The sequence below is a fragment of the Macaca nemestrina genome, chromosome 8 (assembly GCF_043159975.1).
Source record: "Macaca nemestrina isolate mMacNem1 chromosome 8, mMacNem.hap1, whole genome shotgun sequence".
In the NCBI taxonomy this organism is placed as follows: Eukaryota; Metazoa; Chordata; class Mammalia; order Primates; family Cercopithecidae; genus Macaca; species Macaca nemestrina.
Window position 1 is genome coordinate 27,232,563 of NC_092132.1, and position 576,625 is coordinate 27,809,187.

A 576,625-nucleotide genomic window follows, 5' to 3' on the forward strand; every position below is an offset into this window, starting at 1 on the left:
GATGAATATTTGTTCAAGGACTATGTGAATGAATTGCCAAGAGCCCCCTCCTAGGATTGAGTCTCAGTTTCCTCATTTGTGACAACTGATAAGGAGAGTACCTGTGTCTTAGGAACCTTGCAAGGATCAAAGAGATAACACCGGTAGAGCACCTGGCGCAGGATTTGACACATACATGGGTGAATTTCCCTTTTTTGCTCCTGGTTAGCTTCCTGCTTGGCTATCTTGGGAGGCCTGGTGGGGCCTCCTACTTCTACTTGTTTTCCTTCCACTTGTTTGCTTCCTTCTCAGCGGAGTTCCATCTTCCTCTTTCCCAAGCTCTTCCCCTCCTGGACCCACTTGATCTACACAGGGCATCCTTGACTATTTCAGCTGGAAAGATATCACCACATCGTAGCCTGCATTTTTTTTTGGATGAAACTCTTACGTCCTAGCATTCAGAAACGATGTTACAGGTTTCCTCAGGTTCCTAGAAGAGAAGGAACTAGAAACTAGGCTCCTGTTTTCTGGCTGGGAATCTCTAGATTCATCATTACTATTCCACAATGCCTGAACTTTTCTTGACCTCATTGTCTTTTCCCACCTTCTATATCCTATCAGTATAAACCCATCAGAGTTTCCTGTTCTTTCTAGAAGCTGGAAATGCTTACTGCTAGAGGTTCCATCAGACATTACCAAAACCTTACAATGTGCCCACATCAAATACAAATTTTGTATGTATTTATGAAGATTGGATTGCCTTGCCAGTTGACGTAGGGTTACATTTTAGGGAATTTAAACATTTACTAATTCCAATACTTCAACTTGTTTTCATATTTTAGAGCCAATAAATTATTTTTTTCTATAGCAAATAGAATTGTAGACCATTGATAAACATATGTTCCTGCAGTGCTTTCTACATTAAAAAGAAAAATAGTCTCCTTTGCTTTGCTTCCATTGGCTATTTTTCCATTTTCCGTTTTCCTGTTGGTTTATAACAGTCAATGACCATTTCAGAGTCTGCAAAGAATCTGGAAACTAATGTGTGTTTGATGGGCGATATTCCACATATTTAATGCTGTCGACTTGCAAACATGATCTCATCATGTACTTGTGTCCACATTTGTCCAGGAGTGTGATGATGAAATCTTGCCCCTGCCATGTGCATTGAGGATTGCAAAATTTTTTTCCTATATTATGATTTTGTTTTCATTTGATTCTTACAGTAACTCAAATGAGCTAAGCATGCTATATTACAGTTACTCTTGACTTAACCAATGAGAAACCAAAGCTTAGGGAAGTGAATTGACTTGTTCAAGGTTACATTTTCAGGGTCCTTTTGTGCCACACTGTTTTCAGGTCTTTAGACAGCCCTGGGGAAAAAGTACACCTGGAAAAGGAAATTAAGCAAGGCTCGGATGCTTGGGCTCCTTTAGCTTCGTGTGTGTGTGTGTGTGTGTGTAATGATAGAACTCTAGCCTTGAATATTCTCTTATTTGTCCTACAGACAATAAGATCAGATTAATTAATTAGTTCCACAAGTGTTTATTTAGTGACGGACACTGTTGTTATTATTGAGGATATAACACCGAACAAAAAGACCAAGTCCTTGCTCCATGGAACCCACATTCTAGATGCAACAGATCAATAATAAATGAACAAGCCAATATATAGACAGTCAGGTGCTGATTAATGCTAAGAAGAAAAATAAAGGAGGGTGAGGGGATCGGGGAAAAGGAGGAGTGCTGCTGTTTTATTTAGGGTGGTTAGAGAAGGCCTTAATAGTAAGGTGGCGTCTGAGGAGAGACTTGAAGGAAGTGAGGGAGCGTGCTAGGTGGATTGGGATGCAGACTGGTGGAGACAAGTGTGTGCAGGGGCCCTGAGGCAGGGACATGTTTGCCATGCATGAGAAATAACAAGGTCACCAGCCTGGCTGGAGCACAGTGAGTAGATCAGGAGGGAGGGAGAGAGATATGGGCAGGAAACGGGGTGAGAGGATGTGGTGAGCGGAGGTGAGGGACGGTTAAGAAGAATCCTGCAGGACCTTGTAGGTAATTGAAAGGGCTTTATCTCTTAGTGGAGAGAGAGACAGGGATCCCTTGAGGGCTTTGACCAGAGGAGTTACATGGTTTGAAACACATCATTGTTAAAGGATTTACAATGGACCAAGTTGCCCTCTGTGAAGATACTCCTGGTTAGTAATATTTCCACTTCAAACCACAGACTGAGTCTTGCTTTGAGGACTACCAAGGGGCCTTTAAAAAAGATTTTTCCTCAGATGTATTGGGATATGATTGACAAATAAAAATTCTATATACATTTACGATGTTCAACATGATTTGATGTATGTATACATTGTGAAATGATTACTATTATCAAGCTAATTAACCCATTTGTCATGGCACATAGTTATGTGTGTGTGTCTGTGTGTGTGGTGAGAGTACTTCAGATCTACTGTCTTAGCAAATTCCAAGTATATAGTACAGCATTATTAACCACAGTCACCATGCCGTATGTTAGATCCCCAGAACTTACTCATCTTATAACTGAATGTTTATATTCTTTGACTAACATCTCCCGATTGTCCCAAACTCCCAGACCATGGCAACCACCATTACACTCTCTGCTTCTGTGAGTTCGACTTTTTTAGGTTCCACATATACATCAGATTCACACAGAAGTGCAGTACTTGTCTTTCGGTATCTTGCTTCTTCCACTCAGCATAAGGTTCATCCCTGTTGTCTCAGATGGTAGGATTTCCTGCTTCTTAGGCTGAATAATATCCCATTGCATATATGTACCACATTTTCTTTGTTCATTCATCAGTCAACAGACGTTTAGGTTGTTACCATGTACTGGTTGTCATGAATAACACTGTAGTGAACATGGGAGTGCAGATATCTCTTTAACATGTTGATTTCATTTCCTTTGGATATATACCCAGAAGCAAGATTGCTGGATGATATGGTAATTATACTTTTAATTTTTTGAGAATTTCCCTATCATTTTCTACAATGTCCATATGAATTTACAGTCCCACCAACACTGTGCAAGGGTTCTCTTTTCTTCATATTGTCCCAAACACTTGTTATCTTTTGCCTTTCTGACAATAGCCATTCTAATAGGTGTGAGGTAGTATCTCACGGTGGTTTTAATTTGTGTTCCCCTGATAATTAATGATGTTGAACACCTTTTCATATATCCATTGGCCATTTGAATGTCTTTTTTGAAAAATGTCTATTTAGGTCCTTTGCCCATTTTTAAATTTTTTTTTTTTTTGCTATTGAGTTGTGTGAGTTCTTTGTATATTTTGGATATTAACCTTATATCAGATGTTTGGTTTGCAAATATTTCCTTTCCTTCTGTTGGCTGCCTTTTCATTTGTTGCTTGTTTCCTTTACTGACTGCAGAAGATTGTTAGTTTGATGTATTCCACTTGTTTACTTTTGCTTTTGTTGCCTGTACTTATGAGCTCTTTCTTTTGAAGTTTGTACCAGTGCTATGGTGAAGCTGAATTTTAGTAAGTCATTCATTCATTTGAATCAGTGATTGAGCTCCACCTAAGTGCCAGGTACTGCCCTTGGCATTTGGGATAAAGGAGTGAGTGCTCCTCCTGTCAGGAGCTTCCTTACCGTGAAGAAACAGTTAACAAGCAAAGAAATAGAGGATATTTCAGCTAATAAGGGTTAGGAAAAAATAAAACAGAGGAGACAAAATGATGATGCCATTGCAGGGGCTACTTTTAAGATACCAGTTGGATTTTGAAAAGTAGAACTTAGGCTAATGTTGTTACACATGTAGAGCAATTTACAGTTTACAAATTGAGGCCAGGTGCGGCAGCTCACGCCTGTAATCCTAGCACTTTGGGAGGCTGAGGCAGACAGATCACTTGAGGTCAGGAGTTCGAGACCAGCCATGGCCAACATGGCAAAACCCCGTCTCTACTAAAAATACAAAAATTAGCCGTGCATGGTGGCGGTTGCCTGTAATCCCAGCAATTTGGGAGGCTGAGGCAGGAGAATCACTTGAACCCGGGAGGCGGAGGTTGTAGTAAGCTGAGACCACACTGCTGCACCTTCCAGCCTGGGTGACAGAACAAGACTCTGCTAAAAAAAAAAAATAAACAAAATAAAATAAAATAAAATAAAATAAAATAAATGCTGGCAAGAAAGATATTATTATCCTGACTTTTCAGATGAGAAACTGGAGGTCCACTGAAATTAAGCCACATGCCCAAGGCACTAGTAAATGGCAGATCTGGGGTCTGAATACAAGTTTTCTCTAATTGTCAGTACCAAAGTTTTTCTCACAGTATGCAATACTTTGGAATGTACAGGTAGAGATGGGTAACACTGGGGCCTGGGATAAGGAAATTAGCCATAATTAGGCAAGAAAGGCAGGAAGCACATGCCAAAACATAAACAGAACACAAAAAAGCAAGGAGGGTAACTAACTCCCCCTAAGGTCATGCAAAACAACTGGTAAGATATAGAGGGACCTGGCTAGGTGGCTCACGCTGTAATCCCAGCACTTTGGGAGGCCAAGGTGGGCAGATCACTTGAGGTCAGGAATTTGAGACCTGCCTGGCCAATATGGCAAAACCCCATCTCTACCAAAAGTACAAAAAATTAACCAGGGCTGGTGGTGCACGCCTGTAATCCCAGCTACTCCGGAGGCTGAGGGAGGTGAATCACTTGAACCTGGGAGGCGGAGGTTCTAGTGAGCCAAGATCCTGCCACTGCACTCCAGCCTGGGCGACAGGGTGAGACTCTGTTTAAAAAAAAAAAAAAAATATATATATATATATATATATACACACACACACACACACACACACACACATATATATATATGGAGAGAGAGAGAGAGAGAGCCTCCAGTCCCACAGCCCCACTTCACAGGGCTGAGATAATCTGCACCCTGATCAGAAGAGAAGGCCTCCTGCCTTGAACGGTTGTTCTTAGCAACTTGGGCTGGGGGGAGCTTTGGGTCACATGTGGTTTCAATCACTGCCTTTATCTGCATCATTATCACTGTATTTGGAAGATGACTGAATCCTCATTCCTATCCCAGGCCTCTCTACATTGTGCAGGGCGTACAAGTCAAATCTGGAAAAGCTGTCTCATCTTTGGCAGGTCAGAAATAGGGAGAGGCTTCAGGAATGTACAGTAATGTCCTACCCATGCCCCTTCCCCGCTTTATTAAAACAAATCTGAAACAACAGAAGTCTGAAACTTTCCACACTGTATCATTTCACACTGCCTTGTTATAACCCTGCCCTTCATCCACACCCCGCTGGGGTTTTTGCAGCCTGAGGGAAGCCGGGAAGTGCCTGCTCCTAGCTTTCAGTCACTCCCATAATAAACAATCACTAAACAGCCGGCTGCCCTAGGCAACTGTCCAGCTTGCCTGAGCCCTGAGACTTTAGCTAGGCCAGAGGGTGGGAGGTGTTCTTTGTAAAGCAGTGTTCGGGATTTGAGACCAGGGAGTTTGACTTTGACCAGAGATACTGTTTGCGAGCCTAGTACATCTTTTGTGGACCTGGAAGATCTTTAGTGGGACTGCTAGTCGGTTACCTGAGTTATCCAATGAAGTTCTTCCACTGGGGGTGGCAGGAGCTTGGGCCAAGGAGTGGGAGGTCAATGAAGGAAGGACCAACTGTTTGGCACTAATTGTAAATAAGGTCGTTTTCCTGATGCAAGTTTCCCTTCTATAGCTGGGACAGTTGGCAGTTCTACCAGTCTTATGTCCTTAAGAGATATCTTGAAAACCGCCGCCACCACCACCACCACCACCACCAAGAGAATAACATCACTTTGAGGGCTGGGGCAAGCTTAAATTAACTGGTTTCTCTGCAGCCATTAGAAAATTTCTTTTTTTTCTGTGAACAGATCTCTTGGAAGCCTTCTTCATAATAGACAGAGGAGGTTCAGGCAAGGCTACCTAAGTAGATAATGAGGATTTAGGATAGCTGTCTTATACTCTTAGCACAGAGGCAGGCATGAAGAATTGCAACAATTCCTCTTGATTGTAATAATTCCTCTTTATTGTTGGGGTTTAGGGTGTTTCCTTGGTTTTAAAAAAAGATGTGCTATGTAGGGGAGGAGTAACGGGATACTGTTTTAATACTTAGCAGAGAATTGAAATATTGGATCTTGGATTGTGGAAGGAGTGCTGGGAGAGGCAGCTTTCCGATCGGCTGTCGCTTTCTATGAAGTCTTCCTTTCCTCCATGCTTCCCTCTTTCAAAGCATCTTTCTCGAGGCGTTCCGGCAGGCAGCCCAGGAGACCGGATTCTCCACGGCGCCCGGGGCCGCGCGGCACGGGGCCCCTGCCTGTGCCTCCTTCCCCGGCCGCCGCGTTTCCGCAGGCGCCTCAGGTCCCCGGCACGGCGCAGGCCGAGATCCGGGCCTGGGTGCGCCGAGGGGCCTTGGGGCTCGCACCGGGCCGCCCCGCGCTCCACCTGCCCCGCAGCCCGCCGGCCGCACGCAACCTGGCAACCTCGGCTCTCCGCGCCCCCAGCGCCCCCAACGCCGCGCCGGCGCCTCGGCCCGCGGCCGGGGGTTATGAATGGGCGCAGCGGAAGCACCGCCCCCCCGGACGTGACGCTCGGCCAATGGCAGCGCGGGCTGCGTGGATGGATGAGGTCAGCGCTGTCGTGTCGGGAATGGAATGTGTAAGTGTAACATTCAGAACCGGGTAACATTCGGCGACCGAACGCGGCGGTCGGCAGCGGTCGCGCGGGGGCCTGCTAAGCGCCGCTCTGGGCCGGCACTGCCCGCGGGGAGGACGCGCCGCCGCCGCCACCCAGCGCCGCCGCCACCGCCGCCTCCAGCCGGGCCGCCGCGCGTCCCGGGGGCCGGCCCCGCGAGCGCAGGAGTAAACACCGCCGGAGTCTTGGAGCCGCTGCAGAAGGGAATAAAGAGAGATGCAGGGATTTGTGAGGTTACGGCGCCCCAGCTGCAAGATGCACTAGCCGGCTGAACCCGGGATCGGCTGACTTGTTGGAACCGGAGTGCTCTGCACGGAGAGTGGTGGATGAGTTGAAGTTGCCTTCCCGGGGCTCATTTTCCACGCTGCCGAGAGGAATCCGAGAGGCAAGGCAATCACTTCGTCTTGCCATTGATTGGGTATCGGGAGCTTTTTTTTTTTCTCCCCTCTCTCTTTCTTTTCCTCCGTCTTGTTGCATGCAAGAAAATTACAGTCCGCTGCTCGCCCGCCCTGGGTGCGAGATATTCAGCCCCACTCTCTCCCGTGCATTGTGCAACCCAAAGATGAAAGACCGAAGGGGAGAAAGTTAAAGAAATCGCCCACATGCGCTGGATCAGTCCACGGCTTGGGGAAAGGCATCCAGAGAAGGTGGGAGCGGAGAGTTTGAAGTCTTTACAGGCGGGAAGATGGCGGACTGGAGCTGAAAGTGTTGATTGGGAAACTTGGGTGATTCTTGTGTTTATTTACAATCCTCTTGACCCAGGCAGGACACATGCAGGCCAAAAAACGCTATTTCATCCTGCTCTCAGCTGGCTCTTGTCTCGCCCTTTTGTTTTATTTCGGAGGCTTGCAGTTTAGGGCATCGAGGAGCCACAGCCGGAGAGAAGAGCACAGCGGTCGGAATGGCTTGCACCACCCCAGTCCGGATCATTTCTGGTCCCGCTTCCCGGACGCTCTGCGCCCCTTCGTTCCTTGGGATCAATTGGAAAACGAGGATTCTAGCGTGCACATTTCCCCCCGGCAGAAGCGAGATGCCAACTCGAGCATCTACAAAGGCAAGAAGTGCCGCATGGAGTCCTGCTTCGATTTCACCCTTTGCAAGAAAAACGGCTTCAAAGTCTACGTATACCCGCAGCAAAAAGGGGAGAAAATCGCCGAAAGTTACCAAAACATTCTAGCGGCCATCGAGGGCTCCAGGTTCTACACCTCGGACCCCAGCCAGGCGTGCCTCTTTGTCCTGAGTCTGGATACTTTAGACAGAGACCAGTTGTCACCTCAGTATGTGCACAATTTGAGATCCAAAGTGCAGAGTCTCCACTTGTGGAACAATGGTAGGAATCATTTAATTTTTAATTTATATTCCGGCACTTGGCCTGACTACACCGAGGACGTGGGGTTTGACATCGGCCAGGCGATGCTGGCCAAAGCCAGCATCAGTACTGAAAACTTCCGACCCAACTTTGATGTTTCTATTCCCCTATTTTCTAAGGATCATCCCAGGACAGGAGGGGAGAGGGGGTTTTTGAAGTTCAACACCATCCCTCCTCTCAGGAAGTACATGCTGGTATTCAAGGGGAAGAGGTACCTGACAGGGATAGGGTCAGACACCAGGAATGCCTTATATCACGTCCATAACGGGGAGGACGTTGTGCTCCTCACCACCTGCAAGCATGGCAAAGACTGGCAAAAGCACAAGGATTCTCGCTGTGACAGAGACAACACCGAGTATGAGAAGTAAGTGTCTGGGCTGGCGTGTCTTTGGGAGTCAGCCTTGGGCCCTACCGGCCTTGGTCCAGGTGTGGAGTTGGGGGATGGGGTGGGGGCGGATGAGCCCTCAGTCCTCTTCCCCCTTTGAGCCTGGAACTGAGCAAATCCGGCTCAAGGTGTGCAGCTAGAGGCCGGGGACAGAGAGTTGGAGCTCCTCGGGCAAACCGAAAAGCCTGGAGCACCTTCCCGAGCCAAGTAGGTGACCGTATCTCCCTCTTGCTTAGGAAACCTGCAGGGCGGCGTGTCTCCTGTTAAGAGTCGTGGTTTGATCCAAGTTTAGTAACTGCACTTCAGGCATGGGTGCTGTGGTGTTTCTGAGAGTGTCTAGAGACCCGGAGAGGCTGTGAGCTACCCAAAGTCCAGAGACCTTCCACCAGAGTGCTGCTTTTGTTTGCTTTACTCATTAGCGGGGGTACCCACTTTCCCAGGAGTTTTCCCAACTTCACATTTTCTGTAACCCTGTAATTCATGTTAGCAGTAGAAGTGTTTAAATTTTATCGAACTTTGCGTGGCCCTTTCCTCTCTCCCCGATGGCATTGACTTTTACTAAGGGAGACTGTAAACTTGTTGGGCCTGTGGCTTTGCATGCATGCATTCATTCATTCATTCCTTCATTTCTGTACATGTCGTGTCTCTTTCCTAGGATAAACGGTTTTTTTTTTTTAAATCTGGGCCTCAGTCCCACTGTCTAAACTCCAGTTGCTAATTTAGATTTCGCGTTCCCTTTTGTCTTTATCTATTTGCATATAAATTGTAGACAGTTACTCTTTGAATGGGTGTGAGATGCCTCCCTACCCTCTGTAGTGAGGCAAGTTTTGTCCAGTTGCTAAGTAACTGAATTGGTTACTTTGTAGACCTTTTCAGTCTTCCTTTTTCCTTCCCAGTGACAGTAACTGACAGGGGATTTGGAGTCAAAGCTAGATTCCACAAATCTGCTTTACCCTGAGCTTGGTGAGCCAGTTTCCTAGTAGGTGGGGTTGCCGCCCAGACTCTCACTTGTATCTGGCTCTGAAAGAGTTAGTGAGTTCCTACAGTGCATTTCCACGTTACGCCAGTTAAAAACCAGAGCAGCCTTGTGCTACCCAGGGAAGGAAGGGGAACCTCTCAGCTGAGTACAAGAGGAACTGGCAGAGGTTGGCAGATTTTGCAATTGATTCATGAAATGCAGAATAGGGGAAATGCTTCGCAAACCTGATTGGAACAGGAAGGGGTATGGTGGGAAACTGGCCTTGAAATGAAAGGTTTGATTGTTGTCTGTGCATTTTTTCAGACACTAGGGCCTCTATAGGAGTGATTGGAAGGGAAATTAAAGTCCTCCAAGACTTGATCATAGAGAGTGAAGGAGAAAGTATCAAGCACTCAGATTCAGCTTTCCAACCCTCAATACCTTTTGCTTTTCAGGCATAAGAAAAGCCGGAGACTAAGATCAATTATGAATCCATATTTTCCTCTCATCCAGGGGCAGTTATGTGTGAATGTGCAATTGCAATGGATTACAGTTTTCTCATAAAAGACATTTAAACTATGGTTGGTAATGAACTGCTTTGTTTATACGACATTTACATTGACCTATTCCTGTGGGTGCTTGTAAGAAAAAAATGCTTATAGCCTTTCAGGAATTTCTTTGTCTGGTTTATGGTGGAGTAACTCGAGATGAAGTCTAACCTTTCAGTGTCTTCTAAAACAGTCTCACAGAATTCTGTGAAAGGATTCTGTTCTTCATCCTTCTAAAAGGGCTAAAGCTGAGATTTCAGCTTAGGAAATTTGAATTATATATATTGGAAAATACCCTTAATCCAAGTGAACAGTATCTTTCTTACTCTTTTATTCCCAAAATAAATATTACATTTCTACATTTTCTGCGGAATGGAAGCATTTTCCAGAGATCAGCAATGGAGGGAGGGGTTGGTTTCTTTAAAACTTTAATTTTTACTAAATTTAACTAATTTTTGACCTCTTTGTGATCAGGCCAAGAAATATGACACACACACTTTGGTTTATGTTTAAAGACCACAAGGGGTCAGGACCTCAGGATTGGGTGTGATCAGAAAAGTGGCATTTAGTAGAAAAGCAAGTTTGCTCTTTCTCCCAAGCGGGGATCTCTTTGGCAGGGACACTTCTGGATTTTCATTATGTTCCCCTTTTGCATACCTTCCAGCCCTAAACTTGCGTGATAGCCCAGGATGGTGCTGCGAAAGGTTTACATTCACTCGCCTGCTACACCTGGAGTTTTGACTCATTACTCTCAGTGGGTTAGCAGAATTATTTGTCTTTGAGAAATGGTGCTTACAAACTTTATTGCCTTTTATTCTTGATTTTGGAACACATGAAGATGAAGCAAGAACTCTTAAATTTGGAGATACGCTAGCGGAGCAAGCAACGTGTGTTGTGCTCTGGCGTGAGAGCAACTACTGTGTTACTTATATTGATGCTTTCTGGAAGATAGCCTTACATATGTGAGATGCAGAACTCCTCCAGTCAAGATAGGCCAATCTCTCTAGTGCTTTAGGCGGAGGTGATATTGAAGTTAGGTCTGTAGATGTGATCTGTGTAAGTCTGGCTGCTCATACTCACTCATGTTGTGACTTTTGATTAGTCACTTTGAGCATGAGTTTGGGTTCTGTAGACTGGGTTTTAGACTGCTTCAGGGGTGCTGTAAGCACTCATTTGGTAATGGCTTGTAAAAACAATCAATTTTCATCTAGCTTATTAGCAAGTGTCCATGGAAAAAAAAGCTTCCATTTAGTTTGCTCCCTCAAGCAATCACCTGTAAGTTTCCTTTGGAGTAAACTTTATGGGGTCTGATGACTAGATTGAAAATGTATGGTATTATGGTCAAGTTACAGTATATACAAATATAGAGTATGTACAAATGTATCAACCAAAAAAGGTTGCTTTTGGTGAAATAGAATATTATGTGTCGGTAAAGAATTTAGTGCTGAATGAGCAATGACTTCTGTCTCACCTGTGCCTTTGCGAAAATTAGACGTTGATTACAAAGGTATAGAAGAGCTAGCTACAAGGAATGAAAGAAAATACTTTTCTCTTGTAAAAGAGAGAAAATAAATTTCTTTTGTCATTTTTTGACCCAGATATCCAGGATTGTATTAAAATATCAATTTTTGTGATATCTGTAATTGTTTTTATCAGTTATATATTTTAACACATGTGGATAATGCCAGCTAAAGTAAGTCACTGCAGTAATTAGATGAGTTGTAATGATGCTTTAGAGAAATGCTTTGTATTTTATGTTCTTTCAGCTGCTTATGCCTCCTTATAGAATTATTGTATTTTTACATGAACTTCATAGTTCGTATCCTGACAAAGGGCATTATTGTGAAACTTTAGATTCAGCTGTTTGAAATAGAAGAAAGAGAGGGAAAGGAGAGGTGGCTTCTGTCTTTGACCCCCTCCAAGGAAAGCAAGGGTGAATATTTAAAGCTTCTCTGGGAACAGGCAAGATTGTGTGCAATTCTTTTTGATATTTTCCTTTTTCTGTGTTTGCTAACATTGTACCTCACCATCCTGGTATCTTTAAGTGTCTTGGAGGTAAGTGATAATTCAACTTCCAACATCCTGATTTTTACAGATGTAGAAACTGAGGGACAGAATGTTTCAGGGATTTACTTAAGGCAAGAAAACTGTTTAGTGACAAGGGTAGCACTAGAATGCAGGCCCCCTGAATTTTGCCTTGATCTGCAGTCTTTCATTTCTACTCTCAGGCACCCTTGAAAGTTCACCAGCCACGACGAGATCCTTATTAATGGTGTTTCTTATGGGATTTCTCTTAGAATTCTCCAGTAATCTGATGAAAACTTGGAGGACAACTTTTGCAAAAATAAATGATAAGCGAATAAATAAAAGCACGTACACAATTTGTCATATGGTTTCAGGGACTGACACACACCTCCCACTGAGGGCATCCTCAGACTTACAAACTCTTGCTCTGGGAGTTTACATTTTGCCTGTTTGTTTAGTTGGGTAGGTCTGTGGAGCTGTTTAGTCTAAGTAGGAGTTTTTTGAACCTTTCAATTTGGCCCTAAGGGGTTTAGGGAATAGACCGTGCATTGACTGAATAATAAGTTGAATTACATGCACTTACAGCAAAAAGAAAATATGTGCAAGGCAAGTAAAAATGCTAAATGCTTTTTTCTTTTCTTCCTCATTATCCCAAACTGTATTAACAGACACCTTGAGCAAGTTCATGATCCAGCAGTCAACCTTAGATGAATGTTTTCCTTCTCCAAAATGAAAGGTGGGAATTGCGATTCTCAGGTTTTAAATGTAAAACATTACCGCCTTTCTCCCCACAGTTGTACAATAGCACAAAAGCATTTCTAAAATAAACCCAATTGGCACAGTTAAAAAATAAGGTAGAGCCAGCCCTATGGAAAATTATGAAGTTGGCAAGTTTGTCTTCTGACACTGAGATTCTGGTTCTCTCCTCTCCTTCCTTTCTCACCTCTTTCTAAACCTGCTTTCTGGAGAGCACCTGAGAACCTCAATCACAAGGAATCCCTGAGTAAAGGTTGGGGTGTTATTTGCTACTTTTAGGGACATTTGTATTATTACCGGATTTGGCCTAGCAAATGCAGGTTTCCGTGGAGTCTGTGACCTAAGCTAGGGGCCTGCAGGATTTTACTCTACAAATAATGGCTTGCTACTAAGGTTTGGGCAGGTCCTGCCTATTGGAGGCCACCTTTGGTCCCCCAACTGTGATGGCAGCTTTGGATGGCAAAAGGGGAGATGCTACACCTGCAGGTGGTGTTAGTTCTTTCTGTTAGAAGGCTTGAGGATCTGCCTTCCCAGAACACAGTGATAGAAACACCTGCCAATAATGACCTTTAATATGCCAGTGTCACAGCAGAAGTTGTGCTTGGTAGGGCCTGGCTGCTTTGCTCACAACCGTCTTGAAGGTATCTTCTCAGGCTATGTTGCTGGTGTGTAAACGGAGGCAAACAGTGGTAAGGTGGCTCGCCTGAGGTTACACAGCCTGTAAGTGGCTGAACTGAGGCTAAAACCCAGGTTTTCTGGCCCAAGTTCTCTGTTCTTTTTACCGAGAAAAGAACATTCATTGCTACCTCACTGCATTGGCTTTGTAGCACTGCGTATTCAGAATGAACCAGGTGAGACAAAGTGGCCATTGGCTTCTGCAGGCTCCTGGGCATGTTTCATGTTCAAACACGAACACGGAAGCTTATGTTTCCATGAGGTTAATAACTACAGGTTGAGCTTCCCTAATCGAAAGGTCCAAAATGCTCCAAAATCTGAAACTTTTGACCACTGACATGAGCATTTTGGATTTCGTATTTTTGAAGTAGGGATGTCCAACTCTTAAGTATACAATGCAGATATCTCAAAAGTTTAAAAGAATCCAAGATTTGAAACACTTTTGGTCTCAAGCATTTCAAGCATTTTAGGCCAAGTCCTTCTCAGCCTAAATTGTGTATTTGAAACAAGGTATTTTCTGAACAAGGTGTTGGAGAAGTAGCTATTGCCATGTAATAATTACCTAGCGCTTCCTTCATGCTCTGGAAGAAAAAAATAGTGCATTTTTTTTTTCTCGGTCATGATGTGAATGTCGTATGCAGTGGCCACGTCATCAGAACAGGTGTGCCAACCCCCTGCATGGAACATGTACATGCTTCAGGTTGTGTGGAATTAACTTTCTTTAGATAAGAGATAACCAACATTCATTTCGGATAACATATATTCAACCTGTAATTGTTTTTATTTAAAAGCTCTTCCACCTTGACCAGGTTACTGTAATAAACAGGGATTCCCTCCACACTAGAAGATTTGCTAAGTACCTGTTATTTGAATTTACCCTTATTAGTTCATATAACCTTTCAACAACAGCATGAGTTAGGTTATAGCCCCATTTTACAGATTAGAATGTAGGCCCCTGAGAGAGTAAAGTAACAAGCTCAATGTCACATCTAGTGAGTAAATGACAGGGTTCCTACCAGGGTACTTAGATTCCAAAGTCCCTTCTCTTCTACAAAATGTTACCACCTTAAAGAATCAAACAGTTTCTACCTGTTACATATTAACTTTTAACAAGGGAAGCGTGAGTCAGGTGTTTGTATATGGATCTTTTTTCCATTGCTTTACTTTATGAACATGTTTCCCGAGGAAAAAGTTTGGCTCAGAGATGTCATAAAGATGGCCCCTAAATCTGACATTTAAGCACTGAACTCCTTGAACTCTTCTGTTCAAGGGGCATTGGAATTGTTTCTGTGTAGCTTCTGCTTGTAATTCTCTCCTAGGGTTCTTCTGAGAAAAGTGAGGAAGCTGATTAGCCATCTGTCTGCATGACCTTTCCCCTACTGCTAGCATCCTGCAGGGTGTCCCTCTGTGATTCTAAGTGAAAGTGAACCCTGGAGATGTCACTGCAGGTGGATGGGGATCAGAGTGACTGCTGCCCTAGGTAGATATTGTGATCCAGTAGAATAGAAATGAAAGGCCTATGGGAATATTCTGGTTCTGGAACATACCACACCCAGCACCTCCAGGACCTAAGGCTCTTTAAAAGAAAAACAGTGCTTAAAAAATGATAAACGTTATACACAGAGCACAGTGGCTCATACCGGTAATCCCAGCACTTTGGGAGGCCAAGGCGGGAGGATTGCTTGAGCCCAGGAGTTCTAGATCATACTAGCCTGGGTAACACAGTGAGATCTTATCTTTACTAAAGATCAACAAATGAGCTGGGCATGGTGGTGCACACTTGTAGTCCCAGCTGCTTGGGTGACTGAGGTGGGAGGATTGCTTGAGTCTGGGACATTGAGGCTGCGGTGACCGATGATGGCACCACTGCACTCCACCCTGGACAACAGACAAGACCTTGTCTGTCTTTCTTCCTTTCTTCCTTTCTTCCTTTCTTCCTTTCCTCCTTTCCCTCCCCTCCCCTCCCCTCCCCTCCCCTCCCCTCCCCTCCCCTCCCCTCCCCTCCCCTCCCCTCCCCTCCCCTCCCCTCCCCTTCCCTTCCCACTTTTCTTTTTTTTGAGACGGTTTCCCTCTTGTTGCCCAGGCTAGAGTGCAATGGCACGATCTCGGCTCACCACAACCTCTTCCTCCCGGCTTCAAGTGATTCTACTGCCTCAGCCTCCCGGGTAGCTAGGATTAGAGGCATGTCCCACCACACCCGGCTAATTTTGTATTTTTAGTAGAGATGGGGTTTCTCCATGTGGTCAGGCTGGTCTTGAACTCCCGACCTCAGGTGATCTGGCCACCTCGGCCTCCCAAAGTGCTGAGATTACAGGCATGAGCCACCGAGCCCGGCTGACCTTGTCTTTCAAAGAAAGAAAGAAAGAAAGAAAGAAAGAAAGAAAGAAAGAAAGAAAGAAAGAAAGAAAAAGTATGCATAGCCTTTGTGGAAGATTGGGAAAATACAGAAGATTGGAATACGTAATTAAATTTCTTTCCTAATTCTAAGTGTTAGCCACTGTTTGTAAACTTTGATGTAGTCAGTCTATTCTAGCACATATCTATATACCTATATGTTTATATAGCTCTGTCTCTGTATATCCAAGTACCCCGGATAGATAGGTTAATTATTATTTAATTAATGGTGAGTAAATAATGAATTCAACACATTTTTCTTAAGTGTCTTGTTTGTTCCAGACACATATGTGTTGGTGCTGGGGCTACTTCGGCAAACAAAACAAACTCCTACCCGTTCACCTTACCATTCTAGTCTGTCAGTTTTCTAAAGTCGTCAGACTTCAAATGTATTTTTGGATGTTGTTTTCTTCTTAACATTATCCAAGGACATTTTTCTGTTCTGCTAAATTGTTTTGAAAATAGGATTTTTAAGGTGTGATTTTTTTTTTTCTAACCCATGGTTGGACCAGAGTTTGTCTAACCATTTACATTTTCTTACATATATTTTACTTATTTATTATTATTTTGAGACAGAGTCTCACTCTGTCACCCAGGCTGGAGTGCAGTGGTTCGATATTGGCTTACCGCAACCTTCCCTTCCTGAGTTCAAGAGATTCTCTTGCCTCAGCCTCCAGAGTAGATGGGATTACAGGCACCTACCACCACGCCTGGCTAGCTCCTGACCTCAGATGGATTACAGGCGTGAGCTACAGCACCCAGCCTTCTTACATATTTAACTTTTTTTTTTTTTTTTCCTCATTAGAAAGAGTCTGTGATGAGTTTCACCTTGTTGAGTGTTTTCCTCTTGACTAGGGTCTGTCTCTCAAAACACAATACAGAACTTCCTGTCCTGTCCCCGCTAACTCCCCACTCCAATCCCATTCTGGGCTATAGCTGTTTTTAAGGTGAACACCCATTTAGTGAAGTAGCCATCATTAAATGACTGCCTAGATAAACATTTGTAGGTGTTAATTGGTCCTGCCAGGGGGCCTTTGAAGCTCCACTGCTCTCTTCCCTTTGAAGTTTTGTTTTTCTCCAGCCAGAATCCTCCCTGTTCTCTTACTGAGCAGACATCCCTAGACTTCTCTCCAAGCACTGTGCACATACCCTTGCCTGGGATTTCAGAATGTACAGGCCTTACCTAGGTAGCTGTTACTCTTCTAGCTAATTGTATTCAGTTTATCAAGGCATTTGTTTCCATTTTCTCTTTGGTTGCTGACTCCATGGACCATAGGAGGTAAATTTGGACAGGTTGCTTTGACCTCTGAGCATCTAAGTAAGGCCTGGGATTTTAAATGTAAAGGAGGCACTATTCTAAGTGATTTAAAAACAGACAGAAAAGGAGAAATTTGTGAGGATGCACAGCCTCTTTTTGTGTACCCTTTTGTCTTCTGTGAAGCCCTTTAGAAGGGAGAGCCTGCGGCCCTGCACCGAAACAGTAGCTGATCCCCAAAAATTCCTGGACTAGGTTTTTAACTTCTCAGCCTCAGTTTCCACATCTGGAAATGGAGATCATAATACTGGTCCCATAGGGTTGTTAAGATCAAATGAGGTGGAGTGTGTGAGACTGTACCTTGTAAAGGTTAATGTGCTCTATAGGGCGGTGGTATTATTAAACTCATCTTCCTGCTATTTTCTTTTTTTTTTTTTTTTTTTTGAGACGGAGTCTCGCTGTGTCTCCCAGGCTGGAGTGCAGTGGCGTGATCTCGGCTCACTGCAAGCTCCGCCTCCCAGGTTCACGCCATTCTCCCGCCTCAGCCTCCCAAGTAGCTGAGACTACAGGCGCCCGCCACCACGCCCGGCTAGTTTTTTGTATTTTTAGTAGAGACGGGGTTTCACCATGTTAGCCAGGATAGTCTCGATCTCCTGACCTCGTGATCCACCCGCCTCGGCCTCCCAAAGTGCTGGGATTACAGGCTTGAGCCACCGCGCCCGGCCCCTGCTATTTTCTAATCACCTACAGAGGTTCATTTAGTTTCGAAACTTAGCTCTTCTTAACTAAGCCACAGCAATAACTTATCTCTACTTTGATACTTAAGTCCTCAGGAAATTGTGGTAGGTGCCCTGGAAGTCCAGCCATTGTTTCTATAAAGACCTATAGGGGTCTTGAAGCTGGGGCTTGCATGTGTTGTGGGGTAGGGGTGGAAGCAGTTGAGGGGGATCCCTGGGGCAGTCAGACCCTTCCTTGACTCCATGGCCTTCAGGTTCCCTGGTTGACTGCTCTATTAATGCAAGTGATCTCTTTTGCAGTTGACTTTTTTTTTTTTTTTTTTTTTTTTAGACGGTGTCTTGCTCTGTTGCCAGGCTGGAGTGCAGTGGCACGATCTCAACTCACTGCAACCTCTGCCTCCCAGGTTCAAGCGATTCTCTTGCCTCAGCCTCCCGAGTAGCTGGGACTACAGGTGCATGCCACCATGCCCAGCTAATTTTTTGTATTTTGAATAGACGGGGTTTCACCATGTTAGCCAGGATGGTCTCGATCTCCTGACCTCGTGATCCACCAGCCTCAGCCTCCCAATGTGCTGGGATTACAGGCGTGAGCCTCTGCATCCGGCCTCCAGTTGACTTTTAAGCCTTCAACAGTTGAGGGTGACATTTGGAGGGACACCTTGTGTGAGTGGAGCTCAGCTACTGGGTAGTCTCCCTCGGCCGATTCAGCAGGCCCTTAGGTTGCAAAGAGCAGAAAATCACTTGCGCTACCTTAAGTTTTGGGATTTATTGTGAGGGGACATGGGGCAGAAACTGAACTGAAACTGCTCTAGTAAGTCCCCAGGACCCACCACAATACCTGGGCCAGGCTCCTTTGTTCCTGCTCTATGCCTTCAAGTCTTGCTTGGCTAGCACCTCTGGCCCTGTGTGTGTCTTTCAACCACTGGCCAGTCTTTCCTGAATTCTCTCATCCAGGGCCTGGAGGAGACCAGTCGGATTGACTTTACCAGTAAGCATTGCTCCTTCTGGGGAGAGCCATTCATATTAGCCTACATCTTGGGTATGGTGGTGACCCGGTCAGTGAAACGACTGCCCTGTCACATTGCCACTCTCGATTTAATTGGTGGTCATCCTTTGGCAAAAAAAAAAAAAAAAAAGTTGCTTCCTGGAACAGAGGACTGTGGTTAGGGGAAGTTGGCTGTGGCAGGCGCTGTTGAAACCATATCCTGTTGGCATGCACATATTTGACCCCAGTTGATGACGAGGATAACAGCAACAGCAACTTATATCTGAGGGCATCCTATGTGCAGGATAATGGGAAGTATCTTCTTTAATCTTTATGTCCACCTAGCAGGAAGATACCCCTTTTATCTCCATTTTACAGATGAAGAAACTGAAGCAGACAGTCTTTCATAGTGGTTTGCCTAAGAGCATCCATGTAGCAGATGAACTGAGGCCCTCTGACTTTTGAACCTGTGTCCTTAACCACAGCACCGTACTGCTTTTGAACAGCTGGAACTGATGTCATAAAGACCACACACTCACAAACAATAGTATGATTGATTTATAGAGGATCACTTGGGTCTCTCACCTAGAATTTATTTAATCTTACTTTAGAGAGACAATTCTAACCTGTTAGGTAATCTGGTTTCTCAACCTACAGTAGATTAGAAGCAGTACATTTAAAAATGAAAGAGGGGCCGGGCGCGGTGGCTTACGCCTGTAATCCCAGCACTTTGGGAGGCCGAGGCGGGCGGATCACAAGGTCAGGAGATCGAGACCACGGTGAAACCCCGTCTCTACTAAAAATACAAAAAATTAGCCGGGCGCGGTTGTGGGCGCCTGTAGTCCCAGCTACTCGGGAGGCTGAGGCAGGAGAATGGCGTGAACCCCGGAGGCGGAGCTTGCAGTGAGCCGAGATCGCGCCACTGCACTCCAGCCTGGGTGACAGAGCGAGACTCCGTCTCAAAAAAAAAAAAAAAAAAGAAAGAGGGATTCTTGCAGATAGTACTGGGAAGAAAGGACAGCTGGTAACCCAAATATAAGGAAGTGGGCCAAGAAATTATAAACTGTAATGCCCAGAAGAAGTAAAGAACCATGGCAATTTAAGAACAGCTGGCTCAATGCCCAAGAATGTGTTCTACACGCTCCTCAGGAATGAATGTGCTTCCAAGTCTAACACCTACTGCCCTGCCTGTCACCAAGCACAGCTTCTGTGGATATTTGTTGAACTATAGCATGGTACAGTATTGACTCTGATACATCATTTGTGTTCACTGTCCTTTGTTTAAGAATGTAGAAAAAGAAGCAATGTGTTTTATAACTTGTTTGAAAACCGTATGGTTAATAAAGTGTGTTGGTGGTCTTAAGAGTAAGATGTCCATTTGAAAACTTGTCTACCAACTTTAGCAATTTCCACCAGGGCTCCAGAGAGACAGGGTCTCCTTTGGATTAGCATTTGATTTTTGCTATTTGTTGCTAACTCTGATTTCTGGGTTTTCATAATGCATATCCTAGGTGTGTTAAACCTAGGTGAAATGATAAATTTTCTGATCCTGTGGTGTAGGCCTGTAGTGCGAGCTATTCTTGATGGACTAGTATCTAGAATGACTTGGGCTGTGGGCTCAGGTGAAGAGAGGAGCTAGCCTAGGGCTAGGGCTGGCCCTGCCTGCCTAAGGTGTGGCATATGAATGTTAGGGTTTGGAGAAGGGAGGGGCCCAGGAGGGGACAAGGGACATCTCATCTCTTGCCCTATGGTTGCCCTGGCAGGTATGTTGGGCATTTCACACTCCTAGTGGGGGCCCAGCTTGGAGGTGTAGCAGGCACACTTCCTGCACACATTTCAGCGTCCTGACGGATTGGTAGAAATCATCCACAGTGCCACTGATAGAAAATATGATCACCACCCTGCTTGAATGGGCCTTGGGGGTGTCTCGTAGTTAATTCACATGTTACTAAGGCGGGTAAGCTCTGCCTGCCTCCTCATCCCCAGCCCCAGGGCAGAGCCACACTCCTCTTCCTTCTCCCCGCTTTCCCCATACACCTTCTTTCCACTTTCTGGAATGCCAGCACCCAGCTGCATCTGACTTCTTTCAGAGTCACTTCCTTGATGCCTCAGACAAGGCCAAATTCTCCTGGTATGTGCTCATATAGAACTTTTAACACCCAGCTGTGGTTTTCCATTCAGTTGGCTGTTTGTTTTTCTCTCTCCAGTAGATTGCACAGAACCTGAGGGAAGGATTCATGTTGGTTTTTCATTAATTTACTCAACAGATACTTATTGAGTGCCTATGGTGTGCAGGCACTGGGGATTCAACAGTGAAGAAGGTGTACATACTTGCCCTCTAGATGCTCACAGCCTAGTGACTGGAGGCTGAGGCTCATGGCATACACTTTGGCATATATTAGAAGGTGCTGGGTGTTGTGAAGTAAAGCAACATATGGAAGGGGGTTAAGGCCATGGATCTCAACCTTAACTGTACAGTAGACTCTCCTGGGGAGCTTCTGAAGAAGCCAGACCTTAGTCCAGGCCAATTAGGGATGAAGTTCCAGGTTTGTATTTATTTTTATTTTTTGAGAAGGAGTCTTGCTCTGTTGCCCAGGCTGGAGTGCAGTGGCGTGATCTGGGCTCACTGCAACCCCCACCTCCCAGGTTCGAGCAATTCTCCTGCCTCAGCCTCCCGAGTATCTGGAATTACAGGCATGTACCACCATGCCCAGCTAATTTTTTATATTTTTAGTAGAGGTGAGGTTTTGTCATGTTGGCCAGGCTGATCTTGAACTCCTGACCTCAAGTGATCTGCCTGCCTTGGCCTCCCAAAATGCTGGGATTACAGGTGTGAGCCACTGCGCCCAGCTGGCCAAAGTTCCAGGTTTTTAAAAAGCTCACCAGGTAGTTTGGATGCAAAGTGAGAGTGGGGATGAGGAAGAGTTTTGCAGCTTTAAATATCGAGGGAAAGAAAGGCCTCCTTGGGAAAATGACGTTGAGCTCTCGTACCATTATACCTTCAGAGTCTCAGCACCATGCCTGACTGACTCACAGGAAGTGCTCAGTGTTTGTTGCATAAATGAAAAAAATTTACATTTATTTAACCGAAGGGAATGTTACTACTGTTGATGTGGTATATTCAAAGTATGGAGTCTCTAAATGTTACTCTTTTTGTTTTATAGCTCAGGCATTCCTGTTCGTACTCCAAGTTCATTGTGTTCATTTGCTGGTTCACCCAGAGTTTCTTGTCATGTTCAAATGGGAAGTTTCTTCCAATGAACCTTTTTTTCCCAAGGTATTTTCTTTTTCTTTTTTCTTTTTTTGAAACAGAGTCTTGCTCTGTCACCAGGCTGCAGTGGCATGATCTCGGCTCACTGTAACCTCCCACTCCCTGGTTCAAGTGATTCTCCTGCCTCAGCCTCCAGAGTAGCTGGGATTACAGGCACACACCACCACGTCCAGCTAATTTTTGTATTTTTAGTAGAGATGGGGTTTCACCATGTTGGCCAGAATGGTCTCGATCTCCTGACCTCGTGATCCGCCTGCCTCAGCCTCCCAAAGTGCTGGGATTATAGGCATGAGCCACTGCTGCTGGCCTCTTTTCTTTCTTTTTCTGCTTTTACTATTGTGTTTGATATGAGTATCACTGAAGCCAAATTAAAAAGAACCAAAGGGTTTTGCTGCATAATACAAATCCAAATTTATTGGTACAGGAAAAAACATTATGATCTTTTTATCATTTAACAGTCCGTAGATATTGAACCTTTTCCCCCCTTTAATTGTAGTTTTTCTCCCAAAGGATTGATAAAACTTTTGGCTTACACTTTTTGCTCAGGTTACATTCAAACTCTGCTAACTGATATTGAAGCATTGCCCCAGAGTATATAGTAACACAGGGCTTAATTGAGCTATCAGGCTGCTAATTAATTCATGTTGAGATTTATCATTTATTAAAAAGCAAAGTGGGGAAAAGCAAAGGGAAGGTGTACAATTGTTCCTTCCACTGGCCTCCGTTTTCTCCATTTAAAATCGTGGCTTGTTTAGTTTGTAGAATCCTATGGGATATTGCGTAGAAGTACTGAAGATGCATAGGTAAAAGAGCAGGTGTCCTGTATTGCAATGATTTGACTTCATAGTGGGCCTTAACAATTGATTCAGATTTGGTGACAACCATATGACACTTGATTAAGTAGAAATTATGTTTTATGTTTTTACAAAGATTAGGAAGGCCATTTTCCAGAATTATTCCTAGGTCTGTATATCTGAAGCAATCTGAAAATCCAATCAGAGGGTATGTAATACTGAGATGCTTTTGCTTTACTGACAGAGAGTACATTTTTCTTGAAAGCACCATTTCTTCTATGCTGCATGTGTCTTTAAAATTCACCCCTGCATTGAAAAAGCTACCTTTAAGCAACACTTTTTATGATAACTGTATTTTTAAGTATGCAAGTGCAGTGTTGCAAACCTGTAAATGCAGGGCAGTCAGTCTTCCATTGATTCAGAGTGGAAATGTATAATATTTTTTTGTGTTTAGATTATAGAGTTACACGTTTTTTAAAAAGAAGAGTATTTTATGATAAGATAAAATTTAAGTACCTCAATGCTTAGTACGGTTAAAAGGTGGAGTAGTATTTTCCTGCACTTATTTTAGACGGAGCTGTATCTAAGCAGTAACTCAAGTAGGGATAACAGAGGGCCAAAAGGATTAGATGTCAAAACAAATCTTAGGTTTCTATAAAAATAAGCTAAGAAACGAGCACCCTTGGATGAAAAATATGAAGTGAGAATGTAGGGAGTGTTGGTGAGGTTTGAGCCTCTTTGGGCCTTAGTTTTCCTCATCTGATTTTCCTGCACAGACACCTCCCATTGGGGCTGTTACATCTGTACATGCACATGTATATCTGCAGGTGTGTTGTATGTTTGCTCAGGGAGGAGAGCGTGGTGTTCAAACTGACTCCAAATATTTGGTATCAGATAGTTTTGTCTGGAGAGAAGAGCAGTAAGATTATGGAAGTGATCTTAAAATCTAGTTTAACTCTTATGTAGTGTAGACAAAAAGTAGAGATTCAGGGAGGTTGAGCAATTTGCCCAAGGTCATGCAGTTATGACCGAATCAGAGATGGGACACACATCTCTTGACTTCCAGCTGAGGATTGCTTCGAGGTTACACATAAGGGTTCTGGTTTGAATTCAGATGGTGACTCTGACACTAGCTACCAGACCTTGTTCAGCTTCTCTGTTTTTGTTCTTCATTTGTAGAATGGAGATAGCAATTTCAATCTCATAGGGTTGCTATTATAGGGACTAAATGAGTAATAATACATGTAATATGCTTAGAATAGTGCATGGAACGTAGTAAACACTCAATAAGAAACTATTGTTACTGTCATTATTAATCTGTCTGTTCCATTAAACCACATTTGATGCCTGTAACTTCAGGCTTACCATTTGTGTGTGTTTATCATGGTTTTAATTTCATTTCTTTCATTTGACCTATCTGTTTACAGCTCATTATAATTGTAGTGTGCAATATTGTACAATAACTTTCCAATCATATAGAAGCTCCTGGTGGCTTGGCAAGTGCCCAGAATTCCAACCACCTGTTGGAACTGTTGCCAAAATACAGTAGATTTTTATTTCCCAGAAGTTGTTCAACCAAGAGTGCAAATCATTAATATTACCTTGTGTCTTTAAAAAAATTCTTTCTCCTATTACGAAAGTATTATGTTTCCCACTAGTTCTGTGCAGCTGAGCAGTCAGAGAGGTCTTGTTCCTGCCTCTTGAAAAAACATTACAATGGGTAGCAAATGTGCTGGGGGTCGGTCGCCTGAGATGACTTTCAGAGATAAGCCTGTGCGAGATGGAGAAGGGAAAGCCATTTTTTTCTTTTCTAGCACTCCAGGTAGCCAGGCGAGTGATCCCACCGTGCAGGGGGCACTTCGCAAATCAGGAAGCGCGATAACAGCAAATGACTTTCTGCTTTCAACAATTTGCGGGGCTGCTAACGACTGATGGCTTTTTCTTGAGGATGGCATTATCAGCAGCAGCAGGACCGAGACCTCTGCACCATTTCTGCATGTTAAATTTAAGCAGTGTATGCCTATCCTTGAGGATAAACTTATAACAGGGACCAAGGTAAAAGTTAGGGAAGAAATTCTGGCCTGTGATTCGAAGATCTGGGAGCATTCAGACACATTGGAACTTATGTTTTCATTCTTTTTCTCAGGAGACAAACCTGCAATTATGAATACACACATCGTAAGAACTTTTCTGTGATACTGTGTTGGCCACCAAATCCAAATGTGATCTGAGTCCTATCCAGTTCCACGTTATAGCAGGCTTTGCTGTCGTTGGGTCATCTGTGTTCCTTGAAACTTCACCATATCCAAAAAAAAAGCATGTTAGAACAGGATTAAATTCTTCTTATACATTACAGAATTATACGGAGGGTTCTCTAACATCCACTGTTCAAAAAGAGACTCTGGCGAATGGTTCACTAAGTATAAGTACAGTGAGATGGAATGTCTCGTCCCAAATTTGATACTGCTTGGCTCAAGACAGGAAGCAGGGTATGTATTTTATGCACAATGATGATTATAGGCCTGTATTTGTATGTGGAACATTTATTCAAGTTTCAAATCTTTTTTTTTTTTTTTTTTGCTGGGAATTTTTTCGGAGCATGTGGTGTATATTGTTTTCTGCCAAGTATCAAGGGGCTGTTTTATAAAGGACTCCTTTTTTGCGGGGTAGGGGGAGTGGATCCTCTCCTTTCTTTTCCCAAAGTTTTCTTGTATCTTCTCCACAAAATAAACGTTTCTTTCTTCTAGTTCACTGACTTGGAGATTCAAGCAGCAGTGCGATAAAAATACGATAATGCATTTCCAATGAACTTGTTTCATTAGATGAGATGAATTAATTGGATTTTTGGGACATGTCTCTGAAAGTATAAGATACTCACTTTTGGAACTCCCAGGCGTGGTATGGCCTGGGAGCTTTCTCGGTTTGCTCCTATTCAGGACATGGTGTAAGAACTGTCATTTGAAGCCTGTCATTTTAGTCCCCCTTGGGGGTTTACAAATGGCCTAGTGATTTTTCAGATAGCAAAGAATAAATCAGCAGTGATTTGGCCTGCCCTTCAGCCTAGGGCATTACCTGGTTATCACCAGCCTCATCATCAGATGCTTGTATTACACATTCCTCTGTCCACACAAGCAGGTGAGATGGTAATCTAAGAGTTGATTTCCAACACGTGCGGAGGAACTTTCAAAAGTCCCCCCAACCCCAGTATTCTCTTGCCCTGTATAATTTTAGGGGTCCAGGCATTCAGGCTTGGATGATCCTCCTTATGTCTTTTAGGGCCTTGGAAAATCCTGGAATTTAGACAGGGCAGTAAGTGAGTGGCTGTAGCCCTTGAATCCCATTTGGGACCTTAACTTGTTCTACCTTGCATTATAATTATTTAGTTTTTATCTGTCTAGGTTTCTGTACTTTCAGGGGTAAAGCTGATTCATTCTCCTCTGTATCCCAGAGTCCACCTTCAAGGTGGTAGGTTGCTTGATAGGTGCTTAGTAAATGTCATATTTGATTAGCTTTTTGTAGCCTTGTCTTTAGTCTAGAAATTCTAGATCCCAAACAGAAGGTAAGATATGGTATATTCTGGACTTTTAGTTTTCTGTAGTATATCTCCTTTTCAAATATGGACCTAGGGTGCCAGACCAAAAAAATAATTGTGATCAAAGTATACAGCATTTCCTTTCATGGTGGAAAAATGTGCCTGATAAATGTTTTCTCTGCATTATTTGCCTCCAGATATACTTTAATCACAGTTATTTGGTTATTTCACACTTTATACTCGACTTGGGCTCAGATTAAGTCTTGTGTTAGTTATAACCTTGACTATCAATTAGGTTCATGAGAACAGGGACGGTATATATTTGTTTTTAATGTGTTTCCCAGCACTTAACACAGTGCTAAGTTTATAGTGGATCTCCAAGAAATACTTGTTGAATGAGTGTCTTTTGGTCATGGTAGACTTTTAGTGCAGAAAAACTTTTGGATCTGAATTGTTAGACTTAATTTTTTTGTAGTAACACAGAGAATGTTGAATAGAAAAAGTAAGTTTAGAAGAGAGAGAGATAATATATGTATGCATACACACACACACACACACACACACACATATATATATATATATATATAGAGAGAGAGAGAGAGAGAGAGAGTTAGACTTATTTATTTATTTTATTTTTGAGACGGAGTCTCACTCTGTCGCCCAGGCCGGAGTGCAGTGGTGGATCTCGGCTCACTGCAAGCTCCGCTTCCCAGGTTCATACCATTCTTCTGCCTCAGCCTCCCGAGTAGCTGGGACTACAGGCACCCGCCACCACGCCCGGCTAATTTTTTTTTTAGTAGAGATGAGGTTTCACCGTGTTAGCCAGGATGGTCTCTATCTCCTGACTTCGTGATCCACCCGCCTTGGCCTCCCAAAGTGTTGGGATTACAAGCCTGTGCCCGGCTGACTTATTTATTTTTTTGTAATAACACAGAGACTGTTGAATAGAAAAAGTAATTTTAGAAGATATGCTACATCTCTATATATTTTACCCTCCTTGAGGTTCGAAATAGTAGGAGTGAAATTAGAGATTTACCAAAATCGGATGCTGATTTGCACCTTTGAAATAATTCATGCCTTTGATTGTCACTTTAGCTACAAGTAGGTTCCTGGTCATAACTATAATATCCCTACAAGCCTGCTGTATGGAACTTGAGCTACATGGTATTGTCTAACATAGGCCTCAGTTCTTGGCCAGGTGCGGTTTATGTTCTTTGAAACTGTCTCCTTTTGGGGAGCAGGCTGAGAGATAGTGGACTCATTGAAGAGAATTGTAGCAGAACTCTCTAGCAACTTCCTAATAGAAGATGTCCCCCCATTGACTTCTTCGGCGTTTCAGCTGCCCCATTAAAGGAAGGGACAGACTGTGCCCTTGGGACCAGAGCCTCCTTCCTAACTGTCTTCAGATGAATGAGGCGCCAGCATGCCATGCTTAGCCAACCACCTGTGGTGCAAAACAGCTTTCTTGGACTGTGATGCCTTAGCATAAACCTGTGTATGCAGGGTTACAGGATTCACAAGGATATAATTCTGTGGTGTCATCTATCAGGCACGTGCATTTTTTTTTTTTTTTAAATGAGATAGAGTCTCGCTCTGTCACCCAGGCTGGAGTGCAGTGGTGCTATCTTGACCCACTACAACCTCTGTCTCCTAGGCTCAAGCAATTCTCCTGCATCAGCTTCCCGAGTAACTGGGATTACAGGCGCCTGCCACCATGCCCAGTTAATTTTTTGTAGTTTTAGTAGAGATGGGGTTTCACCATGTTGGCCAGGCTAGTCTTGAACTCCTGACCTCTGGTGTTCCGCCCGCCTCAGCCTCCCAAAGTGCTGGGATTACAGACATGAGCCACTGCACCTGGCCAGGGACATGCATGGTTTTCTACAGAGTGACTTCAGCTTCCATGGTTCATCCCAAGACCATTTTGCTTTTTTTTTTTTTTTTCCCCGAGACATGGTCTTGCTCTGTTGCCCAGGCTGGAGGATGGAGGCACTATCATGGCTTACTGCAGCCTCGACTTCCCAGGGTCAAGCAATCCTCCCACCTCAGCCTCTGGAGTACCACCAGGGCGTGTGCCACCATACCCTGCTAATTTTTTATTTTATTTTTTTAGAGATGGTATCTCCCTATGTTGCCTGGGCTGGTCTCAAACTCCTGGTCTTAAGTGATATTCCTGCCTTGGCCTCCCAAAGTGTTGGGGTTACAGGTATGAGCCACTAAGCCTGGGCTGCTTTGCTCTTTTTTACAGGTGTTTGGTTGACACTTCTCTGCAGAATAGCACCTGGCACCTCTCACCACCACTGAAAAGGATGGAATTTTATACACCTCTTTTTCCTAGGTTCTCTCTAGCAGTTACCAAGGGACCATCGGAGGTACTTATTGTGGCTGTTTACAAAAGGCCTTCCCTCCAGTCTGAGTCACCACACCCTACCCTCTGCTTCTTCCTTTTAGCTCCTCTTTTTTTCAGTAATCCTCCCTCTTTCCTCTGAATGCTTGTGCTCGCGCACACAGGCACACATACTCATGCATGTGCACACCACCCATGCTTCATGTCCTCTGGCTTTCCCGTATCCTATGTAAAACCTCCTAAGAGTTTTCATCTCAGAAGCTCAATTTTACCTTTCACTTTTCAGATAGAGAACATCCAAGGGTTTTAATAATCTGGCGAATGTTTTAAAAAAGGACACATTTTTAAAAATCTAGATTGTAGAAGTAATACTGTAGCATTGTTGAATTCAGACATTATAGAAAGTGAACATTCCCTATCATTTGTTTCCCATAACCACCTTGAATAGTTTAGTGGATATATTTTATTCTAAGCATATGCTGTTTATCTTCTTGAAAACAGGATCATTGCATACATATACTTTTTTGTAATTTCTCTTATTAGAAAATAAGATTAATCCTACATCAAACACTATTCCGTGTCAGTCCATATAGATCTCTCCCTCATTCTGTTTTTACAGCTATATGGGAGTCTACTGTGAAAACGCTCCTTTGATTAGTTTATAACTGAGTGTAAAATTTGGCATTTCACTCTTGATTATAGTATTTTTCTGTATATTCACCCCCAAATCTTTGAGAATGAGGAGTACCCTAATTTTTAAGCAAAATTTTGGGGGGCTTTTGGCTGAAAACTAATTTAAATGCTTATTTTCTCAGTTGCCTACCTCCATTTAAAAATCAGTTTTAAGGGTTATAAGAAAGTCTTATGATGTTAAGGCCTTTTTTTCAGTATAAAAATAACATACAATTTATTTTTTCCATTTAGTCAAAACACCAAATTACACTAGGCGAGTAATGATCAGTCTCATGTAAAAGAATAAATACACGTTCTCCTTGAATCAAGACTACCCTGAGATTCAGAAATGCCAATAGCGGAAGGTGGGGTGTGACCCCTTAAGTAAGCGTGACTAGTTAAAAGTGTATGGATATTCTTTGTGGAAAGTGGGCTGCCAGATATAATTTCAGGCTGTTTCATATTACTTCACACGGTGCTTTCAAACTGTTTATTTTCTCTCTTGGCACTAGTGAGTACAACTCATAACTGGCCAGATAATATCTATGTCTGGAACCAGGGCAGTGAGTGGGTTTTACCATGATTTGATCAAAAGTAAACAAGAAAACAAAAGCAGAGGGGAAAAAAAAAAGTAAGAGAAGGAATCACATTTTTCTCATTGTGGGACTAAAATGCGGCATGTTGAGTTTTCACTTTCTGATTAGAACTGACAGTTGAACAGATCTGATTTATTTTTGGGGGGTCAGGAAGAAACTGTCAAATTTTAGTTCGACTGTTCTTTTCTTTAGGGCTTCTTCTTCTCCTACTTTTTTTTTTTTTTTTTTTTTTTAAGCATTACTATATTAATCAGATAGCAGCCACCGTTTGACACGTCCTTCTGTGGTGTTTGCAGATTAAGTCTGAACCATGCCAGAAATCTCTGCATTTTTTGACGTAGCAGAAATGAACCTGGTTCATTCCATCTCAACAGCTTTAGCCAAATGGCTCAGAAGGGATCTACCCAATTTCATAAAGAAGGGTTAATGTGCAGTCTGGTTTAATACAGGTGCCCTTAAAATGCATTTTGTTTTGTTTTGTTTTCTCACCTCCAAGTTTAATATGTCCATGGACGTTGGCCTTAGTTTCCCCAAGACGAGTCCATGAATGACCTTGTTCAAGTATCCCTTGCTGATTTGCGTTCCCAAGTAATAAGCCTGGGAATGTTTTCAGTGCAGCAGCCGGGAGAAGAAGGGGGATTCAGCAGTTGCTGTTCAATGCATTTACTCTACCTGCTGGCTTCAAACAGTATTAACTTTATGTGCTCATTGTACATTGTGTTTAATTAAAAGCAGTTCTCTTCGCAGAGGCACTTGTAGGATTTTTTTTTTTTTTTTTTGCCCTGAAATGAATAAAACAAATAGGCATCTGGTATTTGTTTTGTATAACACAATCCCCATAAAATGAAGAGTAATAAAACATAATTATCTGTAAAGGCTTGTTTTATAAGCCTGAGAATGGGCTTGTTTTTACCAGGTTTTTATATTCTACTCACAGGAGAAAGAATCTCTTTGTACATTAATATGTAAAAACAATAAGAACAAATGCTTCCCAATTACATGCATGAATCAAACTTATCTTTTATTAAACAATTTTTTTCTGTTGTAGTCTACATGATAAAAGTTTGTCATTAAATTCTTTCTGTGTAAACACATTAGATTGGAGGAAAATGTTTTCCTTCAATATTCTGTTCAATTGGCATAACTTTATGATGTTTTTCTCCCCAGCATAAAGAAACAACTTTATGGTTGGTTATTGACTTTTTTAGGTCAGAGAGCACTCTGTGGATTCTAAAACCTCCTTTCAGAAAAGTACACATCAAAGTTCTACGTAGGTTTTTATAGGGTTTGTAGACCTCTGATCCTTGGTTCAAGATCCCTGACAATGTCTAATAACTATTTTGAAAACTGTACCTCCAATCTGAAGCTAAGGTTTTAGTTTTAGTTTTAGTATGTGAATATCTGATGAAACGATTCAATGGTTTTGTAGCATTGGGTTTAATTTCAGGGTTGGGCTCCTTTCTAGGAATGGAGGAATATTCTTATTTCAGGAAAAAAAGTTCAGAGTGTGGGAAGTATGAAAATTATTAATTCAAAGGTGTATTTGCTGTCAGATTGGGTGGCAGTGCCTACATCCCTAGGGGCTCCTGTTCCCAAGACTGTTTTCATTGTTTCTGTCCAGCGCTGGGCACGAGCCTTGAAGTGGCGAATTCATCCTCTGAAATTGTATGTCCATTGCTGCAAGGATAAAAGAAGCAGTAACAGAATCATGCAGCGCAGTATTTCATGGTGACAGTTTTATGTGGTTGTGTGATGTTGCAGAGTCTTGTAGGTGATATCTACCCTTTTCTTTTGAATCGAAACACAGGGTTTTACTGGAGAAGGGAAGTTTCAAAAACAACCTAGTCTAACACAAAATTAAGCTGCTAAATAGTTATCCCATTCTGTCTACTACAAAACTAATTGCTTACAGGAGGTAGAAGTACACATATCTAATATTTATATCTTGTGTGAGTAGTGGTTTCTAATTTTAGATTTCTAACCCCTTTTTACATTATCTTTTTGCATTGAAATTATACTGAAACATTCATATTATTATGAATGCAAGCTGAATTAAATAGACCAAGATTCTCAGTTTCTCCCTTCATGTTGTCATCTACTAGAGAATGAACAGCTTAAAATAAGTGCATCCGTTCCCCATCCAAAGGGAAGCTGAATATTCCAATTCGAGATCAGCAGTCACTTTGCGTGCTTACTGGAAATACCATTTTTGAACATACTTGGCAACTTAACGTGCCCAATTAAAAGCTCTTTTGAACAAGGAAGTCTGTGGATGTGCAATTAGTCCTTAGGATTCAGAGCATTTCCTTTATGTGTGGAAGGCCATAATACGAAATCGCAGGTCACAATAGGTTTACGCCAGGTGCTTAGAATAGAAGGCATTTTCAGGATGGATTATTTCTGTACTCTTGCTCCTAAAATGGTTTACCTAAAGACGCTCCCAAGTCCATAAAAATACTGGTAGTGTCAAGAAATTTTGGAGGTGGCCTTTCACAAATTTTAGGCAGCTGATAAATATAACTAGCCATGTAAGTGATAGGCAATACACAAGACTTGCTTGTATTGCTAGACTTTCTATTTTATCTGATTGACAGTCTTCCTCTTCCCGCCTTTTTATTCATTTATTTATTTTTAAAAGATGAGGATTGGGTACCAGAAAATTAGCCAATATTGTGTGCTTTTCCTTACTGAAAAATGAAGCCTCGCTGAGTAGAGCCAGATGAGCTGTGTATCTGAGATTATTTACAGTGTTTATGAGAGACCAAAAACAAGTAAGCACTTAATAGCTTTCCTTATTTACAAGTCAGATTCATCTAAGGGATATTTTTCTTTTATTTTTCTGGTGCTTGAAATGTTCCTTTAAAATAGATTATCAGAGGATACACAGTGACACAAAATTTGTTGCTTGTGAAAATGCAGAATGGATTAAGCTTTTCTTTTTCAAAGCTCTGCAATGAAACAGGTACATTTTTATTTCAGTAAAAACACTGTTGTTTTGCCTCCATCACACACACGGTTAACATAGGATAGATATGTATATGTGAACATGTGACTCTTGTTCCCAGTTATGTAATGGATGCATTCCATTAAAGTTTGCAGTAAAGTGAATGTTTATTAAGCGAATTGTTTTCCCCAGTGACTTCTACTGTAAAAACGGCATTGTCTTCCAGTAGGCTCTGAATATAGTGTGTTCCCATATTCTTTGGTAAGATGACCAACCAACCAACCAAAAAAACCCGGCCCCAATAACAAACAAACAAAACAACCTTTTAGGTACCATAAACCTATAGGAAACACTAACCTTGTGATGAAGCCGGCCAGATGCCACTCATTGTTGCCCCCCACCCCTAAGCTATGGTATATGGCTTTAATAACAAAATGGCAACACACAATAGTACCACAACCTGGAGGGCGTTACTCTTTCTTCTCCTCACCCTTCTTCCCATTTTTCCCATGGGAGAGAGGACAGACACCAAGGCTGTAGCAAACAGGTTATTTTAATAACCTCAGCATCCTTGTTTCCATACGATATACATTTGACATCCAAGTTGAATTTACTCATCTCTCTCTAAACATTTTTTCCTAACCCTTTGTCTATTTGTCACACCATCTTTGGATGAAGAATGCTACCTGATGATGTGTGATGCTTAACAATCGTACCTTGTTAGCCATAAAGGCTCATCCCATTTCCTTCCATAAACATCTATTGTAATACAATATGGATTGTGTAAGGCACTGGGCTTTAGGCCCCCAGCCCAAATATCTGTCATCTATTAAGTACTTACTGTGGACAAGGAAGGCACTATACTTAACACACACGATTTCATCTAATTTTTGCAAAAGCTCGTTGAGTATATTAGTTCAGTCTCCATTTTATTAATACATATGAGGAAAGTGAGACCGAGACTTACTCAATGGCTTGCCCAGAGTCGTGCAAAGCATAAGGGGCGGAGTTAGGATTTGAACCCAGCGTGAACTGGGCTCTGGAATCAAATGCTTCCCTAATGCCATGCTCTAGGTCTCAGCCTGGACTGTGCTCCGAGTCACTTAAGGACTTTTCAAAACACTGACATACGTGGACCCAGCATCTCGAGGAGCTGAGCTCTGGGCCTTTGGGTTTCGAAGGTTTTACAAGTGACCCTGATGCTCTGCCAGGCAGGCTTAATAACGACTGAATTATATGCCATGCCCAGCTTAGTTTCTTGCTTGGTGGTTGAATTGCTGCATGAAAATCTGATCCCCGCAGTCTTTGAGCCTGCAGCGCAGTGAGCGAGATGGATGCACACATAACCAAGCATGAGCAAGATGCATTATGACAAGGACTGTGGTAGTACAGACTTTGTGCGCTGTGATAATTCTCATGACAGGACTTGCATTGGATCCCAGGAGGTGGCATCTGGGACACAGTCACTTCAGCAAGTCCTATTTATTCTACCTTGGAAGAGTTCCTTGCATCTTTACTCTGTATACTCTGTGATGACCAGTCTTGGTCTAGGTTCTTATAAAAGTCCCAGTTGAGGATCTTGAGTCTCTCCCATTCAGTTTGACTGAGAGAGCTTGGTGATTAGATCAGTGGTTTGTATATTTCCTCATTTGTCTTCCAAACTAATCGATATGTTCCGGAGGATCCACTCCAGTAGGATTACTAGGTCAAAGATAAATCATTACCAGACTGGTTGATAGTGTCACCCAGGCTGGAGTGCAGTAGCATGATCTTGGCTTACTACAGCCTCTGCCTCCTGAGTTCAAGCAATTCTGCTGCCTCAACCTTCGGAGTAGCTGGGATTACAGGTGTCCACCACCACGCCTGGCTAATTTTTTATATTTTTGGTAGAGACGGGGTTTCACCATGTTGGCCAGGCTGGTCTTGAACTCCTGAACCCAAGTGATTACTCGCCTCTGCCTCCCAAAGTGCTAGGATTATAGGCGTGAGCCACTGTGCCCCGCCTCCCTCTTTTCTTATTGAGACCTATTGACCAATAGCTTGGTCAATAGTGCTTGATTCTCGAGTTTAGAAAACTTCTGGCCGGGCGCGGTGGCTCAAGCCTGTAATCCCAGCACTTTGGGAGGCCGAGACGGGCGGATCAGGAGGTCAGGAGATCCAGACCATCCTGGCTAACACGGTGAAACCCCGTCTCTACTAAAAAATACAAAAAACTAGCCGGGCGAGGTGGCGGGCGCCTGTAGTCCCAGCTACTCGGGAGGCTGAGGCAGGAGAATGGCGGGAACCCGGGAGGCGGAGCTTGCAGTGAGCTGAGATCCGGCCACAGCACTCCAGCCTGGGCGACAGAGCGAGACTCTGTCTCAAAAAAAAAAAAAAAAAAAAAAAGAAAACTTCTATTGAGCTTCTTACTGTGTCCTGGGGACTGTGCTGGGCAGTAAGAACACCAGAAAGGGTGTGGCATCTTAGGAGCCAATTAAACTAGATTAGGAAGAGAAGTGTTGAGGTGTCACCTAGGGCATAGGCAGAGAACCTGTCTGCCTAATGATACTGGGTTTAGTTCTTGAATTCTTTATATTCAGAATACGGATTAGGGCCAGGCTGGCCCTGACAGCCTGAATCATTAAACACTTATGGTGACTGGTGGGTGATTAACCACATAAGAAGAAGATATATTCATAACAGATATAATAGGAGCAATGGGGACTTGATGGAGAGTGTTAAATAGTACAGTGTTTTCCATAAATGTTCTTTAATTGTGGAGATTATTGTTCTGTAGATTATTCACTCAGGCATTGAATATGCATTTATTAAGTGCTTTTTGTGTCCTAGGCTTATTCTCAAGTTTAAATTTCAAATTTGGTTCTTAAATTCCTCAAGATCAGAGTTTAGCTAAAAGTATTATATCCTGAGATGGAATTTTATCAAATTATATGCTAAAAATGAGGAGAAATGTCTGTTTCTCCGTCTTGCAAGCCCCACCAGTTTAACTGTCTGTCAATTGGTCTTCTCAATCAACTATAAGAGCTGTAAGAATGTCTCGGGCCATGAGTACATACTTCAGAGTGTATCGTGGTGGCAGAGATTGAGCAACTGATTGGAAGAGATGTGTAATCACTAGTGCTGGCCTTACCGTTCTGAAATTTCAGGTTTCTTTCTCTCACCCCAAACTTAATTCTTTCTTCTCTGTTTTCAATTTCAGAAGAAGTTTAGAATGAGTGAGGGAAATTAAAATGAAGTCCAGAAGACCAGCAGAGATTTCACTGGGCCTGTGGATAGGAATGACTTGTGAGAAAACCATTTGAAACTTAATTAAAAGAAAATGTGTTCAGCTCACTATATAATTATAGTTAGCTTGACCTGGTGTTTGGGGTTACATTATCTGTAAGTTTGGAACTTATTTGTTGTATAGAAATTCATACCGCACGTTTACTTAAACTTTGCCCATCTGTTTCTTGTTAAAAGAAACTGGGCATCTGCTGAAATATCATTGTTTTAGGTTACTCAATCTTATTGTCACCTTATAATGGTTTTATTTTTGGGGAGGTTTATTCGTATTAGTATGATTGAGAAAGAACAGAAAGATCTTATTGGAAAATAAATTTAGAATTTTCCAAATAACAAAATCAAAAGATTTTCAGATGTAATCTTAAGATGTCTTTTCATGATGTCTAGTTTTAGAAACTTTTTTTCCTCTCAGATGTGAAGAACAATGCTTTTTAGGACAATAGTGAGACTTACATGAGAATTGCTCTTTTTGCATTGTGTTATGGTGCATGATGCGAAAGTTTAGAAATAAATATATACCTGGATACAACAGGCCTCAGTTAAGACATCAGCTATTTTTAATGCATTTTGCTATTTTTGGCCTGGCATAGTATCTTAGGATGAGAAAATCCATCCCCTTCCCTTAGTCTGAGGTCACATGTTGCCATCAGTTCTCTATAACGGACTTAATGATGTTACGGTTTTAAAATAAGGGGAAATTAACATTTCTTGTCCCCATGATTGTGGCCACAAGACTTCATCATTTTTATACTGTTAATTACACTCCTCTTTCACAAGAACTCCCCAACTCTTGTTTTTCCCAGCAGTTAAATGTCGTATTTTCATATACTTACCTTATACCTGGCTAAAACCTAGCAATTTTTTGTTTTGCTCTTGGTTTTTGTGACAATTTTAAGAGGAAGACAAGTAATGTACAGGCTGGGTTGAAAGAGGAGAAAATGGAGCAGTTGTAATTCCCCTGGGTAGGGCAAGAGACTGTTAATACATTAGTGGTAGGAGAGCTTCTGCAGAAAATACGACTGTACAATTAAATGGGGCTATTAAAAGCACGCCAACATCAATTCATTAAATGACAGTGGCAATTTCTTTGTAATCCCCTTTTCCCCTTCTCCTCCTCGGACTCAGTATATGCAGGGATGAAAGGCAGATGGGCAAAGATCAGAAAGACGACCGAGAAAGAGGTACAGTTATTTAGATATCTGCTTCCTCATCTTCTTTGAGGCAGCTTCTGTGATGAAAACACTTTATGAAAGGTAAGAAAGAACCCAAAATACCTGTTGTGTAGACATTGGGGATGAAAATGTGCATCCTAGCAGACGATCTGGTTCTGCATTCCAGAACACTGCTCGGACTTTAAAAGCAGATATCTATGTATAGTAAATCTACCTGGAGATAAAACAAAGAGAGAAATTGTTTGAAACCTTCTTATTGCAAAAGTATGCAGAATTGACATTCAGCAATGTTGTGTAAAAATACTGCAAAATGTTTCATTTTCTGGAAAACTGTGTATTTTAAAAATCAGTTGGAATCTGGTTACCTGCATGACCTAGTGAGAACTTAAAGGCTTGGGAAAATGGTTGAAGTTAGTGGTTATGAGTGTTTGATATCCTTTTGTATGTCATTTAGTTGTCTAAACCCCCATTTCCTCATTGGTAAGATGGTGATTCTGGTATCTGTCTTTTTAGTGTTGCTTTGTAAAATTAAATGAGACACTGAATGAAAAGCATTCTGCTCAGTGCCTGGCATAAGATAGTGCTCCCTAAATATTAACTAGTTTTATTATCTATTGAATTTTAGGACTCCACCCTCCCCCCAATCCCCCCAAAAGACTTAATGGTCTTATCTGCCTGCTGAAGAGTAGGGTTATGAGGAAGCTGAGACGTGGAGAGATGATGTGTTAATTAGTGAAGGAGCCAGAATTGGAACCACATTTTATGACTTCCCATGGCATTGAAGTGCCTCTCATAGTATGAGACTTCTGTATTTAGTAAAGGAGGGCCAACACTTGCTCCACCTATTATAATAGATGAGGTATGCTTTTTGTCTATATACTTAAAAATGTAGTTTTAAGTTCATTGCTCAGGTTCTTTTGGTGGCAAAAATCCTTACACTTTAAAAGGCATTATTATTGGCTGAGTTTTAAAAGAACTACCTTCAGAGAAAAATGCATTTCATTTTGATTATGCCCAAGGCCTGCAGAATACCATTTAAACTACAAGTGATATAAAAGGTTAAGTATTTGATTAAAAAACTAATCTCCTTTAAAAACTAATGTTTCAGTCTCCACCAGAACTTCTTCAGGGAACTTCAGTGTTTTGCTGATAACTGCATCCAATTTATGAGAGGTAAAAAAAAAAAAAAAAAAAAAAAAAAAAAAGAAGCCATTATTTACTTAATTCATCTATTAGTTTCCAAACTTGATATATTGAATCTAAAGAATTGTGAAATTAATAGATAAGAGAAGAAGTTTGAGTGGTTAAAAAATGGATAACATCTCCTATTTCAAGGAAACAGTATTTGATCAGATTTCAGGGTGGTACGAAGTTCTTGTTGATGATAAAAGGCAAGTCATATTTATCAGCTGAACAACTCAGAAAACACAGATGATTTGAATTCGTGGAGGCGTCCTCCATACCATTTTCTCCATTGCTTTGATGATTATCTGAGGTCTCTACTAAACAGATACTCATATTCGTCATATTCGTATTTCCAGTTCAAATCATAGTGTTGCTATTGCCACGACCCATTGCATCATCTGCCGCCAACCTCACCCTCACCTAATTTTTGACTCTCCTTTATCTCTTTCAAGGCTCAAATGTGCGTACTATAATCATATGTTTAGTGGTCTCTTCCCTGCTGCACTGTGAACTCTTTGGGAACAGGGACCACATTTGCCTTTTCAACCAGTGCCTAGCAGGGTGCCTGGAGGCGTTAGGGAATGCTTATTGAATAAGGGAATGAATCACACTGTATGCCAAAATCTGGCTTCCCTGAGTTTATATGCCTCTGGTAACCTTTTGTAAATGACACCTTTTCTATATGATTAGCCACTTCTATTCTTTCTTTCTATTGAAGTTATTTCTTATTTCCAAGTTGATCTTGTTGCAGCCATCCTCCTCCTGACTACATCCAATGTGGTTCATGTTTTTTCTTTTCTTTTTAATTTTGGGAGGGGTGTGAAGTACAAGATAGAACATAATGTGGGCTAAATCCGGGGCTATTCAACTTGACTAGGGTCTTTAGCCTTCCAGAATGTTGAGAAAGTAATTAGTGGGTGGGTGGGGGTGGGGGCAGTGTTAGAAGAAATGGCTGGGATTCTTTGTATCCGAAAGAATGTTTCTCCTTGGTGATGAGGTAGGTATTGTCACCGCTCTGAATAAATCCTTAGGCAAAGTACAAAAACACCAGCAGACTAAACAATGCCTGGCCACTCTGGGCTTAGGATCGCAATACCTTACGGGTAAGTTTAGAAATGAGTTTCCTGTTCAGGTTTTAGGCCTGTCATACTGTTGAGTGGCTGTCTAACCTTTGAACTTTCTGTGTTTTTGACATCAAAAGGAACTCTGAGCTTTACTAAAAAGGTTTTATTCAAGTAATTAACACTTTTCATGCACAGAGGGAAATTAGCCTCCAACTTGCGGACATAGTGAAAAATTAGTATCTTCCTATTTGCTCGGCTGGTTTGAACTATAGTTGATTATTTTTAAAGATAAGAAGATCAAATTTCCTTAATATTTCAGTATGTTGCTTTTTGTACCCTTAAAATTATTTTTTTCCTATGCAGAATTGACTTTGATTAAAAAATGTTTTTGATGACTATTTTCCTGATTCATCAGTATATCTAATTGTGTTCATCTTAGTCATGAAAAATCTTGTCTATAAGGGACATATTTTTAGTAACATTTTTATAGCATATAAGAACTTTTATGGCAAAAACAGGAATCATTAAGTGTGTGTGCTTTTATCATAACTTCTCTTTTAATGGAACTTAAAATCTTGTGTTTTTGCAGCACTTTTTTTGCACATGGTAGGTTCTTAATATTTGAATGGAATTCAGCGTGACTGTTCTTTGTGTTCTCAAAAGTCTGATCTTTGTAACAATTTGTCTTTCACTTGAGACTCTTTTTTTTCTTTGCATATGTACACAGATCACTCTTCATTTTTCTTAATCTTTTTTAACTAAACACATCTATAACTCATATTTCCCTATTTATGAATAGGAGCAATTTAAAATTTCCCAACATGGTGGTATGTGATATAACATAACTAAAGGCTACATGTTTACCCTTCTTTACCCTTCATTTGCCGAAAGATGATGTATGTATTTATGATGTAAATGTCTTTCAGAATGACCTTTGGGACTAAGCTTCCCCCTCCCCCCGCCCCCGCTCCCCCCAAAAAATGGTCATGACCTAGGAAGCCTTATTAGTGAAATTTAAAGACGAAAAGTGGTCCGGGCGTGGTGGCTCACGCCTATAATCCCAACACTTTGGGAGGCCAAGGCAGGTGTGTCACTTGAGGTCAGGAGTTCGAAACCAACCTGGGCAACATGGTGAAACCGCATCTCTACTAAAAATACAAAAATTGGCTGGGCATGGTGACCTGTTCCTGTAATCCCAGCTACTTGGGAGGCAGAGGTATGAGAATCGCTTGAACCTAGGAGGTGGAGGTTGCAGTGAGTGGAGATTGTGCCACTGCACACCAACCTGGGTGACAGAGCGAGACTTCATCTCAAAAATAAAATAAAAAAAAAAAAGAGAAGTCTGGTCAAATGCCCCTTGTTCTTCTTCAACAGATACATAGTGAGTTGTGTAAAAAAGGAGTTGGAAAAGGAATCTGTAGATTCAAAGTGACTGAAAGAATAGAAAAAAAATTTGTTTTAAAAAATGGCCAAGACTAAATCATAGTGTCTAGGGAGGTACACCTGAATAATAAAACTATAAGGAAATATAAAATATGATTACTACTAAGAATAGTCTGTTGCCAGTAGTATATAGAATGAGCACTCAAATTATAACAGAAGCATTTTGGTATTCATAAATGTTCTTTTTTAAAAAAAAAATCGAAATTATAATATAGGCTGTAAGTACTGATTTTAATTGTAGTGAATGTGAAAGTGTTGTTAATGAAAATATAAAGAATATTTGTTAAAGTGTGGACCTAGCCAGGAGTACTAGGTAGAAAAGGTAGCTCTTTAAAACATTTTTTATTTAATTGTGAGGTAAATTTATTGTCACTTTGTTTGATATTTATTACTACAGTCCCTAGGTTAATTCTGTTTTTATTGCTTTTCAGAATAATTAAGACCTAAATCTTCTGCTGAATTCTTTTTGGTTTCGTTATTTCTTTTGCCGTGTTCTTTCATTCCACAAATGTTATTGAGCACTTCCAGTGTACCAAGCTTTGTGCTTACTGCTTTGATGATAAATGCAATAAGGTAATGCAGCTTTTAAGGATCCTTCAGGATAGGATCTTGTAGCAGTAAGGACTTAGCATTTTTGCTATAGAAGTGTATGGAGAGCTATCTATGGTGCAATAACTGGGGAAATACAGTTTTTATTCTATTTGATTCCGTTGTGCATTGAGTCCTCCTTTGGTGGGAATTTGAGCAGGGTGGTCTCAGTTGAATCCTGGCTACATACGCCTCAGCAAGGAAGAAGGCTTTGGATTTGGATCTTAGGGGTCTATGGAAAGCCTGGTGGTGGTCCTGGAAGGCTTGAGAATACCTGGAGCTGGAAGCTCCTTGCTCATTGGTGACCTTTTTCATATACAGCAGAGCTCTTGACATTCCTAGCATACTGCCTTGAAAGGACTGTGTCTTGCCTCCTAGAAATTCTGGACTTGGTAGGAATCATTTGTTTATGTTATTTTAAAAAGAAAAAAAATCTGAAGTGTACTTTTTGGAAGAAAAATGAACTTATTTTTGGACTTTTCTGTGTGTTTTTTTCTTTAATTGAAAATTCTGTCTGGAGACCGATTTTCAACCCCCTTCCCTTCCCTCTAGTTTTAAATTGGAACATTGCTTTCCAAGCATTTCAAAAAAAACAACAAAAAAATGAAATATTTTATTATTACTCTATTTTTATTTTTATTTATTTATTTATTTTTTTGAGACGGAGTCTCGCTCTGTTGCCTGGGCTGGAGTGCAGTGGCCGGATCTCAGCTCACTGCAAGCTCCGCCTCCTGGGTTCATGCCATTCTCCGGCCTCAGCCTCCCGAGTAGCTGGGACTACAGGCACCCACCACCTCGCCCGGCTAGTTTTTTGCATTTTTTTTTTTTTTTAGTAGAGACGGGGTTTCACCGCGTTAGCCAGGATGGTCTCGATCTCCTGACCTCGTGATCCACCTGTCTCGGCCTCCCAAAGTGCTGGGATTACAGGCTTGAGCCACCGCGCCCGGCCTATTACTCTATTTTTATTTGCTCATTAATAATTCTTGATTTTCTGTCTATATGAAATCAATGAAAAATTACTGTATAATTTTCATCCAGTTGCACAGTCAATTCTATAACTGAAATACAAGATAAAAATTAAGTAACTGATTTACTTAAGAAAGAAAGGCATCTGGACCTCCTAAAAATTTCATCAAATATTCACTCAGCAGACCTTTCTTTATAATAGGAGCTCACTTACTCTTGTGAGCACTGACGGTGTGAGCACTTGTGGCAGGGATTGGGTTTCCTGAGGAATCCATAAGACACTTGCATTGCTTTGGGGCATGAAGGTGAATAATGCAGCCATTGGCCTTCAAGGACTTTGAGGAGGTGCTCTATGGGGAGAAGGACTGAAACAGACATATTCCTGAAAGGAATAATTACTGAGTGATAGTGGAAATATATACGAAGACTTTGGGAGTAACAGTGACGGAGGGGCCCATTGAAAACTTATTAACGTTTACAGCTGTTGTTAAAATTCATCCAAACCAGCCAATTACATTTACGTTCTCTAGAATGAAAGTACAAAATGATTACAGTGGATGTTCTAAACACCACAGTTGACACAATCCCCTTTTCCTACTGGAATGGGAATCTAATGGGGAAAGTGAAATTCTTTCTCAAAGGCTTATCGGGTTGATACCTTACGTGTACATGTAAAAACAGCTGACTTTGTGTTCTGTGGCCTTGGAGATCATATAACTCTTATAAAGCAACTTGTAAATTTTCTGGGAGGTTCTTTTGGAATATTGCTTTATGTTTTGTTTCAGGAATGTATTTCCCTCTCCCCTGAATTATCACAGTGGGGATATATAAGTCCACCCTCTACCCCTACCCAAAGCATAACCATGCATATGTTCATTTTCTCTTTATCATATGATATAGTTTGGATATTTGTCCCCCTTAAAACTCATGTTGAGATGTAATCCCCAGTGTTGAAGGTGGGGTCCAATGGGAGGTGTTTGGGTCATGTGGGCTGATCCGTCATGGCTTGGTGCTGCCTCATGACACAGTGGTTTCCCATGAGATCCCATTGTTTAAAACTGTGTGACACCTCTCCCCAACGCTCTCTTGCTCCTTCTCTTACCATGTGAGATGGCTATTCCCCCTTCTGCCATGACTGTAAGCTTCCTGAGGCCTCAGGAGAACCTGAGTAGATGCCACTGCCATGCTTCCTGTACAGTCTGCAGAACCGTGAGCCAATTAAACCTCTTTTCTTTATAAATTACCCAGTCTCCAGTATTTCTGTATAGCAACGCAAGAATGGCCTAACACACCATATATAAACTATAAAACAAAAACAAAAACCAAAACCCAGAACAATTACCCTCTGCAGTACAAATAACAACTCTTTCTTCCAAAGGAACTTCTTTCATTGTTTAAATAGTGAGAAACTTGTGTCGTTAGAAACACCGAGTAGGGTGCAGCGTCCCCTCATTACAAACATTTCTGTGCCTTAGAGGACACCCCTCCTGATATATATCCTTAGGAGGAACACATAGATCAGCCTCTCTTCCTTTTGTCCAGCTGCAGTATCGGGAATGGAAACACAACACGGTCAAGGTGCCTAAAACTAGAGCCCTGGGGTGAGGCTAGCCTTGATCTTCCCCGATACTGTCCTTTGTCAGACTCCAACACTGTGCGCAGCCTGGTCTCTCTGGGCCCAGGAATTTGGGCACTTGCTCAAAGATTCCTTTGCAGGTGCTCCTGGAAATCAGACCAGTGTTTAAGTAGGATTTAAAGCAGTAACATCTGTCAGATGTAACCATGGCACTATATCAGAAGCAAAAAAATTATAGGAGGAAAAATGCCTGTTAGGAACAGGGTTACTGAAAACCGGCTTTTTGACTAGTGTTTTATTGTAGTGATGGGAAATGAATGAGACTGGTATCTACACCTACTGGCACGGGTCTGAATAAAACCCACAGCCCGCTCTCCTCTCCCTGAGCTTCCAGCCTTCTGTGGTCCAGATTTTCATATTCCTTCCAATTTGCCCAGAGCAAGCTGTGACCCTCATCCATCTTGTTTTCTTTTTTTTCTTTTCGTTTTGCATTTAACAAAGTTGTAAAGGGATTTATATGCTTTCCATTAGCCTTAGCAAAGCTGCTGTCATGAATATTTAATGGCAAGAGCAGTTTGTTTTCTTTTACTCTTTCCCAGCCTTCCCTCCAGCCCCCAGCTCTCTCTTCTTTTGCCTGGAGAAATGTAAATATCTCGCCCCTCACCCCTTGGCCGGGTCCCAAAGCGCTGGGCTCGCTCAGTTCAATGTTCTGACCCGTCTGGTGGGGACTTTTTTTTTTTTTTTCCCCTCTCCTCTCTCTCTCTCGTAGCCCCCCACGAGGCAGCCAGGGTGGTGGCAGCGGTGCGCAGGGCCGGACACGCGTGGGGCTCTGCCTGACCCGGGCCCCCGCGCCGTCTGCCTGTACGGCAGCTCCGTGGCCCAGACAGACGGTCCTTTCCTTTGAACTTCGCGGGAGCACAATAGCTTCCCTGCAACTTAGCTGGAGCTCCCTCGGATGCATTCCTGGCACTTCACGGGTCGCTGGCCCCTTTCTCTTTGCAACAGGAAAAGGGGCGAATGTCTGGGACAGAAAATGACTTCTGAAGACACGAAAAGATTTACCGTGTCTGGAGCAACCTCTGAACTTTTGTGATGGTGATCTCAGAAAAATGCATATTTTCCTATTGGTTGCTTAGATCATCTCCTATCCTTCTTCCCTCCCCCCTCCCCGTCCCCGCAGTTGTTTATCTCATTTATCCATTTCTGTCATACCTCACTCTCACCCCCACCCCCACCCCCACCTCACCCCCATTCCGGTTTTGCCTTTTCCTTAATTCTTTGTCCGCTCTTGTGCTGCGGGAGTGGAGGGGTCCAAAAGGTGAGGCCGGGAGAGGGCCTGAATAGTTTGTGTTAACTGAGAAGGAAGGTTCCAGGAGAACCCTGCTCCCCTCTCTAATGAAGTCAAACCTGCTGGAGTGTGCCTGCCCCAAGGGACTGATGGAAGGATGAGAGAAGGAAATCCATATAAAATACTTAACACAGTATTTGACTTTAGTAATTGCTCAGTAAGTCATAGCTTTATGTTATTATTAATATGATACACAGTCATTCTTCTGAAATGAGTGGGCATGAATGCTTCCCTCTGTGCATAAGGAATTATTTGTGCTGGATCCTTTTTAAGAGCCCCTCCCCTCTCCTCCCCTCCTCTCTTCTCTCCTCTCCTCCCCTCTTCTCCCCTCTTCTCCTCTCTTCTCCTCTTTCCTTTCTCTGTAGCCCAGGCTGGAGTGCAGTGGCATGATCTCAGTTCACTGCAACCTCTGCTTTCCAGGGTCAAGCAATTCTTGTGCCTCAGAAACTCCTGAGTAGCTGGAATTACAGGCGCGTGTCACCATGCCCAACTAATTTTTGTATTTTTTGTAGAGATGGGGTTTTGCCATGTTGACCAGGCTGGTCTTGAACTCCTGGCCTCAAGTGATCCGCCCACCTTGGCCTCCCAAAGTGCTGGGATTACAGGCGTGAGCCACTGCACCCTGCCAGAGCTCATCTATTTCTGATGAATGCCTTCCACAGCATGCCTCAGTAATGGAGGTGTCATTTCATTTCTCTTTGAGTAACCTAAAATTGAATCAGTTAGCATATGTCACTAATGTACAGCATAGTTATAATCAACTAAAAATTTGTAAAGACTCCTAGATGGGCTACTAAGTGAATGTATTTTCCTCTATCCTCTGGTGGACTTCATTACAACGTTTACATATTTCGATACTGAAATTCTTAATAGATTTGGCTTCAAATTCCAGCCTGATGAGATAATTTTGGCATCTGCCCCTGAAGTCCAGTATCAAGTCATTCTTGCTCCACTTCAGGTTTCTCTGAAATTTGGTAATCATGCTCCTCATGTCTTAGATGGCTATGTTGGCAAGTGAGAACCCTTTATGTCTGTAGACCTACCTGCCTTGGCTTCCCATAACCCATTAGTAAGTCCCTTTGGGTAAGGGTTCCCACTAATAATGTTTTCCTCTCAATTTCTTTATCATGCCTTGAAACTGACTTGAGATATTTTGTTAAATGCCTTGCTAAAATCCCAACACACTTGTGAACAGATGTTGGTATGATGGAGGAACAGAAAAATGACATGGCCAAGATAAGATGTTGGTATGATTAAGTTGGATGAACAGAAAAAATGTACAACCAGATCCATCTCCAGAATCAACCAATTTCCACATTGCTTTCAATCTCATCCCATTATGTTTTCTGTAAGTAAAACTTCCACTGCAAATATTAATTGATGTTAAGTCAGAAGTACTGAGGGTCTGGTCACAGGGGCTTAGGGAGAAATGAGAGAAGCGAAAAGGGTCTCCCCCTTAGAGTAAGCTAGAGTCTTGCTGGGTCAGACAATTAGGCAACCTGCCTAAATAATGCAGTATATAATTAAATGCTAAATTATGTAGAGCAGATTATGTGCTATGGAATGGAGAAAATGGCTCTCACAACACTTCTAATGTCCTAAATCAGTTTCCGAATGTTTTCATACATCCATATGTACTTCAAGCATGCTCAGTATCATTGATCCTTTCCTGCTTTTTTGAAGCAATGGTGATAGTAAACATTTTCTAAGTCCCTACTGTAGGGCAGGGAACTGGTCTAAGAACTTTACAGATATCAACCAGTTTCATCCTCATCGTATACCTCTGAGATAGGTATTCCTTTCTCCATTTTGCAAATGAGGGAACCAAGGCGGGAAGTCTAATACCTGCCCAAAGTGGGTTCTGATAAATTCCCTCCTCTTTTTGATTTGGTGGCTCTGTGGTGAGGGTAGACTAGGAGAGGCAGTGTTGCATTCTGGGAGGTGAACCTGGATTTTCATCCTGGCTTCTTTTAACCTGCTTAGCTGTGTAATTAGGACCTTGGGCAAGGTGCATCATCTTATAGAACTTTTCCTTTGTAAAATGGGACAGGATGCTGTTTTAAGATTTAAGTGCTTCTTATGCAATAGGAGCTCAAAGGATGGGAGCTGTTGTTTGTTAAAAGTAATAATATCATTGTCATATTCTCTACCCAAAGAGACCTGTTGGAATTGGACAGAAAAGGAATGTTTCTGTCTTGATAAGTCTTAAAACCCCAGTACCAAGGGCAGCATTAGTTTTTTGTGAAATATTTGTAGAATGGGTGGATAGAAGGATGGGAGAGGAGAGGGGTCTGAAGAATTCCTGTAACAAGCTGAAGAGGTATCATCTTCCGATTGAGCTATTTTTAGCCTTACTCATCATTTGTAATCAAAACAATCCTTTTCGTAGCCTTACTCCTCCCCTACCCTTCCCCACCCTCCTATTTTTGCCATGGTAATGGTCATTGCCAACTTACTTTCTTTGGAATACACAAACAGAGCTGTCTCTTCCTGTCATGGAGATTTTAACAGTAAAAACTCACTGCATCATTACCTCTGCCTTGTATTCCAGACAATAGTAAAGGACGTTGTAACATCACTGTGTCAGCGCAAACAAAGAACTATGTAATTTTATCCCATATTAATACAGTGTCGCGCAGAAGGTACTATCATTAGATGGCAATCTATAAAAATGGCCCCTGAGACCAAGCACTGGCACAATTATTTATTCTTCAATTATTTATTCAGTCCTAAGGATGGAAATGCTGACAGACACTGCAAAATGCTCTACCTACCAATTTACAGAAATTGAGTGACGGAATCATTTGTGGACTGAAGTAGCTTTTTATTGACCCTATTTTTATTTATTTAAATTCTCACTTTCACAGCTTAACTATGTTTACTACAGCCACTTACATGATAGAAATGAGAGGCTGTTTTGTTCATAAAAGCTACTTCAAAACAAATAAATTAATATTTATTCTGAAAGGGTCAGATCACAAATGGAGGCTTTAAAACGGCCTCAGGAACATTCAAATCGCATCCTTAATATTTCATATGATTTTATATTTAGATTGGCTATTTTATGTAAAGTCTTTTTTCCCTTTTTAATGCTCATACCTCTTGAGATCCCTTTTCTAGCCAGGATAGAGGGAACAGTTACACATAGCTTCCATTTGCAGTAAGTAATTTCAACTTAATTTATGTCAGGGGAGATTTCCAGAAGGTTCCCGCTTCTGTCTGCTATTCTTGTGGTTCTAATATATTATTTGTACATGATAAAATACAATTCCCATTAATTCACACTAGTAGTCATAAAAGAATTTGTTTGGTCTTAACTCCTAAAGTTTAAAAGATTATTTACATTTGTATTAATACTGGAGTTCAAAAATTATGGCTTTCTTTAGAGATCAGTTCCAATTTTCCCTAAATCAGTTATTTTCAGTTTGGATTTTTCAAACACTTGGGTGGGATCCAATTTATCTCACCTTCTGATATTTTTAAAAGAGAAGTAATTTTAATTTACATTAACTTTAAAATATTTTTGTGCCACACACTAGTTATTTTGAGGAGATCAAAACAAACCATAGCAGATATAGGGAACTTTCAATATTTTGGGAGAGCGTTTTTTAAAATAACTGTATGTTTACTCTAAGTAGGTATGTGTATGCATGCATTCACTTACGATATGCACACACACACACACACACACACACACAGAGAAATTTATGATGTCCTTTAAGAATCTTGGGACTATCAGAAAAAAAGTAAAGTGGAGTAACAATTTTCAAAAATACATTTTTGTAGTAAAAATGCACCATTGGTGTTACATGACTGTATAAATCAAATTTGCTGAAGTTTATATACATTTTTATGTCTACATTAAACTTGAACATAATCAGATATATCTGCTGTTGACAACATGACTCTTAATATAAAAATGATCACCTTTTTTGCTTAAAGCCTCATTCTCAGAAGTAAAACGTGTATATGAGGATATTAACTAGTTCACAGGATTGTTGTAGAAAACCTTTTACATATGTGGATGCTGAAATTCTTATGGCCTGGATCAGTGGCCTGGATCATAGCTAATCTTTCTGAAAAGACCATTGTATTATTACATTATTACTACCGGTAGATTTTCACCCTGGGCCTTGCATAAATAATTTGGTTGTACTGTCCATGATGTCCAATAGTAGATTAAAAAAAAAAAAGAAAAACAAAAACCCAAGCCAATCCTACGACGTTGCTACAAGTATCTTTTAACCTGTGGTGTAAAGTTATTTCCAAAGATGAAGGCTGCCATTCAAATACCATTTCCTGGTGTTCTTTTGATTTCTGTAACACCTCTTTTTCTGTCTCCACTAATTCTAGATCTGTAGTCCTTCCAAACCTTCTACCTACCACTTACACTTTGCCAAAGTGTAATTTTTGTTCCCTTATCTGCTTCATAAGAGAATGTTTTTAGTTTCGTGATTTGTAAGTGGAAGGGAGTGCTTAGCACGAGTTGAGGTTACCAGCCCAGGGAGGAGGAAATGGAATCAGAAACAGAGAGGAACAGACGGGGTACTGAGCTGATGAGCACTGTGGGAGGGTGCTATTAGTGATTCACACTGCTAGAGTGAGACCACTCTTTGATTCTGTTTGTAGAAATTTTAAGCTCAAAGTGACAGGTTGTTGCCTCTCTTTATGTAAAGTGTTACAGATGGGAATTTAATCTTTGCTACAGGATACTGATCAAGACAAGTCATGGGTGATACTGATCAAGATAAGTCATGGGCACGTGCAAAGAGCTAAGCGGTTTACTTTATACACTAGTATGTTCCTTCTCAGTCTTTCTTGTTATTTCATATGACTTGCTTCCAGCTAGTCCAAACTGTGTTTGTGTAAATAAGAACTGCCATTTAATGAACACTTGCTATGAACCAGATACTGTGCTAGAAGGGGGTGTAGGTACTCCAGGGGAAAGGCCTCTCCAGCAGATTAGCTTGTTCACATGATAGTAGAGTCCCAAAAGGGCAATAGTGGAAGTTCGAAAGCTTCTTGGAGCTTAGGCTGGGACTGAAAAAATAACAACAGTAACACAACAGCAATGGTAATAGTAATAATGAAAACAGCTCTTCTAAAAAATTTGAGGAAAGTCTCTTGTCTATGGAATATAAAAAATATTTACCATTAAAGATTATTTTAAAATTTGTTTTGAGTGTTTGTTTCTATCAGGCATGTGCACTTGGAATGTGTTTTTTGTAATATATTTTGCCACCTAAAAATAGGAAATATATATCCAGGTTTAGGTGTTAGGCAAGTTTTTCACTTCTGGTTTCTGTTTATCTTGAATGTTACTGCGTCAGCCACACTATTTAACATGGGGATTAAAAAAAACTGCTGTGCATGCTCTCACTTAGAAGTGGGAGGTGAACAATTAGAACACATGGACACAGGGAGGGGAACAACACACACACACTGGGGTCTGTCGGCGGGGAGCGGGCTGGGGAGAACATTAGGGAAAAGAGCTAGTGCATGATGGGCTTAATACCTAGGTGATGGGTGGATAGGTGCAGCAAACCACCGTGGCACATTATTACCTATGTAACAAACCTGTCCAGGGTCCTGCACAAGTACCTTGACACCTAAAACAAACAAAAACTGGTGTGATCTCTCTGTAAGACAGGATTTTAAAAGCGTGTCTACATTTTTGAGTTTTCTTTCAAAGTGCCAAGAAGAGGCTGACCACATTGTTTGAAGAATGGTTAAGAACTTGAACTTCGGAGTTTGCCGGACTTGCATTCCAGGCTTAGCTCTGGCACTGTAAGCTCTGTGGCCACACAACTTCGCTGAACCAACCTGCTTAGCAGTAAAAATAAGAATAATAACATTTCCATTGAAAGGTGCTATAAAGATTAAATGAAAGTGTTTTTCTAAAGCTCTAGATATATAGTGGGGGCCCTTCTCAAGTAATCAGAAGGTTGTAGTTGCAGTTATTGTTACTGTTACTAATATTGCAAATGCTCTGAAAACATGCCACCATGGCTACGTCTTGTAGATGGTGACTTAAGCTCACCTTCCCCAGTGGGAAAATAAATGATTTATTTCCCTTTAATAGCTGTCACTCTGTTGATCCAGCCCTGCAAAGCTTACAGCATGGGGCTTATGAATCATGAATCAACACAAATGCCACCAAGCTAAAAGAGAGTTAGCAGAAGTAGCCTGTGTTAAGATTAGGTTTCTGATTTAATGTGCAGTTTCTAAAAACCAAGTAGCATGTAACTGGTCTTATCTTTGCTAAGATAAGATTGCTGGATAGTTACTTTAGTAATTGGGGGAGGATAATTCTTGCAACTTCCAATTAGTATTGACTTGACCACTGCTTTGATCTTGGATGAAACCCCTTCGTGTTGGTCTGATTTCCTCAGCTATGGTGTGTATAGTCTAGTTTAAAACTGGGCTCTGTTATGTACTCTGTCCATCCTGAAAGTTCATTGGACAAGAAACAGAACACTGGTTCTCTCAAGCAGTCAATCATCCGGTGAATACTATAGCACCTTCTTCCATCCAGCCCTTGTATTCCTTCCCCTCATTCTTCTTTGTTACTTCACACCACATTCTTCCTTCAGCTAGTCCAAGCTATGCCTGTATAAATAAGAACTGCAGTTTAGTGAACACTTGCTGTGAGCCAGACTTAGTGTTGGAGGTGGTATAGGTACTCCAGGAGGAAGATGTCTCCAGCCAGTTAGCTCAGGTGTGTTTGTACGGTGCCAGTGCCCCAAGACGACAATGTTAAAAAATGCCAGGCTTCTTGAGGTTTAGACTTGAGACTCTCCCAGTGTCATTTCTGCTACATTCTTTTGGTTAAAACAAGTTACCTGACTAAACCTAGAATCAATGAGAGAGGGGACTGTTCAACAGGGTGCATTTAGGGAGAGAATTGTGGCTATGTCACAAACAATCTACCAGAGACGTAGGGACGGCAGCTGTCTATTCCCCATTTGACTTTATCATTTATGAGCAGACATTTGTCGAACACATATTGGGTAGCAAAACATCTGTATTACTAGCTTTTAATTTTTAAAAAAACTTTTATTTCCAGAAAGCTTAGCTTTATCTACAAGTACAGTTGGCCCTTGAACAATGTGTAGATTAGGGGGTGCTGACCCTGTGTGAAGCTGAAAATCCACATATAATTTTTGACTCCCTGAAAACATAACAACGAATAGCCTGTTGTTCACTGGAAGCGTTGCTGATGACATAAACGGTCAACTAACACGTATCTGTTTGTTCTATATATTATATGCTGTAGTCTTACAATAAAGCAAGCTGGGCCTGGCACTGTGGTTCACATGTGTAATCTCAGCAATTTAAGAGGCCGAGGCGGGCAGATCACTTGAGGCCAGTTGTTCAAGACCAGCCTGGCCAACATGGTGAAACCCCATCTCTACTAAGAATACAAAAACTATTTTGGGTGTGGGTGGTGCGCACCTGTAATTCCAGTTACTCAGGAGGCTGAGGCAGGAGAATTGCTTGAACCGGAGGCTACTTGAGCCGAGATCAAGCCACTGCACTCCAGCTCTGGGCAACAGAGCGAGACTCTGTCAAATAAATAAACAAACAAATAAATAAAGCTAGAGAAAAGAAAATGTTATTAAGAAAATCATAAGGAAGAGAAAATATATTTACCATTCATTAAGTGCTAGTGGATCATCATGAAGGGCTTCTTCCTCATCGTCTTCATATTGAGTAGGGTTGAGGAGGAGGAAGATGAGGGATTAGTCTTGCTGTCTTGGGGGCGACAGACTTGGAAGTAAATCCTCGTGTAAGTGGAAATGAGCAGTTCAAACCTGTGTTGTTCAAGGGCCAACTATAGTTGATTAACTCATATCTCTAAAGTTAATTTTCAAACAGATGTGATAGCTGAATGAGAACTTTTAAGACAGTGCTGGATAGTCGGTCGCCTTATTGGAACTGGAGTGGCCTTTAGACTTTTGGTGTCCAGTTTCTTCTCACCTCCTCTTTCTCTTCAGTTGTGGCAACTGAAACCAAGAGAGACTTCAGTCCCATGTCCAAGGTCAGGCAGATACTTAGTGGGAGAGTGAGGACTCCAGCCCATTTATGCAGCTCCACTGTGTAGCTGGAAGATTTGGGACCAGTACATTATTTAAAAATGCCCACCCACTAAATGTTATATTCCTAGCTTTTCCCAATACACAAATATACTTGAACTTTTAAAAGCTCGTTTTTGGTTGTGCTTGGTTTGGAATATGAATGACTAAAACTACCTTTAGCAGTTTCCCAAAGTGTAAGTTCAAATGTACAGAGAATTTTTTTTCCTGAATGCCCAACACAGTATGCAGTTTTACAACACGTACCAGATTCTTAGATTCATTCGGTGAAGTAAGTCTCTGAATTAAAACCTTTAAATATTTCTGATTTGCAACCAGAGGAAGAAGAAGAAAATTGACAACTTTTTTTGATGCAACTTTGTGAAATCATGGTGTTCCTGGTTTTTCTGGTCTGGTTTTTGTTGTTGTTGTTTTGTTTTGTTTTGCCACAGTTTAGTTCCTCACCTGATCTTTCCTTGTATCCACTTCAGAGTCTCTGAAATATTATCTGTTTGTTGATTCCTGGGGAATTGGGAGCCTTTTCAAAGACTCCATCTAGAGACATATTTAAAAGTGTGAAAGAAGACATTTATGCGGCCAACAAACATGAAAAAAAGCTCATCATCACTGACCATTAGAGAAATGCACATCAAAACCACAATGAGATACCATCTCATGCCAGTTAGAATGGTGATCATTAAAAAGTCAGGAAAGGCCAGGGGCGGTGACTCATGCCTGTAATCCTAGCACTTTGGGAGGCTGAGGTGGGTGGATCACCTGAGGTCAGGAGTTCAAGACCAGCCTGGCCAACATAGTGAAACCCCATCTCTACTAAAAATACAAAAATTAGCTAGGTGTGGTGGCGGGCACCTGTAATCCCAGCTACTCGGGAGGCTGAGGCAGGAGAATCGCTTGAACCTGGGAGGCAGAGGTTGCAGTGAGCCGAGATCATGCCACTGGACTCCAGCCTGGGGACAGAGCGAGACTCCATCTCAAAAAAAAAAAAAAAAAAAAAGTCAGGAAACAACAGATGCTAAAGAGGATTTGGAGAAATACAAACACTTTTACACTATTGGGAGTGTAAATTAGTTCAACATTGTGGAAAACAATGTGGTGATTCTTCAAGGATCTGGAACCAGAAGTACCATTTTACTCAGTAATCCCATTACTGGGTATCATCCCAAAGGATTATAAATTATTCTACTATAAAGACACATGCACACGTATGCTTATTGCAGCACTGTTCACAATAGCAAAGACTTGGAACCAACCCAAATGCCCATCAATGATAGACTGGATAAAGAAAATATGGCACATATACACCATGGAATGCTATGCAGCTATAAAAAAGGATGAGTTCATGTCCTTTGCAGGGACGTGGATGAAGCTGGAAACCATCATTTTCATCAAACTAACACAGGAACAGAAAACCAAACACCGCAAGTTCTCACTCATAAGTGGGAGCTGAACATTGAGAACACATGGACAAAGGGAGGGGAACATCACACACCAGGGCCTGTCGAGGGGTGGGGGGCTAGGGGAGGGGTAGCATTAGGAGAAATACCTAATGTAGATGATGGGTTGATGAGCGCAGCAAACCACCATGGCATGTGTATACCTATGTAACAAACCTGCACATTCTGCACATGTATGTCAGAACTTAAAATATTAAAAAAAAAAAAAAAATAGAAAAAAGTGTGTAGCAGCTTGGAGCAGTGGCTCATGCCTGTAATCCCAGCACTTTGGGAGGCTGAGGTGGATGAATCACCTAAGGTCAGGAGTTTGAGACCAGCCTGGCCAACAGTGAAACCCCATCTCTACTAAAATACAAAAATTAGCTGGGTGTGCTGCCACATGTCTGTAATACCAGCTACTCGGGCGACTGAGGCAGGGGAATCGCTTGAACCTGGGAAATTGAATTTGCAGTGAGCTGAGATTGTACCATTGCACTCCAGCCTGGGCCACAGAGCGAGACTCTGTCTCAATAAGTAAGTAAGTAAGTAAATAAATGAATACATAAATAAATAAGTAGAGTGTAGATCTGGTCTTACTAAGTGTATGATGTTTGTCTTCATGAAATAATAATAATGTAAGATCTGAGAAGTTAATACTTAAAGTAAAACAGCAAAACAATCTGCTGAATTTGTCTGGGATCTCACAGGAGAGTCCAGTTGTAAAGCAAAGCAAGGACATGTAGCTAATATCGCAGCAGTGTTTGTAAGAGGATTTTTAGTTTGTCACGCTTAAACAGACCCCTCAGCAGTCTCACAGAGAACTAAAGCAATTCGTTTTCAACACTAACAAGAGCACAGCATCTGCATGCATGTAGCAGGCATGTTAGTGAATGTTGTGAAGTTGGCGGTCCCATCAATTGTGGTTCACCTCTGTCCAGACTGTGATTGTGTTACTTGCAGTTGGCACTTCAGCAAAACTTAGGAAAATGCCTCATTTGCTTTGTGGGCGGTGGAAAAATAAGTAGCTGCTTTCAGTGAACACTGAAAGCCTTGTTAAAGTGTATACCTTTCATACAGAAACTCCTGGATGAATGGCAGTGGAAAATACGGGTTTGTGATAACTTTGAATGATGTGTGATTGCCTTGATTAGCACTATAGTTACTAAGCAGATATGCACTTCTTTGTTTTAAAAGAGAACTTGAATTTTTTTTTACTGTAACTGCCAGTTGCTTAATTTCTACCACTTTGTCAATTTTTTAAAAAAATGAATTTCCACCTAATTTGTACTTGTCAGTGATGACAAGTTTTAAAAGTAACTCAAGTTAAAAAAAAAAAAAAATCTCCAGAAACCATCATCTGTCAAAAAGTTCACATTTAATGTTTTCTTTCAGGTAGAAATGAGACGTTTTCTCCTTCTGCTTTCCAGATTTATACACTTAATGTTCCAGAAAGCTGGGCATCCATATTATTTTGAGTTTAGGAATTTATAGTGACCTAGTCATAGTTATGAGGTGTCTGAGGGAAATGAAGGGAAGGATGAGTAACAAAGACACATTAAGCAGAATAAATTATATAGTCTTGGTTTTGGCAATAGTCTAGCATGCAGTTTCCTTGCTTTCTTCAGTCCACATATAGAACAACCCTGTCTAAAACGGTGATCCAATTAGGCCAATTTCCTGTTTAAAAGCTTTCTGGACCCTCCCTTTTCCTGCTGGCAAAACCCCAGGCTTTGAGACGTAGTTCTTTCTAAACTGACCCTAATTATTCTTCCCAGGTCATCTTTACTGCCACTACTGTTCCTTGTGAATATTTCACATCTCTGGGCTGTTAACATATGATTCCTTCTGCTTTGAATGGCCTGAAAATCCCCTCCTTTTCACAAGCTGGTGATATTTTTTTCAGTCATGTAGACTTAGACCAAATCCTCTTACTTTGTGGAGGCTTGGAATAGTGTCCATGTAAGACCGGACTGGTTAGTTTCTTCTCTGCTTCCTGAGTCCTTGAGTTTTCTTTGTGTATAGCATGAAGTGCACAGCATTGGGAAGTCTCTGTCTGCAAGCCCGTCGCCTTCACTAGGATACAACTTTTTCATCTTTGGACCTCTAGGCTAACCAGGGATTGAAACTTACTTGGCCTCTACCTAAACATTTCTTGAGCACGTCAATGAGCTCTCCATGTAGTTTAGCAGACATTCTGATGGTTGTTTCATGGAGTTTGTGTCAACGGGGAAGGACTGCTGAGAGGCAGAAACCATAATGACCAGGAAGCTGGAAGTCATGGAACACACGTCCGTATTTCTTCAGTTAATTTTTAGAAAGGAGTGAATGTCACCTGACAATTGGTGTCTCTTGTTTTTTTTTTTTTTTTTTTTTTTTTTTTTTTTATGAAACTCTACCATTGCAAGCCATTTTCTCTCTGTAAGTTACCTGTGGAATTTCTTTCCTTATCAAGATAGTAATACTTTGGAGTTTTGAATTTTTAAGAGATTCAGCCAAAGCATTTTGTCATTTTATCCAGTTGCTCCACTTCTTAATCTGTAAAATGGAGATGGTGTCTTTGCTATTAATTTTTCTTAAGGGAGACAGAATCCAAATAGTCTTTGATCTACAAATCTTTTGCAAAGATGAATAACTCTGTTTACTGAACATTTTACTAGAAGTCAGCCTGTTGCTCTTAAAATCTTGGAATGTTATTGATTGGCCAACTAAACATATTCATATTTTGCTTAGCATGCCCCCTTTCAGATGACTTGCTGCAGAATAATGAGGTGCAAGCTGAACAAAGTACTTTTCAAATTACCGCAGGACCTCACCAGTTTTACCACTTAGCTCCAGATGTGTGGAGGCCATCATGCGAGAATTTACCTTTTTATGTTTGGACATTTTTGTAAAAAGCTTGTGGTGTTGAATCAATGGGTTATGAAATGGTTTTAGGAATGTAACGAGCCATCCCATGATTCTACAGTGATAGACAATTTTATTAGCACATTTTCTATTGAATGTGTTTGCTGGTTGTACTTGAACCAAACCAAACACAGTCTCCAAATCGTAACACATATAACCCCCAGCTTGGAGACTCTTGATTTACAAATGTCTCTCTGTGACTGAAATGGCTGCCTAGGGAATCCCCTTCCCTATTTTGGTTGAATGTGTTTTTAATTTTGCATGAGCTGTCTTTGTTGATAATAATAAAATGATAACAGTAATTTCAGCCTTTATTGAATGGGTGTGCCAGCCACCGAGCCAAGTGTTTTGTGTGCAGTGTTTAGTTCACTTCACTATGGTGCCCTAATAAGAATGGATTTTAGATGAGAAAACCAGTACAGGGAGAAGGGAAGTAATTTAACCCCAAGTGCCTCAGCCACAGTTTGCAGAAACAGACTTTTCGTGGAGTTTTTGTCTCTGTGATGCTTCCTCATTTCAGTCTCAGGCATTTTGCCTGCAAATCACTTTCACTTGAGAACATCCATTGTGTAGCCATTTCTGTTTTTGGTTTCACCTTCTCATGATGTAAAGAAAGGGAAAGTGATACCAGGCAGTGTCTTTTTACTAATAAAAGGCAAATAAATCTTCCTCAAATTGCTCTTCTTGGTGAAGAATAATGATTGTGCTCCAAAGGCTTTGGTGATGTGATTTTTACATGAAGCAGCTGAGCCAGGTGGTGTTCCAGCTTGTTCCTGGACATGTTGATACAGCCCTAATTGCTTAAGGTATGTGCCTCTTCTTAATCATCTCTCCTCTAACTGGAGAGCTGTGCTACATTATGACCTGGGCATTAAAAGCAACCCAAATGTAAATTGCCCTTACCAGCAGGTCACCAGCTGAGGAAATGCAGACGTCACATGAAGAGAACCTCGTCGATTCTCTGAGGCACCTGGGGATTGGCTTCCTGAGAATGTACAAGTTGGTGGTTGCCATCTTAGTTGTTTTTAGGGCCCAGGTAGATGTTATGAACGGAATGCAGAGTGGCAACTGAGATGCTTGTCACGCAAGAAAGTGGGGCCAGGGGACTAGACCTGCGGGTCTTTCAGAAGTTGGAAATGTGGAATTTTAGGGAAAACCTCCCAATTTCCAAAAATTGGGATCAGTTCAAACATTCGAAAAAGTTGGAGGTCCAAATCAAACACGCCTGTGGGCCAGAATCAGCTTGCAGGAACCCAGTTTGTGACCATTGGCTTAAGACATGTTGATAAATGGATCTATTGGTCGTTGACTAAAGGGAATCTAGGAAAGATTTGTTTTATTTTTGAGGGTAAGAACGTAACACACAAGAAAGAAGTCACTTAGTCATTTCTACCTGAGAGTTGTCTTGTAAAATACTCATACCTTAGCACTCACTGAGCACTCTTCATATGGTAGCAAGCGATTTGTGATGGTGGTGGTATTTTTAGAGAAGATCTTCAGAGGTTCAGTGTGGTTCGAAGTGTGTGTATATGGGTCCTATGTGTGGCAGTATAGAAACGTGTCCTTTGATGAACAGTTTTTGCATCTCTGTGTTCACCTACATGGAATTGCAGGTTGTTTCATAAATGGATGACTAGTATACACAGAGGCTAGGCATTGAGGTCTTTTCTCTGTATTATCCTATTTATCAACCAGCTGTCAGTCAAAGAAACACAAACATGGTGAGTATTATGGGATTAAGGGATTTATTATAGAAATTGGTCCTTCCTCAAATAGTAGAGGAGCTGGCGGATGTAGAGGTCTTGAAGGAAAGTGAGAGGATTAGAGAAAGTTTCACCAGAAGCTCTCGTGTAGGGCTGGGCAGGTCAGAACTGCAGGATGCTGATGACCACAGGGAGCAGATGCTTCTAAAAGCTGCTGCTGCCTCTGTGTCTGTGGAGTTCTAAATCCCGTGGTCTGCAGCCAGATATCTGGTGCTGGGTGGAGCCCTTGCTGTTCAACAGGGCCACTTGTTAGGAAGAAACAGGGATGAGAGCAGAAGAAAGCAAAGACAAGTTCGACCCGATTGGGCACTTCCATTGTCCATCAACTTTATGAGAGTGAAGGCCTGTTTTCACTTCCAGTTTCCAAGTCTCATTAAGCTCCTCATATGGCTAGCTGTACCACTGGACCATAGTGGGAATGTATTCCATTAAACGAGAGTTCCTGGCTTACCAAGTTGACAGTTGTATGATTCAGTGTTCTCTACGAATAAGGACAACATCCTTAGGACTATACTAAGTGAGCTGCTGGCTACTGTGAGCTGCTGGCTACCGTGAGCTGCTGGCTACTCTCCCCTGTTGCCCTAAAAGGCTTCTACCTGCTCTGAAACATAGTGTTGAAATAACAGGATTTGGAACCTCTGCCTTGGCCAGGCCAAAGTAGGTATATTTCTGTTTAGGATCCTCCCAGCATAGTACCGGCCATTTACATGCACATTAGATTAATGATTTTATCTGATCTTTCTTTGTGGAAATGTTTGGTCAGGTGGGTTGGAGAAGAGAGAGGTACTCAAGACCATCATACAGAGAAGCAGAAGGGGAGAACAAGGGAAATTTTGGAGGTTGGATTGAGGGAAGCTGAACTCAATTTTAACTTGGGTCCAGTCCATGTAAATCCTTTACTTTTAATTTTGTCTGCCTGCCTGTCTACCAGTCAATCAATCAGTCCATTCATTCATTAATCAGTTATCAGTTATGTATATCAATATCTATTGATATTTTTCTGAAGATCTATACCTATCATATCTATCCATATGTTTATATTATATTTATCTAATCTATTTAATCTATATCATGTTATACACATATACATGAAAAATTTTTGAATGGAAAATTTTACGGAAAAAGTATTCTATATAAGGTGGATTAGTAATCCTCCTTTGGAAAAAAGTTCTAGTTCTTCTCAATTGTGAAAGATATGTGTAAGCTTTCTAACAAAATGAACTCCAGACAGTCTTAGATGTCTGCCTCTTTTTAATCATTTAGTGAAATAATTGGTTCCTCTTCACATGAGGAGGTGTTAGGATAAGTAAGAAATCCTGCTACTTAACTCGTCTGTCTATTACTTGACTACAGAGTTATTAGAGTTCAGTCTTTGCAGTAAAAGGAAACATATTTGTAATTTTGCTGTCTTTGCCCAAGTGTGAGCTGCTTTTTAAGTGATACTTCAACTTTTTATTGAGGTATTGGCTACTTCTACTTCTTGCTGGTAGTGTGGCTACTAAACAATATAAAGTATGTTACTTTCTTTTTTCTTTTCTTTTTTTTTTTTTTTTTTTTTTTGGAGACGGAGTCTTGCCTCTGTCGCCCAGGCTGGAGTACAGTGGCGCGATGTTGGTTCACTGCAACCTCTGCCTCCCAGGTTCAAGCGATTCTCCTGCATCAGCCTCCCGAGTAGCTGGGATTACAGACACACACCACCATCCCCGGCTAATTTTTGTATTTTTAGTAGAGTCGGTGTTTCACCATGTTGGCCAGGATGGTCTCGATCTCCTGACCCCGTGATCCACCCGCCTTGGCCTCCCAGAGCGCTGGGATTACAGGCATGAGCTACCGTGCCCACCCAAGTGTATTACTTTCAAACCTTCGAAAATTAATTCAGAACTCCTAAAGCACAGAAACAGGTTTTTCCTGCTGCTAAGACTAAACTCTTGCTTATCACCTACTCCTAATTTGGTAGATGTATTTTAGTAAGTTTTCTTGCCATGAAAATGACCAAATACTTTCCCTCCTTAGGTTGTATGTGTGTGTTGTGTATTTGTGTCTGTCTGTGTGTAGGTAGGGAAGTTATTTGATGTAGAAGTGTGGGGAGGTACATTGTCATTTGGGAATATTCTGAAGCCACTAAACATTCCAGGTAGCGACAGTGGTTTGCTCTGGTGCAGATCACTTTCAATTTTTTTTTTTTCTTTTCCTTTTTAGTTTTTTTTGAGATGGAGTCTCACTCTGTCGCCACGCTGGAGTGCAGTGGCGCAATCTCGGCTCACTGCAACCTCCGCCTCCCAGGTTCAAGCAATTCTCCTCATTTGCCTCCCGAGTAGCTGGGATTACAGGTGCCTGCCACCGTGCCTGGCTAATTTTTTATTTTTAGTAGAGATGGGGTTTCACCATGTTGGCCATGATGGTCGCGATCTTCTGACTCGTGATCCGCCCGCCTCAGCCTCCGAAAGCGCTGGGATTACAGGCGTGAGCCACCGCACCTGGCCTCACTTTAGATTTTTTAAAAGAGACCAGACATTTTTTGAACCCCTCAATATGCTAGGCACGGACCGGAGTGCTTAACAATCCTAGCTACTTAGTGGGAAGACTGCCTTTTCTTTTTTCTTTTTCTTTTTGTTTTTTTAAATTAAGACGGAGTTTCGCTCTTGTTGCCCAGGCTGGAGTGTCGTGATGTGATCTTGGCTCACTGTAACCTCTGCCTCCCTCCTGGGTTCAAGTGATTCTCCTGCCTCAGCCTCCTGAGTCACTGGGATTACAGGCACCCACCACCACGCCCAGCTAAATTTTTGTATTTTTAGTAGAGTCGGGGTTTCATCGTGTTGACCAGGCTGGTCTTGAACTCCTGACCTCAGGTGATCCACCTGCCTTGGCCCCCCAAGTGTTAGGATTACAGATGTGAGCCACTGTGCCTGGCCAAGACTGCCTTTTCAAGGGCCTTAGGAGAGTTGTCATGGCCCAGGTGTAGAACATAAAAATGGAAGTTGAACATTCACGAATTAACCAATCACATTCAGCAATTCAGCACATAACTATTCAGCATCTATTATGTGATGGGGATTAGGAAAGGCTCTTTAGAGAGAGCAGTGATGTGGGGTTCACCTGTGATCATCATAAAGAAGAGCATCCTGGAGGATGTTCCTGTCCTGCATCCCAGGGCCTATTTTTGGGAAACCAAGTCACACCTCCATGGCTTTTTGGTAATGGCATAGTTGGCTATGAGGAGTTTTTCTCCTAAGTCTGACTGAGTCATCATCCTGTGCTCTTAAGCTATGCTTGCCAAGCCCACCAGGCACTTCATTCCCAGCCGCGGTTGGAAAGATACATAAAGTTCTCCTCCAGGCTCTCTTCTCTGGTAGAACTCCTTACAATTTGCCTTGTCAAAGGGTTCTTCTGATTATGTGTGTGTCTAGTTATCACACCTGCCGTCTTTTTGTGGGAAGCTTACTGTCTAGGCCAGATCACCCCCCAGCACTAGACTCCTTCCTAGCCTTCCTCATGGATGATCACCCAGGCTCGAATTACCGACCATCTCTCCTTCACCCAGGGCCAATTACTTCCCTTTCCAACGGTCCCTTTTCAGACTTGCCCACATATGTGAAAATACAAGGGATAGATCTTGGAGGCCTGATAGATAGTGAGTGGTAAGATGGTACGTAAGCCGGTGTAGAGGGGATGTTTATCACAGGCTTCCTGGAAGCTAGTTGGGTTTCACTGAGTCCATTCATTTCCTTCTCCCTGATGAATGAGTAATCAGATGATTCACAGGGAGCTACTAGTTAGAAGACCACAGCATGTTCTCACTAGTGCTGTCCTGTTACATCCAGGGGAAAGGTTGTATTGGTGTGTTTTTAGGCACCATGTGTCAATTCTTCTAAGATTTATATATATTTTTGTTTTTCTGAAGGGGGCAGGGTTTTAAAAAGGTTTGAGAAGCATTGTGTTAGACCAAGTTTGTCCAACCTGTGGCCTGTGGGCCACCTGCGGCATAGGATGGCTTTGAATGCAACCCAACACAAATTTGTACACTTTTAAAAAACATAATGATATTTTTTTGTGATTTTTTTTTCCGTAGCTCTTCAGCTATCACTAGTGTTAGTGTATTTTATATGTAGCCCAAGGCAGTTCTTCCAATGTGGCCCAGGGAAGCCAAAAGATTGGACACCCCTGTGTTAGACCATCATTTGTTTGCTATATGATTTCATAGTGGTAGAATGGTCACTTAAGGTAAAATTTGAATAGATAAATTTGGCAGAAATCATAGGAATTTCTATTTGAAGGCATAATGAGGGTTAATCATTTTTCATAATAGATGTTAAGATAATCACAGCCCATATTTATTAATTACTCGCCACACATTGGTTCGGGGTTAAGATTTTGTGAGAATAATCATCATCATTTAATCTTCCCAACAGCCCTGTGAAGGAGGCTCTATTATATTGATTTTATACATAAGGAAACTGAAATTAGACTAAGTTATTATGAAGGGATGGGTCCAAATGACAAGACCAGCCATCTGTCCTGGAAAATCATGCTCTGGTAGGCATTCAAGAGAACAAGGTTTTGTTTCTCATCTCCATTTCTGTACACTGGAAAAACAGTTCAAAATTTAATACAATTGTATGATCTGGCAAAATTCTTCTTGAGATAGAGGTGGATTTTAAAGAGAATGGTGTTTTGTCCACACATGTTCACAGCAGCTTTATTTACAGCAGCCACAAACTGGAAACAATGCAGATGTCTGTTAGGTGAATGGATGAGTAGACTGTGGTATATCCATACAGGAATAATATTCAGCAATAAGAGAGGACAAACTATTGATACATGCTGACATGGATGATCCCAAAATATGCTGAGTGAAGAAGCCAGAGAAGAAAGAATGTATATGTTGTAGGATGCCATTTATACAAACTTCTAGGAGATGCAAATTAATATACAATGACAGGAGACAGATTAGTGGTTGCAGTACAATGGTTGGAGTGGGTGGTAAGGATAAGAGAGTGCAAAAACTTTAAAGGGTGATGGGTATTTTATTAACTTAATATTGGAAGTGGATGCATGAGTGCATATGCATGTGAAACTTATCAAAATATACATTTACCAATGTGCAATTTATCGCATATCAATTATAGCTCCATAAAGCTGTATGTGTGTGTGTGTGTGTGTGTGTATGTGTGTATATATATATATATATATATATATATATATATATATGCAGTAAGGGAAGGCAAGAAGAATGACCCATTAATGTGTGGGAGTAATAAAAGAGAAATTGTACAATGGGAGGATCACTCTCAGAGCGGCCTTGGAACCCCAGAGAGGTTATTATTGTTTGATCAGTCAGTCAACAGGTATTTATTGAGATTCTTCCAGGTACTTTGAGAGAATGAGAGATGTATGTGATCTTGACTGTGCCTGGTCGTGTGACCCGTTTGGAAAGAACTGGGCTCTGGAGTTAGTCTGATGTGGGTTTCAATCCTGGTTCTCTCATTCCTTGGGTTAAAACTTTTGAACTCCTTTACCTTCTCTTAGCTTCTCTTTAGTCCTAGGGAAAAATGGAAATGGCAGTATCTTTATTTTAGAGTCATTTGAAGGATTAGCAGTAACATGTATCAAATGTTTGGCCAAAGTGTGGGGCACATGGTAGGAATACAGTGACAGCGATTATTATTATCACTTTAATTGCAAAACTGGAAGTTCAGATTCCAGGAGGAGGATGTAGTTGCTGTAGGCTGGCCTTCTCAGGCAAAACTTCACTTGAAATAGGCTTGGAAGACTATATAGGAGTTCCATGAAGTGGGATGGTCTGACTCAAAGTGCAGAAATGGGACTACATAAATCTGTTAGGTTTCTTGGGGAAGTAGGGGAGATCAGGTAGGGGAAGGGGAAGAAATCCTACTTACTAGGAAAGGTGGCTTCCTAGCTAGTTTGGGGCACAAATACTCAACCGACCATTGCTATGGGGAAAATGGCAGAAATGAGAAAAGCGATGGAGGGGGGAAGACCTGTGTCATGAAAATACTTATCTCACTGTTCAGCATTATTGATACTGTGATCTGGATGATTCTGTGTCACGGGGACTTGCCTTGTACATTATAGGATGTTTAGCAGTATCCCTGGCCTCTACCCACTGGATGCCAGTAGGTAGTATTCTTCACCCCCATATACATGACAATCAAAAATATCTCCTGACTGCCAGATGTGCCTTGTGGGGGTCACTGAAGACCACTGCTTTAGTGATTAGACTAAGCATCAGTAAAGATGAGATTTTCATTTCAGTGTTGGAAGGGAGAAAGGAGTGGAGTTCATTTAAAATAATGGAATGAACTGCTCTCATTATAGAGGTTTAGCAGAAGTATCATGGTTCAGTGCGTTGACAGCAAGGCCACTTATAAGCTATATGGTCTTTGGCAAATGACCTGTTGTATTTCAGCCCCCTTATGTGTAAAATGGGGGCAGTAATCGCACCTGCCTTAAATCAGTAAGTTAATTGTAAAGGAAGCCATTGATTATTTGCTTAAAGAAAACAGCATTACTCTTCCTTTATTGGAAAGACTTTGAAGAAAAGGGGATCTTCCTGTCTCTAGTTCTCTTGAGTTAATTTTTAAAGGGCCCATCTTTTGAAAAGACCTGTTTCAGACATGAGGCTATCGAAAGATCAATGTGGAAAATGTACTTTGTCCCTGAGTTGATTCTTTTTCTCTGGGCCTACTGAAAGATCTTTGAATTATAAGGTACAAGTAAAGTTGCCTTGAACGGAGCAGAAGAAAAGGATATCAAGGGCATGAAGTGGCTGTTACTGAAGGGAGTGGTGGTGTACTGTGAAGGAACTCCTGAGAGTGACATTGGCCGAAGGGTCATCTCCCTCGTCTTGGCACTGAACGACCACCACAGACCACAAAAGGACGTAGAACCGACCTCCGTTTCAATGTGACTTTTCAGTGACACTTGAGACCTTGTGTCATAGCCAGATTGTGACCATTCTCCAACCCAAGCTTTCTGCTGCTTTTACAACAGACTATTTCAGAAGCTGCTTAGGAGATGCTACCAGGGATGTGAAGGCTTCAACAAATTAGGATTTCCTCCCCACCACTCTGATGATGGTGAGACCAGCATGGAGACTGGTAGAGTGATGGATGCATTGGCTTATCAAGGTCATGAGTGGCAGCTGGCTGCATTGTGTCCCCAATTTAAACAAGGATCCCCCAACACTGCAACAGTCTAGGATTGTCTCCTAAATTCCTCAGATTCCAAGCACACAAAGGAGGTGTCCTGGAGCCATGTACCGGGGGAAGGCAGATTATTTGTAAGCTCTTGTGTTGCCTTCACTGCAGACAGATGGGCCTCCTCTATTCTAAACAGAGGCTATTTGATAACGTTTGCTTCTTCTCATTAACTTTCCTTACTCACCTGATTTAATGAACCTACGGTGCTTTGGAACATCACTGGAAATGTTTCAAAACAAAGCAAGAATCATTTGGACTAGTACTGGTTTTGGAGAGGTGGCTATTAAATGGCGTTTAAAGTTTTTCATTTGTTTGTTTTCTTCCCTCTTAAATTTGGAGCTTCTTCTATGGCTTTGCGCATATCATTCTGTGACTATAATGCCTACATTAGCCCAGTTGTCTTACAAGTATGTAAAATCCTTCCAGCAGTTCAGGTTCATTTGGCATTCTTATTAAATGTACTCGGGTTAGGACTGGAATGAGAAAAATGATAGAAATACAAGTAACCATAAAACAAAACTAGAATAGAATAACAGACACTGAAATAAAAACAAAATGTTTATCCATATTTTGTCATCCAGGCCTATTCATTGAAATAAAAGAGTACAGAGATTTTAAAAATCCAACTGTAAGTATTATGAGGAAATGTTTTAGGAATTTTTTGACAGTCTTTCCTAAATATTTCAAGTTGATTGACAAAAGATAAAAATCCATCATATTGCCTACTGGGCAATGTTTTGTGGTGCCTTCACCTCTGAGTTCTAGGAGGTTGTTTTAATCATGTTTGCATGCAGCTCCCCTTCCCATTTATTAAAGATTGGAAAATGCTAAGGTTTAGTTGACATGATGACCTTAATGTAAAAGGACGTGAAGAGGGCAAAGACTCCCAGCTTCTAAGTCTAGTTCATCTGTTACCCTCAAAGCTGTCTTTGATACTTAGACACACTCCCACACCCTTGCCTACTTTTACTTTTTAGGAAGCATGCCGTTTGGTAACCCCCTTTCCAAAGGCCAGTAGCGAGGCCACGCCTGACTTCAAAATGAGATTATGCTTTATGCTGGGGATGTATAGCAGAAAACAGTAGGCCAGCCAAGTGGGGAAATAAAGCCAGAAGAGACAGTATATTTTCAGGAGCAATTTAGTGCATGCTTGATCTTACTGATATTGTTAGTATAGTGTTTATAGCTGACTGGGTTTACCTGAAGCAACTGGCCAGCACTCTGTGTTTGGAAACAGTCAAGGGAGAAAACACATTGATTAGTTGGTAAGTTAACTCTGTACTTCCATTCTCTAAAATTAGTAAATCAGTCTGTCATTGACAGCTTGGAAAGACCGTTCCTGTGTCTCAGAGATCCCTGGCCAGGGTTGCCAGGACCTTCTCTTTACTTTTTGTTTTCCCTGGCCCATCAATTCTTCTTCAACTTTTGTGATTTTTTTTTTTTTTAACTGGCTTTCTTCAGTTTTTGTTTAACTGAAAGGTAACGATGCAAACTGAATTTATAGGATGTTTTATAGAGAGAATAAAAGGATAAATTTCAAAATCATATGCTAATATGTAAACTGAATTTACTCAAAACATTCCTTTTGTTGTTGTTGTTGTTGTTTTGAGATAAGATCTTGCTCTGTCACCCAGGCTGGTATGCAGTGGCACCATCGTGGCTCACTGTAGCCTCGACATCTGGGCTCCTGTGATCCAGCCACCTCTTAGCCTCCCGATTAGCTGGGCCTACATAGGCGTGCCACTATGCCCTATCAATTTTTTGTATTTTTTGGTAGAGATGGAGTTTTGCCATGTTGGCCAGGCTGGTCTCAAACTCCTGGACTCAAGTGATCCACCCACCTCGGCTTCCCAAAGTGCTGGGATTATAGACATGAGCCACTACTGGCCAAAACATCACTATATTTGTGTGTGTAGATTATACCTTCTCTGCTGATGTTAATAGCAGGGATTCTTTTTTTCCCATTCTTTCTATCAGGTGTGATGGAGAAAACTTATGTCCTATAGTGAAGTGGGAATGAGGATTTAAAAAACACTAAATAGCACAGAACACCTCCCTGAATGCCCTCCCCCCGCCCCCCGCCATTTTCCCTTCTAATTCTTAGAGCAATACCATCTTTCTTCTTCTTTAGTTCCCTCCAAGATTAATCAAGATGTTATTTATGGATGATGTAGACCTAGTGTGGCAAATTAGAGCCTGTGGGCTAAGAATGGCTTTCACATTTTTAAACTGTTAAAAAAATTCAAAAGAAGAATAGTACTGTATGACATGTGAAAATTATATGAAAATCAAATGTCAGTGTTCATAAATAAAGTTTTATTGGAACCCAGCCACACTCATTCATTTACTTCCTGTCTCTGGCCACTCTCCTGCTACAATGGCAGAACTCAGTACTTGCAAGAGAGATCATATGGCTTGTAAAGCCCAAAACGTTTACTCTCTGACTCTACACAGAAAAGTTTGCCAACGCCTGGTGGGAGGCAGATCGGAAATGAATAACCATCAGTAACAGAAAGAGCACAGCCTTTAGAATCAGGCAGTACAGAGTCCTTGTTATGTCTTGGTTTCCTCAGAGCTACAACCATTACACATTATTCTACCTTAGAAGAATAAGGTGAGGATGAAATGAGATAATGAATGTAAAGGTGAGGATGAAATGAGATAATGAATGTAAAGCATCTATACGTGTATAGCGTGCGGCCAAATACCTCACAGATATTCAGCCAGTGCTGGCATCTTTCCGTCTCCCTGTTACCAATGTTTCAAGTTCATTGTCTTACCTCAGGTCCTCTGTTCACACACAACTGGAACAAAAAATACCTTTTGTGAGTCTGACAATAGCTGGGGAGAGAGAAACTCATGTCTCCCTCTCCACTTTCCTTTATTTAGTGTCTTTTCCTCCATAAGCAGGTGGCGTTTAGCCCTGTGAAATGTCATTTTACCTTAAGGTGAATGGGTATATGGAATTGGTCTTGACCTTGAATAAAAGAAAGACACACCAGGCAATCATCGTTTGGGGGAACTTCAGAGAAATTGCTCCGTGAGGGTAACATAGAGCAGTGACTTCTGCTGGAGGGGTTCACAGGTGACATTCTGAGCCCTGTGCAGCCTGTGCCTTCGACACAGTCAGCGAGGGAGCCCTGGCGGTCATGGGGCTGCCTTCGCCAGCTTCAGAACTGTGGTTTTTCCCCATTAACACACTTCTTGTTAAGCTGATGTGGTTGCTTTCTAAACTGCATCTTCCCTTGGCCAGAAAGAAAGAAAAAGCTTCCCTGCGTGAAGATGAAGGTTTATTGGCAATGTCTTCTTTAGTCTCTTAGCAAGAACAGCAAACAGAGAACTCCCTTCTTTCCGACTTAAGTTACACATATTTTTTTTCTCTTTTTTACTTTCAAAGCTGGCAGCCTCATAAGAGCAGCATTCAGATAGACCGTGCCAGGGATGCGGGGCATCATGAATGGAGCATTTCTTGTCCTCCTGGCCCCCTTTCCCTTTGTGCTGTCTCTTTTCCATGTGTTATTAGCCACCTTGCAAAGTCGGAGCTTTGCCAACAAATTCTGGGTTCTGTGGGTTGCTGTCTGAATCTGCTGCTTATTCAGGAAAATGAGTGAGTTTCTGCTGTTTGTGGGAAAAAAACCAACAAACCCACTTATAGGTTACATTTAGGTTACTAATATATGTGGTAGCAAACCTAAATAAACTGGAGATTATGCTGATGCTATGTGCTTATTATTACAGTGTGGGTTTTAATGTGAATTTTGCACAAATCCATGAATGATATGCCTATTTGCCTTTTTACTTTTCTTGCTGTTAAAAAATCAGCTTATTTATTATAGCTGTTGAAATATATATAAAGAAAAAATTAGCTTCTACCTAACTCTTTTTTTTTTCTTTTAAAAGTATTTTTATGTGATCTACAAGTCTGAATTAGTTGGCTGTAAATGGATGTGGGAGTGTCATTTCAAACCTTTTATAATTTGGGATTTCTTCTGGGGGGAGTGGGTATCAGAGCTTTAGTTCTTGTTATTGGCTTATGACGGTAGTCTGGAATTTTATAGATTGTGTTTGGCTGTCAGCATGGTGCTTGGGTGTGATTAATTTGTGTAGCTTGCCATTGGATAAATCATATTCATTCCTTGGATCCTTGTTCAGAAGGGATTAACCAAGTGAACTGGAAAACATGTCTTTGCAGCAGAGCTTTCAGTGTTTGTGATAATCAATGAACAATCTAGTGCTAATTTAATTCCACTCTTATAGACCTGGCTGACTCATTGGCTGTTAAGGCTTCTTAACTTCTGTGTTTTTAATCTTTAGTTTTTTACACATATACCAATATTATAGTAGACATAGTTCAAAACTTAACATTTCTCCAGGGAGCTTGTTCTGGGAATGTAAAATAAATACCCTCTAAAATAGGTTTCTGGAATGTTATTTTTCTAAAGGGTCTGTTATTTCTGCCTTTCTTCTAATGGGAAAAACATTGATTTGAAAGGGTAGAATAAACTTAGCTGTTTTGGAAAGGGAGGGTTAAGATAAAATTGACAACAACAACAACAACAAATAAATAGGTGATACCTTAGAGACCTATCTGGCATAGGACTCTTGAAGCCCATAACATGGCTTTGGGTTTTGGTATTCATCTTTTATAGGGCTAAATAATTTATAGCCAAGCTTTTGCCTTATGGCATGGTTGGAGTGTGTGTTCCACCAGGAGGCAAAGGTTTCTGTTGAAATCTTCCTGTTCACTTGATTTAGGTATTTGATAAGTGACTGCAAAATGGGGAGGTCACTTTAGGAAAGCTTTCTCTCTTCTTGCCCTCCTTTGCCTTTGAGTAGGTTCCTCCTATGTTTTGTTCATCTGAACAATGCATTGACTTGCCCTATGTAGGAAAGCTGGAGAGCTGCTTATGAATTGTAGTAAGATGTCTTATGGCTTCCAGGGAGCAAAGCTAGGGAGATCCCAGGTACTGATTTTTGTTTTTTTTTAAAATATGAATTCTTGTTCTGTTGTCCAGGCCGGAGTGTAGTGGCGCGATCTCTGCTCACCGCAACCTCCGCCTCCTGGGTTCAAGAAATTCTCCAGCCTCCCAGGTAGCTGGGATTACAGGCATGCACCACCATGCTAGGTATTGATTGATTGATCGATTGATTGTGGTGCTTCCATGGACTGGACTCTGCCTCCCACTTCACTTTTAGCCTAAATGTAGGTGACAGGTGAATGTAGGGTTGCCAGATTTAGCAAAGAGAACTATAGGGCATCCAGTTAAATTTCAATTTCAGATAAATAGCAGATATTTTTCATGTTAAGTATGCTCTGTATTTTATCTGGCAACCCCAAGGGAGTGTTGGGGAATTAGGTTTCTCTATCCTGAGGGCCCTCAGGTTAGATCACATATTCAGAGATAATTGTGAGTGAGATGTATGGATGGGAAAGAGAGCGCCATTTATTAGGTACTTTTTATATCAAGTACTTTGTATTTAGTCCTCAGCTTGGGAGGCAAGTATTGTAAACTCACTGTACCTTTGATGATAAAAGTAGCTAACGGTGATTTAGTGCTTTCTATGTCCTGGGCCCTGTTCTAAGAACTTTGATGTATCCTCATTTAGTGCTTAAAATAACCCTAAGAGGGTTAAGTACTATTATGATTTCCATTTTACACAAAAGGAAACTGAGCTGCAAGGTCACATAGCTAGTAAGGGATTGTTCTGGGCTGAAGAAAAAGGATGCATGGCGGGAGTATCTTGCCCAAGGTCATGTTATTAGTAATTAGTGGAGTCAGAATTCCAATGCGGGGCCCTTCACTCCAGCTCTTCTTACTTCAGAAAACACACATGCCTGGGCCCTCCCCTGGAGCTGGATTTAGTTGGCTTGGGGATGGCGATTTTTAAAACTTCCCCAGGCGATTTTAATGCACAGCCAGACTGAGAACCACTGCTTTACCCCACTTTTGGAGTAAAATGAATTACCCTCCTTAGGAAATCTGGTCGCTCTATGTGGCCATTCCTTTAGTTCCTACCCCTCCTCCACAGAAACACACCATTCCAAATCTGGCAGCTAATTTTTCATGGTCTTTGTTTCTTCAAAATTATTTTCAGGAAGGCTTGGTGAATATATGTTGGGGTATAAACAGACCACAAAGAAAGACCCCATGGGGGTATTCTGTTGATGGATTTTCTGGGCGATCTTTTCTTTTTCATTCTTCCATTATACTTCCTGGAGGAGGGACTACCCCTTTGTTCTTCATTTAGTTCCAGCTGGGTACCAGGTTGGGTATTTGGGGAGGTTTACAGATTATAATAATAAAACTAGACCACTACCCTCCAGGGGTTTTCAATTTTAGAAGGGAAGTATATAAATGTAATTCTAGGTTTAATTTTCAAAAAGTCATTTCAGAGGAATACAAAGTATTAAGGAATTCAGAGGCAGCAGAGGCAGAGGGAGGTGGGGTGGAGTGTGAGCTCTGCAGTCACTGCCTTGATTTGAGTTCCTGCCCCACCGCTTCCTACCCACAGAACTCTGGCCAATGCTTGAGCCCTCCTGGTCTCCAGGACCTTGTTGGCACAGTCGACCTGCCAAATTTTTTGATGGCAGACATGACGAGTTAGTGCTGGTGGAGTGCACACCAGCGGGCCCAGGGTGAGGGTCAGTCCTGGTGAGCTGCTGCGTTCTGTGCATTGCCTGAAGCTTTCCAGCAGGTCTTAGCTGATGCTGATGGGTCCAAAGCATCCATAGTAAATTAATAAGGCTTATCTGCTGCTCCTTAAATTGACAGAGTCAAGAATTATCCCGAATTTGGTAACCAGGGAGGAGCCACAGAGGTGTGTAAATGGAAACTAGACACAGTCCTGGAAGATGAGCAGCAGGAAATGGAGTGGGAGACACTGATACCCCAAGACCCTAGTTAGGCCAAAGAAAAAAAAAAAAAAGACATCTAGGCTGGGCGCACTGGCTCATGCCTGTAATCCCATCACTTTGAGAGGCCGAGGCTGGGGGATCACTTGAGGTCAGGAGTTTGAGACCAGCCTGGCCAACATGGTGAAACCCTGTCTCTACTAAAAATACAAAAATTAGCTGGGTGTGGTGACATATGCCTCTAATTTCAGCTACTCAGGAGACTGAGGCACGAGAATCGCTTCAACCTGGGAGGTGAAGGTTGCAGTGAGCCGAGATCGTGCCACTGCACTCCAGCCTGCGTGATGGAGTGAGACTCTGTTTCAAAAGAGAAAAGAAAAAAACCAAAAAAGACAGCCAGTCCATCCAGAGAGCATGAGACCCTTAGCTACAGCAAGAAGGCAGCTGCAGTAGAAAGAGAGGAAGGCATTTGGTGTAAGGACTCAGATACGTATTATGTTTATGTGGTGGCGGCTGGGAGGAGGGTGGTGATGGAAGCTTCTAGTCTTGGTGGTGACATTCACAGATGGACAACACAGGAGAAGAGGCTGATTGTTAAAGGGAAAAGGGTGATGAATTAGGTTTTGGGTAAAGTTATGCTGCATCCTTCATTGTAAGCAATGCAGTGCCACATTCTATGTTGTTAATAAGCACATGCCCCAGATTGCACATCTGGGGATGAGTTACCTCTCTATATCTAAGTTTTACTGGTTTGAGAGCATGAATGAAGAAAGGATCACACCACTCCTACCATCCCATCTGTCTTTTATGTTGAACTTGTGCTTTCTTCCCCTAGTTTGTTTAGGTCTAAGTAGAATACTTTGCATAGGAAATCGATAAATCTTCTATTGCTGTTTGAGTGATGGGGCAATTTCTTTATTACCAGACAGTTCTGCGAGCAATAAATACTTCTACTATCCTGAGTGTATTTATTTCTAAATGGGAGTTAGAGTAATGAGGCATTTACTAATGCTGGGCTCAACTCAGAATTCAGAAACAGAAGGTAGATGACTGGCAAGGACTGTTCCCACTCTAGAGTTTTAAGGTTGTTAGAAAGCTTTTGTTTTTGTTGAAAGCACTGTACTTTGTGTACAATATGATCGAGCCTTTTAGAAGATTGCTAACACTTACATCTTATCTTTGCTTATAAAGTATTGACTAGGGGTTGGCAAACTTTTTCTGTGAAGTGCCAGATAGTAAATGCTTTAGGTTTTGCACATACGTTCTGTCACAGCTAGCCAACTCTTGTAAGAGGATAGCAGCCATAGACAATATATAAACAAATGAGCTATGTTCCAATAAAACTTTGTTTATAAAAGCATGCGGTGGGGCGCCCATAGTCCCAGCTACTCAGGAGACCGAGAACGGAGAACGGCTTGAGCCCACAGGTTTTTGACCAGCCTAGGTAATAGAGTGAGACCCTGTCTCTATAAAAAATAAAATCAGCCAGGTGCGGTGGCTCACACCTGCAATCCCAGCACTTTGGGAGGCTGAGGCAGGCAGATCACCTGAGGTCGGGAGTTCGAGACCAGCCTGACCAACATGGAGAAACCCTGTCTCTACTAAAAATACAAAAATAGCCAGGCGTGGTGGCGCATGCCTGTAATCCCAGCTACTCAGGAGGTTGAGGCAGGAGAATCGCTTGAACCCGGGAGGTGGAGGTTATAGTGAGCTGTGATCATGCCATTGTACTCCAGCCTGGGCAACAAGAGTAAAACTCCACCTCAAAAAAAAAATAAAGAAAAAATTATAAAGAAGACCAAAAACATTGCAGGCTGGATTTGGCCCACAGGTCTAGGTTTTCTGACCCTTGGTTCACTATATGAGCCATGGGGGCATCAGTTCTGGTTTGATCAACTGTTAACTGTCTGACTTACCTTCTCTGACTCTCCATTTTATCAACTGTAAATGGGATCAATAGAAGAACAAGTTTGTGGTGTTATTTTGACACTGAAAGAGATCACAATACTAGTTTTGTGTAGTTGCTAGAACATAGTAAGGTACAGAAAATGTTAGCTAAAGGGGAACAAAAAATCCATGTCAGTCGGCGGTATATGTAACCCTGATGTTTAATTGCAATTATTTTAAGGTAAGAAGGAGAGACTGGCAAAGCAGAATTTTTGAAGGGCCAGTTAAGATCACAACTCTGCACAATGAGCTGATGTAAACAAGGTGTATATTGACTTTTAATGGACTTAAAAAGAGTTGATGAGACCACGGAAAGCTCCACGTGGCCAATACTGTTTATTATTCTGTAGATGGTATTTCTTGGGAATTTTGTTTCATTGCCTTTCTGGAAGTGAGTTGGATTTTTACCTATTTTTTGGCATGGATTTGGTCTCTCCTCCCAATACTGGAGGTGTAAGGAGTAAAAACTTTTCCTAGAAATGAAACATAACAAGCACTTATTGAGAGCCTGATGTGTGTTCACATTGTGTGAGGTGTTATGACTGTAGAATGAGTTTTCCATAATCACAGTGTCTGCATTGGAGTTAGAGGAGAATATCTTACACAGAGCTCCCAAATCCCTTGCAATTTCCTGGGTGATCAACTACCTTTTGTTCTAATGAGGTTACCCTTAGTGGACGTGATGCTAAGGCAGCATATAAATAAGTGAAAGCTCATGTGATGTGGGCTGTGGAAAGGTGCCAAGGTACTTCAGTGTGAGAAAAAAAGTCATATCTGATGGCGTTAGTCTGTGGAAGCTTCATGGAGAAAACTCTGGATAGGGACTTTGTGAGTGTAGTTTTTCTTGGCTGAGTAGATCTCTTTCCTAGGAAATAATTCTGTCCCGTCCTCTGCACATATCAAGCTTGGATTTTGGTGAATAAAGTGTCTCTTCATTTTAAAAATAGGGCACTGAATCGCCAAGGCAGTGGCATACAAGGTAGAACTTCGTGGCGATGGCCCAGGTGGACTGTAATGGCTTCAGGCATTTGGTTCTGCTTCACACTTCAAAGAACCGAAAAGTGAGGGCGATTTATTTATTCATGAAAACATGCCCCGCACAACTGCTCCTTGTGCCTGGAATTCTTGTTGTGGGTGGGCAGGCTGATCTGGTGAGAACAGTAGTGGAAAGAGGAGAGGAACGTTTCCCCCCTAGGATGGAAGTCCCATAGAGCACACATTTGAGACTGCTGAGTTCGTCGCCATATGCTAGCACATTAAACAGAGTGCGCCATAGAGTCAGGACTCAAAAGTTTCTGAATAAGCGAGTGAGATAATAATTGAGCTATGCCTTCTGCTCTTAATTTGGTGTTAGGCATACAAGCAGGGTAGGCTAATGACAGAATGAACATAAAACAAGTGAGACTGATTCAACAGATGAGGCTGTGTTGAACGTGTAGGTGGGCAGAGGTGAGAGGGAGCAACTGTCCTTCTTGGAGTTCAGGAAGGTTTTGGATGTGGTATTGTATGAACTTGGTCTTTAAGTTCACACTTAAGAACTTAAGTATGAATGGAGACGTAAGTTGAATGGAAATATACCAGGTATTTCAGGACCAAGAGAACAGAGGAGAATATACCTAATAATAGGAATGACAGGGCAAAGGCATACTGGAATTAAAAAACAAGGTGGGGGCCAGGCGCAGAGGCTCATGCCTGTAATCCCAGCACTTTGGGAGGCTGAGGTGGGCAGATCACTTGAGGTCAGGAGTTCAAGACTAGCCTGGCCAACATGGTGAAACTCCATCTCTACTAAAAATACATAAACTAGCCAGGTGTGGTAGCGTGTGCCTGTAATTGCAGCTACTCAGGAGGCAGAGGCAGGAAAATCACTTGAAATCAGGAGGTGGAGGTTACAGTGAGCTGAGATGGCATCATTGCACTCCAGCCTGGGCAACAGGGCAAGACTCCATCAAACCAAAAAATAAAACAAAACATCACAACAAAAACCAAAACTAAACCAAGGTGGATTTGGGAAAGACTTACAAGCCCTCTGATTGAGCTCCTTTGTTGTTGACTTCTAGATCCTCTTTAATTCAGGAATCACAGTTACATTTCTTAGAATCCTTCTTTGTGCTCCAAGTATCAAAGACCTTATGAGGCTCCCCAATCACAATGGAGAAAGTAATTCCTTTAACAGGGCAGACACCAGAGCAAGAGCAGAGATGGGGATACGAGGGGGTCCTCATTTATGCAGCTGGCCAGAGCTCCTCATCCAACCCTGGGCTTAGTGAGGCGACAGATGTGATGTTGCCCAATGTAGTCTTTTCTTTCTTTCTTTCTTTCTTTCTTTCTTTCTTTCTTTCTTTCTTTCTTTCTTTCTTTCTTTCTTTCTTTCTTTCTTTCTTTCTTTCTTTCTTTCTTTCTTTCTTTCTTTCTTTCTTTCTCTTTCTTTCTTTCTTTCTTTCTTTCTTTCTTTTCTTTCTTTCTCTCTCTCTCTCTTTCTTTCTTTCTCTTTCCCTCCCTCCCTCCCTCCCTCCCTTCCTTCCTTCCTTTTCTTTCTTTCTTTCTGAGGCGGAGTCTCGCTCTGTCACCCAGGCTGGAATGCAGTGGCACGATCTCAGCTTACTGCAGCCTCCGTCTCCTGGGTTCTAGCGATTCCTCAGCCTCAGCCTCCCGAGTAGCTGGGATTACAGGCATGTGCTACCACGCTCAGCTAATTTATGTATTTTTTAGTAGAGACAGGGTTTCACTATGTTGGCCAGGCTGATCTCAAACTCCCTTCCTTCCTTCCTTCCTTCCTTCCTTCCTTCCTTCCTTCCTTCCTTCCTTCCTTCCTTCCTTCCTTCCCTCCCTCCTTCCTTCCTTCCTTCCCTCCTTCCCTCCCTCCCTCCCTCCCTCCCTCCCTCCCTCCCTCCCTCCCTCCCTCCCTCCCTCCTTCCTTCCTTCCTTCCTTCCTTCCTTCCTTCCTTCCTTCCTTCCTTCCTTCCTTCCTTCCTTCCTTCCTGTTTAAAAATACATCTGTATTTCCTCCAGCTTGTATATAAACTGACCTCTCCTTTAAGTATTAGCTATTGAGGAACACGATGCATGAGCCAGACACTGTGCTAAGGGCTTCACCTGTAATCCTCGGTATGGACTTCTTATAATATCCTATGGGTAAGATACTATTATTATCCCTACTCCTATTGTTTTGGGGCAGGCACCTTATCCATTTGTTTGCTGCTCTATCTCCCATGCCTCAAAAGGTGCCTGGCACTTACTAGGTGCTGGATTTTAAGTGGATTAATCACATGCAGACTGATACTGTCATACTGGTTGTATATGGGAGTTGGAGATCAAGACTGTAGGGTTTCAAAGTCTAGACTCATTACCCTGCACCATCTCTGCTTTCTGATGCCTAGTTAGAGAAAGAAATTCCTATCTGTTTTGGACTTGAGGACTTCTTTTTAACGACTTTTTCAGACTTGAGGACTCCTTTTTAAAGTTGTAGACTATTCCACCCAGATCCTTTTGGTCATTCTCTACTTTGTTGTGGATAAAAATTTTATAATAAATTAGGTAATATTTAAAAGTGGCTTTGTATTTTTTACACTTGCAACAACGTGTGTATTAACCTCTCCTAATTCCATCTACTGGCAATGCTTGATTTGCATGAGAATTGGGTCCCCTGCAGTAATGTGACTCTGAAGCTGACGGATTAGAGAGCTTGCGGTTCAGGCATGAACCTTGTCTCTTGGGTTGGACCTGAGTCTAGACTGACCTTGGAGTTGGAAATGTAGTGGCTTAACTGACAGAACTGACGTGAACAATCGTTGCTCTTTATTAAACAAGGGCAGTTCATCTGATTCACAAACATTTTCTAAGGCCTTGTGCTCCAAATGATAAGAAACAAGAAAGTTCCCTGCCCAGGGAGCTTATTGCCTGCTGGAGGAGATAAAACTTTTGGAAATGGGGTAGAATGTGGTAAGTGCTTTAATAGAAGCTGCAGGAGCTTAGCTGAGGGAGGAGATGATCTTTGGATGGTGTCCCACAGACATATCGGTGGTCTTTGGATCTGGAAGGACCCCACTGTTCTCTGCCTTGTTGCAGTTGTAGCATGGGCATTCTTGAAGTAAGCACAAAGGAAATGTCTGCTGACAGAGTTGAACATGACACTGGCCCAGTAGGTTTGCTATCCAATTTATGGAAGCGAGGCAAAAACATAGACAAAGCACAGGAGATAATGAAGGTGTGAAACCTGTTCAAAATAATCAAGAACCCAAACAAATACTTTGAATTTCTTCCCACCCCATCTCCCAGGTAAGCAAAATAGCTACCTGGTTTTTTACAACCTTTCATCACTTTAAATACACTTGGGATTCTCATTTCTGAGAAACAAAGACAGAGGAAGAGAGAATTGCAAAAAGGGGTTAGTATGAATCTGTGGTTTGAGGACTGGTAATTAGGCCAGCAGGCTTTTTTGAACTACAGAGCAATTTGTTAAAAATAATGTTAAAAAAAGAAATACACCAAAATCAGGTTTCTCACCATAATGAGAAGGAAAGTTCCAGAGGTCAAACATTGGGTCTTTCTCCTCCTCATTTGAGATTTTATGAGTCAGAAAGCTTCTTCATTAAACAGCAGTTTCAACATTGCAGGACTGTATGTTTTTTGGGTTGTTACGCTTTCACAGAATTTTTGAATTGTAGCCACACTTCAGAATGAAAATTCGAAGTCAAAATGCTTCGATGAACTTAAGTGCTATTCTCTGCCTTTCCGCTTTATTTTGTTTGTGTGCTTGTTTATTTATTTATTTTTGGAAGAAATCATCAGGCCTGCTCAGTCAGTAGTTCATCCCGCCAGTTCAACTGGAAGAGATTTTTTTAAACCCTTTCAGCTTCACTCATAATTCATGTCTCATGAATTATGAATTCATGAATTATTGGTGCCTGCTTGGGTGATCAGTAAAAATAATTCATCAGCATTTTCTTCAAAAATTTTCACTCTTCTGGCATGTTGATAGTACCAGTCGGTGGTCTTTTCATTGTACCTTCTGAATCTTACTCTTTTTTGTTTTTTGAGATGGAGTCTCGCTCTTGTCCAGGCTTGAGGGAAGTGGCGCCATCTCGGCTTACTGCAACCTCCACCTCCCAGGTTCAAGCGATTCTTCTGAGTCAACCTCCCAAGTAACTGGGATTATAGGCATGCACCCTTAGGCCCAGCTAATTTTTGAATTTTTAATAGAGACGGGGTTTCACCATGTTGACCAGGCTGGTCTCGAACTCCCAACCTCAGGTGATCTGCCCACCTTGGCCTCCCAAAGTGCTGGGATTACAGGCGTGAGCCACTGCGCCTGGCATTAATGTTGAAACAGAAAAGAGATGAGGTTTCACCATGTTGGCCAGGGTAGTCTCGAACTCCTGACCTCAGGTGATCCACCCGCCTCAGCCTCCCAAAGTGCTGGGATTATAGATGTGAGCCACCACACCTGGCCGAGATTTTTGAAAAAGTGAAAATAAGTTCAAAAGTAAGGATTTTAGTTCTGAGTTCCAAAAGTATTTTGTTTTGAAGTGGGAGAGGGGGTAGATATCCTAATGGTATATTAATGGTATATTATGATACCCTAATGGTATCTTAATGGTATATTGTATTACTTCCACTGCTCAGAGTTAGATGATGGCACAAAACTTGTTGAGGTCTTCATTCATCCTTACAAATGTTTATTATGCTAAGTGTCCCAGGTGATGGGATACAGTGGAGTGAATTAGAAATTTGAAATTATTGCCCTGAAGGGGCCTACATTCTTCTTGTTGGAGAGCATCTATGTGGGATAAGGTAGACAAATAATTTAGGAAATTCAAGAAATTGTTTCAGACCATAGTGAATTCTATATCAGAAACGAATAGTCCATATGATAAGAGGAACAGACATTGTGAGATGTTGCATCCAGATGAAAAGGGGAACAGATGCCATGTTCAGGCCATGGTGCATGTACAAAAGACCTTTTTCTGAAATCAGTGTGGGCAGCGAGTGTCCAGGTGTATTAGGATCTTTTAGATGTAGTTTAATGAAGAGTTTATGACTTAAAATGAGACAGTATTAACTTCAAATCTCAGCTTCTGTCCTTGGATTTTCTCTGCAAATGGGAGAAGCAATGTCTGCCCTTCGGAGTTGTTACAAGGAGACAAGATAAACATGGGGTCCAAGTGCTTGGGAAATGGTAAGTGCTATTGTTAGTCACAGGTCCTCAACAGATAACAACTTTGGAAGTAGGAGATGCAGCTGACCTGAGCTGTTTTTAAATTAAAATTAAAGCCACCTAGCAGAGGGGAGGTCTGGACGACCATGCGGAACCAGAGTCAGACGCTTGGAGGTCGTTGGACTCCACAGGGGTTCTGCACAGTCGCTGAGACAGAGGAAGTGCCCCACAAACATGCAAATATCCTTTGACTTAAATTGAATTTATATTTTATCCATTAAGGGAGCAAATATGCCTCTAGTGTTAGTTGTTATTTTAGTCATTTACCCACTATTCAACATTTTTGCCTTTTCATGTATTTTGTGTTTTAAATGCCATTAGAATATCTACCCCCTCTCCCACTTCAAAGCAAAATACTTTTGGAACTCAGAACTAAAATCCTTACTTTTGAACTTATTTTCACTTTTTCAAAAATCTCGGCCAGGTGTGGTGGCTCACGTCTATAATCCCAGCACTTTGGGAGGCTGAGGCGGGTGGATCACCTGAGGTCAGGAGTTCGAGACTACCCTGGCCAACATGGTGAAACCTCATCTCTACTAATAATACAAAAAAGTTAGCTGGGCATGGTGGCACATGCCCGTAATCTCAGCTACTCGGGAGGCTGAGGCAGGATAATCACTTGAACTCGGGAGGCTGGGTTGCAGTGAGCCGAGATCTTGCCATTGCACTCCAGTCTGGGCAACAAGAGTGAAACTCCATCTCAAAAAAAAAAAAAAAAAAAAAAAATCTCTTCTTGATACAAAGAGAGATCTTGAGTTGCTTTGTAGGAGGAAACTGGAAAGGCTGAAAACTAACTCACCCAAAACATTTAGCAAGTTAATCATAAATAATAGATTTTGAGTCTTTCGGTTTTCAATGGAGAACTTTATATTTGATTTTGCCTAATGTGTGAAACTGTATAAAGCACACTCTATAATATATGTTCCTGCTGCCTGGAAGCAGTCACATTATTGAAGTGTGTGTGTGCGCAAGAGAAAACACATTAATTTCTCTTTCTCAGTTTGTCATAAGAGGGGAGTGCTATAAAGAATCTTCTGGCTGGGTGTGGTGGCTCAAGCCTGTAGTCCCAGAACTTGGGGAGACCAAGGCTGCAGTGAGCTGTGGTTGCACCACTGCACTCCTGCCTGAATGACAGAACAAGACCCTGTCTCAAAAATAAATAAATAAATAAAGAATCTTATTACCTGCAAATTGTAAGGTACTCGAGGGCAGACATTGGCGTCTTCAGATACATGTGACCCTGTTTGTTTGTGTGAATTTCTGTGCACGAGTACATCCCCCTCCCACGCCCTGACAATAATGCATACAGATACATGTTGAGGGTCAGTGGGAGCTGTTTTGTTTCACACAGACATTTTACTTAGATTATTCTGGAAAGCATTCTGAAGATAATCACAAGCATTGATCATAAAGTTAGAAGATTTGATGTTTAAAACAACATGGACATAGGAATTGAAATTTTCTTTCTCATTGTCTCTTGAGTGTTTTTGAGGCCCGTGTTTCTTACTCTTGCTTGAATATACCTGGGGAACAAAATCCAGATTCCAAGGTTTCTGTCCTGGAGATTCTGATTGATTTGGTCTTCTGTGTGCCCCTGGACCCTGGAGATTCTTAGGACAAAGCAAATTTGGGACACTGGGGAAGATAAGAAAAAGAGAATAAGATAAAGTTCATCTGAAAGGATATTCCAAGAATGGGGAGCAGAGTTTGCAAGGTCATAGAGGCTCAAAAGAACAATGGAGAAAGGGGAGTAGATGGTGGGGGTAGAGAGAACAAAACCTGAAAGGTGGTTAAGAGACACACAATGAAGGGCCTCCTGTTCAAGGCTAAAGGTTTCAACTCCATCATGGACCCAGTGCTGTGACCTTACTAAATGTCTTTATTGATGATCACAGAAGTAACATTTTCTATTAAAAATGGAAACATTACTAGAATAAATGACCCCCAAAGGGAAATTCTCGCATAATTCTGCTCTGCTCAACTCAATTGAAATTACTATCCTCAAGTGTTTGTGACTCAACTGAAATTACTATTGTAAAGCAGTGGATAAGATGGAATGAGAAGCTCAGTCCCAGAGATAAGTTATCATGCAATTTACTATCCCGGCGAGAGATGAATGGGGCTTTGAATAAGGCCTAGGAGGAGATGGAGAAGGGGTGGCCACTGAGAGATATGGAGACTATAGAATAGATCAGGGTATGGTAGAGGGAAAGAGATAGGGGGATTCTAAGGGGCTCCGAGGTTTCTGGAATGGCTATCATCCTAAATACTGGTGTCATTAAGCCTGTAGGAATTTGGTGGGAAGATCATATGGTTAAGGACATGTCAACTTTGAACTGTGTGAAGATGTCTGTAAAGCTGCTGGAAATTTAAAAGTGGAATCTAGGAGTGAGTTGGAATTTAGGAATGTAGATTTGGAAACCACAGAATCATACAAAATAAAAGACCGAGATAAAGAGAAAGGGAGGCAAGAGACACGACAGTAAAATGGGTCATTACTGCCTAAGTGTTTTTGTTTGTGAGGCTAAATGAGCTAAGGGCTCACTCTTAGGTTAAAATAGTGGAGGAGAGATGAGTGAATTATCTCTACAGGTCAAAGAGGTTATAGAATCTGTTCTCATATGAATTAATCAAATTTAACTTCTCATATTGAAAAGTAGACAACTCATAAAGGAGCTATCATGTAAACTTTTTTTTTTAACTTGGAAGAAGTCGAAATACAGAATACTTAGAGATTGAAGAAAAATGTTCAGTTTAGATTTCAAGTGTGGTCATTTCCATAGCTATGTGGTGAAAGAAACTGTGTTTCCGAAAATCGTGTTTCTGAAGAGGCTATTTTTTTAAAGGTGCCACTGGGAAACTATGACTATTGTGAGTTTCACAGTTTTGACATTGGATAGTGTGGGGTGTGTGTGTGTGTCTGTGTGTGTCTGTGTTTGCATTGAGTTAGAGAAGTTACATGTAAAAGTATTCATCTGACTTCTGGGGAAAAGTCTTTTTTTGAAATACCTTTTTTTTCTATTTATTCCTTTAATTATTATAGGTTAGAAGGAAATGGCAAGGATTGCATCCTAGTTTTGAAATGCTGAACTTTTAAAAAGGCAGTTTTGTTTTTAAGACTTTAAATAACTATTATTAGTAATTGGATTTGTGGCAGATTCCAAGAGGGTGGTTTTGGAAAGCACAGTGACTTCCGGTGGCTTCAGACCTTGGTTTGGAATTCCAGGCCTACCGCACACCGACTCTGGAGAGTGACTTAAAGCCTCCAAATTTCAAGTTTCCTGTGCGCAAGTGAGGCTAGCAAACCACACTGAGGAGGACAGCCTGAGGGTTAAGTTACACCATGGATGAAAAGCTGAAGCACGGTTCTAACCTGCCCAGGCTTGGTATTCAAAAAATGTCCATTCCTTTTCCATTTTCTCTCTTTTCCAAAAAGCCTAGTACTCTGTTTCTGTTAAGACCCTTTTGCAACACTGTGTTTTAACATGGTGCTTAATATAGTGTCAGAAACCACATTTTCCAGTGCATATGGTACAGTTTATAATTTCTAATTTAGCTTTTTAATTAAAAACTCACCTTTTGCTCCTAATACCTGTAGGGGTTGGTTTCCAAGTCTGCTTTTCTGGTGGTAACTGAATCTCTGTTCTCCCAGTGATGAGTGTAACTTTCTGTGTACAAGTAGGAACATCATGACTGCCATGCTTGGGCCATTGGTATAATTATTTCTGCTACCTCTGCAGACTGCGGCGAGGTTAGAATCAGAGTGGTCCCTAGCCATGGTCCCCCTTTTGAATTGGTGGTCATCTTGAATGTCACAGCAGCCTAGACTTGTAGACCATACCAGGAAAGTAGAAGCAAAAATTCTGTCGTGTGCTACTCCACTTCCGAGATGCTGCAGGTCATCAGAAGCTCTGTGACTTCAGATGTGAGAGTGAGGCCAAGGCACTGTCACATTAATACCTGTGTGATCTCGGTGGCATTGCGCTTTTCCATCATTGTCAGGGCTGCTGTGCTCTCTGTGCCTAAAAGCTGCTTCCAACAGGCAGCTCGCATTCCAGAGCTCTGAGAGATGTTATCAACCTTTAACAGTTTTCTCTTTCAGAAGACATTAGATTCTGTACAGGTTGCAGAAATGTTGTCTTAAGGTGGCTGGAAGGAAGCGTTTGAAATAACACATGTGCTTGTGATTTTGGTAACCAAGGGAACGCGTCCCTGATACAAAGCTTCCTTTAAAAAATGATGGTACCCTTCTGGGATTGCCTCAGAATCACCCACAGCAAGATTCCAAAGGGAGTTAAAATTAAAGTAGGTCACTTCCAGCAGCTGTATCAAGAGTTAACAGAGAATCACCTCTTTAAAAGTGAAGAATCACCTCTTAAAAAATGTACTGTTTAGAAGAGGAACCCAACACATTGTGGATACAATATGCTACCATCTGAATAATCTAAGTCTTGCTTATAATGGATGTTTAATAAATCTTACCTGGATTAAATTTTCCTCTGCTTCTGCCTTATTATTTGTATTATTTTTATTCTTAGTTTGCCTCCTATTCCAAATTAATCCTTTGCTTCTCGTCATCTCTTTTCTAACAGTTTATTAAAATTATATAGTGATGGTTAACGCAGCTACTACCTGTACTTTGCAAACAGATTTTGCTAATACATCCATCATATGTAGAATGATAGAAACTGGAGTTGACTTAGAAGGTAATCATATCCAAACTTCTCATTTAGTAAATGAGAAACTGCTGCTGAGTGTGATGGCTCACACCTGTAATCCCAGCACTTTCAGAGGCCAAAGCAGAAGGATTTCTTGAGCCCAGGAATTTGAGACCAATCAGGGCAACATAGTGAGACCCCTGTCTCTACAAAAACCAAAAAGTTAGCCAGGTGTGGTGGTGCACACCTGTAGTTCCTGCTACTTCAGAGGCTGGGTTGGGTGGATTGCTTGAGCCCAGGACGTCAAGGCTACAGTGAGCTATGATCATGCCACTGCACTCCGGCTTGGGCAACGGAGTAAGACCCTGTCTCAAATGAAGGAATGAAGAATGAATAAGAAACTGAATCTTTAGAGTCAGAGAAGTCAGACTTGAGTCAGAGTCTGGCTTAAATCTGAACACAGTATATACGTTTTAGTAATGTTCTTGACACAGAGAGCTGAGCATTGGTACAGATCGTGTAGTATTATTACCAACACTGTTTTCACATTTATGTTACAAAAGACTTCTGCATGCTGGACAACAGGAAAGAAATACAGTACTGAACCTACAAACAACAAAAGGATTAGGACAGTCCTTCTGAAAGCAAGGGTCTCAACAGCAAATGTGACGATGGCCAGACAGGCTTTGCAAATATGTAGACTGGCCTAGTATAAGAGAACAGGGAGTGGGCACATATTTGGTGCATTGCAGTGGGCAAGTACCTGAAGTTACTTGACCTGTGGAAGAGCCCTTGACGGCCAGATAGGTAGCAGCCCCTTTCCTAGTCTTTATTGTCATACACTGTAAACTGAAATTGTGCTGCATTTTTTTAAGTGGTACATGTCATAAGAGGTTGAAGTGAAAAGAATGTACCTAGAATTTTCACCTGGGAGAAAATTTTATTCCTGAATCTTGGTTATCTACAAAATTATATACCTGGGGATAAAAATTTCAGTTTAGCTTAAAAGTTAAATTGTTGGCCGGGTGCAGTGGCTCATGCCTGTAATCCCAGCACTTTGGGAGGCTGAGCGGGCAGATCTCAGGAGTTCGAGACCAGCCTGACCAATATGGAGAAACACCATCTCTACTAAAAATACAAAATTAGCTGGGCGTGGTGGCACATGCCTGTAATCTCAGCTACTCGGGAGGCTGAGCAAGAGAATTGTTTGAACCCGGGAGGAATAGGTTGCAGTTCAGCCAAGATGGTGCCATTGCACTCCAGCCTGGGCAACAAGAGTGAAACTGTCTCAGAAAAAAACAAACAAACAAAAAGTTACATTGTTACCCTCTGTGAAAGACACTGTGAAGCTTTGATGGGATTTTAAAAACACCAGATTATATTAGAGAGTCATGAAAATTAGCACAGACACTGAAAAAAATCTTTATTGTCCTAAAGCAGTGGTTCTCAAATGCCTCGGAATCCCCTGGGGGACTCTGGAGCACAGATTGCTGGACCTCACTCTAAAATTTCTGGTTCACCAACATGTAGGAGGGGACCTGATAATTCACGTTTCTAACAAGTTCCAGGGAGTTGCTGCTGCAGTTTCTGCTCCGGAGACTACTGATTGAGGGTCACTGCATTAAAAGAAATCCAACTTAATTTAATACAAGTATCACATTTATTAGGTCGGTGCAAAAGTCATTATTTTGAATGGCCAAAATCTCAATGACTTTTGCACCAACCTTAACAGCTTGGCATTTTTTTTTTTTTATTAACCCAATTGCTCAGCCAGTCACTGCAAAGGTATGGCACTTCAGATAGCACATTATATAATCAGTGGTTTGCTGGTTAATGCTTGACAATTGGCTTTAGGGTTGAGGAGCAGCCTTGATTTGTAGTGTTGCCAGTTTCTGCGATATTAACACTCTCATCATAGCCAATTAAAAGCTATCAATCTGACACTGGCTTGTAAAATTCCTGAAAATTTAACAGTTATCTTCAGTACACCACTGAGTCATAAGGAGGCGTTAAAGGTCAGGCTGAATTTAATCTCAGGTTGAATGGACCCTTACTGTCTCTTTAAGGGGCAGGTATGGAGGGAGATGAAGAAACAGCTCTTGTTTACTCCTCAGGGGTAGGATAGAGAGGTGTGTCTTCGAGGGGAAGGAGACACTATAGTTCGAAAGTCAAAGCCTGGCTGCTCACAGAGAGTTTTATTGACTCAAAAGCCGTTTAACTTTAAATTAGTCACTGACTTTAACTGAGATTTTTCCCTTGAAAAATAAAAATATTATTATTTTTTTGAGATGGAGCCTCACTCTGCCCAACTAGAGTCCAGTGACTCGATCTTAGCTCACTGCAACCTCCGCCTCGCAGGTTCAAGCGATTCTCCTGCTTCGGCCTCCCTAGTGGCTGGGATTACAGGCGCGGGCCACCCTGCCTGGCTAAATTTTATAGTTGTAGTAGAGATGGGGTTTCGCCGTGTTGGCCAGGCTGGTCTGGAACAAACTCCTGACCTCAGGTGATCTGCTCACCTCGGCCTCCTAAAATGCTGGGATTACAGGTATGAATCATCGCACCGGCCAAAATATTAGGATTTGTATATTTTATTGAATGAAGAATCAGAAAGTGCAGCAACTCCAGCCCAGTTTCTTACTCAACAGCACTTAGCTGGAGCTCAGGAGCAGCTGTTCTCCCCACACCCTGTCTGTACTTTGTTTAGACTGGAGAGGCCATTTCTAGGCCATCCATACTCAGGCTCTCAACTAGGGTACACATAGGACCTGCTTCATCATTGATACTCATGCCTTGGAGAATTTGTATGCTCCTTCTTAGATGCATGTTTCAGAAGGGGGAAGGGAAGCATTTGATCACCTTAAAAGGACTTTTAGAAATGGAAGAGTGAAAGTGAACCAGGTATCCCTTTTTGTTTCTTCTTCACTGTTTTCATTCCTCCTCCTCTTTCCTTTGGAAGGGGAAAAGCAGGAAAGAGGAATTACATTTTCTAGAAACAGAAGCCAAGACCTCAAGAAGCTTCTAACTGGCCAGGCACGGTGGCTCACGCCTATAATCCTAGCACTTTGGGAGGCGGAGGCAGGTGGATCATTTGAGGTCAGGAGTTTGAGACCAGCCTGACCAACATGGTGAAACCCCGTGTCTACTAAGTACACAAAAAATTAGCTGGGCATGGTGGCACACCCCTGTAATAATCCCAGCTGCTCGGGTGGCTGAGGCAGGGGAATCACTTGAATCCAGGAGGCGGTGGTTGCAGTGAGCCGAGATTGTGCCACTGCACTGCAGCCTGGGCAACAGAGTGAAACTCCATCTCAAAAAAAAAAAAAAAAAAATCCTCTAATTTCTTTTTCTAAACTGTAGACTTGGGATCTAGATGAGGATATTCCTGATAAAAGCATACATGCCCCTAGGAGGTTTAATTACTATTTATATGGTGTACACACTTTTCTTTTCAGAATACTGTTATTTATTTGTCACTTCAGTGTTTCTTTTCCCATTGCTCTTCTCTCAGCCTCTTGTGTCAGCCCTGCCCAGGTTGGCTTTTATATCCTTAGCCTTTTTTTTTTTTTTTTTTTCCTAAGTATGGGAAAACATAGTTTAGAAGAAATCCCTTCTCACAAAATCACCTCTCTCAACCACTCTGTGGTTATTTTATTTGAGGGTGGTGGAAGGAGGGAGATGTTTGAAGAGCCTCAGAGAGAAAAGCACGGTTTTAAATCTAATCATTATCAGATTGAGAGCTAAATACTTTTGCAACTTTTATGAGGAGATATCCCTGGGAATTTTCTGGATAAATATCATTCTTAAGTTTTGGCAGTGTGCAGAATTTAGGCCACCCACATCGTGTGGGACATAAAACTGTTTAGTGACGTTCAAATAATGTGTTGCAAGAGTTTAGTTGAACTTGTAATTTAACCTTGAGGAAAGCAAATACTTGTGGGAAAATATTTGTGCTCAAAATCAATAAGGAATGTGCAAGTAGGATGCCTTCACTCTGAGAGCTGTAGTTTGCAGCTGAAGCTAGTACAAAGTGGCATTTGTCAGTAGTAAGTAAAAAAAGCAAAGTGGATGGGTGGTAAGACTTCGACATTATTGGCTGGGTACACTGACTTGCTTAAGGAATGCCACTATTGGCTGCTTGGCTTATCGCGTTCAGATCAAGTTCATCTGCAGATGAATAATCACTAAGATTTGTTAAGCGTTTACTTTGTGCCACATAGTACAACACAGAAGTTTAGCACTATAAGACCCTGACCTGAGATGGGGAAATTGACTCTTGGAGAAGTTAGTTACTTTGTGGTGGTCTCACAGCTCAAAGGGGGCTATAATTTAGTTTCAGATCTACCTGACCCCACATTTCAGATGACTTATTATCTGTGTATGCCATGGCCATTAAAAGAAGATTACTTGTAACTTTTTATTTATTTATTTATTTATTAAAGAGATGAGGTCTCACTGTCATCCAGGCTGGAGTACAGTAGCATGATGCCTCATTGCAGCCTTGAACTTCTGGGCTCAAGTGATTCTTCCACCTCAGCCTCCCAATTAGCTACGACTACAGGTGCACACCACCATGTCTGGCTATTTTTATATTTTGTAGAGACTGGGTCTTGCTATGTTGCCCATGCTGGTCTTGAACTCCTGGCTTCAAGCGATCCTCCTGCCATGGCCTCCCAAAGTGCTGGGATTACAAGCGTGAGCCTGGCACATTATTTTGTATGTTCATCAATGTTGAATCTACAAATGTATCTCTGTAAATCGGTCTTATTTTAAACTCCTAATCTGGGTAGATGTAGTCCTTGTTTATTGCCTAGAACATACTGCCTAACTAGAAAATAATATATTTTGATTTTAATGTATATTGATATATATTTATGGTGAATATATCTTACAGTATTACATATTGCTTTATGGCTTACTCTTTTTTTTTTTCTTTGAAATGGAGTTTCGCTCTTGTTGCCCAGGCTGGAGTGCAATGGCGCGATCTCGGCTCAGTGCAACTTCTGCCTCCTGGGTTCAAGCGATTCTCCAACCTCAGCCTCCTGAGTAGCTGGGATTATAGGCATGCACCACCACACCCGGCTAATTTTGTATTTTTAGTAGAGACGGGATTGTTGGTCAGGCTGGTCTCGAACTCCTGACATCAGGTGTGCTCCTTCCGCCTCAGCCTCCCAAAGTGCTAGGATTACAGGCGTGAGCCACCATGCCCGGCTGGCTTACTTTTTTTTTTTTTTTTCCCTTTTTATAGTTGACTCATTTGGCAACTAGTCATATATAAATATATATTAGTTATATGTATATAATTTATATGTACCAGTGTCAAATATCTATCTATCTCTCTACATATATCTTATTTCATTTGGAAAAATTAGAAAATACCAGGCTCTCAGACACCCACCTAAATAAAACAGGCAGATTCTTATATTCTGTAAAAAACATAGCATCTGGTGATAGAACATGTTGGAATTTCTATCAAGAATTCTTTTATACATCAATTTTCTGGAGGTATCTGGTGTTTTCCCAGTTAACCTGGAAATACGTTTTGTAAAGAATTTATTTTTCCTAGAGGCCAGATGTGTCCTTGCCCTTTCCCCAGCATGGCCCTCGGCCACCAGTGGAGTGCTGGGAGCTTTGGGAAGAGTGTGGCTGCTGCAGACGTCCGGGCATGGGTGCTTTCATTGCTTTAGTTGTTATCCTCAACACAAGGGCCTTTAGGGGCTGGGACCACAACTCTGCCTCCTATTCTCCCATTACAGCTGCATAATTAGTTGTAAAACTTTTACTTGTAGGTGAAAACTCATTTTGGCAACCATTAATTCCCACTGTAATTCATTTAGTAACTGCAGTGCTTCTGTTAATGGGAAAGTAAGCTCAAGCATCAAGCAGCATGACTAATATGTGTTGATAATTGCATATTGTTGATAACTGTAAACTCTGAGATTGCACTAATAAAAGGTAATAATTCCCAAGACAGCCAGGAAGGGAACTGGGGAGCGACTGCAAATTTAGTCTTTGCCATTTTGCCAGTTGTTTAGTGTCATTTAAATTGGTGGGAATTCTAGTGGTGATAATGCACTGGAAGATTTTTTTCTGGGCTACCTAAGAGTAATTGGAGATTGGTAATGTGTCGATATGGGGGCATGGGAAGCGGCTGATGCTGGGGCAGGTGGTTTCTCTAGACAATTGCTAAGAGTGTGTGCAAGAAAGTTGCAACTTAGCACGAGCTTGTGTGGTCAAAAAGTAATCTGCTTGCTTTTTGGACCCACATTTTGTGTAAGCTGATACTGAGAGCAAGCACTTGTAGAGAGAGGGAGGGGTGAAGATGGCCCAAAGACTTGAGCTTGAGTGTGGCTCTGCCATTTAGGGGAATGCCCTTGAGCCAGATCTGTTAAATTCATTGAGCCTCAGTTTCTTCCACACTTGTATAATATAGTTATTCCTGTAAAGCTATTGATAGCATTAAATGAGAGAGAGAGAGAGAGAGAGAGAGAGAGAGAGAGAGAGAGAGAGAGAGTGTGTGTGTGTGTGAGAGAGAGAGAGAGAGAGAGAAAGAAACTGATTTGGAAACTTGAAAACCCTTCTAAACAGGAACTTGGAAGCCTGCTTGCCCTTTCTTAATTTTCTGATGATACAGATAGATATATCATTGTAAAACTATCCTGTGTACTTGAGTTTCTTTCAAAACACCAACCCTGAGTAGTGCTTGCAGTTTCTCTAAAAAGGAAATTATCATAGAAGGTCAGTTTATGACCCATTTTCTGGGGCTAGAAGTACCTTTCTTTTTGGGGATGGGGTCTCACTCTGTTGCCCAGGCTGGACTCAAACTCCTAGGCTCAGGCAATCCTCCTGCCTCAGGCTCCAAAGTAACTGAGACTACAGGCACATGCCACTGAGTCCAGCTGGAAGTACCATTTTTGGTACCCAGATTCCTGTAGCTGTGCATTGGGTCATTACCTTGGACAATCTGATGCCTGAGATGACTCTGTTTTGTATTTCCAAATGGACTGTCTTTGCTTGGAAAAGGCACTGTCCAGAATATGTGCCTAATGGATTGTTGAAGGAGCTGGACATGGCCCAGGCAGTCCAGTGAATCAGTGACTGACTGTTGTTTGTAGTAGCTAATGCTGTTTCCCGTCCCTCCCAAAGGTAAAAGAACCAAAAAACCATTAAGTGGCTTGATTTGACTATAGCAGCATTTGTGACAGAAGTGGGTACCAAATGAAAATCAACTTAGTACTACTCTTCAAGAGATTTTTTCTTTTTCTCTAGAGGCTTAGTGTAGGTCATACCTCAGATGTTGATGATGAATATATTGATTGCTATCTCAGGGAGAAATCTCAAAAGTTTGTGTTGCCCTTTTGGAAATTTCACAGTTTATATTAACCTATAACCAAGAGGCAGGTTTGTTATATTTAATTGCATTAAAAGAAAAAAGAAGTAGAGAAACTGAAAGGAAAAAGAGCCCAGAGATTGTTACCTTTTTTATCAAGCAACAGCATGCCACAAACTTTGCATAAATAAAAAACAATAGCCTGAGCTTTTCATCTTGGGAATCTAATGAAATAAATGTGGTGGCTTTGCTGTTTCCCCCCGTAGCCCTCACCTTAGCCAGCCCCTACATTGTGGACAGAGGAGTGATGTCATTATTTGTGAGCTCGATGACTGGCTCGGTAGCCATGTGGTTCCTAAGAAGACTATAGGTCTTGCCATTGCGTCTTGTGTCTCTTGCTGTACAGGTGGAAACATCTGTGTGTTTTCTTTGTGGTGACCGCTGGGTAACTGATCGCCAACCTCTGTAACTCAAGAAACAGCCCTCACAATAGAATACACTCTTTTCCCATCCAGAGTGTGGCACTCCTTTTCTGCGTGAGCCTTTGTCTGCATTTTCACCGCTTGCAAACCCTCCTCCAGCCGGAGATTGATGTGCCTGGATGATTTATGGCAGTGATTGTCAGAAACTTTTGAAGCCCATCCAATTTCAGGATTCGGGTTCTCATTTCTTGTCATTTATGGCACATTTGATGAATTCTCACTATCAGCTGACATGTTTCATAATTGTCAAAACTTTGATTGAAGTGGTATTTCTGAAAAAAAAATTATGGAAGAGAAAAAAAGAAAACAAGACTCCTTCATCACATTTTTTTCTCCTATGCCTAAAACTGCTTTGCCGGAAGTTTGCAGTCCCATCATTTAGCCTCTCAGCTACTTGCTGGCCTGGCAAGTCAGTCTCCTCACTCTCCTTTTACTGTCTTGTGTCTGCATTTACTGGGGCTTGTCATTTGCTTGTTTGGGCCTTTTCTAGTCCAGATTATAAAAGCTGTTGAAAGTAGCCCTTTGGAGAAAGTTTCAAAGCTTTCCCTTCAGCCATCTTTCAAGGTATATCCGGTGGGGTGTGAATAGATAGTAGCAAGCTATTCGCTCATTTTGTTATCTTAGACCTAGTGCGGTTTGTTTTGTTTTTGTTTTTATTCCATGAGCCAACATTCTTTGGCTGGAATGTTGGCTCTCCAGGTCTTTGGCTGATGTCAAAACTAGAAATCTGCTCTTGTACTTTGGAGTTCTCCTCATGGTGAAGCCCACAGCGATGAGCCAGGAATGGATCTGGTTCCTTCATCTGTAGAGTTTTGTTTTTGTTTCTTTACCTACCTTAGTCCTGTGTCTCTTTCTCGGTCAGAGAAAACTTCTTCTAGCAAATGACTCCTGTCCCTTCCCACTCTGACCCCCAGTACAGTGACACGGAATTCCTTCTCCTAGCTTGTGCTTTCTCAGTTTCTTTCCTCAGAAGCAACCACTATCTGCAGTGCCTTTTGTATCTTTCTAGATATACTTCATGCATAGATAAGGATTCACACATACACGTACATAGAAACACACATACAAACACAGACATGCGAATATCAAGGTACAGTTTGAACTCATAATTCTGAACTTTCACTCGAGTGTTTAAAGCACATCAATATGTAATATCTCACTGCTGCTAGTTGAATGAAAGATGACCATCTTATCATGCCCTAGAAGGATCATACCTCCTGTGATCTGATTTCCCTCCAACTCTCCAGCCTCATCCAGCACTTTTCTTCTCTTTCTCAGACCTCCAGGCCGCCCACTTCCTGTTCTTCTGTTAATTTCTCAAACAAGCCTTCTCTTGTTCCTTATATTAGCTGTCACTCTGCTACATTCTGTAGTTTCTTGACTGTTCATTTAGGGCATTTAGCACAGTTTGTAAGTTCCATATTTGTGTGAGTATTTAAATAGCATCTTTCTGCCTCTACTGAACTGCAAGTTCCATGAAGACAGAAATGTAGCTGTTTATTTTTTTATTTTTTAAGCCATTTTATGCCTAGAGTCTGTGCATTGCCTGCAATATAATAGGATCTCCGTAGATCGTAGTTGAATGAATGAAAAACAAATGACTGGCTGGATGGATGAATGAATGTATGATGTGGAAGCTTCCTTTGGGTAGGGAGGAAATGCTACCTTTTGGAAAACAGTTATGTTTTAGTATCCAAACACATTTTTTCTCTGTAGACCTTAGGTATTTTCTTTTTGTTGTTTCTAACCCCTTCCTAAGAAGTCAGTTATTCTAGAAAGGCTGATCATAGGCCCCGTCAAGGAAAATCTTGGCAGCTATTAAGGGTATTAGCTTACAGGGTTTACACTTTCTCACCTTTCTTGATCTCTTTTGTTTCTACTATGGTTTATTTTTTGAAACATAAGTAGTCCCTGTTTTTCTTCGAAAATTTCTCTCACATTTTAATTGCTTACTGGGGCATCCAGGAGATAATAAGGGGTGGATAGGAGATAGGGGGAAAGAGAAAGTGAGCAATGTCCACTCTAGACTTATAGTCCTCTGAAGGTAAGATTAGGGTCCCACATCTTCGTATTCCCAGCATGTGTCACAAGGTAGGAGCTTTGCATGCAGTGTGGAGCCACAATGTGAGGGTGAACAAATATGCAGGAAGAAAGGAAGAAATGGCACTGCTAATTCTGGAACTGGCATTTTCGTTAATGAGCGGCTCTGTATCTGTGCTCAAATCTTGCTCCTAATAAGCTGCTGGAGATATGTATTACCTGCTGTTGCAGCTGCTATTTCTTTCAAATTTACCATTGCTTTCCCCCTTTTTAGTTTCTTCATCTACCTCTTTAGTGTTAATCTTTGTGTCCAAAAAAAAAAGAAAGAAAACATAGAGTTTGGAGCAAGGAGAGATAGATTAATTTCTAGGTACATCTCTGCATCTGGACGTGGTCCTCATTTATTTGTGAAGGCTGAGGGTTTAGTTTATGATGACTACATTTTCCTAGTAGCCTGGGAGCCTGCTAGGAAGGCTCTCAGTTTATATTTCTATTGGTCCACTTCTTGCACTTAAAATGGCTCAGAGAATGAAGCCATTCCTATTTTAAAGCTCCCCTTCTGCTGACAGCTTTCTTCTTAGCCAAAGCCAGGAAGAAGTATTTGCTTTTACCCATTGTTTTAAATGTGCTAACACCACGCTAATTGCCGATGGTCAGGAACGGTCTTTCTTAATAAGAATTCCTGAGTTATTTATAATTAACCCATTGTTTATATCCTAGTAATGTTATTATATTTGAAGTGATTGAAAATAGCTTAATCTCTCTTAAGTGAGTAATTTCTCCTTGTTTACCTTATTCCCAGCAAACTTCCTTTTTCCTTATAATACAAAAGTAAACTTTATTCTATTTCATCCTAAGTGATGAAACTATTTTGACCATTTATGAAACATTTCGAATACTTACAATTGGTTATTTTCCAGGAAATATTGGGACCTTGCCTTGAAATTTAGTGTGGTTTATGACTTGGTTGATGACACCAGACAGAAGCTACAGATATGAATCCTCTAACCACCTGTTCCTATTTTCCTACCCTTCATTCATTTGACTTTTGACTTTTGATAAAGTTATCACATATTAAAACATACCTGGGTGCTAAGCCTTATACTGTGAATGTTCCAGGGTTCAAATATTTTGTTTTCACTGCCTTCCCCAGGCGTTACCTCCATAAATGATAGAACATACTTTCTTTTTGTCATGAGAAGTAATTGGTTGTTTCTTTTAATCTGTCCAGTTGCATTCCAGAAAAATAATAAATCTTTAAAATTATTAAAATAATGAGCAATAGTTATAGACATTGTTGGGTTAACCTTGGGAGTCCAAAGGTCATCCTAAGGGGAATTAAGAATATATCTTTTTTTTGGGCGGGCATGGTAGCTCATGCCTGTAATCCTAGCACTTCGGAAGGCCAAGGCAGGTGGATCATCTGAGGTCAGGAGTTCGAGACTAGCCTGACCAACATGGTAAAACCCCATCTCTACTAAAAATACAAAAATTAGCCTCACGTGGTGGCACACGCCTGTAATCCCAGCTACTCAAGGGGCAGAGGCAGGAGAATCGCTTGAACCTGCGAGGCGGAGGTTGCAGTGAACCGAGATCACGTCACTGCACTCCAGCCTGGGTGACAGAGCAAGACTCTGTCTAAGAAAAAAATAAAATAAAATAATAAAAAAAAGAATATATATGCACCTGGCCAAGTGTATCTTTTTATTGAGACGGAGTCTCGCTCTGTCGCCCAGGCTGGAGTGCAGTGGCCGGATCTCAGCTCACTGCAAGCTCCGCCTCCCGGGTTTACGCCATTCTCCTGCCTCAGCCTCCCGAGTAGCTGGGACTACAGGCGCCCGCCACCTCGCCCGGCTAGTTTTTTGTATTTTTTAGTAGAGACGGGGTTTCACCGTGTTAGCCAGGATGGTCTCGATCTCCTGACGTCGTGATCTGCCCGTCTCGGCCTCCCAAAGTGCTGGAATTACAGGCTTGAGCCACCGCGCCCAGGCAAGTGTATCTTTTTTAATATATTGTGTCCCCCTGTGTTGTTTTTCCTTCTTGGCTTCCCAATTATATATACATATATATAAACTTCACAGATACCAAATAGGTTATTGCTCATAGGTACTATAATTTGTACCTGATGTAAAGGCTGCAACTGAGGTTTCACTGATGGTTGGTTTACCTGGAATTTTGTGAGTCAGAAGGCTTACTAAAATTCTTGGCTTCCAGCCAAGAAGGAAAATGCTTATGTATGACCCGACTCTCTCTTTACGCATTGACTAAAGTAGGTTGATCAGGGCAACTGAAATGATTAAGAGGATAGTGCAGATTTGGATAAAGAGCAAAAAGATTAGGATTTGAAAGTTGGAGGATGAAGAGAGTCATGTAGGATATAGTCAGGTGGAATTTGGACTTGCTCACAAAATCCCAGAATGCTGTAACAAAAGGGCGCTTCTTTATGCTAGAAGGAGATAGTTTCACTTTAAATAAAGGGAAATGGAATGTCTTTGCCCCGAGGATAACAAGCAAATAGAACTCATTTTCCCAAGCACCTGTGTCGTCTGGGGTGTCAGGGATGTGTGTTCAAGAAAAATTTAGGCAAAACCCAATGATAGCTTCTCAAGGGTAAGTTTGAAACCTTCAGACAATATCCCTAACCTTTGAGTGAACCATCACACAGGGAAACAATTCCGTTGTACAGAATATGTTTAGATGCCACTGTCAGACATAAAGTCTGGTGGGAACTGAACTTCTACTCTGACCCAGGGTGACAATTTTTGTGTTTTTAAAATTGGCCATCTTCCAGAAGTGTTCATTTTACCGTGCTTATATCTCAGTACCTGAACTGCAGAAAAGTTTTATTTGAGTAATAAATTTCTAATGTCAAAACCTTCCTGACAATTATTAGCTAAATGTTTAGCCCAAAAGAGAGATTAAAAACATATATCTTGTAACCTAGCTACCCAATGAGTTAACCTAGAGAGAATTTTCATGTTTGGAGTAGTTTCATAAGACTTTGGGGAGAGATACCTGAAGATCTGATATATTAGTGGTCAGAATAAAAACCTTTGTAATACATGATCAGCTGTCTGCCATATGAAAAGTGTATTCATAGAAGCAACTCAAAGTACACAGTTAGGCAGTCCTCACCAATTAAAGCCTCCCTCTTCAAAAATTTTTTAAATAAGAGTTCATATTTGCACAATAAATGATTTATTGAGAAATTTTAATGTGTAAGCTTTCCACTGACTCTAACTGAAATTAGAAAGCTTTGAAATGAACTCATAAATATTATTCTTACATACAAAATACACTGGAAGCTGTAAAATGTAAAACAGTTTATCATTGGAAAGTTAAGCTGCATTAAAGAATGTAGATTTGGTTTAACTCTATCTTCCCCACGTGATGCTGAAGAATTTGCAAAATACTTTTTATGTGTCTTGTTTTATTTGATCTGTGTAACTACCCAGTAAAGTCAGAAGGGGGGCGGATATTATTATCCTGGTTTTATAGCCAAGGAAGCTATGGGCAAAGGAGGCTAAGTGACTTGCTGGAAGGTCACTGATACAGCAGAGTGAGGGCTGAAGAACACACGTACTCTGTGACTCACAAATTCAGATCTCCTCTCCTTCATCCGTGCTAACCCATAACGTAATACTATTCGAGCAGGCACAGTCCTGAAATAACCTCGGAGTGCTTAATGCTGAAGGGCATATTCTGTGTTTTAATCAAAGAAGACTATGACAGCAAGAATTAACTGCACTAGCCCCTTTGTCAAGTGTTGGTTAGCTGAATATTTGAAAAAAAATTCAGCATTTGTGTCTTTGATCGGATACTGCACTAAACATTGATTTATAGAGGATTATCATAGCATCTATAACGTGTTTCAAATAACACAATTAAAACAGTTCTGATTTTACATGATAGGACAAGATCGTAATGTAGTACAACAGCTGAAAGTGAAGGTATGTAAAGACCAGAGTCTTTTCCCTAGACTATTAGAATTAGTAGTTCTTTCTAATTCTAGCAAGGGTGAAAACTTGTAAATAGAATCTTTAGTAGTGTTAGAGTGAACTGTTTGCATTTTATGTGTCTATAGGAACTGAGGCCAGATGGGTCGATTGTATCCTCCAGTAATTTCCAAATGAAGTTTTATTAAAATCCTTTCCAGACAAGCATTTTTATAAGAATGACTAATAAAACCTCAAACATAAATTTTAGGTTCTCTTATTTTATAAAAACAGTACAAGTTGCTTCTGAAGTTATTGGAAGACCAGTAAAATAATAAATGTCAGTAAAGATGGAAGAAGAGCAGAGACTTTGAGCAACCCCAAAATAACCAGGAGTGAGCAACATTGCTGGGTATCTTTGCACATTGAACTGCTCAGGGCTCTGAAACATGAGACTATGAAAGAAGCATTCCTCATGCAATGGGTTTATTGCTTGGTTATTTCATCAAGCACCATTTATTGAAAGGCAGCATTCCTGGTGGCTAACAGGGCAGAGTCTGGAATCTGCCACCACCACTTACCAAGTGGGTAACTTTGGTCAGAGTTATTTAAGTTTTGTCTCAGTTCCTCCAACAATGAAAAGGGGATGCTGACAATATTTAATACATAGTGGGTGCTTAAAATTGTGTGTGACACACAGAAAACTTCATTCTGTTCAGATCACCCTGTGAGAATTTTTGGGGACGGTGGGAAAAGAAAGACACTAAGATCTTAGAAATGACTTCAAGGTTCCTTTTCTGGTCCAAGATGATGTGCGATGAATAGTCACAGGAAATGACTCTTTCCTGCGATAGAATCTGGACCCACCATTTACCCTGTGGTTCTGCTCACTGTTTAGTGCTGAGTTACTAATATTAATGATTCTTCCTGTTCTAACAAGCATGGTTCTGAATCGTATCCTCTCTCTCTGCCTGTCTTTCTGTCTCTCCACACACACATACTTTTTGAGTACAACAGCACAGAAGACGATTTAGAGATACCTGTGCTCAAGACTTACCTCCCTCTGTATAAAAGTTTGAATCTATTTCTCCCATTTCCTTCCTTCTCTTCTCTTCTCTTCTCTTTTCTCCTCTTCTCTTTTTTCCCTCCCTCCCTTCCTCCCTCCTTTCTTTCTTTCTTTCTTTTCTTCCTCCCTTCCTTCCTTCCTTCCTTCCTTCCTTCCTTCCTTCCTTCCTTCCTTCCTTCCTTCCTTCCTTCCTTCCTTCCTTCCTTCCTTCTTCCTTTCCTTTCCTTTCCTTTCCTTTCCTTTCCTTTCCTTTCCTTTCCTTTCCTTTCCTTTCCTTTCCTTTCCTTTCCTTTCCTTTCCTTTCCTTTCCTTTCCTTTCCTTTCCTTTCCTTTCCTTTCTTTGTATTGCTATGTCTTACTACTTCCTAAGTGAATGGGGAAAAGAATCAATTAAAGTTAGGGAAATCAAAGGTTTCAGAAATGAAAAACCAGATTTCTAAAGCACTCACATTGTACCAAGTTATTTTGTGCCTGTTTCTTTAAGTTTTTTTTTTTTCTTTTTTCTTTTTATCCTCTGCCTCTAGAGCTACCGAAAGCACATTGATCACTTTTTACAGCTTTGCCATGATAGGTGCAGTAGTTGCTTTTTTATTGAACCATAGATTGCAGCATTATAAAACACACTCATTCAGAGGAGTAATGAAGGCCATTTTTAATTGCATTTGGGAAGCAGGGTACTATTATTAAATTATACCTGTGTCTGTATTGGAAAAAAGAGAGAGAAAACCAGGTTGTGTTTTCTTTGGGATTTGAAGTTTCCCAGAGCTGGAGTGAATTCAGGGTTGCATGACAAAATTTGGAACTTCAGCCTTTTGGGATTGTGAGTCAGAATTTCCCCAGTCCTGTGATTAACCTCATGCACCCACACCTGTTGCAAATCAAACAACCAAGGGCTTAGTAATAACGAAATTTATTATTTCCTGGAAGATAACTCTCAATGTATGTGCATATAAAAATAAGACAGAGCGGCACACACAGATTTTTACTTAAAGATTGTTGTTATACACTGTGTTAGTTTCCTAGGTCTGCTGTAACAAAGTCTATAAACTTGGTGGATTAAATAACCCAAACCTCACAGTTCTGGAGGCCAGAAGTCAAGATCAAGGTGTTGCCAGGGCTGTTTTCCTCTGCGGGCTGTTAGAGGGAGTCTGTTCCATATCTCTCGCCTATTTTCTGGGGGTTTTCTGGCAATCTTTGGTGTTTCTGGCTCTATAGAAACATCGCCGTGATCCCTGCTTTCATCTTCACATGCTTTTTTCCCATGTGTGTATGTGCACACGTGGGTGTGCGTTTCCAATTTTCCCCTTCTTATAAGGACACCATTCATATTGGCTTAGGCGCCCACCCTACTCTGGTGTGACCTCATCCTAATTAACTAATTATATCTGCAATGACCCTATTTCCAAATAAGGTCATATTTGGAGGTACTTGGAGGCTGGGTCTTCAACTTATGAATTTTGCCGAGGACACAGCTCAACTCGTAACATACACCTATAGATTTGTCTTTATTGGATATGTATATATCACACTGTTCTGCTATGTGTTGTGGAGAAGTGTGAAAATTAATTGTAAGAAAAAATTGCTTGGGCAATGAATAGCACTATAATCCCCTTCTTGACAGGTAAAGGAATCATTCTGGAAAGTGAAATTGCTCTGAGCCAATGCATGGAAAATTCTGTGCAAGAGCTCATTTCTTTTGTTGCATTTTTTCAGAGATTCTTTTGGCAGTGCTGGGCTCAGTCCAGATGCCTTCCACATCAGGTGGTTTAAGCATGTGTGTACATGATCGTGTGCAGGGTTGTGGGAAGCCAATTACAGTTGGAAACAGTTGTTTAGCTGGGAATTAGATTCCTCACAGTCTCAAATTATGTTGCTTTAAATTAAGATTGTGCAGATTTGAGTTGCTTTGATAATTTGCAAAAGCCATTTTGGGGTTATAACTAAAAATGTAATCTGCCAATTAGGCGATTTTCTATCTGATACCTGTTTTGTTCACTGGGCTATGGACCCATTTTAAATATTTATCATCTGTTTTGTAAACCAATGGCAAGAGTGTCTGCGTACCAGCCTGGTGAGGGGACACACAGGGGCCGACTCCCTGAATCGGACTTAGCTTTCTTTAGGACCCAATGCTGACTTTGTTACTGTTTACTTTAGCAACTCAGGTAAAAACATGCATCAAATAACTCTTTTGTTTCATATAAAACCTGAGGTTTTGCAAGAAACAAAACCTCTCAAAAGTGAAATTTGTTGTTTAAATAAGAAATAGTGTTCTATTATTAACCCAGGCCAGCTGAGACAAGCTTTTTAATTAGCCTAAAAAGAGAGGATAATGTATAAGGAGAATGAGGTAGGTTTTACTTAGTAATGTCTTGGAGATTTAAAAACTTACCCTATGGTGATCAGATTCAGATTCAAGCAGACTAACGGATAACAGTATTTTCCGTTCAAGATGATGGACATCTTATCTTTATAAAGGATTATACCAGTCCGTCTGGGAGAACAAGATGCTAAATGTTACATATTCCTTCCTTCTTTCATTGGAAGTTCGTTGGAAATTTTATAAACGTACCATGCATACAGGGAAGTTCACCCGTCACAAAGATTCAACTGGATAATTTTTCGCAAAGCGAATACATCTATAACCAGCACCGAGATCAAGAAGTCGATTGTCACCAGAATCCCAGAAGGCTGCTTTTGTCTGTTCCAGTCACTAACTCAGAATTTTGTGATGGCGTGGAAAGCTTGGCTTGTTTTCTGCCAGCAGTGAGTATTGATGATTTTGGGGACACGTTTCTATTCACAGTGCATTTTCAGTTGTAGGTTAGTTTTTACTGGGAGCATTTTCATGCTGCTTGTTCATTCTGCTAGAGATTGGGTTTAGCTCCTTAGAGTTGAGCTTTTTGGTGAGCATGATGCAGAACAGAAGATGGCCTTTACTGCAGCCGGTACAAAGTCTTCCAGGCACTGCCTGCCTTCCTGTCTTCCCACCAGACTAAATTCTTTGTGGTTCCTTGAAACGAAGGTGGCCTTCCCCTTTACCTCCAGGTCTTGGTCCTGTGGCTTTCCTATGTCAGGATCCCATCCCCTCTGGCTCTGTCCTACTGCATTCATTTCCCAAGGCTGCTGTAACAAAGTACCACAAATGGAGTGGCTTTATTTATTCATTTATTTATTTTTGAGACAGAGTGTCGCTCAGTCACCCAGACTGGAGTGTGGTGGCGCGATCTCGGCTCACTGCAACCTCTGCCTCCCAGTTTCAAGAGATTCTCATGCCTCTCCCACCCAAGTAGCTGGGATTACAGGTGCACACCACCATGCCTGGCTAATTTTTTTTTTTTTTTTTTGGTAGAGATGGTGTTTCTCCCTGTTGGCCAGGCTGGTCTCAAACTCCTGGCCTCCAGTGATCTGCCTGCCTCGGCTTCCCAAAGTGCTGAGATTATAGGTATGAGCCACCACGCCTGGCCTGGAGTGGCTTTAAACAACAGAAATCTTTTCTCTCACAGATGGGAAGGCTAGAAGTCCAGAATCAAGGTGTTAGCAGATCCCTGCTCCCTTGGAAGCCTCTAGGTTTCCTTCCTTGCCGCTGGCAGCTTCCGGTAGCCCCAGGCATTCCTTGGTTTGTGGCACAGCGTAACTCCAGTCTTTGCTGCCACCTTCACTTGGCCATCTTCCCTCTATGTCTGTGCATCTATGTCTTCACATGGCATTCTCCTCTTTGTGTCTCTTTCCTCTTTTTATAAGGACAGCAGTCAACTGAATTTAGGGCCCTCCCCACTCTAGACTGGGGTGACAGCTGCACCAATCCCTTTTTCTTTTTTTTTTTTTTTTTGAGACGGAGTCTCGCTCTGTCACCCAGGCTGGAGTGCAGTGGCCAGATCTCAGCTCACTGCAAGCTCCACCTCCCGGGTTCACGCCATTCTCCTGCCTCAGCCTCCCAAGTAGCTGGGACTACAGGCGCCCGCACCTCGCCCAGCTAGTTTTTTGTATTTTTTAGTAGAGACGGGGTTTCACCGTGTTAGCCAGGATGGTCTTGATCTTGTGACCTCGTGATCCGCCCGTCTCGGCCTCCCAAAGTGCTGGGATTACAGGCTTGAGCCACCGCGCCGGCCACCAATCCCTTTTTCAATAAAGTCATACGCTGGGGTGCTAGGGGTTAGGAATTTGGCATATCTTTTTGGGAGACACAGTTCACCCATAACATCTGTGTTACCCCCTTCTTAGTTTAGATGCCATCTTTTCTGGGAACTGTCCTGCAATGTTCCTTCCCCCAACATCTGGCTTTGATGTCCCTCTTGACACTGGAACTCCCTCTATTGTCATACTTTCTAGCATCTCTAAAAATCGGTTTTTTGTTGTTGTTGTTGTTTTTCTTCTCTGCCAGACTCTGAGCAATTTGATGTCAGGAATAACTTAGGGTATTTTAGAATTTTTTTTCCAAATTATTAGGACCCTTAGATTATGGAATTTTGGACACATTTATGCATTTTGATGTAACTTGAAGTATTTGTAACCGAGCCATGGTCTTCATGTTCATTTTGCGGGGAAGAAGTGATACCTATTGGTAAAAGAAAAGGCTTGGGTTAAATGTTACCCCCTCGCTCGAGTTTCTGTGATCATGACAAACACAGATTCTAAATCCTTGGCTTGAGAGCACACAAATTGCCGAGCAGATGTGGTGTCAGCGCCCGCGAGGTTGTAAGCAGCTTACTGATCCAGCAGTTTAAAGACTGTTTACTGGCAGTGGCAACATTACTTCTGGTTGCCTGTCTTAATTCATTTTAGATTAATCTGTCTTGCAGTTCGAAGGAAAATGAATTGAGTCAGTAACTTCAAGAGTTATGTAAAATCTGTACAGTGCTAAATAATTGAATGGGGTTTTATGTATGGTCTTTAAATTGGAATGTCAATTTGACACAAATGCTCCAAAACAGAGTGTTAGATGAGCTGATCTGTTCCTCATATAAAAGCTTTGAAACTTCCATTCTTGTATCACTCTAGAATTCACCGTTCCCATCCCTTGCAGATTATTAATGTTAACTTTAGGGAAGGTGAGTCTGCCTGTGTAACTCTTGGGCCTGGGGTTGAGGTTTTAGGGTAATGGTACCCAAACTTGAGTGGGTTTAAGAACCACCCAAGGAGTTTGTTAGGAAGGATGCTTGGCTGGGCATGGTGGCCCCTGCCTATAATCCCAGCACTTTGGGGGCTGAGGTGAGGGGATCACTTGAGCCCAGGCATTTAAGACCAGATTGGGCAACATAGCAAGACTCCATCTCTATTTAAATTTAAAATAAATTAAAAAGAAAAAAAAAAAAAAAAAAAGAAGGATGCTTTCTGGGTCCAGCTCCAGAAATTCTAATTTGGTTGTTCTGTAATTGGGCTCAGGGAAGCCCTTTGGCATTACAGGTGGTTCTAATACGGACATTCTCAGACCACATTTTAAAGAAACAACTGGTTGAGGGGATGCAAGGACATGAGAAGGAGAGTATGTGAACTCCTGAGAGAAAATTCAAGACTATTTTCCATAAAATACATTTATCATAACCAGGAGGACCAAAAATGACCTTTTTGGGTGGGGTAAAGGGGGTATTTTGCAGACCCAAGGAAAATAAATTCTTGAGATTTTTTCTCCCAGAAATCCATGGGAGGAAGGCTGAAGTATCCTTATTCTTATCAGAAAACATATTTGAATTTTATTACCAATATCTTTAACCCCAATTTACAGATGGTGAATCTTTGAGGCTCAAAGAGCAAAGAAGGCTAACATTTGTTGAGCACTTAATAAATGAAGCTGTCAATATTAGTAATTATTATCGCCATCGTTGTATCTTTATTTAACCTATAGAACAGCCCTGTGAGGTGTTATCATTGCCGTTTACAGATATGTAAAGCGAGATTCAGGCAGTTCAGGTAACTTGCTAGGATTACACATTGAGCTTGTAGTGAGCCATGATTCAAACGCAGTTCAACTAACTCTAAAATCCATATTCTTTTTACCACATCAAGGTGGATTTAAGATATTTACATGATGGGAGTTGCCAGGTAAAATATAGGAGGCCCAGTTAAATTTGATTGTCATATAAATAATGACTAGTATAAGTATATCCCATGAAATATTTGAACATACTTACATTTAAAAATAGTAGACTATATTATACTAGAAAATTTGTTGTTTATCTGACATTCAAGGTTAACCAGGTATCCTGTATTTTCATTTGCTAAAATCAAGCAACCCTATATGTGGGTAGTGGGTTTCAGGTTGTATGATCATACTTTCTGACTTCTGACTCCAAGTCCATCCATCCTTTCCATGTGGCACATTCTGCCCTGTCTCATTGTTGGGTCTCTGCTGTCCTCTTGGGGAAGAGAGTGAATGGCTTACTTACTCTAGCCCCTGTACTAAGGGGCCCGGTAGCTCATGCCTGTAATCCCAGCACTTTGGGAGACCGAGGCGAGCGGATCACCTGAGGTCAGGAGTTTGAGACCAGCCTGGCCAACGTGGTGAAACCCCATCTCTACTACAAATGCAAAAATTAGCTGGGCGTGTTGGAAGGCGCCTGTAATCTCAGCTACTCAGAGGAGGCTGAGGCTGGAGAATCGCTTGAACCTAGGAAATGAAGATTGCAGTGAGCCGAGATCGCACCGCTGCACTCCAGCCTGGTGACAGAGTGAGACTCTGTCTCAACAACAACAACAACAACAACAACAACAACAACAACAAAAGTAGCCAGGCGTGGTGGCGCATGCTTGTAATCCCAGCTACTAGAGAGGATGAGGTGGGAGGATCACCTGAGCCTGGGATGTTGAGGGGCATTGAGCTATGATTGTGCCATTATACTCCAGCCTGGGCAACAGAGAGAGATTCTGTCTCAAAGAAAAAAAAAAAAATCAGTGAACACATAGAAGTAGTTCACCCTTTCTTCACCCACATTATGGATGTTTTCATTTGCTTAATTTTAGAGATGAAGGAGTGAGAACCAGTTAGTTGCCTTACTAGCGATAGAATCAGGCCACCATTCTGCTACAACAAGTTTAGGAAAAGGCTTTTATTTTGGGTATGATTGTAGTCACAGTAATAAGGGTGAGTTAGAAAATGGAACAACAACAGAACCTCCTGGGGGTCAGCCTTTTTTGTGAGAAAAATAATGTTTTGGTTAATGTGAGATTGAATGCCCATTATGTACCAGGCAATTTACATGCATCATTGTTGCAGGCTACCATGAGAGGTAGTTATTTTTATCTGCTCCATTTTAGAGATGTGGAAACTGATAGAGATGTGATGTGCACAGCCCCAGGTCAAACAGCAGTGAGATGCAGAGCTGGAATTTCAGCCAGGTGTCTTTACCCTGGAGGCCCGTTCTTAGTGCCCTGTGCTGCCAAGGCTGAAGCCTTCTGTCTGGGCACGGTCTGTGTCCTAGACACTGCCTTGTCGGGTGGCCTTCTGGAAATCTGCTCTTTGGCTTGGAGAGACAGACACTGCACCGGCAGCTTATTCAATCTAGCCTTAGGAAGCTTCACCTTCCCGGGTCCAAAAGTGGCTTTTGACACCTGTGTCAAACTAGGAAGCTATAGCTGCTTCTTTAGGAATTAGGCTTAGCCCAGTGGAAGAAGCTCTGTCCTGTGTGGTCTTCTATGTGCAGTGGAAACTTTCAGCAAGCCTTCTAAATTCTTGATCACAGGATCGCTTTGCACTGAAAACTGGTATCTGGCCTGCGCTTCATTGAAGGTTCCCTACTTTTGGTGAGAGCTTTTGAAGACCTGGGACTGTGAGTTTTCCTTTATTAGTAAATGCTAACAAAGCACTTTAAAGAAAGGAAACACGCCCGTGGTGGTAGTTCTTGCTGTGTGAAGAAAGGGAGCACTGGATCTGAGAACAAACCTCTCCCAAGTTGGTCCCTGGGGCTCCTGCTGCTGCTGCTGGGAGCCCTTTCCTTGCACCAGGGGTCGACTGCTTCCCATGTTCTCTCGCGCTCTCTGTGGGACTCTGCCTGCGATGACTGTCCTCCCTTCCCGAGCCATTTACAAAAACAGACTGTTTCCATTTCTAAGTGACTAAAGGGATTCCTTGAAGTCGTGAGATCAAAGATGCAGTTTGGAATTTGTCTCTGAGTGAATACGAACTGCTTGTCATGGAGACATGTCACAGGGGAGCCCGATCTTGGGAAAACCAAATGAAAGCCTTAGGAGCCAGAGAGCGATCAGGGTGGGGACTGACAGATGCAGGGAATTTTGGATCAGACAAACCAGAAATGATCACTTTCCACATATGTGACTTTGGGGGAGTTGTGTTAGTTATCTGTGAACCTCAGTTTTCCTAATCTGAAATAGCATTAGTCATGCTGACCTCAGAGAGTCCTAGAAATTAAGTGACTATTACGTATAAAATGCCAGGCATGGTGACTCAGATCCAGTATTTACTCGATACTTTTTTCCCTCTTCATACCCTAATATGGTAATGGAAAATGGATTTTGATGGATTTTGTAGGCACATTTTAAAATTAAAAGCTATTGCAGAATTCCAGCTAGTCATTCACTGGTGTTCGTAAGGTTAGTGGGTGCCTACTACGTTCTAGGCTCATTTTAAGTGGCTGGGGAATGGAGTATTATGAGACAGACACGAGTCCTGCCTCTTTGCAGCTTCCATTCTGGACAGGGAGGTCGGTAACAGACAAAGCAGCAGACAGAGTACACTTTTAATGTCAGGCAGGGAAAAGAGAGATGAGAGGATTTGGCTGTGGTAGTCTGTGAGGGCCTCTTTGAGGAGGTGTTGTTTGCACATAACACTTTATTATGGTGAGGCGGCTGCTGCGCTATGCTGACAAATAGCCATTGCTGACCAGATGAGTCCTTCCCGTGTTGCAAACAGATTTTCATGTGTGCATCTTGATGGCTCTCCCATTTCTTACCCCTCTTCTTCCTTGCAAGCTCCTTTTGTCCTCTCAGTGTCATGTTACCTAACAGAGTTGAATTACCCACAGAAAGCTTTCATTAATCTTGCTGTCCCATTGGGGTGTTACTGTAAACCTTGGCACCCAGAGCGTCTGCCACGGAAGTAGCTTCTAGTAAGGGGAGAAGGTGAAGCCTGAGATGGGATAGAGTGAGGAAGAGTGAGATGTGAGCCAAGAGAGTCCTTAAACATTTCATGAGGTTCCACAGAGCCTGCGATCACACCCTTGTGGCCGCGCTGTTGCCAGTGAGAATTGATGCCTTCAGCCCAGGGTGCTGGGAGCCTCCCAGCAAGGTGATGTGCCGTATAAACATGCCCCTGAAGGACCTGAATGCTAATATCCATAGGAACTGCTCTGCAGCTTCTTCTACGTAGCTGAGATGGTTTTTGGGAGGTCATTGTAACACATTCAAGTGAAATTTATGTTGGTTTTCTTTGTAAACTGTTGCAGTTGGAATTCTTCCCAGTGAGTGGTCAAAGTGTTCTTTTTTGCTTGTTTTGATGAGATTTGGATAGAGGTGAAATAGAGATGGGGGGTGAAAGTAGGCCAAAAAATTTGAAAATATATCCTGCCAACTCTAAGTACCAACATCCATCTTGCAATAGGCAAATGAAGACACTGATGGACAAAGGTTATTCTTACTTTTTATCTGAGCTCAGGGATTTGGTTTTATTAGCTCTTTAGCCTACCTGTTAGCTCTTAGCCACTTCTTAGAACCCGATTCCCTCAGCAGTTGAAGACCTCCTTGTTTTGCACTAAATACGCTTTTGGTCCAGGTAAGTGTAGACCAGCGGTTCCCAACCTTTTTGGCACCAGGGACCGGTTTTGTGGAAGACAGTTTTTTCATGGACCAGGAGGATGGTGTGGGGATGGTTTCAGGATGAAACTGTTCCACCTCAGATCATCAGGCAGTAGACTCTCATAAGGAGCGTGCAACCCAGATCCCTCACATGCACAGTTCACAATAGGGTTCACTCTCCTGTGAGATTCTAATGCCACCAGTGATCTGACAGGAGGCAGAACTCAGGTGGTAATCCTCGCCTGCCTGTCACTCACCTCCTGCTTTGCAGCCCGGTTCCTAACAGGCCACGGACCAGCATCGGTCTGCTGCCCAAGGGTTGGGGACCCCTGCTGCAGACCCAGTGTTGGTATATGCAAATATTGCTTGCCCTTTTGGAGTCTGGAAATGTTGGCCACTGTCTGGTCATTCACTTGCTTTGACTCACCCTTTCTCCACGTCCTTTTCTCAACTTTCCGTCTGTGGATTAGAGCCACAAATTTATGCCCTCATTTTCCAGTCCTGAAAATGGAGACAAGTGACCTGGCATAGTTTTTGTTGTTTCTTCCAGGACTGAAGTAATCTGGGAAATGTAGTTTGGCTGCCAAGAATTTGGCCTTTCCTAGGCACATTGCTGGTTGATTAGAACAACAGAGGAGAATGTTAGTCTGGGAGGCGTGGTCACATTCCCAGTGTAGCTCAGGGGGCCGTTTCACCAGAAAAGACTCACAGACTTTTCAAGTCACTATTGCAATGTGGCTTCTGGGACATCTTCAACCTCTGTCCCTGGTAAGCCAATGACTGCTTCATTTTACACGTTGGTTTCCCCTAATTTTCTGGGACCTCCACATTAATACCTACTTTCCCGTTTCCTTTTAGATCTCCTGGCAGTTCTACTGCTTGGAATGCATCCTACCGATGTACTTGTGTAGATAAGAGATGACCCATGTCATTAATAGCAATCACATCTAACACTTGCTGAGCATTTGCTTGGTTTCTGAAACTAAGAATTTTATATATTTTCCATGTATTTCATTCTTTAAAAATCTCTGTGAGGTAGGACTGATAATATCTTCGTTTTCAGATAAAGCAATTTAAGCAGGAAGAAAGTAAAATGTGACCAAAGGTGTATTTTTTTTTTTAATTGCAGCTGTGGTTTTAATAAGAAAATATTAGAAACAATGCAGTCAATGTGTGTCTAATTAAATACAGAATGCTTTACTGCCAATACCATGGGATACCGTGCAGCCACAGGAAAACAGTATTGAATATCTTTGTATATTAGTGTGAAAATCCCTCCATAATACATGAAGTGAGAACAAGGAAGTCTGTATATAAAGTATAATATGCAGACTGGGCGTGGTAGCTCAGGCCTGTAATCCCACCACTTTTGGAGGCTGAGGCGGGTGGATCACCTAGTTCAAGACCAGCCTGGCCAACCTGCTGAAACCCTGTCTCTACTAAAAATACAAAAAATTAGCCAGGCATGGTGGTGGGCATCTGTAATCCCAGCTACTTGGAAGGCTGAGGCAGGAGAATCGCTTGAACCAGGGAGGTGGAGGTTGCAGGGAGCTGAGATCACCTCACTGCATTCCAGCCTGGGCAACAAGAGCAAAACTCCATCTCAAAAAAAAAAAAAAAAAAAAAGGAAAGAAAGTATAATATGCATAAATTAGCTCAACCATTGTGGAAGACAGTGTGGCCATCATCTTCAGCAAACTAACACAGGAACAGCAAACCAAACACTGCATGTTCTCACTCACAAGTGGGAGCTGAGCAATGAGAACACATGGACACAGGGAGGGGAACGTCACACATCCCCGGGCCTGTCGGGGGTTAGGGGGCAAAGGGAGGGAGAGCATCAGATTTTGATTATTAGTTAATTTGTTTTGGTTGTCATGACTAGATAGTAATTCACATGGTTTAAAACAAGTATCACAATATAGTGAAAACAATCTCCCTTCCACCGGCATGCCTCCTCTGCCAGCACTGCCCCTCTCCACCATAGATAGATACTCACTGTCATTAGGCCCTTGGGTAATGTTCTAGAAGGTATAGGGCAAAATTGTCCTCTGTCAAACCCCTTACACAACTGAAGCATATTACACTTTATTTTATTTTTTTCTTTCTCTCTTCCAGCTCTATGTCATCTCCCTGTTCCTTCCTTATCTTCCCAAACAAGATTTCTCTCATCTGGTTATGTGAATGAAACTACAGTCTTGCAGTTACCTGGGCTTGAAGCTCTGGAATCACCTTAGACCTATCTTCTTCTTTTGTTTTTAATTTAATTTTATTTTACTTTAAGTTCCTGGATAAATGTGCAGAACATGTAGGTTTGGTACCTAGGTAAACGTGTGCCATGGTGGTTTGCTGCACCTCTCAATGTATCACCTAGATATGAAGCCCCACCTGCATTAACTATTTGTCCTGATGTATTTTCCTTGAAAGGGGCCCTCTAGTTTTCACCAAGTTATCAAAAATATTCAAGATCCCCTTAGGTTACTTAGGATGGTGGTAACTGTTCCTTGTTGCCTTAGGAAGGATGCAGATGTTCTTAGGTAACCTGTCTGTAGGCATGTTTTCTAGGGCCATCAAACGCTCTTAAAAAATTGAATTAATTGCCAACTCTAACAGTTGAAGGATTTCACATAGAAATGTGGATTCAGTGCTTAGGGAGGAAAATGTAAGATTTGGCAGCCCTAGGCTTGCATTTCTACATGGCCACAGTCCCCCAGAGCTAGGTAGAGGATGCCTCTTTCATGGAGAGAGTGTTCTCTTTTTTGCCTCAGGCCATTCTTACAACCTGTTGTAGTCTAAATGACACTGGCTTGGCTTGAGGAGAAGTGGGTCCTATTCTCTTTTCTTCCTAAAGCACCTCTTTAAAAATGTGAATTTTTTTTCAGATGATAAAAATGAGATTCAGACAGCCTCCGTTGTTCATTGAAGTGAGTTAGGATAATGTGAAACTTGAACCCAGATCATCTAACTTTATTCTAATATTCTTTCCACTGAACCACAGTTGTCTCCCATTATTATTATGAGTTTTGACCTTCAAGGCATTACTAGAGGTAGGTCGAGTATTACAGGCATTTTACAGATGAGTAAGATGAAACTTGGTTCAGCTCTGAAAAGGGAAAGTTATGTACTAAAAGGGCAGAGCTCATATCTGGTCCCAGGTTTTTTGACTGAAACACTATACTCCTTTAGTAGTACTCAAAAACCTCAGAGATCCATGTAATTCTGACATTTTTTACAGCGGTGATATTAATGATTCTAACATATTTGACTCCAAACAGAAGCAGGAAAGGTGGAGGGACCCCCGTTGTTGATGTTGTCTCAGAACTGGAAGAAAGTTCCTGAGGTCAATCAGACAACAGCTTGTAGTAGACTCACTCCTTGCAAAGCACTGACTGGTCTGGGAGCATGGGCTGCAAAGTTGGAGAGATGTTAAGAGGCATAAGGAATTGCTTTCCAGAGCCCTATACACTTAAATAGGAAGCCTAGCTGAGTATACCTGAGAGGACTTAATACCTTTATAAAGGCCACACCTCAAGTTCATGTTAACATTATTTTACCTGTGTTCTTACCTATAGAATAACAAGAATTGTCCTATTTTATAGCATTAGAGCTGTCCTTTTGTATAAGAGTAGAGATGGCTGCTTTGATGGGCACCTCTTGTAAGCCGTAGTATATTTGATGCGTATTTATTAGGGCTGTGTATTGGTGGCCAAATTTGTAAAGTGAAGACTCTCTGTAATGAATGAAGAATCATACATAGGGTGTGTTATTTTCCTGGATGGTCCTTTTCCCATTGCAGAGTTTGCAATCATTCTGTAATCTTCACTTACATGTAATGTAGAAGAAAAAGTACAGAGAGGGCCAGTTATCATAAAAAGGTGAAATGCTGGACTTGTAGCCTGTCTGCCAGCTTTAAATCCTGGCCCTATCACCAGTTTGTGTGACCTTAGATCATTAATTTATGTGACCCTTTGTTGCCTCGGTTTTCTCCTCTGTAAAATGAAAAGATTAGACAATTCATATCTGATAGAGTTGCTGTGAAAGTCAGCCAATTGCGTGTGAAACATTCTTAGGACAGAGCCTGGCATATACTAAATAGTGCATAGGTATTAGCTGCTGCTGCTGTTTTGTTTTGCTGTTTTTAATCATTGTTGAGGTGCCTATTCCTGACTTGCTATGCTGTAGCAAATCGAGTTTTGTAACTAGAGCTAAGAAACTGGTAGGAACCTAGGCATGGAAGTTGCAAACGCTGAGCACTATAATGTGAGGGGTTTAGACTAATCCCTAATAGTCTGCCTAGCTGCAAACAAGCCTGGGATATTTGTCAGTCATGAGAAGCATCGTTAAGCACATGATGGTCTCTGAGGCTGGGCCCTTCACTTGTATGAGAAACCCCAGCTGTCAAAAGTTAGGTAGTGAGCTTTGGACCCGGAGTCCTGACTGCCACTCTTCAGCCCTGTGATCTCATGTGAATCACTTTTGTCTCAGGACTCTTATCTCCCTCACCCCCATGTAAAAGTGGGATAATAATATCATTTCCCTGGATTAGGGTGGGGAATAAATAGACCATGTTTACTAAATGCCCTACAGAGTGTGGTGGCCAAGTAGGTGCTTAGAAAGTGGCTGCAGCTCTCAGTATTGCTATGAATGAAAAATTCTGGCCTCATGTCCTGTCAATCAAAATACTTCACCCTAACTCCTGAGGCAGTATTGTTGCCTAGAATCATCAGCATATTTGAAGACCAATAATGCAGTGTGCATATTACATGGAGAATGTGGGTGGACTAATTGCATCCAGGCATGGGGTGACTAGCTTGAGATTAAATCAAAAGGAATTTCCTGAGTTTGTGATGTAAGGGAAGCTCAAGAGACGGTTTGGAATACTCAGGAAGCAAAATCCCAGATACAGGGACTGAAAATAATCATTCAACTGGCAGAAAAGGTGATAGATTGATCAGTGGGACTGAGTTTAGTGGGACGTCTGCACTGTGCTCCCTCTTTGGTTTCCTCCCTTTCATGACTGAGAGGTTTGCCGTATCAGTGCTTCTCCCCTCAGCCAGAAACAGTTTCAATTTTTCTGTATTCTGCCCACCCTCTTTTCTTACCTGTATTTGTCTGTTTATTCAATAAAGATTCATTTAGCTCCAAAATATTCACTGAGGAGCGAAATGTGCCAGGTCCTGGAGATGCAACAGTAAAATACACATATGCATATACACACATGCACATACATGTACAATTTGCACACATACCTACATATACACAGTGCATATACATAGATGCACACATGGCCACGTGAATCCCTCTCTTCTTGGAATTGACATTCTAGTTGAGGAGGGCAGAAAATTTAAAAAATAGTAGGAAGTAAAATATGTAGTGTATTTCACTTGATGATTATTGTAAGTTTCCCCACATTTTTTTTTCCTGCCTCTGCTGTTTGGGAGGTTGTGTGTTCAACTATTTCTATTCTTTGAAGAACTTCTAGCCTAATTGGTTAAGCTTCACAGAATCTCCTCAAACTGTTTCTTAAGGGGTTCTAGTTATTGAATATGTTTTGATTCACAATTTTATGAAAAAATTTATAAACATTAGAATGTGGTGGTAATTTGGTTTTTCTGTTTATTGTGCTAAAAGCAAAAGTGTAGCAAAGTACAAAAACCATGAAAATATACCTTGTTTGAAGTAAATAAATATCAAAATGAAGTATATTATTTAATCATGCTGGAGGTCAATTTTAAATGAATCTGTTTTTCTCTGGGCTTAAAAAGAAAACTTAGTAACTAGTGGGTTGCTATGTTTTATGTTAAGCAATATTTAAATTGGAACCAAAGTAGAGTAAGTATATATTTTAACTAAAACAGGTATGTCTGGTTTTGGGGCAAGTAAAATTTTATAGCAATGAAATTAAAAAAACTATGAACATTTTTTGAGTTTGAAATACAGTTGGCAGAATCTGAGCTTGCTATACATCTAGTTGGCTTTTAAGGGAAACTGATTTTTAAAATTTCCCTTCTTTGATTTTGGATCTTGACTTAAAGAATCCAGATTCCCGTAAACATTATACAGAAAATTCTAATGGTGCCAGGAATTAGAAAAATCTCATTTACTTTTTAAATTTTTTTTAATTTCAATAGGTTTTTGGGGATCAGGAGGTATTTGGTTACATGAATAAGTTTTTTAGTGGCGATTTCTGAGATTTCAGTGCACCTGTCATCTGAGCAGTGTAACTGTACCCAAAATGTAGTCTTTTATCCCTCACTCCTCTCCCACTCTTTCCCCCGGTCCCCAAAGTGCATTTCTCATTCTTAGGCCATTGGAACCTCATAGCTTAGCTCCCACTTATGAATGAGAACATAACGATGTTTGGTTTTCCATTCCTGAGTTTCTTCACTTAGAATAATGGCCTCCAATTTCATCCAGGTTCCTTGAATGCCATTATTTCATTCCTTATTATGGCTGACTGGTATTCCATGGTGTGTATGTATATATATGATTTTCTTTATCCACTCGTTGACTGATGGGCATTTGTGCTGGTTCCATATTTTTGCAATTGGGAATTGTGCATCGATAAATGTGTGTGCAAATATTTTTTTCATATGACTTCTTTTCCTCTAGGTAGATACCAGGAGTGGGATTGCTGGATCAAATAGTAGTTCTATTTTTAGAAATCTCCAGGCCTGGCGCAGTAGCTCACTGCTGTAATCCCAGCACTTTGGGGGGCTGAGGTGGTGGATCACGAGGTCAGGAAATCGAGAACATCCTGGCTAACACGGTGAAACCCCGTCTCTATTAAAAACACAGAAAAATTAGGGGGACGTGGTGGCGGGCGCCTGCAGTCCCAGCTACCCGGAGGCTGAGGCAGGAGAATGGCGTGAACCCAGGAGGCGGAGCTTGCAGTGAGCCGAGATCCTGCCACTGCACTCCAGCCTGGGCGACAGAGCAAGACTCCGTCTCAAAAAAAAAAAAAAAAAAATCTCCACACCGTTTTCCATAGTGGTTGTACTAGTTTACATGCCCACCAACAGTGTAAAGTGTTCCCTTTTCACTACATCCACACCAACATCTATTATTTTTGGATGGAAAAATCTCATTTCTTAATGGCTTATTGGAAGTTAAAGAGACATCAGGAAACAGGCAAAGTTTTTTTTTTTGGAGATGGAGTCTTCCTGTGTCGCCCAGGCTGGAGTGCAATGGCGCAATCTCGGCTCACTGCAACCTCCGCCTCCCGGGCTCAAGCAATTCTGCTGTCTCAGCCTCCCACAACCCATTTTTAACTTAAATCTTCTTAGTGTAAAGATGACAACTAATGTGTTAAACATATTTTTTAATGGAGTTAATGCTGAGGAAGAATTATTTTGAAAATAATTTATTTGGAAAGATTTCTATTGTTAGATTTTTGTTGCTAAAACTAGTAAATGCTCACCATAAAAACTCTCCTATCTTCTCGGCTTAAAACAGCATTGAAAAATGACTATTTTACTTTGTCTAAAAAAGTCTTTCAGCAAGGGCCTCAATAGTTTTTAAATTCATTCGTTTAATTTCTTTTGATAGGTTTGCAAGAACAACTGATAGACATTAAGATAGCTGCGATGCACTAGTAAATTTTAATAAAACCTTTTCTTATGAAATTGGCCAATGGGATTTAAAAGCTTGGTCGTGGTTTTCTAAGTGTAGCCCCAAATGCACTTCTATTTGGATTCACATAACTTTGTTAGCTTTCTTACGTCGTTGTAACCCTCATTAATTCCAAGTGTTGGAAGAAAAAAATCCTGAATTTCAAACCTGTTCTTGGAATCACTGGTTTATAAAATATAGACTGGGTTGAAAAATAACGAAACCTGACCTATTATGTTGGTTTTACTACATTTTTTCTTACAATTAATAAATAAGATAAAAATTATTTTAAAATATATCTTATTCTTTTTATTTTTGTACATTTCATAATATACATTTTATGTCAGTAAAGCAGAGCATGTATGTTACCTAAAAATAAACCAGTAGATACTGCATGTTCAATTAAAAAAAAAAAAAAAAGATGGAGGCCAGGTGCGGTGGCTCATGCCTGTAATCCCAGCACTTTGGGAAGCTGAGGCAGACAGATCACTTGAGGTCAGGAGTCCGAGACTAGTCTGGCTAACGTGACGAAACCCTGTCTCTACTGAAAATACAAAAATTAGCCAGGCATAGTGGTGCACGCCTGTAATCCCAGCTGCACGGGAGGCTGAGGCACGAGAACTGCTTGAACTCAGAAGGCGGAGGTTTCAGTGAGCCATTACACTCCAGCCTGAGCGACAGAGCAAGACTGTCTCAGAAAACAAAAACAAACAAAAAATGATGGAGTAGTGTAGAGTAGAAAATTGAGAAAATCACCAAATAAGATGATATTCTGTTGATACTGAAGGGTTAATAATACTCATCTGTCTTTGTGTATTACTCACCTGTCAGGAACCTTCCAGGAATGGGTTGATTGTCTATTTTTTTGTACGTGTTTTATGAATGAAATGCATTTTTATTATCGAATGAAGAAAGCGTACAGGACAATGGGGAATGATTTTTCTCTCAATCTATCTTTTCAGCTCTCCTCGTCTGGCATATGTTGGGCTTCCAGTTTTAATTGTGCAGACTGGAAGATTTTGCTACAATATGGGTCACATCGCTTTCTTTGTGTAGATAGAATCTCAATCTCTCTCTTTTCTTTCTCTCATGGAGATAATAATCTAACTCTGACATCCATGATGTGACGATTTGCCAAGTGCTCTGTTTCTAGTTACAGTTACTAGGGAATTGCAAGAAGACATTGGGAAATGGTACTTGGCCTCCACCTAGCTTTATTCAGATTGGCTTGTTTCCCAGGGACCCACAGGATCAATGATGCGTGCAGTGCTAAAGGGCGGCTGCGAGGTCAGGGCTTATTTATTGCTTGCTGGGTCATGTTATTGACCAATAAGAAGTTAAACAGTTACTAGCTAAAGCTAAGACATTGCCTCTTAGGCAAGAAGACAAGAAATCACCTCGGGCAACTTTCGTTTACACAGAAAGGTGTGTAAAGTGGAACCAAGGCTTGGAGCTCTAGGCATCCCTTGTGTTTGTCAGGATTTCAGCTTATTTGGGTGGTTGCAAGGCTTTGAGACATGCCCATAATGCTATGCATTTTTCTTTTTCTTTTTCTTTTTTTTTTTTTTTTTGAGACGGAGTCTCACTCTGTTTCCCAGGCTGGAGTGCAGTGGCCGGATCTCAGCTCACTGCAAGCTCCGCCTCCCGGGTTCCCGCCATTCTCCTGCCTCAGCCTCCCGAGTAGCTGGGACTACAGGCGCCGCCACCACGCCCGGCTAGTTTTTTGTATTTTTTAGTAGAGACGGGGTTTCACCATGTTAGCCAGGATGGTCTCGATCTCCTGACGTCGTGATCCGCCCGTCTCAGCCTCCCAAAGTGCTGGGATTACAGGATTGAGCCACCGCGCTCGGCCGCGTTTTTCTAAACTCAGCCTTTGTCAAGGTAGTCAGGGATTGTTCCTTTTGAAACCTCTGTAGGTATCTGCATGTTTGCTGCAAACTTTTTGTCTAGGTGAGATGGACTGGCTCATGTTTCCTAATGCTGATGCCCCTCCCTCCCTTCCATCTATCTTTTATATATATGCACAGATCTATTTTTTAGTTTCTTTTCTTTGAAAAGTATAACTTAGCTTTGGATAAAGGAGGGACAAGATCACATTTGATGAAACGCAAACAACACTTTACTTTGCATGTGCTTGGATGAATAAGGAATCCAAAAGGAGCGGTATTCAGGAGAAAATAAACTCTGTGTGTGTGTGTGTGTGAAGTATAGATATATATGTATGCACACACACATATATATTCACACACACACATATGTGTGTATATATATACACACACAGAAATACGTAGTGAAAAATCTCCTTTTAGCTTTATGAGATGTTCTGAGCTCAGCTCTGAGGTTTATGTTCTATGAAAAATAAAACGATTTTCCTAAGTTTTTAAAGAATCTTTCTCTCTAGGTGTAAAAATAACTTTTTTGTCAACTATTGAATGAAGAGGTGAGGAAGGAGAGGCAGGAGGAAGAAAACAATACAAATCAGGCTTAAAGGGCTACAGATTAAAAACTAACACCCCCTCCCCTGCAGTGAGATTGTCCTTTCCTTTTAGCTCCTTGCATTGAAATAGCATTGAGGATTAAATGTGTGTAAGCCCCACAAAATTCAAAATTCATGTGCTTTTCTGACCACTTGACTTCTAGTAGAAATTTTAAGCATATTAGAGGATATGTTTTTGTGGGAGCTGATCAGAATGGCACTAGGAGTTCAAAAGAATATGTAAAACTAAAGCACAGCTATATTTCGGATCATACTGCTTCATCACATTGAGAGCATCTACAAAGGTAATCAATAGTATGTGGCTGAGTTAGGTGTGTGGGCTAGGGGCCATCTTCGAGACGATTTGTCCTTTCTGCAATTCTAGCCTCTATAATGATTGAAGTGTAGGAGTTAAGTTGTGGTGCATCTCATAAATTTAACCAGAATCATCCCCTTTTAAAATCGAAATCAAATATTGACGTGTTAGTCAGGCATTATTTGATTATATTTTTCTTGGTTTAGGCAGTGAGAGATGTTTTGTGCAGAATCTAGTTGTTTTCAGCTCTGAAGTAAGACACTGCATTATTTCTAAATAATCGTATAAAGCACTGAATTAAAAAATCAAAACCACCAACTTTATAAATGATGGCATTGCTAGTTTTCTGTGTGCCAGCCTCTCATCCCAGAATTTCTGAAAGGAAGAAGAAAAGTAAATTAACATTGATCACAGGCCTACTCCATCCCTGGCATTGTGTTTATACATGACTTACGTTCCCTCCCTTCTCAGAACTCTGGAGGGTTAGTGGTATTACCTTGCTTTTACAAGTGAAGAACTGTTAGCTAATTTGGGCAGGGTTACTCAGTGAGTAATTGAGCTGAAATAGGAATGCAGTGCTGACTTCTGTCATCTTTCTGTTTCAGTTTTACCAAAATGGACTCATTCTGACTCATTTGGGGGTTTTACAAGTTAGCCTTTGGTGACAAGTGCCCAGCAGCCTCACCTGTATTCAGCTCTTCTATATTTGTGTGATGGGCACAGAACACCTTCATATTTATGCTTTCTTATCCTCATGATCAGCCAACAGAGGCATGAATCTACCCAGAGAGGCAAATTCCTCCTCAAAAATGCAGAATTTTAGGCTGGGCATGATAGTTCATACCTGTAATCCCAGCACTTTGGGAGGTAAGGAGGGAGCATCACTTGAGGTTAAGAGTTCGAGACCTAGTCTCTACAAAAAATTAAAGAAATTAGCCAGGCATAGTGGCACATACCTGTTGTCCTAGTGTACTCGGGAGCCTGAGGTGGGAAAGTTGCTTGAACCCAGGAATTCAAGGCTGCAATGAGCTATGATTGCGCCACTGTACTCCAGCCTGGGTAACAGAGTGAGATCTTGTCCCTTAAAAATGTAAAATAGGCCGGGTGTGGTGGCTGACACCTGTAATCCCAGCACTTTGGGAGGCCGAGGCGGGCAGATCACGAGGTCAGGAGTTCAAGAGCAGCCTCAGCAACATGGTGAAACCCTGTCTCTATTAAAAATACAAAAATTAGCCAGGCATGGTGGTGGGCGCCTTTAATCCCAGTTACTCAGGAGGCTGAGGCAGGAGAATTGCTTGAACTCAGGAGGCAGAGGTTGCAGTGAGCCGAGATCTCGCCACTGCACTCTAGCCTGACGGAGCAAGACTCTGTCTCAAAAAAAAAAAAATAAATAAAAGAAAAAAAAAATAAAATAAAATGCATAATTTCTCCATATGCGTGAATGGCAGTGGGTTTCCTCTCTCAAAGATCCTTTGCAAAAGCATAAAACTGAACCGTGAAGGATGTTACAGGGAAGGAAAGGCTGCTCAATCAGGGTGATTCACGGGGGATGAGGCATCTTGGGGGTTCCTTGGGGAGCAGAGGTGAGCCCCAATGAAAGACAGCTTTGTATTAAAACCATAGGGGTTCAGAGTACTTATTAACTTATAAAATATCATCAGAATAAGCTCATCTGAGCTAATGTTTCAGACTAAGCACAGAGGAGGCTGTTTACTATTCTATACCTCTACTGGATAATGGAAATTGTATTTCTTGGTTTAGCCAGTTTGTTTTTATCTTTCTTGATCTCTTCCTCAAAGCAATTTCTGTTTGAGTTAGTGACATTAACTACTTATCCCTAGGTATATATCAGGATTGGCAAACTATGGACCACTAGCCAAATCTGGCCCCTTAGAGACAGAGGTTGTCAACCCTGGTCTATATTCATGATTTTGAGGGTTTATTGTACCTTATGTACTTATTGTAAATAAATATAAATTATTTCTAAAAGTAGGTGGGGGTAGAACTCTAAATATACATCCATCAACATATCCAAGTTGGTCAGACTGAAAGCTGGAAATTACCCCTTTTTGGTGTGTTATGATGATTTGTTAAAAAGAGAAAAAAAAGAAATAGGACCTGGCGCGGTGGCTCGTGCCTGTAATCCCAGCACTTTGGGAGGCCGAGGCTGGCAGATCACCTGAGGTCGGGGGTTCGAGACCAGCCTGATCAATGTGGAGAAACCCTGTCTCTACTAAAAATACAAAATTAGCCAGGCATGGTGGCATATGCCTGTAATCCCAGCTACTCAGGAGGCTGAGGCAGGAGAATTGCTTGAACCAGGGAGGTGGAGGTTGCAGTGAGCCGAGATCTTGCCATTGCACTCCAGCTTGGGCAACAAGAGCGAAACTCCATGTCAAAAAAAAAAAAATAGTAAAAAAAATATATGTGTGTATATATATATATAAAGTATGACAACCATACCACACAGGGAATGGCCAATCAATGCCTAAATTTGAGCATCTCCACTTTAAATTGTACAGACATGTAGAAGACTCTCCCTCTTCCCTAGCTAATGAGCTTCATTGCAATTGAGGATTTTGAGAGGGGTGCCACTTCGCTCAAATGGTATTCCCTGTTTAATGACTGCTACTGCTGAAGGTAGTGTCGGTGTAACATGGAGAAGGAACCCAAGGCATCTGGCACTTTATCTCTCATTGTGTGCAGGAGCTGGGTAACATTATAGAGAAGTGTTCCAGAAGTAAAGTAGTGCTCTGCTGGCCTGCACCTACAAGAGGTAGTGATGGAAATTTTAGTTGTTTCTCCTATAAAAATGTTAGCTGCTTGGCCCAGAATGGGCTAAGGGGTTCATTGACAGAGACTGAGTGTTCAATTGTGTTACAATGAGCCATTTGAACAATTTCTGTTTGTCCTTTGCCTATCATCACTTTTCTCTTTCCCCTTTCCAATCTTGCTTTAAGAAATGTAGGAATAACAGTTTTGCAAAGGATCTCAGCAATTCTAATATGACAGATTATTTTTCTGGTTACCGAGTTTGCATTACAAATTACTCCAAAATTTACTGGCATAAACAGCCGTTTATTAAGCTGATGGATTCTGGGGCCAAGCATTAAGATAGGATGGAGCACAGATGACTTGTCTTTGTTCCACGATGTGTAGGGCCTCTGCTGAAGAGCTCAAAGGCTGTGGCTGAAATCATCTGAAGCGGCGTTGTCTGGTAGAACTGTGTGATGAAAATATTCTATATCTGTACTGACCCATATGACAGCCACTAGCCATACATGGCCATAGAGCAACTGTAATGTAACTAGTGCCATTATAGAATTGAAGTTTTTATTTAATTAATTTAGATATAAATACCCACAAGTGGCCACCCTATTGGACAGCACAGATCTGAAGTCTTGCTCACCCATATCTAGCAGTTGGTGCTAGGTGACAGTAGACTTTAGTTGGGGCTCTCTCCATTGGAACACCTCTCTGTGACCTCTTCCTGTAGTCGGCTGTTCCTCATCATATGGCGGCTGGGTTCCAAGGGCGAGCGTCTTAAGAGAAGGAACCAAGGGAAGTAGCCTTGGAGCCAGCAATCTTGCTTCCACTGTATTATATTTATCCTGTCTAGATTCAGAGGCAAGGGCAATAGACCCCATTTCTTGATGAGAAGTGGCAAGGTTCTGGGAGAGCACCAGAACAAGAAATATTGCTATAATCATATCTGGAAATAATCTGCCACAGTTGTTCCAGGTACCCAGTCCATTCGTTCATTTATTAATTCAGCAGACAGTGAGTCCCTACTTGGTTACCTGGCATCAGGTTACTTAGGGAATGACAGTTGATGATAATGAAGCTTATAAAAATGTGGAGGAGGTGGTTGGGAAGACATGCATATATATCTCCAAAGCCGTATGGTATATGCCATGATAATACCTGGTAAGCAGAGAATGGATGATTAGCTTAGACACATGGGGCATCTGTGAAAAAGCAACATGAAAACTGGATCTTAAATTTGCACTAAACTGACTAAGGAGTTTGCCAGAGAGAGAGAAAGAGACGTTATTTAGGCAAAAAGTTAAGCCTACACAAAGGCGGAGAGGCAAAATGGTAAGCTTTTCCTGGGAACACCTCAACTCTACATTGCTTGTTCAGAAAAGAGCACTGTAGAGCTACGCTGCCAACCACGTCCTTCATTTTCAGTGTGTGTCCCCACCCACACCATGCATATTGAAAACCAGCCGTATACCCAGCAGGTCACCAATCCAGAAAAATCCATAGCCCAAGGGGATATCATTGATGAATTACAGACAAGTTGCCTATCAGCAGGAATCCTGGATTGGATTAGAGAATCCTCATACCATGCTGGCTTTTCTAAAGAAGATCTGGCTCCCAGAGAGGAACAAAGATGCCTGAACACATGGTCTGCATTGAAAACAAATATTGATTGGCCCCTGCTGTGTTGCTGAGCTAGAGTGGGTTAGAATCTGATGTCAAAAAGTGCTGGTGTGTGGAAAACCATTAACTCTGCTGATTGACCAGAATAAAAGCTCCATCTATTTTTAAGATCTTAAAAAAATGAGGGTGAAATCTTTAAGTGAACGGAAGGGCAGAATTGATGGTGAGAACCCATAGTTAGGCAAAAACGCTCTCTCAGTTTGTCTTCGTGACTCTGGACACAGGTCTAAGGCCATTTGTACCTATCTTCTATTCTGTATAGCATTTTCTGGACTTGTGACTATTTATTAATGCTGCACAAAATTTACTCAATTGCAAATTAACGTCCAAAGAGCTGATGTTCTGTGGTGTTCAGATTTAGGATTCAGACCGTCTGCTGGGTGTTCTTATTACACTGGTAGAAAAATGCTCTGGCTGTATCTGATTGCATCCGACAGTTAGATATATTTCTGTCACTGCCAGATGTACAAGATACTGTAAAAGGAGCATTTTCTCTAGCAAATTAGACTTGCTAGCTCCATGGATCTAGATTGACTAAAACAGCTTGTTGCCCCAGGGATGTAGCTGGATTTGGCTCGGTCATTTCTTTTAAATACAGGACTTCAGAAATCTGATCTAGAGTCCTTTTCTTTTGGAGACAGGATCTTGCTCTGTTGCCCGGGCTGGGGTCTAGTGGCATGATCATGGCTCATTGCAGTCTCAACCTCTCAGGCTCGTGATCCTTCAACCTCACTCTCCCTAGTAGCTGGGACTACAGACGTGTATCACCATGACCAGCTAATTTTTGTATTTTTTTGTAGAGATGGGTTTTGCCATGTTGCTCAGGCTTTTCTCAAACTCCTAGACTCAAGTCCCTCTGGCTCGGCCTCCCAAAGTGCTGGGATTACAGGTGTGAGCAACTGTGCCCAGCCTGATCCAAGTCCTTTTAATGAAGATTTTCCAAATCTGCTGCCTTTACTTTTAAACCCAAGATGTGTTTGTCTTTCTAGAGCAGTCCTCCCAATAGAACTTGTTATGATGATGACATGTTCTAAATGTGAGTGGTAAGCATTAGCCACATGTAGATATTAAGTACTTGAAATGTGGCTTGGGCAAATGGGGAGCTGTTTAAAATTCAATTAAATTTAAATTTAAATAGCCATATGTGGCTAGTGGCTATGCCATTGGGCAGTGCAGTTCTAGCATCTGCTTTTAGAGATGGTATTTGCTTAGAGAAGAGTAAGAACTTTGCTAGCTCTGTACCTTTTTTTTTTTTTTTTTTTTTTGAGATGGAGTCTCGCTCTGCTCGCTCTGTCGCCCAGGCTGGGGTGCAGTGGCCGGATCTCAGCTCACTGCAAGCTCCGCTTCCCGGGTTTAGCCATTCTCCTGCCTCAGCCTCCCGAGTAGCTGGGACTACAGGCGCCCACCACTTCGCCCGGCTAGTTTTTTGTATTTTTTAGTAGAGACGGGGTTTCACCGTGTTAGCCAGGATGGTCTCGATCTCCTGACCTCGTGATTCACCCGTCTCGGCCTCCCAAAGTGCTAGGATTACAGGCTTGAGCCACCGCGCCCGGCCTAGCTCTGTAACTTTTTAGGGTATCTTAATTTGAGTCATCTCTTCTCTAACAACAATCTAGGAAAAGAAGCCAGTGGCCATTTGGGGATGCCATTGGCCAACTAAGGGCTGGGATGGGGACTTGAGCAAGGGCCACTAGGTCAGCCATAAAACCTGTCACTTTGGCTTCTTTACTCATTTTCCTGAAGTATTCTCTGCAAGATAACCAGGACATTGTTAGTAGGTTCCACAGCCTAACCAAAGGTGTTTGGGAAGGCCTGGTTAATTATAGTTGTATGGGTTTCCTTCCTGAAGATTTTCTAAGCCTTACCTATACTCATGGATTGTGAGTCTCCAGATGAGGCTATGGTATCAGTGCCAAACATATTTGATATGAACAGAACCCTTTTCTCTTTCTGGTGTTGTTCTATGTAATAATATGCTTTGGGAAATGCTGGTTTAAGCAATGAGACTTCCTGCTACAATAGATGATAAACTTAAGGCATATTATAGGGAATTAACATATCCCTTTTCTGGACTTTGGTGGAACTTGAAATCTGCATTTATAGTTTGACTCTGTTCATCTGTCACTGTGTTTGCATTTTTAGTTAACTCTTCAAGTACATAAATATCCAGGCTGGCCTGGCTGTATCCTGCAGGGCCAGAGACTTGTGTCAAGTTTAGTTCTTATAGTTGGAGAAATGCTAGTGTTTCCTCCATCGGTAATTTTTTTCTCTGTTGATCCCCATGCAGCTGTGAGTATGAATGCATATATATTTCTCCTTTTTTAAAAAAAAAAAAAAAAAAAAAAAAAAAAACTTGATCAGCCAGCAGGAGATGAAATAGAGCAGATCACAGCTCCCTGTTCATTTAATCAAATGAGTTACTAAAGGAGGGAAAAAGAAAGAAATGTAAAAATGGAGAAATGTCTCCTCCCCTTTCTTTTTCTCTCTCTCTGTTTTTAAAAATTGTTCAACAAGTTATCTGCAGAAAACATCTGCCTCTCAAAGAATAAATGTAATTTGGGTTCTAAACTCATATGTCCCTCTCTGGTTGGAAGGAAGAGTTTTTTTGCACATGAAGTGAAATCAGCTAAGAGGCTGTCTGTGAAGCTGAAATATTGAGCTTTATAAGATGACAGTAAAATAGTGAAAAGTGGTGTTTTTCTGCTTGACACTGTCACCACTGTGGAATAAGAAAGAATTCCGAGAAGAAGAGACCTAGATACAGGGTCTATAGCTGTCTGTTCCCATGCCACGGTGGGCTCTTCCAGCCACCTTGTTATGGCGGTCCTATTGGCAGGGAATGAGAGCCATCTCCATTGCCTCCCTTTGAGTGGTTATCTGGCTCGTGCTGCTTATCTTGTCAGGAGACCAGGGGCCTTGCAAAGTAGGTGCCTGTGAAGAGTGTCAACTGAGTCTCTGTGGGGAGCTGGAAGCTTGGAAGGCCTGGGAGAAAATGCCTGGCTAATGTATGAGGCCTGGAAGACTCTTCTTTGTTAAGAAGATTCATGGGTCTCTGAGGAGTGGAGTAATCAGGGCTAGGAGAAGATGTTGGGCCAAGCCTTCGTATCCTATATCCATCTGCTTGAACATTTTTTTTTTAGCTAGTTGAAAAGAGGAGGTCCCATTGAGGCTTATTTGAACAAATATTTGCTCTCCTTAATTATATATCCAGAGCTGCTCTCCTGAATGTTTAATGCAAACCTTAATATTTACAATAGCATAAGGAAGAGTTTATAATGTGTTTGGGAGGCTTCCGAAGTTGGGGCAATAATTCTTCTTTGCACTTATGTAAGACTTTTCTTCCTAAGAGACCTGAGCCATATTTACCTTAGCCACTGTGCACATTGAGATGAAGTGAAGTGAGGGAGGGAGATGAAAACTCCAGAGAAAGGAGGAGCCCCTGTGGGCAGCTGCCAGCATGTTTCATAGGTGAGACACTTGTCTTTGCCAAAAGTTGTGTGCCAGCCACAAACCTTTCTTTCTGATCAGGAATAGCATGCAAGCCTGTGCTTACAATTGCCTTCTGATATGAACACGGAGAGTGTCACAGGGGTGCCATGCTGGGTTGTTGACCCTGATGGTGGTGGACTTCTCACTCAGTACCCTGCTGTGTGACAAGCCAGACACATTCCCTTATTAGACTAAAAACTTAGTGAGTCTTAAAAAGATATTTGGAGGCTGGGTGTGGTGACTCATGCCAGTAATCCCAGCACTTTGGGAGGCCGAGGAGGGTGGATCACTTGATGTCAGGAGTTCAAGATCAGCCTGGCCAACATGATGAAACCTCGTGTCCACTAAAAATACAAAAATTAGTTGGGTGTGGTGGTATGTGCCTGTAATCCCAACTACTCGGGAGGCTGAGGCAGGAGAATCACTTGAACCCGGGAAGTGGAGGTTGCAGTGAGCTGAGATCATGCCACTGTACTCCAGCCTAGGTGACGGAGTCTCACTCCATCTCAAAAGAAAAAAAAAAAAAAAAGGAAAAGGAAAATGACTCCAGTAGGGAAGCTGCCAGGTTCAAAAGACCAAAGAAGAGACTCAGAACCAGCAAACGATACATGGGGTTTTATTAAGGGCTTAATACAGGGGAGAGAGTCCAGTGGTGGTTGGCTGGACAGGAGAACCACCTTAGGTACAGAAATGGTCCAGTGGCAGTGAGCTGGACAAGGTACCCACCGGCTCAGTGGCAGCAAGCTGGTCGGGAAAACCACGGCTACCTGCAGACATCATGCACTTTCTATGGCATTTCACAAATACAAAAATTAGCTGGGCATGATGGCATGTACCTGTGGTCCCAGCTACTTAGGAGGCTGAGACACAAGAATTGCTTGAACCTGGGAGGTGGAGGTTGCAGTGAGTCAAGACTGTGCTACTGCACTCCAGCCTGGGTGACAGAGCGAGGCTCCATCTTAAAAAAAAAAAAAAAAAAAAAAAAAGACATTGAGGTCTGGAGAACTGAGTTTGAAACCTTCTTCCATTCCGTGTATGGACCTTGGGAAGGCTGTTTAGCCTCCTGGGGCCTTGTTTTTCTCATCTGTAAAGTAGGCATAATGAATACCATTTGCACATGGTTGGTACGAAGATTAGAAAGGCTGCATAGACTCTTGTGTTGGAGCAGCGGTGGTTATTAGTTCTGTCATCACCTGTAGGGCCTGTTGACACTCGAAGGCCACCTTAATTTTGCAATTTGCTTGGAAGGGTCCTCAGTAGTGATTTCCAGAGATTTTCCTCCATGCACGGTGCCTAGAATGATGCAAACTGGGCAGTCACCTGGGGTTCCGATCTCTCTACAAAATAAAGGATGAAAAAGGAGAGATCCTGTCAAATGCAAGCAAGGTGAGGAAGCATGTGACCGTGCCCAAGACTTCAAGGAAGTCAGGTTGTGGGCAGTGTTTACACAAATGGGAACTGCATTCCCCAGCACCAGATCTGTGGATCTAACTCTTAGGCTTGCCAGCCTCAGCATTATAGCACCAGCCACTGGAGAGGCACAAATGGTTCCTAAGCATTTTGCCGTCAGGGAAGGCATAGGTTCAGGTGAATATGTGTAAGCACTCATCTTCTAGGATGCTGGAATGTGTCAAGATGTCGCTTCAGCTGAGTCGGCTTTTCCTTCTCCAACTTTTTTTGTGAAATCTGGTTCCATAGATCCTGTGCTCAGCTGTCAGATTGTCTCAGTTCTCTGGAATTAGTTTAAAATGAGTTTTTCCTTGTCTGCTATAGACAATTCTGCAAACAGAATTACCCTCCTTTTCTTAATTGCTTCTGTCTTCAAGGGCAGGAAATGATAACTTTCTCTATAGGAAGAGAGGGAGACCCAATCTGGGTTCTTTTTTTCTTTTCTTTTCTTTCTTTCTTTTTTTTTTTTTTAGATGGAATCTCGCTCTGTCGCCCAGGCTGGAGCGCAGTGGCGCGATCTCTGCTCATAACAGCCTCTGCCTCCCGGGCTCAAGTGATTCTTGTGTCTCAGCCTCCCAAGTAGCTGGGATTACAGGCTCATACCACCACACCCTGCTAATTTTTTTGCATTTTTAGCAGACACGGTGTTTCACCATGTTGGCCAGGCTGGTCGCAAACCCTTGGCCTCTCAAAGTGCTGGAATTATAGGCGTGAGCCACTGTGCCTGCCTCTAGTCTGGGTTCTAAGGGATCATTTGCTTTTTCCCATTCTCCACATAAACAAGTGCGTTTGTTTTTTGGCATAGTTGCTGCCACATGACCGTGTAGGTGAGAAAGCAGTGGGGCTTTTCTGGCAGGGCATGGCACCTGTGGTTCTTAGGCATGGACAGCAAATGTGAGTAGCTAACATCTGGCCCAGATGGATCTCTTTGGTATACATGTTGATGCTGAAAGCTGACTTCCTGTTCTGAACTTTTCTCTTTTGAGTGGCTGAGTGGGTGACTGTCCTAAGATTCCAGTGTGACTTGGCTGTTTGCGAATGACTGCTCAACAGGGCTTCCCCCAAGCTGTTCTTCCCCATGAGAGGAACAGTTAGCAAACAGAATGGACTTTGGAGTTGGTCAGTTTAAAAGAGCTATTGAGTACTGTAGACTCCATTTTGAGGTCTGGGGCCACAGGAATGAACTGAACACTTTAGGGTCTTTGTTCTCAAGGAGCGTGTAATTGAGTGGAGGCAGACAGACAACAAACATGGAAGCAGAAATAAACACAAATAGTGGGGGGCAGGGGCAGAGGAGCGGAAGCAAGGAGACCCCTTCGCTGGCTTTTGATGTACTCCAGACCATAGTAATGTGGCTTAGCCAACGCGGGAGCCAGGTGAGGCAGTAGGTGGGGGGGTCGGGGGAGGAATTCCTTTTGTATTTTAGAGGCAGAGCCAATGGGACTTGCTAGGTCTTGCCTCTGCTATGGCTTAGGTATGTTACTTAACTTCTTTTTAAAACTTTCATTTGTTTCCTCTGAAAAAGGGAGATACTTAACAGAGTTGTGGTTAAAATAAAATAGTTGTCTGGTTTTTTTTTTTTTTGTTTTGTTCTGGTTTGTTTGTTTGTTTGTTTGTTTTTTGAGAGGAGGGGTCTAACTGTGTGGCCCAGGCTGGTCTCAAACTCCTGGCCCCATTGATCCTCCTGCCTCAGCTTCCTGAGTAGCTGGGATGACAGGCACCAGCCACTGTACCTGGCAGATTTTTTTATTTTTAGTTGTTATATAAGTAGTTATATAAGAATGAGCACCTCAGACTGGTTTTTAGAGGAGAGCCCCCTAGACTGTCTCCGTGTGGCCACTTGTCCGACTCTGGGTTGGACCAGCAGGAGCCTGTGCTCATCTGTCCACAGGGACCACCTCAGTGTTTGGCATTACGAGGCAGCGGTTGCGCCCATTGCCTCTTCTATCCCCTTCTTTGCATTGGAGTAGACATCCCTGGGGGCAGCATAGGAAGTGGTTCCTGCTGCACCTTACAGGCCTCTCTTGACATCGGGGTTGGAGGGTGCTGGAAGCAGAGGGGCTAAGGGTAGGGAGGTGGGAACCTCAGGCCTGCGCTATTTTCCTCTCTGCCCGGCCGATCCTGACCCCTCTCTGTTCTTAGCAGCTGCCACTGTCTTCGCTGATGCTGTGGTTACCTGTACAGCAGTGGTTCTCAAAGTGTGGTCTGAGCATCTTTTGCATCAGAATCAGCTGAGCTAATTATTAAAACTGCAGGCTCTGGGCCTTACTCTAGACTTACTCAGAATCACTGGGACTGGGCCCAGAAATCTACACTTTTTAATGAGCTCCCTAATTTAGTGAGCCTTGTGTGCTCTAAATTTTGAGAATCTCTTATTTAGAAAATTTGATTTTCCTTTTGGAGTACTAATAACAAATAATATTTGTTAGAGGTTAATTATGTGATGCTACTCAGTGTTTTATATTCAGTAACTGAATTATTCCTCAAAAATAATAACGTGAAAGAGAAACTAATATTATCCTTGTTTTGCTGGTGGGAAAATTGAGGCAAAGAGTATTTGCTGAAATGTTGATTGAAGAGCCTGTATGTATGTATGTATGTATGTATGTATGTATGTATGTATATGTATTTGAGACAGGATCTCCCTCTGTTGCTCAGGCTGGAGTGCAATGGCACCATTATGGCTCACCACAGCCTCAACTTCACAGGCTTAGGTGATCCTCCTACCTCAGTCTCCTGAGTAGCTGGAACTACAGGCACCTGCCACCAAGCCCAGCTAATTTTGGTATTTTTTGTAGAGACAAGATTTTGCTATGTTGCCCAGGCTTATCTCAAACTTCTGGGCCCAAGCGATCCTTCCGCCTAGGCCTCTCAAAGTGCTAGGATTACAAGCGTGAGCCACCGCACCTGACCAACAGCCAGTATTTAAACCCAGGTCCCCAGCCTTATCCTTCACGTATTCTCTTCCAACTTCCCTCATGTGGTGATGTTACATGAATGAGTCTTCTTAGTTTAAACTGAGTACTGGACAGCTTCCTGTTATGTTAAGAGGTAGCAACTTAAACATAGAGCATTTTAAAATTGAGCTTTAACTTACATCAAAGCCTAAGATTTGACTCTGATTTTGACATCCTAAGTAAACTTAAGCACTGTTCTCCTTCATTCACTTTGGTAAATGAGCTGTGCAGCCATGCTCTTCTCGTAAACGTTTATCTGCTGTGCTAGGCTATGAGCCACTAAGTGCCTGCACTGCCCTGTGCCAGCATTTGGAACATTCTCCAAGTAATTGGCCAGTGCCCGCACAGATAGAATGCGGGTAGAATGCCAGTTCTCCCCAACCCTTGCCATTGATATGCATCTTGGGAGGCTGTGCAAGGAGTTGGAGGATCTGGGGTTTTCCCAGTGTCTGGTCACTGAAAGAAATTTTTTCTTTTTAGTGACTCCAGGTTAGTGTCTGAGAAAAGTTGGCCATCAAAACAGCACCAGCCCAAGCAGGTTTGAAGATAAAAATCAATCATTCCGTTCACAGTACTTTCTTATTTCATGTTCATATTGCTTCCAACTCCCATAAGGAATTTGCTAAAGATACAACCTCACAGATAGCTTAAGGTGGAGAGAAATTTTCGACCATAAGTTCCTTGGAGAATATGAATTCAAGTAGGGTGAGTGGGAAGAGGTTTCTACTAACATTTTCTCCTTGCAGCTCAGGTCCTGAATCTTCCAAAAAGTGCTGCTTGTGCCCTACACTGGCTCAAATTTGCATTTCTGAAACTAGTTTGGTTTGCATTAATTTCACTGGAGTTGTGATCACATTGAAAATCCAAAGCCTAACTGTTATTTTTAAAAAGTCATTTTGAGATGTAATGGTGTCTTACACTCAACATGAGCAGGTTCTATTTGGTTGCAGCAACCTTAAGATTTATGACTGACTATCCCATCAACACTTGGCAAATGTTTCCATGCTATGGGGATGCATTTTACAGGCCGTTTAATAAGAACCCATGAAGTGGTCAGGTAAGTTTTTAAAAAATGAGCCTAGCACCAATGTACAGCTTTCTCTAGAATTTAAATCTCATCGTTAATTTGAAGTTCCTCTCTTTTTTGAAAGCTGGGTGTTAAATACACCTACTGGGAGATGTGGCACATAGAGATAGTCTGGATTAATGGGCTTTGGTCTTATTTTTTAGGCCTAAATTTATTTTCCACTTAAAGAAGAGTAAAAAGGCCAGGTGCGGTGGCTCACGCCTGTAATCCCAGCACTTTGGGAGCCTGAGGCAGGTGGATCACTCGAGATCAGGAGTTTGAGACCAACTCCTCAGTTGGTCAACATGGCAAAACCCCTCTCTACTAAAAATACAAAAACTTAGCCAGGTGTGGTTGTGCACACCTGTAATCCCAGCTACTCGGGAGGCTGAGGCAGGAGAATCGCTTGAACCCAGGAGGCGGAGGTTGCAGTGAGCTGAAATCACATCACTGCACTCCAGCCTGGGCGACAGAGCGAGACTCCGTCTCAGAACAAAAAAGAAAAGAAAGAAAGAATAGTTAAGAAAGGTGCTTTTTCTTTTCACTCAGAAAGTTTCTTTATATTTTCACTCAGAATACTTAGGGTTACATATAGTAATAAAATTTTTAGTAACTCTATTAAAAGAATTGCCTAACTCTCAGGAGCCACCACTTTCCTTAATAAAAAAGTCAAGAGTACACTCGGGTTTATGTAAAAGAAGAAATCTGCAGTCCAGAATCAGTGAAATAAGAATACAGCATCAAATTATATTATTGAAGTTGAAGAACAGTGCACAGGGAGAAAACACTCAAAGTGATAACTTAATTCAGTGCTGTAGAAAAGTGATTTGTGAGTCACTTTAACATTTCAGATTTGTTTAAACTATAAAAGTGATAAATTAGCCATAGAGCTAACAATTGACATTATCTTAAGTTCACATAAATTTTGATTTAACTGAAGCAAATGAAATCAATGTAGTTACTCCCTTCCCATTGCTTCATCTTTGTACAGTTTATAAAGCTAAGAAAAAGTAGCTCAAATGAAGTTTTTGTTTTTAAGCTTTTTTGCTGAGATTTCTCTAATATGTGAATTTTAATAATCTCTTCATTTTTTCCTCCCAGTTCCTCATCTCTTGGGCTCAGCATCTCCTTCTACTTAGAGCACCCTGAACGTGTAGACACAGTGGTAATGCACCTTTCCTTGTGGCTATTTTGCCACACTGGGAACTCCTTACATTCCAGGAGTCCCATTCCAGAGGTCCCGATATGCAAATATTCTACTGTCTATGCTCAGTGCTGTGAAGTCCTCCATTAGAGAGTGAACTACGAGGCATGAACAGGCAGGATCGGTGCCGCCAGAGGTTTTCTCTCTGAAATCATCAGGGAAAACAAACAAACTCAAAGGGCAAATGTGTGCATAGCAAGAGGGAAGTCGTGGAAAGAGGTCTGTGGCTTGCGCCTTTGAGAGTTGGCAGAATGAATGAGCAGCACAGGCTTGGTGAGTGTTCCAGATTTATTCAGAGATCCCGCTCTGTCTCCTCAGATTTGGTTTGGGATGCATGGGCTCTTTTTATTACTTCCTTTGTTAGAGGTTCAACGTTCAAAAGTTTCGAAGAGTTGCTACAGAGCTTCTTCATCATTCTTGGGGAGCCAGGCAGGTGGGCAACTCTATCTCTTAAGCAGCCATCTGAAAGACCCTACCTCAAGATTACACGTGGAGAGTCAGAGCTGTGAGATGCCTGCCCGTCCCTGGCTTTCCTGACTCTATTACAACTCTGGTAGTCTGTCTGCACCCGGCTCCAGGCTTTTCGGGTTGTTGATCATTTTTGAGGTGTTGGAAACTTCATTTTGAGTTCAGGAGAGATTTGCCCAGCCAACTTCTAATCAGAGACTCTTTCCAATCCTGTCCAGTCTCTCTCCCTCCACTCCTTCCTCTAGTCGTTCTCCATCAGGCCTTCAGAATGTGCTTTTTGGCGTGTCCAGTCAGATCATGGTACTCGGCTTCCTCTCTACACAAGGAAAAAATCCACACCATGTTCACCAGATGCTTATTCAACCCGCTTCAGTCCTCCAGGCTTCCTGCTGGCTTCCCACCCTCTCCCAACACTCTGGCCTCAGGGCTTTTGTCTGGACCACTTTTCCCAAGGTATCTTCCCCTTTTGCTCAAAGTCAGTCATGAGCGAGGCATTCCTTAATTGCCACATCTTCTTTTTCTCTTTTCTTTTCTTTCTTTTTTTGTTTTTGAGACGGAGTTTGGCTCTGTCACCCAGGCTGGAGTGCAGTGGCATGAGCTCGACTCACTTCAGCCTCCGCTTCCCCCTGCACCCCAGGTTCAGGCGATTCTCCTGCCTCAGCCTCCCGAGTAGCTGGGATGATAGGCACCCACTACCACACCCGGCTAATTTTTGTGTTTTTAGTAGAGACAGGGTTTCGTCATGTTGGCCAGGCTGGTCTCGAGCTCCTGACCTCAGGTGATCCACCTGCCTCAGTCTCCCAAAGTGCTGGGATGACAGGCATGAGCCCCCGTGCTCTGCCAGTTGCCACATCTCTATCCCACATTGTCACTGGGTTGTCATTTGTCTTTCCCTCTAGAATGTGGGCTTCCTGAAAGCAGGATAGTTCTCTGTCTTGTTAATTTATCTAGCTTTAGCGCCCAGAACAGTGCCTGGCATACCATGGGGGCTCAGTCAATATTTGTTGCATTGTAAATAGTGGGTTTGTGAGTTTTCCATTTCTCAACTACAACTCTCAGCAGATTTCAATGGGAGGGAGAACCAGGGTAGTCAGAGGGATAATAAACAAAATCAGCCAACATAGATAAATTCAGAGTATGGAGGACCAGGGAGGATATGTCATCATACTTAAGAACACTGCCTCTGCTTAAAAGTTATTGTTAGCTCTGGAAACAATGACATATCTATTTGTGTAGTAGCCCTTTGTGGTAAACACTATACATTAATTCATTAGATTCCCCTAAAAGAGTCTATTAAAATGGTGTTTAACTTTTTAATGCTGGTAATGTAAGATCTTCTTTGTAGGACTGCCTCTATTTTTTGTTGCTGTTGAAGGTCAGGTAGGGTATTGTAAGTGTTGGGTGATGTTTAGAACATACCTGTGACATTGGGCTGTTACTACTGAGCATCCATGTTGACATGTGGATTTTCTCTCTCTCTTTTTAAAAATATTATTTAAGAAAACATATCTCTCTGTCTCCCAGGCTGGAGTGCAGTGGTGTGAACACTGCTCCCTGTAGTGCCAACCTCCTGGGCTCAAGCAACCTTCTCCCCTCAGCCTCTGGAGTAGGTGGGACCACAGACATAGGCCACCAAACCCATCTAACTTTAATATTTTTTATAGAGGTGGGGTCTCACCATGTTGCCCAGGCTGGTCTCAAACTCCTGGACTCGGACAATCCTCCCACCTCAGCCTCCCAAAGTGTTGGAATTACAGGTGTGAGTCACGATGCCTGGCCTCATAGTTTTTATTCTAATATTTTACACTGTTATTCATGAGTCCTTCTTCTAACCTTCCCTGGCTGGTGTTACTTATGTAGAAAAGGAAGATGGGTCTTGTTAGTTGCCTTCAGGAAGACAAAGTCTTGTTTGGGAGAGAGAAGTCATAAAATGAAACTAATTTATTGGCCTTGGTGAAGTGTCAAGAACATTTAAGTCAAGACCAGGAGAATGGTGCTGGGGAACAAATTTAAATTTGTTTTTTATCTTGTAAAAAATATTAATTTTGAATACTGGGAAGGAATGGTAGGCAGAACTCTATAGTCCCTAAGATTTTCATATCATGGTATATATACATCTGTTTATCTAAACAAACATTAATGTAGGTGCTGCTCTGAAAATATTTTTGCAGATGTAATTAAAGCCCTAGCCAGGCGTGGTGGCTCACGCCTGTAATCCCAGCACTTTAGGAGACTGAGGTCAGCAGATCACTTGAGGTCAGGAGTTCAAGACCAGTCTGGCCAACATGGTGAAACCACGTCTCTACCAAAAATATTTTTAAAAAATTAACTGGATGTGGTGGCGCATGCCTGTAATCCTAGGTACTTGGGAGGCTGAGGCAGGAGAATCACTTGAACCCAGGAGGCAGGGGCTGCAGTGAGCCGAGATTGTGCCACTGCACTCCAGGCTGGGTGATAGAGCTAGACTCCATCTAAAAAAAAAATAGTAATAATAATTAAAGCCCTAAATAGTTGGCGTTAAAATAGGGAGATTATCTTAGCTGGAACTGCCATAATCTGATGAACCCTTAAAAGGGACTAGACTAGGCACTTTTTTCTCCAGCTAAAGAGTCAGTCCATGAGGAAGCATCTTCTTTCATGGCTTTGACGAATGGGGGAAGGGAGCGTAGGCAAGGATGCAAGTGTCCTGTGGTAGCTGTGAGTGACCCTGACTGATAGGCAGGAAGGAAACAGAGATGTCAGTTCTACACCTGCAAGGAACTGAATTCTGCCACAAACGTGTGCTCCTAAGAAGACCTAGGGTTGTAGACAAGGACATGGCCGACTGACACCTTGTGAGACACTGAGCAGAGAAACCAACCATACTGTGTCCCCAGACTTGTGACCTAAAACAGGGGTGTTGTTTTAAGTTGCTGGGTTTATGGGAATTTATTACAGCAGCAATAGAAAACTAATCATTGAGGGAAATCTCATTCTGACAAAATCTGGAAAAAAAAATCTAAACTTTAAAAAATGAAATTTAGTTTGTTTTCTGAAAGAAAGTAATTTTTCTCCTTCCTTCTTTCCTTCCTTCCTTCCTTCCTTCCTTCCTTCCTTCCTTCCTTCCTTCCTTCCTTCCTTCCTTCCTTCCTTCTTTCCTTCCCTCCCTCCCTCCCTCCCTCCCTCTCTGTTTCTTTCTCCCTTTTTTTTTTTTTCAAAGTCTTGCTCTGACACCCAGGCTGGAGTGCAGTGGTGTGATCTCAGCCGACTGCAACCTCCGCCTCCCAGATTCAAGTGATTCTTGTGCTTCAGCCTTCGGAATAGCTGGGATTATAGGTGCCCGCCACCATGCCTGGCTAATTTTTGTTTTATTTATTTATTTATTTATTTATTTGTAGAAATGGGGTTTCGCCATGTTGGCCAGGCTGGTCTCGAACTCCTGACCTCAAGTGATCTGCCTGCCTCAGCCTCCCAAAGTACTGGAATTACAGCCATGAGCCACCATGCCCAGCAGAAAGTACTTTTTCAAGAACAAATGAACAACATACATCACCAATGGGATCCATGCTGCTTGCCTTGCCCCTTCGAGACCTAGTTAAATGAATAGATAAGAAGTTTTGGAATTAGTAGATCAAGTATTTATAAATTAGTGGGTAGCTTCAAAGTACTAGAAGAGACCTAAAATAGTTCTTGCCAAATATTTATCTATTCTTGGAACAACCTTACTCATGCATTATAATTTGCTTAGCAATCCTTTCTTCATAGGCAGTGCAAAGATTAGTTATAGCCCTCCTACTGTCTGAATTACTGTACTTTCTGAATTAGTAGAGTTGGCACTGGTAATCTTAGAAATAAAAACAGTAAATAAAGCATTTAAACCCTCCCTAGTGTTGCTGACTGCATGTAAAGAGATAGTCATTTTTGAATATTTTGATGCCTGTACACATTTTTTTACAGAGGCAATATTGAAATGGGTTTGTATAAATAAGTTCTCTTTCTTGAAGCTTGAGCAAAGTGTCTTTACACAAGAAGCTTATAAGCACAGTCAATAAATTCAATAAAATGGCCCTTTTGAAAGGAAGCTACTGATGCATTTGTGGACTGACTTTTGCATGAATGACAGCGCAGTAATAAGAAAGCAGACAACAGCTTCCTCCGCCACCACCGCCCTGCCGTGCGTACACAGCACGGGGCTGCCCTCGCAGCAGGAGTGTGTGTTTGTCCTGGTGGCCGGGGACTGCGGCTTGGCCTTTTTGTTTACAAGAGAGAGGACAGCAGCCTCTGCCCTCCAGCTGCTGTGAAAACAGTGTTGGAAAACCAGAGCGAAGTTTCCACTGAAGAACTCACCCTGAAAAAAAACAAAAAAAAAAAACAAAAAAAAAAACACCCGAACAAACAAACCTTCCCTCATAAAAGACCATCTGGGTTAAAGTACAGACCACTGGGTCAGAACCCAGATGGTAATGAGAATAGTTGTTCTTTAGCAAACTTTCCGAGTGGGATTTCCATATATTAAGTTGGAAGAGAGCCCAGCGTTGAAAAACAGGAAACTAACTGAAGGGCTGTTAGTGTAGTTTGTAATGAAGATTTTAGCAGTGAGATTAATAGTGTGTGTTGGATAAAGGATCCCCATCACTGGAGGTCTCCTTCCAAATGAAATGGGTGCTCATGCTGATTTGAATGTGGAGGTGACAGTGGCGATGGCGGATGCGTATGGATTAGAAGCAATACTTTGGAGGAAGTCTCAGCTGGGGTTGGGGATGGATTGCATCCTGAGGGGTACAAAAGGGGAGAAGGGAGGGGGAAGGACGAGGATGACTCTCACGTCATTTCTTTCCCCTCTTATCCTTTGTTCTTTTCTCGTATTATCACTCAGGGAAAATGGGAGTGGGCATGGGAGATATTTGCTTTGATTAGTCAGTGCCAGCATCCAGCAATGTGGCATTCTCTGCAGGGTGTCTTGAAGCCTCTGGGTGTTGATGGGCAGTGTTGACCCTCTCTGTGTTAATCACACACCTCTAGCTATCTTAGACAGGAAACCACAGTCATTACACCATGGAGATCTCTTCATTACAGCTTTGCTACCTTGTTCATGGTCACATTAACGACTCCTGTCCCAGTTCATCATTGATAACACCTACAGTCACCCACGGGGCTCTGGGAGAGATATTGGGGGAGCAGACATGTAAACAAAACAATTTGTTTAAGTGGTAATTTATTTTCTAGCTTTTCTCTGTCACTCACTAAAGGTACAATGGTCCAAATAAATGCTGTCTTGTATGGATGTTTCCCCTGGCATTCTGTTCTACTGCAGTGCTTTGGAAAGACGAAGAGTAATTCTACCCATTCAGGGGTAGAGATTAGGGGCCAAAATGTAGAACGTTTTGTTGTAGAGATTATGCATCTAGGATAAATGGTGTTTTGCCTGGTCTAGTTACTAAAATGTGGAGGGGAACTGACTTTTTCATGATCTTGTTACCCTTTTCTTTTGTAACTGTCTACCATGATACTCCTGGTTGCTCCACTGTCTAGATTTTTTTTTCATTTTTGATGTTTGGTTTTGAGTTAGGTATCTGACTGAGTTCCAGAACTTTTGCTAGTTGATCACCCTCTGCGAAACAATCATTAAAATATGCCCCTGTAATCAGTAATGAAGATGGAAATAAATAATGGATAAGGATTTTGTTTTGTTTTGTTTTGTTTTGTTTGTGTTTTTGAAATGGAGTCTCGCTCTGTCGCCCAGGCTGCAGTGCAATGGTGCGATCTCAGCTCGGTGCAACTTCCACCTCCTGGGTTTAAGTGATTCTTCTGCCTCAGCCTTCTGAGTAGCTGGGACTATAGGTGCACCCCCCGACACCTGGCCAATTTTTGTATTTTTAGTAGAGATGGGATTTCACCATATTGGCCAGGCTAGTCTCGAACTCTTGACCTCATGATCTGTCTGCCTTGGCCTCCCAAGGTGCTAGGATTACAGGCATGAGCCACCGTGCCTGGCTGATCATTTGTTTTTTAACTCAACATAGTAATATCTTCTTCTTCTTGGGGCCATGGCCTGGAAACTGTAGCATGGGATGGTGGGATAGGCATGTCACTTGGAATCATTTCTAGGGATCCACTCTGAGCTCTGCTGGTGTCTTCTGTTTCTTCATGTTTAATGTAATAACAACACCCGTCCTGCCTCCATTACAAGGTCAGAGGGAAAATTAAACATTAGTTGGCATTATCATTGTGGTACAGCACACTGTTCCCACGGGTGGTTGTTAGCGTTATTTCTGGACTGTTCATGAGAGTGAACGGGGATACCCCAAACCAAAGCTAGCCTTTGCAGAGTCTGTGTTCTGGTGATGATCACTGCTTTCAAACAAGTACCGTTAGGTCAAAACTAAAAGTGTGAGTCATGCAGCTGTGATATATTTGTAAAGAAACCTTTCTGGGCTTTCCTGGGAGTGTTTAGTTTGTTGTTCCTATATATGTCATCCAGAGAGGGCCATCTCTTCCCTACTCCACCTCATAATCCTAAAACAGAAATATGACCCAGTCTTTTTTTTTTTTTAATTAATTTAGATAAGTTGTGAATTTTAGGGAGAAAAGTTCAGATTAGAATTACTTTTACATAGTTGAATGTGGCCTCTGGATTCCAAAGAGATGATGTGCTTACTGGCTGAAGAAAGCCTACAGATGGAGGATGGGGAGAAAATCATGAACTTATTACTCAGTTTTTTATTTTGTAACCACTTGGAATAAATATTTGTGTAAAATATGAGTGTAACGATGTGGTTTTAGTTAAAGCCAGAATGTAGTTGTTCAGAAATAACTAAGCAAAAGTTTGCCAGACATTCACATTTCACTGGGCACCCTGTATTGCTGTATACTAAATCTGGCCACCCTACCCAGGGAGCAAGGTATATAACATTTCCATTTATTGCATGCCACCTATACCTTTCATCAGCAAAGGGACACCTATACATCCTGGGGACAGAGCAGATAGAAGACACACATTCCATTGCCTTCATTCAAATAGATACTTTTCAAAAGATTTTAAACCCTGAGTTAAGGCAACATCACTCTTAATTATTGTGTTCAGGAATTCTTTTCTTTGAAATGAAACCTGCATTAGCACCGAGTGTTTCCTTATTTACTTTTGTTAAATTTCCAGATAATACATAGCTCCCCTTAGGGACCTTTCTAAGTTTGGTGGAGAAAGAAACCCTAGTGGCTAACTTCAGTGTTTAGTCCTTAAATTTAAGTTCTTTATTATGTACCCACCAGGCCACTGGTCCTGGGTAGTGGGTATGGAGACATTTATGTGGATCTCACCCTGTTTCATCTGACCCTCCATGGATTAGATAGCCAGGCCAGGCAGTGATTAGGAGGACCCCAAAGCCCAACTGAGGGACAAACCAGCATTTTCTTTCATGCAAGGATTAATTGGCCCTGTCTAGTATCTACATTATTCTCCCCTTTTATATATGTTCTTTGTATCCAGCTGACATATTTAAAATTGCTTGTGGTCTACTGTGAGCCCCACATCATATTTACCTCTAAATTTATTGACTCATTCTAACTTCATTTAACATCTGGCAACTTCTTTTCCTATTTACACTTTCTTTTACTACTTTTGATATACCTGATGTTCCTGCTGAGTAGGCCCTTGGATATATGGTCTTTTTTTTTTTCTTTTTTTTCTTTTTGAGACGGAGTCTTGCTCCATTGCCCGGGCTGGAGTGCACTGGCACAGTCTCGGCTCACTGCAGCCTGCATCTCCCGGGTTCAAGCGATTCTCCCGCCTAAGCCTGCTGAGTAGCTGGGATTACAGTCATCTGCCACCACGCCCAGCTAAATTTTGTATTTTTAGTAGAGACCGGGTTTCACCATCTTGGCCAGGCGGGTCTCAAACTCCTGACCTCAGGTGATCCACCCGCCTCAGCCTCCCAAAGTGCTGGGATTACAGGCGCAAGCCACCATGCCCGGCCAGATATATGATCATCTTTTTAAAAAAAAATCAGGATTAAGTGTCCTCATATAAGCCTTAACATACTATGTAGTAACTGCTTCCCTGAATGATCAGTTCCAAAGATTTTGCTACTGTGTCCCAGGATGCAAACACTAGAACCTCAGTATTCAGGGCCACTCTCCTTTCAGGGGTCAAACTTGGGATACCAACACCCTGACATTATCTTTTTTGCTGTAGCTACTCAGCTTATCCAAAAGGGTCTCTACCCCTCTCTGCATAACCCCACCAGGATTGCTCATTAACTCCTTCTTCACCTCCAAGCCCCTCTGCTACTATGTTAGGATTAAATCTCCTATGAGACTGAAATATCTAAACAAATTTATATTTATTTAAAATTTCATTAAAGTGTAAGCTTACATAAAATGCGAACTGTTAAATGTGCAACCTTATGAATTTTTGTGTATGTCTATATCCATGTAATTACCACCAGGTTCATTCAAAATATAGAACATTTCTAGCACCCAATAATACCCCTCATACATTATCTCAGTCAGTAATTTCTTTTGCATGTTTTTTGATTTCATACACATGGAATCCTACTGTATATAGTCTTTTGTCTGTAACTTCTGTAACTTGCCATTATGTCTGTGAGGATCCATGAGGTTGTGGTTATCTGTGGCTCATTCTTTGCTCTTGCTAGCAGTATTTGTTTTATGAATATGCCAAGGTGTGTTTACACATTCTTTTTTTTTTTTTGAAGACGGAGTCTCGCTCTGTTGCCCAGGCTGGAGTGCAGTGGCGCGATCTTGGCTCACTGCAAGCTCTGCCTCCCGGGTTTGCGCCATTCTCCTGCCTCAGCCTCCCGAGTAGCTGGGACTACAGGCGCCCGCCACCACACCTGGCTAATTTTTTTGTATTTTTAGTTGAGACGGGGTTTCACCATGTTAGCCAGGATGGTCTCGATCTCCTGACCTTGTGATCCACCCGCCTCGGCCTCCCAAAGTGCTGGGATTACAGGTGTGAGCCACCGTGCCCGGCCATGTGTTTCCACATTCTCCCATGGGTGAACATTATGCGTGTCTCCAGTTTGGGACTATTTATGAATAAAGCTTCTACGAACATTCTTATACATATGTATTTTGATGGAAACAAACACTTACTTCTGTTGGCTATATAGCCTCAAAGGAATTGCTGGGCGGTAGGCTATTTGTGTGATATTTTTAATGTGAGATAATAGATTTACATACTGAGAATTGTGCTTCATAGTAAGCTGTTTTGGGTGTATTTTTCATTGATTGAGAAATAGCTCTAATATGGACCTAATAGCTCATATAGACATATTGCTTAAGTTCTTCAGTCTGAGATAAATGATTTCTTTAAGTTACCAATATCATTTTGAACACTAATTCAGGTATGTTTTCTTGTTAAAGTCCTGGCCCACTTCCGTAGCTCATGTTACTGTTTTCTGTATTAGCCTTCTTTCTCTACCAGCATTTAGATTATTGTTGAAAAAATAATATGAGGGTCCAGGGTCAACACTGTCAGAATCTTTCTTGTAAAATTACTCCTGGGTTGACATTGAACTACAGATGACAAGTATGTCAGATCGTGTGAGGTAAAACTACAGAGCAAGGAGGTTAATTTTTCAAATGGATTTATTTGAGCAACAAGCATTTATGAAGCACTGTATAAAGCCATTGCTCTGTCAAGTAAAGTAAAATATAGCCATTATATTCAAGTACCTGACAGTTTGGTGGTGGGGGCAGAAAATGAAAACCATTGTTTGCAATGTTCTTTAAGCAAGCATTGCCCCGCATGTTAGAAGGGAGGAAGGGAGTGGGGGGCGGTGATGAGAGAGCATGAATGAGGACATCAGAATCAGATTGGAGATTCAAAGAAGGCTTCCTAGAAAAATATATTTTGATGGAAGAAAACAAATTAGATATTTGGGGAGATAGAGTGAGAGTGAGGACTTTGCACTCTAGGGGAAGGGACCAAATAGCATATTTAAAGGAATGGAGGCATGAAATAGCATTATCCATCTAGTAGTCAATTTAGGGGATAAAACATTTTTTATTCCATTGATGGTGTTATTGCTATATACATTTCTGGAATGCCTCTTTTGGAGTGACTTTTAGAGCTAATTTTCAAACCACACCAGAAAATCACTCTTGATACTTTATAGCTTTGACCCGAATGGTATTTCCCAGCTGGACACTCACCAGATTTGTCTCCTAAACACTTTTGGCTCATTCCAAAGAAATACAATCTGTCTTCAGAAGGTTTAAGGCTTACCACTATTGAGAACATTCAAAAGCCTGTGTGTGTCCCAGAACTCAGAAATCAATTCCAAAAGGCCACTTGTGTACAAAAAGCACTTATCATTGGAATAAGTCTATAACCTCCCAACGTGAAGGTTCAGTTTCCCAAAGACTCGGCTTTCAACCAAGTTTTTATTTTAGAAATTTTATGTCAAAATTGGATCATTTTATGTGTTGGGGGCCAGGGGAAAGAGATGGTGGGGAGTGAGTGGGTGTGCTTTATACTAAGCCCAGTGCTTTTTATTAGTTGTCTTAGGATATGATAACTATCTCTGGGTTTGGTTAAACTGGCTTGTAGATCATGGAAACAACGGTTATCTGAGAGGTGGCAATGAAAGCCAAATTCAGGTAGTGAGGGCTGGGTGTGGTGGCTCATGCTTGTAATCCCAATACTTTGGGAGGCCAAGACAGGTGAATCACTTGAGGCCAGGAGTTTGAGACCAGCCTGGGCAACACAGTGAAAGCCTGTCTCTACAAAAAATACAAAAATTAGCTGGGCATGGTGACATGGGCTGTGGTCCCAGCTACTTAGGAAGCTGAGGTGGGAGGATTGATTGAGCCTGGGAGGTCACGGCTGGGAGCCGTGATCTCACCACTGCACTCTGGCCTGGGCAACAGAGCAAGATCTTGTCTCAAACAAACAAAAATTCCAGGTGGTGAGAATCTGTGGTGTCAGGCTGATTTGACCTAACTGTAAAGCAGCTTTGTGAAGCCGTGGAGCAGATGAGGAAGGATGGAGGAGATACTACAGAAGGGAAGAGGGCTTGGGAAGGCAGGAGGGGGATCCCAGAGAGTCAGGGAACCTGGGCCAGCTCAGACAACAATCAGTTAATTCTTTTGCCTCCGGCTGTATATTTTGAATTGATCTCTTCTTAGTTCATCCACTACCATGACTTTTAAACAAAAATAACCTGAAACCTCTTCTACAATCTCCTAAGATCAGTATAGGTCTTACCTGTTATGTTCCATGTATTTAATTAATCAAACCTAGTTATTTTTGAAGATGAGAAATAGTTTTGTGACCCAGCTGGGTGGGAGGGGATGAGAAGAATGATGACCTTTTCACCTTAAAACTTTCCTGATGAGGCACTAAACCACTGGGCTGGTCTACACTGGTCCAAAAGACATTTCCTTCCTTCCTTCCTTCCTTCCTTCCTTCCTTCCTTCCTTCCTTCCTTCCTTCCTTCCTTCCTTCCTTCCTTCTTCCTTCCTTCCTCCCTCCTTCCTTCCTTCCTTTTTTCTCTTTCTTCCCTCCTTTCCCTTTCCCTTTCCCTTTCCTTTCCTTTCCTTTCCTTTCCTTTCCTTTCCTTTCCTTTCCCCCCCTCCCCTCCCCTCCCCTCCCCTCCCCTTTCCTCTTCTTTCATCTCTCCTTTTGAGATAGGGTCTTGCTCTGTCACTCAGCCTGGAGTGCAGTGGCGTGATTACGGCTTACTGCAGTCTTGACCCACTAGGCTCAAGCAATCCTCCCCGCTCAGTGTCCTGAGTAGCTAGGACTACAGGCAGACACCACCATGCCCAGGTAATGTTTAAATTATTTTGAAGTCAGGGACTCATTATATTGCCCAGGCTGATCTTGAACTCCTAGGCCCATGCAGTCCTCCCGCTTCAGCCTCCCAATGTGACTTTTTAAAAAAGGTGTAGAGGCCCTACATTAAACAAGTGTAACAAGCTGTTAATTTGCAAATAGCCATCAATACCTTTGGATATCAATACCTGAAGGTTGTCAGAGTTTTCATCTGTTTGTTCACACAGATTATATATTCACACACAGCATTGGTTAGAACCATACTGAGGATCAACCAATGCCCTCAAACCAAGAGGGTTTCCACTAGCAGTTACAGTGGAAAAGGAGGGACTTAACTGCAGTTTCCACTCTCCTATCATTTTGTCTTGTATCACGTGCTACTATCAGTTTATTGTTTCATGAGGATGCCCACATTGAATCAAGGAGGGGTATCCAGAGAGATTTCACTTCCACACAGAAGCACCAGCACTTAATTTCTCACAAAATCAAATATTTTACATTGGTTCTGAAACACTACATGGTTTGTGTTTGAAAATTAGCATTCAGCCTTAAGGTAAGGTCAATATGTGTCTGTTCTTGGTTTTCTGAGCCTTTCTTTGGTTTCTAGTGAAACGTATTGATACGATTTGGCAGTGTCCCCACCCAAATCTCATCTTGAACTGTAGTTCCCATAATCTCCATGTGTCATGGGAGGGACCTGGTGGGAGGGAATATTGAATCATGGGGGTGGTTGCCTCCATGCTGTTATCATGATAGCGAGTGAGTTCTCATGAGATCTGATGGTTTTATAAGGGACTTTTGCCCCTCTTCACTCTGCACTTCTTACCGCCACTATGTGAGAAGGACCTGTTTGCTTCCCTTTCTGCCATGATTTTAAGCTTCCTGAGGCCTTCCCAGCTATGCCGAACTGTGAGTCAGTTAAACCCTTTTCCTTCATAAATTACCCATCTTTATTAGCAGTGTGAGAACAGACTAATACACGTATCAAAACTATCAAAAGAAAGCAATTGGTATTAGATTTTGCATTTGCCACCATAGTATGTGTGCATGAGTGTGTTGTGTGAGTGTGTGCATTTTTTTCCCACTGGGATGGAAAAAGGCACTTAGAGGATAATGAAGTTGCTCTCCTGACACCGCTTCACCTCTTCTACCATTTGAGCAAGAGTGTTTTCATATACTGTTGTCTAGCAATTGACCTTTCCTGTGTCTATCTATCACTTACTAATTTTATTTGTGCCCAGCACCCTTGCCACAAATTTGCTTTTCAAGTAGAAAACAGTAAATATACCTCAACAATATTTATTGCCCTGAAAAATGCATAGGCAGAAGTCATAAAATTTTGCATGCTACACAGCAGATCCTTTCACTGCACTCTGGAAATACTGAAGCCTATTCTGGTCCCAATTCCATTTTGTTTTTCTGTTCATTTTTCTTTTTTTGATGGAGTTTCGCTCTTGTTGCCCGGGCTGGACTGCAATGGTACAATCTCGGCTCACCACAACCTCAGCCTCCCAGGTTCAAGCAATTCTCTTGGCTTAGCCTTCTGAGTAACTGGGATTACAGGCATGCGCCACCACTCTCAGCTGATTTTGTATTTTTAGAAGAGACAGGATTTTTCCATGTTGGTCACGCTGGTCTCGAACTCCGGACCTCAGGTGACCCACCCGCCTTGGCCTCTCAAAGTGTTGGGATTACAGGCATGAGCCACCACACTCGGCCTTCTGTATATTATTAACAGCGCTTTTGGTGATCTTGAACACACTGGCATGTAACTGAAAAATTTCCTTTTGGAAAAATGCCAAGAAAGGGGATATAATTTGCAAAGAGTTCAACCCAGATGATGATTAAGCATCTATCATTTACATGACCACAATTAATTCATGGAGTGGTTTTTTTGGTGGAGAGCAGGGGTACTGAGCATTCTTTAGCTCTTCATCACCAATATTAATTTGAATGGCTTTGGCCAGGTGCAGTGGCTCAAGCCTGTAATCCCAGCACTGTGGGAGGTCGAGGTGGGTGGATCACAAGGTCAGGAGTTGGAGACCAGCCTGGCCAATATGATGAAACCCCGTCTCTACTAAAAATACAAAAAAAATTAGCTGGGCATGGTGGCACATGCCTGTAATTCCAGCTACTCGGGAGGCTGAGGCAGGAGAATTGCTTGAATCCTGTAGGCAGAGGTTGCAGTGAGCTGAGATGGTGCCACTGCACTCCAGCCTGGGTGACAAAGCGAGACTCCAGCTCAAAAAAAAAAAAAAAAAAATTGAATGGCTTCTGTACTTCCTTGTAATTGAATTATTAATAATCATGAAGAGCTTATAAACTTTGAATTTAATCTTCATTAATACATAAAACTCAAAGAGTAATGTCTTTTGACCGTGAATAGACTGCTTCTCTAATTTATCTTCAAAGTTGCTTTTTTTTCTTCCCGTAGGTTTCTGTAGTCCCCTTAACTCCTAAAAGTGAGTGCCATGGAGTGACTTTGATCAGGGAACATACATCAGTAACTGTTTTGTGACCTTAGTCCTGGCTATGTTTTATGGCTTGGCCAAAGTTTATCATATAATTTCCACTTTAGGAATTTGCCCCAGTTACTGAGGCTTTGAGGGCAGGGGAGGTGAAGTAGTATTGTGGGAGAGGAGCAATATGTGTGTTTTCTTTTCAATTTCTATAGTGAGTGGTCTGGTTTGAAATGAGTGCAGGTGGTTGCAGTCCACTCCCTCCCCAAACAGGACAAATTAAGATCATTTCGCTCTTTCGGGAAGCTGAGGGCAAGCCTGCACAGGTGAGGGCATGAGAGGCAAGCCATGTGCACACCTGGTGTCCTGGTGCTTCTTGGGCAGGTCAGCTCCATGCAGTACATTGCCCCTGAAGGGAATGGGGCCAGAAGGCATAACAGGGCATGAGGATCTTCTCTGTACCAAGAATCATGCTAGGTAACCCCCCTGAGATTTCTCATCCTCTTGAGAATCCTGTGAGATGATCCTACTGCCCTTATTTTTCCAGATGGAAAAACAGATTACCCAGGATTCACTGCTTGTGAGTGGCAGAAAGTGGCAGCATTAGAACTGCTGCACTCCATGGATACACCCAGCGCATGTGCTCTCCTCTAGTGTGTGATTCCGGTTCATTTCAGATTTTGGATTCCACTCAATGAAGTTTGTAATTGCTAAGTTGTGATGTGAGTGCTTAGATCACTGAGAATTTCAATGAAACCACTATTCTCAAAGTGTAGTCCATGGACCAAGTACCTTGGAATCCCTTGAAAGCCCCTGTTGAAAATTCAGATTCCTGGCCGGGCACGGTGGCTCACGCCTGTAATCCCAGCATTTTGGGAGGCCGAAGCGGGTGGATCACGAGGTCAGGAGTTTGAGACTAGCCTGACCAATATGGTGAAACCCCATCTCTACTAAAAATACAAAAATTTAGCTGGGCGTGGTGGTGCACATCTGTAATCCCAGCTACTCAGGAGGCTGAGTCAGGAGAATCACTTGAAGCTGGGAGGCGGAAGTTGCACTGAGCGGAGATCACACCACTGCACTCCAGCCTGGGTGACAGAGCAAGACTCCATCAAAAAAAAAGGCAGGTTCCTGAGCCCTGCCTCAAACCAACTAGGTCAGAATCTCTGGGGGTAGAGCCCAGGTGTAGGTTCTCTGGGAGTTTCTATCATACACTAAAATTTGACTGTCATGCCATAAAACCTTTTTATAGTGCTCCAGTATAAAAAAGATCTTGGGGTTAAGCTTGGCTAAACAAATATGTCTGCAGGCTGGCAGTTCATGAATTCCACCTAAAGACTATCTGGTTTGTCCCTCATTTTACCCAAAAGGAAACTGTGGTTTACAGGGTTGAAGTAACACGTTAAAATTCTCATGGCTTTTTTTTTGTGGTAGAGCAGACACTAGAACCAGTTCTCCTCCCTCCGCTCCATAGCTGGCTGCTTCTAATCTTTTAAAAATCAGCTAATCAAGGCAACTTGGATCCATTTCAATCCTGTCAGTGACCCTACGTTCGATATAAAAGATGAGTCCTGGGAGAACTGCCATTCTGATTCACATTCATTTGACTGTTGAAAAAAACAGTGCATTTCTTCAGAGTTCTCTGTAGGAGGTGAAAAGATTCAATAAGCTTGTGAGAAAGGTTTCCATCTCACCCACACCGTGTGTGCGTGTGCGTGCAGACACACGCGTGAGTGCGCGCGCACACACACACACCACCAACACCACATAGCCCATATCTGTCACAACATGAGGGAGGGGACTCGCAAACATGCATAATTTATGCAGGATTTTCATGGATTTTTCAGTATTTGGAAGTGATTTCTTAAATTATACATTGAAACAGCTCCATAAAGATGAAGCTGGAGTTAGTTTCACAGTAGCCTTAAAAGTAAGAGAATTTGCGTCTCTGGGATCAATGTGCATATTTCAAAGTGGGACATTTCACTTTATAGAATTTAGAGGGTCTCGGGCTCTGGTTGACATTTTTAGTTCGTTGGGCTGAGCAACCGATTGCTATACAACACTGTGGAAATGAATGGTGGAAGAGATTGCCCTGGAAAACTTTGTTCAATTCAGTTAAGAAATATTAAATTCCTGAGGACAATCTACTTGTTTATGATTTTCAATTTCTTTTAAAATAGTATAAAAGAATCTTCTTGGGTGGGAGTACGGGGGTGACAAGGAAGGGACCAAATCTCACTTGTTCACATTTTTACTTAGTTTGGATTCCAAATAATGGGGCCTCTCATAAAAGATTTGGACCCTGCCCCCAGCCTTTTGGTAATAAATGTGGCTGCTTTGTTTTGTTCCCTAATTATTTCATTCGTCAAAGTCTTATCTTCCCAATAAAGATGGTAACTCCTCTGGACTGGGTCTGCTTTTCGCATTTTCCTTCTTTTATATACCACCATGGTATAGAACTTATTTTTGCTTAATAAATAGTTTTGGACATCAGGAAGAGACAGGGCCGTATACAATAGGTAGTTTACAGTCAAATATTTACTGCTTTAAATAAGCCAGAATAAGTAGTGTTTAATTAGAGCGCAGACTTTGTGGTAAGGCAGGCCTGAGTTTGAACCTCAGCTGTGATACTTACTGCCTCATTTGAAAAAAGTAAATTTTGGCGGGCATGGTGACTCTTATCAATAATCCCAGAACTTTAGGAGGCCGAGGAGGGAGGGTTGCTTGAGCCCAGGAGTTCAAGACCATGCTGTGCAATACAACGAGACCTAAAATTTCAAAAAATTATTAAAAATTTCAAAAAATTAGCTGGCCATGGTGTCGTGTGTCTGTAGTCACAGCTACTGGAGAGGCTGGGGTGGGAGGATTGCTTGGGCCCCCAAGATGGAGGCTGCAGTCAGCTATGATCATACCCCAGTATTACAGCCTGAGTGACAGACCCTATCTCAAAAAAAAGTATATTTTATTGTGTATATTTAAGGCATACAACATGCTGTTAAGAGAGATATATATGTAGATAGTAAAACGGTTACGATAATGAAGCAAGTTAACATCTTGCATGGCTACCCATGTTTTTGTATGTATGGCAAGAGCAGCTAAAATCTATTCATTTAGCAGAAATATGGAATACAATATTATTAACTGTAGTCCTCATGTACTTCAGATCTCTAGACTCGTTTATTTTACATATCTGCCACTTTGTTCTTACTCCCTTGTATGATCTTGCACAAGTGGATTGATGACCACTCCACCTTTAGATTTCTGTTCTGTGAGTTAAAAGTAACTCTCAGCACTGTTGCAAAGATTAAGTAGCAGAATCCATGAGTAAGCACTCAGTAAATGGCAAGTGCAATCATTATTAGCAACAACCATAATAATAGCCATAGTTCCATTATTAAAGGGGATGATTGCCCTTGTTATCCAAGTGCTCATCTCATTTGACTTTGGGCCTTTGGAATTAATAAAGTAGGCTTAGTTCCTGGGTTTGGTTTTCTTTTCTCCGCCAAAATTTGTTTTGTTTAGTTGGAACCATATTTTATGATGTTTCCATTTTAAACACATTCTCCCAAGTGCTGAAATTTTAAGCAAGAAAGTTTGAAGATATCTCCTCTTATGAAGGGAACTTTTAAAAATATTTAATGACTGCTTTTTTAAGTTTGTAGTCTGAGGAAAGAGCAGCATTACCTTGGCCATTGACTGAAATAAAGACATAACACAGGTATTGGAAACTGAACAGAAATTTGGAGTCTGTGAGTGAAGAGTGGGTCATACAGACAGCCCTCCTTCCTCATTCAGGTGCATTCTGGGTAAGTTGACTGATTTCAGAATGCTCACCTTCAAGTGCCAGGCGCAACACTATAATGAGCTTCCTTTCTCATAATTCTTCTTTTCATGATTTTCTCAGCTGGATTCTTCAAAGGATTATTTGTAAAGACCTTTATGGTGTGTTATGATTTAATCAGATGTAGCCCAAATTTCCCAAGATCTGTTAATTATCATCGCCACACAAGTGCAACAGAGGAAGCAAAATGTTTTTCATTTGGGCAGGTTGAGGGTTTGTTTAACACGTACTTAGGGCCATTAGGATCACATCAAAATATAGTGCATGGTAATTACACATGAAATAAAAGATCACCTGCTGTTTAAGTAGCTAGTTTCTTGATAATATTGCAATAAAGTATTGAGAGAAAATTGGTTTCTCAATAGCAGTAGAACACCTTGTTTAAGGGACAAAGTGAACTGCATGAGGCTGAAAAATGAAAAAGGGGGAAATGAAAAATAGATTTGATCATCAAAGTTGTCAGTGGATATTGTTCTCAGTCTTAAAGAATTAGTTTTAGTCTTTCCCTTCATTAGAATGGAGAATTATTTGTTTGCATCTAGATAGTGGTGGAGTTGGTATGTTTCAGAGTTAATGAAATGCAGAACAGAATAAATCCCTCAGGAAAAGGGGGTATGCTAGTCTTAGTATATGAGAGTAGTCAAAAGCCTGGCTTTAAAAGTCAAAGAAACCCCAAAGTTGACACCTGGTCCCTATGCTAACTAGCTGTGTGACCTCCTCCATGTTACTTAACCTTTCCGACCTCCCAGTTTCTTTATCAGCAAAATGGAAATGTTATTATTAATATAACAGACCTTGTTGAAAAGATGAAACAAGACAGTGTATGTAAAGCACTTTAGGAAGACATGTCTGTCACGTGGCTGTGCTAAATTAGATGTTGTTATCCTGTCAACAGGTTGAATAGCAAGGGGAGAAAGTTCTAAACTTTGGAATCCTGTCATAATACACACAGAGATCTCATTCCATGTGAAAGAATCCTCATTTTGGAATGGGATGCTGCCCTGTGGAACTGCCGTGACAAGGATATGAAGTTACGTAAAGCTGTGATGGTGGTCCTTTGAAGAATATGTGGAGGTTTTTCTCTATATTGGATTATTATATTTTTACTTTTTGGAAAGCATTACACTTTGAATCATTTCATGATTATTTGGCTAACAAAACAGGTGATTTCTGTGAATATATGTATATGTGTGTGTGTGTGTGTGTGTGTGTGTGTGTGTGTATTTATTTATTTATTTAACCATGGACATGCCCTTGATGAAAAAGAAATACTTTGCTTGGTTATTCCTCTAAGTGGAAATTTGGACATTACCCTTTGTTCATGGTGGGGAAGATTTTTAGTTACTCCACATATCAGAATTATCTACGTGAATAGTTAGCACATACTTAGGATTAAAAAGTAACTAGTTGCAGAAAACTTGTTATTTTTTCTAATTCTAAGAAAGTAGCTTCATTTTGGGTATTAGAGAAAAGCTCAAGAGATTCACTGATTAATATGTATTGAGCCTATTGCATTGCTGACAATGTGCTAGTGTTTTCACAGTTTCTATCTAACTTACAAAATAACTGAAAGAGGAAGAAAAATATTCTATTCCATATGTATCAGCAGACTATCCTTTAAGTTCTAAAGTTGGCTTATGATCTCCTGAATTGCACAATATTTATCCGCAGAACCTTGAAACTACTTAATCAGAGACCTCTGACCCCAAAATGCCGACATTACTCTTGGTGGTCTTGCAAGGTAATTCCCCCTTGTTTTTAATGTATCCATTGAAACACTAAATGGAAATATTTAGTGCCCTGATGCTAGGGGAATATTCCAACTGGCAGCACTGATTCCACTCCAGGTTATTAATTAAACAGTAGCAATCAGCCCATCTGATCTTTAATGTTCTATTGCTGCTGACTGATGTCCAGACATCAGACATTTTGTAATCTAATACAAAATTGCTCTGTGCTTAAGACTGAAGAAAAACAACACATAATTTATACTATGTTTTGTCTTTATTTTCAAGTTCCAGAGGATATTCTGGTTGTATCTTTCTATGATTAACTTAAAACAAAACAAAACAAAACAAAAACAGGCCAGACAGGGTGACTCACACCTGTAATCCCAGCACTTTGGGAGGCTGAGATGGGCAGATCATGAGATCAGGAGATCGAGACCATCCTGGCTCACAGGGTGAAACCCCGTCTCTACTAAAAATATAAAAAAATTAGCCAGGCGTGGTGGCGGGTGCCTGTAGTCCCAGCTACTAGGGAGGGTCAGGCAGGAGAACGGCATGAACCCGGGAGGCGGAGCTTGCAGTGAGCCAAGATCTCGCCACTGCACTCCAGCCTGGGTCACAGAGCGAGACTCTGTCTCAAAAACAAAACAAAACCAAAATAAAACAAAAAAAAACAAGACACTACATATCTCAAGCCCAACATGAAGGGTATTGAGAGTAAATTATAGTTCAATCATTTATTTCTGACTTTTCATTTTTGTGTATTCATTTTTTCAACAAACATTTTTTGAATGCATACTGTGTGTCAGGAGACATCCTTCTAGACACCTGAACTTGTAACAGTGAGTAAAAGAAAGATTTCTGGCTGAGCGTGGTGGCTCATGCCTGTAATCCCAGCACTTTGGGAGGCCAAGGCGGGTCGATCACCTGAGGTCAGGAGTTCAACACCAGCCTGGCCACTATAGGGAAACCCTGTCTCTACTAAAAATACAAAAATTAGCCAGGCATGGTGGCACACGCCTGTAATCCTAGCTACTCGGGGGGCTGAGACAGGAGAATCGCTTGAATCCAGGAGGCAGAGGTTGAAGTGAGCTGAGATCATGCCACTACACTCCAGCCACTTGGACCTGTCTCAAAACAAAAACAAAAACAACAACAACAACAACAAAACACACAAAGATTTCTCTTTCTGTGAAAATCACATTCCTCCCAAATGGAGGTTGTTGGTCTCTTGACTCCTGTGGTTGTACTTGGAAAGAAGAATTAAACCAGAAGAGGAGATATTCTACAAATCATATTTGGGTGATTTAATTAACCTCTGTCCACTATCCTCACTCCCCACCCCTTCACTGCTACCATCAATAAATACCATGCTTACACACATACCTTGAGTGGAGGAGGAAGGGAAGACAAGTCAGAATTTGCTGTATATGCAGTAATCTTAAGAGCCAATGTGGAGTTGACCTAAGGGGATCCTTATAAAAACGTAGCAGACAAGAATTATATGCACTTCATTGGAATTCCACTAATTCCAGATTTCAGATCAGCTGGGAGGGTTGTCTAGACTGAAGCTTTACATTGTTATCTTTAAAGATAGTGTAAATTTAAAAAATGGAGGGAAAATAGGTAAAGTGTATAAGTAAACAAATGATACAAAGCACTGTAATTCCCCAAAGCAGTTTCTTTGACAGTGCACAATGGTTTCTACTTAATACTGCATATTTTATAGTTTTCACTAACTTTAATCAACATAACCATTTAGCTAAAATTATGGTGACTTTCATCAAACGAACCTCATGATGAAAGGGTTGGGAGGGGATGTGGGTTGCATGTAATAAAATCTCCATATATTTGGCATAAACAAACACACATATCATCCTCTTGGGAATAAAATAGCAGGAGCTTTTTTAGAGATAGGGCCTCACTCTTTCGCTGTTGTGCCAAACTCCAATTAACCTCAGTAGGGGCTGGGCGCAGTGGCTCATGCCTGTACTTCAAGCACTTTGGGAGGCAGAGGTGGGCAGATCATCTGAGGTCAGAAGTTTGAGGCCAGCCTTCCCAACGTGGTGAAACCCCATCTCCGCTAAAAATACAAAAAATAGCCAGGCGTGTGGTGTGTTCCTGTAATCCCAGCTGTTAAGGAGGCTGAGGCAAGAGAATCACTTGAACCCGGGAGGTAGAGGTTGCAGTGAGCTATCCTGCCACTGCAGTCCAGCCTGGGTGATGGAGTGAGACCCTGTCTCAAAAAGAAAATAAAAAAAATGAACACCACCACCACCACAACAAAACTCCAATAGAGAAGGCGCCGGGTTCAAAAGGCCAAAGAAGAGACTTAGAGCCAGCAAACGAGACATGGAGTTTTATTAAGGGCTTAATACGGGGGAGAGAGTTCAGTGGTGGTTGGCTGGACAGGAGAACCACCTTAGGTACAGAAATGGTCCAGTGGCAGCTAGTTGGACAAGGTAACCACAGGCTCAGTGGCAGCAAGCTGGTCGGGAAAACCACAGGTGCCTGCAGACATCATGCACTTTATATGACCTTTCACTTAACACCTGCCCTAACAACCTCCCGCTGGTAACCTTCATTTAACCCGAAAGCCAGCACCTCAATCCCCTATACAGCCTGTGTTCCAGGGAACAGGAAGGGAAGGAACAAGACTGCTGTATGGGATGAGATGGGATGGTATGGTATGGTGGGAGAGCAGTTCAGATGTTCCTCATAGATAAGGAAGGACTCTCTAGATTCGTCATGTCCAGTTTCCTACCTTGGAACACACATTCAGGTGCATCTGCCCTAGAGGGTCATTCTAAGGGTATGCTTACATTATTGCTATCAGAGTGTGTACCCTACAGTCACCTAGGCTGGAGTGCAGTGGTGCAATTACAGCCCACTGCAGCCTTGAACTCCTGGGCTCAAGGGATCCTCCTGCCTCAGCCTTTAGATTAAATGGGACTACACATGTGTGCCACCTTTTTTTTTTTTCCTTTTCTTTCTTTCTTTTTTTTTTTTTTTGAGATGGAGTCCTGCCCTGTTGCCCAGGCTGGAGTGCGGTGGCATGATCTGGGCTCACTCTAACCTCTGTCTCCCAGCCCCAAGCAATCCTCCTGCCTCAGCCTCCCGAGGAGCTGGAATTATAGGCATGCACCACAAAGCCCAGCTAATTTTTGCATTTTTAGTAGAGATGGGGATTCCACCATGTTGGCCAGGTTGGTCTCAAACTCCTGACCTCAAGTGATCTGCCCGCTTTGGCCTCCAAAAGTGCTGGGATTACAGATATGAGCCACTGTGCTGAGCCATTCTTGACTAATTTTTTTTTTTCTTTTTTGAGATGAGGTCTTGCTATGTTGCCCAGGCTGGTCTCAAACCCCGGGTCTCAAAATGCTAGCATTATTCCACCTTAGCCTCCTGAAGTACTGGGATTACAGGTGTGAGGCACAGCACCAGGCCCCCTTGGCTAAATTTGGTTTGCCACACTTTCAGAAGCAACATAAGCAGTTTCTGCTTTTCATAGCATAGATTCGTAGAAAGAAGAGTATTCCAAATAGATAATGGTTTGTTTACTAGAGCGACTGGGAAGTCTGCAGCATATTCTTCTACCAGGAAGTGGTAGTTTTGCATATTACCTGGTAACTGAATGAAGAAGAAAATAGTAACCTAAACTGACAAATGAGCCCACTGAGGTGACGTTGTTTCAATGCACAAAATCTGAGGCAGTGGAAAGAAGGAATTGATCGCCTTGCTAATTTTTTTTCCCCTGCACTGACCATTCTTAATTAATATATGAGGTACCATTTACCCAAACAGATTTTTCAGCACTCGGTTATGGAGGACACTAAGTGACGAGTTCATAGTTCAGGCAGCGAGCTGGGAGGTAAAGACTCCTGTCAACTTTGAGATCTGTGGTTCTATGCAAGGCAACCATGAAGGAAGGAGTTGTTTAAACCCCATGTTTCAGGCCAGCAGCAGGAGCTCAGCCCGCCATTAAGTTTGTTCCTTGTGCATCTTGTAAGCACTTGAAGTTTTGCTTGAGTGTTTTCTTAAGAAGGATCCATCGTTAGGGTGCAAGAGCAATTCTCATTTGCTGCAAGAGTATTTATCTTCAACAGCATATAGCTGAATCTCACTTTATATGTGAATTCTTGAAATAAGTGCACGTATGTTGCATGCTTGCAAATTGCCTCCAATTAGAATAGCTTATTTTAAAAGCTGTTTTAGAGAATTCAGAAGTATAGACTCATAAAATATCAACTTATCCCCTATTATTCCTTTTGGTACATTTAGATTTCTAGGTGCTGGTTTTGCTTAAATTCACTATAAATCTTAATTGAAAAGCATATTCAAGTCAATAATATCAAAGATAACTTTTTTTATCCTAAAGCCTATATGCCAGAACACCCCTGTCCGCCAACCTGTATGCTTCTTCCTCATATCTGCTTCAAAATCAAGAAATGATTGGAATCTGGGTGCAGTCACATGCACCTGTAGTCCCAGCTACTCTGGAGGCTGAGGCGGGAGGATCACTCCTTGAGCCCAGGAGTTCAAGTTCAGACTGGGCAACATAGCAAGACCTTGCCTGTTAAAAAAAAAAAAAAAAGAGAGAGAGACAGAGAGAGAAAGAGAAAGAAAAGAAAAGAGAAGAGAAAAAAGAAATGCTTTGGATAAGAAAATGCCCTGAAATTTGGTCAAAGTTGGAGTCTCCTCAATGCCAAAGTAAACGACCATTGCCCGTTTACCCTCTACTCCCCACAATAAAAGTTTATGACTCTTGGGCAGAGTATTGCACCTTTTTCTTCTTTTTTTGATACTAGAATCACCAGGATAAGGGTGTAGTGTAGAGCATCTCAGGCATATTTCATTGCTGTCGTGTTTTTCCCCGTTATTATTTGAAAAACAAAGGATTGCTTGTAGCTCTTTAGTGAACTAACACTCACACAAATTGCCCCAGGCTTCTCGTAAGTAGGAAGTTCCAAAATTAAATGTCTAATTTTGCTGCTTAAACATCCTTTGTTGGCGCTGTGTCCGGGATGTTCTTATCACTTCCTCAAGATGGCCGCCTTAGGCAGTAGATTCCGTTAGAACCAAATTGTAATTAAACTATTTTAATTTTAAGCACTGATTACAACATTTTTCTCTATTTATTATGCATGGTGAAAGTTCCTTACTACACAGATCCAGGTACTTATAATTATGTACAAAAGAAGTGAAACTGTTTGCCAAGCTGTATTCACTTACCTGATTTGTTTCTCTATCCGATCTCAGTTGAGTTCCTCTAAGCGTGATGGTGGTGGTGAATTGTTTGTGTTTGGTTTAGATAAATAAAACCTGGAAGAGTCCATTAAGGTTGGAGCTTTTCATAAGCTTTTAAAGAAAGCAAAGTCGAGGTGGAGTTAAAATGTTGGGAAGGGTTACATTTAGGTTACTTATACAAAATAGTTTCAAGTTTTACCATGAAAAGTACAAATTGCACTAAATTTGAAGACAAATCCACAACTTTGTATATTTTATTGGGTATTTATTTTTATTATTTATTTATTTTTGAGATAGAGTCTCGCTCTGTCACCCAGACTGGAGTGCAGTGGCACAATCTTGGCTCACCGCAACCTCTGCCTCCCAGGTTCGAATGATTCTACTGCCTCAGTGTCCTGAGTAGCTGGGATTACAGGTGCCTGCCACCATACCCAGCTAATTTTTGTATTTTTACAAAAGACGGGGTTTCATCATGTCGGTCGGGCTGGTCTTGATTCCTGACCTTATGATCTTCCTGCCTCAGCCTCCCAAAGTGCTGGGATTACAGGCGTGAGCAACCGCGTCCGGCCTGGGTATTTATTATGTGCTAATCTGTTGTTCTATCTAATGTTCATGACAACTCTGTGAAGTCACAGTGAAGCTTTGAGATAAGTAACTTTACTATCTTTTAGAGAAAGTAGCGGCAGAAGTGGATTATGAACTTAGGCAGTCACCCTCCTTAGCTTGGGTTCCTAGATGCTGACACCTGGCTCAAGTGCCTGATTCACTGTGGTTTGAGCAGCTGTATTACGAAGAAACATTACAATGCATTTAATATGAGCTTGGGCTGTGTAATCACACAAACCTGTGTCCAATATAATTATCTCCCTGTCTGTGATCTCCAGTGTCCTCATCTGGGAACTGGGGAGGTTAAATAAGGTAATGGAAGGTGCTTGTCCAGCATCTGCCTCAAGCAGGTGATCATGATGACAGTGGTAAGGACCGTGCTGAGAACTGCCTCAGTTACATTGCCCTCTTCCTTAGTGGTATGCTTCCCATGGTTTTAATTTGTAGGCACTTCTGGCCTTCAAGTATAGTGCTAGCTAGCAAGGGCACGGAAGAATGAAACAGCTTTGTTTGTGGGAAACATGAAGCAGAAGCGAGCGATGAATAGAGGTGAGACCAGGGGAACAGGCTAAAGCTTGATCAGGGCCAGCCTTGTGTGGTAGGCAGGAGAGTTCTGTCTGCTACAGGAAGAGGCTGCCTGTCCCTTGGCCAGCTTTCCCTAAGGCATGCAGCTTTCACAGGCACTAACCATTCTTAAGCCATTTTCTCTTTCCTTCACTTCACTCCAGCAGGTGCACAACCTGCTGGAATTTCTCAGGTCCAATGTGATGCTAATTGGAGGAAGTGTGGAGTTGGACCTCCTCAGCGTTCAAACAGGGGCCCCTTAGTGACTGCAGTTAGAACCTAGACTGTTTGGTCAAGGGAAGTAACTAGGAATCAGTGTAGAAAAACCCAACCTATTGCTTGTTCTCGGTAGCCTGAGAAAGGAGATTTTGCATGTAGAGTAAAATGGGAATGTTTAGTAGAGGAGCCAGAGATGGGAAGTGCAACAATTGTGAGAGAAATGGTGTATTTAGGAAAGAAAAAAAGACCTTGAATCTGTTTTCAATGGAATATTTTAACTTTAATAAATTACATAGTTTTGCTTAGGCTAGTTGAAAAGAATGCTCTAGTTCTACGTGCAGGTAGTAAAATTAGTGCCTTTCGGTACATAGTAACTGGTCAATAAATATTTAATAGATTTGATTATTGTGTTTCTCTGATATGAAATTTTTAGACTCTAGTTCACTATTATTATTGCTTTAATTTGGAAAGCAAGTAAGCAACCTAATTATAGTAGAATGATTTAAATAGAAAGAAAGATTATTTTTAGTTTAGATGTGATTCAGATAAATATTTTGATGACCCAGTCTTGTTTTCATTTCTATGTGGATTCAGTGTCAGTGTTTCTTCATTACCCAATTGTTCTTGGATTCAGTGTCAATGTTTCTTCATTATCCAATTTGTTTTTGGTGTTGGAGGGGAGAAGGGAGAAGGGATTTACGTTTAATTCAAATGTGAGACAAGACACATGTTTGGCTCTTTTGGGAAGTCAAGGTCATTTTAGGAGGTTTAGGGTCATATATGGAAGTGTGATGACGTAGCTCTGTAGATTTCATTTTCTGGGCTCTATCCGTACATTGTATTTTTCTTTCTCCTGTGAACTTTCAACATCTGGATGCTTTCCTATGAGATGAATGTTGTTCACAAAGAAATTTATGCTTGAGGAAAGTCCCAAGGGATTCTCCCCTACTTTATGTTAGTCTCCATTTAAATAAGTCTCTAAACCTTTGAAGAGAAAGTGCACTTATTAAAAAAAAAAAAAAAAAAAAAGACTTGTTAACAGGAACTCTAGAGGTGGGTATTCAGTTTGTTAATGGCATTAAAGACTGTTCTCTTCCCACTTTTTACAAAATAACCATTAGGTTCCACCTTTACCAGTGTTATTAACTGTGTTTTTAGAATGAGCTGATTGTTTGAGTTGGTTAACATAAGATCACCTCAACATCTACTGGTGATAACTTTATCTCAAATGTGTCTTTAAGGAAGTCCATTTCAACTGAAACATAGTTAAGTATCTTGAACTGCACAGATACGCTTTCAGCTTTGAGCTGGAATTAGCATTTTTATCTTCTTTGGGAGCTGGACCCAGAGAAGGAAAAGAATAAACTTTGTTTACTCCTTCCACCCCAAACCCTCCATTAAAAATTTTTCTTAAAGTACAAAAAATTTGAATGCCCAGTGAAAACATCTCAAATGATTGTGCCGGATGTGTCAGCGGGGCAGGGTTTTACTGTTTTAAAACTGCACTTGGGGGAACCTTGAGGAGTTTGCCTTTTTATAAACCCCTCTGATCTTCTAGGTGAGGAAATTGAGGTCCAGTGAGTGGAAGTGATTACTTCTGGGCAGAGCCAGGCCAGTGCCAAGGGCTTCCTGTTTCAGTGTCTGTCTCTTGTTGGGCCCCCTCCGTAAGACCTGCAACCTGTTTGTTCCGGGCTGGGAGGCCGGGGGAAGGGGCATTATGAACTCATTGCCATTCAGGGAATTATTGGATGCTTATTAGAGGCCCTAGCATCTCTTTAGAGGCATTAATTTAGTAGCCCTGTTTTGCTGGTTGCATAGTTTGCAACTTAGTCAAAAGTAATGAATTTAACCAATCCTCAGCTTTCATCTTGTTTTAGCAGTCTTCTAAAAATATCAGCAATAAGAAGGTGATGTAAAAAACCCTTAAAACACACACATGAGATCTTCTGCTTTTAATATTTGCTGCGGTTTCTCTGCACTTTTGAGGCTCTTCTCGATGTGTGTGTAACTCTTGGTGACTGTTAACACAGTGTTGTCGCCAAGACACGAAGCAAACAGAACGTGCCATGAACTGCTTCCCCGGAACTATCAGATGGTTCCAGTTAAGAAGGAAATTATGACTCTGTTGTTACAGCCTGGGAAAAGTGAAACAACATGTTTCAGACTTACCACTTCATGGTCATGGGATTGAATTGAGCAGAACATTTTCCAGGTCCCAGCTGGTGGTGCCTCCTTCCCGGAGGTGGGTATCTTGTGCCCACTCTGGTGTATCTGCACTCCCAGAACCTCCTTCTTTCTCTCTCCTCTTCCCCCATCAGGAATATATGCCCTTGGTTAAGGAAACCTAGCTTGGATTTCCTTAGACTATAAGCCCATTTAATTTAGAATTTTAAGACTGGACGCAGTGGCTCATGCCTATAATCTCAGCAGTTTGGGAAGTCAAGGCAGGTGGATCACCTGAGGTCAGGAGTTCGAGAGGAGCCTGGCTCACATGGTGAAACCCCGTCTCTACTAAAAATACAAAAAAAAATTAGCCGGGCTTGGTGGTGTGTGCCCGTAGTCCCAGCTACTTGGGAGGCTGAGGCAGGAGAATTGCTTGAACCCCAGAGGTGGAGGTTCCAGTGAGTCGATATCATTTGGTAGATTCTCATAGAATGGTAGTTAGAGTCTTCCACCGGTAGTCAGGAAATTCAATTTTTGCTTCCTATTTTGCTGTTAAAAAAAACAAACAAACAAACCGTAGTTATCACTTTCACTCCTTTTCCTGTGTGTGTTATTGTCATTCATTAATAATGCTTAAAATAGATGCCAGAGGCTCAGATTATCTGTAAACAGCAAATACTCTAAAATCACTTTGACTTAACTTTTAAATCTGCTGCTGCTTTTGTCGTTATGTTAACGTTCCATCTTTTTGAGTATTGTTTATTGTAATATAAGAACTAGTTGTGCCTGGGGTACACTCGAGCCGGATCCTTGCCATAAGGGTAGGCTGGGGTGAATGGTGGTATGCGCTTGGTAAATGTGACATGATAAGAAATATATATTTGGGCCAGACACGTTGGCCTGCACCTGTAGTCCCAGCACTTTGGGAGGCCAAGGCGGGCAAATCGCTTGAGGCCGGGAGTTAGAGACCAGCCTGGCTAACATGGTGAAACCCCCTCTCAACTAAAAATACAAAGACTTAGCTGGGCGTGGTGACTCATGCCTGTAGTCCCAGCTACTTGGGAGGTTGAGGCATGAGAATGACTTGAACCCGGGAGGTGGAGGTTGCAGTGAGCTGAGATCACACCACTGCATTCCAGCCTGGGCGACAGAGTGAGACTCTGTCTCAAAAAAAAAAAAAAAAAAAAAAAAAGAAGAAAAAAGAAAAAGACATATATATTTGGTCTCTACCCCCCGACACCCAACTGCTAAAACCCTTGTAATTTCCTGAGTGATAGAGGTGGTTAAGAATGTCTTCCACAGAATTCCCAAATCCCTTGGAATTTCCTGGGTGATAGACCGTCTTTTGTTCTAATGAGGTGATTCTTAGTGGGTTCCTGGATAGCTTCAAGGTGGTGATGTCATCAGAAAGACCAAGCTGTCATTAGAAGCTTGGAACTTCTTACCCACCCTACCCCTGTTCTCCAGGGAGGAGAGAGGGGCTGGAAATTGTTTAATAATCTATCATGCCTATGTGATGAAACCCCCTCAGAATTTCTAAACTCTGAGGTTTGGAGAGCCTCCAGGTTGGTAACCATATCCACATGCCGGAAGGATGGTGCACACCGACTCCATGGGGATAGAAGCCTCTGTGCTTGGGACTTTTCTGGACATCACACAGTGTACCTCTTCATCTGGCTGTTCATATGTATCCATTATAATGTCCTTTTAAATAAATCAGTAATAGTAAGCTGTTTTCTTGAGTTCTGTGACCCCTTCTAGCAAACGATTGAACTAGAGGAGGGAGTCATGGGATCCCCTGACTTGTAGGCAGTTGGTGAGAAGTATAGGAGATCCAGACTTGTGATTGGCATTTGAAGTGGGGTACAATCTTGTGGGACTGAGCCCCTAACTTGTGGGGTCTGCACTAACTCTGGGTAATTACTGTCAGAGTTGAATTTAATCATTAGGTACCAAGTAGGTTTCCAGGAAGTTGGAGAACTTGTTGTTGGTGTGAGGGGAAGAAACCCACAAATTTGGTGTCAGAGCATTGCCAGTAGAGGAACAGGTTCTCTCCGCCCCGCCCGCCCCCACTCCCCCCGCCCTGTATGAGTTGGATGGTGATATGCTATTGGTAGGGCATTTGTTTTAAATAATTCACAGATGCAGAGCATTTGCAGAACCATAATGGAGTTCTGAATTATATCCTTGCATAGGTGGGATTACAAATAAGACTCCAAATATAGGCCTGGTTTGAACCTCAGTTGTATTCATTGTTTGCATCACTTAGCAAGGACATATATAATCTATATAACAATGAATAGAGTAGGAGGGGAGCTTCAGAGTTGGCTCAGTCCATGGCTCAGTCATATCCCCAGAGTTTTAGGGACTTTACTTTTCTTCACTTTGCCATCTCACCATGCCAGTTGGGGTCACAAATGGACTTCTTATGGGGGCAAGACAGCTGTAGACATCACATCAGAGCATGGCAACTTCTAGTCTCCTCCTTGGGTCTTCTCTTAGGAGCAAGAAGACTTTCTTGGAACCCCTTAGCGGACTTCCTCTCTGCCTCTCTGTTTAAATCATTCACTGGCAGAAGAGCAGTACCCTGGATGGCCAGGGCAGTCAGGAGCCATCCAGAGGGGCAGTCAGAGCTGTGCTTCCATTAGTTGCCCAAGCAAACAGCCCCTGGGAGGGGAGGAGATATACAGGGGAGATTCTTCTAGAAAGGAAGAACAAGACCAGAAATGGATTACTGCAGCCTGTTTTATTAGTTGTAAGGTGGAGATAATAATAGCACTTAATAAGATTATTGTGAGAACTATATGAGTAAATACATATAAAGCATGCAAGACAGTGCCAGGCACATAATAAACTTTCAGTAAATAACAGTTTTTGGTTTGTTTGTTTTGTTTTTGTTTCGTTGTTGTTGTTGAGATGGAGTCTTGCTCTGTCCCCCAGGCTGGAGTGCAGTGGCGCGGTCTTGGCTCACTGCAACCTCTGCCTCCCGGGTTCAAGTGATTCTTGTGCTTCAGCATCCTGAGTAGCTGGGACTACAGGCGAGTTTATTTGTTAATACATCGTATGTGTTATTATTATGACAATACTGAAGGCATTATAATCTATTGGTTTTATAAGAAATGTTAAAGAATGGGAGAGGTGATAAACAGTTGCAGGGATGATCCAACTACATGGCTACATAACACACTCTAATCTGAAGTGGGAGCAGAGGCATCATTCACTCTCGATAATTTGGGGCTGGTCGTTTGGCACATTGAGTCATAAGCATCTGAGGCTTCCAGGGTGGCACTGTCACCATAAGTGTGACCCACAGATTAGATATGAGATAGGTGGAGTGGAGAAAGCAGAATAGCTGAGAGGAACTTGATTAGGCTGTTTGCTTCACTGGGGCTCACAGTACTGAGTAAAACCATTCACAGAATCATGGGAGCAGAATGATCATTTCTCCTATAATCTGGGGTCCCAGCCTTTAGGATATATCCCTACTCAGTGTAAAACACTAGGTTTTATTCAGTGAATGGCAGCCTAGCATGGTTATTCTAGCTGAATGGTTTTATAGGGAAAGATTATAGCAGATATATGTATATATATGTATATCTATCTAACTATATATTTATATATAATTTGTATAGTTGGCTGAGTGACAGCTGAGGAGCCAGCTGGGTCAGAGTTCAAAATAAGGTAACAGTCTACAAATCCCTGGAAGACTTGAGCAACAAAAGAGGGAATCGTTATTTGGGCACAGTGGGGCAAGTGAATGAAAAGAAAGGCAAATTAATTAAGATAATTAAAACACAGACATTCTTGGCAATATTAAAAGCTATTTAATATTTGGCTTTCTAACTCTACTACTCAGTCATTTACAAAATATGGCTTATAGCATGTCAGTTGATGAATAACCTTTATTTTACTATAAAATTCATGAACTACTTTGGTCTACACAAATCCATCTTCCATTTTCCATGGCTTACCTCATTTAAGCCAATGCAAAACTGAAAGTGGGGAAAAGAATATTGAGGCTTTATTATGAAATGCCTTCTCATCCACTTTTTTTTTTTTTTCCAGTCTCACTCTGTTGCTCAGGCTGGAGTGCACTGGCACGATCTTGGCTCACTGTAACCTCCGCCTCCTGGTTCAAGCAATTCTTGTGCCTCAGCCTCCCACGTGGCTGGGATTACAGGCATGAACTGCCACACCCAGCTAATTTTTGTGTTTTTAGTAGAGACGGGATTTCATCATGTTGGCCAAGCTGAACTCTCGACTTCAAGTGATCTGCCCACCTTGGTCTCCTAAAGTGCTGGGATTGTAGGTGTGAGCCACCATGTCTAGTGTCTCACCACATTTTTTGAGGATGGATTCTATTTTCCTGCTAAATATAGATTCCTTAAATGACTGTCACTCTCATCTTCCCTTTTCTGCTGTTTAGCAGGCTACCTGGAAGGCAGTACTACTCTCTAAATGTTTGCCTAATAGTTTTTGAACAAGTATAAACCAACTGTATTTTAAAAGTAATTTGATACTAATTTTGTATTCAAATAACCTTGTAGTATTTCATAATTTATTACCTATACAAGTAATGTGTATGCTATTTAATAAAGACAGAATGTGGTGATGTGTATTTAAAAACAGGATTCTTCATGACTGATGTGTGCTGGGTGATTGTCCTAGGGTGATCACCGAATTAGTTATTTTAGAAGCCACTGGGAGCCATGTTTTCATGTGTTCTGATACGAATAATTTCTGACATTGGTTTACTTTACTCTTATGTTAGATAAGGTCCAAACCATCTAAACCAGGGGTCAGCAAAATAGTAAATATTTTTGGTCTTGTGAGCCATATGGTCTCTTTCACAACTCTTCAGTTCTGCCATGGTAGCTTGAAAATAGCCATAGATCTTACATAAATGAGTGAGTGTGGCTGTGTTCCAATACAACTATTTAAGAACCTGAAATTTGAATTTCATATATTATTCTTCTGTTGATTTTTTTTCCCCCAATGCTTTAAAAGTGCAAAAATCACTCTTAGCTTGCAGGCTGTACCAAAACAGGTGGCAGGCCAGATTTGGCCCTGGGTTGTAGCTTGTAGACCTGATGTAGTCCATGTCATCTACTAAGTATGCTACCAGCAGAGGAAGTGGTCTATATAAAGAGGATAATTTCTAAATCAAGAGTAGCCAGAAGAGTGGCTTGTATGTAGTAATTTGTCTATATTTCTATCACAGTCATAATTCCTTTGGTTCTTGTTATTTGTCTTTTTCCATAGGCAGCAGGTGTCCTCCATGAGGGCAGAGCCATGGCTCATTCTTCCCTGTGTTCCAAGGGTCAAGTTTGTATGAATGCATGAATGAATACATGAATCAAGTTTACATCCCAGAAATTGGTGCTGTGGTTACTGAATTACAAAATATGAAATGTCTTTTGAGAAAAACACAAAAACAGGAGTCTGCTTATGCCATTATCCCATTTGCTGTGAGACCCCCTGAACCTACATTCTCACTTTCGTAAGCAGGCTTTGTATAACATGTGAAAGATAGGGGAGTAAAAGAGGCCAATTTAGGTAGGAAAATATACAAATCATTTGAGAAAGACTTCCATTCCTATTGACTCCCGGTTGCCAAGTTATTTCTGTTCTTCCCTTAAAATAACCAGTCACGATAATACTCTAAAACATTACCTCTTCTGTCACTTTCTGCTTTTACAGAGGGACTGATTAGCTCTCAGAAAAGGTTTCCGTAAGGAAATGATCTCAAATACAATTAGATTTTTTAATTAATATGTTTTTATATTATTATTTATGACATTGATTTAATCCTTATTTGGGGTCCAAAATTCAATAAGGCTCCCTCCAAAATGTAATTTGCCTCTTTAGTTATAAGTATAGAAACTTATAACTTTTCCTTTTAAATTTTTTGTTTCTCCATGGAGTACAATGTGGAGAGCCAGTACAATCTACCTGTTAAACATGTGATAGGGTGATATGCCCAGCCTAGTTACAGAAAGCTCCTGGTGAGTACCCAGTAAAACAATCAAGGTGAACTTGAATAACATCTTTGTGTACAATTCATAGTCCATCTGTTCTAATGGTCCAATATACCAATTTTTGAAAATCTCTTTCTGTGCCTGTTTTTTAACTCATTTCTTCTCCCAGTGTGTTTGTCCCTGGTTCTATCAGGGTAAGCCCTAAAGGAACAATTTGGACTCGACCCTGATACTGGCAGAAGATAGCATTTTTCCTATTGTGGCTGCTTTCCTTTAGTCCTCGTGTTATCCTATCTTGACCAAGTAAGGGTTCATTGTGGCGGGAGCTTACATAAGCAGGGATTGGACTCATACCCCATTTCTAGGAAAAATGGGGACAGCAGGCATTATCTGATGTAAAGTGTGTTGAACCCTGAACGAAGTACTCAGTGTAAATCCGCATTTGGCTTTTACAACCAGCCAGCTGAGAATCAGTTACTTGAAATAGCTGCTGGTCAAAAGGTCTGTGGCCTTTCCAAAGATATGTTGTCGACTTTATGGTAAGCCTACTAGAACTTTCCTTGTTAGTTATTTTATTTTATTTTATTTCATATTATTTGTGATGGGGTCTTGCTCTGTCACCCAAGCTGGAGTCCAGGGGTGCTATCTCAGCTCACTGCAACCTCCACTTCCCAAGTTCAAGCGATTCTCATGCCTCAGCCTCCCCAGTAGCTGGGACTACAGGCTCACGCCATGATGCCCAGCTAATTTTTGTTTTTGTTTTTATTATTATTATTATTTGTTTGTTTATTTAGTAGAGTCGGGGTTTCACCGTGTTGGCCAGGCTGGTCTCAAACTCCTGACCTCAAGTGATCTGCCCGCCTTGGCCTCCCATAGTGCTGGGATTACAGGTGTGAGTCACCACATCTGGCCTCCTTGTTAGTAATTTTAGAAGAATGTTTTGATGCCATCTGATCCTTCCTAAGTCCCAGTTATCTTGTCTTAAAAATGGGCATAATGTCATTTGATAAATAAGACTGATATTGGGCTTAAAAGAAGTATCTTAAATAAAGTACTTAGGATAGTTTCTCAGATTAGCAGATCCTCAAGAATGATTCTTTTTCTCTCTTTCCTTTTCTAAATATTCCTTTGAAATCTTAATTAGTAAGATGTCTCTTTATTACCAGGTTTTATATTGTTGAGTATTTTCTATCATATTATTACTTATGTATAAAATAGTTGAGCTCTGATTACAATCTATTTTGTAATTTTTTTGCAAATAATTCACAATGAAGCTTAAATGAATAACGTCCAAATGTTTGCATAAATATAATATGTAATATGCATATACAGTATATTTATATATAATATATACATGTATATATGTATATGTGTGTATGTGTGTGTGTATATATACACACACAAACTAGGTGCTGATATTAGACTTACCTGTAGATTATAAACATGTCAACTTTCTGGTCCACTATGATTTTTTAATGCTCTCAAATATTTCTAAAGCTATAAGTACGTAGGCTTATGATGGATGCATCGATTTTACATGAATATTTGGTATTCAAACTAAATGCTATTTAACTGGTTTCAACTGCCTTTTATTTTATCCAGCTTAATTTTATCTTCCTTCTGAGGATAATTTTATAAACAAATTCCTAATATACTTAAGACAATAAGGATTAGAAAATTGATTGGGAATTTGCAGAATCATCTGGTTCTGAGGGTGAGCATGAGATTTTTGGAATATTTGTCTCCCAAGGATACATTAACCTATCTCCTAAATACTCTCAACAAAGAATATTAGAGTCATTAGACAACATTTAAAATTCAGGCCTATCCACCCTTCCAGTTTCAAGTTGGAATAGAGTTGTCTTCCACTGGGGAATAATTTGTCTCTATTAATTGAGAACAAATGTGCATGGGTGTTTTAATTACACAGTAAATTAGGAGAATTTAAGATGCAGAATATGTGAAAGCCAAGAATTCAAAACCAACAACTCAAAACATAAGTAGATAAACAGGAAAAATATCTCAGCATAAGAATGCAAGCAGGTCCCAAGATAAAGAGGGGGAAAAAATGAAGACCAAGACAAATTACTAGGGTTTTGGTGAAGTTCCTTTCAAGTGGAATGATTCCGATTTATGGCTGCAAGCCATTGTTGGCTATATGTGGCAGGAGGAAGAAACCACACTCAAAGGGTTACTTTGAGTTGTCTGGCTTCAACTAGAGGCCTTTTATGCATTCAGTGAAAATGAATATTGAGCATTTCCTATACAAATTTCAACTTTACAGAGAACTCCCACAGCAAGTATTCAGTCTAGGTTCATGGAACCCTGGTGGTATGTGTAAAGTTGTATGGTTATGTATACTTTGGGGGAAGTAGGTCCAGAACATTTTTAGATTCTGAATGGGTCCATGATCCTAAAGTGTAAGAATACAACCTGCTACTTGAGCAGTGTGAACATTTGTTGACCTTGTTCTCTGTCATTTAAGATAAAGATAGCGTCTCATAAATTGTTACTACTCCTTTTTTTTTTTTTTTTGGCAAAGCCAGTCAAAATGACTTCTTTCCCCCCTCACCTCACTGTGCAGGCCAGATACTTCCAACCAAACTTGGTGCTTCCTTGCAAGACCAACCTGCTGCTACTTCAGAGCACCCTTCTCTCTCTCTTCTTACCGTAATGTATTTAGATATTTCTTATTTTTTTAATTGCCCTAGGCATATGAGCATTTACTGTAAGCTACCTTAAATCTTTTTTGGAAAGAGGTAGGATATAAATTAAACAGATACCTCCCCAAGATCTAGGGTGTTAATGGACTGATTACAGAGACGGGGAGCAGGTATTTCCTCAATCACCACTGGAGGCAGAAAAATCACCTCCAAATATTTGTTCTCTGATAGCAGTTGGGAAAAGTCCTCCTTAAATGAGAGGCCCAGGAAGGGATGAATAGGGATTTTGGCTGACCTCCAAAGGGAAACTAAGATAATGCCTGCCTTCCCAGTATTACTTGAGGCTAATTACTCAGATATAATTACTTGCACTCTGTGTTTTTGCTTCCAATAGGGTTGTGTCCTTGCTTTTGTTTATCTTGTATCCCCCATTAGACTTTGAGCTCCTTAAGAATTAAGACTATCACTTCCTTTCTATTCATCATTTGTTCTTGAGGCAATGCTCTTCACAGAATAGTCAGGAATGCCATTTAAGTTAATGATTAAGACACTAATCTCCCATTGTTGCAAGTTAGGCAACTTTTGATCATCCTTTCTAGGAACCCCAAATTATCCTCAATGTGAAGGACCCTACAGTGAGCCTCACGAGATTGTGGTGAAAGTGTCATCAACTTTTAGAAAGTTTTAGAACTTAGCGATGATTTGTGCTTTTTCAGGACAATTTGGGGTGCCAGCACTTAAGCGATAAACATCCCCCTTTAAATAGAGCTGATCAAGTTTAATTCATAGTAATTGATGCCTAAAAATTATAGGATGCAGTTGTATATTTTTCATGTAAACATTACCTCAAAAGAAATTAAAGGAAAGAAAGAAATAAGTGACTTTGGATAATGACAAGTATATATAATTTATGTGTTTGAGCTCTGAACAAACTGCTTGATGGTTTGGCCATGGTTGCAGAGACAGAACATTTTACCTGTCTGTAGCTGGGAACCAAGTGTATTTACCCACAAGAGTGGCTGATTTCCTAGTTTATGTGGATTACACACATCTGTATATAATCATGTCTGCCCTTTCCTCTGCCTCAAATCCTAAGTGGAATTAATAACTTACTGTGGTCCCTTTTAACAAGACAGAACAGAGCTCTCTGCCTCAGGCTTAGGAGGCTCCTTTATAATAATTCTTGGCTCAGGTAGCCCATATACTTCTCAAAAATCCACCCCATAAATATCATAAAACTGGCCTCAAAGTCATCCACGTTTTCCTCTCTAAAATGAAGATGAAGCAATTGTGGAAGAAGGAATCCTTTTCAAAGAGAAGCCATAAGTCAATCCTGTTTCATTCCTCCATGTAAGTTTCACTTTCCCCAAGCAGGAAGGTGGAAAATCCCTCCCAACAGTGCCAGATGGCGGTAAGCACTGATAGTGAAGTCCACGTGGGAACAGGAGAAGTTAATAATTCAGAGGCCGTGGGCCCTCCCACCCTGCCCTGGATCAATGCCTGCTGTTTGCTGAAACAAGCTAGGTGCCCACGACTGGTCCTCCTGTACAGGATTGGCTCCGTTTGTGGATGGCGCTTTTGTCTGTTTTCCTTGCTTGCCCAAGCTACGTGCGTGTTCCTGTAGGTTGCTCAGCGCCCTGGTTGTGTCTTGGCAGGCCCTGGCCTGTCTGTACCTTCCTTCTCCGTGACCAGCTTCAGGAACAGGCCCTGGAGGATGCTGGGATTAGGCACCACAAACGCTTATGTAGGACTTTACTGTGCGCTAAGTGCTTTGCAATCCCTTTTATTCGTTCTCTCTTAGAGCATTGACATAAAGTAAAACAAAAACAAAAAACCATTACTCAAGTCTTTATGCCAAGGGGGAAACTGAGTTAGACACAGTCAAATATGCCTCATTAACAAATCCAGATTAAAATGGAGACCCTGTAAACCCCGGTCTAACTTTTGATATTACAGTTTCCTCATCAGTAATAACGTAATCTAGGCCAGGCGTGGTGGCTCATACCTGTAATCCCTGCACTTTGGAAGGCCGAGGCGAGCAGATTACCTGAGGTCAGAAATTCGAGACCAGCCTGGCCAACATGGTGAAATCCCGTCTCTACTAAAAATACAAGATTAGCCGGGCGTGGTAGCATGTGCCTGTAATCCCAGCTACTTAGGAGGCTGAGGCAGGAGAATCACTTGAACCCAGGAGGCGAAGGTTGCAGTGAGCTGAGATCGCACCATTGCACTCCAGCCTGGGCAAAAGGAGTGAAACTCCCATCTCTAAAACAAAACAAAACAAAAACAAAACATAATACAGTAATCTTGTATATCGACAGTTTTCAAATATTCTGTAGATGTAGAATTTCATGGGCAAGTCTAACATCTGAAATAAATAACCACAGACCAGGCGCGGTGGCTCACACCTATAATCCCAGCATTTTGGGAGGCTGAGACGGACAGATCATTTGAGGTCAGCAGTTTGAGACCAGCCTGGCCAACATGGTAAAACCCCATCTCTACTAAAAACTACAAAAATTAGCTGGGCACAGTGACGGGCGCCTATAATCCCAGCTACTTGGGAGACTGAGGATGGAGAATTGCTTGAACGTGGGAGGCGGAAGTTACAGTGAGCTGAGATCACACCACTGCCCTCCAGTCTGGGCAACAGAATGAGACTCCATCTCAAAATAAAATAAAATAAAAACCACAGAGCACTTCAACTGGAAGAGGAAAGTGGAGGCCCCTGATCCTTAAACTTGCCCCCCTTTGCCCAAATGGCCATCAAGGGCTCCGTGGAGTCCCGCTTGAAAAGAACTAGACTAAAAAAATCACCAGGGTCTCTAAGTGCTAAAATGGAGCCTCAGAGAGGGGTCCTGATGATTTGATTGGGAAGGGTGATGTACAGGGGTTGCAAGTGTGGGCGTCAACACCCAGCTTTACCAACTTGCTGTGCGATGTTAGTTCTTAACTTCTCTAGGCCTCAGTCTCCTCATCAATAAAATGGGGACTATAAATGAGATGATCTATGTTTTTAGCACTGCACATAGACCTGGTCCATAGAGGTTCTCAGAAATGGTGATATTATTTTCATTGTTAGTATAACAATGTCAATAATAATTGCTGTGCTTTGAATTTGGGGGATAGGCTTAGAAGTAGCATCAGTAATGAAAATTCCCTGGTCTTCTAATATGTGTATTCTTCCTTAATAAACATTTCAACCACATTTGAGTTTTTCCAATTTTAATGGAATTGTTCTGTCTTAAAACCTGTTGTGTGTGTGTCATGCCTACGTAGAGTCTTCTGTGCAGAGTATGGTCATAGCCGGGCAAACCTGTTATCTAATAAGAATGTTCACTCTTTCACATTCATCAATCAGAAACAAATACTAAATCAGTGGCTCTAAAGAGTAGCACCAGAACAATTAAGTTAAAATTAATAGAGCACTGGGACAATATATACCGCCTCTGGGGCATTAACTCACTGATTTCACTTTTTGCTTATTTGTTTTTTTGGAGACGCTCTGTGGCTCAGGCTGGAGTACAGTAGCACAGTCTTGCTCACTGCAACCTCTGCCTCCTGGGTTCAAGCCATTCTCCTGCCTCAGTTTCCTGAGTAGCTGGAATTACAGGTGCCCGCCACCATGCCCAGCTAGTTTTTTTTTTTTTTGTATTTTTTGTAGAGAAGGGGTTTCGCCCTGTTGGCCAGGCTGGTCTCCTGACTTCAAGTGATCTGCCTGTTTGGGCCTCCCAAAGTGCTGGGGTTACAGGCATGAGCTACCATGCCCCGCCAGATTCCATTTCTTTTACAGTAGTTAAAACTAGAATTAGGAGAGAGACAACAGATAAAACCCGCCACACACTTTTGATCTCTCTTGTGTCTTTCATACAGAAATGAGAGTTTCTGAGAAAGGCAGTTGAAACTAGACAGCAGATAGCAGCCTATGGAGCAGACGGTGGGGGGTGGGAAGGTGAAACCATATAGCTTGGTGAGGTTTGCCAGGAGTACCTGCTGGGGCCCTGGCATAGGTTACCCTGCAACCAAAGGAGGAATGACACTAGAAGAATGAGGCCTAAGTAACCAGCACACTGTCAAAGGAGGTGGGAATATCACATCCTAGCTACCTACTTCCTGCCCCAATATCTAAAGGTTATTTCATATGACAAGCTAGAAACAAAATATGCATGTACATTATTACACATGTAATATCAATGGCAAAATTTAAAATCACTCATAATTTTACCTCTCAGATATTCCTGGTGATTGTGATCTATATGCTCATATGCTGATATGTACACCACAGGCATGTACGTGCAAACACACACACGTACTTTCTTTTGCAAGAATATCATCACTACCTCCTAAAGTGCTTCTTTCACCCAGCAGTCTACGCTAGGCAGTTTCCATTCTACTGAATATACTTGTATAAATACATTTTTTTGTATGTGACTATATAGTATTTCTTTGCATAAATGTACTGTAATTTATCAAATAATTGTATGTCATTTGGTTGCAATATGCATTGTTATAACCAGTGCTGTGACTATTATAATCATAGCATTTCTTTACAGGCCTCCTCAGGTATTTCCATAGGATAAGTTGTCAAATTGCCTTCCACAAAAGACCTCCCAATTTATTTTCTTACTAGCAGTTTGTAGTAGTGTCTGTTTACCCCTACTCTTGCCATTATCAGGCAATGTTTACATTAAAGATTTAAAACCGTTTTTTAAAAATGCCTAAATAAATGCTTCCTTAGCAAATACTCTATAAAGAAGAAAGTAGTTAGGCTTTCTGGCTAAACTTCTTAAGGCTTCTACATGAATGTTTTCACAAACATCCATTTGAAAGAGCTACTAGCAAATTGGATATGGACTATTTTGTTTTAGTATAAATATAAGTAGCAACAAGATGCTTTGTATTCAAAAAGTTGTTTGAGAGTTTCTCGCCCAGTGACTTCATGTGCCAATAATCTATGGGACCAAGAAGCTCCGTATTTCCCCAGGATCACTTTGACTGCTACGTGTCAGGGCTGGGAGTAGACCCTGGGCCATCCAATTTATTCAGCTTGTAGAATTAGGATTGTAGCATTAGTATATATCAAGTGTAATTTTTATTACATAAGAATGTTAAAAAAAATTCAACGGAACTTGTTGGATATTTGAGTATTATTTCCTCCCTCCCTCCCTCCCTCCCTCCCTCACTCCCTTCCTTCCTTCTTTCTTTCTCTTATGGAGTTTCGCTCTTGTTGCCCAGGCTGGAGTGCCATGGTGTGATCTTGGCTCACTGCAACCTCTGCCTGCCTCCCGGGTTCAAGTGATTCCCTTGCCTCAGCCTCCTGAGTCGCTGGGACTACAGGCACCTGCCACCACGCCCGGCGAATGTTTTGTATTTTTAGTAGAGTCAGGGTTTCACCATGTTGGCCAGGCTGGTCTTGAACTCCTGACCTCAGGTGATCCACCCGCCTCAGCCTCCCAAAGTGTTGGGATTACAGGTGTGAGCCACTGTGCCTGGCCTTGAGTATAGTTTTCTTATCATTTACTCCTACCAGCCTCTGTGCTAGGTTCTGGGGATATAAAGACAGGGGCCAGGTCTGCCTTTCCCCTATATCATTATAGTCCCATAAGGAAGAAACCCAGAGGAGTTATGATAAATGTATGCCTCAAGTATATAGGTGGTGCAATTGTGGTCTGTGTACGCAGGTACAGTGAGGATGCAGCAAAAGGTCTGATTCATCTGGGATACCGACTTAATAGAAGGAATGAAGCTTGAGCTGAGTTTAAAGAGTTGAAGAATTGGATTTTAATATATGCATGGATCCTCCATGTTAAAATTAATGAGGTTGGACATTACTCTGGCTAAGACGGTAGCAGCAGGTGATGAGAAGGTCATAGGTGTTGGAGCCCATTAGACCTATAACTCCTTGAACAACTTACTTTGATCCTCAGTTGTCCCACCTGAAAATAGGATGATGCTGTGCATTCCACTTGTAGAACTAGGAGTGTAGCATTAGTACAGGCAGAGACAGTGATGGCATTCACAGTGTGGAGTGACACAGCAAGAGGGGTGAGGCTGCCCAGCCATTTGTACGTTTTGCCTGTAGGTCTTAAATTGGATGGCAGGAGGCTTGAAGTTGTGATTTCTGCCTCATGTTTTTATTATAAAATGAGTGGTCACTTGAAGAACAGTGACAGTGAATTTTGTGTTTGAAACTTTTTGAAGGATCCATTCTGGAATAACCAAGGATTTAACATGAGGATGTGCTATGTATACGAACAGAGCTCTTCTGTGCCAGGTCTCTTAAGAAGACTGGATGTGGTTTGGGCTGAAAAAATGTTCATTCATGATCAACCCTTTCTGCGCTGTGTGTGGCAAATGCCTGGGTTTGCCTTCCTGACTACTTTGCAAAGTGTGTTGCTTTTTCTGCCCCTGTTGAATTTACCCTTTTTCCAGGTTCCACTCTCACTACCTTAGATCCAGCCTTACTGGAGGCTGCACAGACCACCAGCTTTCTGAACTGTGGGCCTAGCCTATTCTCCCCTCCATATGTTATAGTAGCAAAGTCCCTGCTTTAAAATTTTGCAGCTTAGGAACTCTGATTTTCTTATCTTCTTCTGAACTGTCCAGTGGCTGTGTATTGCCTGCATAATAAAGATCTGAACTTCTTAACATGATACTTGGTAGACTGCTGGCATTCATCAGATATCCATGCCTGGATCGCTTGCACATGACAATCTCTCTAGTTTGGTTGCTGCTTCCCCACTTGCCTCTGACTTAGGTAGGGTTCCCTAGAGGAGTCCTGAGACAGGGATTCTCATCCAAGTGACTTATTGAGAGAGATTTCTTTATAGAAACCAGTAAAGGAATGTGAGAAGCAGGCTAGGGCAGGGCAGGAAGCTGGGGAAGGATGTGGGTCTAGTTGAAGTCCAACCTCAGCCTTAACCCCTGGAGAATCTGCAACATGAATGGCATATGTGGCCCCATGGAGACCCTTATATCAGTCAATAATTGGCTGTAGGCTGCCTTGGGGGGGGCTAGGTAATTACCCAGGCATTTCCCCTGCAAGATTCCCAGCAACCTGGGGGTGACTGCATTGATCAATAAAAGGAATAGGCACAGGATGCCAGCAGCTTCCATTGTACCCACAGGTCAAACTCCTACTGATCCTTCAAGACCCAGGCAGATTTCAATTTTATGAAGTTTTTCCCAGACCAGAAATTCTCATTCTGAACTAATGATGTTATCATCTCCTGAGTCTTCTTGTGCCTCATTGTAGGCCTTATCAAGATCACCTTGTATCACTGTGGATTGGCTTAATGTCTGGCTTCCTGCTAGACTAATGAGTTTCTTGAGGGTACAGCGTGTTTTAATTCACCTTTAAATAGCTACTCCCCAGACCCCAGGGCTCTCCCTGTGTAGCTATTTAGTAAAGGTCGTTTGAATTGAAATGAGCTGGAACATACTTCATTGATGCCTAGTGCTTTTAGCCCTGTGGGAATGTTTCTTCAAGCCTTCCAGATATGGAGGGCTCTTCCAGGAATGCTAGCTCAACTTGCCACCCTTCCCCCCCCCCCCCAGAATTCCATAGCCATTGAGATTACACCACAGGTTCCCTGTGCAAGCATTTTCTTCCACCCGCTCCCCTGGATGCCAGTCTCTACATCATCTCACCCACCAGCCCGGGCAGGTAGCCTGCTGTCATCTGCTGTCCACATGGGCTGGGTCCTAGGTTAGATGACTTGGAACAAGTGTTACTTCTTGGATGACATTCTGGCTGCCACTCAGAATCTGACAGTTGGTAAATCCTGGCCTGTGCCATTGAATGCCATGACTTACTGGTGTAATGGTGAAAATTGTTCGGAGGAAAACAGGTACATCAATGGTGGACCCAAGAATCATGCCAGGGGATGGAAAAGGGCCACCATGTCCCAGTTTGTTCTAGAACTAGATTCTGCAAGTTACAGTCACAATCCAATAGCCAAATAGAAGCACTCATTCATTCATTCATTTTCTCAATAATCTTCTGTTTCTTCTTTTCTATTTATTGTGTTCTGGGTGAGGACAAAAGCGAATAAGATGTGGTTTTTGCATTCAAGGAATTGACAAGGGAAGGAGATGAGATTGAGACAGATGTGTGCACAACTCACAATAATGAAAGGAATAAAGGATATGCACCACAAGAAAAGAAGTGCACAGGACATGAGTTAAGAATATGGTATCTGAAGTTAGAGGGCCTTGAGGTCAAATTCCAGATCCATTAGTTATTAGTTGTGGGACTTCAGGCAAGTAATATAATTTTCTCACCTTCACTATTTTTCTTTTTCTTTTTTTTTTCTGAGATGGAGTTTCCTTCTTGTTGCCCAGTCTGGAGTGCAGTGGTGCAATCTTAGCTTGCTGCAACCTCCGCTTCCCGGGTTCAAGTGATTCTCCTGCTTCAGCCCCCCCAGCAGCTGGGATTACAGGTGTGCACTGCCATACCCGGCTAACTTTGTGTTTTTGGTAGAGACAGGGTTTTGCCATGTTGGTCAGGCTGGTCTCAAACTCCTGACCTCAGGTGGTCCACCTGCCTTGTCCTCCCAAAGTGCTGGGATTACAGGCATGAGCCACCGTGTCCAGTCACTATTTTTCATCTTCAAATGGAAACAACAGTGGTACCTGCTTCATAGGGTTGTCTGTGAGGATTAAATAAGATACTGTCTGTGTAAAGTATAAATTGACTCACATTCACAGATGTTAGCTATTGTTATGAATGCTATTATTGATGGGCCAGTTCTTACGGGGCTGGGGGACAGTCCATGGAATAGGTGGCATTTGAGTGAGGCTTTGAATTTTTACAGGCAAGGGAGGCTTCCAATGGGAAAAAAAAAAAACAGCTTGAAACATAAAAGGAAGGGACATGAGACTGTATAACTTATTTGGGAATGGCAAACGGCCGTGACTGCCTGGGATGTACTGATGGATGCCCGAAGGGTTTCCGTGGGAGCTGAGGCAGTGAATATGTGCTAGGATGGCGTGCTTTTTAAATAGTGATTATTCAATAAATATTTCCTGAATTTCTTTGATTATTTTATGCTTATGTGGTAACACTTATTTATGATAAAAATGCCAGTGGGCATTGGGTCCAAATTTATCTTATTGGAAAATAAAAATGATGAGTATGCCTCCTTTAACCGTTGTAGAGATTGGCACACTCCTTTTCACCATTGTAAAGAAAAATAACTGCTCATTCTCAGCTATTTTTGACCCTTCCATTTGAAGATATGTTATGCTATAGATTATACAGCTGTCCAGTAGAACTTTCTGTGATGCCAGAAATATTCTTTATCTTTATTGTCCAGTGTTCCAGCCATAAGCCACATGGGACTACGGAGCACTCAAAGTGTGGCTAGTTTGACTAAGAAACTGACTTTTAAATTTTGTTTGTTTGTTTGTTTATTTATTTATTTATTTGAGATGAAGTCTCGGTTTGTCACCTAGGCTGGAGTGCAATGGTGTGATCTCTGCTCACTGCAACCTTCGCCTCCTAGGCTCAAGCAATTCTCCTGCCTCAGCCTTCTGAGTAGCTAGGATTACTGGTCCCCACCACCATGCCCAGCTAATTTTTGTATTTTCAGTGGAGACAGAGTTTCACTATGTTGGCCAGGCTGGTTTCAAACTCCTGACCTCAAATGATCCTCCTGCCTTTGCCGCCCAAAGTGCTTGGATTACAGGTGTGAGCCACCATGCCCGGCCTGTTTAATTTTAATTAAATTGAAGTCACCCCATGGGGCTAGATAAAGGCTACCATAGTGGATAGCACGGCAGTCTAGAAACTGTTCTGGATCTCTGTAGAGGAAGTGTGCGAATGTGAAGCATTGGGTTTGGAATAGTGTGGGACAAACGAGATATTTCCTTTTGAGGTGTCTGGTACTGCAGTTTCAAAAGTGAATACCCTCAAAATTAGCTGTTTTTTTTTATCAGTTTTGTTTCGGAGAATATTCAGGCAATCTGTGACTAGAGTAAGCAGTGCTCCAATAGAGTGCCTTGAGAAATACCAGGCTGATTACAGACCCACAGGAAGCAATTGTCATAATTACTCCCTGTTAATAAACCATAGGCTGCAATGTGTGTATACATGCACATTCACACACTCTTTTTATTCTTCTCTTCACTGAATCCAGTGCTCTCTCTCTGGCATGTAGTGTGTAAGATTTATTTTTCTTCCTGATCTCAGATTTCCAACAAATGGGAAAATGCTCTGAACACGTTGGGTACAGGGGAAAACCTTACGGTCATTATTCTATGTGAACAGCTAATAAGGAAACCGTTTGACAAGAGCTTGCTTTGTGTCATGGCTTCTGGCTTCCAGCCAGTTTATTTGCTTGCTGGGACAACTATATTCAGGCAGCAGAGTTGAGCAACAGGGAGGGGGCAGGATGAAGAAACACAGACTTCATAAATCAGGGCGATTCAGCAAAATTCCATTTGAATTGAATCTGGGCCAGGGGCAGGAGTGCCATGGAGCGTCTGTGTAGAAGCTGACATTTTAATGATTTGATTAGTTTAGGAAGAATATTTTTATGGGTTGTGTCGTCGATTATATGAAGTACTGAGTGAACTTGTTACATTATGATGAACTTCCATTACCTACATTGGCTGTGTACAAGTGCAATGGTTTCAGCCCAAGACCCTAAGGGTAATCTCGTGCAATCCTCTTAAAGAAACGCTGTTTAATGACTAAAGCTGTTAATCATATTAAATACATACAGCCACTCTGGGAAAAAATGCCAAACAAGCATAAATCTAAAAAAGGTATTTGAATGAGCTAAATGGTGGGTTTTGAGGGCATACTGGGCAGGGGAATTTATAACGGAGGGAGCAAAGGGATGTAGAGATGGAAGAAGAGAGTCATAATAGGTACAATGATGGTGTTTGCAGTCTCCTGTGTGGCGGATGCTGGGTTGAATGGGTTAATCAGAATGCTCTGGGCTGCATCTAGAAGACATTCCAACTCAACACAGTTTATTTTATTATTATTATTATTTATTTATTTATTTATTTTTTGAGACGGAGTCTCACTCTGTTGCCCAGGCTGGAGTGCAGTGGCATGATCTCGACTCACTGCAACCTCCACCTCCTGGTTTCAAGTGATTCTCCAGCCTTAGCCTCCCAAGTAGCTGGGATTACAGGTGCATGTGACCACGCCTGGCTAATTTTTGTATTTTTAGTAGAGACAGCATTTCACTATGTTGGCCAGGCTGGTCTCAAACTCCTGACCTCAGGTGATCTGCCCGCCTCGGCATCCCCAAGTGCTGGGATTACAGGGATGAGCCACCGTGCCTGGCCCCTCAACACAGTTTAAACAAGGAAAGCTTATCTTCTTAAAAATAGAGAAGATAGACAGTTCCCAAGTGGTGGTGGTGGTGTATTTTGTTTGTAAGTTCATCAGCAGCTTGGTGATATCAGGGTTCTCGGTTGACTCTCTCTGATTCTCTTGGTCTTCTCTAATTCGTCATTTATAGTGATATTTAACTTAATAGGTAAAAATGGCAGCTGCACTCAGACTTCTTGACCAATGGAAATTTATTTGACTCATAAAGTATATAGGATGGGAGATATCTCCAGTGGACTCGTGGGGTCTGTGATGGTGGGGTTTGTGGAGTGTAGATCCACAGGCTGTTGAAATAGGCTCAAGTCCTCACCTGCTCAGAAGACAGGCTGGGAAATTCCAGTCTTCAAGGGTTTTGCTGGTGAGGAGAACATGGATATGAATATAATGTCCTTCCCTTTTGTTTTCTTTGCACAAATTTCAGTGGAAACATGTTGCCAAGTCAGATTGCCATTCTACTTGCGTGAATATGGGATTTGTCCAGTTTTCCAAATGCAGAGCTTTTTGTGGGCTGATGGACTGAATAGAAAGAGGAACAACCATACACCCTTCTACAGATGAAGGCAAGATTTTATGAAAGCGACTTCATTCATTCACCTCTGCCTGGTGTTCCTTCTTTGTAAACCAGGACCAGGGAGCTTTGAATGTAGCAATATATTATATAATTTGGTTTCATTAAATATTATACCTGCCCTTAGTGTTTATATTCCACTATATTGACAACCGTGGTTCTCTCTGTACGTGTGATTGTCTGTGTTGAGACTATTACAGAGATTACAGAGACCTAAAAATTAATATAAAAATAATAATTTTACAGAAATACATATTTGCATTGGAATATTTAAGAAAGTCGAGTTTGGATGCTACAAGATTATAGGAGTAATAGGAAGCTGGGCACAGTGGCTCACACTTGTAATCCCAGCACTTTGGGAGGTTGAGGCAGTGAGGCAATAGGATTGTTGGAGCCAGGAGTTTGAGACCAGCCTGGGCAACATATGGAGATCCTGTCTCTACATAAAATAAATTTAAAAAGAATTAGCTGTTGGTGCTTTTGACATGTTGGTGCATACCTGTGTACTACGCATGTTGGTGCACACCTCCCAACTACTTGGGAGGCTGAGGCAGGAGGATTCTGGGAACCTGGGAGGTCAAGGCTGCAGTGAATCATGATGATGTCACTGCACTCCAGCTTGGGCAACAGCGAGATCCTGTCTCAAAAAAAACAAAAACAAAAACAAAAAACAAAAAAAAATCCAGTGTGATAGGTGACTAACCAGGAATTTCTGGATTTGGGTTTGGGAAATGGAGGAATGCCTGTGTGTGTGACAAACCGAACCATGGACATTACACTATTAGCTCCTGTCCCTACAGCTGCTGTGTTGTTTCTTGAGAGCCCAAGATGGGTAGTAGGCCTCTTTAACCTCCATTATCACTTAATTCTCACCATAATCCTAGGAGATGTATACGTCCTCATTTTAGAGATAAGGAGGACATTAAGGCCAAGGGAGTTTAGTAAGTAACAGAATGGATTTTCAAGCCAGGTCTGTCTTGATAAGAAAGCTCACATGCTTTCTTTCTTAAGACACTGTTGAAGCTGTATTCTGCTGAATTCCTAAGATTCTCTAGGATAGATGTATGTGTAGGATCAATTCAGGGAGAAAGGGCTGGAGTGGCTTTGAGATTCCCAACCTCTGCTCCTAACCGGTTTTCTATCCTGAGTTTCTGCATACCATTTTCTTGGAAGAAGAGATTCTGTGCTTAAAAAAAGAAAATACATACATAAAAGAAGCGTGCACACTGCTGTCCTGTATCACAGTGCCTGAGTCAGGTATCCATTTGCATTGTAAAAGGAGCCTGAGGTGTGGAACAGTTCTGGGTTCTTTGGGCACCCAGCTGGCTGGCTTCCTGTGAACTGGCTGCATTTCAGATTTCATTCTCTAGCCGGAACCTGAAAGGCAGGAGCCCTTTGAAGAGATACAGGGAAGCAAAGAGGGTTATCCAGATGAGAAGGAAGGGAAAGGGGGCGTGACAGTTCCTTGGAGGGAATTTCCCCAGTGGGAACTGCCTGCAGAGGAGCTTCCACAGGGCACATCAATGGGACAGCATGTCCTGGTCTGCGCCGAAGCCCTGGGGGCCTGTTGCAACATGCAAGCAGGCTCCCCAGACTCAACCCTCTTTCTCTACCAGAAGTGTGCGGACTGCGCCTGCTTCCCACTTCTCTTATAAAGCCAGCTATGGGCCGTTCTATCCCTCTGCCTCCGTGGATGCTTCTTCCATGCTGTTCCTGAAAGCAAGAAACAGTCCTTTTTTTTTTTTTTTTTTTTTTTTAAATACTTTTTCTGCTAAGCGCTGCTGGGAAACACACGGAGGAGAACAAAACCCGACAAGCCTGGTGCTGCTCTTCCCGTGTCTGTGGGGTGGGGAAAAGGGGAAGTTCTGAAAATTTCCAGGGGTGTCTCAGACTAAAGGGTTTCAGAACATTGTGCGGAAGCAGTGCGTGTTGAAGGAGAAGGCACCGGAGGGTTCCGGATGGGAGAGAGAACCTGTGTCGAGCGTTTGAGGCAGGAGATAGAGGTTTTGCTTGTGGGATTGTGGTGAGACTCCTAGAGCTGGAGCCAGGAGGGGAGGATCCACTGCTCTGTGAAGAGGGCGTCTTCACCTGGAGCAAGGCTGGGCAGCAGGAGCCCAGCAGCGGCCCCTGTGAGCAGGCGTCTGGACTTGTTTGTTTGAAAACAAAGCAAAACAAGCAACATGATATGAAGCATTCAGAGGAAGGGGAGTGGACTGGATTAAATAGAGGGGCACTTGTATCATCTTTCTGTGCCCTGTGCCGCCTATTTCTTCCTTCATTTGTTCATTAAACAAATGTTTGTTGATTATTTATAATGGGCCAGACTTGCCTAGGTACATGGGACATAGCAGTAAATAAGACCAAGAAGGTCCCAGCACTCATGGGGCTTATATTCGAGTAGACAGAGAATAAATAAACTTGCCAATCAAATCTCTGCCATAGCTGTCATCACTTGCAGACGTAGATTAAAACATCTGAGAGTGTCTGTAACCCCAGCATTTTGGGAGGCCAAGGCCGGTGGATCCCTTGAGGTCAGGATTTGGAGAACAGCCTGCCTAATACGGTGAAACCCCGTTTCTACTAAAAATACAAAAATTAGCTGGGCGTGATGGCATGCGCCTGTAATCCAGCTACTCAGGAGGCTGAGACAGGAGAATCACTTGAACCCGAGAGGCAGAGGTTGTAGTGAGCTGAAATCGCACCACTGCACTCCAGCCTGGGCGACAGAGCAAGACTCCATCTCAAATAAACCCCCCCAAAAAAAATAAAAAAAAAAATAAAAATAAATAAAACAAAACAAAACAAAAAAACACCCCAGCAGAACATCTTGAGACTGATAAGAGCTATGGCAGAGATTTAAGATAGTTCCATGAAGGCTAGAAAGTGACTGGTTCTAAAAGATGAGAAGGCCTCTTCAAGAGAGACTTTGGAGGCAAAAAGTGAGTGTAGCATAGAGCCAGTCTTGGGAGGTTTGGGGAAGAACATACCACTGAGAGAGAGCAGCCAGTACCAAGGCCCTGAGGCAGGTGAGAGCTTTCTTCAAGGAACAGAAGAAGGCCAGTATGGCTAGGATGGAGTGAGCATGGGGAAGATGTTAGGAGCATGTTAGCTTTGCATCCCCTCTGGGTGTCCTTGGACAGGTTACTCAGCCACTCTGAGTGCTGCCCTGGCAGCCAGCTCTAGTCTTCACTGACTGGAGTTTGGCTGTCCATGGATGGAAATTTAAGCTCTCTTTTAGTTTACATTTTCATTTTGATTATAATCAAATTAAGAACAGTCATACAAGTATTTTCTGGGTCATCTCGATGAACCTAGCACTAAGCAAAGCTATGGATTTCTTAACTTTGTGCATGTATGTTCCTATTATTGGCACGTGCTAAAATGAAGGCTCAGGAAATCCAAAAGATTTTTGCAGTATTTGAATAGAAGAAAGAGGGGTGGAGGGAAGTGAGTGTGGGACAGTGAGGTGTGGGCAGACTCAAGAACCCTGGCAAGCAGGCAGTACTATGTTTATGTTTTGAGTGGGATTCCCATTTTTACATAACAGCCTCCTACATTTGTTAGAAGTAGTCTTAGCAGTTGTATGGTATAGCATTTCCCTTCCTGCCCCCAGACTCAGTAATTGGTTTAGATGCCATTTAATGCAGTTTTTAATTCCTCAAAACTAGTCTTCCTGTGAACAAAGTATCTTTTCAGATTTACCGAGTCAGTCTGTAAAATTAGTATGAAGGGATTGCTCCCCGGCCGGCATTTGGTTAAGTTGAATTCTGATTATCCTTAACCTGCAAGCAAAGCTTTGAAGTTCCTAATAACTTTTCTGTTCAATAGTTTTCATGCTTATGTAAATAGACACTCTGTAACACTTAGAAGTTAAAGCACCCCCAAAACCCTCAAATACATAACTTGGCCTCAGATGTTATTTTTCTACTGCAAAACTCAATATGGACAATTGAGTTTCAGTAAAACTACGAAATTTCAAATTGAAATAATTTAAATTGCTTTTGTTTTAAAAATTTTGTATTTGTGCATAATAAATTACATTTCAATAAAAATAAAGTAAATGCATTCACTTGACTTATTTTTCACATGGGCATTTTCTTCTTCATATATGGTCCATAGTTACTTAAGTTTGAGACTCACCGCTTCAACTTGCAGACAAAACATTTCAAGTAATCAAAAATCTAGGACCCAGAGGGAGTGAATGCACAACTTTAGGATTCTGACCTTAGCTGCAATAGAAACCTTGAGTGACTTTTAGGGCTATGATGTTCCGGGAAAGGAATATACCTAAAACATAGATGGATATGATAAAGTAATGGGATTTTGCATCATGCAGCTATTCTCCACCAGCATGCCCGGCATCAGGCATCTTTGGAAGCATATATTTGAAAATAGATATCCTCGTTCTCTCCATATCATTTTATTATTGATCTCTGAAAGACTGATAACCTTGGTAAAACAGCCAGCTCAATGTGTAGCCAATAACCATGCCTAGGTGTTTGGTTTTCCCCTCTCTTATTTCCACCTTCCCCTTTTCCATCTCCTTCTCTTCCTCCTTCCCTCCCTCTCTTATACACCCACCCACCCCACACACATCATCTATGTTATTGTAGTGTATAATTTATAAAGATTTGTCAATTGCTAATATGTCAGTTTTGTTTGTTTGTTTCTAAGCATCCCTCCTTTGCAGGGCATATGCATGTGTGTCTGAGTACATACAGGAAATGTATCCATGTCTGGAAAGGGGCCTCCATCTAGACCCCAAGTGAGAGTTCTTGGATCTTGTGCGATAAAGAATTCAGGGCGACTCCACAGAGTAAAGTGAAAGCAAGTTTATTAGGAAAGTAAAGGAATAAAGAATGGCTACTCCATAGGCAGAGCAGCCCCGAGGGCTGCTGGTTGCCTATTTTTATGGTTATTTCTTGATTATGTGCTAAACAAGGGGTGGATTATTCATGAGTTTTCCAGGAAAGACGTGGGCAATTCCTGGAACTGAGGGTTCTTCCCCTTTTTAGACCATATAGGATAACTTCTGGGCATTGCTGTGGCATCTGTAAACTGTCATGGCGTTGGAGGAAGTGTCTTTTAGCATGCTAATGCAATATAATTGGCGCATAATTGAGCAGTGAGGATGACCAGAGGTCACTTTTGTTGCCATCTTGGTTTTGGAGGGATGTGGCTGGCATCTTTGCCGCATGCTGTTTTATCAGCAAGGTCTTTGTGACCTGTATCTTGTGCTGACCTCCTATCTTGCACTATGACTAAGCACAACTAACCTTCCAGGAATGCAGCCTCCTAGTAGGTCTCTGCCTTATTTTACCCAGCCCCCACTCAAGATGGAGTCACTGTGGTTCAAACGCCTCTGACAAATCTGTCTGCCTGTTGGAAAGGACTTTGTCAACTTGTCATGTTGCTTATATAAATATGGAAATATATATTTAAAACTTGATGGACGCTTCACCATCACACTCTCTTCTCCTCTCCCACATCACTCTAGCACTGATCCATTTTTGGAAATGATTTTTTTGGGGATGGGGGTTGACCAGATGTGGATATTTAGAGATAAGCTACAGTCTTCCAACTGGAGAAGCCTTTATGTCTTTGAATCTTGCTTATGTGTGTAAATGTCCTAATTTTTTTTTTTTGATATATGAATAAAGTAATTAATTTGCATTTAGTTGCTTAAGCCTGTCTTCATAGCCTGGGGAGAAATGATGGCTGACACTTGTCATCTCCACCCCTCTGCCCCCCACATTTCATTTGGTACTTCATTTCTTCTTCTTGAGGTCTGAATATCTAAAGAAAGATGTCGACTGGTCCCACTGGTTGGGATGACAGTGAGTGATAGGTAGTCTTGCACTTTTGATCAATGACAAGATCACCCATTTGGCAAGCTCTTCCTCTTCTCCTTTCTTTTCTTCTTCCCTCCCCTCCCCTCCCCTCCCCTTCCCTTCCCTTCTTTTTTATTTTGTTTTGTTTTTTTCAGATGGAGTCTCTCTCTGTCACCCAGGCTGCAGTATACCTCCGCCTCGCAGGTTCAAGCAATTCTCCTGCCTCAGCCTCCCAAGTAGCTGGGATTACAGGCACCTGCCACTATGCCCAGCTAATTTTTGTATTTTTAGTAGAGATGGGGTTTCACTATGTTGGCCAGGGTGGTCTCAATCTCCTGACCTCAGGTGATCCGCCTGCCTCGGCCTCCCAAAGTGCTGGGATTATACAGGCATGAGGCACCGCACCCGACTGCTCTTACACTTTTCTATGAAACATATTACAGATAGATACCCCTTTTGAGATACATACCCAGATACAGATAGATATGCATGTTGAGAGAAGCATGTTAATCCGGATGTAAAAGCTTTATAGGTAGGAATTTCTGGGAAGATCTTCACCTTTGACACACTCCTTCAGTCTCATCCCCTGTGTCCCTAATAGAAGCAGTAATGGGGAATCTGGCATGATGACTTACTAGAAAAATCTATTGAGCCTGCTTATAATTCTTTGATTTTGGAAGAGGAGGGCACTATTTTTCATTGGTTCATTCATTCAAAAAATGTTAAGCTCCCAATCCATGTCTAATAACTGCCTTTCTGGCTAGTCTGTGAGCATGGCAATGGGTAGATGATGTCTGTTGTTTTCTGTTGCGTCTCTGATGTCTTTCACATTGAAGAGCATGGAGGAAGTGCTCGTATCATATTTGTGCCAGAGTGAGGAGGAGGAGGAAAGCACTCAGAAGTGACACTTCCTATGATTTAGCCTTTTGCCTGTGGATCATCTTTTCATCTTTTTTGAGCTCATGTTAGTTTCTCTACTACCTGTGTGTTTCTTTACCTTCCTTGTAGTATTTCTTCCTTGAGCTCAGTGTTGCAGGCACTGCTTGGTCAGGCTTAGCGCATAGACAGAAAATACTTATTGAGCACTTACTGTATATCCAGCACTCTTCCATGCACTGTACATGAATGAACTCACTTGCTCTTTCCAGCAACTTAGGAGATGTGTGTCTTCATTATCACCCCAATTGAAGAAACTAAGGATCGGAAAGGATTCCAATTTAATGCAAATGATCCACTCTCTGGGAAGCTATTTAATCAACCTGGGCTCAGTTATTTCTGTTTTCTATTTGGCCGTGGACTTTTGGGTTGTTTGTTTTAGTGGGCACAGAACTCAAGGTCCTTGGCCTTTTCATGCCCTTTTTCATTGGTGTCTTAAGTACTTGGTCCGTAAGGAAATGGTTTTAATTTTACTTTTCTCTACAAGTAAAAACAATCCTATTCTGCAGTGTAGTGTTTTAATCTTTTTTATTTTTTATTTTTTAAAATAGTGACTGACATGTCAAAAACCCTACAGGCTTTGCACATACACTTTTCCAGTCATTGCTTCAGATATCACATCCAGTAGAAATTATTGGATGTGATATCTGGACCAGTTGCAAGCAAGATCTCTCAGCCTTCTTCGATTGCTGTGTTCCAGGTAAATGTTACTGCTGTGATTATCATCATCATAATTATTTTGCATTCTCTGTTTGGTATTTTTTTCAGAACAGCATTCTTTCCTTGAAAGATAAAAAATATTAAAGATTTTGAGAAAGTTTGAAGCTCGTTAAGTAAACTAACAACTAAAAAGTTTAAGATTCTGTGCCTGGTGGAACATAATTTGTTGTTTTATTACCTTTTGTATTTGCTCATGCATATGTCCGTGCCTGCATTAAACCAAATATTTGTTACATGCCAGGCATTGTGAACAGGTGCCTACTTAGGGTAATAGCCTGGGCAGACAGACTCCCGCCCTAGTTTGTCAGACTCATTCAAATAGAATTTCCAGTGGTTGAAAGAGCACTGGCCTTGGTTTTACCCTCTTTGTCAGGAACTAACTGTTCATTCTGTGGTGAGTCACCCAAATGTCCTGGCTCTTCACCTGCAAAATGGGTCCTTTGGCCTAGATGTTCTCTATCCACTCCAAAGGTCTAAGATACGTGTGATAAGGGGTATGCCATCCAGGGAAGATCAACAGTATCATTCACAGCAGGCCTGTTCAATAAGGAGGAAGTTGCCATCTCAACTGGAGGCTGTACTGGACGAATAACATTCACTATTCTGCCTCCAGGGTTTCTCATTTAACCATGGGAGCTAATATGAAAGGAAGGTGTTCCTAAGCCAGTGAGACTAAGATTTGCAGGTTTTAACCTGCAAGCAGGACCAACTACCAATTTACAGGAACTAGCACAAAATTAAAATGTGGACCCTTTGTTCAAAAATTGTTCAGGATTTCAAGGCACAGCAGAGCATTGAACCAAGCATGGCACCATTCTGAGAAGACAGGGCTCCAGTGTCACTGTATGGGTCACAGGCGAACAAAGTCAGCCCCACCTGTAAATGGATCTGATTAAAGGCAGAAGTATCTTTCTATTTTGTAAGCAGATTGAGTGGTATTTTACTGTCTCACAATGTGTTGTTATTTTTGCTGTTATGACTAAGATTATTAAGTGACAGTACCCCTATGCCCATCTTCTCTTTTGAGAGTCTGAATCCCTTGAGACAAGGACTACAGCTTACCTAATTTGTGATTTTCCCCTGAGCTAGACTACTGACATGATGTGTTTGTTAAATGCAGTGAATGTAATAATCATTTATCACAAGGAGAAATTGTGATTTTTTTTTCCCCCCAGAGGGACCACTTCTTCCAGAGACATGAGTTTTAAAAATCCAGCTTAAAGAAGTCAAAATAATACTTAATAAGGTGTTTGTGGGAACAGAGATGGGCCATTGGATGAAATGCTCTGAAATAGAACTAGGCCTATGCAGTGTAAAAAGAAAGAGTAACACAGTGGCTTTTTGCCTTTTTTTTCCCCCCCAAAAAAACCTTTTTTGATGTAACACAAGTCAGTATTTTTGTTGCTAGTTGGCACTTCATGAAAGATGATAGCCGGCTGGAGAGAGCTAAGAAAATCAGTGAGTGGAATTGACAGACTTGCAGTGTTTGTAACTCTGCCTTTATCCTGTGTGATATTTTAAATAAATGGTTTTCTTATGTAGGGGACAGCTATTACTGTGCCTATCCCACATTGCAGAGAACCCAAAAGAGGACGACACACTGAAGGAGTCATAAATTGCACATGTAAACAGCTGGACATTTGGGTGTTGGTGAAACCTCTAAGATGAGACGGATGAAATATGTTGGGACATTCAAGGCTTTTGTTGCTAGGTTTTTTGTAGAATTTTTAGCAGACCTTTAAACCAAGAGACACTGGCAGTGCAGTTATTTTCAATAACCTGGACTTTCCAGGAAAATTTAGAAATCCATCCAAATAGAAGGTAAATCAACATGTTTATAGGCAAAGCCTTTTCTATAAGCGTTTTTCTTGGGTCTGAATCTTTGATGCTGACAGAGTTGAAAGGTCTGCCTTCTTGCTTTTCCTTATCCTGTTTGTCATCCTCTATGTGGCTTTGGCTTCAGTGACCCCTCTCTCCTCCCAATTTCCTAGAAGCAAATTGCCCTCATGAGCAAATGCATTTGGGTCCTTTGAATTTGCTCAGTAATTCTGGCAATTAATGACTTTTTGCAGATTCAATTCTTGGGCACCTCCACAGCTTCCCGCTTCTAGCCATGACTCCCTGCATTAGTGATTCAGCCTAAATGAAAAAATGGCTTATTTAAAATGTAGGAGAAATTTATCTGAAGAGCAGTCAGTTAGATGGACATGGAAGAGGCCCTCTCGGGGGTTTTACCTGGTCTATCTTAAAAGGGACTCACCTAAATTTTAATCCCTAGGATTATAGGCTGTAAAGCAATGGTCAGCTTAGATCCATTTCAGGGCGAATAAATCTGTCTAAAATATTTTGAATACAAGAGGAGAGGAAGGATAGAGAAGCAAAGAAGTTTTACGACTCAAATGATCTAGAGAATAATATCAAAGTTCCCCATGACACTTGCACTGGGATTTTACTTTGATTATAGCCACTGTGTTCTTTATGGAGATCACAGTTCTTTTTAGAGCATACATATCACCATGCTACAGCTAGCAGATCTTAGGCCGGTGCAGCCTCTTCTATGAACTTTATTTTAGACTAGAGGCAAATTGCTTAACCCTTTGAGTCTCTGTTTTCTTAACTTTAAAATTGAGAAGCTATAAGAGATAACATGTGAAACAGCTATTGCAGGATATGAGGGATGAAAACAATTTCTTGTTTTTTTGTTTGTTCATTTGTTTTTGAGACAAGATCTCCCTCTGTTGCCCAGACTGGAGTGCGGTGGCACCATCTTGGCTCACTGCAGCCTCAACCTCCTGGGCTCAAGCGATCCTCCCACCTCAGCCTCCAGAGTAACTGGGAATATAGGTGTGTGCCACCACACATGGCTGATTTTCTTTTCTTTCTTTCTTTTTTTTTTTTTTTTTGTAGAGACAAGGTCTCCCTGTGTTGCTTAGGCTGGTCTTGAACTCCTGGGCTCAAGTGATCCCCCCACCTTTGCTTCCCAAGGTGCTGGGATTACAGGTGTGAGCCACCACACCTGGCCAATTTCTTGTTTTTATGTCAAAACTACTTCAGATCTGTTCTCATAAACCTGGGGTCATGTGGCTTCCATAACTGGAAAAGGCTTAGAAGTGCTGTGAGGTGATGGCACTCTTTCTTTGTAGGCTTTTTGAGAGCAAGATACTTTTCTCCATGTACTTCTGCTTCATCTTTGAAATATGCTGCCAGATTTCCTCCTGTAATAACCGTAAGGTTTTTTTTTTTTTTTTTTTTTTGAGGTGGTTGCATTGATTCACTCATTCTTTCAACAATTATATGTGTGCCAAAGACCATACTAAATGCTGTAAAAAGAGAGATGAATAAGAGAGACACAGCTCCTGTTGTCACAGATCTTGGAGCCTTTTCCTGTCATATAAGGAAAGCCATAGAATATAATCCAGGTGAGGGACAGTGACAACATATTTATGAAAGCACTTCAAATGCATTCCCATTTCCAGCCTAAAGATACCCACTGTGGGATTGGGATAGCATTATCATAGTTTCTTCTTACCTAAAAAATTACAGTTCTGTGTTTTAGAATTTTTTTTCCCCATGGAAACATGTCACTAAGTTTATAATAAAAGTCATTTTAGAGCCAAACTTAACAGAACACATACCTGTGAGTTTTAGGCTGTTGGAGAAATAGGCTGCAGGGTTTGGGACATTCTACAGGGAGCCCATTACATATCAAAATTGTATCATTCGTGTATACATTTCAAGAGCCATTTGCCTGTATACTCTACTAATAACTCATCTGGAACATAAGATTCCTTTTGAACTGGCAGACTCCAATATGGGGAATGAAGTGATGCCCGTTTTGCCTAATCTTTATAAAATTTAGTTAGGTTTCATGCCTTTCCAAACTATACTGGACCAGATTTCTCCTTCCTCCTGCTTTTCTGCCCTCCAGATCTGCTGGAGTGTAGAAAGCACTGTTCCTCTGGATTTCCTACTTACCTGTGTTGGCCTGTAGTGATAATTATTTTTCTCTGAAGTCACACGATGATATAAGCAAGGAGGACAATGTGAAGTCAGTAGTATCCACATGACACAGTAATTACAGGCAACTGCTGATTGCTTTTGTACTCAGAAGGTTTGGAAGAATGTAGCATAAAGGTGTAAACAGATTTTCTTTTAGGTTTTGTTAGTAGTGCAGTCCAAAGGGATTCCCATTCATTTAGCATTGCTCCCGTTGGCTTTTATAGCAGCCAAAAATAAAACCCCCTAAGTACTACTCTGGAGGGTAGCTGATGACATATAAAGTAAATCTCTTAATTGTATGTGAACTCTAGACCAGATTGGTCAGTTCCTTGTATATTCTAATAGTCCTGGCCCAGCACCCTACATATGGTGGGCATTCAATAAATATTTCCCTAGTACAGTGGAGACAGAGAAGGGAATTTTCCCAAATCAGGCAATTTTAGAGGTGGCTATGTGAATCACCCAGTTATTTTCTTAAAATGCAGATTGTGATTCAGTATATCTAAGGAGATTCTCCAGTTCTAGCATGCTCCCACGTGATAGGAATTCCTCTAATCCAAGAGTCTACTAGCCAGACAGAGCTAAGGCCAAAACACACCTGTTTTAACTCCTAGTCTGGGATTTATTCCCAGTATATCAACGATGGTGAATACACGTCTCTGTGTTTTCCTTCTCACTCTTACTAGACCCATAACATTGATTGGTGAACTCATTCCCACTGAGCCAAGATGCAGCTTTGGAACTGTTCTCAATGTGGTGCTCCATGCAGCAAGTGCCGATTCAGAGAGTGTCATTCCAGATCACGCTTTGGGGATGGGTGGAAAGTTGGGTCAATTTTATACTCCATGTTGCTTCCTTTTTTTTTTTTTTTTTTTTTTTTTTTTGAGACAGAGTCTCGCTCTGTCACCCCGGCTGGAGTGCAGTGGCGCGATCTTGGCTCGCTGCAAGCTCTGCCTCCCGAATTCACGCCATTCTCCTGCCTCAGCCTCCCAAGTAGCTGGGACTACAGGCACCCGCCACCACGTCTGGCTAATTTTTAGTATTTTAGTAGGAACAGGGTTTCACCGTGTTAGCCAGGATGGTCTCGATCTCCTGACCTCGTGATCCACCCGCCTCGACCTCCCAAAGTGCTGGGATTACAGGCATGAGCCACCGAGCCTGGCCGCTTCTTTAAGTCAAGTAAACATGCTGAGAATTCAAAGCCCTGTTCTTCCCCCAGTCTCCTCAAGCCACCCACAACCCCCTGCTCACTGTCCTTTTTCCTTCCTTCTTTTTGGTTTTTTGAAACAGGGTCTCCATTGCCCAGGCTGGAGTGCAGTGGCACAATCTCGGCTCACTGCAACCTCCACCTCCCGGGTTCAAGTGATTCTCCTGCCTCAGCCAGCTACTCAGGGATTACAGGCACCCACCACCACGCCCAGCTAATTTTTGTATTTTTAGTAGAGATGGGGTTTCACCATGTTGGCCAGGCTGGTCTCGAACTCCTGACCTCAAGTGATCCACCCGCCTCGGCCTCCCAAAGTGCTGGGATTACAGGCACAAGCTCCCGTGCCTGGCAGTTTTAAATTTTGGGCTAAATGACTATTGTTAAATGACTTTTGCTAAATCACTTTTTCCTCTTGCATCCTCCTGCTGCTTATATCTATAAAATGAACTGCCCGGGGACAGTTGCTCAGGATCCCCCCAGTATTAACATTAGAAAGGGTTGCCTCTTTAGCCCATGATTAGTCCATTGTGGGCTCTTTGCAGAAAACAATGGAAACTGGTTAACTTAACCAGAAAAAGAAGTTATTAAGGAATATTGGACAGTTCGCAGTATAGACAGAATGGTTAGGACTGGACTGGAGCTGCTGCCTAAACCCTGTCCAGACAACCGAGATACACTAGATGTTGGGCAGTGCTTTGGCTGGACCTTGAAATGCCGCATCTGACTGGCTAACTTAGTTTCCAATTATATCCCTAAGGAGGCAAGGGGAGAGAGAAGTTGGCCTTTTTCTCCTTCCGTAATGAGAGACAAACCATGCCCCTCTTAGACACTCACAATGGGGAATTCCTCAATCCTAAGAAAGGTGGATCGGTTACTGACTGTGACAGATGACTGTCATAACTTTCATGTTCATGGAAAGTTCTTTATAAAAGTTTCTAAATGAAACTAAAACTTGGCTACCAACCTACTCTAGTAACAGGACAACTTGCCCCTCTGTTCTTTTGAGTTCTGGCTTCTGATTGTTTCTCACCACATTGTCAACTCCTTGGGAAAGTAATCTGTATGTGTTTTTTTGTTTGTTTGTTTGAGATGGAGTCTCGCTCTGTCGCCCAGGCTGGAGTGCAGTGGCGCGATCTTGGCTCACTGCAAGCTCCGCCTCCCGGGTTCACGCCATTCTCCTGCCTCAGCCTCCCGAGTTGCTGGGACTACAGGCGCCTGCCACCACGCCCGGCTAATTTTTTGTATTTTTAGTAGAGGTAGGGTTTCACCGTGTTAGCCAGGATGGTCTTGATCTCCTGACCTCATGATCCGCCCGCCTGGGCCTCCCAGAGTGCTGGGATTATAGGCGTGAGCCACCACGCCTGTCCAGTACTCTGTATGTTTTAAAGCAGATTGCCAGGTTTTTTTGTTTGTTTGCTTTGTTTTTTACTTAGACCTAGGGAGATAAAATTAATGGACCTCTTTAAATACATGGAGGTGCCCCCTGTCTCGTTTTTGAAGGGAGACACGGGAATTTCAGAAATTGGGGGTGTAAGTTCTAAAGGCTGGCATGGTTTAGATAGCCCATGACAGTTTCAGGAAGACCCTGGTTTCCTTTCAAGCAAAAGGGGCCACCTCTGAACCAAACTGGATTATCTCCTGCAGCAGCAAATCCAGTTGGCAGTTGAATTCCTGCAGTTTTATGGGAATTTCAGTGAAACTTTTAAAGCTGTAATTTTTGTAACTGGAGTTAAAAAAAAATAAAAAAGGAAAACAAATCTGAATAAAGCGACATAATCCATTGCAGAGTCTGTACAGTTCTATTTCTTCTATCATGAATGTTTTCCAGGCAGATGAAAAAATGTTTTGAATGTTGAATATATGCAAACATTACAATCAAGGATAATTGTGTCTGTGTGCTTTGACTCTCATTTTGCTTTCTCTTCCTTCATCTTCTCCTGTACCCTATAGGAATGTGATCATAGACGTAGAAATAGAATTTGCATTTGTATAAATAATGCCCAAGCTGTTTGGAAAAAAGGCTCCCTGTATTGGGCACATGATTTAGAGATGGCATTTTCTGCCTCAAATCTCGGTTTGATTTAGATCATGGAAATAATGCCTTTTATCTGTATGGACATCAGAGTTTACTCAGCCCCTTTCCCTCTGCCCACTTCATTTGATCTGCACTCTCTAACCTCATGAAGTTGGCTGAACTAGCGTTATTATTCTCATTTTGCCAATGAATGAATGAGTCTCAGAAGAAAGCATCTAGGTTAGAGATTTCTAGGTAATGTTTCTAATGTTTCCTTCAGTAAAATTGTTGTTGCTCTATCAAGTATATGAGCTGGTTGCTGTTTTCTCTCTTTGATGAGTGACAGGATTCCCTTTTATGTGTCTCACTGGGTCTGTCTCCTAGAGGCCTCATGAGACTTAATGAGTAGTATCTGTAAGGTGCTTGAGGATCCCCAGATAAAAGGAGCACCTGTTAGCATTTATTATGGAAGTAGCGGGGCCTCTTGAAAAGCTGTGCCCTTGTTGTTAATAATGCTGGCTGGAGGAGTTGCAGGCGGGACTTTACCCAAAGCCTTTATTAGTCATTACCCTCAGGAAATGCATCCTCACCAGGATGTTACTTTGTAAGCTGTAATGCATTTTTCAAACAGAGAAAGGAAAATAAAAACCACCTTTTCGATGTAAAACGTTAAAGGATGACCTGTTACTGTGATGATGTATTTTATAAATTTGCAGATACAAACTTGTTCCAAAATGTACATCCTGTATGTTTAGGAAGGGATGAGGGGAGTCTTGTAAATCCATGCTGGTGGTGGGGTCCTCCTTGATGATGTGTTGGAGGAGCAAACTGGTGGCACCCAGGGCTCTGTTCTGAAGCAGCCACTCCTATTATCCCAGCACAACTGTGGCTAAGTTATCTTCACAGGGGATGGTCAGGTTCCTCCTCCCTCAGTAATCCTGAAGATGATAATGCTGCCCTACTTCTCCAGGAATTTGGAAAGAGTAACTAATGAGTGATTGTAAGGCATACTGGTCGTATAAAGGCATGCTGTAAACACTGATTGCAATAACTAATAAGAAAGCAGCAGTCCCTCTTCCTTCCCAGGAGATTTTGCATGATGATTATTGTCTGTGGTGTTTTCTTTGTTAAATGAAAATGTTGCCCATGCTTAGGAGATAATGCAGGGAAAGAACACAGGAGGGATTTAGAAATGTTTTACTTATTGGTAAGTGATTTTACTCTTGAAGTCACACTGCAGATACTGTTAAAAAATTTAAAAATTGGGCCAGGTGTGGTGGCTCACGCCTGTAATCCTAACACTTGGAGGCCAAGGCATGTGGATCACCTGAGGTCAGGAGTTTGAGGCCAGTCTGGCCAATATGGTGAAACCCCATCTCTACTAAAAATATAAAAATCAGCCAGTGTGGTGCCATATGCCTGTAATCCCAGACTCAGGAGGCTGAGGCAGGAGAATTGCCTGAACCTGGGAAGTGGAGGTTGCAGTGAGCTGAGATCGTGCCTCTGCACTCCAGCCTGGGTGACAGAGCGGGACTCCATCTCAAAAAAAAAAAAAAAAAATTAAAATTTGATTTTTCCCATTTCTGTTGCCTCTCTCTCCTTTCTTCTCTCTTTAACTTCAAACTCCTGTTCCTTTTCCTTCTCATCAGCTCCACTATGTCAACTATCAACATGATATGGAGTGCTCTTGCTTCCCATTAAACCCGAGAGAAAGAAATCAGGATTCAAAACTCTTCTTAACACGCAGTTAATACATAAATTCCGCATTCACTGTTTGTAATATATTATCTGACCTTCTAAATAATATATAGTTGATTCATGTAATATAATTTGGAATTTAAAGCAGGAATGTTTATTTAATGGTTAGCTCTTGGTCAGGTGTGGTAACTCATGGCTGTAATTGCAGCACTTTGGGAGGCTGAAATGGAAGGATCACTTGAACCCAGGAATTAAGACCAGCTTGGGCAACATGGCAAGATCCTATCTCTACAGAAATTTTAAAAATTAGCCAAGTGTAGTATCACATGCCTGTGGTCCCAGCTACTTGGGAGGGTGAGGCAGGATGATTGCTTGAGCCCAGGAGTTTGAAGCTGCAGTTAGCCGTGTTTGCACCACTACACTCCAGCCTCAGCAACTGAGCAAAACCTTGTCTCTCAAAAAAAAAAAAAAAAAAAGGTTTTAACTCAGATGTTGGCCAAGCATGGTGGCTTATGGCTATAATTCCTGCACTTTGGGAGGCCAAGGTGGGAGGACTGCTTGACAAGCCCAGGAGTTTGAGACCAGCCTGGGCAACATAGAGAGACCCCATCTCTACCAAACACAACAACAAAAATAGCCTGGTGTGGTGGTGCAATGCCTGTAGTGCCAGCTACTCTGGAGGCTGAGGTGGGAGGATCGCTTGAGCCCAGGAGGTCGAGGCTGCAGTGGGATGTGATCACACCACCACTCCAGCCTGGGTGACAAAATGACACCTTGTCTCAAAAAAAAAAAAAAAAAAAAACAAAAAACAAAAAAAAAAAACTCAGATGTCTTCTTAATTAATTTTCACTTTAATGAGCATTAAACTTAAGAAGAGTTCTCCTGTTTTACTATTTTTCTATAAAGTTGAATTCTTTTTTTCTCCAAAAGTGTGTGAGGCTGAAACAAACGTCTCCACAGGACAGGTAAGCTGTATTGAATTCAGCTAACAGTAGACTTTTTTTTCCCCTCAGGAATATTAGAGGGTTCACTTAGGGAAACTGATCCATGGATATTTCTCATATTCTCCTCCAACAGTGTGACTAATGCATCATGTCAGTGGATATTCACATATGTAATAAGACACCCACAAAATAGTGCCTTAAAACAACAACTTTTATAGTTCCTCAAGATCCAGTGCCTTGACTGGGTTGTTCTTCCATTCCACGTGGCATCTGGTAGGGTCACTCCTGTGGCTGCATTCGGCTGGTAGCTCAGTGGGACGCTCAGTTCGCCTCCATGCAGCCTCTCATGCCAGCTCTGAACTTCCTTACAGTGTGGCAACTGGGTCCCAAGAGGCAGATTCCTAAAGAGCAAAAGCAGAAGTTTCAGGCCACTTATGGGCCACACTTAAAACACAGTGTCAACTCTGCAGCATTCTGCTCATCAGAGCAAAACACAAAGCCAGCCTAGATTCGAGAGGAGGGGAAATAGACTTACTTCTGGAAGGAAGAAGCAGCAAATGCAATCAGGGAAGGGAGGAATTGATGAGGCCATCTTGGGAGACTAGCACATGCATGATATCTGTGCGGCATGATTGTTACTGTCCACATTGAGCCTTATTTCCAACTAGAGGTGATCTGTGGAGCTCCTTTGGGGCAGGATCTATAATACTCCTAATGATACCATAGGACCTGGCACTGTGTTGGGTGCAGGGCAGAAGCTCACTATTGTTGAATCAAAGAACATGCTGTGAAATTCTAGAAAGTTGAATGTAATAGAAATCCTACGAAGTAACATTGCTGGGAAATAGGAAATACCAACTTCACATTCAGTGTAGTCATGTCTCTTTTGTTACAGCATCTCATGCTGTTTAAAGCTGCATTTTGGGAGACTTTGAAGCTCAGCAAGGAAGCCATTTGGCAGATAGCAGTGCTTAATGGAGGCTTATCCCTGGAAAAGTCACAGGACTCCCCGCATTAGTGTTCATTATGTCAGGATCCTTGCTGCCAGGTGCCTAACAGTGTGCTGACCAAGTTTTGGTTGTCTGTGTATTTCTGGAATGTAACGCGTACCACCCAAGGCACATGTTAGGGATTCAGTGAATGCCAGGTTAGTGAGTGGTGGTCAGCAGTGCCTGAATGAGTGACAAGCAGAAAATGAATGTAGGTCCTGTGTACTAACAGCATCACCTGCCAGGTACCTCTGGGATGGAACCTGTGGTTGCTTGTCTAGGCACACCTTCATCTGCTGTTCTGTCTTCTCTACGGTGGAGACCATTCTACTGACAGACAGAAAAGGCAGTGGTACCATACGCACATCAGAAAGTGTGAGTGTGCTAATCACACCAGGTCCAGGCAGAACTTTGCATCTTTGAGGTGAAACCATTAGCTTAGCTAAATGAATATTGCACCTCAAAAATGCTCGTGAGAATTTTACGAAAGCATATTATCAATGAAAATATTAAAGGAGTGTATATGTGTTAGGATGTGTTAGGATGAAGATTTTTTAGTTTTATTTTTTGAGATGGCATCTCACTCTGTCACCTAGGCTGGAGTGCAGTGGCGCAATCTCAGCTAACTGCAACCTCCACCTCCCGGGTTCAAGTGATTCTCCTGCCTCAGCCTACCAAGTAGCTGGGATTACAGGCACGCACCACTATACCTGGCTATTTTTGGTAGAGACGGGATTAAGCCATGTTGGCCAAGCTAGTCTCTAACTTCTGACCTCAAATGATCCGCCCGCCTCAGCCACCCAGAGTGCCAAGATTACAGGTGTGAGCCATAGCGCCCAGCCAGGATGAAGATTTTTTTAAAAAGTCTGCAGTTGTAAGAAGCTATTTATTAAAAACATCTTTACATTGTGGTAGCTTATGAAAATCCTTTTTCTCATCTCCTTTAATTTTCTTTCTATCAGTACTATTACTGATATTACAATTTTGGTAAGATCTAGAGAGAAAAATTGATTGTGATAGGCTGTCTTGAATTACCTATATATTTCTTCTTATCTATTACCTTCTGAACTAGCTTTTTCTTAAACAGTATGGTTAAACTTTATTTTTTATTTTATTAATTATTATTACTTTTTGAGACAGAGTCTCACTCCATCCCCCAGGCCGGAGTGCAGTAGTGCTATCTTGGCTTATGGCAACCTCTTCGGATTCAAGCGATTCTTGTGCCTCAGTCTCCCGAGTAGCTGGGATTACAGGCCACCACACCCAGCTAATTTTTCTATTTTTAGTAGAGACGGAGTTTCACCATGTTGGCCAAACTGGTCTCAAACTCCTCACTTCAAGTGATCCTCCTGCCTCCGAAAGTGCTGGGATTACAGGCGTGAGCTGCTGCACCCATCCTTAAACAGTATTGTTAAACTTTAAACTGAAATCTGAACTCTTTGTTAAACTGCCTTTTCCAACTTTAATTCCCAGTCATTTTTAATGCCTTTCTATTATTCTTTCTCATTATGTTATATGTTGCTATTCTCAAACACAGTTGCAGAACAAGTACAGGCCTATATCCTGAGAACTATAAATCTCTTGAAGAAAGAGGAGGCCTTGCTGGGTTTTCTGGGTAATGGATGTGACTGTGTGGGTGTGCACACCTGTGTGTGTCTGCGCTGGCGCTCTGGGCCCTGGAGACTGGTATCTGAATTACTCTGACCTAAAAATGCACTCTAGATTTTAACACACCTCTGGTAGAAGAGAGGAGGAAACATTTGCAGCATGGAATTATCGGTCCCATTACCACCCAGGTGTCAAGGAAATGAAACTTTTCTATTACAAGATTGCAGTAAATCACACAAGAGGATGACAGCTTCGTTAACATGGGTAGAATTACCGTAATTTATATATAAATAACTTTTCTGTGTCAAGACGTAGTATCATTCAGTCCCAACAGAATAGTATTTTTTTCTATAAAAAAAATGAAATGCCAAAAAAAGCGGTTTCTATCAAAGAAATCCACAAAAGACAACGGTTTCCTGTGATAAAACTGACTTTGACAGAGCCCACAGCACCTCTGCTTTATAGTTTTAAGTTCTGACATTCAGCCGAAACAGAATATTTCAAAGTTTATCACAAAGAGTGACTTTTGTTTTGTTTTGTTTTGTTTTTTTTGAGACAGAGTCTCGCTCTGTTGCCTACGCTGGAATGCAGTGGCATGATCTTGGCTCACTGCAACGTCCGCCTCTTGGGTTTAAGAGAATCTCATGCCTCAGCCTCCCGAGTAGCTAGGACCACAGGCACGCGCCACCATGCCCAGCTAGCTTTCTGTATTTTTAGTAGAGGCAGGGTTTTGCCATGTTGGTCAGGCTGGTCTCGAACTCCTGACCGCAGGTGATCTGCCTGCCTTGGTCTCCCAAAGTGCTGGGATTACTGGCGTGAGCCACTGTGCCTGACCTCAAATAGTGATTTAATATATTATTTGTTTATTTGGTTTTTGAAATAAATATTTTGATTTTTTTATAAGAATGAAAAATTTGAAATAAGTAGGAGATTGATTAAAAGCATTGTGGTACATCTGTGTAGTAGAATATTAGGCAAAATTCTAAAAGAATGAGGGCGATCTAAACAAATGCCTATTTATTCAGGTATCTATATAAAATGTTCATATCTATTAAGCAAAAAACAAAAATTTGAACATTCTATGTAGAATGATTCTGTTCAAACACTATCAGCAGAAGAGGACTGATCAACTTGTAATAATTAGTCAGCATAATAAAACCATGTTGAAATAGTCTCTGTGTCTTAGTGGAAGATCCCTGTGTGGACCATAAACTTCTAGGAGACACCATGTAAATGATGGTTCAAGATAAATAAATCATACCCCACCACCCCATCCTTAGAAGGTAAGTAGGATATGCTGACTCTTCTGGATCCTTAGGTTGAAAGTCCAGTCCCAGCTTTAATGTTGACACAGCTTTGGTACAGAAGAACTTTAGAGCTAAAGCCTGTCCACCAAGGTTCAAGTCCTGAGGTGGGCAAATTGCTTAATCTCTCCCATATTCAGCTTTATTTAACCCCTGAGTCTTAAATTCCTCACTGGAATGAATTGTTCATTCTTCCAATGTTGTTGTGAAAAGCAAGTGAGATAATGTTTGTGGAATTATTTTGTGAATTGTGATGCATTCTATCCATATTACTTATTATAGAGTCATTGATGAAGTAAATCCAAGGAATTATCCTTATCACTTCCTGCTTCCCTCCCAGAGTAAGAAGCTGAGAGTAGCAGGCCACTGGATTCCCTCTTTGCTGAGGATGACATTTATGGCATGAATCATGGAGATGGAAACCAGCTCAGGACCAAACTAGGTTAGCTTCTCCTTGGCATTCTCTGGAAAATAGGCTGTACTGGGTAAAGAGAGTCTCTGCTTTTGATTTTATACTTAACTAATGACAATAGGAAAGAAGATTCTCCATATGGTTTAAAAAAGGGAGATTTTGCCCAGGTCCTTGGAATAATTGAACTGCCTGAGAAAGAGAAGGATACCCTGAACTGCCACTATACACTGGGGCCCCGAGACTGCACATGAACTGAAGAAGTAGTTACTGAGGCATTTTCTGTGGTTTGATGTTAATTTCTAGTGAAGGGGACAGGCAAGCTAGGGGGACCAGGACCCTGGCATGTGTTCTGTTCTCTTGGACGATCTGACACCTTTTTTAAAAAATGGAGTCTCGTTCTGTCACCCAGCCTGGGGGACAGTGGTACAGTCTTGGCTCACTGCAACCTCCACCTCCCAGGTTCAAGTGATTCTCCTGCCTCAGCCTCTCAAATAGCTGAGATTACAGGTACCCACCACCACACCCAACTAATTTTTGTGTTTTTAGTAGAGACAGGGTTTTAACATGTTGGCCCGGCTGGTCCCGAACTCCCAAACTTCAGTGATTCGCCTGTCTAGGCATCCCAAAGTCCTGGGATTATAGGCATGAGCCACTGTGCCTGACCACCTTTTAACAAATGCTCAGTTGTCCCATTGTTAGCTCTATCACATACATTTATTCTTGTCTTCTTTGGTTCTTACGCAGCAATTACCTGGAACCTAGCTCATGGTTTCCACAATACCCGCTCCACTGTTAGGAGAAATAATTTATAAGTTGTGGGAAGAAATTTTTCTTCAGATTGCTCTTGACTTTGGGGCATTATATGTATATGCTTTTCGGTGGTCATGTTGTAAAATTGTATATGATTCACTATTGAATAAACTCATCACACTTTGTTGCTCCTCCTTGGCCTCTGCCATCCAGTACTCTGAGCGTGTTGATGTGGTCCAGGAAGCTGAGTGAACACTGGCTCCCAGGTTAGGATGCCTGCATCCCAGACTCAGCTTGATCTTTTGTAAGCCTGCGTTTTTCTCTCCAAAAAACAAGACCACTGAAATTAATTATTTTCAAGATATCTTCTAGTTCTGAAGGGAGGTAATTATTTTTAAAATACAAAATTGGTACCTACCCATTGTAATAAATAAAAGAATAAGGAAAGGGATAAAGTAAAAAGTGAAAGTTCTCTTACCTGCCCCTTAGGTCCTAAAATATAAAATTGTAAAGGGTAAATCTCAGGGCTTGAAAATTGCTGAGGCAATCTCTTAATGATGGCAAGATCTAGCCCTGTTAGGTTTTATAAGCAGTATTCTCTAGTGTACTCCGCTATAGGACAGAACCACTTGTAGGGAAGGGATGTTAGTTTGGGTCTCTGTCTCCCTCTTGCAATATGGTACCATTGTTGATCTCAGAGCCATTGTGCCTCGTTTCTGACACCTTGTCTTTAATAGTCTTTTTTTTTTTTTAATTGTTCAGGTGCCTAAAAATTAGCTCTATTATCTTCTCTCTCTCTTCTACTCTTCTTCTTCTTCCTTTTCCTCCTTCTCTTATTTTTCTCCCTCTTTTTCTGCATTTCTGCAGGGATATCCTAAAAATAACTAAACATAGCTCCCATGAGAGAGAAGATTCATGTTGCAGATTTTGTCAGTGTTTTTTAAAAATAAAATAATTCTGTTGGTGTAATCAACAAATATTTACTGAGCGCCTGCTCTGCAGAAGGCATCAAGCTAAGTACTAGAATAAAGTGTCATGATGTGATATTGAAGCAATATTTGCAGCAGGCCAGCTCAGTTCAAAGTGAAAGATGAGGGAGAATTCTGGGTATCCTTGAACCTGGCACTTTTTGCTGAGCTCAGAAGACCCAGATGTTGAAGAGACTGCTTTTTATAAGCTCCCAGGATAAGTGTATGAGAAATGTAGATTTAGGTCCACTGTTGGCCTTCTCTCAAGGCCACTCCCTAAGGGTTCCCCATTTGCCCTTAGCTCTTGACTTGCCTTCTCTTGGTGACCAGGGCAGCTCTCTGAGCTTGAGTGGGCCGTGATGTTGGTTGCTGACTTTTGTCACTTTTATAGGCTGCATTGATGGGATTTAGACTCAGTTGCTCGTTGGATAGGGAATCTGAACAGGCCATTCAGAATGAGGGAGTTTTATCTCTTGGGTTATTGTGGTTGGAGTAATCACTTATCCGAGCCTCTGCTTTTTTGTGATGGTGAGAGTACCATAATTCCTGCCACCCTATAGCATACCAAGAGACAGGAGGCCTCTTCTTGTGCCAAGGTTTATTTGGAGCTCATCTATATTTATGATCTTTTCCTGCCATTGGCTTAATTACACAACTGGGGACATTTAATTATCAAAGAACTTATTTAATAACACTAAACAACTTGCCATGTGCCAGGCACTGGGCTAAATACCCACTGGCACCTGAGGCAAGTGCTGTTAGTCCATTTACAGCTGAGGATGCTGAAAGTTGGAGAGCACATGTGATTGTCAGGGTCACTTCACCAGTGAGTCTTGCAGTCAGAAATCAGCCTTGGACAGCTCGACTCTAGAGCTCACACCTTTCACCTTGATCCTTCTGGCATCATCCATCTCTGCAGCCTGACATCTAACAGATTTAGGCCTCATGGACCTGTCTGCGGTTACATTGCATGCACCAGTGGTACTCAGCAGCAAAGCTATTTCTGAGACACACACAGAGCATTAGTTGACTATATTGTTTCTCTTGTTCAGAATCATGCGGATCCTGCCATGATTATGTGGAAAGAGTTCTCAAAGTAGAGTCAAAGCATTTGGTCCTATTGCTAGGCTTTTCTAAGCTTCGGTCAACTCATATGTGAAATGAGGACAGTGACACTTGGTGCTTAAATTGTATAACATACGAAGCAGAGACAGGCTCACATATAATTGATTCTCTGTTCATTTAATTTCCTTTCCCTTTTCCCAGTTGACTCTTCTTCCTCCCTCCTCCTATTTCCTGATTTTGTATCTCGCTGTTGCAGTAATTCAGTGTATCTGTTCCCAGTCTGTAGTTCCAAGTAGCAAGAATAAAGCAAACCTAGATGTGTTTTCGGCAGTCTCAAGCTTTCAGGGGGAGCTTTTGTTGTGTCTGTAAGCTGTGGTTGGATCCCACACCAGGTGGACCATCTTTGCAGGAGTGGTGGAGAGGAAGGAGTGCCTACCCAGGAGACAAATGTGCCAGTATCTGTAAGGTGACCTACTAGTGGAAAACACTCTTGCTCTTATTTCCCTTCCTCCTGGCAGCCCGCTTTCTTCATCATCAGCAGCCCCCTGTGACCTCCTGTGCCCTTACTCGTGTGGTTTAACTGGAGCTTGTGAAAATGATGACTAGTCTATTGTGCATCTGGCTGAGGCATTTAATCCACTGTGGAGACACCCTTATTAGAGGAAATGGAATGCAAGGTATGCTTACCATAGGGACAGCATATGAGGGCCCATCCTGGACAGCTTGTAAAAGAATTAATGCTGGTGCAGTGGCTCATGCCTATAATCCCAGCACTTTGAGAGGCCAACACGGGTGGACCACTTGAGGTCAGGAGTTCGAGGCCAGCTTGGCCAACACGCTGAAACCCTGTCTCTACTGAAAATACAAAAATTTGCCGGGCATGGCAGTACACAACAGTAATCTCAGCTACTCAGGAGGCTGAGGCAGGAGAATCACTTGAACCTGGGAGTCAGAGTTTGCAGTGAGCTGAGATTGCATCATTGTACTCCCGCCTGGTGACAGAGCAAGACTCCATCTCAAAAAATAATAATAATAATGATAATAATAATAATAAATTTACAACGTTTTCTGCTGCAAGTTTTCCAGGAAATGAACTGGGAAATGGTGGCAATGACTGATGGCAAATGCATGTAACATCCAACTCTGATTTTGTTTCTTTTCAAATTATTAATAGCATAAAGTAAAAAAAAAAAAAATCAGAAATAAAAATAAGCTTTTAAGAGGCATAAATCACCAGCAATTATATGACTGCAAATCAGTCTTTCATTTTTTTAATATGAAATAATTTTATAAGTATAGAAAAGCTGCAAAAATAGTACAGAGAGTTCTCTGGCACCCTTCACCCAGCTTCCCCTGCAGTTAACATATTATATAACCATAGTATAGTTATTCAAGCTAAGACATTAGCATTGGTGTAATACTACTGATTAAGCTACAGACTTTATTTAGATTCCACCAGTTGTTTGACTGCCCTTCTGTTCCAGCATCTACCTCAGGATCCCACATTGCATTTCCTCCTCGTGTCTCCTTAGTATGCACAGTCCTCAGTCTTTTTTTGACAGTCCTCAGTCTTTCCATAGCTCATGACATTGACACTGATCACTAATTTGATGCTCTATTCAGTTCTTATATTTCTTTTACAGTCATTATTACTATACTATAGTTAATTATTATTATTATTTTTTGACACAGAGTCTCACCTTGTCACCCAGGCTGGAGTGTCATGGCGCAATGTTGGCTCACCACAGCCTCTGCCTCCCAGGTTCAAGGGATTCTCGTGTCTCAGCCTCCAGAGTAGCTGGGACTACAGTTGCATGCCACCATGGCTGGCTATTTTTATGTTTTTAGTAGAGATGGGATTTCACCGTGTTAGCCAGGCTGGTCTCAAACTCCTGACCTCAGGTGATCCACCCACTTCAGCCTCCCAAATTGCTGGGATTACAGGTGTCAGCCACCACACCCAGCCTGTAGTTACATTTTTTTCGCTTAGCCTCCCATCATAAGAAATTTTTAATGTATGCTATATTAAATGGCTGGAATTTCTGTCTGCAGTAAATTTCAGAGTTTGGTTAGTTTGGTTAAAGACCTTCATTAAAACCTTCAAAATTTTCCCATCACACTTGAAATTAAATCCATTCATCGCATCTTACCATAGTCTACAAGACCCTTGGAGATCCAGGCTTAGTCTGACCCAACCCTACCACCACTGTGTCTCCACCATTGTCTGTTTCTCTTGTTATTGGCTGGGTATTTGCTAGCCACACTGATTTGTTTTCTTCGTTACCTCTCACTTGTTTCTAGTCTCACTCTCCCAATAGAGTGTGAGCTCCATGAGAGTAGGAACCTCCTCTTGCTCATAACTGCATCCCAAAGTCCCAGAACCATGCCTGACCCCAGAGAGTTAGCTTGATAAATATGTGTTGACTGAGTAAGTACATTTTCTGAGAAAGTTGGTTAGAGGAAAAGGAAAGCTTCCTTTACCTTTCTTCTGAAGCATTTGAGAAGAAATCTGCTCTGCAACACCAACTCAACAAGAATTTATTGGAGGTGCCTTTGGGACTTGGCATCGTAATAGCCCTTTTGTTAAAGCTATCCTCCCTCCTTTTTTCTCTCTTTTTAACTTTGTGTTAGGCTGTTCTTGTACTGCTATAAAGAAATACCCTAGATTGGATAATTCCCAAGAAAAGAGGTTTAATTGGTTTACAGTTCTGCAGGCTATACAGGAAGCATAGCACTGGTATCTGCTTCTGGGGAGGCCTCAGGAAGCTTCCAATCATGGTGGAAGACTAAGGGGGAGCAGGCACATCACATGACAAAAGCAGGCCCAAGAGGGAGAGAGTGGTGGAGGAGGTGGTGCCACATACTCTTAAATGTCCAGATCTCACAAGAACTCACTATCACCAGGACAGCACAAGAGGATGGAGCTAAACCATTCATGAGAAATCTGTCCCATGACCCAGTTACCTCCCCTCAGGCCTCACTTCCGACACTGGGGATTGCAATTCAACGTGAGTTCAGAGGGTACACATATCCATACTCTGTCACATTTGAATAGTATAAGGGACAGAGAGCAAAAAAGGATGAGCATTTCTTTTTTTTTTTAATCATTAGACTTTAAGTTCTAGGATACATGTACATAATGTGCAGGTTTGATACATAGGTATACATATGCCATGTTGGTTTGCTGCACCCATCAACTCATTTACATTACATATTTCTCCTAATGCTATCCCTCCCGCAGCCCACCACGCCCCGACAGGCCCTGGTGTGTGATGTTTCCTGCCCTGTGTCCAAGTGATCTCATTGTTCAGTTCACACCTATGAGTGAGAACATGCGGTGTTTGGTTTTCTGTCCTTGTGATAGTTTGCTGAGAATGATGGTTTCCAGCTTCATCCATGTCCCTGCAAAGGGCATGAACTCAAGGATTAGCATTTCAAAGGCATTTAAATTAATTTCAGCTCTGCCACTAGGACTTTGGTGTGTCTTGTTCATTGAGAAATTCTTCCCCAACTTTCTTTCTCTTAAAGGTGCTATGGTAGGACACCTCTTGGCCAAAAGTTTGGGGTCGAATTAGTTTCTTTAAAGGATAATAAAATGCCATGATTTAAACACATTTCTAGTAGTTTTGACAGGCCCATTATTAATCCATTGTCATAGGAGGGGCAATTGAGGGACAGTGAAAGGGCCTTTACCAACAGATCAAAAGAAAGGAAGAAGGGCTCCTGAGGACCGGCCAGCCGGAAGTACTGGGCAGCGAGCTTCCTTTTAGGCATATGTCCCATCCCAGGCAACACTTTGTATTGTTAGACCTGGATGGCAGCCTGTTGTATTTGAGACTTGGTCAGGCTTTAATTGTTTAATGTATTTTTTTACAAAGTTTACTTAGCCAACCCATTTGGCATGATTTCCTGAAGCTATGGATGAATAACTTGGTGTCATAGCTAAAAAAGAACATGTACATGGTAATTGTAACCTATTCTAAACTAAAAGTAAGACATTGAGAAATGCCAGATCAGGCCATTCAGTTGCAATTGGCAATTTAAAACTATCTTTTTCATTTACAAGAAAGAAAATTCACTTCTAGCATGTTATCTTTATCATCATATTAGGCCATATTGTAGATGACAACACTGGAGTTTAAAGAGATCAGATAGTGTGTAATAAAAGGAGACCCAACATCTTTAAAAACTATAAATGTATGTGATCCTGTTTGTGGACCAGCAGGGATTATACTAGTTTGATTTAGTAAACTGTGTGAATAATAAATAAATTCAAAAAATATGTATTTTTTTGTTCCCATGTTGTTTTATATTTATTTCAAGTTTACAATACAAGCAGATTTAAACTGAGCAAGGGTTCCTTGAGAAGGAGGACCAGATATGGATCTGAAAGCTGGGAATTACCTGCTCCTCTTTCTGTCATCAACTTAATTATTTATAAATTGGGACTAGTAACTATTTCCTTAGGCCACTATATTCTTTACCCAACTAGTTCTAAGTTTTTTTGTGTGTGTGTATTTTGTTTTTGTTTTTGTTTTTTTTGTTTTTGTGTTTTTTTCCTTTTTTCTTTTTTTGAGATGGTGTCTTGCTCTGTTGCCCGGGCTGGAGTGCAGTGACACGATCTCGATTCACTGCAACCTCTGCCTCCCAGGTTCAAGCGATTCTCCTGCCTCAGCCTCCTGAGTAGCTGGGACTACAGGCATGTACCACCATGCCCAACTAATTTTTGTATTTTTAGTAGAGGTGGGGTTTCACCATGTTGCCCAGGCTGGTCTTGAACTCCTATCCTCAGATGATCTGCCTGCCTCAGCCTCCCAAAGTGGTGGGATTACAGCTGTGAGCCACCATGCCCGGCAGTTCTAAGTTTTTATCATTGTCTGACCCTATTGTAAAATGAGTTTTTAAGTGACTGATTTGTAACAGATACAGAATAGTTTTAAGTTTTATTTATTCTTTGTAAATCCAGTTTCAGAAAATAATTCCCCTTAATCCTGTATTACTAATAGCATTTGTTTGCTGAAAGAGTTTTTCTCCAGCACGTAGTATTTATGCTCATTTTTGGTTACCAAATAAATGTTACCTAAATTAGTGAAACTTTAATGTTTGGCTAAAATGAGCCAGAAAGCTGTTTCTTTAAATTTTAGCTCCTATTTAAGAAATAGAAATGCATCCCATGTTTATGATTGCCCTTTGATTTTACAAGTGATGAAGAAGTAGATATTTGACTTTCTCAAAACTATTGCAGAGCCAATGCCATCTTACTGTTCAAGTGTAAAAACCCACATGTGGCAGGTGTATTTTATAGGCTTATAAATACCAGAACTTGCTCACAGGCTGATTACTAGACTTCATGGGTTGCTTCAAAAAGTGAGAGCTTCCTAGCAGTGGATAAATACTTACCCATTCATTTTTTAAAAAACGTGAATTTAATCAGGAAGACCTAGAATAGATTCTTACCAAGTTCAATGAGGTATGACAGTAAATCTCACAGCATAATTTATGAATTCATACACAATATGGCAGAACTGATGGCTACAATAAACAGCAAAGTGAGAGTATATTCCTAATTCAGAGTGTCTCATTTTCCATTATTAATAATTAATGGAGCTTTTCATTTTTAAGTGTCACTACTGAAAGTGCTAACATGCTCAGCAGTAAGCAGGTGCGTTCAGAATGTTATTTTAAGGTAATAGGGTTCTCACAGATGACAAAAGTCAAAGGATGGACAGGAAGCACACTTCCTATTAGAAAGGGGAATCTTCATGATGAAACAGAGGCTTTGTGGATTGTTCTTTCCAACCCTTTGTGCAAGACTCTGATGCTAGGTACCTAGAGCAAATGTTTCACAGTGTTTGAAAGCTCAGAAAAGTAAGGGTGAGGGTGGAGAGAAGTATATTGACAGGAACATTGCTAAACTCTTAGATGGACTGATTGCAATTGTTATTAAAAGACTAACAATTTATTTTCACCTTTTTATGTTTGAAGAATAATCAGGATATTAGTAGGCTTTTCAGAGGCAGCTTTGTTGTTTGATCTGAGAATTGTTTGGGGGATGGAGAAAAGGAAGAAGAGATTCCTTGAGGAAGGCTACATCCTTTATAGAGAATTCAGGGCTGTTTGTGAGTGAATGTGCATGGTCAACCATGGTCTGGGCCATCTTAATACTGTGGGGTGAGGGAAATATGCTACAGCAAGCTGTTCCTTTTCTCGTTTGCTTTCTGTGCTTGGAATTCTGATTCTCCAAATGTTGAATAATAGCCGTTCCTAATTAGTCAAGCAATATTGGATGGAGTTTGTTTGAAAGACCTGTATGACAAGACCTCTGCCTTCTGCCCTGAGATCTGACACCTGCTGTGGTCACCATCATTCTCCTTAAAATAGGTGTAAACCATACACCATTCTTTCCCAAGGAGACAACTGCTTTCCCTGTAAGACATTTTTAATTGATGAATTTTTCAAGTGCTCATGATGTACATCATCTTTTGGTTTTGAGTACACTAGTTGTGTGCTAGAAGTTTAACATACAAGATATGAATTCTGTGCTTTAAGAAATTTCATAGGAAACATTGCATGTGTTAAGACAGATTTTGGATACGTTTTCTGAGGTCATAAGGTGTTGGAGAGCTGTCATACTGGAGGATATTTATTCCTGGGAATGACTAATCGATTTCAACTGATGGCAACTTAGATTGATTGGCAGTGGCTTCCTGGACTGCTGTGTTCCAAGAATTCTAAGGGTTCCTAAATTGAATGGGAAATAAATATATTACCTTAGTCTGTCACAGGCATCAGTCTTATTATCATTATTGCTATTCCTGGTTTGTATATTTTTCTTACATGAAACTAGTTGAGTAGAGACTTAACATAAGCTAGTATTTAGGTGGGTTCCGAACTTGTGTTCCAAGAATTAAATTAATCAAAATTAAATTTGAGCACTTGCCTTGTGAGAGATGCTGTGAAAGTAACACATGTTCAAAGTTAAATGGAAGTGTTAAGTGGAATAAGACCTTGAATTGTGAGGAATGGTCAAACAACTGCTGTAAGAATTACCAGGGAGAGAATGCCAAGCCAAGCATCATGCAAATCAGGGATATTAAAGAATGACAAAGCAGAGTTGGTTTTATGTAAGCAAAAGCAAATAGCAGGTAGCCTTTTTAAAGAAATCTCAGTACCACAACCTGTTGGGAGAGACTGCAATTTGGAGAAATGGGAGCCACCAGCAAGCGGAGGGGCTTGGAAGTGATGGATTTTTTTCATGGCCTTTCTCTTCTGACTCTGTTCGAGATTATAGGTCCCTAGAAAGTAAAAATCTGGTTTTTCATTTCACAAAATATTTTTTTGTTTGTTTTGTTTTGTTTTGTTTTGTTTTAGACGGAGTCTTGCTCTGTCGCCGGGCTGGAGTGCAGTGGTACGATTTCAGGTCATTGCAACCTCCACCTCCCCCTTCCAGAAAGGTTTATCAAGCTGCCTCCCATGTGCCAGGCACCATATTAAAATGACAGGACTTGATGTGGACTCTCACCTTGATGATTTTTCAGAGCAGAACAGGAATGGGGAAGGAAATAATACTTGTTGGTACCGACGTGCCTCTTGAAGGAAGTTACTCTTTACTCCATTCTACAGAAGAGAAAAACGAAGGCTTGGGAATGTCAGCTTGCCCACGGTCAGCCAACAGAGCTAGATTTGAATGTAGGTCTCTCCCACTTGGAATTCTGGCTTCTTTTCACCAGAGTTCCTATAAGTACACTTTGATCAAGTGGTATATTTATAGGCCTTTTTTGATTTAATTTTTTTCTTTGCTCAGAGCTAGAAATGGAATGTTCTTTTAGTTCTTTTTTGAAAGATACATTTAAAGTCAGCTTTTTTAATTGAGGCATAATATATATCCCAAAAAAATGTCCACAAATCTTAAATGTCCAGCTTGACCAGTTTTCACAAAGCGAGCACACCCTTTGTTACCATTTCCTAGAGTAAATCCTTCACTTTCTTAAAGTGAGTAGAAACTAACCACAGGGTAATTTTTTTTTCTTCACACTTCTTTTTTTCCTATTTTTCTCCCCTTCTTTCTCTCTCTCGCCTACTTCCCTCTCCCCCACTTTCTCCCCGCCACCCCATTTTTTCCAGCTGAAGCATTCTCTTGGACTTCTTGATAATAGAATTTAGTCCCAAGAATTTTGATGAAGCCACCTGGTGTTGGGGGGCAGGTAGTACCCCGAGGTACTCCTCTTCTGGGAATCACTTGAGTTATAAGAGAGTAAATGTAGGAGTGACATGAATCATGAGTGTCAATTTAATTCTATATTAAATCACATCCTAACATTTATAATACACAAGTAGAATGTACCAGCTCCTATGATATTTTAAAAAACACACCCATTTCAATCTTCACAAATATTCTCATTTTACACATAAAGCAATGGGTATGTTTATGCGTTAAAGTGATTTACCTAAAGTAATATACAATCTAGTAAATGGTAGACTTCCTTATACTCATCAATTTTTCCTTAAAATACACCATAGCTGCCTACTTTTACCTTCATTCTTTGTTAAACATAAGTTTGCATGCTTAAAAATAAAACTAAACCAAGAGGACATAGGCACACCAGGTTTGTTATAGGAACTGCTTTTTATTTCCCTTTCTTTTTTAGAAAAAGAACTCGGATTCCAGATAATTGTAGTCCTGGAAATAGGACAAAGTTTCATATTTGAAAAGTTATTCTCACGTTTCCAGTTACCCTTAAGAGCTGGTCTGTGCAGCCATGTTTAGTATCACTGTTAGCTTGAAGCTGTTGCAACTGATTTTCTTAGCAGAACCAGAAGTTCCTGAAGAGACACTGAACAATAAGTCACATCCTTCATGTTCTAGTTAATTAAAGAACACATTTTAAGAACTTCAGGTCAGTTACTGTCCCTTGGGTAAACCATGTTCCTAAGAAATACTTTACAAACTCTTTGAGAATTGGTACAAATGAAGTTCAAGAGAAGTGCATCTAAGAATTTGCCTGTTCCCAGCTTCTGCCATTAGAACATCTTTTATAGTTCGGATTTTTTTGGCTGAAGGCCTAATTCATTATTTTTAGTTCTTTCTCATGCTTTTTCAAACTCAGTAACACTAACATGTTGGTATTGAGCCTGTCCGTACGTTCCTGATTAGAGGCGCCATTTAATTTGATATTTTGATAAAGACTGTCTTTGGCAAGTTGTTGTAGGACTGATTTCTCTGGGCAAGCAAGAGTCTGAAGAAAAAGGAGGAAAATGAGGGTTTAATCACTGGAGACTGAAAATAATTTTTAATACTGTCTGACTCCTTTCTGGAATGCCATATTAATTCATGTTTAGTTCAATCTTTAAATGTGTGTGTGTTTTATTTTAAGAGTTGATTCTAACTCAGGGGTGATCTGCCACTTTGGGAAACTTATAAAATGTTCTAGTACATTAACAATAAACATAGAGTTTTGAAGTGGAAAATGAGAGTGTTTTCTTTTCTCCCTTCATTTACCTGGGCGTTTTGGCTTAACCAAAGACGTGTGTTCTGCAAATGTCTGTGCAATCCATGGAGCTACACTGGATTCAAGTAACACCCCTCCTCTTTCCCTGTTCTTTTCCTTAAAATCATCAAAGGCATTGGGGGTTTTGCCTTAGCAACTTGCTATTTCATCTTCTTAGTTTGAACCTTCAAATATAGCTGGATGTAATAAAATGCTCCTCAAATGGGGAAGTACCAGAAAGACCAGATGCATGGTCTCATGCTTCCCTTGTGCTGGGCACAGATCTGGACCAAAACGATGTTGTGTCCATATTAAGAGCTTAATAAATACAGATGGAGTGAATGAATGATTTATGACAGTGCAGGTTGTGGAGCTTGGTAGTAATACACAGAAATCTCAGAATCGTACCTGTCCGTGGAATAAAAAGAAAACAACTTTTCTTTGTAAGGTTAGAGATTTGATGGGAAAATCAAGAACACCTGAGGGGCTAGAGAAAGAAATTCCTTATACCCAGATTGTTGGGTCTATTTGCAACATTCCTGTCATTGTCTGACAACGATAAGGATTCTGTTTGAAGATAATGTGTGTTAAATCAAGAACCTGAGGTTTTCCTTGGCAGACATAGAGGAGAAAGGGAAAAAAATGAATGGAAGAAGATGCCTAATATGTTGATGTTTCACCCTTGGATCCTCTTTCCTCTTTGCACAGGGTTACTGGAGGTTGTAGCAGCTCATTATATTGTTTTCCTAATATGTTTTGCCATTTATTTTGTTTGCCTGGGAAGCCATAAAAGTGCTGGCGTGAGCTAATTATCATAACAATGCATGGCCAAGTCAACAATGACGTCATAGCAGATGCTGGGCTCAGAAGATCTTAATGGAACTAAAAATTCCTATTACCTAGTGGCATCATAGCTGTTATACTGTCTTGGCACAATGCATTACTCACGTATTTTTGATGATGCTGGTATAAACAAATCTACTGTATTGCCAGTTTTATGAAAGTACAGCACATACAATTATGTACAGTACCTAATGCTTGCTAATGACAATAAATGACCATGTTACTGGTTTACGTATTTACTATACTATAGTTTTTTATTTTTATTTTTAGAGTGAACTCATTCTATTTTTTTTTTTTTTGAGTTACTTGTAAAACAGCCTTAGACAGGTCCTGCAGGAGATATTTCAGAAGAAGGCACTGTTGTCACAGGAGATGACAGCTCCATGTGTGTTATTGTCCCTAAAGACCTTCCAGTGGGACAAGATGTGGAGATGGAAGACAGTGGTACTGATGATTCTGACCCTGTGTAGCTGTAGGCTAATGTGTGTGTTTGTGTTTTGGCTTTTAACAAAAAAGTTGAACAAGTAAAAAAAAAAAAAAATTGAAAAAAGTTTATAGGCTGGGCACAGTGGCTCACACCTATAATCCCAGCACTTTGAAAGGCCGAAGCAGGTGGATTGCTTGAGCCTAGGATTTTGAGACCAGCCTGAATAACATGGCGAAACCTAATGTGTATCAAAAATGCAAAAAATTAGCCAGGTGTGGTGGTGCATGCCTGTAGTCCAAGCTCCCTGGGAGGCTGAGGTAGGAGGATCACCTGAGCCTGGGAGGTCGAGGCTGCAGTGAGGCTGTGATTGTGCTACTGCACTCCAGCCTAGGAGACAGAGTGATATCCTGTCTCAGAAGAAAAAAAAAAAGGAGAAAGGAAGGAAAATATTTTTGTATAGCTATATAATATGTTTGTGTTTTAAGCTAAGTGTTATTACAAAAGAGTCAAAAAGTTAAAAAGTTTCTAAAGTAAAAAAGTTATAGTAAGCTAAATTATTATGGAAAAAAGAAAAAAAAATAAAAATAAAAATAAATGTAGTGTAGCCTTAGCATACAGTGTATATAAAGTCTATAACAGTATACAGTCATGCCCGAGGCCTTTGCATTTACTCACCACTCACTCACCCAGAGCAGTGCCCAGTCTTGCAAGCTGTATTCATTTTAAGTGGCCCACAGAGGTGTACCCTTTTTTTATGTTTTATATCATATTTTTACTGTACTATTGTATGTTTAGATATGTTTTGATACACAAATACTTACCATGGTGTTACAACTGCCTACAGTAACGTGATATACAGATCTGTAGTCGAGGAGATACAGGCTACACCATATATTCTAGGTGTGTAGTAGGCTATACCATCCAGGTCTGCGTGAGTATATTCTATGATGTTCACTCAACAACAAAATCTCCTTATACCGCACTTCTTAGAACATAACCGCATTGTTAGGTAATGCATGACTGTATTTTAAAGACTGCTCTGGTCCCTGAAAAACAATGGATTTGATACTCTAGATCTCATTTCTTGCAGACCAGAAAGCTGACTTTACTGGAGCTTTTTACTGAGTCCTGTCTGCTTCATATAAGACTGAGACTTTGTACAGGGTTTACCCAAGTATCTACCTTGGTAGGAATCGGAGAATGCTCTTAGTATAGCAGGCTTTTGGGGCAGGCAGACCTGTGCTTGAACCCTAGATGTGCCAAGATTACTTGAGGAAAAGAATGTAAAACACTTCACATCGATGAGTACCAGTAACTGGTAGCTACTGGTTTGCTAATATTAATTTTCCCTTGCCTTCAGCCTTTTTTTACCCTTAGTCCCAGGAGCCACCAAATTTCCTGTTGCTGAACGTGTGGCACTCAGGCTTGTGAGAGCAGAGGACTTTGGAACAGCAGCCTGTGCTATGGAAGCTGGGTCTCTGGCTGGCCTCAGGCCTCTGCTGACTCCAAGCCGAAGGATTGAGTTCACTTACTTTGGTAGCTGCAACTTGGCAAATGTAGTGGCTTAGCCCATTTGTCAGTGAGGGGAGTGATTGCAGGGTAGAATGGAGACCTACCCCAGAATTAGACTTGGGGTGGTCAGCAGCCTCCAACAATGAATTTATTTCATGACATCAGCCCTGAGGCTCTGCACTGTATCCCACCATTCTTAGTCATGAATTGGAGTGAACTCAGGAAGCATTCACGTCCAGGTGTTCTCTGGCAGACAGTAATCATACAATAAGATTGTTTTGAACTTGCTGTTAAAAACAATGTGAGGAGCTTCCTCATATGATTTTTCTATATGAAAAGCACGTGGTGTGTATGAAATCCCATGCCTTTGGGGAGAAACAGTGCTGTCGTTGCCATAGCAAACATCATTGCTCTTATTAGCTGGGTGCTTCCAGACCACCAGTCAGCTCAGGTGTCATTTCTCGTCATCTTTCCTGACCTCTAGGCAGGACTTTTCTGCTCTGGGCTCCCACGGAACACTTCTGTTTAAGTACCCACCACATTGTGTGGAAGCTAACCGTTTTCTTATTGGATTCTCCACTGTGACACATGCCCCTTGAAGGCAAGGACCTCCCCGTAGTCACCTCGGCAAATCCGTCTCTTAGCACAACACCTGGCATGTGGTGGGAGCTCAGTCCATTTTGCTGTAGTTGAACGGAGAACCTCACCAGCTCATCAGGGGGCTCTCTTGCTCACGTGACTAGTTTGAGTTTAGATCCACTCTTATGAGCCCACGGTAAGGTATTTTGACGCCCAGTGGCAAACAGTGCTCAAGTTGCCACATATGGTCATTTTTCTCAGACATGTACTTTCCCGACTTCCCAGTCCTGAAAGGTGGCATCATCTAAAACACCGACAACTGATAAGCTTTGATTTTATATTGGTTGCATTTATCTTGCTGCTCCTTGAAATACAGGCCTTGAGGGCCTTTGAGACGTAATCTTCAGTTTCCCCCACCCCTCTAGTTGGATTAATAGATTGATGTAGTTGTGGAACACAAGCTGCCTCAGAATGCTTGTGTTTTAACTCAGTAGGAACCCCAGCTGATCCTTTCAAAAGCAACTTTTAAGAGAAGCTGATGTCCTGTGAACACGTTAGCAAGCTGTCATTGTAACTTTGTCAGCAGGCTCATCTCAGAGCATCTGCAGACTCATTTTGAGATTGCCTAATTATTTATATACGCAGATTTCTCTCCTTTCTGGTGATGGGCTGAGATTAAGCTGGTTCTTAAGTATGGGGAAGATATATTATGAATACTTTGTCATTAAAATCGGTCACTTTTCTGTTTTCCTCCTATAGCTAATATTAGGAAATTATATTTCTCCTAACTACTAGAGTTGTAAAACTGTATTTTTAAAAACTCACCTTTCCAGTGTTTGCAAAATGTGAGCACAACATATACTACTGCCAGTGTAAACTGTGTGTGTGTTTAGACAGAGAATGTAAATTTAATCCTAGTAAGTGCTTATTCTGAAGACCATCTCTCCAGTGTAAATGTGTGCTTATCAGTATAAAATAAATGTATTCAAAGAATAGGAGAGTAAATGGCCTTTTATTCAAATTGCTTTTATTTTTTTTTCTTTTGGAAATAGTGAAAGCTTTATTATCAATCACTTCATTTTTTACCAGCTTCAGATTTAGAGGGTAAAAAAAAGGAAGCATTTGGGGGTCAGCGTTTTGAATCAAAACAAATCAGGAATTGATAAAACCATAGTTTCCTGACTATTTGCTGACTTGATTGGAGTCATTTTCTTACCTTGGAAGAGCTGTGTTCATTCATTTTTTTTTTCTTCCCTGCAGTCTGAGTTTAGTAGGTAATGTGGAAACCATCTACCATAAATAAATTGCTGCAAGATAACAAATAGAATTGGAATCTATGCTTGCATTTGCCTGAGTTTCTGTTTTTTTATTTCCTTACATCCTGCTCTGCCTGGCAAGGCTAGTCACGTGCTTTTTAGGACGTTTCGTGCCCTAACTTAAAAACCTTCATGGAATCCACAGCCATTCACACATTTTACCAAACCTAGAAAAGTGGCAGTGGGAAAATAAGTTCGAATTCAACTTGTTGTACAGGTCTAAGTAAACAATGGCTGAATCAAAAAGAGCCTTCACACTGTGAAAATACCACGATTCTTTTATGCAGACTGCATTTGTAGTTTTCTGTCTAATCCAGTGCTTTCATGCTTTCAAGTCCCTAGTTCCTTCTATCTACCGAGTACACAAGATTGAAACTAGGAAAAAGGGTGAACGTCTAGAACATCCCCAGGCTGGCCTTGCCTGGGACAGTGTGCCAGCCAGCCCACAGGAACAGGTGCATCACACATTACTTCTGAGAGCAAGGAAATAAGGGTGGAGACCCCAGTATGTGATCTGGGAAGCCCCCAGAATGTATATGGCTAATTTGAAGCTTTGGTTGTTAAAAAACCACTGTGATACCTCTGATTTTGAGGTGGGTCCATGGGAGACAACAGGAAATTATGGAAAGAGTGTACACTTTGGGGTCAAGAATAATTAAGGAGCCACTCCTGGCTTTCCCTTCTGGACAAATGACTTTATCTTTTATCTATAAAATGGGTATAACAAGAACAATAATCACTTAGAAAGTATTTTGTGCCAAGCCTTATGTTCAATAATATTCTTACCTATGAGGTAGGTTCTTGCATTCAAAGTGGAGCAAACTTGAGACTTAAAAATGCCAGGTGGCTGGGTGCAGTGACTCACGCCTATAATCCCACCACTTTGGGAGGCCGAGGAAGGCAGATCGCTTGAGGCCAGGAGTCCAAAACCAGCCTTGGCAACATGGTAAAACCTGGAAACCTCGTCTCTACTAAAAATACAAAAATTAGCTGGGTGTGGTTGTGCGTGCCTGTAATCCCAGCTACTTGGAAGACTGAGGCAGGAGAATTGCTTGAACCTGGGAGGCGGAGGTTGAAGTGAGCTGGGATCGGGCCATTGGACTCCAGCCTGGGTCGATAGAGTGAGACTCTGTCTCCAAAAAAAAAAAAAAAAAAAAAAAAGAGGAAAAAAGGAAAAGAGGAAAAAAAGCCAGGCAATGGGCTACAAAGACACTCTTGAAAAGTGCTGAATCTGAGACTGAAAGCAAGGCCTGCTTTAGATCCAGAGCTCAAGTCCTTAGCCTACATGACCTTTCAGATTGCTACAAGTGTTCATTGAAATAATGCAGGAACGGTGCCTAGCACAGATTCCGGCACACAGGAGACCTGCAGTAAAGATAAACCCACTTTGGCACTTCCGCTCATGGGGGAGAGCAGTCAGCCCTTAGCTTGTCCCTTAGCAGTAAGACTGCCACACCATCTGATGCATCACTACCAGCTCCTTTTGAATCTACTCAGAAGGACAGTGTGCGCACTCTGTGCCCTGCTGGATATGGTTTAATTTTCTCATTTCTACAAGCTCTAGGTTACAGGGGATAAAGCCACATGCAGCTAGTATGGACAGAACAACTAGTTCTGGTTGAATTATTCAGTTCTTAACTGTCTGCAACTTTGGGATCTTAGAAACACAGCCCTTAGCCTTGCATTCTTTCCACTTGAAAAATAAAATGTAGGTGCCCAGCAGGGAACTTCCATGGACAGAATAGCTGGCAGGTGGGGGCACTCTTAGAGCAGGGAGGATGCTGAGCAAGTGGGGGTGAAGGGAAACATGGAGGCAGAGGCTGGGGGGCTGGGACCCTGGGTGGCAAGAACCCGGGCACAGATCATCATTCTCCCTTAGGGCTAGAACCTGTGAACCTGAACCCTTCATTGAAGGGCACTGAACTTAGAAGGCAGCTCTTCAGTTTGTCGCTTGTTCTTTTTCTCAATGTCATTAAGAAGACTTTGAAGAAGGAATATTGTGCTAAAGCCTAGATAAGAACCTGCTCTCCATCCACCTCCCCAAATCCCTAAAGCCTTGTTTGATTTTAGTATTTTTCTTTTGCATTTCACTTTGCTGCTGTGCGAAGGGGTGGCAGGTGGGGAGGGTAAGAGGAGGGTTCCTGGGGAAGCAGAAACCCTATGGAAACCCATTTTTAATCTGGTTGATGGCTCGGTAATGTAAGCTGTGACACTTGGCAGAGGAGTGAAAACTGTAGGATTAATGGCCTTGGGCCTAATTCCCTGATACCTTTTAAAAGGCCAGCTAACCAGCTGGCTTCCTCCTTTTGCTCCATGTACACTCCCCCCCCATCTTCATTGTTTTTTGCCGACTTTTTTGGCTGATTTTTAACTCCTCTGAATCTGAAAGAGAGAGTTGTATGTATAGGATGATTTGTGTTAAAGATGCTTAGAAATTAATATACTGAAGGAAGCCTTGTAATAAAATACAAAAGATGATGATTTGCATTATAAAGTAATCTGGGTTTTTTGGTACAAGTTGTCTTTAAATAGAAACTCTTCTTGATTTGTGCATGCATGTGCACACATGCACACACATGCATAGACAGGCATAAGCATGTGTGCCTGAATGTGAGTTTTCAAGTTTAAACCCTTGGAATATGTGTTTTCTGTGTAGGTAGAAATGAAATCCAACAAATGTTATCAATTCTTTTGAGGTTCCAGGTAAAATATACATGCATGATCTTCTTTACGTTTTACAACACTACTGCCTTCCCCAAGTGCCCATTTATCTGTCTTTCAGAAATCCATGTGATCTGTAAAGCATGTAAACCAATGTGGAATTATGTATCTGTGTGCTGGGATCTGCATGTGGGCTGCTGGAAGTTTGAGTGTGTAGGTAATGAGCGTTACTTTGAATGCGAACAGAGGCACTAGGCAGGAAGCAAAAAGGAGGGTAACTCACTCCAGCAAAGGAGGACATGATTAGTGTTTCCAGTGTGAAACCTTTGAAGTGGGTCAGCAGGAAAGAAGAAAAAGCAAAGCAGCCAGACATGGGAGAATCAGAACATTTCTTGTTGCCTAGGTTATTCTGGTAGACTTTGAAATGCCAGTCCCTATTAGTTTGGTGGGTAAACATTCTCATTATTTTCTGTAATTGGCATTATTATTGGAAGGTAATTAACAACAGTAACATTTTCGTATAACACTCAGACCTGGATGGGTCTTAATGACTTCCCTTCAGTCTTGCGTGAAGTTGTTTACTGTTTGATTTTTGAGTACTTGAAACTACTTAGGGTTCTGGCTGTGAGTGAACTCCACCGGCCCTGCTATGTTTTATAATATAATTGCATTGACCATGCCAGTCAAATTGTCTTCGTTCTTTCTGTCCTAGCCTAATGCCTAGCCAGAACAGGTGCCCAGTAAAGCGTAGCAGTTATTGCAGCATTTGTCAACTAAAACATTGAAACCTGTTTATAATTCCTATGGTCATGACTGGTTTATGTCCATAGACAATGCCTGATATTTTTGGATTGTTGAATGCTTTTACCAAATCAGAGGTAAACCCCACAGAGACCCTATTAGAGTGGAGCCCAAGCAAGCCAGATGTTATCAAATCACTCACTGTAACTTCACAGCCCTCCCTGGTTCACAACCATTTTGATCATGTCATCTAAGATGACATCATGATCACATTGACAGTGGATTATTAGTTTACCCATCAGAGGTTGTGACAATTTGATACAGCAAACCCAGAAGCTTATAGATATTGTATTTGCCAGTTGATGCTTAATCTAATCAGCCTATTTGTATTCAGTGAAACTCTCATATCTCCACATTTCCACGTTTATTTTTAGCTCCTTTATCACTTCCAGTCATTTCCTTTTGCTGCCCCTCACCTCCTCAAATGAGGTGCCAGGATTAAACTGGACATTGTGAGAAGGGAGGTGGCCTTATTTAGAGTGCGTTGCCTATAACACATTTAATTTGCCACAGTCCAGATCATTCGCAGCCTCTCTAACTACAAGTGGCAGAGGTGGCTGTCTTGGGAAGAGGCACTTACACTGTCCATTCTCTGCTTTTAAACAGGGCCTGGTTGCAGCTGGAAGGATGTGGCATAACTAATTCATAGTCACTTTAAATTCAGTCCCCAAAGGGACATATTTCTCCTGGATTACTTAAAAAGGAATTAAAGGCAAAGGATGATGATGGTGGTGTTGGGGGGAGCAAGTGATACTAGGAATATAGGTACAAGTAAGACTGTCTTTTTCATTGTTTTCTCCTTGGACTGACTCTGTTCATTTTAACAGCATTGTGAAGTAGAGGTGGGATCAGGAACATTGTGCTATAATCAACCCCCTTGCTGCCCAAACACCAGCCTCATGCACAACACTAACAGGACCAGCATGGACGGGAATATTCCAAGGGGTATTTACTCTGCTGGTCTCAAAGAAAAACACACCTGTAATCCCCGCCACTCAGGAGGCTGCGGCAGGAGGATCGCTTGAGCTCAGTTGTTCAAGACCAGCCTGGACAATATAGCGAGACCTCATCTCAACAACAACAACAACAACAAAAGTAAAAGAAAAGGGAAAAGAAAAGAAGGAAAAACCAAAGCCAGACAGTGATTAGAGTAGTAAAAACAGATTTTAGTCAGGAACTATTGCAGTAGGGGCCCAATTCTGAACACACTTGAGCGAGTGGGGATATATAGCCAAAAGGCAGGGTTGGGGGTCAGTGGGTGGAGAGCCCTAAAAGAAAGCACCAGGAGTAAGGAGGATTCTTGTTAAACAAACCTAACAGGAGTCATGCTGAAGGCAGGCCAGGGTGATCAGATATCATCTGGGGAATGGTGAGAGATGATGAATTCGGTGAGATAACCAGGATGGGGATTCTTTAGAATCTGACGTCACAAGATTTTTGCCATAACTAGGTGATACTTGTCTGGCAAGGATGGACTTGGAAGATCGAGGCCTTGAGGACTTAGAGGAACCTGATTTCATTTGATCAAGGAGGGAGTCTTGTTACTGGTCACTATCTCATCTCAATGACTCAGAAGTACAGCAACAGTGGCGAGTGTTTCACTTGCTCAAAGCATGATTAGACCCGGCTGCAGTTAGAGGTGGAAGGCACCAGGGACTGGGGCAAGCTCAAGTGTTCAGCATCACAGGGGGTTTAGCAGCCTGCTTGAGTGTAAATATCTTGAATTGATGTTACTGTGCCCTACAGAGGTCAGCCTGGATCCTTCTTGCCTCACTGCCCAAATTCCATTTTCACCCAGAAATCCTCAGAGGTTTCCAAAGGCCTTTTGTTTCTTCGTGCCATTCTCCCTGTAAGCTTTCCATATGGCCTTGGCATGGAACAGGTTTATCCAACCCTGTGGTATTAACAGTGTGGCTTTGGTTGTTCTTGGAGACCTTTGCTTCCGTCCAAATGGCTTTTCAGTGCCTCATCTGTTGATAGATTAGAAAATGCTCATGTTTTTCCTTTTACTTGATTGTACTTAGAATATTTTAGTTATTTACTTAGCAGAGAGTTCACTTGCAAGAGGAAGATGATGGCATATCATGGATATTTCTGTTCTGAAAGAAATAAGTTCAAGGAAAGAGAAAGAAGAGTATACCATTTATTCATCCATCAATCCATTCTTGCCTTCGGTGCACACGCACATATACCTATACATTCATATATAATGTATATAATGTGTACTGTAATGTGTCAGCTACTGTGTCAGGAATGTTTAGAAATGAAACGGTGAACATAATTTTAAATGTAGAAGATCGTGCTGATATTTTGGAATAACATTCAAAACCAAGTTCTTGATTTCTGTCTCTTCACCCTCCCCAATATGTTGCTTCTACAGTTTTCCCCCTTAGTAAAAAGCGAGCCTTTTCTCTGGGTTGCTGAGGCGGAAACCTTACAGTTGTCCTTGACGCTTTTCTTTCTCTCATATACAGCCAACTCATCTGCACATCCTCTTCATCGTAGCTCTAAGATGTATCCAGCATTCAACCGGTTCTTACCACCTCCACTGCTGCTTCTGTGGTGTTCCTTGGCAATAGCCTCTCTCTCTCTTCCCTGCTCTCTCACCAGACCATGGCAATAGCCTCTCACTCTCTTCCCTGCTTCCATTTCCCACCTTGACCCTACTACAAACTCTTCTCCACACAGCAGCCACCAGGGGAATCCTTTTAAAAGATAAGTCAGCTTATACCTCTCCTCTGCTCAAAATCCTCTGTGGCTTTCCATCTCACTTGCAGTATTGTCCATATTCCTCACTGTGACATACAAGGTTCTGTAATTTGATGCGACCTCCCAACCCTCTTCTTCCTCAAAAGTCTCCCAGTTGACAAGTATTCTCTAAACAGCAGCAGCAGCAGCAGCAGCAGCAGAAGTAGCAGCAGTAGTAGTAGTAGAAGTAGAAGTAGTAGCAGCAGTTTTCTTACCAGATTCAAGCTGGCTTTTGCTGGCAAGAATCCTCATGTCATATGTATCCTTGTGAGATCATTGACTTTGGGCATTGTCCTAGGTGAATGCATTGGAGCCTTTGCTGACAAATCCTTAAGCAACACTTAGCAGTGGCCTGTGTAGTTCTGGGGTGGTTGGAATCTTCCTCTGCATGTTTAATGCTCAGGAGGTAGTTAAACTGGAAACAGAAACCACTGTCAGCAGAAGGATGGAGCCAACCTGTACCATCAGTGGACTGGTGCTAAGAAAACCTTTCTTGACTGGGCGTGGTGGCTCACACCTGTAATCCCAGCACTTTGGGAGGCTGAGGTGGGTGGATCATGAGGTCAGGAGTTCGAGACCAGCCTGACCAACATGGTGAAACCCTGTCTCTACTAAAAATACAAAAATTAGCCGGCTGTGGCAGCCTGTGCCTGTAATCCCAGCTACTCGGGAGGCTGAAAGCAAGAGAATCACTTGAACCCAGGAGGCAGAGGTTGCAGTGAGTTGAGATCGTGCCACTGCACTCCAGCCTGGGCGACAGAGCGAGACTGTGTCTCAAAAAAAAAGAGACAAAGAAAAAGAAAACCTTTCTTGCTCTCACCTTCTGCTTAGGATGCTGCCTTTAACCTTGGTCCTTAGAGTGGGGAAAGCTCTTCTGAATATTTTTGATGTGAGGAGGGATAAAAAGGTTCAATAAACACAACAGCAAGTGGTGCTGCCCCTGCCGACAACAGTGTTCAATGACTTCTTTTGAGTTCATAGGAAAAGTATATTTACATATATTGAATCCAGGGCCATGATTTTGATCACACCCACTCTGTCTTGCTGACTTAGAGCCTTTTTTTTTCCGCTCAAGGGCATTCCCAACAAAAGAGTATAGCTTTCAGATTTGTAAACTGCCACCTTATTATCCTATTAGTCAATTACAGCTGCTCGAGAGCAGGGTAAGTGACAGTATGGCAGATTACAGCAATTTATTTGCCATTCTTATAGTCTTGTTTGGCATATCATCAGGCTGCTTAAATTTAATGATAGGAGTTTTACATGTGTTTTAGAGCAGTTAAAGTTGTAATCAAAATGTTTAGGAAAACCCCTACTGACCTGCATAAATGTTCCCTTCTTCAACGTTGCTTATAAAGTCACGTTGTAATCTTGATTAGCAAAACTGACTCCAATTAGGAAAAGGAACTTATTTTCCAAAGAAAGGCCTTTTGGTGTTCTTGTGTACAAAGCTTAGGAAAGATAGGGCTGATGGAAGTTATTTTACTTGGGTTGGCCCTTGTGGGCAAATAAATTGAATTTAAATCAGTCACCATAAATGCCCTGAGAAACTTGGTAGAGTCTGAGGAAACAGAAGGGCCTGCAGGCCTGGTCACAGGGTGGGTGTGTGTGTATAGCATGGCACTGGGAGTATTTTGGAAGAAGGAGAGCTATGGATAAAAGAGGAGAAAATAATTGTCCTCCATTATGTCTGGTTCTCTTTCAAGCTAAGGATGATAGTTATTGTAGTAGCGGCTGCATTGAAATGAAAAGAAAATCTCTAAAAAGAAAAGTTGGGTGCTTTTATGGAATCTTTAGATCTTATAAGATGGGATGAGATATTGGAGGACCTGCTACCTTGAACTTGCTCACACCTTTACCTTCACTGGTGGAAATGAAGGACTGTTGTTATTAATTGAATGATCAAGAGACCTGAACCTGGGATTACTCAGTTTATTCTTTGCTTCTCTATGCTAAGAAGCTAAGAATACTGTCATTGTCGACAACTACAGACTCTTCATCTTTATTGAACTCTCAAGTTGCTATGTCATTTGGAAAGTCATCATTGCCCTGCCTACTATGAGTTTAATATGCATCGCTTCAAGCCAATGTAAGACCAGAGTTTCTCAGCCTTGACACTGTTGACATATTGGGCCAGAAAATTCTTTGTTGTGGGGGCTCTTCTGTGCATTGTAGGGTGTTAAGCAGCATCCCTGGCCTCTACCCACTAGATGCCAGAAGCACCCACCCATTCCCCAGTTGTGACAACTGAAAATATCTCTGGAAGCTGCCAAAGGTTTCTTGGGAAGCAAAATTGCTCTTGGTTGAGGACCACTACTATTGAACGATCCAAACTTTACATTATCACTTGTAAATAACTTTTGATATTATTTAAATAACTTTTTGAATCATGCAGACTTTTGGTATATGTTAAAAAATATTTAGTGAATCTCTGCTATATGTAAGTCAGCACAGAAACCACTGAAACAAGTTACTATTCTTACTATTTTGTCTAGCATAGACACTATGTATTGCATGTTGATGTAAGAGATACATTGCAAATTTTATAGTAAATTTGGGGGGACAAATTTTTAATGCATTTTGATCATATATTTTCTGAAAGCTATTCTAAGTGGTTTTGTCAGGGAAATTATTATGTTTTCATATCAAAACTGTACATTGTGTGCCAGAACCCAACTATAGGTTTTTCAGAGTTGGCAGAGTAATTAAATAGCATGGTTATTATATGCTGTAAAGTGAAATAATGGAGATGTTCGAACTTTCCTATGTAGTTAGATCTCACAACGATTTTATAACTTTGGCACACTGCTTTCCTTCCATAATATAGTGCAATTGTATGCAAAATAATTTTTGGATACTGTTTTCTGAGGATAGAGGTAGGATGAACACATCTAATCTGCCAGCAATATCAACACAGGTATATGAAGCACTTTTTCTGCGTATAGTCATGGTGATGACTAAAATTGCTGACCTTTAGGTACTTGCATATCATTGTGGAGGTAAAACACACATCCTTCTATAGTCATCAAAGACTTATTGGGCTCCCCTGAGCCAGGCTCTGTACAAGTCCCCTAGGATATGAAATCACATGAGAAACAACTCCAGCTCTTTAAGGAAAATATGGTCTAGTTCTTATAGATAAAAAATGCTAACACCAATGCAGGCTATAGAGCAGAGAGAGCCCCTGAGCTAAATTTATTGAATGTGTTTCAACTCACAGTGTATATTTTAAAAACTCAAATTAGTTACAGTGTGGGTTAGGGTAATAAATAGCTAGGAGTGACAGAAAACTCAAGGAAACAGTGGCTCAAACAAAATAGAAATTTATTTTTTACTCACCTGAATTTAGGTAGCTCAGGTCTTGTAAGGAGGCTCCGTAATCATCAGGGACCCAGACTCCTTCTGCTTTGTTGCTTCACCATTTTAAACACGTATCTTCCATGCTGGAGTCCAAGATAGCTGCCCCAGCTCCAGCTATCACAACTGTATTCCATCTCATAGCAAAGGAATGGAGAAGGGCCTCTCCTTTGGAAATAACACTTTCTATACCCTCTTCTTATATGGCTGCAGGAGCTCCTGGTGAACCACCATTAGGGCTCGGAATGTGCTTGGTTGACCATAGGAATATCATCAGATTAGCTTTTTGCCTCAGGGAAAAAAGATTGGGTCATTAATAGCAGAAGGAGCACAGGCATGAGCAGGCTGAGGTCTGAAGACAGGCAGCATTACTTACTATAATAGTTAAGGCAGCAGAAGGTAAGTGCTAAATGACAACATGTATTAGCAGAATTCAGACAAAGGATGATAGCAGGGACTGGAGACGATAAGGAAGTCAAATGGGGAGGAGGTGGAACTCGAACAGATCTTGGATAAGCAGAGAAACTGGGAATCCCAAGAGAGTCCACTGTAAAGAGAAACATCAGCTCTGGCTTCCTTAGATGCCACATTTTAAGGGCATTTAGCTAAAATCTGAGATCAGACAATGATTAGATTCCCGGGTGTCCAGCAAGCATTCAGGTTTCTCTAGGCCATTTATAGAACACTTAACTAACCCACGTTGCCCTTTTGCCCTTTCTAGGATATTTACATACATATATATATATATATAGTGGTGTGACTCTATGTGGCAATGGCCTTTGGGGTTTTGCAGAATGAGAACTATTATATTACTTTATTCAGCCGATTTCCCAAGCTGTTAAGCAACCAATTTTGAAGGTCTGAAACTCATGCTCTCTCCATCCACAAGGACCATGAATCTATATGAATGCAATTGTTTTATTTAATCTATTATTATATCATCTATTATTTTTATTATCACCATAATCTTGAGATAGTTCATTACAGCATAAAATGGTAACCTCTGTGAAGATGACTTTATGTGTATTTCTATGAACTGCATGTGTTTGTCTGGGTTCTGCAAGTCTGCAGACTTTTTGCTTTTACTATGTTCTTAAAAATAAGTGGTCTGAGAAGAGGCATTATATTTATTTATTTATTATTATTATTATTATTATTATTATTTTTATTTTGAGATGGAGTTTCACTCTTGTTGCCCAGACTGCAGTGCAAAGGCGCAATTTCTGCTCATAGCAACCTCCACCTCCCAGGTTCAAGCAATTCTTCTGCCTCAGCCTCCGGAGTAGCTGGGATTACAGGAATGCACCATCACACCCAGCTAATTTTGTATTTTTAGTAGAGACGGGATTTTTCCATGTTGGTCAGGCAAGTCTCAAACTCCCAAGCTCAGGTGATACACCCACCTTGGCCTCCCAAAGTGCTGGGATTGCAGGCCTGAGCCACCGTGCCAGGCCCGAGAAGAGGCATTATATTTAAATATAATAGTCTTATTGTATTTTATCAGTTTGTTGATAATAATCCTTTAAATTATGGATATTTGATCAAAAAGAGAGGTCAGATAAGCAATGCGAAAGAGATAAACTAATTGAATAGAAAGAGTAAGAAAGGGGGCCGGGCACGTTGTCTCACGCCTGTAATCCCAGCACTTTGGGAGGCCAAGGTGGGCAGATCACGAGGTTGAGAGATCGAGACCATCCTGGCCAACATGGTGAAACCCTTTCTCTATTAAAAATACAAAAATTAGCTGGGCATGGTGGCGTGCACCTGTAGTCCCAGCTACTCGGGGGGCTGAGGCAGGAGAATCGCTTGAACCCAGGAAGCAGAGGTTGCAGTGAAATGAGATCGCGCCACTGCACTCCAGCCTGGCGACAGAGTGAGACTCCGTCTCAAAACAAAAGAAAAAAGGATTGAACATGTTCCTGGAAACATGTTTTGCTTGATGCAAAGTCCTTACAAAATATTTTTGGAAAATTTCTCCTGCCTTAGTCGAGGAGAAGGAAATATCTCAGAGTCATATAAATACTATTCTGAAAGACCTACCTAAAAAATAATTGGCCAATAGATATCTTAGAAAATTAAGGTATGGTCTAGAACATAAACATAACAATATTTGTTATATATTACAAAGAAAAGACAAGTGATCACATTTTATGACAAGAAAGCTTTCTTGGTTGAACTGTTAAACAGAGGCTGTATTATCAATGGCATGCTTACTATGATCTATTTCATTCATGTTATCTAGATGCATAGTTAAGGTACAGAGAGATCAATTATCCTGCCAAAAGTCACATAGCTGGGAACTCATAAAACCGGGATTCAAACTCTGGCCATCTGACTTCAGATTCTATGCTTTTTTTCTTTTTTAAAATCTTAAGCTTTTAACCTCTGTCCTATATTATTTGGGTTTTCCAGCTAGGAAGATTGAAGCCCTTGAATAATTTTGCCCACTTAAACACCACTTCATAGCAGGTGGGAACTACCTGTTCTGAAATTGACAAATGGGAATGGACATAATTGCCTTGAGCATAGAACAAGACCAACAGGCAGATGGCAGAGATCTAGGAGTTTCTGCAGGGTTTCGCCCAGTGGTGGCTGATGACTGTGTAAATACCTAGTTTTTATCTCCAAAGTGTAGCTTTTCTTTGGAATTTGACATTTTGATGCTTAGCCAACTTGCAGGAGAATCATCAGTCACATAAGCTGAGTAGTGTGGCAGTTTGTTTTAGTAGCTATTTACTAAGTCAACAACCTAGCTGGTTTGTCTTTGAAAGTAGGAGTATTTATGCTCATTTATATTTGGGGGACATAGCAGGTAGCACCAAGTATTTGTGGAATCATATTGACTGGCATGCCACTTGTGTAGTAGTATTTCTAGTAGAGCTCCCACTGAAATGGAAAGAAACTTAACAGAACACTGGAACCCTAGTGAATAGCATTCACCACGAGACTGAATTCAGTGCAGGATAAGGTGGTTTCCATTTTGTACTACATCAAAGAGGATTTAATTTCTGAAATGCCAAAAAACAAAACAAACCAACCAAAAAAACCAAAAAAACAAAACAAAACAAAACAAAAAAACTTTATTCTGAAGCCAGGTCATTTACAAGGTACAATTTCATATATACTGCAGTTGCTGTTTTTTGGTCTTTATATGTCAGGTATTTAGTAAATATATCCATCTCATTCATGAAGTGTTTATTATTAGATCCATCGTATATATTTTAAAACTGAGATTCAGGGAGAGGTCACACAACTGGCTTGCACACAGTCATGCAACTTTTAACTGGTATTTGAAACCAGGTTCAATAGTCTCAAAATTCTAAGCTCATTCCACCATACTCTAGGATCTCCTACCAGCCCTTGATTAAAGGTCAAAGGGACAATGTCCACTGGAGAAGTCCACAGAAATGCTGGCTTTTACAGAGATAATGGAGTTGGGAAGGCCCTAAGTGTACACGTGGATTACAGTGACATATGAGAGAAGCAAAAACATGAATGAATTCTTTCATAGGATATCTACTAGGGAGAAGCTCTAAATTTCCTCAGAATATGTGAATGACTATCAAAAATACCGAGACAGGACAGAAAGAAAAGTCTTGATGGGACAAGTTGGTAGGAGTCTCTTGAAGAACTTCAGTATCACATTTTAAGCCAAGAAATAGTTTCCCCTCCTCTAATGGTATGTTACCATTTTGTACCTGTAGTAGGCACTGACATGTGTCTTCATCAATGTGTCTCAAAGATGACATTCTAGATTTTTTTTTTTTTTTGTCTGTTACTTTCCATTTTCAGGAAAAAAAAAAAAATCTATTTTAGGGTTTCCTTCTCCTCCCCTGCCAGTACAGTTAATATTGCCAGAACAACTTTAGACTTTAGATATTAAGAAACATTGGCTTAATATGACAATTTGATTTTGCTATTAAATTTACATGTAAATGTCTAGGCAAGTTCCCATCTTTTAATATTTACTTAAAATATTTACTTTCACATGTATGCCTGGCACTTGGTAGGAATGCATTCGGATGAGTGTTGATTTATTTACTTTATTCTTTAGTACCTAATACTTTCGGTCCTGAAATGAGTTAGAAGGAAGTTATTATATAAGTAATTATTTATCTTGAAGAGTATATTGGTAGGTAGGCTGTACCTTGACACCATTTTCTCACCTTCTACGGTGTAGGGTAGCAGGATGTTTTGGATGTTTTCAAAATAAACACCTATTTGTAGTTGTGTTTTTAGATTCATCTCTAATGCTGCACTCGGGAAAAATCAGCAGGACTGTATTAACTAGATAACCACTTTTATGTTGTATTTCGATCCATTTAAACTAAAGCTGATTAGCACTTTTTGAAAAGTGATTCTAAATCCTTGTGCTAATCAAGGAAAATTGAGCCAGGTTGCTGTTACAGAAAGCTGGAGAGAAGAAAGGATGTGATGGCAAGTTCCTTTTTCGTTCATCATGCAGCATGTAGCCGGGTGCTATACCCACCCCTTCCCCAACAAACCACTCTCCTAAGTGCTTGTTTAATAAAGCAGCACAGCAGGTGAATATTTAAGTGTTAGTGGGATTCACACAGTTTCATTTCAGTGCAATGGACAGAATAGAAGAGAATTTGAGGGGCGGGAGGTGTTTTTCTAGCATGCTGTTAAGAAAAGTATAGAGACTGTTGCACACTAATGATATACAATGATAATTTGAAGCAGGATGTGTTTGATGTGCATTTGCTGTGTGTGTTTACTTTAATCAGTGACTGTTTATCCTCGGGTGGTATGAAGCCGACTGTCCACCTTCTACATTTGGCACTAATGACTGCATCTAAGAAAAAGCTTACTTACCTCCATCACCTCCAACAGCTGGACAGCCTGAAGGTAGACTTGACTTGTCACAGATTTCTACTCTCTACCAAGCAATGACACTAAAGGGATATTTGCCAGTTGCTTTCCCCCTTCATTTTTCTTTGGGGGCTTTTGGGAATGGAAGACTCTTCCTTGTTTTCCTGCTGTCTGGGATGGAGTAGCAGATGCCAAGGAATGGGGTGGAGAAAGGAGAGGAAGGTATGATAATATTTAGTTTTCTTCTTTTCATGCTTAAACAGATTGAAGGCATTTTCAGAGCAAAATCTTGTTTCAAGTATATGGCCATTTTTCAATTAAAGTAACATATTAACCTCTACTTACAAGAGCAGAATCTCCTGAGTCTCTTTGAAGAGAAAAGATTTCCTTCCTCCCTCCAACTCTCTCCAAATCCCCAAGTGACACTCATAAGCTGGTTGAGAGGGTGAAAAGCTCACAAATGTTTAGGCAGAAGTCACTTTGCACCTTTCTGGCACGAAAACTTTGAAGTCTTCTTACAGAAGAACTACACTGTGTAATTCAAATTTTTAAAATGTACATTCACGTCTGACTGCAGTTTACCTGCTAATGCTGTTAGACGGCTGCCTGCTCTAAGCTCCAGCTGATCTGTGGTCTCTGAAAAGACAGCCACACAAAGCTGCTTGCATAGCTCCCTACCCCTCCAAAGGCCTCTCCAGGTGCACTTCGTTACAAGGATTGCTTTGCTAGTGGACTTTGCTGACATTAGCTCTAGTTTGGGTTTGTCTGTTTGCCGGCTATGAAGGTACTGAGGGATCTTAGAAAGCCAAGAGAGAAAAGAATTATCAACAGATGTGCCTTTAGGAGAGAGACTGAGTGGACTCAAGGATTAGTCCCAGCCTTTTGGAATTGTCTGTGGCTGTTTCATAGCTGTGATGATTTTGATGAGCTTTTATTAGTGCTTTTCCTGGCAGCACCATCCGGGGCAATAAGGATAAGCCTTGTTGGATGGTTCCTGAAATTACTTGGAAATAAGTTGTAATCTCAAGAATTGCAGCGTAGAGGCCAAAGAAGTTTTACAAGATGTTGACCAGGAGATGATGTCAAACAAATGGAACCTTAAAAGTTGATTTTTTCCTCTTCAAAGGCTGGGTGCCCAGGACTAGTTTTAAATGTTCCAGTACTTAAAAGAAAAATTCAAATCACATAAGTGAACCCTCTTATTTATTGGTGATGTCAGACAAGACTTATACCTCTGGGGTGTGCTAACTGGCTTAGAACCCTTCACTGAATATTGAGTATGCATTAGTATTCGAACATAATTTCTTTCATTTTTTTTCAACCTTAATATTACATGGGCTTAGGCCTTTCTTTCTCCTAGACAACAAATTCTCTTTGAACAAAAGTATGATGCTATATATTTTTTTTCTTTTTTGTTTTCTTTCCTTTTTTTTTTAGGACAGAGTCTAACTCTGTTGCCCAGGCTGGGGTGCAGTGGCATGATCTCGGCTTGCTGCAACCTCTGCCTCCCCAGTTCAAGCGATCCTCCTGCCTCAGCCTCCCGAGGAGCTGAGATTACAGGCGCCCGCCACCATGCCTGGCTACTTTTTGTATTTTTAGTAGAGACAGGGTTTCACCATGTTGGCCGGTCTGGTCTCAGACTCCTGTCCTCAAGTGATCCACCTGCCTCAGCCTCCCGAAGTGCTGGGATTACAGGCATGAGCCACTGTGCCTGGCCACCATGTCTTATTTTTATACCCAGAGTACTGAAAACAGTGATAGGCACCAAGGACTGATTTAGTGTTCCTGCTTTGGAGAAAATGAGTTGACTTAGGGTATCGCTACAGCTTCATAGTAATGATTTGTGTCCTTGTTCTACCCTCGGGAATTTTACTGAGACTAATTAGGAATTAGTATGGGGATGGGGAGGAGAGGAGCCTTAATCGTAGTGTCATTAACAGGCAAGAGGAAATTAAAGTAGGACTGCTAGACACCTCTCAACCAACCAATCAACCATCCTGCCACTTGCCATTTAAAATTAACTAAACAAGCTGGACATGGTGGCTCACACCTGTAATCCCAGCACTTTGGGAGGCCAAGGTGGGCAGATCACTTGAGGTCAGCAGTTCGAGACCAGCGTGGCCAACATGGTAAAACCCTTTCTCTACCAAAAAATACAAAAAATTAGCTGGGCATGGTGGTGCATGCCTGTAGTCCCAACTACTCAAGAAGCTGAGGTGGGAGAATTGCTTGAAATCGGGCGGCGGAGGCTGCAGTGAGCTGAGATCACGCCACTGCACTCCAGTCTGGGTGACACAGTGAGAACCTGTCTAATTGAATAAATTAAATTAACAACAACAAAATTCTAACTCACTTGGTTTTGTCTGGTTACAGGTTCCTTTACAAGTGTTACATGGCAGAAAATTCCCAATAGATTGATCACCACTTGACTTTTTCATAGTATTTCCCATCAGAATAATGTTGCAGAAGCTACTCTATCCAGGATAGTCCTGGGGGATCTCTGGCAGAATACAAATGTTTCTGCTGTGTGCAGCGGCAATTGTAGCTTAGGAGGCGCAATGGGCGTGGGTTTTGTGGTTTCCTTCTGACTTTTCAGGGTAGCTCATCACTTCGACCACAAAATCACTGCCAACCTTCAGAAGAAGGAAGAAGGATTGGCCAACCTACATTTTCTTTTCTCTTTAGGGACAAACACTGACTTGAGTTTTTACAGACCAGCCAGCTTAGTTGTGTTTGGAGTTTCCCAATAGAGTCTTTGCAGAAATGTGAGTTGGTTTTTACATTGTTACAAACCAATCGTCTGCATTACAATTGGCCTTAGTCCTGGAACCACAGAGGTGGCTTGCTTTACCCGTTGACTCAAGTTGCCTAATTTCTGTGTCACTAGGAAGAACCAACACCTCTCATGAGTTACAAGACAGTGAGCATTGAAATGACTGATGAATGTGGGACAGCCATTTGTTAAAAACCAGGACGCATTTATTCATTCATTCAACTAGCATTTATGTAGCCCTCCTAAATGAGTCAGGCATTGCTCCAGGAGCTGTGGATACTGTCATAAAATAGATCCCTGATCCCAAATATTCTTTTTTTTTGAAGTGCCAGATAGTAAATACATTAGACTTTGTAGGCCTCACCATTTCTATTGCAACCATTAAACGGTGACCTTTTTTTCTTTTTGTGCAGTAGCAGCCACAGAAGTACGTGAAACAAGTGCAAGCTGCGTTTTTTTTAAAAAAAAAAAAAAAACTTGATTTATGAAAACAGGCAATGCATGAACAATAGTTTACCACCTCTGAACTAGACCATAACTTGCCCTTGTTGAGCATATGTTCCAGTCACCTGCACTTGATTTCTACTAGGTGACTTTATTGTATAAGGAAGATACGTTCCTAAATACTACGCCTAATCCAAAACAAGAGTAATGCAAAACTGTTCAAAGATGCATAAGGTAAAAAAAAATCCTAAAAAGGTTAAAACTTTAATAAACCCAACAAACAAAAGAGCTCATAAAAGAGTCAAAACAGGCCGGGTGCGGTGGCTCACATCTGTAATCCCAGCACTTTGGGAAGTGGAGGTGGGTGGACAGCCTGAGGTCAGGAGTTCCAAGACCAGCCTGACCAATATGGTGAAACCCCATCTCTACTAAAAATACAAAAATCAGCTGGGTGTGGTGGCTTGCACCTGTAGTCCCACCTACTCGGGGAGGCTGAGGTGGGAGAATTGCTTGAACCTGGGAGGCGGAGGTTGCAGTGAGCCGAGATTGCACCACTGCACTTCAGCCTGGGTGACAGAGCAACACTCTGTCTCCAAAAAAAAAAAAAAAAAAAAAAAAAAAAAGTCCAAACAAAACAATATATATTTTAGAACTTTCTGGTGACTCATTGGTTACCAATTATGGATACATTTTTCTAGATTTTAAACATTCATAAGAAAACAAAATCATCTTTAGATTTTGATGAATTGACCATTCCTTTAATACTATGAAGGCAGTAGGAAAACCTGTCATTTATAAATATTTTATTTATAAATTAACATAAATGTTTAAACATGTAGAAAAGTTGAAAGACTCATCCAAAGCACACCTTATATGGTGTATGGATTTTGAATCATAAGTGGTAGGCTCTCTGTTTCCAAAGTGGCTGAAATAATACCAACTCAAATCTATTTTAGGACCACATCTTTTTAGGAGTGACCAGAGACTGATCTGATCTGAACTATTTCTAGTTCTCTTTTGTGTTTTTTGGGGAAAATGCATAAAATACTTCTTATCTCTGGATTGTGCATGTTCTTGTACTAGCTTGGTCACACTTTGGAAACAAAGGCCAGTGATGCCCATTCCAATTGCTAAGGTATGTCTTTCCTGTATTCTAATTTCATTTAATTGATGCATAACAAAAATTCAAGAGGTTAGTGTCACCATAGCCAGTCTCCTTCCTCCTGCCCAGGTAAAGTACCATATGGATCTCGGGAAGAATTTACTAGCTGCAAAATAAAATATAGAATGTAGTCTTCCACACTGTACTTTCTTGAGTTCCTTTGTTTCTTTTTTTTTTTTTTTTCCATGTGGAAAGGAATGATTGAGGGGGGAAATGAATTGTTTGACATCTAACCACAGAAAGAAAAATTAGTTTTCTCTAACTTCTCCAGGCTCTGTTTTTGTTTCACTTTACATCCTGTGTGCTGCTGGTCTGGGGAGAAATTATGACATGAAAGGGAGTCATTTCCCTTCAGAAGATTCGCTCACAATTTAATAGTAATCACATGTCTGGGAAAATGGAAGGGTGAGAAATATTTTCAACATCTTTTTTGGTAGTCAGCTGCATTCTGATAAATGCTACAACCTATCCATCATTGAGTGTTTTGTTTGCTATTGCTGCCTGTAGGATGATATATTCTTGAGCTGTTGACCTCTAGCTGTGTTATCTGCTTTGGCCAATGAAATGAGATCTCAAGTCACCTGTGCCACCTAGGAGGAAAAGCTTTAAGGGCCATTTTATGGCTTCACCACTTTCACGGTTCCTTCTGCCATGAAAACAGTAATGTCTCAGAGGCCAGGTGCTCTACAGCATGGGTCTCACCATGAAGATGTGGAGCATAGCCCATAGCCAACCCTCCATGGACGTGTTGTTGAAAGCCATTGAAATGATGGGGTCATTTGTTACTGCAACACAGCCCACTGGCATGACATCCTCATCATTCTGTTGTGCCTGTTTATAGTTCTCATGTTCTAGAATGGAATCATTGGAAGATTCTAAACCTGGACTTGTGTGATGATGAGAATAAGAAAGGGCATTGAGGCAGTTGCATTTACAGCACCGGATATTCTTATCTGCAGAGACTGGTTGTTCTAGAAATCCTTCTGCTTCTTTAATGCTCCTCACTTCAGCCCTTTGAGAGATTTTAAGCTGAATCACAAGCAACTTGGCCATCCTTATGCCCGGTCATCTAATTTCTACAACATGGTTTGTGTGTTTAATGATAAAATAACAGCTCCATGAAGGCAGAGGCTTGTTCTTGATGGCGTATCTCAAGTGCCTGGCGCACAGTAGATGACCACCAAATACGTGGTCGATGAATGTGCTATGTCATTTATTTTCAATGAGTTTTCCCTTTGATTTGATTTTAGTGAAGTGTATACTCAGGATAATCACATTCCTTTTTCTGCCTCTAATAGAAAATCTAACACTGGATAGTAGGTTGAATGTATATTTGTTTATTTATTTAGAGGTGGAGTCTCACACTCTGTCGTCCAAGCTGGAGTGCAATGGCGTGATCTCTATTCACTATAACCTCCACCTCCTGGGCTCAAGTGATTCTCTTGCATCAGCCTTCCTAGTAGCTGAGACTACAGGCGCCCACCACCATGCCTGGTTAATTTTTGTACTTTTAGTAGAGATGGGGGTTTCACCATGTTGGCCAGGCTGGTCTCGAACTCCTGACCTCAAGCGATCCGCCCACCTCGGCCTCCTAAAGTGCTGGGATTATAGGTTTGAGCCACCACACCCAATCAAATATTTATTTCTCTAAATAAATTGACACCACAAGTTAAATCGCCAAGGGGCATAGCCTCAGTTTATTATAACCAAAGTGTCATCAATTACTTGAAATATCGTCTTTGCATCATTTTAGGGAGAAAAAACATTAAAACTTGTTGTTTAACAGAAAAAGTTGATTGTGTACTAGTACTTTCCTAAAATTCGAGATTCTGCTTGACTTTTGAATTGGGTCAGAAAGGAAGCATATACCACCATATTGTACTCACGGCCTCTCTGAGCCATGACACTGATTTGAGCGGGAGAGGCTGCTCTATTTCCATAGACTTAGCCCATTCACTCATTTCCTCTACTTTGTCATCATTAGGTTGGATTTAAGTAGCATTACTGTAAAATTTCCCACTGAGAAATTTCAACATGAAGTGGTTTTCTGATCTCTTTAAAATAAAATGGTTAAAAATAGACCTTGTGGGAACAGTTTTCCACTTCAAGAACAAAATCCTGCAAAAATGTTTTAATGCAGATTTGGGACCTAATTATTTTTTCTCACCTCAGCTTGGCTGTAGTTGTGCTACAGTGGAGACAACAAGTCTCAGTGTTACAGAATCTGGCCAACAAGTGCTCTCCGCTCCCTGTGAAGGTTTCCTATTGGGTTGGCCATTGCTTACTTCCCTTCTCCTCCCTGGAGCTTTTCTCCAACTATGAAGAGCCCACATCTGGTTCCTCATTAATTTGGCGACCTTCTCTTATGAGGCTAGGGAAGGCCTGACCTTTTCAGTTGCACCGGCCTCCGGGTTTCGCAAACATTAAAGTCTACGCTGGGTAAAGGTGAACTGACTGAAAGGACAGCAGTGTGCAAAAGATACTCTGTCATTAACATCCATAGTCTTCAAGGTACTTAGTCATTAGGGCTGGTTTAATCATGCCTCTGTGACATGAGCAGAGCCTCGGTGAGCTTTGAGGCACATCCAGGAGTTCTCTATTAGAAAAGTGGGTTCCTGGCTGGCCATATCTTTTTTTATTTTAATGTCATCCTTTTTCCCACAGCCTGGGAGCTGAAATGTCTACGAATGCTTAGTTGTGACATTCTTTTACAATTTTGTTGTTGTTTACTGTTGTAATTCTAATACCTTGGAAAAATGCCTCCGACTTAATATGTGCTCCATAAATATTTGTGGAAGAATGAATGGTAAACAAATAAATCTCCAGTCACTAGTGACTAGCAATTGTTTAATTTTGTCTCAGTCTTCAGTACTTTCCTGCCTGATAGGTACCTTATCGGGAAAAAAGATTCAGAGAGAAAACACAAAATGGTAAGATCTTTTACAAAAAGATGCTATGCCATGCCCCACATCTCCCATTTATTATTATTATTATTATTGTTGTTATTTATTTTATCCTATGTCCTTAATTCTAGCAGGTAGAAAATTCTTTTTTAAAAATAGCAAATAGCCCAAATTCTATTTTATCGACAAGGAATGGAATGCATTTCTTAAAATTCCCATTGGACCACATATGTGGAACATTTTTAAAAAGCAGTTTTATAAGCATCCATCCTTACTCTCTGGGTCTTCAGTCTAGTATGTTTTAAAATAAATTTGGGTGTTTCTGAAATATATTGCTCTGTGTTTCTGCCTTTTCTGTTGCAAAGTTCTCAAATATGGTGTGTTCTTTTGCATTCTGTCTTTTGACACAAGTACTCCTTGTTCGTCTAAGTCCTGTCGTTTAAAATTCATTTCAAGTGTCATTTCCTCTGGTTACATTCCTTGTGAGTTAGATGCTTCTCTGTCCCAGTATACCCTGATACACTCCGAATACACTTCCACATAGACTATTTATCAGCCTTGATTGTTGCTGTTTGATTAATGGTTAGACTATTAGACTCTCAGTGCCCCTAGGCCAAGACCTAAATATTATTTGTCTCTACATAGTGGGCATCTCTTATAGTTTCTGGCACCAATAGGTGCTCAGAATATTTGTTGCATGAATTCATTTGTGTTCTTTAGTTTCTAAAGAAAGCTTCAGTTCAGCTTTCAGTCTTCAGCATTTCTCTTTTCACTAGCCAGTTGCCCCCTTTCCTGCCTGGAAGGTTTGAATGTAGAACTTGGTTCTACCCACTGCAGTAAGCACCCACAGTCACTGCCCACTGCTTGCATGGGGAGAAGGGCCAGATGGGCATCTGCTGATCTGGAAACCCGAAATCTTGGGTCCCGATCTGTGTTTTTTCAGCTTTTCTTTATATTCTTCTCTTTCCTTTTTTTCTCCTTCCCTCAACTCCTCTCCCCCAAATATGGTACTTGGCAACTGATAATTTTTGCTTACTTAGAAACTTGAATATCATGGAAATCTAGCAAATAAAAATTGACCCTGAAAAGTCTCTAGAATACATTGGGAGGATTGCCTAAAACAGTGTTGCATGTGGAATTAGCAGTTGGGGTTCTGAAATTACACCTCTTATTTTAGAAACAAGAGGCTAGAAGGGGCAAATGCTAAGGCTTCTCTGCCATCCCCTACTTTATTTATTTATTTATTTAGAGACGTAGTCTCACTCTGTCACCCAGGCTGTAGTGTAGTGGTGCGATCTCAGCTCACTGCAACCTCCACCTCCCAGGTTCAAGCAATTCTCCTGCCTCGGCCTCCCGAGTAACTGGGATTACAAGGGCACACCACCATGCCTGGCTAATTTTTTTTTTTTTTTTGATATTTTTAGTAGAGATGGGGTTTCACCATGTTGGCCAGGCTGGTCTCGTACTCCTGACCTCAGGTGGTCTGCCCTCCTCAGCCCCTCAAAGTGCTGGGATTACAGGCGTGAGCCAATGCTCCCAGCGCCATCGCCTACCTTGAAATGATCATCTTAGGCAGTTGATTTCCAGCCTTCATGTCAACTCACAGAGAAGAGTACCAGTATTTCTATTGCCACTGTTTTTTAATGTCTCATTCATAGAAAACCTGACCAACATAACAATACTTTGCTCCTTCAAGCTGCAGTTTAAAATCTTTTATTTTTGCACCTTATATATGTAGAAAGGGGACTATCTAGCTAACACGACTGTCAAAACCGCTAATGGACAGTTAGGAAGAAGGAATTCAGGAAATGAAACAGCGCTGAAAACTGGGCAGTGTTTAAGATGCAGTCACCTGTATCTGTGCTTTGACACTAAAGAAGATGGAAAAGGAATATATTTACTAGTTTCTTCCATCGTTGGTATTGGAATCCATTTGGATGAAAGACTTTCTGAAGCTCATATTGTCAGTAGTATGCTGCCTAGATTTTTATGGGCAATGAGTAACAGAGTAGATCAACTGAGGGGACTATATGATAGCTCATCTATCAAATTACCCGGGATAAATGAGGAAAAGGAGGAAGGATTTTTCTTTTTTTTTTCTTTTTTTTTTTTTTCAGGCGGAGTCGCACTCTGTTGCCCAGGCTGGAGTGCAGTGGCGCAATCTCATCTCACTGCAACCTCCACCTGCCAGGTTCAAGCGATTCTTCTGCCTCAGCCTCCCAAGTAGCTGGGATTACAGGCATGTGCTAACACACCCAGCTAATTTTTGTATTTTTAGTAGAGACTGAGTTTCACCATATTGGCCAGGCTGATCTCGAACTCCTGACCTCAGGTGATCTGCCCGCCTCAGCCTCCCCGAAGTGCTGGGATTATAGCCACCACGTCCAGCCAGGATTGTTCCTCTTTAAAAAATATAATGGAAAAAACACTAAAGATCTAAATTATCATGCAAACTTGACAATATATATTCATAATTATGCATTATGACATAATCTACCAAAGCCTTTTTGTACCCCGCTGTTCATTTCCATGTTAAAAAGAAATGACTATTTAAAATTAGGAATTTCTCATTGTTAGAATGAATTGGACTGGCTCATTATACTCAAATTTACTTACCAGCTGCTTTGCACCTAAACTAATGCTGAGGCTAACAAGAGTGAAAAGGATTAAAGGATGTTAGTCAAAGGAGATACCTAAGAAATTCTCCGGAGCCACTTTGTAGCATATTGACCACATTACTTGTCTTTTCCAATGGACGAAGATAGCCATAGTATGTTATGTTTGGGTGGCATTTCAAACAGACAAACCAGAAATACCAAATAAATCGTCGGTGAGTGTTGATAAACTCGTTTTTTATATGAATGTTGAAAATCACCCCAATCCTATTGGGATGCATATCTTTAGATGCCACTTCCAATGCTCTCCTTAAAAGTGAGACTGGACGTGGTGACTCATGCTTGTAATCCCAACACTTTGGGAGTCCAAGGTGGGCAGATCACACAAGGCCAGGATTTCAAGACCAGCCTGGCCAACCTGGCGAAACTCTGTCTCTACTAAACATACAAAAATTAGCCAGGCGTGGTGGTGGGTGCCTGTAATCCTAGCTACTCAGGAGGCTGAGGCACAAGAGTCACTTGTACCCGGGAGGCAGAGGTTGTAGTGAACTGAGATCACATTACTACACTCCAGCCTGGTTGACAAAGCGATACCCTGTCTCAAAAAAAAAAAAAAAAAAAGGGTGAGAGGACAACGTTGGTCTTAACCATACTTGCGCATTTTCTCCATTTTCTTAACCCCTCTCAACTTCATGGGAAATTGTAGTTTTGTGGTCAGAAAGAAGTTTGCATGTATAGATTACCCTTTTAGGCAACTATTGTGAATTGACCAATCCAAGTTTTAACTGTAAGAACTCAGTCTATTTGGGCTGCTAGTGAACAATAGAAATTTATTTCTCACAGTTGTGGAGACTGGGAGTCTGAGATCAGGGTGCTAACATGGTCAGCGTCTGGTGAGGGCCCTCTTTCAGGTTGCAAACTGTGGGCTTGTCATCGTATTTTCATGTGGCTGAGATGGTGAGAAATTGTTCTGCAGTTTCTTTTATAAAAAAGATTTCCACCCTCTTGACCTAATCACTTCCCAAAAGCTCCACATCATCATCCCATCACTCTTTGGGTTAGAATTTCAACATATGAAATTTGTGGGAGACACACATTCAGACCATAGCAAATACTAACACACTTTCTCTTTAACTTCTCCCTAACCCTTGAAGAAAATTAGAATCTATTTATTATGTAAAATCCCATCTTGGCTTCCTCAGCCCTAAACTGAACATGCATTTCTTTCTTTTCTTTCTTTTTTTTTTCTTCTCTGCTTCGGTATTTGATTTATATGTGTTTGGAGATCTTTGAAATGATTGAATATAGAAAAATTCACATTATAGACATAAGATACCAAAACACATTGTATAATATTGCCACTTCTTTCTTTTCCATTTTGTGAATAATAAAAATAATAATTTGTCTTTTGAATAAAAGATAAACAACAAAATCAGCTTTGCTTTAATGCTGCACAATTAGCTATCCAAACATGTTATCAGAAACATATTAAAATCCACATTCCGTATTTTTAGGTAACAACACACTGTGCATTGAGATACTCTTCATTTTGTAAATTAGGTAATCCCCCTAACATTCGATAGTGTTATTCTCAGTTCTTATCTGTAGCTATACAGTCATTGAGCTGGATAAAGTGTTGCAATGTAGCAATTAAGACCATCCTTTTTTTTTTTTTTTTTTTTTAATCCACAAGTTCAGTAAATTACAACTTGATTGTCTGAATAAACAATGTTACCTGCTGTGGCTGCTTTCTTAAAGAACAGAGTTCTGCATGCAAATTAATAATAGCAGTTAGTAATTCCCAGTATCATAGAGCATACTCTTCCCATAACTTAAACTTCCCTTCATCCACCCTAGGAAAACAGACTAAGTGGAATACATATCATCCTCTTATTTTTTCTTTCCCTCCCTCCCTTTCTTCCTTTTCCTTCTTTTCTTTCTTTCTTTTGAAACAGGGTCTCACTCTGTTGCCCAGGCTGCAGTGTAGTGGTGTGATATAGCTCACTGCAGCCTCTATCTATCTACTGAGTCCAGGAGATCCTTCCACCCCAACCTCCCAAGTAGCTGGGACTACAGGTACACGCCACCCCATGCAGCTAATTATTATTATTTTTTATTTGTAGCAGAGACAAGGTCTCGCTATGTTGCCTAGGCTGGTCTCAAACTTCTGGACTCCAGTGATCCTCTTGCCTCAGCCTCCCACAGTGTTAGGATTACAGCCATGAGCCACTGAGCTGGCTTATTTTTTCTCGAATTCCTCGGCCATAGGCAACTGTGCCCACCCCAGCCGTACCCTAGGGGATACTGTGGAAGCAGTTTTAGAAGACAAAACTCAGAGTGCCTGATGACCCCTCCGTCTCATCAGTGCCTTTAGCAGTACCTTACCAAAGCACACACAACCTAACCTGACAATGGTAACTCATTTTCTCATTAGCGGATAGAAGTGCTTGTGGACCAGAGCCCACCTAGCTGTTCTTGCATTGGGGTAACTTGTGGTGTTTCAGTGAGGTCCCACTCTTGTGTACTGTATATGGTTCAGTGTCACATAATTTAACACCCAAGAAAATCTGCCTTGCATATATTAGAATATATTTGCAAATTAATTGGTTAATTAGATTTTAGATATCTCTAGGGGACTGAGCTGAAACAGATGTGTGCAAAAGCCCCTCAGGGGTGAGGATAAAGGCTTCTTACAGGCTTTCTGAAGGAAGAGTTCTATCATTTGATCCTATTGTTGGTGCCAGAGTATTCCAATATATGCATTTATGTCGAAAGCAATAGAACTGCATTTTTGCCTTGAAGTTGTTTTAGGAACGTACTCAGAAGGTTCCATACTCTCAAAATAATTGTACTGTAAAATAATCAAAGCACTATTAGGGTGGATATTTTTCTTGATTATATCAGAAAACCATATGAGAATACAGCTAAAACTAAAGAGGAGCAGATTAGGGAATGCTTTTAAATACTTGTGTAAGATGCAGGCAGTGCATATGAAAATTCTATACAACAGCCAAAGCTTGTGCTCAGGACTTGGAGTTAGAGATGAGCCCTGTTTACATTTGTTTCCCAGTAACATCGGCTAGAGATTTGCCTTTTAATCTTTTTTCTCTCTATTGCTTTACCCTTCTGCAGAATGGAAACTCAGTTGGTATTCCCCTGAATGTTGTTTATAATACTAAGATGATTTTTTAAATTGGATCATTAAAATATTTATTTTTTTATTCATTCAATCTTTTTTTTTGTGTATGTGTGACAAAGCATTTATGGTATACCCACTGAGGCCTAATGTGGATACAGGACACCAAGTGGAGTGATACTGTCCCTGCTTTCAATAAGCTCTCAATCCCTTTATGCTTTGTGGAATGGTAAAGTTCATCTGTATTTTCTAACACTTGGAGTAGGAAGAGGCCTCCTACTCTGGAGCAAGTTGCATGACAGTAAAATAAATGTGGATGGAGCTAAGGACTGATTATGGATGAACCATGTGTCCACAATTCACTCTAGGGTAAATAGTACAGACTGATGGACCACTTGCTAGAATTTGGAAACAAATGGTGCACCCAAGATAAACATCAGACCCTAAGATCAACATCAGACCCCTCCTTGCTCCTTCTACTTAATGCCCATTGATACACTGATTTTTAGCTTTCAGAGGATCACCTTGGTATCCCCTGTGCCTAGGAAAGTCCCTAGCAAATAACACACTGGCAGCAAATGTTGAATGTCAGCAGATGCTCAGAGGTAACAATTCTCAGATGTTTGAATAAGAGAGACCTACACCTTGGCAATCACAGAGCAAAGTTATTGGTGGGAAATGTGTTTTAATGCCACTGAACATCCAATTTTACCATGAGATTTGAGAGATATGTCATTATCACATTTAATTCCTTCAGTTTTAGTTTTGTTTATGTGTTAAGAGAAATGAGCCATTGCGGAAATAATTGCTGAATAGTTTGATCATCTTTCGATGAAGTTTTTTAATTTTCCTAATTTTTTTTTTAAAGTAAGGAGCAAAGCCTTAAAAGCACAGGAACAACATTTTCATTTGAAATCAGTAGTGCTTCAAGGTTGGGGGACATTGTTTCTTGCAACAGGGGTAGCAACATCACCTCATTGTTTTCTTCCTTTGTCTCTCATAGTAAAATGAGTATTTTTCTGAATCTTACAAAGTAATTCATGATCCAAAGGACTATTAGGTTTGATTTTTTGGAACTACATTTTTAAAAGTACTACTCACCTGACATTACCTTATTTCAGAGAGATATATATGTGTGAGTGTGTATGTGTGTGTAAATATAAATATGAGGGAAAATGAATGTTTATGGCTAAAGAATTTGAGCTCCATCCTTCCTTTTCAAATAGAATCTATTAAAATTTAGCTTAGTTCAATAGGATTATTTAAAAATCAGGAATAGCATTTATATGCTAGTGGTTATTGTGTTTGACATTAAGATGTAGATAGTATAAAGTGATATGTTATATTGAGAATGGGCTTTGTTCCTGCTACATCATCCTTCAGTAAAAGCTAGTATTGCCAGAAAAAGAAGGAAATTTACTAAGTGTGTTTTATTTGAATTTCCAGGCATAGTTTAGGACAAGGAGGTGGATACTTTGGAGGATTTAAAAAACTTCTGGTAATTGACTTCATCATGCGCTCGAGACCAGAACATTCCTGTGCATCCTGGAGTCAGAGAGTTGACCTGTCTGCCAGCCCCTTAGCCAGCTCTGAGTTGGAGCTGAGCTTACAGTTTGTCCTTCCAATCCTGCGCGCCAAAGAAACACATCACTATTTATGGGCAAGATCAAGCTTCACCACCTATTGGAATTTCTGTTCCAGTGTTAGAGATTGGCACATTGGTTTTCTTTCATTAAATTCTTCCTCATTGTGAATATGGAGGCAGGCTTGGGCAGGCTCGTTGGGGTTCACAGAGCAAACTGGAGGACGTGGGTCTGGAGAGAAGCCTCATCTGCTAAAGCGGGGCAGACACTAGGTGGGGGCCTGTGGGTGCTGGCGGGAAGTCCAGCCCGCCAGGCAGAACACACGCAGCACGGAACATAGAGTTGTGCAAAAAGTGAGATTTTTGGCAAGCACTTGGCTCTGGGGAGGTCCTGGAGGCCCCAGGCCAGGTGAGTGGAGGAGGTCCAGGAGGCAACCTGTTGAGGACTGGCTACTCCATGTCAGCATTAATGTGGCCTGGCAGTGGGTATCAGGCCCTGCTCTCTGGGCTGGAATTTTGGCAGGACTTCAACATTTGTTCCGTAATGTGTTTTCATCATAACATACCCCTTGGTAGTGAGGATGTGTGGAAGAATATATATAGCCTCTTCCTACCTCTACTGCAGATACTGCCGGCGCTGACTTGTCTCATGCCTCTAATCCCAGCACTTTGGGAGGCCGAGGTGAGAGGATTGCTTGAGCCCAGGACCTCAAGACCATCCTGGGCAACATAGTGGGACCTCGTCTGTACGAAAAATTAAAAAGTAGCCAGGCATGGTGGCATGTACTGCAGTCCCAGCTACTCAGGAGGCTGAGGTAGGAGGATTTCTTGAGCCTGGTAGGTTGAGGCTGTGGTAAGCTATGATTGTGCCACTGCACTCTGGCTTGGGTGACAGAATGAGACCTTGTCTCAAAAAAAAATAAAATAAAATAAAATTAAAAAAAAGAACCTGACCAGCCATATTGGCTTCAATGATTCCCACACCATCCCTGAAAAAATGTGGCCTGGGAAATATGATGATGTGCTTGGGGCTTATACTTAGATCATATGCTGCCCCCAGGAGTGGTGATCAACCCACCTAAGCCAAATGAACTGAGTGGGTCCCCATAGGGGAATGGGTGAGAGAAAGGAGGATAGCAATGACCTAAGGTAGGAAGCCACAGGGATGCCACATACAGAGGGTTGCAGCTGAAATCGCCTTAGCCTCTCTTGATGAGGTTGTTTACCCCGGTGTAGGGGTTTACTTGGAGAAAAGAATGAATGAACATGCTGGTGGCTGGTGGTGATCCCTGGAGCCGAGTTCCTGAGCCTAGAATATAAAGTAAGGACTTGGTATCTGAAACAAGGGAAACTCCAGCTGTAAGAAGCTGAGACAAATAATTAAAAGGGCTTATGGCATTAGTCATGTGCTGAAGGCCTCAATATTGAGCCCAAGTTTCTCATGGCTTCTCTATTAGAAGTAAGCTGGTTTCTAGAACCGGGGGTTGAATTAAACTTATGGATGAGGCGGTCATGCAAGCTCATATGATGAAACACGTAAATGGTGGTGTTCATACACATTGACCATTACCAGATTGGTTGGTTGATAGGTATGCTTATGTTCAGAAAAACAAACAGCCTCCGAACTGCAAAAGAGCTTTTTAAGGAATAAAAGCAAGGAACGGAGAGGGTGGAGACAAAAAGGTATTTAGAAGTGGGTAGATCTGAAGGAGTCACAGTCTCTTTGAAAATTGGTAGGAGGTTATCAAGGCTTTCATCTCCAAGTTTCCAATCCAGCCAGGTTGTTGATGACTAAAAATCATTTTCTGTGACCATTTGCTGTTTGGTGGAGTGTTTGGAATGAGCTAGTTAATCCCAGTCCAATTCATAATGGGCTGGTAGCCAGTTCACACAAACCACCTTGAAAATCCACACTAATTGGTTTGTCTCCATGGAATAGCCAAAAATGGAATTGCCCATGGATGGACGTTTTCTTCTACCCACCCCGTTCTTTCATCTCTCCTCTCCCCACTCCTACCACTACCTCTAGCAGGAGTGATTTTGCATTTAAATAGCATCCTTTTCCCCCTCATTTTCCTGGGCTATAAATTTCCTCAAGCTTTTTTTTTTTTTTTCCTAAGATGGAGTCTCACTCTGTTGCCCAGGCTGGAGTGCAGTGGTGCAATCTCAGCTTACTGCAACCTCTGCCTCCCGGGCTCAAGCAATTCTCTTGCCTCACCTCCTGAGTAGCTGGGACTACAGGCACACACAACCATGTCCGGCTAATTTTTGTATTTTTAGTAGAGACGAGGTTTCACTATGTTGGCCAGGCTGGTCTTCAACTCCTGAACTCGTGATCCACCCACCTCGGCCTCCCAAAGTGCTGGGATTACAGGTGTGAGCCACTGCACGCAGCCTCCTCAAGCTTTGTTTTTAAAAGAGGGAGTGGCTTAGAGGCAAGGAAAGTAAACTGAATGTCCTTGAGACATTTTCAGAGTCACCGATGTTTTTAGAGTTGGTCTTATGGCCAAGAGTAGCAAGAAAGAAAGGTATCTGTGAACAGAACCAAATGCACTTCATTTTTTTTGTTGTTGTTGTTGGAAGGCCAGGGAAGCAAATTCCTAGACAAAGATTCATACAACCTGAAAATAATTTCAGACAGATCTACTGACACACAAAAACTTCTAACAGCTCACAGAATCATCGCCAAGAATGGCTAATGATGCACTACTGGGAGCTACCAACAATGGATAAAATTTTAGGTTTCTGTAACTTTGATAGCTGGTTCCTGCATAAATCATTACACTTTACACCTGTACAGTCAGTTCTGTGCCATCCCCCACTGTCCCTGAGCTTGGTTAATTCTCTGGGCGTTTCTAAGGGCAAGTGGGATTGATAGCGTTTGCTCCATTTTATAAACAACCTGTTCAGTTGACTGGCTGGGCAGCCAGTAGCTCATTACAGCACGTTTGGGTTGTGGAGCTGGTTAGAGTCCTGGCTGTGTTCTTCACCAGCTGTGGCACCTTGGTCAGCCGCTTAACTTCTCTGTGCCTCAGTTTTTATCAGTTATCTCTGAGATGAAGTCTCTGCTTAATTGAAAATTATATTTTGAATTAAAAATATTTTTAATATTTTTTAGATTTTAATAATTTAACTTTTTGTTTGTTTGTTTGAGACCGAGTCTCTGTTGCCCAGGCTGGAGTGCAGTGCCGCAGTCTCAGCTCACTGCAACCTCCACCTCCCGGGTTCAAGCGATTCTCCTGCCTCAGCCTCCCAAGTAGCTGGGATCACAGGCACGTGCCACCATGCCCGGCTAATTTTTGTAGTTTTAGTGGAGATGGGGTTTCACCATGTTGGCCAGGCTGGTCTCAAACTCCTGACCTCAAGTGATCTACCCACCTTGACCTCCCAAAGTACTGAGATTGCAGGTGTGAGCCACCACTCTTGGCCTCACTTCTTGTATGTTGAGAATTTACGTAAGAAAGACAAGCCTCCATGAAATGATAAGCTCTAATATCCTCTTCCTTTATTAATGTGATATTGCTCACCCCCTTCTCCCTTCAACTGATAGTAAATTAAAGCAATATAACTCAGTGTAAATATTTGTCAACCCTAGATGCATTTCTAGACGTTCAGTGGGTGAAGACACCTGTTTATTTACACGATTTATACGATTAGTGCCGTCATCTTCAGACAGGATGAATATTGTAACACAAGCAAGTTATGCTACGAGTCTTGACAATCAGAAATAAATAATCTTATCTACAACTACATTTGTCTGTAGAATGAGGAAGATAGGGAACAATGCGTGTGAAATTCTCCAGCCCCCACAGGTTACAAGAAGGATGAAGGAAATAAAGCTCTCAGTAAGTATAAGACAAAAGGAAGTCATTTCTAAGTAAGCCCACTGAATGTTTTTCTCGCTCTGTAATCACAAAGTCTAGATACCACTGAATGGAAGATGATCTCATAGGCTCCCCTTTACCACTGGTTAAAAGTAAGGGAGATCAACCTGGGCAACATAGTGATACCTCATCTCTTCAAAAAACCTTAAAAAACTTAGCCAGGTTTGGTGGTGCACACCTGTAGTCCCAGCTACTCTGGAGGCTGAGGTGCGAGGATTGCTTGAGCCTGAGAGATCAAGGCTGCAGTGAGCCATAATTACACCACTGCATGCCAGCCTGAGCAACAAAGCAAGACCCTGTCTCAGAAAAGTAAAGGAGGTTTTGTTTGGGTCTTCTGGCCTCTGTGAAAAGTCTAGTAAGTGGGAAGTGAAATTTACAGAGGATTCAAGCAAAATCAGTAAGTGTTTGTATGGAGTCAGTCAGCTCATCTCAAACACTCCTGGCTCTGAGATGTTCATTTGGGCTTCTGTCATGGTAATTAATTTTTGATGCAGATAAATGAATACTAGTGTTATGAACTCTATTTTTTAAAAAAACAGCTTCTACTTTTTTGAACAATCTGTGTATCTTTGGAGAAGAAGAAGAAAGTAGAGATTATCTAGACCAAGCTTGTCCATCCCACAGCCCTTGTGCCACATGCAGCCCAGGACAATTTTGAATGTGGCCCAACACAAATTCACAACTTTCCTGAAGCATTATGAGATTTTTTTTTTTTTTTTTTTTTTTGAGGCAGAGTCTCGCTCTTTCGCCCCGGCTGGAGTGCAGTGGCGCAATCTCGACTCAGTGCAAACTCCACCTCCTGGGTTCACGCCAATCAACTGCCTCAGCCTCCCGAGTAGCTGGGACTACAGGCGCCCGCCACCACGCCTGGCTAATTTTTTTTGTATTTTTAGTAGAGATGGGATTTCACCATGTTAGCCAGGATGGTCTTGATCTCCTGACCTTGTGATCCGCCCGCCTCGGCCTCCCAAAGTGCTGGGATTACAGGTGTGAGCCACTGGGGCCGGCAATTTTTTTTTTTAAAGATCATCAGCTATCGTTAGTGTTAGTGTATTTTATGTGTGGCCCAAGACAATCCTTCTTCTTCCATTCTGGCCGAGGGAAGCCAAAAGATTGGATACCCTGGTCTAGACTGTCCCAATAAAAGGCATGCAAAACTTAGTGACAGTGCTGTGTGTGTAAATCACTGGATAAGGTCAAGGATACTTTTAATTTAGGGAGAAAGAAAAGTGTGTAAACTTGTTCCTTAGTCTGGGAAAGAATTAAGTCTTTTTAAAAATTTTTCCAATTTTTGTGTTTTTGTTGTTGATTTGCAATACGCGCTTTAAAAATTTTTCTTAACATCTTTTTGCTGGTACCTATTTCTCAGCATTGCTCCTCTCCCTTTTGAGAGGAGAGAGTAGGTATAGAATTGTCTTGCTAATATGTCAGTGCAGGAAAATTCCATACAACCTGTTGCCTATGGAAGAGGTTGGAATGAATTGCAGCAGGTGATGGGTTAACTGGTAGCAGAAACCTTTTCTGCAACATGTAAACAACTTCATCCTTTTGAAACTTGGGTCCAGGTAGTAAAAGCTGGCAGTGATTTATGCTGACTGGGCTTAGGGCTCCTCATATGCATATATAAAATACCGCTGGGCTCTGCGGGGCTTCTTAAAGAACTACGTTAGCTCTGCCCCTTCCACCTTCTTCCTCAGCCTGCGTTACTGACATATCTGAAGTGCCCGCCAGAGGAAGGAGCCGGATGTGGAGCCATCTGGAGCCGGGCAGGGTAAGCACAGGGCAAGCATCTGCTGGAAACTTTGCAGAGATATCTAGTGCACTGATTTACTGTCCTTTGGGGAGTCCATGTACAGAACCCAGACTCATGAGGAAACTGGCATCTGGCAAAGGTGGGGGTACACAATTGTGCTTGATTATCAAGACATATGATAAGTCTGTCTAGTCATGTACTCTGTGCCAAATTGTAGATTTCTTATTTGGCCCACATCAGCCATCTGCCAGCAAAACCAAAGCAATACAAAAGTGTCGCAACAACAAACAACCAAAATGCAAAAAAAAAAAAACAAACGCCCTAGACTTAACATAGTGATATCAAAATGTATTATACAGAGTCACTTTGAAATAAAACAGTGCTTCTGAGAATATAGAAGTTAAGAGCATGCACTTCGGAGTCAGACCACTACGGTTCCAATCTGGGCTCTAGTGCATAGTAGCTGTGTGTCTGGGGGCAAGTCACTTATCCTCTCTGTGTACTTGTTTTCTGCTCTGTAAAAAGAGGATGATACTAATAGGACTTGCCTTTTAGAGTTACTGTGAGAAATAAGTGAAGATTGTATATGTAAAAAGTTTAAAATAGCATCTGGAAAAATAAGCACCATATAATTTTGTGTTTGTGTTTTCTGTGGAGTACATGAGTATGCATCAAAGCTAACAACGCCCACTGCCCTGTCAGTCAAATACCTTTGACCATATCACTTCCCTTCCTTCCTCTGCCAACACCTCCACCACTCCCACCTGGACTGGCTTAGTTTCCATTGTTCCTTGAGTGTGTCCAGAATGTTGCAACTTGGGGCCCTGCATACATGCTTTCCATTTCCCGAATTATTCTTCCCACAGCCCCTTTTAGGGAGCTGGCTTCTCTTCTGTCCTCAGCCCTCAGTTTCAATGTCACTTCTTCAGAGAGGGCATTTCTGAGCACCCCATCTTCACTGAGATGCCACTGTCCACCCATAAGCATTCTCACGCCCACCTGTTTAGTTCCGTGTCACGATTTGTAGCCACAGATGACTTGCATTTGCAAGCCACAGTCTCCACGGACCACATCCCATTCCTGTCTGATTCCCCACTGTAGATCTAACATCCAATTCCAGCAGTGCCTGGATGGAGTGAACACTCAGTAAACATTGGTCCACAGTAAGAATGAGTGACTCACTGACTACTGAAGGAGGTGCTTTTATAGAGTGGATTCAATATATTTCTCCCTTCTGAGGTGGTCAACCCTGATCCCTCCTAATCCCACCAGTCTCCACCCCTTTTATTTACATTGTCATAGGAATGAAAGAGAAGCTAAGGAAATAATCAAATACCTCTTTTAGAGATGAGGTGCAGCCTCAACTTCCGCATTTGGGTATCTCTTTAACTCTTTGGTAGGGGGCTATAGAGGAGGAAGCAGGGCCTATTCTTTCCCAACTGGCTGGTTCAGTGAGGACGTTTGCCATGTGGATGTGCCCCATCTACTGGTTGAATTGCATGGTTGCATTCTTAATGATCATAATGCCCTGTGCAATTAACACTGTCCATTCAGACTGGTGAATAGCAGCTGAGACTGTGCTAGAGTTTGTATCATACTTTATTATCCTGCTGGCAACAAAATTAACCATAAAGTGTGATTTGTTTACAGAGCGCATGATTGAACATCTCTAGTGTCTAAATTTTCATCAGTATTGTACAAATTCTGTTGTGTGGGTTTTGAAAGTTTGAAGCTGTAAAGTTTCACACTAGTGTCCGCGGCTTGAAATTTATAGTTTAACATCAGTTTTCACCATTTGGTTTGTCTGCTGTGTACATTATGTTCACCAGATTTGCATCATTTAGAGATTACCTTCTCTGCAAGATGTCTCAGAGATTGGTCTTCTCTTAAGGATCTGGGTTTTTAAGACAAAAACTTCAAGGCCGGGTGCAGTGGCTCCCATCTCTAATCCCAGCACTTTGGGAGGCTGAGGTGGGTGGATCACTTAAGGTCAGGAGTTCGAGGACAACCTGGCCAGCATGGTGAAACCCTGTCTCTACTAAAAAGTACAAAAAGTAGCTGAGTGTGGTGGCATGTATCTGTAATCCCAGCTACTCAGGAGGCTGGGGCACAAGAACAACCTAAACCTGGGAGGCAGAGGTTGCAGTGAGCCAAGATTGTACCACTGCCCTCCAGCCTGGGTGGCAGAGCAAGACTCTGTCTCAAAAAGAAAAAAAGGAAAAAAGAAAAAAAAAGAAACTTTAGGGAGCAGATGGCATTTCCATGCTCTCCTTTCATACATGCCCCCTGAAATCGGGACTTAAATTGCCTATAAGGCTCAGTAAGTAAATTGGAGAAGATAGACTTTATCAGTTTACTTAAAGAAACATAATTATTTTAAAATGATAAACTGGTTCCTGTGTTGATAAATGTTTTATATCTTAGCTTCTATGTCTGAATGCCCTGTGTAAATTATGAATTAGCTAGTAAACGGACTTCACAAAGGATGCTCAGTGGGGCCTGTCAGCCAAGAGCTAAGTGGGTAGCGTTTCTGACATTCTGCTGCTTTTTAGCTGTTGTTGCATTGGGGATGTAGATGTCTGTGGTCTCATTGTTAGGGCTGAAAGGTATGTTTCCATGAGGACTCAGCAGAGTAATAGTTCTTCCAGTGGGTAGATGAAGGCCAGATGATTTGGAAAGAAGCTCAAAGTGTCCTGTGTCAAGTTTGGATAATTTTATAGCCCACATAAAACATTTCATATTGAAGTCAAATTGTTAGTCCCTATTTGGACTAATGACAGCTGCTTATTTGGACTAAGAAAGCTGCTTCCAGCATCTGAGATGAGTTGTATCTGACCTTTAGCCTCTTTACCTGTAGACCAGGGGTTACTAACTCAGATGCCTACAGGGGCCAGGTAAGTGATGTAATAAATGAATCAAGCCAACTCAGCTTCTGCTAATTTGCCATAAGGGAGTCCAGCAGGTCCAGTGCTACCAGATCTTCTCATTTTTCATGAGATGCCTGAAATCTGGATTTTGGCATGAAATCTCATGATTTGAAAATGTTGCCAATTGAGTTAAGAAAAATGTTTAGATTTAGTAGGGACTAAACCAAATATATCTGCCACAAGGATACTGCTTGTGATTCTCCGATTTGTAGCTGCAGATAGTCCCTGGCAATAGATAATCTTTCCTTTACAAAGGACATACTGAATCACCAATTATTTGAAATAGATTTAGGGGGCACAAGTGCAGTTGTCCTACATGGACATATTGCATAGTGGCGGAGGCTGAGCTTTCAGTTTGCCCATCATCTGAATAGTGGACATTGTACCCAATAGGTAGATTTCTTCTCTCATCCCCCTTCCACCCTCCCACCTTGAGGAGTCTCCAGTGTCTGTTCTTTCACTCTGTATGTCCATGTGTACCCACTGTTGAGCTCCCACTTCTAAGTGAGAACATGCAGTTTTTGGTTTTCTCTTTCTGAGTAATTTCACTTAGAATAATGGCCTCCAGTGGCACCCATGTTGCTACAAAAGGCATGATTTCATTTTCTTTCATTTATTTTTTGAGACAAGAGTCTTGCTCTGTTGACCAGTCTGGAGTGCAGTAGCATGATCTTGGCTCACTGCAACCGCCGCCTCCCAGGTTCAAGCGATTCTCCTGCCTCAGCCTCCCGGATAGCTGGGATTACAGGTGCCCACCACAATGTCCGGCTAATTTTTGTATTTTTAGTAGAGTCGGGGTTTCATCATGTTGGCCAGGCTGTTCCCGAACTCCTGACCTCAAGTGATCTGCCCACCTCAGCCTCCCAAAGTGCTGGGATTACAGGCGTGAGCCACTGTGCCCAGCCTCATTTTCATTCTGTGTGTGTGCATGGCTGAGTTAGTATCCCATGGTATATACATACATACCACAATTTATTTAATCCAGTCATCCATTGATGGACACTTTTCATGTTGAAAAGATGTTAAGTAGTATGTATATGCATATAATCAAAATATATGTTCAGTAAAACCAAAAAGCTTCGAAAGTAACACAATAGACAGTAATATCTCAGAAGAATAAGGTTACTAGACACATTTCACTGTTTAGTATTTTTCTTCTGGCTCTTGCTTATGATGGAAAAACCCACAAACAATATATGTGTATACATCATGAACATGCATTCAGTTGGGTGTTTTATATCTTTAACTTGTACTACCCTACAAGGATTCACCTAACATACCCATCTAGAAGAATCCCCCTCATGCCCATACCACACACTCCAGATTTCCAAATCAGGAGTAGTGAGAAGATCATGAAATCATCTCTCAATTACTGTTTTCTTCTTTTAAAAATACATTTATATTGTGTAGTTGCTACAGTCTCCACTTAGCCTCCCAAAGGGAAGGTTTTGAACTAGTGGCTGGGTTTTGTGCCTCTGTTTTTGAACACTTAAGTTATAAGACACACCTCAGAGATGTGTGTTTGCTTCCAGACCGTGAAAATAAAACAAAGAGCACAATAAAGCAAATCACATGATTTTTTTCCAGTTTTCCAGTACATATAAAAGTCATATTTACACTATACTGTAGTCTATTAGGCATGCAATAACATGTCTTTAAAAACCTCAATATATATACCTTAATTTAAAAATTCTGCTTAAAAAGTACTTGTGATCATCTGAGCCTTTGGTGAGTCATAATCATTTTGCTGGTGAAGGGTGTTGCCTTGTTGATGGCTGCTGGCTGATCAAGTGGTGGTTGCTGAAAGTGAGAGTAGCTGTGGCAATTTCTTTCTTTCTCTCTCTCTCTCTCTCTCTCTCTCTCTCTCTCTCTCTTCTGTTCTTTTCTTTTTTTTTTTTTTTGTCTTGCCCTGTCACCCAGGCTGGAGTGCAATGGCGCAATCTCAGCTTACTGCAACTTCTGCCTCCCAGGTTCAAGTCATTCTCCTGCCTCAGCCTCCAAGGTAGCTGGGACTACAGGCATATGCCATCATGTCCAGATAATTTTTGTTTGTTTGTTTGTTTCAGAAGAGATGGGGTTTCACCATGCTGGCCAGGCTGATCTCGAACTCCTGACCTCAAATGATCTGCCTGCCTCAGCCTCCCAAAGTGCTGGGATTACAGACATGAGCTACTGTGTCTGGCTGGCAGTTTCTTAAAATAAGGCAACAGTGGAGTTTGCGGCAACAATTGACTCTAACCTTTCATGAAAGACTTCTCTGTAGAATTCAATGCTGTTTGATAGCATTTTACCTACAGTAGATCTTCTTTCAAAGTTGGACTCAATCCTCTCAACCCCTGCCACTGCTTTGTCAACTAAGTTTATGTAATATTCCAAGTCCTTTGTTATCATTCCAACAATGTTCAAATCATCTTCATCAGGAGTAGATTCCACCTCAAGAAACCACTTTATTTGCTCATCCATAAGAAGCAATTCCTCATCCATTCAAGTTTTATCAGATTGCTGCAATTCAGTCACATCTTCAGGCTCCACTTCTAATTCTAGATCTCTTGCTAGTCCTACCATATCTGCAGTGACTTCTTCTGAAGTCCCGAACCCCACAGAGTCATCTATGAAGGTTGGAATCAACTTCTTCCAAACTCCCAATAATGTTGATATTTTGACCTTCTCCCATGAATCATGAACGTTCTTTATGGCATCTAGGATCCTTTCCAAAAGGTTTTCAATTAACTTTGTCCAGATCCATCAGAGGAATCACTATCTCTGTCAACTATAGCCTTATAAAATATATTTTTAAAATAACAATACTTGATAAAATTACTGGTTTTTTTTTTTTTTTTTTTTTTGAGTCAGTTTTGTTCTATTGACCAAGCTGGAGTGCAGTGGTGCTGTCATAGGTCACTGTAACCACAAACTCCTGGTCTCAAGTGACCCTCCTGCCTCAGCTTCCTGAATATCTGGGACTACAGGAGCATGCTGCCATGTGGGAGTTTTTTTTTTTTTTTTTTGGCGGTGGGGAGTCTTGCCATGTTGCCCAAGCTGGTCTCGAATTCCTGGGCTCAAGCAATCCTCCTGCCATGGCCTTTCAAAGTGCTAGAATTATATAGGATTATAGGTGTGAGCCACCATGCCTAGTCTGGCTGAATTTTTTGATTGTAGAGATGAGGTCTTACGTTGCCCAGGTTGGTCTTGAACTCCTGGCCTCAAGCAGTGCTCCCACTTTGACCTCTCAAATTGCCAGGATTACGGGCATTAGCCACTGTGCCTGGGCCCCAAATTACTTCTTGATCTATTGGCTGCAGAATGGATGTTGTGTTAGCAGGCATGAAAACAACATTAATCTTACACATCTCCATTAGAGCTCTTGGGTAACTAGGTGCCTTGTCAATGAACAGCAATATTTTGAAAGAAATTTTTCTTTCTAAGCTATAGGTCTCAACAGTAGGCTTAAAATATTCAGTTAACCATGCTTTAAACAGATGTGCTGTCATCTAGGCTTTGTTGTTCCATCTATTTATAGAGCCCAGGCAGAGTAGATTTAGCTTTAAAGCTAAAGATACAGCTTTTAAGTTAATTCGCAAGGGTCCTAGGATTTTTGGAATGGTAAATGAGCATTGGCTTCAACTTCAAGTCACCAACTGCATTAGCCTCTTACAAGAGAGTCAGCCTGTCCTTCCAAACTTTTATACCAGTCATCGACTTCTCTTCCCTAGCTGTGAAAGTCATAGAAGGCATCTTCTTCCAGTATAAGGCTGTTTCATTCACATTGCATGTCTGTTGTTTCATATAGCCACCTCATCAATGATCTGATGGATAACTTGCTGCAGCTTTTAGATCAGTACTCGCTCCTTCACCTTGCACTATTATGATACGGAAACAGCTTCTTTTTTTAAAGCCTCATGAACCAACCTCTGCTAGGTTCAAACTTTTCTTCTGCATCTTCCACATTTCTCTCAGTCATCATAAAATCGAAAAAGCCTTACTCTGGATTATGCTTTGACTTAAGGGAATGTTGTGTATGGTTTGCTCTTCTAGGCAGACCACTAAAACTTTTTCCAAACCAGTAATATAGCTGTTTCTCCCTCTTATCATTCATGTGTTCACTGGAGTAACCCTTTTAATTTCCTTCAAGAACTTTTCCTTTGCATTCATGACTTGGCTGTTTGGCATGAGAGGCATAGCTTTCAACGTGTTGTGCCTTTCAACATTCCTTCTTCACTAAGCTTAATAACCTCTAGCCTTTGATTTCAAGTGAGAGATGTGGCCAGGTGCGGTGGCTCAAGCCTGTAATCCCAGCACTTTGGGAGGCTGAAGCAGGTGGATCACCTGAGGTCGGTCGTTCGAGACCAGCCTGGCCAACATAGTGAAACGCCATCTCTACTAAAAATACAAAAAATTATCCAGGCATGGTGCTGGGTGCCTGGAATCCCAACTACTCAGGAGGCTGAGGCAGGAGAATCGCTTGAACTTGGGAGGCGGAGGTTGCAGTGAGCCGAGATCACATCATTGCACTACAGCCAGAGTGACAGTGCAAGACTCCGTCTCTAAGTAAATAAAGTGAGAGATATGTGACTCTTCCTTTCACTTGCACACTTATAGGCCATTGTAGGGTTATTAATTGGCCTAATTTCAATATTTTTGTGTCTCAGGGAACAAGGAGGCCCAAAGAGAGAGAGAGAGGGGAAATGGCTGGTTGGTAGCGTAGTCAGAACAGACACATTTTTCAAGTTCACCATCTTAATATGGGTGAGTTTTGTGACATCCCAAAACAATTACAGTAGTAACATATCAAAGAGCATTGATCACAAATCACCCTAACCGATACAATAACAATAAAAGTTTTGAAATATTATGAGAATTACCAAAATGTGATACAGAGACAGAAACTGAGCACATGTTGTTGGAAAAATGATGCCGACAGACTTGCTTAGGGTTGCCATAGACCTTCAATTTGTTAAAAACAAAAACTCAAGATCTGCAAAGTGCAGTAAAGTGAAACTATGCCCATATTTACAACTAGCTGAGCAGACCTGCCACTTAGTTTGGTTTTTAAGGTTCAAGATGATTTCCGACAACTTTACATGTGCTTAGCATCCTGTCAAAGCAAAGGAGAGAGAGGATATGACTGCTTTATCTTACCCAGAATGCAGTAATCAGAAAACCTATAAACAAGCCATTTTAATATCAGCATAGCATACATATAAGTTCTGTGTTTTAAGGGTTAGTGGTTCATTATTTGAATTACTCATTGCAGTGGGAACCAAAATATTTTCAGTGCTCATTACTTTGAAAGATTTCGTTTATACCTATTTCTCTGTATGACATCAAAACTACTGGTAAACAATGCAAGTGAAGTTCAGCAGCATCTACTTCACATTCAGAGGGCTATGTTCAAGTTCTAGTTATGCTTCTCTGGCTATATAACTCTGGGAAAATTATCACACTTCTGTCAACCTTGGTGTGCAGCGGTGAAATGGGACCATAGTATTAGTGTTACAGATTGTGACACTTAGAACGCGATACTGTATGTAATTAGCATGGTGCTCGGCGCATGAGTGTGCTCTCAACAGTGTGGCTGTTATATCATCATTATCATTGTTATTTCTACATGTTAAGGTATTGTTTTAGAAACATGTTTCGTATTATTGGCCACAAGTCTTTCCTTTAATGCTTACCAGCAGCTTTCTTTTTCTATGCAGGACTTTGATTTAAAGATGAAAAACGTATTTGGTGGTCTTTAAATAGGTATATGTATGTATGTGTGTGTGTGTGTGTGTGTGTGTGTGTGTGTGTGTGTGTGTCTTCTCCCCCTACTGCCCTTTCCAACTTTTTCTTCCAGTTTTTTCTAAGAGATTAGCAGCCTTAAAGACAGAGGTGGCAATGGTTTGGCCTCGTCTGCCCTCACAATATGATCTTTACTTTGCTGCATCGGAGCTTCCTGGGTAGGTCCTGTAATCCCTAAATTAGTCTAGGAGACAGATGGATGAAAATAGTGTCTTTGCTGGATGAAGCCAAGTTGTGGCTTTTCCTTTGTTCCCAGCTCCAATTCAAACTAATGCATTAATAACTTAAATTCCCTTGTTTACCTCTCTTACCTTAACAACTATTAGAATCAACGGGAAGGACTTGTCACCATAGCAGAAAGATGTCATCTCAGGGCTTCTCCTGGCCTGCAGGACCTCGGCCCAGGCCTCACAGTAGTCAGTACTTGAAGAAGGGCAGAGGCCAGGGCTCCTGGGCGTTCCTCCTGTGAGCAGCTTCCTCCCCTGGCTGTGCCATCCCGGCAGAAGCTCACTGCTACTTCATCATAAGGCTGCCTTTTTCTGCAATTAAGTCATTTCAGTATTTTCTATCATGGTTTTCCTTCACCCTAGAGATGCTCAATGTTAGGACAAAACACAGGCATTCAAGCTGCTCATAGCATTTAGGGAGTTAGGGAATTTGGCTTTTAATTACCATGAAAATGTGATTATTTAGAGACTCAGCACCATTTCTACAGTCTGTAGAATTTTGCGGTAATAGGAGAGGGGCTTATAAATAAGTGCTAAAAAGGTGAGTTGCCAGGTCTCCAGGGAAGAGCAGATAAGATGAACTAGAACAACTTTAAGTATCTTTCATTAACTCTAATCAAGTTGTTAAGGCTCTTTTCTGATGCAACTTTACTGTCTGTAACGTGGATCAACGTCTGTTGCCTTAGTTATTGCTTAGCAGGTATGTGGAATATGGAATGCTCTGATATGATCAACGTGTTTAACTGAATGACAGTGCTTATCCATCCAGACACATGATTCTCCTGCCTCAGCCTTCCGAGTAGCTGGGATTACAGGTGCACACCACTATACCCAGCTAATTTTTGTATTTTTAGTAGAGAGAGGGTTTCACCATGTTAGCCAGGCCAGTCTTGAACTCCTGACCTCAGATGATCTGCCTTCATCAGCCTCCCCAAGTGCTGGGATCACAGATGTGAGCCACCACGCCCGGCCTCAGACATCCAGTCTTTAATCACACTCATTTTTCCAGGCAGCATGGAGTCCTAACCTTTGTTTTGCAAACCATTCTATGGATTTAGTCTACATCACAGCAAGGATTTTTTATTTGGCCCACCATTGTATCCTGACAATAGAATGCCTGGTGCTTAGTAGGTACATAATAAGTGCTATTGGTAAATGGATGGATGGATGGATGAATGAATGAAATCTCATTGTCTCCTACAGTATTTGTTTTATGTATCTCCCCAGTTTTGTCCATATGACCTTAAAGATCTGCACACATAGTAGAGACTCCACAATCTTATTAGGGAACTAAAAGTCATGTTATGGGTCTTGGCACCAAAGCCTCACGATGGATTGGGAAACTAAGAATCATATAAAGTCTTAGGAAGAGGTCTTGAAGTTTCTATGTTCCATTGCTGGTCCTGGCTGAGATAAATATAGCAAATGAACAGGAATTTATTTCTCACCTGCTCTATCAAGTCCCCAAGACCTGGAAGTAATGTGTGAGATGGGGCGGACCCTGGGAAAGATATTATCTCTTATTCAGAGCCACATAAAAGCTCTTTCCCCATGCCAGGCACGTCTTTGGTTAGAAGACATAACTTAGTCCAGTGCATTTCATAGTGGTTCTCATGGTGTCCCTGATGACACAGCTCATTTAGCTAGCCAATGGGACATCTCCAAAAAGCATTATGGAAAGGAGGCAGTGTGCAATTGTGTACAATAACTTAGGACCTGAAGTCACAATGCCTCAGTTCAAATTCTACCCACCTGCGTATTAAGTGAATTTAGACAAATTAGGGGTGATCCTCAATTTCCTCTTCTACAAAATGGGAGCTATAACGCTACTTACTTCATAGGATTGTTGGAAGAGCAAATGGCCAAATGGACATACAGTGCTTTGCAGAGAGTTGGGCATGTAATAAGTTCTCAATAAATGTTAGCTAGAGTTATTGCCACCATTTTTATTCATTGAAGGAGTTTCATTGCAATCCTAAGCCAGTCCCTAGGGATGCCCTCCCATTCCAACTCTTTTCAGACTATACTGGGGCCCACATTGTCCTCTGCCCTTTCAGCCCACATGACTTGGGCCCAGACTTTTACTACCAGGACCCAAACACAGTGTCCAAGAATGGCACCAATTATACTGCATATTGCCGTGTATTATTTTATCCAGCACTGCGAAGGCCAACCTGAACTGCCCAGAAATCTTTGTTATACAGTGGTTTGGGGTGCATGCACCCTCCATACACAGGCGTTAAATAAATTAAATAATGGGGTGTGTGTGTGTGTGTGTGTGTGTGTGTGCGCGTGCATGCGTGCGTGTGTGTGTCCAGCTAAGTTACGCTGCTTTCTTAAATCATTTAAGCACACTTAATCTAATGGAACATGGTAGGATTTCAGCAGCTTCTGAATAGAAGTTGGAGAGAAAAAAAAAATCCAAAACGTGGCACTAACTAAAACCCCCAAGCAGTTATTTAAGGCTGCTTAAGCACTTCTGTGGAAACTGGGCTCTGTTGAAGAAATAGCCGCCACTCTTACAGAATGAAACCTCACTTTTTTTTTTTTTTTTGTCTTTTTAAAAATTCTTCCTTATATTTTTAGATTTTGGGTGAGAATGGGACTCTAAATCTATTTTCAAGCTTTCTTTTCCTTTCTCTGCTCACTCAGAATTATTCTTTTTATCTTGGTTCTGCCCCTGGTGATATCTTGGGTAAGTTACTTGACCTCTCCTGGCTGCTTTTTTTCATCTGGATATTTGGACTGGATGATCTTTGTGGTGCCTTCCAGCTGTTAACATTTGTTTGATTTTATGATTCCCTCCCTTGTTATTACAGAAAGCACAAGTGTTGTGCCTTAAGCATAAGATAGGAAAGCATCCCTTGATCAAGTTGAAACATCTCTACTTTCTAAGTTCCAGGACTCTTAGTTTGAGCTTAGAGAGTTACTGTTGTTTCCAGGCAGTTTTTTGTGCGAAGGGTGGTTTGGGGTTTCTTTCTGTTTTTCTGTAGACCTTATTGGATATATGACCATTTGATCTTGGTAGATAATATTGTGTCTTGACACACACCAATGCTCTTACCTTTGGGGTGTTTTGGAAGCCTGCAGGCAGGGTCCTGAGGCTGCCTGAGTCACTGTTAATGAACCAAACTGCCTGAAATGCTCCAATAGTTGACTTTTGGCACTTGGCAGAAAAATCCTTTTCATGTTAGTTTCAAGGTTGTCAGATATCATTATCCCCAAGTATTAAAAATTTCAAAGAAAGGAGGCAGTGTGTTTGATTTATAGAATAGTTATCTAGCTTTAGCTCTGACTTGGCTTTGGAAATGGTTTTGCAAGCACTCGAAAATTAAATCCATTTTTTATGGCACTACAAGGTATTATCTCACAGCAAATGATAATTAAACACCTGTGAAATCAATTAGCCCTTTAAGCAGGGAAAAAAAGTTTTCCAATTATGTTTTCGCACCTCCAAAACTTTTCTAATTCCAAAACCAACACTTGTGGAGAGGGATATGGCCGACTGGCTGTTGCTGGGTTACCTTTCCATAAAGATTATCCCTAAATTTTGCTTAGCCTTAATCCTGAGGAAGGCAGTTTGTGATACCAGCATCCTTCCAAAGAGGCTGCAGTCGCCTTTGGAGCTGACTCTTAACAGCTATCTATCTGACACACAGCGGAGCTGTCAGCGACTCAACAAAGGAAGTTACTCACTTTGTGTTTTGATGCCAAGTTTTACTTGACAGTTTATTTAAAAGCCAAGATACCTTAATGGAAACCAAGCAACAAGACATTCCATGTGACAGAAATGCTCTCCTATTAAGAGCCCCATAGCCAAGAGTTCTGAGCCATCTACACTACACAAATTCATACTCTAAAAGCAGACTGATTGGTTAATAGCTGAAACCTAATACAATGGAAAACTGGGACTCATGGCCGGCCGTTCAGCCCCATGGTATCATGTGTGTTAAATCACTGGCTTTGGTAACAAATTAGTTATTCCAGATGCTTCTTTTGGAAAATGATCTATACTTCTGAAGCAATAGATGGATTTTGGGTATATGCCATAACAATTTGGGACTCAAAGAAGAGGCGAAAGAAGCATAACAATGCCAGGCCTTTGACATCTTCTACGTTTTACCTCATATGTACAAAAACTGTTCCAAGAAAATTTTTGCCTCATCCTTCCTAATATTCATAAATACTTTAGTTATTAATTTGTGCAGGGTTTCATTGTATCACTTTACATAAACATCTCTAAAGATGCTCTTTCTTTAAGAAATTTCTTCTACAGGCATTTTTAATGGGCTCTTGCTTTCATAGCAGGTGGCATTTAGAGAACTTGAAGAATCATACCATTAACTAGAGAGAGAAGGCTAGCGTTGTATAAAACAAAGATGAAAGAAAACTTCTCCATATCCTTTTAGAAAATTGTCACATGAATTATCCCTGCAAACATTGCCAGCAGTTCAGACACTTTATGACCTGGGCTTTATAAACCCATGAGGAATGGGGTGAGTGTTGAATAATCTGACATAGGTTCAACAAATATTTCCTGAAAGATTACTGTGGGCCAGGCATAGTACAGGGTCTGGGGTCACAGTGGTGAATAAGAACAGGAAAGCTCCTTCTCTCATGAAGTATATATTACATTTGGGGAGAAAGAAGGTAAGCCAGTAAAACAAACACGTGTGAATTCTGACCTTGGTAAATGCCAGGACAGAGATGAAACAGGGCAACAGAAAGGGAGTGGAAGTAGCACCAGTTGGTCTGTGCTGGCCTCTCTGAGAAGGGGCTATTTGAATGCTTATAGGCAGCTTGAGAGAGATCCTGGAGAGGAATTCCAGGCAGAGGGCACAGCAAGTGCAAGTGCAGGAGATGGAAGTTAGCATTCTCTGCCAAGAAATTGAGAGCAGGACTTTGTAGCTGTAGATGGTGACTGAGGATGGGGCAGTCAGAGATGTGGGCAGAGGCCAGTTCTCATTGGACCCAGTCGGCCAGGGTGTAGGGCATGAATATTATTCTGCATGCCAGGAGGAGCCCTTGGAGGGTGTTCAGACTGGGGGTGACATTTGAAAGGTGTCTTTGGCTGCTCTATAGACTATGGACTGTAGGAAGATACGATTGAACTCATTCTGTTTAAAACTAGTAAGAAGCGGAGTATGGTTTCTGTTGCTCTGTTCATGCATGCTTGAGCTGAAGGAGAAAAGGGTTTAAGGAGGTATAGGAAGAGGGGTGTGAGGAGACTCTGGTTGCCACTGAATTGCAAAATCCATGAATGAGCAGCTCCTGGAGGACTCTTGCTTCATGGCATCCCAGTGCTCAGAGTGCTACCTGACATGTAGGGCCTGCTCAGTACTCCTTTGTCCAGTGAGTAAATGTCAGGGCATGAAGGCATCCTTTGGGCCATCTGGTCCACCTCTCCTCAATCCAGTGCTTAAATTTTCTTTCTGTCCCATAGCCTCTTTCCAGAATGAGAGTGCCAGGGAGCTAGCTAGCTCTATCTGCTTCTCAAAGGAACTGTGGGAAGCATGGCCAGCTGGAGGAGGAGGAGAGAGAGGTGACTCAGCTCCACAGACCATCTTCCCCAGGGCACTGTTGTACTTCTGCCAAAGGAAATGGCAGAATCTAGACTTGTGGGCCTCTCCAATCCCTTAGGACCCAACCTTCATGCAAAGATAATCTGTAAATCGGTAACATGTGGCATCAAATCTTCAACCGTAACCCAAATTTTATGTCCCATGGATATACCCATGTATCTATACATTTATGCATTCACATACCCGGATGGGAATGATTAAACTTTGCATAGACAACTAGCTTCATGCAGCATTCATAGTAAGTTGGGTGTTCTAGAATTTTTTGAGAATGTGCTATGTCAGCCTACACAGAGTTCTGAGGTCTTGTTTGTGTATTCGGTACCAGAGGCTCAGGAGTGAGGTGGCAGCCCTGACTGTCAAAGTCACAAGGCAGAGGCTAGTGATGCAACAGTGGGAGAGGAAATGGGAAGGTGAGGTTGGTGGCACCAGCTGACATTCCGTAAACTGTCATTGGATTCTCAAGATATTTTATAATCAATTAAGTGCAGGGGCCAGACAAAAGGATTAAGCACTGACAAGAATGCAGGACACAGGACAGGCTCTGCACAGTGCCTGCCCTGGGGGTGAGAATAGTAGGAATGCGAAATATCCCTCTAATCCAAGACCTGATCCAGGCTGGTCTTGCTGGAAAGGATATCTTGGATCAAGAAGGGAAGTGGTCAGAACATTGGTTTGAGCTCAATTTTCTGTGCAGGGAGAGGGAGTCATTGCTTTTTGGACTGGTGCAGGGTTTGTCATTGCAGAAGCCATGAGGATATTCTACAATTTTTTTTCTTCAGTTCAGACATGGAGGAAGGCCAGGAGAAGGTTCAGTTTGAACAGCACTGTGCATGCATTTAACTTTGATTTACAAATAACGCTATTTATCAGGGCTGGTGAAACACAAATTTTCCACCCTCCTCACCGTGCAGGGAGAAGATGACATTTTTAACAAGCTGCCAGACCTGTAGAAATAAAAACAGAAGGGATTTTAAAATGTACAATAGGAAGACTAAATAAATAACACGATTTTTCATTCCCCAAGTAAATTGGGCTTGGTGTAAGCATAGGAATGAACTCATCCTTGGAAGAACCCAGCATAATCAAGAGTTGGGCATGTGTTTGTTAAAGTGAAGATTGTTGTAATGAAGGGCTTGCATCTTATCTTTGTTATCTTGTTGCTTCCACAGCCCCTGTACACTTTAATGCAAATTGGTAGACACTGAGCACCTTACATTAATTTAACAACTCTTTTTCTGAGTGGTTACGGTAGGCCAGGCCTTAAGGTAGTTGTTGGGTCAACAGAAAGTAGGACCAACGTCCTGTGTCCCAGAATCCAGGGGAAGGAAGATGAGAAAAATGCGCAACTTAATACAGAGTGAGCAATAGAGAGTTAGCACAGGGTGCCCAAACTTCAGGGATCAGGGAAGGCTTCCTCTAGGCAACAGGAGGAGAAGTTAAGAAAAAGAAGGAAAGAGAGGCATGTAGGGAAGAAGTGGTCCCTCCACAGCCAGCCTCCTGGGACTCAGATTGTCCTAGGTGGGGAGCTGACACCCTTAGAACAGACACACTGCACTGTCTACCCCTATCCTGGTCTTCTCAGGCTGCAGTCCATACTTCCTGGCCCCATTCCACTTAACCAGTCCCATTGGCTTAGAGCCTCGTGAAACGAGTTAATGGTAAGATAATGACCTCAGGCTTCCCCATCACCACTGGGCCTATGCGTGCCCCTTCTGGACCCATTTATCCATCTGAGGTCACTGTTGCTGTTGGCTCTTTTATTGTTAATCCCCTCTTTCCCCCCTGCACCCCCTCCCTGCCACTTTACTCAGGTAACCCTTTATTTAGCATTTTCAAAAACATTTTGTTTCTAACCAGAGAATTTAGGCCCATGTGTCTTGGAATTGCATTTCTCTTGAGAAGAATTTTGGAAGTGGGTATTGCTGAGTATAAAAGCTGATGCTGGGCAGGCACAGTGGCTCACGCCTATAATCCCAGCACTTTGGGAGGCCAAGGCAGGTGTATCACTTGAGGCCAGGAGTTCAAGACCAGCCTGACCAACATGGTGAAACCCCATCTCTACTAAAAATACAAAAATTAACTGAGCATGGTGGCACACACCTGTAGTCCCACCTACTTGGGAGTCTGAGGCACAAGAATCGCTTGAACCCAGGAGGCGGAGGTTGCAGTAAGCTGAGATCATGCCACTGTACTCCAGCCCGAGCAACAGAGCAAGACTCTGCTCAAAGGGGGAAAAAAAAGAAAAAACTGGTGCTGCAAAACCTCGCCTCTTTCAGAAAGCTACCTGAGATTAATATCACAGGCACGATGTATTAAATGTGTCTTATTTTCACCTTTGCTGGCGCCTCGTTTCTCTTTCCTCCTGGGTAGGTTGAGAGATGACAGCCGGTCGTGGATCCTGTCCTCCTTGCACAAACTGAACAAAACCTTTGACACTTCATCATCTGTAAACTGGGGCCAATAGCACCTATTCTCCACGATGGTTGTAAAAATAAGGCACAATAAAGGATACAGATTGGGCTGGGTGCGGTGGCTCACGCCTGTAATCCCAGCACTTTGGGAGGCCGAGGCGGGTGGATCACGAGGTCAGGAGATCGAGACCATCCTGGCGAACACGGTGAAACCCTTTCTCTACTAAAAATACAAAAAAATTAACCGGGCGTGGTGGCGGGCGCCTGTATTCTCAGCTACTCAGGAGGCTGAGGCAGGAGAATGGCATTAACCCTGGAGGTGGAGCTTGCAGTGAGCCAAGAACGCGCCACTGCACTCCAGCCTGGGGGACAGCGCGAGACTCCGCCTCAAAAAAAAAAAAAGAATTCAGATTGGGCAGCTCAGTGCCCCACCCACAGGAAATATTTAAAAAGTGGGGGTACTGTTGTTATTATAATTTACATCTGGCCAGGCATGGTGGCTCATGCCTGTCGTCTCAATACTTTGGGGACTGGGAAGGATGTGGGAGGATCACTTGAGGCCAGGGGTTCAAGACCAGCCTGGGCAACATACCAAGACTCTGTCTCTACAAAAAATTAAAATGTAAAAAAAGTTTTAAAAATGTTGTTACTAATAGCTATCTTTTTTTTTTTTAACTTACCTTTATATATTAGCCGCTGAGCTGTTATTTAATGAGCAGGAATTGAGATGGTCATCTTTTACCCCTCTTGAAGTATGAGGTACACCTGGTACATGTTGTGTTCATTAATAGACACAGGTAGCGATTACCACTTGGGCTAAGTTTAAGGTTCTGAACTGTCAGTAGACATTTAGCCTAAGGATGAGGGGTGGAGTTTAGAGTTGATAAGAGATTATACCCCAGTGTGTTCAGACAAGATGTTTGAGTCCAAGGACTCTTCGGACTCCCTCTTCCCTGTGAAAGGCAGGTGTATCTTTCCACACGTCCCCAGTGGTTGTGAGGCTGTCATGAGATCCTGGGTAAGAGAGCGAATGCCTCCCGTAGGGATTTCACGCCTCAGCCTCAGCCCACAAAATGTTACCTGCCTACCTTCCCTATGTTGAAATGGATTTTAAGTGGACATGAAAAGGAGACTGTCTTCTGTGGAAAGCCAAGAAGTGTGAACGGGTGAATATAAATTCCTGGCCCTGGTTTTAGCCGTGTGTTGCTCTCTGCAGTCGACAGCTTGGGATCAGCAGCCTCAGACTGAGAAGTGTCACAAGGAAATACATTCTTAATCCTTGGCATGACTGGGGAGGAGGGGAGCGGTGTGGCAGTTCTAACAGCAGGCAATGCTCAAAGCAAAAAACTGTCTTGAGTAAGGAATTGCACCACCTCCAAATAGCGAGTTCCTTCCTACTGGGGGACGCCGAGCATCCCTGAAGCTGCAGCCAACCTGGTCAGCCAGGCCCAGAGCCCAGCACTGCACGTTTGCATAGCTCGTTTGTACTTGCCTGACACTAGCATATATAGCAGCTCATTTATGTGCACAAAGACTCTGTGTAAGTAGGTGTCATGGAGAAACTATGGCTCCTTAAGTCCAGAGAATTCTCAAATACCCCAGGGACCTATACTTTTCCATATTCCGTGTTTTCAAGTGACCTAATTGAGATGGAACAGTGGCCAGTTGGACCCATTTTCCAGCTAAAAGATTAGCTCCCACTTATATATGTTTCTCAGTTCAAATCTTTGCCTTGGGCCAATCTCATACTATTGCATGCTGTAAACTTCAGAGTTTTCTCAAAAATAGCTGAAATTTGAGGCCAGGTATGGTGGCTCACTCCTGTAATCCCACCACTTTGAGAGACTGAGGCAGGAGGATCGCTTGAGCCCAGGAGGTCAAGACCAGCCTGGGCAACAAAGTGAGACCCCATCTGTACAAAAAGTTTAATAATTAGCTTGACATGGTGGCACATGCCTCTAGTTCCAGCTACTCAGGAGGCTGAGACAGGAGGATTCCCTGAGCCCAGGAGGTCGGGGCTGCAGTGAACTGTGATCTCACCACTGCACTGCAGCCTAGGTGACAGAACAAGATCTTATCTCAAAATAATAATAGTAGTAATTGAAATTTTAAACTGTTAAACTTGTAAAGGCCAAGGAAGGGTCTAAGGCAACATGGTTAGTAAATAAATGACAGAGTACCTTCTTAAACTGAACTCCTGGTAGTGATCTGGGGTGAAGTTTTGAGTGGGAGAGAAACAGCCCTTTTAAATTGGCAACAAATAGAATAGCCCATGCTTGAAACTAGGTGAACTGCTTAGGACCTGGCTTCATAAGAAATGTCAGTTTTAGACACTGCATGTTGTATAGGCTGACCGAGAAGGCAATACGACGTGATGAAAAGAAAATGGGATTTAGAATCAGAAATCCAGGAGTTGGAACACAGGCTGGTTGGTCCTAGCTGTGACCTGCGTTGGAAGGGTTTTCGAGGTCTCTGAACTTAACTGCTTCTCTGTGAAGTTGGGTTATATAAAGTCCTGAGCACACCTTTGGTAACATGTCATTCTTCTGCTTAAGCCCTTCAGTGACACCCTGATGACCTGCAAGGGATCATCTCTGAGCTCTAGGAGATGTCAAACAAAGGCTTCCTAGTGGGAACCCACCAGTAACAGCAGCCCGCACCCCCATGCCTTCCTCTCCCCAAACTGGGTGGTTTCTCTCACCTTGGTGCCTTTGTTCCTGCTCTGCTGTCTCTACCCCCAGAAATTCCCATCGCCTCCTCTTACCGCTGTGCCTGGTTGCTTCTTGTTCATCCTTTAAGATTTAGCTCAGGGTCTCACTTCCTCCAGGAAGCCTCCCTGCCTACATGCGGCCATTACCACACGTCTCTCTATACCCCCCACCTCTACCTCATGTCTAATCCTAGCACTCCTCTCACTGACTAACCATCATTTGATAACACATGTTGTTTTACACAGGGTAGACATTCAGCTAATGCTTGGTGAATGAATGAAAAAGGCACCTCCAGAGGTGCCCAAAGGATGTTAATTTTATTTCTCTCATCCCCATGCACTTTAGAGAACTACAACAGTCATAAATTATTTTTATTTTCTTTCTTTCTTTTTTTCTTAAGGGATGTGATTCAAACTTGGGTATAAGCAAAGATTAATTACTTATGAGGATGCGGACTGGAGGGAATAGATCAGCTGTAGATGTTAAGTTACTTTATGAATAAATACTTGAGACAAACTGTGAAAACATCATGGGGAGACTAGAATTGTGTGAGTACAGAGATGAGAGGCTGGATCACTTGTTTCTTTCCTATCGTCCTTGGTTAGCAAAAAGCAGGTTCACTTGGCAAATACGCGTGCTACAGAGAGATTGTGGGAGCCACAGGAGGACCTGTGAGCACAGTGCACCAGCAACAACCTTGTCTACGTAGCTTTTGATAATAAGACAAAAGCCTTCAATTAGAAGCTGCTGTTCTATTGTGATTCACAGCTTCTATTTCCATTTTACTTTAAAGGGTCTGTTCCACATTTGTCTCTTGGCTCTGTCTTTGGGAATCTGGTGTAGTTTTCATTCTTTTTCATTGTTACTAGGGTTTTAAAAAATGTTTATATCCCTCTTATTCTGATATAATTTATCATAATAACTTGGAATTGCATAGTGCTTTGCCATTTATATTCATTGTACATGATTTCATTTGATCTTCACAACTTTGAGGTTTGGAGAAGTTGAATGATTTGCTGGGGTTACACAGGAAGTGGTAGATCAAGAACCCAAATTCCTCAGCCCAGATTTTCCAGCTTGAAGCTGGCTATGTTTTCCATTATGTTCTGTTATCTTCCTTCAGTCCTAATGAGAACAGCTGCCTTTTATGGTTTGCTTATAATTTGCTCGTGCTTTGGTTAAAATGTATCACTTAATCCTCACAGTGTAAGTATTATTCCCATTTTGCCAACCAAGAAACTAGGATTAAACAAGTTAAATAACTTTCTCAAGGTTACTCAGTTTATAAATCGAAAAGCTGGAATTCGAACCCAGGTTTGGCTGTGTCTAAAGCTGCCCAACCACTAAGCTTTTAATTACTAAGCTCTTAACTATGGTGCCAGTGGTTCTCAAAATTCAGGGTGCATCGTAATTATCTGGAGGGCTTGTTAAAACACAGAATTCTGGGCTCTTCCCCTGGAGTTTCTGATTCAGCAGGTTTGGGTGAGGCTGAGAATTTGCATTTCTACCAAGTTCCCAGATGATGCAGATGTTGCCACTGGTTGGGAGAACACACTTTGAGAACCCCTGCTCTATGCCACACTCCCCCATCTTTCCCGGTTGCACAGAATGGCTGCCAGCAAAAATGTGTTTCCTACAGAGGGGCAGGACTTTGATTGTGCATTACTGCATAGTCCATTTTAAATGGGGTGCATCCCATACATTGTTCAATACAACTTTAAGTATAAAATTATTATGGCCATAGAGTGGTACTGGTTTCTAGGTTAAATTCAAAGTCATGTAATTTTTATTGCACTTTTCTTTGTAGTCATTTGTGAAAACTCTTCTACCTTCTGTCCTTCTTTACCTGCACAGTGGGGAACTTAATGCCCATCCAAAAAGGGTAACAAAACCATTTATTAGAGCGGCGAATTATCTGGGGTTAGTTGTCTCCCTCACCCACTTACCTTCTTGCTTAGGATATCATATGTTTCTTTTAAGTAGTGTGTGATTATGTGATTCACATTTCTTTTTTTTGTTTGTTTGTTTTTGTTTTGTTTTTGTTTTTGTTTTGAGACGGAGTCTCGCTCTGTCGCCAGGCTGGAGTGCAGTGGCCGGATCTCAGCTCACTGCAAGCTCCGCCTCCCGGGTTCCCACCATTCTCCTGCCTCAGCCTCCCTAGTAGCTGGGACTACAGGCGCCCGCCACCTCGCCCGGCTAGTTTTTTGTATTTTTTTTTTTTTTTGTATTTTTTAGTAGAGATGGGGTTTCATCGTGTTAGCCAAGATGGTCTCGATCTCCTGACCTCGTGATCCGCCCGTCTCGGCCTCCCAAAGTGCTGGGATTACAGGCCTGAGCCACTGCGCCCGGCCGTGATTCACATTTCTAAACATCAGAAATGAGGGAGAATTAGTCCATCTTAAAACATTATGTCCCCCCATTTGACCTTCAAGTCTCCCTGTCTTTCCCCCTCCCCCAACCAATGACAACCTCTAAGTGTTCTTTATCCCTGTAACTATGTGATTTCATGAATGTCATATAGAAGGGATTCTATAGTATGTACGCTTTTCAGGGTGACATTTTCATGCAGCATAATTTCCTTGAAGTTGTCGTGTATATCAATAGTCTGTCCCACTTCATTGCTGAGAAGTATTGTAGGCTATGGATGTACCACAATTTGTTGAATCATTCACACATTGAAGGACATTTGGGTAGTTTCCAGGTTTGAGGTTATTACAGACAAAACTGCTGTGAACATTTGTGGACAAGTTTCTGCGTGAAAATAAGTTTCCATTTCTCTGGGATACGTGCCCAAGAGTGCAATTACTGGGTCATATGGTAAGTCCATTTTTAGTTTGAAAAGGAACTGCCAAACTATTTTCTGAAGTGGCTGCACCATTTTACCTTCCTGCTAGAAGTGTATGAAGGGTTCTAGTCTCTTTACATCCTCATCAACACTTGCTCTCATCTGTCCTTTTGCTTATAGCCATCCTAGTGGGTGTAAAGTGGTATCTCATTGTAGTTTTGATTTGCTTTTCCCTAAAGACTATTGATGTTGAATATCTTTTCATGTGTTTATCGGCACTTTATGTGTCTTCTTTGGAAAAAAGTTTATTCAAATCCTTAGCCTCTTTTAAAATTGGATTATTTGTCTTTTTATTGTTGAGTCAGAAGAGTTCTTTATGTATTCTAGATGAAAGTCCCTTATCATATATATGATTGGCAAATATGTTCCCCCCCCCCCTTTTTTTTTTTTTTGAGATAGAGTTTCGCTCTTGTTGCCCTGGCTGGAGTGCAATGGCACTATCTCGGCTCACTGCAGCCTCCACCTCCCAAATTCAAGTGATTCTTCTTTCTCAGCCTCCCAAGTAGCTGGGATTACAGGCATGTGCCACCATGCCCGGCTAATTTTGTATTTTCAGTAGAGACGTGGTTTTACCATGTTGGCCAGGCTGGTTTCAATCTCCTAACCTCAGGTGATCTGCCTGCCTCGGCCTCCCGAAGTGCTAGGATTACACATGTGAACCACTGTGCCCGGCCCATTCTCTCTTTCTGTAGGCTCTTTTTCACTTTCTTGATGGGACCTGGGGGGACTGAAAGCCCAGCGTCCCTGACTGCACTGCCCCAGAGTAAAGCTCCTGTAAGGCGGAGCTAGTAGGGGTTGGTCATGGAACAGGTCAGGGACCAGTTGCCACAGACTCTTATGGTTCTTGCCAAGATTTGGTAGATTTTCTTGGATGACTGTTTCTCTATTTGTCGTTATCCCCTTAGGACAATTCTCAGAGACTTAAAATGTTTTTATGATTGTTACTAAATTGTTGTTTTGCTGGGGAGAGTGTCCACAGAGTTCTTTGTGTTTCTTCTGGAAGGTGGGCCTTCTATAATCTCCTCTTGTCATGCAAATACTCCCAAGAGATGTTTATATCTTCAATTCTCATCTCATCAGCATTTTCTCATTGTCAGGTGCTTCTTTGGTAGCTCCGGCAACTAGAGAAGACCTTCTCTGGACTCCATCTGTTCACATGGGATAGTGTCTGAAACATAATATTTCTTGAAAGAATGAATGAATGAATGAGTGGATTTAAGCATCTACAAGGAGGTTGATGTGCAGTGTGAAAGAGCATCACAATGGACTGAGTGGGAGAGGACCAAGCATGCGGTCAAACTAGAATCATTGTCTGCCCACTTGTGGGGCATCATTCTTCCTTCAGGTAGAACATGTTAGTTATTCATAGACTCACTGTCCAGAGAGCAGAAGAGAGAGGCTGGTTCACGGGCTGAGCATGCTTAGAAATCTGAATGAAAATCATTGTTCTAAGGTAGGAGTGTATGTGTTCTGTATGAGCCTCTATGTGAATATACACATATGTTAGACATGCACAGCATACATATACATACATATATGGGTATGGAATTGTGTACATATACATATACATATAATGGGTATGGAAACCCAAGCAGTGGGATATTCTTAAAGGACATTCCTCTTTTTTCTGTAAAAATGATAAGATAAAGAATAATCGAATACTAAAACTGAATCTGTGGTCATCTAGCCCAATTATTTCATTTTGCAGATGAGGAAACAGATAGAAAACTCATGGGTTTTATTAAGTTTCACAGCTACCTAGTGGTTTCCTAATTCCTGCAAGGGTATTCTTCCCACAGCTCAAATTACCTATTATGTGAAGGAATACAAGCTTCGATCATGTCAACCTTACTTGCTATATCAGCAAATAGTCCTTCTATATAACCATTTAAGCAACCTACTATAACTGTCATTTTAAATTTTCCTATAAGTTTTCTGCCCTTCCTCTTCCTCCACACATTCCCTAAAGTAAATTCTGCAACTAGCAACTTTGAAACTTGTTACAATGCAGAACATTAATAGGATTTTACATTTTTAGTAGGCTAATGATGAGGATGTAGGACCTTCTGTGCTAGTCCCTCAGGGGTTTCTATTCTGGGCACTTATTAAATCTTGCTGTAGTCTGAAGTATATTTGACCTTTCTGAATTAAAAAAAAAATCAGCTTAAACTTTATTCATATATTTTTGTGTGTGTGTGTGTGTGTGTGTGTGTGTGTACAAATTTCTCTCTTCTCCATCTATTAGGCAGAGATTCAGACATCAACATTTGAACTTGAATATATTTGTCAACCATTTTCCTGTGTTTGATGAGGAAGAAGAAATCACTACCATCTAATTTATTATTATTTTTATATTTAACTAAATTCAAGCCTTCCTAAAAATCTTTTTTACTTTGAAGTCTATTTTGCAATTTAATTAATGCAGCAAAGGTTTTAGAAAATTTTTACTCTCAATGGAGATAATCTTAATCCATTCACGGTGACCTTTTCTTGTGCAAATTAGTTGTACATGCTTGTTTAAGCAAATGGTCCTTTGCATGATGCCTCTTCTTAATGACGGGTTTATAATTGAAAATTGGCTTACTCCCGTATGCCTAGTTTGTATGAGAATATAAAAATAGATGTGGACTTCAAAAATATAAATGTATATACCAATATCCCAAAAAGAAGAGGGAAGAATTCAGTGCCTTTAGGCTATGATTAAATTAGACTATTAGAGTCAGAAAATGGTGGTGACATATGCTACTGTCAAAGTCACACCTGTCTGCTCAGCATTGGAAGCTCTTGAAAAATGAGAGTGATTTCATCTTGGCTGTAAGAATCGGGGCCTTTACAGGACACGAGCCATCTCTACCTTCCCAAGTTTTCTTAAACTCATAATGTACTTGAAACTGCCTATGTTGGAATGTGTTTGTGGTAATCATTTTAAAAGTGACAGTCCTAAACAACATGAAATGCTTTTTATTTTTCTTAAACTTCCCTAGCTTAAACAGTCAGGTAACACTCATATTTTGTATATATATTTTTTCAAAATACAAAAACAATGTAATGTCATTAAATGGTATTTGAGTAACATAAACTCATCTCTTCTGTAGACCAGTTTCCAGTACCCCCTACTATTTCAGGCTTTTTTTTTTTTTTTCCTTTTCTTTTCTCGTTATTCTTTTTTTCCCTTTCTTAGGCTAGCATCCCTCTCTCTCACCTCCTCTTTCTCCTGTAAGTTATGTCAGCCATTCTTAAACAGGAACATTTTTCCCGGGTAACTGATTGTTCTTGGTTAAGTGTAGAAACTCCATCTTGAAGGAGAAGACAAACATTGTCTTGTGCTTGTGACTGAGGTTTTCTGAATAGTTTTTAATAGCATGATTTTGAAGGGGTAGGGAACAAGAACAGTCTTAGTTTTGCTGAATGCCATATTGTTAAAGGAGAAGGAGAAGCACCAGTAATTTTTTCTTCTTCTTTTTAAGCCTATGGGGCAACATATTTTATCAAGACTCAAAAATCTGATTTTGGAAGCAAAGACTGGGCAAACCAAATTGTTGCCAGAATGATCAGACTCGTCTTTATATATACTGCTTGCAAAAGGGATCCTAATTGCTTTGTCCAACATGGTGATTCATGTTTGTTCTTCATGCAGCAACCCAACCTCCTCCCTCAAAATGGAAAAGCGAGAGCTGCCTGCTGGTGACTTTCCCGAGTTGCTTTGTGTAAATTCACGCACATGGACGCCCACCTATGGTCAACATCCCACATTTGCAATGGGTCTTCATTTGCTGATTACTCCTCTTCTCTTTCTAGGTATGATTATCGGGAAATGCTGCACAATGCCACTTTCTGTCTGGTTCCTCGTGGTCGCAGGCTTGGGTCCTTCAGATTCCTGGAGGCTTTGCAGGTAAGAGGCCCTGGAGCCTTCCCAGAATAGGGCTGAGGACCGAAGCCAGACTAAGCGGGTTTAACATTATCACCTCTCCTGCGATAGCTAAAGAGAAGGTGTGGTTTCCCTTGAGGATCTGAAAATATTTTCAAGAAAATCTAAAACATTTTTGAAAAGTGGGGGGTGGAGGGAGGATTTACTCAGTAATTTTAGATTTAAGAAATTAAATTGTGGATTCTTCTGGGTCATGTTTAGAAACAGAAGGCAAATCTGATTGCCAACTTGGACAATCTCTGTCACCTCCTCTTTCTCCTGTAAGTTATGTCAACCATTCTTAAACAGGAATATTTTTCCTGGGTAACTGAATGTTCCAGCCTAGCTGGACTCTAAAAAGCAGCCCTACTCTTTCCCTTTATTCCCGAAAAGCAAAATTGTCTTTTATGCCTGCATCTTAATTGTCTCTCAGTTCCTTTAAATTTTGAGAATGATCCCTAGCATGGTGTTACTACTCAGATGGCCAGCTCTTCCAAGGCTCTGCAGTTCAGAGGTCCTGGCTCCACCCCTGGAGCCTTTGTGGTAGGAATTTCTCAGCTTATCAACCTCACTCTGCAGAAATGTCCTCTTGAGACAGTCATCCACATTTCCCACCTGGAAGTTGCAACCAGCCTTCTTTGATTGCAAGAGAAAGCATGCCCTCAACCTCTCTCATCCTCCATTCCTTGACCCTTTGCTGCTGTGTTCTTTCCTCCTCTATTCCCTGCACCATGCCTAAATCTGTGCTTTTGCTACAGTGCTTCATAACTTCTTATCTCTGCCATCTTAACTGCAAATCATTCTGTCATGCCCTCCAACAGAAGAGCTTCCTTCTCTGGAATGTCTTTTCCAAGTTGCTCTCCGTGTGTGTTCTGCATAGCATGCCATCACTCATGTTCTTGTAGCCTCCTGGGATGTTGCATAAAGAAAAATTGTTCTCTGATTTGGATTATGAGTTATTTGGAATCAGTATTTTGTCATTAACCTAGTGTTTCTTGGCTGTTTATTTCCCGGCACAGAGTGTAAATTGGTATGACTGTGGTTTAGATCACTCCACACTGAAGGGAACAAAGTTCTGGTTTAGGTGTTTGCAGAACAAGGGAAATGTGAACACTCTATACTGTTAAGTCCACGAACTGCTACATAGGAATGCTGAGCTCCATTCTGCTCTTTGTTGCTCATGACATTCGGGTAAATCACTTTGCACGTGGACTTGTGGGAGTTACATTGACAAGACTGTTTATATTCAAGGTTGGTTCTATACTGAGATTTTGTTGGTGTGAGCTTTTGTTACGTCCGTAAAAACTTCTCAGGCAAGGCCAGTCATCTCTATGGAAGTAAGGTCAGCCAGATCATGCACTAGAATAGAAATGGGGTTTTAGCATTCTAGGGCAAGACTTGCAAATATTAACATCTAATCTGGATACGTACAACCTTCGTGTGACTTGATAACTCATAAAAGCTTCCTTTCCTCCTGGCCTAGGCAGTCCAGGATTCACGCAATATCAAAAATGCCAGTCTTTGAATTTGTACTGATTTCACCTCTGATTGGAACAGTTTCTGCTGTTGTTTTCCTCACATTCACGAAGTCCCCTTTTTTGCTCAGGCTGCCTGCGTCCCTGTGATGCTCAGCAATGGATGGGAGTTGCCATTCTCTGAAGTGATTAATTGGAACCAAGCTGCCGTCATAGGCGATGAGAGATTGTTATTACAGGTAAGGAAGGGGCTGTGGCCTTCAACACGTCAGCAGATTATTGCTGCCCCCGTCCAAACTTTCAAAGAAGATGAATCCAAAAGGTCAGCTCTATAAAAGAAATTTTATCAGGAGAAAATTACCTGTGTCATGGTGAATATGAAGTCATTTAATATGACATTGTTCACTTTCCAGCAAAATCTGCCCAGGTCCCCAGAATATATTCCGAAAAGAAGTTGCAGGTAAAGAATGGGAGCTTTGATTTTCAAGAAGAAGTGGACCTCCACCCCTTTCAATAGCCAGAATTTTTAGATACATTACCAGAGAGTTTGTATTCTACCCTACTGTTTCATATTCTTTTCCGCTGTTTCTGCACTTGCCTTCAGATTAATTTTCAGAAAGAGAGAGGTCTCTAGGGCTTGTTCTTGTAATTAGTGTTATCATTCCTCAAATGATCCAGTCTGGGTGTCTGAGCGAGTGTTATCTTCAGGATGTATATTTAAATGAGCAGCCCCTAATAAAAGTTTGAACTGCTCAAGAGCTGCCTAGGGAGGGGGATACAATACTCACAGAGAAATCTGAAGGCAGGAACGATCATGGATTTTTTTTAATTACTAAGGATTTTATTGCACCATACACTTTATCTTTGAATTACTATAAATATTTGTAGAATTTTTTTTAATGTTTTTGCCCTTTTATTTTTTGAATATCCATTAAATTGAGTTTCTAAGTCTGTTTTTTTGTTTTGTTTTGTTTTGTTTTTGTTTGGTTTTTTTGGTCTTTTGTTGTTGTTGTTGTTGTTGTTGTTGTTGTTGAGATGGAGTTTTATTCTGTCGCCCAGGCTGGAAGTGCAGTGGTGCGATCTCAGCTCACCGCAACCTCCACCTCCCAGGTTCAAGAGATTCTCCTGCCTCAGCCTCTCGAGTAGCTGGGAATACAGGAGCTCACTACCATGCCTGGCTAATTTTTGTATTTTTAGTAGAGATGGGGTTTCACCATGTTGGCCAGGCTGGTCTTGAACTCCTTACCTTAGGTGATCCACCCATCTCAGCCTCCCAAAGTGCTGTCATTACAAGCGTGAGCCACCATGCCCACCCTCTAAGTCTGTTGTTGATTCTCCTTCTGTGCTGCTGCCCAGTCTGCTAGCTGACTGATGAAGTAATGCAGCACTTTCCCTAAAATAACTGATGAACTAACTATAACTGAGAGACCTATGGGTTAAGCAAACGAAAGTGACCACAGCTCCTGAAACATTACCTCTGTCTGGTACTCAGTTTGTGATCTCCATGGTACCTAGGATCTCAGAAACAAAGGTAGGAATATAGCAGAATCTGTTTTTTGGGGGGATAAGTTATTCTGCCCTGAATACAACTTCATTTTTTAGGTGTTCATTGAGAAAGGGGTCTGGACTTTTTGTGAAAGCGCCACTTTTATGCCAATGATTTCCCACTGTGATTCCTTAAGGAAAGGAAGTCCTGGCAGAAACACCAAGGAAGAGTTGTCCCCATGCAGAGATAGTGTATGCCAAAATCATTTATTCATGAAAAGCCAAACAAGCGTGATGCGTGTCATGCTTGTCCATGTTGTCTTTTTTCTTCCTTTTTTAAATGTGATTTTAAAAGTAATACTTGATCATTAAAAGAACTTTGAGAAATAAAGGGAATAAAAAGCACCACTCATAATTTTCCTTTTATATACCAATGCTCCCGTGAGTTTGATGTGAACAAGTTGAAAAGTTGTCTTTGGTATGGAGCGCATTTTAGTATACTTAATTGTGGTTGTTGGTTTCTTTTCTTTTCTTTTCTTTTCCTTTTTTTGTTTTGAGACAGAATCTCTCTGTCACTCAGGCTGGAGTGCAATGGCGTGGTCTGAGCTCACTGCAACCTCTGCCTCCCAGGTTTAAGCGATTCTTCTGCCTCAGCCTCCCGAGTAGCTGGGATTACAAGTGCCTGCCACCACACTCAGCTAATTTTTGTATTTTTAGTAGAAATGGGGTTTCACCATGTTGGCCAGGGTGGTCTTGAACTCCTGACCTTGTGATCCACCTGCCTCAGCCTCCCAAAGTGCTGGGATTACACGGGTGAGCCACTGTGCCCAGCTGCTTCTCCGGTTTCTACCATTTCACCAAAGTTGATGGGCATTTCATCTTCTGAAGCAACTTTTTGGCTTGACTCTGAAGATTTTGATTTTTAGCACTCCCACCCACCCAGACTTGCTGGTGTTTTTCCCCTCTCATATGCAGTCTGTCTTTGCACAGCTGCCTCCATATTGAACAGCAACTGTGCACTATCATTAACAATGGTTTTAAAGAGTTGGCACCCAGCCCAAATGTCTGCTCTGGGAAATGTTTTTTTGTTATGTTACAATTTTTCATTTCCTGTTTTAGAATAGCTTGGATGTTTTTATTTGCATATATTCTTGTCATCATGTCACCAAGAGAGCTTAATGTGACTTTCTTGTATCTGTTCTGGTGCATTCCATTTGTTTTGCTACCATACATGACCTTTTATTAAGACTTCATTGAGCTCGGCAACTTCCAAAACAATCCAGCCAAACTGGAATTAATTTATCACTTTCCCATACCTGTCTCTCAGGACAAGCAGATTAATAACCAATAGCCAAATGCCATTAAAACTTGGAACTCTGTCTTTTCAATCAATTGGAGTTGTCTTCCAGAGCACTTTGCATAGTGCCGTCAGACACTTGTATCGTATCTCAAACCGGTAGAATACATTGCACTTGATGTAGTAAGATGAAGATGCATCTTATTTAAGAGAGGAGGACAGCATTGGTAGGTGAGTCTGTGATATTCTTTTTCTCCTTTCATAACCACAGCAGACTCAATTTTCTGGAGACTATATAGCAATGATAGCTTTAGGCATTTTTCTTTTCTTTTCTTTTCTTTTCTTTTCTTTTCTTTTCTTTTCTTTTCTTTCTTTCTTTCTTTCTTTCCTTTCTTTCTTTCTTTCCTTTCTTTTCTTTCTTTCCTTTTCTTTTTTCTCTTTTCTTTTCTCTCTTTCTTTCTTTCTTTCTTTCTTTTTTGAGATAGTCTCATTCTCTCACCCAGGCTGGAGTGCAGTGGTGCAGTCTAGGCTCATTGCAACCTCTGCCTCCTGGGTTCAAGTGATTCTTCTGCCTCAGCCTCCCGAGTACCTGGGACTACAGGTGCGCACCACCATGCCCAGCTAATTTTTGTGTTTTTAGTAGAGACAGGGTTTCACCATATTGACCAGGCTGGTCTCGAACTCCAGAACTTGTGATCCACCTGCCTCGGCCTCCAAAAGTGCTGAGATTACAGGCGTGAGCCATCGCACCCAGCCTTAGGCATTTTTCTAGTAGACTGTTTCCTCGTGGCCACGATAAAACAGTGATGCCAACCTATATAACTCTTAGTAGTTACTTCTTGACATTTAGAAGAGGGTATGATTATGAAAATTGAACAGGATAATTTTTTTCTAATCTTTCTTTGGCCATCTAGATGACTTTCTCAGTAAGTAAATAAAAATCAGTTTCCTTGGACTTATAAAGGTTCTATGATATGAATGATTTCTCTACCTTCTCAAAGAATGTTTTATTTCCATTTGACCTTGAGCTCTGATTACAGGCTAATGTTTGCCTGCCAGTGTTTCTCCTTTACCTGTTGCCTCTGTTTCTTCAGTGTTGCAAATCCAGGTATACACTTTGGGACACAGATTTAGTGTCTGGTTTTGGACATTGCCAAACCAAGTGAGCTTTTCCTTCTCTTCTTACTGTGAAGCTGTTTTATTGCTCCTCCTAAGGGGAGTGTTGAATTAAAAAATGTGCTACCACTTCCTTCCCCTCCAATGGAAACTCTGTTACAGTCTTAGTCAAATGCCATGGGTAACTTTCCTATTAAAGCAGCTAACGGAGCATTTCTCCTTCTTGCCCAGACTCCCATATCTGTCAGATTAGTCATATGTTATGGAGGCAAGCATGCAGAAAGAGGTGAGCACAAAAGGGCAATTGCTAATCACAAGGAATCTTCCCTTAAGACTATAGACTCCGTAAATGAAATAGACCTTGAACTGTAGGTGAAAATAGGGAACAAGCCCAGAACACTTACCAGTCTCAGGAAGTACATTTCAGAACTCCAGACCCAAGCAGTTTCCCTTGCAGACATTAAGCAACTGGTCCAACTTTTAATAGCATCACTCTGATACCAATAATGATAGTAGTGATTGTAAGTTATATTAATTAAGTTTTCCATGTTTTAGGCACTGTGCTAAGCACTTGTATAATCGTCATTAAAACCTTAGTACTTTATCCCCACTTCATGAGTAAGGAAGTGGAGTCTTTGAGAAATCAGCTAACTCGTTCAAGAAAGCACAGGTAGTAAATGGTAGAGGGAAGAATCCTTCCTTGATCCTTCTGACTCCCGTGCCCCTGGGCCTAGCCATTCAGCAGCTATACTACCATTAAAAATAATGATGTCCCTGTGGTGGCTTCAGGTGGTTATATTCACCTCCTATTTCTTAATAACTACTATATAAAAGCCACTCTGCTAACCTGAAAATGTGTAGCAGGATAACAAGATATAGGTCCTTCCTTTAAAACTGTATACCCTGGAAGAGAGCAGTGATGACTAAACATATATGAACAGTTGAGAGATCCAGTTAGACTTGGGTAAGAGCTGAAGGCGGAAAGAGAGATATGGGAAGCAGAAAGGCTCAAAGGTGAGGTAGAAGGTATGTGCACATAAAAGTGACTGACCCTAGCTTCAGGTTGGATGGGAAAGCTCATAGACATTCTCTAAAAAGTCCTTTTATAGATATTTTATAGTTCCTGGAGTGACCGATCATAGAAGTGCTTGGGAGATAAAGTCTTCTGGCCTTTCCCCAAGACCTACAGTTACTCCTCTATAAAATTTGGTTGTTACCTTGTGCAAGGTTGAGGATTTCTGGAAGCAGCAATTGTGACTATAGACTTACCTAAGCAACTGATAAGCTGCTTCTGAATCTTAGAGGTGAACTGTAACTTTCATACATCAAAGGCCACTGGGGCGGATTCCCAGTAAGTGCTCTTTGTAGCTGACACTTCTTAAGGTCATTTCAACTTAAGGTTGATGATTTTTAGTAGATCTATGCTAGAAGTCGAATGCTATGAAGAATAAAAGCCTAACCCAGTTGGGTTATTTTGATCAAGTACATCTCTTGGTTTTACGGTTATAATTCCTATGTGTTCACCTTGTGTTACAGATTCCTTCTACAATCAGGTCTATTCATCAGGATAAAATCCTAGCACTTAGACAGCAGACACAATTCTTGTGGGAGGCTTATTTTTCTTCAGTTGAGAAGATTGTATTAACTACACTAGAGGTAAGTGAGACCGCTTGGCTCTTGGGCTTGAATAATGGTCCTTTATACACTTCTCTCAGCCTTCTGTTTTGCTATTAGTGATGTGTGATTGGTCCAATGGGGCAAAACCAGATTCCTGTACTCGGATATATTGGTTAACCTCTTTTATCTGCTTTGCCATACCCAAGAAAATACTCTCATTCCTGACAAACTCTACAAAGGAAAACCTACATGGGGAGAAATTATACTCAATGACACAGAGATTGACTCTGTCTTACATCATTTCAGGGATATGTGGGTCATGACTGTCTTGTCATTTACACTCAATGGCATCCTTTGAAGACATGTTTCTGGAGTTCATTTAGAAAAAAATATTTAATGGCTTGGCTCAGCGGCTCACTCCTGTAATCCCAGCACTTTGGGAGACTGAGGCAGGTGGATCACCTGAGAGCAGGAGTTCAAGACCTGGCCAACAAGGTGAAACCTCATCTCTACTAAAAATACAAAAAATTAGCCAGGCATAGTGGCACACACTTGTAATCCCAGCTACTCGGAAGGCTGAGGCAGGAGAATAGCTTGAACCTGGGAGGCGGAGGTTGCAGTGAGCTGAGATCGCACCATTATACTCCAGCCTGGGCATCAAGAGCAAAACTCCATCTCAAAAAAAAAAAAAAGAAAGAAAGAAAAATATATATAATGGCCAAGTAAGGGCAAATCCTCTACCGTTCTAAAAATATGAGTAGTTTTCTGGACATCACAGTCCAATGGCATTGGGGGACAGCAGAATTAATTCTCAAGTCTTATGCAAGCCAGCCAACCAGCATCAGTGTGGCAAAGTTGTGTTAAGAGGAGAGTCAGGATCATACCCATGTGGCGCAGAAACTGTTAAATTTGTGAAAGCAGAAAATCTTTTAGGCAGATGGGTGCCCATCCTCAAGTTGCTTTTTTTTAAGGCAGGACGGAAAAAGAAAAAGGAAGCATGGAGATGATTAAAACCTTTGGAAATAGAGCAGATAGCATTGGCCTGAGGCTACACCAAAGTAGCACAAAGAGCTAGGAAAAGATTCAGGAAGCTGCACACGCATGCATTACAGGCTTGAAGGAAGGAGAGCAGAGATATTCACTGAGGTGATTCTGAGGTGTTCCCAAAATGAAGTGGGGGCATCGTGGTCTTCCTTTTGGAGAATTCACTCAGGAAAAGTGATGACTGCTCTAAAAGCTAATGTGATGTGGAACCTACATTGAGAAGTCTGAGTAATACCAAGAAACTGAAGTTACCCTACTTGGTCCACATCACTGTTTTCTTGCCATCCTGACTATCAGAGCCAGTGCTGGTCATGCTCCAGGCACACCAGGGCATTTATCCACCCCAAGCTGAGCTTGGGCTCCTGCTCCCACCCTAGGGCAAACTCTGGTCAGTGTCCTCTTAGGCATAGTGTATATTTTTTTCATCCTGGAACTGGGTAAAAAGGGCTGTTTAGGACCCAGGCCCATTCCCATGAAGGGGACAGGATCATAATGACTTCCAAGGGCTTTCTTCCTGCAAGCAAACTTTTATCCCTCCAAAAGCAATCTCCTCAATTAAAATCAATTGAGTCGTTACCTCTGTTCACAGTAGCAGATTTGAGTATTTAATAGAGTTATCCTTTGCTTTTTTAATCCTGTCCTCCATCTAAGATCCTTCATAGGCCATTCTTAAAGAATGTTGAATGTTATTTTTTCTCCCTTTTTGGAGTGCAGAGTGCCTTTTTTTTTTTTTTTTTGAGACAGGGTCTCTCTCTGTCACCAGGCTGGAATGACCTTAAGCAATCCTCCCACCTCAGCCTTCTGAGTAGCTGGGACCATGGGTGCAAGTTACTATGCCTGGCTAATTTTTTATTTTTTGTGCAGACGAGGTCTCGTTATGTGGCCCAGACTGGTCTTGAACTCCTGGCTCAAGCAATCCTCCTGCCTCGACTACCCAAGTGGTGGGATTACAGGAGTGATTATTAAATAAGGACACATTCATTTTAGAAACTAATAGAAAACACTTAAAGCATAAAATATAAAATAATTCCTTCATGCAAAACCACTATTGACATATATATCCACACAAACATATATATTCGTTTTTATATGTAAATTTAAAATTTGTGGTAGTTTTAGTTTTAAAAAGGAGTCTTCATATACTTGCATTATAACCTGTTTTTCTGCTTAATAATGTTAATATTTTCTCATGTTATTAGATTTTTCTATAATTAATGACTATATGATATTCCATTTATGATATCATCTAATTATTTAAATTAATCCCCAATTTGGGTAGATTCCGGTTGTTTCTGGCTTTTTATCTTTATGTACATCATTGCAGTAAATCATCTCAAGGTCAAATTATTGTGCAGATTCAGTATTACTTCCTTAGGATAAATTCCTTGAATTTGAAGTCCTGTTCCAAATAATATGCCAAATGCTAAGTTTTTTTGTTTTTTTTGTTTGTTTGTTTGTTTTTGAGACAGAGTCTCACCCTGTCCCCCGGGCTGGAGTACAGTGGCACCATCTCAGCTCACTGCAACCTCCGCCTCCTGGGTTGAAGCGCTTTCTCAGGCCTCAGCCTCCCAAGTAGCTAGGATTACAAGCCTGTGCCATGGAGATGGGGTTTCACCATGTTGGCCAGGCTGCTCTCCAACTCCTGACCTCAAGTGATCTGCCTGCCTCGGCCTCCCAAAGTGCTGGGACTACAGGCATGAGCCACCGTGCCTAGCCCCAATACATTTCTTTCTTCAGTGTTTTCTCTGCCATTTTTATGTATCTTTGGGTTGTTTCTGGCCTTTTAATTCTATCCTATTAGTTGTTTACCTCTAATACATTCAGACCACGTTTCAGTGTTTTAACTTTTTTTACTCTATTATGCATCCTATCGTGAACTTCTATTTATTTAAACCAATATGCCATTATTTACTATTAATGTTCTTTGTAATTATTTATTTTTTATAGCTAACTATATCTGTATCCAAGCAATGACTTTCTACTTGTATCTTAAACTACATCTCTATTTCTTTAGGATGGAATGCCTGAAGTGATCTTAATAAGCCAAAGAGTCTAGGCATTTCTAAGGCTTATAATATATTTTGCCAAATTATTATCCGAAAACATTATATCCACCCAAAGTCTCACAAGCTGTCTGGGCGTGACTCTCTTTTGCTGTGCTCTTGTCAGCCTCACAGATCCGTAATTAAAACACACACATCTACCACTTTGCTGATTTGCCAGATGAAAGATGGTATCTCATTAATTACATGTCTTTTGCATATGGTTTATTGCATGGATCTGGTCTCTCACCTATTAAGTTAGCAGTGCTCAATTTTTGTATTGTAACAGTTGAATGTCTTACATTCGTCAGAATAGGATCAAAATAAGATCAAGCTGTTCTCATCTCTGAACCTGAAAAGGCCTTTTCCCCTTTGTATTTAAACCATGCAATTTTTTTTTCTTTTTTTTTTTTTTTAGCAACACAGTTTTGGGTTTTTTTAAAACACTAAAAATGATATACTTCATTCGAATTTATAGCAACTGTCAAATCTCTTTATATAGTTCCAAGATTGGATTGTAAGTTTGACCTCTCAACTAAATTTATGACAGGTACTACCTAGTTTTCCAAAATACTTCATAACTCAGAGTACCCCAGAATTCAACATAATCAGAAAATCAGGGGAAATAGAAGAAAATGCCATCCACAGACACAAATAACACAGCGAATGTGGTTATAAGAACAGTTTAAGTATCACATATCAAAAATGTGAACTTGGCTTAGAACTCAGATAATATACTTCATTTAGTCACTGCTGGAGCTACTAAGGCATGAGAATAATTCAGTTACTCACAGTTACGGCATAGACTTGAAGATCCTGGCCTAAGGATGTTCTGCACTCAGACTCTAGGTCTTTCTCTTTGCTTGCTATATTCTAGGCCATGGGAATGGGATTCTGAAGTCTTCAAACATTGTGAGCCCTAGAGTTGTAGGTAGAGTGCTTAGACTCAGTTGAAAACAGGACATATCATTTTCTCTTCAATGCCAGGGTCAAGTTGTTAGTACATTTCATTGTACAGAGCTCTGTCTAGCATTCTGTTAGTTTTTCCAGTTTGATTGAAATTTTCTAATGCTGCATCTTGGTAGTAAGGAGCTATTTAATCAAACTAGGCTCTGTAGAGCTCAGTTTTTTGTGTAAATTGAGAAGTAACAATGAGGTCAATGATAAAACACTGGAAAAACAGTGCTCCTTCATGGATTCCATTATTTGTCAGAATATTGCACAATAACCTGGCACTAAGGATTGAATCATTGGAGCTTAGTCGTAATCAAGATGAGTGAAAGAAAGTGCTTGAGATTATGATAATATATGAAAAGAGCCAGTGGTAGCTAGGAAGGTATATAGTTAGTGGAGTTTTATGAAGTATGCTCCATTTTCCTCTTCAGTTATCTAGCCATGCACATCCGAACCATAGTATTGCTGATGCTATCATACAATGATATTTGAAAATCAGTGGGATAATGGAAATAGATAATTGATCTGGCTTCAAGTAAAGTGCCATATGGTGGCATCGTGTGTCTTAGGCTACAGTGCTTTGGTTACAAGATGAGGGGCTACATAGAATGACTTTAACCTGTAACCAATCGTCCATTATTTGGAAAACAGAGGATACATAAAAAGAAAAATAAGGAGACTGTCATTCTTCCCTTTGAATTCACATCAATTAGAAATATTGTCCTTATCAAGGGGGCCATCTGGGACCATAACAAAAAAAGTCTTGTATTATGTGTTTGTGTGTGTGTGTGTGTGTGTGTGTGTGTGTGTTGATTTTGTTTATAGCCAAAGAAGCATCCAACCTCTAAATCTGATGTCTTCTTCCACAACAATAAAGAGTAAGCAGTAAGTGCCATGAAAAGATTCTGGGAGCTCTCCAGGGTAGTGATAGGAAGAATTGCAGAGGGATAAAAATGATCTTTCTGTATGGTGAAATGAAATCCATATTTCTTTATGCTTTTAGAAGGCAAGTTGATATAAACCTTTTAGAAAGACACTTGGCAATACTTATGAGTAGCCTTAAAAGTACTTACACCCTTTGACAAGGTCCTACAGAATCAATTCTGGTCTGGAACGGTGGCTCACACCTGTAGTCCCAACCCTTTGTGAGGCCGGGGAGAAAGGATTGCTTGAGCTCAGGAGTTTGAGACCAGCCTGAGCAACATAGTGAGACCCCATCTCTACAAAAAATAAAAATAAAAAAGTTAGCTGGGTGTGGTGACCCTCCCCTGTGGTCCCAACTACTCAGGAGGCTAAGGTGAGAGTATCCTTTGAGCCCAGAAGTTTGAGGCTGCGGAGAGCCGTGACCACACCACTGTACTCCGGCCTGGGTAACTGTATGAGACCCTGTCTCAAAAAAAAAAAAAAAAAAAAAAGAAGAAGAATCAGTCTTAAATGTGGAAAATTTTATTCATATTCATAAATATGTTCATTGCTTTGCATGGAAAAAATGCTGAACTGATTAAAAAAAATGATTCATGAATACTATTAATATGGAAACATATCTGTAATATATAATATCTATACTATTGCCACTATGTAATAAATGGAAAAACCAATGCCTAGAAAACAAACACAGGAGTGAGTTTCTTCTTAAAGGCAAAAATGAAGTCTTAAGTATAACAACTTAGGCAGCTATTCTTAAATTCTGAGACATTGTTATAATTAATGTGGTATTTTATTGCTTTATTACAGATGAGGAAAATAATACACAAAGGTGGCAAATTGCTTGACCCAGGTTAAATTCAACATTTGCTACTGCTTTCATACCTGTCCTATATCTTTCTGTCAAGATCCATTGGAAGACAGTATAAAATGCTTGTTATTTCAGAAGAGTGCTATATCTTATTATCATATCCTTGAATTTCAAAAGATAGCAATGTTGTGATACTAAACCAAAGTCTATGACAGTGACAAGCATAACATCCAAAGACCTGATGTGAATGATGACCCATTTTGTGACAGCTCTGAGTTCCATGCCATTTGTCTGTAGGTTTGATTTATAATGCTGTCTATTGTCAATTTATTTTCTATCTTGATATCCAAACTTATTTAAGTGACCACATCATAAGAGGTATATAAATTTGAAAAGAAAAAAAAAAAAAAAAAAAAGGAGGATCTAAAGAGAAACTAGAAAAAGGAAATAAATAGACAGTACATTTGGAAAGTACAAATAATAAAAAACAGGAATAAATGTTGTACAAAGTGAAATTGCTAACCATGTAAAAAAATCCTTCACAACCATGACAATTTTCTCATAATTAATGCCAAGACAACAGCATTTTAACACATCCCTGTTACACAAAAAGTAAAAATAAATATTTTCACTAGGTTCCTAAAATCTCCACCAAATTAGAAACCTCTATCCAGCCATATAAAATTAGCAATTTTGATCTGGGTGAAAGATAAGATGCAGAAGTCATTTAACTAAGATATTTGAGTTCTTCTGAATTTCCTCCTTGCTTCCTCCCTTCTCTGTCATTAGGAAAATAAACATAAGATTTGCAAAGATAAATGTAGCCCACTTTATTACTTATCTAGTCACCATGTGGAATGAGATGAGGGTGTTAATAACCTTAGCAAATAATAAAACTCCATTTAAAATATTCTGTACTTAAAATCACATTGCATTAAATGGAGACCTGGAAAATGGTGATTTGGGTCTTAAATCTCAAGACTTACGGCAGGATTTTTTTCTTTTCTTTTAAATGTAAAAAAAAAAAAATTGCTGAAAACATAAAATTCCGTACCAAGTTAATTATTTGCCAAATCATATTCTAATGAGTGGATGGTATAATTATAAGAGTTTGAAAGTCACAGAGAGAAAGCTATAAAATGGACTAATCACATTCAACTGACAAATGATTCGGGATGGGAGGATGTTTGACTCTAAATGTAGAATTTAATGATCTGCAAGGTCCCAAAGTCCAAAGAAACTAATGAACTAGCTTGGCTATTATTAGTCTTCATATGCCATGGTTCTTGTCCTTTTATGTAGGATGTTTTAAGCAATTGTTAACTCACTATTTTTCGAGATGAAATATAGAAAAACTTAGTAACCAGTACCCAAAGTCCTACAATTGACTTTGAAAGGAAAATGAAATATGACAAGCAAACACATCTACCTCTTGAATTAAAGGAACAGCTGAAAACCTCAATAGCTTCTAGAATGTGTCATGTCTTGAATATGCTTTCCGTTCAGTGTCTACGAGTATACATTGACCTCTCTGTTCTCTGAGAACAGATCTTTATAGGGGCCTGGAACGTATCTTAGTTCTTAGAAGTTTAACCATCAGACTAACTGCTCCACACAGTCCATTTTGGAATGAGCATGGACTCATTATTATACAAAGACAGGATAGAATTTATGGTTTAACTGAAGTTTAATTAGGAAATTTGATTGGCTATAATTCATATCTTTCTGTTACTCTTTTTCATTGCTCCATTACTCTCTCTGTCTTGCAGACATTTTTATCTGGAGAATTAGAGTGGGAGGGAAGGTAGAGTCGCCACTCTGACTGCCGCCATCTTTCAAATTTGGATTGGGCATCATTCCTTCCACATATCATCAGGATCTCATCCTCACTGTGTGCTATGTTTTGTTTTCTAGATTATTCAGGACAGAATATTCAAGCACATATCACGTAACAGTTTAATATGGAACAAACATCCTGGAGGATTGTTCGTACTACCACAGTATTCATCTTATCTGGGAGATTTTCCTTACTACTATGCTAATTTAGGTAAGTGAATTTCCTCCAGGGAGTTGCCCTTGTTTACCCTGAAGATGTCATACAGAACTAAGGGCCTTTGTTCTTCTATTCTAATGGGGTCCATCTAACACCCTGCACTGAAGATTGCTTTTTCTAGAGTCTTGTTATAAGTGACATATCAAGTTCAAAAACAGAACAGAGCATTGCAAAATGGAAAAAAAGAAAAACTTCTTATCTGTGCAGCTCTACTTCATATTTAGTAATTTCTTTTTGAGAAATAGGCTCCCCAAATTATGGATCATTTTGAACATGGCAATGAGTTAGCTATCATTTTATGCCTCATCATACATAAAATGGAGTTAGGAGAGCTCTCCCCTGTTTTTTTGTTTTTTTTTTTTTCACAATCCCAACATCTCTATTCCGTACCAAAGAAAAACTGAATAAGAGGAAAGGAGAAATAACTAAGAATATATGACAAGCACAAATTTATTAATTTTTCCAAGGTTTTTTATACTCCTTTTATGTGCTATGCTAATGTATTGCTGGGTACTAGAAATAAAAAGTCAAATAAGATACAATCTCTGCTTTCAAGCAGTTTTCAGTCTAATCACAGTAGGAAAAGGGAATGGCAGAGGGATAAATCTCTACCACCGGCTACTGTTATTGCCTTAGACATTTATGTATTTGGAGCCCCAGTTGCTCTCATGTTAGAAACATCATGAACATTTCCCCTCAGTTACAGTTCTAAACTTGAGAAAGCCTAGGACAGGAAAGCATCTTCCAAGCTGATACAGCAAAAAGACAAGATTTTCCACTCAATGCCATTGTTCTCCATAACACCCTCACCCTTCTAAGTTGTACATGTTTAGCTTGAAACTGATGAGATGAAACCTAAAGAAATTCCTGGCCTGAAGCATCAACCAGTGACAAAGAACCTTTTAATCCAAACCAAACCTGTTATGGGAACCATCTCTAATTCAGTGTATGGTTGACATTTGGGTAACGTAATTAGAATTTAGAAATGGTCAGATTAAGACACCGGTTGACAAAAATTTCTGTATATTTATTGTACAGTATTTAGATCTTCATTTGGAGTTATCACATTAGAGGTGTGTAAATGATGCTTCTTAAATTATTGCAGGAAAATTTAAAGGCAATGACTTGTCATTCCTGTTTAAAAGGCAGACCCTCAATCACGCTTATTCTTCTTGCTTGGCAAAACTTCGAATGTGTATCTAGATATTGGGAAGATTAACTTCTTTTTAACATACAATTAAAGTGCTACTGGATGATATAATTTTCTCTACAAAACCTTTGTATAATCCTCTAATACACATAGAGTCTGATTCTAGCCTTTATCCCATCAGTATCAAAGCGTAACTTGAATGTCCCTGCACTGTGTTGCTCGCAGTTAAGCCACTAAAGTGCCAAATTAGTGGGTCTAAACTAATGAAGTTTTAAAAGGCTCTTAACCTGTCTCTAATTTCTTAGTGAGTTCTTATGGGAAAACTCCTTGGGGGGAAGCCATCTCACTTCTGTGTCTTTGGTGACAGTGGTTGTTTTGCATATCTATGATCCTTTTTAACCTAGGACTTCAGAGCTCGCAATTGGCAAAAGTCTGCATCACATACTTTTTTCTCAGCTATGTCACTGCTACACAAAGAAGAGATTCTGGGAATATGGAGGCTTCTTCTCCGAAATAATAACGATGTTGGTGAGGGTGATGATAATGATAGCTGCTGACATATATTGAGTACTTGTTATTTTCTAAGTCCTATTCTAAGTGCTCTGTATGCATTAACTTGTTGTTTTTTTTTTTTTCTAAGAGTCTTGCTATGTTGCCCAGGCTGGAGTGCAGTGGCACCATCTTGGCTCACTGCAACCTCTGCCTTCAGAGTTCAAGCAATTCTCCTGCTTCAGCCTCCGGAGTAACTGCGACTACAGGCACACGCCATCGTGCCCAGCTAATTTTTGTATTTTTAGTAGAGATGGGATTTCACCATGTTGGCCAGGCCGGTCTTGAACTGCTGGCCTCAAGTGATCCACCCGCCTCGGCCTCCCAAAGTGCTGGGATCACAAATGTGAGCCACCGCACGGGGACAAACTTACTGAATTTTCGAGATAACCCTATACGTTTGGCACTATTATCAGGTCTGTTTCCCAGCTGTAGAAACTCAGAGGGTTAAGTATTCTTTCCAAGGTCCCACCACCAGTAAGTGGTAGATCTGGGATTCAGACCTAGACAGTCAGGCCCTGGATGCTGTTCCTTTCACCTTTTTTCCCACTAGCTAGCTGTTTGAAGTACTATTAGTCAGGTAGAACCCTTTCATTACATAATTAAAAATCAGACACCTGCAAACACTGTGGGAGAGACAACACATGAAGGGTGGTGAATGGTGTGTGTATTTAGACACTGGGTACCTAAAAAGCCAAAGGAACATCACAGAAACATCACCAAGAGGGACAAAGGATATTAAAGCAAGAACCTAGAAGTGGACGTTGATCTGGAATTTATTGAGGTCTCTAGACTCAGGCAGTAGCTAACCAGCAACTTCTCATCTTGTTTCTGTCCTGTCAGGACATAAGAAGCAAAGGAGAAATCATCCAGGAGGGAACATTTGCTTCAGCGTGAGGCAGTGGAGCAAGGAGGAGTGATTTTCTAAGTCTTGTTTTCCAGCGCTTCATTAGGCTCTGCTCTCCTTTTTTTTTCAGGTTTAAAGCCCCCCTCCAAATTCACTGCAGTCATCCATGCGGTGACCCCGCTGGTCTCTCAGTCTCAGCCAGTGTTGAAGCTTCTTGTGGCTGCAGCCAAGTCCCAGTACTGTGCCCAGGTGAGTGGGAAGTTGGCAGAGCAGCCCCTGCCTGCTCCAGCTCCAGACCAGAGATCCCTCCCTGCTTACCTGTTCTCCCCCAGGCTCCCTGGGCTCCCTAGGACTCCTCTAACATCAAACCCTCTTACTCCCTTTCATTCATCCTGCCTCATTACACCCTTTTCATCCACTTAGAAATTCTTGGAAGTGAAATCTGGCACAGGGAAGGGGTGGGTTACGGAGAGACCTTAGCACGGGTATAGGGTTAAAAAGTATATATACAGACACCAACACATTCTCTAGAGAAGATATAAGCACATAATTTTGTTTTTAAATGTCAAAAATGACAAAGTAACATCCAAAAAGCCTCTGGGAGGACCCAGGCAACTAAGCTTCACTAGAAGAAGCAGACTTGTTGGTGTCATGAAGCGTCAACTTTTCTTTTCATAGCAACCATGACTAATTATAAAATTGGGAGCAGACGATTATGTCTATGGTAACAATATTTTCCAAATCAGTGTTGCGCCGATACTTGAACAGTGGTTTTTCTGATTTGTGAATTAGTTTATACAAGAAGGTTTACAAACAAGGAAAGAATTCAATAAGGAAGTATGCATTTTTGAACTAAATGCCTTTATTGGAAATTATAAAGTCACATAAAATCAGCAACCATTCTAGAGCATGCAAAACATGAGCTCATCTTAGTTCTAGCTTGAATTTTTTTATTTCTCCCACATTGCCTGGTGTAGTGCAAGTTCAGAGCAGATGTTCAGATGCTCAGTATACATTTTTATTTAATTTGATCAGAGTTGTTATCTCACACACCATCATAAGATATCAGAATTTAGGAAACCACTTTATTAAGCTCCAGCCACCCTGAAATTCTTTTTCCCGCAGCTTTCCCCTATTCCCGGACACAGTTGGTTTTGTTTGTTTGTCTCTTTGTTTGTTTGTTTACTCTTTCTGTCCTCTCTCCAGTTGTTGGGGTGATAATGTTCTGAGGTTGTGTGGGAATGGACTCACTTTAATACTCAGTTTTGATGTCTGCCGTTCTGTCTTGCTGAGATCTCCAGCTCCTTTTTCTCTTTCTGACTCTGAGAAGAGGCTTTGGGTTGGAGGCCTACATAAATACATCCCACTCCAGCCATCTAATGAGCCCCATCCCTTTCAGATCATAGTTCTATGGAATTGTGACAAGCCCCTACCAGCCAAACACCGCTGGCCTGCCACTGCTGTGCCTGTCATCGTCATTGAAGGAGAGAGCAAGGTAAGACTTGAAGGGGAACCTACGTGTGGAACCACTGTGGAGCCTTGGTTTCTCCATGGGGCACTTTGAGTCTTGGCCCTAGAAGTCTTCTCCCTGTTCCTGGATTATTTTTTCTAAAACTGTACTTTTCTCAGAATGTTCTCAGCTTTGACCACAATAGGCTTTCAAATCAGGGAAACCTGGGTCTTCCTACCAACTCTTCTGTAGCTTTGTGACCTTGTGTGTATACTTAACCTCTATGAGCCTCAGTTTCCTCATCTACAAAAAGGAAACAATAGTGTATACCTTGCAGGGTTGCTGTTAGGATTAAGTAAAGTCAGGAACTGGCAATAGTTATCTTTCTTTAAATGACAAGGATGAAGATAAAGCTGATGGTGGTGGTGATGCATGAAGTTTGCTTGGCTGATTAATCTGAATGAGCTATGTCTGGATGCATGAGGTTTGCTTGGCTGATTAATCTGAATGAGCTATGTCTATCAGAATAGTGGCTCTTTTTCCCATTCCCTTTAAAAAGGACATTTTCACCTTAGTTTTGTTTGGCATCTGCCTGTAAAGATTCTCACAAGTGCTGCATAGCTGGCCTTTCTTCTGTTCTCCAGTTCACTTTGCCTAGAGCTGAACTATCTTTCTGATCATCTCCCGGCCCTTTAAGGTCTCCATTTGCTAGTGCTTCCAATTAACACACTTGAGGCCATGTATAATCTGGCCCTAGCCAGCCTTCCAATCTTTTCTCTCATTGCTTTCCCTACAGACCCTGTCCCCTACCACATTTGATCATTTCTAATTAGCTGAATTGCGCTGTGTCTCTTCCTACCTCTAATTTTGACTTTGCCATTTGTAAGTCTTGACCACCCCTCCTTAACTCATCATCTCTGCTTGTCAACATTCCCATATATTCTTTAAGCCCCTGTTTGCATGCTACCTCCTCCTTGAAATTTCTTCTACTAAAAAGCACCCAGCTCTTTTTTCTCTAGCTTTTGCTTGTTGCTTTCTTACAGATCTTACCCATTGTGAAGGAAATAGTCACTACTAAATGAAATTGAGATTGGTGAAGCAGTGCCATCTAAAACACTTTCCTTATCAGTCCCCAAGGGGTCAGGTCATAAGAGAGTGGCTCACACCTTTGCGCCAGAATGACAAAATTAAGTTTATTAGGCTGCACCATTTGATATCATCATCGACTCACCAAAAGTGGCAATTTCATATAGTTTGACATAATGCAATTGTAACTGTCACGTGGACAAGATGATCAGTGCATTATCCATTCGTTTCCCATTTATTAGTGCCTACTGTGTGCTGAGCACTGTGTAACAGGCGTGGAACACAGTGGGGAATGTGACAAATGTAGCCATGGCCCTCATAAGGCTGGAGTCAGGCAAGCTGTTTATTAAAGAGCTGCTTGGTAAGCATTTATGAGAGAAGGTGGATGTTGGAATAATCACGTGCCTCTCTCGCGAATCCATCTCACCATAAGCATGGTTTCATGCAACCCCTTATATCTATCCCCCCATAGAATAACCCATCATAGGAATGGCAGTGTTCCAATTCCAATGCCTGAAGCCATGAACAGTGCTCAGAGGCAGGCAGTTAAGGTTGAACTTTGGGATTCTTTGTTTGGTATGCTTCCATGGGTCAAGGAGACCAGCTCTGCTTCTGGTGGATAATGTCTTTCTTTGGATATGTCAGGATATTCAGACACAATCCAGTCTGTCTGGGAGCCATTCTGATTTCTTTAGGTAGTATAGCATTTTCATGCTCTGACTCACTGATTGATTTTATATTTTCGTTCTCAGTGAAAAGAAACTCCCCGTTTATTTATAAAATGGTGGTGATAATAATAGTACCTTTCTCGTGGGCTTTATCAGATGTCTCTTACAAGATGCCTCAGATCCTCCCCGCTGCATCTATATTCAGGCTCCTGGCATTTGTTCAGTCCTTGCCTCCACCTTGGGCACTGAATCTAGTGGGCTGGGTGCTTCCTATGTCTTTTCCCTGACTCTCAGTGCCCTGGGATTGCACCTTAGAGTAAAGCTTTTGCACTTAAGTCTTGCTTCAGGCTCAGTATTTTAGGAAACCTGGGCTATGACATGGACCCATTTTGAGGATTAAATGAGATCGTTGCATATCAGATGCTTACTCCTGTGCCTATTATACATGCACCAAGGGTTCAATAAATGTTAGCTCCTCTTCTGGGAGACATCATAACGTTAGGATTTGTGTTATGGGCTCTAAAGTCAAACTTACTTTTGTGTGACTTAAAGCAAGTTCTTAATCCTCTGTGTCTCCATGCCCCCTTTCAATAAATGGAAAGAGTCATAATATGTAACTAATAAGGTCGCCAAAAAGATCAGATTATGTCAGACTACATAAATAAATATACTGAAAAGTGTGGGTACACTGTGGATGCTCAATAAATCTTAACTATTATTGTGTTTTATATAATTACTTGTGTATATTTCTTATGTGCCCCCGCAACCCCCCACCACACACACACACACACACACACACACACACACACACCGCAAGACAGTAAACTTCTTGAGTCTTGGTCATTTCCTAGGCATGTTGTTTGTTTGTTTGTTTGTTTGTTTGTTTATTTTTTGAGGCAGAGTTTCACTCTTGTTGCCCAGGCTAGAGTGCAATGGCGTGATCTCAGCTCACTGCAACCTCCGCCACCCGGGTTCAAACGATTCTCCTGCCTTAGCCTCCTGAGTAGCTGAAACTACAGGCATGCGCCACCACGCTTGGCTGATTCTGTGTTTTTAGTAGAGATGGGGTTAGTCAGGCTGATCTCAAACTCCCAACCTCAGGTGATCCGCCCACCTCGACCTCCCAAAGTGCTGGGGTTACAGGTGTGAGCCACTGCCCAAAGCCAGCATGTTTGTTCGTTTTAAAAGAGTTGGGCTTTCACATGGTAGCTAAATCTTTCTTAAATGAACTAACAAGGAAAACTCGGTTTACTCGGGATTGACTTTGTAAGTACATTGGTTTCTCTCATGCTAATCCATTTAAGAAGGTTGCTGAGGCAACATATTTGAAAAAAAGCCTCTCATTTCTGCATGAGAATTCGAAAGTGGATGGCTTTTGGGCTTTTTACCTCTGTTAATGAGACAGGTTCAGAAAAAAAGGAAACAGATCCCTTTAAGACCTAGGGTTGGGCAGATGATGGGGAAGAAGCCCTACATCTTCCTTATTCTCCATTTTAAAATCTCTATCTCCATGAATTTAAAATTAATATGTTTGCTGCTTTGGCTGCAAAATTCTGTTTTGAATTTATAGGCCTTGTCTTTGCAGTTTTTCCCCTGTAGGCTTAACAAGGGAAAGGTCAGGGCAGTGCTAAGCTGGCAGCTAATAGTTTCTGCGTTAGTCGGTGGACGTGTAAAGAGTATCAGGAGGATTGCTTCAGGCTGAGAATTCTGAGCACTGTGTCTATGGGGTTGCTGATCACTTTGTGTTTTATTTTAAAAGCCTGAGAAAACAACAACAGCAGGATAATCTGACCAAGTTGACAGATGTGTAGGAGCAACTCCTGAAGCCGTGTATGCTACAGATATGTCCCTTGAGCTCTCAGAAATGACTTAGAGTGGGCACTGTCCATTCATTGAAGTCCTAGGTGCTCTGGTAGCTTTGCAGGCAAATAAACCGAGTTTGAGATGAGGCCTGCAGTTGAGCTGGCCCCTAGGAGTATTCAGATTTGGGGAGACTGCAGCTTTGGCAGCTGGCTAGCTACCGCCCTTTTCCTCTTTCCCTTTGTCTCTAGTGTTAAGTTGCTTCTTTCCCTGGCCTTTGTCTCTTCAAAGTTGATGGCAGGTGTGAATTCAGAGAGGATGTCATCATTATTACTATAACTTCTGGAACAAGGTGGTGAGCACGTGATTGGCATATGTGTTCCTAAATTCACTTGTGAGGTCCTTCCCAGGACCAGTGGCCAAGGTGCTCTATAGAGTCACACCATCTGGGGGAAAATCCTGGGTTTGTTTTGGGCAAGATTCTTAACCTGCGTATCTCAGTTTCCTTCCCTGTAAAATGGCGTTCTTATAAAGATGAAACCCAGTGATATATATGAAGGATGTGGAACATATTCTGGCACATAGTAAATGTTCAAAAAATGTTATTCTTATGGTATCAGCATTCTTACGGTTAGTTCTTCTATGGTACATTCAACACAAAGATTAAGTTATGACTATCACAGGGTAACCTCTCCACCCTCAATTTTTCCAGCTGATGCCATAATCTCCAAAGCCCCCACTACACACACACACACAACTGTGTGTGCACACGTAGTAACATGCTCACCACCTTCTTCCAGAAGTTAGAGTAATGATGATGACATCCTCTCTGAATTCACACCCACCATCAACTTTGAAGGGACAAAGGCCAGGGAAAGAAGCAACTTAACACTGGAGACAAAGGGAACCTTTCCTTATTCTAGAACTGCCCAAACTTTATGCATACACCACCTTCACAATTTTTCTAAATCCATGGATCATGTGTGCTATTATTTAATATTTTTCTTCTTTTTTTTTTTTTTTTTGTGACAGAGTCTTGCTCTGTCGCCCAGGCTGGAGTGTAGTGGTGCAATCTCAGCTCACTGCAACCTCTGCCTCCCAGGTTCAAGTGATTCTTCTGCCTCAGCCTCCAGAGTAGCCGAGACCACAGGCATGCACTACCATGCCCGGCTAATTTTTGTATTTTTAGTAGAGTCAAGGTTTCACCACGTTGGTCAGGCTGGTCTTGAACTCCTGGACTCAAGTGATCCACCCACCTCAGCCTCCCAAAATGCTGGGATTATAGTCATGAGCCACCACGCCTGGCCTAATATATTTCTTTAAATCAGTATACTTTTCATTTTAATGAAGTTATTTGTAACTTTAATATTACCTTTGATTGCTGTAGCTGCTCATATATGTGTATATATTTAATCTGTGCTAATACATATTTTAATTTGTAAATGTTTGTAATTTGTAAAAGCAGCACCTTCTACTATGATCTGCTCTCCCCATGGTTTGCGTCCACACTTGGAATCACCTCTCCATCCATTCACTCTGTCGGTCAGGAAGAGTGGGTGTCAGGATGCGAGTTCTCTCCTCAATGCCTCTGCATCTGCCGAGTCTTGTCTTTAATGCTTCATTACTATCTATACCTGGTGAATTCTTTCTGCCCATCAGGGTCCTGCTTAAATGTCACTTCTACGAGGCCTTCATCTCTCTTCCAGACAGCTAGTTGCTCCATCCTGTGGTCTCCTGGCATTTTTTTGTATCAAGCAAAGGCTGGTCATCTGCTTCTTGGTCTCCTCTACAGACCATGAACTCTTCAAAGACAGGGAATATATCTTAATTATCTTTGTACCCTCTTTGACCAGCAAGATGCCTGGTACACAGTAGGTGCCCAATAATTGTTGAACAAATAAATCTGCATTGATGAGAAATGAGATTCCTTCAGTGTTGAGGGGTGACATGGTAGTAGCACATTCTTTATGCAGGTGAGGATGGGAGAATTGTCCTGAAAACAAGACTCTGAAGTTACCTCTTTCCCTCATTCCCTCCCCACTGCCTACTTCTACTTCCTCCCAGGTTATGAGCAGCCGTTTTCTACCCTACGACAACATCATCACAGACGCCGTGCTCAGCCTTGATGAGGACACCGTGCTTTCAACAACAGAGGTAAGAACCCATGCCTAAGGAGCGGCAGGTGGGCTGTTCAGACGGTCACCTCATGTTGCACAATACTAGTGCTTCTCTTAGCCGTGCCTTGGCAGAACTAGAAAACATTTTTCAAAACTTCCTACAGCAGTGGTTTTAATCAGCCCGATTCCTGTTAGCACCTTGCGGCCACCTGGCACTCTGAGGAGGGCATCTCCCCTTCATTGTCTCTGCTAATTGGATCCTCATTTGCATAACTGGGCCTCACCTCTCCTTCCAGGCCTGCCCTCCTTTTTTGTTTTTAAACAGCACAGTTGTGGGCAGGCGTGCAGAACCAAGGGGAAGGGGGAGGGTGCCTGTTCTGCATTATGTTGAAACCATGCTGTCCAGAGGCGACAATCCCATTCCTCTCCACGTGTCCTATTGTCTCAGTTGGGAGACTCTATTTGGGGCTCTAAAGGCAGCTTTTCTGTCTTGGTTTAAAGAGCTCATTTTCTTTCACCTATACAAGAGCAAACGGTTTCACTTTAAGGCTGTGATGGAGATTCCTATTTCAGATGTTCAGGTATTTGTGCCAAAAATAAGATTGCCTAAAGAATGCGTGCGGAGGAGAGAGAGAGGAGGAAAGATAGATATGGTAGAAAACCAATTTTTACAACTCGAATGAGTATTGATCTCTGAAACCTTTCTTTAAACCATGAGGGGACAAAAGACAGCTATATAAAAATGGAGTATATGAGAAATACATTATTAATGGCAACTACTAAAAAGCGTGGAGACGCAACTACTTATGCCTTTCCCCTTCCTTTTTTTTTTTCCTTTTTGTTCACAATCATTTTCCTTTTAATGTAAACATCAGTGTAACCTGCGCTTTCCTGGACACCAGTCTAGTTCTAATGGCCTGCTGCCCACAGAGCCAGGACTCAGTGTTGGCCCTAGGCAGGTGGACTCAGTGTCTCCTTCTCGAAATTCCACAGATGAGGCCGGGTGCTGTGGCTCACGCCTGTAATCCCAGCACTTTGGGAGGCTGAGGCGGGTGGATCACAAGGTCAGGAGTTCGAGACCAGCCTGGCCAATATGGTGAAACCCCGTCTCTATTAAAAATACAAAAATTAGCCGGACGTGGTCCAGACACCTGTAGTCCCACCAACTCAGGAAGCTGAGGCAGGAGAATCGCTTGAACCCAAGAGGCAGAGCTTGCAGTGAGCCGAGATCGCACCATTGCACTCCATCCAGCCTGGGCAACAGAGCGAGACTTCGTCTCAAACAAACAAACAAGAAAAGAAATTCCACAGATGCTTTCGAGGTGCCATTAGATGGCGTTGCATAGATGTCATGTCAAAGGGCAACCTAAATAATCCCAGGACAAAATGTCCTGGGCCTCACCTTGTTAAAATGCTTTCTATGCAGCCAAAGCTCTATAAGTACTTGTTGAATGAGTGGTTGGGCAGGGTGGGGGATGCATGCTTTGGGGATTCAAGGTGGGCACACCGCCAACTGTGTCATGTGTAGGTTGGCAGGAGGAAGGGATGTTGATAAGCTTAACATTCAAAGGGAAAGATAGCTATGGAATACAGGGTACAGGTCTCTCCGGCTTGCATTTTTCTGCCACTTTCTGCAAGGGAAACTGGAACACATTTATTCAACAAGTATTTATTGAGAGATTTCTTTATCCTGGTCTCCATGCCAGGTACTTCAGTTACACAGTTTCAGGCTATATGCATCTGAATCCTGGCAACAAACTGAATTCAAATCAGATGATTCAAATGAAGGAACTTTGGATTCCTTAGGGAGATGTAGATGGGGTTAAAAGATCCCATAAGAGAGAATGAGGCACCTGGTAAGTAATGACAGCAGGAAGCAGCTCTTCCCTTTGGCCTGAAGGAGTGAGAGAAGGAATTCCTTCTTTCAAAGGCCCTGGGAGATGGCACTAGGAAGGAGAGTCTGCTCTACAAGTGCTATGATCATGGAAGGACATGGCTACTGCCAGAACTCTAATGGCAAAGGAGAGAGGGAGCAGTGAAGAGATACACTGACCTCTCTCTCTGTCCTGTCTCGATTTTCCTGCTGGTGACTCCCATTGACCTAACCCAACCAGGTGATGCAGTCATTAGGGGTCCGTTATCCGAGGGCACAGGGCAAGACAAGAAGAGTGGACAGTGGATTTTGGAGGGCAAACACAGGCAAAGCAGCACACCACCATGGGGCAACAAATGGTCAAGACAACTACAGCATGTACCTTAATCATCCTATGACCTGAAGTATTGATTCATCTTCTATCTTCCCCTGGGCACAAGGCAATTAGTCTCACTCTAGGATTTGTTTTTCCCTATCCCATGGTGAAATAACTTTCAACTGCTGTGATGCATCCTCATGCTGGTGAATTTCTTTTCAAAGAATAGCAATTCCAACCACTCAGTGCATGCTGGGAGGAACATGTGTTGTATGTGAAGTAATTAGAAGTCAACGTGGGTTGAAAATGATATGTAAATCTAAGAGGCTGGCAGTCTGGTTTGCTTTCGCCTGCTGATCAGTGGAGTGGTTCTGTTGCCTAAAATGGTCCTGGGCAAGGATTTCTCTTTTCTCTTTTTTTAGGTGAATAGATGTTGGTTCACTTTTTTTTCCTCTCTAAGGATCTCAGATTGTTTAAATGTCTCTCTGCAGCATTGAGGATAGATTTTTAAGCAGCATCCTATAAAGGGCATTATAGTTGGTTTATAGTTATTTACATTTATCTGGATTGCTGCAAACGCTGCTCAAAAGAAAACAGATGTTGGTTTTTCAGAGAAAGGGCCTTAAACTGACCTTTGCCTTCTTTGATGTGTTAATAATCTGCGTGAAAGCAGCGCTATCACAAGAATCATAGTTTTATCTGAATTTACTTTTGAGTTCCTTTGAAATGACTTGAAACAGCTTTAAGATAGTAAGAAATTCATGTGATGAGAACACCCCATTGGGTTCTGTAGTAGTTGCTGGTGCATGTGTTTCCTTTTCAAAGAATAATAGAAAACCCCAAAGAGTGCTATCAGGCAGGCTGATCCTTTGACAACAGGCAACATAGTATACTATCCCATCAGTTGGCGCCATTAGTATTGGCCACTAGTGAAAAGGTACAGGTTATCACAACCCAATTTCAATTTTCTGGCAGATGTTCCCCATCCTCTGCTATCTTTTAACTTTGAGATAACACGCTCCCTACCAAACTTTCTTAATGTCGGTTCCACCACCCTGTTTTTTTCCCCACTCTGGATTTTTTCCCCACCCCCCCAACTCTGGATTTTTTTTTTTTTTTTTTTTAGATGGAATCTCGCTCTGCCGCCCAGGATAAGAGGGCAGTGGCACCATCTCAGCTCACTGCAACCTCCACCTCCTGGATTCACGTAATTCTTGTGCCTCAGCCTCCCCATTAGCTGGAATTACAGGCGTGCAACACCACGCCCAGCCAATTTCTATATTTTTAGTAGAGACAGGGTTTCACCATGTTGGCCAAGCTCGTCTCAAACTCCTGACCTCAAATGATCCGCCCACCTCAGCCTCCCAAAGTGCTGGGATTGTAGCCATGAGCTACCATGCCTGGCCCCCTCTGGATGTTATAGTTTTGGGGAACAGGCCATATTTTTAAGTCTTCTTTATCTAAAGATAAGGCAGTGTATTAGGATTTTTTCAGGCAAACAGAATCAATAGAATATATATATTATATATATACATATATATATACACACACATGCACATACATACATACATACTCTGACAGAGAGATTTATTATGAGGAATTGGCTCACACAATCCTGGGGGCCGGGAAATCTCACGATCTGCCATCTGCAGGCTGGGGACCCAGGAAAGCTACTGGTGTAATTCTAGACAGAATCCTACAGCCTGAGAACCAGGGAACCAATGATGTAAATCCCGGCCCAAGGGCAACAGAAGTTAGATGTCCCCGCTCATCGGGCAGGCAAAAAGAAAAAGGGGGTGAATTCCTCCTTCCTTCACTTTTGTTTTGTATTCACACTCTGAGATGACTGGGTACTGACCATCTGCATTGGTGAGGACAGTGTGCTTTACTGAACCCACAGATTCCAATGTTAATCTCATCCAGACACACCCTCACAGACACACCCAGAAATCATCTTTCACCTGGGCACCTCACGGTATAGTCACATTGTACAATTAACCATCACAGGTCCTGCTTTTGAACCTCTGAGAGGGTAGGACCTGGACTTAGCAGCATCACTCACTTCCCCAGCTACCATCACAGTGCCAGGACTCAAAATATTTGCAGAACAGATGAAATTTCCATTTGTATTGCTTATCAAGAAGAGATAGGGCAAAGATTATGAGGTGAATCATAACCTGTATAAGAGACAAATTGCTATCCTGGCTAACACGGTGAAACCCCGTCTCTACTAAAAAAAAAAATACAAAAAACTAGCCGGGCGAGGTGGCAGGTGCCTGTAGTCCCAGCTACTCGGGAGGCTGAGGCAGGAGAATGGCGTAAACCTGGGAGGCGGAGCTTGCAGTGAGCTGAGATCTGGCCACTGCACTCCAGCCTGGGCGACAGAGCCAGACTCCGTCTCAAAAAAAAAAAAAAAAAAAAGAGACAAGTTGCTTTTAACACTAGAGTAACAGAGCCAAAAGAGAAGTTATGATATAGTACATAGCACATTTGAAACCAGACTGCCTGAGTTTGAATCTTGGCTCTGCCACTTATTAGTGCAGCAAATTACTTGAACTTATAATATCTTAGTTTCCCTTTCTGTAAACTGAAGAATGTAAAAGCCCCAGGGGTATTGTGAGGATGGAATGAGTTAAAATGGATAAGCACCTATAGCTACGCCTGTTGTATTATAAGCTTTTCACAATTATGAGCATTATATGATGTTTTGCTGGCACTATTTTTGTTATTTTTATTTTCTGTTTATTATTTTGACTTACCATTCATCAAATGAGCATAGAAATCAGAAGTGAGTTTATACATTTGAAAACAGAGCATTTGCTAACTGTAAGTGCTGGTTTATAGCAGGTTCAGAAGTACCTGCTTTGGGCTACTATAAGCACTGGAAAGACATTTAGCTGCATTTCCTTTAAAATAATCCTGTGGCTTCAGTTGGCCTTGTCCCCACTTATTCTTAGTGATTTTCGCTGTGGATGCTTTCTTCTCGTTTCTCTTAAACTGTGCATCTTCAAACCTAAGAGGCCTGAATTATGTTTTCTTTATGATATCTGCTCTGTATTCCTGTTAGAACTTGTTGTGTTTTCAAATGTCATTTCTCTTACTCTTAAGAGGGTGCTTTTATTTTAGGCACTTTGGCTTTGATATATGCTGGGTGTGATATATGTTGTATATTCATTCTTTGGATATACATGGGAAGTGTCTCATTTATAAAACAGATGTGTTTGTGTCTCATGTGAATCAGGTCACATGCACCTTTGAGGGAGGGGGAAAAGAAGCAACTGCTTTTTCGACTTATGTTTTAGCTTGAACAGACTGGATTTTTAAAGGGCATATCAGCAAATGTTTTTTCTTCCTTTCATTTCCACACTAATCTGAAGTTTCTTTAACAGAAAACATTAAAATGTGCATAATTATGGGGCAAAATGTCAAGCAGTCAGTTTAATTTGGTGATGAATACATAGAATTAATGTTTCGCCACAGTCCCAGGATTTTGCATTATGAATTAGTGGGGGGAAGGTCATGTTTTGTTGACATTTGTTAACGCTGTTGATTGCTTGTTTGGCTTGTGTTCTGCCTGCAGGTGGATTTTGCCTTCACAGTGTGGCAGAGCTTCCCCGAGAGGATTGTGGGGTACCCCGCACGTAGCCACTTCTGGGATAACTCTAAGGAGCGGTGGGGATACACGTCAAAGTGGACGAACGACTACTCCATGGTGTTGACAGGAGCTGCTATTTACCACAAGTGAGGAATCTGGACATGTCTCTTACAGACTTTACGTAGCTTTTTATATTGGCTGCCGCATAAATAGGAACCAAGGCCAAATCTTGTTAACAACATCAGGGAAAATTAGTCTGTATCCCCACTTAAGTTTTGCTAATGTGTCAAATGTGTGTTTTTGAAACCGAAACCTCTTGGCATATTTCATTTCCAGAAATTATGGTAGAGTCACATTTTCAGTTGGTCTGAAGTGTGAAAATACACTCAGGGCATATTAGGTAGCTGAATATTTAGAATAACAACAACAAAAGGAAATACCTAAGTCAGCACCCAAGGGCACTGTTCTAGGTGCTTGGGATTCATCATTGAGTAAAGTAGAAAAAATTCCTTGCCAATGCAGGTCTTACATTCTAACAAAGGAAGACAGTCTACATAATAATTCCATAGTTTATTAAGGAAATAAGTGATATAACAAAAGACAAAGTATAGAAAAGGATCAGGAGTTCTGAAGGTGGAGATGGGGCAGGTTGGGGGTGTCCAGGGTGATTCTAATTGAGCAGGTGAGATTTGAGCAGACTTGAAGGACAGGAAGTTAGTCAAGAGGATATGTGCAGGAAGAGTGTTCTGCCAGGAGAACAGTGAGAATAAATGCCCTGAGGCAGAATACTGGAGAACCATCAAGGAGACCACTGTGACTGGGTGGAATGGGTGACAGGAAGTCAGAAAAGTCAGGGGGCATGGATGCATGACCTTGATGTCCTTGATCATGAGGACTTGACTTTTTCTCTAAGTGATATGGGAGGAGGGCAGGGTTTGAACAGGGTTCGACATGTACAGCATGTCACTGTACTCTGAATGCTATAGGCAGTTTTAACACAGTGATAAATCCGGCAGGACCTTGATGTCCATCATGAGGACTTGACTTTTTCTCTAAGTGACAGGGGAGGAGGACAGGGTTTGAACAGGGAGGAGAAATCCACCTTTTCTTTTATGCATCCACTGTGGATGCTATGTTGAGAAGAGGCTATAAGAGACCTAGAGTTGAAGCAGGAAGCCCTATTAGGAGGTGATTGACATTATCTAGGTAAGAGACGGTGAGATCCTGGGACCAGGAAGTGAATGGTGGCTGTGGTAAGTAGTGATCAGATTGTTTTGAAGATGATTTAGCATGATGTCTAGACAGTCTGGATGTACAGTTGATGACTCCAAGTCTTTTGACCTGAAGCACTGGAAGATTCGATGAGGAAAGCTACAGATGGAACAAATATCAGAGAAAATATAGGAGTTCAGTCTTGGATATGTTAAGACATCCAAAAGGATATATGGAAAAAGCTCACAGGTAGAGATACAAATTTGGCAGTTGTTTGCATATATTTGATCTTTAAAGCCAGGGGACTGGAGTAAGATTACCAAAGTAGCGAGTGTAGATAGATAACATTCCCCACTCAACCAGTAACAAAATCCCCGCTCTTCTGTCATAGTAAAGGTGAACACACCAATCTTGTCTTAGTCTTTTTTAGTAAAGAATAGGGAATTTTGCTATCTCAGGGATAGCTTGGAAATGCTCAAGGCACAAACATTTAGGCTGACTGATTCTTGGTCTCAGGATTTCACTTCTTGAAAGTTCATTGTTCCTATTGCTTCTGCCACCACCACTCAAAAGAATCTGATTCACCCAAATGATTTTTCCTATAAATATATGCTATATGTATATAAATACATTTTAAAAACAGTAGGATGAGAAATAATTCAAATTAATTATGGGTTTTCTATTACGATTGGCCACCCCATTAATTCAGATTTTGCTCTAACAGGATTGAAATATATATGGTTTAAGGGCACAAATATAGAACAGTCTATTGTTGGACTCAGAGTCAAGGGATAATATTGAATACAGTTCTGATTAAGCCAATGATTAAAATTGTTAAGCAGCTTTATAATATATAGATCATGTGTAAATAACTTCTCTTGCCATCTAAGTATTTAGTTTTTCTTTCTAACTCACCAGTCTGATATTAGAGTTAGACTGGGCAAGCAATGTCTGTATGTCTGTATCTCTGTGCCTTGTTTCCTCATCTGTAAAATGGGAGTAATAATAGAGCCTGCCTTGTAGGCTCCTTCTGAAGACTGGATGAAGCATTTCTTGTAAAACACTTTAGAACACTATCTGGTATATAACAAGTAATGTAGAAGTGATAGTTATCATCATCATCATTATCATTGTCATCACCATTCATGACATGTTTAGGGATTCAAAGAATGGGTATGTGTTTTCTGTCTCAGAAGTCCACTTGTTATCATGTGATAATGGCCCCCTGTGAAACCCATCTTTGATTTTTACAGATATTATCACTACCTGTACTCCCATTACCTGCCAGCCAGCCTGAAGAACATGGTGGACCAATTGGCCAATTGTGAGGACATTCTCATGAACTTCCTGGTGTCTGCTGTGACAAAATTGCCTCCAATCAAAGTGACCCAGAAGAAGCAGTATAAGGAGACAATGATGGGACAGGTAAGTGAGTGTAGAAGAGCCCTCTTCCCTTGCTTCACTCACTGGTGGTTCAGCCCCAGGTAATGAGGACTCATGCACCTCTAGATGTTCCACCCAGGAGCATATAATGAGGAGAAACCAGAAATGAACCACATCAGAAAGCTAGGAAAGAGTGTATGATTGGTGCAGGGATAATTAGGAAGACACAGGTTAAGAGTATCTTTATGCCAAGAATATAAAGCTGTCCTATAATCTTTAAGGTGACATGAGAAAGATATGTCTTTAGAGTTTGTCTTAGTCCATTTGGGCTACTATGACAAAAATACCATTGACTGGGTGGCTTAAATGACAGACGTTTATTTTTCATAGTTCTAGAGGCTGGAAAGTCCCAGATCAAGACACCAGCAGATTTCATGTCTGGCAAGAGACCGTTTCCTGATTCATAGACAGCCCTCTGCTCATTGTGTCTTCACATGGTAGAAACAAGGGCAAGAGAGTTCTCTGGAGTCCCTTTTATAAGAGCACTGCTCCCATTTGTGAGGACTCCACCCTCATGACCTAATCATCCCACAGAGGTGTCACCTGCAAATATCACATTGAAAATTAAGCTTCAACATATAAATTTTAGGGGGCACAAACATTCGGCCCTCTGCAGAATTAAAGCCCTACAAATAACCTATGAAGTTGATTGTAGGTACCTTATTTAATGTCTAGCAAACTATACTCTCTTTAACACAGTTTTCTGGTGCTTGCAGTTGAGTTGAATTGTGTCTTGGTGACATAGCAGGAGTCACAATATTCAATTTTCAGTTCTAGAATCAGCGTTTATATGCTGTAGACAAGTCAGTTTCCTTCTGAAACTCAGTTGACTCATCTTTAACATGGAAATGGTGAACTCTACCTCACACAGTTGAAATAATATGTGAAATAAAAGTGAAGTAAAATATTGTGTTGAGTTATAAAATTGTAGTATTAAAGATATTTTCAAGGAAATAGAATCCAACATTTTCTTTTTACAAATAAGAAAACTAGTATCTAGTGAATTTAAGCATATTGCCACAAGTTGTCACTGGGAATTGAATCCCAGGGTCTGTGGATTCCACTGCTTGTCCTTGTACACCCCGGTGTCTTGGTATCAGGTCCATCTGGATATGCTGAATTTCATCTATCTTTATTCATCTTGAGCAGAGCCCCTACTATATGTAAGAAATAAAAAACCTTGGCCAGGCACAGTGGCTCATACCTATAATCCCAGCACTTTGGGAGGCCGAGGCAGGCGGATCACCTGAGGCCAGGAGTTTGAGACCAGCCTTGCCAACATGTCGAAACCCCATCTCTACTAAAAATACAAAAAATTAGCCGGGCATGGTGGTGCATGCTTGTAATCCCAGCTTACTCGGGTGGCTGAGGCACGAGAATCGCTTGAACCCGGGAGGCAGAGGCTGCAGTGAGTTGAGATCATGCAACTGCACTCCAGCCTGGGTGACAGAACAAGGCTCTGTCTCAAAAAAAAAAAAAAGAAAAGAAAAAGAAAAAACAGATAAAAAACCTTAAGAAACAACATTAAGAGTCACCCATGTTAAATCATGGAGTATCCAACAGGATTGAGGTTAATCTGAATGAACATACTTTAACCTGGTTATATTAGTTCAATTTTGAGGGGATTTGCATATGCCTTGGAAAACATATACGAATGTTAAAGAGAGTATTGTTTGCAGGCATTGGAAAACATATACAAATATAGCTTTTGCAAAGGAAATCTTAGCTAGGCCTCAGTTAAGCTGACAGTTTTTCATTCACTAAATTTAGTAAGCAAAAATGTAAAGTTTATAAATAATTTAAAGCTTATAAAAAGTTATTTAGTACTTAGTATGTTATCAGGTACTGTTCTAGGTATTGGTTATGACGAAAGAGCTGTCCTTAGCAAGAGTCTGGTGGAAAATTCTGTTTCCTTCTAATTATGGAAAGAACAGATAAGAGGATTTGTAAGAATGTTTAAGGCTGAGAGACTATTCGAATTCAGGCAAGATGTATCGTCTATTATGTGCCCAAACATTTTTATTTACATTTTTATTTATCTCTTAAGAATGAGGATACATTCTGAGGAATGCATCATTTGGCGATCTTGTCACCCTCCGAACATTATCAAGCGTACTTACACAGCCCTATATGGGACAGCCTACTCCACACCTGCGCCATATGGTATAGAGCTACTCCACACCTGCGCCATATGGTGTAGGGCTACTCCACACCTGCGCCATATGGTGTAGGGCTACTCCACACCTGCGCCATATGGTGTAGGGCTACTCCACACCTGCGCCATATGGTGTAGGGCTACTGCACACCTGCGCCATATGGTGTAGGGCTACTCCACACCTGCGCCATATGGTGTAGTAGGGCTACTGCACACCTGCGCCATATGGTATAGGGCTACTCCACACCTGCGCCATATGGTGTAGGGCTACTGCACACCTGTGCCATATGTGTAGGGCTACTGCACATCTGCGCTATATGGTGTAGTAGGGCTATTCCACACCTGTGCCATATGGTGTAGTAGGGCTACTCCACACCTGCGCCATATGGTGTAGTAGGGCTACTCCACACCTGCGCCATATGGTGTAGTAGGGCTACTCCACACCTGCGCTATATGGTGTAGGGCTACTCCACGTCTGCGCTATATGGTGTAGCCTATTGCTCCTAGGCTACAACATGTATAGCATGTCACTGTACTGAATACTGTAGGCAGCTGTAACACAGTGATCAATATTTTGTATGTAAATATTTCTAAATACAGAATAGGTACAATAAAAATAGAGTATTACAGTTATATGGGACCATAGTCATCTATGTGGTCCAACATTGATTGAAATGTCATTATGTGGTGCATGACTGTATATTATCTTATTTAAAGACATGACATTTTAAAAATATTTTTTACTCAGAGTTCTTCAGAACACTCAGTAAGTAGGCAACTCTAGTCATACAAGGCTTCTTATGGGGTGGATTTGTGCTGTTTTAATAGATTATTCTAATTCTACCAAACAGTATTTCTAGTAATTTCTTACATCTTTACAGAAAAATCTAAATTTAACCTTAGGTCTAACTAGGTGTATTCAGATACTATATTTGCCCCCCTTCTTTCCATCATACACAGTAATTTATTTAATGTTTGTATGACCAGTAAAGTAAATGGATATCATCCTCTAAGATTAGGCTTTTATTACATAAGAAAAACATCTTTTCTAATAGATGTTGGTTGACTCAGAATAAATGTTAACATCTAGAAGCAAAATGATAACCTGAATGATTCAACGAAACTTTAAAAAAAAAATTTTTTTTTAATAAGAATGAGCGTAAACTCTAGAAAGTATTTCTAGTTGCATATATGAGTATTTTTGCCTGAGTACGGCACCCTTTGGGAATGAGTGGGCCAATCAAAAATGGCCCACAGGCCGGGTACAGTGGCTCATGCCTATAATCCTAGCATTTTGGGAGGCCAAGGCAGGCGGATTGCTTGAGCTCAGGAGTTCAGGACCAGCCTGGGCAAAATGGCAAAACCACATCTCTACTAAAAATACAAAAATTAGCCGTGCGTGGTGGTGTGCACCTGTAATCCCAGCTACTCGGGAGGCTGAGGCACAAGAATCACTTGAACCCGGGTGGTGGAGGTTGCAGTGAGCTGAGATCACGCCACCGCACTCCAGCCTGGGTGACAGAGTGAGATCCTGCCTTAAAAAAAAAAAAAAAAAAAAAAAAAGGCCCACAAACCCATATCCATTTAGGGTCAACACCAGTTACGTTTAGGACTGTCTACTCTGATATGAACTTAACCAGTCAGCTCCATTTGATATCTTTCTCTGATTTATCGAGTTCTCCTCATATAAAGGCTGAAGAATGAAGCTTGAGTTCTGCCCCTCTCTAGCCTTGAACAAATAACTCTCACTTCCTTGAACTTGCTTCCTCAGCTATAAAATGGGGATATTATTACCTGGGTAGATACTTCACCAGATTGTTGTGAAATTCAAATGAACTCCATGAAAACACTTTACAAATAGTGTTTTGTTTGTTATTCTGCTGTTCAGAGAAAACTTGACATTTGTGTTTATCTTCAATGTTATTTTGAGCATGTTGACACTGGGATTTTAAAGTGACTCTTACTGATTCTCGCACTAAAATGTATCTTCCCATGAAAGTGTTTTTCTAACAATGTGAGCACAGCAAACACATTGGACACACATGCATACATATACATCATTAAAGAGTTGCCTATTGGCATAAATGGGCTTGTGGGTTTTTTCCCCATAATTGGGCAGCCCATCTTTTCCATATTTCATAAAAACAAGGATTTAAAGACAATGTGCTTAGTCATTCTATTTAAATTTCAGCACTCCAGTCATTTAAGGCATTCTTTTTAAATCAATGCCAATCATTTGCATGATCTAAAAATATTTAACCAACTTTAGGGGCAACACAGAGAGCTAAAAAGATGGTAGCCATCTTTTCTGTTCGTCGAAAGTTAATCTTTTTTCTATTCTGGGTGAGCAGTGATTCTTTGGAGGGCTGATTGCCCTTTAAAAAGTAACCTTTGGGGGTTTTAGTTGAATAGGAAAGCCAACAATTCTTGGGTTAAGAGAAGAACAGAATTTTGAGATTTTAGTATAAAGTTAGTTTTACAGCAACATGCCCTATTTACCACTGAATCTCCCCTTCTCATCCTCATGGAGTCACGTCAATGGGAAGGCTACAGAAGAGAAAATGGAATTTTAGATGCTGCCTAACACTAGCCTTGACTGACATGTAAAAGGTGCTATTTTGTTCTTCAACTATATACGTGAACTTTTAACAAAGGATTTAGTAGGACCCTTATAAATGTAAAGAGATAGTAGAAGGGAGGAAGTGATGGATAGAAAGATAGACTTCTCAAAGTAGACTTCTCAAAGTTGGTTGGTATTTCTAAATCAACTATGTAAACAGGAAGGATTTGGAAAACTATCTTTGAAAGCATAAACACATCGTTAATCTTAGTACCTGGTCCCAAGAGCAAAGAGAATTTTTAAATTGAGTCATTGTAGTACTTGAGCTTCAGTTGCTAAGTCATGGACTGACCAGAGGATTAGTCAATAAATTTTAGAGAGTTAAAGTCAACATGAATCTTTGTTACTGTGTTTTTAACGCTGAGGAACGTAGCATACCTTGGGAAAAACCAGCATCAGCGATTGCATTTTCAGCAGGTGCATAGATGGTGAGACTTGGTGGCCGGGGCAGACCTCGAGCTCTGCTGCTCGCTCATTTGCCTGACTTCATTTTCTGCAGTGTTTCCATCTCACTTTGCATTTCTCTCATCATCATCCTTGTTTCTCTCCTTCTCCCTAGACTTCTCGGGCTTCCCGTTGGGCTGACCCTGACCACTTTGCCCAGCGACAGAGCTGCATGAATACGTTTGCCAGCTGGTTTGGCTACATGCCGCTGATCCACTCTCAGATGAGGCTCGACCCCGTCCTCTTTAAAGACCAGGTCTCTATTTTGAGGAAGAAATACCGAGACATTGAGCGACTTTGAGGAATCCGGCCAAGTGGGGGAGGGGAAGCGAGAAGGGACGGGGGTCAAGCTGCTTTCTCTTCCCAGTGCAGATCCACTCATCAGCAGAGCCAGATTGTGCCAACTATCCAAAAACTTAGATGAGCCGAATGACAAAAAAAAAAAAAAAAAAAAGGCCAATGAGAACTCGACTCCTGGCTCCTGGGACTGCACCGGACTGCTCCAAACTCACCTCACTGGCTTCTGTGTCCCAAGACTAGGTTGTGTACAGTTTAATTATGGAACATTAAATAATTATTTTTGAAATGATTGCTATGCAGGTTTAAACTTTTTTAATGATCAAAACTATTAAAAACCAGAGTTCTTTGTTTAATCAAAATTGTGTTGGTTGTGAATATTTCAAAGCTGCTATTCCTTTTCCCACAGACATCATTGTCATGGCCATGTAGGGTGTCCTGCAGTTTCAAAAGTTCAGACTTCATGGAAAACACAATAAGTCACTCTACCCATTATCAAGAAATAGCTGAGCATAAGTTGTAACGTCATTATTCAACTTTGCCAGTGCAAATTGTTTTCCACTTCGAATCTTCAAATCCACTTGAACTTTTATCTCTAAAATGTCGCTGCATGAAAGAAAGTATGACGACTTCCAGGTAGGCAGTTCTAACTGAAAACTCTATGTTTGAGGTAGATACATATGATAATCATTTTTCATTGGGGGGTGGGGGGAATTAGTATTAGTACCAAGAAAACACTAGTATAATTAAGAAATGTTCAGTTTGCACAAAGATTCATCTGGATAACCCACCAGCATGTTAGTGAGATGGAAATACAGACCCACAACAGTAACCCAATACTTGCAGGGGTGTGGGCACGGTTATAGATTCAACCATTGACCTAAGTCTGTGTAGCACTGGGAAAAGGCTTTGGTTTAGAAGCCAAGGAAGAATGCATATATTGGGGAGAACAGATTATTTACAAAATGAACTCTTTAATGTTTGTGAAAATCTCAAGTTTCAGAGTTTCTCTATCGAGAAAGAAACAGGGGTAATAAGGTGGAAATGCACACCAGTGAACGAGAGGATTGCTGCAGAGTAACTGAGGAGGTGTCTAGCCATTGGGACCCTGATGCCATTTTTGGTCAAACATTGTTTTGAGCAAGAATCTGGCAAACAAAATAACAACAAATGTGAATACAGTTTCTTGTACTTTTAATTTTTAAATCTGTGGAGAAGTTTAGTTATGCTTCTTGCTGAAAAGAACATTTCTGTCCCTGAAAATGCTATCTTGGGCTTATAATTATTGTTAAATTCCAAGTATACGCTGAAAAAAAAACATATCCCTAACTCTGTTATGAAAAATGGAGACTTCTGGTATTAAATGCTTTCTTCTACTTGGAAGAGGCCAGAGAAAACAGGGAAGAGAAAGATATTATTGAGTTTTACCACTTGTTATGCAGAATAAACAATAAGCACTTGAGAGTCCCTCCCTCAAACTCTCATACATTTCATATTTCTTTACCATTTATTTTCAGTTTTGTTTTAGAAGAAAAGTTCATCAGATAATTTTGTTCTGATAGCTTCAAGTGGCCGTCTTAGGTCAGTGGAAACCGTAAGTCCAGTGGACTTTACCTCATCCTTTCTTTGTAAACATCTGGGAGAGGAAGAGGAACTTGCAATGATAGCTTGGGGATGATGCTGTAAACAGGAATGAAAGTGTTCGCAGAAGTCCAGAGAGGTGACTCAACAGGCTACCTAGCTGCAGAACAAGGAGTAGAGCCCACATATCCAGATGGTGTTTTGAGACGTACATAGACAGTGAAGTTCAATTGAAGAGAGGCTTTTCTCTGCAGCCTCATGACTCAGAACAGCTCCCTAAATACCTCTCTCATCTAATTGGACCCATCCGTAGTCCATTCTCAAACATGTGACATTTTCCCTTAAGTAGATGTGATTATCCTTTATGCATTTGTTGAAAAATAATTATTAAGTCCATGGTACTTGCACTTGTGTCTTTCTATAAAACGTTTGGTCTTATAGGTTTTGTGTCATTTAAGCTGCACTTCTCAGTAAGTTAAAAGATTAGCAGTTAATCTTTATTCATTTGGCGTTTGCGAATGTGTATTTAAATTATTTTTTTCAGGATTGGCAAATTATTCTTGTGTCTTTCTCCTTTACAAAAAAATAAATGCAATATTTTGTTCAGTGACCCCAAAACTAACTTGAAACTTAGGTGGTCATGTTGGCTTGCAAAGCAATGTCCCTAATTGTACCAGTCAGTCACACAAGTGGATTCAAGGACCTGCTTTGCCAGACTGACCTGTCACCAAGCTCACAGGACACATATCTTCCACAAACAACGTGTGTCATGTGAAGAATAATGGTAATTATAAATAAGAACAGGATATGACACACCTTTCGTCCACTTTAAGTCTCCACAGTTCCATTTTATGTCATTCTCTGAGCAAATCTCTTTGGGATGTGAGCTAGCGTGTTCTTCTCCCATTTGGAATATAAGACTGGAAATAGAACAATGCTTAACAAATCAGTGAAGCTCAACAGTAATATGTAATTTTAATTCAGTTAGGAAAGAGTTGTACTGCATTGCAGCAAGTTGACAAATCATAGCCATCTCTGTAGGGTGTCAGGAGTTATCTCCTGGTCAACTTTAATGATAACTAGGGGTCCCGAAGTGGGCTAACATGTGCTGCATTGGAGAGAAGCCAAGGTCCAAGCAAGAGTTCAGTGCCAACCACATAATGAATTGCTTACAGAAATTCTAGAGGACTCAGCCACTTATGGATTTCCACACAGCATCTTTTCCCAGCTCCACATTAAGACACAGGATCTTAAAAGTAATTTTTGTAAAGCTGGCTATGTATTTATTTATTTATATGAAAGGGTTATAAATATCAAAGCTTACCAACACATTAATACGGATCACCTTTGTTCAAGCTAGCAAAGTGGCTCAAACTTGAGACTGTAGAGAAAAATCCATGAAATGATCACAATAGTCATACCACAAAAGATAGCATAGCTAGTTGGGCCTACCCGGTCGTATCAACACATTTTCAGATAGATGCTTCAGAAAAAAGGGAAAGCTTGTTACTGGAATCTTATGTGCATTACACTTTAATTTCTTCTTGTTACCAATGGTGCTCAAAGAAGGATCAATCCAGTTGCATCCTTCAATTTCCCTTTTAGAATGACTTTTGATTTTCATTACAGTAGGCTATGTTAGCCTTTATTTTGGTGGTTCTCAAATACCTGGTGACTTGAAAGAATATTATGCTGGTGGCCTTTCATAAAGGTTACTGAACTTTAATCAGGGGTGAGATGAATGAATGTGAATAGGCCTATATACTATTTTTTTTTAATTAAAAAAAAAAACAGGGCACTTGATTTAAGAACAAACCTGTTTAGAGGGCAGGATCAGGGAAAAGACAGCCTTACTAGGTTGGAATCTGAATGAGATTCTTGCTGGACAGGGCTGAATTGTGGATGCAAAAGCCAAGCAAACTTCCCAGACCTGGAAGTGTCTTGTGTTCCCTTGGGTCTCTGAGAGCTCCAGTATTTAAAAGTAGCAGTTATTGCCATGAACTCTCAAATAAAAATGCTCCTGCCTTTTAATTGTGAATATAATCAGCATGCAGCCAGTACATCAGGACCCCAGTTGCTGAATTCATTTACCTAGTTCCCATTTACAGCGACTACGGACAAGAAGCTTTCAGATGGTTTTGTCATTCTTGGCCAGATTTAACCAAGAAATTTCTTTCGCCACCAGCCTCATTTTCTCAGGCACCCTACAGGGACAAAGTTGTTTTGAGTTAAGTTCTCAGCAAATAAGCATTAATATCACACTGTGTTAAACTTGTCTCACTTGGTATTAGAACTTCAGCATAAAGAGATTAGTTTATTCTTTGACACCGAGTCTGTTTTTTTTTTTTTTTTTTTTTTTGCTTTAGGACAGAGCCTTGCCCTGTCACCCAGGCTGGAGTGCAGTAGTGCAATCTTAGCTTACTGCAACCTCCACCTCCTGGGTTCAAGCAATTCTCCTGCCTCAGCCTGCCTAGTAGTTGGGATTACCAGCGTGCACCACCATACTGGGCAAATTTTTGTATATTTAGCAGAGACAGGGTTTCGCTATGTTGGCCAGGCTGGTCTTGAACTCCTGACCTCAGGTGACCCACCTGCCTCTGCCTCCCAAAGTGCTGAGATTACAAGTGTAAGCCACCACGCTTGGCCCCACGTCTTTTTTTTTTTTTAAAGCTTGGGGGATTAAGTACCCTAAGATAGTGGTCTCTCCCATCAGTTCAATAATGCTGTACAGAACCTCTGGATAAAAAAGCTGTTATTTACACCATAATTGTAATGATGGACGTGACTCCTCAAAACCACCTCTCCCCTTTTTGCCCTTTCCAAAAATCAAAGGCTTTTGTCTCCATGAGTTTTACCTAGTAGGGATTGTAGTTGTCACTGGTCTAGAGTTCCAATACATTTTATATCAGGAACCTCAATGAGCTACCCAGAATTGGAACTTACATGGCCCAGTAACTAGGAGAAGAAGGCAACTCTTGAGAAAGCTGAGCCCTCAGGATAGCACAGTCTCACCCTTGTTTAAAATCAAGTCAGGCTAGCCTTTCAGTCACTCTGGTTTTGTAATGATTTGCCTTTTAGGCCTCAGGCCATTTGATTTCTGCAATAGTTTTCTGTTCTTCTCCTACAGGAATACATCCCCGTCCTTTCGGTTGTAACTATTACTAAAACTAGGGCCATGCAAATGACCTGGTTACCATGTAATGAACCTTGTGTACTTATTTTGAGAAAACAATATGTATAGGATATGTTGAGGGGCAGAAAGAAAGACATCAAAAACTGGAACTATTTTAGGTGGCAAATTGTAACGCAAAAAACAGAAGTATACCTTATTTTGTATACGATGTACATTTGGGACAGAGTTTTCTAATATGTTGCCAATGTTTTTGTAGTGTCACCACAGGTCTTTTCTGAAGTGTTTTTCCCATTTGTTATAGAGTATTAATGACTTAGCATAATTAAGCCCTCAAGTATGTGTGAGAGAGCGCGTGTGAGAAAATACAAAGCCATAGATCTTGATTTACTTCACTGACCTGTGTAACTTTATGTCTGGGTTTCGCCATCCAAGATAGATTGTTTTATAGAGAGTGTCACCAAAGACTTTTTCCTTCCAATTTATAGAAGAAAAAAAGAAATTATTAATAAATGACATGACTTTTCATCTGTGTGGTTTTCATTCCATCTTTTCTGTTGACTGCAGAAAGACGCCAGTTCTCAGGAGGATTCTGTGTGCCAGGAAAGGCCAAGCTTCCTTGGGGGTTCTGGGGTAGATAGCCAGATGAGGTTGGACAGAGAGTGTGCTGGGTGTAGGGCCAGCACTCCCAGCCTGGCTGCAGCCCAGCGCCCAGCCTTATGGGGAACATGGGGCTGCCAGCCACAGCCATCTTCCAGACCAGATGCAGCTGGTGCTGTTGGAAGCAGGCCAGGGTGAACAGTGGTGATATGCCCAGTTCACAACATTCCTTCGCATGAATGCTGGGACAAAGTGGCAGGGCCGAGCCCCAGAGCATCTGGATCCTGACAGCTGTGGCCATTACCCCTTTGGTTTCAACTACTGCATCGAGCTCATGAATTGCTGGCTTGCGAGGCGTATATCACACTGGCATTTCTCAAAAGAATTTTTAAGTGCTTCAGGTGTGTTGCAGCTCCATGATTCAAGGCCACTGTAGTAAGGTTTTATGTTCTTGCAATACTCCTTCCTTCTCTCCTGTTTCCCTCCCTCGCTCCTTCCATCCCAGTGGTAGCTCTCCCCCAGCTCTGTTACTCTTCTTCTTCTCTCTTTTCTTTCTTTGGACATTTTTACAGTAAGAACATTAAGTCACCAATTTCACATATTTACAGGAGAGCAAATGGCAAATTGCATTTGGGAGCATCGATTTGCTTTATGACATCAATCACATTTTGTGTTCTGGATTTCACTTTGTCCATTTGTAAAATGGTGACTTTAAAATAGTTACTTACAAAGACTTTCTGAACAACAACTGCCTACTGAGCACTGAACAAGGCAGATGAAAAGGTGAGCTTGGACAAGGCCACTCCAAGGCAAGTCATCAGAGCAGGCTCGGAAAGGAATGTGGTGAACACAGGTCTTAAGCTGGCACACTGTTATGATAGTGCCACTTGTAAAATCTGGCCCCAGGGTGTGCCTAACAGTAGAATCATTTCCAAGTTGGAGGACAAATGAGGAGGCTGGTTGTAGAAGTAACTTTTAAATTTGGTTCCAACCTACCTCACAGATGTTTCAATGAATGCTATAGCGTGCAAAGATACCTTGAGCGATCCTCAATTACAGATGATGTTGCTTTATGGTCTGAGCATTTCCACTGAGTCCACTCGTGAGATGAGAAAACTAGAAGTTATGTGTAGATGCCTGCGTCCTTCTACGTTAGCCTCCCCGACTTTGTGCAGCCTCTGTGGTTTGCAGGAACTCAAAATACTGGGGGAGAAATTAGACTACGCTGGGTACTCCTCTAGGCTCAAATATGCTTTAGAGGATACAGTAGAGGTACTCACCTACTAGAGTGGATTCAAGGTTTTTATTAGCTTTTGACCTCAGACACATGAAACTGTCCAAGTTTACAGGTTAAAATTACAGTCTTTGGAGCCCAAACACCTGGGGTTGAATCTTGACTCTTTGTCTTCGTAGTTTTGTGACCTCATTGAAATTACCTGATCTCTCTGTGCCTCAGTTTCTTCAGGTAAGTAGTAGTCTATACTTTATAAAGCTCTCCTGAGGATTAAATGAGTTAATAAATGTAAAGTTCTTAAAGTAGCACCTGGTATAAGCAGTATGTAGTTTTTACCTATTAGTTAATATTTTGCCAAAATAGTTTATTTTAACCTGTTGAAGAGGAAATATTCTTAGTTTAATGTTTAGGACCTTAATACTGACCCAAATTAAACTGTGGTCCCTCTAGTTCACAGGCACCTCTGGTTTTCAATTATAATCACATTTTAATGCCTCTTAACATGAAATCATCATAACATTCAGGAATCATCAGCAATCCATCAGCAGAAATTGTGCTAAGTCACATTTTTTTGGTTTTTTTTTTTGGTCTGCCTTTGAGGGATGGTCTGTTTTTCATTCTACTCAGTGGAATGTAATTGAGGTAGCTCCAGACTGAAATGAAGTTTAGGTGCCAATTATTGTTTCTTTCTTGGTGACTTACATTTTATAAAGAAAGAAAGCATGCTCCTGTCAATATGCAAATTATTTGCCAAGTTTGAATTTGTGTTACAAACTAAACTGTAAATAACTTGGTTTCCTTGACCAAATATGCTGGTAAAACAGGCCTAAAATGTGTCTTTAATCAGACGGGATCATATCATCCCATCTTAGAGTAGAAAAAACGTTAAGCTATGAAGAGGGAGACTTGGAGGCTATTTTGGCTGCTCCCCAAATATGTCATTTTAGAACATATTTTTTTAAACTTATATATAGGGAACATATTTCCATGTCATTAAATCATCTCATCTAATCAAATGTTAATGCTGCATAGTGCTCCATTGTCTGGCCGTTTCCTATATTTCATAATTTTTTCACTCAACTTCTGCTCTTGGAAATTTAGGTGTTTTATAATTTCTTACTATTATGTGGTAAATATTTAAACAACAATTTAATGTAATGAATACAGTGGTAAATATTCCTCAAGATAAATCTTTGTTCATATCTGTGACCACTGTTTTAGGATAAATAACAAACATGAAATTGGTAGGTCAAATGTTAAAACTATTTTAAAGATCTTCACTGCATATTCACAATATATTTCAATATAAAGTCTACGAGTAGAAAATCTAAACTTATCCAATAAAAAGCTATATAGAATTTAAATAAGGAAATTAGTGTATTTGTTTTTGGTTGGCCACCAGGTTAATTGCCACGTAGTTAAAACGAAGGGAAAATAATGCTGAGCTATAATTGCTAAGAGTCTATGGTTTAATATTTTTTGATAATTGCAGTTTGGCAGCCAAAGTGTTTGAAATAAATTGGGGTCCAGGGAGGCAAAATTAACAAAGGGGTCCTCAGTGGTTAAGAAAGAAAAAAAGGTGACTGTCATTTCCTTGCAGAGACCAATTTACTGGTATTAGCCTTCTTATTGGATGTTGGAACATTTTTCCTGGGTACCATGTCACTTGTGTCTTCTTTCTAGGTTGAAACACAGTAAAAATGAAGCATTCCTCTCAAATGTTTTTCTTTTTCTTTTGGTAATATCCATATCAACTAATTTTTAATTAAAGCATTTTAAGTATCACCCCCTTGGCAGCTAGTGCCCTTTTCTACCAATAGCAGCCTGTTTTCTCTTAGGGGAACCCACCTCTCTTTCCCTCATAGCACCTATCATTTGGAAGATGCTGGTCAAGCCCATCATCCTGACTCCAGGGGAAAAAATAACCTGTCAGGTCAAGGAAGCCCAATTCTAGATCATCTGTGAGCACTTTTTTGTTGTTGTTCTTGTTTGAGACAGAGTTTCACTCTCGTTGCCCAGGCTGGAGTGCAGTGGCGGTGCCATTTCAGCTCACTGCAACCTCTGCCTCCCAGGTTCAAGTGATTATCCTGCTTCAGCCTCCTGAGTAGCAGGGATTATAGGCATGGGACACCATGCCCAACTAACTTTTGCATTTTTAGTAGAGACAGGGTTTTGCCATGTTGTCCAGGCTGGTCTTGAACTCCTGACTTCAGGTGATCTGCCTGCCTTGGCCTCCCAAAGTGCTGGGATTAAAGACGTGAGCCACCACACCCAGCCCTGTGGGCACTTTTAAGAAGGAGGTCTCATATTTCCCCTAGCGTTAGGTACACAATAGAAAATGGTGAGGATTACACTAGCAGTGTAGCAAGGCTGTAAGATGTGCTGGGGCAGACTTCATGGGAAATATGCATTTAACTGACATCTTAAAAAATTAGTAGGGATTTAACTAGCTGAAAAGGGTATGAAGTAAACCTTTGTCTCACAACAGAACCTAATGGAAACCTTCCACCAGAAGTACGTGGCAGAGAGAAAAGTGAGGGTCTAAATCTGTGTGAAAGACATCGTCATAACACAAAGATTTAGTAGGTTCAGTTTGACAGGGCTCAGGATGACTGCTTGGCTAACAGTAGGTACTCCCAGAAAAAAATGTAAGTAATAATAATAATAGTTCTCTTGAATCTCATCTTCCTTCCCCCTAATGAAAAAGTTTCAGTGCAAAACACTGAAGTGTGGGTCATATCTGATTCTATTGCACTTGCCAGAAAAAGCACGTGGAGGATAGTAGAAAGCATATTATTTTCAAAATCGTTAGAGAAGATCTGGCTCTGAAGACTTTGGGCATGAAATAATTGACTTCCAAATTTTTGGTTACAATGTAGAAAGTTACAGGAGTTGCACTCTCATCCTTATAATGAGTACAATGAGTACAAGTTCAATAGGCTACAATATTGTGATCACTTAAAGCCTAGCAGAGAGCAGAAGATGCAAAGAAATTTAAATAAACCAAATCTTAGGAAGACACAATGCATTCCTAGGAGAAAAGTGTCCTATGACTGCTTTCATTCCTAGTAACTCCAGGGTGTTACTCCATCATAGACTGGGGTAAGGAGAAATCAAGTAAACTGCTAACAAAATTTTGGTAGCCACGAGTGGGTTGGCATGAGAAATTCAGATTCCAACGTGATCCAGTCAAATATTGATCTGTGCTCACCTGCCCATTTTTTTCCCATGGGGCATTCCTCAAGTGGAAGTAGCAGGATACTCAATGCTAGATGCAGGATAGGAGGTCTGAGAGAAATCCCCCTGAGGCACACTGGATCTTCACCAGGTAAAATGCAGTGGCCCATCAATGACTGAGGGCAGGACAAGAACACTGAGAAAGATCCCCTCCATTCCAAGATGCAGAGGACCATAACAGTGCAAGGCAGTGGTCCACTAAAGACCAGGGGAAGAGCAAGAAAGTTGAGAGAGATTGCCCTGAAGCACACAGGAAAGATGTTCCCACACAGGTATATTGAACTTCCACCATGTACATGGCACTGGCCAACCAAAGACTGAGGGCAAGGATGGGGAAGTTAAGAAAAATAACCCTGAGGTTTACAGGACCTTCACCAAGTATAAGTCAGCAATTCTCCCAAGCCTGGGAGCAAGGCATGAAGGCTGAAATAGTCTCTTTTTAAGGTACATAGGACCTTAATCAAATGCAAAGTAGTGACTTAATGAAAGCTGGGGAAGGGGCAGGATTGCTGAGATAGATGCCCTGAGGTGCTGTCATCAAGTGCAATGCAATTCTTGCTGAAGGCTGGGAGCAGTGTGTAACAGCCTGAGGAGAAATAGATCTCCCAAGGTAAGGAAGGAGACCTAGGGGTAGAGATGAAAAGCAAAGGGAATTCCTCTGTTCCCCAAAAAACTGGCAGCTGAACTATAAAGCACAGAGCATTTTTCATGGTACTTGGAATTCTAGAAGCTGAACTGTAAGTTATAGAGACCTTTAGAGTCTGGTGGTGGTAGTGCTCAGATCCAAAGCTCACTGAAGGGAAAGTCTCAACCCCATCCTCAAACATTTGAAGCCAGTGGTGAACAGAATCTAACTAAAGCTGCAATGAAGCCCAGACCCTGCTCAATTACAAATCAGATTGAGATCTCTCACCAGCAGCCTAACAGAAGAAGAGGCATGATATTTTCTGAGGACAGTATTACTGCAGTAATAACTATCATTTTTATACACACACAATTTCTAGCATATAATACAAAATTACAAGACATACAAAGAAACAGAAAAATATACCTATGATAAAGAAGAAAACATTAATAGAGAAGATCCACATATAACCCAACTGTTGGAATTAGCAGAAAATAACTTTAAGATAATTGTTATAAATATGTTAAATAATCTAGTGAGAACAACGCACATTATTGAAAAGCTGAGAAGTTTAAGCAAAAACATGAAAAGATAGAAAAAAAACTAAATGGAAATTCTATAGAAATAATCAGAAATAATTTGTTTGATGAGTTTAACAACAGACTGAATGTAGCAGACTAAAGAATCAGTGAACTTGTCTGTAATCCCAGCACTTTGGGAGGCTGAGGAGGGCAGATCACAAGGTCGGGAGATCGAGACCATCCTGGCTAACATGGTGAAAACCCGTCTCTACTAAAAATACAAAAAATTAGCTGGGCATGGTGGTGGGTGCCTGTAGTCCCAGCTACTTGGGAGGCCGAGGCAGGAGAATGGCGTGAACCCAGGAAGCGAAGCTTGCAGTGAGCCAAGATCAAGCCACTGCATTCCAGCCCAGGAGACAGAGCGAGACTCCATCTCAAAAGAAAAAAAAAAAAAAAAGAATCAGTGAACTTAAAAGACATATCAATAAAAATTATCCAAACTGAAATGTAAAAAGAAAAAAATCATTTAAAACACAAACAGAGCTTCCACAAAAGAAGGATAATATCTAACAGTCTAACTTTAAGTAATTAGAGTCCTCCACAAAAGAGGTTAGAGTGACTAGGGAAGAAAAAAGTATTTGACGAGACAATGGTTGAGAACTTTTCAAAAACAGATGAAGGAGATGAACTTACAAATCCAAGAAACTCAATTCCAAGCAGGATAAATATGAAGAAAAATATACCTGAGCACAAAATAGTCAAGTTATTGAGAATCAAAGATAAAAAGTATCCTCTAAAAATATCCTTCAAAAGAATGGCAAGAATATTTTCAGACAGACAATAGCTGAGAAATTTCATCTCCAGCAAACCTTAACCATGCAAATTACCAATATGAGGAACAAAAGAGAGAACATTACTATATATTTCCAGGTATTAGAAGACCAAAAAGTGACAACCTCTTAACTTCCTTATGTCTCGGTTTCCTTATCTGGTCAATATGGAGGTTTTTTTTTTTTTTTTTTGGTTTATTTATTTGTTTATTTTTATTTCCATAGGTTTTGAGGGAACAAGTGGTGTTTGGTTATATCAGTAAGTTCTTTAGTGGTGATTTGTGATATTTTGCTGCACCACGAGGCATAAGGAAGTTAAGAGATTGTCCCTGGTAACATAATAGTTACTAGTAAATCTACAAATCAACCAATCTATTTCTGAGTGTGCTTTCTATTATATTCCACTGCCTGTCTCGATTCAACAGTCTCCAAAACCTTCCATGGTGAAGTGCCACATCACATGGATCTCTAGTGCACCATTGCATGAGGTGTAGACAATAATACGGAACTCGGTCAGAACACTCACATGCACCATCTCTGAGCATGTTACTGTTGATTCACTCATCTGTATTGTGTTTGTGGTGGGGTCTACAGTGTGTTGGGGCAAATGGGGATGTGTTTGTTAATTTGCATTTTCAAGTTTTTCTTTTTTATTTTAAAAATAATATATACTCATTAAATTAACTCTTAAAAAAGATCAAAAAGAGAACATTATGAAAAATTAATACCAATAAATTTAACAAGTTAGATAAAGTGAAAAACTTTTTGAAAAATACAAATTTACCAAAACCAACACAAAAAGAAACAGAAAATTTGAATGGCCTTATATTTATTAAGGTTTTGAATTTGTAACAATGACCTTTTCTTTAGAAAATATCAAGAAACAATTGGATTTTTAATGAATTATATCAAATGTTTAAAAATGAAATAATTTCAATGTTAAATGAAGCCTTCCAGAAAATAAAAGGTGAGGAAACATGTTCCAATATATTGTATGAAGTTAGCGTAATGTTGATTAATAAAACCAACAAAGATATGAGAAGAAAAAACAATTACATAATGATATCCCTCATGAAATAGACACAAAAAATAAATATATTACCATATTTAATACAGCAGTGTATGAAAAGGATAACACATCATGATCAATTGGAATTTTTTCCAGGGACGCAAGGTTGATTTACACAGAAAGTCAATTCAATGTTACTCACATTGTTACCAAATAGAAAAATAATATGATCATTTCAAAAAATACAGTAAAAGCAACCATTATTTATTATAGTCTCAGTAAAATAGAAACAGAAAGGAACTTTATCAACCTGATTAACTTTCTCGACCTGTTAACCCTACAGTTAACATCACAATCAATTGTGAATCATTGAGTACTTTCCTTCTAAGGTCTGAAACAATTAAAAGTCCACTCTCATCATTTCAATTCAACATTGTACTGGAATTCCAGCCAGTGGAGTGATACAAATAACAGAAAATTAAAGTCATAAAGATTGAAAACGAGGAAGTAAAGCTATTTTAATTCTATTTAGAACTATTTAGAAACCCCAAAGAATTTACAAAAAACTACAAAATAGAAATAAATGAATATATGAAGGTCTTACTATACAAGATCAACATATCAAAAGCAGTGGTATTTAAGAAAAGGTTGGAGACTATTCTTCTGACCTTGGCATAAGAAAACATTTCTTAGTACAAACAAAAAGTAATCATAAAGAAAAAAATATGAAATAAAGGAATAAAAATAAAAATAAACAATTTTGATGAAAAGTTTATTTCAATGAAAAGTTCATTAAAAGATGCCATTAAGAAAATACTGTTATGAAGTTTTGAAATTGGCAAAAATAATTTGTGATGATAATAATAAGAACAGTGGTTATCTCTGCATTGGGAAGGAGATGAGAAGTAACTGGAAAGCATGAGAGAAGTGCGTAGGGTAATTTAAATCTTTTATATCTTGATTTAGGAGGTGGTTACAATTGTACATATAACTGTCATAACTCAAGGAATTTTATACTTAACCTCTCTCTATGCACTTTACTATGTTATTTATACTTCAATTTAAGATGTGTTATGAATATGCAAATTCACAGGCAATAAATGAAATGCATTTTTGAAAACAAATATTAGCCAATAAGAAGACAACACAGCACCTTTCCTAAAAGTAGTGGCTACACCACAGGGAGATATCCAGGACTTAGGAAAGTAGGCTTTGCGCTACTGTGAAATGCTAGAGCAACTGGTTTTCAAGCTTGTTGGGTCCCACACTTCTTTGAGATTCAATTAAAGTTACGACTTCTGGCTCAGGGATACACATAAGCACATGCACACAATATTTGACATTTCATAATATGACATCATTAAAGAGTTTCATGGACTCCCTAAAGGTTAGCCATGGACTCCTTAGATTCTACTAATACTGGGGTAAGGAATGCCTTCCTAAATGCTTAAAATCATAGAAAGTTACAGCAGAAACGGCCTATCTCTTACTAAGTAAGACAGTCCTGTTTCTTAGGCAGCCTTTCCATATATTGGATTTTGATTTTGTAGGAAGATTTCATCCTCCAGTTTATATGACATTTCCACTAAATATAGCATGTGGAATCCCACCAAATCTTTTATTTTTTGCTATCCTATCTTGTGGGAGTGCTCAAGGTTAACAAAAAATAATTACCTGTGGTTTCCAAATAAGATTGAAATCATTGGCCTGAAGATTCTCAATGGGAAAATGAACCCACCTCCAAACCAAGTCGCCTTGAGTCAGAGGATCAACCAGCGTGTTGACATTATCAAGAACACAATCCAACCATGTAGAAACAATGATCATGATAGGCTTCTGAAGTTGGGAGGGGAGGAGAGGGCTAAGAGTGATAGACATTTTGCATTTTTAACAGATATGGGAAATTATTTGTATCAGGTGACTAATATGTTTTGTTATTCTTCATGATCCCAAACCCTTGATCTAGCTCTGACTTAGAGCATCTATGAATGGATATAATCTGACCTAGTTTTTCCAACAAATGGGCATGATATTCCACCCCCTTCCTTAGGTAAGAAAGAGAACATTCAGATTTTTCACTGAATATTATATCTATGGCCAATCTGTTTCCAACCTTTTTGAAGAATAAAGTATCTTTAAGCCAAGCATATCTCAGAAGCATTACATGTTGGTTTATTCCTTTTCACTCCCTAACTCTTTATTTATAGCTTGTAGAAATTGGCAGGAACAAATTCCTTTAGCTATTTTTTGCATAACATTGTCTAAATACTTTATTTTGAGGCCCCCTTTTTTCCTCGTCCATCATCTTGTAGTTTCTATAAAAATAAAGCCTCAAACTGCTTAAAGGCAACAACTCTGCAATATATCACTTAATCTTTATTACGGAAACAACTGTCCTCATGTTATTTAGGTGAATACCTTATGCATCCTACATGAATGCTACAAAACCACTCCTTAAATAGCCATGCAAAAGCTAATTACCTTTTTGAATTAGCCTGGATCACAGATTTTCTAAGAGAATCACCCAACTACATTACTAATGGTGGGCCATGGCTTTTGCAAGAAAATTGGGGTTGCCTTATCTAGCAATTTAATGATTATCCTACTGTAGTTTTCTAAAGTAAGGACACATTCTCACATGAAGTCAAGACCTCATTCAAGGGACAAGGTCATTGATAATGCAAGTAAACAAAAAGAGACAGAATCTATGTGGATGAATCCTTGGTAGTTAAGAGTTGAGATCTAGCTCTCTTGGTCCTGATCAATGGCTCCTGAATTTGTATGCCTATCAGTACCACTAAAGGTGCTTTAAAAAACATATAGATTTCTATGCCCACATCCAAAGTCTGATTCAATAGGCATGGGGTATGTCCTATCATCTGACTATTTTAACATATGAACAGATACTTCTGATCAATGGTCATATTTAGAATTATTGTCATACCAAGGTCCATGATCCTTTTGGGTCATGGGTACCTTTTAGAATCTGATGAAAGCTATGGGCCAATTTTTTAGATGAATGCTGTATTAGTCCATTCAAATTGCCCCAACAAAATACCTTAGACGGGGTAATTTATGAACAACAGAAATTTATTGCTCACAGTTCTGAGGGCTGGAAAGTCTAAGATCAAGGCTCCAGCAGATTTGGTGTTTGGGTGGGATGGGGGGCTTCCTCATAGAAGACACCTTCTATGTGTCCTCTTATGGTGGAAAGGGCAAAAATTTTCTTCAAACTTCTTTTATGAAGACACTAATCCCATTTATGAGAGCAGACTCCTGATAACCTAATCACCTCCCTTAAACCCTACCTCTTAATCCTCTCACATTGGGGATTAAGTTTCAACATAGGAAATCTGGGGAGACAAAAAAATTCAGACCATAGCAAATGTACATATAGAAAACAAAGTATAGGGAATGGTTTAAATAACAAGTCTAACCACATCCCTCTGCTACTTATAAGCACTCAATGATTCTGCATTACCTAGGAGATGGCGTTCAAACTCCTTTACATGGTTGTCTAGGTCTCATAATCCCAACCCTGATGCCTCTTGCTATTCTTCCAAGTGTCACTTTTTTTTCAGCAATAGTGAACTATTTATGGTTACCTACACATATTTTATTGTTTTTAGCCTTCATGCATTTTGTCGTCCCTTCAAGCAATGTTGTCCCTACTGCCTAGAATTCTATTATCTTCATTTCCCAGACCTACCCCAGCTGATTTTTCACTGATTCTTTAAGAGTGAATTCAGTCAATACTTCCTCCAGAATTTCTGGTCTATTTTTCCCAGCAGCCGTCTCAGGGTATGCTAGATCAGATATCCTTTACCTGTTCTACCATAGCATCCTGTGCATATTTCACAGCATATACCACATTATAGTGGGGGTTTCTGTTTAGGTGCCTTTCTGGCACAAGACTAGAAGATATGTGAGGGCAAGGATAGTATCTTAGTCATTTTCGAGCACCAGTGATTATATAGTACCTGATCCAGTGTTAGTACTCAATGATTGTTTGTTGAATAACTTGGAAGAATTTCGAAGGCATGGGAAGGCACATTCAGATAGGAATGGTTGAATATGTCCTCTAAGACATGGAAACAGAGTAGGTAGCTGGAAGTACTTTGTTCAGAGGGTTATGTGTTAATAGAACTGAATTTTTAAAACTTTTATTTTAGGTTCAGGGGTACTATGTGCAGGTTTGTAATATAGAGAAACTCATGTCACAGGAGTTTGTTGTACAGATTATTTCATCATGCAGATGCTAAGTCACTTGTTATTTTTTCTTGTCATCTCCCTCCTCCTACCCTTCACCCTCAAGTAGGCCCCAGGGTCTGTTGTTCCCATCTATGTATCCATGTGTTCTCATCATTTAGCTCCCACTTATAAGTGAGAACATGCAGTATTTTGTTTTCTGTTTCTGTGTTAGTATGCTAAGGATAATGGCCTTAAGCTCTATTCACGTTCCTGCAAAATATATGATCTCATTCTTTTTTAAGGCTGTATGATATTCCATGATGTATATGTACCAAATTTTCTTTATTCAGTCTGTCATTGATGAGATTTTAGTTGATTCCATGTCTTTGCTATTATGAATAGTAATGCAGTGAACATATGCATGCTTGTGAGTTTATCGTAAAATGATTTATATTATTTTGGGTATATATCCAGTAACAGGATTGCTGGCTCGAATGGTAATTCTGTTTTTATCTCTTTCAGGAATCACCACACTGCTTTCCACAATGGTTTTAAACTCCCACTAATTTAAACTAATTTAAACTCCCACTAACAGTGTATAAGCATTCCCTTTTCTCCACAACCTCACCAGCATCTGTTATTTTTTGACTTTTTAATAATAGCCATTCTGAATAGTGTGAGATGGTATCTCATTGTGGTTTGATTTGCACTTCTCTAAGAATGATCAGTGATATCGAGCTCCTTTTCACATGCTTGTTGACCATACATATGTCTTCTTTTGGAAAGTATCTGTTCATATACTTCGCCCACTTTTTTTTTTTTTCTTTTTAGTTGGAATCTCACTCTTTCGTTCAGGCTGAAGTGAAGTGGTGTGATCTTGGCTCACTGCAACCTCCGCTCTCCCGGTTTCAAGTGAGTCTCCTGCCTCAGCCTCCCTAGTAGTTGGAATTACAGGTGCCAGCCACCACACCTGACTAATTTTTGTATTTTTAGTAGAGATGGGGTTTCACCATGTTGGCCAGGCTGGTCTCCAATTCCTGATCTCAGGTGATCCACCCACCTCGGCCTCCCCAAAGTTCTGGGATTATAGGCGTTAGCCACTGCCCCTGGCCCTTGGCCCACTTTTTAATGGGGTTGTTTTTTTCTGGAAAATTTGTTAAATTCCGTATAGATGGTAGATATTAGACCTTTGTCAGATATAAAATCTGCAAATATTTTCTCCCATTCTGTAGGTTGTTTACTATATTGATAGTTTATTTTGCTGTGCAGAAGCTCTTTAGTTTAATTAGATCCAATTTGTCAATTTTTGCTTTTGTTGTGAGTGCTTTTGGAGTTTTTGTCATGAAGTCTTTTCCAGGGCTGATGTCCAGAATGCTATTTCCTAGGTTTTCTTCTAGGGTTTTTATAGTTTTGCATTTTAAATTTAAGTCTTTAATACAGCTTGAGTTGATTTTTGTATATGGTGGAAAGTAGGGTTTTAGTTTCAATCTTCTATATATGACTAGCTTGTTATCCCAGCACCACTTATTGACTACAGAGTCCTTTCCCCATTGCTTGCCTTTGTCAGCTTTGCTAGAGATCAGATGGTTGTAGGTATGTGGCATTATTTCTGCATTCTCTATTCTGTTCCATTGGTCTGTGTGTCTGTTTTTGTACCAGTACCGTGATTTTGGTTACTGTAGCCCTGTAGTATAGTTTAAAGCCAGTTAACTTGGTATTCCTTTTGCTTAGGATTGCCTTGGCTATTTGGGCTCTTTTTTGGTTTCAGATGAATTTTTAAGTAGTTTCTTCAAGTTCTGTAAAGAATGTCATTGGTAGTTTGATAGGAATAGCATGGAATCTGTAAATTGCTTTGGGAAGTATGGTCATTGTAATGCTATTGGTTCTTCCTATCCATGAGCATGGAGTGTTTTCCCATTTGTTTATGTCATCTCTGATTTCTTTGAGCAGTGTTTTGTAGTTCTCCTTATAGAGATCTTTCATCTCCCTGGTTAGCTGTATTCCTAGGTATTTTATTCTTTTTGTGGCAATTGTGAATGGGATTGCGTTCTTGATTTGGCTCTCAGATTGGCTGTTGTTGGTATACATAAATGCTAGTGATTTTTGTACACTGATTTTATATCCTCAAACTTCGCTGCAGTTGTTTATCAGCGGAACAAGCTTTTGGGCTGAGACTATGGGAGATCATGTTGAATGAAAACAGGCATACTTTGACTTCTTCTCATCCTATTTGAATATTCTTTATTTCTTTCTCTTGTCTGATTGTTCTGGCCTGGACTTCAATACTATGTTAAATAGGAGTGGTGAGAGAGGACATCCTTGTCTTGTGCTTGTTTTCAAGGGGAATGCTTGCATCCTTTGCCCATTCAGCATGATGTTGGCTGTGGGTTTGTTTTTGGACTTTTTTTTTTTTTTTTTTTAATGTAGTCTCACTCTGTCGCCCAATTTTGGAGTGCAGTGGCACAATCATGGCTCACCCCAACCTCCACCTCCTGGGTTCAAGTGATTCTCCTGCCTCAGTCTCCCGACTAGCTGGGATTACAGGGACACACCATCACACCTGGTTAATTTTTGTATTTTCAGTATAGATTGGGTTTCAACATGTTGACTATACTGGTCTCAAACTCTTGACTTCAAGTGATCTGCCAGCCTTGAGCTCCCAAAGTGTTGAGATTACAGGTGTGAGCCACTGTGCCCAGCCTGGATTTGTCATAGATGCCTCTTATTATTTTGAGGTATGTTCCTTTAGTACCCAATCTATTGAGTTTTTAACATAAAGGTATGTTGAATTTTATCAAAAGCCTTTTCTGCATCTATTAAGATAATCATGTGGTTTTTGTCTTTTGTTCTGTTTATGTGATGAATCACATGTATTGATATGTGTGTGTGTTGAATCAACCTTGCATCCCAGGAATAAAACCTACTTGATTGTGGTGGGTTAGCTTTTTGAGGTGCTGCTGGATTTGGTTTACAAGATTTTGTTAAGGATTTTTGCATCAATGTTCATCAAGGATATTGTATTGGCCTGAAGTTTTATTTTTTTGTTGTGTCTCTGCCAGGTTTTGGTATCAGGATGATGCTGGCCTCATAGAATGGGTAGGGGAAGAGTCCTTCTTCCTCAATTCTTTTGGAAGAGTTTCAGTAGGAATGATAACAGCTTTTCTTTGTACATCTGGTAGAATTCAGCTGTGAATCCTTATGACTCTGGGCTGTTTTTGATTGGTAAGGTATTCATCACTGATTCAATTTCAGGGCTCATTATTGGCCTCTTCAGGGAACCAATTCCTCCCTGATTCAGTTTTGGGAGGTGTATGTGTCCAGGAATTTATCTATCTCTTCTAGGTTTTCTATTAATAGTTTGTGTGTATAGAGGTGTTTGTAGTAGTCTCTTATGGTTGTTTGTATTTCTGTGGGGTCAGTGATAACTGCTCTTGGCCTTTTCTAACTGAGTTTACTCGAATCTTCTCTCTTTTCTTCTTTATTAGTCTAGCTAGTCGCCTATCCTTTTCCCCCCCCCCCAAAAAAAAATTAAATCCTGGATTCATTGATCTTTTGAATGGTTTTTTGTGTTTCAATCTCCTTCAGTTCAGTGCTGATTTTGGTGGTTTCTTGTCTTCTGCTAGCTTTGGAGTTGGTTTGCTCTTGCTTCTCTAGTTCTTTTAGTCGTGATATTAGGTCATTAATTTGAGCTCTTTCTAACTTTTTGATGGAGCCATTTAGTGCTATACATTTCCCTCTTAACACTGCTTTAACTGTGTTCTGGAGATTTTGGTATGTTGTATCTTTATTCTCAGTAGTTTCAAAGAACTTCTTGATTTCTTCCTTAATTTAATTATCAACCCAAAGGTTATTCTGGAGCAAGTTGTTTAATTTCCCTGTAATTGCATGGCTTTGAGTGATTTTTTTTTTAGACTTAACTTCTATTTTTATTATGCTGTAGTCTGAGCATGTGCTTAGTATAATTTCAGTTATTTTGCATTTGCTGAGGATTGTTTTATGTTTGATTGTGTTGTCAATTTTAGGGTATGTGCCATGTGGTGATGAGAAGAATGTATATTTTGTTGTTTTGGGGTGCAGAGTTTGGTAGACATCTATCAGATACATTTGATCCAATGTTGATGTCAGGTCCAGAATATCTTTGTTAATTTTCTGCCTTGATGATCTGCTTAATACTGTCTGATACTGTCTATACTGTCAGTGGAGGGTTAAAGTTTCTCGCTATTACTGTGTGGGAGTCTAAGTCTCTTTGTAGGTCTTTAAGAACTTGCTTTATGCATCTGGGTGCTCCCTGGTGGGTGCATATATATTTAGGATAGTTAGTTCTTTTCATTGAATTTAACCTTTTCCATTATGTAATGCCCTTGTCTTTTTTGACCTTTGTTGGTTTAAAGTCTGTTTGGTCTGAAATTAAGATTACAACCCTTGCTTTTTTTCTGATTTCCATTTGCTTGGTAGATTTTCCTTCATCCATTTATTTTGAACCTATGGCTGTCATTGCATGTAAGGTGAATCTCTTGAGGACAGCATACCATTCGATCTTGCTTCTTTATTCAGCTTGCCACTCTGTGTTTTTTTTAATGGGGCATTTAACCCATTTGCAAAGTTAGCATTGATATGTGAGAATTTTATCCTGTCATTGTGTTGTTAGCTGGTTATTATTGTGTGGTTGCTTTATAGTGTCACTGGTCTGTATACTTAAGTGTGTTTTTGTATTGGCTGTTAATGATCTTTCCTTTCCATATTTAGTGCTCCTTTCAAGATCTTTTGTAAGGCGGGTGTGGGGTTAATGAACTCCCTCAGCATTTGCTTATTTGAAAAGAATCTTATTCCACCTTTGCTATGGAATCTGAGTTTGGCTAGATATGAAATTCTTGGTTAAAGATTTTTTTTTTTTCCCTGAAGAATGTTGAATATAGATCCCCCATCTCTTCTGGCTTGTAGGTTCCCTGCTGAGAGGTCTGCTGTTAGCCTGATGGGATTCTGTTTGTAGGTGACCTGTGCATTCTCTCTGGCTGCCTTTAACATTCTTTCTTTCATTTTGACCTTAGAAAATCTGACGAATTTGTGTCTTGGGGATGATCTTCTTGTATAGAATCTTGCAGGGGTTCTCTGAATTTCCTGAATTTGACTGTTGGCCACTCCAGTGAGGTTGAAGAAGTTTTCACAGATGATATACTGAAATATATTTTCCAAATTGTTTGGTTTTTCCCTGTTCCTTTCAGGGATGCCAATGATTTGTTGATTTGATGTCTATATAATCCCATGTTTCTTGAGGTTTTGTTCATTCCTTTCCATTCTTTTTTTTTTTATTTTTATCTGACTGCCTCATTTTAGAGTCAGTCTTCGAGTTCCAAGATTCTTTCTTCAGCTTGGTCTATTCTGCTGTTAATACTTGTGATTGCATTGTGAAATTCTTGTAGTGTGTTTTTCAGCTCTGTCAGTTTCATGAGGTTCTTTTTTATACAGGCCATTTTATCTGTCAGCTCCCATATCATTTTATTGATTCTTAAGAACTCAATTTTTGAACGCAGAGAGAGAACATTGTGTCTTACCAAACAGAATAAGTGATCTCATGCTTCTTTTGTTTTTCTTTTTGTTATCCCCCAATATTAGTAAAATAACTTTTTAACCTACAGGACCTTATTTTTCCTGTGCTGTGAGAAATATAGAGCAGAAGGTTAAAATGGATACTCTACCCTATCATGCTCCCCAAGTAGCGGATCTTCTTTTGTGCTAGTCTTAGAACTGGATTCCTGTGTGTGTTTGTTTTGTTTTGCTTTGGTTTCCTTTCGTTTTTTATTGAAGAAGGTGTGCAAGAGTCCACTAGTCATTCAATTATTCACATTCATTCATTCACTCAAAAATTATTTGTGAAGTGCCTGTCAGCAAAGTCAAACGCTTGACTACCTTACTAAAGTTTTCTCCTCTTCTAGAAAAAAAAGCCCTTAAACTATAAAAATTGATTTAAAAATCATCAGAAAGCCATTTTTCATCTATCAAGCTGTTGGTATACATGCATGCATGTGCATGTGCACATACACACATGCATATTAACTGGATTTGTCTGCAAGAGTTGTCACTAAAGAAAAACTTTCTCATCTGAGACCCTAATGCTTTCTGTCAATGTAAGGGAGTTCTGAGGCTGCATCTGACATCAATCTTGGCAAGCTCAGTGCTCAGGAAAGAAAATTAACAGGTGGAGCAGGAAGCTGAGGCCCTTTTTGCCGTTTTTGTTTTTAATATTCACTTTCTTCTTTATACCACCAGATGGGTGGTGGTTTATCCCTTGATATATTTAGCAACCTGCTATAAAAATTACTGTACTCTGGAAGGAAGAAGGAATGAGTATAGATGATATTTTTTAAAAACCAATTCATTATTATTAAGTTAGATTTTTTCTCTTTTGGTAATTGGTGGGCAAAGCAGTAACCTTAAAGCCATGTCATACATTATGAATCAGAGTATGAGAACACACAACAGCTTTGTAAATAGGTCTGGAACATGTTTCACTATAGTATTCTACCATAAGTGGGATGTGAAAAACATGATGTGTCTTATACCCTGGTTCTGCTGTATAGACTAGGGTAGGCTATTAAGGTCTAGCTTGGCCAGGTGCAGTGGCTCATGCCTGTAATCCCAACACTTTGGGAGGCCAAGGTGGGTGGATCACAAGATCAGAAGTTCAAGATCATCCTGGTCAAGATGGTGAAACCTAGTCTCTACTAAAAATACAAAAATTAGCTGGGCATGGTGTCAAGCTACTGGGGAGGCTGAGGCAGCAAATTGCTTGAACAACCCGGGAAATGGAGTTTGCAGTGAGCTGAGATTACGCCACTGCACTCCAGCCTGTGTGACAGAGCAAGACTCCATCTCAAAAAAAAAAAAGTGGGGGTGCGGATCTAGCTCTAGCTTAACCAAAGGCTTGTGACTAGATGTCTCCTGACAGGGTATTTATCTGGGGGAATCTAAAAGAAGTATAGACAGTGTCTGCATCAAGGACATGGTCCTGGGGGATCAGGGGTATCATCATCCCCATGAAAGCTGGGTAAAAAAAAAAACAAGAAGTTTCCATATGGTGAAAATATGTCACAGTTAGAGAATATGATAATCAGAAACAGTACATGAGGTATTGTGAGTAGTGAGCCAGTGAAAATCATTCAAATGAAAGGCTATGGACTTCTACTTCTGACGATGGTGGTGTTACTTGTAGCAGACCAAACCTACCATCAAGAACAACTAGAAAGGCACAGAAAATATGTTTGAATAAGTGGGGAAACTTTCAAGGTATGCAGGACTCTTGAGGCACTTACGCTGAGAGGAAAGGGGAACTTAATGAGGCAAGCACAATGTTCTGTCCCCTAATTTATCCATGGGGTATTTGCCTATTGATAAGCTTTGTTAGATGAGTGGCTGAGAAGCTGGACAGAAAAAGGCCACAAGAGGCAGAGAATCCAGCAGAGCCCTTGGGAATCTCATGATGCTGAAGAGATAAAAATTAGATTTGTGACCACAAAGGCAGCCATGACTTGAGAAATCAAGATTCTGGAAAGAATATTTTGGAGAGAACAGAAAATGTCTGAGATTTTCAGTAAAAGTCATGGGATAAAAATCAAGAGGAGTTTCATCAGCTTTCCAGTAGTAAGGAGACACAAATGGTAATCTAAGAGCCACAAAGGAAGAAAAGTTCTAAGTACCTTGGACTCAGTCATGACCCTTGAAGGGCTAACTCTAGGACTGGAGGCAAACAGAAATTGCCTAAACTTTCAAAGTCTGAAATGCCGCCTTGAATATGTTAATTAGAATGACATGATCTACTTCAACATGCTTTTTCCTCTTTTGATGTTCATTCCCCGAATCTGCCATATGTATGAATATGCCCCGAAAGTGACCTTGTAGAATTTCTGAGACTAAGACTAAAAGAAGCCTTGCTGCTTTCACTTAGGCCTTTTGGAAAGTTCTCTATTGACATGTCCACTCTGTGGGAAGCCAGTTGTCATGAAGAAGTCATACTACCTTAAGACCACAATGTGTTGAAAGTGAATCTAGCCAACTCTCATCTGTTCCAGCCATCCCAGCCCAGGGAATAAATATGTGAGTAAAGGAGCTAGCTCCACAGGAGACACCATGTGGACAAAAACAGAGGCTCCATACATATGGCTTTATTTAATTTGTCCCAATTATCTTCAGCCATTTGAATCACCCCAGCTGTGACTATAAACAACATGGAGCAGAGATGAGGTATCCCTGCTGGATCCTGCCTGAATTCCTAACCCACAGTATCACAAGCTTGATAAGTGCTTAGTTTTGTATTGTTTTTGAGACAGAGTTTCACTCTTGTCACCCAGGCTGGAGTGCAGTGGCACTATATAGGCTCACTGCAGACTTGACAGCCTAGACTCAAGTGATCCTCTCACCTCAGCCCCAAGTAACTGGAAGTACAGGCATGTGCCACCACTCCTGGCTAATTTTTGCATATTTTAAATAGAGATGGAGTTTCACTACGTTGTCCAGGCTGGTCTTGAACTCCTGGGCTCAAGTGATCCTCCCATCTTGGCCTCCCAAAGTGCTGGGATTATGACTTTTTTTTAATGCAACTAACTCTCTGGGTAATGTTGTTACATAGCAATAATTAATGGAAACGTCCTATTTTGGCTATCTGCCGTATATGATTGAGTGAATCTTCTCTGAAGGAAAACAACATCAGTGGAAGTGCTTATAGTTTTTCATATATAATATCCAGCCTTCAATCAAAAAGTATAATTTCTATCAAAAATAAGACAAAGAGAAAGATAAATCATAGGAACAAAACTACAGGTGATACAAAATTGGAGTTAGTCAGATATAAGCTTTAAAGTCACTGTGATTAATATGTTAAAGAAAATAGATGACAATATGGGAACTTTCACCAAACCTGAGATCTATTTGAAAAACAAAGAATTAAATGGAAACTGTAACAGATTGAGCATAGGTGAAGAGATCATTACTAAACTTGAAAATCTAAAGTAGAAAAATCCAGATTAAGCATAGAGACAAATAAACAAAAAAGATAGGAAGGAAAGAAGGAGGAGAGAGGAAAGGAAAGAAAGAAGGAAGGAAGAAAGGAAAGGTAAAGGAAGGAAGGAAGAGAGAGAGATAAAAACAAAGAAGAAATAAAGAAACCAAGAAAGAAAGAAAGAAAGAAAGAAAGAAAGAAAGAAAGAAAGAAAGAAAGAAAGAAAGAAAGAAAGAAAGAAAGAAAGAAAGAAAGAAAGAAAGAAAGAAAGAAAGAAAGAAGAAAGAAAGAGAAAGAAGAAAAGAAAGAAAGAAAAAGAGAAAGAAAGAAAGAGAAAGAGAGAAAGAGAAGAAAGAAGGAAGGAGTGGGCATAAACAATTTATGAGGCAATAAAAACACCAAACATATGTAGAATTATAGTTTTATAAGAAAAGAAAAAAAAATGGACAAAGAATATATGAATAGAAAATCACTGAGAATTTCCCCAAATTGATAAATGATATCAAAACATACATACACAAATCCACATGAATTTCAAGCAAAACAAATAAAGATTGTAATTAAAGACAATGAGGGACGTGGAGTAGAATATCCCCAAAAGCAGGCATAAAATAGTATCTATTGAAATATAAACATTTTAAATGTATTTCTGCACTTTTATGTTGATATGGTTTGGGTTTATGTCCCTGCCCAAATCTCATTTCAATGTGCTTTTCTTGTATTTGGGCCATTTAGGAATCAATAATAATAATAATAATAAAAAGAAGCAGCTGCTTCTCATCTCTGAAGCAGAAGATTCAAATTATATAGCTATGTCACTGAGTCCTGGCTAACACAGAAACCTCTCAACCTGTTTAGAAGAATCCGTGGCCATTAGTGGAAATATTAGTACAACATCAGAGAGGTCAACTTTGATGATCCCCATGCAGCACTTGTAAAATTCCATATTTTACAAATTTCTCCTTTCCTTTTCATTTTTCTCTGAGGTTATTGTGGTGAAGCAATCTGCTTAAGGTCTCAAATTAGTCAGTGGCTGTATCAATTAAGCTGATTTCAGAGACAAGTGCTAGCAGTAACAACTCAACAGCTGTAAACAATTAAGAAATTTACTGATTCACGTAACTGCAATCCAGGAGTGGTACATAATTCAAGATTTTTTTAATCTAGAAGCTCCATAGTGTGCTCCAGAGCTCAGATTCCCTCTGATATTCACAGTTTTAGTGTTGTCCTAAAAACAGCTCCTTTAATGGTCATAGAATGGAGGCTTTTTCTTTCACACTCAGTAGGTAAGATGGTTTGGCTGTGTCCTCACCCAAATCTCATCTTGAATTGTAGCTCCCATAATTCCCACGTGTTGTGGGCGGGACCCAGTGGGAAATAATTGAATCACGGGGGTGGGTCTTTCACGTGCTGTTCTCATGATAGTGAGTCTCATGAGATCTGATGGTTTTATAACGGGAGTTCCCCTGCACAGGCTCTCTTGCCTGCTGCCATGTAAGACGCGACTTTTCTTCTCCTTCGCCCTCCACCATGATTGTGAGGCCTCTCCAGCCATATGAAACTGTGAGTCCATTAAGCCTCTTTCCTTTATAAATTACCCAGTCTGGGGTTTGTCTTTATTAGCAGTGTGAGAATATAGTAGACAAAGAGGATCACTTAAAGAAGATGTACCTGAAGGGTGAGCAAGAACTTTCTCAGAATCCCTCAGCCATATCCCTTCTCATTTGCCAGTGGCCCAATTTGGATTCACACATCCATCAAGGAACCAATCATTGCCAAAGCAGGGAGAAGATTATCTTAAGTCAATCAGGCACACTCCTGAACCACAAAAAAATATGGCTCCCTTAAGGAGGACGGCAAAATACATGTGAGATAAGAAATCAGCATTGTCTACCATGGTGGTTCAACTGAAACACGAGCCAGGTCCTTCCTGTCTACCATGTCATTTCTCATCTGAAAAATCTTTACAACTTACAACTAATTGAGAAAATGGTTAGTCATGTTGTTAAATAGCTGTTTTCCTTACAAAAGGACAATATGTTTTCTTTAAATAGTGAACTTCTTACCAGTAATTAAAAGAGGCTATAATATAGAAGGATCTGATTTTCCTATGACTTTCGATAATAAGTTACTAACATTAAGCCATGTCTTCCTGTGTGAAAATCGTCCCCTCCCTCGTTCTAACTTTCAGGACATTAAATGTAACTGGGACCACTCCAGGAACACTAAAAGCCACTGCTTTATTACAAACGGTATTTTGCTGCTCATTAAAGTAGATACATTACACGTAATGAAAGCTCGGTAAGTTATAAGCAAGCATTCTCAGGAGGAAGTCATCATGACTGCCAACCTGGTGCTTTCAGCTGTGGAGCATCCTCAGGGGCTAGATGGAGGCGTGCGGGGGAAGCTGGAGCTTCTACCTACAGATGTCTTGGCACCGGAGGCTGCTTTCTTTGAGCCTAGCCCTCCAGGCAATTGATCCTGATCCTTTGGCTCAGAGAATCATTATTGTTTTTAGCTTTGCAGCAGAAGAGCAATCAAGACAAATGAAGAAATTAGAACCATACTCAGGCTTCACCAAGTCTTGTAGCAGTGCCCAGAAAAGCCCACTGGGAACGTTCCATAGAGACTCCGCAGCACTTAGGCACTGACTATATCAGGTTAGACTAGAAAGTGTGGGCTTCCACAGGGCAGAGGGACATGGCCCAGGAAGAAGGGGTGAAGCCTCCCTCAAAGATAAAGTATGCTATAAGGGATCCCAGATCCAGTCAAGAACCTAAATCCCAACTCCAACCTCCATGCAATTTCTCCCCCTCAATTCTTTTATTTTGTTAATGTCTGCATCATCTGTCAGTTACTCAAGCTTGAAACCTCACGGTTACATCTGACTTCTTCTCCCTTATCCCCCATTTCTGATCAGCTGTCAAGAGATGTCAGTTCTATCTCCTTGACTCCTCTTCTTTCTGCCTCTTCCTCTCCATTCTATTTGCTGTCAGCCTAATTCAGAACCTCATTAACTCTTGTTGGATTATTAACATGGCTTCATCACTGGCCTATTCATCTCCCACCCCTCTGCTGTCCAACTCTATTAATTGCTGAATTGATTTTCTTTTTTTTTTCTTTTTTTTTCTTTTTCTTTTTCTTTTCTTTTTTTTTTTTGTTTTGAGACGGAGTCTCGCTCTGTCACCCAGGCTGGAGTGCAGTGGTGCTATCTCAGTTCACTACAAGCTTGCCTCCCGGGTTCACGCCATTCTCCTGCCTCAGCCTCCCGAGTAGCTGAGACTACAGGTGCTCACCACCATGCCCAGCTAAGTTTTTGTATTTTTAGTAGAGATGGGGTTTCATCATGTTAGCCAGGATGGTCTCCATCTCCTGACCTCGTGATCCACCCGCCTCAGCCTCCCAAAGTGCTGGGATTACAGGCATAAGCCACCATGCCTGGCCTGCTGAATTGATTTTCATAAAGCACAGCTCCAATTCTGTCACTTTCTGCTTACTGAAAAACTTAAAAGTCCACTTTCCCTACAAAAACACATAACAATCCCTATCTTAGATTTAAGAACTTTGATATTCTGATATCCCCAGCCTTATCTTCTAACTCTCCCCTGAATATTCTCCTTCACACAAGGCTTCTCAAAATTTCCCAAGTATATCCCACATTTCCCTCTCTGATTCCTGTCTAAGAGTCACTCTGTATCTGGAATCCCTCAAATCTCCATTTCCAACTACCATTTATCCTCTTAGATCCCGCTGTTATGTTACAGCCTTGGAGGACACACTCAACAGTTGTGATCTATCCATCTTCTGAAAATCCAATAAGCATTACCTTTCTGCTGTTGCACAAACATCTCTATTTTTCAAGTATAAACCATAGCTTTCCCACTGTATTCAATTCATTTTATCCATTAATTACACAAATATTTATTGAGTGGGGCATTATTACTGTTACAGGCAGTAGAGACATCATAATGGATTTATAAAACAGACCCAAACCCCCACTATCTTAGAGTTTATATTTTATTAGAGGAGAAAACAATAAGATTAAGAAGAAAAATCTGTAATATATTAGGTAGTGGTGAATACAAGAGAGGAAAGAAAAAGCTGAGAAAGGGAAAGGAAGTGTTAGCACAAGGGGGTTGACATTTTAGATGCAGTGGTCAGGAAAGCACCCATTGAAAAGATGATTTGAAGTGAAATTGTGAAAGAGGTGAGAGAGCCAACCATGCAGATATCTTGAGGTAAGAGTACTCAAGGCAAGGGAAACAGAAAATGTGAAGGCCTTGGAGCAGAAGCTTGCCTGGTGTGCTCAAAGAACAGGAATGGGACCTGCATGGAATGAACATAACAGAGTGTCCCTGGATGTAAAGATTGTACAGTGGTTGTTAGGCAAATTCTGATGTTGGAATAGTTTTGCCTTTGCCCCACTGACCTTTTGTCCAAAGCATCTTCTGAGTTTCAAAAAGGACAGAGAACTGAGTCCTCTGAGCTTCCAGACATGCTTATGTGACTGTTTTCAGCCACCTGTCAGTAAATGACTGTTTTGTACTGGGTGAACTGAGACTTGCTTTCATTAAAACTGGGTGTCAGCTGCCAACTGCTCCATTTCTTCTTGTATTCATCCAACAAGTATTTATTCAATACCTACTGTGTGCCAGACACTTTTTTAGGCTTTGGGGATTGTATTAGTTTGCCCAAGCTTCCATAAAAAGGAGCACAGACTGAGAGGCTTAAACAACAGAAATTTATTTTCTCACAGCTTTGGAGAGTGGAAATCCAAAATCCAGATGTCAGCAGGGTTGGTTTATTCTGAGGCCTCTCTCCCTGGCTTCTGGTGACCATCTTTTTTTCTATGTTTTTACATGGTCTTCCCTCTGCTCATGCATGTCTGTGTCCAAATTTCTTCTTCTCATGGGGACATCATATTGGATTAGGGAATCATCCTAAAGTTCTTTAACATATGAGTTTTGGGTGAACACAATTCAGGCCATAGAAGGGACATAGCAGAGCACAAGAAAAACAAGTGCTGAGAGGCAGCTTCTTCTGAATGTGATCTATTTGCCCACAATGCTCTGTTGTCTTATCTCCTGAGTCACCTCACAATAAAGTAATGCACTGAAGAGCAGCATACAGATTCAATTTCAGCAGCAAAGGAGCTTTTCTAGATGGGGTGCTGAATCCTTCCTCTCCTTTGCAGGAAACACTGATCCTTTACAAATATATGCCATTACTCACTGACAGTATACCCTATTACTGTTTTTGCTGATTCCATGCAAAGCGATAAATTTAGCCTAACTCCTACTGAGTTGTAGGTAAAACACATTTAGAATTACAGAAGAAGAAATAGCAAGCTGTCTGCAAAAATGTATTTAGTGGCGGGATGACTATAATCTGTGAAGAGTGTGTTCAGCTATAGCTATAATAGCATTATGGCTTGCTTTCACCAAGCATTTGTTCTATTACAGGCTTTGTGCTAAATGTGTTATGCACATTACCTCATTAATCCACAAAACAATACCTTAATATCATCATTCCCATTTTTCAGATGAGATGAGGTCACTTAGCCCAGTTTTGGGCACCTGTCTACTTGCATCCAGAGCCTGTGTTATTACCTGCCAACGGCACTGCTCATAAGAGGTAGGCGTCAATTCTTGTCTAGGGAGGGATAGAGTAGGAAGTGATAGTTGGTGAAGCTTTGCTGAACTTTAAATTATATAACTCTAGAACTGGAAGGGCCTGATGAGATCATTTAGTCCTTGTTCAAGGACATACATTTAGGTGAGTTTAAAAGTTATAGCTATATACTTGGGAGGCTGAGGCAGGCAAATCACGAGGTCAGGAGATCAAGACCATCCTGGCTAACACACGGTGAAATCCCGTCTCTACTAAAAACACAAAAAAATTAGCTGGGCGTGGTGGCGGACACCTGAAGACCCAGCTACTCAGGAGGCTGAGGCAGGAGAACGGCGTGAACCCGGGAGGCGGAGCTTGCAGTGAGCCGAGATTGCGTCACTGAACTCCAGCCTGGGTGACAGAGCTAGACTCCATCTCAAAAAAAAAAAAAAAAAAAAAAGTTATAGCTATACACATAAGCAGAAAATACCTTTTTAAAAAAGGTTACAGCTGTAATTCTGGTTTTCTGATTCCAAATCTGGTGTTTTTATCACCAGGAGGTCCCTTTGATTCTTCATTTATCATATAACAATAACCACGATGAAAAAACATAATAAATTATTTCTACAGAGCCTATTAGATCTCTAAATATCTTTACCTACTTAAAAACAAACAAACAAAATGGGCTTTAATTGGTTAAACAGGAAATTGCCTGGGCTCCTCCAGACAAACTGAAATTTATTCATGAGAAACAAAAAATGTCTTAGAAGCCATGTTTCCCACCAATGTGAGTTGTTTTAAGCCTGAATTCCAGCCATTAATGGATTGACTAGAATGAGTAGGCTATAACTCTTGGGCGTCACCCACAGGCATGAGCAAAAAGCTTTCAGAATCAGGACATGAGACACTCAAGGTAAAGAGCAGAATTGCAGCATGAAGGAAATTCAAGGAGAAATCATTTCCAGGGCAAAGCAAGAGATTAATGTATTATTAAGATTTTTTGGTAGCAAGCAACATAATCCTCTGGTGGCTAAAATATGGAGATGAGGGGAGTGATGCGTGTGGAGAAATGTATTGTCATGCTAGAATGAAAGGAAAGCTGAAGAAACTGGGCTTGTAACAGAGAGGAACGAGGAACCTCCATATGGTCTCAAAAACTAGAATGAATGAACATACACTATATCTTCTACTGTAGTTTCATTTCATTCAAGAACTAAAATGCCAGAAGAAAAAGTCCAATTGCCCAAGCTTAGGTTACTTGCCTGCCCTTGACTATACTGTGTGGTTAACGCAAGCACGTGTAGAGGCAGCATCCCAGTACAGCTTCAGCTGCCATAATGGGAGCACAGACACCTGGGTTTACCACCCTTTCCATTAAGAACACAAAATGATCTCAGGACCCCTTTATACTCTTAATTACTGAGGATCCCAAGGAGCTTTTTTGTGTGTGTGGATTCCATGTTAGATACTAAAAATTAGCATTTTAAATATATTTATTTATTAATTCATCTATAAGTAACAACAGTATACTCATTCATATGAACATAAATTATATATTTTAAAAATGAAAATTACTATATTTTCTAAAATAAAAAACATTAGTGGGAAGAGCAATGTTGTTTTCTGTTTTTGCAAATCTCTTAATGTCTGGCTTCATAGAAAACAGAAATTCTCCTATCTGCTTTTGGATTTACTTTGCTGTGATATTTTATTTTGGTTAAAGTATACGAAAAAAAGCTTGCCTCACACAGATGTGTGGTAGAAAAGGGAAGGAGTATTTTAATAGCCTTTCAGATAATTATGGAGATTCTTTTTTGATACTATACCAAAACTTGATAAGTAGTAGTTTCTTAAAACTTTGAAACCTTATTAATAAACTTCTTATACTTAGTTACATTAAAATCCATTAGTGTTTCTTGCACTTTGAATGAGGCTTGCCCAGGCATAATTTTGTATCATCATGCATTGGTCATTCAGAAAATATTGGTTCACTGAGTAATGCAGATCTTCCAAATATTGATCCATTTCATTTACAATATACAAAATCATAGTACTTAATATCACTACCAGTCTCATCAGAAGCATATTTAAATATTGGGAATCTGTCAAGCTCATAGTGTCAGGTACTAAGTTTTCTAATTTTAACATGAAACCTCAAAGTTTATTATTAGCAACAAATCTTGTCAGTTGTTTTCCTTGAAGTGATAGGAGCATTTCCTTCATATTTGAGAGGGTGTCTGCTTGATAACCATCATTTGTCTGAGTAACCGTAGCTTGCCTGCCAATTGTCCTTTCAACTCAAAATGGAATCCCATGGACAAAAGCAGCAACTGCAACTCAGCCCTCAAGCACATGCACACCTTCCTGCTTTTCCCTGAGACAACATCACACTTCAGCACACAGCAGGAGTGCTATATGTATGCTTCCCATTTCCCAATATTTGGGTCTTCCCAATATTAAAATGACATGTACTCAGGGCACAGAGCACAATAAAGTTAGTAATTCTTCCTTCCTTTCTCTTTCTTTCTTTCTTTCTTTCTTTCTTTCTTTCTTTCTTTCTTTCTTTCTTTCTTTCTCTCTCTCTCTCCCTCTTTCTTTCTTTCTCTTTCTCTTTCTTTCTTTCCTTCTTTCTTTCTTTCTCTTTCTTTCTTTCTTTTGTTCTTTCTTTCTTTCTTCTTTTTTCTTTCTTTCTTTTTCTTCTTTCATTCTTTCTTTCTTTCTTTCTTTTTTTCTTTCTTTCTTTCTTTCTTTCTTTCTTTCTTTCTTTCTTTCTTTCTTTCTTTCTTTCTTTCTTTCTTTCTTCCTTCCTTCCTTCCTTCCTTCCTTCCTTCCTTCCTTCCTTCCTTCCTTCCTTCCTTCCTTCCTTCCTTCCTTCCTTCCTTCCTTCCTTCCTTTTCTTGTCTTTCTTTCATTGTGAGCATGTGGTGGTGAAGAACACACCACAACACCTACTACCTTTTGGGGCACTGCCTCAATTTGTGTAAAACACCAGTGCTTTGCTCCACCATTGCTTTTGTTATTTTAAATTTTCTGTTTGGAGACACATTTGCCTTAAAAATTTTCAAAAATAAAAATAATTCAAGGAACACGCAGACACTCTTTATTTTGATTCACCATTTAAAAACTTTTCTCCTTTTGCCTTATCGTTTACCCTCTTTCCCCACCTCTTTTCTTCCCCTCAATCATTTCAGTTTAAATTACATACATCATGGCCATTTACCCTTAAATATTTCAATGTTTGTTTGCTAAGAGAAGGAATTTTCTCTTCAATAACCACAGTAGAGTTATCAACTTTATAAAGTTACACTGGTAACATTTTTATTGTCTGCATTCCAGTTTTGTCTGTTGACCTAATGTGATAATTTATAAGTACAAGATCCAGTATCAGGTAGTATTGCATTTAGTTATCTTGTCTTTTCAGCCTCCTTTAATCTGAAACATTTCCACAATCTTTTTTTATGACACTTTTTAAAGAGTAGAGGCCATCTTCCTCCATGCATCCACTTATAAAAAGAAAAAAATAGAACATCCTTCGTTTTGTGTTTTTCTGATGTTGCATTGTGATTAGGTTCACATTATGCATCCTATGCCAGAATACTGCATGAGTGTCTTTCTCAGAAGCCACATGTGAAGTCACACGATCACCATATGCCTTTCATTAGTAACATTAACTATGATCATTCGTCCAGGTGTGGTTCGAGTTTTCCACTCTTTAATTTTCCACTCTTTTAATTTTTAATTTATTTTATTTTTCTCTTTTACCGCAATAAGTAGTGTGTGGTGAGATCCTTCAAGACCATGCAAATTCAGCTTCTCATAAAAATCTCCTAGATTTAGCATCCATTGATGGCTCTTGCCTGATCCAATCTTTGGAGATTACAACTATGGAGATTGCAAAATGATGATTCTCCAGTTTCAGTATCCCCTCCATATGTGCCAATTAGCCTTAGCATTATACAGTAAGCAAGAGCCCTCTTTTATTCTCCTATGATGTATCTATCTATCTATCTATCATCTATTTATCTTTTATTGGTCTAAACTCATGACTTTCTGTTTTTTTTTTTAATCGTTTATAGTATTTCCCAGAACTTAATCATTTTGGTCCTAAAATTGTCCCAGATCTAGCCAGGAGGAGCCTTCCAAGCTGTCTCCTATGTTTGTGATGTGGCCCAATCATTTTTTTCCTTGACCACCTTCTTACTTTCTGGCCTAATAAGTTGTTACTGGCTCATCTTTGTACCGACTTTGCTCCAGTCCCTGGCTCAGCTATTTCTTTGAGGAGGCCTGGTTCCTTTTAACTCTCATGCTTTTGTACCATCAGTGCAAATGTCAAGTGAAAAGGGCATGTAAAGTCTTAATTTTATTATGAAAACAGTTTTAACTTCTTGGGTTTCCTGCAAATATTTCAGGGACTCCTTGTGGTCTGTGGACACTTTCAGAATTACTACTGAATATAAATTAATACTACTGAATATAAGTTAGCTGCATGGTAAGGTGTTTATAATTTGTCTTGCATAATGTGTGCTCAACTAGCCTCATTGGGGAGCTAAAGACTCTTAGTAGCTATAAGATCTTGGGTACTTACTTTGATATGCCTGGAATTAGAAATAATACGTACTACTTTGATATGCCTGGAATTAGAAATAATATTACTTACTTCTCAGGACTGTTGATAAGTAACTCATCTAAATGCCAGATTCGGGGCCCAATTCAGAGTGAATGCTTAGAAAGTGATGTCTTTAGGGGGCAGATAACTTGTTTCTTTAGTTCACACATCTTCAGATAGAGAAACATTAGTCAAGGAGTGGTATCCAAGGAGCCTCACCCACAGTGTATCTTACTTAGTGCTTGAGATCTTGACTTTGAGATGATGCTGTAGTGGTATGGGATATGGTGATCTTGGGAGAAAAGATGATTATATGTCACATATGAGACATAAGTAAAATGGGAGGATTCTGGCAAAATATAGTTTCCAAGATGGTCATGATAAGATCCATCGCATACACTCCTCTTACTATGTGACAGTGACACTCCTTTCATCGAGAAGTGAGGTCTATGTTCCCTCCCCTTGAATCTAGACAGAGCTATGGGTGTGGCAAAGTGATGCTGTGAGACATCCAAGGCCTAAAACTTGACCCAGCTTCCCAAGGGTCGCTCAAGCTGCTTCTCTTAGAACCCAGCCTTGTGCTGTGAGAAAGCTCCAGTCACATGGAGAGGCCACAAGTGAGCCATTAAATGACAGAACCAACCACCACACATGCAAATGAAGAAGTGTTTGAGATGTCTTCAGTATAGGCCACTGTCTGGCTGCAGCCACATGAGAGACCTTGAGCAAGAACCGTCCAGCTGAGCCCAGTTATCCCTCAGAACCATGAGAGGTAATAATAAAGTGATGATATTGTTGTAGGCTACTACATTTTTAGCATGCTTGCTTACAGTCAGAGATCATAGTGCATATACATGGGTGGGCAAGGCTAGAAACTAAGAATGGGTGGCCTGCACCCCAAACATTGACTACTAAATAGGTCATGGGGATGTGTGGACACTGGCGCACACTTGGAGAATTCCCCAATAAGAAGCCTGATGATGAAAGATTCAGAAGAGAGTTATATGTACTGACTTTTGTTGTGCTGGAACCAAATTGTAAAGTGTAGTTTCTGGTATTGATGACAGATCACTGGCATTGATGACACACTCTGAGTGCCACTTGAGGCAGCTGTGAATGTACCTACATCCTTTCCTTTCCTGTATCTCCCTCTCCTCTCCTGCACTTGTCCTCACATTTACTCTTCCCTCTCACAGAAGTTTGATAAAATAGGGAAGGAACATAAATTTTAAAGTTAAGAAGGCCTAGGTTTGAAAGGAAAATAAATCACTATATAAAAAAGATACCTGCACCCATAAGTTGATCACAACACTATTGACAATAGCAAAAATATGGAATCAACTTAAGTGCCCATCACTGAAAGACTGGATAAAGAATATGTGTTACATATACACAATGGAATACTATTCAGCCATAGAAAATTAAAATCATGTCTTTTGCAGCAACATGGATGGAACTGAAGGTCATTGTCTTAGGTGAAACCACTCAGACATGGAAGAGCAACTACTGCATGTGCTCACTTACAAATGAGAGCTAAATAATATGTCCACATGGGCATAGACTGTGGAATGGACAATAGAGATCCAGAAAAGTGAGAGGATGTGAGGGATATGAATAATGAGAGATTACTTAGTGATTATGATGTATGTTATTTGAGTGATGGATACCCTAAAAGCCCTGACTTCACCACTATGCAATCTATGCATGTAACAAAATTACAGTTCTACCCCATAAATTTACACAAATTAATAAAAAGAAAGCCTAGGTTTGAACCCACTTATTAGTTGCTTGACTTTGAGAAAGTTATTTTTTTTCTCTTCTAGCCTTACTCCTTCTAAGTTGAAACTAATACTACATGGAGATACTGAGATGAGTAGTTGGCATTATTAAAAGCATTCAGCACATTGCTAGGCACATAGTAGGTCTAAAATACACAACACATGTTGCTTTGATTATTTTCCCTTGAATACAGCTGGAGTTTTCTCTTTTGCTTACTCCAAAGTTCCTTGGCCTCTGTCCCTATATTATCCCATTTCACAGATGCTGTTTTGTTTCCACTCATGGTTAGCTCTGCCAATGCATGCAGCATACCTACAAATTCCAGATGCTAAGAGAAAAGCCCTTGATTTAGGCTGAATGAGGAGATAATATTTGCTAAAATGCAGATGGCACATTAGGTACCTGTGGGAAGCTTGTGTATTGGATTGGAAACAAACAAAAACAAAATTTCCTGGCAAAAACAGGCTCTCAGTAGAGGGCAGGCAGGAAGGAACAGAGGTAAATGGAGGCCAACTGATATTGCAGTGTTGCCCTCCTGGAGCTGAAATTACCTGAAATATTCTAACCATGGCCCAGGTACAAATGAAGTAGATGCCCTTAGGAAAGAGAGAGTGGCTATGTTTCTGGGGGAAGAAGAGTGATTTATCTGTAGGTTATGAAGGGAGAGTTCTCAGGAAGCTCCGAGGGATTCAGGCAGACAGTGCTGCCAGGAAACCCCCTACATCTTGGAGAATGAGACTGAAATCCACAGAATGTTTAATTATCCATCTTTGTGTTGAATAGTTGTGCAGATTAAATGGGCCTTATCAGGCAATGAGTACACAAAGTCAATGGGAGTTTCGAGGGCAGATCAAACACACCACGAGGAGTACTGTGAACTTTGCAACCAAACATGGGCAGATGCAGAGCCAAATGGTGTGATAAGGCACCACACAAATCTAGCTAGGCATGACAAACAGAAAGGGGTCACAGAGAAAACTGCATTCATTAAAGACCATTGCAATAAGCCACAAGAGTGGAAAATATGACTCCAAAGGAGAAAGCAAGAGCTGTTTTTGTCCAAGGATCCTCTCTGACAGATACTTGCATTTCTAAACAAATCTTTGTCTTTTGGCAACTGGTTTATATTTTCTAAACCCTGATACAAGTGTTCATATGGATCCACAGATTGTTAGTGCTAAAGAGAAACTTAGAGATCATCTCATTCCACCCATCGTATCTTGGCTAGGATACTTGAAGCCCAGAGAAGTCTAATGAATTCCTCAAGGTCACACAGCCAGTTTGGGGTATGGCCAATGCTAGAAGCTTGGCTGGTTGATTCCCAGTCCTATAGTCTTTCTTAGTCCTTCTTTTCTCTATATCATCTCAAAAATTACAGACTCTGCTCTTTCTTTGGTCAACCATCACTCATGGAAAATATTTATTAGATGCCTCCAGGTAATTCTACACTCATGTCTTTGCTCTAAGTGAGGTCACTTCCCCCTTCAGGGAGGTTCCTAATGATTTAAGCACAGAAATACACTTTAAAAACAAGTTATAATTCAGCAAAAACTAGTTCAAGATTGTTTATGTGTTTATTTCACTGATATTTATTAATTATCTACTATGCGGCAGCTACTGTGTTAATTGCCATAGTTTCAGTACTTAACAAAAAAGACAAACACAGAGAACAGAGACTCAACATATACATAAACAGTAGAAAGAGACCTGGCATTCATAGTTGACCATAAGTTTAATATATTGTGGGGAAAAAAGAAGTGTGTTCTATGAGGGCTGGGAAGTGGTTATTTTTGCTATGAATTAGTCAGATCTCATAATGTCATATTTGGCTCATAAAAACTGCAGAAGAATCAGAAAAAAGATTATTGTAGAGATTTTTAAAAATGACTCCCATACTCCTATAAAGACAAAAATAAAATGCAATGAGGTATTTAGATTTGGACTTAGAAACAGAAGAGATGACTTGAAACTAACTTCAATATGTGGAAATGCTAACTGCTTGTGTTCTTTCTTCATAAAGAAATTTGCAAAAGAAAATGAGCTTAAGATACAATAAGAGAGATTGTAATTGGACATAAGAAAGAAACATTTCTTAGCACTCAAGGTGATATACCTAGACCTTTGGATCTTTAGAGGTGGACAAAACTCCTCTTGTAGGTGAGCCCTTCTCCAAGTTCTTGTTCAGAACTGTTAGGGTGATTTTTTCATTCTTTCCCCCAGGGGTTTTGCAGATTCATGAAATCCTTGAGGAGTTACACCCCTTGAGCTTCCACTCCGCCCCCCTGGCACTACCCATCACTTCTGATGGCAAGAACCACCTTTCCAGGACTTAGTGCCCAGGACTTCTGTCTGCAGTCACCCAACCATGTCCACTAACACAGGGGGTTAGGGCCTTGTACTCAGAGTGGGGTTCTGGGCCCAGCAGCATCAGCACCATCCAAGAATCAGAATCTATAGTTTAATACAAGCCCCAGTGATTACTATTATTTGAAGTTTGAAAAGATTTGTTATAACACACTGTCGCCTGGGTCAGAAAGACTTGATTTCAGAGCTTGCCACTGCCATTGTCTGGCTCTATGACTTTGGCTAAGTCACCTAACTTATCTGAGATTCAATTTCTTTATCTGTAAAATGAGTACAAGAATTGTTACCTCTCAGGCTTTCAGAAATGCCCTTCCTTGTCACTTTCTTTTAAATGAATCCTTTCTAATATATTTACCTTGGTCTTTTATTATTGTTTTTTCCTTGAGAAGAGTTATTACAGTTTTGATTTACTTTTGATTATACTGTTTGAGTGTAAGTTCCATGAAGGCAGAGACCACGCCTGTCTTATTTCTTCTAGCATCCTTGGGGCTTAGCACAGTGCCTGGTACCTAATGAGTGGATCAATATTTGTTGAATAACTGAATACTGTAAATATTAAATTAGATGATGCAAGAGAAGCTCAAGGTCTAACTTGGAGAAAAGTGTTCACTAAATGACATCTGTCAACAAAATTGACTGTGTAATGTGTACTGCAAAAATGAAAATGAGAGACTTTTGCTAAAAAATGATAAAGAATTTCATTTGGCAATAGCAGATAACTAAACTAAGCACGGGACTCTTTCAACACTGCGCCTTTTATAACTGCACAGGTAGCGTGCCCCGGAAGCCAGTTCTAGCTATTGGCTATTACTATACTAGTGGTGATTCTGCCAGAGATGTTGCCACTACCAAGGATGGGTCATTTCCCCCTTCTTCTTGAGGTGTAAAGTCGTGGGCACATGCCCCACAAGTCACGTTGCCTTCCTGGGCTTAGCTCCCCCCTTGTTCCCAGGCTCAGGTGAGGAGGGCTAGAGAGAACCTGAAACTTGAGAAAGTATCAACTGGACATTGTCAGTTCAGCTGGCCCTAAAGTATTCCCCACAGCAAAACGCTGATTTACACATGATTGGTAAGTGGGGCATTCATTGAATCAGCAAAAGTTCTGCAAATGTGCGCTAAACGGAATTTTAAATGAGTTTCTGTAATGTATGGCTTTTAATTTACTTGATAATGTAAAAATACAATTCGAGACGAGGAACGAGGCAGACAGTCACTCAATTCTAATGTAACAACTTTTCTTTATGAAAGACTGAAAATAAGAGCAAAGGCTCAGAATGTAAAACAGTCATGAGGAATTGAAGCTGAAAAACGAGGAGAGATGAGCTCACTCAAACACAGCCAGCCTGGCCCTGGTTTCCAGGATTGGCTGAATTGGGGGGAAGATGACTATAGAAAGCAAAAGCAAAGTGCCTGCAGGGCTCCCAGCCCTGCTGGGTTTAGAATGACATCCTGACTGGGCTAAGTTTATCATCAGAGCCTTGGTCCCTTTAGCTGTTGAGTAGGGAAAATCACCCACCTCCTGCCTACCTCCCAGATGTAAAGAGAAAAAAGGACATTGCTCTCGTGGAAATGCTTTGTTCAACGTTATGGTTTAAATAAGAAAGGTGGTGTACTCCTCAGAAAAAGCGCTAACTTGGAAGTCAAAAAACCTACTTTCTGAAACAAATTATCGTATTTGTTCACTGCCCCATCTGCAATCTTTTGGAGCCAGGTAAATAGATCTGAGTGAGAATTCCGAACCTGCCACTATGTAGCTGTGTAAATGTGGTCAGGTTCCTGGAGCTTTAGTTTTCTCCTCTGGAGAATGGGGTTGAACTGAATCCTGGCCAGTATTTAGTTCACCTGACACAAGACAAGTCTTCAACAAATCTTTCTTAGCCTCACTGTTTTCTTCTGTTGAGGGGGATAATAATGTTTACAAAATGTCAGAGCACTGTCCTGACATGTGATATTACTGTCTGCTAAATTCAAGCTGGAAAAGACTTGTTGCTCCTGCAGCTCCACGTCCTTTTTCCACTGTCCCAATATTCTCAGGAGTTTTCTGGTTCTGTTGCTGCAGGGTCTTTTTGTTCAGATTTGTCTGTGAACTACTCTTTCCAGGGCTGTTAATTTGTAACTATGACAGGAACCCTCTCTTGCACTTGTATTGTGAAAATTTGAAACTAAAAGGGGTTTCCAGGGGCAAAAAAGCAGCAGGCAGATGGAGCTCATATTTTGGGACATCTGGCCCTACTGGATGTCCCTTCAAGTCAGAGACCTCAGGTCCCATAGAGCCGTTAGGTCTACTTGACACAAGATCTTAAATATATGTTTGGCTACAATTGCAAATATATCTTAATAGTTTTGCTCAGCCTTCATAGCTGTGTGATTTTGATGATGACCACCATTCCACCATCTATTATTTTATTATGCACAATCCTCAACTGTACACATAAGTCTGTTTAATAGACATAAATCATGGTGGCTGTACAGTTTATGATTTCCCCAGCAGGCATGTATGTGGTTCCCCAGCTGCTTCTAGTACCAGATGCTGCCCATTTCTAGCCAGCCTTATAGACAGAGGACCTAGGCTGATCCAATTGCCATGGCTTTCCTCTGGTCACAGTGAATGTTTCAAGAAGTGGCCATACAATCAAGGCAAGCTAATTGATTCCTTTCTCTGGATTTTCCCAACAAACTGGGGAACACAATGAAAAATGTGAGACCAAAATGGTCTATGGCCCCATTTCCCTGTTGGCACATAACGATAGAAATGAGAGACAGATGGGCAGTCACACAGAGCATCCTGATGATGTTCTCTGGCCAGGTCCATTCCTGCCCTTTTCAAGGTTTGGGAATGTGAAGCAGTAAACAAACACTCCCTTCCCCCTTTAGTCTTGAATAGGGTGACTTAGTTTCTTTCATTTATAAACGGAAGTCTTCACTGCACAATCTGATACAAATATCCATGTAGTTGACCAAAAAGAAGTCATTTCTCTTGGAGTTGTGGGGACAGATGTGCTATTCTGGGGGTAATACAGTGAGAGGTGGTGATTAAGTAGAGGCTGGTGGGTGCACATTACTTTTGCAAGAATGTTGGTGGACAGTGAGAAAAGAAAGAGATCAGGCAACATCAGGGTAGCAGGCTCAAAGGAAAGAATGTTTTACAGGCTAGAGGAAAATTTTGACTGCCTGGGCTACCTCTCTTCTCTCTAAGATAGGGAGGAGAGAATCAATGGAACAATGTCCCGGGGAAACTGCAGAACAGAGCACCAGAAGGACCTGCAGCAGCATTGGTCAATAAGGAGATGCTTCTCTTCTGAAAGCACAAAAAAGGAAGAAAAAGTGATAATAGAGAAAAAGAGAGATGGAGACAAGTTGAGGAAGCTCGTGCTAGAATGGCCACAATTTTCTTCCTGCAAGAGAAGATTTGAGGGATTTAATTGCTATTTGAACAGGGGTGGGGTCCTCTAGCTCCCAGCTGTGCTCCCATCTCCCTTGGAACTACTCATAAGCCAAGGAAATGAGAGGTGGTAGCTACAACAGACTTCAGGAATGTCAAGGCCTTTAGGATTGATCCCTACATTGTAATTGATGGGTTGACATTGACTGTCATTGTTTATCCTCCTGTGCATGGCAAGGGCATCTGTTGGGGCTATGCATGTGGCCCTAGAGAGAAGAGAGATTCTGTTAAGTCAGTGAACCTGATAGAGCAGAAAGAATCATGGGCCATGTGCCCACATAGTCTTTCTTTCTTGTCCTAGTTAACTGCTGTAACAGAATTTCCCAAAGGGAAATTTCCCGATGTCCCAATCCATTGGAATTGTGGAGTGTGATTGTCCTGCACTGCCATGGCTCCTGATTCTCTTTGGTCCCCAATGGGGCAGACTGATGTGAAGCCTTGAAAGAACTGCTGCTGTATTAGCAACTCTCACCACCTTAAGAATATTCTGAATCTAGGGCATACCCATTGTTTGCCAACTTAGCTTTTTCTTTTTCTTTTGGCCTTTATATATCTGGTTAGACAATATAAAATGTAGAGGTTAAGGGCACTGGTTGCAAAATTAGGTGACTGGATTTAAATCTCATTGCTACCTCTGATGACCTTGCATGATCTTTATGAAGTTATTTAGCCTCTTTAATATTATATTCTTCATCTTTTAAAAAAAACAATGAAAATATCTAATATTTTATGAGTATTAAATGAGATAACTGTAAAGTTCTTAGAATACAGCTTGACACATAGTAGAAGCTCACATAGCTGAATTAAGTCAGATAGCTAATAAAAGAATTCAGAGTTCCTTATTCCTTCTTCTATAATGAGGATTTTTAAAATTTGTTTTTGCTTTTCCTATTCTGTCGAGATTCCAATGTACTTAGGCATTTATTTGTACAATTAACTAGGAAGTCCATTTAAAACTGCCATTATTAGCTTTATTTTTAATTCAGTGATTTATTGAAAGGTAAACCACTAGGCTTCACTGGTCAGTAAGTTTTATCATGCGCTAAATCTAATCCATTGATTAGATTTGGAGCATAACTGCAAGGATATTCTATGCCAAATTACAAAGAGTGCTGTGATTGATTAATAATGTCTGTCATGGACATGGATAAGGCAGTGACTTCATCTATTTTTCCATATGTGCTAACTCTGCAATAGACGAACGCTGCCTCTGTCATGGGTCACAGGTGCAAGTCATAGGCCAGGGAGTGTTACCTAATTTCTAGAATTGCCAATGCTCATGGAGAAGGTCCCTAATAATTGGAAAAACTAGAGAAGCAGCTGTCATCAACCTCAAGGTCATGGAAGAATGGATAGCTATAAAGAGAAAGAAACATTGCATTTTGTAGTTTTGCACTTGGAGAATGACAGTGCAGTGTTCATATATAAATCTGGAACCTCCAGAATTGACAGGTTTAAGACTGTGTCTGCACAATTTCAGGGAAACTGGTTGCAAAGTTAAAAAAAAAAAAAAGTGTAAATCGACTGGTTGTTGCTGATGTCAGGACTTGCCTGATTTCCTGCTTCTCCTCTGTTCCTCCCCACATCTGGATCTACTTGAAACCTACTTGTAGCGTGGCTGGTGCCACCCCATATACTGAACCTAGTTCTTCCTGCTGCCAACAGGGGTTTTAAAAACCCTAGTGGGTTTCTGGGTAACCTGGAGCCATCTACCCTGGTATCTGAGCCAGCTCTGTTCTAAGTCTGGTCTTGTAAACTTGAGCCCTTGAATTCACCCTTGGGATCGACCTTGCTGATATCCCTGAACACAGGCCTGTTTGTCTAGATCTCTGAAATAAATTTTCCCCAGGATTCTACATACTCACCTGTCAGGATGTCCTGTTATCACTTACTTTCACATATCAAAGCCTTTCTTAGATTACAGCCCACGTCTTACAAGTGAAGCTTTTCACTTCCACAGTGGTGATGGAAGCAACGGAGATACCATGGGCTTTGAAATCAGCCAGACCTAGGTTCTAATTTCAGCTCTGCTTTCTCTTAACTATGTGTATTGGATATATGAGTCAGTTTTCTCCTCTATAAAATGGGGATGTTAATAGTAACATGACAGGGTGTTTTATCCTAAAAGAGGAAAATAGGTGGATTAACTAGCACATAACAGCTGCTAACACACAAACAGCAATAACAAAATGACAATAACAACAGCTAGCATTTGTTGAGCACTTATAATCCATGAGGCATTGAGCCAAGTGTTTTACTTACATTATCCTAGCCCCCATAACAAAATTAATATTATGATCCTCATTTCACAGCTGAAGAAACTGAGACTTGGCAAAGTCAGTAACTTACCCAATGTCACCCAGAGAATAAAGGGCAGAACCCGGATTTGAGCCAAGATCTTTTTGTCCAACTCTAAAGCCTGGTGTCCTTTAATCACACTATACTGCCAACAAGTAGGATAACCATATTCCACCCATTTGGATGGATTTTTTTCCTGTTCTCAGAAGCTAGGTTTGACCCAGGCATTCACTATGCCCATCTGAACATAAGTGATTATGATTTTTCTCTTCCCACTCCCCCCAGTATGCCCCATTCTTGTTCCCAGGGAACATTTTATGACTGGCCATGTCACAAGATCTGATAGCCTCAACTCTATTATGCCAAACAAATTTGAGTTTTAAAACATTGAATTGGTTTTAGATACAGCCATGGGAGTAATTTTAAAATCTGGGCTCCTAACCAACAAAGTAATTTCCCTTTATTAATGGGAAAATAAACATCTCCTGTAAAGAATGTTGTCTTCCTTCTATGGCCCTTGTTCTCAGAAATGCAAGGCAGGGTGGGCATCATTCATGCCAGAGGGTGTTATGTGACACTAGGTGGGCAAGTTTTTGACCTAGAGCAGACCTTATGTATGTGTCTACTTGGCCCTGTCTTATGAGTTTGATTCCTGCTTCCTCAGTTCTTACTAAAGATTGTCTCTGTCTTCACATTAAAGTTGGGCTCTCGTCATGGAGGGAACCTTTTCTAGGACATCTGTAGCAAGGCAATGCCTTGCAAAGGAGTTACTAAGTTTTGGCCACTTGGAGGGACCTTCAGGGTGATCTAGCAACAGAGAATAGAAAAAACTGTAATTTATTGATCCACAAACATTTTCCTAAGTACTTTGTATACATTATCTTACTTCATTATCCAATAATCCTATCATGGAGTCATTATTATTCTCATTTTTCTAACGCTGTGGTCTGGGAGAAATTAAATAACCATTTCAGATCAAATAGTTACTAAAATAATGGTACCACCTAATACATTTTATCATAAACATACTCCATTTTTAAGATTCAAATAGTGAATAAAGAGTGTTAACTCTCAAAACTGGTGTAAGAGATTCTCATTAATTCAATACCTATTATATCAGATTCATAATTAGAATCTACCCAAAACTGATGTGAGTTTACCGCCAGAGTCTGAAATAGAGAGATGTCGTTCAGCTATTTGCATACAAATAGACTACAATTATTATGAACTATAGTCCATTATGGAATTCAGTTTAGCTTGCATTTTAGCTGAAACCATAAAAAGTCAGCTAGGAAAGAGTTAGTTTTATCAATTACATTTTTGTGAACACAATTTTGTTCTTTAAAGTTTCTGAATTGATGTGTTCAAGAAGGAAAAAAATAGCCGTGGGCTAAAATTGTACAATCAATACTGTGGAAAATAAGATTGTAGTTTTTGAAAGTTTGGATCTTTTTCTAAGGAATGTTCCAGAAACCTCAATATCACTTTGATTTTGTTTTTGATCTCAATGATCTCAGTGCTGGACTGTCAGCTTTTAGACACGCTTTAGGTAGTATGTTCTCCCTAGAGCAGCAGATAATTCCTGGATTCCAGGCTCATCCCTCTGGCTGTTTCTCTTTTTCTTACTGGACAAGCACCGAGGCCATTCTGCTCAAGGACTACAGTAAGACATAATGTATGGGATTTAGAGTTAGACAGACACGGGTCTGAGAACTATACCATTGCTTAGCTGTAAACAACTTCTTTTACCTCTATGTTTTACAGTCTCCTCATCTGAAAAACGGGGATTATAATAGCATATATCTCAAAGGGTTGCTCTAAGAATTAAATGAGATAATAAATGTAAAGTCCTTAGTACAGTGAAATCATTATAAATACAAATCATTATCATTGCTATGGAATTAATTGTTAATGTGCATAACTTTATAAATTCAGTGGCCCCTGTTGTCATAGAGTGGTGTGTCACATTCAAGGGAACATAGTCTAACAACTAAAGGCAGCTAAAAGCAACTAGAAATTTCTACTTGAATTTCTTGGAGAATATCTAAGAGAATTCCATTACTAAGCCACATTGGTGCTTCATAATGCCACCTTTTCTTTTTCTCTCCAATTCCCTTACACCCTGCAGTTGTTCTAGTGTTTCCTTCTTATAAACTTGAGCTCTAAAAAAACTCTTCCTTGATAACCAGGCCACAACCCCTTTATCACTTTATTATGTAGGTCAACTTAGCTTCTCTCTCAGCAAGCAAAAATCCTTCTTTAGTAGGACTGGGAAGGAGTGGGAACCTAGAAGTCAATGCAGGATTATTTTTAATGGGCTGGAGGTGGGTTGGGGGTGGTTGCGAGTACTCATATAGACTAATAACTTTAGTTACATTACATAAATATAATTTCCAGTGCAAGGAAATTTCTGGCTTCTAAACTGTTCTTCCTATACCTGAAGACCTACTTCATGAGGAATGCTGACATATCTAACCATGTAGAGAGGGAAAGACCAGCAAAAATGAACCTTTTGTCAATGAAAGATCATTCCATAGAAAAAGTATTAGAAAAACCCGGACAAAGGAAAACTAGGGGGTGACATGATAGCTGCTTTTAGATAACCCAACATGGCAAAACTAGAATCAATAAAATATGCAAGAGTGGCTTTTAGCCCAGTTTAATGAAGAATGTTCTTATACTCAGAGCTGTTGAAAGACAGAATGAGCCCCCTTGGGACTCAATAAGTTCTTCCTTACTGTAGATACTTAAAAGTGAGGTGGATGACTTCTAGGCAGACATATTGTAAATGGTGTAAAGCATCTGAGAAGAATTGATATCTTTCCATGCTGAGACTCTATAATTCTATTAATTAGAACAGTGTTCGATACATGCTTTGAATGTTGACAACTTGTAGCTACGAATCTGAGGTCCTTTCACTCATAGTGATAAAGAGGTAATTTGTGTGTGTGTGTGTTGGGTGGGGGATTCTGTGTGCTAGTGCCTTCTCTGCCCTTGTCCCATCTTTATTTAGTTTCAGTAGCATACTTCTCCTCCTCCACCCAGTCCAGGCCTTAATTCCATTGAAAGTGATTGATATGATTTCAAACTTCATTGCCTTCTTCTGGACAATCTAGAGGGTCAGAGGACTCCTGCCTAGCAAGCCAATGTTATGGCAGGACACTCGTCTAGACCTTCAAAGTCCCAGGGATCTTCTCTAGGCTCTAACACTAATTCTGTAAGACTCATCACCTCCCTGGGTCTCTGTTCTTTGAACTCATGACTCTAAGGGCCTAAACTCCCCTCAAGTAGGAAGTTAAATGACTTGGGAAACTTGTGAATAAGCTGAAGCAGCATTTGGAGTCTCAGTGTGATACTATTCAACAAACATTCATTATGTACTTATTATGTGCCATGTACTCTTTTAAGGCACAAGGGATCTAGCAGCTGGCAGGGTAGATGAGGTTCTTGCTTTTATAGCATCTTAAATTCTAGAAAGCTATAGAAGTTGTAGAAAGATAAGTAAGTAGACAAACTGATTTCATATTATGAAGAAGACAAAATAGGGTGTTATTCTGAGACCGACTGCAGAAGTCAAGAACAACGTAAGGAAGTCCATTTGAGCTGACTTTCGAATCATGACAAATGGCCAGTTCTATGAAGATACAAGAGAGAGAAGAGTGAGAGCAACAGCTCTTGGTTTGCTGAAGGAGCATCAAGAAGGCCAGGATGTCTAGAAAATAGTGCTACATAGGGTGCATGATGCTAGGAAGAGGTAAGGCAGCACTCAACTCAAGAAGCATGGGAAGAGTTGAGATTAATTTCATGTGAAATGGTTTGCCATTTGAGGGTCTGGGGTAAATAAAATCAACGATGATAATGGTAAAAAATCAGCAACCAGTATGTGCAGAATGGATGTAAGAAGAATGGATGGCCAAGACGGTCATAAGAAGTTCACAAAAAGGGTTATGATTTGCATAATAGTCCTGGACTGTCATGGCAGTAGGTGAAGTGGAGAAGAAGGCACACTCTCAAAGCATGACATGATAGAATGGATAGGGGCTGGGAGGCGGGAGGCAACAGAGGAATCTATGATCATTCTTTGATTTTTCTCTCCGAGCACTTGATAATGGTTATGTCCTGGGAAATAAACAGATCTTATTAAAAATTATAATGGCTATTTGGATATTATCTGTTGGGCATTTGTTACAGAGCCCTCGTGGGGGTTAATTTTGTCTGCCTTATGTCTCTAGTTCAATACATTTGTTAAAAGACAATGAATGTCAGATACTCTTTTAAGAAACTTGACTATATTATTTCATTTAATTCTCAAAATAATAGGTTGGTTTTATTTTCCCACAGTGACACAGGGAGACTAAGTAACTTGCTCAAAATAACACAGCTAATAACGTACAGAACCAGGATTTGAACCCAGGTCAGTCAGATTCTAAAATCTAGGTTTTTAATATCTGTAAATGTAATTCCTAGCATACCAGACAGCATGAAGGGAGCTGCTAGCCAACTCTGGGGACCTGAGTGGTCTACTGAGAGACTTCCGCAAAAAGTCCCATCACGGAAACATTGCCACAAGCAATGATTTTATTTATAAACACTGGAAAATGCTGGAAATTAATTTGAGTATCTGAAGCTCAACTAAATAAAGCTTCTATACTACGGCTTATCCTAACCACAATCTTAGCAAGGCTTTAACATTGTTTCCCAAATTTAATTTTGAAATCTTCAATATTATAGTTATACAATGAAGCCCAAGTCTTATGTAAAATAGATAATCACAAGTCTAGTCAATGAATATCTGGATTTTTTTTAGCTAGCAGAAAAAATCTCTTTCTGTAGAGAAAGACAGATGAAAGTGTAATTTCAACCATCTAATGATATCAAACAGAAAGAGTGTTTTTTTCCTTACATGCACATAATTACCAAAACTTATGCACACTGGGTAAAGTGTTCTGATTTTCTATAATTCTGAAGCCAGTTTAATCTTTAGAGATAAAAAAATAGCCTTTAGGCTGGGTATGGTGGCTCACGCCTGTAATCCCAGAAATTTGGGAGTTTGAGACAGGTGGATCAATTGAAGTCAGGAGTTCAAGTCTAGCCTGGGTAACATATTGGAACCCTGTTTCTACTAAAAATACAAAAATTAGCTGGACACAGTGGCAGGCATCTGTAATCCCAGCTACTCAGGAGGCCGAGGCATGAGAATTGCTTGAGCTCAGAAGGCAGAAGTTTCGGTGAACCGTGATTGCACCACTACACTCCAGTCTGGGCAACAGAGAGAGACTCTGTCTCAAAATAAAAAGAAAAAAAGAAAAGAAAAGCCTTGAAGACAGAAACTTTCAGACTGAATCCAGAAACAGGAATCAAACTAAAGGAATGTATTCTTTAGCTTATAATTCTAGGAAGAGATTATCCTTTGCTTATCTTAAGACATTAGTAATAACAACTGAAATTGACAAAGTAATAGGAATTAAGCCAATTTTTGCAGTGATAAGCTGGAGTATTGCCAATTACTCACTGTTTTATCATTATTCACTGACTGCCCTTCAAGGACTAATTAAAGTTGATAAAACTACCTCTCTTAGATCTTGCCAACTCTTCCTTCCTTTGATATACTTTTATTCCTGAACCACTATTCTATTGTACTTAACTAACAAATTACAATGCTGCATGATTACATGTTTGTCAACACTAGTCTGTGAGCACCTTGAGAACTGTTTGTATTTCATTTGTCTTCTTCATGTGTTCTGTAAGTTAGAATGTGTATGATTGCAAATAACAGGGGGAAAAAAAGCAAAACTTAAGCTAATGTGAATAAGGAAATGTACTGGATTCCTTTACTGGATGCCGAAAAGTAGGGCTCTATGAAAACTTGACTTAGTCTAATGTAATGGCACTGACTCTGTTTTTCTGTAGTGGTTTTTTTTTTGTTTTTTTTTTTTTTTTTTGGCTCTTGCTTCTCTATTTTCCAGCTGGTGGCAAGATATGTGGTAGTTAAGGACTTCACATCCATGCTTGGCATCAACGAAGGGAAAAGGTGTATGTTTTCCTGGGATAGTTTCTTCAGACCAAGGAGGAACTTTCCCAGAAGCTTCAAGCCAACTCTTCTCAATGTCAGTGGTCATTTAGGAACCACTCACTGGCAAGGTGAATGAATTTACCATGCTTGGCTCAGAAGAATGAATGACCCAGCTGCATGATGGTTATACCATGGGGCGGGGGGCCATAGGAAAGATTGGAAGACTGCAGGGAAGAAAGATCCCAATGTCCTCCACCTATGTTCAGAGCCTAGCACAGAAACTGGCACTTGGATGGTACTCAGTGAGTATTTGTTGAGTGAATAAGTGAGTTACTATAACCCATTACCCGATACGTCCTTTCCAGAACTACTGAATTTATAATTGGCACCATTTACTTGGCTCAGTGCTTAATTATATACCTTCTATTGTTTTTTGATAATGTCTTATGTATTAGTATTCTCTTAACCACCAGATAATAACCAGTTAAAGGTAGGGTCCATGGCAATTAAATGCTATGGATTGAACGTACAATACTTTCTTGGTGACCACTCAAGTATGGAGATCAGGAATGGACATGTAAGACATGTTGTGGTTTATTAATGAGTTTTACTATATCATGAACAGCAAGCAAGTGTTTGAAAAAAAAAACCCAACAAGAAAAAACTTTTGTGTTTAATTTAACTAACTCTCTGTGGAGCTCCATTTAAATAAGCTGGATCCAATAAGAAATTAATCACTGGATAAGAAAATCTTAGCTCTTATCATAATGCTTTGCTCTGTGTTAGAGCAAACAGAAATAAATGCTTTCTTCTCTGTTTGCTGGAGAGAACCTGGCATGGATTACCAGGTATAAAGTATCTGGGAGATGACCTGTACTGGGTATTTTCCCAGGTTGACTAAAGTGTCCACATGGCTATAGAGGTGGCTGAAAAATGCCCTACAACTGCTAGCATTTATTGAGCAATTCAGCTGTGCTGGGTTGTTGTTCTAATTGTTTTGGATATAAACCTTTTTATCTTCTCAAGAATTCCAAGAGGTAGGTGTTATTATTGTTGTTGTTATTATTATTATTATTATTATTATTATTGAGAGGGAGTCTTGCTCTGTCACCCAGGCTAGAGTGCAGTGGCATAATCTTGACTCACTGCAACCTCTACCTCCTGGATTCAAGTGATTCTCCCACCTCAGCCTCCCCAGTAGCTGGGACTACAGATGTGTACCACCACACATGGCTATTTTTTTCTTTTTGTTGTATTTTTAGTAGAGATGTGGTTTTGCCATGTTGGCCAGGCTGGTCTCAAACTCCTAACCTCAGTTCATCCACCCAACTCCACCTCCTAAAGTGCTGGGATTACAAGCATGAGCCACCGCATCCAGCCAGGAGCATTGGACTGCAGACCAAGAGGTAGGTGCTATTATGAGCACCACTTTATAGTTAAGAAAATTAAGGTTTAGAAAATTAAAATAACTTGTCCAGGATCATACTGTTAATAAATGACAGTATCAGGATTTGAATTGAGAAAAACTGGCTTCAAAGCCAGTTCTCTTACCCACTGCTGAAGAACGTTTCAGGTTCAGGACCCAATTCAAGAAGCAAGGAGAGATCATCTGTCAAAAGACAGACTAGAAGGTAAAAAGCCAGGAAAAATAGTGCAGGAAGTAAGAAATGAGATGAATTAGAGTGAATGGTTCAGGACTATGGCATGAATAATGCAAAACATTGAAATATGGTCCTGTTTTTTTGAACCCAAGTGTGTAGTAAGTTTGGAGGGAAGCAGTCAATCCTAATGGCTTAAAGTTGCTTCCAGAGCTGGATAGTCTCTGCCTTCCTGCAAATAATGATCTAGCTATGACAATAAGAATTATAGGGCTGGGCGTTGTGGCTCATGCCTATAATCCAAGCATTTTGGGAGGCCAAGGTGGGATGATCATTTATGCCTAAGAGTTTGAGACAAGCCTCGGGGAGAACTCTTCCCTACAAAAAATAAAAAAGTTCACTGGGGATGGTGGTGCATGCCTGTGGTCCTAGCTACTTGAGAGAATGAGGTAGAAGGATTGCTTGGTCCTGGGAGGTTGAGGCTGCGGGGAGCCATGATCACGCCACTGAACTCCAGCCTGGATAACAGAGTGAGATCCTGTCTACAAACAAACAAACAAACAAATTACATGGAGACTGTATGAGAGGTGGTTTTCTCAGTTGCCATAACTCTGTTTTATAGAAATTGAGTTCACAGGCAAAAACTGGGCAGGGCCTTCTCCACAGTCTGAAGTTCTGAGTAACAGGGGACATCTGTCCCTGTAGTCTATGGAATTGTCTTCATGAGCAGCACTTTGAGAAAGCTGGACAGAGCATCCTTGGCTTACTCAGCTACAGTATGTCCAGTGGTGCTAGAAGAGGAGACTTTGCAGCCTGTTTGCATTGTTACCTGACCCTGGCCCTTGGATACTATTCGTGTGGGCCTTTCCTGAGAAGTCTTGTTTCTTTATTGTATTTGGCTAAGACGGCGGTCCTGTGGGTGGCTTCAGTATTATGTTTGGAACAGGGGAAGTATTGCAACACATGCCAAGAATTGAATTTTATTTTTAAAAGCTGCTTTTTACAGAATCGAATATCTGTGACCTTCACTGGTTATAGCAGATCTACACATGGTAATGACTTAAGGTCAGTGACTTGGGCATCTTTTAGTGACAGGCATATACTTTATAGGACTATTCTCAAGAGGTACCACTTCCTTTCAGGACCACTTTACAGTTTCTCAAACTCTTCATTATGGTTCTCATCTCTGCCCTTGTTTATACTGATGTGTTTTAGTGTCATGACAAGCTTTGTGATCAAGGTAGATTGCTTTGCTTTAGGAAAGAGAGGTGTATTTTGTCATTTCACACTCCAGTGTCCTGTTCCTCCATGTGAGCACCACGATCAACAGTTCAAACATAAATCTGGGAGGTGGGGTTGATGGAGCAAATCAAGACCACCAATGTCTTTCCCTGTGCCTTGAGAAAGGCATTCACTTATCCTCTGCTTCAGGTGCTCCTTGGCAACCCAGGATGAGGGCATTCCCAAAAAGATCTGATGAGAGAATCGATGCACGACAAGACACTGGAGAGGTCTGGATGGATAAAAGCCTAGAAACTCCAGTGACACCATTACCTTCCAATCCCACTGGTCTCCAGTCTTCTCTTAATTGCTTAGTTGCAACTATGCCGATTTGGAGGGGATAAGTGTACTGGTAACCTAGAGGACACTGAGAGGGAATCTAGATTTCAAGAATTCAAAAGCAAAGGTCACCCAGTGGGCATCAGTAGACAATGGAAATTTGTTTTCTCACTGCAGCCTGGGGATCTTGATCTAGCTCAGTGAAGGTCACAGGTGAGATCAGTGTGCTAATGTGAGTGAGGCATTAGGGAGATAGGTGGTGTTGTACTGCCTGCAGGTGGTCTACTTTCTCCTTCCTCAGCTCTGGCTCCTGAAACTGGAGGCATCTCTCTCCATCCAAGATTGGCCCGCCAAGCTGCCTGCTTCTGGACTTTGGAAGCGAGACAGAGCAGTGTCTTCATCAGACACCTGCCAAGGCAAGTGTTGCTCAGGATTGCCATCCAGTTGGCTATGTCCTCCTTTGAAATGTGCTTTTAGTTAGGTGATTGATGTATTTGATTTTTGACTTTGTTTAATATTAGACATTAACTTATGCTCTGTCTTGTGAGCTGTCAGCAGTTGAAGCAGTTTCAGAGGGAGGTTCTCACAGTAAAGACCGCATCTCAACCTTTTAGATGTCTCTCCTTACCCAAGGGATTGAAAGGGTGAGGGATATGAGGTGTAAAGAGAGGCCCTCTGACTTTTCCCCTAAGGGGTTAAATCTTACAAAACTTTCAAGGGATATCAAGGGTATTTTAAATTGATTTCAAAAATATCACAAAAAGGTAGAGCCCAAGAGAACATCGTGCTCTGAGATGCAAAATCTTATTTATCCACAGGAAGCAAAGGGATGCATGCATGTTGTGTGTGTATGTACATGCAGCTTCCAGCAAGGAAAACATGAGGAGAAAGGTGACAAATGAAGATTCCAGAATTCATTGGAAGAAAATTCCTGTTCTCTTTTCCCAGGACTGAACACAGAGAACTCATGAGAGATAAGGCATGTACATTGAGTTCAAGGTTAAGAGAGATGGGAACAAAGATGCAAAGATGTGGTAGAAAAACAAGAAACAGTAAGGTAAAAGTACCACAGCTCAAAGTAAGGTAGCAAATCCGAGGAAAAACAAATCACCATATCTTCAGAGCTATCCTGGCCTCTGAGGGAAGCTCCTCTTCTACATCCATCTCCAAATTGTATCCTCAAGGATAAATGTTGATAATGGATTAAGGTCAAGGACATTTACTGTGCCATAATGCTAGAGGCTTGAACATCTTTGCTAATCAGTAAGGGGCATCAGCCCTGGGTCCCAAGTGGTAACAGTTTCTCTGGAATAAATCTGGGAGGTGGGGTTGATGGAGCGTTCTTTCTCCTTCTCTCTTTCTTCCTTGTGACAGATGCAGAAATAGGCTCCATGCTGCACCTGCTTGATAGTTACTCTGCTTTAGGGATGCTCTGAAGTTGCCCGCTAGACCAGCTAAAAAGGGCAAGTGCTCTCTGGCTTGCTTGACCTTGGTGGGATTCTCCATGGACTCATTCTCCCTTGTCGTGGCTATGAATTCAGAGGGAAAAGAAGCAAGGCCTTCTTAGGTCTGCTTTTAGGCTGGGCAGAGCCTTCACATCATCCAGCTTTGTTCACTGGAGCTAAATCCTCATGCAATGACTGTATGTTTTTTACCGTTCTTCTCTGCATATATCTTCTTGGGTCCTTGAAAAGGGAGTCTGTGGGAGGGCATAATTCAAGACTTTGGGATTCTGCATCTTGGCCAAATACAATTTTCTCAATGTCTTCATGTCATATCATGATTTATGGCCCACAGAAGCTGAAAAGGTGGAACAAGTAGTTGGGACACAGGGCCAAGGTGCCAGCAACTAGGAAAACCATAGAAATCAAGGAAAATTATTCATTCAGTCTCCATCATTCTAAAAATGTATATGTCAGTGCTGTATATGATAGAATTACAAATTTACCTAAGACAGGATCCCTGTTGTCAATGAACTCACTATTTAGCAAGGCAAATAGACTTAAAAATGAATAATTACTATTAGTGGGAGGCATGCTGTATTGATAAGGAGTTTTAACAGTAGATTGCAACCGTAGAACTCCTGTCTTTCTCACCCATAAACCCATCTTCATTCTCCTCCTCTTCCCATCTTTCTCTCTTATGTCTCTTTGTAATTATTATTATTAACATTTGAAATATGCAGGCATACCTCAGAGATATTGCAGATTTGGTTCCAGACAGCCACAATAAAGCAAATGTTGCAATAAACCAAGTCACACAATTGTTTTTTGGTTTCCTAGTGCAAATTAAAGTTATGATTATACAATACTGGCATGTACAAACATCTGGGGTCCAGCCTTCAACCAGCAACAACACTTTCTTTTCCTGGCCGTGTCCCCTGTGTGCATATTTCCCGAGAGAACATCCAGGAGTGCGGCTGTGACAGGTCAGGCCAGGGGTGGATGTTTTCCTATTGGTGATTCAAGCTCTTTAATGAAGCTGAGGTGGGTGACTGGTGGCTGGAGATGAACCAGGGATGAGAACTCCTATGAGGAGTGGGATGTTGCAGAAAATGGGTTCCTTCCCACCCCGCCCAGCCTCCTAGAAGGGAGAAGTTGCCTGATGTTTGGCAACTACTCAAAAAAAGTATGCTTGGGAAGATAATGGCTAGAGAGTGTTGTAAGATTAGTAGAACCCCCTTAGTAGTTACCCCTCTGCTGGTAACAGAATGCCAGGCTCAGGCTATGGAAGTGGGTCAGCAATGCCTTCCCAGTGTAAAGGAGGCATATCCTGGGTGAAAGCTGGCTTTAGCAGTAAAGGACTGGTTAGAATCTTAATTTTATTCCTGGAACATCGCCCGGAACCTCTTGGGCAAATTATTCACCTTTGTTAAGTCTCAGTTTCCTCATCCTTCATATACAGATATTTCTTTTCTCACAGGCTTTATATGGGCAAAATGATTTGCTACATATGTATACATTGATAGCTTTTGGCAGTCTCTGGCACTTACAAAGAGTAGAATAAATGATGCTTTTGCTGTTGATATTTAAAGAGAATATTGTTAGGAACATCAGGGCATGAGCCAGCCTTCTCAAACTCTCAGTGCAGGTCAGAGGCAGGCTCTCTTCCTCTTGATGGTTCAGGAAGGTGCATATTGGGCTGGAAGAGCAGAATTCACTTCACATCTGTGCTTGGTGCTATGCTCAGACCACTATTTTGGTTATCTAAAGCTGCAAAACTAAATGATGGCTTAAAACAACATTTATTCTTCTATTCATTATTCTGAAATTTGAACAGGAGTTAGCAGGATCAGCTCATCTCTCTCAATGTGGCATTGGCTAGTATGACCCATGAGGGGAGGCTCAATAGGCACTGGAGGATATTCTTCTAAGATGGCGGGCAAGTTGATGTTGGCCGTTGGTGGAGAACTCAGCTGAGGCTCTCAGCGAAGGCCTCAAATCTCCCTCTTATGGTTAATTTGGGCTTCTCACAGCATGGAGTCTAGGTTTTAAGAGTGTTTGTTCCTAAAACAAGCTTTCCAAGAAGACAAACCTCCCTTACAAAGTATTTGCTAATGTCCCGTTGGCCAAAGCCAGTCCCACAGGCAAGCCCAGATCCATTGGATGGGCTGTGGGGGAGGGGATGACACCAGTCATGGGTAATGGCATGCATGGTTTATTAGTGGCCACTGAAGTAAGGTTTACTACAATGAAAATTCTCCAGCCACCAGCTTCTGGTCTCTATTGTAATAGATGCTTATAAATTATTTTGAATCAATGCACACATGATGTTTAAATAGCCCAGGATGGTGCCAAGCAACCTTTGCTAATGTGCTTCTTCCCTCACCCTCAGCTTTCCAAAATATAAACATTTTAGATTAATGTGCAGAGTCCAGGTCTGGGTAGATCAATGATTTAGGTCTAAAATGTAGTTTTCTTGAGCATGAACGGAACCATCTAAAAATGCCCGGAAATCAGCTGACCTCCTCCTGTTCCCCCTGCATAAACAACTATTTTTTAAAAAATTTTGTTGACAAAGAATGAATTCTCTGAAACCTGCAGTAGAATCGGTATGTTACCAATAGGTGCACATTACCTGAATAAGCGAATAGAAGGCTTTATTTGCAAGCAAAAAACCAAAAATTAAATCCATTTAGTGATTGAAACAACTTGCTCTTTCATAGCTTGTAACATTAATTAGCCTGCCTCTTTCTCTTCTGTTTTGAAAAGGGCATATTTTAGTTGTTATCTTTTCCATATCCCTTGTTTTATGTCTGCAGTTTCCAAATTGATACAGGGCCTGCTAGTAAGATCTCGAAAGTAGGCTTGCATTGCTTTTGAGAAAGACAATTTTCAATTAATTATAAATGATTTCATTTAAAAACTCAGAAACCTACTGTGTATCTTGAACCTAGTACTTATCTTCTCTAATTGCATGAAGTGGAATGCAGAAATAAATGTGGTTGAATATGTAATTGGCATGCTTGTGTTGAGGGTACTGTTTTAGACTATTTTGGCTTCCCAGAGAATGAAAACTGAAATCTCCACCCCCGACTCAAAGTTTTTGAATTCTTTGGCATCAAATTATTTAGGGGTGGAAACAAGTGAGGGACCCCCAGCTGGCCTGAAGGGAGGGCAGAATGGAGCAGCTCTCCCTTGGGGCCTTCTCCAGATGTCTTGGTGTGGATCAAGTACTTGCAAATGTTCCATGTTGCTGATTTCTCTTAGAGACACAGGCATGAAAACAACCACAACATTCTCATACAACATAATTGTATCGCTTTCTCTTTTCCTCCTTTTTCCTGCACCTGAACCTCCTTCTTTGTCCTAGACTTGCCTCAATGCCTACCCCCCGCCCCAGAACAGTGTTCTAATTAATTGAATTAGGATTTACTGAGCTCTTACCTTGTGCCTGGCACTGGATCACACTATTTACAATCAGTGTTTTCGAACTCTAAGATGTGGATGTCATTATTCTTCTTTTATAAATGAGGAAATCGAGGTGTAGAAAGGTTAAATGATTTGTCTGAAGCCACACAGCTTGGTCCTGAGCTTAATTCTGAAGTTCATTTTCTCAATCATTTCTTCATTACCTTTCGTGGAAGTAAAAAGAAAGTTACCAGGACATGTGAGACTAAATTCCCTTGCGCAGGTAACTTCTCCAAGGAATGACAGGCTGTGGAGGCAATGGGGCAGGGTTTTGAGGCATGACATTGGGGTCAGCAGATGCCAGATCCACCTTTGGCTATATGTGTGACTTTAGGTCATTTATTTTATTTCTTGGAGCCTCAGTTTTCTCATTGTAAAATGAGAATAATAATACCAGCCTCAGAGAGAAGCACAGTGTAGCAGTTAAGCCTGTGACCTATCTGGCAATAAAAAGTAATGAAGCACTAAAACATGTTACAACACGGGTGAACCTTGAAAACATTATGTTAAGTGAAAGAAGCCAGTCATAAAAGACCACATATTACATGACCCCATTTAGAGAAAATGTCCAGAAGAGGCAAATCTACAGAGACAGAGAGTAGATTAGTGGTTGCCAAGGTCTAACGAAGGAGTATGGGAGTTACTGGTAATGTGTAGAGGGTTTCTTTTGGGGGTGATGAAAATGCTCTAAAATTCATCATGGTGATGGCTGTGCAACTCTGAATATACTAAAAAATCATTGAATTGTATGCTTTAAAAGAATAAATTATAGCATATATGAATTATATCTCAATAAAGCTGTTGTTGGCAGGGCGTGGTGGCTCACGCCTGTAATCTCAGCACTTTGAGAGGCCGAGGTGGGTGGATCACAAGGTCAGGAAATTGAGACCATCCTGGCCAACATGGTAAAACCCTATCTTTACTAAAATACAAAAAATTAGCTGGGCCTGGTGGGGCACGCCTGTAGTCCCAGCTACTCAGGAGGCTGAGGTAGGGGAATCGTTTGAACCCGGGAGGCCAAGGTTGCAGTGAGCTGAGATGGTGCCACTGCACTCCAGCCTGGTGACAGGGCAAGACTCCATCTCAAAATAAATAAATAAATATATAAATAATAATAAAGCTATTATTTAAAAATAAATAAAGGCATGATCTAGGAGATAGAACTCTAGGTTCATACTGGACCTCCCACAGTCAGGACTCTTGTGATGGTGACACTATTAAATAACTCTGTGCCTCAACTTCCTCACCAGCAAGACTGGGATCATGGTACATACTCCATGGAGTTGTTGAGATAATTTAATGTATTAAAGTATGTAAGTACATAAAGAGCCTGGAACAGTGCCTGCTACCCGGAAGCTCTTAGTAAGTGTCTTTACTCTTATTGTGTTATTGTGAGGATTGACTGAAAAAATGCTTCATAAGTGGCAGATACTTGTAATAGCAACTGGGTTGTTAGGGCTTTGCTATTAAATTAAATTAATTAATTTATTTATGGAGACAGAGTTTCACTCTTCTCACTCAGGCTGGAGTGCAATGGCGCCCATCACCATGCCCGGCTAACTGTTTGTATTTTTAGTAGAGACGGGGTTTGAGGTCAGGAGTTTGAGACCAACCTGGTTTTGCTATTTTAAAAGAATCAACTGAATTTTAGAAATTCCATGGTGGGACTGCTTTTTAAAAGTCAGGCATCACAGACCTAAAAAGCACCCTGCTTGTCCTGCCTAGGAGGCTCCCAATTTGGGTTCTAGACCTTCTCTCTTGGATCTGTACCCCTGAGCACGTCATTTAGACAGAAGTCCAGAGACATGTTGCCATTATCACTGGGAAAGTCCCAGGGTGACTTCCTCCTCTCGCCAGACTTTGTGTAGGGCGGGACCGCCCACTCTCAGGAGGGACAGGAGGCTGCTCCCCCTGCTCCTGAGCCTCTCTCAGAAAAGAGATGTGGGGGCCTGGCTCCCCACTTTTCAATATCCGAATTCCTCAGTGTTGACATGCACACACTTGCAATCTGTTCTTTTTTCTGGCTTAGCTTCAGGAAAACTTGAAACCAACATTGTGCCCAAAAATGATAATCAACTCAGTTTAGGCTACGAGGAGCATTCATCCCTTCTGTTTCCTTCCAATGAACTGTGTTGTTTTATTCTTAAATGGTCAGCATTGTTTTCTTGAAGCCTATCAGGGGCAGATGGTGATAGAAACGTTAACTTAATGAAAACACAAACAAACTTAGACATCTCAACTATTTAATACCTGGAAGTCAAAATGATGTAAGGGGAGCTGGGTTTTTTTTTTTTTTTTTTTAATTCCTAACATGAAAGTCATCCAAAAGCTACATAGATAACTCAAAACCAAAGAAAGTTTAAGAGTGAAGAAAGAAGACAAGGATTAGAACCCAGGTTTTCCACTGTGTTCATGAAACTTTTGGGATACTTGAACACTGAACCAAGAGAGGAAACATCCAGGCTACCTGAGAGTAAAATGATGGAGAACCACCGAGAGTCCAGGCCTTTGGCCACCTCATCACTTACCTTGTCATTTACCAAGGAAAAAAGTTGAGTGCCACATGCAGGCTTGACAGAGCTGCATTTACTGGCTGATGTCTGGAGATATCAGCAATAGCTGGCTTTTTTTTTTTAGAGGCGAGTTCGTGTGAAAGTCTGCATTCCTCACATGGCTGCTATGAATCATCATTGGAGCGGGGTCCATCATGGAATGCCAAGAGCCTGATCCAGGCTGATGTGTTGCCTTGGCCAAAAAATCTGGGAAAGCAGCATTGTGATAAAGTTCCTTGTTATTTGACTGCCTTTCTTTTAAAATAGAAACTTCTGTTACTCACAGGAAGGTGCCAGTGGCTGTTTGCCTCTCCTTTTTTTGCTGTGCAAAAGTGCTTGATTTTTAAGCAGCCTATTTTTATCATCCTTTCCCACCATCACTAGGACTTTCATATTGCTGTTTTGGGGCTTTGGAGAAATGTCTTCTGAACTCGAACGTTAGTAATGTGGGCCATGAGGCTGAGGGCAAAGGGATGGGCCGTGTAGTTTGCTTGGATTTTATTCTATTTGGAAACTGGAGAAGAAAGTCACATTTTTGGTAAAAATTAGAGTAGCTGAATGTAGAACAACTTCTAGAACCAAATTTCCCCCTGAAAATGCATTCATTTCAAATACATGCATTAAATGTCTACTAAGGGCCAAATGCTGTGCTATGGGCATGGGAAATGAAAAATAGTAAGATGTGATCTCTTAGCTCCAGTGAAGGGCTAACGGGGATGTGGTAAAGGAGACAGGCTTGTAACAATAATGACAATGAAGTGTTGTGGTTTCTATTCTGGAATTATGTACGAGATATGGTTGGGCTACAAAGGAAAAGGTGATTATTTCTCCCTGTGGGGTGTTAGAGAAGTCTTCATGTTGGAAGTGGCACTTCTGAGTTTAAAGAGGAATTAGTGTTCACCCCATGGATTGGGTAGGAAGGGCATGCCAGGCTGAAGCAGCAACCTGAGAATCATTTTTGTTCCAATGATTCATCCCAATTCAACCTCAGGAAGTGTATGTAATGCAACAATAATTCTCCCCAATAAACAACAGCAAGGACAGTGCTTATACTCTTGACACATCATTGGATGGGAACAAAAGGGAGCTACTTTGGTTTATAAAAGGCAACAAGACAGGCCTGTGGCACTGTTGACATTTTGGACTGGATAACGCTCTGTTGTGGGAGACTGTCTTGTACGGTGTAAGATGTTTAGCAGCATCCCTGGAACTCTACCCACTAGATGCCAGTAGCACCTGACCCCAGCAGTTGTGACAACCAAAAACATCTCCAGATATTGCTGAATATCCCCCAAAGGGCAAAATCATTAGGAAACACTATGCAGAAAGACAGGTAGTACAATTCTGGAGCTGAGAAATGGTAAGATAAGCTGGCAGAACTTCAGGAATAGTAGGGACTTGCAAGCCCACATGGAGTTGCTTGGGAGAATTCTTGACCATAATTATATAAATAACTCCCGGGAGTTACTCACCCGGAGACTTGCCACTCACCTGGAGAGCAATGTGGAGGTGCTCATGTGAGAAGCGACTTGATGATATATCAACATCTGTGATTCTGAACATCTGTCCAAATGACTTTCCATTTGGAGCTTATAATTGAAACCACTACTGTTTCCCTCAGTCTATGGAGTCTTAATTCATATAGCAGATCTCTCCCAATTTGCAGCCAAACAGCTTTGCATTGCATCTCCATACCAGCTTCTCTAAAAGATGCCAGTCTTTCTTTGTGAGGTGACCCCAGAGTCTCACCAAATAAATTTAACTTTCAAGTTATACCATCACAAACATACTCATAAAACATGTATGAATTCATGTGATCATGATTTGGTAAGATACAGCAAGAAGTTCCATTTTACCATATGAATATGTTAAGGTCTATTTGAAGCATTGAGCTAGTGATCCTTTTTGAGAGCCAGACCATTGTGAAGGGCACCCATATGAGAGCTACATTGTCCCTGTTATCCAAATCCCAGTCTAGAATTCTTGGTGATCTTAAACAGGTTACTTAACTTCTCTGTGTGTCAATTTCATTCTTGGTGTAAAGGAGACAGGGATGAGATAATAAAATGAGATAATGTAAATACACAACTTCTTACAGTGACAAGAGTATTGAAAGCAGGTCATCCAAGTGAATCACCAGCACAATGCCTGGCCTTGAGTAAGTACATTACACATGTTAACTGCATTTTATCATCATCAATATTTTAAATGCTGTAATAAGCACATGGCCAGATGTTCTTAGAGTATTGAGATGGGATGTTTAGTTGAGAATGAACAATGGGAGTTAGGCAAGGTTCCAGGTAGCAGGAGAGATCCAACCTGGAGGATGAATTAGATAAGGGAATCCAGGCAGGAAAAGGAGAACAAGGATGGGTTTTCAGCCTTGCTGTACCCTCTGCTGAAACAACCTATCTCAGATATCTGCAAAGACTCACTGCCTCTCTCCAGGAGGATTTTGCTCAAATGTCTTCTTCTTTTTAATTGAGGGCCCCCATCACATCCCATTTAAAATTGAACTTCTTCTTCTATCACACTGTATCTTCTTTCTCCTTGGCGCATGTCTCTATCTGACATTCTTCTTATTGATTTTGTGTATTGCCTATCTCACCTTATGAGAAGTGAGGCTCCCTGAGGGCAGAATCTTTATCATGTTTGTTCTCAGCTATATAACTACCATCTAGAACAGTATCTGGCATAGTTTTGGAGTTCAGCATAATATTTGTTGAATAAGTGAATTCCAGGCATGTCAGCAGAAGCGTGGAGGTGAAAGAGAGCATCTGTATATGGAAATGGAAGTAAACTGACGTGACTTAAATGTAGTGTATGCCTGGCAGAAATGAGAGATTAGACTGGAGAACTAAGCAGGGATTTGGTTATAGATGGCCTTCTTTGATCTTGGCCTTTATCCAAGGAACCACCAGAAGGTTTTCAGGGACTGGTCATATTTTCATTCTAGAAAGTTTATACTAGCATCAGTATTACAGATGTAAAGAAGAGGGGGCCGGGAACGGTGCCTCATGCCTGTAATCTCAGCACTTTGGGAGGTCAAGGTGGGCGGATCACCTGAGGTAAGGAGTTCGAGACCAGCCTGGCCAACACGGTGAAACCCCGTCTCTACTAAAAATACAAGAATTAACTGGGCATGATGGCACACGCCTGTAGTCCCAGCTACTCAGAAGGCCGAGATAGGAGAACCACTTGAACCCGGGAGGCAGACGTTGCAGTGATTGAAGGTTGCGCCACTGCACTCCAGCCTGGGCGACAGAGTGAGCGACTCTGTCTCAAAAAAGAAAGAGACCAGACTAAGGACAGAGATATCAGTCACTTCGCTCTTGTTTGCCAAGGGAAAAAGGATGAGGGAGGGCCTGAACTGGACGTAGAGGATGTGGATGAAGAAATGTCTTTGAAGTAAAGAGGCTGAAGTGGCAAAATGTGATGATCAATTGGATGAGAAAGGGAAATGGAGAGTGAGAAATCCAAGATTATATCAAGATTTTGGACTTGGGCATTTAGGCAGCCAAAAAAGCGGCATTACTCCAAGGCTTAGTCCACCTTATGCTCTGGCCTGAGACTGAATCTGGAGGGAGGCTTGCGGAGAGCATACCGCTGAAACGTCCGGGAGCCCTGAGGCTGCAGCAGTGCTCTCACAGCAGCAAGGTCAGCCTCCTTTTGAGACATTTCCCATTGCTTTCCTTTTTGCTTATTTGCCCTGTGGCCCCGTCTTTATCTTGGTTTTAATTAATTTCAGAAATGGTCACTGAGCCTGAGATTTGAGTGAAAATAGTTTATTAGGGAGATGATCCCAGAGAACACTGGTTAGAGGAAACAGGAACATCACACGGGGAAGGGAAAGAAGTTAAGAAAGAGTGGGTTATTGAGTAGGTTACTACTGTAAGCAACTGGGACTCATTTCCACTGGGACCTCTGGGAGATCAAGTACAAATTGGTTCTCAAAATATGGTTGTAGGGGCAGCAGCATCAGCATCACCTGAGGACATTTTAGAAATGCAAGTTCATCTGACCTGCTGAATCAGAAGGGCTGCATAAAACTATCTTAACAAATGCTCCAGGTGATTCTTACACTTATCAAAATTTTAGGACCACTGTCATGGAAGACTCCCTGAGTATCAGCACCATGAACAGCCGAAAATTGGGTGTATTTTTCCACCAGTTTCCATTTTGAGAGGGGTCATTAAACATAAAAGGAAAAAGTAAATAAGAAATGGATAGTTATACTGTAACCTTGAGTGAATTGACTTGGCACATTTAGCTAAATAATAATTCTGTGCCATGAAATGCCTTCTATCATTACACACAAATTTGGCTTACAAGTGAGGTAATATTTTCAAAGCACTGTAGGAAAAATTGAAATTGGTTTTATTCTGTTTTTTTTTTCCCCTTGATGGGGGCTCTATGGCATCAGCTGTCACATATTCTTCTCACACTTGATACCTCTTTTCCTTGTGCTTGACCCATAGTGAGCTGGGCATCAAGTATAAAAATCACAGAGAAGAGGAAACAGAAAAAAAAAAGAACAGGAAGGGGTACATGCTAAAGTGCGTATTTATGAAGCACTAAGTAAGTGGCAAAGACCCACTGGCTCTTGAAGTTTTTAGTAACCTTGGCTAGATTTCTGAACAATCTCAGAAAACCTCATAGACTCAGAGGCTGTTGCCTAAATGTCAACCTAGGGACTGATGTGGGGAGGATGCTATTTGGCATTTGGCTCTTCCTTTTGTAATCTACTCAGTTCATTTCCATAAAGTGTCTGAGTGGTAGGATTTGATAGCTACCCTCTGGCTTCTCACATGGAGATTTCACTTGGTTAACAGAGCTAACAGAGCTAGTGAGAATACAAACACTACAAATTCGCAGATGGCACTCTTGGGGGAGAAAACTTAATACCTAAAAGTAAATAACACACATCAGAAAGAGTATTCCTCTACCCTCACTTAACAAGGCTTCTTATATCCTATAGTGTTGTACCTTTGAGGATGAAATTTGGGATTGGGAGAGGGGAGGATGTGCCAACTACTGGGGTGGCCTGGAAAAAATCAGAAAACATTCCTGACATCCTAATCCTATCATTTTATTGGAAAGTAAATCTGCCCATTATTCTCTGTGTACTCAAAGACAAGCCCTTCCCAGTGACAATTAACAGTAGTTAATTATAGCAGTAACCACATCTCATTCTCTCAATCTCTTTCTTCTCTCCTTTCATTTTATTCTTCTCTCTAGGGGATCACCTCACACTCAGGGCTTTAAATATCATCTATATATGTTGACAAATTCGAAATTTATATTTTCATCTCAGGCATCTCGTGAGAGTGTGTGTGTGTGTGTGTGTGTGTGTGTGTATGTGTGCGTGCGCGCGTTACAGACTCGAATATCCAACTGGACTGCTAGCAGCTTCTGTATATATTTCCTAAATCTCAACTTGTCTAGAAGGGAGTTCCTGATCCTCCTCCAGGTTCCTGAATGCACTCCTTCTGCAGAATTTCCCATCAAAAAAAGGATACCTCCATACATGCAGTTAGTTGCTCAAGCCAGAAACTCGGAAATTATCCTTGTCAGTTTCCTTTCCCTTGTCCTCTGCAACTCTTCAATTACTTAGAGCTGTGCATTCAGACTCTAAACTGTATCCTGAATCCATCCTCGTTTCTCCATCCATTGCTCCTGCAAAAGGCCCAGCAGAGGCCTCTGAACTGGTCTCTTAGCAAACCATTCATTATGTGGCAGCTATGGTGAATTTTTGAAAACACAAAACTGATCATGTCTCTTCCCTGCTTAATATTGTTCAATGTTTTCCTATTGCTCTTAGGATCGAGTTCAAAAGACCTGAAAGACCCTCTGTAATATAGCTCTCCAGTTCATTTCCTGTGTCTCTCTTACTCAAATTATTTCCTGATTTGAGGTCTTTATTTTTCTTAGTGCCAATCTAGGTAATTTATATCTCACCCGAAATGTGATGTTTCCAAAGAAGGCCTTCCCTAATCTCATGGGTTAAAATTGTCTTCCCATGATCTATTGTTCACTCAACTTCTCTTTCACAGCATGTATCAAAAGTGCAATTATAAATATACGCATAATTATTTACTTACTATCTATTGCTCAGACTAGGCTACAAGTTCTCAGGGACAGAGACCATAACTGTTTTTTTTTTCCCACTAAATTTGTAGGACATTTTACAGAGCTAGACCCGAAATGAGTGCTCAAGTATTTATTGAATGAATAAGTGAGTGAATGAATGAATGATGCTGGCAATAGTTAAAATCTGGTGTTAATGGTAGCCAGATAATTAGTGTCCAGAAAGACTCAGGAGAGAAGCCTGGCATAGTGAGCCGGGGTGGGAGGTTGGAGGCAGATGGGCTAATACTTTTCCCTCTTTTCCTCTGTGTTCTAAACTATAGAGAAGAGATCTGTGGATAACCAACCAAATAGGACCAAAATGCCCACTTAATATTGCTGAGGAAGAGTTGATCATCCCCCATAATCCAGAACTCCTGATTTAAAAAACAAAACCAAACAAAACACTTTTATTTTAGGCTCAGGGGTACATGTGCAAGTTTGTGGTAAACTCATGTCTTGGAAGATGATGTAAAGATTATTTCATCACCCAGCTGTTAAGCCTAGTACCCATAAGCTATTTTTTTGGATCCTCTCCCTTCTCCTACCCTCCACCCTCAAGTAGGCCCCAGTGTCTCTTGTTCCCCTCTGAGTTCCTACATGCAGTATTTTGTTTTCTGTTTCTGTGTTAGTTTGCTAAGGATAATGGCCTCTAGCTCCATCCATGTTCCTGCAAAGGACATAATCTTTTTCTTTTTTATGGCTGCATAGTATTCTATGGTATATGTGTACCACATTTTAAAAATTCAGTCTACCATTTTTGGGCATTTAGGTTGATTCCATATCTTTGTTATTGTGAATAGTACTGCAGTGAACATGTATATGTGTCTTTATGGTGGAACAATTTATATTTCTTTGGGTATATACCCAGTAATGGGATTTCTGGGTCAAATGATAGTGCTGCAGGACTCGTGATTAACCTTCTTGGAAAAGCTTATCCACCTAGAATCCTGGGCCTGATTCACACACCCAGTTTCTGGTATAAGATAGTGATTGAGATTGAGATAGAGTTGGAGAGGGAGGAGGAGAAAAAAAATAGAAAAGGGGAGAAAATGAGAGATTTAGAGACAGGAGGTAGAGAAAGATTCTATATGGTGGTTAGTCATATAGGGTGAACTTTTGAAAACACAGAACTGATCATGTCTCTTCCCTGCTTAATATCCTTCAATGATTTCCTATTGCTTTTAAGATCAAGTTTAAAAGACCTGAAACACCCTCTATGATATAGCCCATAGAGCTATATGTCGTTGAGTAGACAATTTTAGCCCATGGGATTAGGGAAGGCCTTCTTTGGAAAAGTTTCCCATGCTAACACAAGAAGCAGGGAAGAAAGAAGAACCACTTCTGCCTGGAAGCAAGAGGTTACCTTGACAAGGCTCCTTGAATGGCAATTGACCAATTAGCTTTGCTACTCCCTCTGTCCTGGGAAGAGAGTAAACCAGGAGATGATGAAACAAAGGGATAAGCACTCATTGTCATATGCCCACCTTACTGGAAGGAAACAAGCTCCTCTGCTTGTTTTCTTGTATTTCATGAGGAGAAATAAGGTTTCTCTTGTGGCCAGGAGATTGAATGCCATCACATGACTTATTACCACCCATGAAGAGGATGCTAAGAATTTTCTCTTTAATCTGTTAATATGGTGACTTCCCATTGCACTTTGTATCTACATTCTTTATATCCTTTATATTATTCGAGTGTTATGATCTCTTTATAAATCAGTGTCTCTAGTAGCTTTTGAGCTTTGTAGGAAGGACCAAATTTTTTTTATTGTTGTTGCCATTAGATGTAGGCAGAATATGGCACATTTTAAATACTCATAATATTTGTTAAATTAATACATATGAAAAAAAAGTGGTCAGGATTTGAAGGTGATGAGATATATTTGCAGCATTCCAGCTTTCAGGAGGCTCCCAGCCTTTGATGGTAACTGTGTAGCTCCCATACTGCTCTGAAGCACTAAAGTTAACCCATGTTCATTACACTCTGATTCCCTAAATAATCCATGAGTATATATTTCAATACCTTTTTTCCCCTAAATAATCAAAGAGACACAACAGGCAATCATGATTCTAACATGCAAGGTCGACATCGATTTGCAGGACCTTTTGAAGCCTACACATATTTCAGGGGCTTGTTGCATTATTTATAAATAATGAACCAAAATGACTAATCTCCTCATGTGTGCCTGAATGAGAGTATGCTTTTTATTTCTTAACCAAGGTTTTCTGTGTGAGAGTGTGGGGAGGCACTTTGAAATTAGAATAACTGGTACCCTGCTTTTATTGAGGAATCAGAAATAACGAGATTATAGAAACAGCATGAACTTGACACTGCATGGTTTATTTAACCCAAGAATTTTTTTTTGTGACTTAACAAGACAAAGGGTTTAAACTCCATTGATGTTTTTTTCTCTCTCTAATGATGAATTTACCAAAATGTGTGACACAATTGCTCATGTTTTAAACTAAGAACTATGTTTTTCTCTTTGCTATATGATTAGTAGAATGAATCAGTTCCCAAGACATGACCAGTTTCAAAATGGAGTGAAAATGCAGTAGTTTTCTGCATGATACTTCTTAAAGTCACCAGGAGACTATTAAAAGATTTGAGATGAAGTAACACAGTGGTAAGATTCCTAATAGAAGAGGTTTAATTGTTAAGAGAGTCACATACATACTTTGTTTTGTTTTGTTTTGTTTTTTGTTTTTTTTTTGAGATGGAGTTTTGCTCTTGTTGCCCAGGCTGGAGTGCAGTGGTGCGATCTCGGCTCATCACTGCAACCTCCACCTTCTGGTTTCAAGTGATTCTCCTGCCTCAGCATCCTGAGTAGCTGGGATTACAGGCACCTGCCACCATGCCTCGCTAATTTTTGTATTTTTAGTAAAGACAGGGTTTCATCATGTTGGCCAGGCTGGTCTTGAACTCCTGACCTCGCGATTCACATACCTCGTCCTCCCAAAGTGCTGGAATTACAGGTGTGAGCCACCACGCCCGGCCACATATATACTTTTTTTTTTTTTTTTTTTTTTTTTTTTTTTTTGAGACGGTGTCTCGCTCTGTCGCCCAGGCTGGAGTGCAGTGGCGCGATCTCGGCTCACTGCAAGCTCCGCCTCCTGGGTTTACGCCATTCTCCTGCCTCAGCCTCCTGAGTAGCTGGGACTACAGGCGCCCGCCACCGCGCCCGGCTAGTTTTTTGTATTTTTAGTAGAGACGGGGTTTCACCGTGGTCTCGATCTCCTGACCTTGTGATCCGCTTGCCTCGGCCTCCCAAAGTGCTGGGATTACAGGCGTGAGCCACCGCGCCCGGCCATATATACGTTTTAAAAGTAGAGACCTGTTGCATGTAGAGGAAAGAGAGAAAGAAACATTAAGTTACTTTAAAAGAGGTTCTTAGCTATAGGCACTTTTTGAAGATTATTATTTTAGTGTAATTCTTTAGAAATTAATGAAATAGGATTGGGAAGACATTGTGATGCTGAGCTGTATGAGCCTGTCATCTGTACTTCTGTGACTAGGATGAAGGAGGGAGGTCTCAGGTGAGCGTAAAAGAAATTCAGGATGCCTGGACATATCTGTGAAGTGGTAGAGACAATAGCCTTTAGCCTTCTATTTATCTGAGGTGCTTTACATCAGATTAAGAGGACTTCTTCTAAGAAAGGATTGATGTGCCTCCTTTCATAAAAGACAAAAGGGTTGAAAGGCATGAGGAGAACATCAGACTATCTGAACACAAACCAAAAAATTCATACTGATGCCCGACGGAAAGGGGTCTGGTAGAGGTTGAAGGACCCACTTCCACCACTGAGACCTGAGGAGAAAGTCCTGTTTGGGAAAAATATGAGACAATATATGACAGAGATTGTGAAAAAGAGATATCTTCCTACTTCTGAAAGACACTGCTTTGGTGGCATTGTAAAGATTTATTTACGGATCACAAGTAATTCATGTTTGACATTGACATCAGTATTGACATGGCCTTGGATCACTTGTTTAAGTTGGAGAAAGGAGGAGTTGAAGAGAGACCTGATATTCTTAGAACTCTGTGACAAATAAATGGCCTATAGTCAAAACTACATCCCTGGATCAAGACCATATGGACCTACGCCCACACTAAGCATGTCGCCATGATCACACTCTTCTCCATAAAAACTTGCAGTATGTCTCTGGAAATTTCAGTGCTCAGGCTGAAAACTACCACAACCTATGCAATTTAGGATGGCTATTGCTAGTAATTTAGGATGGCTATTGGGAAAGCACTAATCATTTAAATGCAACAACAACTGTCCTACATTGATTAAGAATACTTCACAGTATTGAGAAGGACCTCAGAATTCTTCAGTGCTGCTTCTCCTTCACCGTCCTTCCCCAACAGGATGATATTTATGTGAATATAAAAGTGGAAGGATAGTTAATGGACCACAATGCTGTACACACAGTTTCTTTCTTTCTTGGAATTCTTTTTCCTCGAATATGCAATATTCTTGAGAGGGATAACCTATCACTCACCATATACAAAAATCAACTCAAGATAGATTAAAAACTTAATTGTAAGACCTGAAACTATAAAAATACTAGAAGAAAACCTAGGGAAAACTCTTCTGGACATTAGTCTAGGCAAAGAATTCAATGACTAAGACCTCAAAAGCAAATGCCACGAAAACAAATATAAACAAATGGGACTTAATTGAACTAAAAATCTTCTGGACAGTAAAATAAATAATTTTCAGAGTGAACAGATAACCTATAGAATAGGCAAAGATATTTGCAAACTATGCATCTGATAGGGGTCCATGTCCAGAATTTACAAAGAACTCAAGCAACTCAACAAAACAACCCCAAATAATCCCATTAAAAAGTGGGAAAAAACATGAATAGACACTTTTAAAAGAAAACATACAAATGGCCAACAAGCATATGAAAAAATGCTCAACATCACTAATCATCAGATAAATGCAAATTAAAACCACAATGGGATATCATCTTACAGCAGTCAGAATGGTTATTACTGAAAAGACAAAGAATAACAGACGTTGGGGAGGATGAGGAGAAAAGGGAACACTTACACACTGTTGTTTGGAATGTAAATTAGCGCAACCTTTATGGAAACAGTATGGAGATTTCTCAAATAACCAAAAATAGAATTACCACTCTATCCTTCAATCTCACTACTGGGTATATACCCAAATGAAAAGAAATCATTATTATGTCAAAAAGATACCTACAGTTGTCATATGTTTACTGCAGCACTATTCACAATAGCAAAGATAAGGAATCAATCTAAGTGTCCATCAGTGGATGATTGGATGTGGTATATATACACAATAGAATACTATTTGGACATAAAAAATGAAATCATGTCTTTTGCAGAAACATGGAGGGAACTGGGGGCCATTATCTTAAGTAAAACCATTGAGAAACAGAAAGACAAGTACTACATAGTCTTACTTATAAGTGGGAGCTATATAATGTGTACACAGGGATGTAGAGTGTGGAATGATAGACGTCGGAGACTCAGAAGGGTTGGGGAGTGAGTAGGGGGTGGATGATAAAAGATTACTTAATGGGGTACAATGTACATTATTTGGGTGATGGATATACTAAAAACTAAGACTTCACCACTACACAATATATCCATGTAATAAAATTGCATTTGTGCTCCTTACACATATTCAAATAATAATAAAGATAATATATACAAACTGGTACTTAGGGAAGTAGGTCATTTAATGAGGAAGAAAAAAGGAAGAAAAGCATATAATGGATCACAAGCTTCACTACCATTACAAGTTGTTGTGCGGCTAGCTTTGCTCAAAACCATTGCCTGTTTTCAATGTGCTACATCCATCTTTGGCATTCCCATCTTAAAATGCAGTTTTGCCTTCTCTGACCTCATGAATTCAGAGTAAAAGTATTCTTGAAAAGCTTGAAACCAATATATTACAACACAGTGTGGATTTCACAACATGATCAATTCTGGTTTTACGCTGGTCATAATACAGGATCTTTCATCCAAGCATGACAAGGTGCTTTATACTCAGTCTATATTCTTCCCCACCTATGGCAATTAATGGAGAAAAAGGTAGAAAGATGGCTGGCTGGCTTGAAAACAGTAGCAGAGCCAGAAATAGAACCTAGAAGTCTAACTTCTTTTTTTCACACTCTTTCTAAAATTATAGGACCATTTCATTCCTCCTCCTCCTTGTTCCATTGCTCTTCCCACTTGTGACTGTTGTTCACACCAGTGCTTCACGGAAATGACTTCCCTGGAAGTAAAAAAGATAGAATTGTGAAAGCAAAGTCCTGAATTTTCAACCGCCTGTATTCTTGGAATGCCAGAGGAGGATATTTCTCATCATTTAGAGAGATGTTCAGAAATCATTATAAAAGTGTTACCAGGAAGTTTATTCTCATATGTAAGTCAGATATTATCAGACTTTGTTTCTTTATGATGAAACCTGGTGTTATGACCTCTTAAATGGAAGTAAAATTATATCCTTGGAGAGTTTTATGAGGATTAAATGAGATAATTTATATAAAATACTTAGCCATCTTTAATTTTATGGATATAGATGAAGGGAAAAAGGGTGCCATGTTACAACTTTCAATTTAATACAACTCAAATAATTTTAGTTTCATAAATACTTCCTGTGTACCTTTTTGTGTAAAGAAGTGCCCTGCCCTCCTCAGAAGAGGAGATGATACATGAGTTACATCAAGTTTTCACTCTATGTGGATGATTATGGGAATCACCATGGATGAAAACAGTATACCAACAGAGTTGATGTCATCCTTATTGGACTTTTCTTTAACATAGCAGCCCAGAGAATGTATTCTAGAACTGAAGTTGCCTTGGATCTAAAGCTGCCTCTGGGTCTTTCTGACTGTGTGGTCTTGGGCAAGTTTCTTAATCTCTCTGTGTTGCAATATCTTCGTAATACTACCTATTTCATTGAGTTGTGGTAGGGATTTAAAAAGTTCAACTCATGTAAGATTTGAAGAATTCCGCTTGGCTTGGTGATAAGTGCTCATTTACTCTTAACTCATATCCTTATTTGTTTCAGTTTGTCCAGACAGGATGTACTGTGGGCTTGGCTGGACATTCATCAGGGCCTCAGAGGAGGAAGTGCCTTGGAGGGTCACTGTGTTCTAGAATCTAGTCTTCCAGTTCAAACTCACCATCTTGTAAGTGCCCTGAAACTTATAAATCTGAAGGCTAATATTTTAATATTAATTTGCCACAATAAATATTGTTTGTCTTAGTGGTTAAAAGCAGGAACTCCAGAGATGTGTTCTAACCTTGCTTTGGCTCAAATACAATTAGTTCCCTGTTCTTCAGTGAATTACTTATCCCAGCTATACTTCTGTTTCCTCTCCTGTAAGACTATGATACTCTGATTCTACCACCGTTTAAGGAATGTGATAAGGATTACATAATATAATTAATATAAAACATTTAGTACAAGAGGCAGAGATTATTAGGGCATGACAATTTCTATGCTCTCCTTTCTGAGTGCTCAGAAAGTATTTTTCAGTTTCCCTTGCAGTTAGATGCGATCATGTGAATGAGTTCCCACCATTGGAATGTGAATATGTGTTTTGTGTCCATTCAAACTAGTCCAATAAATCTTCTATGTGCAGTTCTTGCTCTCTTTGTTAATCCATCAATTGAAATAAGAGATCTCTGAGGACCTGGGGGACGGTGGTGTCAAGGATAAGAGAGGCCTAGGTTCCTCACTGAACATATGGATTAGGGTCTCCTTGTCTGTTCCCACCCAAGACTCATGCATGACCATAAGTGAGGGAAAACACTAAACTTTTCTTGAGTCAAGCCACTGAGATTTAGGGTTTTTGAAACAGCACTTTCAGCCTATCCTGAGTAATATATGTCAGTAAGTGACTGCTCAGAATGACTAACAAATGTTACTTGATAACCATAATGAGCAGCTAGACTTCGATGCTCAGGGTCACATTCCTTCCTCATATGTGGCTCCCTATGGGAAATTAAATAAGGCCTCTGTACATTTGCCAGGACGTTTCTGAGTAAAGGGATCAGAGCAAAGGGAGATAGTTCTAAAACAAAGCGATTGTAGCTAGTCAAGAATGATACAGAAAACTCCACTTATCCCTCAACAGTCAACTTTTTCTATTAACTGGAATACTTCTGCTTTCTGATCCAAAGTCAAGACAGGGCTGGTAAATGCTGATACAGTTTCCCTTTAGGATGTCCTGCCCTTCATCCCCGGGCATGCCCATCATTCCCGTCGTGCTTGCGCATCCTTTCCTTCCAACAAGAGTCAATGCAGTTGATGAAGTGTCAGCTCTGGCCAAGTTACCAAAAATCAATTTGTTTTTCTCTGATAAGTTAGCTCACACTGATGTACCAAGCTGATGCTGTGTGCATGCAGTTTGAGGTAGGCTAGTATCATCTGTGCTTCCTTGAGGCTATTCCCTAACTACTTTGATTAAAATTTGAGCATTTCCTCAAATTCTAACAACTGATTGGTCAACATTGATAGATGGCTCATATTTCAGGGATAGATTTTAGCAGTTTTATCTTCAGAGATTAACCTCATTTTGAAGTTCCTAAAGACAAGTCACTTTTGCTATACTATTGTCTTACTGTTTTGAATTCTATTTATGTTTTAAACCTTCCCAAGCATTCACTGAGGTCACTTGACATTATTGGACATTCTGTTACATCTCAGCATTCCCAGGTGTCTGCCAGCTCCTAAGCTCATGTGAGGTTGATACTTTCAGAAGCTTGAACATCTCCATGTGGTAGCTGGCATAATTTATTGGCCCAACATAGTGGAAACAATGAATTCCTAGAGATATACCATCTGGACTGCACCATCAGATGAGTTAGAGAGAGCTCTCTAAAAGGAGAAACAGATAAACTTATGCCCTTCCATTACTATAATTCTGTAAACTCAACAATTACATATTGAACATCTACTAGGTTCCAAGAAGTAAGAGTGTAATTATGAATTGGTCATAGTTCTATGCTGGGTGAGCACATTGCCTGTGGGGAGAAAACAGCCATATTATTATTACACGATTTTTTCTTTTTCTTTTGAGACAGGGTCTCACTCTGTTGCCCAGGCTAGAGGGCAGTGGCATGATCAGTGCAGCCTCAACCTCTGTGGCTCAAGCAATTCTCCTGCCTTGGTATCCCAAGTAGGTGGCACTACAAATGCACGCTACCACACCTGGCTAAGTTTTGCAATTTTTGTAGAGATGGGATTTCACCATGTTGCTCAGGCTGGCCTTGAACTCCTGGGCTCAAGTGATCCACCCTCCTTGGCCTCTCAAAGTGTTGGGATTAAAGGCATGAACCACTGCATGCAGCATGACTATTGCTTTAATGAATAACTTGTTTTTGTTTGTTTAAGGAATGTTTAAATAATACATAACTTTTGTTTTGTACCTTTTAACTGAGGCCTGATTCACAAACAATGAAGTAAACAGATTTCAGGCATAGGGTTCAATAAACTCTTACATCTACGCACACCTATGGGATTATCATGCAGCTCAAGACATAGAACATTTCCAGTGCCCCAGAAGGCTTGTTCATGACTCTTACTACCAATACACACCACCTGGCAGGACATCTCTAGCACTATGGGTTAGTTTTGTGATTTTGAATTTCATAGAAATGGACTCATACAGCATGAAGCTGATCGTGTCTAGCTTCTTTTGTGTAATACTCTCTGTGAGATTCATCCATCCTGCTCTTGGTATTTCTAGTTTGGGGATATGATGATAGAGCTGCTGTGAAAATTCTCATACCTGCATTTGTTACACATAAGCAGACCTTTTGGAGGGATGTATCCACAAGATTGGAATTGATGAGTTATAGAGACACATATGTTTGCTTTAATAGATACTAATAAACAGTGTTAAAAGGGTATTAATTTGTGGTTCCTCTAGCAGTGTTCGCAAATTCTGGTTGTTCTTTATCTTTACCCAAACTTAACTTTGTTAGTTTTAAAATTTTAGTTATCCTTATGTAGATGTGGTAGTATTAGGTTGGTGCAAAAGTAATTGCAGTTTTTGTCATTACTTTGCATTTTCTTGATGACTAATACATTTATTTGTTAATTTACATTTGTATATTCTTTTATGTGAATTACCTTTTAATGTTTTTACTTTTGAAAAAAGTTGGATTATTTGTTTTCCTTTTTATTAATTTGTAGTAATTCTTTACATATTTATATATTCTGGCTAAGAGCATTTTGTAAGATATATTTATTGCACTATCCTTACAATTTCTATAGAAATTGCAATAATGGCTTTCTTTTTTTTCCCTTGATATTATGTCTTCTATCTTATTTTTCCTGATCAGTGTTGTTTGGGGTTTAACAATTTGTTAATATTTTAAAAACATGTGTTTTATTGCCTTTGTTGATTTTTTGATTGCTTTTCTGTTTTTTAGCTCATTGATATCTACTTTTATTATTATTTCCTTTTTTCTACTTACTTTAGATTTAATTTTGCTTATCCTCTTAAAATGAAAGTTTAGAACATTAATTTTAAATCTTTTGTTCTAATATATGCACTATTTTTGCTTTATATCTCAAGTTTTGACATACAGTATTCTCATTGCCATTCAGTTTAAATAATTTTTAATTTTTCTCATGACTTTTCTTTAACCCTTAGATGATGATTGCAGATTTGTTTACTTCTCCTTTTATTTCTGTCAACTTTGCTTTACATAGACATTTAAATATTGAAATGCATGTTAAGCATGTATTTTTAATAATAATGTATTCATTGGTTCAAGCATTTTTCATTCATTTGTAAAACATGAAATGAGAAGAATAAAAAACATAAAAATATTTCTATGTAATTTCATCATTTTATATAAGGCAACTTGTCCAATGCCTATCTGTTTCAAGGAACTCATCGTCTGGTAAGGAAATTATATGCATAAAAAGGAAGAAGTGTTTATTTTGTTTGGACAAAAGTGTTTTGGCGATTAGATTGGGTCACTCATATGTCAAAAATATCCCATAGATTTCCACTGAAATTAAGAAAAAAGCCTTTTATGTGTTCTGCCACCATCTGTCTCTGTCTTCATATTTTATGGCTACTTTCTCATTTTTCTTTTTCCAGAACACACAAAAGCTTGCTGCTCAGAGTTTCTGTCCTAATAGTTCTTTCAGTTTATAACCCTTGTCTCAAGTTCATGACATGGCTGATTTTTCACCTCTCCAACTCTCAGCTTAAATATCACCTCTAAGGAAAGGCCATGCCTGGCCACTCTACCTTAATTAGTCACCATCCACCCCACAGGCTACTTTCACATCATCACAGTTGGAAAGCACTGTGTTTATTCATTTGCTTTGTGTTCCTTCTACTAGGAATTAACCTTCATAACAATAGACATCTGGTTTTTCTTCATCTCTGTGTCCTAATTACCTCACAGATAGGGGATACTCAAGAAATAATTATTAAATACATGAGGGATTTGGGTATGATTTGAGTCCCCACCCCTTTTCCTATACTCCACTCTCATCCCTTGCTGTTCCTTACTTCCAAGGCCTTGATGTTAGTTGGTACCAGGATTTGGGGGAAAATTGCTCTGTATACATTGTGTGAAGAAATTGAGGAATTACATTGCTTATAAGAGAAGTGGGGAGAGGGATAAGGGTAGGAGCAAACAAGATGGTAGAAAGTGAAGTGCTACACTACTTGACTCCTTTTGCTGCCCTCCCTCCCAAATTACAAGGCTCATGAAAAACTGACATTGATGTATAATAGAAATTAAAGGTGTTAAATTTTATTCCCAAGTGGCGTAGTGATAGACAAAAGCAATAATAGAGGAAACTGGAGCTTGAGAGATAGAACAGAGGAGGAAATGTAAAACCCTTGGGAATTAGCAGAAATATTGAGGGAGCATTTCCTGAAGCCATGAAAAGAGAAAGTTCAAGGCAATGTTGCTTAGCTCTCATGGGGTAGGCAGACAACTAAAGTTTTTGATACATACAGAATTGTGCCACGTAGGCAATAATAGAGACAATGTGGAGGGAATGACTAAGACTGTCCACTGAACAAGGGAAGGGGGCTTCCTTGTAAAGTCTTTGTATATTGTACATGAGAATTAAGATATATCTTGCACAATCATTCAATGTTTTCCAAGTGGATAAAGTAGTTGGGGTAAAGCGCATTTCAGAAGAGAAAGCAATATGTGTGAAAGAATAGTGGCATGAATTTGCCTTCATTAAAATAAATTCATTAAACCAAACTTTAATGGTACCCACTAAATCCCAGACTCTGTACCAATTAGGCAATTGAATGGGGCTTATATTGGAATGGGATTAGAGTTGACAGTATAGGCTTGAGTCAGATAGACTTGAGTTCAAATCCCAGCTCCACTACTTTTGAGTTGTGCAAACTTGGACAAGTTATTCAATCTCTTTGTGCCTTGGTTTCCTTATCAATCAATGATTTGTTTTTAAGGAAGGATTCATAAGCAAACATATCTTTTTTTTTCTGAGACAGAGTCTTGCTCTGTTGTCCAGGCTGGAGTGCAGTGATGCGATCTTGACTCACTGCAATTGAGGGACAGGACTAGCTGAATTTCCTAGGCGGACTAAGAATCCCTAAGCCTAGCTGAGAAGGTGACCACATCCACCTTTAAACACAGGGCTTGCAACTTAGCCCACACCCGACCAGTCAGAGAGCTCACTAAAATGCTAATTAGGTAAAAACAGGAGGTAAAGAAATAGCCAATCATCTACTGCCTGAGAGCACAGTGGGAGGGACAAGGATCAGGATATAAACTCAGGCATTCAAGCCTGCAGGCAACCCCCTTTGGGTCCCCTCCCCTTATATGGGAGCTCTGTCTTTACTCTATTTCACTCTATTAAATCTTGTAACTGCACTCCTCTGGTCCGTGTTTTGTTAGGGCTGGAGTTGAGCTTTTGCTCACCGTCCACCACTGCTGTTTGCTGCAGTCGCAGACCCGCCGCTGACTTCCATCCCTCCGGATCCATCAGGGTGTCCGCTGTGCTCCTGATCCAGCGAGGTGCCCACTGCCACTCCCTATCGGGCTAAAGGCTTGCCATTGTTCCTGCACAGCTAAGTGCCTGGGCTCATCCTAATCGAGCTGAACATTAGTCACTGGGTTCCACGGTTCTCTTCTGTGACCCACTGCTTCTAATAGAGCTGTAACACTCACACCATGGCCCAAGATTCCATTCCTTGGAATCTGTGAGGCCAAGAACCCCAGGTCAGAGAACACGAGGCTTGCCACCATCTTGGAATTGGCCCACCACCATTTTGGAAGTGGCCTGCCACCATCTTGGGAGCTCTGGGAGCAAGGAACCCCCTGATAACACAACCTCCGCCTCCCAGGAGTTCAAGCAATTCTCCTGTCTCAGTCTCCTGAGTAGCTGGGACTACAGGCGTGTGCCACCACATCAAGCTACATTTTTTGTATTTTTAGTAGAGATAGTTTTGCCATGTTGTCCAGGCTGGTCTTGAACCCTTGATCTCAGGTGATCCACTCGCCTTGGCCTCACAAAGTGCTGGGATTACAGGTATGAGCCGCCACGCTCAGCCTGCAAACATATGTTGAACCCTTTGCCCAGTGCCCTGCATGAGATAGATGACAGCTACTTCTTCCATGTTGTTAATTTGGTGTGAGTATGTTACATGTATGTGTATGCAAGATAATAATCTTGTAACCACTGACAGGCCTTTTTGTGAATCATGATGGAAAAAGCAAGAACTTTGTCCAGCCTCCTCTCCAGGGAGCAGGGGTGGGTTGTGATTTTTGATTTCATTCCTTTGGTTTTGAAGAGTTTTCACACAGAGGTAGCACGAATTTGTCGCTCTCCTAGCAGGGGTGGGGAGAGTTGCTGGGTGGGTGTAACTGCATTGCAGCCTTTCTGGGTAAACTGGCCACTCCCTACTGATTTGTTATCATGCTAAATGTGTCTCCTCCCTTCCTTTCTGGAGCTTTTGCAGCTGTTCCTGGAAGGAGACCCAGTTGAAAGGGGTTGTTATGGACCAGGAACAGCTGGGATCTTTAATGATCTGTCAGCAGCTTACAGCAAAGTTCCAACACCCTGAGGTAATGATGGTGGTGGGGGATGTCTCAGAGGAAGAGCTGATTATGCAATAAGTTGAAAGTCCCTTCGAAATCTGGTGACACAGCTATTGAGAGGCCAGCAGGATGGAGAAGGATGTGGAGAAGGCTGATGAGAGAAGAATCATCCTCTCTAGGGATGATTTGAGGGTAAACAAATGAGATCCAAGGGGAGTTCCAATATAGGAAATGGGAGAGAAATCCTAGGGCCCAGGAAATTACACACTCATAATTAGCTGGTCAAAGCAATCAATAGTCATGTCGATTGTCATTTGCTTGCAAATTGCACACCTGGGGTCCCTTCGGAAAAAGTTGGCTGCAAGACTTAAGTTGCTGCTTCTGAAGATAATGAATAATACTCTGTCCTGTTGTTCATTACAGTATCAGTCCCTAAATCCTTGGGCTCTGCATTCCAACACAAAGTAAAAAGGATTTAGCAGGTTAGTATTGAAGAGGTTGGAAGCAGTGGCATTTCCAGTGACCCCATTTGTTCAGTTTTCATTAAGACGTTCATGAGATAAGAAGGGGTTAGTTATTTTTGGATTTTTTGCCCATAATTGGAGATTACCGTCTTGTGTTTTTCAGGGTTTTGGTTTTGGTTGCAAGTAACAGAAACCCAACTCAATTAATAAATGGGAAAGTGTGTCAGTGGAAATGTAAGAAGACATTTCATTTATTGGCCAGTTCAAAAGATGACAAGCTTTGGCCGTGGCTCAGTCCAGTGGCTCATGATGTCTTCAGGACTCAGTGTTTCTCTATTGTCATCTCTTAGTTCTATACTTTTTCTGTATTGGTTCATTGTGAGCTTTCCTTTAGAGGGTGGCAGAGAAAGCCACTAGTTGCTCCAAGCCGTTATTCTACCAGCTCCACAAGTCCAGTGGAAAGAGGAAACTGCTTTCCCAAAGGGTGTAAGAAGATGGAAGGCATGTTATCAGCTGAATTGCATCAGATGCCCATCTTGGAATCAATTACGGTGCCTCTTATTAGCAAAGCCTGAGTCATAGGTGAGTCTATACTTGGATGGGGCAGTAAGGAAATCCCATGTTGATTACAGGGATGGAAAGTGGGGGTGTGGTGGTTTCATAATGGCTTGTTAGAGTTCAATAATCAGAACACCAAATAATCCACGCTGGGAGGTAAAAATTACAGATGTTCTACTTTATGCCCCAAACTAGATTTCAAATCTGTGCTGCTCTTCCAATCATAAATCTGCAGAACAGAGGATAGAAAGTTCAGGTCAATTCAAATTTGACAAACACTTTCCAAGCACTTACTATGTGCCAAGATCTGTGGGAGGCCCTGGGAAACCAAAGATGAATGAAACACAAACTCTGATGTCAGAGACCTCACAGTCTGGTGTTTAGGACAGTAATAGTCTGGGTTAGATTCTGGTGTGATGAGATGGATTGTCTCATAAAAAAAAAACAGGGAAGGGATTATTTAACTCTGATGGTTGGCTGGGTGCTGAGAAGACCCTCAGAGGGTGTAACCTTTGAGCCTTAAGGAAGATTAAGTTTAAGGGGGATTTTGTTGGAGGATAAGCATCAGGGAAAGCATTCCAAAAAGAGAGACTGGCACATGCAAAGGTATGGTGTTGTGACCTCTGATTAAATATGGATGAGACAGGACAGGGAAAAAAACACTTGTTAGATTGTGGCAAATGCCCATGTGAAGTGATTAAGTGACTGAAGTTGGGCAGAGGTGGTGTGCAGGTAGATTCTAAGCTGACCCCAGTGATCCATGCCTTGTACAATCTTCTTCCCTGTGAGTGTGGGTGGAACCTGTGGGTATCATGACCTGTTACTCGGTGAGTAGGTGATGTTATATGGTGAGATTGACTATAAGAAAGGGAGACTATCTGTGTGGTCCTGGCCTAATGACATGAATCCTTTAAGAGCAGAGTTTTCTCCAGCTGGTAGGAAAAGGGGAAGTATGAGACTTAAAGATGGAGGTGGCCCCATGGAAAAGACCTAAGGGTAGCCTATGGGAACTGAGAGAAAACCCCAGATGACAGCCAGCAAAAAAACAGGAACCTTAATCTTACAAGCACAAGGAACTGGACCCTGTCTGCAACCAGAATGAGCTGCAAGGGAGATTCTTCTTCAGAAGCTTCAGATAAGAACTCCACCTGGCTGACCTTTGATTTTGGTTTTGTGAGACCTTTAGCAGATAACCCAGGTGAGTTTTCACAGTGTGAGTTAATAATTTGGTATTGTTTTAGTTTGCAAATTTTGTGGTCATGTGTTATTCATCAGTAGAGAATGAATACAGGTGAGAATAATGAAGACATCATCATTAGATGACTCCTATTAGAGTCCAAGACCCTCGAAGAGGTGTAAGCTCTTCTGGGTTGGGTGTGTCTGTATATTATCTACCAATGTATAGTCAGCACCTATCACTCTGCCTGGTACATAGAAGACAGAAAATAGTGTTGGTTGAATGAATGGATGTGTGAATGATCAATTCTCACCAGTAGCACAGGAAGGCTTCACTTTGCACATCCTCCAGACGCTAGTGAAGGTATGGCCTCCCTTTCTTAGAGTTGACAGTAAGACCCTGCCTACAAAGCTGAATCCCCAAGACAACTCAGTTCACCAGGAACGCAGTGGCAAATGGTTTATTCCCTCAGACAGCAAACTATTTTGGAATACCAGTCCGACACACAGAGTTACACTAGGCTTTCTACAGGTAGAACTCAGAGGCAAACAAAACAAAAGCCTGCCTCGTATCCTCAAGGTTGCAGACTTATTGGGAGTCAAAATCATCCAACAGGATATAGTTAGAGACTGTATTATGGAACAAAAAGTTAAGGAATTTGTAATGAAAAGACATAAGTTTGAGACCTGACTCTGCCACTTACTAGCCATGTGACCTTAAACTATTACATAATACTCTTTGAATCTCAGTATTCTCTGCTCTTTGAGCACAGTAATTCTATTTATCTCTCCATGCTGTTGGGAAAGTTATCCACAATAATGCTTGAAAAAGGTTATTTGCAAACTGTAAAGTTGTCAGTCCACATTATTAATAAATGAGATCATGGGAGTGTTAAATATATCCTAGGAAGTGCTAGAGAGAAAAGCAGAAGACACTGACCTCACGAATGCTCAGGCAGGCCAAAGTGCTTTAGGAAGTCTTCCACAAAGTCTGGCTTGGGTTGAGATTTCAGAGAAGCTCTTGTGCGGCTTGGTAGGAGGAGGTAAGGGTCTGGAAAGGGGTAGGTGGCTCTAGGGCTGTATTATATCTAGAATTTATTTTTGAACCTCTAGGTGTACAATCTTGAGACGCTTTTGTTCTATTGGGAGAAAAAACTACATTCAACAGGTGCTGGCAAATTTGGCAGAGACTTTTAGATACTTGTATTGTTCAAGGAACCCATCTTTTCAGCGGCTGGAGGAATCCAGTGCCTTCTGAAGATTTTGGAGAATAACTCTGATCTCAACTAGAAAAACAAATGGCTTGATTAGAGTAACTACCAAGTGCTTTCTTGACAGGCTGATGGAGCCAATTAATAAGGTCAACATGAATTTCTTTCCTGTCAGAAAGGAATGCCTAGAAGCAGAATCCTCTTGTGTGGCATCACCAGGGACTTGCTCCAGTTACCTTAGACCCTAGGTTTGAATTAGTCAGAAGGTAAAGCAACTTCCCCAATCCTGGGAGGCCCACTCCTTTCTGCCTACTAAACTATCAATTATATTTTGGCAGTGCAGGAAGGGGTGGAGCCAAGGGGAGACACTGAAGAAACACACTGAGGTGACTGCAGGACGATAACAGGTGCCTGCCACCACGCCTGCCTAAATTTTTGTATTTTAGTAGAGACGGGGTTTCACCATGTTGCCCAGGGTAGTCTCAAACTCCTGAGCTCAGGCAATCTCTCTGCCTCAGCCTTCCAAAGTGCTAGGATTACAGGCATGAGCCACTGCGCCAGGCCAAGAAGAAATCTAGAATCATGTGGATCCCAGGCAAAACCTTTGAGCTGACTGAATCTAGAAGGAGGTGTCAGCTACAGAACAGTGATGGGCATATGTTGGTTTGTCCCTCTTCTGGAACATAACTCTTCTCCATTCTGGAGCCTGTGTGGGGTTAACCCAGCTGGCCCTCTCCTCTAGTCTCACAGGTGAACATGTGACCTAGATGTGTCTAGTAAAATACCCCAAATTCTTGGCCATAGTGATTCAAGATAGACACATGTCCAGACTGGGTCAAGCAATCAAAATACTCCCTGATACATGTTTTATACAAATATTAGGGAACATGTTTTTTTTTGTTGTTGTTGGGCTGCTGAGTTTGCTATGCTAAGTCTTGGGCTACTGGAAGCTGTCACAGAGAGGAACTGTAGAGAGACATGTCTAAGATATGGAGAGAGAAAGAAACAGAACCCTGTTGACTTTTTTTGAATGTCCATATCAAGTAATACCTGAAGGTACTCATTTGACTTTCCTGTTGTATGAAACTAAAATTACTTTTTGCCTAAATCAGTTTGTCAAGCCTCTATTGCCTACAAATGAAAGTGTTTTAGGAAATGTAAGTTCCAAATCTAAAGCTCAAAAAGCTTCGTGAATCCTAAATATCGGAGACAGGTCTCATTTAATTTAGAAAGTTTATTTTGCCAAGACTGAGGATGTGCACCCGTGACACAGCCTCAGGAGGTACTGATGACATGTGCCCAAGGCAGTCAGAGCACAGCTTGGTTTTATATGTTTTAGGGAGACATGAGACATCAATCAACATATATAAGATGAACATTAGTTCATTCTGGAAAAGGCAGACAACTCAAAGCAAAGGTGGGACGTCATAGGTAGATAAGAGACAAATGGTTGTGTTCCTTTGAGTTTCTGATTTGCCTCTCCAAACGAGAAAATCAGATACACATTTATCTCAGTGAGCAGAGGGGTGACTGAATAGAATGGGAGGCAGGTTAGTCCTGAGCAGTTCCCAGCTTGATTTTCCCTTTAGCTTAGTGATTTGGGGGACCCAAGATTTATTTTCCTTTCACAGTTTCTTTCCTTGGCAACACCCACATTAATAGAGACATGTAGGCATTAAGGACAAGACATTATTCTAGATGTTGGAGGCCTAAGATTTATCTATCCATCAATCTATACGCATTGACTGAGGTACGTGCATGAATCAGGTACTGTGGACACAGAGATCATTGTGACAGTGGTGTTTTTTGTTTGTTTGTTTGTTTGTTTGTTTGCCTTTGAAGACATCACAATTTAGGAAGATATAGAAACCAATCTCTAAAGTCCACATTACTTCGAGAGTACAGAGTATGACGCTTCATGGTTAGAAATGACTTCCAAAATCAGATAAAGATACAAACATCTGATAAAAATGCCAAAACATGGATCTTGTTCTTGATGAGTTTGTTACTATAAAGAGGAAGGGCATAGGGATGAAAACCCGTGGGCTAGAAAACAGAATAAGGTTGGAACCAAACGACAGATGGTATAGTCAGCTGCTGTGGAACTCAGACAAGGGAGAGATCCCAGAGAGCTATCATTCAGCAGGGAAAGCTTCATTGACAAGATTGGCTGTGGAAGGGGCTTTCAAGGCTAGATTGGATTCTGGTTGGTTGCCCAGGTGGGGACTTTAAATCTCTGGGTAGGCGGGCCAGTAAGAGGGTGAGCAGACAGGACCGACCAAGCAGATTAGCCTTGCCTGGTGGCTGGGATCCCTATGGGGGAGGCTTAAAAAGTGCCTAAGGTAAGGATTTGTCATTAACAATGCCTGGATATTCGAAGATCTCCTAATGCCTCTGTATTAGATCAGATTTAGTTTCATCTGAAACAGCAAAGACTCAAGTATCTGTAGTTTAAGCAAGAGAAACATTTCTTTCTCCCTCAGAGAGCTGATCGTAAGCATTCAGGGGCTCACATGATTTCTCCATGGTTCGGGCAGTTAGGTTACTTCTATTATCTGAATGTTGGTATACCCCCAAAATTTATATGTTGGAACCCAATACCCCAGGTGATAGTATTAAGTGGTCAGGACTTTGGGAAATGATTAAGTCGTGAGGGCTCCATCCTCATGAATAGGATTAGTGCTTTTATCAAAGAGACTGGAATGAGCTTCCTTTACCTCTTTCACCACATGAGGACACAGGATGAAGATGTCACCCATGAGGGAAATAGAAAGCCTTCACGAGACACTGGACCTGTTTGCACCTTGGTATTGGACTTCCCTGCCTCCGGAACCATGAGAAATACACTTTTGTTGTTTATGAATGACCTAGTCTGGGGTAATAGCAGCAATAATATTGAGTATTACTAATACTCAGTAATAGACTGAGACATTCCTGCTCCAATTCCTGTCAAATTCCTGAGACATTGGCTATAGCAGCAGGAAGGACTAAGCTACTATTATCTTGCTGTCTGCTTTCCAGAGGTCAGTGCCCTTGTCCACATTGTCTAAGATGATTAACTACTATGTCTGCGTTTCAGATACAGGAAATGGGAAAGAGAAAGACACACATTCCTCCCCTATAAAGGCGGGACTTAGATGTACATTCATCACTACTGTTCATAATCCATCAGCTAGAACTCAGTCACATGGCCACAGCTAATGGCAAGAGGGGCTAGGGAATGTAGTTTTATTCTGAGCATCCTTGTATTAAATCCCAGGGATTTCTAGACTGGAGAAAAAGAGAGGCATAAATTTCAAGACACAACCAGTCTCAGTTACAAACTCTTCTTCCAGGGAGCTGTTGAAGGGTTAAAGACTAAGAAACACATGCCCCAAGACTTTTAAGAATGGCTAATCTACTTCTTTCTTCCAGCTTCACACATTAGCTACATAATGAAATTAGGGAAAATGTAAGAAAAATAGAGATAATTTTGCTGAGCACTGTTTCAAGAACTTTCCACAGCAATTTAATCTTCACAACATCATGATGAAGTACCCATTATTATTGTCGTTTTAAGGATAATGAACCGAGATTCAGAAACAGGAGATAAAGGTGAGGAACTAGCATTCCTTGACCCATTGGAAAAGCCAGGCACTTTACATTCATTAAATATGCCAAGCATTTTATGTTTAATAACTCATTAAATCCTCATGATTCAATCAGATGAATACTATTTCCTTCTATATATGGGGACACCAAAACTGGGAAGATAAACCTAGAATTTGGATCTGGGTCTAATTCCAAAAGTCAAAATATTTTCATTGTACAGGTGTATTACTTCTCGCTACTGTCAGCTACAAAGATTTTTGGTATGGGTTATTTTATTTACTCACGAGTTAATTAATTAATTTTAACAAATAATTTTTAAGCATCCAGGAAGTGTCAGGTACAAGTTTCTGACCTGTTAGAGCCCACTTTTAGGTGGGGAAATATTGATTTATTGAAAAACACTTATTGTATGCTTCTTATGGCCGAGACTGGTATTACAAAGACAAAAAAGTATAATGATTGGCATATAGTAGAAATCCATAAGTATTGAGTTAATTAAAAACATAGCCTTTAGGAACACCACAGTCTGTTAGTTGTGGGACGTAGAACAATGTGAATTTGGGAGAGGATGGTTTGAATAGTGTGCTATATTGGCTACAGCCACCAATCCAAAGACTGTCTTTGGAAGAGCTGAATATGAAGGAACTGTTCTTCCCTGAGCTCCCTGTGAGTAGGATCTGCTTTGTAAACCAAAGACATGCAGCGGAAAGGGAGGAAGCAGCACCTGAACCTGGAGCCAGTGACTAGAAGATGAGCTCAGTCCTTGGCCAAGCCTGCTGCAGGTGTTGCCTTTTTCTGCTAAAAAACGTGGTCATGATTTCAGGGTGAGGAAGGGCAACTTGAGAAACAGACAAAAAGGCAAGAACTCCTTAAACACATCTGTGTTAAATAATTTCTGGATTTGGTAATGAACTCAAGGTGTTTCTGAATCAGATGAACTCAGCATGGGGGAAAATGTTGATGAACACTTTCTGTTTATTACCCTTTTAGTTTCTCCCCCACCTCCTATCTCCCTCCAGGGTACTTTTGATCACACATGTAAGACTTATCTATGCTGGAGCCAAGGGTGATGATGGCTTTGTGATGGAGATTTCTTAAAGGAAGATATGAATTTTAATGTCTGGATAGGTGCCCAGATGGAAAAAGGTCTGAAAGGAGAGATTGCTGAAATAGAATGTTTCTAGACTGAAAAATGACCTGGAAGGGTAGATGGGAATCTCACCATTCCAGGCACCCCCATGGGGCTGCTGGGTTTTTTTGTGTGGAATGATTACCGTCTCTATTCGTATTTTATGGCTGGGCTGTTGATAGTTGTCAAGAGAATCTCTGATTCAGAGAGAGGAAAAATAGAAGGTACTAGCAATTCTTTTTTGAACTGGGGCTATCTATTAACCTACCCTCTAATGGGATTGTATATTGGATTGGGGAATAGCAAAATATTAAGTGTAAGTACTTTTAGTCAGAGTGTGAGTACACACCCCCATAGTGGCATCATGTATGGAACATCTTTAGGAGGAGAGAAAAAGATTAAAACCAAGACAAGGAAAGTAATCAATTCCAATATTTACATCCAAAATCAATGTTACTATTTACTTCATTACCTTAGAAAGCTGCACACTGATTCCAGTGGAGCTACCACGTAAGAAACATTTTTGGACTTTCTTTCTCATTTGTTTTGCAAAATGCCTTTATAGTCATGGTCTGTGTCCTTCAACAAAGTACTTCTCATTGCTTTTCAGTTGTTCTTTGTTTTAGAAATACAAAAGGTGGTAAAAGAATTAGAAAAAAAATAGTTGATCTCTTAACATGGAAAAAATTGCATTCTTTTAAATTGTAGAATAGTTTTTGTAGAAAATTCAGAAAATAATAATTAGCACAAAGAAGAAAATAAGAATTTTCCTATAACCCCACCACACAAAGAAAAACACTGGTAACATCTTCAAGGCTTTATAATGCACACATATGTGGCAGATTTGCTGACTTGTTTTCACTGCTTAAGTGAGAGAGAATAAAACGATAATTAATTTCCCTACTTCCCTCATTTCACCCTTTCCTTTTCTATTCTCTTCTCTCAACGCATGCACACACCTCTGGGAAAAAAAAATTAAAAAGCCACTCATGCCTTTGAATTCTAAGGTTTAAGCTCATCTATGGGTGGGTTTGTGTGTGCCTCTGAGTGTAAGTGGGCAAATGTATGTGGACTGGATTTAAAGGATGGAGACTGACAATTTATTTGGGTCTTGGGGTCATCAAAGAAATAATCAGGCAAGGCCTTAGTTTGGAACATTAGGTTAGTCATAGAATTAAGGCAGAATTGTCCTACAAGAAGAGGAGAGAGATTAAACTGGAGTTTAAATATAAAAGGTAAAGTGGCCCGGGCACGGTGGCTCATGCCTGTAATCCCAGCACTTTGGGAGGCTGAGGTGGGATCACCTGAGGTCAGGAGTTTGAGACCAGCCTGGCCAACATGGAGAAACCCTGTCTCTACTAAAAATACAAAAATTAGCTGGGCATGGTGGCACATGCCTGTAATCCCAGCTACTCTGGAAGCTGAGGCGGGAGAATCGCTTGAACCCGGGAGGCAGAGGTTGCAGTGAGCCGTGATCATGCCATTGTACCCCAGCCTGGGCAACAGAACAAGACTCTGTCTCAAAAATAAAATAAAATAAAGTGGTCCTAGAAAAGAGGTGAAGTATCCAGGGGAGATTGAGAAGAGAAAATGATGGCAGGTCTTCTAAGACCTGCATCCCCTCCCCACATGCCAACAGTGGCAAAACCTCTCATGGTGCATCTCTAAGGACAGAACACCAACCCCGCTACTTTGAGTACAACGGCAGAAGCTTCCTGTAGTCAAGCCTGTGACAAGTCCAGTACTGTGAAAGGCATTTCTCTTTCCACCTTCCTTCCAGAACTGTAGCCCTTGTCAATACCAGGTATATTTTGAGGCATTGTGGCAGCAGAGGCAACAACCATGGCCTGAAAACCTGCACATTTTTATTTCTTGGTACCACCAGAAGCATTGGGAGAGTCAGAAGATCTACAGGAAGATGTCTATGTGTACAGAGTGTGGTATGGGGAGAGGGATCCCCAACTGTCTTTAATAAGGCTCTTTCAGCCACGTAGGATATAGGATGGGGGTTCTAAGCCAGATTTCATTCGAATTAGAAAAAGAAATGTGATAGTTCTTGCACCTGCACAGAAAGAGCAAATTTATGCCTGATATAGCTGTGCTTTTACAAATGCAATAAGAATGGAATCACACTGTATAATGTATCATAATCATTCCCTGGTATTAAATATTCTCTTGCAACATAATTTAAAATAGCTACATAGTAACTCATTGTGTAGCCAAAGTATAATTTTTCTACTTCCCTATAACTAGATATTTAAGTGGTTTCTCCTAGTCTCTATTATACAAATTTCTGAGATGAAACAATACAATTGCTATATATCTTTACTCACATTACTTATTATTTCATTAAGATCATTTCCAAAATAACTCCTGGGTCAAAAGTCTTAAAGAATTCTAAAGTTCTTGAAGTCTTGATACATGTTAATAAACTGTCCCAACGAAAGGTAGAATCATCAACTTACTCTTCACCAGCAAGTTAGGAAATTACCCATTTCCTGATGCTGTCTTCAGTTCTGCGAAGTAACGTATTTTCAATGCTGGCAGTTGAATTGGTGAAGAATGGTATTGCCATGTTTTAATACAATTTTTTTTAAAAAGGGCAATTATTTCTGTTGCTGATATTAGTTTCAGACTTCTGACTGATTTATAGATCTGTTTCTCCTCCCTAGAGCAGCGTGTGCCCTGCTAAGAACAGGCTACAAGATGTGCTGTCTGCCTTCTAGGAAGGTGGCTCCATCTGGATGCAAAAGAGACGATGGGTTGGGGGAAGGAGTGGGCAGCCCTGGGAAATGTCCCTGGCTCTGCAGGCAGCTTTTTCTCAGCCACAATTCTGCAGTGTAGAAGAGGAGGCATGCATGCTTTGGGGGGCAGCTAGCCAGCTTGTGACAACTGTTTGGTAACTGCAGAGCTTACATGCACTTGGATGGGTTACTTCTCTTCTCTAGGTCTCATCTTCTCAAAAGTTAAGTCAGGAAAGATAATCGTATCTCCCTCATTGGCTTACTGGAAGACTAAGTGAGACAGTTCATATAATGCATTGAACACATTATTGGCACTTAGATTTCAGGAAGTGTCAGCAGCTATTATTAATATCTAAGTCTTTATTTTGGGATTCTGACATTACAATTTACTTTTTTAAAATGGCCGGCATTGTTTGTACTTCATTTATCCAGGTGCATATGAATGTCTTGTTTTCCTGAACAAAACATTAGTTTTTCAAGAAATGAACAGTGCAAAGATCGAGCAAGTTTGAAATAGAGAAAAAAAAAGAAAAAAAGTCCTGACAATACAAGTTTTCCTGTATTCATCCTTGTCTTTCTTTATTTGCATGTGTTTGCATAGCTATAATGATCGTGCATATGTAATTTTATATTCTAAGTTGTGCATTTATGTTAATTCTTATATTGGTATTTGGTCTTTATATTTGCCATTTTTGGTGTCTGCTTATTACTCCCTTGAGTGAATGTCCTGAAATTTCTGTGATGATTCCTTTATTATTGGACATTTGGGGGTATTTCTAATTTTTTGTTATCATAAGTAGCATGATTGTAGACATTGTCTTTCACATGGTGTTTTTCGTAGTTTGACTTTCTCCTTAAAGTTTATGGCCAGCAATGCATTGCCAAATTGTATTTGCCAATTGACAATGCCATCAGCAGACCAAAAATACATTTTATTGCACCCAAAGTAGCAAAGCTTTCTAGCTTTTGGTTATATATAATATGCAAACTTGCAAAAAGTAACCCCATTGCCTTTTGATTTGCATTTCTTTCATTACTTGTGATGAACAGTTTTCTCTCTTACTTACTGGAGCTAGTTGTTCTTCCTCTTTTATGATTTTTCAAAACCATTATGATAGCTTCTTGAATTGAATTACCTTAAAAATGGTTTTCTGTGTACCTCAGAACACTATTACATTGTCACCAATAGTTATTTAGTGCCTACCTTGTGTACAGAACTGTCCAGGCACTTGGTGTGGGCTTGCTAATGCAGGAGAGCTGGATTCGACAATCACATGCAAAGGAGTGATAGGGAGATAGGGCTTAGCCAGTACAGCAGATGCCGCCCAAAAGAACACAATGAAACTGAACATCTTCTCAGGTATTTATTGGCATTTGATTTATTCTTCTTTGAATTATGTAGTTGAGACACTTGTTCATTTTTTCTGTTTTATTTTTTGAAGATTTATGGGTGCTCTTTGTATATTTTGATAATGTTTTGAAATGTCATGTGTGTCTGTGTGTGTGAGTGTGAAAGAGGGAGAGAGCTAATGATATCTATATATCTCTATATGAATTGTATTAGTTTGCTCAGGTTGCCATAAGAAAATTCCATAGAATGGGCATTTTATTTTATTTATTTTATTTTTTTAAGATGGAGTCTCACTCTGTTGCCCAGGCTGGAGTGCAGCGGCACCATCTTGGTTCACTGCAACCTTTGCCTCCTGGGTACAAGCGATTCTCCCTCCACAGTAACTGGGATTACAGGTGCCTGCCACCATGCCCAGCTAATTTTTGTATTTTCAGTAGAGATGGGGTTTCACCATGTTGGTCAGACTAGTCTGGAACTCCTGACTTCAAGTGATCCGCCCACTTGGCTTCCCAAAGTGCTGGGATTACAGGCGTGAGCCACTGCGCCCGGTCTGAGTGTTTTAAACATCAGGCATTGATCTTCTCACAGTTCTGGAGGCTAGAAGTCCAAGATCAATGTGTCAGCAAGTTCGGTTTCTCCTGGAGTCTCTCTTGTTGTCATATAAATGGTCCCCTTCTCACTGTGACCACTGCTTTTCCTTCTGTGAACTGGTGCCTTAATGTCTCCCTCTGTGTCTAATTTCCCCTTCTTATAAGGACACCAACCACTCAAATGGGATTCGGGCCTACATGAAGGACATTATTTTAACTTAATTACCTTTTTAAAGGCCTTATCTCCAAATATAATCACATAACCAGGTACTGGGACTTCAACATATGAATTTGGGGAAAGACGTAAATCAACCCACGACACCAAAATAGATTTATACACATATATATGCATACATACAGATATAACTTTTTAAATGTATCTATAGTTCCACATAATTATTTACATTTTTATTTAGTTAAGACTGGTATCAGGAGTTGAGTTTCCTAGACACAGACACCGAAGCGGAGATGTCTGTTTGTTTGCTTGTTTTGTTTTGTTTTGAGACAGGGACTCTGTCACGCAGGCTGGAGTGCAGTGGCACAATCATGGCTCACTGCAGCCTTGACTTTCCAGGCTCAGGTGATTTTCCCATCTCAGCCTCCCAAATAGCAGAGATTACAGGTACACATCACCATGCCTGGCTAATTTTCTGTATTTTTTTGTAGACATTACGTTTTGCCATGTTGCCCAGGCTGGTCTCAAACTCCTGGGCTCAAGTGATCTGCCTGCCAAGAGATTTATTAGTTTTTCCTGAAAACTGTATGTGAAATAAGGGAATTAGGATTCAGTTTCAAGTAAACTGTAAGTAAAGTGAGAGAATTAGGATGCAAGAGGGGAAGAAGCAAGGATGTGGGTTTGGATTAGGTCTAGCCTCAGCTTCGTGAGGCTAGGGAGAAGAGCTCACAGAGACTTCCAGCTCAGGAGGCATAAGCTGCCAAAGGACAGACCTCCAGAGAGTGTTTTGTGGCAGTACTTGCAGAAACTGGCATATCACACTGCTAAGAGAAGAAAAAGACCCTCGGTACTTGAACCAGGCATCTGCAGCATCTACAGCATCACTTTGTGCATTATTCTTGCTGAGACTTAGTTCATAGGTAGAAGAATAGGCCCCAATGTTTGATCATATTTTCTTCCAGTGTTTTTATGGTTAAAAAATCTACTTGCAATATTTTTCTATACGGTGTGAGGTAGAGATATAATACAATATTTTCCCAATGACTAATGAGTTTCCTCAACACCAATCACTGAAACAGAGTACTGGGGCCTAATAGGGCCAGATTAAACAGGAAATTTCTGCTTAGTGCCAAGCTGGGTGTAGAGGCTGAGAACATGGGCTTTTGGCAAAAGCCTTTATTCCCAGCTTTCTGAATAGTTCTGCTTGGTCTGAGACCAAATTTTCAACACAATTCTACTCGCTTAAGGAGCAAGTAATAGGGAGAGAAATGATGAAACTTGGCAGTAAGAAAGAGAACTTATACCCAGCACTGACATTCAGCTCTGCCAATGAGGCCCTACCATCATTATGAGAAGGTTTGTTCTTAGGGACAGTGCCTGGTCCCTGACCCCTAAGAATCGAGACTCTAAAAAGATAGAAGTCGTTCTTGCCCCATGTGCTCAAAACTTCTCTTCTTTTCAGGAGCACTGGAAATTCCTGGCTCGAGTATTTCCAAATGGACTTCCAAGTCCTCTTCCTCCTGGAGATGTTTTTGCCCCAATGGTTTTCATGATTGCATTTTCTTCTGTAAGGTAAGCACTTCTGCCTTGGCACACAGTGTGTTTTCCTCCCTGGTGAGTACTGAAAAAAACACATTCTTCCATCTTTTCTGTAATGTCCAACTCCTCTGGCAAGTGACTGCTCTTCCAATCTTGGCAAAACCCTGATGAGTCCTTAGTTGGCCTCTTACTCCTTTTATAGTAGAAAAAAGTTGTTCTATTATCTGTCCTAACTTCTAATAAAATCTTCATTTATTCTCTAGTTCACTTTTCTTATCATTTTGGAGCACTCCCTTCACCTCCCAGTAAACGTCCCCTTCCTCTTGGGTAAAGTACCTGATGTGTATATTTTTATAATTCTAGTGGCTTTTTCTTATCTCTGATTACCTCATTTTGAATTAGCTCAGTCTCCTAGTATTGCTGATGAACTATCTGAAAAATGCTGACTTTAGCCTGGTGTGTGACCCATGTCAGGGATGGGAATGGGATGCATCCCTGTCTTCAGATCTGTAATTTGATTGCTCACTCGAGTCTCTCAGAAGCTAATGTAACAGGAAATGTGGTCTCCCAACTATAGCAAAGAAGGAAGTAGGGTGACTTTCCACAGTACATTATAGCATATGGTCATTAAGTAGGACAATGATCAGGGAAGCCAGTGAATTTTCAAATAGATGCAGTGATTCCTTTGAACCAGCCTGCATATGACTTTGTCAAGGTCATAGTCAATGCAAAAGACATGGTCAATGATCATCAGGTCCAACTTTGGACCCTGAATGTGGTGGTGCACACACTGGGTGGCAGTCACTCCTCCTGAAGCTGCCTGTAATGCTGCTCCAATAGGTTAGGCATGCTCAAAAGATGAGACCAATAGAGCCTATTTGATCCAGCCTCTAACCGATTAAACCTCTCTTACTCCCTCATTCATTCATCTTTATATAACAGGAGCAGGCTTACCCCAGTTCAAAATTTTGAAGAAGGTATTTAATTTTCTTTGTGTCCATCACCTCCTTTTCAGTTGGGCACTCTGCTTCTCCCCCTCCATCCTCAGAGGCTGTCATATTTGCTCTCACCCTTCCTAGATTATTCTCCTCACCATCCTACATACATGTTATTGCTTTACTCAACTCATGCTATTTCTTCAAAACATACTCCTCCATGGTTCTATTCCCACAGAGTCAGAGATGAGTGACTGACTGGATGATCTGGTTCACCACTCATCTGAGGTATCATGATATGGCAGAGTTAACTCAGCAGTGAGTTACCAATATGGGACAGAGTGCAGGTACTGGAGCAAGTTAAGGGAACTGATGAAGAATATAAAAGTGGTTGCCTACTTTCAAAGTGAAATTTTCAAAAAGTTAAAAAAAGACTTTTATACAAAATAGAATGAATTCATGTGAAAATGTATTCAGTTTATCAATGAGGGAACCAAAATATGGTAAAGCGAATTCAAAGAAAAATAAAGGAACTACGTATTGACAGACAATAAAAAAGAATGTTAGATGAACTTTGTCAATTAGAGATAGACTTCTAAATAAGATACAAAGCTGCATAATATCCTATAGGGTGATATAACTGTAACCTTAGGGGCTTTCTTTATTACTGGACATAAATCATTTGCATGTGTACTGGATACAAATGTACAGGTTAACTTTGAACAGTGTCTGAGTTCTAATCAATAGAAAGGAAAAAGTCAAACAGAGGTATATTCTTCTAGGTAGTTCAGTAATCTTTGTGTAGACCTGGAAAACGATGTGACAGTATGACAAAAAAAAAAAAAAAAAAAAAAAAGACATGCAGTCCTCTTTCTTCTTTCCAAGTTTTGAACTAACTCTCTCCCTCCCTCTCTTTCTTTCTCTCTCTCTCTCCCTTTCTCCCTCCCTTCCCTCCCTCCCTCCATAACAACTTCTAAAGCAGTGACTCTACAGCTTGGTAGTGCCCTGGCACTGGTACCTAGATACTGCCCCCAGAGATTCTGCTTCAGGTGGTTTGAATATAACCTGACATCACAGTTTTTCAAATCCAGTCCTGATAATGACCTTTCTCTTCTCTTAGGGGAGACTTTCTGTAAAATGACAGAGAGGTTTGTTTTACCCCATGAGGAAAGAATCCTGTGGTGTCTTTCTGGATTCCTCAGTTTTCATATATGCAGATTTTCCTTGATCTCATGCTTCTTCATGATAAAGGCAGGACAGTGAAACATCTCCTTACCTGGCTGGCTAAAGTAGCAGGACTCCAAACCAGTGTAGAATCTGCAGTCCCTCCCTGCCAGTAATCTTGTAGCCTATTAGGATGGGGTAGCCAGTTTGAGAAGGGTGCATGGAGGCACAAGCCTCCGTAACCAGGGGCTATCTGGTACATGCAGGGAGGAGCATTTCAAGTGCCAGCCTTCCTAGGTGTACCACCGGTGCAGAGAACTCAGCCATGACACCGTTTACTTCCTTTAGCAAGAGCCACTGCTTACTCTCTTCTTGGAAAACGTTTAAAGTGTTGAGACTGCCTTGACGTGTTCATCCTGTCATTTCTCAGCTACGGGTGTTATTTTCACCTCCCCACTGTATTTCCCCCCCTTTCCATTCTATTCCTCAATCCCATATTAGGTGTCAGGCTCAGTTTTCTTCAAGGTCTTTATCCTCTGACCTAACTTCTAGTGCTTGTAGTGACTTTTCAGATGGAATGAGAGGAAAGCTTAAGAAAAGGGAAAGAGAGGCTGCAGAAATGCAGGGCATGCATCCAAGAGAGGACCCTTGGGAAGGTAGCCTCTGCTTCCTCTGTTTGTCACACATGCACTAGAACTGTTTCCTCCAAAGCCTGCACTTGAGAGGTGGAAGCGTCTATAGACTCCCCTTCAATAGAGCAGCCCTGCACTTGGTTTTATACCTTGGGCCCTATGGAGGGTTTTATTTGCAAAAAAACAACTCACTTAGCCAAAAAGCTTAGAAAGTCCTGAAGGTACCCCAAAATGGGGGCTCTTTTTTCCGCATTTTAATGCACCTGCCAAATGTTCTTTCTCTGAAGTGTTTTCTTAGTCTGTTGGGCTGTGATAAGCTCCCTCTCACAATCAGCTGTTTTCAAGGCTGAACAGTGGACTTGCTTTTGGAAATATTGGGTCAGAAAAGAGGAAGGGTCCAGGCACTGAAATAACCGGTCTGTCTTCCCAGGATCCAGAGATCCAGTGTTTGACCAAGTTCTTTTCAGAGAGCAGGGCCTGGGAGCAGCCCGGCTACACAGGAGTGCCTCCATCTGGCAAGGGGAGAATGAAGAAAGTACAGAGCCTCGTTACTGAGACAGCTTGTCAGACCCCATGTTGGTTTCCAAAAAGAAGTCTTAGCTGGGCTGGGACCCTGCCTAACCTCCCTGATCCAGGGTCATGCTCACCACCTTTGCAGCCACCTGTTGACACTGAACTTCTCTCTCTCCAGAAGTAAGAGTTCATTTGCTTCACTGGCATGTGTTTTGTGTGTCCTCTATTATAGACTGTTAGGAACTTATATGTTTTAGAGTCGGGGGTCTCAGTGTATCACCCAGGCTGGAGTGCAGTGACACGTTCATAGCTCACTGCAGCTTCAAGCTCCTGGGCTCAAGTAATCCTCCCTTGATCCTACCTCAGCCTCCTAAGTAGCTGAAACTACAGAACTGGACCACCATACTCGACTAAAGTGATCCTCCCACCACAGCCTTCTAAGTAGCTGAAACTACAGGTGTCTACCACCATGCCCAACTAAACTTTGAAGCACATTCTAGCCCTTTTCCTGGCCTCCCAGAAATCTTAACTCTCCTTACTGCCCCCCATGCTCCAACAACACGGCACAACCCACTCATGGAGCAGCTTCTGAGGTCTTAACAAAATTCACGGGCACTTTAAAAAACAAATTAAGAGACAGGGTCTTGCTCTGTTGCCCAGGCTGGAGTGCATTGGAATGATCTTAGCTCATTGCAACTTAGCATTCCTGGGCTCAAACAATCTCCCTGCCTCAGTCTCCTAAGTAGCTAGGACTGCAAGCACACACCACCACACTGGGCTAATAATTTTTTTTTTTTTTTAGAGATGGGGTCTTGCTATATTGCCCAGGCTGGTCTCAAATTCCTGGAAGGGCACTTTTACAATAACACCTATGACTGGAGAAGCAGGAAATAAAGAACTGAACATTATGTAGCCTCAGCATTTGTACCAACCATGGTTCTAAGTGCTCTCGGGACAACCCTCTTCAGTAGACACTGTTGTCCTCATCTAACAGATAGTGAAACTGAGGCTCAGAGAGGTTAAGTAAATTGCTCAATATTGCAAGGTCAATAAATTACAGAGCAGGAATCAAACCCAGGCGGGCTGGCTCCAGAAGCACTATGTCACACCACCCCTAATGAATATTCACAATTGAAGGGCTAAAATACAAGTCTAGGAAAATGTGTGTTTGGGTGTGTTTCTGACACTTAAGAGAAAGCATTGAAAACAATGGGAAAGGTTCAGGTTAACAGTAATTCTCAAATTAACAGGGATATTACCTGTTGTACAAAGACCATAATAAGGACTACAGTAAGTACTGAACTAAATTGCCATTGTGAAATTTTTTACCAAACGCAAATGTGGCAGATTATTACAGCTTCCCTTTGGACATTAGGCCAACCTAAAGGAAATGTTAAACATTAAAAGAGATCCCTGTCTCAGCCACAGGAAAATGGCTATGCATCTCTTAAGAAGGTGATAAATACCCAGTATGTGTTATTGTCATTTCTATGTCCAATTTTGCTCAGAAGGTAGCAGTCTTTGCCAAAATTTTCTGAGACATGCATGCAATCATAGAATTATTTCCTATAAGTACTACACATCTTTAATACTATGCTGGTCATATGGGCCTTCCTCTCCAGGTTGTGGTATTGAAATGCTTTCTGGAATGAAAGCTTTTGCCACCTGTAGCTTTGGCTGTCTCAAGCCTCCTCTGGATACAAGTTTTCAGTGCAATTTCCATGGTGGGGTCCAGGACGGACATACATGCTGGGTGTCCAGGTCACCCATGATTGATGGCCATAGCTGCCTGGCTAATTGGTGTATAGGTCCTTTCTGCCTCCCTGCCACGCTGAGCTGTAGCTGGGATTTTGTTGAATGCCCCTCTTTTCTTATCTCTGATCTCTGTGTTGGTGGAAAGTGCAATTTCCAGCATGTGGAGCTGCAAGCTCCGGTTCAGCCAGGCTATGTACCGGCGAAGTAATTGGAGCCGGAGCCTCTGTTGGACTTACACTGCCAGCCTGACCGGGAGGTTAAAAGACACAACTGCTAATAGGCACTGAAAGCAGTGGTGTCTCCCTGGAGGCACAAAGAAGCTCACACAGAAAATCGATATGGCAGAGATTACCCTGCTTCTACCATTGTCCCTTTTCACCAAGACTAGATAATGGAAGGGATGTCCCCAGAGTACACTATGAATTTTACATGGAGAATTGGAGGTGAGACCAGAGGAGGCAATAGTTGCTCGTTCAAAGGGCCTTCTGCTGTGGACTTTTGATTTTAGGACACTGACCAGCCTGTTTTTCTAGACAGGAGATTTTCTCTTAAAAAAGAAAAACAAAGCAAAAAACAAATCCTATATGGAAATTCAGAAATTCCTATATGGAAAAACAGAGTTGAGCAAGTGTGGTAGAAGCCATTGGTCCCTTGCTCCAGGTTATGTGGCCCAGCTGAGGCGTGAGTGCTTCTCTACCCACCAGTTTTCTTCTGCAGCCTCTACACAGGCTCTCGACTGGTCTTCAAGGTAGCATGGCATTGAGGGGTTTCTTATACCCTCAACTAATGAGGTTCCAGTCACAGTGGGAAAACAGCTTCTTATCCCTCAGTGGGAAACATGTGGGATACATGGATGGTCGGAGAGTTTCCAACAGATCATGCCCCTGTGGTCTTCAGAGATAATCTATTCATGAATATACCCTTGGTGGCTCTTTCTTTCGTTTTCTCTATCCTCACCTATGCTTCCTGAGGTCACTTTCTTTTTTAAAAACAGAATATTTAATTAGATCCCATTTGTCAATTTTGGCTTTTGCTGCCGTTGCTTTTGGTGTTTTTGAAGTCCTTGCCCATGCCTATGTCCTGAATGGTACTACCTAGGTTTTCTTCTAGGGTTTTTATGGTTTTAGGTCTAACATTTAAGTCTCTAATCCATCTTGAATTAATTTTCATATAAGGAGTAAGGAAAGGATCCAGTTTCAGCTTTCTACTTATGGCTAGCCAATTTTCCCAGCACCATTTATTAAATAGGGAATCCTTTCCCCATTTCTTGTTTCTCTCAGGTTCGTCAAAGATCAGATGGCTGTAGATGTGTGGTATTATTTCTGAGGACTCTGTTCTGTTCCATTGGTCTATATCTCTGTTTTGGTACCAGTACCATGCTGTTTTGGTTACTGTAGACTTGTAGTATAGTTTGAAGTCAGGTAGCGTGATGCCTCCAGCTTTGTTCTTTTGACTTAGGATTGTCTTGGCAATGCGGGCTCTTTTTTGGTTCCATATGAACTTTAAAGCAGTTTTTTCCAATTCTGTGAAGAAACTCATTGGTAGCTTGATGGGGATGGCATTGAATCTATAAATAACCTTGGGCAGTATGGCCATTTTCACGATATTGATTCTTCCTATCCATGAGCATGGTATGTTCTTCCATTTGTTTGTGTCCTCTTTTATTTCACTGAGCAGTGGTTTGTAGTTCTCCTTGAAGAGGTCCTTTACATCCCTTGTAAGTTGGATTCCTAGGTATTTTATTCTCTTTGAAGCAATTGTGAATGGAATTTCATTCATGATTTGGTTCTCTGTTTGTCTGTTACTGGTGTATAAGAATGCTTGTGATGTAAATGACGAGTTGATGGGTGCTGACAAGTTGATTGGTGCAGCACACCAACATGGCACAAGTATACATATGTAACAAACCTGCACATTATGCACATGTACCCTAGAACTTAAAGTATAATAATAATAAAAAAAAATAAAATAAAAATAAAAAAATAAAAAAAAATTAAAAAACAGAATCTTGCTCTGTTGCCTAGGCTGGAGTGCAGTGGCACAATATAGACTCACTAAAACTTGGATCTCAAGTGATTCTTCTGCCTCAGCCTCCAAAGTAGCCGGGATTATGGGTACCTGCCACAACACCCACCTAATTTTTGTATTTTTAGTGGAGATGGGGTTTCACCATGTTGGCCAGGCTGGTCTCAAACTCCTGACCTCAAGTGATCCACCTGCCTTGGCCTTCCAAAATGCTGGGATTACAGGCATGAGTCACTGTACCTAACCCCTGAGATCATCTTTCAATGTGTCTTATTCCTTGCCTCAAAGTCTGCATTTGTGGGAATCAAACCAAGATAGCAGAAGTGCTCCAGTGTAGGATGGGTGAGGGCCAGCACTAGACTATTTGGTTTTCCTTTTCCCCCTCTCTCTGGCCCCATTTTCCTCATATAATTGGTCCCTGAAACCCCTATGGAGCTCCAGGTATGTTATTCATAAGCCATTGATTCCCTTTTCAAAATGAAAATACTCGAGACTGAATTTATGCTCCTTTCCAAGTCCTGCTCCTTTCCTCATGTTCCTTACCTTTGACAATGGCCCCACCGTTCCTCCAGTTCCCCAGGGCATGAGTATGATCTTATACTTCTTATGTCCATCAGCTAAACACTGCCCCTCCCCCACTGTCTCCCATATACAATTACCTGCGTGTCCTCCCAATTCTACCATCTAAATAGTTCCTGAGTACCTCCTCTCCTAACTACCTCCGTTATCATTGCCTGCTTCAGACTCCAACTGTCCAAGGGGAGGAGAGTGGCTGTATGAAGTCCTCTGCGGTAGATGCTGTTGGTGCCACACCCCAAACCCCTTTACAACTGCTACACCCATTTCTCCAGGTGCAGTGAGTGCCACAGTCAACAGCATCCACCTGCAGACTTCTGCAGAGCATTACCCTAGGCTGACGGGGTCTGCCTCACTCAGGGATGCTGGGACCTGACATCTCCTACTCCCCGGAGGCATACAATAACTGACTGACACAGGGTGCAAGTGATGCTCCAGGTGAGATAATTGCGTCATGAAATTTATACTCCAGAGCACCCTGTGGGTCAGGTCAAGAGCTGACTTTATCTGGATCCACATCCTTGCCATGTTTCACCCCCTTCTTTATTCTTCCCTCACTCCCTTAGCTGTTTCTTCTGGACAGCAGTCCCCTGTAAATCATGCATGCTGGAATCTCTGTCTCAGTTTTTGCTTCTAGGTATCCCAACCTAAGAATTTTCATGAACTCAGCTGTAGGAATCCTTTAGGGAAGCTGTAGGAATCCTGGCCCCTAGGATCAGACAGTCCGGCAATTTTTCCAGGCAATGCCATCCATCGTCTGCTTCAAACCTTCTTTGGGCCAAGTTTCCCATATTTCCTTTTGCTGCCTCTTTCCTGAATTTTCTCTTTCTCCTGGACTTCTTTGTATCAAAGCCCTGTTGGACCATAACATTTTGTTGCTAAATATTTTAAGAATTTTTGGATCTATTTTCAAGGGAAATATGGGTCTATAGTTTTTTTTTTTTTTTGAAATGTCTTTGTCTGGCTTTATCAGAATAATGTGTCCTCATAGAAAGAGTTGGTAAGTAACATAGAGTTGGTTTAAATTCTTCTTTAAATATTTGGTAGAATTCACCAGTAAATCAGTTCGGGCCTAGATTTTCCTATCTTTTCTTTTTTTCTTCTTTCCTCCTCCTCTTTAACTGCCCACACTTCATAGGCAACTCCTGCCCCTTCTCCACTCTGTCTAGCTTAGGCCTGGGACATAACAATTTTTAGCCTCTGGATTCCAATTAATGTTGCTTGTTCGTCTCCTAGAGAGACATGGAGATACCCTTTTCTACACCCATGGGGTTCCTTTCATGGATTGTACCCAAATCCTTATGTGGTGGCAAGCTGTCTGTAAGGTAAACTGTGTTATGCTTGTAGAACTTTCTTCTCCACATCCCCTAGCCCCACTCACAGTGCTGTCCTGAGACTTTCTGCAGCAGGTATGGAGATGACTGATGCTATCATACCTAAGCTGCACCCAGCAGCTGTGGGCACTCTGTGTGCAACCATAGCTGACACAGGTTTGAAATCTCGGCCCAGGAAACCTAGGTTACCAGCACCCCTGCTTGGTGAGGAAACTCAGCAGACTTCACATCACCCTGTCCCTCTCTAGTTTCAAGAAATATTCAAATCTACTTCCCAGCTTGTATCTTCCTTCTTGGTCTTGATGGAGAAGGCAGAGAGATAGTGATGGCTTTGCTCTGTTTGAGGACTAGACACACTTTTAGGCAGGGATGACAAACATTTGGATACCTCTTCTGTGTGAGATGGCCCAAAATGGCAACCATAAGCCCTGGAGGAAGGAACAATCAGATACCGGGAAATGTGACTTCTGCTTCCTCTCCTCTGGCTTTGCATGAAAAGACATGGTCTCCTCATGTTGTTTTCTCCCAAGAAAGGGCATGGTTGCCTCTCTAGCATCCTCTGGCACAATTGCAGATTGGCGTCTTGAAGGCCTGGGGCATGGAACTGAAATACATCATAGAGGACAACTTATACATGCCACAAGATTTTTTATTTGGCATCCCTTGATGAGCCTTATTCCTGGCCTGCTCCCATGGAGCCCAGGGTAGGTTCCCACCACACAGGGAGGAATTTAGATATCGCCTGTCCTTGGAGTAGAAACCAAACTGGTTCTCGGTGCCAGAGTGGGGCAGGAGCTTCTCCTTTGCCTTGGCCTAGGACCTCTAACTGGAATGTAGCTATTTCCTTTCCAGGGTGAAAAATGCCTGGGATGATCTACAGTCCATTCCCTTCTGAAGAAATTCCACCTTTTCTCGTAGCAGTATGATCTAGCCCTGTGGTCAGACAAGATATCTCACAGCCATCTAACACTGGCACAATTCTCAATGTCTGAATTAGTTAGTTTTGTGCAGTGTTACCCATGGTCATCTTTCTAGATAAATGTAAAGGCCTCTGCTTAGTGCCAAGATCATAATTCCCAAACTGTAGCCATTACCATTGATTGTCATTGTGATGATGATGATGATGACGATGGTAACTGCTATACCACATCCTAGGTTTTAGCCATTAGGTACCTGCCTTTGCCGTTTGTATCTTTTTTCCCTGCTATGCATCTACCCTTTTAAATTCCAGAATGCTGCAAGGCCTGTTATGGCTATGTTACAATGCCCTGGGACTTATTTTCCACATTTATAGAGAGTGTTAGAATATATACATTTTAAAGTCCCCTGCTATGTTAGCATTCTGTATTTCCAAGATTAATTTGCATGCACCTTAAATTTTTACCTATTTAAAGAGGAAAATTTCCCATTCACCGTGGTGACTGGCAGTCTTGTTATTTCCTTGATTGATATAATAGACTCTGCAGATACACTGCAAGTATATAAGCATCAAGCAAATATATATTTCTAATGAATTATTTACATTGTGTGTAAGCTTTAGTGCAAGTGGTTTTGTTGAAATTGAATTACAAGTCAAAAATCAGTGCTAGACAAAGAGGAAAATCTTTCTCCACTTCCAGTTGGTTGGAGAAAAATATTACTGGGGGAAAGTAGAGGCTTTAAGGACTTTTGCCTGAAGGGAGGAGAGGAGGCGTGAAGGCGTTCTGGCAGAGAGAGAGAGAAAATAATCTATTCATAGTGTGTGGAATAAAAGAAAAATTAAAATGGAGAGAAAGAAGTGGAGATTTTGTTTACTTGACTTGGATGGGCTCTGTGTAGGCTCTGTGCAAAACAAAGCAAAAGACTGGGGCTCTCTCTGTTCCACTTATAGGCCAGGTGGAGCCTGTGTTGATGCCCAAGAGTACTTCATTAAGGAAGTGGACAAGAAACATTATGAAAGTAACAATATCAATGAGACATACGTATAGCCAATATTTATAGAGTGCTTACTATATGCCAGGTCTTGAATAGAGTGCTTTATATATATGACCTTGTTTAATCATCCCAACATGTGGATGTAAAAGGTAACAGCAGCACCTCCCCTTTACACACAAAGACCCTGAAGTGTACAGCTGTCAACAGTTTGCCCAAGGTCACGTAACTATTCAGTGTTAGAGCTGGGATTCAAATTAAGGTTTGTCTGACTTCAAAGTGCTATACTAATTCCGATGCACTAAAATTCTTTGATTTTCATTTCAGTTCAATTCGTTGATTCTGATGTACTACATTGATTCTGATGCACTAAAATAAATACTTAAATAAATAAATAATCTGAATGTCCAGAAACAAACTAAGCTCTAAGGATACATTGCATTAGCTGAGCTCTTTGGTTGAGGTGAGCTTAGCACATAAGCTTGAAATGTTCCCTCTTCAGAACGTGGGCCATTTATACCCTCTAGACTTCCTAGGGAACCAAACCATTTTCTCAGAAGTTGGCTGCATTTCCTCTCCTGTCACTGGCAGCTAAACCTTTGGAGTCACATAAATATAAAGAAATGTTATGACCCAGTGTGGTGACTCATACCTGTAATTCCAGCACTTTGGGAGACCAAGGCAGGAGGATCGCTTGAGCCCAGGAGCTTGAGGTTATAGTGAGCTATGATCACACCACTGTACCCCAGCCTGGATGATAGAGAAGGACCCTATTTTGTTTAAAAAAAGAAAAATTGACGTGTGATTTTCAGAAGAGGAAAGGTTGTCTTTTGGTATTTCCTCCCTCCCTCCCTTTCTTTCTTCCTTGCCAATCTAAATAAAATCTGCCATTTGCCTCTCATGTTCCCCAGAGTCTTGCCTTTTGGAAGAAAAAGATGCCTGTCAAGTTTTACCTCAAAAGATATTAGAAGACAAGTTTCAAGTCACCAAACTTGGTATCATTTCCTGTGAAATAATTGCCATTAATTGGGTATTTTTATGTGTTGAACATTGTACTTAGCATGTACATTACTTCACAACACCTTTGTAGGTAGATGCTCTTACTCCCCCCAGTTGAAGTGCTATTATTATTTCTAGTTTAAAAAAGAATACACTGAAGTTTAGAGAGGACAAGTCACTTACCCAAGATCACAGAACTAGTAAGTGGTAGAAGGAGGACTGAGCCTAAGCCTCCTAATCCAAAGACAGTGTGCTCAATTATAACACTGTATTGCATGTTACCAGTAGGAGAGCTAGTCCTGACAGACCCATAGGAGACATGGACAGTGGTCTACCATTGGATATCTATTCAATGTTTAATTCTTTGTTTAGTTCTCCTGTGAATCCATCCAAAAGTATTTATCATGTACAAGTCATTAACCCTCACTTTAAATAATCAGAGAAATCAACTGCTTGGAGTTTCACATCGTCTTAATATTGCATGATGTTTCTAAAAAGGATGGAACTGGCTGGGCGCGGTGCCTCACACCTGTAATCACAACACTTTGGGAGGCCAAGGTGGGTGGATCACCTGAGGTCAGGAGTTGGAGACCAGATTGACCAACATGGTGAAACCCCATCTCTACTAAAAATACAAAATTAATTGGGTGTGGTGGCATGTGCCTGTAATCCCAGCTACTCGGGAGGCTGAGGCAGGAGAATCACTTGAACTCAGGAGACTGAGGTTGCAGTAAGCCACGATCATGCCACTTTAAAAAAAAAAAAAAAAGGATGGAACTGAAGAAAAGGATGAGCTGAAAGAAGAGTTGAAAGCCTTATTTCTCCAAATAATTTAGGTAGTGTGTGAGCATAAGCAGGCACAGATTTAAGGGGCTGGGCACAGCATTAAAGGTAGGGTCAGAATGATGTGTCTCTTACTCTGATTCTTGGTACTTTCTTATAATGGGGACAGAAAACACGATATGATTCATTCAGTTTGCCCTACTTCCTTTCTGCGGTAGCAGGCCCAACAGATTTCCCTATACAAAAATTTGCTTCTAAGGACTCCTTCTGCTTGGAATATATCCAACAATATTCTGTATCTACTATGTGCCAGGCTTTGAATAATAGAGCCTCTATCCTGAAGCAGTGCTCAGTACATGATAATTTCCAAATGTGTTATAATGCAGTCGTTTCAACACTGAATTCATCACGATCGTCTGCACGTTTCATAGTCATTATTTTATTTTATTTTTTGAGAATCTGCAGAACAAAGTGATTAGCAGGTTCTGAAGCCCAACTACATGGGTTCAAATCCCAGCACCGCACGGCCTTAGTCAAGTTACTTTGCTTCTCTGGGTTTCAGTTTTCACATCATTAAGGATGATAATAACAGTTCCTAACACATCAGCTAAAATGAGGATTTAGAGTGTTAATATTATATATAAAACATTTAGATGAAGGGTCTACCACATAGTAAGTGCTATAGATTATCAGCTACAATTATTATTAAAAGCACAAATCCCAAAACTCCACTCAGCTGAATTGGATACAAAGCTTTTAAGTTGGGACCCAAGATCCTGATCTTTTCGGTTTTCCATGTGATTCTGCCTCTGGGTCTGGTTTTTTGACCCCTGATATAAAGTGTCCAGCAGGATACTCCAAATGGGAATCTGTGTCCTACGTCTCTTTCTCTTTTTAGCCAAATTGCTTTTTCTCCTTTATGTCCTATTGGAAATCTCACTTATTCCGAATATCTTTTTCTTGTCTGGATTCTATTGTGGCCCCGTCTTAAGATGTGATGATAATCAGGGACTACTACTCAGAAACTGCAACTGATTAAGTTTCTCCTGCATGTGATCCATCTTCCCCAGTTGTTTGTAGTTTGGTTGGCTCTGTGAGGTTTTAAATCCTCTAGTGTAGATCCACACCTCTAGTGTTGCACACAGTCAGAGCTCAGTAACTGTCAAGTTTGGTAATGATCCAGACTCACAGTTGAGGCAGGCATATGGATTATATCTGCTGCAATTATTACAAGGGCCCCATTCAGCTGATGGGAGTACATTTCTTGATATCTGCCATGATAAATAAGTAACTATTTTATTTTTATGAATCTTAAAATCATAAAACCCACGAGGAAAAATATCACATTGTGAATAAAATATGTATTTGGGTTTATTTGTCTGTTAAATATCGAGGACTCACTGTATATGTGGCGTTGACCACACAGCCTAAGAGTAACAGAATCAGGAGAAGTTTCTAAGCAAAGGAAGTTAAGTGTTTAAGCATGTCTGCAGATAACTGCATACCCAGTGACTCCAAGATGAAGGACAGTAACATTGGAAGATAGAAATTGGACTTCCTGGTCAACTACAATCCTCCTAAGGCTATCTATAGGTTGTACCTCTCCTGTTCCAACCATTGATTCTGAAGTTGGCTGCCATCCTGATTTGTCAAAGTAGTTGACAAAAGACCTGTGCTGGGCCAAGCAGAGACCCCTCCTGGGAGTTCCTGAATTGAAGCTGCAGTTGAGGATCACCTACGTCAAGCTTGTCCAACCCGCAGCCCAGGACAGCTTTGAATGTGGCCTAACACAAATTTGTAAACTTTCTTAAAATATTATGAGATACTTTTGTGATATTTTTCTTTATTTTTAGCTCATCAGCTATCATTAGTGTTAGTGTATTTTATGTGTGGCCCCAAACAATTCTTCTTCCAATGTGGCCTAGAGAAGCCAAAAGATTGGACCCCCCTGATCTAGATCTTCTTTAGGCCATGGCCAGCTTCATGTGTTTGGTAGCTTAGAGAATACATACAGTAGGCAGAGAGGTACATTGATGAGAGGCAGTAAAAGGGATGAGTTGCAGCAGCATCTGCGGTTCTGGTTTTAGTTCTAGTCTTACTCCAGGCCCATCCTCTCTGTAGTGTAGTATGTGAAATGACTGCTTTCTCTTTTTCCTTTTGTTAATATAGTTGACTTCATTTGAACACTATAGAGTTATGACTTGGTAGAATAAAATTAAGGTTAATGTTGAGACCCTCCAAAACTTTCTTCTATGAATATAGCTGTGTAAATACAGATGCTTCTTAACTTATGGAGGGGTTATATCCTGATAAACCCATTGTAAGTTGAAAGTGTTGCAAGCAGAAAATGTGTTTAATACACCTAACCTACCAAACATCTTGACTTAGCCTAGCCTAACTTAACATTCTCAGGACACTTATATTAACATATATCTTGGCAAAATCATCTAACACAAAGCCTATTTTTAATAACATGTTGAACGTCTTATGTAACTTATTGAATATTTTACTGGAAAGGAAAAACAGTGATTCTATGGGTACTCGAAGTATGGTTTCCCCTGAGTGTGTCTCACTTTTGCACCATCATAAAGCTGAAAAATAGTTAAGTGGAACTACAGAGTCTCACTATCGTCTAGGCTGGAGTGCAGTGGCAGGATCTCGGTTCACTGCAAGCTCTGCCTCCCAGGTTCACACCATTCTCCTGCCTCAGCCTCCCGAGTAGCTGGGACTACAGGTGCCTGCCACCACGCCAGGCTAATTTTTTGTATTTTTAGTAGAGACAGGGTTTCACAGTGTTAGCCAGGATGGTCTTGATCTCCTGACCTCGTGATCCACCCTCCTCGGCCTCCCAAAGTGCTGGGATTACAGGCATGAGCCACCGCACCCGGCCAAATCGGGGATTGTCTTTCTACATTTTTTTAGGTCTAAATTGTGTCACACTGTTAGCTCACAGCAAAGAAGAGGCCAACTAACATCCAAGACATTTTTCAAATAAATTGCTGTCAAGTAATATCGCTGCCTTTTTGCAATGAGCATTTAATTCTTTCAGCTAAATGCAAGATTTTATCTTTATCTTTCTTAAATTCTATCTTCTTAGTTATGGCCCAGTATTCTCACTTATGAAAAGTTTGAACACTGATTTTTGTCATTTATCATATAATCTCTCCCTTCTGAGTTTGTGTCATCTACAAATTTGATATACATGTGTTTTATATTTTCATTCATGTCTACAAGTTATACATGTTTATAATGTTCAAAAAAATGAGTGTTTTTGATCTTGCAATTTCCCTTCTAAGGATATATCGTTTCACATCTGCATAAAAAGACATGCTGAAGGATGTTCCTTGCAGAATGGTTATAGAGAAAAATGGGACTAACCACGATATACAGTAACATGTAAATAGATACATGTGATGTACTTATACAATGAACCATATTACTGTAAGTAAAAGAAATGAGTTGGAATGCTAAATAGGAATACTGACTCTTAAAACACATTGATGACAAAAGCAATGTGCGGAGTGATATATACAATGCAATATGATATTATAGCAAAAATGTTATATGATGAAATGTTAAAAATGGTTGATTCTGAGTGGTACGAGCTTATGCCATTATTGTGTTATGCTTTTGATTATCTATGGTTCTTAGCGTCTCATTGCACTAGCTAGGACTTGAAGTATGATGCTGAATGAGAGTGATATGAAGGGATTTTTTAAACATTTTATTGTGGTAAGAACACAACAATTTTGAAGTATACAGTACAACATTGTTAACTATAAGCACAATGTTTTACAGGAGATCTTTAGAATTTATTCACCTTACATAAATGAAACTTTATACCTGCTGAGCAATTCCCCATTTCCCTCGTCTTGAAGACCCTGGAAACCAATATTCTATTTTCTCCTTCTATAAGTCTTACTATTTTAGGTACTTCATGTAAGTGGAATCACATAGTGTTTGTTGTTCCATGACTAGCCTATTTCACTTAACATAGTGCCCACAAGTTTCATCCGTATTGCACAAATGACAGGATTGCCTTCTTTTTCTAAGGCTGAATAATATGTGTGGATATCATGTCACATTTTCTTTATCTGTTCATCTGTTTGATAAACAATGAGGTTGTTTTCACATCTTGGCTATTGTGAGTAATGTTGCAATGGACACGGGAGTGCAGATATCTCTTTGAGATCCTTATTTCAATTCCTTTTGACAAATATGCAGAAGCAGAAAAGATGAATGATCACATGATCGTTCTATTTTTAATTTTTTGAAGAACTTCCATACTGTGTTCCATAATGGCTGCCCCATTTTACATTCCCACCAGCAGTGCACAGGGTTCCAATTGCCCCGCATCCTTGACAATACTTGTTCTCTTCTATTTTTATACAGTGGCCATCCTAACAAGTATGAGATAATATCTCATAGTGGTTTGATTTGCATTTCCCTGATGATTGGTGATGTTGAACATGCTTTAATATACCTATTGGTCATTGTATTTTTTTAAATTCCAAAATCTAATATTGGGCCCTCTAATAGCAGCATCCATCAACCTGCTTAATAAACTTATCAAGAAAGCAAATGAATTTGGTTTGATATGACAAGTTTTGCGGAGACTGGCTAGAATGCTCCCCGATGCCATTCTTCTTCTTGGGCATAGAGAAGGATTATGTTTTGCAACAATCCTTGCAGTTTAGTCTGGGCTACATGACTAGATGCTGGTCTGTGAAATGTGAACAGTGACAGAAGCCACTTTGAGACCTGGCCATCAGACTCCCTGCACAATCCTCCATGCTTTTTCCTCTCTTTCATGATGACTGTGGAGGCCAAGGGATGAAAAGAGTTACCATTCAGAAGACGGCTGTCCGGGACATCGGCTTCACTGCATCAGAATATAATGTAAACAACTGCTAAACCTTGATTGCATTGAGTCACTGAGAACCAGGGAATTACGTTTTAGTGGTTAGCGCTGCTTATTTTTCTGATGTACTGGCTCTTGTACAGAGATTTATTTATTGAGAGTAGTATTAAAATATTAAAGGAAAATAAAAACAGATAACTTTCTACTGTCTTAAATCAGCTTTTAACATGATTCCCTTTTCACTTTCTGTTATAATCTGCAGACACATTTTAAGAGAGCTTTAATTAATTTGTTGCAAAATAATTGAAATAATTATTCCCTAGGGACAGGATTTTTGAGTAAATCTTTTTTCCTTCTTTTGAGAGTTATCTTAAAATGCCTTCTTGAAGTGGAAATCTGTTCAATATTTTTCAAAATAATTATATCAATTTGTAATAACATCAGCAGTTTTCCTGCAGCATTATAAACATTAGCTTTTAATAATTTTATTTTTTTTTAATAAAAATAGGGGCATGGGCTCAGTGTCTCATGCCTGTAATCCCAATGCTTTGGGAGGCCAAGATGAGAGGATCACTTGAGCTTAGGAGTTTGAGACCAGCCTGGGCAACATAGGGAGACAAAAAATAAAAATAAATAAAATAGCCAGGCAGGGTGTCACGTGCCTGTAGTCCCAGTTATTTGGGAGACTGAGGCAGGAGAATGACTCGAACCCAGGAGTTCGAGGCTGCAGTGAACTATGATCATACCTCTTCAGTCTGGGCAGCAGAGGGATACTCTGTCTCAAAAAGAGAAAAAGAAAGAAAAATAGTTTTACTTTTCTGTATATAAGAGTATTGCAATCTTATTTGAAAACTGTAGATAGTTCAAAAAGATTTAAAGAGGAAAGCAAAAATCATCCATATTGCCATTATCCAGTACCCAATGATGACATTTTGGTGTGGAGTCCTCAGTTAATATGTATGTGCACAACTACACTCATGCACATACACAAAGAAGTTAATTTTAACTGCTCTCTAAACTATCTTAGAAATAAATTATGAACTTTTTTTTTTTTTTGAGATGGAGTCTCGCTCTCTCACCCGGGCTGGAGTGCAGTGTAAATTATGAACATTTTTATCGCTAGCAAATACAGATCTATGCCATCATTTTAAATATGGGCTGTTCTGTTATCCTCTGCAAACCAACGCAGGAACAGAAAACCAAACACCGCATGTTCTCCCTTATAAGTGGGAGCAGAACGATGTGAACACATGAACACATTAGGGGTAATAAAACACCTGGGGCATGTCAGGGTGGTGTGGGGGAGGGAGAGCATCAGGAAAAGTAGCTAATGGTTGCTGGGCTTCATACTTATGTTGTGGCTTGATCTGTACAGCAAACTACCATGGCACATGTTTACCTATGTAACAAACCTGCACATTCTACACATGTACCCCAGAACTTAAAAGTTGAAGACAAAAAATAAATATGGGTTGTCCAATTTGGAAGCTACCAGCCAATGTGGCTATTTAAATTAAATTAAAATTAATTAAAATTAAATTAAATAAAAATTAAAATTAAATTAAATACCATTAAAAATTCAGTTTCCTCAGTCATGCCAGTCACATTTCAAATGTTCAATAGCCACATGTGATTACTGGCTACTGTGTTGCACAATACAACACAGACATAGAACATTTCCATTACTGTGGAAAGGTCTGTTGGACAGCAATGTTATAAAGGTACAAAGATTTGTGCAGGTATATTGAACAAATTCTCTCTTCTTAGATGTTAGGTTTCCTTCAGTTTTTTTTTTTTTTAATTAAGAAACACTTCAGTGAACATTTTGTAGCAATTCCTGGGCTATGAAAGCTCTGTGATCCTTTCTAAACTGTGAGGTACAGCCTAACTTCTACATGATGGTACATGGTCCTCTGGTTCTGCCCAAGCTTTTGCCACAGTTATTTCTCGATTGTTTTTTCTTTCATTTTGCTACCTCCCTGTTAATTTCATTTGGATGTCTTGACTTGTCATGTTTCAACTGTTGCTTCATCTGGCTATTTTATCATTATTGTCTCTAGGATTATACAGCAATTATTGTCCAAAACATTCTACTCTTTTCTGGAAGTAAGTTTTTGAAAACATTTTCCTTTTTTAACCTTTTACTTCTGTATCAGTCAGTAAAGGCTACAGTGTGCTGCAGTAACAAATAACCTTGGCTTCTTAGTGGCTTAGTATAATAGAGCTTTTTTTTCCTCACTGATGCTGTAGCTATTGGTTGGGGGTCTGCTTCAAGTTATCTTCACTTCAGCATACAGGCTGATGGGGCTGCCACCATGTAGAGGGTTGCTATGGTTGAGAAAGAAATCACTTGATGAATTCACATACCAACCTTTTCTTTCTTTTGGAGATGAAGCTTCACTCTTGTCTCCCGGGCTGGAGTGCAATGGTGTGATCGTGGCTCACTGCAACCTCCATCTCCTGGGTTCAAGCAATTCTCCTGCCTCAGCCTCCTGAGTAGCTGGAACCACAGGTGTATGCCACCATGCCCGGCTAATTCTAATGTTTGTATTTTTAGTAAAGATGGAGTTTCACCATGTTGGTCAGGCTGGTCTTGAGCTCCTGACCTCAGATGATTTGGCTCCCAGAAGTTAAACATATGACTTTCATTCCCATTTTAATGATCAAAACAAGTTATACCATCCTGCCTAACTTAAAGGAGGCAGAAAGTACATGTGTCTTGATGAATTGCCAGAAATATTTGGTTTAAAAAAAAAAAAGCATTAATGATGTATCCAAAGTTTGTTGTCTTTATTAATTGCAATTTTTTTTTGCTTAGACATAATAAAATAGGGACAATGATAGCAATACCTAACATTTACCATGTGGATATTTGGGAAAGTATTTTACATACCGATTTAATCTTTGTGATGATGACCCTTGTTTTATAAATGAGGCATAGAAAGGTTAATTATCTTGCCTAAAGTTGCATGGCTAGTAAATGGTAGAGTTGGGATTCTGATTCTAGAGGCTGCATGCTTTAATAGTCCCCCCTTACTTTGTGATGTCTTTTTCGATCCATACTGGCACTTTTCTCTTTATTCATCTCTGAATGTGAGAAGTTCTATTCAGGCTTGCTATTTGTTCCTAAATAATGCAAATAGGTAAGCTTTCTTTAGTTATTTGGGTACCACTGGGCTCCTCCTCATAGAAAGTAAGTGGAGGGATGGATGAGGCAACATCATATGAGCAAATGTGTCTTCAGCAAACCTAACAAATGATAGAAATGCTTCTTGAGCCATGGGCATTGAAGACCTGGGTACTTGGCATATTTTTTCTCTGTTGAAACTTGTGCAGAAGGGGTGACCTCACTGAGCTGGAGGTGTATCCAGTCACTTGGAGAAGGTCTTTCCAGACCTGTATTGAGCCTTAGGCTTAGGGCAAAGAAGCACTGCTAGAAGTAATTCATTTATGAGAAAAGCCCTTTGGCCTATGGGCTTCCTGATTTATGTGGCCACAAGTGTATTCTCCCAAACACCTGCCTTTCTTCTGTTATTTATATTTGATCAATCCTTATCTCTCCCACAGGATGCCTAGACCTTACAGAAATTCCACTCCACACCCCACACCAAGCCCATATTCAACTGACAAGCTCCACTAGTAAGTTGCCACATGTGTGAAAAATGGCTGGGAGTGGCTCATTGCTTTCTCTTCTCTTTCCCACCAGAGCTGTGGATTGTCCCCAAGCATAGGGAAAAGGACTTCACATATGGCCGTCTCCTAGCTGATTGTGACCTGCTGATGAGTTTCATCATAGTTTCCTTCTCTCCCTTCTTGCAACTGCCATTGAGAAAAGGTAGTTATTTCTTCTTTTACAGTTAGTGCTGAAATTGGCAGGAATTCCTCACTTTGTACTTGACATGTGGTTGGCACCATTCCTGGGTCACTGCTGATGTCCTACCCCTACCCGATCTCCCTCCACTTTGGTAATTTCAGTCATTTTCCTGGAGGGGAGTAGAGACTACGTTTATGTTGTCATTCTTCCTGTAAGTCTGGTTTTTATTTTTTCAAACTTTTTTAAAAAAAAAAAACTTAGCAGATGTTAAAAAGTTGCTGAAATTTGCATTTCTTGATTACATGTTAGTTGGAACATTTTCCCAGACATTTGTTTCCTATTTGTATTTTCTCTTGTGTAAATTTTGTTTGTTTGAGACTTGATCGCTTAGTTATTGGAATCCTAAGGGTAGTTTCTAAAAATATAGGTATGTGTTTGGAGGTTATTAAGGAATTATTCTTTTCTGTTATTTTTGATGCAAATATGTTCTTATTTGGTTACATTTCTTTTTTATTTTATGTACATTTTATAATGGCTTCTCCAAAATGTGATCACTCTCCAGAATTGTTTTCTTTCCTAATCCAATTACCTAGTATTGCTTATAGAAAAGACTATATAGTCTTTTCCTTCTAGAATATAGGCTTCTTGGCAGCATGGACTGTGGATATCCTGTTCACCAGTGATTCCTTAATACCTAGAATAGTACTTGCCAAAGAGTAGTTGCTTAATAAATATTTATTAAATAAAGTGTATATTTGATTACTCAAACTCTCCAAAGTGATCATCTCTTCTTAATGGTATAAATGTTTAATCTGTGTCTTCTTGATTTATTTGACTAATTAAAACACTTAAGATTCTTGGAATTTACTGAAACATATCTATGTTATTTTCTCTTGTTACTATTATCTCAACCCCATATATCATATGGTGTTTCCTACTTCCATTTTTTATAGCAAGTATCTTTTAAATCATATGTTAAATTACCCTGTTCCCTGGATTGAGTTTCTTAATTTTGAAATATTACCATATGGGTTTCATTATTATTGCTTAAAAAAGTTTTAAAACAGGTCTCATAAATTTAATTTCTCCTCATAGTTATTTTAAGAATATTCATTAATAACGCTACACATATACTTTCAAGCTAATTTTAGAATTGTTTGGGGTGGTCTTTACTGTTGACTCCTCATAATCACCACCGTCTTTTCTGGATGTTCAGAAAACAGCTAATTGTTAATTTGGTATAGATGAACATAAAACTTATCTATTTGTCATTTCTAATATCCAAATTACCTTCCCCACTTCTAATATTCTGAGTAATATTTTCCTATCTCTATATTTTTGAAGCCTCTTTCATTTTTCATAATTTCTTGAATGTTAGCAGTCATACTGAGATTATACCTGTGAGTTTCTTTAGTATGCCAGAAAGCAATTCTCTTTATATTATTGATTAAATTTTATTAAATGAATGAGGTTCTCTTTAAACCCTGTCCTCACTGAAATCTGGAGTTGCAGTTTTTACCCCATTTGTGTTCTGCCTTTCTACTTTGAAAACGTAAACCGTAGTTAAACCAGTAAACAAACTCTTTTATATAATCTATGTAGCCATTTATTCACTGTCTGCAGTCATTCAATCAGAGAAGTACTTGTTTTCCAGGTTCCATACTAGGCTCTGGGCTTATGGTGATGAGCAAAATGGACACAGTCTTTGTCCTATGTAGCTTAAACTTTAAAGTCTTCTTTTCTTTCTTCAGTCTCAAAAATAACTGGAAGAAGGGATAAAGAAGGATAAAGGCAATCTCATCTTTAGATTTCTAACCAAAACCATAGAATTTTGAGAGACACATTTCAGTTTTTCCCCCAACTTTGTCATTTTTCCACGGTTAATCATCAAAAGTGAGTAGCAATTTGTGGGCTTGGTGAGTCTTGTCAGACTCTTTGCCACATCCTGGATGTATATTTCAAGACCACAAACCCACCCAGTTGCCTGGCCAGGTCTGAGCCCATTAGACTTTACCAACTACCTTGATGAGTTTCTTCCTTTTTGAGGAACTAGCATCATTCTTCCCTAAAGTATGATCTTTTAAATTCTTAGCAGTCAGCATAAGATGGTCCTACATCATCAGAAAGTTTGGTGCTTCTTTGCCAGAAGGCACACTGCTGTGCTTTCCCTACCCATCTTTCCTCCAGTGTTACCTTCTCCACTTCTAAATCTTACCATTCATTTCTCTATTCCTTACCACTGGAACCTGCTTTATTGCTTTCTGATTGCATTATTTCTACCATCTCATTTTAAAATTTATCATCCTTTCCTATAGGGTAATGTGGGAGAGTATTTTACAGCTCTTTCATTCATTTTATTTTCTAACAGGTTGTATAAGCAGCAAAAGCAGTTAAGTCTTTAACAGAACCTTTGAAAGTTGCTAAAATATTTTTTTTTATATTTGCAATTTTAATGAGCAGATAAACTCACAACTTCAAATGCCCATCCCACCTCTTCTTTTCCCCAAGAAACTCTGTAAAGCTTGCAAATAGAATTGGGAAGAATCAAGTTATTTGTCATGAAAATTATAAAATTGAGAGATACAAATATGGACCAGACTTCTGCAATATGTAGGCCCTGATATTAAGAATCTTAAGGAGATACTTAACTGCCTAAAAACAGATAATGGCCTACTAGATAAGAAGGGCTATGATAAAGGTAGCGCAGAATGCAATGCAAATATATAGAAGATCAGCAAATCTGGATTAGGTGTATTGGAGAAGACTTCCAGGGAGGAAACGACTTCACATCTAAGATCTGAGCATGAAAACATCATGAGCTAGTCAAAAAGGAGATAGAGATGGGTCTGACTGATGATCCTGGCAGAGGGAACAAGATAATACAGATATTCTGTATCATCAAGGTATGTTAACTTTAGCCCTCTATTTTATCATAAATTAATTGAATCAGAGAGCCATCTAAAATCCACTGTCTCTATCCATCTCCACTGGAATTATATTACCCTACAGATTAGAATGCCCTAATAGCAAAGGCCCTCTTCTCCCTGGACGGTGTTTGGCTCAGCAGTGACAGTGTTGGCCCTGGTGACCTCCTTTTTTTTGCTTGTTTTCATAATTGAATGACTTGTGTACCAACTTATGTATCTCTTTCTTTACCCCCAATCCCAAGACTGACATAATCTAAAAACTATAATGATACATTCAAATAGGTTCCTGCAACATTCTTTTGGCCTAGAAACCATCCTGTCTCCATCAAGGGTCTCTATACATGTGTGTTCTGACCTATAGTTTCTATTTTGCATTCCGAGTCATAGAAGGCAATTTATTTTTCTGTTTCTAGGAGTCACCTAATTGTGACTCTCCAACTTCTTGTATTGCTAACTTATTTTATTTTATTTATTTTTTTTTTAGACGGAGTCTCGCTTTGTCGCCCAGGCTGGAGTGCAGTGGCCGGATCTCAGCTCACTGCAAGCTCCGCCTCCCGGGTTTACGCCATTCTCCTGCCTCAGCCTCCCGAGTAGCTGGGACTACAGGCGCCCACCACCTCGCCCGGCTAGTTTTTTGTATTTTTAGTAGAGACGGGGTTTCACCATATTAGCCAGGATGGTCTCGATCTCCTGACCTCGTGATCCGCCCGTCTCTGCCTCCCAAAGTGCTGGGATTACAGGCTCGAGCCACCGCGCCCGGCCTGCTAACTTATTTTTTACTTTCTTTTCTGTAGTCAGAAAAGAGCGCAAATTTAATTTGGAATCAAATTGATCTTCTTCCCAAAAGGCCGCTGCCTTGCAATGGATGTTGCCAATCATTGGAAATGTTAAAGCATCATTTGGGGATTATCTATCGGAAATGGTATATATGTGATTCCAGCAGTACAAGGGAAATTGACTCTGTTGTCCAAAGATCCTTCACACCCTAGACTCCTTCATTTATTTATTTATTTATTTAGAGATAGAGTCTCCCTCTGTCACCCAGGCTGGAGTGCAGTGGCATGATCTCTGCTCACTGCAACCTCCACTTCCCAGGTTCAAGCAATTCTCCTGCCCCAGCCTCTTGACTAGTTGGGATTACAGGTGCCCGCCACCACACCAGGCTAATTATTTTTGTTTTTATTTTTTTTGAGACAGACTCTTGCTTTCTTGCCCAGGCTGGAGTACAGTGGCATGATCTCAGCTCACTGCAACCTCCGCCTCCTGGGTTCAAGTAATGCATTCTCCTGTCTCAGCCTCCTAAGTAGCTTGGATTGCAGGCAATTGCCACCTTGCCTGGCTAAGTTTTGTAGTTCTAGTAGACGAGGGGTTTTATAATGTTGGCCAAACTAGTCTCAAACTCTTGACCTCGGGTGATCCGCTTGCCTCGGCCCCCCAAAGTGCTGGGATTACAGGTGTGAGCCATCGTGCCCAACCCCTAGGTTTTTTCTTAAAACTAGCAGAGATAGAGGTAGTCATCAGAAGATAAATGTGAGGGATAAAAGATTACAAATAGGGTGCAGTGTATACTACTCAGGAGATGGGTGCACCAAAATCTCACAAATCACCACTAAAGAACTTACTCATGTAACCAAGCACTACCTGTTCCCCAATAGCCTATGGAAGTTAAAGAAAACAAGACCCTCACAAAACCTAAAAAAAAAAAATAATAAAAGAACGAACACCTAGCTAATGTCAGAACTAAGGTTTAATTTTGTGGAGAGGCTCTTTTTTCCCCCCTTAATAAAAACTTCTATTGTGAATAGTGCTGCAGTAAAAATACATGTGCATATGTCTTTATAGTAGAATGGTTTATAATCCTTTGGGTATATACCCAGTAATGGGATTGCTGGGTCAAGTGGTATTTCTGGTTCTAGATCCTTGAGGAATTGTCACAGTGTCTTCCACAATGGTTGAACAAATTTACTCTCCCACCAACAGTGTAAAAGCATTCCTATTTCTCCACATCCTCTCCAGCATCTGTTGTTTCCTGACTTTTTAATGATCACCATTCTACCTGGCATGAGATGGTATCTCATTATGGTTTTGATTTGCATTTCTCTAATGACCAGTGATGATGAGCTTTTTTTCATATGTTTCTTGGCCACATAAATGTCTTCTTTTGAGAAGTGTCTGTTCATATCCTTTGCCCACTTTTTGATGTTTTTTTTTTTTGTTTTTTTTTTTCGTATACATTCGTTTAAGTTTCTTGTAGACTCTGGATATTAGACCTTTGTCAGATGAATAGATTGCAAATTTTTTTCCCATTCTGTAGGTTGCCTGTTCACTCTGATGATAGTTTCTTTTGCTGTGCAAAAGCACTTTAGTTTAATTAAATTCCACAACCCAAATGTGCATCAATGATAGACTGGATAAAGAAAATGTGGCACATATACACCATGGAATACTATGAAGCCTCCAAAAAGGATGAGTTCGAGTCTTTTGCAGGGAAATGGATGAAACTGGAAACCATCATTCTCAGCAAACTAACACAGGAACAGATAACCAAACACTGCATGTTCTCACTCATAAGTGGGAGTTGAACAATGAGAACACATGGACACAGGGAGAGGAACATCACACTCTGGGGTCTGTAGTGGGATGGGGGACTAGGGGAGGGATAGCATTAGCAGAGATACCTAATGTAAAAGACGGGTTGATGGGTGCAGCAAACCACCATGGCACATGTATACCTATGTAACAAACCTGCACGTTCTGCACATGTGTCCCAGAACTTAAGGTATAATAATAAAAAAAGAAAAAGAAAAACGATTCTAAATATATACATTGATATATTGTGTATAAAGAGAAAAATGTAAAAACAAACAAAAAGAAGATAAATGTAAGAGTTGATAAAGCCCAAATGACACACCATCTTGTAAATAAACGTACAAATGTCAAGCGTAAAAGCTCTTGAGGGCTATCGTTCTCATTGTATGGGGAGGGGGGAAACTATGAGACTCTTGGCTGAATAATACTCCCGAAAAATTAAGCATTCTGCACTTTTAAAGTCTTAGATGAACTTTCTGGCCTGTAGAAATTAGTGGAGAAAATTTTAATGATACGCAGATCTGTTGGCATTTTACATATTGAATTTTCTTGGAGAAATCAGGGGACAATGTACCATTTTATAAAGTTTCAGGTCTACTTCTTTTCTCTTACTGTTACAGCTTCTGATCATATGCTTTTTTCCCCTCTTTGCTGTTTCTTTTTTAATTTTTTCTATAAATGGAAATGCTTTAGAAAATGTCATTCTTGTGAGTTTTGGTCAGTGTTTCAGGGTTTGTCATTTTTGTTAGTCACCAGATGAGTCAGTGTCATTTATGTCAATATATGAGAGTAGCTGACCAAGAAAGTTCATTGACTGATAATGTTGATCATTCATACACACATGTTTAGACAGACCTCTCTGCAGTCATGTTTTTAGAAGAAAGCTCTCCTTAACTCTTATTTTCAGCCCCTGAGAAGTAACTTGCTCTGGCAAAGTTACATGACCTTTGACCTCCCTGCATGAGGGAAATGAAGAGTGACTTGTCTGTGTGTAACCACGTAATAATCCTTTGGTCATGAACTCATCTAGAGTTGACTGGCCAATGTTTGTGCAATAGTTACACAAGGCCTCAAACACTGTGGGTGTATTGAGAGGTATCTGGGAGTTGTAATGTACTTTAAATTACCAAGAAGTAATTTGATCTGAATAAGGCAACTCCAAGGAGAGCTCATTATGTTTTACCAAAATGCAATTGCAAACTGTAATTGGATTTCTTTTTAAGATGAACAGCAAACCCAGGAAAGTGGTGCATTTATCATTTTTGTCAATCCCTTTCTAGAACTGGAACACTAAGGATGATGGCACACAGTGTCACCCCCTTAGGAATAGAGAATATACCATAACTCAGATAAGGCAGGCAGATATTGCTGCCACTCTTCTGTACTCAGCAGCCATTAATGGGTTTTGAGCAAATAAGGCATTATTCAGTGGACACTTTTAGAAGGCTAATCTGGGATCGGTGTTTAGAGACGATTAGGGGTCAGAAAAAAAATAGAGGAAGATAGACTATGAGATTGTTGTACTAGTCCAAACTTATAATGTTGAGGGGTTTGGACCCAGGTCAGGAAGATGTGGGTATGAGTAATAATTCAATGCAAGTGTACCCACATAACTTAATAACTAGTTGTATATTGGAGATGGTGTGCAATGGAAATAATCCTGGTCTAAGCATCAGGAAGAAGGGAATTTTTCAAGGTAAGGTGGAGGCTTAGTTTTCTATTTCATAAAATAAAAGAATTGAACTAGAATGATCTCTAACTCCTTTCCAGGACTAACATTTTAAGATACAAAGATTTGAAGGCATTACAAGTTTGCCCTCCATTCCCTGTAGGGGGGCCTCACATCAGGAAAAACAAAAGGTACAGCTCCTATTTGATGTCTCCCTGACTTCTCAGTGACACCCAAGCACCCCAAGTAGATGCCTGGCTAACTGAGGTCCTCAGTTTTACAACCATATTACCCTTTCTGATCTTTCTCTAGAGCCAAAAATTGTCTGTCTTAGATGTACTTATGTTGGTGGATTGTGTCTCATAAACTAACTTGTAGTAGGGGATGAAATAGCCTATAATGTTTACAGCATTTTTTTCTAGGAGATAATAATATTTTATCTTTATATAGTCAGTCCAATTTGTAGAAATATTCACATTTCATTTAGATTTTTCGGGAACACTGTAAGGCACCTAGACATTGGTGGTATCATTATGCCTTTTTCACAGATGAAGAAACTGAGACTTGGAACAATTAGTTTGCACAAGATCACACAGCCAATAAGTGGCAAAGATAGAATGGGATACAAGTTTTCTGACTCCAAGTCCAATGCACTTTCTGCTATGTTAGCATAACTGTGAACATTTTAAGTCCCTGGGCAAGAATGTAGAGGAAATTCTTTCAGGTCAGGGGGCATTTGAAATCATGCAAAGATCACCGTTTGACCTGTTTTTCTACTTCCAAGCACAGTCCCTGCAACCATCTCAATACTCTGCCTAGTAACCCATAGCAATAATGGTCATAATTACATTTTCTCTCTGCCCATCCCAAAGAACATTTAGTGTATTAATGTTGTTAATTAATCTTCATGACATCCTAGCAAATGAAGCAGATTGCAAGTCGGAAGTCCCACTTGGCTGACTGGGAAGCTGAGGTAGAAGGCAAGGTTACAGAACTGCCTCAAGGTGAGAATAAATCAGCTGGGTTGCTGAGCCAAGAATAGCCTTTTTACAGTGAAAGCTTAAAACTGTATTGGGAAGGGGCTCTTGCTATTCTCCTTAGAAGATTACTGTTCAGTCACTAGAAAAAAAATTGCCACTTTAAAGCCAAGATTTTCTTTTCTTTGTTATTTTTCAATGCTTTTGAATTTGCTGTATCTCTTTCTTTGGGGTTCCCACATTTTTGCAACTGAGGTAGTTCAATCTTTCTCTCTTCTGGGAAAACATGCCTGATTTTTCTGCCGATGACAATCTTCTGTACCCCCTTAGTGTCACCTCCCCATTACCTTCTCTGAGACTGGATTACTCCAATTTTTAACAGGTTCTCAGGAATTTGTCTCATTGGTCTTTCCTTCCCTTACTCAGGGATGTAGAGTGGAGCCTTGCCTTTACAGCATACATCTCTCCATTGGGAAAGCATCTGTTTCCAATGTTGTATTTTAATGTTTTATTTCATCAGAGAAAAGATGGAGTGACTTCATCTCTCTGTGTTAAAAATGATGACTATGTCCACAACCACGTGGTGAGTCCACATTCTGTGTGGTTTCTGTGGTTACTGCAGTACTTGGGGATCAGGCTGGTGTACCAATGACTGATTACCCTGTGGCAAAGCTGCAGGGGAGAGTGTTGTTTCTCTGTGGCAGGGAGTCCGGTTACACTTGGGGAAAGGGGATGGGATTCCTGTAGGCTGGCAGGAAGACCATAGTTATCTGTGGGAAAAGGAGTGATTATGTTGCTCTGTAGTTGGAAAATGTGGTTGCCTTTAACCTTGAGCCTGACCAAAGAATCCTGTTATGATTTACTTTGACACTGTATTTAAACCCCCTACAATAATTAACCATCTTTCAAACATCACGAGGAAGTGGGTTATCAAAATAATATTACTCTGATGGTAAAAGTATCTTAAAAGCCTAAGCCACGGAGCTCAGCAAAGACAAAAAGGCCAAACAAAGCCCGCACCAAAACATTACCAAAATATTTACTGGGCCTCTTTTCAAAATCATTTTCTGTGACCTTTTTCAAAAAGCTTCATGTGATACAGACAGGTAGTAGAGGCATGGGAAAGAGCCCAAGTCATTTTTCTTCTCATCTGTTTGCTCAATACTTATCTTCTGTGATCTGGGACAGACTAAATGGTAGAAAGGAAGATGAAAATGCTGATAGAATTCTAGCAGCTCCAAGGGTGGGGAAGGTAAATAGATACTACACATGATGCTGCCGCCTTTCCTGAGTTCAAAGCAGACATCACGAATGGATCACATCCCTCTTCCCTGCTGAGCCTGTCCTCAGTTTCACAGTCTTTCTCATCAAGGCACTAAACGTAGCCATGATCAAGTTATAGGACTTGGTTCTCCAGTCCTATAACTTGAAAACCTTTTATAATGTCTCTGTTTTAGAGATGTTTTAGTCCATTCTCATACTGCTTTAAAGATGCTACCTGAGACTGGCTAATTTAGAAAGAGGTTTAATTGACTCACAGTCCTGCATGGCTGGGGAGACCTCAGGAAACTTACAGTGATGGCAGAAGGTGAAAGAGAAGCAAGGGATGTCTTACATGGCAGCAGGAGAGAAAGAACAAAGGGGAGGGATTCACATGTATCAAACAACCAGATCTCTTGAGAATTATATCACTAGAACAGCAAGGGGAAGTCCACCCCCTGATTCAGTCACCTTCCACTAGGCCACTTCCTCAGTATGTGGGGATCACAATTTGAGATGAGATTTGGGTGGGGACACAGAAACAAACCATATCATAGAGCAAGCTGATTTGCTCTGCTTTTCTCCAGAATAAAACCAAAGATACAGAGAAACATAGTGTGGGTGGTGAGTATGTTGGGTTGGTGTTAATGTCGTTAAGCTATTTTCTAAGAGATCTGGGTGAATCCAAATTCTGGGACTATGATAGAATTATCTCCAAATTTAGGACACTTAAAAATACTGCACTGTTAACAAAAGAATGCAGTTAAAAACATTAACGTTTTACCTTTTGAATTAAAAGTTTGATAATACAAAGTTTGGAGAGGGTTTGTGGACATGCATCTCATATATCTTGGAATAGAATTAAGGGATATCATACTTTTGGAGAGCAATTTAGGAATATTTAACAAATTAAACTCATAAACCATTAGTTCAAGTACTTCTACAAATATGTCTCCACAAGTATTTAAAGATATCCTTAAAGTTCTAAGTATACCTATTACAGCATTGATTGCAAAAATAAAGAACACATTTGATGTGTCTCTTAATAAAATACTATGCAGACAATCAGAAGAATGGGGCGTAAGTACGAATGTAGCAGGACATATTGTTTCTTGTTTTTGTTTGTTTGTTTGTTTTGAGACAGGGTCTTGCTCTCTTTCCCAGGCTGGAATGCAGTGGCACAATCAATCACAGCTCACTGCAGCCTTAACTTCCCCCACTCAAGTGATCCTCCTGCCTCAGCCTCCTGAGTAGATGGGACCACAAATGCATGCCATTACACCTGCCTAATTTTTTATTTTCAGTAGAGATGAGGTCTCACTGTGTTTCCCAGGCTGGACTCAAACTCCTGGGCCAAGTGAACCTTCTGCCTTAGCCCTGCAAAATGCTAGGATTACAGGCATGAGCCACCACACCTGGCTGATGTTGTTTCTTTACAATTATTTAATTCCTTCCCATCCTTGCCATGCTTTTCTGCCCCCATTGACTTCATTCTTGGCCATATAAAATGCCTTGACCATGGGATATGAATGGGTGTGATGTTTGCCACATTCTAAAATTTGACTGCCACCCGACACAGTGGCTCATGCCTGTAATTCCAGCACTTTGGGAGGCTGAGGCAGGAAGATTGCTTGAGTTCAGGAGTTAGAGACCAGCCTGGGCAACATGGAAAAAGCTTGTCTCTACAAAACAATACAAAAAATTAGCTGGACATGGTTCCAATGCCTGTGGTCTCAGCTACTCATGAGACTGGGAGGATCATTTGAGCCCGGGAGGCAGAGGTTGCAGTCAGCCAAGATTATGCCCCTGCACTCTAGCCTAGACAATAGGGTGAGACCCTGTCTCAAAAAAAAAAAAAAAAAAAAAAAAAGATTGCCTAGCTTGGCTGAGGCCCTTTGTTCTACCCTCTATCACAAGGGCATAATGTCACACAGTGGCTACTTTGTCAGCTTGGATTCCAAAATGAGAAAAATGAGTTGGACAGAGCTTACCAGGGCAGAGCCATATGAGCCCAGCTAAACAAAACCTACAGAAAAACAGATGATCTGCAACTCTCATGTGACATAAGCAATAAATAAATGCTTATTGTGAGGCACTGAGATTTTAAGGTTGTTTGTTGCGTAACATTACTGTAGCAACACCTGACTGATAGGTCTAATTTACAGAAAATGTCAGGAGTATGTTAACTGAAAAATGCAAATTCCATGACAACATTATCAATATAGCTGGCATTAAAAAACCTGTTTATCCATCCATCCATCTTTGCTTGTATTTGTATAGAAAATATCTGAAAAGATATATAGAAAACTGAACAGGCCAGGTGTGGTGGCTCATGCCTGTAATCCCAGCACTTTGGGAGGCCGAGGCGGGCGGATCACGAGGTCAGGAGATCAAGACCATCCTGGCTAACATGGTGAAACCCTGTCTCTACTAAAAATACAAAAAATTAGCCGGGTGTGATGGTGGCCACCTGTAGTCCCAGCTACTCGGGAGGCTGAGGCAGGAGAATGGCATGAACCCAGGAGGTGGAAGTTGCAGTGAGCCAAGATCATGCCACTGCACTCCAGCCTGGGCGACAGAGCAAGACTCTGTCTCAAAAAAAAAAAAAAAAAAAAAAAAAGATATATAGAAAGATATATAGAAAACTGTCAACAAATGGAATTCTTGGGAGTGTTTGGGCATAGGAGGGATGGAGAGAAGAGAGACTTGGTATTAATTAATTTTCTTCTTTGCTGTTTAAATTTTTCATAACAATGTGTTACTTTTAAGAATAAAATATTAAGAAAAGTCTCATTTTAGTGTTTGCTAGCTCAAATATTTGTTCTAATTTTGATAATTGATTTTTATTTTATTATTATACCTTTAAAGTACTGTGAGTCCTAGTAGAAAGAAAAAGTCTTTAATAAATGCTAAGGCTCTGATAAAACACAGACGAGTTCTTTATTCATTCCCTAGAGACCTAACCCAAGACTTAACTCCAGAGACTGTTCCCAAATACTGAGGAAGTAGGAGGAGAATGAGGCGAGGTGGCAATGATGAGTTGCTGCCTCAGTTTACCTTCCTGAGTCAACAGGACAAAGACAAAAGTTGAGAAATTTGAATGTTGAGTGGCAAATACTCTCTTTCTTTCTCTCAAGACCAATATTGACTTTTCCTCCAGGAAAAACCAGGAATCATATTCATGGAGTGTTTAACTTATTGACTGATTGATTGAAATGGCATCTTGCTCTATTGCCCAAGTGAAAGTGGAGTGGCACAACTGTAGCTAATTGCAGCCCTGATCTCCTTGGCTCAGGACTTCCAAGTAGCTGGGACTATAGGTGCAAGCCACCACACCAGGCTAATGTTTTTAGATTTTGTAGAGATGGGGTCTTACTATGTTGTCCAGGCTGGTCTCAAACTCCTGGGCTCAAGTGACCCTCCTGTCTTGGCCTCCCAAAGTGATGGGATTACAGGTGTAAGCCACTGTACCCAGCCAACATACTGATAATTTAAAAAATAATCAAAAAGTCTGATCCTATGCAAAATGGTATTGGGGCTCAGAAATCAATACCCCAAAATGTGGTACTTTGACCTGCTGTAATGAAGTCTCAAGGGCTTTTGGGCCTCCACTTCCACCACCCTGCCTCTCAGTCTTCTGTCTCTCCCAAAACACAGGATAAAATTGTTCTCTGAAGTTCCCAGATAGAAGTCCAGAACCCCCAAAGAAGAAATTTTGAACAATTATTTTTGGTCTCTTGGAGTTTCCATTAATTGAACTCACTTCACAGGAAGAAAGACTGTCCGTCAACACACACGAACAAATTTTTTTGTCACAGCCATTATCTGCTCTGTGGGTCCAACAAGCTTTGTTCCAGGACATTGTATGTTCCTTAAACCCATTGAATTTCCCTAAAAATCATTTACTGTCCCCCTAAAATTATCGAAACGTCCCCATTTCTTGCCCCCTAGAATAAAAGTATATAACCCCATTCTTTGGTGGGGCAGTCACTCTGTAATTCTCCCCCATGTACACTAATACATTTGTATTCTATTTTTTGCTATGAATCTGCCTTTGATTAGTTGATTTTCAATGTACCTTCAGATGTTGAAGGCAGGGAGTTTTCTGTTGGCCCCTACACTGGTTTCTGTTGTACCCCAAGCCAAGAAAACCAGTGTTTCCTTTGTCCTATTAACTTGTGATTCCTACGATGGAAAAACAATGATCTCTTTTTCCCTTGAGGCTGTTGTCCCTACTCTTCCCTCTCCAGGGAGTATCTCTTCCCTGACCCTGCCTTTCACCTCATTAATTTCTGGTTAACCCAGGTCTCAGATGTCACCTCATCCAGACACCTGTTCCCCAAGGCCAGATAACTGCCCTTCTGTATTGCTCCAGCATGGTTGTGTCTATTACAAATGTATGAAACTATCATGCTCTGCTGTTAATGCCCATTTATTTGTTTTTCTTGCCCACTAGACTGTAAATGCTTTAAGGTCTGGCACTGTGGCTTATTTATGTTCACATCCTTAGTACTTCATTCTGTGTAAATAGGTGCTTGATAAATATTTGTTGAATCAACGAATAAAGTGTGCTGATTTGATAAGTATCTGTACTTAGATTTTAATGTCCCTTCTTTTAGAAATTTTTGCCTTTTAATAGCAAAGTGAATAAATTTTAGAAGATTTTTCCATTAACAGGCTGGTGGGGTACTTATTTTTGCCAGGGGAGTTTCCTGATGTATAGGGTGGCTGAGTGTCTTGATTTGTCTGGAACTCAGGGGTTACTTGAGATGTGGGACTTTCAGTGCTTACATGAGGACCGTTCTGAGCAAATTGGGATGGTTGGTCACTCTACTTTGAGGTCAATCACATAAAAACCACTAGTCCTCGTTGTACACAAATCAAGACAAATGGTATCATCCTCTTCTCACTGAAAATAATACCACAATTAACATGGTATTGCCAATATTTCCATTTCTTCCACCTCTCAGGGAACTATCACATCTTCATTTATAACTCACATAGTTTGTCAATGAAAAAATTAAAGGTATTGATTAAAATCTTCTATCCTTTTCTGCCGTGTCAATGGAAGATTGTCAATCAACATGAGGAACTTATTAAGTACCTATTGTGCAATACTTAAAGGGCAGGGACTATGGCTGTTTTTATAGTGATAGGAATATTATGGAGTGAATGTTGCTTTCTAATCGGAGACTTTCATGCCAGTAGTGGTGATGAGAGAGAGAAAAGTTTCAAGACTGTTTAGCATACTGAGTTACAAGTGATTCATTCTGTCTAGCAGTCAAGGACATCTATGTAAACCTACCTCAAAAAGTCCTCCGAGGAATGTATATGCTAAAGTCAGGCAACAAACTCTTGTCTTTGTCAAGTCTGCAGGTTTCTACCAGAAGTCAAACAGCTTCCTTCCAAAGGGGAAAGGGTTGGATAAGGCCAGCTGGCGGGCACAGATGTGAAATGCAGGGATTTCCAAATCCCAGTGCTGTCAGGAGATCAGCTCTCTGGCTAGCAGCTGCGCTCCAGCTGTGTCAGAGCAGAAAGGGCTCTCCCAGAAGACAGCTGAGCGCCAACCAGATCCCTGCCCCGACAGCTCAGCCTCCAACACCAAAGTCTTCTCTGGAAGCACAGATGACACCAACAAGGAGCATTCTCCAGACTGTGGCTTGGTGAAAGCATTGACCTCTCCAGTCTCTCTCTTTTCTCTGTGCTTTTAAGAAGATCCAGAGGCCGGGCGCGGTGGCTCAAGCCTGTAATCCCAGCACTTTGGGAGGCCGAGACGGGTGGATCACAAGGTCAGGAGATCGAGACCATCCTGGCTAACATGGTGAAACCCCGTCTCTACTAAAAATACAAAAAACTAGCCGGGCGAGGTGGCGGGCGCCTGTAGTCCCAGCTACTCCGGAGGCTGAGGCAGGAGAATGGCGTGAACCCGGGAGGCGGAGCTTGCAGTGACCTGAGACCCGGCCACTGCACTCCAGCCTGGGCGACAGAGCGAGACTCCGTCTCAAAAAAAAAAAAAAAAAAAAAAAAAGAAGATCCAGAAAGAGAATATCACTGTAAACAAAGAAATGCCTTGACCATTCATCCAGTCAGCAAATATTGATTGAGCACCTACTCTCAGCCATGTGTTCTCCATGGGAGTGGGCACAGAGCAGGCAGCTGAATCCATGACTTTCCTCATTTCCGTCCACTGGGAGAGGCTTTTAAGAGCACCCCTGGGAGGAACACCAAGGTGCTGTGCTTCCAGGTAGAAGCATATTCTACAAAAGGGAAATGTTTAAAACTTTTTTAAAAAATGAAACATGTTAAAAAGATAATTATTTGGACTCCCCTAATAAGGTGTTAAGAAAAGCAGTGTGAATGCAAGGCAGTGGAACAGAGAGAGAAGGAGGCAAGGAGTGGCATCAAGGATTGGCTGTGAGCCCATCCATTCATCCTTTCCCTACCCTCACCTTAGGTTTGCTCTCAGTGTTATAACCTGGGTAAGCCTCTTATTCTAGGGGTTACTATGATGCCTGACTTTGTTGGCTTCTCCAGTGGCTCTGGGTAGGGATGATTTTCTAGAATGGGAGCAGTAACCATGAATGATGATATGTCAGGCAACATCTGTCCCCACAGAAAGAGAAGTTCCTTTCCTAGCTACTATTATTGAACTACAGTAATAGAGTAATGCAAAGCACTTCAAAACCTAATGGAAAAAGATGACCATTTTATTTTGTTCATGGATTCTGTGGATCAGGAATTAAGGCAGGACAAAGCAGGGGTAGCTGGTCACTGCTCCGTGATGTTTGGCCCCTCACTTGGGAAGACCTGAAGACTGGGAGTGACATGACAGATGAAGGTTGAAATCATCTGGAGGTTTATTCACTTACATCTTTAGAGGGTGATTGCTATGGTCTGAATGTTTGTATCCCTTCAAAATTCCTGTGTTGAAATCTTAATCCCCAAAGTGATGGTATGAGGACATGAAGCCTTTGGGAGGCTTCACCCTCATGATTGGGATTGGTGCCCTTATAAAAGAGACCTCAGAGAGCTAGCTAGCTAGCTCTTTAATATGTGAGGACACACCTAGAAGGCATTGTCGATGAGGAATGGGCCCTCACCAGACAACAAATCTTCCAGCACCTTGATCTTGGACTTCACAGCCTCCAGAACTGTGAGAAACAGCAGAAAGAATTTAATTAGATTTATTTCCTCTTGCAGGGTATTTAATGATGCTGGTATCTAATTTATTTAGCATGTACATACATGCATTTTAAAAATATTTTCCTGGGAAAAATTGTGGTGTCAATGGTAGCATCCTTAAAAAATCAGAAACTGTTATTATTATTATGATTAGAGATGAGGTCCCACTCTTTTGCCTAGACTGGAGTACAGTGACATGATCGTAGCTCATTGCAGCCTCAAATTCCTGGGCTCAGGTGATCCTCGTGCCTCAGCCTCCTGAGAAGATAGGACTACAGGCATGCACCACCATGCCTGGCTAATTAATTATTATTATTTGTGGAGGCAGCATCTCATTATGTTGCCAAGGCTAGTCTCAAACTCCTGGCCTCAAGTAATCCTGTCACCCCAGCCTCCCAAAATGCTGGAATTACAGGCATGAGTCACTATGCCCAGCACTAGAAGTAATTATTTTGTAAGTAAGGAAAAGATGAATCTAGAATTTGATACTCATGTAAGGATTGGATTGAAAATAGGGAACAAGGGATGTTCAGATTGAACATCTTAGGAAGGAACAGTGGGACTCTTCATGGAGTAGCAGTGGGATTGGTTTTTGCCTTTCTGTTACATTAGCTAAGGGGAACTATAAGGTAAAGATATTTGTGTATGGTATAGAGTATCAAATAGTACTTTTAAGACGATGGTCTCTGAGTTAGTAGTTATAATTTAGGGATGGAAACCAGTTGTTCCTAAAAACATATTCCCCAAAGAATGAAGCTTCATGTGTTGCTGAAGGCAAAGAGGTCAACAAAGGTAATATGAATAGAAGAAAAAACTTGATACTCTCCTTGGATAAAGCTTGTATCCATGTGAGAACAAAGTGTGATTCAACCATAAAGTATTCGGCACATAGTAAGGGCTCAATAAATGTCAGTTACCATTATTATTTAGAAATGGGGATAATAATAAGACCTATAGTGCTTGGTTATTGTGATGATTAAATGCACGTAAAACTCTTAGCAGAAAGCACAGCATACAAAGTGCATTCCAGTTGTTCTAATGGCTTATTAAGGAAAGATGATATCAGTTCATTATAAAGAAGATCTCTGACAATGAGTTGTTAGAGTTTAAATGGAGCCTTACTTAACCATTGAAGAGCAGATAAGCATTTTACAGAAAGATGTGAAAAGAATTCTCACTCTGGAAGAAAAATTGGTGTTTTAATATGTTCAGCCTGCTATGACAAAGTGCCATAAACTGGGTATTTTATAAAAAACAAATTTATTTCTCATAGTTCTGGAGGATGGGAAGTCCAAGATCAAGGTGCTAGCTGATTTGGTATTTGGTGAGGGTAGCTTTCCAGTTCACAGATGGCAGCTTCTAGCTGTGTCCTCATATGGTCGAAGATGCTAGCCAGTGTTCTGAGGTCTCTTTGATAAGGATACTAACCCCACTCATTCATTGTGGCAGAGATTCCCAAAGGACCCACTTCCTAATGCTATCACCTTGGGACTAAGGATTTCAACATGTAAACTCTGAGGGAACACAAACATTTAGACCATAGCAATTAAAATGGACTTTGAAAAATGGCCTCCAACTCTGCCCGGATGTGCGCATGTGTCTGACCACACAAGAGCTAGTAACATTTCCCAGAAGCTTCAGATAGGTTAAGGTAAGATACAGTTAGGACAAAAATATGACCCCGTTAAAGAAAAGTTACACCAAACTGTGAGAATATACATATGAATTTGCTTGCTCTGTGATCCTGAGCCCACTAGAGCGTTGTGAGCTCATTCCTAACCTGCCTGTAAACCATGCCTGAGCTTTTATACATACATGCTCAATCTCAAGGAAACCTCGCTACCCTCTTCTTAACCATGCAAATAATGCCTTTCTGGATTCAGCCTTATTTGCCTAAAACTCCCTGTTTTTACCCAATTTTCTTGCCCTTCTGCTTTTAATTCAGAGTAATTGGCTGCACTGGCTTTTGAGTGAATTGGCTCTCTCTTGCTTGGCAAGCAATAAACTCAGCTTTGTTTATGTGTTTTATCAGCTTGGGCAATCTTTGTGTTTTGATTTGACAATGCAGGTGGTAGTAAACCTAAGAATTTTTTACTTCATTTTAGGAAATCCTCCTAAAATAGATATAATGTGACTATATGGCAATAATACCAGCTAGGAGACCATAAGTCTCCTACAGGTTTGACAAATTCTCTACCAACTGCAGCCTGTGCTGCATTCATAGTAGATGCTTACCAATCATTTATAATCACTTGTTGAATAAATGAATAAATGCATGGCGTTGAATAGGTAAATGAGTTTTTCCTCTCACAGGTCTTGGGTCTATGCCACAACCACCTTGAGGGACTATGGGAAAAAAATTTCAGAATAATAATTGTAGACAACGTTTACTAAATCCTTTCCCCCAAAAAGCATAAGTAAGTTTGATACCAAATTCCTGAAACCTTCATCAACTTAGTCCTTTCAGCAACCTTAGGCACCAACTTTTCCTTATAATGTTTAATGAATCAAAGACCCATTTAAGATTAGACATGGAAGTAACAACAGAAAATGTTTCCCAGCTATGCAAAACCACTCTTAGAAAAGGAGCATAAGAGAAGTCTGAGAACACACAATTTAAAAATTATTACTTTATAAATATTTTTGTGACATCTGGGATGGGTTAAGGATGCGACAGTCTCTTTTCTCCCTATGGAAGAGAAGCAGAATTTTAAATAGCTCTTCCTTTCCAGCTTGGCAGAGCTCTGACTTCAGAGGATGCCTCTAATTGCTCAGAAGCACAACCTGCCCTCCTTAAGAATCCTGGCAAATGATTTAGGCATTTTACTCTTTCTCTGCAGCCTCTCCTGTCCTCCTGACGACCCTCCCAACAATAAACATCTGCCAAACTTCAGACTCCAGTCACCCTTTTTTGAAAAGATTCTACAGCGAATGATCAAAAGATGTTTCAATGTCATTGGGCCATTCTTAATTTTTCTTAAAGTAATATTAACTGTACTCTGATTACATGGATAATTAGCATCAAATATGCAAATGTCTGTTTCATTTGGGGAGAATTAGTGGTCAAGATGTCAGGGATTATAAAAGCTCCAAGGAGGAAAATAACTCAAATGATTCTGAGGCAGAGCCTTCATGCAACAATATTCCCGGATCTTACTCCTTGTAAGAGGCTCTCCCTTCTTGTAAGAGGCTCTCCAAAGCCCACGTGGTCCCATTTCTCTGATGCCAATACTGTCGCTACTGCCACACAACTGAAGTCCCCTCCAAAGTCAAAATGAGTTTAAAAGAAGCCATGAATAATCTCTAATTTGTCAAATCCAACACTTGCTTTCTGTTGGAGGTCCACAAAGTGACCGAGTAACCAAGAGCCAGGCTAAAATGCTTACCAGCTAGTGACTCTCTGTGGCCAGTTGCCACTCCTTCACCCAAGCAGAAATTCCCATCAGGGAGGCCATCTGATTACCACACTATTGCCCTGCAATTCATCCTTTCATAGTCCCACCTTCTAGTATTGCCTGCAAATGAATGATGGAAGTTTGTAGAAATAATACTTACAAGCAAATATGGGGTTTTCAGACTGAATATGTCAGAAATTTAAGATTTAGCAAATTTTCAACAAATATTTTCTGAGGAGACTGGGGAGCTTTCAAAAGTAATCTTTATGGACCAGCATTTGCTTCTTAAAGAGTTTCAGCCCAAGGTTACTGTCTTGTTACTGCCTTTTTTTCCCTCCTGTCTTCCCGATTCTTTGTAAAATGATTGATTGAAAATTTATTCTTTGAGCTAAAAATCATTGATACATGATATGGTTTGGCTTTGTGTTCCTACCCAAATCTCACCTCGAATTGTAATTCTCACATCAGGGGAGAGGCCTGGTGTTAGGTGACTGAATCATAGGGGTGGACTTCCCCCTTGCTGTTCTCCTTATGGTGAGCGCTCAGGAAATCTGGTTGTTTGAAAGTGTGTGGCACTTCCTCCCGCACCCCCCCCCCGCCGCCGCTCCTGCTACCATGTAAGACGTGCCTTGCTTTCCCTTTGACTTCTGCCATGATTATAAGTTTCCTGGAGGCCTCCCCAGCCATGCAGAACTGTAAATCAATTAATCCTCTTTTCTTTATAAATTACCCAGTCTCAGGTAGTTCTTTATAGCAGTGTAAAAACGGACTAATACAATACACTTTTGTTTCCTGTTTAATGTTTTTTTTTTCTCTTGAATATCAAGCAGAATTTCAGATATGTCATATTGGCTTTGGTTGTGGCTACATTATGCCCAGCTCTATCCAAAGATGTGGTTTTAAGAAGGGACACATGGCAAGAAATGTAAATTGGCGTACTCTGCTCCTCAGCCATCAAATATCCTTTGTTAAACATTCTCATTTTCCACTAAATGAGCTATTGTTGCTACAAGTCAGTGGTTCCACTACAGAATTTGTAGCACAGTAAACAAAGTGTAAAATGTATGTAATGAGGATTGCCTCTAATTTCCTTTAATTGCACATTGAGTTACAGCCAGCGCGACCCTGACAGCAACATTACTTCCTCAATACATAGCCTTGATGTACAGCACATTTTTCTTCCATGACAGGTTTATTTCTTCATTGAAGAATTGTTTAAGAGATATTTCATTGGATGTTGCAACGATGTAATTGGGCTCTGGCTGGTTTATTCACTTAATAGGTATGGGTAATAATTATATGTCACTTTTTAGTGTATGGGCCCCTCAATCCTCTCCAGGTTGATTGCTTTATCTAGGAAGCATCAAATGGAGTCGCTCCAAAATAACATTTCGGGAAGATGAACTGAAGACTTATTTCTCTCCCTAAACTCAAGGCTTTGTTGTGTTCAGAGAAAAATGGCAGCTTTATATCAAATAAAGCTAAAAAATAAAGGTAGTGGAATCTGTGCATAGGATTACTTTTACTTAATATTTGAGGTATATTTTTCCTGAAAAATTTTGTGAGAATGGCAGGAAAACTCTTTAGAGGTATTACCCACTGAACACAAAAGAGATGATGTACATTGGGATTAAGTTTCAAGAAAAACATTCACGGTGCTGGGTGATTTCATCTACAACATATCCCTTAATCCAAATTGTTTTTTATTTTATGTTTTGCACCTCCAACCTTAGTCCTCACCTAATCCATTTTGGATGTTGTTCTTATTCTTGTATTTTCTGGGTCTCCATTTGTTTTCTTTATGCGGAACCCAAGTTATATTCGTCATAAGATTCGGAAAATCAACATAAACATTGAGGATGGGGAGATCTAAGGGTAGGAAAGATGCAGAAGTTTAGGAGGGATGGATATTTCCGGGCAGAGCACAGTGAATGAAGCCCCAGCAGTGGTCTGATCTGGAGGGTCATTGGCTTGGGTGCTAACAGGATGGCATGGCTTGGACAAGCAGCAGGATTGGCATAGCTACAGTAACACTGGTGATGACAGGAACGTGGCTGCCTCAGTGACCTTGTTGCTCTGTATCCTCAGTGTGGTGGAATCAGTGGCAGGGCCTTCATTGGTCCAAGCCATTGTTATGGTGCCTTCAGTGAGTACCAGAAGCATGACTGACATTTTTTGGTGTCAGAAGTGACTGAAGATATCACCTTACTTAGCCAGAGAAAGTGAAGAGGAAGAAAGCTGAATCCTCATGGTTTCCAATTAAGCTACTATCCCAAGAAAGACACCCAATTTTGGATTATTAAAACTATAAGGCCAAGCCTTGGGTATAGGGTGGGAGGTTATTTTTCTAGGAGAACTGAGAGGAGTAAAGGCAGAGAGTAATAGTGTATTTCTTATAAACTGTTGTTAGGGTCAATGCAATAGCATACACAAAGCACATAAAAAATGTCTGGCACATATTGCAAATTAGCTAATTTTATTATTATAATATAACAGTAATATTATATTTCCCTCTTGTTAATCACTTATTAAATCAAAGTGCTGGACTAAGGTGTTTACATGCATAATATAGACAAAAAATTTATGTTACAAGTTAAGTTCATATACTGTTATGGCTAGAATTTTTTCCCTCCGTAATGTACATGTTATAGCCCTAACCCTCCATGTGACTGTATTTGAAATTAAAAGGGGTCATAAGGGTAGGGCCCTAATCCAAGAGGACAGGTGTCCTTATGAGAAGAGGAAGGGACACCAGAGCTGTGTTTCTCTGTGCACATAGAAGGCCATGTGAGGACACAGAAATAAGGCACCATCTCCAAACCAAGGAGAAAGGCTTCATCAGAAACCAGTCCTGACGTCACTTTGATCTGGAACTTTGAGCCTCTATAGCTGAGAGAAGATAAAATTCTGTTTTCTAAGCCACCTTCGAAAAGTCTGTGGTATTCTGTCACGGCAGCCTGAGCAGACTAGTACATACAGTAAAAACAAATATAAGAACTAATTCCTCCCCCAGTCTTCCTTTATTTTCCATAAGTCAGTCAATTATTTTCTCTGACTTTACCTCTTGCTCTCCTACCCTATTGATGGGGAAAATGTTTGTTCTCACCAATTAAAGTGTTCTCAGCTTTCTGGTTTAAAATGGAGGGCTGTTTGGATAGTTAATTCCCCTCTCTTCCTTTCCCAGACAGGGCCTGGGAGCGGAGGAATACTTACTTCTTGAGGTGTTAGGGCCTGAGGTCCCTCTGGCCTTCTCCTCGGAAAGGGTTCAAGCTGTAGCCCTTTCTAACGTGTCTACAGCAGGGTCACTTGTTTGCACATCTCATTTAAGGCCTGGTGATTTCTCTATGGTGGACTTGAGTCTCACCTTTGCTATCCCTGGGGCTGCTGATTCTTTGGGGCTGGGTGTATCTCCTGTTCCATTTCTAGGCTCCTGGAAACTTCAAATTCCCCAAGGATCACAGGGAATGGGACAAGGGCTGAGTGGAGGGCAGGGGGTGGGAGAATGCTCTCTCAAGCCCTTCCCTCTGGAACAGTCCTCATTCATTTCTATTCCAGCATCTACACCATGTTGACCTTGCTGCCATGGAGGCTCAGGTCATCTCTGAAAGGCATGAACTCTGGGGAGGCAAGGAATAAGCGCCTAGTTTTGATATCCCCTGACCCTAACTATCAGTGTCTAGATCCAGTCCCTGCCAACCCCCAACATTAACTTGAAGGGGATGGGAAAATAAGTTCACTTTTCTGCACCTCAATTTTGCTTCTCCCCATATTAGGCTCCATCTGCTGATCTTCCATTCTAGCCCCAGAGACAAAAACTGCCCTTCGGTCAAATTCTCACTCTTCCCCACATCAAGACTCATGCTAAATAAAACCCCTTGGCTCTTAATTTGTAAAGCTCAGCTTTTCTAGTTCAAATAACATACCTCATCAAAATCCTGGATTCTGAAAATCAAAGTTCACAGAATTATAGAGAGGACTGATGGACAGCAAGAGGTCTGAGATAAGGACAGCAAAGCTGCGGAAGGCAAGGACCTTTGGACCAGAGGCATTAGCTAGGAGTGGCAGCAAACCATCACAAAGGTCAAGTGGGACCTGCTTGATTTGAATGGATGCCAACTCAAGATGTCCAGGGCTTGGTGAGAGTAACTTCACCAGAAGAGATGAAAAAGGACAAAGGCTGGTGGCCAAAGGCCAAGCAGAATGAGTTCTCTCAACTGAAGACCAGCAAGGGTTAGAGGCTAGGACATTATATGACACTCCTCTCCTCTCTACTAACTTACCATCAGGTAGATGGTGAGGTGTAGTAGGGGAAGCCTTAGAAATGATTAATTCTTACCCAAAAATGTCTAAGATTGGAATGGGATAAAGACTGATAGAGTGATACTTTAAGTGGCTTTATAAAAATCACTGAATACAAATTGAGTATACTGCAATGTGATAAAATATATTTTAAGTTATGGGCAGACTAGGAGTTTATACATGAAGTTGAATTTACTTATTAAAAATTAAGTTACTTTTTTTGCAAATCTGAGTTTTATACTCACCCACTATACATGTTTAATATTTTAATCAACCCTGTGAGGAAACTAGGCTCAGAGTGATGAAATAATTTGCCTAAGGTCACAGCTAGTAATTGGTAGAGCCAAGATTTGAGACTTTAATTTATTTGATATCAAGGTTTGTGTTTTTAACCACTATGCCTAAGCCTCACAGTTCTATGGTTATTATTTTTACCTTCAGTATTGTTTTTAATTGCTAAGAGTGTGTGACTTGAAACATAAGAGTTATAACCACATCCTGTTGTAAATGTTCTTTATTTACCTTTGTCTTTTGTTCTTGTTTTTCCTACTCTGATTCTCATATTTCTCTGACTTTGTTCCTTTTATTTTCATAGTCCTCCGTTTTGCCTTTCACTTACCACCCTGCTGAGCCCCCAGAGATGATAATTAGTTCTTCTGAAGCCACCTTTGCCTACACCTAGCTGTGTGGACCTCAGGATATAAACTATATTACATGGAACCACCTGATCAGGCATTTCCCCACACTTCAGGAGGCAGAACATGAAGACAGCCCTGTCTTTGGATTGGAAGCCTACAAATTAAGAGTTCATTGTGTTTGAGAGGTCCAGAGAATTGGATTTAAGATGAATAGAATAATCATCTTCCAGAGAAGTAAATTTACTTGGCGGGTTTCCACTAAAATGGATTTTTTAAAATGTCAGATGGAACTAAAACATTTAAGACATATGGTGGATTAACTAAATGTTTAAACATTTGCCTTTAGCTGCATGAACGTATCATTGATGAGATGAGCTCAGTGAGCTATGTTGAACATATCTGACTGAATCACTGTCCAGTAGAGAGTTCTATTTCTTGAATCTCTATAATATAAACCATCCCCAGATGCTTACAACAGATACCAAATATGTGTTATAATTTTACTGCTGAATGCAAATGCGCATAAAAATGAAAGGTTTAAATGATAAAATGTATCTGTAATCTCAGTCATTACCTTTTATTTGAAATAGGTTCTGCAAGAGAAGAGTGCAAAAAGAATATTTTCAGCCATGAAGGCTGAAAGTCACTGGGATGCCACCACCCCATTCTTTCTTCCAGAAAATCCCTTCACATTATAATGCATGGTCAGCAAACACACAGCAAGTGTGGGAGTTCTCCCCCTCACCCCGGGTCCATAGCAGACATTGTTAATCAATCACAATGCTTATTTTTACTGCTGAGCCTACACTTGGCCTGAGAAGTTTTCTTCACCCAGCACTTCAGGCAACACTGCCAATTGATCCAAGTTGGCACTTAACAAGAAACCTATTTGCAATCCCCAGACACAGAGCAATGGTAGAGCAGTGGGGTGTTCCTGTATCTGATATGTCTAAGAACTGTGATAATTATGAGGACCAGACCATTGGATACTGTTAGGATTTATTCCTTAAATTAAAAGGATGGTTTTGGGGGTTCTTGGGTTCTGGCAGAACCCACTAGGATTTAGATTAGCTTCCGTCTAGTTGTATAAAGGGTCAGTCTTCTGTCTTCCAGGCAGGCAGACTGATCCCACATATACTTACATGGCTTTCTGTTTTATCCTCTGAGTTTCACAAACTCCATGAAAATGCTGAAAATCCTAGACCCACTAGAAATAGAATAAGGCAGAAACTACCAGAGACCATGAAATGAAGATAATCACTTGCATTTTGGATACCACAGAGAACTTCCTAGGGTAAAGGTCTGTATGTGTAGTGGCAGGAGATGGGGGTAATTCATATTTAAGTCTGACCTTATAGGCATTCATATTTTCTAAGTAGGTTGTAAATACTACTACTGTGTATGTGCCTGGCAAGAAGTTAAGCAACAAAGCACACCCACTTTTATTCACTCTTCAGATCTTCCCCATGAAATACAACACCCCAGTTTTATAGATGACGAAACTGAGGCTGGTGATGCTAGGGAACTTATCTAAGATCCCACAGACGGTTCACATCTGTGTTGGAGTGGTGATAGAAACAGATGGCAAATTCTTAAAAGATAATTGAAACAGTTTAATGATAGAATTATTTATGGAGACGAGGGTAGCATTAAGGGAACCCACAAGACATAGTTCCAAAATCTCCAAAGATGAGCAACAATTAGAATCCTTTAGTATCCCTAGAAACAGTGTTACTGAAATGGTAACAACTAACTGTGTGAGAGAAATCCCTTGATGGGAGCTATAGCTTTAAGGAGAGGAAGTCCTTTCCTGCCCAAATCAACCATATCTTGGGTATTTGGGAGGTAAAGAGGAGAGAGGAGAGCTTGTGTCCCCCAGCCATCTAGGAAGAGGAAGCAGTCGAGAGGTGCAGTTCATAGAGTTCAGCGCAAAGCAGAGAATGCATCTAGGGGGCCATGAGAATAAGGGGCTCGATGGAGGAGCAGCAATTAAGCACAATATTGCTCTGGGCCTATTCTCATAACCGCTACTTTATATTCTACCTCTTGGCTAGGGTTTAGGAGGTCTAGGTCTAGAAGTACCAGCCAGCACTTGCTTTTATTTGAGAGGAGAGAGCAAGAGAACTTAAACTTCCTGAGTGCACCATGGTAGTACACATAGTCCTTGACACATAACAAGTGCTCAATGCCAGCTATTTGTTGTTACTATTTCTTCTTCGTTTTCCCAGTTCTCCCTTTCTGTGCCTTAGTTCCATGACCAAAGTGATGGTACTCAGCGCAAAGGAAGTTGATTTGCAATTTCCAATGCTTTACTGACAGAACTTATTTATAATGATATATGAGGTCGCTAAGTATTTATTTCTAATTTCCAGAAGAGGAAATTGAACCTTACTGATTTGAAAGTCAGTGTCCTTCTAATACTTGAAGGTTCCTCTAGTGAATCAATGGTAACGACTCTTAAAGTACAAAAATAAATAAATAAATAAATAAAGTTGTTAAAAAATATGATGGCTTTTAAAAAATTGTTGTATTTATTTCAGATATATCAAGGCACAAATTACCCAAGATATGAACCATAGAAGGTCTTGGGATTATTACTCACTTTACATGCTCCTCTCCCAGCCCCTTCTCTCTTTTTTCCTCTCTCTCTCCTCTCTGTTTCTCCCTCTGTCCCCTTTCTCTCCCCCTTCCCCTCTTCCTCTCCCTGTTCCCATCTTCTCTCTCTCAGCTCTCTTTTCCTCCCTCTTGCCAGTGTTTTTTTCTTTATTCCTCCTCACTCCTCTGATCACCACTTTCCACTTTTCTTCTTTCCACGTATCTTCTCTTTCCCATCCCTTTCCCCATGTTTTCTTTTTTCTCCTCTTTCTTCTGCTCCTACTTTCTCTACAGTGTGAAGAGATATAGCTTAGGGGTTATAACTGTAGGCTTTAAAAGTAAACTGCCTGGATTCAAGTCCTTGTTCCATCATTATTGGGAGTGTGACTTTGGGCAAATTATTTCATCACTTTGAGTCTCAGTTTCCTACATATGTAAAATAGGATAATAAAGATACTCATAGTGGTTATGGAAAATTTAAAAATGAATGTAAAGAACTTACCTCCACAATTACTATTTTTCCCTGTTCCTTTTCCATCTTTCCCTTCTACCTTACATCTTTCTGACAAAGCTGTGGTACTCAGTGCCAAAATATTTGCTGACTTGTAAATTAATAAAAAGCTAGAGGATGATGAATTCTGCAATTTGACTTCTGGGAGAAAAATGCAGTGAAGCAGCAGGCAGCCTGGGAAGTGTGTTAAGGAATGTTTACCAATGAAAAATGTGTTGTCTGTGTGTATTTTGAAAATGTTTATTTTTGTGGGTTGAGAGGCTTCTTGAAGGCAATGTCTCGGCTGCATTCAGTTGAGAGACAGCAGCAGCCTCCAGGAATAGCAGGTATTGCTGCAGAGACTTTCTTTTGGACCAGAGCTGGAAAGGCCCACGGGCTGACAAAAGAGTTGCATAATTGTTCAGTATTTAACTCTCCCTGGAATGGCTCAAAGAGGGAGCTATGTGTGAAGGAACTTGTGGGTAAATAACTCTGGCGCAGAGCACCACACCATCTGCAGACATTGCAGAAATGAGCAAGGGAAGCCAACGAGCTGTGAGTGACAGAGATTAATCTTCAAAGTCACAAAGGCATGTAGTTCCGTTTGGAATTCAGGCAATGCTGGAGAGCGTGTCATGGCCCCGGAACAATTCTTTGAGGCAATGAAGACATTTATCAGCCATAACTCTCAGGTGACTGCTGTGTCCTGGAATCCTTGATGCTGGTGAATCAAAAAGAACCCAAAAGAAAGACACTTCCCTTTAAAATTAGGAGAGGCAGCAGAATGATGATGTTCAATTTTTTACTTAAAACAACTGTCCAAAGAATTCACCATGATGCCTTGGATGAAGCTGGCCTTCTACATCCGGGGAGCTGAGATGAAAACAAAGACTGTCACTTACCATACGCTGCAGGCTGTGCATACAGACTCCCCGTTTGGGACAAGTAGCTAAATAATTGTTAGACTGCAAGGCCACACTTGAAAATTAAAATTTTAGCATTTTTGGAATACTCATTTGTTAATGAATACAGTTGTTTTTATAAAATACATTTGTGTTTATAAACTAGTTCTGTTAAAACGATTTTCAAAAATAATTTTTTTCTAAAAATAAAAATAGCACATATGCATTTACATTTAAGCAAAATAAAAATCTTCACTTTATTACATCAATTATCTGAAACATTTAAAATAACATAAGCAATAACTAGATTTGATACACTTCACATATGTTAATCAATTTCTTTGCTATATTTGTTTCTAATGCCATTTGTCTGATATTTCTTTCAACATGGTATCATTAAATTTTTTTTCCACAAAATTGCCTGCAGTCTTACTCTAAGTAGTTTATGGCTAATTAAAATATCCACCATGTAGTAGCATTTTTTTGTTTTTAGTTTTTCAGGTACTTTAGTATCTGAAAAGAGTGTACTTGCTTAACTAAAAAGTTATGGTGCATGGATGAGTAAATTAAATATGCTGATCGTTTCAAATCTAATTCCATTTTTAAAATAAAAATGTGTACATAGCTCAAATACTTTTCACACATACTCTCTTTTTACCTCCATATCTTTCTTTGAAAAATATTTTAATCGAAGTTTTTCAACTAAGTTGTATCTATGATTCCTTTGACTGTTTCTCTAAATTCAGATGCTGGAGACTCATAAGCATTCTTATTTTCACTCCTTTCTGGTCAGAATATAAGTTCACCTGATTAAAAATAGAAGTTCCCTCAAAAAAGTGTTACACCACAAGTTGAGATACTCTAAAGTGCATTTATAGTATTCTAAATTTAAATATTAAACACAGCACTCCCTTGAGGGTTCATCCTTCTATTTGTTCCTTCCTCTTTTGGTGTTTTAATATGTTTAGTGATAAGTTTCACTAAATCATTACTTTCAAGAAAACCTGCACAAAGTAACTACTAGCTTTTGAAATCGATGCTGATGTTTCTTTGGTAGACTTGCACCTTTTCAAATGATAACTAATATCATTATGGTCCCCAAGTTAGATGTCAAATGCCAGCAAACATTTTGTGTAAGTTACACATTTGTCAATTTTCTTAAAAAGTAGAAATTCTGTACTTAAAATTTTATTAAACATGTGCTTCCCCTCCCCTTAGAATTTATTGCTCCTGAAAAGAGTTATAAAGTTTTTAAAAAGCTACCAAATAAGAGCATAAATAAAAAGTTACTGATTTATAGCATATAATAAATGATAAAACCACTGTACTAGGAAGTACTCTGTATATGCTCTGTGAAAGAACTCTCTGTTTTTATTCCCATGTGCTTTATATATACCTAACCTACCATTTCCAAGCTTTCCTAACTTTACAGCCTGGTTTGATGTTTCATGCATCTTGTAGGCTGTAGCACAGGCCATGCTACCATGTGCATGCTAGCTCCATTTGCTTGATAGGAGTAGGCCTGTTGGATACTTCTGCCACCATTACCAGGATTTAGCTTCTTCCCAGACCCCAGTGTACAAAGTCTCTTCATTTCCTTAAAAAAGGTACTAGTTACATTGCATCCAGAAAGAGTCAGGAGAAGAAAGAAAGGTAATCTTTGGTTGTTTTTCGAATATAACCACATGTTAAATTAAGAACTGTGTTTATGGCCTATGCATTTTGCACTGAGACTAGATGAAACCATGGCAGAGGCTGGCAGTGAAGTGGAAGCCTAGCAAATCTGATGTATCATCTGTTTTCATGCTGCTGATAAAGACATACCAGAGACTGGGCAATTTACAAAATAAAGAGGTTTAATGGACTTGCAATTCCACGTGGTTGGGGAAACCTCACAATCACGGCAGAAGGCAAACGGCATGTCTTACATGGATGGCATCAGGCAAAGAAAGAGAGCTTGTGTAGGGAAACTCCCCCTAATAGAATCATCAGATCTCGTGAGACTTACTCACTATCACGAGAACAGGGAAAGACCTGTCCCTATGATTCAATTACCTCCCACCAGGTCCCTCCCACAATACATGGGAATTCAAGATGGGATTTGGGTGGGGAAACAGCCAAACTGTATCACCTGGCATGTTTTAATGCAACTATTAATAATAATACAATTGTAAAGATGAAAAATCTAAGACAAATGCTAAACCAGATAGAATGCCAGGATACTTGTTATACATAGAGACTGCTGGAGGCAAACCTGGGTATATGCTTCCCCTATTTGGTGGTGAACAGCACAGTCTTCAGACATCTTGAATCAAATTCTGGTAGTATCAATTAATAGATACATAACCTTATCCAAATATCTACCCTTAATCCTCTCATTTGCAAAATGAGGGAAAAAATGTCCACCTTACTGGGCCGTTGTAAGGAGAAAAACTTGTGGAAAGTGCCTGCAGAGAGGACCAGGCACACAACATATGAGACAGGGCTGCTGTCATTATCACCATGCTGCTTTTACCAGTGACTTGGTGGCACAAAAGCCATACTTTGTAACTCAGGCTGATTTTTCTCATGAAACATAAAGCAGAACCAGAAAGAATCAGAACAGAAAAGAGAGGAAAAGTGGGTGGTGTGTGGAGTAGCATTCCTACAATATTGGTAAGAGGTTTGAATTTGTGTCATTATCCCTTCAAAACAGGAGGAAAGGCAGGATTTACTGAGCACTTCCTTCAGGCCCAGCACTGGAACAAACACTTACTCCTTTTTTATAAGAGGGTTATATTGTTCTCACTGATGTTTTTTCCATAACCATCACATAGAAATATTATCATTTTCATATTACAGTTGAGAAAACCAAGGCTTCAAGCAGTTACAAAAGTGCTGATAAGGAATGCAGTCAGAAAAAAAAACTGATGTTCTTAAATCCATGACTTAACAAATCTGGCTGCTTTGCTTTTCAAAAGTTCAAAATGTTCATGGTTTACTTACATCCGGAATGTTTAATGTATGACTCTGTTCAGCAACGCTAGGCAGAATTTGTGAGGAAATATGGTGGTCCTTGTTAACCTCAAACTTAAAGAATTTATTAACAACCTTAAAAAGTTAGAAATCTTTAAGAGCCTATGATGGATGGTTCATCTCTAACTGAACAGTATCCTGGGCTAATTTATAGTTTGTACCTATTGGTACTAGCAAGTTCCATAATATCTTTAAAATAAAGCATAAAACTTGTTTATGCTGCAGTAACAAACCCCAAATCTCAGTAGTTTAGGTAACAAAGGATTGTTCCTTGGTCATGCTACCTGTCCATTGCAAATCAGCAAAGGCTGATTCCTTGAAGTAGTGCCTTGGTGAATCAGACTGACTGACAAGATAGTCATTGTCTCAAACATTGTCAGTTGCCAGCCAGAGGGAAAAGAGAACCCTTGAGGACCTCACGTTGCGTGACACAGCTCAGAAATGACACACTCATATAAGCAGACAATTCAGTAGGTGGAACTAGCTGAATAACCCCACTCAACCATAAGGGGGTCAGGAACTGTAAATCTGTCCTACATATGGAAGGAGAGAAATGAAAATATCATTCAAACAGCAATAATCATTGCTTACACATAAAGTTACTACAAATGCTGTAAATTATTAAATATCTTAATTTTCATAAAATGCCAATTTCAAGCTTCAGTTCTCTCTATACAATATATTCTTTTATTAGGTAAACAAATACTTGTTCACGTATTTTAACAGTATTTTCACCTTATCTCCAAAGGAAGAACATTAAGTTTTAAGAGTCACTTCTGTCTTTTCTGAAAAGTTCCTTTTAAAATGACATCAACTGCTAGCTAAAGGGGATTCCTTAAGGAAATGTGTCATTTTCCTGTCTAGAAGTCAATGAGTTCAAAGAAAAATAAGAGTAAGACTGAAAGGATGTGTAATAAAGGACCCAGTTAATGCCTAAAAGATGCCAAATTGGAAAGTGTTACTATTCCTCGTGTCATCCATCACTGCAAATGGCTCAGCAGGCAAAAGACTATCTCAAGCTGGCAGTCTTGCCATAGAAATATATTAATTCAATAAAGGTAGCAGAATTACGAAGCTCAACATGGCCAGTGACATCCCACTGACTGGTTCAGAACCAAAAAGAGGTAAGAACTGAGTGAATGAAAAAATGAAAATTCAATCAAGTCATAATCAAAGTTCAATAAATCTGGGAAATATTCTCGTATTGGATTTTTTGGTCCCTAAATATTAATCAGCGGTAAATTACTTTCCAGTTCTCCATTCAGCTTTTAAAAAATGGATTGACCTTTTCATAGAAAATCTATATTCGATGGTAAGGATGGAATTTAGCATCCTTGACTTAGGTATACTTCATAGAGGTGAGCAGTCTTTCTTGGCTGCACTCTTAGCACATAATAATGAAGGAAATTGCAGTAGACATTTCAAGTGCATAAGGCTGGAGACACAGACATAGAGACTGGGAACAGACTCAGCTTCCGGGACATTCAGCACCACACACAGAACATTCTTGATTGTGTCATTGTTAAATTCCTATTTGGTAATCATGAAGAAGCAGGATAATTCAGTTCAACAACTAGTTATTGAGCACCTACTAATATGCCTACAAGTGCTTTTTACACTTCAAAGAGCTATATGAGATGAAAGGTATTATTGCTGTTGTTATGGCACTGTCCTTGAAATTGCAGAGAAAATACAGGTCAATGAGAGCAGCAATGAAAAGAAAAGTAGTGAGATAAATTGACGGATTGAAGTTATTGATAAAGAAGGTTTATATTTTGCAGAGTAAATATAATCCAGAGCAAGCATTGGTTAAAAAAAGACTTACTTTAATGTCATGTCAAAGCCCATTTTATATATTACAGAGCAGAGAAAGTATTTACACCTAGTTTTATGTCTATGTAATTCTAACTTCGAAAACAGTTTAATTGTCCATCATATCAGCTGATTAATTAAGAAGGTCCTTTGTGTGGTAGTAATTAAGCCAGCATATTTTGGTATCATTTGATATAACTCATGACATGGACATGATTGTATGTTGGTTAGCAATTTAAAACTTTCAGATGTTTTGAGAAACTGACAGTAACATCAGATGCTTTTGAATGAAATACCTTAATGAAAAAGTAAAAGACCACATGAAAAGGTACTTTATAAAATTTAAAATCCTTCAAATTGTTCTTATTAATGTAATCAATTATGGCACATTGAATGTAAAAGAATCCTTTAATAAGCTTACAGTGTTAGTTGAAAATATATATAATTACAGCTAGTTGATGTAATTATGTTAATATCTGGCAAAATATATTTTAAGGAAAGAAATATTACTAGAAATAAAGATGCCAATTAAATAATGATAAAATATTCTATTTGCTAAGAAGATGTAATAATTCTAAACTCGTATGGACCCAATAGCCTCAAGCATATACAATGAAAATTAATAAGACTACAAGGAGAAAGTGACAATTTCACTATCAAAGTGGGAGATTTAAACATTTGTCTTTCATTGGTAGATCAAGCACATTAAAAGCTGAGTAAGACTGAAGAAGATTTGAATGGAACCTGATAGACATATATAGTACACTGTATCCAACAGTTGTAGAATATATATAATTTTCAAGGAAACATAAAAGATCCATAGAAATTTCTCATTTCATACAAGTGGAATTATATAATATGTGGCCTTTTGGGACGAATTTCATTACTTGGTATAATGTCTTCAAGCTTCATCCATATTATAGCATGTATCAGTCCTTCATTCTTTTTTATGTTCAAATAATATTTATCATATAAATATACCACATTTTCTTTATTCATCAGCTGGATATTTGGATTGTTTCTATTTTTTGGCTACTGTGAATAATGCTTTTAGCAACATCCATACACAAGATTTTGTTTGGGCATATATTTATATCTACATATATCTAAGGGTGTATGCAGGCATAAAGGAAATATATGTTTATATATACCTAGTCGTCTTGGGTGTATATCTAGGAGTAGAACTGCTGAATCTTAAAGGTAATTTTATGTTTAACTTTTTTAGAAACTGCTGAAATGTTTTCCAAAGCAGTTGCGCCATTTTACATTTCCCCTGAACAATGTATGAGGGTCCCAGTTTCTTCACATCTTCAACAACACCTGTGGTTTGTTTTCCTGTCTTTTTTTATTGTAGCCAGGCTTGTGAGTGTGAAGTAGTATGTCACTGTAGCTTTTCATTTCTCTAAGGACAATTGATGTTCAACACCATTTCATGTACTTATTGGCCCATGTACATATTCATATATGTATTTGTAGAAATGTCTGTTCAAATCTTTTGCCCATTTTTAAAATTGTGTTATTTGTATTTTTATTATTGAATTATAAGAATCCTTTATATATTCTGGATATGAGAGCTGAACAAGATATATGATTTGCAGATAAGCTCTCCTATTCTTTAGGTTTCTTTTTTTACTGTATTCATCTGCAGCACAGAAGTTTTAATTTTAATGAAGTCCAATGTACTTTTTAAAAATTTTATTGCTTGTGCTTTTGATGTCATATTTAAGAACCATCGCCTAATCCAAAGTCATGAAGATTTTACACCTGTGTTTTCTTCTAAGAGTTTCATAATCTCAGTCTTTATATTTAGATATTTTATCGATTTTGAGTTAATTTTTGCACATAATATGACATAGGGATCCAACTTCATTCTTTTGCATGTGAAACTTCAGTTGCCATAGCACTTTTTAAAAAACTCGATGTATTTTTAAATTTTCTTTGTGAGTTCTTTTTTTGGCCCAGTGGTTATTTAATATTGTGTGTTTAATTTCCACATATCTGTGAATTACCTATTTCCTAAATTTCCTTGTGTTATTGATCTTTTCCCATTATGGTCTAGGAACATACTTGTACAATTTTAGTCCTTTTAAATTTACTGAGATGTCTTTTATGGCCTAACCTATGTTCCATGCTGGGGAAGGTTCAATGTGCACTTGAGATGGACACGTATTCTGTTGTTTCATGGAGTGTTCTGCAGCTGCTGCAAGGCCCAGTTTGTTTATACTGTTGCTCAAGTCTTCTATTTCGTGTTGATCTTCTGTCTAGTTGTTCTATCCATTACTGAGATTAGAGTACTGAATGAATGTATTTCTCCCTTCAATTCTGTCAATTTTGCTTCATGTTTTCCCAGACCCTTCTGTTAAGTGCATATAGGTTTATAATTGTTTTATCTTCTTGGTGGATTGGCCCTTTCATCATTATAAAATATCCTTGTCTATAGTAATAATTTTTGCCTTGAAATCTATTTTGTCTTATATAAACATAGTGACTTCACTTCTTTTTTGATTACTGTTGGAATGGTATATCTTTCCGCATTATTTTACTTTCAACCTATTTGTGTCTTCGAATCTAAAGTGTTCATGTTGCATAAGAAATGCTTAAGGGGAAATTTATAGCTCTGAACACCTGTACTAAAAGGAGGAAACATCTCAAATTAATTACCTAGACAAAAGTTAGTTCAAACATTTCTGAAGAACAATGTTTTCATATAAGGAAAGGGACTTGTTCTACCAGATTTAATTTTAGTTTAAAGCTATTGTAATTATAACAACGTGTTATTGCTACAGGGATTTAGTCAGTGACAAATTCAACTAAACAGGGACCTCAGAAACAGGCTCACAGCATACATGAAACTTAAATTATGTCAGTTCAGCAATTGTAGATCAGTGAGGAAAGAATCAACTATTTAATAAATGGTGCTTGCACTATTGATTATACAAATGAAAAATTAAAAAAGCAGTTATGTATTACAAACTATAAACTACAATTCCAACCAGATGAAAGATGTAAAAGGCAGTTTTTCAAAACTTCTAAGAATATTTGGAATAGTCATATGCATTTGAAGTAAAATTGTTTCTTAAGCAAATTACAGAGTCCAAGGGAAATTGATGATAAAATGTATGTACATTTCAATTTCAAGCTTTCATTTATAGAGTAAAAACACCTTATAGGCAATGAAGAGAAAGACTTATACTGAAATAAGTAATTTGCAATCCACGTCAATGACTAAAGATTTGTGTTCGAAAAGATGAACACCGCAATGAAACTAAGAGCAAAAAAAAACCCATATATTTTATAGAGGAGGAAATACAAATTACCATAAACATAAGACAAAATGCTCAACCTTATTGTTAAGCAGGGAAATGCTAAATAAAATCTCAATGGGGTATCATTTCATGCCTACCAGTTTATGAAAAAATTAAAAGGTCATTAATATCAAGTATAGTGAGGATATGGACAATAGGAATAGTCATCTCTTGTGGACAAGAGTATAAACTAATAGAACCAGAAAGCAGTGTGTCATTATAGAGTAGAGATGTGGATGAAAATTCCCTACAATCATACCTACACTCCTAGATACATGCCCTTGAGGAATTCTAGCATGAATACACCAGAAAATTCAAGATTGTTCAAGTAGCATTGTTCATACTAGCAGAAAATAGGAAACTATTCAAATTGTCTACCAACAGTTTAATAGATTCCTAAGTTGTAGTGTGTTCATAGACTAGAATACTATACCATAGTTAAAAAGAATGAAATATAGCTATTGGTTGGGTGTAGTGACTCACGCCTGTTATCCTAGCACTTTGGGAGGCACAGGTGGGAGGATCGCTTGAGCCCAGGAGTTCAAAGATTAACTCGGGCAACATGGCAAAACCCAGTCTCTACAAAAATACGAAAATTAGCTGGGCATGATGATATGTGCCTGTAGTCCCCGCTACTTGGGAGGCTGAGGCAGGAGGATCGCTTGAGCCTGGGAGGTGGAGGTTGCAGTGAGCTAAGATTACACCACTGTACTCCAGCCTGGGTAACAGAATGAGATTGCATCTCAAAAAAGAGAGAGAAAGAAAGAAAGAAAGAAGGAAGGAAGGAAGGAAGGAAGGAAGGAAGGAAGGAAGGAAGGAAGGAAAGAAAGAAAGAAAGAAAGAAAGAAAGAAAGAAAGAAAGAAAGAAAGAAAGAAAGAAAGAAAGAAAGAAAGAAAGAAAGAAAGAAGGAAAGAGAGAAAGAAAAGAAAGAAAAGGAAAGAAAGAAAGAAGAAAGAAAAAGAAAGAAAGAAAGAAAGAAAGAAAGAAAGAAAGAAAGAAAGAAAGAAAGAAAGAAAGAAAGAAAGGAAGGAAGGAAGGAAGGAAGGAAGGAAGGAAGGAAGGAAGGAAGGAAGGAAGGAAGGAAGGAAGGAAGGGAAAGAGGAAAGGAAGGAGAGGAAGGAAGGAAAGAAAGGAAAGAAAAGAAAGAAAAGAGAAAGAAAAGAAAGAGAAAGAAAGCAAGCTAGAGCCATTTTCTTCAACATGGATAAATCTTACAGTATGGAATGTGATAAGCCTGTCACAAAAAAATTACATATTGAATTTCACTTGTGTAAGTACAGAAGGCAAGAACCAAATGAAATATTATTTAAGAAACCACATAAAGATGATAAACTGTGAGAGAAAGAGAGATTGAGAGACAGAGAGAGGGAGAGGGAGATAGCAAAAGAGAAGGAGAGACAGAGACAAGATTCAGGACTGTCTTTGCCTCTAGGAAAAGAGAAAGGGTGACAAGTTGGGAGAGGTATACAGCGTGCTAACGAGGATGTAATGCTGAATGTCTCAAATCTTTGGTGAGTACATGAGTATTTTATTATTGCCCTCTAAGATGTACATACAATAAACATTTTTTATTCACTCCCTAACACACATATTTTACTGTAAAATCTATTTAGCCACCTATGGGACTATATTGTATGAATCCTACGTTCTGCTTACGAAGTGTACAGCTGGAGGATCAGGATAAGCTGTGGTCATTCTGGATTTTCAAGAGCATCATGAAGAAAAATGAATGTCTGCAATAAGCACAAAGGTGACTTTCGCATCTTCTTTCTCACAAGTAAATGAGATGGGGTTTTAAAGAGTTCGCTTTGAGAAAAGAAGGTCATGTCAGAGGAGATATCCAGTGAATGACTGCAATAAGATCAGAAACTGAATAGACCTTACCATTCCCAGGAGGTGGGGAGTTCTGAGGCTAAAATCCTCTGATGGTCTAGGATCCCCTTTTATTCATTGCCATCATAAGAGAGGTTTTTAAATAAACCCGTTGGCTCTGGATCTATTGACACAAACAAAATGTTTCTTGAAATAAAACTTAAGGTATCATGGATTTTCAAGAGGATTTGGTTACAGGTACCATGTATAAAGCAGAGCTTGGTATTAGCATATTGTACTTAGATCAGTGACCCCACTTTCCAAGTGTCTACAGACAAGTGACTTGGACACATTACAGGTTTAGAGAATGACTTCAAAAGCAACCAAAACATTACAGACAGAAGCAAGAAATGTTTGCTACATGGAAGACAGTGAAGGCACTTTCACATTCCGGGCAAATTAAGAAGGTGATGCTCAGAAAGTTGATGCCATAAGAAAAGATGACTTCCTGTAGTAACTTGCAGGATGAAAAGAATTGAAATAACATACGGTATTACATAAAAAATTCAGAATAAATATTAAATGGGTCAGATATTCAAGGTGTCTTTGCTTTTGTATCTGAGGACCATTTTCTACTCACAACAACAAAAAAAAAAGAAAGAGAGAGAGAGAGATCCTAAACAAGAAAGATCCTTTGATAAGCCAAAAAGTTTAAGTTAGGCACAGCTTAAGAAATATTGATGAGTTACTGGGCCTTCAAGGTATGAAAACTAAGGACTATAGTTGGGCTTTAGGGTCGAGCTAGAGACTCTCTATGAAAGGATTGCTAATCAAAAAAGAGAATAGCTGAGGTGGAGACTAGTTTCCAATTACAGTGCCACAAATTAAACTAAAAATCTTTATATTTATTTACAGCAATGCCTAGGGCAAGTCAGTCAATGCTACCGGAGGAAAAGTATGGCACAAATAATGCCAAATGACAGAAATAGGTATTATATTGGATTAATGTTTCAATGTGGATTTCTCTAGGGTTCTGGGGGAAGGTATAGCATAGCCAAATTACATAGCCAAATTATATGAGCATTCTTTTTTTTTCTGAGACAGAGTTTCACTCATTGCCCAGGCTGGATTCAATGGTGTGATCTCGGCTCACTGCAACCTCCACCTTCTGGGTTCGAGTGATTCTGCTGCCTCAGCCTCTTGAGTAGCTGGGATTACAGGTGCCAGCCATCATGCCCAGCTAATTGTTTTGTATTTTTAGTAGAGATGGGGTTTCACCATGTTGGCCAGGCTGGTCTTTAACTCCTGTCCACAAGTGATCCACCCCCCTTGGCCCTCTAAAGTGCTGGGATTACAAGCATGAGCCACTGTGCCCGGCCTTTTTTTTTTTTTTTAATGTACTCAGCACTATTTTAGGTAGTGTGGCAAAACAGATGAACAATAAAATATGTTTCCTGCCCTCAAGGACTTTATATATAATGTAGGTAAGGACTTTATATATAACATAAGTAATATAAGCTATCAGAGTGAAATAATGAGATAAAAATACAAAGAAAAATAATAAGAGTGTTTGCTGCTGGGATGGAAGGCTCTCAGCAACCTCACTCTCTGGGTCCTGGTAGAAAACTAGGCAGCTGGAACATCTACTTGTCTGCACACGAACCCTCATTGATCCTCACTGACTCCTAGTTGTACCCCAATTTGAATGACTCTTGTTTACCATCTAGTCCTAACAGAGATTTATTATTGGGCTTTTCACAAATTAAAAACAGGAATTTAAAGGAATAAAAAATTGCTTGGAGTGAGAGTATTGAAAACTGATAAAAAGGCCACTAATAGTGAGAAAGGGAATGGAAAGCCTGTTACAGACACGACTCAGAAAGCAGAACAAGTTGGGGGTGCTGAGCAAAGGAGCAAGCAAGCTTTCCCCTCTCAGGCTCCCCTCTGACCATGATGTGGCCCTGTATGATGGCTGATAGCCATGTGCTGACTTTATCATTAACAACAGGTTAATAGCTTCAGTATATATTTAATTAGGCTGAAAACTGTGTGATACATTTGAGAAATCTTTCCACTGAAATTAGTTTAAATAAAATCTTTTGGCATGCAAAGGGAATAAGCCTCAGTTATCAGGACAAATCGCAGCAGAGACACCTCATTTCCCAATCATCCTGGACAAATGAAGACTGACTCTCACTAAGCCTGCCATTGTGTGGTGCAGACCATGTTTTCTATATTATTATAAAATTATAAAGTGTGATTTTTTTGCAATATCACACCCTTTATAGTTGTTCCTAAGAAGAAAGTTAGTTAAATTTCAAACACGGTAACAGAAAGAGGTTCTAGACCAAATGCCTTATTAAATAGATAAGCTCAAATGAAAGTAAATGTACATTTCATGCAGGTCTTCTGTTTTAATATTTGAATGTAGAATTTTCCAATGGTGTGGGATAGCACACGGCACATGGAAAAGACCATAAAGAATATCATTGCCCACACATATTTGAATTATTAAGAAAACTGTATGCATATCTAGATTTTTAATCAAAACAGAACCATGATAGCAACACTGATTTTGGAAAAACTGGAAAGATGGAGGGAACAGGAACTCAGGCTTAAGCCATAGCACACTTTTCTTTTATTGATTCTCCATTTGTTTTGTAGGATTTTAACAGTGAAGGAGACCTGAGAAGCCATAAAATCAATCTCTCAAATTGAAGTTGAAAAAAGCAAATCATCTCTCACACCCACCCTGATTGGTAATAATTAACTTGGGAATACTTCAGTTACTCTTTCATTAAGCAGTCCTCCTTGATATCGAACTTATGTTAGTTTATTTATTGGATTCATCCTAAGCATTCAAGGTACTTTTGAAGGATATGAGGCAAGCTGTTAGCATCATTTAACATTTATTGAATTATAGCATCCACATAACTTAGAGCAGACACAAGACTTAATGAGAAAAGCAAGACATTATTCCTGTTTTATAGAGAGAGTAACCAAGGCAAACGGGTAGAAGGAAGACTTGCGCAAAGTCAGAAAATGTTGAGAGGAGATTAAGACCCACTTAGGTTATTTTTGGTAGATTGCTCTTTTCACTTATACATAGCTGAGTTTGCCAGAAAAATAAATCTCAGGAATAAGGAAAGTATACTGAATATGAACAGTTAATTGAGATGCTTAAGCATAAACACATGGAGGGGGTGGTAGGTAAGTACCTGTGTTGACTTATCCATCATTCTGTTTGTATGTGCCAATCAGTCTCTGCCAGTTGGCATCAGTCATTATCCAGTGAGAGAAATGAGAGCTAGGAAAAGGAGAGTGAGCCTCGATTATCTTTTATAAGTATATAAATTGATGGCTATGGTAGAATTTTTCTCTATGTGGAAACTTAAAGTTCTGTGCCTAAGTTTTCTTTCAAGAAACATTTTGTTTTGTCAATAGATACAGAGCCAATGGGTTTATTTAAAACCCTCTTTCATGATGGCAATGAATAAAAGGGGATCATAGACCATCAGAAGATTTTAGCCTTGGAAAACTCCCCATCCTCCTAACACATACAAATAGAGCTGGCTCTGAACTCTGCTGTTTCCATGGTCGTGGCTACCTACTACTCTGTTCCTACTTGAACTTCACTGTGATTTTGTCCATATGTCAGACTGAAGCAGACTGCTTAGGGCCTTGGGTTGAGGTAGGGGGCATCTTTCTCCAGGCTAGACATTTCAACTGAAGAGGAAAAAAAGTAGGAATAGGAAATGATAAATACTAGAGGTCAACTGATCTATTAAACACAAAAATGATTATTTTTGACTCCTGAGTTTTGAAAATATATTTGAGGGTTCTTCAACACAAGGGACAAAAGAACAAAGAGAAAGGGGAAATCTTTGTTGTTTTATTGATCTGCCTTAATTGTATTCTTTCATCTTAGAAATAAGATGAGCTTGCATAGAAGCCGCTATCTGTGGTTCGATTTCTGAGCTAGAAAAAAAAAAATCTTTTTAAAAATCAAAATCTGAGCATTTCAGATTAAAATGTGATATGGGCCAATACTGCTTTTTTGGTGAAAGCATTGAATGGGGTGATCCAGAAAAGGGACCCAATGATAAATTTAAAACAAGGGGAATAACAGTTCCTGTGCCCTGGCACAGGATGGGTAGGAAGCACATCAATAATGATTATATGAATTCCAAGTAGGATTCGTTTCATAAGAGATTGGCACATATTTACATTGGGTTCATGATGGAAGGGGAAAATCATAAAAAAAATATTTGGGGAATCAAGAAGACTTCATGGAAGAGAAGGCTTTTTAGAAGCTTGTAAAGAATGTTGAAGAAGGAAATAGACCTAGGCAGTCCAAATATAGAAGTAATATGGGTAAGTGTATCTTTGGAGAAAGTTGTCTGTTTGACTGTAGAATACACAAGAATGAGAGAAAGAAAAGATAATAAGAGTCTTATTGTGGGAGGTCTACAGCACTGGTACTTGAATTGGCAGTCAACAGTGGAGCCATTAAAGGTTTTTAGAAATGAATGTAATAGATTAGAAATTTAAGGAAATTAGAGTACAGACCCAAGAAAGACTGGAGTGGAAGTAACATGAGCAATCAAGAGAATTTTGTAGTAGAATTAAGTGAAAAATTGTGAGACTTCAAGCTAATAAAGGGAAAATGTCACTAGCTGCATTTTCAGGGAGCTAACGGATCTAGTGATTGCATAAGCCATAGATCCCTTAGAAAAATTAATGAAAAAATCTCTGGAAGTCCCCCAGAAAAATACCACATTTACACATACTCAAAATGTTGCTTACAATTTCAAGGAGCTTATAGAACCTTGGAACCATGAACCCTTTTTGATTGACAGTTAAAAAATCATTTATAAAACAAAAATTACTTACTATTTTGACATAATGTAGACCAGCATTTCCCATCTTTTTTTTCCTCTGAATGCTGACTTAGAAAGAAACTTCTGGAATTAAGAACCAGAAATGGAAATGTATGGTGGTCACGTGGCAATTTGGGCAGTTTCTGTGGCATTTCGATTTTTTGTTTTTATAACCTAATACAGTTTATAGTCAAAAAAATTTTTTAATGCTATGTACCCTGTTATCCTCTGGAAGATTAATATTCCATATCCTTATGTTAAGCATTCTTCAGTAAAGAACACTGGTTTAACTCTTTTTACTCTAGGACATTCAACCATTAATCCAGTGGTCTTCAGAGTCTGTCCCTGCAGTCTTCATCCAGAAATAACTGCCGTTCTCACAATCCACAGATTAAAAATGAGACTTAGGCAACAGGAACATAAAGTTTCCTTACATCTGCCTTTACCTCTCCCAGCCCTCCTTACTCTGAACCAGGAGGTACATATTCTGGTCTTTACTAACTAGCTGTGTGGTCATGGAAAATTTATGTGTCTCAGAATTCGTATCTGGAAAATGAAGTTATACATTGTCAAGATCTATGCTCTACAATCATCCTGAGGGCTTCTTGTAACACAGTTTGTTGGGTCTCATATTAAAGTTTCTTATTTCAAAAGTCTGGGTGGGGCCTGAAGGTTAACATTGAGTTCCCAGGTGATGCCAGTGCTGATGGTCCATGGAGCAAACTTAAAGAACTGCTGCTCTAGCATTTTTGGAATCCTGTGAACTCTTTGTAAAATTTGTATTATTTTTGTGTTTTTTCTTTCCAACTTTTATTTTGGATTCAAGGAATATATGAGCAGGTTTGTTTCAAGGGTAAATTGTGTCTCTTGGGGTTTTGGTGTACAGATAATTTTGTCACCCAGGTAATAAGCATAGTACTTGATAGGTAGTTTTTAAATCCTCACCCTCCTCTTACCCTCCACCCTCAAGTAGGCCCCAGTGTCTGTTGTTCCCTCCCTTGTGTACATGTGTACTCAATGTTTAGCTCCCATGTGTAAGTCAGAACATGCAATACTTGGTTTTCTGTTTCTGCATTAATTCACTTAGGACAATGACCTCCAGCACCATCTGTGTTGCTGAAGAGGATATGATTACATTCTTTTTTTTTAAATGGCTGCATTCCAAAGTTTATATGTACCACATTTTCTTTATACAGACCACATTGGTGGGCATCTAGGTTGATTCCATGTCTTTGCTGCTGTGAACAGGGCTGCAGTGAACATACATGTGCATGAGTCTTTATGGTATATTCCTTTGGGTATATATCCAATAATGGGGTTGCTAGGTTGAATGGTAGCTCTATTTTACTGTGAATTCTTGTACTCTTTCCCACTTAAGTCCTTTCCTCTCTGGAGCTGGTGATTCACTTCCTAGCTGCTCCTGTTTTGTTTCTGATGCTTAAGTTCTTGATTCATGATTCTGAGTAATGGTTGCTATTAGTATTTTCTGAGGAAGATTACTGCATCCATCATAAAGGATTTTTAGAATTTCAAATATGTAGAGTCCATGCTGCTGCCATAGTATAAATACCAACTTTCTAGCATACTAAGTATTGGATGAGCCCAGCCAATGTGCAGATAGACTTGGTGACACAAAGGACCTATTTATATGACATTTTTGTTGGGACAGCACTGCCCTTTAGAATGTGACTGTTAGTGTGGGTGCTGCTAGAAAGGATTCCCTCTACTTAAAATGCATGTGAACAACTTCTGCAGAGTTAATGCCAGGACAGAATTGTGACATTGATAAAGTTTGACTTTGGGGTCCCTTCACTTTGTATTTAATCATTTAATAAATATTTACTCATCGTTGGCATATAAGGTATTAAGCTGTATACTTCAGAGGATACAAAGATAAAACAGATCAAATCCTTGCCTGCAATGGAATTTACAATTCAGTACAAGGCATAAGATGTGTACATCCATGGAGACAGTGCGTGGGGCTCCTGCAATATCAGCTGGGCTCAAATGACAGTAAATCTAATTACTACTTATGACAACTCAGATAGTTTATGTAATCCCTTTCAGCTTCAGTTTCATAATGGCTGATAGGGAAAATTATAACCCATAGAATCAACTATGGCTGCATTGTGAAAAGCCATATAAGCCCATATTATTTAAAACATATTCTGGGCTTTCCATAGTACTTGGAATATAGTATATGTTTAATAAACACAGCAGTTTTAAACTATCATTGTCAAAGTGGAGAGTGATACATGTAATAGATAATTGTTGAGTGCTTACTATGTGTTGGATATTGGACTAAATGTTTTTCATTTATTACCTAGTTTAATCCTTACAACAAGCCTAAAGAAATTTATCATATAATTTTCTCAATTTTGTAGATAAGAAAGCAGGGCTCAGGGACCTTAAGTAATTTGCTCAAGATAATGCAGCTTGCAAATAGCGGGAGCTGGTATTTAAACAAATTCTGGTTCCTGAGTTTGTATCCTTACTATTGTGTATACTGTTTCCTAATAAATGCTCTAAGAGGACTAAACAAAGCATTTGGGGGAGGTCAGAGGTGTGAGCAAAAACTTCTAAGGGGAGCTTCTAAGAAGATGAATGCTTAAAATTTGAACTGGGATTTGAAGAATGAGGAATTTTGGCTCTGTACATTCTCATCTTCCTTCTTCCTGTTCACTACATTTATTTATTTAATAAATACTGGTCCAGCACTTATTTTGTGCCAGGCATTGTAGTAGGTGCTGGCAGCATGACACAAGGTCCCTGATTCAAAGTTCATCCCTTCATGGAACTTACGATCCAGAGATGGAGATGACAATTTAACAGGCACGTAATGAGTAATTACAGAAGAGAAATTTAGGATGCTATTCAATTCAGGAACTAAGAGCTGTGAGCTTACTCTATCCCAGATTGTGCTACATTTCACAGGGACAGACCTTACCTGGAAAGTTTTGTTTGTTTTTCCTCATCGTCTTGTTGCAGTTAAAATTTTTGTGATGTTAAATCTGTTCATGAAAAATCATTTATGACCCCTTAGTTTTCACACTTGATCTTACCCAAAAGGATGAGAAGAAATACCTCTTATGTTTTAAGTAAGTGTGATAGGACAACAGCTTTTTTTAGTTATTGACCATTTTTTTCTCCAAAATTTGGCTTTTATCCCTCTCCTCCACCCTTTACTTCCAGTCATACAGCTAAAGTTTTGTACATTCATTACCTAAGGAAATGGCCATTATAGGGCAGAAAACTGGGGGAGAAATCACCCAGTTTGGCTGTGGTTTTTAAAAGCCGATCCCCTCAAAGAAAGGGTGAAGACTCTTGGCATAACCCCAGTTATAGAAAAAACTTATGAGAAATTAGGGATCTAATTTCTATGTTCAGTAGGAAAAAGATTCCTGGACTTTGAATGCCTCCAGTAATGTTAGGAAACATAAAATGTCTGAGATTAATTTTTTGCCACCTCAGCTATAAATGAAGAATTAAAAATAAAAATTAGATTCAACAATGGAAAAATAAAGAGAATTAATATGTCTTGCCAGATTGCATTTGTGGATGAATATTGGAATCCATTGTATTGATTCATGCTAAGGTTCACTGTCTTTTTCAGATAAGTTTGAATCTCAACAGTGACTTTTAATATTATATTCATTCATTCCACAAATATTTATTGAACCTCTATGATGTGCTAGGTAAATGGCAGAGGGTAGTATCACAGTGTCAAGCAAGAATAAACACAGTTCTTGCTTACTAAACTTTATTTTCAAGACAGAAAGTCAATAATCAAATAATTACACAAATGCTTGTGAAATTACAAGTGTGAAAACTGCCACCGAGGAAAGATACATGAATTTATGTGGCAAGGGGATCATCTGGGGGATCTGAGAAGTCTCCCTGAGAAGTGGCATTTAAACTGAGACCTGAAAATGAACAGGAGCTATGTAGGTAAAACAGAAGGGAATGAACAAGCATTCTAGGCCAACAGAATCAGGATTTTAGCCCTTCATGTGGTAGCAGAGCTACTAGAGAAAAATTTAGGTTGGAGGGAGTGTGGAGAGAGACTTTTGCTCGCAGCATGAGGGCAACTCTTGCCATAAAAGGCGTTCCTGAGCATGAAGTCATGTTCTGCACATGGATGTGGCTTTTGCACGTCTTTTGTTATCTTTGTGCCTATCTCCCTGAGGCCTCAAAGGCTGAACTCTTCACCTTTCCCCAATTCTGCTCCTGCTTCTGCATGTCCCATCTCAACAAATGATAGCTTCATCTTTGCATTCTGTGTAAGATAAAACCCTCCACATCATCCTTTCTGCTTCCTTCTTCCTCATCTGATCTAGGTCTAATCCATCTCCAAGCTTTGTCCATTCTGTCTCATTAATATCTTTCACATCTAAGTCACCTCCCTCCATTCCCAATGCCACTACCTTAGCTCAGGGTCCACACCACCCACCCTGACTATACATATGGAGCTGCTTTAAATTGTTTTAAGAAGCTGCACCTTTTCCCCTCTCAGGGTTTTTTTGTTTTTTGTTTTTTGTTTTTTGTTTTTTTTTTTGAGATGGAGTCTCACGCTGTTGCCCAGGCTGGAGTGCAGTGGCGCGATCTCGGCTCACTGCAAGCTCCGCCTCCCGGGTTCCCGTCATTCTCCTGCCTCAGCCTCCCAAGTAGCTGGGACTACAGGCGCCCGCCACCGCGCCCGGCTAATTTTTTGTATTTTTAGTAGAGACGGGGTTTCACTGTGGTCTCGATCTCCTGACCTTGTGATCTGCCCGCCTCGGCCTCCCAAAGTGCTGGGATTACAGGCTTGAGCCACCGCGCCCGGCCCCCTCTCAGGGTTTTGATGCATATTTTCCCCTCTGTTCAAAATCATTTTATCCTCAACTAGGGAATTCCTGTTCTTCACGCTGGATGCCTTTTCTATAAAAACTCTCCCTGACCACCAGCCGTAACCACCATGGATATAAGGTTGGCTTTTCCTCCTTCATGTTCACTCTAAATGCTTCATGCTTATCCCTACCAATTACGCATCTGTTTAGACCTGGGCTGTGTAACATGGTGGCCACTAACCACTGTGGTGGCTAGTGAGCACTTGAAATGTGACTGGGACGAGTTGAAAGGTGCTGTGCATATAAAATAAACATCAGATTTCAAAAATCTAGTATGTTGCCTCGTAATTTTTAAGTACTTGTTTACATGTTGTCATGATAATATTTGGGATATACCCAGTCAAATAAAGCATGTTATTAAAATTAACCCCACTTATTGCTTTTTACTTTTCAACGTGTGTCTAATTGAAAGTTTAAAAGTATATATATGGCTCATATTTATGCCTTGCATTATATTCTTATTAGATGGTACTGCTGTAGACCCTAGGCAATTACAACAGGGGTTGGAAAACTATGATGGATGGGCCACATCTAGTCTTGCCACCTGCTTTTTGAAATAAAGTTTTATTGGAACACAACCAGGCACATTTGTTTGTATTCCTATGGCTGCTTTCCCATTACAATGACACAGTTGAATAGCTGTGATAGAAACAATATGGCCCACAAGCCTAAAAGATTTACTACTTGGCCCTTTGCAGAAAAGTTAGTTGACCTCTTTTCTAGAGGGTTGACACTGTATTTTGTTTTTCACTGTGTCTCCAAATCATGGCACAGTACCTGATACCTAATAAGCACACAATAAATATTTGCAATATTGGCTGAATGAATAAATCTTTAATCGATATATGATTATTGAGGAAATATAAATTGAGAAGGATATTGCCAGGATCATCGGTAAAATTAGTTTATGACCCACAGCTATGCTGACCATGGGATCAAAATTAAAAATTGAAGTACAACCTGACAAGTAGGTGTATACTTGGATAATCTTCCTATACAACATTTAAAATGGAGACCGTCCAAACCAGAATGGGTGGTTCTCATTCTTATCACCATGGAATATCTTGATTTTGGAATAAAGAAAGATATTTTATTTATGCTTGAAATAGGATAGAGTGTTGTATAAATTAGAAAACTTATCTTGTAGGTTGGATATTTGGAGTAAGGGTTTATGTCATAACAACTTCCACCATCCTTCATGTTAGTAAATCCCATGGAAGTCTGGATCTGGTTGATGTACATGAGAATGAATTCTTATATGTTAAAAATGGGGCTGAGAATGAGTGTTGGAATAGAATTAAGCACATCTTCACACTTTGATCCAAATATACTCCTGTCATTTGCTCTCTGCTCACATATCTGCAGCTGTTAGAAGACATGAAATAATTTTCTTTTGCTTTTCTCTGTCAAATTGTTGATGAACATGATTTCACATAACTGAAACAGCCAGAGTTATCATAGATGAGAATTGAATTTCAGGTCTTGGTTATGCAACATTATCTTCTCTCATAAGAAGCAGTCATTTAAAAATATATATATATAACATTTCTCAGTGTTGCACTGGATCTTTTCTTTTTTTAGTAATTAAAGTTGTAGAAGCAGCTAGATATCCTTATTTCAACAGGTAGATTCCACAGGGCTTTTCTGAAGAAACAATGGGAAGCAGAGCATTTTCCTTTACTGAAGTCAATTTGGGAAGCAAACAAGAAAAGGCAAAAAGTAATATTCATATGTGATCAATATAGAAAGAGAACAATGAAGTATCTGGTGATTTTTGCTTTAGGCTGGTTCAAAGAAATGAAGGATTATAAAGTTGATAAGATCACAGAGTGAGTGATCACCCACCCATCCACCCATCTATCCATTTCCCAACAGTTACTTATTAAATTTGTCAAATTACATATATTAAATTACTGTTTGTCCAGCTCTGTGGTAGATGTTGTGAAAGACACAAGGGAAACAAAATATCATCTTTTTTCTTGAAGACTCACTTAATGTTAAAACTGAAAGTACTTTTAAAAATGATGTTATTGTAATTCTATGTTCTCTTTTCAAGACAAAGACACAGTTGTTAGGTACTTTGCTTAAGGTAATATTTAAAAATTTATGTGGTGGGCCACAGGGCTCTAATTCCTAGTCCAATAAGTTTTCTACTATATTTACTGGGTAAGTCAGATATGCTTATCTGCCTAAAAAGTTGGAAAATAAGTAATCCCAAGTTATTATGTAAGCAAATGTGGGATCATCCTGTATGCCTGATCTATGGGACATCCAAGAATATTCATCACTGAGCAAGAGAATTCAGTGAAGGATTAAAGGTAGAGGTGAGCCTGGAGCTGGACTTTAAGGAAATACAGAGCCTGAGGTCATAAATACTGGAGAGAAGACATTTTAGGTGTGACAAACAAAATAAATAAATGCAGGGCAATGGAAATAAGCAGACATTAGAGATACGGAAAAAGAGATACAATCAGGTTTTAAAAAAAATCAACAAAAGTAGTGAAGACGGCCCTGAGTTGCACAGAGGGCCTCTGTGGAAGCGGTGGAGGAACTAGGTTGGGTCAGTGAGGTGAGAGCAGTTGATGTAAGAAAGCTGAAAGCCTGTTGGAAAATTTTTTCTATGAGTAAGAGACTAAGTGTAAGCCAAGCTTTTGGAAGATTTATACATTGCACTCCCACTCTAGAGAAAGACAAAACATTTTTCAAGGACCCAGAAAGAAACCCAAAAGGAAAGAAAATCATTCTGGCAAATTAAATAGGGCAGTAAGTCTATCAGGTTTCCTTTTCCATCTCTATATTGCACACCACTTCACGGTGTTTGACCAAAATTTACAAGTTTGGTGGGAAAATCTAAGTGGGAATATTTGGAGAAAACCCACAGAGAACTAATAATGTTAAGGATATACACACACTTATTTTTGGAGATAGCCAATTTCTATTCCACTAGGGTTTGGAATTTTTTTTAAGATTTTGATATATAGCTTAAATTATTGCTTATGTGTGAGGAAGTGCACGCTTAAATGCTATGTTGTCTCTGTAATATCTACAAATCACTCAGCACACCATCACTGACAGAAAATATTTCATATCTTATTGAAAAATACTATTCTCCTTATAAAATATCAAAATCATATTCCTTTTAGGCTCTTCCCCAAATCCTCCCTTGAGAGACTTAAAAAATAATCATCCTTAAAGCTTCATCATACAAACTTGCCAGTGAAATTTCAGTGAACAGTTGTTTTGAGTTTGAATTTTAAGTTCCATGGATTTGGGGTATGAAATTCTGTTCTCCACACCACCATTGCTGTGCATGTGGAATTAGTGTGAAAAAAGAATCTATAGCCATCTACTTTCATTTATTTTGGTTTTTCTTATAATGTAAGTAGGAAACTTTTATCTACATAAATCGTGCCCACTTACAGCTGTTTCTCCAACTCCATTTTTCTGCAAAAGATTACCAGTTTCTGTGACCAGGCTCTTTCAACTGCACAACAGTTGCTGCCTTTATTTGTATAATTAACTTGCCTGTCGGTGGAGGGAGATGATGTGAGCAGAGGCAAGCACAGGCACTCACTGTTTGTTGCCACTGACATAGTGAAGCTGCAAGGTATAAGCAGAGTTGTGATTCATCCCCTATCTCCTGCAGCTTGGCTTGAGTAACTGACTGCCTTAACACCTCTTTAAGCATTCTTCCTTGTTCTTTTCAAGGACCTGATAGTCTACTGAGAAAAAGAGATGCAAACAACATGTACAATGGAAGAAATGCTACAAAGTAGATAATGGTCATGCAGGATTTGCCCCTCTTCCCAAGTTGATAGAGAAGGTTGACTACTCGTTGTAGTTTGTGATGTTCACTCTTCTGAGAATAAACAAGCATCTGTTGGTTGGCCTGTGGTTGTGGGGTAACTATCATTCTTGTCATCTTCAAATATAGGTGAGACATTCTGGACAGATGATGTTATGGCTAACAAGAGAGACAATTTTTACATGCTCATAAGCAATGTGGCCAACAGTGTGGGAATGTGGGCATTCACTTTTTTGGTAGTAGGGTGGATTAGAGGACATGAATAGACTGTCTGAAAACAACTTGGAAATATGCTCTGTGAAGGCTTTGTGCATCTTATTTATTACTATCCCTCATGCCTAGAATGAAACCTGAATAAATGAATAAATGTCAAAATCTTTAAAATTTTACATATGCTTTGATGCACAAATCCTAAGAATTGGAAGTCATCTTGAATCTACTATTAAAATTTAGCTGTAGGAATACACATTGTATTATTATTTATAATACTAAATGCTTGAAATGTCTCATTTAGTTTTATCAATGTGGAATTGAGTAAAAATTATATAACATCTCTATTATGGATTATTAGGCAGCTATGAATGCTGATGTTGCATAAAAATATATAAAGGATACAGAGAGATACATGCGACTATTTTTATGAGTAGGTTGTAAAACAGTACACAGAGTATTAATCCATTGCTATAAAATGATAAAATAAAAAACTTTTCAAATGTTGTCAAAGAAGGAACTTTACCAGAGACTCAGGCACAGTCTTAAAGAACAAAAACTCTGAAATTTTCATGACTTAAAACAACAATACTTGTGCTATATGGCTATTGTGAATCAGCAGGGAAGCTTGGCTCATCAGTCGCTCAGGATCCCGGACTGAAGATAGCATTGAAACAAATGGTGTTCACAATGTCATACAGAAAGGAGCCCTGGAAGGTTTCACACTGGGAATTAATGGCTCTAACCTGGAAGTAAAATGTTGCTTCTACTCAAACTCATTGGTCAGATCCAGTCACGTGTCCCATCCATGAAAAAGAGAGCAAGACATTATAATCCTCCACGTAAATGAGTATGAGAGAATTAGAAATATTTTGTGAGCAGTACTAAGGATATCACTTATGGTCATCAGTATTCAGCTCACTCAGTGTGTCCCTATGGAAACAACCCCAAAGCCTTATCCAGTCTTACAGAATAAACTTATCCAGTTTTATGGCATAAGACTATTATGTCTATAGTTTCTGGGTGGTAACCAAGTAGTCTCTTTATCAGGTCTGGATGTGGCTCCTTCTGATTATAAAATCAACTGAAAAACAAAACAAAACAAAAAACACAAAAAAGATAATCTCTCCCCCCTGACACTTAGGACAAAACAGCAGATTAGGGGTGAGGTGTCTATAATATTGCCAAGGCTGGTTCTTACAGATTCTGATATTTTACTGCCAGTCAGCATTCCCTGGGATGAGGAAAGCTCTTAATTAGGTTCTGATTTGGTTCCTGGGGAGGGGTTCTGCAGTCCACGGCCCTTAATTTTGTTCTTTGGAAGTTCTTTCTTTTCTATTGTTGCCTTGGCTACATCTGCAGAGTGCATTATAGAATGTACACTCCTTCAAGGATGAGAAGCTTTCTTAGTCTGATACTTGCTCATAGAAGTTCACATACCTAACCATTGTTAATGTTTTTGTCTTTACACAAAAGTTTTAGAAGGTTCATTATTTCTTTGGCCATACAAGTTTCTCAAAAAAGTAATCAGCTTCTTTCTTGTAGTTGTTTATGGTCAACTTCTTGTGCCAATAGCCCCATATACAGCTTTTTTGATACATGCTTCTCTGTGTTTTCTCTGAACTGTACATATCTTAAGCCAACTAAATTTCAGCAGAAGAGCCACAGCTTCAGTCTTTAAAAAAAAATGGGTCATTTTGTCCATATGAAAGACTAATTGGGTTGTTATGTTAACCCATTCAGAAGTTTAAAAACTTGTGTGGAAACCATATTCTTGATTTATTCCTTGATGCAAGACTGTATTCTTACCAGTCTATCTCTAATTAGTGATAAGAAACAATTGCCTTGTCCAACTCTCCAAGTCTTCAAATTTTCTTGACCATCTCTGTTGTCTTTCATACTTGCCTGCTTGTTAAAATTCTGTTCTTAGCTCATTGCTTTATTGCAGTATTTTGTCAAATGAAGCCAACAGTGATTGACACTTGCTAGAAAAGTTCTATTTTTCAATCATGTCGCCCATAGCTACAAGTTCACAAAGTACATTACCTTCCTTTTAAGTTTTCACAGGTGACAATTTTACAAAATAGCTCATTTGTGCATATAACATAGATTGCTGTCATTCCAGCTGCAACCGAAGATTTGTTGCTGCCTGCCACCTGATCACTGAGCCAATGCCACAGACTTTATGTTTTTAATATTGATGTATTACTCCAATTCTTTTTCTAAAAAGATACTTTAAAAAATTGACCAGAATAAGAGAAATCTAGTTTTCAGTTTTGTAGACCCCTGAAACTTGATTGTTATTAAATGATTTTGTCCCAGGCAACTGGACTACACATTCAAACTTCTAAGAGATTACAGAAAAAACGTGATGATTTGTTTATTTAAAATTGGAAGTCCACCTAAATGACTAGAATATCTGTATTTTCTAACTAGAACATATTCCCTGGGTCAAGGGATTCCAGAAACCAGTGTTTTAATCTGAATGTTTCTTCTTTTTGTTTTCTTATTTTTTATTTTTGGAGATAGAGTCTTGCTTTGTAACTAGGCTGGAGTGCAGTGGATCAATAATGGCTTACTGACCCTGAAACTCCTGGGTTAAAGCAACTCTTCAGACTCAGCCTCCCAAGTAGCTAGGACTACAGGCATGCACCACCATGCCTAGCTAATTTTCTAATTTTTGTAAAGATGTGATCTTACTATGCTGCCCAGGTTGGTCTTGAATTCCTGGCCTGAAGCAGTCCTCCTACCTTGCCCTCCCAAAGTGCTGGGATTTCAGATGTGAGTCACTGAACCCAGCCTGACTCCTTCTTGATGACTTTTAATGAATTCCTTGATCATAAGTGGATACTATTGTGGGATAATTCATCTAATCTTTGTAGAATCTTGGCCTCCCTTTCGGTACCATAAAGCTCAGCTTTCATTGACCAGGAGATTTTCTTTTTTTTTTTTTTTTTTTTTGAGATGGAGTTTTTCTCTGACGCCCAGGCCGGAGGGCAGTGGCAGGATCTTGGCTCGCTGCAACCTCTGCCTCCCGGGTTTAAGCGATTCTCCTGCCTCAGCCTTCCGAGTAGGTGGGACTACAGGCGCGTGCCACAACGCCCAGCTAATTTTTTGTATGTTTAGTAGAGATGGGGTTTCACCGTGTTAGCCAGGATAGTGTCGAACTCCTGACTTCGTGATCTGCCCGCCTTGGCCTCCCAAAGTGCAAGCCTTTCTTTTGGATAGGGTTGTCTTTTTGCATCTCATTTTCTAGGGGGGCAGAGAAAGATAACAAATGATGAACATGAAGAAATGCTTTTTGGGCCGGGTGCAGTGGTTTACACCTGTAATCCCAACACTTGGCAAGGCCGAGTCAGGCAGATTACTTGAAGCCAGGAGTTTGAGGCCAGCGTAGGCAACATGGCGGAACCCAGTCTCTGGTAAAAATACAAAAATTAGCTGGGCGTGATGGCGCATGCCTGTAGTTACTAGGAAAGCTGAGGCATGGGAATCGCTCAAACCTGAGAGGTGGAGGTTGCGGTGAGCCGAGATTGCACCACTGCACTTCAGCCTGGATGACAGAGCAAGACCGTCTCAATTAAAAACAAAAACAAACAAAAAACAGTTTTCATATAATGTGTTTTTAAAATAATGAAACTGGGTAGTGGTATATAGTGAAACTTGGAGGAGAGAATGGAAGAAATTGTTTTTACTGGAATGGCCAGCAAAACCATTGTAAGCGGGGGACATTTGAGCTGAGACTCACAGGAGGGGAAGAGGCAATCATAAAAGGTCTGAGGAAAGAACGTTCTATGCAGAAGGAATAGCAGGTGAAAAAGGCCAGAGATGTGAAGGAGCTCAGCGTGTTGGAAGGACAGAAAGAAGGCTGGGGAGTTGGGAGAATGGTAAGGAGAGAAGTATTAGGTCATGTCCAAGAGGATGGCAAGGAGTGCATTGTGTACAGTTTTGCTGGTCATGTTGGGAAGTTTCTGTTTTACTCGAAACCCAGTGGAACTATTGAAAGCTTTTAAGCAGTGGATCCATTTGATCTGTTTTATGCTTTAAAAAGATCACTCTGGCTGGCTACTGCATGGAGAATGAATTCTGGCAGGGGAAGAGTGGAAGCAGCCCATTGCAGCCCAGCTGTGAGATATTAGTCATTTGGATTGGGGTTGTAGCAATAGAGATGGTGATAAGTGGTGAGATCTTGAATGTATTTTGGAAATAAGAGTAGACAAGATTTGCAGATAGATTAGATGAGAGATGTGAAGAAAAGTGAGAAAATAAGGGTTATTGCTAGTGTTTTGGCCCGAGAAACTTGATTGGTGGTGATACCAGCAACTGAGAGATGGGGAAGACGGCTGTGGGTAAATCAAGAATTTTATTTTGAAAATACTAAATTAGAGATGTCTATTAGACAGCTCAGAGGTGATGTCAAGTAGGCAGTTGGGTATATAAATCTAGAGCCCAGGGGAGTGGTAAGAGCTGGAGATAGAGATTTATGAGTCATCAGTACAAAAATGTTATTTTAAGCCATAGAAGAGGATGAGATCACCTAGAGAAGGAATTTGGAGAGAAAAGAGGGGGGAGGACAGAGTTAAGGGTTAGCAGAGGCGGAGGAACCAGAAATGGAGTCCAAGAAGGCACAAGTTCCAGGTTAGAAGAAAATCAGGTGTGAGTAGTGTTGTGAACGCCGAATGGAGATATTTTTGCAAGAAGAAAGCCATGTGCTGAAAACTGACTAATGCTCTATCCCATTTCTGCTTTATATTTCTCCCAAACACCCACAATACCATGCCCCTCTCCTTAGCATTTGATTCTACTAGAAAGGAGGTTAATTACAGAACAATAATTGTTTGTATTATTTTTCTTTTTCGGTCTGCTATTTTAGGAAGTAGATAAAATGGCATATTGACAGATCTGGAGGGTCTTAGATCTACCTTTAAACATTGGCATTACTGATATTAGAGCACTACTACTCATTAGCTGTGGGGATGTAGGAAGATTATTTAACCACTCAGAGCCTTGGTTTCCTCATTCGTTATGTGGAGATGACACTATCAGATGACAGATTTGTTGTGGGGATTCATTAATATAATGCATACAAAATGGTAGGTCAGTGTCTGGCAGAAGCTAAGTAGATCACAAATGGTAGCTTTTATTATTTTTTCCCAGATGATGATTGGCTAATTATGGAAATGGATCACTATCAAGTAATTCTGGAAAGATGAGTAGGCAAGATTTTCAGCTAGATTGGATGAGAGATGTGAAGAAAAATGAGAAAATAAGGGTTATTCCTAGTGTTTTGGCCCTAAACATAGTTAATTGTTTAGAACTATGTAGGAGAGATAATATCTACATATTATTGCTACAGGATAGAAGTTAAACACTCAACCTGTAAATAAAACCCTGCTATTGCCCCTGTATCCTCTAACAAACACCCTATATCTTGTCTCTTTCAGAGACAGGATGTGTGAAACTCAGATCAGTGATGTTTTAAAGATGGAGCATCAGTGATAGAAACATACTTCTGTGCTTCTCTGGTGAAGAATGATCCAGGCCTGTCTTTGAAACTGAAGTTTCAGGCTGCTAGTAAGCAGATATAGTGAAGATAGAAATCCTTGCACAACCGAAATGGGTCATGACTGCTGTAAAAATAAGCAGGAATTTCCCCACTTTGGGGCAGCTCACAAGCCTATCTTTCCTTCTGAAGCACAAGAGAGTGGGGTCAGGGATATAATTGAGCAAGTATCTCAGATTCATTTTCCAGGAAGTGAAGCTCTAGCTGCTCTGTGAAAGTTCTTTGTTAAACATGACGATTCCTCTGAAAATGTTACAATTCTGCTATGGTCCCTCTGTTCCAGCCACTTCTTTATTTGTGGAGGGAGTTGGGTGACTGTGGCTGCTCTGGAGTAGGGTAGGGGGTCATTGATGATGGAAATATATCAATTCCCTTCCTTCAAACTAACACCTCCATCTCTTCAAAGGCATCCATAAGGGTTTGGAAATTATACCCATATAACATCCTTCACCCAACACACATACCTATTTTCAGTTAAAATGGAACTTTTAATTTCATTTTCCCTCGAGGAGAGTTATCACTTTGGTCTAATTATAAAAAAAAAAAAAAAAAGAAAAAGGAAAAAAAAAAGTAGCACATCGCCTGTGGAATAGATTGCATTATTGAATCCTGAATCTTGATTGCATTATTTATGATCTCTGTGAAATTGATAACGTTGGTTTAGCTCTCTAATCCTCAGTTTCCTCATCTATAAAATGGAACTAATGACTGTTGCATAGTATACTGTATAAATTAATACATTAATTCATACAAAGGACTACTTAGCACTATCAGCTTAGTACTATTAGCTCCTTAATAAATATTTGTATTAGGGTTCTCTAGAGGGACAGAACTAATGGAATATATATATATATTTATTAAGTATTAACTCATATGATCACAAGCCCCACAATAGGCCATCTGCAGGCTGAGGAGCAAGGAGAGCCAGCCCGAGTACCAAAACTGAAGAAGTTGGAGTCTGCTCTTCAAGGGCAGGAAGAATCCAGCATGGGAGAAAGATGTAGGCTGGAGGCTAGGCCAGTCTCTTTTTTCACATTTTTCTGCCTGCTTTTTAGTCTAGATTCTATGGCAGCTAATGAGGTGGTGCCTACCATTAAGGGTGGGTCTGCTTTCCCAGCCCACTGACTCAAATGTTAATCTCCTTTGGCAACACTCTCACAGACACACCCAGGATCAATACTCTGTATCCTTTAGTCCAATCAAGTTGACACTCAGTATTAACCATCACAATATTGTTGGATTGTTTGAGCCAAGGAGTTCGAGGTTGCAGCAAGCCATGGTCATCCCACTGCATTCTAACCTGGGAAACAGAGCAAGATCCTGCATCTAAAATAAACAAACAAACAATAAGTAAATAAATAAAAGCTGAAATATTTTGTCTGTTACGCAAGAACACAAAGAAGCTCATTTTTAGGAGGCGTTTTCATATTGTTGTTTTCACCAGTGTTATTTTATAGATCATTGTTGGTTTTAAAACTTTATTCCATCCTCTCTGATGCTTTAAAAAAAGAAATACCATGTTAGGAGGATCAAGCAATCTAGCTGTATGATATAATAGAGGATAATGACACCTCCTCTAGTTTTATATTTATGAGAACATCTAACACATCAAACAAAGTGTCAACACAGAGCTGGAGTTATTTAACTGAGTATGTTTATCTTTAGGGTGTTTTTGGCTCTGTGTAGTAGGAAACAGTGACAGAAACTGGCTTAAATAATAAGAAACTGTATCTCAGAATGCTCAAAGTCCAGAGGTAGGATTGCTTGGCCATATTCCAAAGTGCCCATTGTTTCCACATCTACGCCATCCCTTCCTCAGAGACTCGTGCTTGTCTTTAGTCTTCTCCCTCTAGTCACAAAATGAATATTAGAGCCCCAGGCATCATGTTCAGACATGATTCTATCTAGAGAAAGAAGAAGGGCCATGTTTTCCTTAGGTCTCTTTCTTATAGGAGCCTACTGATGATCAGAAGAAATTGCTGGCATTTGCCAGCCTTCTGAACAATTCCTACAATTTTCATTCACAGGGCAGCTTCCTTAGGATGTAAATGGTCTCAAAGCTTCAGCACACAATTGTTTAACAACATGTCAGCCCAGCACACTGAGGTCCTCTCTCCCCTTTGTCCCTACTTTTTCCATATAGGCAATTAGACATTTCAAAATGTGTTACTTGCAGAACTTCATTCCTGCTTCCATTTTTTTTTTAAAAATCAATTTTAGTTATCTGTCACAAGCAGCAGAAAACAATTCTGGCTGATTTAAACAAGAGATACATTTATTTCAAATGTACTAAACTAGTTCCAGAATGATCTTGAATTTTCTTTTGTTAGACAAGACATTATTAGGACAATTGGCAAATTCAGAATAAGGTCTGCAGATCAGATCATAGTGTTTTATGTAATCTGATTTTGAGAAGTAGTCTGTGATTATGTAAGATAATTACTTTTTAGTAAAAACACAATGCCCTTTTAGGGAAAAAGCATCATGTCTACAATTTACTATTAAACAGTTTAGAAAAAACTACACAGAGAGAAAGAGGGGAAGAGGCGGAGAGAGGAGAGGGATGAGGGGGAGAGAGAAGAAAGAGGAGGACGGGGAGGAGGTCAATGTAGAAAAATATTAACATTAGAAATCTGGCTGAAGATATATCCAGGAATTCTTTGAATTAGTCTTGCAACTTTTGTATAAGTTTAAATTATGTTCAAATTAAAAAAAAATGTTTAGTGATACAAAAAGATGAAAGGTAAGATTGCAGCGAGGCAAAAAATTGCTTTAATACACCTTTAATACACCTCTAAAGACAATGAGGAGGATTCTTAGTGAACGCTTAAGAGCAGACTAGATTGCGAGAGATCCTGGCTGAAAGATTTCAGAACCGGAAACCATGGTTCAATTCACACCACAGAGCTGAACCCTGTGGGCAATACTGCCACCACTATGATGTGCCACACATTGCAGCTTACCCTGCTGCTGTAGCTGGCACTCCACACTTTATACCACCACCAGCACAGTTGCTATGGCTGCTCTGGATGAGTCATCTTTTTATAACCACCACCCATGCCATAGACTTATCTCTAGGGCCTTTGCTTTTTAGATTCACATTAAATTCAAGGTCCGGGTGCAGAAATCAGATTGATAGAACCCAAGTTGTGGGGCTATCTCTAGGTGCAAGGTAAGGCTAGTAGGATGAGTATCAGACATTTTCAGTCTCCACAGGGACACACAAATTGTGCTTTGCCCACAAAAGAAGGGATTCTCCAAGGAGGAATGGGTTTCAGGTATTTTGTAAGAATGACACATGAATGACAAGAATGACACAAGAATGACAAATGTTCGTTACAGAATAGTTTTTGCAGTTCTCTCCCTTAGGATGTCGTAATACACTCTGGGCTTTGCTCTGTCAAAGGCAGAAGTGAAAGAAAACGTATTTCCCTCAATTTGAGAGGAATAAAGTATTTACAGACGTTGAGTCCTACTCTCACATATACTCATAGTGGGATTAATATGGAAGACATTATTCCTGATGAGGTTTAACCACTTCTGACATTACATGGAAAATGGGAACACTTTGTTTTCAATTGGATTAATTTTATTCAGAATATCCCTTATTCTGGACATTGATATCTTGTTTTGTTTTCTCCCATGCTTTTAAAGGTTTTTTCCTCTTGTATTTCTTTTTGTAAAAACCATTATTTTACATGAGGTTGACATTTTTTGTTTCAGAAGGTTTTCAACTCCTATTTTTCAAGAAGAAAACCCAGCCCTCAGCTCTAGTATAGTACCTAGTGCATAGCAGGGGCTCACAAACTTTCGTTTTCTATTCAAATCTTGTTTTGTTATATAATGTAAATACAATTATTTACATTTATAAATTGTATTTATAATGTAAATACAATTTACATTTATTTGTATTTATATTTATAAATTGTATTTGTAATGTAAATACAATTATTGAGGTCCTACTCTGGCCCAGAAGTATAAATGCTGTTTGTGGTTTGTCCTTAGTATCTCATTGAAAAAGGAAGGCTCATACTTCCTTTGAAAAAGCATCTGTGTCATAATTCTTAAGAACATAGTATTTTATTTTTATTAATGTTTGCCATAAAATGATTAGAAGAAAAAAGTGAGATATGAAAAATTGTATTCTAAAAGTATTTGACGTCTGGTTGGAATTTTTATATTACTTGATTGTCAAAAGTTTCTTCTGAGTGGTTGAGGGAATTTTAACATTTCATTTGACAGTGAGATCTGAGATGAATTTAACTGCCTTCAGTAGTGCTGGCCTGCTCCTGAGAGAGAGATGATTGAGAGGGAGGAAGTGGAGAGGAGGAAGAAGCCTTTACTCACACTCCTTGAGGAGTGATTCAGGTGGACAGTCTGAATTATGGGATTTATTGGCAGCAAGTAAGTATTGTCTGAGTAGATTACTGCAAAATGCTTTAGCTGGGGATGGCTTTGAAAACCACTCATCAATTACAGATGGTACCCAGTATAGCAGCAGGAATACCCTTGTAGGCTTTCGTCTAGGAGAAACCTGTTATCTCCGACCTCTTCCTTCATGGGTGACCCTTCTTAGCCAAAGACCTCAACTGTTCATCAAAAACCTGCCACTCAGAACTGCATGTCAATTATTAAACAATGTCCCATGCAGGACACTGACTTTAAATTATCTTGGAAATGATAAAGACCAACATTTGTCTTTGTTAACATGCTGAGTGATTCTGTGGTCTCTAGTCACAGGTGAAAGGATCAGCTTTGAGATTTCTAGATACCAGAATACATTAGGGTTAAGCAAAACTCCATATTTTCCCAGAGAAACTTTAGCCAGAAATGTTGCTTATGTGAGATGAGAAGTAAGATGAAATGTTCTAACATGGTGGAACTTGATAGGCAAATGAGCCCATCTAGGGACAGTAGGGATTGGTAATGTGTGTCTGTGGATGCCTGGAAGGCTCACAGAAAGACTTCAGGAATTCCTCAGTCTCTTCAAAGTGTAAGCAAAATTTTGTGTGTATTTTCTTATGTGCATGATATGGTTTGACTGTGTCCCCACCCAAATCTCAGCTCGAATTGTAACTCCCACAATTCCCACAAGTCGTGGAAGGAACTTGGTGGGAGGTGATTGGTTATGGGAGTAGGTCTTTCCAGTGCTGTTCTTGTGATAGTGAATGAGTCTCACGATATCTGATGGTTTTAACAACAGGAGTTTCTTTGCACAAGCCCTCTTTTTACCTGCTTCCTCCACGTAAGATGTGACTTGTTCCTCTTTGCCTTCCACCATGATTGTGAGGCCTCCCCAGCCACATGGAACTGTGAGGCCAACTGAACTTCTTTCTTTTGTAAATTAGCTGGTCTCAAATATGTCTTTATCAGCAGTGTGAAAATGGGCTAATACAGTGCATTTATTTATTTATTTATTTATTTATTTTGAAGCATGCCCATACTTTCCATTGGATTCTCAAAGGGATTCAGGACCTGAAAACTTTTTGAAATACTGTTCCATAGTAAATGGCACAAATCTCTCTGAATCAAGGATATCTCTAGCCTTAGGCAAAGCTAGGTTAAAGGACAGAACAGAGTCAGCCTCTGGAGTGCCCTCTATATAAGGAAAAAGAAAACATTACTAGAGTAAGTTGATAAAGTATAAATTCATCTCACTCCTACTAGACACTGCCCTTGAGCGAAATTAAAAACTGAAAAATTTTTGGCATATCTTTTGCGCATTTTTGTAAAATACCCATGTAGCTATGGACAAAATTCTGGAATAAAATGATACATATAGCCTTAGGTATCCTGAAGACCTCATTGGCTCTGTTTCTTAAAGGAGTCATATTTACAGAATTGCAGTTGGCCAGGTGTGGTGGCTCACGCCTGTAATCCAAACAATTTGGGAGGCCCAAGCAGGTGGATCACTTGAGGTCAGGAGTTTGAGACCAGCCTGGCCAACATGGTGAAATCCCGTCTCCAGTAAAAATACAAAAAAAAAAAAAATTAGCCGGGCATGGTGGCGGGCACCAGTAATCCCAGCTACTCTGGAGGCTGAGGCAGGACAGTCGCTTAAACCTGAGAGGCAGAGGTTGGGAGGTTGGAGTGAGCCTAGATAGCACCATTGCACTCCGGCCTGGATGACAGAGAGAGATTCCATCTCAAACAGAACAAAACAAAACAAAAACACAACAACAACAAAAACAAAACCAAACAAAAAAAAGAATTACAGTTGATTAGCCACAAATAATTTTTAAAATGTTTTTGCTCATGTCTCTCATAAAAATAAAAGAATATCCATGTCCTATCTTATTTCTTATAGCTGCCAGTACACCCCCCAGTTTCCTCTTACAACTGTTTCATCCAGAGTCCTTCACGTGGTTACCCTTCACGTTGTTACCCTTCATGTTCTCTATTCCAGTCCAAGTTGCTTATTTTCTCTTCTCTGGACTTCCCCCTGTTGCTTTGCTCTTTATCGTGTAGATCGATTTAGTTGTTTTGGCTCAGTCCTTCCTTCTGTCTTCTGTTTCTGGATCTACTCCTCTCCTCTTATTTTCCAGAGGCTGCATCACAATATTCTAGGGACAAAGACTGCCTTTAAGAAGCAGAAGAGGTGAAGAAACCAGGGAAACAGGGAACATACAATCCTACATCTTGTTTGGGGGCTGGGTGTGGTGGTTTATGCCTGTAATCCCAACATTTTGCGAGTCAAGGCAGGTGGATCACCTGAGGTCAGGAGTTCGAGACCAGCCTGGCCAACATGGCCAAACTCCATCCCTTCTGAAAATACAAAAATTAGCCTGTGTGATGTACGCGCCTGTAGTCCCAGGCACTGCAGTGGCTGAGGGAGGAGAATCACTTGAACCTGAAAGGCAGAGGTTGCAGTGAGCCGAGATGGCACCAGAGCACTCCAGCCTGGCGACAGAGCGAGATTCCATCTCATATAACAATAATAATAATAATATAAGTGATTTATTTTGTTTCTTAATTTTAAAACATATAATATGCCTTCTAGGTAGTTTTGTGATTTGGAAAACCACAAAAGAAAACTGAAATGTTTTATGCCTTCCAGAATGTTTTAGAAAAGGAATTGTGCTTCAAATAGTGGAAATACATTTGTAAGTGAATCAGACTCTGCGTAGTTTTCATTAATATAAAGTCAGTTTCCTCCCAGCTCCACTCACAGATGATGGGCTCGTATGAATCTTTCTACATGCATCAGATAGTATGCTAGATGATGGTGAAATGGAGATGAAAAGGCTCGTCCCAGCTCTCAAGAACTGACTATCTAGTGGACAGAGAGGTAAACAGATGGTTACAGTACATGAAGATAAATGCACCACGGGGGGCATGTATATTGGGCAGTGGGAACTCATAGAAGTGTTAAATCAAGTTTAGCCTAAAGCTGCCTCCATATATATTTAAGTTCAGCCTAACGGTTTTACTGTACATCGTGACCTGTAACAAGTGGAGGTGTAAAGAGACCGTAGCCTACGCTTGTGCCAGTCACAGAGTGTGGGCCAATCAAATGTAGCCAACTGTTCGAACTGTGTTCAAATAAGGCAAGTGCTGAGCTGTATAACCAATCCAGCTGTTTCTGTACCTCATTTCCGTGTTCTGTATGTCACCTTCCTTTTTCTGTCCACATATCTTCTTCCACCATGTGGCCGCACTGAAGTCTCTGAGCCTATTCTGGCTCAGAAGGCTGCCCAATTCGCGAATCGTTCATTGCTCAATCAAGCTCCTTTAAATTTAACTCAGCTGAAGTTTTTATTTTATAAGAAGGACGCATCCACATTTGCCCACAGGAGATGAGCCTTAAGCTAACTCAGAAAATGAATAAGCCTTAGGCAAAGGTTAGACAGCAAGTCACACGGAGGTTACACAGTGCACAAACAAGTAAAGGCATGAGACAGTGTGAGAAGGTATGAAACATGGAGATGGGGGACTGGGAATTAAAACGAAATGTGACTGGCTAGGTAGTTTGAGTTTGCACAGTAAGGGATCTTTGTTTTCCCATGAAGTATTCTGAAACTTCGAATCACTCTTCTATTGCTACTACTGCAGTGGTTCTCAGTGTGGCATGGTGACTAACCGGGTCAGCTCAGAGGTCAGACTGCCTGAGTTTAAACCTTTCTCTTCTTGCTATTAGAGTGCCATTGCACAGTTTGTTTACCTGGCTTCTCCCTTCATCAATTTCTTCTATAAAATGGAGATAGGCCGCCCTTTATCAATTTTTTCTTCTATAAAATGGGAACAGGCCGGGCACAGTGGCTCGTGCCTATAATTGTAGTATTTTGGGAGGCTGAAAGGGGGTGGATCACTTGAGGTCAGGAGTTAGAGATTAGCCTGGCCAATATAGTGAAACCCCATCTCTACTAAAAACACAAAAATTAGCTGGGTGTGGTGGTGCGTGCCTGTGGTCCCAGATACTCTGGAGGTGAGGCAGAAGGATCACTTGAATCTGGGAGGAAGAGGTTGCAGTAAGACAAGATGGCATCACTGCACTCCAGCCTGGCTGACAGAGTAAGACTCCATCTCAAAAAAAAAAAAAAAAAAAAAGAGGTGGAGAGGGAGATAATAGCATCCCCTTTGCAGGGTTGCATTAACCCATGTAAGACATTTAGAATTGTACCTGACACAGGTATTACAGTGCAAAAACTATTAACTCTTATAAATGTCCCTTTCAAATATCAATAAAAGGAATGTTCTGCAACATTTCAACATTTGATCTTCTAGCAACATTGGCCTTGGGGGTAGATTAGTGGATCAGACACATTTCTATATGTTGTAGGATGAATAGTGTCAAGGTCTCTTTATTCTACCATATTTTCTTACTTGGAAAAGTCGTGATACTCAGTATTTACATGTTATTAGTATCTGAAGATGTTTGATAATTAAGCTATTATCAAGCACAAACATCTTGGCATAAATGAAAGTATAAAGCTGGGAGGACGGACCTGAAAAATGGGTCACAAACCTGGTAAGGTAAAAGCACAAAATGGAAAATGAAAGAACAAAAATTAAATTGACCTGCAATACAATATATGGTTTAAACTTTGGTCACAATATAAATAATACGTTTATTGCTTATAAAAACACTTTCACGTGATAGAGCTACAGATAGAGTATCTTTTATTGTTAAGATTAAATCCAAGATAAGGAAACCAAGGTACAGATTAAGACCAATGTGACAACTTTTGTTTTATTGTCCCTCCCACACCACCCTCCACACCCAGCTCTGTAATGGTGTTATTGAGAAGGAAAGAAAAGTCTAAATCCACTTTGGGGAGTTGCATAACTTTTAGGAGAGCACTCGCTATATTCATCAAGAAGTTATAGTCACTGGTAGTATCATTCACTGGCAGCGCCTGCTAGCCAGGGTGGGGAGTTTGCTTGAGATATATGTATTATTCATAGTTACAGGCTAGCCTGTTATAGCAAGACTTTAGAGTTGCTACCTCATGTTTATAGACACATAGCAACAACAAGGGACAGAGAAATGGACTTGGAATTTATTCAGTGAATATTTTTATAGCCTATACTCTATGTAGAGTCACCATGGAGTGACTCAAAGAGCTTACAGACAAATTGGGGGAGGTGAGAACCGCACATAGAAAAGGTTAAATAAAAACAAAATGAAGAGGAGAAGAAATAAGATAAATGAAAATATATTTTGGTGCCTTGATTGACTATCAAATAAGTGGAAATGACTGGCCGATACAACATCTCGTAACCTCAATTCCCACTTGAAAATATGCACCCTGAATTCATGAGCCTGCCAATCCCTCCCGACTTAGCAAAGCCCTTATGAATAAGCATGTGGAAGGAAACAAGAAAATGAAGAGAGAGCCAGGTAGAGACACCAGAGCAGAAGCTCCATGTGATCAGGGACACAGCCTGAATTATTTGCTGAATTCCTAGAGCTTAGTATAATTCATTACTATGTGTTCAATAAATATTTGCTCAGTTAATGCATGAGTGGATGCATAGATGAAGGCCAGAGACTATCCTAGGACTGGAAAAGCATGTTATAACATGCTCTGAGGTGGTTGCATCATCTCTTTTGTATGCTTGGCCTGTAGTACATAATAGGTGTTCAGTAAACATGGAGGGAAGGAAGGAAGGAAGGAAGGAAGGAAGGAAGGAAGGAAGGAAGGAAGGAAGGAAGGAAGGAAGGAAGGAAGGAAGGAAGGAAGGAAAGGAGGGAGGGAGGGAGGGAGGGAAGAAGGAAGGAAGGAAGAAAGAAAGAGGGAATGGGGAGGGAGGGAGGATAAGGAAAGGAAAGGAAGAAAGGAAGAGAGGGAGGGAGGAAGGAAGGAAAGGAAAGGAAAGGAAAGGAAGAAAGGAAGGGAGGGAGGGAGGAAGGAAGGAAAGGAAAGGAAAGGAAAGGAAGAAAGGGAGGGAGGGAGGAAGGAAGGAAAGGAAAGGAAAGGAAGAAAGGAAGGGAGGGAGGGAAGAAGGAAAGGAAAGGAAAGGAAAGGAAAGGAAGAAAGGAAGGGAGGGAGGGAAGAAGGAAGAAAGGAAGGAAGAAAGAAAGAGGGAGTGGGGAGGGAGGGAGGAGGAAGAAAGGAAAGGAAAGGAAGAAAGGAAGAGAGGGAGGGAGGGAGGGAGGGAGGGAGGGAGGGAGGGAGGAAGGAAGGAAGGAAGGAATTAGTTAATATCATAGGATCATAGGTCTGGAAGAAAATTTGTGAGGTTATCAGCCATTCCCTTAATCCACAAGAAAAAGGTATTAGTGAGTCTAATAGACAGAAGCAAAGGGCTAGAGTTTGAAAAAGGGTTCTGAACTCAAATCAGTTTAAATCCAGGCTTTGCCAATTTCTCCTTCTGTGACTTTGTACAAGCTGTTCTACTAGTTGGGCCTCAGTTTTCCAATCTTTTCAAGGGGAGTAAGAAATTATTATGCTACAGAATTTTTATAAATATTAAATAAGATAGTATATTAAAGTATGCACAATGCCTCATAAATGCTTTTATAAAGAAAGAAATTCCAGCCGAGCATGGTAGCTGAGGCCCATAATCCCAGCTATTTGGGAAGCTTAAGTGGGAAGATACCTTGAGGACAGGAATTGGAGCCAGCCTGGGCAACATAGTGAGACCTCATCTCTTAAAAAAAAAAAAAAAGAATGAATGAATGAAATTCCTAAAATATGTTGAACTGTTAAATGTTAATAACTCTGCAAAGGAAAGATTTTTCTCTGGAATCTTCTAGAAGGAGAAATGCTAACCAAAATTATGAGTATCTTCCCTTAAAATGTAATTTATGGAAAACCCTAGTGATTTTGGTTGGTTGTATGTCTTACAGGATTTTGCATACTAGGGCAAGTACTTTAAAAATAATGTAACATGATCGGGTAAATGATTTGGCAATAGGCTGTCATGTTGTGCCACAAAAATTCTTCAGTATTTAATTAAAAACTCAAACAACTTAAAATTCAAGACATGTTAAGAACATTAATTGGTTATAGACTAGCTGTTGAAGGGCTGTGGCTGTCAACTCCAAAGCCTGGTTTATATTACCAGGAAGGGTTTAAACACGTGGATCCAATTGCTGTAATAGACATCTATGTTTGCAGCAGAAAGTCCAGACATTAGTGTCCATTTTTAATATGCTGCCTCTTTCTGAGCTCCAGGATGGATCTTCTGGCGAGTCAGAAATGGAAGGAAATAAGAAGCTTTGTCAGAGCTAACAGACCAGGACACTCTGGAAAGTGCATGAAGGGTGGCTTGCAAACCTTCAGGGGTTATAGCTGTGCAGAATGATATCTAAAGTTTTAGAAATACTAAATAAAATAAACTAGTCCTTGTAGTTTCTTATACTATGTACAGTGCTAGCTCTGAGCTCAGGGACAAATCCACTGACAAGTGATTAATATAAAGGAAAAAAAAAACACCACCAAAATCCAGAGTTATACAAAATTCTTCTTCTGCCTGTGTTTGGTCAAGAGTCACTTGGATAAGACACAGTCACTTGGATAAGACATGGCAATTGGGTCAAGTGTGGTCAAGGCAAAAGTTGAGTTCCAGTTTATCTTCTCCACCAGTGTGCTGTCATTTAAGGAATCCAGGAGAGAAGGGTGATTTGTTTTCTCAGACACTCTCATTGTGAGCTAGAAATGGCAATTTCTTCCTCTCTCCTCATTAATGCAATTTGGTCAAGTTGCACAAGGAAATACCTGACTGACTTATCTCCAGGTCTCCCTCCACCTACTCTGATCATAAGTAACTCTAGCACTTAACTCTTAACAAAAATCAGAAAAATAGGAACAAAAAAAAATTACAGCTGGCACAGTTCTTTACAATGATCCAATCATTAACCCCCACACATAATTTTACACAGGAAAAAGAGTGGGACTATAGAAAGAATGTAATCACATGATTGGCTTAAGAGGAGAACCCAAACTAGAACTCCAAACTTGACCACCAGGCCAAAGCACTTTCCAACCTTCATAGCTTGAGAAGTAGGATGCTCTGAATATGACAGGCTGAGTAGCAGGAAATAAAGGAAACTAGGAAAAATCTACATTAAAAAAAAGCCTGAACAAGGGACATTTTCAAAAAGAGCAAAATTCTAAGACAGCAAATAAATTTGTTGTGCACGAGTATAATGTGAAAATGAAAGGGTTCTGTAAATGTTGAAATGATATTAAAAGGAGAGAGCACTGATTGCTCTCAAAGGAGATGAATGGACCATAGATTTCTTTGTCTTGATGTTTCTTGTCCCAGAAAATTGATATGGTTTGACTGTACCCCCCACCACACCGAAATCTCAACTTGAATTGTAATACTCCCCACATGTCAAGGGAAAGCCCAGGTGGAGATCATTGAATCACAGGGGCAGTTTCTCCCATGCTGTTCTCGTGGCAGTGAAAAAGTCTCACGAGATCTGATGGTTTTATAAATGGGAGTTTCCCTGCACAAGCATTCTTGCCAGCCGTCATGTAAGATGTGCCTTTGCTACTCCTTCGCCTTCCACCCTGATTGTGAGACTTCCCAGCCATATGAAATTGTGAGTCCATTAAACCTCTTTTTCTTTATAAATTACCCAGCATCAGGTATGTCTTTATTAGCAGCCTGAGAACAGACTGATACAAAAATCTAACACAACTAGTTAGGGAGAAAAAAAAGAGTAAAGGAGAGACATTGAAAGTCTGTGTGGTCCTCTCCTCTCCATGAACTTGCTTCATTAGGAAACAGGCGCCACTCTAGGGAGCAGTTAAGCTGGATCCAAGGATTCTGTTCTGCCTGCATAGGGCTTCTCAGATAGAAAGGGGGAAAAATCAATGGAACTGAAAAGAAAATGACTATTTCAGTTTGTGCTTATGAAGAATTGCTGAAGATTTGAACTATATGATAGTTTTGAATCCTTTGGGACAGGCTGATCAGTTGCTACATCTGAAGCCTTCTGGTTGTCTATGAAACCTATTAAATCAAATAGTCAACAGGTCAGTCACCCTCTTAATGGGTCAACTCAGTTCAAATGTTAACTGATGGGATATGATGAATATAGGCATTGCATTGCCTTGTCCTCAAATTCAGGGCAATGCCATCTTCTCCTCACGGATGAATATCCCTGTGAATTATGGCATTTGGATGCACTGATTCATGTTGTACACCTACCCAATGACTATTTTTTAGATAAAACAGTAAAATTCTGCAGCAAGTCAGTACTGAATGAGGAAGACGATTGGACTAGGTGGGTCCTAGACTAGGCAAATCATGGAAAAAAATGTACTTTAAAGTAACTGAGCATGGTGGGGTGCGCTTGTAATCACAGCTCCTTGGAAGGCTGAAGCAACAGGATTGCTTGAGGCCAGGAGTTTGAGACCAGCCTAGGCAACATGGTGAGGCCCTGTCTCAAAAATAAAAAGTATTTAAGGATAGTGCCTAAGATCACAGGCTCCAGATGCAGACTACTTAGTTCAAATCGTGCCACTGCCTTTTACTTGGTCCATGAACAAGTTATGGAGCCCTTTGCTGTATCAGTTTCCTCATCTGTAAAACAACAATTCCTCTCTTATTGGAATACTGTGAAGATTAAATTGGGAAATATTTATGAAGGGCCTAGAAAAGGGTGTAGCACAAAGTAAGTACTCTAAATATTGATAGTATGAATCTCATTAATATTAGTTCATAATGCTTAATATTATGATGTATATAGAGGCCTGTTAACACAAGAACATGATGGATGGACATGTATACTTTCAACACATATACAGGAACGTATAAATATAAGATTATTAGCAGTAATAGTAATAGAGGCAGTGATAGAGGAAATACTAGTAAGCAACCTTTGTGTGTGATTTAATCTCCCTAAAACACCAGGTAACAATCAGCTTGAAACTATGCATCATCTAGCTTTTATCTTGGGGCTTAGGAAGAGGGTTGTTGCCTTGCTGACTCAGTAGGGGTACCCTAAGCTCGGAGATGAATGAAATATAGATAAAATATTATTCATATCATCAAGACCTATATAGAATAATGGGGGAAAGAAATGTAAACCACTAGCTGCAATCTGAAGAAGAAGAGCCATATAGTTTTCTCAGAGGAACCTGCCCTTGGTTCTTTTATGTCCCCTCCCCACCCTCTCTATCCTCTCTCCTCTCTTTCCACCTAGCTTAGGCATCCTGACTGTGCATCCTCAAAACTCCATGTTCTAATCTTTTGTAGCCTTTATCACCACTGTAATTTAAAAATCATGTTTGCAGTTTTGAGTTTAATACCTGTCCCACTTGTAATTTCCTGATACTCAAGACAGTGTCTGTACTTCTTACTGCTAAATCCTCAATGCCTAGCACAGGGCCAAGCACAGAAGTACTTTACAAATATTTTAGAAAGATGTAAGTAGAGGATGATGTCTGGTAGAACTGGGAAAAGGAATGTGTAGAAGTAACTGGGTTTTGAAGGGTATACAGGAGTTCAGTGGGGAAATGCACATTTGAACATTTAAAACCAAGGGAACATGCCCAAATAGTTAACCTGCCTGATTTGTTCCTACCAAAGGGTCCTATTGTTTACCTGAAATGTGTAATTGTTCTGACATTTTGGAGAGATGTTGACTAAACAAGATAAGCTGAGTTCTGGAACTGGGTCAAACACCTGAGTTCAACTTCTATTTCTGCCAATTAGGAGCTTTGCATGCATCGCTTAACTCATTTGGGCCTCAGCTTCCACATCTATATAGTGGAAGTGGTAACATTCACCCCTACTGAGCTGTTGTGAGAATAGAGTCAGTCTATGAGGAGGAAACCTTTCGTAAACTGCAAGCATTAAAGGAAAGCTGCTTATTAGTATACTTGGCTACAACTGTATTTGAAAAAGTAATAACCACAATGATAATGATTTTTTAAAAACCAGCACTCGCCACTGCTGGTCCTAAAAGAAGGCCCCCTGGAAGACTCCTGAAGCAGCAGTTCAATGTGTTTTGCAAACCCAGATTCTCTGCTAAATAGCACATCAACAAGAGAAACTTGTCAGCTTTCCCTCCCTCTGAATCTGGGCCAGTTTTTGCCCAAATTTTATGTTAAATAATAAAATCACTGACATTAAATGCATTGCCACGAATCAACAACCTATTCAGGGTAACATATTATGGCACAGCAGTCCCCAAGCAATGTGTGTTTTTAAAAATATGCTTAAAACTGCAAGTGCTTTGTGTGGCTGCTTTGCAAAATCACTAGAGCTGAAGTATTTGTATTTTAATGTTTATCCCCAAACTGGCCTGCTGTTTTTAAATTGCCCAGGAAACGAAATGTTGAAAATGGAAGGAAACCAGCGCCAGCTAGGTTTAGAAATGCAGCGTTAGTAAAGCAAGCTGTGGGGTTCTGATACCTTAACGGCACCATAAAATGCTCATAATTAAATAACTGTTCTTCTTAACACAACTATTCCTATTTTTCCCTCAGCCACTTTTGTGAAAGCATTTAATGTTCGTTCTTTCATTACCAACTAGAGACTCTTGTAAAGAGGTAACTGGTTCCAGAAATTGTTTAAAAATGTCTTAATAATGGTGTCCTTTACAAAGGGGAAAAATGTATTAGAAAACAAAATCAGGGTTTAGATATTTCCTGTGGTTATTTTTATTGGCAGTTGGCCCATAAATAATGATTTATACAGAGGAATGTCCCGCCATGGAGCTGCTGCATGAACAACAGTGGCAAAAGCAATGACAAAACGCATTGTGATTATCAAGATCCCAGACACAATGGCAAAGCACAAGGCTACCAGCAGCTAAAAAGAAAGAGACAAGTTTGCTGGAGAACCATGAAATGGAGCAGCCAGGCTTCCAAATAATTAAATGAAAGGAAGGAGGGGAATAGTACTATAAAGCTAGCTAGGATTTACAGTGCTCCTACCATGTACCAGCATGATTTAAACACTATTTTGAAAGCCTCACACCAGCTGTGTGAGATGACTGTGTAACTGAGGCTGAGGCAGCTTAAGGAACTATCTTAAGGTAGCACAGGTAGAAGATGGCAGATCTAGCATCATGTTTCCTACCTGTGATTCTCATTCCTGTTTGCTGCCTACTATTGAATTAACAATATTAAGATAGTAATTTAAGCTATCAAAGACCAAAGGAAATGAGGAAGTGTTCCGAGACTGGCAAAATAAAAGAGAAGAAAGCTGTAAAATGGTATTTTTCTCAAATATGATCCTAAGACACCTACCTCAGAATCACCTCGAAAGCTTATTAAAAGTGCGAAAAAAAACTCAACTCGTCCCACTTTAGACTATGGAATCAGAGTCTCTTGGTGTGAATCTCAAGGATATAAGAATATACATTTTTCCCCAAGAAACTAAAGTAATTCTTATACATACCTAGTGACCATGTATGATCACCAATGTGTTATACTTTGTTTTCTGTGCTTAACTGTACGGGAGTGTTGCCCAAAGAGATACCTCTCATGGCACTTTGTTTGGTGAAGTATATTTTGAAAAATGTTCATTTATATGTATGCAATTTTATTCCTGTCGAACTCATCCGTTGTGTGAATAGATGAACCCTAGGAACATGAGTTTAAGGTCATTGCAAATTTCTTTTCTATGGTATGACGAACACTTACAAGAGGCGTTCAGTCAGCATTCATGTTTCTGTACCCAAAGGTAAATCTATTTTCAGCTCACTGTTTCTGTACCCAATGGTAAATCTATTTTCAGCTCACACTCTAATCAGAAAGTAATTTTTCCCACAAGAGTAGGGTATTAATTATCTATTGCCATGTAACAAATCACTACAAAAACTTAATGGCTTAAAACAAAAAACAGATGGATATGAAGGGCAACTGTGCTGAATGAAAAAGTCAACCTCAAAAGGTCATATACTGTATGATTCCATTCATATAACATTCTTAAAATAACAAAATTATGGAGCTGGAGAACAGATTAGTGGTTACCAAGAATGAGGGATGGTGTACTGGAGGGATATGGCTACAAAGGGGTAGTGCAAGTAAGATTTTTCGTGGTGATGGAAAAATTTTGAGTCTTTATTGCTGTGTTTTACACAAATCTATATACTGAGTAAAATGGCATGGAACTCTACACAAATGTGGTAACTGGTTTTATTCATAGTTTTGATTTTTTACTACAGTTATGTAAGGTATAACCATTGGGAAAAACTGGGTGAAGTGTATGTGTGACCCATCTGTACTATTGCTAAAATTCCCTGTGAATCTATAATTATTTTAAAATAAAAACTCAACAATTATTATCTCATTGTCAATCTTCATTATCAGAAATGCAGTAATGGATGCCTCTGGCTTAAGGTCACTCATGAGGTTTTAGTGAAGCTGTGGGCTGGTACTGTGGTCTCATCCAAAGACTCAATTGGAAGATAATCTGCTTGCAAGCTTATTCTTGGAAGGACAGAGCTCCTCACAGGTTGTTAAATTGAGAACCTCAGATCCTCACTGGTTGCTGACTGGAGCTGTCCCTCAGTTGCCACTTGAGCCTCCTCAAAAGTTATCTCACAACTTGACATCTGGCTTTTCTTAAAACAAGTAAGAGACAGAAGGCAAGCACCCAAATGGCAGCCACAGTCTTTTAGAACCTAAACTTGGAGATAACATTTCATTATTTCTGTTATATTCTTCTTATTACAAGTGAGGCAAAAAGCTTAGCCAACATTCAAGGGGAGAGGATCACACAAAGGCATAAACATCAGGAGGCAGGGATCGCTGGGCCCCATCTTAGAGGTTGTATATCACAAGAGCATGTTAAAAATATCTTTCTTTATGTCACAGTAAAGAGAAATGTTAGAACACATACAGTGATCATATTAGGAGAAGACTGTGATAGTTTTAGCATTGAGTTAAAATTCTGAGGTTAGTAACTGAGGCAATCAATTGATATTTTTCAGTCTTTTAAAAGAAGCCAGTCTCCGGGGAAATAACAATGTCAAAGACTATACAAAGAGGGACACCAGCAAACTCATAAGCAAATACCAAAGATTTCTTGCAAATAGTAGTAAAGGCCTTGATATAAGGACTAGATATTATGGATATCTATTTCAGGATATGCCTAATTGTGCCTTTCCACATTAGGGAGGCTAGGACCAGGGTGGGGATACCCAACACGAGTACATCTCTATGCTTTGTTTGCTGGGATTGTCCTCATGGGTACTGGTATCCACCCCAGGAAGCCTGGCAGTTTTCTACTTTACCAAGTGAGAAACATCTAAGGCCTCACAGTCTTACAGGCAAGAACCTTCTCCTCTAGGTTCCACTGAGACGAAAAACACCCTTTGCTATGGCCAGTATTGAGTTCAAGTTGAGAACTGGAAAAGCTATCCTGACACTGGTAGGCTAGATGGACGTCTGGTAGTTATGTGCCACACCAATGGGCTGCTAATAGAGTATTTGGGCTGTCCCTACAAGCCAGCCTTACAATGTGAGTACTCCATGGGTAAAGCTCTGTACAACTCTCTATCCTACAAGGTGCCAAATCAACACTGTGATAGCCTCAGCTTATTTTGTGAACCCAGAGCATATCCGAACTCTGAACAGCTTGCTTTGGAGTAGTAAACATTGAGGAATGGCTAGTGAATTTTCACAGAAATGAGTGTTGCCCGAAGTACTGGATTTATTATAGTGATCTTGGTGGAAGGAAGCCAGAAGTATCATGGTGGTGATGATAAATTGTATGCTTAAATGTGTGTGTGCATGTGAGAACATGTAAATGCCTGATACCAGCCATTGTCCACCATCCCAGGTGGTGATGGGTGGGGTACAACCAACCCCTATTTATCTCTCCAAGCACATCAACCGCTCCTCCCCTACTCTGGTACATTATGTTCCAACTCCTCTCTCTTAGTTTCTCAGACATGCCACGCTTTTTCCAACCTCTGAGTTGGAACATCTCATATGATATTCCATCATTTGTTTCTCTCATAGTCTTTATCACTACTTGCAATGTTTTTGTTCAAGTGCTTACGTTTTGTGGGGGAGGGAGGAAGGAGTTCTTTCTTCATAGGCTGTAAACTCTGTGTGGGTAGGACCATGAGCCTCTTGCTCATTACTGTATTGTGACATATGTTAAGGATTCAACAAATAAACTAAGTACATTCTTAAGAGTTTCGCAAAGTTTCCATTCTTCCCACATGCAAGGGCTGAAGAGTCAGAGACAGGTAGATAACCTACAAGTGAGCTGTGTATCCCAGTGTAGTTGCACAATGAAATGGTAAGAAGGTATAAAACCGAAGAGAAACAGATGGGGGGAACCAGTGAAAGATCAGGCTGGACATTCATTGTTTAAGATATTTCACGAGCCAAAATGGAGGGCTCTGGCCTTGACTTCCCATGGTGGCAGGCATGATTGTGATAAGTTCATGTAAAGGGAAAGTGGGAGAAAAACAAATGACAATTCAGTTAAATTAAATTATCCACAAGCAGCAGAAACTAGTTTTGTATCAAGCTACGTTGAAACAGGTGTTGGGAATAGCAGAGGCACTTTCAAGTGTTGGCAGTTGTCAAGTGTGTTTAGCAATACTTTACTATAATCAGTGGCAAAAAATCTAATGCACTGCAAAACTCAAGAGCCTAAAAAGTTAACCTGTAGTATTGTTTCTTAAGTGGTATTTGTTAGAAACTCCTACTGCTGAGATCCTTTTGTCCCAGGAAGAGGTGGTGAACCAGCATTTACCAGTGTCATTGCCACTGCTAAAAAGCATATAGTTGTGTATCTTAGAGAAGGTGATTCAATTTCATTAGAGGCTCTTCCCAGAAGGATCTATTTGAATGTCCTAGGAAGTGCTAAACAGCCTAACACTTAAGTGGAAATTTCACAATGGCAGAGAGAGAGAGAGCTGGTGCCCATCAATATCTTGTTTCTCCCTTTCTTCCCAGAAACTGTACTGAATTATATTTCCCAAAACCTTCTCATTTAGGTAGAGATATATGCCATAGTGTGGGCAGAAGGGAGGGTAGCCTCTTCCTGGACTGGCCCATAGAATCGAACACTGGCCCATGGAAGACCATGCACAGTAGATCCTTCATTGGCCTGTGATGTGAATGAGAAACAAACTGTTATCATGCTCATCCATGGAGATTTGGGGGGATAATATTTGCAGTAGTTAATCTCCTCTAACTAATATAGCCATGGTTCTACAAGACAAGGTCCGAAATCAAGGATTTTCCAATATATCTGATGGCTCTGAGGACATGCTTCGTTGCCTTGAACACAGGAACTCACTGCAGGATGACCTCCAGGTTATATTTACAAACAGAAAATACCTTAACCTAAGAGAGTGAAAAGAGGCAATTCACACTTTAACACTATCAGCAGGTAACTCATGGTTTTATGTGTGTATGTGCATGCGTGTGCACGTGTGTGTGCGCGTGCATGTGTGTGTGTGTGTGTGTAGGTATGTGTGTGTGAGAGAGAGAGAGAGAGAAAGAGGCCAAACCACTAGTTTGGTTAAAATGTACACATTTTACAATATTTGGTCACAGGCTAATCAGTAATAATATTTCATACCCTTGTTTATATGAAAAATTAGAGTTGCATTGAATCTGAGATTCAGGGATAGTTTTACACTTACACAAGTCTTCCATTCAGTGCAGAAGGGTCAGTGCTAAGATAGGGGAAAACAGGCTGATAAAGGAGCCTGCTCAGAACAGATTTAACTCATCTTGCACAGGAGGGAAGGGCTAATGTCAAAGAAGTCTTAGCAATGGATGTTCTTGATGAGTGGTCAGGTTCCTTGAAAGCTGAGCCTGAGATAGGGATTCTTGTGCAAGTGAGTTATTGAAGCTGTTCTCCCCAAGAAATCTGTGGGGAACTGGAAGAAGCAAAGAAAGAAGGCAGGGGAAGAAGTAAAGGAAAGATATGGTTTTGAGGGAAGTCTAGCTACATCCTGATCTCCTGTAGAGCTCTGAGGCATGAATGGTACCACAGGGTTGTCTCACCTTGACGCATCAGTCTGTCATTTGCTGTAGATCGTTGTTCAAGATGGAGTGTATAATTCCCAGACATTTCTGTGCAAGGCGATGCCCACGGACCAATGGCAATTCTCCAGAGAAGGATAAAGCTAGGAATTATTAGTTGCCAAAACTCACTATGTCTGGGAGATGGGTACAGTGCCCCTGTAAAGGGGATGTGGATGGGGCCCCAATCATCTGCTCCAGTCTCCTGCTTGCATTGCTCATATCTGCTTGCTTTTCATAGTATGTTTAGCCCATTCATGCAAAGCTTCTCTAGGATTCTAATTGATTACAGTGTCTGGGGAAACTTAATGCTAGGCATTAGTGAAGCTTATATCCCAAGGCTATAATTGGTACCCATTATCTCCCTCCTTCACCACCCCTTCTGGATCCCCTTTCCTCTAGGCTACCACCTCTGTTGAGCAAGATGGTTTGCCTGGTAGGGTGACCCAGACCTTCATTCTTGAGGAGTTTAAGCCCCTGGCTCCCAGGTCCTTTATCAAGAAGCAGCCGGTCCCAACCTGTGTACAACTAAAACTGAGGATAGGAGTACAAAGGGGTACCTAGTGAATTCCTGAGTTCTAAACATATTTCTCACTAGCAGAAAGCTCCATATCCTCATGATAATCCAAGTCAGTTACCTTTGTCCACATGTTAACCCCTTTCTATTGCTGGTTGGTCTACTCATACAAGGAGCCCAAAGTGATCTGACAGAAGCAATAGTCTTAAGTTTAGTGGAGTCTTAGTGAATCCCTGATGGAAACATTATCTCTGGGAACAAGGAACTCTGTAACCATACAAGCTAAAGTTACAGAGATGAGAAGCACAAATTCCCATCTAGGTGTCTGAAGAGTGATGGAGACACTGATGGAGTGATGGAGAGCATGACCATTTCTACTTCACCCCTTGGTTCCTGGACCTGCGTATATGCTACTTGTTGAGCACATAGGACCATGGCACTCTGTGCCTTTGCCCTGGAATTTGATATTGCTTTTTAGTTACTGTCTTGGCCAAGAGGGTTCTGCCTACTTCGAAACATGCCCATTCTGATGATACATTTGTGAACTGAGCAAATACTCAGTTCCAGGCTTCCTGTCGGACATACTGAGATTACCCTGAACTAGAAGTTTACTCATTATTGGTTCCCCGTGAAACTTTATGGCACTTTGGTTCTCCAGGTTCAGTGTTAAACCCAGTATACAACAACCCTCAAAAGATCTGGATATGTCCATTTCCCCAGTATATTGTTACTCAAGGAAACAGCTATAGGTCATTTTGGGGAAGGGCTGCATATATTTGCTGTGGTGTTATAGAATCATTCTTGTCCTTCAGCTGATAGGTTCTAGATTTGAGAATCAGCTCAGCTCTAGAAAATAGGCAAAGGATCATGAATTTCCTCTGGGGCAGCTGACTGCAGCATTCTTTTTATCCATCCTTGATTCCTTTCGATTATCTACATTAAGGAATACCCTCGTTGGTTGCCCTTTTTTTTTTTTTTTTTTTTTTTTTTTTGCTCTTTAAAATACCATTATCTATTAACCATACCTATAAATCCCCATGGTTTAAGGCCATGTGGCAGCAATTTCAACCTGGATGCTAGTAAGGTAGTTGCGCCCATCTTCTTTCTGTTGGTTGAGTGATGCCACCTGGCTTCTTTCACTCTGGACCATCATCACCCACATTGCTGGCAGAAAGGCCAGTTTTATAACAGCATTGCCCATTGTCAGTCCTGATTTGCGGAGGATAGACATGAATGAGCTTTTCAACATTGGAGACAACAATGCTGCTGTCACCAACACCAGAACCTTGAGAAAACAAATTGTTCCTTGGGCCCTCTAAAGGAGCAAAGGCAGATGATGATGGATTCTGGTCATACCCAGTTTTGCATGCTTACTTCTCTGAGACTTTTGATTCTTTTCTCCATACTCTATGCCTAAAATTCTAGCAACTCTACTGCATTTAACATGACCATTACTTTTTCCTGTCTTTGAGAACCACCCCAGCAGTGTATCAGGTACAGTTCTTGGGCCCTTACCAAGAGGTAAAGTCCTGTGTCAGGGAAGGTGTTGCCATATCCATAAATTATTCCTTTCCAGCTTATTATCCCTGATAATACCCTCAAGATCCTCTCCCAGGCTTAAATTTTCTCCTACTGATGCCCTGATTTTGCATGAAGAGTCTTGCCAAAACTGAGAATCCCATCCCCTCCTGAAGTTTTCCGACTCTTACAATTATACTCTGGGCTTGATTTTCAGCATAACTCTCTCTCCAGCCACAGGAGGTGAAGGTCTTTTTAAGCAGCATCAAGGAGACTTTCTGAAATTCACATCTTGTGTCACACTGGTGATCAATCTACCCAAGTCTGCATTTTCTCTCTTTGAAAAGTAGCTACCCAATTATATAGTCCTTATAATTACCACTCCTCAATACTTCTCAAAGTCCAGGGATAATGCACAGAAGCCAGTGGATGCCCTTCTACTTATATTCTACCCATTTCATTGTAGGTGAAAAATTCAGGTGCAGCTACACATGCCAGGGACTCTCAGTAATCCATCTGCCTCTGGGAATGGCGCTTTCATTACCATACAGAGCTGATGATGGGGACTCCTGTGCAATTAATTTATTAAGAGAGTGCTCTCAGGAGAAACCTTTAAAGAAGTGAGGATGCAGGATACGACAGGGTAAGAAATTAAGCAAAGACAGCACTAGCTGAAATCTAGTCTACTCCTGTTCACACAGGGAGCTCTGGTCACTGACAACACAGAATTGCTCCACTTTGAGCCAAGGGGTCCAGACTTTTGTATGTTTGGATCATTATGTCATTGGCTATTGGCTACCCACAAGGAGGAGTTATGTAACCTTCCAGAGGTGAGGTAGCTTCCACAGGTGAGGTAGCTTCTGGGGGCTAGGGCAGTTTTCAAAACAATGGTACAGCCATGTGCCCTTAGAAGTTAACACTTACTAAAGCTGGAGGATGAGTGCAGCAGCCTTATAAAGGGATCCGGGCAAGATGCCACTAGTTCTATTATAACAAAATAGGTCTCTATAGGCTGAATGGTCAAGAAAAAGCTTCCATAATTTTAGAGAGTCTTAAATGCTGCCTGAGAAGAGTGAATGTTGTGACCGTGGTCTTCGGTGTATCAATTAGTTTGTTGATGCATTAGTTTATGCATTTATTCAGCAAATATGTTTTGCATGCCTATTATGTACCAGACACTGCCCTTCTAGGCACTGTGTAGACAGCAATGAAACAGGAAGACAGGGTTCCTGACCTTAAAGGGCTTACATCCTAGTGAGGGAAATAATTGCAGCACCAATGGTGTTGCACTGTGTATGTTTTAGCAATTGCCTATTAAATAATATGCACTCAGAAAGAAAAAAATTTAACCATTTAAATGGGGTGAGCTCTTTTGTCCTACATCAACTCAGTGAATCCATTCTCTGAACGCAGTAGAAAATGGGAGATGTGAAATAGCTATTTTCTCAATCTGAACCTAACCTAATCAGAACCTAACCACTTCAGTAGATACAACTCTATTGAAATAATTTTTTTCAGTTTAATTATTAAAGTTGGGTTATTCCAACTACTGTTTCTAAAAAATAAGAATACAGACAGTGATTGGAGGGGTACTCAGTTCTAGAAGCTTTTGAGTATATACAATGTGTGTAGTTTGATGTAAAATGTCATCTGGATCTAGGTTTCCATAATTTATCTACTTTTTATAGGTGCCTGCAAGCCCCAGAATATTATTGCATTAACCTGCATTTTTTGTTAAGAATAGCTTATGTGAAGCAATTTAAGCCCTGAAGTAGGCAGACCTTGAGTAGGGAAAATGCTAGTTTCTTTAAGAGACAGGATACAAATAACCCTTCTTAGGTTTATCCAAGCCCAGACTGATTTGCTGATTCTGGGTCCTTGGCTTCTGTTTTCCACTGAAGGAAGAGAGCTCAGTCTTTATATTGATTGGTTAAGGACGAGCTTGAGCCAACTGATATGCAGCAATGGCAGTATTGAGTTGTTGAGTTGTATTTGTGGCTTGCCTAGAAATGAAAGCTTTTTATTGTATTATTGTGAGAATGGGTAATGAAAGCAAGTAGTCATCGAAGTTATTGATGTCTTTGTGTTTTGAATCAGTAACTAGGGTACACGGGGCTAGTTGATTTGCTAGATTTAGCCATAAAGTATAAATAAGAATTAATTGGTGAAATGCTTGTTAATAGATCATAATAATGCATTATTTCCTTGTCTATTGGAGAACATTTCAGCCTGGAATTTAGGAAGATCAATATTCTGTTTGAAGCTTATTTTTACAAAAAATCCATCAGGGTCAGAGAAACTATGGAGTTACATGACATCTACTGACGGTAGAGAATATCACAATTCAGGCTGCACTGAGAGATTATCTCCCCCACCTATAAATACTTGTAACAAATATCTGCATGTGGAAATATTGTGGCTCTGGTCTGTGAAACTGAAAACATAGTGCCTGAAGTTCCCTAGTCAGCTCTCACTCTTGCTGGAGATTGGATGGGAAGTGGTTGGGCCCAGGAGCTAGTGTTCGATTTAACTTCTTTCATGCTGAAGGATGATGCTAGCAGCCTGCCTCCAGCCCTGCCAGAGAGCAGCCTACAAGAGATTTGTGGGCTGTATTGTACACAGGAGCAAAACACATCACTGTCTTTCTACTAGAGGGGAGCTGCTTGCTCTCACAAGGCAGAAATCCAGCATAACTCAGAAAAAGCTCTAGATCCATTGTAGCTAGGTGGAGAAAATGAAATTCCCAAGATAGGGAAGGGATTAAGATTCTTGCTATATCTGTTATCCATTGCCACAATAATGCTGTATAAAAACAACCACAAACCTCAGTGGCATATATTAAAAAACACTTAGTTTTGCTCATGCATCTATGGATTGGTGAGGTGCTGTTGCTAATATGGGTCAGGCCTAGCTGACCTCATCTAGGTTCACTCATGTGTTTGTGGTCAGCTGTCAGATCAGCTGGGGCCGGGATGTCTATGATAGCCTTGGCCGAGATCCTTTGGCTTGTTTCATGCAGCCTCTCATCCTCCAGCAAACTAATCTAGGATTGTCCACATAGTGAGGTCGGGCTCTAAGAGCATCCAAGGCCTGTTGAGGCCTAGGCTTGAAACTGATAGGGCTTCACTTTCTCTGCATTCTATCAGCTGAAGCAAACCACAAGGGCAACCTAGGTTCAAGGTCGTAGGAAGAGCTTCAAAATCACATACAGGCCAGGTGCAGTGTCTCATGCCTGTAATCCCAGCACTTTGGGAGGCTGAGGCAGTCAAATCACTTGAGGGTCAGGAGTTGGAGACCAGCCTGGCCAAAATGGTGAAACCCTGTCTCTACTAAAAATACAAAAATTAGCCAGGCATGGTGGTTCGTGCCTGTAGTCCCAGCTACTTGGGAGGCTAAGGCAGGAGAATCTTTTGAACCTGGGAGGCAGAGGTTGCAGTGAGCTGAGATCATGCCACTGTACTCCGGCCTTGGTGACAGAGCGAGACGCCATCAAAAAAAAAAAAAAAAGTATATATATATATATATATATATATATATATATATATATATGGGGCACAAATTCAAGAAGGAGTGAAGAAGTAGAGCCATTTTTGCAATCAATTTACCATACCCACTTGTGCATAAAAGTTCCAGGTTAAAGGACAATTTATCACTGAGTGGTTCATGCTGAACCTTCAAAGCTAGACTAGACCTATGTGAGAGGAATCAGTATTTCTGTGTCAGTCCTTCCTGAACTGATTTTATAGAGTGGCCACCCTCTGACACAGTCATAATTTGTCTTTGGTATCCTGGTTGCTCCTCTTTGATCTATCCTTCAGTTATTTTCCACTTTTCATACCTGCTCTCCAGCTGTTTTTAGGAAAGAAGCTTATAAGTTATTTCTCACTGGGGTATAAATGATGGATAAAGACGAAGTGCGTTGAGTCTCACTGTGCTTTTTCATAGTGTGAACCAAAAGGAATCGAGTGACAGGGGTAGAGTTTTAGGAACTGGACAATAAGCTGGTGCTGGGCAGGAAGTGTCCTTTTTCTGGACTTGCCTCCCTGTAGAGGGGCAGGGCTGTGCTGCCAGAAATCTGAGCTCAAATGAGGCTAAACTGCTCAGTAGCTACATAGGTTTTGGCAATTTACTTAACCTCTCTGAGTCACTATCAATAAAATAGGAATAATAATATATGCATTAAGGCTTCATGTAAAATTCAATGAGGTAATGTAACAGACTCTTTGCTGTGTCTGGAAAAAAGCAGATTCATAGCAAAGTTCATTCCTATATCACCCCATCTCATATGATCCTCTATCTTTGGCTCGATGTAAAGGACTGACTCCACTGCTCTAGCTGAGCGTAAGAGAGGTAAGCCAGGGTAAGAGAGAGCAGCAAACCTAAACTGGGTATCTCCCAATTGGAAGACACTGTGTTTATTGGTCATTGAGGATATAAATATGTCTATGGAATGGTCCCTGCCAGCAAGGAATTTATGATCTAGTGGTACTTAGGAGTGAGACCGGGAACTTGCTCCTCTGGCTAATGAATCCAGTGCTCCGTCCCTACTCTTGGACTTTTTCATGACCTTCTCTAAGAACCTGATTGCCTAGAGAAGAAAATATCCCACACTAAGAACTGGCCAAGCCACTTCATGGGTTCAGCAATGGGCAGGGCCACAGAGGTGGAACAGGAGATGGTCTGACGAACATGAGTTAACAGGGTAAAGTTCCTAACAAGGTGCCTAGGACACGGTAGGTCTTCAAAACACTAGCTCTCTTCTTTCTTGTAATGGCCTCAGCTGAGGCTCAGGAATGTCAACTTTATTATTAACATTCTAATATAATAATTCAAAGTTAAAAAGTACCCAATTACTCAAATAATTGTGAACTCCTTGAGGGCAAAAACTTTAATTTTTCCCCTGAGTGTTATTAACATCTGTTTCACATATATACACATATATTTTTTAAAAGATGTATTATTCTAAAGAGATTGTATAAAAAAGTTCCTTTGTGGTGATGGAATGATTTTTTATCTTGATCGTGGTTGAGGTTACACAAACTTATACATGTGACAAAACAATACAGAAGCACACACACATATCCAGGCAAGTATGTAAAAACTGGTACAGTCTGAGCAAGTTCTGTAAATGGTACTAACATCAGTGTCCTGGCTTTAATATTTCACCATAGTTCTATAAGATATTCCCATTGGAGGATGCTAAGGAAAGGGTACACCAATTCTCTCTGTATTATTTTTGAAATTTCCTTTGAGTCTATAACTATTTTAGAATAAAAAGTTACAAAAAGATGTATTCATATTATTTATGTGTTCTTCTAGCAACTGCTGTTACCAATTCAGTATCCTTAACCTACTATTTGCATATCTTTCTCTCTTGAGGAATCCAGATTTGCTTACCGTTATGTCTCCAGGTCTAGTCTTGGCGTTCAGCAAGTGGTTTTCAGATTATTTAATGAACACTCGTGCAAACAGCTACATGAATAAATAAATAGACAAATCAGTTTTTGAGCAATCTAAGGCTTGGCTTAATTAATTAAGGTCAATTAATTAAAATTAGTTAAGGCCACTTGCCTAAGTTCACACAGTTAGTGGTGGCTGCAGAATTTGCTGGTACCCCCTGCTCCCTAGGAGATGACTACATTAGGAAGGCAGATCAGTTACTCAGTGTCTAATGACTGTGTATTAAACTGAAATGACTGCCCACTCTGACTGTTCTCCACGGGACAACATTTATCTGAGATTAAAGTGAAGCAAATGAAGCCTCGCTCACGCTGTAGATTTTCTCTTCCCCCTAGAATGGTCTGTGCTTCTCCATGGCAGCAGGACCAGCTGCCCTGATGTGGGGAGAACATCACAGAGGGAAAGCTTGCCCTGAGGTTTCATTAACTGCCACTGCCTGTGCATGGTCATTTTAATAATAATTTCCAGTTTACTTTCCATCCACAAAACACTTCACCGCCATTAACTAATTACTCTTTTCTGATCAGAGTCGATAGCTGTCCAGTGTGCTGCCTTTAAATATTTAACTGTGTTCAGAAAAGGACAAAAATAAATAAATAAATAAATAAACCAAAAAAAACCCCACTAATTGTCCAGGTGAGTGCATGACATCATCAAATACCAGATAGCACTTTCCATTTTCCTCTAACCAGGATTATGTTTCTTTGTAGAGCAAAGCCTCTCCTTCCTCCCCCTCGTCCTCCTCCTCCCCCCCCTCCCCTCCCCCTTCCCCTCCCCCTCCTCCTCCTCCTCCTCCTCCTCTCTTCTTTCTTCTTCTTTGACAGGGAGTCTCGCTCTGTCGCCCAGGCTGGAGTGCAGTGGTGCGATCTTGGCTCACTGCAAGCTCCGCCTCCCGGGTTCACGCCATTCTGCTGCCTCAGCCTCCGAGTAGCTGGGACTACAGGTGCCCGCCACTGTGCCCGGCTAATTTTTGTATTTTTAGTAGAGACGGCGTTTCACCGTGCTAGCCAGGATGGTCTCCATCTCCTGACCTCGTGATCCGCCTGCCTCGGCCTCCCAAAGTGCTGGGATTACAGACATGAGCCACCGCACCCGGCCCCCATTGTCTTCTATACTCTCGTCACGTTGATCTTTTCTGGCTCCCCACATTCTCCTTGTCCCTTCCCACATACGGGCCCTTTCCCAGGCGTGTCCTTCTTCCTTGTCCTTCCCTTCTTACCACCTTCTCAGAATCCAGCTATAATACCAAGTTGTCAGAAAATACTTTCCTAGGATACCCTATTTTATACCCTCAGAGTACTTGATAATTCTTTTCTATTATCATAAATGTATTTAAACAAAATAATTCACTGTTTATTGTTTGCCTTCTTCTGTATTCTGTAGGCTCTATGAAATTCCGTGGCATTAGTACAAATATTTGCTGAAAAAATGAATCAATGAATGAACCAATGAGTTAATATCATGGATTAAGAAAGAGGGTGGGAGGAGGTGGGTAATGACCTCCAAAGCAATACCTCATGCCTCCTCTTAAGCTATGGAGTCAGCTACACACAGAGAAGTTAAAAGGCTTCCCCAGAATCTTTACCAGCGATAGAGGCCATGAAAACAGTAGATGCCTCATGCTATTATAGATTGCTGGAGATGAAGTAAACCTAAAATTTTAAGGGAGAATGAAGAAAAGGAAAATGCAAGCTATCATTTTAAGCCACCTCTTCATGATTCCAGAGCTCCTAGCCTGAGTTAAATGGGGTGAGCAATATTCTCACTTTTAATTCCCTACTCTGTAAAAGAAAAATCTCAGGTGTAGGAATATAACTTTTTGATGTGAGTTTAGTAGAGTTATTTGCACTTTGAGTGAAAAAATATAATGCTTATCATATATAAAAATATAAAATATATTTTTTTGAACTGGCACTTACATAAAAAAATTATTCACTAAATTCCATAACCTGACATACTTGTTTCTCCCTGGTGTCACTTGCCTTCTTTCAAGCCTCATTTTGCATCTTAGAAATCCTGCACTGAGTTCTGTACAAGGTCACATGTGTCACTGAGGGCCTTGTTTTTTTTTTAAAAAACCTTCTAGGTGTTTTATCTTCTCAAGTCTCAGAAATCCAGTTCTGCTCCCACAGAGGATTTTTCTGACAAGAATGGGTTCTGTTGCATGTTTGTGCCAGTTTTTCTTTCTGAATGCCTCATATGAAGTGTAAAAATATAAATAGAAACATGAATAATAATATTAACATATATGAATGTCTTAGCCTGTTCAGGCTACCATAACAAAATGCCATAGACTGGGTGGCTTAAACAACAGAAATTTATTTTCTCACAGTGCCAGAGGCTGAAAGTCCAAGATCAGGGTGCCAGCACGGTCAGGTTCTAGTGAACACTCTCTTCCTGGCTTCCAGACACTCACCTTCTCACTGTGTGCTCACCCAGCGTTTCCCTGGTGTGTATGTGTGTGTGCCTGTGCACACGTGCGCACATGTAAACATAGCAAGAAATCTCTCTCTCTTCTTCTTCTAAGCCTACCACCCTATCAGGTTAGGACTTCTCCCTTATGACTTTATTTAACCTTCTAATTAACTTCCTAAAAGCCCTATCTGCAAACACTGTCACAGTGAGTTAGGACGTTAACATATGAATTTGGGGGTGGAGACAAATTTGATCCATAGCAATGGATAAGTATTTGAAGTTTAATAACAAATTCTCATTACATTCTTTTTTATTTTTTTGAGATTGAGTCTCACTTTGTCACCCAGGCTGGAGTGCAGTGGCGCCATCTTGGCTCACTGCAACCTCTGCCACCCAGGTTCAAGCAATTCTCCTGCCTCAGCTTCCCAAGTAGCCGGGATTACAGATGCCAGCCACCACGCCTGGCTAATTTTTGTATTTTTAGTAGAGATGGAGTTTTCCCATATTGGCCAAGCTGGTCTTGAACTCCTGACCTCAAGTGATCCACCTGCCTCAACCTCCCAAAGTGCTGGGATTATAGGCATGAGCCACTGTGCCTGGCCTCACTACATTCTTTATATGGTTTTACTCCATTATATATTTCCAAAGGATTCAAATACACTATTTTATCTGATTAGAGATTGATGTTTATGCATTTCAGATTTCAAAACACTTAGAATTACATGAGATAAAGTGACTTTTCAATGTCATAAGACAAAGAAGTTGCAAGGCAGGTACTTGTATTAGTTCATTTTCACACTGCTGTGAAGACATACCTAAGACTAGGTAATTTATAAAAGAAGTTTAATTGGCTCACAGTTCCACATGGCTGGGGAGGCCTCAGGATACTTACAATCATGGCAAAAGGTGAGAGAGAAGCAAAGGCACATCTTACATGGTGGCAGGTGAGAGAGAGTGAATGAGCAAAGGCGGGTGAGCCTCTTATAAAACCATCAGATCTCATGAGAACTCACTCCATATCGAGAACAGCATGGGGGAAACTGCCCCCATGATCCAATCACCTCCCACCAGATCCCACCCTCAGCACATGGGGATTATGGGGATTATAATTTGAGATGAGATTTGGGTGGGGACACAGGCAAACTATGTCAGGACTATAGCTCCGATTTCCTGATTCCCTATCCAGAGCTCTTTTCAGGGAGACTCTGATTCCCAATCTTATTTGACCATTGCACCACTTTTCTCAGAATACCAATACTTTTAGGAATACATTTAGGATAATCTATATCTGATTTCATAGCTGTGGGACTTGTGGGAAGAGGCTAAACTAGAATTCTCCCAAGAAACTGAACAAGAAACAATGAGAATCATTGGTGGTTCAGGGAACCCTGTTGTGTTTATGAGAAATTGGCAAAGCTGTTTTAAGATCTCATGTTGTACATTAGAATTGGCATTACTAGTAGGAAGGTGTGATTTGTGGCACTGAGAAGCCCCTCCTTTGTTCAAAACTGTTTTCTTTTTATCTAGCCATGCTGCCAGATAGTCCACCAGTAAAAAAGATTCTGTTCTATTCCAGACCTTTATACACAAGGGTCCCTACTTTAATCTCTTCTCATTCAATAAGAACCTGTATACTGTTCCTGAAATTCTGCTGCTTCCCTTCATTACTCCCCCTCTTAACCAAGGCTCCTGATGACCTACCACATCTGCCTTGTTTAATGGCCTTCTACAGATGGATGCACCATTTCTTTCCAACTTTAATTTTTGCCATTTCTCGGCACATCCAGGGAACATTCTGAGTTGCATAGCTTTGCCCAGGACAGAGATGTACCTATGAGTAGCACTTGGTAATTTCACTGATATCTAAACCTCCCTCTCCTCCCAGGCCATCGTTCCCAGGTCAGCAGCTTTTGTCACCCCTTCCTCCTATGCCACATGCATTGCTCAGTGCTCAGAAAATGATGCCTTTTGTCATTTCAGTGGGCATTGGTTGACTTGACCCAGTAAATCCCTTCCTACAGTCAGATTGAGACCACAGTAGAGTCCTGGCAATCCAAGCAACACTCATCTGATAACTGGTGGCATTGAATTCCACTTTCTCAGCACATAGGTATGAGGTTCTATAAACTGAGTTTACCTATTCACCAAAAAATTACTGAGTACAGCTGTGCCCCAGGCATATTGACTTTCATTTGGGATATAAAGAAAAATAAAACACAATTCTTGTGCTCATAGAGTCTGTGGGCCTAGTGGGAGAGACAGACGTTAAGACAACTAATTACAATTGTTATGATTCACTACACTGTGTGCAGAATTAGGGTTCTTCCTTTATAAATGAGTGTTGTTGATGGTGCAAGCTGGCTAGTGCCTGTTTCATCCATTTACCAAATGCATAATGGGCATGTGTTTTATGCCAGGTATTTGGTTAGACCATAAGAATACAGAGACAGGTAGAATGAGGGCTCCATCTTTGCAGCTCAGTGTCTTTTTAGAGGCTTGGATGAGCCTTGGTTACATGGCACATGAATCTCTGAATGCAAAAATTTCTAATCTAGAGGCTTGGGTTATAAATGTGAAAGGAACAGATTTAGTAGAGTTTTCAGATCTTGCCCAAAGATCTGAAATGTTGCAATGTTATTTATATAACTTACAGGAGAACATAATGGTTAAGATCACAAACTCTGCAGTCAGACTGTCTGAGTACCAGGCCTGGCCCTGACTTTGACTGCTGTGTGATCTCAGGCATGTTATATAACCTCTCTGTGCCTCAGTATCTTCATCTATAAAATAGAGACAATAATAGCACCTACTTCACAGCATTATTGTGAGTGTCAAGTGAATTAATTTATATCAAGTGCTTAGAACAATGCCTGGCCTAACGAAAGTTCTCAGTAGATCATACTATTGTTATTAGTATCAAATTATGCTTGCACAAAGTTTCCCATTACATAATGGCTCTCCAGTGGAACAGGGGAGATGCCAAAAGCATTATTAGAACCTTATTCAGACTTGGTATTCTTTTCCTTTCCCAATCCCAAAGTGTGTGTGAAATTGGCTGTTAAATTTTGCACTCGTTTGAATATTGGCTTCTTACAAAAGGATTGAGCTCTGAATTCTAGTGTGATTTTCTCTGAATCTTCTATATCCTGAGACTCTTCAGTTAACCTCTACCAGCCTCAGTTTCCTAAAATGGAGATAAAAGAGCTGACCTTCCTGTGAAACCCAAGTAATAGTAGACACGAAGGTATATCCAACTGCTTCTGAGTTCCTGTCCTGCCTCTGCTTCTTCCGGCCAGGGAGGCAGTGGTGAAGAGAAAGTTCAGTTGGCCTCATGTGGGTGATAGCCTTTCAGGCTCCATGTAGGAAGTGCCCATGCTCATGTGTCCTATCTCAATTCCTTGAACTGCAAGTTTCCACAAGAGACTGAAAATAATGCATTTCCTCCTATAAGTTACATATTTTCCAGATTGCTAAATAGTTAAATTTACCATTATGACCAGTTACCAGCAGGCTGCCAATCCCTCCTCACCAAGTCAGGGTCTTATCCTTGTTCCTGTGACTTCTTGATCTTGAGTTTCTTTTCTTTTGTTTTTTCTCCACATGTATAAGACAGATACTTCTTATTTCCTTCTGGGTTTATCCAGTACGCAGATTTTGCTCTCCTAATTGCCTATCTTCAGGCGTTCACTTTCCTTTTACATGTGTGCTTTCTTGTCCCTCCTGTCCTTGGCCTTTCCCAACCTTTGTCCCTCTCCAGCCCCTGCATTCCCTGTGCGTTGACTTCTTGGTTCAGCTTTGCTTTGCTGCTTTTGATTCCTTTTACCTCCTCATTTCCTTCTGGTTTGCTTTGTGATTCTAGGCTTGATGCCTATGACACAGCTTAGTTTCCAACCTTCTCTGAGGTCCTGCTTGGCACAAAGGCTATCTCTTTAGTGGTCGTTTGTCCCCCAAGGACAAGACATATATCACTGGCTTCACAGCTAAACCATGCCCTGGTGGCCAAGTCTTTGGGTAACTTCTGTTTGCATGTACTCCTTTGTCTTAACAGGGTGGGGTTATTTTTTGGGATGGAATAAACTAGTTTCCTAGAAATAGTTTCCCAAGTAAACCCTTACCAAACCAAAGCACATACTTTACATGAGATGCCCATGACAGCCTTTCAATGACTCCCTGAAAAAGGCTGACAGAAATCAAAGAATCCAGGCAGGCCAGAAGCAGCAAGAGCATAAAGCCCTTCATACTTATAATCCTTTCTTATCCATTCTGTATGGTTTTTGAAACACATTTGGGACACAAAAAGGGATATCTGAGTATAGTTGTTTTGTTCACAGAGAACCATTTTTGTTTTTCCAATAGTATACCTGGGGTAAGAGGAAGAAACAGAGGTAGAGAAAATATTTGAAAGGAAAAATGCAAGCATCCTCCATTTGACTCTTGCTCAAAAAATGGAATTTCTCAGCTTTGGAGAAAGTACTCAGTGTTTTGACTTTACGTACTTTCAAATAAGAGACATATATACATACTCCCTATTGACCTAAGCCTAGTATTAATAGAAGAAAGCAAGTGAATAATAATAAAACCTAATAACATATTGAGCATGTATTATGTACCTGGTACTTACCCCAAATCTATTTATCTATTTATATAGTAATCTAATTTAGTATTCACCGAAATTAGAATGAGGGTTAGGGATCTTTATTATTTTTACTTTCTGATGAGGCAACTGAGGCACAAAGAGGTAAATTAAACACACTTAAGTGGACAATGGTCATGGGTGATGTAGTGAAGATTCAAATCCCAACATTTGGCTTCCAGAACGTGTCTTTCTAACTCTCTGCAAGTCTTGACAGTGTTCCTAGGCTTACACTTTCTGATGTAAGCTTGCATTTTACTTAAAAGACTGCTGTCACTCTAGCTGTAAATTCAAATCCTCTCAGCAGGTCTTGGCTAGGCAGTAAGGCCTATGGGTACTCATCTGAAGAGATCTGACAGTGTGCCAGCAGGCAGAGCTGGTCTGCTCAGCTTTGCTTACTTAAAGTTGAAAAAGGGGTTGACTGGGCTGGCCTACGTTATTTTTATTTTGTCTTGTCATGTTGGGGTACCATATCCCACAGTGTGGTGCTGTGACATGGGAAGAGACAACCAGGCCCAACGTCCCCATGTTGAGGTTGCCCAACATACCATCTTCAAGATGTCAGTGAAGAGGAAGTGACTCCGTGATCTGGAGAGACTCCTCTTTGGGTCCTGAGATTGCCACCAATCCAAAGAAGCTGTAGGCAGTTATCCTGAATTGATGCAAATGTGAATCACAGTCTGTCAAGCCTTCCCTGAGTATGATTGACATATTTATTGTTGACAACACAAGGTGAATCTTGCCATCCTCTTAGATATGTGGTCTTTTGCCTAAAGACAACGTTCAGGCTGAGATGGAATGTGGGATTGCCTTCCAGATGCACATCTGCCTGGGTATTTTTTTTAAAAACCCTCTTGAGAATTCCCCAGGCTTCTCTTGACTGACAGCTGGGACTGAAGTCTTGTCATCTAAAGATGTAAATTTTCTGGCAACTGCATATGCATTGTTTATTGAAGGGGCTTAAAATCGTGAATGTGATGGCTCTTTATATTTGTTGGTTCCTTATACCACCATGTTTTTTTTTTTTGTAAGTTTGGGTTCTTTGACTGATGGGTGTTTTCTGAGAGAAGGGCACCAACTAGAAGTCACATTCCTGAAGTTATGGTAACAAAGTCTGCTCTGGAGAAGTTTTTTTGTTTGTTTGTTTGTTTGTTTGTTTTTTCCTACCTTGGCAAGGCCCAATATTCTGACCAATCTGGAAGTTTCCAAAGTTGTATTCTTCAAGACATTTGGCTTGCAGAATGTTAAGAGATGCAAAACAAACAAACGACCTCCATAGCCAAATAAATCTGGAGTGTTCTTTTGACCACAATGCCTCACTCTTGGAGTTTCTTGGTACATAATAAGCGTTCTGAGAAGCTCTTCAGTCAGGATGCTTGAATAACTTCAACCACATCACCTCAAGTAATTAATTGTGAGACACTTTCCAATAGCACCTATTCATATCTGTTAATGCCTACTGTGGTTTTAAAGTTAATTATACAATTTGGGTCATTTTTGTCATACCTAACTAAATGATACTTGAAGGGCTGGGGAAAAAGCGGTTGGAGCACCTACCACCAGCTCCAAACATTTTTCCACAAGACCAACTTCTATAACCCTAAAACCAGATTTACCTGGTAACTGCTGCATCGACCTGCTGTGACTCAAAGATTAGCTTTATCTACCACTATCCCTCACCAATCAGAGCTTGTTAGCTCCCAAAAGCTTTCTTTACTGTACCAATGAGTTTTGTTTCAAAACAATATGTAACATTTCTCTTTCTAATAAAAGTGCCAACCTTCTCTTTGCTCTTTGGACTTAGCCTAGACCAACCCTGTTTATGCCTCGAATTGCAATTCCATGATTCCCAAATAAGATGTTTAATATAGAGATTTATCTCCATATATTATTTTGGCTTTGACACTATTCAGCTTGTGTGGAACACATTTTGAAAAAAATTAGCATAGGGAAAAGGTCTTCATTCCCTGAAACATAATTTTTCCAAATGTGACCCAGTAACTTTAATTGTGGGAAGAGAGGAGACAGATGTGGGTTGCCTGAAAAAACACAGGCAGGGCCTTGTTAACCAGTGAAAGAATAGCTGGTGTTTGAAAGATCGTGCATCCAGTTTGCAAGGCTCAGCTCAGAGTCTTCCTGACAATCATATGTTCTCTAGTGACCCCACCACAGAGAACGTCTGCTTCCTACCCATGCCACTTATTGGCTACGTGACTATACTACACTGAATTCTATAATTGTGATGGGTAAGTATTGAAGTGACCTCGAAAAACACAAAATCAGCTGGGCGCGGTGGCTCATGCCTGTAATCCTAGCAATTTGGGAAGCCAAGACAGGTGGATTGCTTGAGGCCAGGAGTTCAAAACCAGCTTGGCCAACATGGTGAAACCCCATCTCTACTAAAAATACAAAATTAGCCAGGCCTGGTGGCGGGTACCTATAATCCCAGCTACTCCAGAGGCTGAGGCAGGAGAATTTCTTGAATCCGGGAGGTGGAGGTTGCAATGAGCTGAGATCGCACCACTGCACTCCAGCCTGGGCGACAAGGGTGAAACTCTCTCAAAAAAAAAAAAAAAAAGAAAGAAAGAAAGAAAAAGAAAGAAAAACACAAAATCCAGCCCCTGTGTTTTAAGTAGTTGAGAACCAGAGTAGATATTTTAAGTGACTTTTTTACATGCATCTATCACTTCACAACTATATTTTTGTCCATATGTGGAATTACTAGGTAAATGGGTATGGGTTTTATGAAGAATTTTGATAACTATTACCCAAATTACCTTTCACAAAAGTTTTATCAACTTATGCTTAACTGGCTGTGTTTGAAAGTGATTCTCGGTTGGTGGAGTGTCCCCTTACCTACATTATAGTTACTATTATTTTATACTCACTATATGATCATTAGCTCCTGAGAACAAGGGAGGAACAAATAGATCCTTAACACACACTAGAAGCTTCCACTTCCCAACCCCCAGGTAACTGGGCTTTCAGTGTTGTGGGGCTGTCTGCAATGACAGCATGTTGTCAGCTGGCTTGGGAATAACCCAGTGCAGCATCCAAGAGCTTCTGGCACTTCCAGAAAACTGTTTTCCTGGCCAATTCCTGCCTTCACACTTTAACCACGTCTGTGCAGGGCAGCTTGACAATGCCTGATATGTACACGTGCAATCACCTCACCTCGCAAATGCAGGGCATCTTATCACAAGAAAAGCATAGCCAACAGCCAGGTCTGTCTGATCCTTTCATGGAAGTGAGTGGCCCATTTGTCACAGTCATGCAAGTCTTACTGCTAAAATAGGACTGGGAAGAGGGTTTGAACAGACTGTAGTATCCTGTGGATCCTAGATAGTATTAGACATCCTGGTATCCCCCAGACCCTGTCATGCCAACACTAAAAAAAAAAAAAAAAACCAAGGATAATAGCTAACATTTATTGAGGCCATACCATGTCCCCAGCCCGTGCTAAGCATGTTATATGCATTATTGAACAGCCTGAAGGATCCTGTTAAAGTATAAATCATGTCCCCCTTTTCCTGAAGAGCTTCAACAGCTGCCTGTATCACTGAAAGTAACAGGCGAAGTCCTTATTCTGAAAGTCGAAGGACCTACATGACCTTCATCTCTCACCAGCCCTAGCCCCAACCCCACTGTAACTTACATGGACTTATCTCTTACTCTGCTCCAGCCACACTCCTGCCCCAGGACCTTTGCATGTGTTTCTTCCTTTGCCTGGAATGTTTTGACGACAGATATTTATCATTACATGCCCAAAAGTCTTTACTCACGAGTCACTTTCTCAGTGAGGTCTTCTCTGACCAATATCAACCTGTTGCTTTCAATCTTCCTTTTCTGATTTATTTTTTCTTCATAGCACTCATCATGATCATGAAGCTTAATTTATCTAGTGTTCCGTCTGTCTCCTCCATTAGAATGTAACCCCCCTAAGAAGTTTGCCTTTTTTCATCACAGCTGTATTGTCAATACTTGGAAGAGTGCCTGGAAAATAATAGGTGCTCAGTAAATACTTGTGCAAAAATGAATAAACTCACCTAACTTGCATCAGACCCAGGAGGAAGGAGCTATTGTTTTCTTCATTTTTCAGATGAGGCAACTTAAACTTGGGAGGGATTAAATAATCTTCCCAGGAAGCAAGGGGGCTCGGATTTGAGCCCCTGCTCTTGGCCACTCGGCTCCATCCCTCTGAGAGGGCTGTGAGATAACAAACTCTCTGTGCACACCTAGTGAGGTTGAGTCTTTGTAGCCAAACATCTAAGTCCACTGTGAGCTGGTAAAACCTCACTCTGCAAACAACATGGCCACCCTCAGCTATCACACCTTGGCCATACCCAAACAGACAATGATGTTGCCAACTCTGTAATTTTGCTTATACTCTTTCCTTCCATTTGGATTTGTTCAAATTCATTCTATATTTCTTTTCTTTCTTTTGTTTTCTTTTTTTTTTTTCTTTGAGATGGAATCTTGCTCTGTTGCCCAGGCTGGAGTACAGCCGTGCGATCTCAGCTCACTGCAACCTCTGCCTTTCAGGTTCAAGCGATTCTCCCACCTTAGCCTCCCAAGTAGCTGAGATTACAGGCACCCACCACCACTCTTGGCTAGTTTTTGTATTTTTAGTAGAGACAGGGTTTCATGATGTTGGCCATGCTGGTCTTAAACTACTAATCTCAAGTAATCCACCCACCTTGGCCTCCCAAAGTGCTGGGATTACAGGCATGAGCCACTGTGCCTGGCCCCTTTCTATATTTCTAAGCTCAAGTCAAATGCCACATCTCCATGAAGCCCTATTTCTTGGTCCTTACTTCTGCCGTTCCTGATAGTTGCACACAAGGATCATCCTCTTTTCTAGAATTCTTAAGGTACAGGCGAGGTCTGTTTGACTTTGCTCTTTTTCACAATGCTGTGTAAAGGCTCTACTAAAAAACAAACAAAAAGCTGCCTAATGAACACATAGATGCCACTTAATACAATGGAGTGACTTATTTCCAAGTAAAATATTTCATAATGTGGACATCTTAATAATCAGTGACAATGGGGTTTGATGCTGAACACAAAGCTACATTTAGGAAAAGGAAGGATTGAGTTACATGTTTATTACATGAAAACCACCAGTCCACTCAATCAGCACAATTTAGAAAATCAATCAAACCAGGTGTTTGGTTGTTTGACATTTGTAGACTAAACAACAAGTAGATTGAATTTCTTCTGCTTTATATGGTGGTTTTTTTTGTTTTTTGGTGTTTTTCTTTTGCTGTTATATAAAATGCCCTTAGACATTTCAGTTGCTCTATAGACATTAATTATTTCAGAAATACACAATCACTTGACAGTTTGAGATGGAGGATGAGGAGCAAGAGAAAAGGAGGACATTTTAAAAGAAGATATACATCTAACAATATTTCATATACTAGCAAATAAGAATGTGGCCACAAGCCAAGAGTACATCTTTAATTCTCATATGACAATGGAATTCAATATGTTGGGTAAGAAGAAATAATTGGGAGGCCCACTGTTCCTGGTGATTCTTTCTGTAACCTGGGGCGGTTGACTCATTGTACAAGCTTTGCGATCTCATTGGTCAAGTGAGGGTGCTAACATCCTCATTCAATGGCACAGGCATCTTTTTAGAATATAAGTAATTTTACATATGTATATCTATATATAAAACACATATAAAACATTTTAAGTTTTTAGCATCAGAAATATTTTAAGAATTCAAATGTAGTATTTTTCCCTCGGAGGTATTGCTTGCACCTTTGATTAATTAATTTAAGTAAGTGATTTAATGACTCTCCTGGGTGAGGTACTTGAGACTGGGAAGTGCGTGGAGAGCAGCATAGGAGCTTTAATTCTACCCCTCCCAAGTTGTTTCCACTTGTCCTTCAGTGCCTTCCTTTTCCTGCCTTCCCACCTTTGGCCTGTTGCCTCCTTGCCTCTCAGTCAAAGCCAGGATCACAGACTAAGGAGGATAGCAAATGGGGGTGGAGGAGGTGCTAGTTTGGCTGGGAGGTAGGGAGCACCTAAGTTAGAGTTAGACTTAGGCTTTCAGGAAGCCCACCCCAGATCCTGTCTAGGTGACATATAAAATCAATGATATGAACTTCCATGAACTATATTACTATTTGCTTTGTATTAAAATATTGTCTAATCAAGATGTGCATTTAAAAATATCTTAGCAAAATCCTGGACTTTAGACTAGAAAACCATGATGACCAGTCATTTTCCCATCCTGAAACACTTCTGAATAAAGCCAAGGGAATTAATTAAAGACATGGAATCTTATCTTAAGCATAAACACATACACACCATTAATACATATTAAAAATTGTCTTACCTCAGCTCTGGGCATAAAGGAAGGTCTAGTCCTTTGTCTCTGAAGCCAGACCCACACTTAGTTCCCCAAGCTGCTGGCTTTGTAGACTGTTAACAGAGGTCTACGAAGAAAAGTTTCCTGTCTTTTCTTTTTCTTTTTTTTTTTTTTTTTGTTTTTTTGTTTTTTTGGACAGAGTTTCACTCTTGTTGCCCAGGCTGGAGAGCAATGGCGCGATCTTGGCTCACTGCAATGTCCGCCTCTGGGGTTCAAGCAATTCTCCTGCCACAGCCTTCCAAGTAGCTGGGATTACAGGCATGTGCCACCATATCCAGCTAATTTCGTATTTTTAGTAGAGATGGGGTTTCTCTATTAGACAAATTGATTCTTTAAATACTGGATGAAAGACAGTTAAACAGGTTTTTTTGTTTTGTTTCGTTTTCATTTTTAAAATGTTTTATTTCCATAGGTTTTTGGGGGAACCAGATGGTGTTTTGTTACATGAATAAGTTATTTAGTGGTGACTTATGAGATTTTGGTGCACCCATCACCCAAACAGTATACACTGTACCCAGTTTGTAGTCTTTTATCCCTTACCCCGCTTCCACCCTTTCCCCTGAGTTCCCAAAGTCCATTATATTATTATTATGCCTTTGCATCTGCATAGCTTAGCTTTCATTTATAAGTGACAACATACAATGTTTTGTTTTCCATTCCTGAGTTTCTTCACTTGGAATAATAGTCTCCAAGTCCATCTAGGTTCCTACAAATGTTATTATTTCATTTCTTTTTTATGGCTGAGTAATAGTCCATGGTATATCTACCACAATTTCTTTCCTTCTTTTATTTTTTAGTAATTAGAGAAATGTAAATTTATTTTTTAAATTTTTATTTTAAGTTCTGGGGTACATGTGTAGGATGTGCAACTTTGTTGCATAGAGAACTCAAAAATAAGACCGCACATCTACAATCATCTGATATTAAACAAATCTGACAAAAACAAGCAATGAGGAAGGGATTTCCTGTTTAATAAATGATGCTGGGAGAACTGGTTAGCCATATGCAGAAAATTGAAACTAGACCCTTTCCTTACACCTCATACAAAAATTAACTCAAGATGGATTAAAAACTTAAACGTAAAACCCCAAACTATAAAAACCATAGAAGAAAATGTTTTGTTTTCTACATAACTTCTCAGAGCCTTTTGCATGCAATGTCATGCATTGTGAATCTCAGAAGGAAGAATGTCACATCTGATGTTTCCCAAACTTATTTAACCATGGAGCACCCTCCTTTTTTTTTTTTTTTAAGGGGACCTCTAAGAGTAGTTTTCTATGGATCACATTTTAGAAAACACTAAAGAGAAGTATATATGATTGCCCCTGTGTGAGAAACATGCACATTAAACATGACTTTTGTATAGGAGCAAATCTATGGATAAAAGCTTAAATTTACCCAAGATCTTTAGGAGACATATGTAGAATGTGAGCCAAGAGAAAGCCAAGTGAAGAAATCCTGATTTTTTTTACAAACTGCAAGAGAGAAGATGGGCTATCATGTTCAATTTGTTAATTGGATCATAATTAATGTAGAGTTGGAAAGATCTGACCATGATAAAGAGAAGACATTTATACTGTTTATACAAGATAGGGATGAAATTAAGCCTTTCAATTTTAATCTTTCTGGCAGAAATTGTTTAACTACCACTCACTTTCTGTTGAAATTCAACTTCATGACAGCTAAAGGACATACAACTTCACTGTCTACTTAGATACAGTTGTTGTTGAGGCAGGTGCCATATGGTCATCTTTTTGTGTGTGTGCCTCTAGTTGCAAATGGTGACAGCGACTGGTCAGGTGACTGTCTGTTCTGAGTGGCTGCCAGCTTCCTCCATGACAGCTCAGCCAAGTGGGAGATAAGCTCTGATCTGCAGCCCGTCCATTCCTAAACCAGTGATTTTATACCTTTAAATCCCCTATAAGTAAACTAACTACTTAAACAGTCTTTTTTGAATATAGGTTCATTTATTGGCTTAATGGCTTAGAATGCATTCTTTGCAAATTCAGCCCTGAGGGTCCAATCAGAAGATGAAATATGTCTGGCTTGTCCACAGCAGGAATTGATTAAAGGAGGCTCTTGCGTATTTCCTGGTACTCTGCCAAACAGGAATTAAAATACAAACAAGATGCTGTCCTTACCTTCGGTAATTTGGACTGAGAGGTTTTCCTCCCACTAAAGTGGAAGTGGCTGAGGGTCATTCGAAAGGAGAGCCTTAGTTAAAAAATAAATTAATTAAATTAAAAGCTTTTCACAAGGGTGTAACTATGAAACAAATGTGTGTTTCCAATACATCAACTTTTCAGGGAATGAAATGAAAACTTTCAGGTGTGAAGACTTCCAGACCAGGTAAATTTGGGAGCTCTGAGTTCTTCTTTCTCCAATCCTCTATAGTCCGAGTAGGATCGGATTATCTAGAAATCGTCCTGGCCACAAGAACTGTAGTAGAAACAATATGGAGTGAGATTACCTCCCCTGCTCTCCTGCTTGAGGTTTCTGTTAGGACAGGAAAAGGTGGAGTCTCCTGACTCCATCTAAAGCAGGGCTCTGGGGAATCTCACTTGTCTCTTCTACATCCTGTCCTATCTACATCTCCCTTGGGACTGTGTTCTCTGCTTCTCAATTTAATCTAACCTAGAGATGTTTGAGTAAACACAAGTACAAGGACAGTAAAGTCAAGACTCTGTGAGTTACAAGTTACAGAAACCCTACTCAAATGGATTTAAAAAGAACAATAATAACAATAAAGTATGATAACACAGAGAGGAAGAGATTGATTTTATTGCTCTCTTTACCTAGTAGGATCAAGAGTATGTTTCCTTCAGGCAGAGCTGTAACCAGGTGCTCAAATGTCTTCAGGAACCTATCTTTTTTCTCTTGGTTCTTTTGTCCTCTGGTTTGGCTTCATTCTCAAAGAGGAGCTCCTTTCATGAGACTAAAATAAATGGCTGTCAGTTGCTCAAGGCTTTTATTTTATCAGTTGAGCAAGCCTAGTGGAAAGGGATTTTTTTTTCTTAAGTCCCAAATTTATTTAACATTCTTCAAACAAGTGGCAGGAAACAGAGCAGAGAGCAAAGCAGGTGAAGCCTCTGCCCTTTTAAATTGGCACTTCATGAGAGTAACTTAGGTTAAGTGTCTATCACTGAATCAATTGTTGGCTTTAGAAGACTAGGGAATGCTATACTGCCAGGCCTTAGCCTGGAGTGTCTACTGTTACCATTCAGGGAAGCTGATATTTTGGAGGAAACTCTCCATCATCCCAATATCTCACTACCTAAATAATGCTTTATTTATTTATTTATTTATTTATTATTATTATTACACTTTAAGTTCTAGGGTACATGTGCATAACGTGCAGGTTTGTTACATATGTATACTTGTGCCATGTTGCTGTGCTGCTGGATTAAGAAAATGTGGCACACATACATCATGGAATACTATGCAGCCATAAAAAAGGATGAGTTTGTGTCCTTTGTAGGGACATGGATGCAGCTGGAAACCATCATTCTTAGCAAACTATCACAAGAACAGAAAACCAAACACCGCATGTTCTCACTCATAGGTGGGAACTGAACAATAATGCTTTCTTTTTCTGTCATCATCACCTCTTCTCCAGCTTGAGCAACAGTTGTAATAACAATGATAGCAAGTGCTCTATGAATGACTTTGCGTGCATTAACTCATGGAATCCACACTAAAACCCATACTCCTTGACTATCAGGTCATCAGTTTAAGAGGCTGTTTTCTAGGTAGTTAGAATTCAAGAGTTCGGTTACATACTACTTATGCTGCCCATTTTAAGGATGAACAAACTGAGCTACAGAGAGGTAAAGAATATTGCCATAGTACCCAGGCTGTAAGGAACTGTGAGGCTACAACTTATTGAGAACAACTTGGCAGTTATTACTCTGTTTCCCCATCCAATTCTTTTCTCAAAGCAAGGAGAGAAGGTGACCTAGAAAGAGTTTAGGGGAAAGAGAAGGACATCACTTTCTAAGAAGCAACTTCATGAGGTGTATTTCACTTCATGTAATACCTATGTTTCTGAAATATGTTTTAAAATCTTCCTTGTTCAAATCAACTCCTCTTTTCATTTTGTAGTCTTCAATAAAACACCCAATGAGGCCTCTGTTCTGCTCCATTGGTCTATATATCTGTTTTGGTACCAGTATCATGCTGTTTTGGTTACTGTAGCCTTGTAGTATAATTTGAAGTCAGGTAGTGTGATGCCTCCAGCTTTGTTCTTTTTGCATAGGGTTGTCTTGGCTACATGGGCTATTTTTTTGTTCCATATGAAATTTAAAATAGTTTTTTCTAATTCTGTGAAGAAATTCAGTGGTAGCTTGATGGGGATAGCATTGAATCTCTAAATTACTTTGGGCAGTGTGGCCATTTTCACAATATTGATTTTTCCTGTCCATGGAATGTTTTTCCATTTGTTTGTCCTCTTTTTTTCCTTGAGCTGTGGTTTGTAGCTCTCCTTGAAGAGATCCTTCACATCCTTTGTAAGTTGTATTTCTAGGTATTTTATTCTCTTTGAAGTAATTGTGAATGGGAGTTCACTCACGATTTGTCTCTCTCTGTCTATTGTTAGTGTATAGGAATGCTTGTGATTTTTGCACATTGATTTTGTATCCTGAGACTTTGCTAAGTTGCTTATCAGCTTAAGGAGATTTGGGGCTGAGGTGATGGGATTATAACACCACACATCTACAGCCATCTGATCTTTGACAAAACTGACAAAAACAAGCAATGGGGAGAGGATTCCCTATTTAATAAATGGTGCTGGGAAAACTAGCTAGCCATATGCAGAAAATTGAAACTGGACCCCTTCCTTACTCCTTATACAAAAATTAAGTCAAAATGGATTAAAGACTTAAACATAAGACCTAAAACCATAAAAACCCTAGAAGAAAACCTAAGCAATACCATTCTTGACATAGGCATGGGCAAAGACTTCATGACTAAAACACTAAAAGCAATGGCAACAAAAACCAAAATTGACAAATGGGACCTAATTAAACTAAAGAGCTTCTGCACAGCAAAAGACACTAGCATCAGTGTGAACAGGCAACCTAGAGAATGGAAGAAAATTTTTGCAATCTATCCATCTGACAAAGGGCTAATATCCAGAATCTATAAAGAACTGAAACTAGTTTACAAAAAAAAAAAAAAGCCCCATCAAAAAGTGGGTGAAGGATATGAACAGACACTTTTCAAAAGAAGACATTTACATGGCCAACACACACACAAAAAAAAGCTCATCATCACTGGTCATTAGAGAACTGCAAATCAAAACCACAATGAGATACCACCTCACACCAGTTAGAATGGTGATCATTAAAAAGTCAGAAAACAACAGATGCTGGAGAGGATGTGGAGAAATAGGAATACTTTTACACTGTTGGTGAGAGTATAAATTAGTTCAACCATTGTGGAAGACAGTGTGGTGATTCCTCAGGATCTAGAACCAGAAATACCATTTACTCAGCAACCCCATTACTGGGTATATACCCAAAGGAATATAAATCATTCTGTTTTAAAGACATATGCACACATATGTTTATTGCAGCACTATTCACAATAGCAAAGACTTGGAACCAACCCAAATGCCCATCAATGATAGACTGGATAAATATAAAATGTGGCACATATACACCATGGAATACTATGTAGCCATTAAAAAAGTTGAGTTCATGTCCTTTGCAGGGACATAGTTGAAGCTGGGAACCATCATTCTCAGCAAACTAACACAGGAACAGAAAACCAAGCACCACACGTTCTCACTCATAAGTGGGAGTTGAACAATGAGAACATAAGGACACAGGGAGGGGAACATCACACACTGGGGCCTCCAAGGGGGTGAGGGGGGTAGGGAAGGGATAGTATTAGGAGAAATACCTAATGTAGATGATGGGTTGATGGGTGCAGCCAACCATCATGACACATATATACCTGTGTAACAAACCTGCACGTTCTGCACATGTATCCCAGAACTTAAAGTGTAATTAAAAAAAAAAACAAAACACGCAGTGGGTATCATAGGCTCTTTCATTGTCCTGAAATTTTCTTGAATGGATGATGACTTAAAATAATTGGACTTGAGTTGGAGCTTGGGAATCTTTTTATGAGATGGTGAGTTCTGCTTTGATGGGTGCTTGTTAAAATGGATTATCACCTATAAGCCCTCTAGCTCATTCTAATTGAGAAGTTGACACCATCATGTATCACTACTGTGCTCGTGTGCTTATAGAATCAGCTGCCCTCTAATTTACTCTAAAGGAAGAGTGTAGATTTGCAGCATTTTTTGGTGGATTTTAAAATAATTTTCATTAGCTGGGAAATATTCTGATTTTCTTCCTAGCCTATTTGTAAGGGTCACTTATATTCCTGTGATGCTTTTACTAAAATGAGCTTGGAATGAAGATTGATCAATGTAATGCTATTTCTGAGTAGGTTCTGTGAACCCAGGTGACACCTTTGTCTTGAACTGGCCAATTACTGAGCCTCTCTACCAGTTAACAATGGAAAAGTGAGGAGAAGTAGATTGTTAGATACCCATTGGCTTTGACCTATTCCTTGAAATAATGCTTCCAGGAACTTATTTTCATATGGCTATTGATACAACTGACCATTTGATGTGCAATAAGCCAATCATCAAATGTAATGTTGTAATCTAAACAGATAATCACCTTGTAATGAGTATGTTAAAGTGATTTTGTCCCTCCTAAGACTTTTAGAGAAAGTAGGCAAAAGGTTTTCAGTAAGAACTTACATTTATCAATTGGTTAGAAAAATGGAAGATGCGTCCGCTCTTCCTTTAATACAGTTGATGTTTCTCAGAGCTCTGGAAACAGAAGACAAAATGCCCTTGACTCTCAGGTCATCAATTTAAGAGACTGTTGTTTTCTGGGTAGTTAGAGTTCAAGATTTGTTATGTTTGACGGTCATTTGTAGCTTCCTTCTGAGTAGAATAGATTTCAAATCACAAACCACAAGGCAAGCATCAAACTGAATGTGAAAATCAATGACCCATCATAGTTACAAGCATGTAGATAGCCATGCCATGTTTAGTAGACCATTGCAGGGAAGGACATGCCTGATGAAGAACAGGCAAGGGCAGCTTTATTTAGCCACTTCTTCTTCTTCTCTCTGCTTTCTGCTCCCACCACCCCAATTTACCACTGAAATGTGCCCATGAATTTAAGTCAAGTAATAATCTGTGACTAATCTATATGCAGCTCTGAGCCATTTCCACCATTTCAATTTAACAGAGGCTTCTGCATTCAACAACTTTCCTCCCTTCACTGAGATCCCACCTGCTATCCTTGTTAATACAGAATATGCCTTATATCCTCATGCCTCAGCTTCTGTAACCCTGAAACTCTGTTGGCAAGAAAATGAAATGCTGTTCTTTAAGATGTTCTACTGGGAGCTGGGAGCTGCACAATAGAAAAATTCAAATTTCCTTTATTGTTGTTTATAATAACAGCCACCGTTTCTGTGAACACTTCCTATTTGCAGGCACTGTGGTAGCGTTTTTGAACCTTATTTCATATGATTCTCTGGAGGTAGCTGTGAGATTGACATTATTACTCCCATTTTACAGATAGGGAGGCAGAGCCTCAGAGAAATTACCTAACCTGTCCAAAGTGATTTAAGACCAGATCTGTACTCTTAGCTACTGCATAAAAATCAGAAACTAACAAATAATTTTCAACTGGAGTCCGATGTCCCCATCAGAAGCAAATCGGAAAATCCTCAATATGATCTTTTTGAAAAATTTGTTTTTAAAACAAGATTTTAAAAAATTAGCATAGTTTTAGATTTAAAGAAAAGTTGCAAAGATGAGTACAGAGTTCCCATATATTCTGAACCCAGTTTCCCCATTGTTAATATTTTACATTAGTATGATACACTTATCACAATTAATGAAATATTGCTATATTATTACTCACTAAATTTCCATAATTTATTTAGTTTTTGCCTGATGCTTTTTTTTATGTCCCAGAATCCCATCTAGAATACCACATTTCATTGAATTATCGTATCTCCTTAGCATCTGATAGGGTTTAGATTTGTATTCCTGCCCAAATCTCATGTTGAAGTGTAATCCCCAGTGCTAGAGGTGGAGCCTGGCGGGAGGTGATTATATTATGGGGCTGGTCTCTAATGGTTTAGCACCATCCCCCTAATGCTGTTCCCATGATAGAGTTCTCGTGAGATCTGGTTGTTTTAAAGTGTGTAGCACCGCCTCTCTTTCTTCTGCTTCGGCCATGTGAAGATGCCTGCTCTGGCTTTGCCTTCTACCATAAGTGAAAGCTCCCTGAGGCGTCCCCAGCCATGCTTCCTGTACAGCCTGTGGAAACATGAGCCAATAAAAAGTATTTTCTTTATCAAGTTACCCAGTCTTGAAGAAATTACCCAGTCTCAGTTATTTCTTTATAGGAATGCAAGAACAAACCAATACGGCCTCCTCTAGACAGTGACAATTTCTCAGACTTTCCTCGGTTTCGATGACCTTGACAGTTTTGAAGAGTAACAATCAGATAACTTATAGCATAATCTTCAATGTGGGTCTCTCAGATGGCTTTCTCTGGGATCTATTTTGACTATTAAACAAATGCATGATGCTTCATCAGAATATCTAGAATAAGCTTTGTATTGCCAGAGCCTAGGCATGCAGATGAGAACAGCAATTCGTCTATGCTACTCCAGGGACAGTACTAAATGAGTTACTTAGGAAGAGTGTACATATGTACATCAAGGACAGATATGTTCTTCTGAATGAATGAATAAAAGAACACATTTCTTTAGAAATCCTTCACCACAGAAATATCACAGACACATTCCCCCACTGATCATTATAAGAAAGTTAGAAATTTTCAGAATAATATAGTAGATGAAGCCACGATTTCAGTTAATGATAAAATCGTCATTGTGAATAGCATGTTTGTGGCCAACAAAAACAGATGTCCATATAACCATTTGGAGCCATCTAATGCCTAAAGCAATTTGTAGATAATCTCCTAAACAGATATAGTATCAAAATGTATTCATTGTCAATTAGAGGTACATCCAGGCTGTATGTCTAATTGACCAGTTAATTTCCAGGCTGTCTCAGGAGCTACTAAAATAGAGCCCTTGATACTGCACCTCAGAATGACCTAATGTTGATAAACAAAAGAACAGATTCCTCCCCCTGTGCAAGGAACAGAGAGTTCCATGTGTTGTGTTCTTTATGCAAAATCAGGTGCCCCATTAAGCTGTTGTTGACTCAGTCAGAATTGTTAATGGGATGGTGTAAGAATGGATCATCTCCACTGAAAAGACTGACAGCTAAAATTATTATTTAAAAAAGGATATATTTCACCAAAATGTGGTATTAGAGACATGAACATGAGGCTAAATAACCAATCATATCAGGAAAAAAAATTATCAGATTGGAAAGCTCTTTACATAAAGAGAGGAAGCTCTCTATGATGGTTGTTCTGTAAAACACACCTACATTTTGGACATTTGGGGGAGTGAAAATGTCTCTTTCTAGCTTCTTCCTGAACTCCTGGTTGCCAGGAGATTCTGTCTCAACTCTGGTGTCCACTTGAATGCTGCTTTCGACCTCACCACTGGGCCATGCCCATCATCCTCTGCTTTAATAACTACAAAAAAAATCACTAATTTCTTTTCACAAGAGGAAAAAATGCTCATTAGAATAAAGAGGCAAGATTCATTGTAACAGGAAGGTGCTACTTGTAAGCAGCAGTCAAGGTGATCTTCCTAAACACCCCGTGGATAGTCATGGGCTGCTTTGTGCATTTCTCTGCCAGGCTGTCTAGCTGCCCTTGGCTCCAGGTATATCCATAATCCTGGAACAGAGCCAGAGAAGGAATCAGAAGAGGTGAGGGTTTCCGACGGTTGAGCAATATGAAGTCTTTATTCTCGGCTAGGGCTTTCACTTTTCTTTATGGAACCTGAATTTTGAAGACCCTCATCATCTGAAAGCTTGCACTACATCAGAAGTTGGAAGCAGACTGTTATTGATTGCAGCTGCATCCTTGTTTGGCAGAGGAAAATGGGTGTAGAAAGCAAATGTAGTCCCATTTGGCAAGGACACATTCCAGGTGAACAACAGTTAGGAAAGATGCCTAGAGGCAAGGTTACCAGTCACAGAGACAGAACTGACAGTCCTAGGATAGATAAGAAGTGTCTTGTCTTTTAAAAAAGAACCTCCCTCTCTCAGACATAATGAAAATTAACAACTTCCTTGTGCACCCAGGTATGCTTTACTTATTGGGGCCTAGGGCAAATGTGTGCATTCGTGTGTGTGTGTGTGTGTGTGTGTGTGTGTGTGGTGTGTTACGTACTGCAAGCCCTCCATAAGCTGCCTAGGGCTTCTCCACATCCAAAGTGGGCCTATAGAATGGTTTGGGATATTAAACCTGGAGGTGTTTACCAGTCACACAATCCCTAGAAGTTCCTGATGTTATGATCTGTCTTTTTGCTGAGGCACAAATTTAAATTTTTTCCTGCAAGGTTTGAGCTATTTATATATGGAGTGAACTGAATTGCTAACTCAGCAAGCACATTGCAGTGAAGTTTTGTCACAGAAGAATAACAACTCTTAAGAGAATAATGATTTTATTTCTTTGTTTAAAAATATCCTGGAATGGATGCCATTTCATGATGCTGGATTGAGAATGACAATGTAAAGATAAACTATTGGATGCATTTGACCACATGGAGAATACTGTCAGCACAGAGGTGGCAGTGGTGATGGTGGAAGAGTGTAGGTCTGCCAGAGGTGTAGGAAAGAGTCAGTGATTGGACACACAAAAAAATTAATCAAATGAAAAAAGCAGGACACTGTAAACTCTAGGAAAAACAAAAATTTCTACAGGAAAAGATGTTTTGCTCAGCAGAGTATACTATTCCTATAGTCATAAAATATAAACAAACAGTACTATTTAACCAGAAGTGTGAAGAGTAATAGTCTTAAAGGATAGTCATATGGGTGAGAGTATGTGTGTCAGTGTATGTGAGGAGGAAAGCTAACCTTTATCTAGCAAAGTATAAGTGGACAATGCTATTAAACAAATACATAAAAATATAATAATAAATACATTATAAAATTATGGAGGCATATTCTGAAAGAAACAACTAAGAGAGGCAAAAGTTGTTGATAGTGGGAAATATAACTGCTGTTTTCTACTATAAACCTTTCACTGCTATTTGATTTTTCAACAACTTTGTGCATTACTTTGAAAAAAATCAAAGTTGGTTTGAAAAATAAGGAGCATGGATAAATTTTTTTAAAAAGATATTGAATAGATCTGTGCAACTGATGGCAGGTTCTTATCCAGAAAATAGAAGTCTGGGACAAATTAAAAAGTAAACTATGCTGTATTAAAATAAAAAGCATCTGAAGATATTGCCTAAATATTCAATTATACTTATTGAATTTTGGGGGGAGAAGAGAATAATTTATAATTATCTTTTTACATTTGGAAATTCTTGAAGACCTTTGATTACATTCCTATGAACATCAAAGATGTATTAAACTAAATACTAACAAAGCAACTAAATTTCGAAGCTATTTCTGACATTGGAAGAAGTCCCTACTTCACTGAGATATTTTGGAGGATTCCTTTGGATAGAAGCTTCCTCTGGTCCATTTAAGTGTTTGTAGATATCAACTTCTAGTGAAAAATGCGGGGAAGATCAAGAGACAAGGTACCAAAGTCAAAGAGCTAGGTGTTGCTTCCGTGTCTTGAGGATTTCTTTTTTGTTTTATTTTTAATTGACACATAATAATGTATATATTTATGGGGTAGAGTGTGATGTTTTTCTACGTGCATGATGATCAAATTAGGGTAATTATCTCCTTGATAATTTCTAAGTAGATCAGATAAAGAAGCTCAGGCACTGCACCGTGAATTAACAGGATGAATTCCTTCACCAAACATTGCCATCTATGCTACTTTTTCTTTTTTTGAGGCAGGGCCTTACTCTGTTGCTCAGGCTGGAGTGCAGTGGTGCAATCTCAGCTCACTGCAACCTCTGCCTCCTAAGTTCAAGTGATTCTCATGCCTCACCCCCCTGAGTAGCTGGAATTACAGGCATGAACCATCACACCAGGCTAATTTTTGTATGTTTAGTAGAGACGGGTTTCACCATGTTGCCCAGGCTGGTCTCGACCCCCTGGCCTCAAGTGATCCGCCCGCCCCAGCCTCCCAAATTGCTGGGATTATAGGCGTGAGCCACCACACCCAGCCTACGCTACTTTTGAGGAGCGTAACCACTGTGTTGTTAAGCAAGGTGCATATTTACAACTGCTAAGTGGAATGACCAAATCCACAAACTCTTTCAGCATGGGTTGGAAACTGCTAAATTTAAAAAACTTCCAAACTACCTAAACATTTAACACTTTTTAAAGAAAGAAAAAAATCAATCTTCTTGAACAAAGTTAAAAGTCAATTTGTGTCACTTTTGAAAAATTTCTGACTCTTTTGTTGCAAAAATAATGTAACTTCAACTGTTGCCTTTACTGGCAGAAAAGCAGCAACACACATTCAATCTTGAAGGAGTAAACATAAAGGGCAGGTTATCCTGCATCCTCGTTAGGCAAAGCTTGCTGACAGTGTTTTCATGGCTCTTTAAATAGATGGTGACATGCCATGGCCCCTTCTCTATCACTCGAACCTGTAATTCACCCCCAAGTTATAAAATGACAGAGCTGGTCAAAGAGCAAGGCTGATGGCAGCTCCTGTTTGGTGCATTTTATCATCTTTGCTGACTTCCAGAAAGCCACCTCCTCCACCTTCAGTACCTCTACTTTCTCCTAATGACTACTCAAGGTAGCCCCTGTAAGGTGAGATCAGCTGCATCATACTCTCCAGAGTGTTAATAGAAAAGAAGGACAAGGAAACCGAAGCAGCAGTCTCTTCTGTTGACATTTCCAAACAGGGACATTTCAGTCTCCAAGGCGTCTCACTGGGGAGAGAAGATACCAGTGCAACAGGACAGAGGTTGACAATGTTCTCCAGTTTCCCGATTTATACAGGGCTGGTGAGGAACAGCTGCTGCCAGTGCTGAAATGACACATGAACCCTGAGCACCAGCTGGGCAGCATCTTCTTGCAGGGAACCTACGGAAAGTTCTTTCTGCCTCTCCTTCATTGTGAACTTAGGCAGGCCCTGATTCCCCCTTGTTTATTCCAGAGACCCTGGCGAATGCCTTAGGCTGCTGTGAAACTTCAGAAGAGAAGAGCTCAAATAATTTAGGATGCTGATTCCTTCTTTATTGACTGATGGGTATTTTCTTTTCTTTCTTTCTTTTTTTTTTTTTGAGGCTCCGTCACCCGGGCTGGAGTGCAGTGGCGCAATCTTGGCGCTCACTGCAACCTCCGCCCCCTGGGTCGAAGTGATTCTCCCACCTAAGCCTCCTGAGTAGCTGGGATTACAGGTGCCCACCACTACGCCCAGCTAATTTTTTGTATTTTTAGTAGAGACGGGGTTTCGCCATGTTGGTCAGGCTGGTCTTGAACTCCCGACCTTGTGATTCACCTGCCTCGGCCTCCCAGAGTGCTGGGATTACAGGCGTGAGCCACCACGCCTAGCTGACTGATGGGTATTAATACTAGTAACTACTTCATGGGATTGTTATGAAAATTAAATTACTAATTAATCATAACAATTAATTATATTAAGTTATTAATTAAATGTAAGATGATTAGAAGAATCTGTAGTACAACAAATGTTAGCTATCATTATTAGCAATAGTTGTTGCAGGTTGTAAGAAATGAACTCATGGTTCTCCCAAGGAGGCAGCTGGGTAACTGGACTACTTTGTATTATCTGGTTGATACAAAGCATCACAGATCCTCTGAATAAGGATTTCTGTGCTGGGGGAAATGGATCAATGTGCACAGAGCCCTGCAAAGGAAGCCCAGAGAGGTTATGGAAACCAAAACTATTAGAAGTTGGATATTGGCTACAGAATCATTGGACGTTGGAGAATAAATGTTATTCATTATTCATTCATTAATATTTTTGAGTCTTTGGTTCAAGCCTTTCTTTTATAGTTGAGAAAGTTGGGTGGCCAGGAGGTTACACCGACTTCTCAAAAGACACACAGTTAGTGGGAGTCGCCAAGAAAGCCTTTGTCCATTGTAACACACCGTCTCCTACTACGAAAGGAGGATATCCAAAATGGAAGACCTACTCTTCCTGAGGTGGTACCCAGTTTTGAGCCTTTCCAGGTATACCAATAGGACAAGTCTGAAGTACTTGAGAAGGGGAGCAGGTGGCCCTGGGCACATGGACCAGGGTTTCCATGTCATATCACAAATGATAACTAATCATAGTAGTGATGATAGTGATGATGCAGTGAAGTGGTGATGAGCTAGGGCTCTGGTTCAAATCCTTGCTTATCTAGCTCTTGAATTTTGTGGGGGGGGGGCACAGTGTCATTCTGTCAACCAGGCTGGAGTGTAGTGATGCAATCTTGGTTCACTGCAACCTCTGCCTCCCGGGTTCAAGAGGTTCTTGTGCCTCCACCTCCTGAGTAGCTGAAATTATAGGTGTGCACCACCACTCCCAGCTAATTTTTGTAATTTTATTAGAGATGGGGTTTCGCCATATTGGCCAGGCTATTTTCAAACTCTGGACCTCAAGTGATCCTCCTGCCTCAGTCTCCCAAAGTGCTAGGATTACAGGCCTGAGCCACCACACCTGGCCTGATGTTTTTAAAACGTGTAAAACCTGGTTAATTATGGTATCTACCTTATAGAATTCTGAGGACTAAGACAGAGTGTAGAAGGTGCTTGACCCAGATCTAGGTAACTGTTCAATAAGTGTTATCTCCTAAGAGGGATTCCTTCCAGTGTCTGAGAAACATGAATAATAATTGTCAGAGCCATGATTTGAACACAAGGCTCTTGGGAACCAACTAAAGCCTTCTGACACGTATACTTAATTCAGGCAACTGCAGGGCAAAGCAGAACTGAGGTGGAAAGAAAGGGAAACGTTTGTAGCCTTGTGTCTCACGTACTGCTCAAAGGCTCACGTTAGACTCCAAACTTAAGGAAGTAAATTTAAATCTAAACTTGGCACTGTGGTTGGAATGAGACACAAAATGTGTTGCCAAGTCCCTTGGGCCCCATATGGACAGGTCCCCTGAATTGCCAGAATTCTCTTGCTCTGTGCACATGGGAGCCCAAGGGAGAAGCTAAGAGTGAGACTTGGCCCAGGCACCTAGGGAAGTGGAAAGCAAGAACTGGACCCTTACTTTTAACGATGCTGCCTCAGGCAGTCACTTAGCATGTGAAAGTCAAGGTCTGCTTGGCCAGTGTCTTCCTTGGGGAAGATGAGTGGGAGCAACCTCTCTGGAAAGAAGGCAGCTGAAGAATAGAAGAGAAAACAAGGCCCGGTAATAGTCACTGCTGCAGAACTAGGGCTTTGAACAGGTAAACAGAACTCCCGTGAGCAATTAAGCAATTTATATCTTAGGAACAAAGTTAGATCCAGAAACTTGTAATATGTGATTCTGGGGATCTGGTGCCTTTCCCACCAGTGCATAGCCCTCTCTCCCACCATAGCTCAGCCTTTGTTCATTCAACAAATGCTACTACCGGCCAAGTGCTGTTCTAGGTGCTGAGGATGTGATAGTGTTGCTGTTGTTGTGGCTGCTGCTGCTGTTGTTTCTGTTTTGTTTTGTTTAAAATGTGAACACAGCTCATGGGTCTTACATTTTAATGGGGAAGACAGACAACAAACAAGTGAAGAAATATATAACAAAGTGCTGAGCTATGGTGTGAAAAAAATAAGCAGGGTAAAAAATAGAAAATGTTTGGGGTTAGCTATTATAAACTGAGCTGGCAGAGAAGGGCTTTCTGATGGATGACATCTGAGCAGAGAATAATAAGAATGAACAAGCAGCTATCTGGGGAAAGAGAATTTCAGTCAGAGGCAGAGAGAGGGAATGGCAAGTTCAAAAGGCCTGAGGCACATATGTGTGTCTGGTCACAAAAGGGATGGAGCAAGAAAATGGGGTGGAGTCAGGGCAGAGGGTACAAGAGGAAAGTGTAGGGGAGGAAGTCAGATGAGTAGCAGGAAGCAGAGCACGCAGGGTGTTGATGGCAGAGAAGCACGATTTGCATTCTGAAATGGGAAGTGTCACTTCTCATTTGTGTTTTAATAGGATTATTTCATCTAAGACAAAGGCCAAAATGTTTGGCTCCTAAGTGTTGCCCAAAGAAGAGTCTGTCAGTCTTGAAAAGGAAAAACTAAAGTAGAGGGCACCTTGCAAGGAAGGAGAGGTTGTATTAACATTCCTTCAAATTTTAAATGAACATAACTCCTGCACTTGTAGAGTCTGCTTTAAAGCACAGTAGGATAAACATCTATCAATTCCTCTCTGCTGTGGGATGGAGTAAAAGAGCAGGGGGTTGTGATGTAGAAAATTCAAAAATAAGCAGGGATTCATTTAAAGAACATCTGAGGAAACCATTTGGAAGAAGTGAATACAGAAATTAATTTGTGTTATGGCCAGGCAATGGAAAAAGGAGGCAAGAGCCCAGGGGTTGGCATGGAAAAACCATCTTAGTATTTGAAACTTTCCAGAAATGGTCTCCAAAGTGAATAACCCACATGTGAGTAACAGGTGACTGAAACACAATAGCAAGACAGCATTTAAGATGGAAGAAACTCCAGAACTCACAAAGTGATTTTAAAAAGAATGCAAATGCCCATCAATGATGAACTGGATGAAGAAAATGTGGCACATATATACCACGGAATACTAGGCAGCCATAAAAAAGAATGAGTTCATATCCTTTGCAGGAACATGGATGAAGCTGGAAACCATCATTCTCAGCAAGCTAACACAGGAACAAAAAAACAGACACCGCATGTTCTCACTCATAAGTGGGAGCTGAACAATGAGAACACATGGACACAGGGAGGGCAACATCACACACTGGGGTCTATTGGGAGGTGGGGGGAATGGGGAGGGAGAGCATTAGGACAAATGCCTAATGCATGCAGAGCTTAAAACCTAGATGACGGGTTGATAGGTGCAGTAAACCACAATGGCCCATGTATGCCAGTGTAGCCTACACGTTCAGCACATGTATCCCAGAACTTAAAGTAAAATTTAAAAAAATTAGCTTAAGCCTCCTCAAATAGACAAGAGTCTAGAAAATATCAATATAATGATCTTAGGAAGACAAACACAGCAGGGCTTCAGCCTTTCCTTCCCCATCACTTCACCTGTTATAAAAGCATATTCTCTGGATTGTTGATATAAAACACTTTTGTCTTTAACACCTCAGAATCCTCTCCCATACTATGTCCTTGATATGGGAATCCCTGGCTTTGTGACATCCTCGGCCCTTTGAATCATGGAGCCACCAATATGTGTAATCCCCAAACATGGGTGCTACCATAGTAATTCCCAACCCTGAAAGCTGGGCGCTGTGCCCCGCTTTGGTCAGCAGTCCACAGAGCTCAGACTCTGCAATCAGATTCCCCAGGCATTGAATCTTGGCTTCCTATTTGCTCATTGGACTTAAATGTCCCTAGATTTCTACTTTTGTAAAATAAGAGGAAATTATACAGTACTCATGAGGCCTTAATGTAACACACACACACACAGTAGTGCAGGATAAAAGACTTCCTTAGTCAATGTCAGTTACTAGTATTTCTAGAAATATTGGTGCATAGTTCTCTTATTTTTCTTTCTTTTCTTCCTTCTTTTCCTTCTTCCTCTTAAGATTTCTTTTTTCTTGTTTCTTTTTTTTTCTCATCATCATTACTTTTAATGGTGAAAACCACAGTTACCTTTGCACCAACCTAATATTATCATAATATTCTGAGAATAGACTATAGACCCATGTGATTTTGGTAAATAATGTGGCATGGTGGTGAGTAGGATCCAGGCTGTCAATGTCATTACTTTATGAGACTGAACACCCCTTCTTACAACTCCTGTCTTAGAAGGCAGGTAGGTAGAGAAAGGGGCAATAGGGAGGGTCTTGTGAACAAAGGAGAAAAGAGGGGGAAGATGGAAAGAGATGTGGGTAAAGAGGAGCCCCAGAGAATCCTCAGGGTGACATACCCACAGTGTAAAGGGTATGAGCAGGAAGTTATCTCCTTGAGCGCTTTACCGTCTTAGGATGGGGAGAACGTATCCTCAATCATAACCACTACTGTGGTTGATAACTCCAAATGTAACTCTGTGTTTTGGGAAGGCTTGCTTTTGTATGAATGAAATTGTTGTAGGGCACTGGAAAGGATAGGAAGATATAAAAATGGGGTGGAAAAGGAGACCTAGAGAGAAACAGAAGCCTTTAGGGAAATGAGATGAGCACATATTGATGCAATGTTAGCAAATGGGCTGTCTACGAAGCAGATTAAAAAGAGCATAACTCACTTGAGGAAAGTCAGAAAAGGCTCTCCCTGTGGGGAGCGGCCACGTCATCTTCCCCATGACAACTTACCATCTGGCTTGCTGGCAGTTTTTCTTCAAGTGCTAGATGGCATTGAGAAGGAAGAAAATCCTTATTTTTTGCTTTTCAGGTGATACCAGGAACTGCAGAGAGAGGTTTTCACCTGGAACCCAGAAAGGAAAAAGTTTAGTCATTACCCGGAACTGAAGGAATGAGCTAATTGGCTGGGGAGGCTTAGGGGCATGGACAACCAGCTTGGAGTCTGAGTCGTTATCCCACTGAGCCGTCAGTCTCAGGACAAGAGCGAGTGCCTTTACCTCATTCCCTTAAAGCCTGTCCTCTGACCCACAACAGAAAGAGAGTTACTGTTCTGCCCCCATCTCACTATGTGTACTCAAGCAATTTACTTATCCCCTCAAGGACTCAGTTTCCTAATCTGCAAAATGGGTGATAGAAGAATGATGAGGTTAACGGTGTCCATTGGAAGTCACTCAAGCACAAACAGATGAAGGGACTGGGAGCGTGGAAAAGAGCGGTGTTTTTGCTTTCCCTGCATCCACCCACTGCTTCATCCAGAACATTTCTCTTTCCTATGCAGATTATGTGTCTGCATCCCAGCGTGATCTTAATTCTGAACAAAGGACTTCAAAGCTAAGATGGGAAACCCACTGGCTTTGGCAATCTCTAGGGTTGCTTCTACTTATTTTCTGTTTCTGTTTGTCATGAAGTCACATGAGAGAATGTTGTCTGAAGACATGATGGGAAAGGGTCCCAAGCAGAAATTAATCTAAAAGATGAGTGTGCCAAGAATAGGAGGGTTTTGGGTGAGGGGACCCTCAGGTCTTGCTTAGAAGGTGGTAGTGGAAAATTCCACACCTCACTGGAAGGGGCTGTTTCCTCCTGCCTCCTTCACATTGATCTCTCTCAAATGGAAAACCGATCCTTCTCACCTCAGAATTGGGCCAAATCCAGTTTGAAGCATCCATTTCTTGTGAAGAGTCTGTCCTGTGGTGTGTAATTTAATTTAAAATATATTATCAAAAATAGTATAATAAAAATAGGTTCTACTGGTTGCCCTAATTGGGATACATGTTACAGGAAATGGTTCACAGTGTTTAATCAAAGAGCTATACTGCAAGGAAAGTTACTGCAAGCATCTAGCTGTCTTTATCTACAATTGACCCCAGAAATTTAGACATTAGCATGTTTTTATAAATGGGTTTACACTGATAAAATTGCTGGTGTTCAAAATATGTGGCTTGGCTAGAACTATGATAAATGTTATAGAAACCCTTCTGCACTTGTTTAAGGCAAAATAATCCAGGGAACTCAGTAGTCCATATTCTTTGCAGTGGTACCAAAACTTGATTCTGAAACTGTCCTTTGCCTAGCAACTGATTCTGAGATTGCTGGATTCATCCTCAAAGATTAACGGAGGCTCATGCCTGTAATCCCAGCACTTTGGGAGGCCGATGCGGCCGGATCACCTGAGGTCAGGAGTTTGAAACCAGCCTGGCTGGTGAAATGGTGAAACCCCATTTCTACTAAAAATACAAAACTCAGCTGGGTGTGGTGGCGGGTGCCTGTAATCCCAGCTACTTGGGAGGCTGAGGCATGAGAATTGCTCGAACCCAGGAGACAGCTCTTGCAGTGAGCCAAGATTGTGCCACTGAACTCCAGCCTGGTGATAAAGTGAGACTCGTTCTCAAAAAAAAAAAAAAAAAAAAAAAAAAAAAAAAAAAAAATTAACAGAATCCCTGCTTCCAGAACACTGAACACTGTTTCTTTTGCTTTATGCAAGTCATGGTCAGGATAATTAACAGGGCAAAGATTTGAGATTTATCCAGTTTATTAAGCAGATTATATATGCCTTTTTAAATTGTGCTTCTAATAAACACTTGTATGAATGGCAAACTTTGTTTTGCATCTTGCTTCTGATAGAACCTGGGAACAAAGTTTTAGAGGTGGAAACTTATACCTTTTCTACTCAATGTATGGTGCATGCAACCATAAGCAGGGCCAGCCACTCTACAGCTACTGAATTAACAAATGTATTCTAATAGGACCCCAGGCAATTCATAGCCAAGTTAAAGTTTGATGAGTTCTGTTACAGACTTCAACTACTAACTCTAGATAGTTATTGATATCTATCTAATAATCCGATAATCACCAAACACAAGATTACCTTACACTAATTTGCAACAGATAGCAAGAAGAACAACTTCCCGGGATTATATGTTGTGAGCCTTCTGAAGGGAACTTGGAAGTAGGGTAAAAGAAAACCAGAAAGAAAACAAAGCTTAGCAGGGGCTGCAAACTCAGATATGACACAGACAAGGCCAGTTAGGAAAACAAAGTGAGAATGATGGAAACTACCGCAACTGGAGAATTCATGCCTCTTCCATAAACAACTACCATTACCCAGCTCTGGATTGGTGCCACACAGAATGTGGGCCTGGTGATGCCTGAACTTATGATTTTGTTTCAGAAGCCCAGAATATACATTTTAATGAAAAATTCCCTTTTATTCAATGAGGCCCAGTAGACTAAGCCTAATTCTATTATCTAAACACAACTGAACAAACTCAGTCACCAAGTTCTTCAAAGGGCCCACAGCAAGTCACTTCTTTCTGTATTTCTATTTGTGTATTCCTTTCATGGGCTATTATTAGAGAACATGTAATTTTCCAAATTCATTAGAATAATAATGATATGCTTGGGAGACCTGAGCCAAAGACTCTGAGCCTGCATTGCTGATTTCAATTGGAGATAATATCCTTGGACAGCCGGCAACCTGCAGCTTGCCAATGGGGTTTCAATTTTTTGACAGGAAATCTGAGAGCTTGAAGATCACACTACTTCATGGCTATCTGAACAGGTAGCTACTATAAACTTTGCAAGTTGGCAATATACAATTGAGTTCAGAGTTAGTGTGTTTAGTAGAGTTTTATTTCTCTGCAGAGACACAGGGCATTGGATGGTGGAAACTCTTAGAACCTCCAGGTAAATGCAATGAACTGCTTCCCTATCAATATGCCCGACACTTGAATATTTTAAATGCATTGTCTAAAGACTACCAGCATTAGAATTTCTTTATTTTGTAAAATGCAGAATCACAGGTCTGAATACGAATCTACTAAATAAAAATCCTGGGAGTAAATTTATAAAAGAGCATTTTAACAGACACCCCAAATGATTGTATGTATATTAAAATTTTTGAGCTATAGCATTTCCATGAGATGATGTTTGGTAGTAGCCAATTGATCCCCGTTTCTGCCAAGGATAGGATGAAAAGTAATGCACTTTCTCTGTTGCAAGAATTAGAGTGTGGAGGAAGTAACAATAGTATTAGTATGCCCCTATGATGTTATTATGCCAGGGAGCCAACACCCCTGATTTATGTCAGGTATGTCTGGGCTATAAGCCAGTTCTTTAGGGGGAAAGAATGTTCTGACTTGTTGTATTTTCCTATTTCAGTGGTGTAAATACTCCTGCCATTGTCAATTTCATGTTACCAACATGATGTTTCTGAACACAAACTTGGGAAGGGATGGGCAGAATGGGCTCTCAAGAGCCTGTGCCTGCTCATTCCAGCTCATCACAGAGGAGGCCCTCACAAAGCAGACCCAGAAATAAATTTAAGTTCAGGGAACAATGGCAATCTTATGAGAAGGAATAATTTTAACCAACTGGAAATTTATATCAAATCCCAGTGTCGTGTTTCAGATGGCTAGGTTGAACTAGGCAGAAACTTCCTTTACTTAAATGAAGTTAATTTTTAGATCTGGGATGGATTTCTCAAAACTGAGTGTCTGAATCTCCTGTGGATCTTGTTAAAATGCAACTTCTGGTTCAGTAGGCTCTGAGGAGTGACCTGAGATTTGGTGTTTCTAAGAAGCTTCCAGGTGAGGCTGATGATGCTGGTCCATGGTCCACATTTGGAGAAGCTCAGCCTAGACTCAAAGCGACTCACTGTGCCTTTTCCCTGGAATCCTAACCAAAGCCTCAAAAGTTACCACTCTAAGGGGCTAAAAAGCTGTACCCTACCTAATTAGCTTGGGAGGAAATGGACACAGAGAGCTCTAAACACTGGAAGAACTGTGCTGGCATTTGGCTGATCAGTTTAACAGAATTCTTCCCCAAGGATGTGGTAACTGGAATAGGAGGAAAAACTTTGGCATAGAGACCAAAATAAAGAGCCATTCCCTGTCTGAGTGACTGAAAATGGGGATGATGAAAAAAGCTGACTGTGAAATCTGCTTTACTAGAGATGACTATAGACATGATAAAATGATTTACTAGAGATGATTATAGACATGATAAATCAATTGCCCATCGCAGACATGATAAATCAATTGCCTGTAGCTGCCACATGGGACATGGGAGTTCTAGGAACATCCACTGAAATTAGGGGTTCTGCCTGATGTCACTCCTTTAGATGTACCACTTTAGAGCTCCTAAAACATTTCTGAAGAGTTTTGAAGAGTTGAGAGCCAAGAAATTCAAATGTGTTAGTGACATAATAAATCTCTCCTCTTTTTGGCTGAACAATACAGTGTTTGTGAGTGTTTATGGATAATGCTAAGCATTGTGCTAGATGTTTCATTTACTTTTCCTCCAAATTCCCCACCAATTGTGAGGAGTGGGTATTATTGTCCCCATTCTCAATTGAGAAATTGAGTCTCAGTGAGATGACATAATGTGCCTAACACCAAGGTGCAAGTGACAGAGCCAGAATTCCAACCCAAGTCTGCTTCTGAATTGTGTGTGTGTGTGTGTGTGTGTGTGTGTTTGCTTCTTCTTGTATATAAAACTTTTGAGGCTACGGATTACAGTTTCTCTCTTCTTTATTTCACCATTGACTACCCAGGTATGGGTGTGTGTGTGTGTGCATGCATGTGTGTGCATGTGTTTATATATATAAAAAGTGTATACTCAACTTTGTTTCTTGGGCTCTCAGAGAATAACTTTGCAAATGGAAATAAAAGTCTTAAATCCATATTACATACATATTTATATTATTTATATGTTCATATAGGTCAATATGATGTAAATAATTCCAATATTATTTGATAATTTTTTTTTGTTTTGAGATGGAGTCTTGCTCTGTCTCCAGGTTGGAGTGCAGTGGCGCGATCTCGACTCACTGCAACCTCCGCCTCCTGCATTCAAGTGATTCTCCTGCTTCAGCCTCCCAAGTAGCTGGGACTACAGTTGTCCGCCACCACGCCTGGCTAATTTTTGTAGTTTTAGTAGATATGGGGTTTCGCCATGTTGGCCAGGCTGGTCTCGATCTCTTGATCTCATGATCTGCCAGCCTCGGCCTCCCAAAGTGCTGGGATTATAGGCAGGAACCACTGCGCCTGGCCATTTTATAACTTTTGCATATAATTTTCAATATGCAACTGTTGGAATCTATTAATGACACACAAGAAAATGTATATGTGGTATAGTATGAGAATGCATCTGGACCACTCAGAGAGAAATCAACAAACCCAACAGAAGAATGGAGTTGGAGATGTTTTGTACATTGCAATTGTCACAGGACTGAAGGACATTTAAAGACTTGACAAGTGTCTTGACTCAGTGGCAAGTTAGAGTCAAGCTAGGTATAAGAAGCCCTCCTCAGACTCCAGGAGTGTGAGTTCAGTCCACGCAAAATCTGGATGACTTTCTATTCCCCAAAGGGAAGTCAGCTTGGCTCCCTAGAGACCTCAAACTCAAGGACACTCAGGAAAGGATGTCAGATTCCCCATGCTTTAAAGGGAGCATCTCAGCTCTATCATCACCAATAGTCTTCCTGATGACCTTTCAGCAGCCCCTTCAAGGACATGGCACTGATGTGAAAAGTTGTGGGCTGCAACTACCTGAGAAAGGATTTCCCTACCTCTTCTGCTTGGTGTGGGGTAAAAAGTATGTGGGTTTTTGTTTTGTCTTACTTAAAAATATTTATTTATTCAATTTTAATTGACAAAAGTTGTACATATTTATGGTGTGCAACATGTTTTGAGGTATATACACATTTTGAAATTATTAAATCAACTTAATTAACATATCCATCACCTCACATATGGAGAAGATTTAAGATCTACTCTCAGCAATTTTCAAGTGTACATTACACTATTATTAACTATAGTCACCATGCTGTACAATAGATGTCTAGAAGTTATTCGTCTTGTCTAACTGAAGCTTTATACCCTTTCACCAACATCTCCCCACATTCCTCTCCTCATCCCCAACCCCTGGTAACCACTATTCTATTCTCTGCTTTTATGAGTCCAATTGTTTTAGATACCATACATATGTGAGATCATGCGGTATTTGTCTTTCTGCAACTGCCTTATTTCACTTAGCATAATGTCCTCCAGGTTCATCCACGTTGTCACAAATGACAGGATTTTCTTCATTTTTTATGGCTGAATAGTATTCCCATTATGTTTATAAAGCATTTTTTTTTCATCCATATATCCATGGACAGACCCCTAGGTTGATTCCGTATATGGGCTATTGTGAATAATGCTGCAATGAATATAGGGGTGCAAATATCTTCTCAACATGCTAATTGCATTTCCTGTGGATATAGACCCAAAAGTGGGATTTCTAACAGATCTATTTTTAATTTTTTGACAAACTTCTATATTGTTTTGAAAAATGGCTGTACTCATCAACAATCCCATTCATAGTGTGCAAGGACTGGTTACCTTTTCTCCACGTCCTCACCAACACACATTATCTTTTGTCTTTTTGATAATGGCCATTCTAACAAGTGAAGTAATATCTCACTGAGATTTTGATTTGCAATTCCCTGATGATTAGTAATGTTGACCACCTTTTCATATGCCTGTTTGGCCATTTGTATATTTTCTTTTGATAAATTATTTAGGTCATTTGCACATTTTAAAATCAGGTTATTTGTTTTTCTGCTATGAAGTTGTTTGTGTTGGTACATGCTTTTTTTTTTTTTTTTTTTTTTTTTTTTTTTTTTTTTGAGACGGAGTCTTGCTCTGTGCCCCTGGCTGGAGTGCAGTGGCGCGATCTCAGCTCACTGCAAGCTCCGCCTCCTGGGATCAGGCCATTCTCCTGCCTCAGCCTCCCGAGTAGCTGGGACTACAGGTGCCCGCCACCGCGCCCGGCTAATTTTTTGTATTTTTAGTAGAGACGGGATTTCACCGTGGTCTCGATCTCCTGACCTTGTGATCCGTCTGCCTTGGCCTCCCAAAGTGCTGGGATTACAGGCGTGAGCCACCGCGCCCGGCCCTGGTACATGCTTTTTGAAAGGAGACTCAGTTCTAGCTATATCAACTTCTAAGTTTGATAATATGCCAGACACTGTTGGTGCTGGTTCAGTTACCACTTCTCTCCCCTCCGTCCCTTTCTCTCCTCTTCCTCCCTTTCTTCCTCTATTCCTTCCTTCCTTCCTGACAAAACCATCCTCCAGTAATGGTGAAAATGCTATATACTCACTTTCCCGTCATCCCTTACAGCTATAGATGGCCATGTGATCCATTTTGTCAAATTAGATTTTGTTAGGGGACCCTGGGTAATTTTCTGTTATGATGGAAAGGACGTTGCAGGAAGAGAAGCCTTTGCACCCTTTTATTTGACCTGTGGTCTTAGCTGAGTAAACAAGTAATGTCTGGAGCTGCTGCAGCCATCATATAACCACGGGACTAGAAGCCTGCAAACTAAAAGCCAACACACCAAGAAAGGATGTGTGGAAGGATGGATAGAGCCAGGGTCCTTGGTGTTATTATTAAGCTGCTGAATCAGCCGTGAGACTGACACTTTCAAACTCTTTGTTATGGGGGATAACTTGAAATGATTTGTGTTTAAGCCATTGTTAGGTATGGTTACCTGTGGTTTAAAGCACCCTCAGTGATACCCAAGTTATGTAATCTCTCTGAGCCTAAACTTCCTCATCTAAAAAGCGAGGCTAACATCACCCAGGAGAGTTACTGGCAATTAGAGAATTTGGTTCACATAGGGTTACCTGATGTAATGTGCGTACTCAATGCAGGTATTCAGTACATTTTAGCTAAATGTGAAGAAAAATTCATAGTGTTAAGAAGTTCTTTTGGCTGATATGAATATTGCTACAGCTGCTTGATGAACCTTCTGATGTAGAGCATGAATAGACAGCACAATGTTTTTTTTGCTTTACGCTGCTTTATATTATTACTTTCTATATAAATGTCATGTGTACAGCAACATTCATACCTACATTTAAGTATTTTTTTTCAACCATCCTTTTCAATGCTTTGTTAGGGAGCTGACTATTTTTCCCTTCTCTGAGAAGGCAGGTTTATCACAATAGAGTTTAAAGGCTCAGAAAATGGTCTGTTTACTTACATTATCTATCCATTCAAAAGATCTCTCTACATATGTCTAGGCTAGTTTAAGCCTCGTGATATCAGATTTTCCTGGTAACATTTCCCAAGTTTTCATTAGCTTCAGCAGGCCACAGACGTTACCAGATCTTGGATAGGATGTTCACTGCTCTAATATGAAAATATTGTGAAACCCATTTTCCTCCCAGATGAGGGAAACGAGCTTGCTGGCAAAGCTGCCTTCTTCTGTCCCTTCAGAAGTGGCTGCTCTCACAGACTCTTGGGTAGCTGCTGAATTCAGCTTTATTTTTCTGCTTCTCAGAAAGCAATCAACTTGTCTATGAAAATCATCTTCCATTGTCAGGCTAACAATGGCCCTTACAGTCTCCTCTCTGTCTTGAGTGGAATTGAAAAGGCATTGGTCTCTTCCAACTCCAAAGGGGAAGAAAGAGCCGAGGCTCTGCTCCTGAAGTGCCTGAGTAAAGTACTCCTGTGCCTTCCTTCCTTTGCCGCAAAGTGTACAAAATGGCCCTCCCTCACTGGATACTTTTCAAGAGGGGCAGAATTGACAACTTCTTATATAATATTTTCCTCTTATCTATTTTTTGCAATACACTACACTTCAAGATGCAGAGACCTACTTCTTTGGTAAAAATGGCTGTGGCAGCTGGTTTGGCATTAGCTGGTGCTGAATTGACAAGCTACTGGGGAAGGGAGCCGGCACACACATCCACACTGGTCATACAGGTTAAGGTCATACAATGGTGACATCTCGCTGAATTCAGAGCCAAAATATTACGCAAAATACAGCTTTCATAAGTCTTATTAACTCCTGGAGGCAAAGATTCAATACTTTTAGAACATTCTGGAACATCCCTAGTCAAGCAAGCCATCCTTCAAGAGTGAAACATAGTACGTATGAGCATAGATTTTTACAATAAGAGTGATCTGAATTTGAATCTTGCTTCTGTCACCTACTAGTTGCATGTCCTGAAGGCAAATTATTTAACCTCAGTGTCCTCATTTGTAAAACAAGGGTTTTAATAAAACCTGCCTGTACACCAAAATCCCTAAGTTTACCGGAATCTGCATGTACCCAAGTCCTGAAGCAGGCCCTGCAGATACATGGGCTTCATATCCCATGAATGCTCTATTTTTAATCTGTGTTTTGTTAAAAGAAATCCACATATAAGTGGACCTGTATAGTTCAAATCTGCGTTGTTCAAGGGTCAGTATTTATTTTTATAAATACTTTATGTTCTCCTATGGATCACTCATTCATACAACAAATATTTATTGAGTGCCTGTTATGTGCCAGGTATTGTTCTTGTGCCAGGAAATATTCTCTTTTTGCTAATGTTCAAGATGCTTCATCCACCTTGAAGAGCACGTGGCTTACAACCCCCATCCCAGTCAGCTATAGATCTCTATGCAGGTGCTGTTTAATCAGCACTTTCCCTTAGAAAACACTGCCCCACCTAAAGAAGGCAGTCCACCCCCTAGCAGGAAGTCAAACCTCTTCTCACCCAGATTTTGTGCTCTGTTACCGAACCTGGTTTGTGAGAGAATTTCAATTCCCTGTGAGGGTCCTTGGAGCACAGGTCTTCCTGAATTTACAGCTAACGAGCTTCACGTAGCGAAAGGCCAAAGCATTGCTTTGATTTGCTAGCTGCCTTTGGATCCACTGATGGTGAAAAGCCTTGAGTTTGCCTGGTGGCTTCTGAGCAAGTATGTACCTAGAGACAAGGAAAATAGATGAAAGTGCAAAGGACATCTGGGCATGGGAAATATAAAGGGAGATGATGTTAGCACCATTCTCAGATAATATGCCCTTTTTCTTTTCCACGACCTATTCAGAAAGACCTTTACAACCCTGAAGAAGCAGAAAATAAGATAAAGGGTTCTGTGAGAAAAGACTCCAAGAAAAAAAGCAAGATGCTGTTCGTATGTTCCAGGAAGCTATGATTCTTAAGTGCTGTTGGTCATCTAGCCATAGTAGAAGGGCACATGTGGTGGTAGCAGTTGTGTGGACAGGAGTACGTAACATTTACCAAGTGCTTGCTATGAATCAGATCCATGCCAAGTCTGAGCAAATATGATTATCTTTTGTTGTTGTTGTTTTTTAGGGCAAGGGTTTTGCTGATTGCTGGGAGAAGTTCAAGGTCTGAAGAGTCTAACTCTTCCAGAGACATTGACATTTTAATACTACACAATCGTCAGTGTTATAACCATGTTTTTGATTTGTGTAGTAAGTATATTGGTTAAAAACGAGGACTCTTTATTTTTTTTGGAGATGGAGATCTCACTTATATTGCCCAGGCTGGTCCTGAACTCATGGGCTTAAACAATCCTCCCACCTCCGCCTGCTTGGGATTACAGGTGTGGGCTGCTGCACCTGAATAATTGGGGAGCTGAAGTGGGAGGATTGCTTGAGCCTGGGAGGTTGAGGCTACAGTGAGCCATGATTGTGCCACTGCACTCCAATCTGGGTGACAGAGCAAGACCTTGTCTCAAACAAAGAATAAAAAAAAGGTATCAGTACTCTGGAGCCAGACTGACTGAGATTTGAAGCCAGTTCGCTACTTTCTAGCTGTGTGACCTTGGGCAAGTGATTTAACCTCTCTGGGTTTATGTTTTCTGGTCTGTAAAATGGAAGGAATACTATAGTTTTTATTTTAGGAAGTTGTGTGGATTACATGAGTTACTACATTTAGAACAGGGTCTGGCAGAAAAAAAAAAAAATCTACCGTCTTTGTTGATTCTCTGTAACTTCTCAAGGAAAAACGTGTGCCTTGCTTTCAGTCTTTACCTTTTTTTCTAACATGTGCTTAAGGTTCCTGATCTGTAAAAAGGGAATAATTTAATATCTATCTCATATGATTGTTTTCATGATTTAGTGATATACTTTATATTACTACCTCTTCATAACAGGCTGTCAATCAGTGAGTTTGAACTACTGTTGATACCGTAGTATAGAAGCTTATTCTAAGATTTGGCTTTATCTTTAATTTTATGGGTGTCACAATGAAAGCATTCATATATAAATTTAATCATTAACATATAATTATTTTAACTTCAGAAGTATTATTTCTTGCATCAAGTGTTGTTTTTTTAAAAAAGAAGTAACTGCTTGAGGCAATGTACAAAGTAAAAAGATTATTTCCTAATCTGTGGGAACTTGCAAACTACAATGAATTCTGATTCAAGCAAGCTCAACCACTATAATTGGATATCTGTGAGTGTCATAGCACTGTGCTGGGTGGGGAAAGAGGGAGAATTAATCCCATTCCCAGGAGCTTTTCATTTACTTGGGTAGGCAAAGCTTCACACACATGAAACTAAAACATTAGAGCAGAAGGCAGGTGTGATGAATCCACGAGCCCTCGGAGTTCAGGGATGACAGAAATCAGTGTGGAAAGTTCTCAGGGGCAGCAGTGGGCTTTGAGATGAATCTTGAAGGATGGTTCAGGATTTAGCCAGAAAGAAGAAAGAGGAGACAGTAGGGTATCCAGACTGAAGAAGAGGTCACACGAAGGCTGGCTTTGCCCACACATGTGATTGAGGTGAGAGGTAAAGCATCCTGAAAGGCAATTATTGCAGTTTCCTGGGTGTGTCCAAGGGAGACACACATTTGGAAAATGGCAGTGGTGATGCCATTTTCTAACTGAGTTGTTGAAATTCCAATGCTTTGCTGAAAGCAGTTGGAGAAAGTGCTGGCTTATGGGGAGGGGGAAATAAATGATTATGAATTTACTTTTAAAATCTTTAGTTTTTATCTAAATAGGGATGATATCTGACATCTACAGATCCCCTCCCCTTTTCGTGGAGGCACAGTGCTAACTCCTTAACACATTTCATCCTTGCAAATGATGGAGTTGTTTGCTAGGTAAGGCATTGGTAGATTTTTAAAGTATTTGGCTCCTGTAAATATAAACGTTCCTCAGAGCTGTTTAAAAATAAAACTTGTGTGAGAACATACTATTTGTCCCTTTTATAGAAGAGAAAATCAAGTCATAAGCAACTCGAAAATTCTGCTCAAAGGAACAGCTGGTAAGCGGCAGAGCTGGGATTCAGGCAGTTTGTCTCCAGGGTCCACATTCTCACCCTCTATTCAGGACGCAGCCATGGAAGAGGGTGAGAATGCTCTAAGATGGTATTGCCCTCCACCATCTGAAAGAAAAAGACCCTTCTCCCACGACTCCTCTCCCTCTCCCCCACAAACACAGAAAGAGTTGTAAACAAGCAAGAAAGGACACAAGACTGGTGCAAAACACTTGTTACAAAATCTTTTAAAGGTCAAGGAAAAAATAATTCTCCAAACAGAGGCCAGTAGCTTTAGGAAGCACCCCAAACTCTTTGACCTTGCTACGCCAATGGCTACAACATTGGAAGGATTGGTAAGAACTAGCCGCATGTGAGCATTGTAGGACAAAAACATGCTACTATTTAATTCAAATTCTGCCTCTGAGACTGTTTGATGCTTTAGTTATTTCTCACCTGGACTATTGTCGGTACCTTGGCAAGCCCTTTCTATTCATCTGTCATGCTTTACTCTCTATTCAAAACACAGAAACACATTTATTTTTTTCCCCACCAGCTGTAACTCTCAAACCACTCTTTACTGAGGCAATTATGCCAGTTTTCTGTTTCATCAGAGAATTCAATTTAAAATTTTAGTGCCAGTGGTTAAAATACTTACTTCATACATAACTTGAAGTTTGTATGGCTTTAATTCACATTTATGTTTCTGTTCACACTTTGCATCCTTTAATTGATTTATTTGTTGGCTATGCCATCTGTAGATTTTAAGTACTGAGCTTTTGCAAATGACTTTTTCCCCCTTCTCAAAGCTGTTTTGAAAATTATTTCCCTCACCTTATTGCAATTAAAGCTGTGCTACATTTTCATCTTCCAAAGTTGAACATTTTTATAGCGTTACCTTCTTGTATCTTTATCCTAAGTTAGACTGTACAGGTCTGGGCATATACAGTAACTTTTAAACCATGTAGATACTCTCTTTGTGTGGTATCCCATGGGAAGGAGCCCTCCAGTGGGCTCTGTGGTCGCTTTATAGGCACCATGAAAACCTAAGTATCAATAGAGTAAAAGCAGTTCATTGTTTTGGGGAGTTGGTTGATGGATGTCCAATTTGTGAATGTGGAGAGGGCCTCTGATTATCCTAGGATTTATATGTATGAATAGCTCTCTTCTAGCTTATTTTCCATAGCCTTTGAGCAAAGGTTTCCAGCATGGTATGGAAACTGCTCAGAACACGATTTTTCAAAATGTCAGTGACAGATCACCTTGAAAACTATATTATATTCCATAACCTATGAGCAGAGGTTTCCAGCATGGTAGGCCCAGCTCCTAGCCTGGTGCCTGAAGCCTGTAGGTGATCAGTAAATGGCTGTATACTGAGTAAATTACAAATACAGATTAGTTCTATTAGCAGTCTAAAACAAGATGTGGCTGGCCATGTTTAGCATGGAACAGAGAACACAGATAAATGTAGTCTTCCTTTTGACTTCACTCTACCTCTGCAGTGTCTTCAAAGTGTTATGACCTACAAGGCTGGGAGAGCACACAACGGTCCCCTCCTTTGTCTTCACTTGTATGAGTTGCCAGCTGTATGACATTATCTCTCTTACATTTTCATGAGTGGTGTGATTGTGGATGACAAGGGTGAGGGTCCTTTGCCTCTGACATCCAAGACTGTAAGATTAGTTGTGCATAGGTTTTAGACTTCTGCCCTCTTGAGGAAGTTCTTTGCTCCAGATATTTAACTATTACTTGAAAACACAATCCTTCAAGATTCTTTCCATGCCTATAAATTTATATAGAGCTATGGTTTCTACCTTGGCTCTAGGTTGGAATCAACTGGGAAGCTTAAAACACATTGATGTCTGGATCTCACCTTAGAATTCTGATTTAATTGGTCTGGGGTGTGGTTTTGGCCTAGGGAATGTTAACATTTTTTCCAGTTGATTCTAATGTGCTGCCCGGGTTAAGAACTGCTGATACAGAATATTATTGTTAAATACTCAAAAGGCCAGAACTCTATGGCATAATGTGTTTTATTTTATATCTGCCATTTTTTGAAATACTCAACAATTCTCACTACATTGTTTAGAACAAGATTTTTCAAAATGTCAGTGACAGATCACCTGAAAAACTTGTTAAATAAGCAGATTTTTAGATCCTCACCTTAGAAATTCTGTCTCAGTACATTTGTGGTAAATATAAAAACCGTCATTTTTAAACACACACCCAGATGATTCTCGTAGACATTAAATCTGGAAGTATTGCCTCAAAAAGATATCTAAAAGCATTAAAACAGCTTTAAGCAATTATAACAAAGAGCATGCCACTTGGTAGTCTTGTGGTTCAGTGTCATAGAAGAATAATAAAGATCTCAAAACAGAGAAAATAAAGGTTTACCCTTTCTTTGTACATTTTCTAGCAGTTTTTGGAATGCCAATTACATACCAGCAACAGTAAGAAATTTTGAAAAAACGTATTAATTCTTTGCATCAGTGCACAATTTCTATTTAATGTAAAAATATAAGCTTAACAAATATTAATTTAAGTAACTCTAATAACTTTAATTCTTTAGTTTAAAAAGGCA

The 576,625-nt window shown here is 40.6% G+C and overlaps 1 protein-coding gene across 1 annotated transcript; it reads left to right on the forward strand.

The window, feature by feature from the left end:
• Positions 1–6,678: 6,678 nt before the first annotated feature.
• On the forward strand, positions 6,679–329,229 carry LOC105468540 (exostosin glycosyltransferase 1). Its single transcript, XM_011718768.3, has 11 exons — positions 6,679–8,423; positions 285,442–285,535; positions 287,157–287,264; positions 292,460–292,579; positions 300,230–300,362; positions 303,045–303,163; positions 304,314–304,409; positions 309,983–310,072; positions 315,805–315,965; positions 318,285–318,456; positions 323,809–329,229. The coding sequence occupies exons 1-11, from the start codon at positions 7,462–7,464 to the stop codon at positions 323,992–323,994; spliced, it is 2,241 nt and encodes a 746-aa protein (XP_011717070.2). The 5' UTR covers positions 6,679–7,461; the 3' UTR covers positions 323,995–329,229.
• The last annotated feature ends 247,396 nt before the right edge of the window (positions 329,230–576,625 follow it).

Coding starts and splice junctions, on each gene's coding strand:
- LOC105468540 (XM_011718768.3), top strand. CDS start 7,462: ATGCAGGCCAAAAAACGCTATTTCATCCTGCTCTCAGCTGGCTCTTGT. Junction 292,580..300,229: donor TTGTATTAACTACACTAGAG/GTAAGTGAGACC, acceptor TTTGTTTTCTAG/ATTATTCAGGACAGAATATT. Junction 310,073..315,804: donor CCGTGCTTTCAACAACAGAG/GTAAGAACCCAT, acceptor TTCTGCCTGCAG/GTGGATTTTGCCTTCACAGT.